Source organism: Leopardus geoffroyi, chromosome B4, assembly GCF_018350155.1.
Source record: "Leopardus geoffroyi isolate Oge1 chromosome B4, O.geoffroyi_Oge1_pat1.0, whole genome shotgun sequence".
In the NCBI taxonomy this organism is placed as follows: Eukaryota; Metazoa; Chordata; class Mammalia; order Carnivora; family Felidae; genus Leopardus; species Leopardus geoffroyi.
In genome coordinates, this window is record NC_059341.1 from 47,197,119 (window position 1) to 47,773,834 (window position 576,716).

The 576,716-nt window shown below is 42.5% G+C and overlaps 1 protein-coding gene, 1 long non-coding RNA gene and 1 pseudogene across 4 annotated transcripts; all 3 read right to left on the reverse strand.

Moving 5' to 3' along the window:
* Positions 1-59,754: 59,754 nt before the first annotated feature.
* GRIN2B (glutamate ionotropic receptor NMDA type subunit 2B) lies at positions 59,755-478,043 on the reverse strand. Of its 2 annotated transcripts, XM_045466383.1 has the most exons (15): positions 477,907-478,043; positions 477,335-477,571; positions 475,888-476,315; positions 354,970-355,398; positions 246,954-247,552; positions 174,990-175,104; positions 117,110-117,312; positions 116,159-116,330; positions 115,787-115,940; positions 112,303-112,428; positions 109,540-109,769; positions 75,111-75,271; positions 73,066-73,253; positions 69,843-70,081; positions 59,755-67,491 (listed from the first exon to the last, which is right to left on the reverse strand). In XM_045466383.1, the coding sequence occupies exons 4-15, from the start codon at positions 355,378-355,380 to the stop codon at positions 65,632-65,634; spliced, it is 4,458 nt and encodes a 1,485-aa protein (XP_045322339.1). In that variant the 5' UTR covers positions 355,381-355,398; positions 475,888-476,315; positions 477,335-477,571; positions 477,907-478,043; the 3' UTR covers positions 59,755-65,631. The 2 variants fall into 2 exon arrangements, with proteins under 2 accessions (XP_045322339.1, XP_045322340.1); XM_045466384.1 differs by lacking the exons at positions 477,335-477,571; positions 477,907-478,043 and adding an exon at positions 476,989-477,089.
* On the reverse strand, positions 398,517-400,177 carry LOC123591727 (annotated as a pseudogene).
* A 50,835-nt stretch (positions 478,044-528,878) lies between the features above and the next one.
* Positions 528,879-535,113, reverse strand: LOC123590224. Of its 2 annotated transcripts, none has more exons than XR_006708678.1 (2): positions 534,890-535,113; positions 528,879-529,199 (listed from the first exon to the last, which is right to left on the reverse strand). It is a non-coding gene; the product is annotated as an uncharacterized LOC123590224 (long non-coding RNA). The 2 variants fall into 2 exon arrangements; XR_006708679.1 differs by lacking the exon at positions 534,890-535,113 and adding an exon at positions 530,052-530,161.
* Positions 535,114-576,716: the final 41,603 nt, after the last annotated feature.

Here is a 576,716-nt window from a genome sequence, read left to right on the forward strand (position 1 = left end):
AATTAAAATTTTGGCTTGGCGATTTTCTAGCTGCATGAACTTACGTAAATTGTTTGACTTCCTTATCCCTCTATTTCCTCGTCTAAAAAGTGGGAAAAGTAGGAGCACCCACCTCAGTGCCACTTAACACTTCGGTGACAAAAAGCCCAGGAATGAGACGAGGGAAGTCGATGCCAAGAAACAAGAACCCCAGAAATATTTCCTTCCACCCAAGGTTATGACACACCACCATGAGTCCCAACAGTATAGTACAAATGGCTCGGTATGCCTGGCATATCCATGAAGCCAACGTTGGGAAAGTCTTTTGATAGTCGTTTGATGGCAGCATATAAAACATTCTAGACAAAGACTTGGAATAACAGAGACTTCAGCCAGATTTACCGTCCTTTGATCATAATTAATTGCAAAGTTATGATGTTTTGCTGAGATATGCTGCAGCCACCCGGGCATGGCATCTCATATGACAAAGTGCCCTATAGGAAACTTGCGGGAAAAATTCCTATAATTCATAGCTGGTGGTAGCATTTTCGGGAAGCAACAGCCACGTCTTCCCAGGAGACCAAACAATACCAGTAGGGGCTATGAAACAAACAAGCAAACAAAATAAGGGGCTTACAATCCAGTATAAATATCAGAACTTAAATGAAACTGAAAAGTAGGCAAAGTCTGTCTCTGATAATTGCCTTATTCTCCCCCCTCCCCTGTTCAGTCCCGGTACCCATGCTGTCTTGTTGCTCTGTAAATATCCTGGAGCCCCAATCTGAGCAACGCTCCCAGGCCGGTCCTACCAGGCAAAACCTGGCGACTCAACAGATAATAGTCTCGTACCTAGTAGGGAACTAATTGCATTAAAGTTATTCAGAAGGAGTTGCAAGTAATTGATAACTTTGAAGTTCAATAATTTTGAATTTTAAAGGGAAGAAGTTTCCCTAAGGGGGTTAAGATGTGAAGGAGATATTTTGAGAAAGGCACCTTCTGGGGACTGCTACAGGCCTCTACAGCTCATACACGTATGACCTCATACATAGAATAGGTTTAGCTTACTCCTCGGCGTTGCCAGACCAATGCCCAAATGATGAGCCAGGGCCACAAGGGAGTCAAAATAATTCAACAGAGATACAGCATCTAAGAGTGATTGTACTTATAGGCAACTAGTGCCACAAAGAGGTGAAATGACTTGCAACCGGCGAATCATGCTGTGTCGTGTTTGGTTCATTTCTTCTGTGTCACCAATCGGTAGGCTGGTAGGTCTGCAGCTAAGACTTCTCCCAGAGTGGTGCAGGACCCTGGATACATCATCCTGCACTTGATCTTAGCCCAAAGGCTGGGAAGCGATGAACACATCATCCTGAAAGCTCATCCCTAAGCCCCAGTATTTCTACATCGGTAACAATTAGGTACCGATGAACATTAAGGACAGGCCGGAAGAGGGCTCTGAAGTGACAAAATGGCAGATGAGAAAGGTAGTGGTTGGGAGCAGGGACAGTTCTGCCTCTTTTGCCTTGGTGATAGCAGTTGCATTTATAAACTGATAACATGCCTTTCTCTTCTTTAATGTGCCCCTGTTCCTTACCTCCTGCTTCCTTGAGTCCCTGCCCACCTTATAGTCTGAGCTGAAGGATCTCTGTGCCCTGATGACAAAGATGGAGGGCACTGTGACATACTTCTATCTCTATCGATGGTCTGGAAAGTTAACCGTGGGTTCCAACTTGCTTAGCATTTTCTCAGCTGTGGCACGATGCATTTGGACTTCATTTGTGATAGGCCCCTCATTGAGCAAGAAAGCTGGTTTCCTTTTTCCTGCCAGAAAATCTGGCTCTCTCATTCGCCATATTTTCTGGGTCTGCTGGATTCAGCTCAAAAACGCCTCAGCAAAGTCTGTCTCTAGGGAAAAAGCAGTCCCCGAGAAAGGACAATTAAAGGTAGGCTTTGTCTTTGATTTTTACTGGCAGTTGTGTGCAGGTGAAGTCCTAGAAAAGGCCACGGCCCACGGCCCACGGCCCACACACAACCCGATTGTGCAACTGAGCAACTTCCCACAAGCGCTTCCAGTTGGAATGGGGGCGTTTAAGGGAGACTCCCTCATGGCATAAGCTGAGGGAGGAAGATATAGGCCATTTACCTACACAATGAGGCAAATGTCCTACTTGCTAAGTCTGGAAAGGTGGGTGGCAAGAGTGGTGGCTCCCATTTTCCTGAGAACACAGTTTGTCTCTTTGGTTCCACTTCCTGGTGTCACCCCTAGACAGGACCAACCTGGAATTAAGGGTCACGACCGAAATCATAGCAGTCAAAGAATGTTCCACAGAAGGCAACTAGTAATATATTCAGTGATGTTTTCTCAGCAAACAGCATCATTGACTTCATTGCTACTGTGTAGCTTAGAAATTCAGATTTGGTTCAGAAATCCCAGAGAAACAAAAGGAAAAGGGTGATTCCCTTGACTACTCACTGAGAGTTAGATAGGGGTTATCGTGGAAAATATTGCCAGGGTGGCTTATTAACAGAAGAGGCTTTGACATCTTTTTATTGTTGTTACCAGACTCTGAGCCAGAAAGCCCTGAGCACCACTCAAATTTCACATTTAATATAGAAAAGGTATTAAAAAAAACCCTCAGCACATCAAAACATATGAGTCATTTATCCCGGGCTGATGCCAAGAATTAGTTGTAAGAATAGCATAATCTCTGACATGAAATGTAAAGCCAAAATAAAGATATCAATGAAATTTTCAGCATTTCTTGAGTTGGCAACGAAATAAATACAGGGAAAAATAAAGGTAAAATAAATAAAGGTGAAGAAAACAGTGACCTTTATTATGGGTGGAAAGCATGGGTGTCCAGTCCCAAAGTATCAGACACGATTTATTACTTCAAATGTACATTCAAGAATATTAAATCCATGTAGTAGCTATCACATCCCTCTATTAAAGACACTCAAGAGCTGGAGATACACGATTATTTCTGGGAAAGGTTTCCTCTTCTCACTTGGTAAACATATTCCTGATTTTGACCTTCAGCCTCCCCAAATCATATTGTTTAGCTTTCCAGTGAAATTGTTGACAGATCCATCGGCTTATGGTGAATACATAAGATAGATACGTTTCCAATGGGGAGGCTTTCTATTTTCTTGGTGCTGTTGAGAAAGACAGGGGATCCTAGGGCAGTTCTCCCACATTCCTGTTCTTTGTTCAGAACTTTGCAGCCAAAGCATTCAAAAAACACCAGCTTTCAGGACTCTTCCTCTTTGGCTATACATATCCAAATCCTGCCTACTGTCTCTGTTGATTCGGAAGGTCTTCCCTTCTTTTTTGTTTCCTCTGCCACCATCCGAGGTCCTCGTCACTTCCATCCTGGACAGCAGTGACAGTCTCCTGACTTATGTCCCCATTCCAAGGGTGGTAGACATTACTACTGTTCACTAGTGTCACACTCCCCTGCACTCAATGTGTCCTTGAAGTAAGGTGTGAACACAGAACTTTCCCTGGCTAATGAAATAGGAACAGAGATAGGAGCAGATGTAAACAGTATCTCCCGCTCTCCCTCCTATTGTGGAGAATTCTATCATTCCAGACAGTGGAGCCTTTTGCCAGTGGGGTCCCTGATGAGGATGTGGTGCAGCAGGGTCCTCGCCAATGTGATGCGGATGTGTCTAGAGATGAGAAAGAAACTACATTGGTTTAAGCCACCGAGATGTGAGTTCTGTGTGTTCGTTTTGTTATTTAGCTTAAGCTGACTAATGCATCCAGTCTCTTCCTCCTCTAATTCTCTTTGTAAACTCTTGGCACGATGATCTGAAATCACAGGCTTGATTATTCCTTCATCAGAAGCGATCAGCACTTTACCATTTTCCACAGGTATAAAACGTAAATTTCTGGCTTTGAAGAAACCATGAGCTTGGTTTTCAGTCTCCTTTCCTAACTTCTCCACCACAGCCATGTCCCAGCCCAATGGGAAGATTCACCGTTGCCTTCAGATTCTCATGTCTTGGCTTGGCATGTTACCTTTCCAGGGTGTTCTGGTTCTGATGGCATTTTCTTGACATGGTATCACTCTTTAAGCACAGGCTCAAATGGTAAGACTTATCTAATTCCCAAAAGTGGGTAAGTACTCTCTCTTCCTCCTGGGATCTCTCAGCAAATTGTATCTAATATATAGTATTTACTCCTTTCTATTGCATAATGCAGTTATTTGTGTATACATCTCACGTCCCCATTAGATGATAAGCCACATTAGGGAAGATAAAAGTATCATTTATTTTTGCAGTTCTCTGCAATACCAAGCTGTGTGGCTGCTGAATAAATAATTCATGAATTAAATATTAATCTTCAGGGGAGGACCATGGAGTTCTGTTTAAATGACCACAGTTCAGAAAGTGACTGGAAAAGCCACCTGTAGAGCAACCGTGCATTTTCCTGGTGAGCCTCCTTCTTTGGTGGGAGATCTTGCAAGACTACCTCTGGGTGAGCCATCAGAGAGAGCCTGGTTCCCAGGGAGGCCTGATTAGGCTTTAGGCCCATGTAGGTTAGGCATCTCGACCTTTCAAAGAAGTTAAAAACTCAAGGAAACCCTAAGGCAATAAAAGAGAAACTTATTTAAAGAACCAAAAAAGGTCTTTGAAAAAAGAATTGGTAATTCCTAGGTTCCGAGGAACCTGCTGTATTGAAGAAAGTTTCTCAAAGGAACACAGCACCGGCCACTGAAGCCTTGTAGTCATGTGTTAGGATTAAGACAAAGGAAAAAGTGGGAAGGAGAGGCTAAGAAGAGGCAAGTCTGGAACAATTGGTGACCCTAAACAAGGGCAGCTTGAATGGTCAGCTGGGGGAATCTTCAGCCTGATGGCACCGGGCCGGGAGATACACATCAGACAGCCATCTGGAGAGCTGCAGATGGGAAAAGGTGGTGCCCATGAGGGAGCATTTGTAACTTTGGTGCCATTGGGATGGAATCTTGGTAGTTACAGCTTGAATTGGGAAGGGCCTTTCCCAACTAGAAGATCAAGCACCAGTTCGAGATCCAGGGGGAGCATGTTCCTGAGATGGGAAGCCCAAGATCAAGGTGCTGACAGATTTGGTGTCTGGGGAGAGCCTGCTTCCTGGTTCACAGACTGCTATTTTGTTGCTGTGTCTTCACATGTGGAAGGGGATGAGGGAGCTCTCTGGGGGCTCTTCTATAAGGTCAGTAAGCCCATTCAGTAGGGTTTTACCCCCTTGGCTAATCACCTCCCAAAGGCCCACGTCCTAATCCATCACATTGAGGGTTAGGATCTCTTGTGAAGTTAAGGGTGTGAGGGGGGGAAGCACAAAAGTTCATTCGGTTCATGACAACATTGTTCAGCATGATTGCTCTCTTTTACGATGCTGGAGCTGTGCAGAGATACAAAATGGTGGATGGCGTGGAGCTAACATCTGTTGACTGGAGTTCCCAAGCTTAAGGGTTGTCCGTGGCTTGAATATCCAGGTCAACTCATTCATTTAAAGGTGCAAAAACTGGGGAAGGAGGGAGTAGAGTGACTTGCTCAAGCAAGTTGCTCAGCTGTTGTTCAAGGCAGACCTAAGACACAGATCTTCCCAAATAGTGCTCTTTCCACCTCATCGTATTGTCGTCTACTGACAGTATTTCTCAGACACCAGAACTGGTTACCAAAAGATGGTAGGAACCAAGAAATTCCACAAGCATTTTTGTGGTTGGTAACAATTCCCATGGATAGCAAGACTTTTTAGAGACTATAGTCTAAAGCAATGCTGCCCAGTGGAAATTTCTGCAATGATAGAATGTTCTATAGCTGTGCTGTCTAATATGCTGGCACCTAGCCTCATGTGGTCACTAACACTTGGGCTAGTGTAGCTGAGAATCTGAACTTTGAGTTGTATTTAATTTTGATTAATTAAAACTTCAAGTTCCTATGTCGCTGTGGCTACCATATTGGACAGTGCAAGTCTTAAGCATTACCTATGCCTTTAATCAGTGTGTCACTGGGCACATGACCGTCTTTTTCTAGTTGCCCATCTTTGTACCCTGCAAGCTCACCCTTTTCAGTCTTTAAGCCCTAACAATATATAAAGAACTCCATCATCACTGGTAGGTCTACTATAATTAGTGTTCTGTCATTAGCCCATTTTACCTACACTGTATTTCTAAAACAATACTTACCACATTCAATAATAATAATAATAATAAAATATTTGTTAGTATATTCTATACATCCTTCACTCACCCTAAGTGCAGTATAGGTATTACATCAATTTATCTCTGCAATAGCCCAGTAAGTATGCTCTATTACTCTTAACAAGTGGCCAGAAGGCAAATCCATCCTCCTTCCAAAATCCATGCTCTTTTCTCTATCCCACACTGTCTCTCTAAGAACGGAGGATTGGTGTGTAATCCCCTGTAGCCTGAGCAGGGGTGACTTTTATTCACTCATTCAAAAATATTTATGGACTGCCTTTTAAGTGCCAGGCACCATGCCAGGTAAAGTACATACTGAGGAATCGAATTATCCCAGCTGACACCAAGTTTGCCTCCCAGTAATAAAATGCTGGTTTTCTGAGAAAGAAATTCGGTAGGTTTTTCTAAGTAGCTAAGAATTCAGTGCTGACGTGCTGTGGACAGCACGGAAACTGGAGGCCATTTCTTTGATGTTTGAAATGTGTGGTAATACTCTCTCGTGGCTATGATTTTTTTCCCCCATTAATATATGATGTTTCAGTCACTCAAGTGTTAAACTCCTAGGATTTCGTTATGACCTCCACATAAAAGCCAGTTTTACAACAGGTCACCATAGAAATCCTCCAAATTCGTGCTGAAGCAGTTGACCACAGTTCTGTGACAGTTTTGCTAAACTCTTTTGTTTGTAAAATTTAAATGCACGAACAAAGTGTGGATATTGTTTAAGAATCTAAAAATGTTATTGAATAATTAATTCAGACAAAATGAGGATGGTGAGAGTCCAAAATATGATATGCCATATTATATCAGATCTAGTGTATCACAAAATTTAAGATATAATGTGATTTTATGTACTAGAAAAAATGCTGACAAATGCATTCGTACTTTTAATTTTTATTTAATACTTTTTAAAAAAAGCTCTTTTAGCCTATTTAAACATAATTAGAAGGTTTTTTTTTACATTACTGATGTGCATTAATACACATTTAAATATATATTTAATATACATCAAAAAGAAAAATGTAAGCCAAATAATTTGGTGAGGGAATTCCTAAACCTGTTACACACTGAGAATTCGATTTTTGTTTTCAACTCAGAGTTATCAACATCTATGTTTTTCCACACAAAGACAGCTGTTGCACCATCAGGATAGTTGGGATGCAGAATTTCTTACAACATTTTCTTCTGGGATTTTCTTCTAAGTTGCTAAAACCCTTCTGCAGATTTTGAAAATGGCACCTCCTGTTTGGTGTATGTTGATCTGGGGGCACACACCAATGAATCAATATAACAGAACTTCGTCTATTACTGGCACCTTCCTTCCTTATGTCTTGTAAAGCACGTGGTGTTGCGTTGCAAGAAAATCAAGAATTGTCATTCTGCCAATATCAAACATTTGCTTTAATGTTATCAAATTTGTGCTCTGTCCTGTCTCTGTACCTTTCTGTGCATACATAAAAATTTTTTTTTCAAAGCCAAATCACAGTGTACTCTGGGTAAACAAAGAGTAACTGTAACCAGTGAAATAGCAGTGATGCAAATAGCCAAGAGGGACTTAGCAAGGGCACAGAGAATGATAATGAGGTCATAGGCACTGCTGGCCCCATATACCAGTGAGTTTGTTGATAAGATGCAACATAGTTTCAGATACTGTAGAGTATGGAGAAACAAACAAACAAACCTGTCTTAGAACCAATTCGCTGTGGATATTCGGATTCCAGTGCTAATGATCAAGCTTGTCTATCTTGTTTAACATAGAAAGAAAACTTCCCAGCTATGAATCCTTGGAAGCAGAGACAGTGCGTCAAATTCCTTGCGTTCTTAGAAGCAGTGGTCTGTGAAACAGAATGACTCTTCACCTTTCAGGGGAAACGTTGAATTTAGTTACTTGCTTTGAGCGCTGGAAAACAAAGTTACAATCTGCTTTTCTGGCTTTTTTTTTTTCTTCTGTATTTAAAGTGCTCTTATCCTTGTCACCAAATACTAGTGAGTTAGTAAAGCAATCAAAGAGCATCCGATACTTAACTATGTTTTGCTGAAAAATGTGATTTCTAGTGTTTTCCAGTTATAGGTATCTTTTATTCATTTATTTAATCATACATTCCGAATGTATTTATTGAGTATCCACTCTGTGCTGGGCACTGGAACAAAATGCACCAAAACCCTGCTTTTTTTTTTTTTTTTTTTTTAAATAATTTATTGTCCAGTTAGCTAACATACGGTGTATACAGTACAGTCTTGGCTTCGGGAGGAGGTAGAGCCCCATGATTCGTCACTGACTTATAATACCCAGTACTCATCCCAACAAGTGCCCTCCTCAATGCTAATCTCCCATTTTTCCCGTCCTCCCCCAATCCCCTATCCCCATCCGTGCTCTGCATACAGTTTGTTCTCTATATTTAAGAGTCTTTTATGGCTTGCCTCCCTCTCTGTATGCAACTTATTTTTCCTTCCCTTCCCCTATTGTCTTCTGTCAAGTTTCTCATACTTTACAAATGAGTGAAAACATATGGTATGTATCTTTTTCTAACTGACCTATTTCACTTAGCGTAATTCCCCTCAATCCCATCCACGTTGTTGCAGATGGCGAGATTTCATTATTTTTCATCGCCGAGTAGTATCTCATTGCATCTATGTGTACCTACCTACATACATATACCACGTCTCTACCCGTTCATCCGTTGATGAACATTTGGGCTCTTTCCACAATTTGGCCACTGTTGATAGTGCTGCTCTAGACACTGGGGCTGCTTTGATGGATTTTCCAGTACGGTGTGTGTGGAGGCAGAATGACGAGGGAGCAAGTCAAATCTATTCTCTGCCATAGATGCAGAGTCCGAGAAAGAAAAGCTGAGAGGGATGTGTGGTGTCTACAAATCCCTTTAAGCCTGTCACACTGGAAGGTGACTCAGCCTGGGTTGTCCCTGGCCAGTCTCGTAGCTCAGTGAGTCTTCCCCATGAGCCCTGACACCTGAAGGGCAAGTGTGGACTCTGCCTCCCTTCCCAGTCCCTGTGCCGTAAAGGTATCGGGTCTCTTGTCAGCCACCACGTGGGCTTGCTAAGCCCTTTTTTGTCTGTCTGTTGGAGCCCACCTGTCCCAGAGCTGTGGTGACCTGCTTGCTGGGGTCTTTCCCGGCTGCCTCACCCTAGCTTCCAAGCACGTCCCGCCTCCAGGGATGAGACCTGCAGCTTGTGCAGTTGCTGACGGAGTCTTTGCAACTTACGGCACGTGCTGAGGATGAACTTCTGCATCTTGGTCCCTCCTGCTGAGCTTTGCTTCCTCCTCTGCCCAACAACCTGGTCTCTACACAATCGTCATTTTTCTTCTTAAATGTTTCTTCTCTCTCTCTCTCTCTCTCTCTCTCTCTCTCTCAAAAACTGAGTAAAATCCTCTCCTTGTGTGGCTACAGAAAAGCCTGACATTTTAGCTTGGACTGACTTCACGGCTGTGAGACTGAGAGCCACGAGCAGGCAGTCCGGGCACACCCCTTACTGCACTGTTCATGCCTCCTGCAAGCTGGCCCCAGCCCTCCAAGCCTGTGTTTCCTGGAGAAACTGCTTCGGTGTGGACCGTGTGCAATGAAGAGTGTAAGCTTCCCAGACCCTCTACTGGACCCAGAACAGAAATTGTCCCTCGTCCTCCGAGAAGATCCAAGTTCTTTAGGTAGATTTTGGGCCCCCTCTAAAATTGGGTCTCAAAGCACTTTTCAATTCATAGACGGGACTTAAAGTTCAGTCTTGCCCTTCCCAGAGCTCCGGTCTCATCAGAGTAAGAGGTGGGGTTCTCCCTGCAGGCTCTGGGCGATGGGCCTGAGGCTTCAGAAGCATGAGAAGGAAAGAGGTACAGGGGTTTGCCTGGTGTACTGTCTTCCCGTCTTAGATTTACCTGGAATTGCCAGAGACCAATAATAGAACTGGGAATCCCGTGGTGCCTGGCCTTCCAAGGGAACGGGCCACACTCCTTGCTTCCCTGAGGCTTCCAGGCTGGAACTGTGTGCTCAGGTTCGGACCTGCTCCTCCGAGAGGGAAGCATGCGGGGGGGATCCTGCAGGCAGAGGAATTCTCAGCTGTGCAGGCTTTGGCCGCCTGCACAAGCCGGGCTGGGCCGCACAGCACCCCCAGCATGCTCTCCGCTCCGGGGCTGGGCCGTGATGAGCCTTCTTCAAGCCCACACAGCCTCAGCAGCCCCCTGCTTAGGCACACCATGCCTTGTGGGGAGGACGGCGGTGAGGTGAGGAACATGACAGGGAACGCTGAGAGAGGCCGAGGGAGCCTGCAGCTCGGTGCCTTTCGGGAAGGAAAGGGGAGGCTGACAAGCCAAGAGTTAGAATAACGGGGAGATAGCTCCTGGCTGCGTGCTCCCTCGACATGGAGGTCATGGCCTTCCCGTGGGGGGGACCCATGCTGGTACTAGAGGCTTTACTGTCACCACATCGATGTCAGGATGATGGGATCACAGTTCTGCCAGGAGCCTTGGGTGTGCTTCCCAGGATCTGGCCAAACAGGAGCGGACACTAGAAACTGAGATAGAGGCATCTGGAAGGTTAAGATACCAAAGTCAATAATACGAATGAATCTGTTGAAGGGAAAGGAGAGGCAAATACTGAATGATACGTTGACAGTTTCTTCAATCATATCTGTGGCATTAGAGCTCAAGGGACCGTGTGTACCCAATATATCGCTTCTTGATAGCGGACATAGATGGCTGTTGCCTGGCCTCTTATAGGTGGGAGAAAAAGATAATCCAAGAAGTTAAAACCACACCATAGCCGCTGAGCCTAGAGCCAGATCCTCATTCTCCCCAGTCCCAGACCAGAGCTTTGTCCGCTGGCCACTCCGCGGCTCTGGCTGGAAGAGAGGGGGCAGAAGGAGTTTGGGAGAGCAGGTAAGCAGAGGTCAGAGAAATGGAAGCTGAGTCTGTGGAGAGGTCAGACAGCACTGCCACACTCACGGGCCAGAGTTACCCAGAATAGATGGCAAGGAGGAGACGTATTTGAGAACTGGATCACACCTGGTGTACTGGGCTGAATAATGTCCCCCCCCCCACCCCCCGCCGCAAAGTCACGTCCGTGTGAAACCTGTGAATGTGATCTTGGGCAATAGGGTCTTTGCAGATATGACTAAGACAAGGTGGGTCCTAAATACTACATGACCGGTGTCCTCGTAAGAACAGGGACACGGGACACAGAGATGCAGACACAGGAGAATGCCACGTGAAAATAGCAGCAGAGATTGGGGTCACGGTCTACGAGGCAAACAACGCCAAAGACAGCTGCTGGTAACTAGCAGAAGCTAGGAGAGAATTCTTCCCTAGAGCCTTTGTGGGGAGCGTGGCCCTGCTGACACCTTGATTTTGGACTTCTGGCCTCCAGAACTGTGAGACAATAAATTTTTTGTTGTTTTAAGCCACCTAGCTTGTGCTACTTTGTTACAGCAGCCCTAGGACACTAATACACCTGAGCTCAGAGCCCTCTGCAAGGTGCAACGGTGCCGGTTCTCACTAAGCTCTTCCTCTGGGGTAAACCAAGGTGTGGGTGATCTTGACACGAGACCCGTTTCTCTGGATGGCCCGGAAACCCTTCAGCTGCTCCGTCATGCACTAGAGTTTCAGTTCTAACTGTGGGACTGTGGAAGGCTGGCAAGTCACTGGCGCCTTCTCCAGATACCGCAGGGAGGCTTCCCTAATCAAAGCCTGGCTTATTCCCATGGGCTGCGGGGCTTCGTGCCCCAACACGGAGCATTTTGCAAAGGGGAGAAACCGGAGAGGCACCTGCAGGGCTCACCACGTGCCTTAGGTTCCTCAGAGAAACCTACACCCCATTCCCACGGGGCACATGTTGCCTCTCGGTTTCGCATCAATGCTGATTTGCATGGAGCACCCCCACCCACCTTCATTCTTGATTGCAGACCCACACAAATAGAAACTTCTGAACAGCAAAGCCGCACTTCTGCAATCAAATACTTATTTCCTCACTCAGATCGTGGAGATCATCTTTCCCTATCCCCCACCCTGGGGTCTGCCCCCTCCTCTCTCTTACCCTAGCCTAATGTAGTCTTCTCCCTCAAGACTCGTGTATTACAGTAGCCCCACCCCCCACCCCCATCCGCTGGGATATGCTCCAAGACCCCTAATGGATGCCTGAACCCACAGGTAGTACTGAATCCTATATATACTATGTTTTTACCTAGACATACACACCTGTGATAGAGTTTCATTTATAAACTAGGCACAGTAAGAGATTAACAACAATAACTAATAAAACAACAATTATCACAATACACTGCAAGACAAGTTTCGGGAATGCAGTCTCTCTCTTGCAGTGTCTCGTCCTGCATTCACCCTTCTCCTGATGATGAGACAGAGTGAGGGGAATGGCATAGGCATCGTGATGTACGTTAGGCTACTGTTGACCTTATGAAGAGACTCGGGATGGTCATTGACTGCTGGTGACTAAAACCAGGATAAGTGAACCGTGGATAAGCCAAGGAGGCTATGGTAGCTACCTACTGCTACATAACAAATTATCCCAGAAGTTAGCAGCTGAAAACAACAAACATTTTCTTTTTAATTTTTTTAAGGTTTATTCATTTTTCAGAGACAGAGACAAAGCGTGAGTGGGGGAAGGGCAGAGAGAGAGAGAGGGAGGGAATCTGAAACAGGCTCCAGGCTTGAGCTGTCAGCACAGAGCCCGATGTGGGGCTCGAACCCACAAACCGCAAGATCACGACCTGAGCTGAAGTCGGACGCTTAACCGAGTGAGCCACCCAGGCGCCCCAGTAAACATTTATTATCTCACAACGTTTCTAACGTTCCGGAGTCTAGGAGCGGATTAGCTGGGCGGTTCTGGCTAATCAAGTTATCAGCCAGGCTGCAATCCTTGCAAGGTTTGACTGGAACTAGAGAGTCTGCTCCAAAGCTCACTACGATGGTAGTTGGTGGGATCTCCGCTCCTTGCTAGCTAGTGACTAGAGATCTGAGTTCCTCACCGCTATGGTGACTCCAGTCTTCCGACTGTCCTCATCACGTGGTAGCCGGCTTCCACCCAGCGCCCACGATCTGAGAGTACATCCAAGAGAGCAACCAGGACGGAAGCCACATTCCTGTATAACCTGTCTTGGAAACGATGTGCTATACTTCTACCGTTTGCCATTGGTCACGCAGACCAACCCTGGGATAAGATGAGAAAGACTCCACAGGAGTGTAGGTACCTGGGGATGAGGATCTCTAGGGGCCATCTTGAAGGCTGGCTACCACACCCACGTAAAAATATTCCCTATGTTTTCCAAGCATGGAGCGGCAGACAGATTATGGCCCCCAGAGTCTGCGAACATTAACAGTTCTGCCGTCTTGTCCCACCTGGAGGATCAAATGTCCCCATTTTCCTGTCAGTCTGAGGAGATCACTACAACAGGGCTAGGAAAAGGTAGCGCTTCGTTCATTTCTCTTTGGTCAGACTGTCGGGATTCAAGTCTGGCCTCCTTCACTTGCTAGCTATGTGATCGTGGGCAAGTTACTCAACGTCTTTGTGCCTCGGTTTTATTATATGAAAACGGGGCTAAAATCCATAAGATTATTGTATGGCTTCAATGGGATAAAACGTATAGAATGAAGAGCAATCCTAAGTGCTCCTTAAATTATAGTTATTGCGATCATTGTTGAGATATATCCTGTGTTAGGAATCAGAAAGGAAGGAGAAGGGATTACGGAGGGGTAGAACAGTAAAATGTCAAAGATACTTCCTTGAATGGTCTATTGTGTTCTATGTAGCCTTTTGTACGACTTTGGGAGGCAGCTGTTACTCCAAGAAAGTGTTCTTATCTTCCTCTGCTCCTTCCTCCCATGAACACAATGACATTGATTCATGTGTTTTTTACTGGCCCAGTTGTAGCCTGTCTATGATTTGGTGAGGGTGATCTATACCAATGCACACAGAAACCTAATGTGAAGCTTTCCGGAACTCAATGGAATTAACTTTAAAAGGAAACAAATTAAAAACCAATGAAGTCAATAAAAAATTTTTTGAATTAAAATAAACCTTCTTTATTAAATTCATTATTTTTTAATATCTCTTTGCTGAGTTTGGGATAGTCACATCTGCCAAATTTCAAGTAGGTCAGCCCAAACGCTTTTTATTTGCAATGTATTCATTAGTAAAAATACCCACACCCTGCTGTTTAGAAACCCTTGCTGAGTGGATTGGGTGCTGCTGGTATAAACTCTTTGACATTCACATCCACAGAAACCCTAGTGATTTGGATCAATGGCTTAAAAGCCAGACAGCACTAAATCCTTGGTTGGACATTTCCTCATTCATATTTGCAAATCTAGATTTAGAAAGGGAGACTATCACAAACAGAAGGAGTTACGGGACTCCAGGCTTGGGTGGGGGAGAGGGGGAAATGGGTGATAGGCAGTGAGGAGGGCACTTGTTGGGATGACCACTGAGTGTTGTGTGTCAGTGAGGAATGATGGGAATCTACCCAAAAAACCAAGAGCACGTTGTATGTTAGCCAATTTGACAATAAATTATATTAAAAAAATAATAATATTAAAAGAAAGAAAGAAAGAAAGAAAATGAAACAAAAGGGGGCGCCTGGGTGGCTCAGTTGGTTGAGCATCCGACTCGGGTCTTGATCTCACGGGTGGTTGCTGGGCTCGAGCCCCACAGTGGGCTCCGTGCTGGCAGCCTGCTTGCGATTCTCTGTCTCCCTCTCTCTCTGCCCCTTCCCCGCTCGTGTGCACGTTGTCTGTCCCAAAATAAATAAAATAAACTTAAAAAAATGTTAATTCTAAAAGGGCCAAAAAACAACGGTCAAGAACCAATCATTCTGCTGGTAAAGTATATTCCCCAGCATGCAATTAACGGTTCTCTCGAGAGTGCTTGAGGAAGGCTATGCCATATGAGTAAAGCGGGCCACTGTGTCACTCCTTGAGTGAGTTTCCGTCAACATTTCAAGGCAACAGCCATAACCACCCCTCAGCAAGTTGTTAGGACAAAGAACCCAGAGCTTCCCTCTGTCTGATGCTTATAGATCAGGGCAGTTGCTGCTGGCAAGAATCTGTGAGTATCTTGGTTAGTCTCCCGACATTCTGACAACCTAGTGCAGAAAACAACGACTGTTTCTCAGAAATGGAAGGTGTGGGACAGGTGGTTCGGACTATTAATGGCCAAAAGTTTCGGCGGTCAGGCCAGAGAAGCTCTGATAATAAACAGGGTTTGTTTCCAACCAGTTGTCTGCATCATTTACCCTTTTCCTTTCAGAGGCTGCTGCTGCCTGACAGAGAAACTCATGATGGTGGAAAATGGCCAAACTCAGCAAATTTCTCTGAGCAAATAATGATTTCAATAAAGCGTGTTCAAGTTTGCAATAATACTAATAATGAAAATAGTAATATTTTGTACACCTAAAGCGTTTCTCATCCCCTTGCCTACTACTTAATATGCGAGGCTTATGCATTTGCATATGCTCATGGGAGCATGTGCCCCGTGTATGCTGGGTACATAAAATGATTCACTGACACATTGTCAGTTGTTTAATTTCCAAAATTTATTCACTTTGCCTATGTTGAAACTTTCATCCCAGATATTAAATTAGCCTCCACTTAATCTCATCAATTTCCCCCGTTTACATTCTTAGCGTCACGGTTGTTACCTATTATTACCAGATAGATGGCTAAGGAGTTGTGGGCATCTTCCCCTGAGTATGTAATGTCTTATCCAGGAGGCTAAAGCAGAAGACAGGAACAAACATTGTCCCTCATCTCTGTTATCTCTACCCACTCTCTCAGAGGTCAGAAGCACTTGTCTGGCTTTATTCAAATTTAAAAATGAAACCCTAGAAATACCGAGTTCTACAGAGCTGAAGATTCCTGCAGCCACGGTGACTCATGAACACAGCAAAAGAAATGTATTTGATTTGAGTTTTGGCCTTTCAACGTGCCACATTAATCCCTTTTTTGGCCTCGCCCCACCTGACAGGGTTCCACCTACGGTATCAGAGCCAGAGCCCTAAAGCTCCGCAAGCTCTTTGAAGAGAAAGGCTGATTCTGTGCAGAGTAGAGCTGTTGTTTTACTAAGGATACATGAGAAAGGAAAACTCGGCTTCACAGGGGGACTGAGAAGGGCCACTGGTGGTGAGTTGAAACTTAGTCATTATTGGCCCTTCTAAGATCTTTGACCTCTTCTGTGCCAGTCAAGGGAAGTAGGGGTAGGAGATTAGGACAGGGCCCGTCAGGAGGAGGAGAGAAAAATCAGAGGGAAGAAATTCAGCTCAGCAGGGGTCCATTGACCTAAGCGCTAGAGACCAAACTCCATAAATTTCCTGCCACAAGAGGACATGCAAATAGAACATTTTAATAAAATGTGCTAAGAAATAGTGTAGAGGGGTGCCTGGGTGGCGCAGTCGGTTAAGCGTCCGACTTCAGCCAGGTCACGATCTCGCGGTCCGTGAGTTCGAGCCCCGCGTCAGGCTCTGGGCTGATGGCTCAGAGCCTGGAGCCTGTTTCCGATTCTGTGTCTCCCTCTCTCTCTGCTCCTCCCCCGTTCATGCTCTGTCTCTCTCTGTCCCAAAAAATAAATAAACGTTGAAAAAAAAAAAAAAAAGAAATAGTGTAGAGATTTGCTAGGGAACCCTGGGAGAGCGGCGTGGGGCCACCGAGGTCATCATGGGGGTTTTATAAAGAAGGTTTCTGGAACAACTGAAGCCAGAGCTGAGACTCAAGATGCATAGATGGGAAGAGTGGTCCCGAGAAAGTGACAGCATCTAAGAGAAACGAAAACCTCAGAGTATGCGCTTGCAATATTCTAACGTTTCGTTACTATCAGCAGTGTTGGCGAATGGAGAGGTAGCCGGGGCCAGCTCACATGCCATGCTGAAGAAGCTAATCACTCTTCTGTTGCTAGTGCGGTGGCCACTGCAGGTTTTAATCAGGGGAGACACGGGTCTGAACTGTGTTTTTGATAGGCCATTTCACTAGCAGTAGGTGCGGAAGAGGTAAGAGTGGAGGTAGAGAGTCCAGCTTGCAGGCGATTGTAATAGTTCAAGGAAGAGTGGCAAAAGCTGGAACTAGAACGGGAGTGGCAGAGGGGGATAAATGAATTTGGAGGCCAAGAGCAATGGGTAATCCATCAACCGGTTATTTGTCAGATGGAAGGGAAGGGGAACGCAGGACAGAGGAAGTTTCTGGAGCAGCGGTTCTCAAAGAGTAATAGCTGGACCAGCAGCATCGGCATCACCTAAGAACTTGTTAGAAGGGCACCTTTTGGGGCCTTCGGCTGCCCCGGGCCTTTTGAGCCAATAATTACATCACAAACACTGAGGCTGGGACCAGGCAACCTATATATTAACAAATCCTGCAAGTGATTCCGGTGGAGCTCAAGTTCAAGAACCAGCCATCCAGAATAACCTCCAGGATTTTGCCTCCGATTCCTGGGTAAATAAAATTGCCATTTGCTGAGATAGGGACTGCTCTAAAAAGAAACAGAGTGTTTTTGCTTTGTTTGGGGGTGAGCAGAGGGCAGGAAGTATGAAAAAAACGGGAAAGAAGTGGTGTGATACACTGTGAGGAAAAACAGAAAGAGAGAGAAAAACAGGAAGAGAGGGAAGGGAAACAGAGGGGAGTTGGGTCCCTGCTTGAGGTTAGCAGTCAGCAGAAGGAAAATTTTAAAACTGATTTGTGGCTCCTGGGAGAGCAGTGGAAGGGAGAATGCGGCCTGCATGGTGAGTTAGCAAGTTTTTCGAATCATTAAAAAAAATCTGTTTTCCCAAACTATTGATTGTAACATATCCTGCTTTCTGTACCAACGCGTAGGAGCCACAGTAGCATGATTCGAGTGAGGCCTTCCCCACCTTATCTGGCTGAAGAGATGGAAAGAATATGCAGAAACACGGTACCCAGGTTCCCAGGTACCTGCGTCTGGGTCTCTCTTGTGCCCTGAGCATGATTAACACCACGTGCAGGCAGCAGAGATGATGGGACCTGTAGACCACGGCAAGACTCGGCCAAGGGATCAGAAAAGCCCCTCTTAAGGGACAAGCTACTGGCCCCTGAATTTGTCTGTCACTGTGCCAGGTCAGAGCTCAAAGTACAGCCTGATGTGCCCCCTCAACGGATGCTGAGGTTGACATGGGGAGGATGGCGGGCATGATGGAGGTTGATGGACAGAGAGAGGAAGGGTGCTTCTCCTGATCTATGGAGTGCCCTGGACCGGGGTCAGAGATGGATAAAGCCACCGAAGAGAGAGAAGAACCAATGCATGGGCGGAGCGGTGAAAGAAGAAAGTTCTGCCTGCCTTCAGCCCTGCATAACGTACAAATGAAATAGCGTTCTTATACCTTGGAAATAGAGTTGCTTGCCCAGGACATTCATGTCTGGAAATAGAAGCTTTAATGCACCAAGGAGGCCACTAACTCAGTAATGACAGATGTATGGAAGCTTTTTCTTAATATGGTATCTGAAGATACAAGCAGCTCAGGGTAGACACATATTTTAAGTGCTGTCCTCCTAATACAAATCCATCATCAGTTAGCTGTGCTCTTTGACCGGCTTTTTAGCAGCGAGAATGGTTTGTGCTGATGAATCCACATGTTCTGTGCCAACATTTCCAAGGCCTTGGCTTTGTAACACCATGTTCCAACCAACTGTTCCTTTCCCCGCTCTAATTTATTCTCCATATCACTGCCAGAGTGATTTTCAAAAGTAGGTCCCATGTTACTCTTCTGCTTAAAAACCTGCGAAGGCCCCTTCTTACCTCCAAAGTGCATACAAACTTTTCAACTCGGCCAAGTTAGCTGAAATTCCCATCATCAATGCCTCCTTTTCCTCCCAAAGCCATTGTCATGAGGGAACCATTCTAACTTCTGGGAAGGAGAGCATATGCGCTCGTTAGACCAAATGATAATTCAGTAGTGGGTGCATTTAACAGGTGAACAGAAAGCAGGCTCCTGGTGGACACAGGAAGAACATTTTCAAATTAAGCTTTCTTCATGCATTGAGGCATTTCTCGGGATAGAAGTTTCCGGTGGTACATATTCATGGACAGGGAAGAAGGGAAAAGGTCTGGTCTAGGGCATGGTGTGCTGTTTAGGGTCAAGGAGCCCTGATGAACAGTATGAACCACCTGCTGCTCTAAAGCATACGTGGACCCTCCACCCAGAATGGGGGTGGATGAAGAAGCAGCAAGAGGGGCCTCCTAAGGGCCCAGGATATTTTCTTTTTCTTAAAAAAAATTTTTTTTAATGCGTATTTATTTTTGAGAGAGAGAGAAACAGAGAGAGAATGAGCAGGGGAGGGGCAGAGAGAGAGGGAGACACAGAATCTGAAGCAGGCTCCAGGCTCTGAGCGGTCAGCAGCGCGGGGCTCAAACTCATGGACTGCGAGATCATGACCTGAGCCGAAGTCGGACACTTAACTGACTGAGCCAGCCGGTCGTCCCAGGGCCCAGGATATTTTCAAGTGAAGTAGATGTATCCTAGCTCCTTATATAGAGAAGATCAAGTTGGGAATTTCCTACTGCAGAAACCCTCTGCGAAGGGACGAGGGGACCCTGCCTCCACCCAATTAGTTGTCTGCAGCGGGCTCCCCATTGCCTTCATGGACAGACTTCTAGGCTAACTTTTAAATAATAAATATGGCACTGCCAAGAAGCTGTCAGGCACTTTCTTGAAAATGGCCAAACCGGGGCGCCTGGGTGGCTCAGTCGGTTAGGCAGACGACTTCGGTTCAGGTCATGATCTCGCGGTCCATGAGTTCGAGCCCCGCATCGGGCTCTGTGCGGACCGCTCAGAGCCTGGAGCCCGTTTCAGATTCTGTGTCTCCCTCTCTCTCTGACCCTCCCCCATCATGCTGTCTCTCCCTGTCTCAAAATAAATAAATAAATAAATAAATAAAACGTTAAAAAAAGAGAAAATGGCCAAACCATGAGTGCACATGCCTTGTCTCCAGGAGGAGGCCAGCAGAAGCATGGTTCTCTGAGAAGACAACAGAGGATGTTCCGATCTCCCGCTCCTGGAGGAGTGCTCTGTGGTCTTGGTGGAGTTACTTACCAGCCTGTGCCTCAGTTGCCTCACCTGTGGACTGGAGATAATGTGATAATAGAGCTCACCGATTGTTGTGGAGATTAAGTGCTATAATATATGTGAAATGCTTAGAACGGTGCCTTGTGCACGATAAAGCCTATGTAAGTAGGCTTGTTGTTGTTGCTGCTGTTGCTATGGGTGGTAGATAAGACTGGGTTCTGGATTCTGGGTTCGGATCCCGTATTTACCTTGCTGATTTGGGGCAATTACTCAATCTTCTGATTCTTCATCTTTAAGATGGGGGTAATAATACTTTTCTCATAAGATTGCAGCAGAGGTAAGTTAGTGCACACTTTGAGCAGAGCTACCTTGAATATATTAACTGTCAAATATTAGCTATTATTCAAATTACCTTAATCCTCAATATGCCTGAGTCCTTTGCCCATTATCTCTCTCTGCCACCCCTTCCCTGCACTCATGTGGTTTTTAAAACTCTGGTACTTGCTGTTTTAGAAAGTTTCAGGACTCCCTGAAGGCTTCCTTCCTACAAGCCCACTCTGTTTCATTTCTTAATCAGTGGGTCATAGATTCAGGATTGTACAACCTTGATGCTTGGTTCTGATTCACTTCAAATGCAGTAGGGCCTGGTCACTTTTTTTTTTTTTTTTTTTTTTTTTTTTTAAGGTCTTATTCTAATATGCAGTTAGGACCCACTGGTCCAGACAGATTTGAATCAAAAGAAAGAGAGGAGGGGAGGTGACATATGAGACCACTCCACAAAGTCACAAAAGCCTTTTTCAGAGGAAGTGATCATAGAACCTTGGAAAATACTCCAGATTGATTTTGGAAGAACTGTGTGTTTGCAGAACTCTTAAATCCTATCAGGGTGCTCTTGGCCTCGGCTCAGGTACCCGGGTAATGCTTGCTGTGGAACTTTGCTCAGGTGTTCTGGCGTGGTGGGCAGCAGATACGATGCTTGGGATATTTGGCATTGAATTTTCAGCAGCACTTTTTAAGGGAGAATAGGGAAGGGAGAATAACTCATCTCAGAAGTATTCCAGCTGCTGGACTAGAGACGCTCAGTATTTCCTTCTCTATCCAGAGACTGCTTTCACAGTCATTGCAAAAGGTTCTTTGGCACAGGCTAAGGATTTTGAACTCTGTTCTGTAAACTTGGAAAACCTACAAGATTTGGGCTAAGAAGACAATAGAAAGAAGCAGAATTTTAAGAGGATGGATGGTGTATGTACAATGGATTGGATCAGGAATGGTGGTATGGAGAATAAATGAAGGCAGGGAATGTCATTAGAAAGCAATCGAAGTTGTCTAGGAAGGAAGACTGGACAATGGGATGCAAGGACTGGGTTCTGTGTGTTTGATCTGTGGGCGATGAGGCTGGAGCTTGAAGGGTGGGAGAATGGTACTCCTTTTAACTGTCTATGGCCCCCTTGGAACCTAAATCACAAAGCTCAAAAGCCATTGCTCATTGCTCACGCAGTAAGAAATTTACTTAAGCCCTAGAATGTGCCCTAGTTGTAGGCACTGGTGGCACAGTGAGCAGTGAATAGACAGACGAGCTTGCACAGAGCTAGCTTCCAAGTGGGGAGGAGAAGTGGGGTAGACAAAACAAAAATACATTGGAGTTAAGTGCCATAGAGAGCATTAAAATAAAGCGGAATGACAGAATAACTCGGTGACCTCAATGGTGGCATTTATGCTGGGACCTGAAGGACAAGAAGGAGCCAGCTCTGTGATAATTGCTGGAAAAGCATTTCAGAGAGAACAGCAAGTACAAAGGTGGCCGTGACCTTGAAAAACCTGAGAAACAAAACAAGCGCTGGCACCAATAGAGTGTAAGAGCTGGGGGACAAGTGCTCTCGGATGAGGTTGGAGGGAGAGGCAGGGGCCGGGTTAGTTAGGGAACTGACAATCAGTCTACTGAGTTAATGTATAGGTTATTCCAAGTGTGGTTATGATGGAGAAAAACTGGAGGAGTTTTTAAAAGAGATGTAACATGACCTGATTTGTGCATTTAAAAATTGTGTTGGCTGCTCTGTGGAGAATACACTGTAGGCAGGGCAAAAATGCCAAGAATGACATTGGCTTATATTAGGGTGGGAAGAGTAGAGATGGAGGGGGTGGGCTGATTTAGAATATCTCCTAATGATAGATATGACAGGACTGGGTGATTTAGATGTAGTGGTGAAGGGTAGAGAGAAATCAAAGATACTTGATAGATGTTTTGTTTTGTTTCGTTTTGGTTTTGGCATGAGCAACCGCGTGCAATTTGTTGAAGTAAATAAGTTTCAAGCAGTATCAGGGGATGGGGTAGGTAATCTGAGGTTCTCTTTCCACCATTTTAGGTTGAAGATAATTATTAAACTTCCAAGCAAAGGAGCCAAATAAATAAATATAAGGATTTCACATAGACATCTAGGTTTGGAAAAAATTCAAGATAGCAAGCAATAAAGCTTACGATAAAGTGGATATGCAGAGTAGGTAATGCCAGGAGACAGGGTGAAGTCACATAGGAAGAGTATGTACATAAAACAGAGAAGGGGGCGTGGGACCAAGAGTCTGGACGTATTAATATTTCGAACTGAACACAGGAAAAAGAGTTGACATAGCTGTCTGTGAGGAAGTGGCCAGTGAAGAAGGAAAGGATACCAAGAGAGGGAGGTGTCACAGAAGCCAAGAAAAGAACGCGTTTTCAAATGGAGAAAATCATCAACTGTGGGGATCGCTGAGGAGAGAAATAACAGACACAGAGGCAACATGGGAGTCATGGCAACTTAGTCAAATGTAATCTCAATGGAGTAGTAGGACTGGAAGTCTGACCGGGGAGGGCTAAAGAAAGAATATGACATCAGGAAGTGGAGAGAGTGGCCTTGAAAACTCTTTTGAGAAGTTTTGCTATAAAGAAGAGCAGTGAGAGTAGTTGATGAGGCTACGGTGCTCGAGAGGGGGTTGTGCTTTATCTCAAAGCTAAGTGCTACTACAGCAGGTCTGTGTACAAACGGTGTGTTTCAGTGGAGAGGGAAGAGTAATGAATGTAGGAGAGAGGGGAAAGAGTTGCAGGGCTGGAGTCCTTGAAGGTGAGAGCAGATGGGTCCAGAGCACAAGAGAAGGGGTGGCTCCGGAGAAGACAGGGAGGGAGGGTGAAGGGCAAGGGTAGTGATGCCAGAAGGGTGGTAGACCTGGGGGAAGGCAGATAGAGTTGCTGTCCCATTGCTTTTGTGTCCAAATTTTGTGTCCAAGTATGAGGGAAGGTCATTAATTAAGGGAACTAACAGGGACAGACCTAAGGGTATAGGGTCTTTAAGAAGAGAGGAGAACCATAATCCTAGCAATCATTTCCATTGAGCTTATATGTGCCAGGTGGTACACAGATGCTTTCCTTCTCACCTCATTTAATTCTCCTTAAAAAGCCTGGATGGTGGCTTCATTGTTAACCTCATTATACAGATGAGGAAACCGAGGCACACTGAGATTAAACTAACACAACTAGCAAGCGAAAGAACAATCATTTGATCTGGCTCCTAAGACCAAGTATGAAATAGTAATTTTGGGGGGGCTGTGTGAGTAGAGATACTTTGGAAGTGATGTAAGTTTGCCCGTTATCAATGTGTAGTGCCGTTTGAGATGTGTGCTCACGAATTTAAGGTGAGATGGTACAATATATCATTGTTTTTATGATCTCACCGGACAGAAAGCAGGCGCAGAGTAGGCAAACGATTTGGTTTAACCAGGCTCAGGCTTTGGCTGGCAAGTTGCCTGCAGAGAGAAGAGGCCAAAGGAGTTACCGGTGTTTGTGAGGGGATGAGGGATGATGCTCAGGCATAGGTTGGATGGAGACGCGTGGGAGTAATGGAGAGCGGGAGAAGGGGCAGTTTCAGCGGGAAGACTCCTCTAGGTCAAAGCCTTGCCTCAATAGCAACAGAAAAGAAGTTCATCAGGAAGCATGGGAGGAGGTGCTCGGATGCTGGAAAACGAAATCCTGAAGAAGATGCACTATTGGTGGCAACAAAGTCTAAGGCAGAAAATCCAGTTGTCCCTATTTCCATTCTTACCTCCTATAATCCTCTTGTTGACTTGAGGCTCTTTCTTTAAATTAGCATTTCAATCTGTCATCTCCATACCTTTGATTGTGTCCTTTCCTGGCCTGGGATACTTTTCCATGAATGGATAAAGAAGATGTGATATATATCCACACACTTGGAGATCAAAAAAGAATGAAATCTTGCCATTTGCAACAACATGGATGGACATAGAAGGTATTATGCTAAGTGAAGTCAGTCAGAGAAAGACAAATATATAACTTCACTCACATGTGGAGTTTAAGATGCAAAACAGATGAAGACAAGGAAAGGGAAGCAAAATAATATGAAAACAGGGAGGGGGACAAAACATAAGAGACTCTTAAGTATAGAGAACAAACTGAGGGTAGCTGGAGGGGCTGTGGGTAGGGGGATGGGCTAAAAGGGCAAGGGGCATAAAGGAGAACACATGTGGGGATGAGCACTGGGTGTTATATGTAGGGGATGAATCACTGGGTTCTACTCCTGAAATCATTATTGCACTATATGCTAACCAACTTGGATGTAAATTTTAAAAATTAAAAAAAAAAAAATAGAAAAAAAAAGATTATCCATAAACAAAATCAATCTAAGAAAATAAAAACAAACACAAACAAACCACAATAGTACTCATTCTTCAAGTCCTTTTTCAAAAGGAATCTTTCTTATTGCTCTCCTCTTCCTACACCCTGATGTCTTCAGCCCGCAGTTACCTTCTTTGTTCTCTGCTGGCGCCATTTAGACCCTCAGTAGGGTATTTATTGTATATCGCCTTCTAGTGAGACATTTGTTCTGGTGTCTTTGCTTCTCGACTAGAGTTTAAGTGCTGAAGGGCAAGGACCAGACCTTCACAACTTGGTATTCTGGTCCAGGCTTGGCTGCGTGCCTCTCTACTGGTAGGAGCAGTACAAATATAGAATCTAATCTCTGAAGTACAGAGACTGTGTAGTAAATGCTCAATAAACGTCTGTTTGATTGAATGAGTGACTCACCACACGAGGAGCATCATTTTCTGCTTCTCACATAGGGTTTGTGCTCATGTGGATCTATGGACCAGCATTCTGCAAATGCATTCTCTCTTCTTTATGAAGTTAACAGTTCACACCTAGTCTAGTTCTTCCTTATAGACCGTAATGATAATATCATTAGAACTCGTACGCTTCTCACTCTGTGACAAGCACTATTCTAAGTACTTGCTTTCCGCGTTTTTAATACGTTGAATTCTCATGATAACGCTAAGAGCTGAGTGCTATTATTCTCTTTTATAGAAGAGAAAACCAAATTTTAGAGAGGTTAAGCAATTGTCCAAAGTCACCCAGGGCGTTGTCAACAAAGCTCATTATCAGTAATATCCAGTAAAGTTCACTCTGTTACTCAGTGTTTTCTGACTTTCTAATGGTGACCCATATTACAATGTGACCTATGACACATGTACACACACTTCCACATGCACATTCATATGCACACACACCTACATACACACATACACACACGTGTGCACACCCACACCCACAACTCACACGCACGCACACACTTACACAAATGTGCACACACACGCACACACAGACATACATGCACACACACACGCACGCACGCACACACTCACATGCATGTGCACACAATGTACCTGAAACGAGTTACACAAACTAATCCTTATCTTTGCTGTGTGGAGTGTTCTTTGGTATTTTCGGTTTGACTTTGTTCTATTTCATCTCATTAAAAAGGCTAGACAGAACTCCCTAAACTTATTTCACAACTTACTACTGGGTTGAGACACACAAGCTAAAAACCAGTGCCCTAACGTGCCCTCACCGATGTGTTTCACTGCATTTCCTCGGCTGGAATACATGAATGAGGCAGTTCCCCAGTTCTCCCCAGCCACTGGCCCAAGTTTCGTTTTTTTAAACATGAAAGTATCATAACTGGCATACACGAGAAATAACATGCACTGAAGCTGCTGTTTAATTACACAGCGTTGAGCATAAGTTAAATGATATATTCCCTTCTGAGTTTCATGAGTAACCCAGCTACAGAATTGCTGGAGGATTAGTTAAGACAATTCTAATTGGAAAAGAAATATAATTAAGTTCAGAGAAGTCAACGGTCTCTGAGCCAAATGGTTCTCCTACCTAAGGATCTTTTCTCATTTGTATCACACTGACTAAGCAACTTCTCGGCAGCTGGAGCCTGAATTCAGTCTTTCTCATTCATTCCTTTGCTTATTTACTGACTCTCCAATTCATTTATTTGCAAAAGATTCACTGAAAGTGAAAGCTAAGTACTATGCTTACTTTTCATGATGGGCCCTATTCATGCAAAGATGTCTGGTCCCTGCCTTTGATTTAAAATTCAGTGTCCTAGTGCTGAAAAGGAAAATGTCCTGGCCACCGTGGGAGGACAAAAGGAGGCAGAAAGGGATCAAGGAAGGCATCAACAGGAGAGACAGTGTTGGGACCTTGGACCTCATTCTTGCCGAGTAATAAGGATATGATAGGAAGGGAGGAGATGAGAAAGATGGGGGGTAGGATGGAGAGAAAGGTGAGAATGTCCCACGTAGAAGGAAACGTGCGAAGGAAAGATCATGGCACCTTTAATAAAACGCAGCTCCACGGAGCGTACGGAGCTTGCTGGAAGTTGACGGGACACCAGGCAGAGAAAGTGGACAGGCCTTGATTGTGAAGAGTCTGTGCTATACAAGGAGTTTAGACTCTATCTTGTAGGTGACAGGGAGCTGAAATTAATGAATGTTTGGCTCTTGAATGACACAGCGCAGTGTTTCAAAGAGATAGCAGAGGGGCTGTGTGGGAATGGTGGGGAAACGGGGTTACTTTGGAAGGCGGGTGAGGATGAGGGGTAGGTTTGAGAGCCATGAGCCAGTCAAGTGGACAGGAGTGGTTGACAGTTCGGTGTGGGCAGTGGCACCTGAATTTGCTTTGGGCGGCCGGCAGATGGTAGTGCCATCTGCTAAGATAGAGGCTGCAGGAGGAAGAGCAGGTACGGAGAACAAACTAGTGAGTTCTATTTTAGAGAGGACACATTTGAGGCCACCAAGAGACCTCCAGGTGTAGCACATAACAGACAGGCAGAAATGTTACCCTGGAGCTCGAACATAGGTTTGCTCACAGGTATAGATTTGGAAACTATAGGTTTGGGTTAGCAATGCAAGCATTAGGTGTAAATGAGTGTGTGTGTGTGTGTGTGTGTGTGTGTGTGCAGTGAACATAAGGGGGCTAATGGCAGAACCTACCAGTATTTAAGAGGTGGGCTGCAGAGAAGAAACATAATTTTAAAAATTCCTGAAAGTAGCCCTAATGGCAGGAAGACAATTTCAAGGGATGGCCATTACTGACCCAACAAAGGAAAGGGACTTTGAACAAGGAACGTTCAATAGTCACATAACATGGAGGAATCCTAGAAGGTGTTCACTGGCTTTCTCAGAGCAAGTTCAGGGATGAGGCCAAGGGTAGGGAGGTGGGGAAGAGGTCAGGTGGCAAGAAAGGGCAGCCCAGCATTGCAGCAGGAGAAAGGCAGCGGGGACAGCATAGCACGGTGATGAAGGGGGTGACTCCAATGACAGATTCACGCACTCAGCTAATGCTGATTGAACAGCCACTCTGTATGGACCATTTGTCTGAGTCCTAGATACATTTACATTCAGTAAATAAGAAAAAGGGGACAATCTCTTTTCATAAAACTTGCATTCTCAGATGACTTGAGTCTGAAGCCTCACTCAGACACTTCTTGCTTGTGTGGTCTTGGTAAGTTATTTAATCTTAGTTTATCGGTCCACAGAATGGGTATGATGATAGGACCTATCTATTGGGTAGTTGTGAGGCAAGGACCATAAACCACCTGGCCCAGTGAATGGTGCCTAGTTATCTCTCAATAAGTGTCAGCTATGGTGAGTGGGGTAATGGCGACTTTTTCCAGAGACTTGTCTATGGTGGGAATTCAGAGAGATTATAGCTAAAAGTGGACCCAGAAATGGGACAAGGCATTTCTCCGCACAGGAGAGGCCTGGCTTGTTTATGTACCTGGGGAAAGAGTAAGTCAAGTTGCAGAAAAACATAATTTGTGGCCTGAGAATCTGGAGGAAACTCCAAGGCCATGTGCTGCCATCCACATCGAATCCAGCACACCACCCCAAGGATCAGTTAAGGGAAACTGAACGACCCGGCCTTTTGAGCGAATGACCTTGATCATGAACTCCTATGGTTCTTTATTTTTCACTCTGTGTCTGGATTCTGAGCCGCTTTGTCCACATCTGGAATGAGCCCCCCGTGGGCCGTTGGCACACACAGCAGGAAGCTGCCCCATTACTAGGGTGACCATTCGCCCAAAGTTCCCACATGCTGTTTTTCATATCAACTTGGAATTTCAGCGATCGGTACATTGTAGGGTTTCTTCCTTCTCCAGATTCAGGAGCAGTGGGGGTTGTAGGAGCACATGAGCTTTGGAATCAGATGGACCTCACAGCTGTCACCAAAGCTGTGGGGAAGAAGAAGGTTCCTTACCATCTCCGAACTTATGTTTCCTCCATGATGAACCCAGGAATAGTAATACCTACCTCACAGTGTGACTGCCTCATTAAACCAGAAAATGGAAAGTACATGACCCACAGCTTGGAACTCAGAAAGTGCCCAAAAAAATATCTGTGTTTCTCATCTCAATTAGCCCTTGAAACATACAGTAATTTAATAATAATAGAAATGATAAACATGAAGACCCGAAGGATATTACGTGGTCATTCACTTAACAATTTCTCATCTGTGGAACAGAAATAACAATAGCTACGCCCTGACCCCAGCACGGTAAGGATTACATGCCACAAGTCTGTGGTGTCACATCTTTGTGCTTAGTTTGACTCTTGCTACTACGAAGGTAAACGTGAAAATGCCCCTGGCTGCTTTCCATCAGCTGAGAAATCTTGATACTAGAGGCTGCAGAGAGGTGGAAGACTGAGATGTGTTCTCTGTTAAAGTCTGGATAAGAATGTTTGAAACGAAGGGACCATGCATACCTTAAATATCAAGCAGGGCTGGTTGCAGACCAGGGAGCATTTCCAGGAGTGCTGATTTGCACACACTAGACCCCAAGACGTGATCCTCAGCTTTGTGCCATTAGAACTTTCTAGGCTGAGATGTATGGTTTTGTAGCCAAACCATCGGCGTGAAAGAAGTTGGGAGTGTAGCCACATCAAGACAAGTCGAAGGTCAAAGAAACATGGGCAGGCCAGGCTACCTGTGAGACCTTCCCTCATATTGTAAAGCGGGAACCCAAGATTTAGCACCTGGCAAATGTCACCATTGAAGTCCAGCAGCATGGATCCCACTGGCCCGGGGTTGCCGGCATGGCCCTCCCTCCTCCTCCGTCACACCTCCTGTTCCACGCTGTCTTGCGTTTACAGGCGTGCTCACGGCCCCTCGCTAGGCCAGGCCGCAGGATTTCCGGCCACTCCCTTCGGTTTCTCTGTTCCTATCTGATTTCCATTCACATCCAGATCCTCTGCACCTGGGAATCAGTCACAGGGCCAGGATGCTGAAATGATGGAACTACAGAAAGCCAGGCGGCCATCCAAATGCTATGTTAGCAATACAATTAACTGGTAAATGAGGATTTTTTTTTTTTTCAGAGAAAATAGGCCTTTTATTATATTACTTAGCCAGAACTCTGGTGTGCCTTCCACGACTGGGACCCAGGGAGGGCGACCCAGGGTTTGATCCCTCTGAGTCCTAGACACTGCTCATGTTGATTCTGTCTGCCATGATGGTGAGCGTGTCTTAGAAGTCAGTGAAGGTCAAAGGGAGAAAGAGAGAATATTGCCTATACTGTTCTTCCTTAATGCCCCCTTCACCCAGTTGTTTCCCCAACACATTGCACATACACCATCCACTGAACCTTTGCTGTGGCCATTCCTTCTGCAGAGAATGCTCTTCCCTGCATTCTTCAGGGCACGACCCTGCCATCTTCAGGGATGCTTTAGGGCTCACTCCCTCTCTGTGTGCCTGGTACCCTCTCAGGGAGGTCTCCCTGATCACTGCCCCCAGACTCTCTCCTTTTCCTCCTTCACTTTTCCTCGGAGCATTAATTCCCATCAGGTGCCCTAACTCTCTCTTACATGTTTAAGGGTCATCTCCCAGATGTGAAGTTCCACTAGCGAAGGGAAATCGGTCAGGTGTCATCACTGCTATCTGGTCAGTAACAAGCATTTACCTGGCCTAGCGCGGATGCTCAAATCCTTGTTGGAAGGGAGAAAAGGAGACGAAGGAAAGGGAAATAAAGATATAAAGAAAGGCAGAGTTGCATTTTCTTGCTCCAATCTCTCCATTTCATGTAGCAAGCATCGTTCCAACTTGTACTCTACGCTGAGCCCCTGCTCACGCCTCTGAGTGCAAAGAAGCATTTAGCAGCGGTCTCTCTCACTGGAACCTGCCAATCTAGCTGTGATCTTGGGACCAGGCAGAAAAAATTGGCATGTGAGAGACGTGGGCATCACGAGAAGAAGGGGTCACATGTGTTGAAGTAACTGGAAAAGACTTTAAGGAAGAGCTCATGTTTGAGGTGGCATTTGATGGGGGTAGATGAAATGGGATGATATTGTGATTTTTAATAAGAAATACATATCTGGTCTTTATCCCCATACCTTCACAGAGCTTCTAAAACTCTTGGAATTTCCTAAGGGATGAGAGAGATAAAGGTATCTTTTGTTATTCATAACAAGCCCCTTTCTACCGCACCTGAACTGATGTAAATGAGGTGCCTTTTGGAAAGACCCCCAATAACCACGGGGTGGGTGGGGGCTGGTTGCCAGGGGAGCCAACCTTGTGACTGGAGGGCTGGATCTTTCAGACCCATCTTCCTCCCACCTCCATCTCTGGGAAGAGGAGAGGGGCCAGAGATGGACTTAATCACCCGTGGCCAATAATGTAATCAGTTACGTCTACATGATGAAGCCTCCCCAAAGCTTGAGACAATGGTGTTTGGAGAGCTTCTGGGTTGGTGAACACCTGGGGGTGCCTGGAGAGGGCAGAGGAGCTCGGCGCCCTTCTGCACAGCTGGCCCCACACATCTCCTCCATCTGACTGTTCCTGACTTACGCGGGGGCAGTCTTGTGGGACTGAGCCCCTAACCTATGGGATCTGATGCTCTCTCCAGATACATTGTATCAGAACGAAACTGAATTGTGGTATTCCACAGCTGGTGTCACCAAATTGCTTGACGAGTGGAGACCCACACCTCTGGTCACAGAAGTGTTTTGTGTTGTAGCAGAGGAGAAACACAGGAGTGTTTTTCCTAAACCGGAGAGGTGGGGGTGGGGTTAAATAGGAATATCTGCCTGAAAGTGGGACCTTATCTGCTGTGACTGGGGAATAGTGGATAAATCAAATAGGCTTCAGCTCAGACTGTGTAAGGGAACACTAGACAAGGAGGCTGGAAAGTAAAGCCAGACCATAATGTCAGGGGAAGTGCTCCCATTTCATGCATAGGCAGTAGGGAGCCATAGCAGGCTTATGGTGGGGAATGGCCAGGGTTGTGTGGCATTGTGGGGTCAGCCTAGCAGGTCGGTCTGAAGGAGGGATTGGAGTGAGGAGCTCTGAGGCGAGAGGATCCTTCAGGACGCCATTGCCAGTGTCCCAAGGAGATCAGAGGGCCTGACCAGACTAAGGGGGAGCAGCGCGGGGTGCATTTAGACAGTGTTCACAAGCAGACTTGCTAGAATTCGGCAACTGATCCGTGTTGGGTAGGGACTCGGGAAGAGGCAAGGATGACCCAGGCTTTGGGGCCAGAGGCTCAGGAGAATAGAAAGGTACTATAAGGAGTGAGAGCTCACAGGGAAGGGGGATGCGTTTTTTTCAAGGAGCCTGTTTGCAAGCTGCAGTCAGCTGCCCTCCTCGTTGTGAGGGACAGCCTCAGGAGGAGGCTGCTAAAGTAAGTAATTTTTCCCGTTTTGCCCATCCCCTCTATGATGTTGCAGACCACCTGGGATACAGAGCTACACAAAATGGGATGCTAGGCAGAACATGGGTCGCCTAGGGCAAGTCCTTGTACCAACGAATGCCTCAGTTTTTCCCCTTTCTGCTGGAATCCGGTGAGGCTGACTTTCACCAGCCCACTCTGCAGCATGCACATCTGAAGACAAAATGCTTGTTATGTGCATTGAACTCCTGGCTTAAAAGGAACTGTGGTGGAAACAGTTGGCCTGTCCACACAAAAGGTTACATTAGATGCATTAGTAAATGTCCTGCTGGGCTATTCATACCGTGAGGAAGTGCAGGGGTGGGGTGGGGATATCTCCGAATAAGGCTGCATTCCAGCCCATGGAATCACGCTCACCCCAGGGATGGTGCTTCTGCTGCCCTTCTGGTCCTTTGTGTGCAGCTGCCCTTTTGCTGTTGGCCCTCAGCGGCTCTGCTCTGTTCCTGTGCAGATGGCTCGGGCCCACCCTCACCCCCCAGGCTCCATCAGGGAAGGGTCACATTCGTGAGAGGACCGGAGGGGCACTCAGTGGGTCTGAGAGATGCAGGCTGGAAAGCGCTGGGACACTGGGGCATTGCGGGGACCTGAGCAAGGCAAAGTTACTATTTTTCCCTTCTTGAACATCCAAACACAAAGCTACCTGTGGCATCTAGATTGCAAAGGCTAACTGGACCTATTGGCTTTGGGTAGCTGGGGACAGAACGGGGATTGTTATGGGTTGAATGCCACCTGTCTGGACCCAGGCCCACGTGAATGCAGTAGCCACTGTGCAATGGAGGCTCATGGGACAGTGCCTATTACTTTCCCACGTGATACAGGAGAGTAGAGATTTTTGCCCTCCACCACGGAGGTGGCAAAAAAAAACTGGAAACATTAACAGTAGCCTGAAAACCAGGGTTCTAATCTCACTGGAAGAGTGGCTGAGGAAGCTCCTGCAGATCGAAGGGATCATGGGTCCAGGCTGCAGGTGCAGAAGCCAGTGTGAGAGGTGATTGTGGTCTTTCCTGAAGCATCCACGTGGTTGACGCGACTCCAGGCTTAGGATACGGCTCTCTGTGTTTATGGGCCAGCAGTCCCAGGGCAAGAAGTTGGCGGGGAGAGCCGGGTTGGCCTCCTGGAAGTCACGCAGGGGTGACAGCCTGCACTAACGTGGAAAACATTCCCTTGAGGTCATGGTGCCTGCCAGTCTGGAGAACTGCCGTCATCTTCTTTCCCAGGGCTCCTCATGGTGAAGCTAAGCCTGGAGCACATCAAAGACGCAAATTAAGGACGGAGAGAAAGGTTTGGATTGAAAATAGAAACTTGACCCATGTCTGACATTCACCTTCATGTGGAAAAGGAGAGGAAGATTTGGCTTTCTGTGTTTCTGTTTTGTTTTGTTTCGTTACTGGGAAGGGCGACTTAATCATAGGGAAGGGTGTGTGTCTGTGTCTATATTTGGTTTCACTCTGCCCTCCCTTCTGCCAATCCTCACAAAATCGTGTAGTGAAGCATTCGATCTTTTTTCCAAGCTCTCTTGAGAAGGTCTCTTCCCCAAGTGAGTTGTTCCCTCTGCCTCTCCCCTCCTCTCAACTATTTTTGCAGTCCGTCCCTTGCAACCTGCTTCTCTGATGTTGACCCTGGCAGGTAAAAGCTCCATGGCTCTGAGCCCACAGAAGACATAGCAGGGTGCGAGAGCGATGGTGGTGGGTGAAGCAGGGACCTTCATCTTCTGAGCATTAGGGGCCGAGGGCTTGGCACCCATGACAGTGCACCGTGGGAGCATCTCCATGGCCAAAGCTGGGTTTGCGGAGGGTGATGTGAATTCCTCCAGTGGCTACGTGGCAGCCAAGAGGTTTCCTCATCCATTTTTCCTTACCACTTAGGTAGTCACAGCAGCGAGTTGTGGTATGATGTGGGAGAGAGAAGATTGCCACCCTATAGACTCTAGAGGATGGTTCAGAACCAGTGTAGAGCCTGAAATACCAGAGATTACAGCAAGGCAGTGCCCCAGCAAGAACCTGGTACGTTTTCCTGCCTGTAAGGGAAACATCTGTACTTGACTTAGCAGGATGGCGAGGGAGCGACACTGCAGTCAGGGGCTCTGGTACAGGCTCAGCTTTGTGGGAAATCAGATCGCAGACCCTCAGAAGTGTGGCTAAAAGGCAGCCTTTGCTTTGGAATTTCCTCAGATGTATCCGTGAACGAGAGAGCAGCACCGTGACACCACGGCGGCATGGATGAAGAGCCAATCGTCAAGTTTTGTGGGTTCATCCAATTCAGTTCTTGGTGGTAAATGTTTAGAAAGGATCTGCCAAGTCGTTTTCTTCACGTGAAGGTTTCGTAAAAGTGAGTAAACCAGACTCATAAGGAAGGCTGTGCATCTGTCTCTATATCTGGTTCCATTTTACCTTCACTTCTGTCACATCAGTCTCGTCACCTTATGTTACATTTTTCTTTCCATAAATGTCTGCAATTATCTGTGCCAATCACCACGAAAGTAGCAGGGTGCAGTGGAGAGAGTGCTGGGCTTGGAAAACCCGGAATCTACTTTTTACTCACTTCATGACCTTGGGAAGGTCACTTTCCCCACAGTGTTCTCATCTGTAACATGATAATAATACTATCTGCCTCCCTACTTGTCAGGGATGGTAGGAGACTCAAAAAGGCAACTACATGGAAGCACTTTCTCTTCCCAAGACACCTACTTGTATCCTCCTCTCTACCCTTATCAACCTCCCAATTCCAGAGTTCTCTACATGATTACATATGAATGCATCTATTTCTCACTTCAAATCAGGTACGGTTTTCACAATCGGTTGTGGAGGCACTCTTCAAAATGAGTCTCTCTGGAAGAGAACCTCTTCTCTGAAATTAATGCATCCATTCCAGACTCAAAGGCTCATCTGTTTGGGGCCAAATGCAGAGGGCACAGGTAGCATCCTGCCTGGAAGTCAATCCCCAGGTTTGCTGGGGCCACATATGACTTTTCAAGACTCCACCCAAGCAAGTAGGAACACAGGAACACAGGAGTTCCTTGAGGGCAGGACCTTCTTTGCTGTTTTGCAAGCTCCTGTATCTTTCACTCCTAGAACATTGTCCAGCACATAGTCGACACTCAGTAAATATTTGGATGAATGAATGAAAATAAGTAGAAGCAGAGGAAGCTCTGCCTTTCCCCTATCATCTTCACATAGGACTTGCCCAGGAATCATCTCCACAGCCCCAAAACCATGTTTGTAATCATTGTTAACTTGGAGCAGACCAGCCTTACCAAAATCTGCCAAGTTTACCCTAATCAAAAGAGACACAGACAAAATAAATACGATTTCCTTATCTCTCTCCCCACCACCACAATCATCAGAATAAATATAACACATAAAGGGGGCGCCTGGGTGGCGCAGTCGGTTAGGCGTCCGACTTCAGCCAGGTCACGATATCGTGGTCCGTGAGTTCGAGCCCCGCGTCGGGCTCTGGGCTGATGGCTCAGAGCCTGGAGCCTGTTTCCGATTCTGTGTCTCCCTCTCTCTCTGCCCCTCCCCCGTTCATGCTCTGTCTCTCTCTGTCCCAAAAAATAAATAAACGTTGAAAAAAAAATTTATAAATATAACACATAAAAACATGTAAGCATCTACTCATATAAATTATATTATTATTGAATAAGTTACATAGAAAATTAATTATAAATTATATATTATGTAACTAATGTTATGTAAATATAATTATATAAAGTTGTCAGGGAGTGTGTCTCCTAATTATACGCAGTTTTCAAATTAATTAACTTGAATTCTCCTACCGTTGTGATACAGCAATGAAAGCAAAACTAAAGTCCAACATTAACTGTGGTAGAACAAATAAGTCTAGCTCAGGAGGTCTTTTCTTAAAGGCATCAATTGAAATGGAGCTCCATATTTGTTCCACACCCATGAGGTCTGTTTCCCGAAACATGACATCTGTTATTTGTATAACACAGACATGCTTATCTCGGCTTCACGGGGGAGCCTGTGCAAAGCTTTTCCTCCATCCCCATGTTGTGATCTGGCAGCTGGGCTAGAAAGAGAGTGCTTGGTGCTGAACACAAGTTTTTCAGGTAACCCAATGTGGTCATCAGGGTTCAGTTAGGAAACAGAAACCACAGCAGTAAACGGAATTGGGAAACTTTCAGTTGAAGAATTGTTTGCAGAGTAATTGTTTACTGGAAAGGTTGAAAGACAGCTCTGCAGAGTTGCACGAGGGAAGAGTGCACAAGGAAATGACTCTGTAGATAGAGGAGAGCCCTGCAAGGCTGAATCAGCCGCTGTCGTGGGAACATGGCTGCTGCAGGAGCACACACTGGCTGCCTGTGAAGGAACTGGCTGGAGGAAGTTCTGGAACCCTGGGAACTGGCCACCAGTGTGGGACACATTTAAGGGCCAGTTGCAGGAAGAGAGGCTGGTCCACCAGCCTCCCAGTGTCCCTCTAGCGCCCTCTATTGGCAGAGCCTAACGTCAAGGAGCTGGCAAAGGAGAAAGGGAGCTTGCAGAGACCAACTCTAGTATCACAAAGCCGGGCAAGAAAGGGTCCATGGGGAACCGGGGCCCAACTTAATAACTGACACCTCCCCAAAGGACATATGGGTCAAAAACTATTTCTGGGTTTTATATATTCTGGCCACTAATCCTTTTTGTATTCACTGCGCCATAGAGGTTTTGTTCCGTTCTCTCCCCCATCTGATGGCTCTGATTTTATATTTTATGGCATTAAATGAAATCATCTTGGTACCTTGGCTCCGTATTAGCATCATCCAATGAGCTTTTACAAAATACTGAGAACTTAGCAACTGTATTTTAAAAATCTTCTCAGGTAACTCTGATTTGCAGCCAGAGTTGAACATCTCTGGACTAGGTGTGGCAAGAAGGCAGGTTGGCACACAGATAATATGACTTTGGGTCAGTGTAGGCCTTCAAAGGCTCTCTAGTGGAAAGGTTCTGGGGTAAGATGGATCTGTTCCACCTGTGCAACTCCAGGCAAATTAAATACCCTCCCTAAACCCCAATTTCCTTCTCTGTAAAATAAGAGATGGGGAGGCAAATGTGATCTGTCTCCGCATTAACATGAAGAGCAAATGAAATAATATATGTGACATATTTAGCACAGGGCTGGTAATTATTAAGTATTCAATAAATGATATTTATAGTGACAGAGATGATGACTGTTTTCACTTGCAAAGATCATTTGTGTATGACTTTCTCTGAATGGCAACCAACTGTGACACTTTGGACAAAGCAGGATGTTACAGTGTCTAAAGGGACAAGTTTTGCGAAGATGGGTGCCTTAGTAAGTATAAGTAGCTAATTGTAGGGTATCAGAAACAGACAAGTGATTACCAAGCTGCTACTAGACATAATAAGATGGTGTTACATTTGTCCAGAGTACTCCACAGTTTCCAGAATCACTTTTGCTTATTTTCATTTCATTTCCAGAATTCACTCCTTTCAGTAGCTTAGTAAAGCTGTTTGACTTCATGGTGAAAGTGGGGTGTCTGGGATGGGTTTTGTTGGTTTTAAACTGATGCTCTTTTACTTAAGAGTGCTGAGAGAAATTTCTAGGCCTAAGAGGGAGTCTCTCCTGCCTGGGATGCCACGAAAGCAAACCAAAACTCAGATAAAACTTTGTGTCCCTGTAAATGCTCTGCTTGACCAGAAACACAGCATATCCAGTCAGCCGACCCCCAAATGCCATGCCAGTTCTGGGCTCTGTACTTACCCCTTTGCTCCTTACTCTTTGTCCTGTGCAAGCTTCCTGTCTTCTGCCCCAGTCTGCGGGCCTCTGGACCCTTGGGAATGGAGACTGCCCACTTCACAAAGTGTTAAGTTTGTATCACCTACATGGTCTTCTTTAATCATTTTAAACAACAACTGTGTGGTTTTGGGCAAGTTGATGGATCTCTCCAAACATCAATAGCAACATTTATGAAATGGAGTTATTAAGAGGATTACATGAGGTCATGAATGAATAGGCCTGGAAGATAATAGATACACATTAAATGATAGTTTATTTCAGGTGTAACTCGAAGGAAAAATACCCTCTCCTTTGGCATCTGAGGGGTTTCTTGGATAGGCTAAAACTTGCGCTGCTGTGTGCTTTGGGATGAAGAAAGGATATACCCAAATATTAAATTTAATATCAAAAAAAAAAAAAAAGCAAAAGGGAGAGAGAGAGAAACTTGACATTGAAAGCTTTTGTGGGTGTGTGTATTTAAATGATGTAGGTGGGACGCCTGGGTGGCTCAGTCGGTTGAGCGTCCGACTTTGGCTCAGGTCATCATCTTGCGGTCCGTGAGTTCGAGCCCCGCGTCAGGCTCTGGGATGATGGCTCGGAGCCTGGAGCCTGCTTCTGATTCTGTGTCTCCCTCTCTCTCTGCCCCTCCCCCGTTCATGCTCTGTCTCTTTCTGTCTCAAAAATAAATAAATGAAAAAAAATAAACGATGTAGGTGGTCTACATGTGTAGAGGGCCGTTCTATTAGTCATTGGTGGGAGAGAGCAGGAGAAAAATCACAACACTGCCACTGCTTTGCTCTGAAACGAGAAATGTTATATCCATGATAGAAACACAACTTCTTTGAGTATGCTGCAGCAGTTAGGAGGAAGGACTAGTATATGCATGCGCATCAAGGGGAGGTGTTAGGGAAGGGGCAGGAGTGTTGCAGAATTAACTAGCTTTTAAGGTGTGACAGGTGATGAGAAATGACGAGGATCATGCTAAACTCAAGAGCTAATACTATCCAGATGCATCCAAGTTTCAATATTCAAAATCTGTGCCAATAAAAAAAAAATCCAGTTTCCTGCTGGAATCAGCCTGCAGGGCTCCTAGTTTTGACCTTTAATTTAGACTCCATTATCTGTGGGATGATAATGGGGGTTCCTACTGGTCAACCTGAAAAACCATCCCCCTATTCTAGTGGGGGAAAGGACGATTGGCTTTGGAGAACTGAGGCCCACCTTCGATCGTCCTGATGAGGTCAGGACCTCCCTGTGAGGTCAGACTGCTTGAATTACTATGATTAGAAGCATGTTCTGGGGGGATTACAATGCCCTAGGGATTGTCCGGCAGATGGGAAGGGGCTAATTCCTAGGTAAAGAACATCGTCAGTTAGGATAAGTTTCCCAAACCGAGGGGATGGAGAATCAGAACTCCAGCTATGAAAGGTTGAAAAAAGAGGTGCATCCTTAGAAGGTCATTGTGGAGTAAACCCAGGAATTAGGATATATCCATAGTCTCTTATTATAGGTTTAGCTTTTTGAGTTTCCTTCTATGATCATGGGAGGAGTCATATTTAATGTCCGTTTCAAATTTAAAAATTTGTGTGTAGAATTTCCTTTAGATAGACTAACTTTTCAGTATAGCTACATGTAGCCATGTATTGTGGCAGGATGTACTGTTACTGGATTGTAACAGTACACTGAACCTTCCCTATATTCATTCTGCAACTCCAAAAGAAGAGGAAAGAGGTCCAGGAGTTCCAGAGAGTGACCATCTGTGGAGTGGTGGTCTAGAGTGAGGTTGAGAATGACCACAGACGATAGCTGCAGCATTGAGTTGAATGAGAATATGAAAACTCCTTTCTTCAAAATACACTGACAGTGGTAGTGGTTCTCATTCTGGCTGCATGTTAAAATCACCGGGGTGGGGGGTGGTTTTATTTATTTATTTTATTTTTTATTTTTTATATTGAATAGAATTTATTGTCAAATTGGTTTCCGTACAACACCCAGTGCTCATCCCAACAGGTGCCCTCCTCCATGCCCATCACCTACATTCCCCTCCCGCCCACCCCCCATCAACCCTCAGTTCTCAATATTTAAGAGTCTCTTATGGTTTGCCTCCTTCCCTCTCTGTAACTTTCCCCCCCCTTCCCCTCCCCCATGGACTGCTGCCAAGTTTCTCAGATCCACATGTGAGTGAAAACATATGATATCTGTCTTTCTCTGCCTGACTTATTTCACTTAGCAGAATACTCTCCAGTTCCATCCACGTTGCTACAAATGGCCGGATTTCATTCTTTCTCATTGCCAAGTCGTGTTCCATTGTATATATATAAACCACATCTTCTTTATCTGGGGGGTGGTTTTAAAATGCTCAATGCCCAAGCTGCATCCTAGGATAACTGAACAGAATCTTCGGAGGATGAGACCCGGGCATCAACATTTCAAAAGCATCCGGATGTCTCCAATATGCAACCAACATTGAGAACTCTAGGTAACCTTTGTCAGGGGACAAGCAGGCAAGTTGACATCAGGGTTTAAAGGTAAGACAACTGAAGTCCGCTGAAGTTGAAAAATCTGTTAAAGACCGCAAATGATAGCTTTGGCATAAGTTTTTTGACAGGCTCCGAGACTCTGTGTCAGAAGTGCCTTTCTGGTGGTCTTTCCCGTTCTCTTGTTTCATTCTAGAATTTCGCAAGAAGTTGCTTCCTGGGAATAATTTATATTTTTGAAAGGATTATTTGGGGTTTGTAAAAGGATGAGAATAGAAACATTTAAGCCAAATGATGAGGGTAAATATTCAAGTGACAAATGCAGAGAAATATCAGTCCTGGAGTAGTCTGGGAAGCTTGTCTTTCAGGGACAGTTAGTTGGCTGAGGAGGACATGACTGGGTGTCCCTTTAGCCTGCTTTTGCTAATAGTTCCTTACAGTGGAACTCACGGTGGCATAGGGATGTGAAGAATACAGGTGCTCTGAGCTATTTTAAGAGTCCCAGGTGGTGGGTGAGGCAGGTAGCATAAAGAACAGACACCTGCCACAGTTTTGAATATTCCTACAGGGTGATCTGATCAGGTGAGCCTATCTGTTTTGTTTTGTGTTGTTTTTTTGAGATGCTCTGGTCATGATCAAAGCTTTAACTATGTCCTTACTGGGGGTTCCTGCCAGGATTCAGATACCTTACTCTTAAGCTTCCCTCATTTAAAACCAGAGTCAAGATTTGAGCGGAAGTCTTGTCTCTCCCAACTTGTTTTAAAAACAAGTCTCAGGGGGCGCCTGGGTGGCGCAGTCGGTTAAGCGTCCGACTTCACCCAGGTCACGATCTCGCGGTCCGTGAGTTCGAGCCCCGCGTCGGGCTCTGGGCTGATGGCTCAGAGCCTGGAGCCTGTTTCCGATTCTGTGTCTCCCTCTCTCTCTGTCCCTCCCCCATTCATGCTCTGTCTCTCTCTGTCCCAAAAATAAACGTTGAAAAAAAAAAATAAAAAAAAAATAAAAAAAAAACCAAGTCTCAGATTTTTAAGTTGAACCTACTGTACAACTTTCATATTCTTGTTAAAGCAATTCTATGGCCCAAGGACAACTTGGGATTTAAAGAAATATCTCTGTAAGTGAAGAGAATTACTATATCTGGGAGGAACTCTGGATTTATGTCAATGTTTGTCTACTTCCAGGTATGTTCAGAAAGAAAGGAAACTTTTGTTGTTGTTGTTTCAGTAGAAAGGAAAATATAGGAGGAGCCCTTACAGAGAATCCCCCTGAGACAATAACTCTGAAAAGACAATACATCATCCTGGAAGATGCCCTGAACCAGGGATCAGAAGTGCTGGAGTCCAGCTGGGACTTGGCCACACATGAGTTCATTGAGGCTCCTTAGCCATAAAATAGGGTTCTCTGCAAAGTCCTTCCAGGTACTAGGGTTATAGGAGGAACACATGACTCTTAACAAAGTGATGTTGGAATGTGCCTTATGATTTCCATTTGCAAAACTAAATATATCTATGCTATTTCTTTTTATTATCAGAAATATCACTTAACTTGAATAATTCAGAAATCAAGAAGAGAAATAATCTGGCACCTAAATATACAGTCAGTAACAGAGTTGGGACTAGAGGAAAAAAGAAGGCTATTCAGGTACATGTAATAGCTCAAAGGACAGGTTAGAAAGCCAGACCAAGTCTTTGTTTCTTGTCTTGGCTGTGGGAAGAGCTGAGTCACCTTGTGACTAGATCCATATTGCTTTGTCCATATGGAAGATGTATGTGACTAGCTAATTCTTTTAAATGTACTGCACATTGGTTACAATGAGGTCCAATTTGCTCTCTTGCTACTTCTAAGCAATTGAAGAAGAATGTATTAAAGAGTAAGACAATTATCAATTTACAGGAAATACATAGGACAGAGGAACATGTTAATCATTACCATGAGGATACCACCAGCAAAAACCAACTGTGGGAACCTCTATGGGATAAAAGACTCCATTTGTTCAACAAGTAAATTTCAAGATAAAAATAGAGAATTGAGGGGTGAACATATAGATTCAAACTAAAGTTGAGAAATAGCAACCAATTGTTTGGACCTTATTTAGCTTATGATGAAATAAAAACAACTATAAAACAGTGTTAAATTTGAGACAATTAGAAATTTGAACAGCAACTAGATATTTGCTATTACAGAATTGTTGCTAAGGTTTGATGTCATACTGGTACTGTGGTTACTCTAGAGTCCTTAATTTTTAGAGATATATAGTGAAATATTTATAGAGTGAATTATACAATTATGGAACTTGCTTCTAAATAATATGGAGGAAAGGGATAGGATATGGTTGAAACAGGACCAGCATAACTTGGTAATTGCTGAAGCTGGGCCATGGACACAGGGAGTTCATTATACCATCTGGTCTACTTTTGAATATGTTTAACATTTTCCATGCTGAAAAGATAAAAAAGGTAGATGACAGTTATTACAGAGGGAAGAGTCTTACAGAAACTAAAAAATGGTGCTACGATTACAGTCATTTAATTTCGCCCAACCCCCTACCAAGAGAGCACAGCATCAGCTAGCAGAAACAGATTCCCAACTCAACCAGAGTCATGAGTCCAGACTACTACTGACAACCAGAAACTGACTAGAAAATAAAATTTTCCCCACCAACATCTTGTTATGATACATTTTTCTAAGCCAAGTAAAGAAAGCACAAAGACTACCGCCGCCCTCCCAAAAAAAACTCTGATTCTGGATTTTTTTTACCCTGATAATTTGTGGTAGGTTTCTTTATTTTTTGAATATAAAGTGACAGAAATAATTTGCCATTAGAAAAGAGAAAGAATCTTTGACTATTTACAGCTTTTATACATCACAAAGTTTTTCTTGTTTTTATGTTGTGTCTTTTTTTTTTTTAAATTCATTTTAATTTTTGTTCCTGCATCATTTGAACAAGCCCAAACTGGAAATCTATACAGCTCACAAAAAAGCCCTCCACCCAAAAGACCCCCCACCCCCACCCAACCCCAATGAGAAACAAGATAAATCAAAAGAATGAAATCAACTTATTTCTTTTTTTTTAAGGTAAGTCATTTGCTTATATATATACTTGTAATTATTTTTTTTCAAGTTCAAACACCAAAACCCAAGAGAGAAAGGAAAAAATAAAAAGACCCAGTCATCCGCCCCCTCCCCCCACTCCAGAATCTCAATTGATCCCTGCACGTCCAAAATAAGAAATATATATTTACAGAAAACAAACAAACAAACAAAAAAAAGAACTTGGAGGTGGATGGGCTGGGGATCTGAGAGTCAAGAGGAAGGAGAGCCGGCCCCAGGGAGGGGGGGCAGATCTGGGCCTCACAGAGTCAAGGCAAGCCTGAATCTTCTGTGTTTTCCCTGGGGAGCCTACTGCACTGGGAAAACTATGAACGTGTCCCCTCTGCTGTGTGACCTCAGGAGGGGGGCGGCTCTGAGTTTGCAACCCAACCCTACAGTGGATTCATATTTTGTGGTTTCCATCATCATCACCCCCTCACAAATACATGTGTACGCACAGACTCACGGGCACACACGCACGCCAGTCATTGTGGCTAATGTAATTATGACATTGATGGAGCACTGAATCCTGTCAAGTGGAAGAAAAGAGATGTGCCCTTAGGGACGAGAGCTCATTGCCCTGTCCCGTCCCTTCTCTGTTCTCCACTGCAATATGCCGCGTAGCTCCCTGAAATGTTTCCACAAGCATCAGGGCTACTCTGAAGTATTAACGCTGGGATGGTCATTGGGTAACAAAGCTCCTATGAAGATTTGCCCCTCACTTCCTGCAAATTTCCTTAACAAACAGGCGCGCACAATTAACCAGGTGCGGCAGGCAACCTGAACTAGGGGAAATCTGAGGCAGATAAATGGAAGCCATGCTGTTTTCCGCTCAACTTTGAAAGGTTGCACTCCCAGAGGCCAGAAAGCAGAGAGAGGGCATGATGAAACCATCCCTGGCTAGCTTCACTTGTTTCCTCCTCCCTCCTAAATGGGTTTCTATAAGTCTTCAGTGCATAAAGACCAGATAATCCCTTGAGTTGGTTGCAATATCTTTTCAACACAAGAGCCAAGCATGGCATTCAACAAGCCAGGATGAACACAATTTAATCTTTGGGGGGAAAATGCCAGGCCGGAACAAGACTAAGCCAAGGGGTCCTTTTCCTGATGACAGAGAAGCTGCACTAGTAGCAGCCATCACTGTGACCAAATTCCTGCCCTGTTCTAGAATCTGTGGAGGCTCGGAGAACTAATGCACTAGAAATGGCTGAACAGCTTCTGTATCTTTTCAAATTATGAGAGGTACCCTGTGCAAAGATCGCGGGAAATGAAATAGAATGAGCACACCATCTGTGTTAGAAGTATGTGGAATGTTCCTGGGGGTAGACTCTAGGTTGCTCTTGCTCAATCTCCAAAAGCCAACACGGTGGATTTTTATTCTTGCCTCCTTTCGTGAAATTTCTGATTTTTTCAGGCCCTTCCTATAAGCCTTCACTCATTCCCTTCACGCAGCCCCACTCAAAGTCCTTTTCCTAACTCTCTCTTGCTCTTTCAAACCTTTCCTTCAGGTCTTTAAAAGACTTTCAGTCATCTTCTATGCTACTGTCCCCCTGGTCCTCTCTAACACAAGAAAATACTAAATAAAAATGATCAGCCAGAGAACACTTTAATTTAGCAAAACTGAACAGAAGGAGATCTGCTTTCCGATCCTTTTACTTTGATCCATTTATCTTTTTTTTTAAAAGATAAATGAGGAGAAAGGTGAACAAAGAATTATGATCCCCTTAGGAAAACTACCTTAGTTGGGAGCCTTGAAAATAGGACAAGATTTACTGTAAAAATATGCTCTTTCCAAGGCAAAGAGTCAAAATGTGGCCTCAACCCACAGTCACATTTGCTTATGTCTAAAAAATATGCTACGGCCTACCAAAGAGGGCAATAGAGCTTTTAGTGTAAGTTAAAAAAAAAAAAAACAAAAAAACAAAAAAAACAAAAAAAACAAAAGCAAAACAAAAACAAAAACAAAAACAAAAACACAACAACCCAGACATCAGGATTGAAGAACAGGAGCCAGAATTCCCTGTGCTGCTGGCAGGACCCTATCCCGATCACTTGGAATCTTACCACTTCAGTCTGACAAAGGGACCATCAAGATTGATCCAAAATACCTGTAAGCCTTGCTTGGGACAGTCACCATGAGAAGCCCAAGTCTCATCACTCAGACATTCATTCCCAGATGACCAGCCATTTCCCATCTGAGCTCATCTCCCATTCTTTACGAGCTCCCTGTATCCTTCCATGAATCAGTGGTTCATCATTGGCCACAACCTTGACAACTGCTTTCAGCTTGCTCTCACAGACACTCGGCTTTTCCTTGAGGGCCTTGTAGCCCTCTCAAGGGGAGACATTTCTTCTCCCACGTTTCCCATGCCACTTAGAACCTTCCTTTCTCCTCATTGCTATGGCTGGACCCCCCCCCCCCACCCTTCTTTAAAAATCAAAAGAAAACAAGACGAAAAACCAGCTTCGAGGCACATTAGACTATACCAACTGCTTTTCCTACCTGAAGCAGTTGTTTAAATACTCTAGGATCACCCTCATTTCAGTCACTGTCTTCAATACCATTCCTGTCATAATTTGTGTTGCCTTCCATAGCCACATAAACCATTGTTGCCACCTCCTGGCCGCTCAGTTCCTTGGCCTCTGCTCCTTCAATAACTTTTCCCTCCACCTAACCTCTGCCCACAGCCCCGCACCAGCCCAGACCATGTCACTACAAATAATTGCAACATCCCTATAGTGGAAGCCTCGAGCATCCACTCTGACTCAGCACCTAATTTCCAGATGAGTCCTTCTGGAACATGATTCAATAATTTGGTGACTCCGGTCTGCTTCTCAGGCTCCTCCCCTGACCACACCTCATTGTTTCTGATTCCCTAAAAATCCTCACCTTTCTCCTCACCCAGCTTGGCCAATCATCATCCCTACTTCACAATTGCCCTTAACCGTGTCTTACTGTCTTCACTGCATTCACCTGGTTAAACCCCAGCCCTGCTTAAATTTAACTCTCTAAGCTGGATGTACCTGAAGAAAATTTCTTAAATTTCTTTTAAACTCACGACTTTAAGAAACTCAAGTCAGTCCTTTGTGTCACCCAGCATGCCTCCTACACTTTCTTTGTTGCTTTACTCTTCTGCTAGATGGCTATATAAAGTAATTCAGATCTTTTTCTCTTCCCAAACCTCTAATAATTACTCCTGATATTCAGTCTTAGCTGATCAACTTCCTTTGTATTTCACTAAAAAGACATCAATCAGAAAAGATGCACTCCCACCATCACATTTACCAACCAATTTAGGCATGTGTCCAAGGTCACTACTCTATTACTCTAACAACCTGGTTAGTCTCCTAAAGTCACTGCCCACTTGTGCCCTGGATCTCACCCGCTCTCATTTCATCAAAGACATCATTCCAGCAAGTGTCCCCTCCCCTGGGTCATTCTGGTCAGCCATACACAGGCTGTTACTTCTCCCATCTTAAAAAAAAAATCCCTTCTTGGACCTCACAGCCTTTACCACCTCCTGCTATTTCTGTGTTCTCTTTACTCCTAAGAGAGTTGGTAGTTCTTTTTGTCTCCATTTCCTCTCCTCCCATTCTTTCATGAACCCACCACTTTCGTGCCTATGTCCCCACCTGTCCACTGATACAGCTTTTTCTCAGCTTATCAGTAAAATGACCTCCATGTTCCCAGATAATCTTATTCTACTCCTCGATTTGCTCCTGGCTGGTCCTCCCAGTACTGCTTCCTCTTCATCTCTGAAGGCTCTGGCCCAGGGACTCTCTTCTGTTTAGTCACTCCCTGGATCCAGTCTCATGGCTTCAAATATCATCCAAATGCCTACGAACTCCAAATTTACATCTTTAGGCTCTACTTCATCCCTAAACTCCAGACTCATATATCCAATAGCCTAATCAGCATTTCTACTTAGGCGTCTGATGGACATTTTAAACCTACTATAAGGCTCTCTTCCCCAATCTGCATTATCTATAGGATTTCCATTGGATTAATGGTGACTCCAAACGTTCCAAACTGGTAGTTGACTCCAAAAATTCTAGGGTCATTTTTTATTTTTTTTTTCTCTCTCTCTTACTTAATGTCTAATACAACAACAAAACCTTCAAAATATTTCCAGAACCCGACCATTTTTTCACCACCTCTGCTAACACTATGGTCCAAGCCACTGTCATCTTTTACCTGGATTAATGCAATAGCTTCTTAACTGGTCTCACTGCTTCTCTTGTTGCCTATGCGCTCATGGTATACTCTCAACACAGCTATCACCGTGCTTCTTTTAAAATGGAAGTCGGGCCCTATCAGTTTCAACTCAGAATCCTCTAGTGACTTCTCAGCTTGCTCTTGGTTAAAGCCCTTAACACTGGCCTACAAGCCCTGTGTGTCAATACCACCCCTCTGACCTCTTCTCTCATATTCTCCTCACTCATTGGCATCCCGGCCCTTCCTCAACGATGCCAAGCATGTGATTTGACCTCATGGTCTCTGCAATTGCTTTCTCTTTGTCTGAAAAACTCTTCATATAGAAAGCCCCACAGTTTACTCCCATTGGGGCCATTGCTCAAATGTTACCTTTTTATAGAAAGTTTTTCTGTCCATCCTACAGAAAGTAGCAACCCATACCCATATCCTACCCCCCTTAATCTGCATTGTTTTTCCTCTGTGGCACTTTGAAGTATCTGACATGAAATTTATGTATTTATTGTCTATGTCCTCTCATAAATACGTAAGCTTCATGAGGGTATGGACTTCATGTTGTTCACTTCTGTATCCCTGGCATGTGCTTTTTATTCAATAAATAGCAGTGCGTGAATAAACCATCTTTGTAAAACATGCTCCTACAGGCCAAATCTCCCAAAAAGAAGACTTTGAGGGAAAAAAAATCTGAATATTTATTTTAAACTTTAACCAGATTCCTAAATGACAAGAGTAGAATTTACATTCTGACTGGAGAACTCTCCTTGGGTTTGCTACTGTTTTTTTTTTTTTTTTTTTAATAACTAAGAAATGAAATGACCTTGAGTCTCACTCAACGGCTCTCTCCCCCTCTCCTTCTGTTTTCTAAGTCCTAAATCCATTGTGGGTACAATAGCATTTATAGAGATTCTAATATTTGGGAAGATTACTTAACATCTTAGCCTTTCTGGTTTGCTTAGACCATATGATCTATTGCCCTTTAATAATATTTTATGGCTTAAAAGATCATGTGTCTGAGTTGGTAAAATCCATGTTAATATGTGTAAGACTCAGGATTAAATCAATCCATAAAATGCCTATTTGTAATCTAATCTACCAATTTCCTTCCTGAGGTAAATAGTAATCAGATTAGAAACCTGGTGTTTTCACTGGGGAAGAGAAGAAATAATTTTATTTAAAAGATTTTCTCTCTCAGAGGTGACCTAACTTTGTGATCCAAAATCATTCCAAAATTGAAAAAAAGGTTCAGCTAACTCTATTCCCCTGATATATTTTGTTCTTCACAGTGCCCTTTGGCTTCCCAATTTAAGTAAATGTAATCATAATGGGTCTAAGGCTCTTCTACTCAAAATATTCTTGACTGGAGAATGAAAATCACTTGAGAGAAGCTGCCCTAAAGGTCTGTAGATGAATTTTTGAAAAGTTAAGGTGCAATGCTTATCAATGTCTTCCTGGAAGGAAGCCTATGCCTCTTTCTAAAGTTATTCTGTTGCCAACGTTTTGCACAATCAATAGCAGCAAAGCTTCTCCTTCTGCCAGAGCTCATAGGGAGCAGCAAACACATCATTTATGGAATAGACCACAGCACCTGGATGTTGGTGTCATCATCTCTTCACCCCCAAACCATTCTACCCTGAGTTCTCCCTTCACTGCGTTTAAAAATGTCTAAGCTCAGTGAGGAGCATTTTTTTCAGAGTAAAGCTCTTTGTCTACTTGTTACTGAATCTGTTTCCTATTTCACTTTCTCTCTCTCGTTCCAAAGGAGACACGATATAAATGCTTAAAAATATAATGTACAACAGCTCATTGGGTGAGAGACTTAGGAACTCTGTGACCTTAGGGTACTGTCATATCACCAGCACGTTCAGACTGACATCTGAACATCCCACATCACACAGGGGTTGTGCTCTGAAACAATAAAAAAGAGAGAGGACAGCAACAACCACAAAATGCCTCCATATACACGACAGGCACCTCAATCAAAGCCCTGGTGCACATTCTCACAGAGATTGCTTAAAATTCCAAAGCACACCCCTCTCCACTGGTAGAACTGCAGGCTATCACTGAGGGCACACCATTTCCCAGCACTTGACCTTGAGTTGAAGCACCTGGTAATATGGCCTTTCTTGTTTGCTTATCATTCTCCTTTTTACCTTCTCTATCTTCCCAAGTTAAAATACTGAGAAAACCGTGAGCAATTACCAAGAGTTGCTTTAACAATCTAATAGTTTAGGTAATACTGCATCTTAAGGAACACATCCCTCCTTCATAGGAAAGGAGGAGAGGAGGGAAACAAAATCATGACAAGGAACCAGGAGAGCTGCCAGGAAGACCGAGAGGCGAGAAGAGTTTCCATGTGAGGAACCTGGAAGGTTCAATGCTAAAACTTACACTGAAATTGCCAGAGACATAGGTATTTTGGCCTATTTCCTGTTACAGCTATTATTCTCTTTGTTCAGTACCAAGCACTAAAACTTGTTTTGGAATCATGGCTGCCAGGAAAGGAAGAAGAGGTGACTCTAGGGGAGAGAACAGAACTCCCAAGTGGCAAGGATTAAATTTCTTTATGAACTTCCATAGCAAACTTTGCCAGTAGGATGTGTGATTGGTGATGGCCAAGTAGATTTCCCCCATGATGTGACAAAGGAAGTGAAAAAGAAACGAAGGTTACCAGAAAACAACAATAACGGCCCCAGAAGATAGTAGCTTTGTTCTTGGTCTCATTTATCTTTCTGTCTACCAGGCCTTACCCAAACAGGGTTATACAGATGATTCTTTCATGTAGGCAACAGAAAGCAAGAGGTCAAGGAGAGGCGTGAGCTGCCCAGGTGCCAATGACCAAATGGACAAGCCTGGCTTGGAGAGAAATCAAAGTCACAGTATGAGAGGAATTACATCTTGCTCCCATCTCAGTGAGAAAGAGTTTCATGCAGAGGCTGCTGCTCAGTAGGAATTCCTGGGGTCTTAAATTGACTTAACTTTTGTCTGCCTCTCCATAAAACACCTAGCACCCAGGACCACTAAAATCTACCACAAATGGGAAAGTACCCTCATTTTCTGTATACCGTCGGCAGCTTCAGTCTTACGCAGATATGGATTTTATCAAGCTATCCTTTCAAGCTGTGCTTCAGGTTATCTTCTTCATTTCTATTATAATCTTGATACTGAGCACGATAGCTCCATTGAATAATTCTGTTATTTTATGCCTTTATGCCCCCATGAATCCTCTTATCTCCCCCCACCCCAAAGACTATCGCTGTAGCATAACAGGGGATGGTCATCTCATGGGACTATGATGCTCTACATGCTCACCAGCGGTTGGCCACGTTACATCATGGATGTTACAAGCACCACGACCCACGTATCTGTAATGGCACTCGTGTGAAGGATGATGTCACTGTGGAGTCAAGATAGAATGACCCTGACCCCTCTCTTAGTTTACTATGATACCATCATGATTTCATGTGGCATATGGAGAATCGAAAAGTAGAGAAAGGATATTTGTAATTGGCTGAATTCCAAACTTTGACCTTAAGGAAGATTCCAGTACCCTCCTCTACATCATCCCTCTACATGAGAATAAAACTTACCTCCTCTCTAAGCCCATATTCTTTCCTGAAACCAGGTTCCTGAAGCAGCCTCTGGGAATGACTACACTGTATAATTGACTATATAGAGGATTCCCCACTCACCCATTTAAGGACCTTTCCATCTTCCTACTTCCTGTCTTGTCTTCCCTCTGGGGACAGGATGGTCTGATGAAGTTAAAAAAAATCCACATCGAGGTAAGAAACTCCGAGCTCTTTTACTGTTCTTGGTATAAGCAGAATGCTCTCCGTACATGAACTAAAACCAGTTCTGTGGCAAGATTAAACTAAAGACACTATCCTCTTTGGAAAGACTAATAATAACTTCCTGAGCTTGGTATCATTCATCAGTGAACAAGTAAACTGCAGGAGAAATGGTTGCAGGGTTCCCTGGGTTCAGGATGCTTAAAGAATTAACTATTATAATCTTGGGGCAAAATCAAGATTTTGTAATGATTCTCAGGAGACCTTTATTGGTCTTTGCAATGCCCACACTTCCCTTCTTCATGCTTTAGGCAAGCAATAATGATTGTGCGTCTAGGGGATATAGGGCCTTCCTTCTGAATTCGTTGTATATGTGAACTTCCATATACTTCTACTTCCGTTTCCTGAACAAATTCATGCCTTAATATTGGAATCGGGCTTGCTGTGTTTGGCTAAATTATAGGGGTACTGAGAAGAAGGCTCTTGGGGGCTCTCCCCTGAGGTTCCCTCCTGTGGGCTGACCAAAACTGCTGATATCTTTAGAGTATTTTGATTTCCTCACACACACATTCCTGAAAACTTTCTTCCCCATGTTAACACTTTGCAAGAAATCCTCTGCCTCAGTTTTCCTTAAGCTTTTTATTTATGTGGGTTACATGCCACATAAAACATGTTTAATAATAATAAAATTATTCACATTGCCTTACTCTACAAAATTCAAAGACGTTTGTCTCGTTTGGCCTTCAACTTTTCCTCGTTACAGAAACTTTTCTACCTCTCTCTCATTTTCAAGGTTCTTGCCCTGTTCTTACCTCTTTGACTTGTCTCTGTAGACTCATGTGGACTCTGGACTCTGTGTGTGTGTACGGGTCTACAAAGAAGATAAATTTCCATGGGAAAGATCTGGATAAATCAGCTGCCTGGCTTTAATGATTTTTCTCCACTGTTAGATGCTTAACAAAGGGTGAGGGACGACAATTCAGGTAGCATTACCCAGTGAGCTAGGATGAGGGTTGGAATTTCAGACAACCTTTGGTTCTGCCAAAGAATTTCCTAAATAACCTTAGTTTTGACTGATCATAAAATGTTGCTGTGCTTCAAACTTTTCATCTGTAAAATTAAAAGGTGATCATATTTTCATGCCAAAGGAGGCTACGTGGAAGAGGGGGTTACGGTAAATTATCCCACATTCACAAACCAAGGAAATTTGATTTACTCAGAATGTACCATAGGCTAAATATGGTGGCCAACTAAGTGGGTTGCTGGTGATCCTAGAAACTCTATCCCCCAAGGAGCGGGTAGCAGGCTAGAAACTGCCATAGCTCAGGTCATTTTTACATAATTCAGAATGATCAAGCAAAGACTCTTCAAATTTCTGCTGCTCCATTTCTTGTTCCTGTTACCAAGAAATAACCAAGGTAATTGCCCTGATCAGTGGAGCAATGTAGTAACAAAGTTGTTCTCGCTTCTGGGATCCAAAGTACCCAGGATGCACAAGCAGACTCTGTCCTCAGTCGTTAAAGGACAGTGAGGCTGACGGAGCTAGGCTTTTTGGACTCTGGCTTGGAAACATTAAACACTATGCACATGTTCAAGCTCTGTGCCCTCTGAGTGTTATGTGTGCATCATTCAGGACATAGAATACTTCCGGGTCTCTAGACTGAGAAAGAACAGTAAGAGAATGTCAGAGACAGTAAGTGGATGAGGGAGACAAAGCTGTATGAGTCCTGGTTGTCTTCCAATGACATTTGCATCAAAGAAAGGGTATTGTCAATATTTCATGTTTCTCTCAGTAAGAATTCTATCTGGATGCTTCTCTAGTCTCCTTTCTTCCGACGGACATGAAGTCTTGATATTTTCCCTGCTACTATCCTGGAAGAAGAAAAATTTGTGAATCTCCCAAGGCACATGTTGCTATTCCTGTCCCCAGTGAGGATAGACCTCTCTACCCTGCTCATAGTGTCGTCAAGAAGAGATGTGGGCACATGTGGGTAAGTATGTATCTAAGTAACAGGACTATTTGTCCTTGGGGAGACTGGCTTCTGCTTCTCCATCTTCCTAGCACCGATCCGTCAATAGGACATCAGAGTTCCACACGAATTCCACAGGGTAAAACAGGGACAGACAACAGGACAACTAGGTTATTCCATCACAAACAGAATGCTCCTTTCACATGAAGTCTGGATATTCTGTCAAACCTTGAGCTGTCAGTGGATCCACAGGCTAGGTAGAACAAGAGAGAAAACACTAGCTTGATAAAGCAGAATATGTCCACCCAGTTCTAAATGAGCGCTTTTTATCTCCCAAGGATGTATCCCTGTTCCTCCGTAAGGCGATTGAAATTGGCAATTTGGAATCTGTTAGAAGTGTGCGCACACAAGCAGTGTGTGTGAACTGGGGAGGTGCACACGCATTGAGGGAGCTCATGGCAAAGAGATCAGATCAGGTCCAGTTGTGCTGTCCAGGTCACCATGTGGAGGCAATGCAGAAGTTACTGAGGGCACAGCCCAGACAGAGGCAGCACTATGGCCCAGACCATGGTTTACACATGGTTCTTGTTGCAGCCAAAGGGAATATTAAAATAGCCCTTGAATTCAAAAGAAAATGATAAATTACAAAGTGACAGTGACATTGGGAGTTAACTACACAGACTATTCTGAATACGACTGAGGTTTCAGGTAGGCATGCCTTATTTATTTTTTTAAACGTCCCCTTTGGAAACAGATAACAACCTTATCTAAGAGAAAAGGCAGCTCAACACATTTCACATTCCTGTGGCCACATTCCCTGAAGCTCAACTCCTGTCAGATCTCAGAGACTGCGAGTCTCTTAATACGAGGACAGACAGAATCACAGCCTGGTGGCTTAGATTCTGTGGGGAAGGGTGGTGTGACGGGGTCGCTTCCTCTCTACTCAGGTGAGGAGCAGGGCCTCTCTGGGTGCTGTAGTCTGAGGGACACGCCCAAGCACTGGCTCAGGCCTGACATGTGGCCTGACTGCCTGTGGACATTCAGGATCTCATGGATGTGGTTGGATCTAGGTTCCGCACTCACCACTGGTGGGCACAGTTACAGCTGAAGGCAGGTATGACGTGGTTCTTGCTTTCCTGGCAGTGCCCTGGGCAGCTGTTACCTTTCCTGGCATTTTTGACATTGGAGCAAACAACTTCCAGTCCACACATGAGCATGAAGGTGGTCCCCAGAAGGGGCTTTTAAAATTTTTCTTAAAAATTTATTTCCTTTTCTGCTGCATCTCGGGTTACAAGTGAAAATGGGGAACGGCAGGTGTAACTCTGTCCTCAGTCCAATACCCTGGAAATAAGCTCCAAGTTTGCGTCAGCTTTCACTCCCGGGGACTAAAGGAACAGACATCTGGAAGGTCATCAGCTTTCGGTCTTGCCCTTTTCTGAAGCTAGCATGAAAACCAGTAATCAAGGGAGACCCAAGAGACTTGGGTGCAGGCTCCTGGCTTTGTGACATGAAGGGAAACTCCACTGTAGACTTCCTATCCTTTTCCTTTCTCCTACCCTCCCTTAATGTCTCAGATATTTACAGGGAAAAAAATTGACACGAATACCTCTTGGGTAAAATTGCCTCCTGGATATATTATGATGTCCTGGATTTGTTTTCATTCCATTGGTCTAACAACAATTTATGAATGTCCATTATCAGACAATTTGTTTCACTGGGGTGTGCGTGTGTGTGTGTGTAAATTTTTTAGATGAGAAATGAAATACACACACACACACACACACACACACACACACACAGGGAGATTTTGCTCTAAAATGTTAACTACCCCATTTCCAGGAGCAGGACTACCTAGACCTAACAGGACTTTCAAGAAGAAAAACTCTCCCTTGAGACTTACATTTTAATTTTCATCAGGGTGCCTCCCAAGTTGCCACACTTTGCCCCATCTTGCCAACCACAATGCCTCTACCTCCCTCCTGTCTCAATGAAGAATGGACTTTGTTCACTTTTTTGAAGAAGAGACTTGTCAGAGCCTGTAACTTATTTGAGTCCAGTTCTCTATAGTATGCTTTAAATTAGCACACAATGGCAGAAGATGCCTCCCAAAGGAGATTAATTCCTGATCAATGACATAATGAGATTTACAGACGAAGCTGGCCAGGGGAAGGAAATATTATAAGTGAAAGAAAGGACAGTACCAGCTCCAAGAGGTTCTTTTGGGGAACAAACACAGGCTCGCACAGACTACAAGGAATAAGACAGACTGCTTAGTGGCATACCACAGAGGCAGGGGGGACGTGAATAGGGCTCTGGGAATAAAGGAACAAGAGAGTCATATGGTTAGAGGTGATGTTGTCTTCCTCTAATGCAATGAATCCCTTCACATTTAGAGAGAAAGGATTGCGTTAGAATTCTAAGTCAGCTCATTCAAATTCTAGCCTGCTTTCACTTGCAGTACACAGATCAGAAACAAAGTGCTCAATTATTTCAACACTCAACTTCCCTTTGAGGGAAGTAGTCCTATAGACAAAGCCTCAGATATGGTAAGAAGACAAAGAGTGCAGGAAAGAGAAATCACCAAGACAGGTCATGAGCAGCACAGTTTCCCTAAGTCCTACTGGACCTACTTAGGGTCCTACTGGACCACTACTTAGGGTCCTACTGGACCACACTTAGGGTCCATAAAACCGTGTGATTACTGAGCCTGAATTGTGACAAGATCCTTCTGGTACGCAAGTTTCAAAAAAAAAAAAAATGGCTACAGATTGCATGAAAACCACATCAAGGCCAGCATAGGTCAGGTTGTTAGAGACTCAGTCCAGGAGTGAAGTATCTGGAGACAAGCCCCACTCAAAGCATCTGAAAGCTCCTGATACCTAACATGTGATCAATATCCTCCATAATCTCTCCCTCTGCCACTTATTTCGTTGGTATACATGTAGTATTCCAAGTACTACTAACCATAAAACAGCCACAGAATAACTTCACAGAGCAAGGCAGAGCCTCAAAAAATCCAAATTCCCATTTGAAATAATAGTTAACATGAACATGTATACATTCAGCATATTGCTGTAATTGTAGGTAGGCGCAGAAATACAGAAATGTGGAGGGACTGATCCTTAGGTTTTACTGCAGATTCAAGTATCCTGTGGGCAAAATAAAGTGACTTCTTTTCAATTATAATTTATAATACCAAATATTTACAAGTACTTTCTATTTGGAAGATACACTGGTAGGTGCTACAGGAGATAAAAAAATGAATAAATGCATGCCCCCTGACCACCACAGGGAGTTTATAATCTAGCAGGAGAGATGAGATGTATAATTAAGTAACCATAAAATAAGATGGACTGCAACAGATATCACTAGAGAGATACAATTAAAGTGCTATGGACATTCACAAAAGGCATATTTGTAAGTTTTTCTGGATGAAGGAAGGTAGACATGTGGTACATTTGTTCTGTTCTTTGAAGATCTGTATATAGAGAGATGGATATTATGCAAGAAAGGAGTGAGATGGGAGAGAGGGAGGAGAGAATTTGGGGCAAAGGAAGCAGTTCAAGAAAAAACACGTGGGGGAAAAAGTCAGTATCGGAAAGGTAAGACAAAAATGTGTGATTCAGCTTATCTGCTGCATAGGCACACACACTGGCAAATTACAAGAAGTTATTCTTCCTGCTGGATCGTGGCAAGTATAGCCCATTGGAATTTTTTTTTCACTTGGAGAATGGCATGATTTAATAGGAAGTGAATACTGAGAAGAGGAGATTCAAATATAAAAACTCAGAAAATGCTAAAAGATATTGAAATCATCCCGACTAGATGGAAGGACCTGAAAGAAATGGGGAGATTGGGAAATCCTTGGGGGCAAGAATTTACAGGCTTTCCAGATGATTAGCTGTGTAAGATGAGGGAAACGGAGGAGGCAAAGTGTCTGGAAAGCTTTAGTTTGGTGACAGAAGGAACAGTGGAACCATTAACCAGAAGGGGGAATCTGGTGATTAAGTTTGTTTGCAGGGATTGCCTTGGATATTTGACTCAACAAGAAACCGTCCAGGAGGTGAACGGAAATATCTGCATTAAGAGGAAATGAAAAGGAAAGTGTAGGTGAGAAGATTTGGAATTCACCCCCGGAGAGTCGTCAAAGTGGTGAAAGAAGGAAACATTGCTACAGAAGCATGGCGATAAAGAGCGCGAGAGGGTCAAGCTCAGAACACCATGGCAAGTCAACGCTGAGGGCATAGGAGGAAGATCAGGAACCAGCAAGAGAACATAGAGAGAGGACCAGAGGGCTAGGATTAAAGCCAGAACATGCTGCTTCCCATTGGTAAATTTAGGTTAGCGGTGGGGGGACAGGGTCATTGGATTCTGTAACAAGAAGTTCACTGGAATGTTGCCAGAGCAGTTTCGGTAGAGTGGCAGAGTGTAGCCCACTTTTAAAGCTTAAGCCATGAGCATTATTAGGTGAGGAAGTGAAGAAAGACAGGCTACACTTTAGGGATGTTTGGAAAGTGAAAAGATAAAACAGAGGACAGGAATCCAAGAGTTTAAATAGATGGAGAGATTTGCTTTTAGAGATGGTGGTAGGACGGGGAGACTGTTAGAGATGGTGGTAGGCACGTGTGGAAGAGATGAAAAGCCCATAAGGGAGGTACTGCTGGCTGGAGTGGACCTCAGGACGGGTCAGAGGGTAGGCATCGGAGCACCAGGGTGAGGAGCACTGGGCTGAGAGGGAGGATGGAAAAGACGAACGAAAGACAGCAGGAATTTAGAAATGGAGAGGACTGGTCATGTGAGGACTCAAGAAATCAGGTGTCTTTTCTCAGCGATGCAGTAGGAAAGACCACGTGTTGGGAAACAGGAGTTAAGGATGAAAGGAAAAATGGAAACCAAGTTTCACAACCACTTGGCAGATGGGACATGGAGTCAACACTGGAGAAATAAAAAAAGATGTCCAAGCGGGGTAGGGTTCAGGGGACACCAAACAGATGGCATCTGTGCCCTTGGCACCGGTGGAAGACCCTCCGTTCTCGCAGGGGGAATGGATGATGGGGGTGGGGGGGATGCAGAGCTGGAAAAGCAACCGGGTGTGACAAGGCGGCAAGAGGCAGAAGCCAGTGCTGCGGAGAGCATGGGGCGATACCAAAGAGGTGAGGAACTTCAGCCAGAGCGGTTGATGGAGCAGAACAGCCCAGGGAGCGTGAAGGGAAGTAGGTAAGATACAGAAACTGCAAGGTTGTGGTCAGAGACAGAATTCAGAGCTTCAGACCAGGAGGTGGAATGATTCAAAAAAAAAAAAGAAAGGAAAAAAAAAAAAAAGATCCAGGCCTGACTGTGAGAGGAAAAACTGAATCTCTGCGGTGTTTTTTTTTTTTTTTTTTAAATCACATAATGGAGAATATCTTTGACTCACACCCTGACACCAGAAAAAATTAAAACTTGCATGTATAAATATACTGATTTATGCATATCTATTTATACAAACATAATACATACATTTAAATATTTGATACTTTTGCATTCATATATTATATGCGAGTATAATATATTCCATTTGGAAATCTTTTATATTCGTCACAGTACCAGCCCAGGGGCATCGTTTGTACTGCTCAATAGATACTGGTTTAATTGAAATTAACATATTTAATTAGAGCTTTTATTTTTGTCTCCTGCATAGTACTGGAATCTGCGTCACCCCCTACATCATAACGCTATTAAAATAATTAAAAATAAAGAGAGTTCAGGTCTGAAGTGTGGAAACCAAACCAAATCTTGAAAATAACCATTTTAAATTGGGCTTCGCGTTGCGCTTTTACCCTTAATCCTTGCGCTGAGTTTCCATTTGTTTCCTTTGCCAGAACATGGATTCTACACACCAGAGTCCCAAAGCTATGGGGGATTCTACTCATCCACTCTGCTTGCCACCTTCAGTTCTCATCAGGAGTCCTCACCCCTGTAATCACACCAGCAATTATGTTTTAAAGCACAGAACAGTGCCAGAAACTCCCTGTGATGAGCTGTGAGATGGATGCAAATGGACATCCTGGCAGAGAAATAGGGATGGTTTCTAACTTTTCCCACTTATTCCCAGTACTGCTGTCCTAACCCATCATTCTTTGGACAAAATTCTTTTTCCTTGCTTCAATATTGCAAATTAGAGTCTTCAGACTTCACTAATGTCTCCAAGGCATGGAAATAGCATTGGCTTCCTTTTTTTTTTTTTTTTTTTTTTTTTTTGCAGGGGATAGTTTTTTGTCATGAGAATAGATAGGTGTAGATACTTTAAGTGATAGAATCCACAGGGCTCTGGTGTGGTTGAGTCAATGCGGTTGGCACGGGATAGAGGTGGGATGCATTCAGATATCCTGTGATGTTACATACTATATTGGAACCCCAAACTAGCATGGAATCCTAGGTCTAGACTGGCATTAGACATGTTCAGACTGATAAATCTACATCTTAGTGATGTCCCAAATATCTGATACGTCTAGGAAGGAACTGCCCACTGGTTAAGGTAGGACTTGGTAGTATGGTGGCTCCTTAACAGTTAGTGTGTGTAGATATCACTGGGCACCCCCTATGGCAGTGAGGACACACAGAACATACAACAAGTGCTACATTGGAAGAGTAATTGAACCGGGACAGAGGACAGATAAGTGCAGCACTTTTGTCATCTTAACACTGATTCGATTTGATCGTTCTAGCTGCCTACTCAGTCACCTATACAGGAGGAGAAGCGCCAGCCTTCCATTTTCTATAGGAAGACTCACAGTTCTTCCTCTGCCCAACAACATAATGAATTTAAGATTCACAAACTACACGCTCATGTGACCACTTATTAAAAATAATTCCTAGCTAGGAGTCCTGTTCTTACAACACATGAGCCTTAAATAAAAGCAGGTGGAAGATGAGATGGTTTAAATGTCTTTACATTCAGGAACCTGTATTTTGACTCCCTTCTCTGTTACTCTCTGTGTTCTTTGCTCTCTCCCCCTTCTCTTGTATCTTACTATCTTCTCCTATATTATCATCCCAGGAAAAGAGATGAGACTCCTAATGTAAACTAGGTGTTTAAATGTATAAATCCCTAATATGGCTTAAAATGTCACCCTTCCTGGGACTGTTTTCATTTAAATGACAGACGAGCAGCTCAGTGCTAGAAGAGTACGTCTGTGTAGGAAGCCAGTAGTTGAAAGTGGGGTGGGCAATGAAAAGGAAAGGTCCTCTCAGGACCTCTGAAGCCACACCATGCATCATATACCATTTGTAAGGCCAGACCCATTCCATTAGAGCTGTCCACTTTTAGCTGTTCATCATCCACAATCAGTTCCTTAGACAGAACGAAGAGTCCCTGACACTCAGGTGAAGAAAGCAAACGCTCTACCGAAGTGTCTGGCGGTCTACTGAGCACACATTTCTTATATGGCTTTGGGCTCAGAAAGCACAGAAGTTATGGCCACAATGGCTGGAAATGCCCAATGCATTCACCAATGATGCAGCTGCATCATGTATGCACACACAGGAATCACTCCTAACACACCACACAGACACACACAGGGCGTCAAGCAACGACAGGGCTTTCTTAAAGAGAAGGGGATTAAAAGAATACAGTGAGTTCTGGAATAGCTTTTTCCAAAGGCCGTTGCCCAAACCATCTGGTTATTCTGTCCCTAAATCTGGAACTAACTAAACACCAAACAAACAAACAAACAAACAAACAAAACAGAAACAAAGAAACCCTAGCTCTTAAGTGAGATGTGCAGGTGACCAGCACGCTGCAGTTTTGGTAATAGTTTCTTCACCTCCCATGCGGAGAATTCCCCCCTTGGGCAACTCCCGATGGCCACGGAAGACTGGGCGGGTGATATTCACCTAATTGTATAGAAGATTCCTATTTTATCACATTACACATGCGTTTGGGCACTACTGACACCACCAACACTTAATGGAATCACTTGGGATTCTTTTTCCCCCAATCACAACATGGCTGTGGCCAGGACGGGGGAACCCACATCAAGGAGGTTTCCCACGTTCTGGCTGAGGATACACAGTGACATACTTTGAAATTACGAGATCCACTGCACATGCATCACTCTGAAGGGTGTGTGCATTCTTGACTCGGGCAAATTAACTGAGCACATTAACTGAGGTTGGTGGCAATGCTAAGATTTAAGCATTGCCACTGAGAGGATACAGGATCAGAGCCACCAACCCACTTTCCGGTGGAAGGGAATGACAGAGGACACCAAAGATAGAAAGCATGGATTCTGAGGAAAATTGGAACAATTGGTGCTCTCGAGGGTGTCTGTGGAATCTCAGTTTTGGGCAGATTGGGTCTTTGTCCAGGCCCAGTGTGGAATGGATGGGGCTTACTGCTGAATTCATCCTCATGCATTTTACTGGCTTGTTATTTTGGAATGAAGTAACATCTAGAACTCGACACTGCTTGGCCTTCCTTTCTTTAAGCTTTCTTGAGCAGGCCACGAATACTTTATTTGGTCCCAATTCAAACATCCAGCTGAAGAGAAGTGACCAAGGGGCCCAACGAAAAGGTTTAGAAAAATGAAACGATCCAGCTGACAGCTTTCAATGATGGGAGGATAGGACCAAATATGATGTAACGTCTTGCGTAAACGGATTTGGACATTTCATCCCGTGGTAGATAGAGAGAGGCTGCCACCCTTCACAAAACAAATAATCCAGTGAAAGAAACTCTGTTTGTCTGGTTAATAACCCAAGGTCAGGTTATGAATCCCTGGCTCAAGGCAAATAGCACCTTCCTGAGGGCAGAAACGAGCACAGGACAAAATAAAGTCACTATCGGCACCGTCCCTCACATACCCACCCTTCTATGTCTAAAACCAACTTCTGCAATCTTTCTATGGGCAGATCTGGTCATCTTTTTTTTTTTTTTTTTTTTTTTTTTGGAGCAGATCTGGTCATCTTTTCTAGAAAAGCATGCATATTTGTAAGACATGTATCCAGTGCTACCTCCCTGTCACCAGATATCACATGCTTCAAAAAGTAGACTTTGTGGGAATTTTCTGGGTGTGCTTGCAGTGCTGATACCTAAGGAGTGAGGGAGGGCGTAGGGAGGTTGCCAGCACTCAGGTACTAGGAAGAAAAGAATTGGCTTTGATATGGTTGTTAAACTTCACAAGGGGGCTTCTGGGAGATTTCTCAGGACTGAGCTTCCTGAAACCTCTCGGCCACATCAGGATTGAGGGTCAATTTGACCTCAATTCTGATTTAAGCCCTTTTTTGGAATCTTTCCTACCCTAGGTGCCGACAGGGCAAATGTGGTGTCACCAGCTTGACTCTGCATGGAATGCTGGTCATCTGCAGTCTACCTAGGAGACAGGAGCAGGACCTGGGTTCTGCTTAGGGCCAAGCCGGACCCAGTGCCAAGCCCAGGCTGATGGGCATGGACACTTCTCACAGACCAAGAAGATTGGTGAGGTGGGGAGGCGTGGGCACAGATTACTTTTCCCTGGCATTTTCACCACAGTGGCCTCCATTCACATACACTTTTCCCCAGACGCCCTGAAGCAAAAGCCATACAAAACAATTCCCCCAATGGAAAATGAAAACCCATAACAAAACACTTTTCCCCTCTTCATTCCCATCCCCACCCCACTCCCTCCAGCCCGACACCCTGAATACTCACAAGAGAACACTTTATCTATACAAAATTAATTAGAAAACAAAATATTTACATATGAAATAAACACCATCTTGATTTCTGTCACCAGTGGAGACCGACAGAGCCCCCTTTGTTCTAGATTGCTGTTCGCTAGGTTAGTTGGTTTGGTTTTTTATTTGAAAGGGGTGAGGTAAGAGGAAGAGTGAGGGGAGGATCCCCTGACCTCAGACAGAGTCAGGGTGAAGCGATGTTTATATGGCCCTTCTCCTTCTTCCTCCTGGAGACGCCTCACGCCCTCTGTCCTCTCTCTCAAAGTCTTTCCTTGAATCTAAGGTAAAGCACTCCGTGCTCCTCTCTCCAAATCTGTGAGAGGTTCAGCCCCTTGCCCCCAGGTTCGTTTTAGAAAGAAAACATAGCTTTACAAGGCCTTCAGTTGGCTTTAAAATGAAAGATACTGAGGTAAAAATCCAGGAGGAGGACAGGGGACAGCAGTCAAGGGCAGGGAAGGAGGAAGGGTGGTGAGTCAGGGCAAAACAGGAAGGCAAAGAGCAGCCCTGGAGGGTGTGACTTGAAGAGGCATGGCAGCTTCCTTCCAGAGGAGGATGAGCACCTTTCTGGTTTATGTGTCCTGTGTGCAACATGGAGATCCTGCAGTCAAGCTTCCAAACAGACCCGGGGCTCTTTGGCTGCCAGCCTGGGTAAGGGGAGGAAGGCAGGACAGTGGAACGGACCCACAGGACACCCCCTCCCTAAGTTTCAGGACCGGCAGTGACGAATATTCATTTCCCTTCTCAAGTTTCCAAGTGAAGGGGGGCATTGCATCTGCCAGTATCCTCATCCCTGGAGTTTTAAATATATATGTGTGTGTGTGTGTATATATATATATATATACACACACACACACACATATATATTTACATATATATTTTTATTCTTGAATGGTACACCTGGGAGGGAAAGAAGGTTCTGTAGGAAGGTGGAAGGGCTTCTACTGAGAGTGTTCACATTGGGCTCAATGCCACATTCTCAGGGAGCCAGACCCAGTGGGGCAGTGGGGGAGTCCCTCCCCTCCTACCCTCTCCACTTCCAAATCTCTTCCCTTCCCTCCACGTTTCCTGAGCTGTACTCACAGAGCAAGCTCATGCCATTTGACTGTCTGTTCCAGATCAGTTGTGATCAGTTCTGGTGGAGCAAGCTCTCCTAGCTCCAGGTGAAGTAAGAAGGGATCAAAGCATTGAAAACATCCCCCTCTCTCACTTACCCGACCATAAACAACTCCCCTATACTTCAAAGCTTTACGTAGCTCCTCCCCAAACCTTGGCCAGCGTCTAAAAAGCTCAAGAAAGCTTTGATAGAATCTTTTGCTCTCGAGTGTGGGCAAAAGAGCCGTGGCTGCTTCCCGTTCCCTTCAGCCTTCCTGGAAAGTTCTCGTTCAAAACTGGTTGAACCGCAGAGGAGTGACTTTTGCACCTTGCTCTCGTAGGATCGTTCGTCACCTTTTTGTCTAGACTGCACCATCGTCCATGTCGAGAACTTCCATTCTCCTCACTCAGGAAGGGTGGAGGGGAGAGACAGCCAACCTTCAGGTAGCATTGGACCATCTCTGTTTGTATATAAGCCAAAAGAGGCACACCGCTTCGAGATGTTGGAAGAAACAGCTTTAGGAGTCCAGGCTGCCCTCTCTGCATTTCTAGGCCCCTGACCACATGCCCGTGTAGACTACATGCATGTACAAGTGTACATGGCCATACATGCACATGTCGTCCATCTTCTCCTGCCTCTAGTGCACCACGGAACATGGCTATGACGTGCTTTCTGTCACCTACCAAAAGACCCTTGGTTCCAGTTCACCACCACGGAGTCTCGTGCAATTGAAACATTCTTTTGGCTTATATATAAACACACATGGCCTCCTGCCCTCTGCTTGGCACGTGATCCCTACACGGATGCCACCTAAGTGACAAGAATTTAGCAAAAGCCTCTTTGCATTCACAGGCAGTATGGCAAATGGTCTCATTTGGGTGCTTTTGCCCTCTCACCTAAACATCTAGATCAGTTTGGGAAGAGCTATCCTGCGCTCACGTGGCCTCCTTGCATCTCTCTCCCTGCTGCACTCCAAGTTGGGTGGCAAACAGTCCTTCCGTGCTCCGAGGAAGCCTGCACGCAGCCACCTCCTTTCTCCACTCTGCCCTCCCATGCTGAGCGAGCCCACCGGATTCCCTCCCGGGAACGGGAACGACTGACAGATGGAGAGGGAGGAGAGCACTGGAAAGGCGGGGGAGGGCTGGGGCTGGTCACCAGGGTTGCCCTCTTAGAAGGAATCAGAACTCCAGGATTCCGTCAATAAATGAAAACAACAAGAAAGGAGCAAATGGGAACCAAGTTCACCCCCGTCACCCTCCGTGACATGCGCACCACACGCCCACGGCCCCACCCTCCCGTACCCACCTTAAAACCTCTCTCTTCCCTCACTCAGACATCAGACTCAATACTAGAAAGTTTCTCATAAACATGCCCATTGCTGGAGCCATTGAAAGCCCTGGGGTTTTTGTTGTTAGGCACACAGGGGTTGGACTGGTTCCCTATACAGATGTCTTTCTGGAAACGGCCTGGCACAGCCCCGTGAAGGGCCGAGACCACCGGCTTGTTGGTGACAAGGGCCCGGAAGTCTGGCCTGGCTTTCGGCGCCCCCGCCACCGTGGGCTGCCTGAAGAAGTAGGATTTGCTGCCATGGAGCAAGCACTGGTCGTCCCCAAAAGTGGGGATGAAAGGGTTTTGCGTGACCCGGTCAGGGTAGAGCGACTTGCTGAGCATGTAGCCGCCGCCGGGGTTGTTGTGGTGGTGGTGTCCAGCAGTGGGCACTGAGGACTTGTTGTTGGCAAAGGTGCTCTCGCCAGCTGGCATCTCAAACATGTGGGCGTAGGGACTCCCGTCCAGGAAGCGGCCCTTGTCTTTCAGGCTCACGCTGCGCGGGGCCAAGGCGGCTTCTTCCTTCTGCAGGTCCACGAAGGTGTCGTAGGAGTGCTGCCGACGCAGCTTGTTCCGGGTCTTCTTCTGGGCCTTGGAGTTGGTCGGGCTCTGGGGGTACTTGGTGGTGGAGGCACTGGACGTCACCGCCACGGGGGCGGCCGGCTGGTCCAGCTCCTGCAGGGAGTTGTCCTCGCTGATGTCATACAGGTTGCCTGCCTTCTTGCAAGCCTCGCAGCGGATGCACGCCTGCCTGCCCGAGTTCTGCCCGGCCACCGACGCGGAGTAGTTGTGCAGCTTCGACGGGCAGCTGCGGCAGAAGTTGCCGCCGCCCGAGCGGTCCTCCCAGTCCACGTTGGCCAGGTTCTTCTCCCAGGGAGCCGGGACCCCGCTGACCACGCCGTGTTTGTCGCCCGCCCCGTGCTTGAGGTGAGACCTGTTGGTACAGGGCCCTCCTCCGCTGACCGAGTCGCGCTTAAAGTCATCGCCCTGCTCCTTGTAGATATCGGTCAGGTCCACGTGCTCCCAGTGCGGGGAGTTCTCCTTGGTGCGGAACTGGTCCAGGTAGAAGTCCCGTAGCCCTTCCTTGTCCCTGAAGTAGCGCTTGTGGTCCGGGGAGCGGGGTGGCCGGCGGCGGTAGGCCAGCTCGATCTCGTCAAATTCCCGGCGGGACTTGGCCGAGGCCGGCCGCTTCTTCAGGCTGTCCTTGTATTGCTGCTTGCGCCGCTTGGCGGCATTGCCCTCGATGTTTCCGTAGGTGACCGTGTGGGTGGAGATGTCAGACACGTCGGAGCGGATCAAGTCATCGTGGCCACTGTAGCGGTCGCTCTTGAAGGAGAATTTGCCGTACAGGTCGCTCAGCTGGCTGTGCTTGGAGGAGGGGAGGCCAATGTCCAGGGGCTTCTTGCTGATGGACCTCGGCTGCGTGGTGAAAGGCGGGTTGTCACAGTCGTAGAGCCCATCGATGGAGCTGGCACTGCCGATGCTGTGGGGGCGGTGGTGGTGGTGATAGTGATCCTGGTACACGTTGCTGTCCTTCAGCTGCAGGTTGCCAAAAGTTCTCTCCACCTCGCTGATGTAGTCGCTGAAGAGGTTCTCCTCGCACGGCGGGTTGTTGTAGGATTTGCAGTCAGAGTGTGTGAAGCTGCGGCGGTGCTCGGAGATGTCGTAGACCGATGACTCACGCCGGATGAAGTCCAGGGCGCTCTGGGGGGAGCCGTTCACACCAGACAAGTTGGCCATGTTCTTGGCCGTGCGGAGCAGGCGCAGGATGTTGGAGTGCGTGTTGTTCATGGTTGCGGTGGGGGAGTTCATCACGGACTGGCGCTCCTCGATAGCCACCCCGTGGATGCAGCTGTAGATACCCTGCAGCAAGGAGAGGATGACACGCGTCAGGCCTCCGGCGAGGCTAGAAATGCCCACGTGGAGGACGCTCTCCCCTCCACCGCTACTAACTGCCTCGCTGGATCGAGAAAAGTCAGGCACGAAACGTGGCACGGTCTTAAAACTCATAGAATGCTGTGGCCAGAAGCTTGCCTGATTTATCACCTTGCATTTGCACAAGATGAGCCAAGCTCAGTGGTCTGGCTCTCTGAGAGGGAACACGGTCACTCCAAGTGACTTGAGTAAATAGATTGGAATCGTAAGGCATGACATTCTATGCCTCGACTCCACCATCGCCTTGCATTGACTTTCCTTCCTGTGCCTACGTTTTCCCATCTTAAAAATGAGGTCATGATATCAGCTGATTGCAAAAATGATTGTCAGCTTCCTGGAAATCGATAGCAATACTCCCCAGGTGCTGGGGCTGTTCTGCCCAGGCTGGCCACCCTTGACTGGTGGTATAGCACAGGGGAGCTCAGAGCTCATAACAGCCACTTTTTTTCCAGTGGCTTTTAGGATTTTGGTCACCAAATAACAGCTGAGCAGTTCTCTTCTTGAGCCAAGCATGAACCAAATTCACAGAGAGAGTTAGGGAGCCCTGGGGTCAAAGAAGAATTTTTCTCCTGCTGTGTCCTACACCGTGGGAGGGCAGAATTGGGACAGACAGCAAGTACTAAGCAGGGACAAATAATTCCCTTGTTGAATCCTCTCACTTATTCTCTCTTTAGCTCCTAGTTTCCTTCTTACACTTTGTCACTCACTTAATCTTATCATACATAATTAATACTGTAACAAATTAGTATTGATTGAGAACTCCCTGTGTACAGCTCCTTGTTCCAGGCCTTGATGAACACCACCCATCCCAGGTAATGGGTTGGGTTCAAGTCCCAAGTCAGGGAAACCTGCTAATGTCTCGCTCCTTGCCTTGGAAGGTGGACACATTTGAAACCTTTTCCCCTGGCAAGGGAAGTATGTGAAGAGGAGGTGGTTTGAACTGGGTCTTGAAAATAAAGGGGATTAATTTGGGAAGGGCAGTTGCCCCAACAGATGGGGATGAGAGCAGAGAAGATTAGAATAGAGAATCACAGCTAAGTGGGGGAGAAGAAGGGGTTAGAGGAAGTGAGCCTCACCATCCCAGAGGGCCATAGCAAGACCTAAGATCTTCGAAGTAAGGTTACTGTCCTTACTTTCCTTCTTTCTAACCCTCCTTGGTGAGGGCCAAGAGAAAGTGCCAAGCAGTTTCTTCTGCGGGGGCCTTGATTATGCTTCCGGGTCGTGAGTGGGATTCCTGTTACAGGCCACCAGCTCCCCCGTTCCTTCTGCCATCACCCTACGTTGGACCTCAGAAAGGGCTGTACGGTGCAATAATGTGATTCAGGGACCACGCATCCCCCCTCTCCTGCGTACAGGTTCCTGAATGGCCTGAATCAGCTCACAGCCAGAGAGGAAATTGTTCTGCAGCACTAAAACACTACAGGAAAATGATGAGAAGATAGGACGACTTAATGAGAAATCCATTTTCTTACATAACTCCATTAGAGCCCAAGTTAGTTATATCTGAAATCCAGCCCTCTATTCTATAAAGGACATCTGAGGTCACTTCTCACAAATGAGTCCCAAAACTTTACTGACAAGAATTAAAAGAAGCCTGCCTTCCCCCCACCCCCCTTCACTGTGATCCTCTGTTCGTATTTAAAACTGAGTTCTGAATCCTCACTTTGGACCAGAAACGGAGAAGAGACCTAAATAAAGAATGACTTAAGAGTTGTACTCTTGTTTCAGTGAAGAAAGTTTCTGGAATGTTCTTATGGGTCAGTACTTATTTCTGAAGGTTCCGTTAAGCTCTTTAACTCTGCATAACTCACACGTGGTTAAAACAGAGAGGAACCATGGAACTACCAATAATTTATCTCTGTATGTCAGAACAACAGAGCCACATTATATTTCACTATTTGAACAGACATGTGATTTTTTTTTTTTAAAGAAAGATTAAATGATTAATACAGCCTACACACAATTAACTAACGGTGACGGAAAGCATTTGGTAGGAGGCCAAAAGTTTCGTTTTGACAGATCTGCCAGTTCTTCGTGAGAACCAAATGCCCAGACCCCACACACGAAGCTGCAGCTTCTTGAAGGAAAACCAGCACCCCCTGTTGTTTAGAGCCACCCGAAATCCCGTCACCCGACCCGCGGGGGAAAGGTGCACGATGCGGTTTCTTGCTGCAGCTGCACGGGGCTGGAATTAGTGCCCGCCTGGGTCTCTGTGCTTTGCACGGCCCTAGACTAAGCTGTCCCCCGCAAACTCCCGACACCTCAATCGAGCCACTCACTCTGCTGATGGAGAAGACCATGCCAGGCTTGCCGGAACAGACGCCCATAAAGCAATGCCGGAACTGCCAATAGAAAAGGTGTTCGCAGATGAAGGTGATGAGGCTGAGAGCCATGGCTGCCCCCAGCATGTAGAAGACTCCCGCCATGTTGTCGATGTCCAGCTGGCTGCTCATGACTTCGTTCTTTTCATTGTGGCAGATGCCAGTGAGCCAGAGAGCCTCCAGCTCCTCCATCTCCCCTGGAGACGGGCCGGCAAGGGGAGCGGGGAACGGGGGGCCGAGAGCAGGCAGAGGGGACAAGAAGGGTATTGGGGAAGAGAGAGAAGGACACGAGAGAGAAAGAGACAAGGAGACGGAAAGAAAGAAAAATCAATAGAGAAAATCACGGTAATTTGATGAATACCGCCGTGTATCAATTCATCAACGTATTCAATAAGTATTCGGCGACAACTTAATGTGCGTACTGCAGTGACACAAAGGTATGGGGCATTGCCTCTGCTCTCCACGATCTGTCAGTCCAAACTGTATACAGATAATCAATATGACCGGCAATGTGCAGGTAACGCGAGAGTTCAAATTCAGGGAAGTAATTTTGTGCATGGCATGACCGGTCAGTTCTCTTGAGGAAGGTAGGACTTGGAGGTGGGCATAGAAAATGGGTGCGTTTTAATTTATATTGCATGAAAAGGCACTCGAGGCAGCAGAAATAGCATGATCAAGGGGAGAGAGGTGGGAGTACACAAGCCCTGTTTGGGAAAGACATGCAGAACAGCTCAAACAGAGAAAAAGGGGACACAGGAAGCTGAACAAAAAAGGTTCATGCAAGGTGCTCAGGGCCTGAGTATCAGACTAGGTGCTTTGTACCTTCATTTGTAGACAGTAAGAATCACATAATCAAATAAGAGATTCAGAAAATTGGCTCTTAAAATATGTGCAAATCAGGGGCACCTGGGTGGCTCAGTCAACTGAGTGTCCGACTTCGGCTCAGGTCATGATCTCAAGATTCCTGAGTTCGAGCTCTGCATCGGGCTCACTGCTGTCAGCGCAGAGCCTGCTTCGGATCCTCAGTCCTCTTTTCTCTCTGCCCCTCCCCCACTCTCAAAAAAAATTTTTTTTTTAAATGTGCAAATCAGATTGGGCTGGGGAAGGAGGGATGGAGAGAGAGAAGCAGAGATTGACTGATCCCCCACTGACCCTCGCACTATCTGATCTCTTGTTGCAGAGGGAAATATTAAGAGTAAAGGGGAGTGAACTTGAATCAAATGAAACCACCAAATTTAGAACTGCCTCCTTGTAACACCGCTTAGAGAAGCTCTGCTTGATTTAATTCATGCCAGAGACAAATAACCTTTATCCACTCCCCTGGATACTAGAAATTCGGAAGGTACAAACCTTAGACAAAAGGAAAATGAAAAAATTCACGTGCCCTTGAATGCATCTAATTCTAGGCAAACAAAATTCTGAAAATCTCATGAAGAAAGCTACCTGTTCTAATAATTTCAGTTTGGTTAAAAATTTGAACTTTGAGTAAACTGACTGGAGCTTTGGTAACTTCTGCAAACAATCTCTACTGCTGCCCTTCCTCATAGACAGAGGCTCTGTTATTGCCTTTAAGTGACAGCTACATGAAAATTATAGAAGCCCTTATACCAACATGGCTTATATGCTTCAGCCATAAGCCTTGAGTCTTTCCAGTGTTAATCAAATCACTTTAAAACATTTTTTGAATGTTTATTTATTTTTGAGAGAGAGAGAGAGACAGAGAGCAAACAGGGGAGGGACAGAGAGAGAGAGAGAAAGACAGAATCAGAAGCAGGCTCTAGGCTCTGAGCTGTCCACACAGAGCCCGATGCGGGGCTCAAACTCACGAACCGTGAGATCATGGCCTAAGCCGAAGTCGGACACTTAAGCGACTGCGCCACCCAGGCGCCCCAAATCAAATCACATTTTATTCATTTCTTTGATCAAACTATGATTTTCCTAACTAGTGGAACAACGGACTTCACCTGGAGTCTGAAAATCCAGCTGTGTTCCTCTGCCTCGAATCTCATCCCTAACAGCAAAGGTTCTGCAGGAATAATTTAGACAACCTCCTGGCTGATGGCCTGTGGGGCCAAGCAGAGTCAGGCTGCCCTCCCATAACTGGATTAGTTTCTGGGAGACTAACAGGAAGAGTAGGTACTTTAAAAAACAAAGTGAAGAGGAATGCCGAAGGCTGGAGTGTAATGAAATTGGAGATCTTCTCAAAGCAAGATCAGTCTCAAAGTCTTCTCAAAGGCTGCCTCAGTCTCCTGCCAGAATGATACTGGGGAGTGCCTTACGAGTTTCTGCCTCAGAAGACCCTGTCCCTGCTTCCTATCTCTTCCAGCTTAAAGAGCAAGATGGGAGAGAGGGAAGAATGAATAGATGGCCACAAGTGTACTGGCCTTTCTCTGGACACACAAAAAGTAGAAGCCTTTCCGAAGCTCTCTCTACTGCTCTGGCCACATGTGAAAAGACTGTCTGGAACATCTAATACTAGCCCCTCTTACTTGATCCCTGAAGGTCTAATCATACCCTGCGATCCTGAAATGTACCTCCTTGATCAACTACATTAATCCTCCCAAATTTCACCCAGTTATGGGTTGAACTGTGCACCCACCCCGTGACCACCGCCAAATTCCTATGTTGATGTCCTAATCCTCAGTACCTTGAAATGTGACTTTATTTGGAAATGAGGTAGTTGCAGATGTAATTAGACAAGAGGATATCATGCTGGAGTAGGGTAGGCCCCTATCCATTACACTTGGCATTTTTAAAAATGGGGGAAAATCAGGCATCTACATAGGGAAAATGGCGTGTGATCATGAGGGCAGAGATGGGGCGATGTGCCTACAAGTGAAGGAACGCTAAAGGCTGCCAGAAAACCACCATGAGCCAGGGGAGGGGCATGGAAGAGATTCTCCCTTGAGGCCTTCCAAAGGAATCAATGCTGACACTTTATCTCGGATTTCTGGCCTCCAGAACTGTGAGACAAATTTCTATTCTTTAAGTCACTCAGCGAGGGTACTTTGTTATGGCAGCTGTAGGAAACTAATACCTACCCCCCCAAAACTTCACAGTATACCGTGAGATAACTGTCTGGAAGTGCAAGGGTTACAGGAATGGAGAAGAAAGAAAGGTTGGTGTTTTGGACTAGCCGTGAGAAGAGCCCAAATAAGCATTTCCCCTTTCTTTGACTCACCATCTCCAAATAGCTGCAGGATAGCAAGGTCCACCTGGCGCTTCCACCCAGAATCTTTTTGGATGGCAATGCCATAACCCGTGGAAGCAAAGACCTTCCCACTGCCAATGGTCACCAGCTTGCAGCCTTCATCTCTGCCTGCCATGTAGTTCAGCACTGCTGCATCATAGATGAAGGCATCCAGTTTCCTGTGCAAAGAAGAAGCAAACAAACAATCCAATGGAGGAATTTTAGCCCAAAAGTACCTATGGGGCCATTAATATGAAGCAATAGGGTTCCAGCCAACTATGGGGAGGACTGGTTCAAAGTAAGGCTCGAGTTGGAACTCAGCCAGAATCTAAAGCCTAAATCGCAGGCTGTTCTTTATGTGATTTCAGGTTGAAAGGAGGAGTTCTTTCCCTCCCACTGGGAATGATGAGAATGTAAGTTGGGCCTGAAGCCAACTCATAAGCTGTGTCTGAAAGGAGAAGGAGTAAAAAGGAATCAATAAAAATAATAACAGAAATAATGAAAAGTAACCATCACAATGATAACAACAAATAGCACGGGTTAGATTTATATAACATTTTTCATTTCTCAGTTCATTACAGTCCAGAGTGGGGATAAGTGTAGGTGTATGTGTTTCGATAGATGTGCAGGGCTATTTTTGTGGTCAGAAAGGTTTCAATATTCTGTTTTGCAGCACAAGGAGAGAAAGGAGTAGTCGGGGTTGTAGCGGCACAGGCTTACGTTAAGAGCGAATGTGCGCAACGACGGGAAAACCCAACGTATAGAAGAATTCAGGTCTCTCAAGTTCCCAACATAGAAGAATCTCATATTATATATTGTGCTTCCCAAGGGAGGAATATGTAGGGAAGGGAGTAAGACCACGGGTAAAGGCAGGAAGGCATGGACCGATATTTCAAACCAATCTTTAGACACATCGAAGGTAGAGAAAGAAATTCAAACACAGCCATATAGGTAGGTACTAGAGAGGTCTGCAAGAAAGAAAAGCATGCGTCATCTCCTTCAATTGTACAAGGTGAGTTAGCTTTATCCCTCCTTAAGAAAAAATAAGCCCTTTCCGGTATGATAAGGTAACAAAAATTTTTAAACGGCCCACGAGGACCCTATAGAAAAGTGACACACCAAAAAACCAAAACTCTGATATGACGGACAGCTGTGGTTGTACCAGGGGCCAGGCTACCTACCGAAGTGGTCCTACACCCAAGCTCAAATCTCATCTCCTGTAATCTGCTGTGATGTCGTGGTGATAAGACAGAGTCTAACAGTATTTAAGGAAACATGCATCTGAGTAGCTCTTCCAAAACTGGAGCCACCGGGAGGTCAGGTGCTGCTAGTTATCATACAACACAGGAAATCAGCTACAAGACCCCTTGACCCCAAAGTCCCAACATCTATAATGCTCAATTGTCTATCTATCTTATCCCACAGCCGTGGCTTTCAGAGGCCAAATGAATAAAGGGACCAATGTGGCTGGGATTATGCAAGCCAAGGTGTTTCCAGTTCATGAGCTCCTCTTAACAAACAAATAACTTTCTAGTGTATAAAGCTGGATCAAAGAACACTAGTAAAAGCGGGAATTGGAGATCAGTTAACACATTCTCACTGTTTGTGGTCTAAAAACCTTCACCCTTTTCTTCCTTTATTCCTCCCTTGTCCAAAAGAACACCAGAATCATCAGGTTCACCTTTTAGTCAACAGGTCTTCATGTCACATGTAATACATGAACCTTAGCCTTGACGCTTCTCTTTTACTTTTACAGCTATTTTATTTATTCCTGGTTCACGGTTACATTAGTGCAAGTAGAACATAATTTGTAAAAAAAAAAAAAAAAAAAGTATACATAGAAGTATGTAATAGCATAGGAGTCTTTGTGCACTGGCCTGAATTATATTGTCAAATTTAACTTGGAAATCCACAGAAAGCAAATGCAGTCTTGTTTGCTTTAAGTTTGGCACCCAAGCATGATATAGCTGATTCAGTGTACATTTAATAAATGTGAGAAACATATCAAAGACTCTGAGCTTGGAAGCAGTTCTTACCCTGTTTTCAGGGAGAGCAATGCATCATCTACACCCCTCTGGTTGAACTTTCCCATGTAGGCATGCATTTCTGCATAGTTATTGCGAATATTCCTCTCTGTGCTGCCGTTGGGCACAGTCCCAAAGCGAAAAGGGGGTGAGAAGTCATTGGGTCTCTGGAACTGGAGAGAGAGAAAGAAAGAGAGAGAAAGAGAGAGAGAGACAGACAGAGAAAGAAAGAAAATGCTTCAGAAAACGTGAAGAGATATTAAGTTAGCATTTAGTGGATTTATAATGGAAGGGACCCAACTACAGTTCACCAAATACAATAGCCCTCACTTAGGAACAGCAGTTGCTAACTGAAAGAGGACTTCAATTCAATGCAATTTAATACATATTGTTGAGAGCTTTCTATTTGCCCCATCCTGAATTTAATCTATAACCTTTGCACGTTCCATTTGTGCATACTGTACAATATCAGTGATGATGGGGATGTGCTGTTAGCTTAACTGCACGGGCTTAGTCACCTTTACACCTGAAAATTATGTAAAATATGGTTACAGGTCTCTTAATTTAGGGGTCTAAATACATTGTCATTGCACCATTTAAGGCTATAGAACTTTAGTGGGATGAACTACATTGTACTCCTGAAAACAATTTGTTGGATATCAAATATATTTTGCTAAGAAATTTTCTTGACCTTCCTTGATGCATTAAAAGCCTATATTTATTCTACATGAGTTGTTGAACAAACTGTAAAATCAAATACAGTTTTCATTATGTTCCTTCCCTTGCTTCAGAACTAAGAGTAGATCTCCAGTGCCTATCATAACAAAGTGAAGTTTCTTAGCTTGGATGTGTGGCATCAGCTTATTTCTGGTATTGCCCTGCAATTAATAAGACTGTATGTTGCTTCCTGAACAAATTATTCATTTGTTTCTTCATGGCCTCATATAGTCTGTCCCCTCAGCATGAACTCACTTTTCTCTTGAGGCCAATTCATGTCCTTCATCTCAAAATGTAACTCAAAGCAATTTCTTCAGGACACCTTCTGTGAATTCTTTCCTCCATCACGTCTACCCCAAAGTATTTGATGTTCTGGGTTTCTATCATGCTACAAATGCAATTACTCTCTGAATGAACTGGTTAAGTTCTGAGAGCTACTCTTTGATATAGTCATTAGAAGTTTAAGGTCTTAATTGAGACAGATACGGATTGAAGATCAGTTCTGCCGCTTACGACTGTGTGATCTTGGGCAAGTGGCATGAACTCCGTGCATCATTTCCTCATTTGTAAGAAGGAGACAATGATGTCTCGTTTTCAAGGCTCTCGTGTGGATTAGATGATATAATGTATAAGACGTGACTGGCACAGCACCCTTGCACTCAGTAAGTGCTCAATAAAGATTATATTATTTTAAACTCATGTCTATATTCTGCATTCCCCAGTAAACTTCGCACTCTCCAACCTCCCCATTCTAATAGTACAGCAGTGATCAGCTAGAACGTGGCCAGAGTAGCTCCCGTAGCTTGGCACAGGAAAGACGATATAGATATTTCAAGTCCTCTTGGTTTCAATACTATGGGGATATATTTACTTCAGAGATATATTTGGAATACTCAGGAGTACTCTGAACCTCTGGACTTGTGTGGGCTTAAAGACATTCTCCTTTCTCTTTCCCTTGACCTGAAAAGCTCAAGAGCTTCTCTGAATATAGGGATTTCATAAACCACAAAATGTCACAGCACCAGGAACCACAAATACCGTCTTCAGTGTGCAGAGTTGGCCATAGTTAAGAGCAGAGTCATGCAGTGGGGTTAGGCAACCTGGGATGCATCAAAAGACCACTTCTTCTTGACTCAAGAGGCTTCCCGTCTGACTTATCACAGTGCTTTTCTCCATTAAGAGTTTTTGTTTCATTGGTTTTGAAAGCGTTGTGATTTTTAAGTGAATAAAAGAGTCCTAGAATTTTAGAGCTGTATAAAGCCACTCCAGGTTAACCAGTCCACACCCTTCATTTCACAGATGAAGACCAAGGCAAAGAGGACAAGTAATCTGCTCACTGACACACAGTGGCAGTGAAGGTCAACACTATCAGGAATCAATTGGCTTAATTAATAGTACTCTTCTTTGTCCCCAGCGGAGAGTAAGTTTAAGGGGACAGAGATATGTTTTTTAAAGTTTATTTTTATTTATTAATTTTTGATAGAGATAGCGAGTGTAAGTGGGGGAGGGGCAGACAGAGAGGGAGACAGAATACCGAGCGGGCTCCGTGCTGTCATCGCAGAGCCTGATGCAGGGCTCAAACTCACGAACTGTGAGATCATGACCTGAGCTGAAATCGGGAGTTGGATACTTAACCGACTGGACCACCCAGATGCCCCAACAGGGATATGTTTTATGGAAGAGACAGAATGCTATGCATATCACAGTCAATGACAATACTTCATTTGTTTGGAAACAGGTAGCCCCCAAATCAAATGCAGAATACATTCTAGAGCAGGCAGCAATGTATAAACAAACTCCTTTTGATCAGCGACTCCCCACTTTGCTAGAACAATGACAACTGAGTCTCACAGTGACCAAGATATCCGAGGGCCCAGCATATTTTCTGAAACATCAGTGAAAGTTGAAATCGTGTCAGGTACAATTCTGGTGTAGGGCATTATATGTGCGGTCTTTTTTTTTTTTTTTTTTTTGAAAATTAGCAATCCATGTAAGGTATACACAATAATTTTGATTCATCAGATAGAATCTGATGTCCAGGGTGCCTCACTTCCTGATGAAGGCAGATTATGGAAAGTTTCTGCACTACTCTTTTGTAACTTTAAATTTTTAAATTATCTTCAGATTTCCAGATGTTGTTTATAACCATGTCCTTGAGCAAAAACTAAAGAAAGGATCAAGGACCTAACATAGCCAAGATGACTACAAAAGAAGAAAAAAAGTTGAAGGACTTATAATACCTGACTTTAAGACTTGTTACAAGGTGATAGAGATTGTGACAGTGTGATAATAACACGGAGAAAATAAGGAGATCATCTGAACAGAATAGAGTGCCCACCAACAGACTAACACATATATGGTCACAAAGGCAATTAAGCAGAGATAGAAGTGTCTTCAACAAATGGTACAGGAACAATTAGATATCCATATGCAAAAAAAAAAAAAAAAAAAAAAAAAAAAAGAACTTCATCCCACACCTCATGAGATATATAGAAATTAACACAAAGTGAATCACATACCTAAATATAAATTATAATATTTCCAGGAGAAAATACAGGACACAGTCTTTGTAACCTTGAGTTAGACAAAGATTGATTTCTAGAGGTACGACACCAAAGCACAATCCACCAATAAAGGGAAAAAAAAATCAGGCTTCATCAAAATTAAGTACTCTTTGAAAGAAAGTTAAGATCATGAAGAGAGAAGCCACCAAGGGAGAGAAAATATTTGAAAATAGAGTCATTAAAAATCTAAAGGAAATAAATGATAACAGAGCCAGATTCTTAAACCCTGAAAGGTGAAAGCATCCTCCGTAAGAAAACAATCAGAGAAACCAGCCAGCACTGAAAGAATGGAGAGGCACAGTCCTTGGAATGCACTGGTCTTAGAGGCAGATAATTTGTATTGGCTTCTAGTTCCTTCTCTGACCAGCTGTGTGAACATGGGCAAGTTATTGAAATTCACAGAGCCCCATTTTTCTGGAAGTATTATTTTTAGTAATAATATATAGGAAACCACTTAACACAGTATCTGGCATGTGGTGGATTCTCAAAATTATTGACTGCTTCTCTGAGGATGAAGTTCTAACATCTAAAATTGGCTTGTGCTAGCCAATGTTCCCTAAGATGGAAAACTCTTGTTCTCTCATTTGTTCCTTAAACTAGGCCAGTTCTGGGGACCGAGAGGGTGAGCGCACTGCCCCAGAATTAGCCAAAGCAGAGGCAGAAGTGAGCTTGCCTTTTCCTTTGAAAATTCTTGTCCCAGCTTGAGAGGTTTAAATAAAACTCGAATTTAAAAAAAAAATATCCATCATTGGACATTGAACTTGGCTAAAATTCATGGCCATAGAGAACTGCATGTTCAGTGAGGCCTGTGGGGAAGAAGGAAAGAATAATCTCCCAAATACTTTGACACTTCCACTAAATGCCCTGTAACAAAATTTACCCCAAGCTGTGAGGCATTATATGGCACTTGTTTAACCGGAATAGCAATCAATGCTCTCTGGGGTTTGGGGAAGGAGTATCATTTTGTACTGCCAGGAACCATAAGTCTTAAAATCCACAGAACAGGGGGGGGGATCCCAAGAAACAATTAAAAAGGATTTAAACCCCCCCCCCCCCCAATACACCAAGGAGATCAACACTGGATTAAAGAGCTCTGTCTGATTTTTAAGTAGGGAATTGTACACAGTATTCCTTATTGGTCACCTTTGGCCATCACAGGGTTTCCTTGAATTTGGAATCTTTTTCCCGAGTTACCCAGATTGGGATTATAGAAACAGATTTCCCCATACCACAAGTGAGGAAACTGAAGGCCTAAAGAGACCAAGTAAGTTGTTCCAGGCCACATGGCGAAGCTGGAGGACAAGCTGAGGCTTGACCTCTGGGAGCTGAGCCTTCCCACTGCCGGCTCGTATGCTGGCTGACTAGTTCCTACTACTGCTTACTGGGAATGAAGCCCCACACGGCAAGTGGGGCCACCTGTGAGGGTGTCCTTCCCTTTCTGGCACATCAAATGCTGACTTGCATTCACCTTCTGGATTCAACACGTGGCTTCCAGCAATTACTGTAAGCACACATTTGCACAAGGGCAAAACAATGCCGAATGTTAAGAGAACTGTAATCTCACTTGATCCTCCTGGACAGCTGTGGGGAATCAGAAATCAACCCTCTTAGCTGTTTAGACCATCATCTCAGCCCCTGTCTTAAGAACCTCAAAGTGAATTAGTCTTGGCAAGCCATGCCAGGGGAGAGGTGCTAGAAGGCTGGAGTAAAGGTCCCTGCCTCACCTGAAGATGATTGGACTGGAGGGTCGTGGGGCTGAATGGAGAGCCTCTCATACAGCCTGTTGCAGAGAAGGGTAAGGGAAGTGTGGATCTGATCCATTTCGTCTTATTTATTAAATAAATATATAAACTTATTTTCCTATGTATAAGGCATTACTAATTCATTCGTAGCAGTTACTCATATCCAACACCTGTGTAATAACTCACATTATCTCCTTTAACTATAATAATTAAAATGCATCAATTCATTTGGTAAATATTTGCCAAGCATCTCTTAGTGTAGAGGGCTGTATTAAGAACTAAGGGTACGAAGAAGAAGAAAAAAATCAGGCTCTGTTTTCAAAAGATTTACATATTAGACAGTCAGAGAGGTAAACATTCATTCGATTTTCTATGCATTTTCTTTTTCATTCATTCCTTTATTCTTTCATTCATACAGCTATTCAGCAAGGATCTATGGGCATCTGCCTTGTGTAGATGTTATTCTCGGTGCTGGGGATACAGTATTACAGAAGAATAAGATCCTGCTTTGAAAGAGTTCACATTATAAAGAAGGGAGGCAAATAATAAGTGACCCCTGCCTGTTAAAGGTGGTGGACTGAGAGCCACCAATTCTCCCACTCCTTCCACCAAGGGGTGAGGTCTATGTTCTCTCCCTTTGATTCTGGCCTGTGCTTGGTGACTTGCTTGGCCAATAAAATGTGCAGAAGTAAGTACACATTTACTTCTGTGCCTTTTTCTTTTTTTAATGTTTATTTAGTTTTGAGAGAGAGAGAGAGAGAGAGAGAGAGAGAGAGAGACAGAACACAAGTGGGGGAGGGCCAGAAAGAGAGGGAGACACAGAATCTGAAGCAGGCTCTGAGCTGTCTGCACAGAGCCCGCTGTGGGGGCTGAGATCCACAAGCTCTGAGATCATGACCTGAACTGAAGTCAGACACTTAACCGACTGGGCCATGTAGGTGCCCCTGCATTCCGGGACTTCTGAGGCTAGGTTATAAGAATCTTTCCAGCTTCTACCTGGACCTCTTGGAACCTCGCTTCAGGGGAAGCAGTCCACTCTGTAAAAAGTCCAACAACCCTGAGGCCACCACGCTGGAGCCATCACAGTCCTGTCTACAGTCCCAGCCTAGCCCAGGCTTCCAATTGTTCCAGTGAGAGTAACCAGGTATTAGAGTAAAGCCATCTTGGACCCTTCAGCTGAGCCCAGCTACCAGAAGACTACCACATGACCTCAGCTGATGCCACATGAAGCAGAAGAATCGCCCAGTGAAGCCCTGAGCAAATATATGACCCCCAAATTAGTCAAATACCCTGAAATGGTTCTTGCTTCAAGCCACTAAGTGTTAGGGTGGTCTACTGTGCAGCAATAGACAGCTGGAACGTGGACGGTTTCAAATAGTGACAATGAAGTGCTACGAAGAAGCTAGAAACAGCTGTTAGACAAGAAAAAGAGTGACTAGTAGAAGAACAAGTTCAGATCAGCTGTCCTGCAAAGGCCTCTCTGAGAAGGTGGCATCTGAATGGAAACCCGTGTGACAAGAAGGATCCAGGCCTGCAAAGACCTGGGGAATGCATACTGGGCCCAGGGAACAGCAGACAAAAAGGCCTGACCAGGGGACAAGCCTGGCGTGGTGAAGGGACATTGAGCAACAAGATGGGTGCTAGGAGTAATGTGCCTATGCAGCGGTGGGAGCACAGAGCACAGGGCATCGTCCTCAACAGCCTTACAGAAGCTGCAGCATGGGGGTCAAGACCGGAAGGAAGCGTTTTCCAGTTGGACAAGAGGAGCAAAGGGGCTTCTAGGTAGTGACAACGGGGGCGGGGGGGGGGCGCAGTGACATCTGATGGGGAGAGAGTTTGGGCATGACTAGAGATCATGAGCTGCTTGTCACTGTCTGAGCCTCGCAGATGTGGCCGTGATAACTGGAGGCTGACACGGCTGAAGACGGAGACAGAGCCGGGATCACAAAGGGACTCGAATGCCGCGCAAGGAAGTTCAGAGTGCATGCTCTAAGGGAGAAGAAACAGCAGAGCCTCTGGAGCCAAACTGTCTGAATTCAAATCCCCCCTCTGCTGCTTGATAGCTGTGTGACCTGGAGCACCTCACTTAACTTCTCTGTGCCCCGGTTTCCACTTCTGTGCAGTGGGGCTAATAACAGTACCTACCTCATAAGGCTTCTTAGTATTCAGCCAATTAATCTCGGCAAAATATTAGCACTGTGCCTGGCACATGATAAATATACCATATTAGCTATTATTGCTGTCATTATTATTACTGTCGGCATCATCATTATCAGAGGCAACTGAGGGTCAAGAGTGGGTTTTTGTGTTAGAAAGAGCCCAGAGGTGTCAGCACAAAGGACAGGTTGGAGGACTAACTAAGATAGAGAGGAGCTGAGCAGGACTTGAGCTCCCATGATGATCTGGAACCAGGCGGTGGGGGTGGGGGGGGTGGTAAAGAGGAACGGAAACATCATCAGCTACCTCCCTCCCTTCTGAGAATATGAAAGATGGCATGTGCACAGCTAGCTAAAATGCAAGACCGCCCAGGCATGTACCAGGCATGTTCTCTTCAAAAGAGAAAGACCGGAATCAGCCTGGAAGGCTTCTTGGAGGAGGCTGGGTGTAAGCTGGCGGGGTGAATGGGCTGGGTTTGGAAGGATAGAGATGGGAAGCTAACGTTACACTGGAGGACCCCCTCTGCTTTAAGAGTCCTCCTCCAACACTGCTTAGTTTCCATGGTGAGTGAGGAAATACGTCTGCAGAGAAGTCTTTGCGGCCATGACGCCAGGAGAAAGAGCAGGTTCTGAAAACAAAAGAAAAACCCTCCTAAATACTGACTGGGTCCAGGCTTCTGTGCTGACTACCAAAGCCCAATGAGGTTAATTAGAGTTAGATCCTGTGAATGAGGGCACACAAATGACAGCAGCTCTACTAACATGAAGAGGGTGGGGAGGAAATGCCTTCCTGGGCACTTGGCTGCCTGAAAATGGCTCTTCTCATTCAGTGGGAGTCTGACCAGCATGTGCAGATTGGGACCGGCCAGCACCACGACCTTGCAGAGACGGATACTGTACGTTCTGCTTGCAGGGTCCATCCACACGGACGCGGAATCTGGGGGCTTTTGTCCTCAGAGTTTAACAATCGTCCACATAAATATTCATCCCATTATGCCTGCCTTTACATTTGAATCACAAAAACAATCAATGCCCAAATGCCACTCAGCCTTCCAAGGCACCCGAGGGAAAAGGTGGGAAGGCTTCAGACACAGGGTGGCTTTTATGAGGATGTGGCAGAGCATCAGAATCCTAAAGGGACCGCTTTTTTTTTTTTTACACCTACCCAGGACCCTCCCGTTATCATTATTATTACCATGCATACCCTGCTTCACCACTAGTTTTGTTATCGACATTTATTTATTTATTTATTTATTTATTTATTTATTTTAATGTTTATTTTTGAGAGACAGAGACAGAGTGCAAGCAGGGGAGGGGCAGAGAGAGAGAAGGAGACAGAATCCGAAGCATGTTCCAGGCTCTGAGCTGTCAGCACAGAGCCTGAGGCAGGGCTCGAACCCATGAACCATGAGATCATGACCTGAGCCAAAGTCGGATGCTCAACCGACTGAGCCTCCCAGGCGCCCCGACTTGTATTATTTTAATGAAATGTGTTATTCTTTCATGCATGCATTTTAAATTGTGGTAAAGTGTAACTGACGTAAAACGTAGCATTAATTATTTTTTTCATTTTAAATATTTTTAGGTGTACCGTACTGTGGCATGAAGTATATTCATACTGTTGTGCAGCCATCCCCACCATCCATCTCCAGGACTTTATCTTCCCCAACTGAAACTACGTACCTGTGAAACACTACATCCCCATTAGTTCTATGCATTTTGACCATACACAGAATCTTGTAACCCCAGGCACGATCAGGACATAGAACAATCCCATCACCTGCTGAAACACCCCCCACCTTTAACCTCTGGCGACCACTGATCTGTTCTCTATCCCCGTTAAGTTTTGTCTTTTCCAGAATGTCATTTAAATGGAATCATACAGCACGTAACCTTCTGAGATGGGTTTTTGCACTTCTAATAATGCCCTTGCGATGCATCCAGGAGGATCTGTAGGTCATTCCTTTTTATTGCTGAGTAGAATTGCATCGTACGGATGTATCGGCTTGTTTATCCATTTATCCATGTAAGGACATTTAGGTTACTTTCGGTTTGGGGTAGTTACAAATAGAGCAGCTGTAACATTCATGTGCAGGTTTCTGCATGAGCATAAATTTTCATTTCTCTAAGGTAAACACCCAGGAGTGGGAGTGCTGGTTCGCATCTCCACCCCCTACCCAAAGGGCAACTCCTTTTGCATCTCATTTTTCCTTTGATCTTCCCAATTTCCCCATGAGCTATAAAGGAAGTACCGCAACTGTTCCTGTCTTCTTGTTGTCTGCTACTGAATTCTCCCCTCATAATATCCTACAGCCTGACCAGAATGAAGCAGGGGTGTGTGTGTGTGTGTGTGTGTGTGTGTGTGTGTGTGTGTGTGGTGTGTGTGTCTGACTTGAGACTCTGAGCAATGTTTGAAGCCAGGAGGAGGTGGTTGGAGAAATCAGCCTCCCCCCCTCCCCCACTATGGTCCCTGTTTGCCCAAAGAGGGAAGACAGGCAGATGGTAATCTATACATTAGGCTTTCTGAAGGCACAGTCTTCCTCACTGTTCCATGGCCCATAAATGCTTAGGACAGACAGGACAAGGAGGCTGTCTCTGCTTACACTGAAGGACAATTTAATGGTAAAACAGTAAGTGGGTTATGGGCTCTAGAGACTGAAGCTCAAATCTGAGCTCCATCATTTATTAACTGAGTGACTTAATACACAAGCCAATTGGCTTTGAAACTGAATGGCAACAATGTTCTAAGAAGAGAAGTAAGGCCTAACATCCCATTACAAATCCTCCCCTTCAAAACCTGGGGCCCAGGATCGCCACTCGGGACCCACCCCCCCCCACCCATGGAACCACCCGGCTGTGGATACAGTGACAGATTAGAGTATAAGATTCTTCATGAATTATAACCTTCATGAAAGCTATAATCTGGGACGGAGGCGGAAGAAATAAATAATTATTCTACATTTCATTATAAATTATTCATTGGAGAGAATATTGTTCAAATTCACTCAACAGAGGAGACTGAACTGCAATAACAATAACATCACAGAATGTACTTAGAAGACACAGGTATATAATAAAAGGGCCGAAATTAATTCAGTTCTCTCCCTGGGCCCCTGGAGAGCCGGATACCATTCTGTTACTGCCAGAACGTGAGTTAGCACATACTAAACACTCAATATCTTAGTCATTTCTATTCTTTTTTCTCTTGTTAATATCAGCGCTGTGGTTGTCCATCGTGGCAAACACACAAAGTCTGCATATGAAGGAATGTGCACTTGGATAGGAGAAGCCTGGCAAGTACGGCTTCACGATTCTGGATGCTATGCTGCTGGAGAAGCAGCCCTTTGCCTCTCTGGGCTCAGCATGGAACTGGGACTCCTCCGACGGACTCTGGAGGGGAGGAGGTGGTGGAGGGAACAGCATGCCCTCTGCTGTCACCACCCTCCTGCTGTGCCCCCAGAAAGAGCGTATAGAAAATACAATGTACCAGTTCTTCAGATTCCTGGAATTCGGTTAATTATGAGTTTTCCTCCTAGCAAAACATTCACCTCTTTTGCAGTTTATAAAATTTAGATATATGAACCTTAATAAATATTTCCTAAAATAGTTCATAAAATCAGGTAATGGCTTTAGAGTTTATGTAAGCTCTCTGAGGTTTGGCCCTGAGCTAGGAGAGCTGAGCAGATGATACAGAAGCTACTACTCCTGTATTAGCTTTGCCAAGTCATACCTGTGCCCCGAAGTCTTACATGTTTGGCCAAGTCTTATGTCTGGCCATAGAGTATCATCATCGGCACACATTCAATGGCTATAATCCATGCATTAAGTCACTAAGCTCTGAAATGAAATAAAGTAACAGATACAGTCCCTCCATGACTGTTCAGCTGGAAATTAAAATGGGAAGCAGCTAACGCTTCCATGTTAACGTACCACACAACTGACATAGAGTAACTCAATCTTTCCATCGACCCTACAAGCTGGAATGGTTATCCCCACTCAGCGGACAAGGAAACTGATGAACAGTATAGTAAGTCATTTGAATAAGGCTACACAGCCAGAAACCAGTGGAACAAGGGTTCAAACCCAGGGTCCTCACATGACCACAAAAGATACCACAGAGTTCTATCCACACCAAACAGATGCTTGGCAAACACGTGTCGGGTAGAAGAATCCAATGACTAGAGGACTGTGCCAAGTTCCAAACGGGACGTAAGGCAGGCGAGGGCTCTGCAAGTTCAGAGGGAGCAGGGATCATCATGAGGGGGTGGGGTGGGGCGCTAACGAGAGGAGGCAGAGACGGAGCTCTTATAGGTTGGCCAACTTACATCGGCGGAGGTGTGGGGAGGGCCCTCGGGGCAAGAGGAGGGACTCAGGTACTGTGACGTCACTGAAGTTGGAAAGAACGTACATGGGAACGTGGAGCAGTGAGTTGGTGCACAGACAGAGGCCGTGCAGCAGCACCCACTGCACGGTCAAGCTGCAGAAGGATGCCACAGCACTTAGGTAGCACTATTCAGCTACAGCAGTGTGGCTAGAAAAGCAGAGAGGCTGGAGCAGAGACATTCACTGCAAAATGACTAAGGGTCTGGACTATTTTCAGGGGGAACATCATGGGAGGAATATATGAGAGAGATCTAGAACATAAGCCCTGACAGGATCCAAGTCAGCCTGGATATTCAGGAGGACAAAGGAAGGGAAAAGCGGTGGAGTCCACATCATCCCACCCCCTCATCTGCCACCACGCTCCTTCGCCCATCCCTCAGCAGCCATACTGGCCTCTGAGCCATTCCTAGAATATACCAGGCATGCCCCAGCACGCTTGTCTCTCTGCTCAGAAAGCCCCGGCTAGTCATCACTCCCTTACTCGGTGGTCTTCTCACCGAGGCCTTCTCTGACCGCAAGACTTAAAATTGCAACTCATCTGCCAACACCATCTCCCTTCTCTGCCTGATGTTAGCAGTTAACGCCTAATATTGTAAATAAGTGCTTTTTCAATTCATTTTCCTTTTCTTCCTTTTAGAATGCAAGTGACATGAGGGAGAAGATTCTGTCTATGCTGATCACTGCTGTATCACTAGTGCCTAGAACAGGACCTGGCATTTAAGAGGCTCTTGGTGCGAATGAATGAATGAATGAATGAGTCAATAGCACACTCCTTACTGGTGAGTGCGTTATCATGCAACACAAAGAACACAGAGTTGCACGGCAGTGTTTCTTAGATCCAGTGCTACTGTGGCACAGCTAGTGAATAAGGAGTTAATTTGTCCTCATGCTAGCTGAGGACATCTTTTCTGGCACCTTCTCCATCTTCCCTTCAAAAAAATATGTCAGATCTGAGATCCCACAAGAGCTTGTCAAATTTAGGACTTGACAATGCATATGAGTATTTCTTTGGCACCAAAAATGTGACAGAATTGGAGATTATTATGGTAACATGCAGATGAAGTGAAACAGAGGTGTAAGGACAATGGCATTTGATTTTTATCCCGAAGTCATCCCGTGTGTGACAGGTGGCCTTGGTCATGCTCCCTCAACCTACCCTTAGGTGAGACTTACAACGAGGTGTTACTGCCACGCACCCCCTTTCTCATACCGACCGGGGAGAGTGCATGGACTGTTGCAGATATATTATAAAAGCTGTGGGTGCTAGCAAAGAGAAGTGGCCTTTAAAGATTGCAAGTAAAGGGTACAGATGGATTCACCATGGAAACTGGGATTCTGGAACTTCAGGAGCAGCCCTAGCAGCTCATACACAGTTTGGGGGAGAAAATCGAAGGTTACTATCGGGACTTTCACATGCCAGATTCCCCAGTGAATTTAGGGGGTGCTCCAGTTGCTAGCATGCTAAGCTGAGGTTCCTAACACGAAGCTGGGGCAGGGGTAGGGCTGCCAATGGACTATGCCAGGCAGGGCCGAGGGCAAGTAAGGATCCAGGGAGAGGCACGTCAGGAGGGACAGACACACCTCTGCTTTCCCGGCAATCAATCAGATCCATCAGTTCCAAACCGAGAAATGGAAATGCCAGCATGTGCACACACGGTCACATTGTGACCCATTTACAGCACAGCAGAACTGACGGCTTTGGTCAATAAAGTCAGCCTTATGCGGGGGGCACTCCAGTTTATAGAATGTCAGTGCTGGGAGGGGGCCTTCGTGAGCCCACAGTGCCTACTGCCTCCCTTTCTGGGGTTCACAGTGGACCCTCTCAGGGGAGGGTTCTGATGCGTCCTTTGGTAAAGAAACTTATTAAACCTGACACAGAACTTTCCCAAACGTATTTTGCCATGGACTTTTTCAAAGAATACCCATTATGTTTCCCAGAACATTAGTGGGCTGTGAAACACAGTTTGAGAAATGCCCACTGAGAGACTTCTTCCCTGTTTGCAGCCAGAAACAGAGGCCTGGACAGTTTATTAACTCCCCAAGACCAAATAGTCATTCCCTGCTCCTGTCCCCTCCTTTCCTTCCTTCCTCCTGTGACCACACACGTACTGAGTGCCCGGTCGGCATCTGCAATGCGGCTAGAGCCACACCATGCTTTGACATGTAATAGTTCAATGTGCCTACAACATCCTTAATGGGCCTCCAATTACAATGGTAACACAATTATTCTAAGGTGATGGCTACCAAAGTAAAAGATCAACAGCCATAGGGCAGAGGAATGGAATTTAATTTTGCCAGCTGACTGAGGGTAAGCCAAAAAAGCCCTTTTACTTTCAACCATTGCGTTGAAAATCATTCTGAACTATGTTAATTCGCGTTCCTTTCTCGGGTTACCCTCCATTCAGACATATTCAGTAAGTATCTGCTTTGTGTCCTGGTACTGGGATGTGGATGCTTATGCAGGGATTTAGACGCAGAAGATCACAGATGGTTTAAGAGGTGACATTTAACATATATTTACTCCAGGAAAATCTCAGAAACTATTTTTACCTTTTTAAAAAAAAATTTAATGTTTCTTTTTGAGACAGAGAGACAGAACGTGTGTGGGGAAGGGGCAGAGAAAGAGGAAGACACAGAATCTGAAGCAGGCTCCAGGCTGCGAGCTGTCAGCACAAAGCCCAACGTGGGGCTCGAACTTGCGAACTGCAAGATCATGACCTGAGTCGAAGTTGGACGCTTAACCAACTGAGCCACCCAGGCGCCCCATCAGAAACTATTTTTACTTTTAATAATTCCTTTATATGAGCCTGTTTGGTTATCATTTCTCTCTTTGCCCCTATGAAAGTGGAAAATGGCATGGCGGCCATATTTCAGGGTTGGCCACTTCTTGTTAAAGAAGTCATGGGGAAGCAGAAATGTCCAGTGGAAAGCTGGATGATTGTGAAGGCAAAGTCTCACCACTGAGACAACCGTGTAGACATGGCACATGGACCCACTGAGGGGCCACTGTACCCCTCTCCCACGGGACATGGAGAGCAATCGGGGCTTCAAAGAAGACAAGTCCTGAAATCACTTTATAATTTAAGAGCTGACAAACCACAATAGCAGTGCGGTTGGAGACCCCCATTTATTCACCATTCTTCTTCAATACTGCCTGCTCAATTTGGACGACTTGGGAGTAGAAACCACAAGATGAGCAAACCCTGTCTGCTACTATAAATGTCAAATATTTCTTATCTACATTACCTACCCCCAATCCATTAGTTTACGAAACTACCTTCCACTGTTTCTCAAATCCAAATGGCTAATAAAGAAAGAAACGCACTGGCTAATCCTGTGAACACTATACGAATTATGTAACTATCTGAGGCATACGTTCATTCATTGACTAAATGATTATTCAATCTGTTCTTCAACAAATATTTGAGCACCTGTATTTGCAAGGCTCTATATAGTTACTGTGGATGTACCAGTGAACAGAGACAAAACATCTTGTCCTCAGAGAGATTATAGTATAGTAGGGAGAGACGAACATTATAAATATGTTAAATACCATTGGTATGTCACATCATGTAACACATAATTTCTATTAAGGAAAAAAAAAAAAAAGATAGAAAACCAGAGAGATAAATAAACTTATTTTAGAGCCTCTTCCAGGTGTCAGATCAGATGCTTCGGTGGCCTGCCTACAGGATATCCTGAGCTCAGACTGCCTTTAAGGGACACAGTGTCACTGTTTCCTGGGAACTTTTGCCTCCAACAATATACAGTTGATAAGTGCCTTCCTCTTTGAATGTAACCCCACCATCTTGGTCTGATGTGAACTTTCAGAGGGACAATTTCAGGTTTTCATCAGATATACTTTTCTACTTAAAATGAAACCCGAGGTGTATTTCATTCCAGGATGGGAGAAGATACTTTTTGTAGAATAAACGAATGGGCTGAAGGGACAGGATTACTGGCAGGACAGCTTGCCTATGAATTGCAACACATTATCTGGGAAAATAATATAAATGAGTCCATTTCACACTTATATTAGTAAAATCCTGTCCGAGTGGATATCATTAGAGGGAATGTGTGCACTCCCGGGGATACTGTCTCACCCACTTGGAAGCTAAAAGTTTCATTACTGAGTTTCACAACGATTCATTTAAGATACCAGGGAACTGGGTTCTTTGAATGGTTCCAAGTACATGTGTCACGTTCCCTTGGTCAATGGTTTACAGAGAAGATAGCCTACTTTAAAATTATTCTATAAATTCCAAGTCAGGAGTCAATTAACAGAATGGGAAAAAATCTTAGCCAATGCCGAAGTAAGCTGTCAAGAAAGTTTTTCTTTATCAAACAAGAGGCCCCTGTGACTGGGCAGGTGGGATTCATGGTAAAAGGGTAGACATGGTCAGCTTGAGTTTAGAGTGGGAGATAACTTACTGTTCACACAGGGGAGGGTCTCATTTTCCTTAAGAAGTTCAATGATGGGATGGAAAACTTGCTCTTTAAATCTGCTATGACACTAAATTGGACTGGATGGCTGGCCATTTGGGACAGAGAATTAAGTAGCAAAACAATAAGTGTGGCATGATGAAAGAGGATATTAAAAGGATGAAGTTCAATTAGGAAGCATACAAAGTAAGTCTCACAGGATGTAAAACCATAGTGCCCTCCAGTGAGAAGGGACAGGAACCCGCTTTGTCAAAAGCATGGTCAAAAAGATTGTGATGCCCTAGCAGACCACAGGCTGCACGGGTTGACAACACAGTGCTGCTATTTAAATTTTTTTTTTTTTTCAACGTTTATTTATTTTTGGGACAGAGAGAGACAGAGCATGAACGGGGGAGGGGCAGAGAGAGAGGGAGACACAGAATCGGAAACAGGCTCCAGGCTCTGAGCCATCAGCCCAGAGCCCGACGCGGGGCTCGAACTCACGGACCACGAGATCGTGACCTGGCTGAAGTCGGACGCTTAACCGACTGCGCCACCCAGGCGCCCCAGTGCTGCTATTTAAATAGGGAGCCTATAAAGGGAAGTATGGTAGGTGGGAAGGAGAATATCAGGACCACGGTGTATCACTAGGAGGGCATTATGGTCCTGGTGTGCTCTTTTCTAGAACTCACAATGGAAATTTGAGGAGGTTCAGAAAGTGATGGAAGGCAATGGGAGCAAGTTTTAAGATAAAAAGTTAGGGGCGCCTGGGTGGCTCAGTCGGTTAAGCGTCCGACTTCGGCTCACGTCGTGATCTCGCAGTTCGTGAGTTCAAGCCCCGTGTCGGGCTCTGTGCTGACAGCTCAGAGCCTGGAGCCTGTTTCAGATTCTGTGTCTCCCTCTCTCGCTCTGACCCTCCCCCGTTGATGCTCTGTCTCTCTCTGTCTCAAAAATAAATAAACGTTAAAAAAATTTTTTAAAAAGATTAAAAGTTAAAAGATTGGGTTTATTTAACCTTGAAATGAGCACCCAAGGACATTGCACTGTACTTACTACCTTCTGTTTTAAGCATTGTTTGAGTGTCTGCCTCCCTCACTGGACTATGAGACCAGGGCTATCTTGGCAGGTCCCTAATACTTCATAGGTAGGGCCTCCATGACATTTGGGCCATACTTCTACTCAAATCACATGTGCCATTTATCAGAAATTCTAATTTAACTGGGTGTCCTGTATTTGTATTTGCTAAATCTGGCAATCCTGCTCCTAGGGTAATTGGTAGCCATCCAATAAATACTTGTTAATTTCTATTAGGTACTAGGTATTATGTGAAGTGCAGAGAATAGAATAACTTAACATTAAGAAAAAACACACAGATGATACAACACAGGACTCAGTCAACCCAAAGAATAGTGGAAAGGGGCGGGATTCTGGTAAGAGGCAGAATCCAGGTTGAACAAGGAGCTGACCAAGGGTAGGAGGGGTTTCTGGAGAGACCCTTTGAGATGAAGAAGCCCAACTTATTGTAGAACAAGCCTCTAGGCTTTAGCCATGAGCAGCATGGCAGCTGCGAGGACTCCTGAGACAGACTGTGTGGTTAGGCCCTGAGCTCAGGGCTTGGGCAAAAAAGGTTAGCAAGAGCATGCCTGCATAGAGCTGTTTGGATCTTTACCCTGTTCCAGTAAGGGGTTTATGGCAGATATATAGGGTCTATCTGTTGAATAAATAATGACTAGATCGTGAGACTGGAAAGTAATGAAACTGATTAGAGCGCACTTACCTTATAGTTGCATTGTACACATATGCAGGATAAGGTGCACTAAGATGGTACGTGTTAAGTGTGAATTGGCTGGCAGGGACCCTCAATAGTTTGGGGGATGGGAAGAGGATGGGAAGAGCTGGGAACTGAGAGGAGGAGCTGTAGGGACTGAAATCGTTGGGTCTCAGGCTCTCCCAAACTCACATCTAACCCGACCTTCTGGGAATTTTCCAAATGGCAAGGGGTCACTGGCGAGCATCAGTATTTCCTTCGTTAGTGGACAAATTATGATAGCATAGCAACTATTTATGACAGTAAGAACATAATTTCCACCACTAAGTTAGTCAAAATGGATAATAATGATAAATTAGGAATATTATAAAATTCCCCGGTTTCATCAATAATTTGCAGTGAAGCTAACCAAGGTTCTTTTCCAAGTCTCCAAGACAGCTGAGCTGGCAACAGGTTTATTTTTTCTGAGCAACTGAAAGGAAAGACAATTCTTTGGCAATACAGACCATGCAAGTAGGGAAGGTTTTGAGAGAAACCCAGTTTTATAATCTGTCCACTCCCATAAGAAATTGTTTGGGGTAGGGCCCAGTAGTCAAATGAAATCGTATTTGTTGTTTTTTTTTTTTAATTTTTTTTAATGTTTATTTATTTTTGAGACAGGGAGAGACAGAGCATGAATGGGGGAGGGTCAGAGAGAGAGGGAGACACAGAATCTGAAACAGGCTCCAGGCTCTGAGCTGTCAGCCCAGAGCCCGACGCGGGGCTCGAACTCATGGACCACGAGATCATGACCTGAGCCGAAGTCGGACGCTTAACCGACTGAGCCACCCAGGCGCCCCAAATGAAATTGTATTTGAAGTAACTGTTTTCTATCACAGCGATAGGTGACAGATGTAGATTTGGAAACAGTCACTGAATTCTTACTCTGCACCTTGGAGTGCGCTAAGTGCTTTCTCTCAAAAGACCCAGAAGGATGGCTGAAAAAAGGACAATTGGGCACCTCTTGCCTATGGCAGATAACCTTCTTCCAGGCAGCCTTGGCTCCAGAGCTATTTTCTGGGACTCTGAGCAGTGAGGAGTGACCCCTCCATTCTCCCTTGCACACCTTTACAGCCCTGACGTATGACTTGCCCCCCATCAACACCCCCACCCTGAATCTCACTGAAATATGCAAGTGCAGGAAGCCGGGAGGCTGGCAACGGGACCACAGAGTGGGTTCTGGAGTGGATTAGCAGCAGTTTGTGTCTTTCAAGGCATATGTTAATCACCTACTGGAAACACCATGGACTTTGTGAGATGGGTTTAGGCACAAAACGGGTCTGCCATAGGAATCGAGCCCTAACCTTAATTGAGGGATTAGTAGACACCATTCTGAGCACTTTAGAGGTATTTTAAGTCTTTGATAGTACAAAAGCTATAACGTAGGCAACACTCTCATCCTCATTTTATGATTAGGAAACTGAGACACTAGAGGGGTTTAGGGGCCCAGCCATATCGCCTACTTTGCAGCGGCTGAGTCTCAGTTTCCTCTTCTGTAAAACAGAGGTAGCATCCGCCTAAAAGGTTTGGCAGGGTAAGCAAATGAGATAGAATGTAAAGCGCCCAGCCCAGCAAATGCTGCCCATGGTCACTTAAGACTGGCCCATCCTCTGAGGCTGTAGCTACAGACGTAGCTTTACGTAGCGATTAATATGGACAAGGGCCACAGTTGCTAACATCGCGAAAGAACACATAATCCAAAGATCAATTTATTTTTGGCTTTGGAAATGCAACTGTTAATAGGTCGGCTCCAACCTATGAACAGGTTGTCCTCAACAGTTCATTTATAAATCAGCCGTTCAGAAACAGAAATACATTTCCCCAGAGAAACAATATTGTAAATGGGTAGCTCATTAAAGGCAATTTAATCCATAAGAGAGTGGAATTTTAGTGTTAATCTTATTAGCTTATGTTCTGGGAACATTCATTCACGTAACACGCTTCCAAGATGCAGCAGGCATTGTCCCGGGAGCTGAACAGTGTGTCTGTTGCCTTAAGGGTGTTACAGGGCAGTGCAGGAAACAGCCATCTGATCACTGATTCCAGGGGAGGGTAACAAGGATGGCTTCCGGCTATTGTAGGAGAAAGGGGTAGGCTATCTGGGGATGTGCAGGGGCAGGAGATGGGTGATGAAGTGTACAGAAAAGGAGAGGAGACTTCCCTCACTTGAATTCAGGGCTCACCCTTGTACTTCACTTTGAATATTCAGATCCTACTTTCTGGGCCCGGTGCTCTCCTAAGCTCTCCTCCAGGGCATCCACACCCGGCAGTCCCTATTTTCCTACATGATCCGTGTCCACAAAATTAAACCTACTGCCTTTTTTTCAGTCCAAATAGACCATGTCTAGCTGCTAAGAGGGAGACAGTCTAAAAAAAGAAAAAAAAAATGATTAAATCATCACTCAACATCCCGAAGATATTTGCATTTTAAGAAGCTGATTGTGTAAAACGTTTTGTTTTCTGTATAAGTGTTTAAACTACAAATATAAGTACATGAAACCATTCCATTAGAAGGTAGTGGTCGCTCAGACCGATTGGCCCAGCTCATGCACTGCCTTAGGAACTACTTTCTTTCAGGGGTTTTTGACAAGTGAACCACACATCCTTAGCTGTTGTGAGGATGTCATGGTTGTTTTCTTTTGTTTTTGAGAGAGAGAGAGTAGAGGATAGGGGCAGGGGTGGGGGGGGGGGAGAGAGAGAGAGAGAGAGAGAGAGAGAGAGAGAGAATCTTAAGCAGGCTCCATGCTCAGTGCTGAGCCTGACCTGACACGGGGCTTGATCCCACAACCCTGGGATCATGACCTGAGCCGAAATCAAGAGTCCGATGCCCCAGCGACCGAGCCACCCAGGCGCCCCCAGACGTCATGTTATTTTCATGTGCACACGGCTGCTCTCATAGAGTCCTGTAGTGCCAAAGAAGGGGGTGGTAGTGACAGAAAGGCTGCGTGTCTGGGTCATCTGTAACCTGGGGGGGATTTGTCCTGGAACATGGGTGTACAGGATGATGTGTGATTTCATGACACCTCAAATCAAAAAACTGAAGTCGCGTTATGAAGACTATTCCAGGGAGCTAGAAAGCCGCCCGGCTTCGCAGCACCAAACTCCTAGCCCCAGCCCAGGTCAGCGAAACCACAGCCGCCGAGCAGAATGCCCCGCTCTGCCGTGCGCTGTGTGTGTCTCTACCATCCCCAGCAGAGGGGACCAGAGTGACGATCACATACTTGTGTTAAAAGCCTCTTTTCCACGACTTGGGGTGGAGAGGAGGGATTGCAATTCCAACTCAAGAGGAGATTCCGAAGTGCGGAATATTAGAGGCAGCTATTAGTGAAGTTCTCACAACGGTCATTAGTGGGGAATAAAGTATCTCTTTCTCTGCATATGGTGGCTCCTGAATGAACGAATGGCTGAACGGCACAGGCCTTTTCCAAATAAATTAATCTCGCAACGTGAGACCTCAGTGTTCACTGACTTCTTCCTCTGGGTGTGTGGATCGTTTTTTTTTTTTGTGTGCTTTGCATGGTGGACTTGCCTCTGACCGCAGGCATTCTGAGTACTGGTACTTTTAGGGCCACACCTGACCCCATGCTTACAGATGCCCACCATGTCCCGTGCCATGTATTTATGGCTGTCAGACCGCAGGGGTATTTAAGGAAATCAGGCTGCTCGGTCTACACTGTTTGGACTCCAAGTCATCCCGAATCTTGTCAGACCTAGTGGTGACCCTCTGCGTGGGGGCCTGAGTTGCACGGGGGTAACAGGTGCTCTGGGAACCGGTGCTGACTTTGACTCTGCCCCATCTCCACGGGAAGCCTTCTCAGCCTTCTCCTGTCAGCAGCAGAGGATTAGAACAGACTCCTCTGGCAGCAGCCTCTTCTCATTAGCAACCTGGAATCACTGCTGTGCTGAAGGCTGCATTGTTCTTCCACGTTTGAATATCAATTTGCATAATGAAGCAGGTGAGAGCGCCTCTTGCCCGTTCAGGCAGCCCTGATTGGCAGAGAGAAAGGGATTTGTACATAATTGGCCGCAATTAATTTGACGCGCTTTTATAAGGAGAAAAGGAAAAAGCAGAAAATTGCTCAGTGCTCCAAGTCAAAGCGGCATCTGCACCCTCTGCGGTGTGTGCGTGTGTCTGCAGCGATGGGTGGGTGTGTCATGTACAGGCATGTGAGTGGGAACCTTGTGCGCTCAGCTGCAATTTTTTTTTTTTTTTCTGGGAGCAAGAAAAGGCTCATTCCCCGGAGGTTCCTGTGCCCGGGAGGTCCACGGCTGTAGTGTCCTTCATAACGCAATGCTGTTAGCCATCTTGTTCAATTTGTGTTTGAGGCCACTAGGAGACATCATTAGACATCCTAGCATTCTTTCTTTAGTACCACAATGACACCCAGCTCAACATCTCTTTTGTACTCAGTCCAAAAAAGGCTGAGTCCCAGCTGTCTCGGGGTCTGTTGGCAATCAGTTCTTGCAAGAAACTGAACTGGCTTGTACTTAACTCAGAACACGCTGTAGTGCTAGTGATAAGCTAGGAGATGTGTAAGCAAGTGTTAGGGAATTAAGCATTTGGCAGTTTTAATATCAAGGTGGTTTGTAGAACTTAAGCTACTCATGGTCTACGTCGAGGCCACAGATGCCTCAGAAACAGTCAATAGTGTTCTTGCCTGACTTCCGTCTGAAGACAGAGGGACGCAGCAGGGCACATTTCCCTCCTTTCCAATTCTTTCCTCTCTGCCTTCCTTTCCGCTGAAGGGAAGGTTCCTGAGAGTGAGATCTTTTCCTTTCTGGCTGGCTTGGTAAGTCCATTGGTTTCTTCCTAAAAGAGAGAAACTCCACATCCAAGAACATTCTATGTCCGTTTGATTCGTTCATCTAGTCAACCTCAATAAGTAAGTGGCTTTTAAATGTGTAAGAAATGAGTTCAGAAACAAAGGCAACAGAGCCTGTGCTGAACAATCTCTTAGATTCGAGTGAACAGAGTCTCTTCTATGTTCCTGTGCACTTACAGCTGGGTCGAGAGTGGTCTAGCCACCCTCTGTGGTCCAATCACCCTCTCGAGAATCCGAGAGGTCAGGGCAGAAAGGGCCCCCGTGACAGGGGGTTTGACGGTCTTCTGCCGCCTCAGGCCAACACCTCTAGAGGCACACACAGGCACACGGGGCTCGGTCAGTGCAGTTAAATGGGACCGCTGCAGGTTTATGGGGTCAGTTCTTCCTAGATCAAATCCCGATGCCCTCACTTCCTAGTTGTAGGATGTCAGTGAATTTGCTTAACTGTTACATGATTCTCCTCATCTGTAAAATAATGTTAATAATATCTAGCTTAAAGGGTGGGTATGATGATTAAAAATATAAACAAATGTGAAGAGTCTCACAACAGACACATTCAATAAATGTTCAATAGGTGTTGAGAAACTCATGCAGATTTGGCTCCAGGAATCTCAATGACTATCAGCTAGCCAAGATAAAGATCAAAGTGAAGCCCACTGCTATAGATTTTGTATTCTAGCTGTTCTAGAAGAAGGGGATAAAGGCAGGGGAGCTAGGAAAGGTCCTGGGAGGCAGGAAAGCATTCACTTGATGGGCACTGTGCTGATCTAGCACTGATGGTCTCTATGCGTGGCCAGAGTTCAAAGCAGACTCTTCTCCTTGTCAGGCAAGTTCATGGGTTCCTCAGAGAGTCTTTCAGAGTGAGAACATTGGTCAGCAACTCCCTGATTGCAGCTGGCTGCTTACATCAGTCCCTCCGGCTTCTCCATCAGATGACACCCCTCCTGTGTATTTCTGTTTCGATTGCCTCATCCTAAGCAGGAAGCCCTTTGAGCAGGGTATCTTTAAAAACACCCCCCTCCGCTCCTGGCCCAGACTGACTCCCTTCTGCCCATGTGGCCTAATCTAGACTTGAGGAACAAAGGCCTACCTCATCACTGGTGGGGATCTGGACCACCCACCAGGCGACTGGCTCAAGCCAAGACCCGTCATCCTCGATCTTCTCAGCTACAGGTCAAATGCCACTCTTTCTCCATTTGAACTGCAGGGGGTGAATGCCAAGCTCTCCAAATGATCCCTTCAAAACCCCTTTAGTGGGTAGGAGGGGAGTGGGAGGATAGGAGGGGATGCCACGGGCCTCTAATAACTTCCCCCAAAGTAATGTGCTCTCATGACCCGTCTTACAGTTGTGGTTTCCTGGCTGCCCGCTGGCAGGTCCTGTCAGGTGGGAGCTTTTGCACCTGTACGTTACTTCTACCTGGATGGACAGGGTCCTATTCATTTGAAAAGGTTCCCCAAGTGACTGATATTCGTGCTCTGCTCCACCCCGCCCCTTCCCAGGCAGCTACTTCTCCTGTGTCCCCACAACAGAAAGAGCTACTCAAACAGACTAGCCATATAATTTTTCAAGTGAGGACCTGAAGCTCTCATCTTCCTCCTCCTGACTGCCTCCTGCGCGCACCGTGACGGAGCTTCTCGCCTGCTTGTTTCCTTCTCTCCGTTCGGGCAGCTCTCAGGATCACACCGGCCTGGAGACAATGCCCCTGATAGTCTGAATCAAAGCCCTCCAGACAGGACTGCATAAAATACCAGAGCAAATACAGAGCATGAGTGGTCTCTTAATGGCTCTGTGTGAGCCATGCTGGAGAAGAAAACCCAATATTGAATTATGAATGAAATGGTTGGGCTTCCCCAGCCTCTGGCGGTCTGAGATCCCTACTGGCCCCAGCACATGCCCAGCTCTGCCGAAAGCTTCCAAAAATATAACAGGTGTTACACAGTCCACTGGGACCCTTGTCTACTCTTGCCATCATGATGGCAAGGAAGGGCACTGGAAGGGCAAAAAAGGCTGAAGCATCCACAGAGCCCAGAGCTCGCCCAGGCTACAATGTTCACTGTGGACACAACTGGAACCTCTCTAAAGCCTAATTCATTTTAGGCCTGATGCCTTTGGCCACATATAAATTGTGATGGCTGCACTAATTTGTCTCAAAGGACTTGCACTTAGTTGCCCAGCAAGAAACACTACTTCTTAATAAATTCTCAACCCACAAGCCGAGATTTAGTGAGCGTATAAAAGTTTAGGCCCCTTATACTAAAACACTTATTTCTACTTTGTGTTTTTGATGAGAGAGAAAAGGATGTTGAGGAACTCTCTTATTTTTCTTTGGAGGAAATAAATTTCAAAATGAAGAAACTGCCTTCAGTAGTCAGCTAACCAGAACAGCTCTTCTCCTAGGACCAGAGACCTGGCTGTAAGTAGATTCCATCACCCCTGGGAGTCCCCAGAGCCACTTGCCCTTCCCAGCCTTGGAGAGATGGCCTGACAGAGAGAGAGACCTGAGATGGAAGTCACACAGACAAATTCAGTGATCTGACCAGTTCGAAGAAGTAATCGGCTTCTCCCACTCTTAGAGCACCCAAAGCTTAGGTACGGCCTGCCATGCTATATGCTTTGATTTTTGTTAACTGAAATCATGTGTTGCTTATTGCACACTGCAAATTTATTTGGGGCCCAGTTCAATTCAACAGAGGTGGGGAAACTGTGAATTCATGCTCGTGTTAGCTTGTATAGTTGCATTTTTAAAAATGTTATGGCTCCAGGAAGGCTCTGTTCCTCTAATATCTTACATAGGGACATATTTCTAAGAAGAGTTATACAGAGTCCAAGATTGGTTCTGATGCTTTTCTTTGCCCTTTCTTCCTTCTTTTCTTTTCCTTCTTTCCTTCTTTCCTTCCTTCCTTCCTTCCTTCCTTCCTTCCTTCCTTCCTTCCTTCCTCCTTTCTTCCTACCTTCCTTTCTTCCTTCTTCCTTCCTTCCTACCTTCCCTCCTTCGTTTCTTTCCTTCCTCCTTCCTTCTTGCCTTCATTTCATTTTGTTTTATTTTTACTCATTTCACAGAAAGATGGTTCCCCTTATCAACAGAATGAGACAAACTTTCTTCTTTTGCCAGGTAAGAAAGACAACCTTTCTCAGATCTACATTGTAAAACTTATGGTCTATGTACATGGGAAGCATATGTTCCTTATGTAGCTTTGTGTTAAGTTCCTAGCTACCCAGTTATCTTGTTATCCATATGTACTCTTTTTTTTAAAAATATAATTTATCATCAAGTTGGCTAACATATAGTGTATACAGTGTGCTCTTGGTTTTGGGGGTAGATTCCCATGATTCATCGCTTACATACAACACCCAGTGCTCATCCCAACAAGTGTCCATATGTACTTTTGGAGGATAGATATACAGTTGACCCTTGAACAACATGGGTTTGAACTGCCCAGGTCCATTTATATGAGGATTTTCTTCTATAAATACAATCTAGTAGTGTAAGTATATTTTCTCTTCCTTATGATTTCCTTAATAGCATTTTCTTTTCTCTACCTTTTAAAAAATATTTATTTATTTTGAGAGACAGAGAGAGAGCAAGCGAGCAGGGGAGAGGCAGAGAAGGCGGGAGAAAGAGAATCCAAGAAGGCACCACACTGTTAGCGGGAAGCCCGATGTGGGGCTCGAACCCATGAACCGTGAGATCATAACCTGAGTTGAAACCAAGAGTCAGATGCTTAACTGACTGAGCCACCCAGGCACCCCTTCTTTCTTCTTACCTTTATTGTAAGAAGGCAGTATGTAATACATATAAACATACAAAATATATGTTAATTGGGTATTTAACATAAGCATAAGGCTTCCAGTCAACATTAGGCCACTAGCAGTTAAGTTTTGGGAGAGTCAAAACTTATACTCAGATTTTTGACTGTGCAAGGGATTGGTGTTCCTACCCCCATGTTGTTCAAGTGTCAACTGTATATATATATATGTGTGTGTGTGTATGTGTGTGTATGTGTGTGTGTATATATGTATACATATGTGTGTATGTGTGTGTGTATATATGTATACACACATGAACACACACACACACACACACACATATATATATATGAGTGTGCATTCCTGTGTAGCGAAGAATCTAACAAGGAAGATCCGCTCATCTACATGAAGAGAGAGGACACCTGTTTACATTTGTGAAGAAAAATGTCACCTGTGCCTTTTGATCAAATCAAGTCCCTTCTAGTTCTGTGATTTGAACAACGAAACACAATCCAGAACATGAGAGGGGTGCATTAATCATATTTTTCCCTAGAAAGGAGTTATGGAAATGATACATCATACAAAAACAGGTTCTCGATCCCCTTTGATAATGTTACTATAAAGAGGTCTAGTAGAAGGTTGTGTGGGAAGTGTGCACACACAAATGACACACACAATATACTGTGAGGAGCTGACCGAAATCAGGCTGAAGGACAGAGCGAACGGGAGCACACAATGACACTTAGGTTTTTTACTGTCTCCCTAAATAAAATCCACCAGCACGGAGAAGACTTCCGTCACGTGTAAAACATGTCTCTGCAAATCTTCAGTGTGATGTTGATCAATTCTTTGAAGCAAAGGAGCTGAACTGGATCCTGCTGTAAGAAATACCCACGTTGGAAGGATGGGGCCGGGTGCTGACCGAGGAGACAGAGACGAGTAAGAGAAACTCCGAAGTTTAACGTCTGCAAGGAGCTCAGAGTGCAGGTGGTAAGAGAGTCACAGAGGCCCTGTAGGAGTTTCCTGTGGCTGCCTTTACAAATTACCATTAAAACAACACACAGTTATTTTCACACAGCTCTGGAGGCCAGAAGTCCAAAGTCAAAGTGCCAGCGCTGTGCTTCCTCCAGAGGCTCTAGGGGAGAATCTATTCCTTGCCTCTTCCAGCTTCCAGGTGGTTCTTGTGGCTGTCACACTCCAGTCTCTGCTTCTGCCTTCTCCTGATATTCTCTTCTGTGTCAAATCTCTACCTTTCTCTCTTGCCCAAGAACACTTGTCATTGGATTTAGCACCAACCTGGATAATCCAGGATGATCTTGTCTTGAGATCCTTAACTTAATTACATCTGCAAAGATGTTTTTTTCCAAATACAGTTATTACTCACAGACTCCAGGGCTTAGGAGGTGGATGTATCTTTTAGGAGGTGGCCCATTCAACCCACTATAAGCCCCAACAGTATAGCAGAGGTCAGAAGTAAGGAATCCTGTGTGGGAAGCCATGGAATGTCAGGAAGCAGGTGGCCAAGGGGACAGGGGGCCAAGGTGAAGCCTGATTCTGTGGAGAGGCACACAGAAAGTAGAGAAAGGAGACTCTGGGCTCCCCTTTGGAGCCCAGCAGTCAACACCAAGTCATGTGCACCCTGGAACTAGGGTGACCACTGCAAAGTCCCACTGGATGCCTTCGTCAAGTCAAAACTGGACTCAGGAATTAGGGTTCGGGTAAAAAATGGACTCAGGAATTAGCAAGAGGCAGAAGCAGTCCCATTCTCAAATAAAATTAGAGAGGTGGTCATAGCTGATGCTGATCAACAGAACTGGGCTGGGCAAGCCCCAAGCTTTGTTCTGGATCTATCTTGACGAAGGCCACCCTGGAAAGAATGAGGGATATTCAGTACTTGGGGTGACAGCCCACGTACAATGTCATATTGGTTCTGGTAATAGAGCGACAAAGGGGCAGGTGCCCCTTCCCCTACGCACGCATGCCATGTGCCCTGTATTCGCCCAGGGTCTGAGGAGTTTTCTTTCCTTACCACATCCTCCAGAATTGCTCTTGACCAGCTGTTACAAGAGGACCAGTTGCTTGACAGCTCCACAGGACTCCCACGCAAGAAATCACACCCTATTTTGCTCAGCTACCTGAAGGTCCGGCACAGGCCCTCGTTTCTAGCTCCCTGGCTAGTTAGTCATGCCTGCCACTTCCCCAAGTAAACTATTTTTGGCTCAGTGTTCCGTGATCTGACCAAGAGGGTCAGGCCCAAGGTGTGACAGATCCAGCTTGAGGTCAGCTGTCTCTCACTGGCTTTCGGCCTAAAATTAATAGGACAAGGAAGATGCCTCTGCACAGTGGACGGCACAGCCCATTTTCCTCATGTGCTCTAATACCATCCAAACATTACACGTCCGTGTATTGTGGTGTAAATATGCTTATCGCTAGGCTGGTTTTCTTCCAGAATGCATATCGAACCTGTGTGCATGTGGATTTAAAAATCCTACACTGTCTGTATTCCAAAAGGATAGGAGATGACTTCAAGATCCTATGAGGCTTCACAGAAACTCAGAATAATCATTATCTAGAAAAGCCATAGGCCCTCCCCCAGTGGTTAGAAGGCTGTCCTGATTATACCTTCCATGTTGCAAGCAAAGGAGGTTGTCCTTGTTAACTAGACAAGCACCTTTTGGACATTTTACAGTTCATAAAAAATTCCTAGGGTTCCTGGAAGAAAAAAAAACGCAAAAAACAATGTGGGTGCACGTCACATTGGTGGTGAGAATGCGTGAAGCAGGACGCAGCCAAACACGCTTGGAAACCCCATGGTCGGATGGCGGTTTCCAGCGAACTTCAGTCTCTGCCTCCTTGCGGGCTTTCTTCACCCCATGACTCCGTAACTGTCCCTTCTCTCTCCTGCTGCCACCCCTCTCCCCTCCTCCAGCAGGGGCTGAAAGTTCAGGGTCACACTGGGCTCAAGCTAAAGTCAATTTGTGGGCCATTAACCTGCACAAGTACTGGAAATCACCATTATTCTCGATGTAAAGTAATGCCTCGGAAAGCCTTCTTAAATAAAGTGCAAATGTTAAGATACTGTCTAATTACTGTGGATCAGTTCATCAGATAGCTGCTTTTTGGTAGAGGAAAAGGATCTAACGTGTTATGCTTTGACAAGGTAGATGGGAGGATAGGAAGGAGGAGGATTAACGGAAACAAAGCACTGGGATCTAACCAGGATGGAACACTGTTTAAGGGCCCTAGGCAGCGAAGAACATCAAAAGGGAAATTACTTAACCTTTCCCACTTCAGTTGCCTCATCCACAAATGAAAACATTAACAGTGTCATTACATAAGATAATCTATGTAACGTAACTGGCATTCTGCCTGGTTTGTGAGAGCTGAAAACAACGTTCGCAGAGATATTATTGTTGAAGTTATATTAATAATAGCGATGACTGTTATTACCATTATCCGTAACAGAAGTAGTAACAGTAGTCCTGGGGGTGGCGGTGTATGGTGACCTGAGGGTTTAGTGGGCCTGATACAGAAAGTCACTAAGTTAGAGAACAGAAAATGAAATGAAAAAGTGGGGGCAGGGTGTCAATACCAATCCTTAGCTACGTCATAACTTGGTCTGGGATGAGCTACGAGGGAGAAATCCTGGCAAAGTGATTTTAGAGCCAAACACCCAGGGACTCAAACCTGGCTCTGTCACTTGCGAATGTGGGACTTTAGGGAAGTCAGTAAACTTCCCAGAGTCTCAGTGTCGTATTTGCAAAGTGAGAATGATCATACCTCCGTGAAGAATACACATATAAGATACAGGTAACGTGCATAATGGGCCCGGTAAATATGTCCCTTCCTTCACCTGGTGGTCAGGCTCTTTCCCCTCCTTTCTGTGGCTGGCGGGCTGCAAAGTGAGAAATCCATCTGGATAGGTGAGAAACAGTAGGGTGGGCTCTTTGTTAAGAGGAGAAAGATGTCACCAGCTTCCTTACATTTTCCTCCCACTGGGGGAGCCGAGGGAATGTACAGTAGGGCGGCTAAATGTTAGAACTTGCACCCATATTTAGTTACAGCATGTAGTGGGATAATTCTGAATTCACTGATGTAATGTGCTAGTGCACAGTGGAAGCCATCCAGTGAAAAGGAGCCCCAAAATAGGTTTTCATGGAAACTTAACTCTGAACACTCTGATTTTGTGCCTTACCATAAATGAGATCTGGGAACGTTTCTCCGCCAAAAAATTGAAGATAATTTCCTAAAGATATATAAATTTAATGGCTATAAATGCCATCTCCTCATCACCGCAAGATATCCACCATTTGATTTGAGTTGTATGGAAGATACGCCATCCGTGACAGCGAAAACAAGTTTAAGAAATCTCTTCCATTTCAAGTGTTACTTTCCTTGATGAAAATTTAACTGCACTGAAAGAAGAATCTTCAAAATCGCCTCATTTCTATTCTCACTGCTGCTGTCTTGACAACTTCATTCTTTACATTCTCTTTTTCTAAATTCACAGAATACACTTGCTGTCATGCAAAGTCAGGCCCAAGACTCTGTTTTCTAAAGGTGTTGGGAAGGAAAACTAATACCAATTTGGGGATTATAAGCGCACTTCCAGAAAACCCTCTTTCTGATTTGTATTAGCATTCCTGACACTGATACGCGTTATATGTCATTAGTTACTTAAATGTTTCCTATAATTATGTAAATTATGTCACAATTTCTGGCAGGATGCTTACACTTTACTATTTTGTCATTTGCAAAGTTCTGAAATGTATCTGATAACCATTTTCACGTATTTTCAAATTACACAGTTGTGAAAGGGTTCTTGCTTTCTTGTTGCCTATAATGCTTAGTCCGGTGTTCTGCGCGAGAGCCTCTTACGTAAATATATCCCATCTCCCCCTCTCCTCACGGACTTTTTATTTTTTTCAACGTTTTTTTATTTATTTTTGGGACAGAGAGAGACAGAGCATGAACGGGGGAGGGGCAGAGAGAGAGGGAGACACAGAATTGGAAACAGGCTCCAGGCTCTGAGCCATCAGCCCAGAGCCTGACGCGGGGCTCGAACTCACAGACCGCGAGATCGTGACCTGGCTGAAGTCGGACGCTTAACCGACTGCGCCACCCAGGCGCCCCTCTCACGGACTTTTTAAAAATAAGGATAACCAAGTTATTGCCGCTGCCCTTATGGGAGTCATGGTCAAATGGGGGAGATACAGTTAGGTAGAGGCCTATAGATTATTACACGATAATGTGGAAGACAGGTGTTATTAATAAAGGTATGGATGACTGCCACGTCAGTGGAGAGTATGACTCACCGGCCAGATGACCCAAGGAAAGCTCTACAAATGAAATGACCTCTAATCTGGGTCTGGAAATTTCAGTAGGAGTTTAGTGAGTGAAGTCAAGAGAAGAACATCCCAGGAAGACGCACACACAGAGGCATGGCTGGCAAAGATAAGAAGTCTAGGAGGCCTAGCGGGTAGGCCGCAAGACGCTAAGCACTGGCTGACGAGACTGAAGAGCTGGAATACACTGGAATCATATGTAAAGGCCCTGAGAATAACAGTCCGTATTCTATAAGCAAGGGAGCCACTGACGTTCTTTAAGCAAAGAACTGATGGGATCCAACTTTTCAGAACATAACCAACGTGGCGTGGAGGACAGACAGGTGCACAACCTCTTTGGTTTAAGCAGCCTAGAACGATATGTTCTTTCAAAACCACCGAAGGGAAAACGGTCTCCTTGCACCTTAATTATGCTTAATTCACATAGAAAATCGTATGGTTGCTGCCAGGTGGCTCGTGAATGTATGGGAAAGATAAAGACAGTGCCCTAAGCAATTCTCAGAGATACTTGAAGAAAACCAAATGATAAATATGGTGGATCCCTCACTTAGTAGCCCAGAGCTCCAAGAGGGACTGTGGTCCACGTACCTCTGCCATACTACTGACCGCATGGCAATATGGTCCCACCATATTCCGTGTGGGGACATGATCGACCAAGCCTCCGCGGAGCCTGATGAGAAGACACGGTCGGCCACACCTCTGGCAAATCCACATGTGAGGACACGGTCCACCATGCTGCTGCCACATCCGTGTTTTAGGACGGGCACAGTCCACCTCATCTATGCTACATTCAAGCGAGGAGCCCTGAGGAACTAGCTGTTCTTAGCCCTACTGCTGCCCCTGTCACAGAAACAGGCACAAAAATTAGTGTAACAGGGGGTGAAGGGAGGTATGTAATTCAACTTTTCTGAGTCAGGATCATAATGATGAAAGATGTGGACGAAGGACCAAAGAGAAATGTTTAAAATGAACTAAGTAATAAATTCATGAATATATGAATACATGAATAATAAATCATGCGTTAGAAGAGCGAAGTAAATAAAAACTTAAAAACAAGGAAGAAGAACTACAAAAGAGGTATTATTTTTTAAAATGAAGAAAATAAAGGGGGTGCCTGGGTGGCTCAGTGGATTAAGCATCCGACTTTGGCTCAGGTCATGATCTCGCGGCTGTTGAGTTCAAGCCCCGTATCGGGCTCTGTGCTGACCAAGCTCAGAGCCCGAGCCTGCTTCAGAATCTGTGACTCCCTCTCTCTTTGCCCCTCCCCTGCTCAGGCTCTGTCTCCTCTGCCTCTCAAAAAATAAATTAATGTTAAATTTTTTTTTTTTAATGAAGAAAACAAAGGAAGACAATTCAGAGAAAGAGCTAATGTGAAAAGGTAAACACAGGGAATGAGCCTCATATGTACATATATATATATATATATATTTTCATTCCCTTTCTCACATGCTTTTGAGTGTTGTTGGTGAGCAGAGGTGAGTAGATGGAGAAATCAGAACCTATGCCCTTCCTTTTAACTCTTCTCAAACCATTTGCCAAGTGTTTAAAATTTTATTTTGGGGAAACCTGCCCTATGTTAGAAATCATTGACTCTCTGACCTATCTGTTCCAAACACAGATCTGTCTATATCTTGTAGTTTCATCCTGGGGAAAGGGGTGGGAAATCACATTCTCTAAATCTTTTTTTTAAAGTTTATTCTATTTATTTTGAGAGAGAAAGGGGGGAGGCACAGAGAGAGGAAGAGAGAGAATCCCAAGCAGCCTCCACAGGGTCAGTGCAGAGCCTGACATGGGGCCCGATCTCACGAACTGTGAGGTCACGACCTGAGCTGAGATCAAGAGTCACACGCTCGACCAACTGAGCCACCTGGGTGCCCTTCACATTTTCTAACTCTTGAGGAAACACAGGGTGGGAAATCTGTTGTGGGTGAGTCTCCGGAATGATGCAGGGGCATCCCCGAGTCTTACTGGCCATTCCGTGGAGGTAGCTCCTATCCCTAGTCTTGGACCCTCCCAGCTATCATGGCCTCAGGGGACAGATGGCCCACAGAAACCGTGAAGCTTCAGGCAGACCTGGAGAGTACCGTGTGTAGGACAGGTTTGGCACATCCTCCTCCAGGAAAGATGCAAACCAGCAGAGACTCTCGTTCCTTTCTTGACTGCACAGCCTGGCAGGGGGCCTGCCATGGGTATGGGGGCCACCTATTCACCAGCACCACACGGGGCAATCGTCGAGTTAAATAGCAGTTCCTCCTCTTCAGGAATAATGCGTACCACCCTCCTGCTTAGCCCTGGGAACACACGGGTGTGCAGATGAACAAACGGAGAGCCCACTGGGCGGAAAATGAAGGCCACAATGGGCCAGCACCCTCAGTGTGGGTGCCGGGGGCGACCCTCTAATAACACACCAAACAGGCAGCCCTGTGCTGACGGGCCACCCAAGCACATCCGGCAGGAGGCACCATATACTCAGAAAGCCACGACCACACCAAGCCGCTTATTTGCAGCCCAGGGTGTGCTTTTGCCAACCTTTCACAAATCAGAAGGCGAATGTGAAGTACTATTATTTCAGTAGGGACCCTGATTTTTGCTCCCATATCCCCACGTAAGGAAACACAAGAAAGAACTGCCCCGATTCCAAAGGTGGAGAAAATTAACAGGTATGTGAGGACTTTCGAGTATGGCTCAGAATAGGACTGAGGGCAAGATGGGCAGTTTCAAAGGGTTCTCTTACCTTTTTGTCACTCAGGCCAGAAACCTGGTCCACATACTCCTCTTGGATCATGAAGGCAGCTAAGTTGGCAGTGTAGCTGGCCAGGAAGATGACGGCAAAGAAGGCCCACACCGACACCATGATCTTGGAGGTGGTCCCCTTTGGGTTCTGCACGGGGACGGAGTTGTTAAACACCAGACCCCAGAGTAACCAAATAGCTTTGCCGATGGTAAAAGATGGGCCGCCTGGCTCTGCCATGACGAAAAGACAAGGGCAGAACGTCAAGACAGAATCACTGATTCTATATACACCTACAAATACACAGAGCTGGTCAGTTGCTGCTCAGAGCAGGAAATCCCCCAACTAAGATACAGACACTTTTAAGTTGACAGCTTGTGCCTCTCTTCTCCCGGGACCCTCAGGAAGGCAGAAGAGGGTTCTTTAGAAGAAAATCCAGGGGTCTGGGGTGTGCGTGAGATCCTCCTCCAACTAATGTTCGTGATTCAGCCCGGGCACCGGCTTCCTGCCCCCGTGTATATGAGACCCTCAAGATCACATCAAAACTGAATAATAACAAAGGCAACTACCCCACTACTGTCACACTTGTGCCCTTATTACCGTTGTTCCTCAAATTAATATTTGTACCAACCAAGAAAGGATTTCCACTTTAGAAAAAAGGTCCACAAGAACTGTGTGGACTCTTCTACCACTGTCATGGACCTTCTAGAATTTTATTCACACTGATGCTAGATGACTTTGAATGTCCTTTATTCTAATTTTTCTTTCGCTTCTAGCACTTCGCAGTAAATGTTTCAAAGATAACCTTGACCCCAGTCCAATGCCAACACATCCCAATTGTTTCCTATCATGGTAGCTTCTGTGTAAAAGAGTATCAGGAAGCCCAGGGAGGAAGTCACAGACACCTGGCTTTTGCCACACTATCTGAGGGCAGAAAAGTAGACTGTCTTTGACCTCTTCCCCCCCAACCTTTACGCACACCGTGCCAGGGCTTCTGCCCATAGATTTACTGTGGCCTCCCTGCTTTCAGGGCTTGGCGATGGCAAAATCTCGCTATGATGTAGCCCCTCCACTGCAGAAATGAACATCTGCCTGCACAGTTTCACAACACATTAGCACACGTCTTATGATGCTATCTGTGATCCTGATAGCATCTGCTCTGACAACTAAATCAGTGACTACACATGTCAAGCCCAGTGTCTAACTGTGCACACACATCTGTGCATGTGGACCTTATTTCATGGAGCAGATGTGTAACTAAAAAGTTGTTCATAAATCAAAGTGTTGTACATTGCAAAATGCCCCAAGGAGACTTGATATTTAAAGTGATCCCGTGTTGAGTTCCTTCGCGAAGACAAGCGTCCTTTGGTAAAATCAGTAATCATAAGCCCTTGCTTTGAATTTTGTGGCTGGATTCTTCACCTCTTTGATTTCTTCAAGGTGAAGGGACAGCATCCACTAACCTCAGTTCTGGGCACTGTCAACATATGTACGTCATTGTGTGTTTCTCAGAGGTTTCACTTGTTACTAATGCCCCTCAGGATGGGGAGTAGGTTCTGGTTCTGGAAGACCCTTGGGAACAGGCACAAAGTCCCCTGACTGGACCCTATTGTGGAGACATTCAGACCTCCACTCCAGAATGCATGAGCCAAATAAGAAGGTAGGTCTGCACCCAGAAATACCTCAGGGCAGGAGTGGTTTACCGCCTGGACTATGAAGTCAACAGACTGCCGCCTAGCACCCCAACCCCAAAGGTTCTTATTAAATTGCTGTGGGGTGGATGGTTATTCTGTTATGCAACCAAGGTAGAAAACCACTATTTTGAAATATAGTAGTGGTCCAAGATCCACACTGGACTTAGGGAATCAGAATATTAGAAAATCAGGTCGAAGCACCTTTGTGTTTTAAGTGCCCCACTGATGATTTTTTTGTGTGGTGCAGGTTAAAAAAAAATCTTTCCTCTTGGAGGCATAATTTCAGAATAAAGCTCACATTCTGGAAGGGAGAAGACTCAGAAAAAAGTGTACTATTTCCTAATTCTGGGGTTTTCAGAAAGTTTTGGAGGATGTATTCACAAGGGTCCCACGGCCCCCTTCAGAAATCTAGTAAATGTTTTGTGAGGTCTCATAAATGCCTCACACACATGGGCAGCCTTCATATCTCTTGACCCACTTAGCCAGAAAATTGGACTGCCCCCGACAATAGCTATGGGTCAGAATTGCTATCCGTTGGCCATTTTATTTCAAACACCCAATGTCTGTACCCCCTGGAAGAGGGATCTGAGTCAGGGTCACATGCTTTGGAGATCTTGTACCTCGGCGGTGGAGAACTCTTTCAGCCACAGCTACCCTGCATGTACCCTGGGGCAGTCTAAAGTTTTTATTCTTAATATACGGGTATATCTGCCTTGTTAGTCCATCTGTTCAGACAGACTGCTCACCGCCTAAGGTTATCAAAATAGTTTCCTCTGACATGTTTATGCTATGCGGATCTCCTGCTAGCTTTCCTCTCGTTTACCCCCGGGGTGGAACTGGGCTTGCTGGGTGAGGCTTCTGCCAGCAAGGGGACATACCGATTCAGACTAACCTCTTAATTGGGGTATTTCTAATGAGTTGCCAAGCTGTTGACATAGAAGGCTGAGGGTTCGTTTTCGGAAATGGATGAGTTAGGGAAGGGGCAGACACCACAGGAGGCATACAGAGGCCCGGAAGTGACAACGAGAAAAAAACAGAACGCAGAAACGCCAACGGCTGCAGCTGGCCTTACCTCTGCCATCAGCGAGGCACCTGTTATAACCCACAGGGCTGAAGTACTCGAAGACAAAGACAGCCACGGCTGAGACGATGAGCAGCATCACGAACATCATAACCCATACGTCAGCACTGAATGGCTCTGGGGAAGGAAAGAAAAAATCAGTGCTCAGAATTAAAACAGAGCAAAAACAGATTCTGACTTATTTGCATACCCATTTGCTCAGGCAACACGTGTTTTCTGAGGGGAGAACAAACCACAGTTGTGTTGTGTCCCTTCAGAGAGCCAGGGCCTGGGCAGGGGAGAGGTGAGAGGCTATGTCTGGGTGTCTCCATTGCCCTGTTTCTTTTCTTCCAGAGAAGGAGAGCTTCTTGCCTCTGAACTTTTTGAGATAGTTTCTGCCATGGCCAGGAAATGCACAATTACAAGAATAACTAGATCTGGAGTAAATGAATCATATGGGTGTGGTTCATGGCGTATGTTCTCACCTATATGGCTGGCCACACCACATGACGGAGACCTGGACAAGCTTTCACCAATGCTTCCCAGGCTTGCGTGCAAATTCATTCTCAACAGGCACGGTCACTACTTCCGGCCTAACTTGGTTCAGTAATAATTACATCCAACGAACAGCTCCTTTGCCCCCTTGCCTCACCTCCTCTAAACTTTCCAGCCTATATTTACTTTTCAACCCTCTTTATTGTGGTGGATTTTATTAAACATCATTAGGGTATGAGAATAGAAGTCAACGTCCCCCCAAAAAAAAAATTGATCCACCTTGACAATCCGTGACTGTCACGGTGGGGATGCAGCAGGTGACAAGGAAACTTGTTTCAGGTGTAATTAACAAAACGACTACAAGCTATTCCCTAACAGTGAGTGAAAGGGGTTGATAGGATAGGACCAGGTAGAACAGCAAGAGAGTGCTTTCTTTAATTTCTTTAATCATTCTTGCTGAATCCCTCCCAGCTGATCCAAACCTCTCTGGCTTAGACGCGTCTAGAAATTGAACACCATATTCCAAGAGCCACCTCACCGAAGGCCTACAAAAAGGGACAATTGCTATTCTTTCCCATGATATGATGTTCCCTCAATTGTGTCTCAAAATAGTTCTGGCCTTTTTAGCTGTCACATCACATTGTAAACTCATAACTAAGTGAATTAACATACTGTTTTTTCCATTTCCCAAATCATTAATAAAGATGAAGTTGAAAAAAGGGGAAAACTGGCTAGAAATTAGAAAATATCTTCTTACTTGAAATCTCGGCTTTACTTTTGGACTTTTGAAGGGAATTATACAAACCCGGTCACTTAACAATTTAAAAAGGACCTCGATAAGGCACACATCCACTGTGAAATGTAAAACCTTTCAGTGGCAGCCAGAGATGTGAGGGTAACAGGTTTAATTCAAAGCTTCGATATGGTGGAGTACGGAAGGCCCCTCCCCTCGGCTCTCATGGACTGCAGTCCTATCCAGATTAAAGGCATCCTCTCTGAGCTTCCTTCTCCCCCACTGAGGCGAGGGCAAGTTTTTGTGTACAAAATACAACAAGCATTTGTATTGGTCTTTACAATTTAGAAGGTACTTTCACCGTATAGTTTATATAATCCTTATAATGGCCCTTTCATTATGGTATCACCATTTCTATTTTACAGAATGGCAGGGCCAGGTTATAACCTGAGGTACTCTGGGGCAAAGCGTATCTCTGCCCACCACACTGGTTCCTGATTTAGGAGTTGCACTCTGAAATGGCTCCACGGCTATTGGAACACAGGCTCTGAAGGCAGCCACCTCTGGGCTTTAATCCTGGATTTGCCAGCTATGAACTGACAGATTGTTGGAAAATTGCTTAACAGATCTAAGATTCAGTTTCCCAAGACATAAAATGTGTATAATAATGGTATCAAGGAGATAATATACCAAAAGGATGTACAGTATTGCTTGGAAAACCACATAATAGGTGTTCAATAAATGTTGGCTTCTTTTACCCTTGTAATTAATTGCTTCTCTTCCGAACACACACACACACACACACCCTGCTTGGCACTACTGTGTCATTTTAGGGCTTTGCTGATATATCACTGGTTCTTCCAGTTCAGAAGCTGAGGTTAATGCTATATTGTGGTTAGAATTAGAATGCACTTTTGTCTGTGTCTCTTAATGTTCCAATTATCCTTGCAAAGTAAAAAAGAAAATAAAATACATAAAGCTGCTATGAGGATTAATGCATATGGTGTGTGCTATCTAATAGTATTTCACATGAAATTGGCAGGTCCAGAATTTGCTCTACTCTAAGAAGCCTAGCTGAGAAACTCGAGTAATTTATGGAAAAATTCTATGGAACCTATAACTCTATTTTATAGTGCATTAATTAAAAACTTCCCCTTTCCCCCACTGCCTGCCAGATAGAGCTTAAAGAAGTATCAGTCAAGGTCTATTCCAATATCCTCATGAAAAAAAAAAAAAGTTGAAGTCCTTCAGAGAGTCTGTGACTCGTCCAAGGGCTTACAGCTTGTTTATGTCCAAGCCAGGCCTCCTGCCTCTTAGCCCAATGTCCTGTTTTCAAGGTGACATTTTATTTTCCAACCCTTTGCTCTCACGGCCTCTGCAAAAAATATGGGGTATGAGCTCACAAAGGACCTCGTCTAATTGAAATCTTGGCCTTATCTCACCAGGGCTTATATCACATCTAAGGCTTTGACACATAAGCGATGCTGGAGAGCAGCGAAGTACAGAACGACATGAGGAAGGGCAGGGTAAAATGGGAGCGAGCATCAGATCAGCTGTATCTCTCAAAGCTCTGAAAAATGTATGTGAAAAAAAAAAAGCCTCTTTTGGTAGCACCGACTTCAATCTTTGAAGATAATTAAAAAGGCATTTCAATGATATCTAGAATTAGAAATTATTTTTTTAGATTTTTTTAATGTTTTACTTAATTTTGAGAGAGAGAAAGACACACAGAGTGTGAGCCAGGGAGGGGCAGAAAGACAGAATCTAAAGCAGGCTTCTGGCTCTGAGCTGTCAGCCCAGAGCCAGATGTGGGGCTCGAACTCACAAACTGTGAGATCATGACCTGAGCCGAAGTTGGACGTCCCTAGAATTAGAAAGTATTAAAGCAGGAAGAAGTACCCTCTGAGATCAGCTAGTTGAAATGCCTTCTTCTACAGACGAGGAAACTGAGTCCCAGGATGGAGCACATTTGCTCAGGGTCAAGTGTGGAGTAAGTTGCAGGAAGGAGACCAGAGTAGGAACCCTGATTACTAGCCTAAAGCTGTTTTCTTCCAGGGTCCTATGCTGTCCTATCAATTGTTTTTGGGTATTCTTCAGTTTTTATATTTGAGAATAATCAATATTTAAGTCCCCCAAATAAAATGGGCTCCTAGCAAACCACCTCCTGACTGAAAGAGCCTGGCCACGTGCTCGCTCCTTCACTTAATCCTCATACCAAGTATCTGTCCTTACGTCCACGTCCTTCACACCAGTGAGCATATCACTTACCTAAGAAGGCAGAAGGTGAGACAGTCCCATTGCTGCGTGACACCATGACACTGATGCCGGTCTCTATGAAGGGCACAGAGAAGTCGACCACCTCGGATCGCTCCTCATTGATGGTGAGTGATCCCACGGCCATATAGGCCCTCTTCATAACCACCTGGGAGAAAGGCACAGTGCTTCAGGTAGGGCACTCAGGAAGGCCAGGGGCCACCGCAAGGAAAATACAGCCAGGCAGTGGTTTCCTTAGTATAGTGGGAACAGGAGAGCCTGTTCACGGTTTTGTACTTTCTAAAATTTACAAATGAGCCTCTTTTTATATTAACATGAAACAAAACCCATGAAAAATGGAAACGGCCCTTACTTTCTGACACTCACCTCTCCAATCATACCATTCCAGGTTCCATTGATTTTCTTCCCATGCTTGCCATTGGTAACCAGGTAAAGATCATAGGTGAACTTCACAGATTTGGAAATTTTCTTAAGGATGTCAATACAGAACCCCTTGCAGCACTTTTTGATGTAACCTGGCTCCTCATCTGTTTTGTTCCTAACCGGTTGAAGAAACAAACGAACAAACAAACAAACAAACAAACAAAACAAGGCTTTATACAAGAGGCAGCTTTTATCCTCTACCATTCAAACTCCAACCCCAAAGCAGGGCCTCCCTTTCACAGCTCAGCACAATGTGTATCAGACCCGAGTGAGGAAATCGATAGACGACAGAACTGCAATTCGTTCATTAGCTCATCATGGTGAACAACGTTTCCTCACAGTTTTTAGTGCTCCTTTGAAGTATAATGTACATTAGGAAAGCGCGCATGTCCTAAGGGTTCAGTTGGAAAAATCTGTATACATTCAACCTGCCCATTTAACCAGCACCAAATCCAGGTACAAAAAGTTACCCTCTTCTTCTCTCTTCCAGGCACTTCCCACTCTCACCAAAGAGAACCATTATCCTGACTTCTAACAGTATAAATTAGTTTTACCCATTTCCAAAAATGTTCCTAAATCTCAAAACTTCGGGGCATGATGGCACGAACACCAATGCAAATTTACATCTCCTAAATTTCAGGTCCTGGTTGTTGAGATCAGGCAAGGCCAAAGATACGTTAGCAGAGTTAGCAGTAGTTCTCCCAGGTCATGATCTGGACAGACCCAGGCATCACACCACAGGTCTGCTAGTAATTCCACGGCTCAGTAGTAACTGACAATTGAACACGGTGCCCAATTCATTCTATGCCTCAAGTCCCAGCCCAGGCAGGTGCTGACAGCTGTATGAAATCGGACTATCCCATGCCACCCGGAGCACTGGGGAAGGGGCCATACTCAGAGACTATGCGTTTTTGGCAGGGGACTGTGTTCCTCATGCAGGTTCCACTCAGAGGGTCCACGCTTTCCACAATGACAAAGGGGGCCTCCTCCAGGGTCACAATGCTCAGATGGTCATCCTCCTGTTCTTCTGTCTCAGGACACATTCGGGGCCACACGTAGTACTTCATCTGCAGCGACTTGTCTTTCCACTTCCCCACCTGCACAGGGGTAAACAAAAGACTCAGAAACCACTGGCAGAGACCTAAGCAACCTCTCCTTAGCATCACCCAGGAGGCTGTTAAACAAATAGAAACAGACACAGGCATTGTATGTAACAGAGAGGAAATTCTTTTTAACCTATATGCCCAAAACGAGACTACCATGTCCATACCTAAGAAAGGTAATATATTCATTTGCTCACTCACTTACCAAACATTAGAAGAGGATCTACTATATGCTGGGCATCCTTCTCAATAAACCCTGTGGCTCAAAGAAGCATGATTCTGCCCTTTGTCAAGCTCACATTGAATGAAGGAGTCAGAAATGTAAACAAATGTTTACAGTGATAGATGGTAAGTGCTCAAACTGAAGCCTGTATCAAGGGCTGGGAAGATGCCAGAGTTTCCTGACTTGTGCGGCTGGCGCTTTTTTCTACTTAACTGTAACAAGGAGCATGATAGTGAGAGCAGCAAATAGCTCCAGAAAGGTCAACAGAATGACTGGAGCAAATGAGCCAGAAGGATGTGTTTTGGCTTGTAACAGAGGTCCAGTGGGAAGCCATGTGGAGAACTGGGCAGATCTGAACTGGAATAAAATGATAAGTCAGGATTAAAGAACACAGCTCCGCTGGGGAAGGAAGTGTGGGTGGGCTGGTGGCGAACGCCATGGGTCAGTGCAGACATGCACCTGCTGGGTTGGGTGGGGGCACCGGGATCAATCATACAGGTCTTCCTGTGTGCACAGGTGGTGTACCCCCACTTCAGGGTGCACCATTCAAACATAACTCCGGCGTGAGAGGTGGGTGCCCCCTGGAATCATTCACAGGGTGGCCCTGCTACCAATCATCAGGAGAAATGTGTGGGTTCCATTATCTTTTAGAAGAGCCATTCATTCCTGTTTTTATAATGGAATCTGCATGACTTTGTTGGTGGGTGCCTGTTCTCACTCTGCCCTTGAGTTTCCTGAGGAGGGAACACCTTTTCATCTTCTACAACCAGACATCCTCAATTACCACAGGAATTATGGACTGTAAGCTCCTGCATTTTCCCAATCTATAATTTCCTCCATGCAGCAATGCAAATTAGTAGCATAAGTGAGGCACCAGGACTACAAAACTACTTAATCATTAACTACATAAATCAACGAGGAGCAACAAATGGGCAGTACTTCATGAATTTTCAAGCAAACGGGCTTAGATTTCCATATTCCTACAAAACCAAAATTCCTTCGTGTCTGCTTTTGTCTGCCTAGGTGTCTACCTAGTACCTCCCTAGGGGTGGTTTATATCTCCCTCCAACCTGTGTAGCAGGGGCTGCTTACTTTCATGCCCGTATTAGGCCTGCACGGCCACTGCCCCGTTTTTACTGCATCGCTACAACAACGGACAGTGGTTTGGTGTCCTGGGCCAACCTGTTGGGCATTAGCCTTGGCGCCAGTTTTCTTCCAAGTGCATAAACCATATTTCGCTTTTGCATTCAGAGTTATGCACTGGACCTAGAGTTGGCTTTCCTTTATGTATGTAGTCTTCTCCGTAGTGAAGGTCCCATTTTGGTGCAAGTCTGTTTTTCTTCATATTGCTAAGAGTACTTATTTCTAAAGCAGAAATATCCAAATAGCTTCTCAGCCACGTGGGGATATGGATGCCTTCAGCTAGTGGTTACAGGGGCGGCGGGACTCGGGGGCAGGGAGAACCCATCGTGGAAGCCCGTGATGTTGGGTCACCTCCAAGTCCAAGTAGCCCTACGTATTGCAGTGGCCAAACTGGGATCATTTTCTGTGTTCAACGATGGGGAAAAGTTGGGAACCTCTAATGTACCTGTTTTTATTTATTTTGTCACTCTTACCATCTTCTCCCAATAGTCCCTGTCGAGTTTTTTCTTTTGAATCCACATTTATTCTCTTCTATCTTTACTACTTATTAGCCTAGTCCCATGGTGCAGCAGCCCATTCTGGGATTACTGCAGGCCACTGCAAACTTCACGCAGGGAACCCCCTAGAGCGCACTGGACACTGCTCCCAGATGATTCTTCCTAAAACATCACTATTCAAGAATTGGAATATCCATCCCTATTCAAGATTTTCAACAGCCTCTCACTGCCCTTGGGATGTGTCCAAACTTCTCACCCAGATGGTCAAGGTGTGTGTGCTGAGCCTAATGTATCTTGACAGAGTTCACTATTTTGAAACATGAATCCTTTGTTCATATTGGAAAAGGAAGTTATTGATATTGACAGCCAAAACAGATTAATCAGGTAGAGGTTTTAACAAGTAAGCTGTGTGTTGTTGACTAAGAGACTTATTCTATTTGTAAAACAAAAATGTTGCAGGCGTAGCATTCTGGCAAAGTTTCAGGACATCCCTGTGGACGGCATGCGATATAATATAGATTATTGTATACTTTGATAGATTTAAAAGGAGTTTAAAATCTATACCCAAAAAGAAAAAGAAAATATTGTTTAATGAATCAAGGTCATCACGGAAAGAGGTCTTTAGTGACACTTCAGGAGATTCTGTACTTGCAAGTGGCCTGAACAGTGTTTCATAAAACCAAACAGAAGTAATGCTTACAAAACTGCAGACAACACAAAGCTAAATGGGATAGAAGATATACCGCATTGCAGAATCAAGGTTGGAAGTGATATGAATTAATTGGAATGGACTAAACCAAATGGGATGAGATTTAATAGTATTTATACATGAAGTCTAGCATTTAGATTTTTTAAAAAGCAACTGCACAGTATTTAAAAGGACATATTTCAATTAACAGCAGTCTATAAAAGCTATTGCACTAACAAATGGGGCATTTACGGCTTTACAGAATCCAGCACACGTGGTGAGGAAAGGGCACAGACAATCCCACTCGGCACTGTGTTCATCATACCACAGCTGGAAAATTAGATTCTGCTTCTATAATTCTACGACCAAATGATCATATTTACTAGATCATTCTCACCTATCCAATAATAACCTGCACATGGAGTCCCCTCTAGCACACCTTTTCCCAACTTCCTGAACAAGCTAGCCGGGTCATTCCTTGCTTCACATTAGTTAAATTCAACCAGAAGCAATTGCATGCCAATTTTGTGCCAGGGACGGGGCTGTGTGTTACAGGTAACAGCACCAGGTGGCGTTTAGCAAGGCCTTAGTATATGGTAGGCACTGAACATTCCAGTAATCTCATTGATCATCACAGCAAGCTTGTGAGAAACTGAGCCGTCTGGCTCCTGAGTTTGGGCTGTTCCCTCTGCACTGCACTGCTTCTCTGTCAACGAAAGGATAAAACATGACTCCTGTCCTCTGAGGACAGTCTAGTGGGGGAAAGACACTCTCTATTGACAATAATATCAAATTTTTTAGGCTTTGGTAATTACCTTAATAAAAGGTATAAATCAAGTACTCTGGGATTCAGAATAGAAGTAATTACTTCTGAAAGGGTTGGGGTGATGGGAAAAAAGCTTGATGAAGACACGTCTCTTTGAGCGGGGCATTGAAATGTGACAGTGCATTTGGTGAAGAGTACTTGATCCACTGAGGCAATAGCAAGAACAAAGGATCAAGTCCTACAGTTGCTCAAAAGAAAGATCAAGGATAGTCCTTCACAGCTGAAAGGGTTGATGGGGCGGTGGGGGGGGGGGGCGGGGAATGGTCTAGCTCAGTTCTCCTCCTTTTAGAGACCTGTTCATTCCAGCCGGACAGTCTCTATTCTGCAGACAGCCAGCTGGATAACACTCGTCTCTCCCTAACTCCTTGTTCAATGGCCTCACACTGGTAGCTTGAAATTGGCTTCAAATGGCATCCACGAAGTTGGCAAACACAGTAATTCAAGGCTTCCTCTGCCCACCCCCACCCCCCGTTGTTAAATATTTACCAGCTCACAAATGGCCAGAGTAACCAAATCATTCATTATGTCATGCTATTTACTGCCTGGGGGGCTAACTTTTCAGGTGTCTTGTCTCCTACACTAAATTCTGAATGTAACCCTAAGTATTTTTGTGACCATGGACAAATGTTTAAAACTCTGAGTCTCAGTTCCCATATTGGCAGAATAAGGGAATGATTTCTAAGGTGCCTTGCACAAAATCTCATGATCCCAGGATCTTTTTAGGATGAAGTTCTCTACCATACTTCCATCTGATCAGAAGCCAGTGAAAAAGTATTCTACATGGTTATTTTCTGAAGCGAGGGAAGGATCTAATTTATTTATACAAAAAGATTAGCTTGTCTTAAAGTCCTGACTCTTTTGTATTGTTTCTTTAAGGATGACTGCAGTGAAGAAGAAAAGTTAACAAATTCCTTGAGGGCTGAAAGAGAAATAATTTTAGGAAAAAAATATCCCTCTGCTATAAATACCAGATTCAAATTCTGTGCAGTGCCCATGTTAAAGAACACGTTTAGTAACCTCGAATTAGCTACCCCTAGGCAAAAGAGAGCAGGGCAGTTAGAAACAAGTGAACTAAAATGAAGTAAAATAGGAATTGTTTGTGTAGAAAAATAAGGTATGTTTCAATAATTGTTTTAAGGGGGAGGAAGTATGCTGGAGATGTAGATAGGAGAGCTTGTCAAGAGTGAGAAAGAATTGGGGTGCCTGGGTGGCTCAGTTGGGGATATGTCTGACTCCGGCTCAGGTCATGATCTCGCAGTTCACAAGTTCAAGCCCTGCCTTGGGCTCTGTGCTGACAGCTCAGAGCCTGGAGCCTGCTTCGAATTCTGTGTGTGTGAATTCTGTGTGTGTGTGTGTGTGTGTGTGTGTGTGTGTGTGTGTCTGCCCCTACCCCACTCGTGCTCTGTCTCTCTCTCTCTCAAAAATAAATAAAAACATTAAAAAATTTTATAAAAAAAAAAAAAGAGTGAGAAAGAGTAGCAGATAGAAGCCTGAGACACCAAAAGGGAAGATTCTGAATGCTTTCCTAGAATATCTGAACTGGCGTGAGTTTGTAATACCGGAAATGCAGAGAGTAGTAGGAAATGAGGTCAACAGGAGGTACTTCAGGGAAGATACAGTGAGAAACACTGAATGAAGAATTTACAGCTGAGATTAAAGCATGATCAGAAAAAGAAAAACGAAAAACCTTGAGGAAATAATGAAGAAAACATCTATAAAGTGCTCCGAATTCCTCAGAGATAAGCACTAAACAAACATCATTACCGTGAGCACGTTTAACAACATCTGTCTATAAAAAATGCCATTCTCCGCCATGCTAACATTTAAAAAGAGCTCTTGAGGACTGAAGTCATCTTTCTCAAGAGAAAAAAAAAAAAGTCTCTGATTAGTTTTCTCAGAAAAAATGGAGTCATTTTTAGGGGTTCTGGTTTGGCACTCTTGGTACAAGCTGAACACCTGTTCAGCTGGGAATCTCTCCTCAAAAGGACGTTTACCTCACAAACCTACAGAATATTATTCCTTAAGCCCTTGCTCATGAAAATTCTAGGGAACCAATCTATGCCAATTTTAGACTTCAAAGTCTTCCTTCTGCTAACAGATTTCCTCCATTACCACTAGTGAAACTGGCACTAATTTGCACCCTGACAAGGCCACGCATGAAAAAAAGACCACGGGGACCATGCTCCCACTGAAGCCCCTGCCTTCATCCCTCTGGTGAATGTGTCATCACGGAGAAGGGAGAGGGGCCTGGGCAGGGCATGGCGGCCGTGAGAGCTGCTGCAGTCCTTGCCCACACGGCAAAGGACATCCGTCTCCCTGGGCTGCCTCTCTCAGCTGCACAGAAAGTCATTTCTTAAGATCCTGGAACAAAAGCACTTATTAGAGCCTCTTTAGGTGTCAAAGGTTACTTTTCGAAAATGGAAGTGTTTTTGTTTCTTGTTGGAGATGGCATCTGGCTCGAACACGAAACGCTGCTTATTTCACGCCTTCCACTGCCTTTAAAAATGCAAAATGTAGGGGTGCCTGGGTGGCGCAGTCGGTTAAGCGTCCGACTTCAGCCAGGTCGCGATCTCGCGGTCCGTGAGTTCGAGCCCCACGTCAGGCTCTGGGCTGATGGCTCAGAGCCTGGAGCCTGTTTCCGATTCTGTGTCTCCCTCTCTCTCTGCCCCTCCCCCGTTCATGTTCTGTCTGTCTCTCTCTGTCCCAAAAATAAATAAACGTTGAAAAAAAAAATTAAAAAAAAAAATGCAAAATGTAAAACTACGTGATCTCCCCGAGCAAGCGAAAGGAACGGGCTCAGCGTCTGCAAGGCAGCCGGAACATGCCTCCTATTCTGTCCCCAAGCGGTGGTCCATCAGGCACTGGCCCCTGGCCGTGTGCTGGTGTTGATGCTGCCCCCCGGGCAGGCCCGAGACTCCTAACAGAGCAAAACTCTGAGGATGGGAAGGCACTCCCAGCTCTCCTCCCCCAAAGCCACCCATCTTGGCTCTGAGGACTTTTAAAGGTTGAGTGTCTGAGAGTACTTCATTTTGTCCAATCTTAATGTTTCTGTACCTGCCCCTCCTACCCTTACCCCCATCATTTGTAACCAAGTGGATATTCTGGTGTATGGCCACTCATTCTCTATATTCATACAAAGTACATATACCGATGTATGAAAAACGGGATAAGCGAGGGTAGACATGTGTGTGTTTGCCAAAATTGTATCATGATATACACAGGTCTCTGCAGTTTGCTTTTCTCACTTAATTATATATACATCGTGGACTGACTTCCAATTCAGTAGATAGTAGATCTAACTCCTTTTGTTTATTTAAAATGTATTAATTTGAAAGAGGGAGAGAGAGAAAGACAGCACCTGTGTGTGCCTGAGTGGGGAAGGGGCAGAGAGAATCCCAAGCATGGTCCTTGCGACCAGCCTAGAGCCCTACATGGGGCCTGATCCTATGAACTGTGAGATCATGACGTGAGCTGAAACCAAGAGTCCGATGCTCAACTGACTGAGCCACCCAGGAACCCCAAATCTAACTCCTTTTAACAGCTGCATAGTAGTCCGTAATAATGGACATGGCTCAGTTTATTTAGTCATACCCCTATCGATACATATTCAGGATATTTCCCCCAAAATTTTAACCAAGACATATGATACAGATCTTGATATTTCCAAAGCATTAATTCCCAGGGATGGAAAAAAAAAACAGAATAAGAGGATATTTATGTTTTTAAGTGTTCTGGATGTTGCCAGAATACTGTACCAAAGGTATGTAGCGACTAAACTTCTTGTCAGCAACACACTCGAGGGCTCCTTGCTCACGTTGTCACCAGCGCTAGGTTTTTATCACTATTAACGTCTGCCACTCTAAGGGGTGAAAAACAGTATCTAATTGCTTGCATTTCCATCTCCCTGGTTCGCAGTGAGCGAGAGCACCGTGGCACATCTGTGAGCATTTAGATTTTCCTCTTTTACCCTCTAGTCTTATCCTTCACCCATTTTCCGTTGAGCTGTTTGTCTCTCTTATCTATTTGTAGGGCGCTCCTGGTGTAGCAGGATAGTAATCCTTTACCTGTCAGATAGGCTTGGAATGTTGTTCTCCCTCTGAGATCTGTCTTCTGTTTTTGCTATATTTTTTTATGCACAGAATTTTACCGTTACCTTTCTTTCTTTTGTAGTATAATGTGTGTGTGTGTGTGTGTGTGTGTGTGTGTGTGTGTGTTTAGAGAGAGAATGTTTGGTTTTACCTAAGGAAAAAAGATCTACCCCACTCTCAAAGTGTTACTTGTTCGTCCTTTTTTTTTTTTTTTGATTAAAAAAAGATGTTTATTTATTTTTGAGAGAGACAGAGAGTGCACATGGGGGAGGGGCAGAGAGAGAGGGACAGGGGATCCAAAGCAGGCGTTGCTCCCATAGCAGAGAGCCTGATGCGGGGCTTGAACTCATGAACCGTGAGATCACGACCTGCGCGGAAGTCAGATGCTTCACCCACTGAGCCACCCAGGCGCCCCACTTGTTCCTCCTTTTGCACGGAGCTTGTCCTATACTGTGTGTGCAGACACAGTCCTCCCTCTGTCGGTCTTTCCATGTCTCTCCAATGCTTTGCATGCTTCCCAGGCCTCATCGTTTCCACAATGCTGTCTCCGGTCACCCTTGCTCAGAGAAAAAGCTCCATTGGACCTTCTGCAATAATTCTGTGGGTCAACCACTCCCTTCTGCTGTTACGTTAGAACGCTAAGCTATAGTCTGACATACAGATCCCTGTCTGTGAATGTGTCTTGAAGCATTCTAGGGCAGAGACTGTATTATTTTACTTCTTTTTGTCCCGTAGACTGGCTTGAACAAGTGTGCTCTTAGTAAATCACTGAGTGATGGCACTAGAGGAAAAAAATACATCGATACCCTCTGAAGGCTCCGCTAGGTAAAATTCCAGTGTTCTTCCACAAAAAGGCCTTAGGAGGTAAAGGCTGCCACACTTACTGCTTCTCTGCAGCCATCCTGATTACAGAGTTGCCCTGGACGGACTCAGTTCCGGGTGGACTGCTGTAAGGGTAATGGCGAAATCTGCTGCACTGAGCATCTAACGAGGCCACTGGCACAGCTTGATACCCCTTCTCCTAATCATTTGCATACTCAGTGATGTCTAGGTTTAGAAACCCAGCATTTGAAACGTGCATTACAAAGTAATTTCCATATCCAAATTGGATCCATGGCTGCCTTGGCCTGTTACTGCTTCGGCACTTAGTAAGCTGGGGACCGGCAGCCCGGGACACACGGGCCAGAGGGAGGGCCGTCCAGCCATTCTTGCCTGGCACCCGTGTGGGTCTCCCAGGGAGACTGAGACATCGGTTGTCATCCCAGCCTCAGCTGCTTTCCCTGTCTGATGCCTGCCTCTCCAAGAGAGCCAGGGGCTCCCTGGGGACTGTGCATACCCACTGCTGCTGCCAGCCATCCCCCCGTGAGTGATCCTGGTTCTCCACAACTCCTGCTCTGCAGAGTGAAGGGATGGGAAAGTGGCGAGCTAGAGCAGGAGCTGGGGCCGGAAATGGAAGCTGCAGATTCAGAGAAACAGTTATGGTCATTTCAGATAACTCCACCAACAGATGTGATGAGAAGACTGGCCTAGCAACAGAGAGAGAGAGAGAGAGAGAATGAAGCCAGTGATAGATACATGAATGAAGCTGGTGATAATATGAGAGTAATTGTAGCTGTTATGGGCTGGACGCATGGAGGCACCGCATCCTTGGTCACTAATTCCCCCAATGGTGGATGTTGTACCTGTAGCGGACAAACAGCAGCCTCACTGAGGGTCAGGGTTTTATCCCCGATCGCTTTGACTCTACAAGTCCATGTTTCTTTCACTCTGCCATGTTGCCAAGAGAATATTCCTGACCTCTTCTTCATTGCTTGCTTTACTGAGATCTGAGAGAGAGGAGTGTGCTTCAGCCCTGCAGCGCCCCCACCCCTCACCTCTGCTTCCCAGCAGTGATGGTTGTATGCAAAGGCTTTGTGGCAAGTGGCAGCTGAGGTCTGTGGTGTGGGCCTGACAGGCAGGACGCTGGCGGGTGCCAGGAGGAGGCGTGGTGCTGACAAGCTGTGTGACCTTTGGTGAGTTATTTCATCTCTCTGTGCCTGGCACATCTTAGCTCTATGCGAGTATCTGCTATTTTCCCTCCTCCTTCTCCTCCCTCCTCATTATGACTATTACTCCTACGAGTGAAACATGGGTACAACTCTTCAATGTGGCTAACTTCCTCCCAGAAACAGGTTTTTTTTTTTTTTTTTTTTTTTTTTTGCTTGCAAGTGGCAAGGGAGAAATACTGAACAAACTCCAACTTCTCAAACTTTAACTCAATTCGATAAAAAAAAGTGTCAGGGTAAACTCCACGCAATTCTTCTGGCTTTCTGCACTACTTTCATGTGAAGAAAAGTAGAAATCACAAGGATAAAAGAGGCTATGATTCTTCCAGATTGACCAAGGGCCTTGAACCCAAAGAGTCCCATTGAGCCAGGTGCTCCCTCTTTATAAATCCTGACCTGGGATGAGGTGAATATTTTAGAAAGGGCATTCATTCTTTCAGGTCAGAACATTTTGTTCATAGTTTGCCACACAGACTCAAACAGACTTAAAGGTTCAGGGTGTTGTCCTGAAGTATCAGAAAGGGTTTGAGATCTCCTAAGCGTTAACTCCCCATCCTTGAACGCCAACCTCAGAGCCCCATTCTGGAACCCAGGAGGGCTCAGTCACCAATAGCTGAGCTCCACCATCTCCTCTGAATTCCCTTTTGCCAAAAAAGGCCCGTCCTCTGGAACACCAACACTGAGCCCCGAACCACCCTCTAGGACATGTGGGAGCCAATGAGGGATATGCATTAAACAGCATCAACACTAGTCCCACCTCCCTGAGTCAACGTCCTCCTACATCACAGGGCTCTCGATGGGTGTGCAACACCCCCAAGGCTTTGGCTTGCTCCAGAACACGGCTCAGCAGGGATGCTGGCTGGTAGATGTGGGTGGACTCCAAGGGTGCTGCTTTAATCTGCTTTCGGGGTCTGGGCCACAGGCTTCAGTCATGAACACTGCTTCTCAGCAGCTTAGCTTCTCATTACTCTCCACCTTTATCCTCCACGGACAAGCTGTGAGGGTAGAGCAGACGTGCATGTCGTCTGACCACACTGGATTTGAGCACTGGCTTCACAAGTATTTGTTTATATATGTGTGGATGCATGGATGCATGAATGTATATATGTATTCATTCATCATTCATTCATTCATTCATTCATTTCACTACTTCGTTTCATTTTACCATATTAGTTAAGCGCATAGGCTTTGAAGTCAGAAAGGCCTAATTTGAGTCCTGGCTTTGCTTGTATGTGACTTGGGACAAGTTGCCTAATCCCCCTTTTTTTAGTATTTATTTTTGACAGAGCGAGAGCGAGAGTGAGAGCGAGAGAGAGAGTGCATGCAAGCAGGGAGGGGCAGAGAGAGAAGGAGACAGGGGATCTGAAGCAGGCTCCATACCGACAGCAGAGAGCCCAATGTGGGTCTCGAACTCACGAACCATGAGGTCGATGAGATCACAACCTGAGCTGAAGCCAGATGCTCAACTGACTGAGCCACCGGGTGCCCAAGTTACTTAACCTTTTAAACTCTGTGCTGTGGATGCCTGCTGTTACGTCTACCAACCTGCCATCTTCCGCCTGACTCTTCTGGCTCACTCTCTCCCCCGACCCCTTTTCTTAGTTCAGTCTCCCCTTCTTTCGTGAAACATTCCTTCCTCAACTCCAACTGCATGGTCCTGTGGAAGCTGCCTTGCTGTTGCACCTCCCAGTCTATCCTCTGACCAGAGAGGCGGGGCAGCTGACTGGCTGGATAAAATCCTTGGGGTTTTTAACCTCCGGACCCAAAAGAGTACCAAGTCAGTCTCATAATCTATAATATATAAAACTCAGAAGAGGTAGGCAGCCATGTTTTATACCTTATGAAGAAAACTGGCCTATGGAGAGAGAAGAATGAAGCCAGTGGCCCAAGAAAAGTAGATACACGTGAGAGAGGGCAAGATACATGACCGCATCAGAGTCCTGGCTTGTAGCTACTCTGGATGCCTAGCCACAGTTCTGGTGAGAAAATCTGGTGTATCCTTTATGATAAATTTGCCTTTTGCTTTTAAGCTAGTTCAAACTGGGTGTCTATCCTTTATAATCAAAGCCAAGTTCTCATCACACACTGTTTATCTCACCTAAGCAAGGCAGCAGATAGTAACTATATCCTTCTGGGGTTTCGGTAAAAATTCAATAAAGTAATGTACATCCCTGCTTTGTGGAATGCCTGGAACATGGAGAGCCCTGAGAAAAGGACAGTAGTGGTGGTATTATTCATCAACTTTTTGCGAACACCTCAAGAGCCAAGTAGTAGGTTGGCTCACCAGTGACAGGTCCCACCACCATCCTTTTATTTTATTTATTTATTTTTTATTGTTCAGTTATTTTTGAGAGACAGAGCATGAGCAGGGAAGGGGCAGAGAGAGAGAGAGAGGGAGACACAGAATCCAAAGCAGGCTCCAGGCTCTGAGCTGTCAGCACAGAGCCTGACGCGGGGCTCGAACCCATGAACCATGAGATCATGACCTGAGCTGAAGTCGGACACTTAACCGACCGAGCCACCCAGGCTCCCCGGGCCCACCACTATTCTTAAGCAAGTGCTTCCCTGCCTGGGGCCAAGGGAGGGAGAAACAGGAGGCCCGCGCTCAAGCTCAGAGTTTTGAATTTAGGTAGGGCCAACCAGCTAGAGTTCCTCGTGTCAAGTCTGACAGTGGCTTATGACCGAATCCCCTCCATGGCCCCCGATCCTCAGGGGGGTTCCTTGGACAGTCACAGGGTCTACAGTTTCAGTCAATCACACTCAACAGGTCATTTGGCGTCTCTTCCCAACTGGCTTACCTGCCAAACCCTGCTGCCAGGTCCAATCATTTTCCAGGCCTCCCATCCCCCTTTTTACTCTCCATGCGCCCCTTCCACAAATCCTTCTCCAGGAGGAACAGCTCGTAAGCACAGGGGTTCCGTAAGATCCCTACAGAGGGCTTCCCCAGGCCAAGCAAGCAGTAAAATGGGATCTCAACCCAGGCAGTCTGACATCCGAACCTTTGCTTTTCACCACTACTCTGTATTGCCTCAAGTATTAGAGAAGATGCATAACAATGATATCAAGCACATAGTCATAACAATGCTCAACAAATGGCCCTCACTGACTCAGGATAGCCCATCAGTCCCGTTCTCCTCAGGCAGCCCCGCATGCCTCTGGCCTGCCATAGCATTAGAGGCTCTCGGAGTCTAGGGCAGCTGGAGGATGAAATGCTCTGAGTGGAAGCAGTGCCACCATCTAGAAGGCACTGAGATCTCACGGGAGACCAGTGGGAGCCAGAGATGATTATAGGCTCTTCAAACACTGCTTACTGGGCTGATCCCAGCGTGTTTTGTCCTTTGCCTCCCAATACGTTTCATCACATCCTCCATCACGATCCTCCTTTGAAATACAAATGTGTTCAAGATGTTCAAAGAAAAGGTTATTTGCAAATACACAGGCATCTACAATAGATCTTAGACACACTGGGCTAGCTCCCCTCTGGAGTGTATATCTCAGGACGCTAAGAAAGGTGAGGAAATTGTTGCGCAAACAAGCCAAATCAGGTTCTCGGGCAAAATTTCAAGAGCTAGAAAAGGTGGCCAGGACTGGAGCAGGACCTCATCAGGTGAGACCGTGGAGAGCTGTTTTTAGTGCTACTGGGTACTCGTGCACAAGGGCCAAAAAGGAAGGAACAGGAGGAATTCTGGAAAAGAAACATATTGCGGAAGTATAATGAGAATGTTTTCCAGACCACGAATCTGAATGTAAACTCCGATAATTATGAATGTGTTTTCAGGGACAATGAAGCAGCACAGTTGAAAATGTGGTCATCCGGGAAATCCAAGGCATAAGGTGGTGAATATATATGAAAAGAAACAAGGCATGAACATTGAAAAGACACATAAAAATCACCGAGGCGATGAGGGAGCACAAATGGAAGAGGTCAAAGTCATAGAAAATACATTACAATTTTAAAAGACTAGACCACAAAGAAGAAAAAAGTCATGAAAGATATGTTTCTAGGAAGGTGCCTTGTCGAATTCTTTGAGCAGTTTACTCGCACCTCACGCTAAGGTCACGGACAAGACTCAATCCTTGGCAATATCACTCATTCTTTGTTCTAAAATTTTTTTAATGTTTATTTATTTTTAAGAGAGAGATAGAGCACAGTGAAGGGGCAGAGAGAGAGGGAGACACAGAATGTGAAGCAGGCTCCAGGCTCTGTGCTGTCAGCACAGAGCCCGACGTGGGGCTTGAACTCACGAGCCACGAGATCATGACCTGAGCCAAAGTTGGGTGCTAACCGGCTGAGCCACCCAGGCATCCCCAGTATCACTCATTCTAAGATGGTCTGGGCCCTACCAGCCCTCGATAGGCAGGATTGTCCAACTTTGAGGACAAACATACCTGCTAAGTATTTAGAAAATAATCTTTCTGAAATATTCTGGACTATGCTATCCAAAGTCATTCCTTTTCTCCCCTGAGATGCCTTCCCCCAGCTTCGGAGGATACAAATGGCAGGAAAAGGGTGCATAGGTGGCTCAGTTGGTTAAGTGTCTGACTCTTGACCTCAGCTCAGGTCACGATCTCATGGTTTATGGGTTCAAGCCCCGCATTGGGCTCTGTGCCTTCAGAGAGACAGAGATTTTCTGTCTCTCCCTCTCTCTCTGCCCCTTCCCTGCTAGTTCTCTCTCTCTCTGTCTCTGTCTCTCTCAAAATAAATAAATAAACTTTAAAAAAATTAGAAGGAAATGGCAGGAAAGGATCTCACACTGGCTTTAATTCTCACTCTGCCTCCTGTCTGGATTCCTAAGTTACTCCTAACTGGTTTCCCCTCCTCCAGTCTTATCTTCTCCAGTTAATCCTCTACCTGCCCCCCAGCATGAGCTAAAATTCAGATGTGACCCCATCCTTACCCTTTCCAAAGACTGTCATTATCTTCTCCTTCACCTACAGAATGACATCCACCCTCCTTGGATGAGTACACAGTTATTCCCCAACCTTTCCCTTTATCTCTCTCCTTACCTCTTTCTCTCCCTCCCTCCCTCTCTCTTCCTCTCTCTCTCTCTTCTTTCTGGCCTTTCTGCTTTCTTTTTGGCTTATCTCTTCAGGGTTCCTAGCCTTTGCTTTCATCTGACAATAACACGCTATGCTGTTTCATATCAGAATGCCTTTGCTCTTATTGGGATTCCCTAATTTTAAATCTCTTCTCTTCTGGATGATATCACTCAACCTTTAGGATTCAGCTCAGGTAGTATTTACTCTAAGGAGCCTTTCCTCACCACACCCCCAGGCAGGGTTGAGGGGTTAGGTATCCTTTTATTTTCCCCAAATACCTTGTGCTTATCTCAATCATTGAACTTGCCATAGTATACATATTTTGTTGCTTAGATGCCTGATCTCCTCTCCTAGACTATAATTTCCTCAAAGGCAGGGAATGAATATTACGTACATATGTATGTATGTATGTATCTGCAATGTCTAGCAGAAGGAATAGCACCACAGTGGGCACTTAGTAAATGTTAGTTGACCAAATGAGTAGGACTTTAAAAGGAGAACTTGCTCTTGGCAGCTAATAGTCAGTGATGGTGATTCTGCTAATAATACTAGCTAATATTTGTCAAGCATTCACTGTGTGTCAGGGACCCTGCTAAGAAAGGCACATGCATTACTGAATTGAATTCTCAGAATAGTCTTATAAGCTAGATATTATCTTTATATCTATTTATGGTAGATCATGATATTAGTGGTGCCCAAGGAATCATGTCCCAATCAATATCTGTACTTGTGTAGTCCCCTCTCTCACTGACTCTAGATTTGGCCTTGTGACTTGCTTTGACCAGCAGGATAGCAAAAAATGTAACACACATAGACACTTGGCGAGTGACAGTGCAATGGGCCTTGCCTTCTTGGAATATTGCTCATGACTCTCAAGAAGCTTGGGCCAGCCTCCTTCAGGATGGGCAGACATGCAGAATGGGGCCCAGCTGACAGCCCATAGCAACAGCTAGATATGCAAGTGAGGCCATTTTGGATTATCCAGATCACCACAACACATGAGTGACCCCATGTTAGACGAACCCAAGAACCACCCAGCTTATCCCCAACTCAAGTTGCTGCCCCCTGAAACGGTGAGTAATATAATGGTACTTGTTTCAAGCCACTAAGTTTTGGGGTGTTGCGACACAGCAGAGGTTAACTGAAACATATCCACCTTGGAAAAGGCTACACATATCAGGCAAACATAAGAAGAACATAGAAACAAGAAGACAGAGATAGAATTAAACGACCAAATAGCACAAAGTTCTTTAGAGCTCTTTAATATAAATAAGTACTGTGCTGCATAAGTCTTTCTTAATTGTAGAACTGTTGGAAGATCATTGAACACAGAGTCGAGTTTCAGGCCCAGCCCTACCACTGACAGGCCTTGTGAATGTGGTAAATCACTGAATCTCTGGGGATCTGAGTTTCTGTACCAGCAGAGTAGGGAGAGATGTATGTATGTATATTCTACTCATTTCACAGGGCCGGTAGAAGAATCAAATGTACATCAAACTGTCCAAATGTGGGTATTAATGTTACTGAAATTAGTTCATAACTTTGGATCACCGTAATTACTAACAACTCATCTGCAAACCAGCAAAAAAAAAAAAAAAAAAAAAAAAAAAAAAAAAAATGCTGGCGGGACAGAGGAGGGCGCTAAGGAACGGGAAATTCAGAAGGTAAAGTGTCAATATCCTTCCACGGACTAAATAATATTTCTCCAGTAGATATTTCAGCACCTTTACTATCAGTGGTTTCTAATCATTTTCTTTACAAGACACTCCTTGAGATACCTTATGTAACTCCTCCCCACCCCCCTCCGCCCCAGTGTTCATAATCTAGTTTCACACAATCTATTAAAGGTCAGGAGAATACCTGATCTCAGAGCAAAAGCATTAGGCCAGGATTGTGGAGATTTATTTGTCAGGCTCTGCCTCCCACCAGCCATGGGAACTTGTCCCTTAACCTCGCTGAGCCTAATTCTCTGTTAAATATGAGGGTAGCAACATTTACCAAAACTCCCCCTAGGGATTCGAGAGCAACACATGTGATGATGCGTGTGGAAGTGTCTTGAAAATGGCCACTCCCTGCACAAAGTCAAGGTGTTAGGAGTGCCCCATTGAGCAGAAAGTACCCGATGCTTAGAAGTGTTTATTTATTTAGAGGTATTTACACCAATGACGTGCCAGAAACTGAGCTAAGCGGTAGGTTTGGTAGGGAAAAAATAGGGCAACTGACATTTGAGGTGAAAGGTAATTTGCCTGTGGTCACATAATTAAGAAATGGCTAAGTTGGACAGAAATCCTTATCTGTTTCCCTCCAAAGCCTGGGCTTCTTGTATAGTGCTGGGCAGACTCCAAACGGAACTTCCTCAGTCTGCAGGAGAGCGGAATTATTGGCCAGGTAGTTTACCATTAAATGGGGTCACCAGCTTGTGGCTAAAGAAACAGATGATGAAAAAAGTGCTGAGGGAGAAAATGCCCATTTACAAACACAGCTTAATTAATTAGTCAACTCAGATGAGGCAGAAGAGGCGGGTTTCCAGATGCCTGACATGGAGAATTAATTAGGAGAAAGGCGCCAGGCTTGGATTCCTGTCCAGAGCACAGAGTAGAATTAAATTACTAAATTGCCTCAGTGTCCCTTACCTTAACTAAATTGCTCCTCAGCTTAACTAAAGCTATCTGACTGGGAAAGAAAACAAAACGCCTCACTCAGAATGACAAGGGAACTGAAAAGGTACCCTCAACTGAAGCTTCAGGTGCCATCCAGAAAAGAAAGTTGTTTCTAGAGTTTCTAGTTTTTCTTTTTAATTTAAGAGAGAGACAGAGATAGAGAGACAGAGACAGAGAATGAATGGCAGAGGAGCAGACAGAGAGGAAGAGAGAGAATCCCAAGCAGGTTCTGAGCTGTCAGCACAGAGCCCAACACAGGGCTTGAACTCCGGAAGTGTGAGATCATGACCTGAGCCGAAATCAAGAGTCCGATGCTTTAACCGACTGAGCCCCTCTAGTGTTTCTAGTTCGAGTCACAGAAGGTCAAAATAAAATTAAAGTGAAGTAAAGTCACACCCCACCAGCACTTGGAAATTCCAAAGCTGTACCTGAATAAAATGGAAAACCGGCAAAACACTCGACCTCCTACCAGGTAAAGCCACCACCTTCATTTCTGCCATCTTCATGGTTGTAGAAGAAGTGAGTCTGGGAAAAGCCAAAGTCCACTGGCCACTGCCTCAATGTTCTGTGCCGTTTTGCTTACAGGATAAAAGATTATTTAGGAAAGAGAAGTCCTGCCACCTGAGTTACTTGTTGTAAATACAAAGTATGTGTCAAGTCTGTACAAATCACAACAAAATGGGGTTGGGCCGGCTCAGGAGAACAAATAATACGGAGCTAAGTGCACTGAACTCTCTGTGACTTTATGAATCAAAGTCACTTTTCAGGAATGGGTCCCTTCCCTTCTCTGCTTCTATAGTTCACATTTCCTGGGGGTTCTAAAAGTGCTCCTAATTTGTTTATATTTTTATCAGTGAATTTCCATGTATTCTGCACTTGTTTGGGACTTGTCCTCTGCTTAATTAAGCAGAGGAAGTTAATGAGGTATGAAGTGACTTTGTGCCACAGAGTAAATAGAATATAATGTGCAGAGAGAGAAGCAAGCAATGGGTCAGGGCAAAGAGTCAAGTGAGGCTGGAGACTTGGGGTCTGGGCAGAGGGGGGAAGGGATGGACAGACATGGTGGGATTCCATGAGAGGGAGGCATAGCTGTCAACTCTTCAATCTGGAATTGATCTAGAGAGAATCAATAGTTTTCAACCAGGCTCTCTAGTAGAATCACCTGTAAAGCTATTAAAATGCTGATTCCTGGGCCCTCTCCCAGACCAATTCTCTTGGAATCTCTAAGCGGGATCAAATCATAAATTTATATAAAGGAGACAACAATATTATTTAAAAACTTCCCAGGTGATTCTAATGCACAGCAGGATTGAGGACCACTCATCCATGGCGACCTCTTCATTTTACTAATAGGGAAATGAGGGAATGAATTTGGAGACGAGAACGAGACAGTGTGGGTCTGTGGTGTTAAGTGACATTTCACTGAGTTGCCCTGAACAACTTCACTTTTCATGCACGGCTTCAATTACAGCTTTAGTCTCACTTTATGGGAAAGGGAGCACTCCTTGCTGGGGATCCTTTCCCTTGTCAGGCTGTCACACTTGGGCACCTGTGTATGAGGTTGAAGGAGGTTGGACTAGCGGTGCTCAGTGTGGTCCGCAGACCAGGAGCATCAGTATTACCTGGGACCTTGTCTGAAATGCAACTTCTCAGGCTTCACTCCAGACCTACTGAATCAGCAGCTGAAGGAATGGAATCCAAAAATCTGGGTTTTAACAAGCCTGATACATGCTGAAGTTTGAGAACCTCTGGTTTAGACTACCATTTTCCTTCCTTCCTTCCTTCCTTCCTTCCTTCCTTCCTTCCTTCCCTCCCTCCCTCCCTCCCTCCCTCCCTCCCTTCTTTCTTTCTTTCTTTCTTTCTTTCTTTCTTTCTTTCTTTCTTTCTTTTTAAAGGCGCATTTAATTCTTTTTCACTGTTTGTTTTTGAGAAAGACAGAGTGCTAGCGGGGGAGGGACAGGGAGAGAGGGAGATACAGATTCCAAAACAGCTCTAGGCTCTGAGCTGTCAGCACAGAGCCCGACGCGGGGCTCAAACCCACAAACTGTGAGATCACAACCTGAGCCGAAGTCGGACGCTCAACTGACTGAGCCACCAGGCGCCCCTAGAAAACCAATTTTTTAATGGATCTTTAGTGGCAGGAAGCAGAGTGGGAGGGAATGGTAGCAGGAGGTTCATGAGGACACTGGCCCCTCCAACTGAGGATAAAGGCTGGCAGAGATTTCTCTGGATTAATCAAGGACTGCAGGGTAAAATTTATCACTGTATACAACAAGGATTTTAATATTTACCATGCGTCACCTGCCTGACTACAGCTAGCTGGTGAAAATAAAATGCCTTTTGTTCCCTCAAAGATATCTGATGCCAAACTGATAAATTCCTGCTTTTGAAAAAGTTCCATTTTTGCCCATGATGGGAGTTTATTCAATACTCTACCCTGGTTTTAACTTAAATATTCCTATTTTCAACTCTTGATTATGTCTCACAATAGAGAATAAGAAAGATGAATATAATAGTAAAAAGATAATCAGCATTTTTTTTTTTGCCTGAAGAATGCATTCACAACTCATAACCCAGTCACTGACACAAACACCCACACCCCCCAAACCTACCCCAACTCGTTTCTCATTCTTTCTTGGCTCAGGGCCCTTCTCAGCGCCTACCACACAGCTGTTGATTTGAGGAATGTGCCGAAATGATAGAAGAGCTAGGTCACAGCAGATAAATCCACTTATGGATAATAAAAAATGTGTGTCACACTTCGCTGACCATGTCAGTTCTGAGCTGCTCAACGTACATAAGAGATCCTTCACACCCAAGATGGATTTCAAAGCAAAATGAAAAACCCAGATGAAGTGGCCATGTTCCGACTCATGTTTTTTACACATAATTTTTTGTTTTGTTTTGTTTTCTTCATGAAGTTCATGCTTTTGTTTTATTTTTATTTTTTAATATAATTTAGTGTCAAATGGGTTTCCACGCAACACCCAGTGCTCATATATAATTTTTTGAAGTGTATTTATTTATTTTGAGCGAAAAAGAGGGAGCATGAGCAAGGGAGGGGTAGAGAGGGAGGGAGAGAGGGAATCACAAGCAGGCTCTGCACTGTGAGTTCGGAGCCTGATGCAGGGCTCCATCCCGCAACAGGAGATCATGGCTTGAGGTGAAATCAGCAGTTGGGATTCTTTTTTTTTTTTTTTTTTTTAACGTTAATTCATTTTTGAGAGACAGAGAGAGACGGAGTATGAGCAGGGAAGGGGCAGAGAGAGAGGGAGACACAGAATCTGAAGCAGGCTCCAGGCCCCGAGCTGTCAGCACAGAGCCCGACGCGGGGCTCGAACTCACAAACCGTGAGATCATGACCTGAGCCGAAGTCGGACGCTCAACCGACTGAGCCACCCAGGCGCCCAGCAGTTGGGATTCTTAACAGACTGAGCCACCCTGGCACCCCATTCCTACTCCTGTTTTAAATCACCCTAGGAAAATAGGTAAAAATAAACTCTCTGACCAATAACTAGTTACTGATCACATGTCCTATGCCAGGCTCCCTGTGAGACCCTCCAGGGGGTACAGAAGGTAATAACACAGATTTTGCTTTCAAGGAGCTTATAATCAAATGGGGAAGAAAGAAATATATGTATTAAAAAACAACTTGTAATATCCAGTATATTAGTTGTGGTAGGCTAACTAGTACACCAAATAACTCATGAAATGTAATCCTAATTAGGGGTGTCTGGGTGGCTCAGTCGGTTGAAGCATCCGACTTCGGGTCAGGTCATGATCTCGGGGTTTGTGGGTTCAAGCCCCGCGTTGGGCTCTGTGCTGACAGCTCAGAGACTGGAGCCTCCTTTGGATTCTGTGTCTCCTCTCTCTGTCCCTCCCCTGCTCACCCTGCATCTTACTCTGTCTCTCAAAAATAAATAAGTGTAAAAAATATTTAAAAAAAAGAAATGTAATCGTAATTATAACACAACTGAATTTCATTTCTAGTTCATGTTAGTGTACTGATCTTGGTAGGGCAGCCTCCTGTATGCAATTATTTGGGAACCTAGGCCAATGGAGACTTTGGCATCTTCAATATGAGGCTTTCAGGCCCCCATGGAGAGGTCTCCATCTCAGCTAGCCAGAGACGAAAGGAGCATAGCTGAGCTTATGTGGGAGGACTTTATGGGCCAGTCCTGGAATGACACCTGTCATTTCTGCTCACATTGCATTGACCAGACATCAGTCACATGGCCACACCTGATCGCAAGAGAAGCTAGGAAATAGAGTCCAGCTGTATACTTTGGATGAAGGACAAACATAATTTGGTAAATGGCTACAGTCTCTGCAGTGCTAGGCATGAGTGGGGAGGATGTGAGAGGCTGGAGGGAGGTTAGTAACAGTTCTCTCTTTTTTTTTTAATTTTTTAATGTTTATTTATTTTTGAGAGAGAGAGAGAGAGAGAGAAAGAGAATCCGAAAGAGGCTCCAGGCTCTGAGCTGTCAGCACAGAGCCCGACATGGGGCTAGAACTCACGAACCACGAGATCACAACCTGAGCCGAAGTCGGACACTTAACTGACTGAGCCACCCAGGCACCCCAGTGTTTTCTTTATATATGTTTGCCTTGTTTCATTGTTTCCCATTATCACGTGTTACTTTTGTAATTTCTGAAGATTCCATACTCATGAGACTCCCTTGATTTTTCCTAGAGTCAGTGGAATCCTATACACTGTAGTCCATTCCAGGAATGAGTGTTACTGGGAAGCTATGGAAGAATTCCATGAAAGAGGGACAGCAAATTTCAAATGATGCTACTTTGACCTCTTTCTGTCCCTCCTTTTAGCCAACAACTCACTGCTCAAATGCCAATGCATGGAATCCATTTTAGTGCTGGCACTTATCAGGAAGTGACATCCTTCAGGTGTCTGGGCCAAGAGAAGACCCAGTAAGGCAGGACACCAACTGTTTTACTCAACATGAACGTTGGTTCTGGGGTCTGAGGAGATGTCACTGTCAAAAGAAGGTCTTAAAATATACAATGCAAAGGAATATGGGGGAAAATCTCTTCACGTTGAGAAGAACCAGATGGTAAAACAGGGCACTAAACCGGGATTGGAAGTGGAGAGAGGGTCATTTGCATTTTTTTTTATGATTTCTATAAAGAAGGGAAATCGATAGAGCTTCCTTAAGAGCTCCTTCTGGGTAAAGAGGATTACCTATCTCATTTCTCCCACTCTCTACCCTGCCAGCACTTTCCCAGACACCTTGAGTTCAGGGTACTGAGAGGTGCAGAGGAGCATGGGTGGAAAAGAAGCACACAACCGGATTTGTACCTCCCCTCCCCCACCCCACTTTTCTGCAGAGATAATTTGCTACATGGAATCTGTTGGCAACAGCAGACCTAAGTAGGAATCAAATGATTGAGGGGGAGCACAGAAGATTTAGCAAATATATGAACGTGGGCCCTATACGTCAGTGCCCTGAATCTAGCCATTTATTTGCTTTAACCAAGGCATTCTGCTTCATTTAGGCAATTAGCAGCAGTGAGGAAATGGGTAAGTGTTTGAGTTCCTGTACATTATGCTGGGAAAGGTATTTTATATCTCTGGCATTAATCATAAGCTTAGGAATAACTTTCCTGTACTGATAAATATAATTAGAAGACAAGTGTTTGTTCATTCATTCATTCATTCATTCAACAAATATTATACATCTATTACGAGACAAGCACTTAGGAATCCTTGCCCTCCAGAAGTTTACATTCTAAGAATGGAGAAAGACAGTAAGTGGATAGATAATAAAATGTCAGCTAGAGAGAACTGCTATTAAGAAAATAAAGCCTAGGAAAGAGGATGGTGTATGATGGGATTTACATAACGTAGTCAGGGAAGTCCTCTCTGAAGAGGTGACGTGTAAGCAGAGACCTGAATGAAGGGAGAGTCACATGACTCTCTGAAGGAGGAAGATTTCAGGCAGAAAACTCTGCGAGGGCAAAGTTCTTGTGATGGGATGTTCCTTGGATTGGGATGTTCCTTGGATGGGATGTTCCGTCTAAGAAACAGCAGGTCAACCACTTTGGCTGGAGCTGGGAATCCAAGGGAAGGGTGGCAGGAAATGAGTCTGGTGGGGTCTGGAGGAGGTAGATCACATACTGAGGTTGTGGATCATCTATGTTTGATGGAAAGCCGTTGCAGGGTTTTGAAGAAACAACTGGCATGAACTGTTATGTTTTGAAAGGACTCCTCTGGCTGTGACATAGAGAACTGTACAAGGGTAGGAAGTAGAAGGTGAGTAGGGAGATGAGGGTGATCTGACCACGGTGGTGACAACAGAGAATTGGTTAGTTTCAGGATATGTTTAGAAGGCAGAGATGACCAGATGGATGATGAATTTTACAGTAGGTGGAGAGAAAGAGGACTCCGAGGTTTGGGGCTTTAGCAACGGGTGATGCCATCTACTGAGACCCTGCACAGAGCAGTGACTAGGCTGATATGGACATGGATGTCACATGGCCTCGGACTGATGCCCGATCTGCCCTATGACCACAGGCAAGTTCGCTCTGTATCTGTCTCTATATCTCAGTTTCACCTTCTGTAAAATGGGGATATTAATAATACCTATCTCATAGGGTTGTTATGAAGATGAAATTAGGGAATGCTTGTAAAGCCCTTAGAACAGGGTCTGGGGTAAAGGAAGCTCTCAATAAATATCAGCTAACATGAGGAATATGGAGAGTGGGAAATAGAAATGCAGAGAAAAAGAAGAGTTTGATCTGGGACAGGGGCAGTCTGAGTCACCCTCCAGATGTCCCAGGAGAAATGTCAGTAGGGTATGCACAAGAGTCTGAGTCCAGGTGAGAGTTCCAGACTGGAGATAAATTTGGGGGACACATACACTCAGAAGAAGACTTTGCACGTGAAAGGATCAGAGAGTATCGTCTTGCTGTTATCAAGCAAACACAGGCAATGGAAAAGAAACAAATATGTCCTGGAAGCTAACACAGAAAAGGCAGGGTGACAGTTATGTACAAGAGGAGGAGCTAACCTAGGCTTGGGGGACAGGCAAGATTTCCAGAGCAAGTGAGGTTTAAGTTGAACCTGGAGGAAGAACTTCCATTCTTAATTATGCTCACTGCTCCTCTCTGTATATTTTTAGTCACAATACTCATGGCCCCTAAAAAATAAAAGTACAGAAAAGGACAATGAGAAAATTAGCTGTGCACCTATGTACATTTCCTTAAGAAAACATCAACTGGTCTTCTTAAAGAGATGTTCTGTCTTCTGTAAAGTTTTGGCATCTACCAGAGAATGGAAATGTCAGAATTTCCATACATTTTGCTTCTGCCGCAAGAAATAGTTCATGGCTTAGTCAGCATTTTCTCAAAATGAGAACAATAATCACGACACAGGGCTCCACCTAAGCTAACAAATCATTATCCTTCCTAACCTATGTGTAAACAGGACCCTGATGAAAAGGTTCACTAGTTCTCTTCCCTGTTCAGGACATTAGACCCTTAATACACACAGAGAAGCTATCTAGATGAAGAAGCCTACTCAGATGGTCCACCAAATATTTCAACACTGTTTTCCTTTTCCCTTCTGCCTGTGTACCAAATAGGTAAAATCCATTCTGCATCAGGAAATTGTTTCACTAAGTCAAACAGAGCTTTGTTAAGAGTCTAGGCCAAAATGATGTCACTGAGCTGTAAATAAGTGTGCAGGTCTGACTGGCAAAGGGGGTTTAAAAGACGTGAGATTAGATTTCCCACTGAAGTGGAAAGAAAGGTTTCTACTCTTCAGAAAGACCTGCTGTCATCTTTCTACTGTCCCAGATGGTGAAAGTTATGCACTCCTTGACCTGAGCCAAAGCCGATGTAAGAGAAAATAGACAAACAGACCTGCTCGAAGATACCGAGTGAGGGCCCATCTGCGATGGCTTTAAGCACACGAGACACAACTTCCCAGACAAGGACACCTTCCCTGACCCTGTTTTCTACACCGTGGTTTACAAGGTAACTAAAAAAAAGTCTCATAAAAGACTAGTCCAAGGTATCCCACAATTCCTGGAGATGACAAGAACAGATTTAAAGGACTTTGAACTCAGGTGTTTTTTTTTTTCCCCCTGCAAGGAGTAAACCAAGGCCAAGGTATGCCCACGCGCATGCATACGTACGTGCTGAACGAACGTGGATGGACGTGCATTCACAGACAGAGGAGGGTACTGGCAGAGGCAGTGAGGCGGCACTGACCGCTCATCATAGAAAACGACTTCTGGGAAAACCATGCCTTCTGAACAGAACCAGAGCTGCGGTTTGTGGTTTTCAACCTGCCCCCCTGACCCCATCAAAACACAGGGAAGCGTCTTCCGAACTTGCAAGTTAAACATCTCGCACTTGAACCCTCATTTCAAAATGGTTCTGTCTCAGAAATGCAAGAATTGGATCACAGATGCCAGCTTTTAACACTGAAGAACCCCTTGGCAAATGGGGGTGGAGGGAGCTTCTAGGAAGTAATGTTACCCAGAGAACATGCACTCATGGTGACCTCAGTACAGCAAGCCCCATCCTGCCCCTATCTATGGAAATGGAATGGATCTGAACTTTCTAGACATAGAACATGACCCCTCTTTTTACCCCAGTTACGCTACTCCTGTCTCTTCTGCACAGGACAGCCCAGGATGGGATGAGGTCTTCTCTTCACCTTTGTTGTACCCCAGGGGGAGGGGGAAGGAAGAGAAAGATATCGTTTATGAAATACCTATCATCACCTAAGCCCCGAGGAAGGTCTCTAAATGCAAGGAGGTCAGTTACATTTGCACCATTTTATTGAGAAGGGAACTGACAGTCAGGAAAATGGAATAACTCACCCAAAGTCATCAAGCCAATAAGCTTCAGTGCCAAGATTCAAACCCAGCTTTCTCCCACAAAGCCTATTCATTCCAGGGAAGGCTATCTGGTTCTGATCATGCCTATCCCACTAAAGGTCCCAGTAAAATTTTAGGAACAGTGCTTCTTGATTCATACACTGTAGTGACCAGTCAGCAGCAGACCTCAGTGCCAGACAGCACTTTGGAAATATCATAAAAATGAAAAGATTCTGCAGCGGTAAAGGCAGTAAAAGCTGTCAGTGTTCACAGACACTCAGGTCTGCTCTAATACCAGATAAATCCTGCCGTTTTCAGCAGTCACAGTGTTAATAGCTTTTTCATACCTGAAGACCGTTAATAGGTCACTTATCAACATTCAATGTCCCATTTCCTTTAAAGTTCCCACATGTATTCCATTCACTGCCCTTTTAATCATTCTCCCATTTTACAATAGACTCCTCAGGTGCTCTTTAACTCCTATAAATTCTGTGGGTCTCAACAGGATCCAATACTCCAGGAAGACTGGAGAAGTACAGTGCATCTTGGAAGAAAGATGTCTCGATCAACACTCGGAATGCTGTTACCGGGATACTGTCCTCCGCTGGGGTTGCACACTTTCCTTCACTTTCCTGCAGACTTTCATTTCCTGTGGTTTACCTATTTCTTCCTATCACCACTCCTTCTTTACTCTCCTCTTCTCCTTTCCCTATTCCTTCTCTCTTCATTTCTCTCGCTCCCTTTCAGTTCTTAAATTTAGCCACGTTCTTTTCCTTTGCATTCTCCACCTCTTCTTCTTCTCTGCCTCTATTTTCAACGTCAGTTTAGTTAAACTGAAAAACAACAACAGGTATTAAAGCCACACAAACCTGATTCAAATGCTACGTCTTCCACTTAGTATGCCCTAGGACGAATAACCATTCTGCCCCCTCCCTCAGCATGTGGATATCAACGGTATGCATGTGTAGGTCTGGATAATAAATGACAGAACTTGTGTAAATTCAGCTCAGGCCTTTGAATGCAAGTCAGACACTAAAAATCATCAGCAAAACAGCTATCTGTGTCCTGTCTGGCTGGTGTTAATCCTACCTTCTCTCCCACAACTCCACCTTCCCTCTGTTCCTTCCCAGAGGCACTGATAGTTAGGGCTCAGCATTCAGCTCGTTTCCCTTCACTTTGCAACAGTTTCTCTTTGGCTGAATTCTCCTCATGGTCTATGTTCCTCTAGGCTGAGTCCACCGTCAGGTGGAAATAATTAGGAGATAATTAGATATTATAGAATGTTGCATGTAGACAAAATGTTCAAGCATCTCATTGGCATGCTTCTTTTAAAAAAAAATTTTTTTTTCAACGTTTATTTATTTTTGGGACAGAGAGAGACAGAGCATGAACGGGGGAGGGGCAGAGAGAGAGGGAGACACAGAATCGGAAACAGGCTCCAGGCTCTGAGCCATCAGCCCAGAGCCCGACGCGGGGCTCGAACTCCCGGACCTCGAGATCGTGACCTGGCTGAAGTCAGACGCTTAACCGACTGCGCCACCCAGGCGCCCCGGCATGCTTCTTTTAAAGAAGGGCAGTAGCAACAATATTAAACATCCCTGGACCATTCTGACCTAACTATTAAGAATAATGAGCTTAGAGCCAAGGAATGGCTCTAAGGAATGAAATGTACCTCCAGGAATGAAATGTATGACTAAGGAGGAGCCTATCCGTGTAGTCAGTAGGTTGAGTAGGTAACGACCATACTCATTTCCTACCCTGAGAGTCAGAAGATAACAAAGTTTTTTTTCTAATCGGAAGTTTTTTTAAGTTTATTTATTTTGAGAGAGAGAGAGAGAATGAGAACGTGTACACACAAAGACACCCACACGAGTGGGGAAGGGGCAGAGAGACAGGGAGGGAGAGAATCCCAAGAAGACTCCATGCTGCCAGAACAGGGCCCAATGTGGGACTCGATGTCACAAACCCTTGAGATCATGACCTGAGCTGAAATCAACAGTCAGACACTTAACTGACTGAGCCACCCAGACACTCCTCTAATTGGAAGTTTAAAAAATTTGTGAGCAATATTAACCACTAGTCCTTATAGCAGGTTACTTCTTGGTGGACATAATCCTATTGCAAGGAGAAGCATTTAGCAGGTAAACCTGCCACAGAAGCTTTAGAATCATAGTTCCTTCCGTAAAATGTAGGACCCTAAACACACCTGACTTGTATCACGGCAAATGGCGGCCCCCTGCTACGTAACCCACATATCTTTTGGTAGCTCTCAGCCTGACCTGCCATTTCCACGTCTCAGACGTTTTTTGTCTTTATTTTCTTTGAGTTCTCGACTCCCTTTTGCCCTTGTCTTTACTGAGCTTCGTCCTGTTAGTTTCTGATTACTTGTCCAATTTGTTGAGGTCATTTCCAATTCTAATCGCATCCCCCAAGGCTTTAGCCTCCACTTTAAATTCAGTCTCATCTGTGAACTTAATGAGTGTGCTACGGCAGCATCCAAGTCACTGATGACAATCTTAACTAGAAGTGGATCCAGGACGGAGCCCTGTGCGACACCACATTTATGTGTTTACCTGTCAAGAGAAATGGATGTGCATGGGCTTTAATAAGTTCAGTTTAGAAAACAGAAGCCTCTCTCTTCAGAATCTGGGATCATTCAGGTAGAATTTGTGACACTTTTGGCAATTCAAGGCTGTAGCTCCATACGAGTGAAATTAAATAACCAAAGTCATTGCTCAAAAGGGAAATTTCTTTTCAAAACGTCTCATTGTTTTGAATATAAAAGTCACTGCTTGTTTTCACCATTCTTCCCCGGAATCACTCAGAGGCACACTCTGGCCTACTGACGGGGCCCTGGGCAGGGAGGGCACGGCCTTGGCTTTTCGCTCCATCTCTGGCATTCAGCATATGACCTTGGGTGAACCACCTAACCTCTCAGCCTAGACCTTATGCTCATTAGTAAATGAGGGGCTCCGATCAGATGACTGCAAACATGCTTTCCAGATCCGAGAGGCTGGGGTTCTCTCTTGATGAGGGACTAATTATTCTCAGTGGCATATTACTATACACATTCTTTGCTATAAGCTTTTCCCATGACATTTCTATATAACATTGTAACTTTGAACACATTTAAGAAGGGTTAGACTAGCTCTGCACATAGTCTAGAATTTGTTTGCCAAAATGCATATTTATTTGCTTATGGGTTCCTTCTACGTGTATTCTCAAATACTTGAATGCTAGCTATGTGTGAGATGGCATTTCCTGGTGATACCCAATATTCTAACAACTAGTATTCTATTTCAGAATTCTTACTTAAAAAATGATAAAATTGAGGCCCAGACTGGTTTCGTGACTGTGCAGAGTCACAGAGCTTGCCTGTGGGGTCACAGAGTTAGGGCTTGAACTTGGTTTCTGGGCACAGAGCTCTGAACTCTTTCTGTAGGCCACCCTCCTCTGGCCACTTAACTTACTGTTCACTCAGTAGAGGTTAAGTTATAAAAGAAAGTACTCTCAATTATATCAGCAATCAACTAAAATGCCTCGCCACACTGTGTAAGAGCATCTGTTTTTCAATGATGAATGACCATCAACTCAGCTCCTGAAGATAAAAGTAAATTTTCTTACACTGTGGATATGTAAATAATTTTCTTTAGGAACAGTGTAAGGCTATTTTCTAAATATATTTGGCTCCAAGTCTGGAAAGCAATCATAATTTTTAAAAAGACTGGAGGAAAGATTCTGCCACCAGTCTTAAAGAAGCAAACAGTTGTGAACTGCCTACCGATGGGGTCACATGGTCAGGAGCTCCATGTGGCCTTTAAAAGCTGAATGTAGCCTCTAGCCAATACTCAGTAAGAACCTCAGTTGAATAGCCACAAGCAAGTGAATTCTGCCAAAAAAAACCAGAATAAGCTTGGAAGTGGCATCGTCCTCACTCGAGCCTCCAGATGAGAACACAGCATGGCCAACCCTTTGACTGCAGGGTTGTAAGACACTGAGTAGAAGACTTAAAGACATGCCTGGCCTCCTGACCCCCAGAAACTGAGATCACAAGTGTGTGTTGTTGATAAGCCACCAGTTTTTGGGAATTTGTTATGCAGCAACAGAAAACCAATACAAGAGTTACCTATAATTCATGGAAAAAGAAAACAAGTTTTGAAGAACTTAGGTGTGTGAGTTTTTGAGAACTTCAGTAACTTTGTTCAAGGTTACATAACCGGCAAGCAATAGAACTCACATTTAAACTTAGGTCTCCTCAAAGCTCAAAGGTCAAATGGTCGATACATCATGTTGCCTTTCCATGCTTTTCTTTCCATTAAGTGGCATTACTATATTAATCTCTATATTAACACATAGAGAGTTGTAATATGACTTCTTGCAGTTAGGGACCAATAATGTATGTGGTCTTGAAGTTACAAACTAAAGAACTCAAACAGGTTTTTTCCTTTCCCCATCTGCCCCTCCCTGGTCATCATGTTGAGGAATGCTGCCCACTCCTCACTCCTGAGAGAGAAAGAGAAAGAGAAAGAGAAAGAGAAAGAGAAAGAGAAAGAGAGAGGGAGAGGGAGAGGGAGAGGGAGAGGGAGAGGGAGAGGGAGAGGGAGAGGGAGAGGGAGAGGGAGAGGGAGGAGACAGAAGAGGTAAAAGTGGGATGGAGGGGGCTGCCTTACTAGCATTGGAGAGAGGTTCTCATCCACTCAGAGGGGGAACCGAAGAAATGTCCTCCAAAAAAGAACTGTTCCAATTAGGAAAAAGCTCTTAGGGTCACAATAATGAGCCTCCCACCAGGAATACTCCAGAGGCAGGAGCCTGCAGCTGATGAATAGGGTCCCATACTTTGGGTTAATACGGTGGTAACAATGAAACCTACAGCTTCGTTTCAATACAATTGGTTTGGGTTGGATGAAAGAAAGCTAGCAGTGGGCTGACTGAGTTTGACAAGTCAAGGAGCATTGGTTCAGATATCTTAGGGGCTGTTTGTTTGATGTAGATTATAAAGGCTGAAATTTCACTGGTTAGGCTTGGCTGGGCCTCTCTACTGTTGGGCAGAGTTGGACTGTACTTTATACGTGCCTCAGTTAAATTGCTGGAACAGTAATAAACTAGGTGTATCAAAATTTTGACGTGCCAAATTACATGGGAGCATATAGGGAGTAGCATAAACCTTAGCCCTCTCTAGTCCATCACAATGTCAATTTCTAAAGCACGGCTTCAGAGAGAGCTCAGCAAACAGTTGAGAACGTATTCCATGCCCGGCCCAGGGCTGAGTGCTATAAGGAAAGCAGGGGTGAGAGAGACATATAATCCTCACTCTCCCAGAGTCTATAATCTAGCAAGACAGAAAAGCATGCACATCAATAACTAAATAACCATCTAGACATTTGGAATTTGCCATCTTTAGAGCAGGCAACAGTGAAAGACACAGCCAGCCCCTGACTGAATGCAGTCAATTAGATGACATTAAGTCATGGAAGACCAGGTGGCAGGTGTGAAAGGCCTAAGGGAACAGACTGCCATTTGCTGTAAGAATTTCTAGAATTTCAAGTTCCCTCCCACTGTCACAAAGAAACGAACTTCTCCTTTGATGAAAGATGTTATTGCAGTTACCTCCTATGACAACAGGTAAGTTCTAGTTGAAAAGGGGGATGACATCAGTGAATACTTCTGGACTTCATCATCTTCACCTTCCAAGTAAAAGGCATGCAGAAAAGATGTGGAATGACGACCAGAGAGTATGCATAACAAATCTCTGCCCTGGAGGATCTTCTGATCTAGTTAAGGAAAACTAAATTACATGCTAAATTAAGTACCTAAGAGGCATAACAGATATAGGAACCTTGAGAGTCCGGTATCTTCTTTAACTTGTTAGGAGGTTGGTTTTGACATTTACGAATTGTGTGGTTAACAGCAGAGTGGAGAGAAAAACAGAGAGTGGGATAAGAAGAAATGACCAGAGAAGAACAACACGATAAGCAAAAACACTAGCTTTAATTAAATGCTAGTTTGACTCTGGGCTCTGCCATTAGTTTAAATTGTATGATGATGAGCATGTTACCCACTATCTTGGAACTTGGTTTCCTCATTTGGAGAGGCTATTACTAACAGACAGAGGGTAATTAGGAACAAGCAAGATAATCTATGCATAGTCTGTAGCACGATGGTTTGCAGATAGTGGACTCTCAGAAGTTATTTTTTGAAGAAAGGAGTGAAGGCATAAAGACAGGCAGAGAAGACAGAAAACAGAAGGAGGAGCACCAGCTTTTCTTTAATTGCCTAATTTCCCTTGATGTTTTTAAGGCTTTCTTCTCAGATTTATCTACCTTCCTCTTTTGCTATAAGAGGCTCTTTTAGTAAGAGGCCAGCTGGTACTGAGGACCGAGTGCTCATGATTACTAGGAGAGTTCCACAGGATTATAGGGACTTAGTAACAAAACAAAAAACGAACTAACAAACAAACAAACAAACAAACAAAAAACCCACAAAAATTCACGGTAAAAGATGTTTGGAGAAATATTACAGCGAAATTAAACAGTTTTCTTCACTATAGGAATTTTAGAGCCTATATTTTTCCCATATGCATTTTAATTTTTTCAAGACTTTGATATATAGTGGACAGCCTCTCCCAAGTTAATTGAAAAGGAACCAATTTTTCACAGTGGATCACGTGAGGCCAGGGTTCCATGGAATATCCATTTGAGGAATACTGATTTAGATCAAGAGAGCATACTGTCTGTATGGAGGAAAGGTAGACCTGTTTGGGGGCGGTGCGGAGAAAGCCCCCAGAAGAGGTGGTTGAAAAAATAATCTTGAAGAATCCCATCTTCCCCATCAACCACGCTGAACTAATCATTCAGACCTCTAGCTTTCTGTTTTTTCATTTGTCAAATGAAGGGCTGGAGATGTATATTTTACATACCCTTCTAGCTCTAACGGTTTACTATTCCCACGTGGATGTGAGCTACATGATTAAGCACTCAAAAATTACACGTGTTACAATGCCCCTTCTTAGACAACAAGCAATCCACTTCAACATAACCTTTGCTGACCACCCACCACATGCCATGCTCTGTGAGAGACGCTCTACATTCTCTGGTTCTATCAACTGAATGTTAACGCAAGGACTCTCCTTACGAACAACATAGAAATGGAAAGAAATCACTTTGGCCTGGCAGTCAAGGCCCTCCAGAGTCTAGCCACTGGTACTCTTCATCTCTCAGTAATTCCAGGCCAACTTCACGCTCTTACTCCTTCCACTGTTTCGTGTGGAAGCTCCCCTCCCAACGCCATCATTCTGCGTGTCCTCTCACTACGCCGTCCCTGTGCTCTTTGCCTTCTTTCACAGTGTTATCTTTCCTGCAATCCCCTAACCCTTCCTCTGCCAACATAAATTCTGTTCCTCCTTTAGGACACCAGTCAGATCACAAGAAGTCTCCCTTGATCCCACAGGAGGGACCCTCTCTCTCACTTAAAATTCAACAGATCTGAACGTGGGCACTCTTACTAAGATGATGGAAAAGTCCCTTTATGTGCATGTCGACTTATCTTTCCAATGAAATCTGAAGGGTTGCAGATTCAGACCTTTCCTCTGGAGTTCTGAACAAGGAAACATATCCCATAACCATCAGCTGGCAAACGGGAAAAAAAGTGCCTCTTCATTCAGTTCAGTACCTCCCAATCTATCCCCTCCATCCCTCACGGAGGCTTCAGTTTCCTTCTCAATGAGGTCCTCTTTGGCTACTTATCTACCTTCTTTACCTCTTTAGCATTTATCACTATTGGTCATTTTGTATAATTTACTTATTTCCAATGTTTTCTGTCTCTCCATAAAAACAGAGGTTGTTGTTGTTGTTTTTTTTTCTTTTTTTTTTTGAGTCTCCGTGCTAGAGTACTAGATAAGTGCCTGGTGCATAGTAGGTGCTCAGGAAATATTTTTTTTTTAGTGAATAAATGCATACAGGAAGTGTCATTTAATGTCATGGGCTTAACACGGCCTCTTACTCTCTGTTTTATCTCCCAGATCTTTCCATTAAGAGCCAAAGCATGTAATGGTCGCTCAATGAATGTGAGCAAACTGGTGGGCCGGTGCTGATTTTATCGGCATTACTAGAAATTCTGGGACCAAACTAGAGGCCAGCATAAAGTCTATCTGTTTCACTGGGCTTCAGGATCTATTAGTGATTTTTCTCACGCAGCCTAACTCTGATACTAGATCATTAGGATGAACTCCTCCCTCCCCCTCTCCTAACCAAGCTAGAAACATTCTGGATTGAAAGTTGTGTCAGAATGCCAGTAGACAGAAATCAGTCCACTGGCCCACGCAGAATATCTGCGAGGTCTGGACAGATTTCCATCTCTCCATGACTTGATATCTGTGTGATCCTGAGAAAGTGACCTGTTTCCCACAGATCTTGGTTTCCTCGTCGATAAGACTGGGACACTATTCAGCAGGTGGGAGGTTGTGAGATTAAAGGAGATAATTTAGGATTTTATTCTTTCCTTTAACATTTATTGAGCTTTTACTATGTTCCAGGCTGCATTATGTACTAAGAATATAGAGATTAAAGGCTCCATTTCTGCTCTTCAGGAACTTAAAGTCTGGAGAGAGGAGATATGTACAAATGAACAAGGAAATACAGTGTGGTAAGTGTACGGGTGAAGGTATACGTCAGTTAGTTCAAGAATGCACATGCACAGTTTTCTAACCAAGCCTGAAGCGACGTCAGGAAAAGCTTGCCAAGGGCGGCAACAATCGAATGGAGGCTTGAAGTGCCATTAAGAGTTAGCCAAGTGGAAAAGGTCTGACGTAGAAGAGGAAAAGTCTACCCTTCCAGATAAAGGGAAAAGCACATGGAAGTGTATGGTAGATTCGAAGAGCCACAACCAGTTTCTTGTGGGTGGCACTTTGGGTTTAAGTTGAGGAATCACAGAAAATGAGAATGAAGAGGCCTGTAGGAGTTTGGAGCCAGACAATAAAAGTTAAACTCCCTAGCGCGGCTTTTGAGTTTTTATCTGGATGCCACTGGAGAGCAATTGCTGAGTTTTAGTCAGGGAACTGACTTGAATAATTTTATGTTCTAGGAGGATCCTTCTGACACTGTGTGAAGGATACATTAGAGTAAGACTAGATCAGAGCCACGGAAAAAGCAACTGCAGTGATTCAATGCAATAAATGACAAAGGCAATTAAGAGAGGGAATAAAGAGTAGCAGATAGATAGGAGGCAGATAGATGAGAAAAGAGGAATCCTCTAGAATGATTCCCAGGGTTCTACCTTGGGTAATTGGGCAGACTGTGGCACCAAAGTTAATACAAGAAGAGAAGCACACTGGAAAGAGAGAAAGAAGATGGGGAATTTAGTTTTGAATCTGGTGGATTTGGAGTCTCTGTGGTTCATAAAAGTAAAGGTTTTAAGAATGTCTCTGAGGGCCCAGGAGAAAAAAATCTGGGTATACAGGTTTGGAAGTCATCACTTTTAGGTATGGATTGTCTGTGAAGTCTATGTAGATAGATCTGTGAGAAAATGAAACAATCAAGAACGGGAGCCCTGGAGCATCCCAATAAATAAGGTCAGGGGGGAGTAAGAGATAGGACAGAAGGGGCAGAAGGAGAGCTGGTAAGGGAAGGAGACAAACAAACCAGAGAGGAAGTCATGAGAAGGAAAGGGGGGAGGTCGCCAGTGTCAACTATCAAAGAGCGGCCAGGAAACTAGTAGGTCGATTTGTTGGGCTGCGTGCTAGGAAGTCCGTGGCATCAGGAAGGAGAATCGTAACAGAGGCACACAGTAACCTCAATAGACAGCTTCGACTCTGTTCATCAAGTATACACAGTGGGAACTCAAGAACACTGTGACTTTACATGAACCATGGGAAGTAGGTTTGTCTCAATTTTTAAAATTTTATTTTTAAGCGTAAAAATACCATTTTATTGTGCTAAGAACACTTACATGAGATCTACCCTTTTAGCAATTTTTTACATGCGCCATAGGTACTGTTGATGACAGGCAGAAGGAGGTTGTACGGGAGATATCTAGGGCTCATTTGTCCTGCATGATGGAAATTTTACGCCCATGGATTAGCACCTCCCATTTCTCCCTACCCCATTCCACTCTCTGATTCTATGAATTTGACTCTTATATACCTTATATATGTGGAATGTTTGTCCTTCTGTGACTGGCCCCTTTCACTTCGCATATATCCTCAAGGTTCATCCACGTTGTCAAATATTGCAGAATTTCCTTCTTTTGTAAGGCTGAATAATATTCCACTGTTTCAAATAAGTACGTCAATGTCCACTTTCAGGAGGCGTGTTTTGTCTATAACCAATTAAATGGTCACATCAGTTGTTCATCTTTGTCTCTTCTGCAGTATAGGCCTTGTGAACTGAGTATATGATTTTCAAAAACCACCCCAAAAAAGAGGGTCGCCCAACTCTGCTACCACCTTCCTGCACTCCCCCTGCCTCTGAAAAAGAAAAGGCTATGCCTGTGCTTCCAGCACTTTCACCCAAAGGCAGAGGAATGCCACACCAGATGTGGGCTGCTGAACAGCCCTCACCGCTAGAGTGGCTCCACAGGAATCCTGGGTTAAAAGGCAGGACAGAAAAGGCAGAGGTTATTTCTGGAATTATCATGATAAGAGACGTAATGAGAAACTCACTGCGGGGCTGGATAGAAAAAAAAAAAAAAAGAGGGAGGAGCTGACAAGGGAGAGAAAAGCTTCCCTGGTTTCCTTGCAAAGAAGCTGGAGGAAAATACCTGAAAATGTGTGAAAGTCGAGAAGCAGGAAAATGAAGAACGAGAGACATCAGCTACGGTTAGCTAATCCCGTTTGCTTGTTTGTACATGAAAGACCAAAGCGAGAATCCTGACATACAGCACATCTCAAGAAATCTGCAGGTGATGCACTGTATCCTGCGGTCTCTGCTTAAACTGTCCGGGAACAGCCTTGTGGGGCGGTGTTGCCACATGTGTGCGCAAGGCGCTCTGGGCACTGGCTCTCCAAACTGCTTGCTACCAATGCAATGAGGCAACCGGCTCTGTGGCTGACAGTCGATTATCATTTTCACCAAGATGCTGTGCACAAGTGCTGACTCTGTTCTCTTTTGTAAGTGGAACGGCTAAAAGCCCTGGAGTCCAGTTCTGGCCGCTCGGCTGGTGTGTGTCTTGCGCTTCTGGGCTGGTATCGTCCAGATAACTAAGGCCCAGGCATCCCCGTCCACCCATTACAATGGCAATTACAATGCAGTAAAGCTAGACTGGCCGTCTGTTTTACAGAGCACGCAGGCTGAGGCTTACAAATAGCTGTTAGGTTGGGGAGGACGCTCTGCCCCAACTTCTGGCTGCCTCCCTGAAGGTCTACAAACAAGAGAAAGAGAAGCTCCCAGCTTCGAGAGAGGGTGGGAACAACAAGAAATAATATTTCAACGGAAGAAATGGAACTGAAAATGCCAGGTGTCTACAGCTTTCGGAGCGAAACAAAACAAAACAATTAGTAATTACCTAAGTGGGCCAGTTGTTTTCCTTGCACAGTTGAAACCTGGAGAGGCTAGACATTAGTGGGGTATTAGCTGCATATCATGTTGAGGGAATCGCCATTCAAACAGGAAAAAGCATCAAGCACAAGACATTCATGGCATCCAAAAGCCACAGAAGTTTCATGTCTCTGGCTACCAGCAAACCTGTGGGCCAAAATGTCATGTCTTTTCTCAGGCTTATTCCCCTAACCTGGCTCTGCCCAGAATAGAACCACGTCGCCCGACCAGTGGTAATTATACTCAAGCCATGCCTGAGGCAAAAGCAAAAATGCTGGATAACTTTGGCAAACACTGAGCATGAGGCTTGGGTTTCAGGGCAGGAAGAACGGACGGGGAAGGGAATCAGGCATCAGAACACTTAGAAGTTCGTGTGCGTTAATCCATACTGCACCCCCAAGAGCGTGAGAGTGGGGCCGTATCTCCCCCTATGCTACATTCAGGGATACGCGGTATTCAGTATAGTCTCTGGGGTCCAACTGCAAGGCCCAAATCCTAGTTCCTCTATCCATTAGCCGTGTAACCTTCAGAAAGCCACTAAACCTCTCTGGGCCTCATGATTTTTTGGTCTGTTTTTTTTTTTTTTTTCACCTTAAATACTGATTCCATAGGGATGTTGTGAGGTTTAGCATGAGTTAATAAGTAATCTGCTTAGAACAGTGTCTGGTCTATAAATGCCAATTTATTATAGAAGTGTTAGCTATTACTAATAGTTTATTGTCTGTCAGCCAGGGTGCCTATCACTTTAGACAATCTTCTTTAGAAGAAGAGTTGGCACACACTGGAATTTTGCCTTGCTAAATCTTCTGATTTCCTTCCCCTCATTTTCCCTGCTTCCTGCCCTGGGTGGAGTCTACACTGTCCTACCTCCTTTTTTAGCTTCTCTTGCAATGTCTTCCCTTTTCCTTACCGTCTCTCTTACTTTCTCCACCTATATGTCGATCTTCTCACCTTCCTCACACTCTTGTCTTCGAGAACAGCGTTCAACACATTGCAGGCAAAGATGAGCACATTGTTGAATAAACAGTAATCCAAAGCATGAACAGGCAGTTTGGCCCCAGAACACAACAATGACTTCAAAATATAAAAAGGAAAAAAAAAAAAAAAGTATGACCAGGCCCTACAAGTTGTTTCTAATTTTAAAGACAGGGATCACAGAGAAAGAGGGAAGCAGTCACTTGCGAAGCAATATCCAGGAATACAGAATAAAAAATAAAAAGAGGAAGAGCCTGCTTCACAGTGGGAAGTGAGGTAGGAAACTCTGGTGGTCTGTGTGTTCAACTGTGACACACGGATGTGCAGGTGGCACTGCCTGACCCTAAGCACCAATGTCTCTTTCGTGAAGGAGACAGAGACGGCCCAACTGCGTAAGGCTAAGACAGTCAAAGGCTGTTCCCTGACTTCTTGGTAGCAAGGTTCCAGAGAAGTCTGCTCTAAATAAACAATTCTTATAGCTAATTAATGAACAAATAGTTGCCCCTGAAAATATGCCATAGTCAGAACACCGTGGCAAATCCAAATATGTGTTTGAAACCACAGATTGTCTGAACTATAAGGGACCTTAGGGACTTAATGTGACCCTCCTGATTCACAGAGGTGGAAAGAGAAGCCAGAGACATTAAGTGACTTGCTCAAGGTCACCCACTCATTGGTGGCAGAGCCAAGACTTGATAAGCCAAAGGGAGTGGATGCACCTGTTTCTGGGATACTAGGACCCAGTCAAGTAGTAGGCATCCTGCTTGAGTCACGGTAGCAGTGGGGAGAGACTGAGCAGAGAAAGAAATTAAGAATGGGGACTGGGAACATCCATGTCAAACAACTGGTTATAAAGATTCAGTGAAAGTTGAGTCCAGGATTGAAAAACTAATTCAAAGAACAAATAGAGCAACAAAACCCACCAGGCAAACCACTTGCTGTCCTGGAGCGAGTGGTTATTAAATGGTGTCCTGGGGAACTGGGGACGTTCCAAGTATCTGCTCTAAAGGGCCAAATAGCTTTTTCATGTTCTAAAAACTGCTTGAGCTCTCCTTTGTGAAGGAAGGCCCAGGTGCTCATCTATTATTGAGCATGTTTAAAAAGGCATTTAGGGAAGAGCACCAAGAGGCAGATTTGCAACTTCAACGTCAGTCCCAGGAGGGCTGTGCTTGCTTAGAGAAGAAGCAGGGTTCACGTTCAGCAATAAGGAAGAAGCCAACACAGCCAGGTGTTCTAGCTTTCTCCAAAACACCTGTTGGTGTTCTCTCCTCCAGCAGTTCACCAGGAAGTGAGTGATGCAGAGGGCAAATGCCAACAAGGAAGGGATCTTGCTACTGTCAACACATGCAGACCAACGAGCTATGGCCAAGATTTTACCCCACGTGTGTGGGGAGGCACATAAGGGTGCAGGAATTTTGTGACATAGATACTTAGGTACAGAGTGCTTAAAGAATGTAATATGTGGAGCTAAAAAATTACATGATATATAGATGAACATAAATAGGTAATAGCTACATGGATACTTAATGATATAGTTGACATCGTATTTTATCTTTTCAATGTTTATTTATTTTGGGGAAAGACAGAGTGTAAGCGGGAGAGGGGCAAAGAGAGAGAGAAACACACACACACACACACACACACACACACACACACACGCACACACACAGAATATGAAGCAGGCACCAGACTCCGAGCTGTCAGCACAGAGCCTGATGCGGGGCTTGAACCCAAGAACCATGAGATCATGACTTGAGCCAAAGTCGGATGCTTAACTGACTGAGCCACCAAGGTGCCCTAGTTTATACCATATTTTAATATATCAATAATATATGTTTGACATACTATCCACAAAGCATCATTAAAAATGTAGATTACAAAACAGGATATATAATACCATCCCAATTTTATAAAAATATGCCCTTATATTTCTAAAGCACATTTATAATATATAAGAACACAGAGGAAAAAAGACTGGAATGACAGAAACAAAATGTAAACAGAAATTATCTCTGGGAGGTAGAATTTGAGGTGCGCTTTATTTTCTTTTCATGCTTTTCTCTATTCTTTTTAGCTTTCCTCTGATAGACCATTACTGTTACTTTTGGAATCAGACACAAATAAATACTGTTGCAGAAAAGAGAGGTTATCACTCAAGATGGGACGGGATTCCTCCAGTTCTGAAAAAGAAATCCTAACTTTGTGTACAATATGTTTATACCCACATTTTAGGGTGTTTTCCTCCTTTAGTCTTTAAGTGGCCAGTGATTCAACTGGAGAATATAAATACGGGTGGGAGTCCTTGGGGGTTACCTTAGTGGTTGCCTACCACAGTCATATTCGTCCCTGTATTTTATCTGTATAACATTCTTAAGAGGGTACATTTCTTGAGAACAGGGCATCTTATTTACCTTTCTTTCCTTTCAGCATCTAGCATAGAATCCTTCATAGAGGAGCCCTTCGGTATGTTTATTGAATGGAACTGAATCGGCCTGGAAAAAGAAGTGATAACTCTAAACACAGGAGGTAAAAGCAACACTTTCTTCCACTGGACTTTGAGATCCTGCTTTCACGTGGAAAACAGCAATGCCAGTGGAGATCAAAGAAGAAAGGTTTATCTGAGCTTTGCAGGGTAGGAGAAAACGCTATACACTCACTGTAGTTCTTTGGATACTAGAAAGCTCCATCTTGAGATAGAATGTTTCTAACTTTTGAGCTGGGGTGGGGGGGATCTAAAGTGCCCTGTAGAGAGACCAAGCCCTCCCCTTACATCCTTATTCAGCACTCAACGCACAGTAAAGATACATGTGCCATTACTTTCATTATTAACGCATTTTTCTTTCTATTCTGCATGCCCAAAATCTCTCAGTGTGGATCTTCTCCTGCCAAGACAATTTCAACCTCTTTTCTTGACTCTGCTTTTTTTCCCCCCTTTCTGTTTCTTGGCTTTAGTTTCATCAGAATAGCATGACAGAAGCCTTCTTGCTTTCTCACTACACTCAGACTCTATCACTCTCTAATTGCTATCGGTTTTCTGTTCCTTCGTTAAGATGTGACATTTGCCCACCCCTCCCCACCCCCCCACCCCGCCACTTCATTTCTAATTTCAGCTTTTCCTATTCCACATTCTTTCATTTGCCCACCCCCTTCCTTCATTCTCCTGGTCTCCAGGCTGAGTTTTTCCTCTGCCTGAAGCCTTCATTTCTCCACTAGGAAATGCCCCTGGATCAATCAAATTCCCCTTGAATTCTCACACCTATGAAGCCTTTCCAGGTTATTCATCCAGTTGGGATTATCTGTTACTTTGCCAAGTAAAAAAGACAAATACACACCCTTTATAAGACTAACACTTTTTAAGGCATCAAAAGTTTGTATTTCTGTATTTCACTGTCTCACAAATAGAAAGCCCGTCAGAATAGGTAATTTCTTTTTCCTTCTACAATTGTAAGGTGGATTTGGAAAATCAGTACAATATAGAACTATAATTGCCCAGGACAGGGAGGCATTTTTAGACTGTACTCGGAATTCTCAGCTGCCCCCTAGAGACTCCAAGGTGAACTGCAGCAAGCAATCAAAAGCGCTCCATAAATCCCCAATTCCTTAAACTTGAATGTACCCATTCTCAAGGTATACATTCTAGATCTTAAGCTGGGACTGAATGTTTTCTGAATTCATTTCTGCTCTGTGAGTTGCAAACGCCCATATCCCAATCAGGTAGGTCATTAATAAAAGCGATGGGACATGGTGGGAGGCTGTATTGAACTGGAGAGCTGGAGAACGTGTATGCCATCCAAAGGAGGCGACACCCCTCAGCTCCAGCAGAATGTGAGCCCGGTGTTGCCACTCTCCTGATTCTTCAGGAAATCCAGAAATCTGGAGATCTAAGGGGAATCTCTAAATTTTTAAGTACCCAAAGCAATTTAACCTTAAATACACCTCTCTTAAGCCACATAGAACATGTCTATGATCCAAAAGCAGTCTCTGGACTGCTAGCTTGTCACCTTTCCTCAAGATCCTCAATAGGTCCTCATATAGTGTCACATCATGACCTCCAGGGTCAAATGGAGAAAACGGAGGAAGCAATTGCCACAACGGGTGCAAAACAGTGGAGCACCTGCACCCCTTGGAGCAGGTGAGGGTAGGCAACTTCCTAAATACAGTTCTTACTGAACAACGAGGCCTAGTAGGTCTTGATTATTTGGAAAAATCGAACATCAATACTGGAATGTTTATAGCCTGATGTGTCAAGTTACAAATTTCACATCCCAATTCTCCGGAACCTAGAAACAAATGGAAGACCAAATACCACCCACATTCCTCTGCGGCTCAGAAGGGGGTCTATAGTCTCGACACAGTATCTACATACAGTTTAAGCGGAGGTCTTATGGGCACAATATGAAATACTTTTATATCAAGTTGCCAGTTAAATTTCTTACAACTGCCATTGGACATATTCCTTAGGAGTTACACTGGCAACTTATTTAAGATAATAAAGCCATTTCCAAAAGCCCCTTTGGGGGATGACATCATGTGGCTGAGAGCCACTGCACCCTATCTCACCACCTTAACAGCACTTGGTATCATCTGAAATGATCCTGTTTATTTGTTGCTGTGTTTGTTGTGTGACCTTCCTTAACAAGACATAAACACCTCCAGGGCAGGGAACTTGTCGGTCTTATTACTGTTTACCCTATGCCCAGAACAGTGCCTGGCACTTGGTAAGGGTTCTGGAGATATTTGCTGAATGGATAAACCCAGACTTCCAGCCTAATATCAGGGAGTTTCTGTAGCGGTGATCAAAGATGACAAGTAATTCAGAATCTCCCAGAGTGAGTGGCACAGGCCTTAACTCTTTCTTGCCATGCTTCTGGATCTGTCCCTCACTTTATGAAGGGATAAAGATTTTTACTTCGCAGTTAATGGCTGGAAAATAAAATGAGAACAGAGGACAGTGACAGAGTGGCAGTCTTAAATACCCATTAAACAAATAACTTCTCTCGTTCTCTTGTCCTTGTGAATAGGAAATGTCGGTGATAAACTATCCCTGCATTTTATAGGTCAAAATTCAGATGGTCGGGCCTCATTTTGGGGGCTTCTGAGGTAGGACCTGATAATCTGCATTTCAAGTAAGTTACTAGGTATGCGGATGCTATTGGTCCAGGGACCGCACTGAGGACCAGCGGCGCAAAGTGTAAAACACTACTCAGGTATCAATACTATCACTCCCTTTATATAGCCAACCCTGACTAGGACTGTCTTCTGTGGACGGAAACCACTTTCCTTTGTGGCAGGAATTCCTTGAAGGGTTGTGGGCCAATTACTCGCCATACGAGGAGGCCATAAAGGAGGGACTGGCAGTTCTTTATCGTCAACCACAAAGTGGTGGCTGATTACAGTGAAAACAAAACCCAAGGAGATCAAATGGCACGAGGACACACTACAAGCTTTCCTAAACTGTCATCACCGTTTAATGCATTTCGGTTGTTATTCAATAGTTACAGACAACCCACAACAGGATAAGTCTAAGCTGAGGAGGTTTTAAACTCACTGATGTCCCGGTGGCAGGCCCAGTGTGGACTTCTGTGCCATGTTGTGGACTGCGCTGTGTTATTGCCGTTATTTTAAGACTCAATTTTTAGAAAATCCTCGTGCAGGGGTGCCTGGGTGGCTCAGTCGGTTGGGCGTCCGACTTCAGCTCGGGTCACGATCTCGTGGTCCGTGGGTTCGAGCCCCGCGTCGGGCTCTGGGCTGATGGCTCAGAGCCTGGAGCCTGTTTCCGATTCTGTGTCTCCCTCTCTCTCTGCCCCTCCCCCGTTCATGCTCTGTCTCTCTCTGTCCCAAAAATAAATAAACGTTGAAAAAAAAAAATTAAAAAAAAAAAAAATTTCCGGGGCGCCTGGGTGGCGCAGTCGGTTAGGCGTCCGACTTCAGCCAGGTCATGATCTCGCGGTCAGTGAGTTCGAGCCCCGCGTCAGGCTCTGTGCTGATGGCTCAGAGCCTGGAGCCTGCTTCCGATTCTGTGTCTCCCTCTCTCTCTGCCCCTCCCCCGTTCATGCTCTGTCTCTCTCTGTCTCAAAAATAAATAAACGTTAGAAAAATTAAAACAAAATTCTTAAAAAAGAAAATCCTTGTGCAAAAAGTTGTTTAACAATAAAGGAAGAAAGCTTGCTCATTACCAATTTATCTTCGAGCAAGTCAAGAATTCTATGTATTTCCTAGCTCCTTCCTTTCAGTGACTAAGGCCAAAATCCAACTGTGTCCTGTGGGTATGTGTTGTCATTTTCCTTCGCGTTCTTGTTTTCTAGAAGCCGGTTTCAACTGTGCTACATGGGTTTTACACTACGTTCAAGTAAAGTAACTGAACATTTGCACAGCATTTGCCCCGTGCCAGATATTGTACTAAGAATTTGACATGAATTAAAACTTATTTGATCCTGATGGCAACAGTTTGAAGCAGGCACTATACTTCCCATTTTATAGATGAGAAAACCGAGGAACAGAAAGGTGGAGCACCATTGTTGATACTTCTGTGGATAAATTACTGTGCAATGCGGAGGTAAGATATGATGCCTCTTGGATTTTAAACTGTGCCTCAAAGGTCAAGCTTAATAATCCAAGGTCAAGGGGAGAGCATAAGCAAAGACATGTGGGCATAAAAGTACAAGAGGTTTTGAAGAAAGGTCAGTGGCAATTATGCTGGCGTGCAGACTAAATGCAGAGGGGTGGAGGGCGGAGAAGATGGGAAAGTTGATTGCTGTGACTTGGGGGCTGGTGCAGGGAGCACATTTTGCCCCGAAGACGCACTTTGCAAATTTCACTCAATCAGGTACCACTGTAGCGATTTTCTCCACATCCGTGTATCACGCCGATGGTACTTTTAATTTAATATATGAAATAACCTTCCTTTTAAAATGTATTTTAAAAGTTCATACTACTGTAAATGTGAGACAACTGTCACTTGCCAAAGACAGACAACTATAAAAATAAACACATGATTAGTTAAATAAAAAAATACTCATCGCTCTTAAATTAACTCATGTATCACAGTGAAACCCACAATCACATTTGGGGCAACATTTAAGTGGCAGAGATGAATCACAGAAGATTGGTGTTCCTGTTCACTGAAGTTTGCTCTTACCTTCTCTTTCACATATATATGGATGATATATATTTCATATAAGATACAATGTAATCTTAATGAACCTTCATCTAGTTTTACATGAGATCCCTAAACTCCACTACTCCTCTCTCTTAGCTAGTCGAGTTCATAAAATATTTGGTTGATTGTGTTTTATGTAAAGCTAAGTTAAAATTTCATGTTACTCTCCTACAAAGGTTTAAGGGCTGTTTTGTAGGTCAGCTATTTTAAATTCCCCTTGGCGTTTCAACATTTCTCTACACCTTCAGCGGATGTCTGATCAATGGGGGCTGCATGGCCACAGTGCCACTGCCATGGTGGCTGCATTTGAGAAGAGCTTTGAATGCAGAAGAGCACGGTTTCCTAGAAAATCCCCTCTACGCGATCAGAATTGGACAGCTGCTTCTGTAGGTAGTTATGCCTTTGTTATTGAAACATGTTCATCGACACAGTTTTGAGGAGACAGGTTCTTGCCGTCGACTGAAAAGAGGATACATGTATGATTGTGTGTGTGTGTGTGTGTATGTGTGTGCGTGTGTGCATGCACATGTATGTGTGTGTAATAACAGTGAGGAGGTAGAGGGAGGTAGAGGAAGGTAGGGATGCAGAAAAGCCTTTTTTGTTACTGTTCTTATCTTTCTTTGCTCTCTCCCTCCCTCCCTCTCTTCTTTTTTCATTTTTGCTCGTCTCAGGAAAATGTTACACTGAAACAGCCAGTCACAGTCTGGGCTAACTACTAACTATTCCCCCCTCTCAAGGGTTTCCACGGTGTGATTTGTCCTCTGGTCTACACAACTGTTTCCAAGGATATTGCTACACTCTGATCCCATTAGTTGTATTGTTATACTCTTCTGTGTGTTAAGGCACAAAGCATGTTGGATTAAAATGGAGCTGGATGTAAATGCCGACACCTAGTTCTGCCACTCATCTGTGTGGCTTTGGGCAAATCATGTCACCTCTCTGAGTCTCAGTTTATTTATCTGTACAACTATTTGCCAAAAGTTTAATAGGAGTCAGAATGAGATCATATGCACTAAAGCTCTTCATAAGCCACATTGTTAATAAAATGCTATATAAGTATCAGATGTGCCTGTGGCCAAACCTTAATTCTAGGCTAGACTGTTCTAGAATTGTACATCTTTCCCAGCTCCTATAGGGAAAATAAAGGTTCTGTTTGTTTCAACGTTTCTATAAAGAGAATGCTGAGGTGGCTTAACTGCCCACCAGAAATTCTACTTGAGAGGTACTATTCTGTTCCTTTGCCAGCAAGCGCCTTTCCCTAGGGGTTGAGTGAAGAAAAAATGGTACATATTACAGGAATAGCCAAAGACACTGATTTTAGAAGATATCCCACACCAAACCCTTGGAATAGACAAATGTGAAGGGATATCTAGAGGGGTTTGGTGTAAACACGGAATGCTGAACCCCTGGAAAATAGAGCCAAGGAGAATGGTTTTCTTCCTCTAAATGTCCATTACTCTCCCCGTGACTCATGTACATGTGTGTTCTTCTCCTAACTTGCCTCTCCAAATCACACTCGTCCTCTCACCTTCCCCCCCGCCCCACACACACGCTTAAGTTTAAACCTTCAGAACATTTAGCTGGCAGAGCTAAGACCTGAAAAACCTGTTGAGTCAGCAGTGGGCAGCCCTTACAGAAAGCAGAGAAGACCCGGATTACGTGCGGTGAGAGCCTCCAAGCCATCTGAAGTCCTCTTCCTCTCCTCCCACCTTTCTGTCTCTATATAGATATGTGATAGATAAATGTATATGTATATATACACAGAGAGAGAGATGCATATGTGCATATACAACTGTTCCACATACCATGAACTAGATATACAAATACACTAATACTAATATACTAACTAACTAGAATTAGAATGTTCACCAAATTCTGAACAGAGATAATTCTAATAGACAAAATAATAAAACCACCCCAAATAATTGGAGTTCCATGGCTACTGTGAGAGATTAGTATCCATATTTCTTTTATTATTAATAGCTTTCATTCTTTTGTAAAAAAAAATTTTAATGTTTGTTTATTATTTTTGAGAGAGAGAGACAGAGCATGAGCAGGGGAGGGCAGAGAGAGAGGGAGAAATGGAATCTGAAGCAGGCTCCAGGCTGCTGGCAGCACAGAGCCTGATGTGGGACTCGAACTCACAAACCGCGAGATCGTGACCTGAGCTGAAGTCGGGTGCCTAACCGACTGAGCCACCCAGGTGCCCCAATAGCTTTCATTCTTAAAGACAATTTATTTTCTCAATGGGCCTACACTTCCTTTCAAATCTTTGTACTGCAGGCTGATTAGCAGTGTTAACATGTCAAGGTCAGAGCTTTTCTCCCCGTGTACATGGATTATGTTTACCCTGCTCCGGGCCAGATCTCATAAATAGGTATTACAGTGAGAGAGGTTGTGTACGGACTAGTACAAATCCATCATCATTGCAGGAAAAACTCAAAGCAGATGATCTTGTCATGCTAGGTCAATAGAGCTTGTTTGTATATGAAGGACATTCAGATATTATAGTTTTGATGTCAAACTTCAGATCTCAGCTAAAGTCAACATGCTGTGAATGCATGCAGAAAGTATTTTCTTTGGTGGAAAATACATAAAAGTATAAAGAGAATAGCACCCTGCCATAGAGGCCTGGGCAGTCTTGAGGCATATCCACCTACAAATAACAAGTGACTTTAGCCAGGGGCTGCCCCTACTGGTGAAAGAAGGGGATTCTCCTCCCTTCCTCCTAGTCACTTGTGCCACAGAGAACAGAAATGGCACTAGAAAGGCTGACATACCTAAGAGTTCCTTGGGAAAAGGGGTGTGAATTTTACAAGATTCCAACTCTCAAGGAAATGATCCCCGTATGATGAAAACTGCAGACAGACACAGACCACATGGCCAGCCCCGTTCTTTGTATGCTGTAACTATCAAAGAAAAATTCTCATCAGCAAAGTTAGAGGGCTACACACTCAATCAGAAGATCAAGAGGAAAAAAAAAAAAAAACCCTCCATGAGTCCTGACCGACCAGGAATCACAAAGTAGAGCCTTCCATTCCAACTGGATATGTGTCCATTGGTTATTAGCGAATTAATATAAATAACCCAAGCAATTCTCAATTTAAGGGCTTTCCTTTTTAATGTTTAGCACATTAGATAACAAAAAAAAAAGTGGTCAAACCTTGTTACCTTGAAAAGCAGTCTTTATGGCATCACAGCTGGATTATCAAAAACTCTGAAATTATTTTCATATGAGCATTGTATGAAATATGATATGAATAGTTTCCTTTCAGTCTCTAATACACGTACGTCTAGTTATGAGTGACCAGTTTAAAGAAGTGGGATACATCCTTACAATGGAATATTAAACAGTCATTAAGTTTCGCGCTTTGGATAATATCAGTAAAACAGAAAAAAACATCTACAATATTATAGTAAGAGACAGTAAGAGAAGAAAGCAGATTGTAAGCTGTTGTAAGTTGTATTAGCAATTCTGCCATATCTCATTGCATTGTGTGATAACATGCACACGTAGAACACGCACGGAGAAGAAGCATCAGCAAGAGACAGAGAAATATAAATGCTAGTTCTTTGAATGTATATTGTATGTATATTGTGTCTTATCTCCCCCACGTCTTTTTAAAAAGAAAAAATTTTTTAATGTTTTTATTTATTTTTGAGACAGAGACAGCAGGGGAGGGGCAGAGAGAGAGGGAGACACAGAATCTGAAGCAGGCTCCAGGCTCTGAGCTGTCAGCACAGCGCCCGACGCGGGGCTCGAACCCACAGACCGCGAGTACATGACCCGAGCCGAAGTCGGACGCTCAACCGACTGAGCCACCCAGGCGCCCCTCCCCCAAATTTCTTTAATAAGCATTAATTACCTTCATAATAAGAAAACCATAAATGTTTTTAACCTACATAACCTAGATAAGCACAAAAGTCTTCTAACCAGTATACCACTATCTCTTCTCCAATATCACTAATGGAAAAAACGCTATAACCTAGAAATCAGACAGACAGTTCAGGGGACTCAGGAGCCAACCATAAGATAATGGTCATGAAATAAAAATAAAACGTAAACAAGATGGACGTAAGCCGTATTTTAGTTTTGGGGACACGTTCCTCACTGCCTTTCGTTAAGCCAGCGCTTCGGTCTCCAAGTTCAATTCTGCTTTTTCTTCCCCATCAGCATGGATAGGTTTCAGAAGTAAAGTCCACCCAGGTTATCTTGTTCTTTTATCCCATTCATTCAGTGGCCGATGACAAACACACAGAGACAACCAGCCTTTATGAAATGACATTTCTGAAGTCTCTTCCCTCACTACATCCTGCTCTTCTCTTCAAGTTATTTTAGAAACGCACACTGGGTTGCAGTTTGGCATTGTGGACTGAGTCTAATAACAAGCGTTGAGACACTGGTGGTTAAGAGTACACTTTCTGCTCCTCGGGGCTGGCCCCCCAGGAGTCTCTTTCTGGAACCCCAGAAAAGGGGTTAATGAATAGGGTGGACCATGACTCTGGGAGATCAGTGGATAAGAAGGGAGCACTTGGATGTGAGAGTCCAAAATAATCACAACTCAGAAAGGCAGCCAAAGACATGTAATCCAGCCACCCTGTTTGTAAGCCATGGTCATAAATATATATCAGCAGAGAGTCTTTACCAACCAAGCAACATGAAAGAAACATCCGCCCCATTATTCGACCATATCAAATAGTAAGATTTTTTTTTTTATTAAAAAAATTTTTTTTCAATGTTTATTTATTTTTGGGACAGAGAGAGACAGAGCATGAATGGGGGAGGGGCAGAGAGAGAGGGAGACACAGAATCGGAAACAGGCTCCAGGCTCTGAGCCATCAGCCCAGAGCCTGACGCGGGGCTCGAACTCACGGACCGTGAGATCGTGACCTGGCTGAAGTCGGACGCTTAACCAACTGCGCCACCCAGGCGCCCTCAAATAGTAAGATTTAAAAACCACCTTAGGTTACAGAATTTTAAGTGTCACAATGAGCAATACCTCCCTCTTTCTCTTTGCAATACCTTTGTGGGTATGTATACCGGTACATTTTACCTTATCCTCCACCCCCACATAAATTTAATAAGCAAAATGTCTTGGGGCGCCTGGGTGGCTCAGTAGGTTAAGCGTCCGACTTCGGCTCAGGTCATGATCTCACGGTTCATGGGTTCGTCAGGCTCTGTGCTGACAGTTCGGAGCCTGGAGCCTGCTTCAGATTCTGTGTCTCCCTCTCTCTCTGGCTCTCCCCTGCTTGTGCGCTCTCTCTCTCTCTCTCAAAACTAAATAAACATGAAAAAAATTTAAAAAATAATCAAAATGTCTTTAGTAAGTATCTCAATAGATTATCTTTATAAGAAAACCATAAATGTTGTTCTCCTTTTTCCCCCAGCCACTAGGAAAACTACAACACTAATTTGGTGGGGTTAATGCTTGGTTCATGGTAGATGCTCAATAATTATGTGTGGGAGAGAAGGGAAGGACAGGGAGGAAAGGGGGTGGGAAGGAGAATGGAAGGAAAACTCACAACCATGTATTTCATGTACTGTTTTTTGGGCTGCACACTGCAGAGTGGTGAGGACATATCCCATTTTTAAGACTTCCAAAGTCATCCCCTGGTGTCATTAACAGTCCTGGTACTCAAAACTTCTATCAAGAAGTTCTCCCTACAGCTAATATAAATCCTCTCTGCTTGATCTTAAGCCCACTTACTCCGGTTCTGTCTCGGAGGAGAAAAACGGAACAGCTGATCTCAACACTTGGTACAATAAGTCTTCATATATTTAAAGAGAGTAAGTCATCACTTCATTGCCTTTTCTTCCTCCCCTTCACAACCCCAATTCCTATAGCCTTTCTCCATGGATCCCGTGTTCTAATCCCTTAATCCAATGATGCATATTAGTACTCAGTTCAAAGTCGGTAAAAATAGCATGTTGTCAAATGGCAGTATCGAGAGGTCCAGAACAAACACCCCCAACGTGAGGAGCTTCTGTTTCACCTCCTCAGACAACCTCTGTAAAGTCTGAAGAGAGCAGGGATACTCCCTGGCCTCTCCTCCAAAGATGGGTGGTAGAACACAGTTTGCACAGTCATGTTCGGGCTGTCACCAGACATTTACTGGCCTGTTCAGGAATGTCTCACGCTGTGCTGGGCACAGGCATACGGTGAATAACCAAACGGACGCGGCTCCTATGTCATGAGCAATCTGCCAGTTTGGATGTGAATGTGCCTATGTGTTTGTATGCACACACGCAAGGGAGGAAGTGGAGTGGCTGTTTATTTTGTCTGTCAACAGCTTTCAAGTGGCACCTGCCACAGCAGCAATCAACCTCTGCTGTATCATCACCAAACTGATCATTCTCGAATATGATCACTGGAGTCGTTAGGTGCCCATAGCACAGGGCATCCACAGCCTGGAGTTGCCGCTGTCTCCTGGATACGAAGCTATCGGAGGCATATAGCATCTCTTCACCTCTTTCATTCATCCCAGGCTTCAGATGCCAGTAGAACATTCTGTCTTATTATGTTGTGGCTGTTGTGGCTCTTGGGGGATCTTCCTTCTACCAGTTTAGTACCCTTCCTCCTCTCCCACTGTTCCATCCATTAATTCATAAATACTATTATCGGCCCAGCAGTGTGGGCTAAGTACTTTCATTCTAGCACTTCGTTCAGTGGTGGATGTGGCTGTAATGTCTCAGTATTGCAAGCCTAAGGTGATAACTGGGATTTGGGGAGCCAAAAAAATGACCCAGACAAATGGAGAATGTTTTAGTCTACATAAGGACTGGAACCATTTTCCAGTAGATGGAGGCAGAGAAGAGGGAATGCGGGCTTATAAAATACACCTGTTGTCCCCGGGGAAATGGTTTGCATCTCTGCCTGCCTTACGTCTCCTCCTGTAATTCGGACCCAGACAGTCCCTTTAAGGTCTGTTTACATCTTACAGCCTGAAAATGCACTATCATCATTTCTTGAAGTCATTACTCAGAACACACCCCCACTGCATTTCATTTTTATTATCCCCATTTTAGGAACGATTAAATGGAAGCAGAGAGCGGTAGCAATGAAGCAAATCATGAGAGGCTCTGATAAAGACAGAAGCTTGAATGCTTGCTGGAACTGCTTCTCTGTGCCAGACTATTTTTAATGCAAGTTTATGCAGCTGTCCCCCACTTAGAGAGAAGACTTACAAATGAACCCATTCTGCACGCATTTTTCCACCATCATCCCCTACCCTTTCCAACCTATCATGCTATCCCCGCGTGCATGCACGTGTGGGAAATGTTCTCCTCCACATTCCCACATACCAAAGACATTACCTGGCTTTCTGTGACTGTAATTCTGATCCAGAGATCTCTGTGCTATTCTAGCTGCCCCCATGCCTCCTTAGTGGCTATTGATACAGGATCCCATTACAAGTTCACAAGAGCAGGTGCTATTTTAAAAAAATAGGAGGTTGAGTAAATATATAGAATTTTTATATGCTTGCAGTATGTTCAGAGAAAATACATAAGACCCTGGAAATAAGGATTTCTCTGGGGAGGGGCCTGGGGGAACTGAAGATCACAGATAAGAGGATGTTCTTTTTACTGGATACCCTTTTGTACCATTTAACTTATTACCATGTGCAAATGTTACCTTAAAAAAAGGGGGGGGGAGGGCACTGACTGACATTTGTTGAATACTGGCTATGTTTCAGTCACTATTAACTGGTATTTTATTATAAAATCTCCTTTAATCTTTATAACAGCCTTATGTAAAACCCTATTTCACAAAAGGGGAACGGACTCAGGTAGTATGGCCACTTGGTTTATGCAGCTGATAGACGGCAACAAGGGGCATTCATCTCCGCTCTTTCTGAGTCCAAAACCATGCTTAGTCCCAGATTGTGCTGCCTTGACTTCAAGTCTTTCAGAAGGAGCCAGATTTATGAGACAGTAGCTTTGAGACTATGTTTTAAAACCTGAGAGGGTATTCACATGGTTCACACCAGCATCTGAATGAGTCTTCGTCAACCTGAGGCTCCTCGTTGAAAAGTGTAAGGCCTGCCTCCTCTGGGAGGTTGGGCCTCACTGAAAATGGCGCCCACACCGCCCGCCAGACCCTTGCTACACTTGGCCTGCTCACACCAGCAGTGGAGAATGTGCCTGCTCTCCCGCTCTCTTCAGTAAACCACTCCGTCCACCTGGAGGCATTTCAGGCAGAAGTGAAATGCCTGGTCAATATACTGACTCTCCTAAGCATATGAATTCTTCATTTATTTAACAGCTATCTTTTGAGCCGTCACTCTAAGCCAGATACTCTTCTAGAGTATTAGGCTTATAGAGGTGAACAATGTCCTTGCTCCCAGGAAGCATCTGTCCTGGTGTGAAGAGACAGGTGATAATCAGGCAAATAGGCAAAACATCAGATAAAAAAGTATCCTGAAGAAAATTAAAATGAACTGTTGTGATAGGGTGGCTCAAGCTCTACGTTAACTTGAGTCACCAAGGAAGGCCTTCTGAGGAGATGATATTTATCTAAATGACAAGAATGACAAATATTCCCTGGAAGCTACTGTCCTTAGAAACAAACTCAGGTTCCTTTTGTATGCTTCAGCTCCCATCCCAGTTCCATTCAAAGTGCTTACTTATTTACAACATGAATTTTGTAATCCAAGAAGCTAGAGCCAGAAAGGGCCCTAGAAGTCGTCTTAATCTCATGCCATGATTTCAGACATGAAGAAAGAAAGATCCAGGAAAGTGAAAAGAGCAGGTCACACAGCTAGTTAAGGGCATGACCAGAAGCTGTGGGTCCTGTCTGTTGCCTCATTTTCCCCACAAATCCAGATTCCTTCCCCATTTATCTTCCCAGCTTCCATCTCCTCCCTGTCAAATATTCACCCTGGTGCCTGCCTCTCCGGAGTCCACAGACACTAAATCTTCCCTGGGCCACAGGGTACCCTCTGGAGTGGTATTAGAAATCCTGAGAATACAGAGGGTCCTGGGGGTCAGGGTAACAGTGGAAAAAAAGGTTTAACTTCCCATGGTACAACTTCAGCACATCCCAGATATGCACTAGAGCTGTGCCTGGCTCCTGCCACCCGTCTCTGCCCACAAGGGAGCCCTAACAAGGGGTTCCACACTGGGGAGCCTCCTGGATCTGTGAATTCAACAAACAGTAAAGACCACTCTTCAGCAATGTTCCCTGATTGAACCAAATCAGTATGAATATGTGATATTCTATGACCTCCTACCCCCTCCCAAAATGCTTTACAAAAAGATTAACCACAGAATTTCTTTAAATAACAAGCTCCCTTGTTTAAAGTACATTTAAAGTATGGTCTATGAAAACTCAATCTACATAACGGTTTTATCTCCCCTCTGCCCCTCAAAAGAGGTATTACATCAAGGGCAATAACGTAAACTTGGATTCTTAATGATGGATTTTCGACTCTTGTATTATGCAATGGTTCTCATTCACCTGACACATACTTACTGAACTGCTCTATGCAACACACTTTTCCAGGTTGCTGGGAGGACAAGACGATATAAAGACACAGCCTCTGCCATCTGGAAGCACGCATCCACACAACTCTAAAACAGGCAGGTGGGACGGTGCTACAACAGAGGTAGGGACAACGGTTACGGGGGACAAGGGAGCATGACAGATTATATTTTGGTCAAAGACGAGAGAAGAAGACAGTAACAGTTTCATTGGGCTTCAAAGGACGGTTATTATTTGTATAACTGGACAACTCATTTCAGAAAAAGGAAACATGATACATGCTGTACAGGAAGCAAGACATACAGGGAAATATCTTAGAACAGAGAGAGGCCAATGTAGCTTGATGGTGAGACGGGAAACAGCAAGGGAGAGAAGACAGGCTTGGAAAGGTAGACAGGAGCCTTGAACACCAGAATAAAGTTTGGACCCAGTGCATAAACCATAGAAGTTTTGAACAAGGTTTGGGCAGAGAAAGAACATGATCAGAGTTGTGCCTTAGGAAACTCATTCTAGCAGCCATGTCCAGGACTGATCTGAATGGATAAAGGTAGGCATCAATTTAAAAAATTATCACATGCTTCCTGGATCTTATAAGGAGGAATAAATTCAAGAGCTACAGTAAAGGTAGAACTGATGAGAAGGGAAGGGATGCAAATCCCAGGGAGGGTGACTAGTTGGGGAAAGGGCAGTAGTGGGAGTGGTCACAGGCCTCAGATTCCAGCCTAGAGAAGTCAGCACGAGTGACGGTAAGATCTCTTTAAGGAAGGAGAGGTGTGAGATGCCCCATCCTTGAGGCAGTAATCGTGAGTCTACTGCATAAAAGCTACCCAACTGGATATCTCTGATCCATGTACGAAGCCTCAGTTATTAATAACTCCTCTTCTGGAGATATACACAGGTGCCTATCATACATGAGTTCCCAGAACACTTCTTAAATTATTATGTCTCTATAGCAGCAGTGAAAAGTAGCTTGATTGGAGTGCAGGGCAAGAGCCCAGGGGAAAACCATTTCTGAACAAATGATAACTCAGTAGAGGGAGAGCAACTTTAATCAAGAACACAAGGAATAATCTAAGTCTTATGGCTGTGCCCTGATATACGGAACTCTATGACAGATTGAAGTCTTTCAAGTTTAAGAATAAGGCCCCAGGTTCCCACTACGTGAGCCACACATGCTGTTTCACAGATGAGCATTCACGTAACTACCTGTCCAGGGCTCACGGACAAGACTGTGAATTTCAAGAAATTTATCTCGGGTCTCTTTTCCTGGCCCTTCTTTCTGGAAATATATAATGTGGGTTTCATTCCAGTCAGAGCCATGCTGACATCTTGAAGCCTGTTCTCAGCCAACTGACTGAGTAGTCTGTAGAAATTGCTTTAAATTGGTGTTTCCCAACATGTTTTACGGACTATGAATTTCATGAACAAAGGGGTCTAATAATAAAATAAATTTTGAAAATATCAGAGTAAGTAAAGTTAAAGATGGCCTTTTGCTATAGACAGTATTCCTCTGAGCTTCCAAATGTTACTATGCTCTGGGAACCTCCCAGAAGGAGAGCCTGGAGGTATGTCTCCCAACCTTATTTATCTACAGAACCATTTTTCAGCAAAGAATCTCGAGGGACAAATGACACCTGAAGAACATACACCAGAGAAACACCAGTGCTGACATTGCTCTGGGGAGCATTTGTATTTAAGTAGGAATTGGGGATAAAATCAAAAGCGAATACCTGTTAAGTTCTTACTGTGTGCCAGGCACCTTTCTAAGTCCTTTGCATATATTAATCTATTTAATCCTCATAACAACCCTGTGATCTTGGTACTTTTATTTTTATTCTCATTTTATAGATGAAGACACTTGAGGCACAGAGTACTTAAGAGATTTGTACAAGGTCCTAAGTAGACAAGTTTGTGAGTAGAAGAGCTAGGAAGTGAACCTACGTAATCTGGCAATCACAGAAATTAATTTCTAATGGCAGAGTTTCAGATACTGTGGTCAGCTGTCAGCGGGAGAGATCCTGAGGAGAGCCTTGCAATGGCAAGGCTCTGATCACAGCAAATTCAAACCTATGTGCTTGTAAATTACGTTTCATCGGCCTCCCCAGTACACTGTGTAGGACACAACTTCTGAATTATACCACTGATTTGATTTCTTCACTGAATTATGTTACATTATACATGTACACTCTTCCATTAGAATAAAGTCATGATTCACTCAGCACCATAACCAATAAAAATGATAATGCATAAAGAACATAATCTCTTGATTAACCAAAGGACAAGAACACGAAGATGCAAGTTGGAGAAACTCTGAGTTTGAGCTTCTCCTGTACTCTCAAAGTATTGCACTCTAACTTCACAGCTCAGAGACCAAAACTAAGGTTTGGTTTAGTTTTCTTTTAATGTGTCGCAAAATTTTATGTCCCTACCCCATCTGCTTTGCTTGAGAATTGACAAAAGATATGTCCTACCCTCTCCCACTTCCTCTCCTTGTTCAGAAGGATTATCACCAGTTTCGGGTGCATCTGGTAACCATCTTCACTGAAGGACAGATTTCTTCCCTCAAAAGTGACATTGATCAGATATCTGTAAAGATAAAAGAAAACAAAGGTTAAAAGTATGAAGAAGGTATGCCAAGAATAAGACAGGAAGACAGAGGGAAAGGTGAATGGAGACAGACACCTAGATAGACATACAAATATCACTGTGAAACTGTTAAGCATAGAGACATTCAAGTTTTCATTTAATAGGGATAATATGGAAAGATAAGAAACCTACTTCATTAGGTTTGTAAGGCTTAAATGAGATAACTTCCCACCGAGGCCTGGGACATAGTAAACCCTCCTTAAGCATTAATGGTTATTATTCACAAAGGGAGGTCAATTAAAGGGTGGAGTTGGTAGAGAGAAGAAAGGGGGAGTGTACCAAGACAGCTTTCTGCTAAGAAAGGTGGCACACTGGAGCACAGGGTCTCTCTGCCTCTCAGAGATATGTACACACTTTTGAACTCTGGCCAAGATCCAGGCCATGCTTCTAAGAGCTGTGAGAGGAGTCCAGCAGTCAGGGGTCTGGTTCCTCAGGATACATCTGGAAACTGGGGCTATTGCATTGTGTATAGTGAACAGAAAACACTGGGGGGTGAGGGGGGTTGGAGGAAGGAGGGAGAGGTATCTCAGAAAGTATTCCAGGCACAGGCACGTAGATTAGCAGTAACTCTGGAAGTAACTGGAGTCAAACCAATGAACTTATCTTCCCCCTCAACACCTGCACCTCCAGCTCACCCTTGTTCCTCTGCTGGCTGCTCCGATCTGATGAAGAGCTCCCTCACTGGGAATTCCCACAGGCGTGCTCATTACAACCACATTAGTGCAACTGTGCTGATGGTAATTAATGTTCCTTTACCATAATGGCCCAAGGAGTCAATAATGATTAGCTCAGTGTTCACATGACATGCTACTCCAGAGCCTTGGGTCTGATGCCGTTGTGAGGTGTCTCTGCTGAGAAGCAAAAAAGGTATCTTGTAATTGCCACCAGGGTTCTAGGGGCTTCGAATTTGTGACCAACAACAGTTTCCTAACACACTGAAGGGAAGAAGAATGTATCAGGAGGCAGCTTAAAGGATCCTGTTTTAAGTCTTCTCATTCAATGAAACTGTGAGGCTCTTTGTTCTTCCAGGTAACATTAGGTTAACTAACAAGGTTGCTAAGATGCAGATCCTTCAGGCACTTATAAAAAGAATACTAGACGTCATGAACCAAACCCGCATGGACCACTTATTATTTCAAGAGCTGCCTGGGCTTTTTCAGCCTGTCATTCTCTGGTCTTATGGTCTTCACAAATGCAATCAAGAACACAGAAGGCCTCAAAAGAATAGAGGCCTCTAGAATCTCAGAATTGAAAGAGACTTTCGTAGTCAACTGGTCCACCACTTCTCACAGTTTATGCTTTCCCTCTACAACAGAAAATTGGCTCTCTCAGCCCTTCTTGTTATCACTGCACCCTCTACCATCAAGAGTGCCATCTCACTGTTGGGCAGGGTGCCTTTTTTTATTTTTTGTTTTGTTTTGTTTTATTTTGTTTTCTACTTAAAGTTGAAATCTGCTCAGGGCACCTTGGTGGCTCAGTGGGTTGAGTGCCTGACTTTGGCTCAGTGAGTTCGTGAGTTCGAGCCCCACATCAGGCTTGCTGCTGTCAGCACAGAGCCCACTTTGGATCCTCTGTCCTCCCCCACCCCCCATCCCTCTCCAGCTGCTCTGTCTCAAAAATAAACAAACATTAAAAAAAAAGCAATTTGCTTTCCTGAAACCCCTGGGTACTGGCTCCTTCTTAGATATTATTCAGTCTTAGTCTACTCCTTCTTACACATGAAAGCTCTTCAACTATTCAAAGACAATTATCATGTCTACCTTGTAAAGTAAATTTTAATCTTTGAAGAAAACTGAAGCTCACTTAGTTCTACAATTTTATTTTATGTTTTTAAACATTAAAACAGATTTTTTATTATTTATTTTTGAGAGACAGAGCGGGAGTGGGGGGAGGGGCAGAGAGAGACAGGGAGACACAGAATCGGAAGCAGCCTCCAGACTCTGAGCTGTCAGCACAGAGCCTGACGCTGGGCTCGATTTCACAAACTGTGAGATCATGACCTGAGCCAAACGAAGTCGGGCGCCCAACCGACTGAGCTACCCAGGCGCCCCTAGTTCTATAATTTTTACCTGATAGGAAACCGAAGCACTGAGAAGTCAAATTATTTGCCCAATGTCCTACAACTAATTTAGAGCAGAAATTACATTTTAAGCCATATTTCTAGTCCCATGATCTCTTTACCACACCAGCCTGACATATGTCACATCAGGTTTAACATCACCAGTTCCTTCACGTAGTTATCATATGCCATGACTTCAAGCCCCCATTCTCCTTATCCCCTGGCTGCTCTTTCTGGACACTTCCAACTGGTAAAAGCGTAGTGCCTCCTAATTCAACTCAACACTCCACACAGCATCTCCTCCATCCCTCGTACTGCCCCTCATCTCTCAGGTCCGTGCTCCTTGCTCAAGCCCATCACTAGTTAGAAAATAATAATCAGGTCTCCCATACTTTACAACTTCAACACTCCAGCCAAAGCCCTATATAATTCATTCCAAGGAACAGAATTACAAAACCACAAAACAGTTCAAACTAACAAACCAGAATTTAAGCACCCAATGTAATTAACTTGGAAAATATATTCTTATTATAATAATACTGCATTGCTTAGAATAATTTCTGGAATTCTTCAGAGAAGGTTAATGAGACATGCAAAAAAATTTAGTTTTCTCTCTCTCTCTCTTTTTTTTTTTTTTTTTTTTTTTTTTTTTAGAGGAAAGGGAGGAGGAGAAAGGGAGAAAGAGGAAGGGAAAGAGAGAGAAATTAGTTACCTAGCTTAAGCACCCTCCGTTTTCACCTGACATGGCTCTGAATAATTCTGACTTTATCTAAAAGACCTTTACAATGTTTTTTAAGAAATGTCCATTTCAGAAAGCAATTATGAGAAAAGTTCCAAAAATAAGTAATAAGAAGCATAAATGCTTCTCAAGATGACTTCTTTGAAGGGGACAGCATTGAATTGGGTGTATAAGTTTTAAAATTCAAACTGTCAGAAAATAAACTACATTCATGGGTAATGTAATTGCTCTGTAGTTAAATTTTTCTAGTTATTCCTGTTGCACATCCTTTTGATTTTTTAAATGAACTCCCTCTGGGACGTTTGCTCTCTTCCAGCTCTATAGGTCCATTTTATTCTACCTAGACACTTCTCATGTATTTTACACTTATCAAAAATATTGATACACTTTATGACAATATGCAAAATAATCTTCTCAAAGTATCCCTTAATTATTCATATCCTTCAGCAGTATGCAGATTAATCATTCACATTGTGTTTTTCTGAGTAATTCCCTCTAACGTGCCAACATTTGGCTATTAGTGAGGAGCTTGCAAATACACACCCACCCTGAACAAGGATGCCCTTTGAATAGCAGAACAAAGCAGTCCATTCACTAGGGACAGCAAGTGTGATAAAATAATCAGGAGTGTGGTCACTTCTAGGCATGGGACTTTGGCATTTCCTCTTCAAAATGGAAACACCATTCTACCTCCTGCTTATCAGAGAAGCCCAATGTGCTAATCAAATGAAATAATGGATTAAAAAAAATCAAATGAAATAATGGATAGGAAAACTATAGAAAACAGGATACAAACATAAGGTTCTTTAATGGGAAGAAATCAGAAAAAGAAATATATTAGTGTCATTTGAATATCTAAAGGCAAGAAACTTGCCTCATTTTGGATCTTGTGAGTTAAAGTGTGATAACTACATTTTAACAAGACCCAATTATCAATGGAATACACATTGGAGGAATGGAGATTGCACTCCACGTAGGGAGGGATAAACTAGGTCAAATGGTCACATTCGTCAATTTAACTTTCCATAAGGCCTGAAAATATCCAACCACCTTTGGATCTGGCTGCACTTTGCCAATTTTGAACATTAATTAAAATCCCAAAGCTTCCATGTGTAAATCCTTGGTAAAGGATTAAATTATAATTAAGATGGGACAGACATTCTGTTTTCCTCTAAACGTGTCATCCTCAAGCAGACAGTCAGAAAGCCTGGCTCAAGTGGCAGTCAGATTCAGAAGCTCTTCCTGGAAGACTCTAGGCCCCTGGAAATCCCAGCAAGGTTTGGTGTATATATATATATATATATATATATATATATATATATATATATACACACACACATATTGAATGGCAAAGCTATAATATATATAGCTTGATTTGTCTCCAGGATGCAGGTGGACCCTAACGAACCTCCTTGTGTCTCATAAAGTTCTAATACTACACAGAACCTCAAACTGTTAGAACCAGAAGAAAATTTAGAAACTACCCATTGAGGGAAGGGGAAAACAGGTCCCAAGATGCTACCCTTATTTTCCAAGGTGACCTGCCCTTTCAGTACTGGAGTTCAAGTCTTCTGGTTTTCAGTTAAGTGTTCTTTTCGTTATAACACCGAGTGAAGGTGAAAGCAGTTTTGTGAGCCCCAGATGTGCATTTTAGCACTCTCATGTCACGTGCCATGCCTTGGACTATGTAGATCCCTAATACAGACTGCATGAAATAAAATGCATCTCATTTCCTGCTTGATTCCTTGTTGAGAAAGAGCCTCAGAACCCCGATGGGCTCAGAGCCAATACATTTGCTTTATATGGCTAAAGTCATACTCCAGTGGGTTTAATGAGGTCAAGCTGAGGTAAAAAAGCCCTTGTGCCTCTTTGACATTGACCATGCCACTCAGAGCTCATCCACTGCACCACAACGATACCTAAAGCAATGATTTAGCAGGATGCCCTGTGTGGGAGGCATCCAGAAGAGCTCTGCTAGAATTTTCCCAGCAAACCAAGAGCCCTGGCACTGTAATTCTCATTCTGCCCTCCATACTTTTACAAGGCACTCGATTTTTAAAATTAATGTCTGTTAATAAGAAATATACGTGGTAATGAGAAAGTTAAGTCTCTCCCTTCATCTAATCCTTTAATTTCTAGATGCAGCAGATGGAAGTCCAGAAGGATTTGTGGCTTTACCAAGATCACATGACGGGGCTGGAAGCAGGATCCAGGTACCCTCACCCAGGGTCCAGCACATCTCAAAAACAGTAGAATTTTTCATAGCTCTCAGTTTCCATTCTCTAGCTATTAAGAGTGAAGCAATAAAGGAACAAAATTCCAGGCACCAAACTTGAATTCTTGATCCCTTGTTTACGATTCCTAACTCCAAAATTCTGTAACTCTATAACTGAATCTCTGGTGTGTTACTTACTTTCTAAGGCCTTCAGCTCCCTCATCTATAAGACTGACTGGTTCACACTATCTTCCCTGCCTGATGAGGGAAGTACCGGGCTGCTCCCCTGACGTGAAATAGATGATCTATTTCATCTGTTACATTACATTATTATACTCTCTATCATCTGAACGGCAAAACCACAAATCTTTCCGTCTTTCTCTTGTCTCTCTTAACCACTTTACTATTTCACTTAGTATTCTTTCATACACACATTTCCTCTTGAAATAGTGGAAACAATTTCTCACAGGATTAGAAATAGCGGACTTTAAAACATTTAAAAGCTACCTGATTAGAGACCGGTATTAGGGGAAGGAGGCAAGGATATTGAAAAGTTGGACAGTCAGTGTTATGGTTTGGTAAACTAAATAGAAAACTTCTGACTTTTCCCCACCTTAGAAATTCACAATTATCAACGTAAATCCAAAATGACCAGTAAAGTGCCGTCTACACGGCAAGCCATGGCCAGGGAAATAATTGTCCACTGGACTCACCAATGGGTTCTTCTGAGATTAAGCCCAGGAGAAATATATTATTAGTAAGATATCCTACATGCAAGCGAAGATTTAGACAATGTCCCAAAATGCTAATGGAAAATAAAGAGAAACAGAAAAGAAACTGAAGAGGAAAGGACTGTAGTGAGCATTCTCCATAACCACCCGTCACCACTACTAGGCAGTGTAGCATGGAGAGTGTTTTAAGAGCAAGGATCATGCAGTCAGACAACCTCTGTTCAAATCCTAGACCCATCAGTTCCTAAATTGTGTGGCCATCTTTTCAAGACGCACGAATTATTTTATTCTTGCCAGTAATGGTTTTCTTTTTAAGGAAAAGGTATTTGAAGAAGTTTTAAAGGTTTCCTCTGACATATAATGTCATATATAGAAATATTACACCACGCTGTTGAACGGAATAATTAGAAATACCAGTTTCCTAAGCTGTCAAATACAGTTCTTTTCTCTTATTTCCGTATAACGACACTTAATAGAGAACCTCAGGAAAAACTAATTTAAAGAGCGCGTTGCCATATTAATTTAATAATTGCTTGAAAAAGATTAAAAAATAGTTTGTCTTCCAGTAAATTAAACATTTTCTCTGAAATGGCGTTTATATCATTAATCTATTTTGCAAACCATTCTTCACAAATCACAAAAGGTTCAAGTTTGGGCTAGTCCATATTTTAGTGATTTAAATTCTAAATTCCCAGTGTTAAATTAATGAGATAGTAAAGTATCTTGAGGACTGACTGATATAAGTTTAATATACTTCCTCTCACCTGCTGGTGGTGAAGATTGTGCTCTGGCCCCTTAGCAGCCTGGGCTGAGCTGAGTTCATTTGAGGAGTAAATGGTGATATATCAATTCACCATCTATTGCAACCAAGAGGCTTCTCAGGCCCCTTGGCCTAATAGAGGGAAAAAGTGCTGCTTCATGAATGAATGCCATGAATTATTTTCATGTGAAATGAAAGTGGAGAGGCATTGCTGGAAGTTGCTCAACAATCCCTGCTTGAATATAAGAAGACAGAGAACATTAACGTTCCTCCAGAAAGATGTTAAAGCAACGAGCATATTCTGAGTGGCTATGCCATGAGCCGCAACGACCTCATGCCTACCCACCAGTAGTACCCTTTCACCAAGTCGGGTCGATGTGGCAGGCCATAGCCAGAAAACAATTCTCCTCTGGACTTCCTAATGGGTCCATCTGGATCAAACCCAGGAACTTGTCCTCATTAATAAAATAGCCTATCCTCAAATGAATGACAAAGCCTGGGCAATGCCTCAAAATGCTTTAGTGGTGAGGAGTAGAAAGAAAACAAAAGGGAGAAACAGAATAGGTTAAGCAAAGAGGAAAGGAATGTGGTATGCATTAAATACACACATACACAACAACAACAACCAACAACAACAGGCCCTGCAGTGGGGTGTGTAAGAGCAAGGACACTGGGGTCAGACGAGCTCTGCCCAAGTCTTTGATCCGCCAGTTCTGAAGCTGTGTGATCTCACAAATTATTTAACTTCTGTCTCCATTTCTTCCTCATTAAGGATGTGAAAAAAAACAGTACCTACCTCATAGGACTGTTGTGAGGATCAAGTAATTCAATACACAGATCGGACTTAGAAATGCACCTGTCCCCCAGTGAACATTATGTGTTAGCTGCATCTCTTACTGTAATTACCTTTGTTTTTTTTTTTTTTTTTTTTTTGGTTGCTTGGTTATCAGAGAATGTAAGTTTGCAGGGACTTTGGGAATCAGTCTAACTTTTCATATTTAGAACCAAACGCACCAAGGCCTGGGGAAATGCTGCTACTCTTTGGCATGTTAAATTCAGAATCTGAGTCTCCTAATTCCTAGGTCTCTGCTTTTTCCCCAATACCACCAGTCCAGAACATTTCCTCTCATTCCGACAATACCCCAAACTCTGAAGGCTCTGGACCATTTGGTTTCTTACTATGATCAGTAACCCTCGTGAGGGTCTGTGTAGTGGGGAATCACTCAAATATACTTCAATATAAAGCTCACTTCCTGAGAAAGGCAAAAGATGAGCTCATATCCCCATAATTTTGGCCTAGAAAAAGTGACTCCTCAAAATGACCCCCATTCTGATCTCCTAGAGCCCTGCGTTGAACACTCTATAATTCTCTTTAAAATTCCTTTGGAGGGGGCACATCCTTGTTTGTGTATTCCTTGGAAACTAGTGAGGCCACCCCCCCCCCTTTTTTTTATTGCTACACCACTTCATTTAATGCTTTCTTAGACACACAGTAGGGAAAACAGGTATACCTAATCACAACAGTGAAGTTTACCCTATTTTTTAAAGTTTTTATTTAAATTCCAGTTAGTTAACATACAGTGTAATATTAGTTTCAGGTGTACAATATAGTTATTCAACCTTCTGATGTCAATTAACAAAGTGTGCTGAACAGCAAAGCTGTTTCCCATTCAGGAAACTGTGCACAGAACTCAGTAATGGAAAAGGAATCCCTCCTTGCTCTCATGCCCATAAACTTTAGTCACGTCCACTATAGCTGAGACCTGCTAAAGTGCTAGGGAAATTCAGAGTTACTAGAGGCAGTCGGAAAGGTGGAACTTCCCAGTGGGAAGGAATCAAGTAACTCTTCTGGATACTGTTATTGCCACCTATCTATTTTTGAGGTCATATTTCCATTATGTACATAAGTTAAATTCATTTTCCTTTTAAAAAGTCCTGAATAAAAGATTTCTTTCCTGTTCCATAGATGAGGTGCTCAATATGTTGGAATATAGACCTATAGGCTATCAAAGCTAAGTGGTTGGACCTTCCCAGAGAAAACACCAAGACAGGTCAAAGGCGAGCTGATCTCTGAGTACACTGATATTTCTTTTTTATGCCCACTAATAATTTTAAGGTGAAGACTTGCCTCTCTGACACCCATTTTAGCCCATCAGCTGGCAATACTGCTCAGGGGCTATGCCAAGACCAGCCAAACAATGACTGGCAAAGATTTCTCCAGGACATTCACCTTTGACCAGAAGCCCTTTCCTTCCTGTGAACTTTCAGACTGAATTATAAGAAACCCTGGGCATATATATACCCAAGAAGCCCTTGGTCAAAAATTGAAAGTGACCTCGTAATGATATCAGGGGAAAAAAATAAGGAGGCACTTCTTTTTGTTTTTGAGCTTTCTCCATTTCCTCAATTTGTTCTTCTCTATTCTGGAGCCCCTCTCTATTCTCTATTATACTTCAGGTGGTCAACAAAATTAACACATCAGCAGTACCTCCATACACAATGGCTCCCACCGCCTCTGTAGCTACCATAAGCTTAATTTCACAACTCCCTCCAATAGTTCTAATAAAGGGTAGCAAAAAGGATGAGAAAATGAATTATTGAGGTGGCTTCAGTTCCAGGGATTAGGAGTGGAGGTTATGAGTTGCTGTCATCCATGGGAAAAGGGGGTTATCATTTAGTCTCCCAGTAATGGTTGTCAGATGTCTTCAAATGGATATTTCTAGAAGCAATTATATTGAATGGCAGGGAAAGAGGGTCAAAAGAGGGAGAATATTCCAGGGTCAGGTGATGGTTTCCAACAGACAGAGGAGTCAAGATGCCTGGGTGAAGATTAAGTCTTAGGGGAGATAGGTGTTCCATAATTACATCATGCTGCACATGCCATACAAAAACAGCAGTATTCAAAAACATTTCTCTGTCTTCAGAAAACCCAGGGAGCCATACCTACCCCATGGAGAAAGCCCTTTCAAATAGAAAATAAAATGATTTTTTGAGTCTAGGGTCCAGGGAAAGACCAGGGGAACAAAAGAGATGCTAAGTTCAATATAAAATGGGAATGGAGAAAGTGAACCATCAGGAAAGTTGGTCAGCAACTTGGTTAATGTGGCTCCCCCAGCACAGTGTGGAGAAATGGCTTTCCGGGACTACAGTTGAGTGGGAGGACCCATCCCCAAAAGTATGATTGGATTTGAAGGTACAGGAAATGCATACCAGGCAACAGTGAAAGGGATCTCACAGAGTTGAAAACAGTGAGATGAAATGTATATCTAATCAACGAGAATACACCAAGATGGAAACCACAATGCCAAGGTGCTGGTCAAAGGTTACTAGCCAAACACACATCCTATGTTTCTAGAGTTTTTGCAAGTGCTGCTCTACATCACAGAACTTTATGGCACTGTTTTCAGATCAGGTTAGGATAGAGAGATCAGGGAAAGATTAAAGTTTTTGTTTATTTAATTTTAGTTAGCTACTTAAGACACCCGTTGATCTTTTCCAATATTCTAAAATAAGCCTGACCCTTGAGTCAGATTTTAAAGCAAGGTGAGGGCAAGCATTTATTTAAAACAAACTCTATTTCCCTCTTTGCTTGTCCTCAAAAGGACAGCACCATGAACCCCAACTGTATCCTTCACAGGGAAGCTAAAAGAAACGTGTAATCATTTCTCCCTGCTGTACTGTGTGGGGGCTAGAACTCTGCTGTTCCTTCTTTGTCAGGGGATCCTAGCTCTTTCTCTTCCTCTGTAGGTTGATGTTTCCATGGAAACATGCTCTTTAATGCTTCTGAAATTACTGTGCATTTATACCATTAACTCTTTGTTGACCAAGGCAGGTCATAAAGTGATTTGTTTTCCGATCTCTGATAAGTAATTCCATTTCCTATCTCATTTTACTTCAAACTGTTTAAAAAAGTTAACTGACACCTGATTGTCCCTTTTCCCCTATCAGACCTCACTCCTTAACCCTTGCAATCTTGGCTTTTGCCTCTATCATTCTACCAGAACTCTTCAATTTACAAGGTTATCAATAATTGAAGGTCAATAAAAATAAAAGCAGTAGGCTTTGCTTCATCATCATTCTCCTAGGCATTATACAGCTTCTAACAGTTGACACTCCCAAATTTTCAGCAGCTATCCTTTCCCTTGTTTATTTGTTGTTTAAAATAGAATAATTTTTTGATTCTCCTCATACTTCTTAAGTTAGTTCTCTTTCCTTTTCTGTCCATTTTCACTTGAAACCCCCTAGCTTGGGGGTACCCCAAGACTGTCACCCCTGCTCTCTATTCTCTCCCCGAGACTCATTCATAGCCATCATGTCAGCAATCACTTCTACACCAAGGCCTCCAAAAGCTCCATCAGAGGTCCCATCTCCTTCCTGACCTTCAGTTTGATATCTCTGATTGGACCACTCTACCTGAGTGTTCTGATATCAGGTCAAACATAACAAAGTCAAGTCCAAGTCAAGTTCCTGCCTTTTGGCAACAAGACCACTATTCATACAGTGTTAAAATTCTGGCACAGCTTTGACTTCTCTCTTTCTGTTATAATTTCATCTTTGCAACATGAATGAAGAGAAAAATAAGCTGACCGCTCTTATTAGCTGCATTCTCAGAAGCAATAAAATCAGTTAAAATGTCATCTGTAGTTTAGCATTATGTATAAAATAAGTTGATTGATATTTTTCCCCTTCTCAGAATTTTGTCTCCCCAAGGTAAATGAATCTCATGGATGTCTAGCCTATGAGTGAAATTGCTTGGAAGTTGTATTTCTGTTCTGGTCATTCAATTAAAAAAAAAAACCCTCTAATAATGCTACTATTTATTGAGTACATGCCAAGCTCTGTTCTGGATGCCTTGCATTATTTTAAATTCTCACAGACATGCTATAAAATAATAGATCACATTATAATGGAGGTCCAAGGTTGGTGGCACTGGCAGTTGATCTCACTTAATTCTGTGCGATTCTAAAACCCATACTCCTTCCACTGCCTCATACTGAGAATAATGTTGTCAAGAGAAGCAACGGGCAGGAGAAAATTTCTAACATGGCAGGACTAAAATCCAAACCCAGATCTGAATGGCTTCACAGCCGGGGCTCTTAATCATTATTTAAACCACCACCAAGCATCAGTTGCCTTTAATTGTCCCTCGTGCCAGCCTCATAAGGGAGGTCGACAGGGAAGAGGGTGAAACTCACTGCCTCTGTACAGCTCTAAGAAAGACTGGAGGCACATTGCTGGCCAGGACACACATACAGAATAACAAGAGAACTCCAGACTCTAGGACTGTCAATCTGTCATATTTTACAAGCACTAAGCTAAGAAAGTGAAGAAATGGAATTAATTTTCCTTATAGGAAAACAGGAAACAAACCACAAAGTAGTAAGCTTGACTAGACGTACAGAGGAATTAATTCTCAGATCACACTCTGGGAAGAAGTAACTTATGAAAGTCTAGGGCTATATTCTTGGTGTTCTTGTTAGAGACACACAACAAGAGCTAGAATATTTATTTACTTGGCGTGGTTAAGAATCAAAAAAGTTTATCTTGCTTTGGCACAGAATATCTAACCTCTTTCTGGACTTAAAGTATAATATTAAAATACTTATTTGGAGCTACAATCAACTCTCAGTTACCTTCAGTAACGGAGGCAGAACCATACCCATGATCTGAATAATCAAATACGTAGCGTATTCTCAGTACTTAGCTTGCTTCTTCCTTCTTTGCCTTCTTTCCTGTGTGCTTTTCTTTATCTTTTCCTTTATTTGAGGTTTTTGGGGGGGGGGGGAATTCAGTAAGGGTCTCCGTTCATTTTAGACATTTTCAGGACACGAATTCTTCCTCTAAGTGCATGAATCCCAGTTCTATCCCTGTGGTCCTGACCTCTTTCTCATCCCCCATTTCTATGTTTTGTTGGCCATTTCTGCCTGATTCCCCATTACAAACTCCAAGTGTAACAGATGGGTTTGTTTTATCTTCCCCCTGAAAATAGCTAACTTCCTAATTCCCCTCTCTCATTAGCATTTACCAAGCACTTGGAATAGTGCATGACACACAGTAGGCACTCAGCAAATATTAGCTATTAATATACAAATATTTGTTTATCTTGAAACCTCCCAGGTGTTTCTGACTGCTTCCTTTTCTTAGTTTTCCATGCCCAGTGAGTACCCTAAAACATTCCTGTTTTTACAAAATAATTATTGCATTTGTCTCTTCCTTCTTATCCCCACAATTTTCATCCTAGACCAGGCCTTTAAATTATCACACCCAGTCCCCTCCTGGGCCCTCTGCACAAATGCCACTTGAACTTAATCTTGCTAGACTTTTTAGTGCTATGTCACTCCTGCTCAAAACTCTCCAATGGCTCCCCATTCCCCAGAGCAAAAAGCTACCCTCAGTCAAGGCTCTCTACCTCCTGGCCCTATCTATCTATTTAGAGTTCTCTCATCCTCTATATGAACTCTTGCTGAAGCTAAGTGGCAGCTTTACTGTCCCCTGAATGTTTTGTCAACTTTCTTACCTCTCTTCTATTTTCACTCAATTGAGTAATCCAACTCTTGCTCATGCTTATGGACTCAGGTCAAGTCTTACCCTCTCTCTACACCTCCCTGACATTCAAGGTCTCTCTCTCTCTCTCTCTCTCTCTCTCTCTCCCTCTCTTCTCTCCTCCTGCCCTTTCTAGCTGCCAGTCTACATTTCAGTACTTCATCATTACCAACATGACCTGTTTTGTTCCTTTTTATTACTTAACTTTTCATGTGTCTGTATCTTGTTTTCCATGATAGACAATACACTATTGGAAGGTAAGAATCAAATCTTGTCCTTTTACTATCCTTTTCAGAATACAAATTAGTGCCTTGCTTGTGTTAAGTATTCGATAAATATTTATTGATTTGTTTTGAACTTCTAGAAGACTGCTCTTGAAAGTCTCCCTTGCTACTTTTCACTTCCCAGCCCCTCAACATGTACCGCTTCTCTCTCTCTCTCTCTCTCTCACACACACACACACACACACACTTAACACTGAGTAAAAATTCATGTGGAAGAAAGTGACTGTCCAATTATCGATTAAAAAAAAAGGTATAACTACAACCAATCTAACTTTTCTGAAAACATGGAGACAAAAAGTGGAGTTGATTTCATTCTTGCATGGGTCTTTTAAAAATTTTCCCCCTTCGGGAACACCTGGGTGGCTCAGTTGGTTAAGCGTCCCACTGGATTTTAGCTAAGGTCATGATCTCATGGTGGGATTGCAGGATCGAGCCCTGTACAGGGCTCTGTGCTGACAGGAGGGGGCCTGCTTAAGATTCTCTCTCTTGGACCCTCCCCCTCCCTCACACTATCTTTCTCTCTCTAAAATAAACTTTAAGGGCACCTGGTGGCCAGTCAGTCAAGCATCCAACTCTTGATCTCGGCTCAGGTTGTGATATCACAGTTAGTGAGTTTGAGTCCCACATGGGGGACTGTGCTACCAGCACAGAGCCTGCTTGGAATTCTCTCTCTCCCTCTCTCTGCCCCTCTCCTGCTCATGCCCTCTCTCTCAAAATAAATAAACTTAAAACATTTTAAAATAAACTTTAAAAGAAATTTTCCCCTTTGAATGTTCTCCCCTTTATACTGTCCATGAAAACATCTGTCTGCCCATGAGAATCACAAATCTTATTTCATAAGAAAGAAAAAGAAATAAAACTTTTAGATATTACTGTGCTGGCAATGATTTTTCTTTTCAGTTTAGAAAAGAAAAACATTGGGGAAACCTGAAACATATGTAAAAAATAATATTTGCATGTTCTTCATCAATGTAAATTCACTTTGTTAGTTTAGGGACAGAGAAAAATAAAACTCATTTTGCTTATAACATTGAGATGAGAAGGTCTTTATGCTAAGTGAAATAAGTCAGGCAGAGAAAGACAGATACCATGTTTTCACTCATATGTGGATCCTGAGAAACTTAACAGAAGACCATGGGGGAGGGGCAGGGGGCAAAAAAGTTACAGAGAGGGAGGGAGGCAAACCATAAGAGACTCTTAAATACTGAGAATAAACTGAGGGTTGATGGGGGTGTGGGGGAGAGGGGAAAGTGTGTGATGGGCATTGAGGAGGGCACCTGTTGGGATGAGCACTGGGTGTCGTATGGAAACCAATTTGACAATAAATTATATTTAATTAAAAAAACAGATAAGAAGATGTGGTGTGTGTGTGTGTGTGTGTGTGTGTGTGTGTGTGTGTGTATAATGGAATATTATTCAACAATCAAAAAGAATGAAATCTTGCCATTTGCAACAATGTGGATAGAACTAGAGTGTATTATGCTAAGCGAAATAAGTTAATCAGAGAAAGACATATGATTTCACTCATATATGGAATTTAAGAAACAACACATGAACACAGGGGAAGGGAAGGAAAACTAAGAAAAAAACAGAGAGGGAGGCAAAACCATATGAAACTCTTATTAAACACAGAGAACAAACTGAGGGTTGCTGGAGGGGGGCTGGGTTGGGGATGGGCTAAATGGGTGATGGGCATTAAGGGGGGCAACTGTTGGGATGAGCACTGGGTGTTATATGTAAGTGATGAATCACTAAGTTCTACTCCTGAAACCAATACTACACTGTATGTTAACTAACTTGAATTGAAATTAAAAAAAACAAAAACAAAAACAAAAACAGAAAAACAAAAGGGGAATTTGTTTTTTGTTTTGTAGTATTTTTCAATTTTTGAGAAAAATTAAATATTCTCACTGGGGAAAGGAGATTAAGTTTTTTTTCAATGTTCACAATAACTACAAAATTCCTCCATTACCTCTCCTCCCTGCCTGCCCTTCCCCAACTAATCCATCCCATAAGATCAGAAGAGAAACTGAGGGTGAATATTCCTAGTAAGATCTTCTCTACATTTGGCTCAACTCTTGATAACCCAGGATATATCTGCAGAGATGCCTATGGGTCAATGCAGAAAATGCACAAAGTGAATATTTCACAGGTGGGAAATTAAGAGCTGAGGATAGTTCAGACTTTCTCTTTTGTAGATAACACCAGGATGCGAAGTAGTAGTCCAGGTGGAAATCAGAAAGTTATTATTAATAAGTCTCTCTGAACCTTAGCAAAGGTTTAATCCCTGTGAAAGCAGAGGGAAGTTAATTTGATTAACACTTGCCTGAATTCCCTCCTATTTGGGCATCCTACCATAACCTAGAGGAATTTAGCATTTGAGTCAATTTCCTTCTCTCTCTTCCACTCACTACCGGGTCGCTTTGATTATATAAAGTTAAAACACATTCGATGTGATTCGGGGAGAGGAGAAAAACAGCCTGAAGAAATGCAGTGTTTGATGTGTTTAATTACAAAGGGGGTTAGGGTGGGTGTCAAGAGAAAGAGAATGTGAGGGCGCAGGCACACACTGGAGAGGAAAGAAGAGATGGAGAGAAGATGAAGCAGCACGCAGCATGCTGGATAACATTTCCATGGCAACCACATCACATGCACAGAGAACTGCCAAAATAAGTCAAGATCCAAGTAAGTAGGTGTTGGTGGCAGAGGAGATTAGAACTCGGCAGTGGACAAAAACCACTAGAGGAGATGAATGATCTTTGTGAGTTCAACTCTCCTTCCCATTTCTTCTTCTAACCATACTCAAAGCTCCAGTTTGAGCGAGAAGGCAAGTGAAGTGTGACTGCTGCCCAATCAAAATTTCATCCAGGAAGGTATCAGGATGATAAGAAAGAAGCTTAAGAGTCCACAGTAAAGCCCAAAGTGAGGTAAATAATTTCCTTATAGCTGTTAGCTTGATTTGACAACTTTTTTTCAGCCATTTGAACAGGAGGAATAAATTTGTTTTCATTTTTCAGGTGGCTTAAGGAAGGGAAACAACATTAATGAAAATATTATTGGGCATGAAAAGATAGGCAAAGTTCCTGCATGAGTGGTCTAGGCTGCCTGCCCATTGGTGAAATCTACCCCGTAATATAGGGAGAAGGCTGTTCAAAAATATAGTCAAGATGACCCTGGAAAAATTAGGTACTTGCAAAGATGTTTTTCCTTTTTCCTGAGACATTTAAAATTACCCAGAAAATAATAGCTTTTCCTTTCTAACTTTAGGGCATCACACAGAAGAACCATCAAGAGTGTTAGAGTTTTTGTGCTTTCCCACAGCATTCATGGATAGCCCAAAGAGAGCATGTTACATGATGCTCCTTCACACAGCGTTATACCAGGAGGCTGAGCTATGTCTCCGATGCTCACCTGGGGAGCCTGTCAAAAATATGGATTCCTGGGCCGACCCCAAAGACAGGGATTCAATACGCCTGGGATAGAGCCTGAAAATATGTATTTCAAAGCTCCCTGATAGTTCTGCTGTATAGACAGGTTTGGAAACCATCCACTGAAGCATACTTCCTTCCTCTCACTTCCCTACTCTCTGCAAAGAGTAAGTAAGCAAGCCTTACCTCACCCCCAGGAGTGGTAGAATCATCAAACCTAGCAGGAGTTGCCCTTCACACACTCACCAGGCCAGAAAAACATCATTCTGCATTAAAAAATTAATCTTAGAATAGCACAGGTCGCCAACTACTCCTGTCTGGGAGAGTCTGCTTTTGGAACCACTCTCCTATAAATGTTGGTGGGTAAGGGGTGAACTAGGGAGAAAAGAGAACAGTTTACACTGAAGAGCTTAGACAGTAAGCAAGAATAATTAGGTCTTAAAGTAAAATAAGTAGCTAAATTTTGAATGAGAAGTGAAAGCACTCTTTATTGTCCTATCAATCCACAGAGGTACTTCCCTGCATCATATAACCTTGCCATAAAAATCACAGGTAATTCAAAGGATCCCTTGATATCACTTATCTCAAAACTCAATTCTTCTACCTTTTAACAACACTATCCTTCTGATTCAGATTTACACAACCCAACATTTGAGGAACCTCTTCCCAAACTAACTAATGTCTACCCAAAGTGATATTTACTAGGTGAGGCATCTGACAAGAGCAATATCAAGTTATTCAACAAAGGATCACTGAGCCCTAACATATGTCAGTCACTGTGAATACAGTGAGGAGTAAAAGATGTTACCTGCATCTCCCAAGCACTTACTCTATTAGGTATTTTGCATATGTTATTGCATGTAATCCCATATCACAGATGAGGAAACTAAGTCTCAGAAAGGTGACTCATTTTTGCCAAAGTCATACACCTAGTAAATTACAGGATGGAATTAAAATTGACATTTGTCTGATCCCCAAATTATACTTTTGTAACCTACCACACTAGCTCTTTCCTACAGTTGGGGATACAAACAAACATATATATAAAAATTAATATTGCTGACCATATGTCCACTCTTCCCCCTCTACTTCAAGCCCCAAACTGGTACCAAGAACACATGGATTTATCAAGGGAAAAAAAAAGAATGCCTTTTTTTGAGAAGAGATGAGAAACTTCTGTTCCTTTGTCCAGGGCTGGGAAAAGTGAAGATAGCCTTTCCATGAGTGGAGTAAATACATATATCTATATATAAATATCTATATCTTTGTCTTTCCTTTCATTTCTGCCCTTTGATAAGGCTTGAGACTTTGCCTTTCTTCTACTTGAGAGGCGACAGACTCTGGCATCCCTAAGGATGCCCCACTCAATTATCCAAAGACAGAAAACACACAAGAAGCAGCATTTATCAAGGAAATAAAAGAATTTTTATTTTGGGGTGTGTCCCAACAGTCATATATATGTGTACGGTAACACCAGGAAGTGAGAGCACAGGGGAGGACACACAGAAGCTGTGTGAGAAGGAGCTTATGGCTTCACAAGGAGAAGCTAGTTTAGCTGGGTCTTAAAGAATGAGTTCACCTGGAAGACAAGAGAGGGATGGAGAGCCTAGAGGATACATCATGTGCAAAGGCAAATGTCTGCAGGAATGGTGATACTGTGATTGCAGGAATAGGATGGAGGAAAGGGAACACCGTCACTATAATCAGGAAAAGCAGTGGCAAGATTTAAGCCTAGAAAGAGAGAGACGGAGGTCATTTATGAAGGTCTTGAACATGATGCTGTATCTGTATAAATAAATATACATGAAAAGTTTCAAACAAGGCAGATAAGTGGATCCAATTAGTTTTTCTAATTAATATTTCTGTTCACAAAAATAATGCTTGGCATGAAGACAAGTTAAGGGGCTTGGAGTCTAGATAAGAGAAACAATGCGATTTTGAAACACAGTAGTGGAAACGGTGATTGAATACTGGAAGACAATCTAAGAGACTATTGTGAACCAAGCACATGGATGTGGAATGTGAAATGTAATGATTTAACTGCATCAATTGTTCCTTCTCATTACAGGGAGAAAAAGCACAGCTCTGAGCTCTGCAGGCCACTCTCAAGGTAAGACACCTTGCATTTATGACCTTTATTATTCAAACTATTACCTTCTTAGGACTTCAAGGTCAGTGAGGAACAGACTGGTTCTTATTCAAATTAAAAGAGGAAGGAGAAGGAAGGCTGGGAGAGTCAAGAAGGAAAGGGAGCTTGGGGTATTTAATAAAGACCTAAGAGAGGGGGCAGCATATGCATTTTCACGTTGGAAGGTCACGCTGGGAGTAGTGTGGAGACTGACCCGAAGGTGCCAGCACTCCCCAAGTATCCTTTGGTAGGTCCAACAAAAGGAGTCCTTCTTTCTTTAGGTTTGAGAATTCTGCTTTCTTGCCCCTTTTTGGAGACCCTTTACCCATGTTCATTATTCTTGCTCAGGCCCTCTCAAAATCACCGGCAACTCTTTTACATGGAGAGAGAAGATTATATGATTAACTCAGTAATTTTTCCAAAGTCCACACCCTCAAATGTTAGCATGCATGCAGAGATACCAGCGCACACAATTTGAAAAAGTTGCCCCAGGTGATTCTAGAATCTGCTTCCACCACATAGTCTCACCCCCACTGGAAACTTCTGCTTTAATATCTGCCTGACCTATGCTGAGTGAGAAGAAAGACTGCACACCAATTTGATACTTCAATGAACTCATATGGACTCAGGCTTCCTCTCATTACAGCATCATATTACAGGACCATGTTTAAGTCATGGCTCACCGCAATTCTGGCTTTATTTTGCAGTCCCCTTCCATTCTATTTTTCTGCAAGTCAACTCTTCATTACCAGCACTAAATGGAGGACAGGGAGAGCATACGTAACCAAAATCAACAGATAACTACAAACCCATATTGAAGGCAAAGGGTTCAAAATTCTCTCCCACTGAGTCTTTTGCAGAGCTCCTATCATGAAGCAAAACTTAATAATGCTTTAGCTGTTCTCTTTGCTTCTCCACACCTGCTAGTGGATGTCCTAACAAGCAGCAAAATGACCAAATCCCAGCAGGAGGGGTAAGGGTGAAAAGCAAAAGACCTAAAAAATTCACAAAGTGGATCATAAGTGCCTGAATGATGGGCTCTTGGAAAATCAGGTCCTGGTTGATGAGGCTTCTTTTTTCCCCTACATGCAATGAAGACAAATCATCAAGCAAGTTTGCTCCAAGATGTAAATTCTGAGTTGCCATGAATTACTCCCACAACTCAGGAGAGAAGCAAAGAATGGGAAAAGCCTCAATTTTCACTTTTTAAATGTGTAACCATAACCTTAAAATTCATCCAATTCAGGAAGCAGCTTGTCTCTGAATGTGATGAAAAAAAAAAGTCTATTGAGTCTATCAGGGCTTCTGACACACTCACAGATGGTGCAATTAACATCTAGCTCTGCCTATATTCCAATCCTACCCTTTTCCCCCTTGTCACTGAGCACCACCTGATTTCATCTTTCCTTTTGTTCTATCCCTTGTTTTCTCTTCTGTGGGTGCTGCCTCATTGGGGGTGGGGGACTTAATTTCTTTTGCCAGTGACATTCCGAGAGCAGGGACCACAGTGGAAAGGCTAGAATGATGGCCCAGCCCCCCATGCTCCTTATCCCTGAAGCTCTTTTCATTCCCCCCAAGATTGTGGGGGGAAGCACAGTCTTTCGAAGAGATCTGAAGCAAATATGGCCCATGGTAACATTAAGTCTGGGTGGTGAATGCATGGTATCTGAGACAGTACTTTCGGCACTTCCCTGTGCATTTAAAGAATTTCGTATTTTAAAAACGTTTCAGGGGCGCCTGGGTGGCGCAGTCGGTTAGGCGTCCGACTTCAGCCAGGTCACGATCTCGCGGTCCGTGAGTTTGAGCCCCGCGTCGGGCTCTGGGCTGATGGCTCAGAGCCTGGAGCCTGTTTCTGATTCTGTGTCTCCCTCTCTCTCTGCCCCTCCCCCGTTCATGCTCTGTCTCTCTCTGTCCCAAAAATGAATAAACGTTGAAAAAAAAAATTAAAAAAAAAAAAAAAAACGTTTCACTGTACGGAACAAAGACAGCAAATCTGTAACAATTCTACTGTTCCACGGTTAATTAAAAGCAGGGACTGTTGATCCTAAGGAAAGTATTTTGCTGTTACGTGGTATTTACTCTTGTTGGAAACTAGGCTTCCATACCCAACTCAACACGCGCCTCTGAAACATGCACCAAAGTAAGAGATAAGGTTCACTTTTCCATCTCACCTATATCGGGTGATAAATCGAGCACTCTCCTCTATTATAGGTCTGCAGCATTCCTAAGTGAGAGGCTGGGACCTTATTCAGATGTAACCATGGTTGCACAGAACAGGATGGTTTCTTCCAGCTTCAACATTTAGCTGGAGGTCACCTCTCCACATCATTATCGGCCTTCTTCCATGGTTTATGAGGCAATGAACGCATAACACACGCTGCTAATGGAGCCACGTGCATGCTGGTCTGTACTGATGCAGCCTGATGTGGGAAGACATAATTTTACATTTAAGAATGTCTCAAGTTCCCAGCAAATTCTTGCCTTGTGAGAACAGTGAAACCCCTCCAAATGGAGAGTCCCTAGGAAAAACAAAGCATTAGGAAAAAAAATTCCTTTTGTGGAGGCATGCAAATATTAACTGAAGTTGCTCTGATAGCATAAATTTTTTTTTTGTATACACCAAATGATATAGGTGTGTCTGTATACACAAAATATGTTTATATCATTTTCTACAGTCTGGAGGAAAATACCCAAAATATAACAGTATTAGCTCTCTGTATGATAAAAATCTTTGTATTCTTCTCATACTTATGTAAATTTTCAAATGTTTATATATATCTCTATATATTATATATACATTCACATTTTATTTTTTTTTAATTTTATTTTTTTTTTAATTTTTTTTTTTAATTTTTTTTTTCAACGTTTATTTATTTTTGGGACAGAGAGAGACAGAGCATGAACGGGGGAGGGGCAGAGAGAGAGGGAGACACAGAATCAGAAACAGGCTCCAGGCTCTGAGCCATCAGCCCAGAGCCCGACGTGGGGCTCGAACTCACGGACCGCGAGATCGTGACCTGGCTGAAGTCGGACGCTTAACCGACTGCGCCACCCAGGCGCCCCTACATTCACATTTTAAAAACCAAAAAGGATTCACTTTGGTCATGTGCCTAGCCTATTACATAGTAACTAAACGCTATTATTGTAATATGTAGAAACTCGGGGGAAGGTCCATCCATCAAAAGATCACCTGAAACACACAGTGAAAACTTGGGTGCATACTGTGGCTTTTTGTACAGAAATAGGTACTCATGAGGTCAAAGGCTATAATAAAAGTACTTGTGTTACAGTGGTGGGAATATTAGTGAGTTTTCTTTTGCTTCCAATTTCCCAATTGCTCCTATCAATCTATCGATCTAGACATCATCTTAAAAATACGCAATCATGAGGCACCTGGGTGGCTCAGTTGGCTAAGTGTCTGACTCTTGATTTTGGCACAGGTCACGATCTCACAGTTCATGGGACCGAACCCTGCACTGGGCTCTGCGCTGACAGTGCGGAGCTTACTTTGGATTCTTTCTCTCTCTCTCTCTCTCTCTCTCTCTCTCTCTCTCTCTTCCCCATCCCTGCTTGCGCTCTGTCTCTCAAAATAAACAAATAAATAAACTTTAGAAAATGGAGTCACTACCACAGCTTGCTATGTCAGTTGATTACAGGTTAGGACCAAGTACCTCAAGAAATGGAGAGAAGCTGGCTCCGAGAGTAAACTGGTAAAGCTCAACCTATCATGGCGGATACAGGCTTGCATACAATATCACAAAGGCTGTGCAGTTAGGGAAACCTGAGCTGATGTCCCATCTGCGGTGGCACTTACTATGCAGACTGTGGGCAAGTTGGCCTCTTGGAGGTCCCCTTTCCCCAAAAACCCATGGTGTGATGATGTTTATGGGGGGCGGGAACACAGAGTAACACATCTACACTGCCTAGTACTAACAGGTAATTAATAACTGGTTGCTACTTGAACCTCCTAAGTCAAATACACTCAGCAGAGCCTGGAACTTTTACCAAACTCATCCTAATGGTATAAAAAAATCCGTAAAAGAATCAAACAAATTAATATATCCAAATGGTTTAATAGGAATTTCTGAAGAAAGACTGAATTGACAAAAGAAGCTTGCCAGTTTGAAACATAAAAGAACCAATGCATGTGAATTTGCCAGTGACTCTTCCAGCGCAGTAGAGAAATGCACCTGGAAAGACACAAAATGTTTTTTTCTTACCCAAATAACATTTGGCAGGTAACACTGGGATTGAGACAGGTACATCCTAACTTTAGTGACACCAGCCCCTCAGACCATGTAATTTGCTTCTTTTCCTATGGTCAACCCCGGGGAAATCTGGTCTACCAGGGAATCTTGTTATAACTCAGTAGTGGTAACTCCAGCATTTCAGTAGAACAGAAGTTCTTTGAAGAGCAGTAACATGCAGTCTGTGTGTGGGGAGATGGGGTGGGAGATGTGAGCACGCTGGACTTTTAAAACATCATCTGCATAATAAACATACAATCTGAGTAAAGCCAGTGTATTTATTTGCCAGAGTTTGGAAAGGGGAATTAATAGGAACTTTAAGGAAGCCAAGTACTATCCCTCTCCCACTGGCCTATGTAATTTAGCTAACTGTAGAACTTTTCTATAAGAAGAGAATACAGTGAGCAATCAACTTCAACAGAAAATCTCTAATGTATTTTTAGTGAATATTGGAAGTTCATTAAAAATGGCTACAGGGCACCTGGTGACTCAGTGGGTTAAGCGACCAACTCTTGATTTCTGCTTAGGTCATAATCTCATGGTTGGGAGATCAAGCCCCATGTCGGGCTCTGTGCTGAGCATCGAGCCTGCTTAAGATTCTCTCTCTCCCTCTCTCTCTGCCCCTCCCCTGTTTGTGCATGTGCACATACTCTCCTCTCTCTCTCTCTCTCTCAAAATAAATAAATAGGGCACCTGGGTGGCTCAGTCAGTTAAGTGCCCAACTTTGGCTCAGGCCATGATCTCGCGGTTCATGAATTCGAGCCCCATGTCGGGCTCTGTGCTGACAACTCAGAGCCTGGAGCCTGCTTTGGATTCTGTGTCTCCCTCTCTCTCTGCCCTTTTCCTGCTCACTCTCAAAAATAAAGAAACATTTAAAAATTTTTTTTCTAATATTAAATAAATAAATAAATAAATAAATAAATACAAATTCTTTGTCACTTGCTCTTTCAAGAGGTAGTCTATTTCTCCCCTCCTCCCCTTTTCTCCAAATTGAGTTAGGCTTGTGCCTGCTTTGACCAAGACAATACAGAAGTAACACTGTGCCAGGTAGAACTAGCCACCATGTCTTGAGGAAGCCCAAGTAGCCAAATGGAGAGGCCCTCATGGAGGAGATTGAGTCCCATCTGACAGCCATCACTGATGGGCTAACTATGAGTATGCCATCTTGAAATTAGATACTCCAGCTCCAGTCATTCTAACTGATGCCACTTGGAACTAAAATCAGCTGTCCCTATTGAGTCCTTCCCAAACTGCAAAACTATCGGCCAAATGACTGTTATTTTAAACTAGTAAGGTGAACTATCTCAGTCTATCATGAGTTTGGTTAGGATGGATTATTGCCCTGATACTGACCAACTCAGAGAATAAAATTGAGATTGGGAGACCAGAAATTCAGTCATATAATCCTATCAAAGTAGAAACTTCTCTTCAGCTTCTGCTCAAGTACTCCACTGGCCTCCCTCTGAAATACTTTGTTATTCATTTATTATTCACTTGCCTAATATTCACCTAACTAATAGCAAACAAATATTATGTGTTAGGCTCTGGGGATCCAGTGGCAAACAATTTAGACCCAGTCCTTGGTTTCACAGTGTTCTTGTTCTCGTAGACCTCAAAGTTCACCTCACCAACTCCAACAGCAGTATCTGCTCTAAGTGAATTTACCACCACTGCATGATCCAGGCCAGATCACAGTGGAGGTTCTGTTCTGGTGGTGAAAGCTGGCCACAGAATGGCACAGCTGAAATATGCATATTGAACTACTGTGACCAGTTCCTGTGGCCTTTCCTCCAGGCTGGTGCTCAAAGATCCAGGTGAGAACTGTACCCATCCTTCCTGAACACCACCTCAGCTCAGAGTTCTTTGGATGAACAACCAACGCAAAGTGAAGCAGAGGTTTAGAGTATGGCGAGAAGAATCCTTGAAGGCCTCTTGAAAAATCCGCATGCAACTCCTCTACCAAAGAAGTGTAGCGTCTTTGCTATACAAATCAATACTAGTCAATTTGAACTCCAAAAAGTTTTTTTTTTTTAATTTGGATAATCTCAGCAATAACAGAACCTTAGCAATTTGTCAACTAATAGTCACTTTAATCAAGATTTGTATAATGAATGTTTTATGATTCATGGATCTCTTCCACATACCCCACAGTTCTTCCAGTATCATTCTCAGGAACTGTTTTCCATGGGGCATTAGATGAGCCATCATTCCCACAGTAACAGAATTGTAATTGTTAAACATGTCTAATACAGGGGCGCCTGAGTGGCTCAGTCAGTTGAGTAACCAACTCTTGATTTCAGCTTAGGTCATGATCTTGGAGTTATGGGATTGAGCTTTGCATCAGGTTCCACACTTCATGGAGTCTGCTTAAGGTTCTCTTAAGACTCTGTCTCTCTCTCCCTCTGCTCCACCATACTCACTCTCCCTCTAAAACAATAAATAAATAAAAAATATTAAAAACAAAGTTTAAAGACCTCTACTATATATATAATTTCTAAAAAAAAAATGTCTAATTTGATTAGTTCAAAAATATGCTTGCCAGGATCTTTCCCTTGAACAGGGAATCCCAAGTATTCACTTTTCAGCTGATAACTTCTTGGATGCACGCTCTATCAATCAAAACCACTTGGATCCAAGGAGCACTTCATCACCTGACAAAATAGCCAGAGCACGCACATGGCATCTGTTTGCTCAGAGATCTACTGGTTTCCTTGTGTGCTCTCAGGCTCCTGACTTTGGTGGATCAGTGATAGACGAAAAAAATTTAGAATGAAAATTGCCCTAAGAGGCTACGAAATAAACCAAGCAGCACAGCTGTTAAATGAGCATTAGGATTTGAAAACAGGGATAGATCCCATTAATCTACCCTCCATAGAGGTCCGCACACCAATAGGACAAGTCTATCCATCCCTGGGAGACGATTTTCATTATAAACCAGGAAGGCAGCTCCTTTCCGAGGCCCCATGAGGAGGGGCTCCATGAGAATGAACAGACTGCTTCCCATGCACCCATGAACACAGGAGCGCACAGACCAAGATTAAGAATCTGAAGTACAGTTTTAGATTCCCATCTCCTTCCTTTCTATTCTCTCAGGCCCTGGCCTCCCAGGTTCCTTTTTTCCCTTAGTTTGATGCCCCATGTTGTTTCAGGCTGTCTAAAGTTTCCAGATTCATAGCTCTCTCAGGTGTCTTTTGCAAGGTGCAAAGTATTCAGTTTGTTCCTCCCTTCCGTTCATACCATGTGCTCATCACATCTCCCTGCTTAGAGACAAGGTCTCAGCCAGACTAGGAGGAAAGCAACCTACACATTACTGATTCACACCATGGTGGGGGAATGTTGCTTACAAGTGTGCAGCAATGTCCCCGTACAAATGCAGGAAGGTCATCAGGACATGAATGTGGCCAATTAGTGCTTTCATTATGACGGTTTACCAGCACCCGGCAGTAAGGGGTTTTGAGGAATGAATACCTTTTTCTAGTTTGCACTAATGTGACCTGTGGGCAAATCGCTGATAAATGCTTGAACTCCCAGGGGTACTGATTTATTCAAATGAATCTCTAATTGGGCAGAACTTTTAGGAGATTTTATGCAGTGGGTGGGCTTTTCTTTAAGGGTTCCACTCATATAATGGGAGCTGGAGGAGGAGGGAAAGACAGGCTGCCGGGCCTCAGTTGGCTGTAACAGTGGACCTCTTCCTGGGTGCCCACTCTTCGTTTTAGTGTTGGTCCAAAAATACTGCTGCCCTCTCACAGCTTTATGTGTGTATTTTATTGTTCATGTATTACATGTTCACTGCAACAAATCAGAAGATGCAGTTAACATATGTGGAAATTAGGAAACAAAACAGATGAACACAGGGGAAGGGAAGCAAAAACAAGATAAACACAGAGAGGGGGGCAAACCAGAAGAGACTTAAATACAGAGAACAAACTGAGGGTTGCTGGAGGGGTGTTGCATGGGAGATGAGCCAGATGGGGGATAGGCATTACAGAGGGCACTTGTGATGAGCACTGGGTGTTATATGGAAGTGATGAATCACCAAATTCTACTCCTGAAACCATTATTACGCTATATGGTAACTAGCTTGGATTTAAAAGAAAAAAAAAAAAAAAAAGAAAATGCAGTTAAGAGAAAAATGTCACCCTCCAGAGGTAACCACATTATTATTTTAGCAATTTACTCATTTTCATTTTTACATATTTTCCCAGAATATGTAAATGCAATAGAAATATATATCACATTACACACAAGTGCTCTAACCTTCTATTTTTTACATTAATGCTCTCATCTCTCTGTCTTTTTTTTTTAATTTTTTTAATGTTTATTTTATTTTTGAGAGAGAGAGAGACAGAGTGTGAGCAGGAGAGGAGCAGAGAGAGAGGGAAACATGGAATCCGAAGCAGGTTCCAGGCTCTGAGCTGTCAGCACAGATCCTGATGCAGGGCTCGAAACCATGAACTGTGAGATCATGACCTGAGCTGAAGTCAGATGCTTAACTGACTGATCCACCCAGATGCCCCTCTCATCTCTCTTTCTAGTCTCTCTCACACACACACACACACACACACACACACACACACACGCACAAATGTGTAATATTTTTAAAAACCCATAATATCTCATTAACTAAAATTTGATCAATCCCTTCATAATGGAAATCTAGCATGTTTTCAATTTGTAACTGCTAGATGATCACCCTCCTCTACATATCTTTGTGCAGTTAACCTTTTCTCTATTTTAAGTAAGGCTGACCACAGCCTCAATCGATTTACTCCCAGCCACCTCTTCCCACCCAGGGAACACATATACATATATACAAAGGGGCACAAACACACCCTTTACTGTGTATACACCTCTATATAGTCACTTTCATTCATAATCATACTCAGATTCAAACTTAAACTTACGAAGAAACCCAGCCAGTATACAGATTCAGGTATTTAGCTTGCCTCTGTGATCCAAAGTGAGGGAGAGGCTGTGGTGGGGGGCAGGGGGTGAGCAAGGATGGAGACAGGGTGGGAGGGGAGTTCTGAAGGTGTGGCATAAACGAAGCCAGGCAGGGATTGTCAGGGACATAAGAACAGTCACGTGAAGAGAAGGTATTGCGGGCCCCAGTTAGGAAAAGGTCTGATGCTGAGAATTGGGAGCCCAATAGTGAGGTCTATGCTTAAAGGGCACAATGGAGTGAGAAAGACCTCACCAGATAGCCAGCCACTCACTCCCTAGCCATGTAGGGCCAAGGCTAGGGCCAGGCGAAAATGGCCTCCGAGAACAGAACCACAGGTGAGAAAAGAGAGAGAATGGAGAAGGGCTGACAAGGAGAGGAAGGATGTCATCCCTGTGAAACACACTGCTCAACTGGCCACTCTCTGCCCATGCAGTCTCCCAGCATCTCTGAATGACTCAAACCGAATCCTGACACAACCTACAGATAACCTCTTATCCTGTATTCATCTACGTTCAGAAATATGCTGAAGTAGTGCTTGTAGCATTACATATGTCCTTCTTGGTCACCACACCATCCCTCGGTGATACTCCAGCCTGAAAGTATCCATATCTGGAGCACTCCCCCTCCCTAATCTGGAGCACTCCCCCTCCCTAAATCCTAATCTGGAGCACTCCCCCTCCCTAAATCCTATTGGAGCACTCCCCCTCCCTAATCTGCAGCACTCCCCCTCCCTAAATCCTGTCGGTACCATCTCTAAGTAAACTCCTTGTCTGATACTCAGACCCCCCTCCCCCACCAACTGCATCTATTCCCGTGCGATTTCTTCTTAGTCATTTCCATATCTGGCTCTGTCAAATGGAGAAAGAACAGCATGTGCCTCATAACACTGCTAGGAGGGCTAAACGCAGTCATATGTGTAGAAAGACCGAGAAATTTGCCTGGGATGTTGGAAAAGCTCAAAAATGTAACTATTGTTACAATTATTTCCTTGTTTATAAATAAAATGCATGTCACTGGTACTCGCCGTTCCTCATCTTTCACCTAGCACCAAATTTCGAGAAGCCAGTTTGTTCTTGTCTGACAAATCAGTGCCAAATGACTAACATCAGCGGAATATTCCCAGAACTGATACTTCCTCAGATCCTCCTTCTTCAATGCCCAGGTGTCATCCATCACACCAACGTATCTCAACTGGACCATCCTATCCATCCTTTTCCCTTTCCTCTGATGGTACTATGCCATCTAGACACATCTCTGAATACCCACAGTACAGTGTTTTACACATAGGAGGTATTTAATGAACGCTGAATTTTATTCCCCTGCTCTCCCACCTTAGATAATCCCCATAACCTACGATCTCCTTAGCCTCTCCATAAACCACAAAGCCATTTCATGAGAAAAATAAATGTCATACCCTCTCTAGTTGTTTGTAATAATCATTATGTCTATTATCTCAAATTTTTTGGACAAGGTACTCTTAAATACATGAGAGAGAACACTTCCAAATTGATCAGACAAAAAGGGAATGAACAATATAGAACATAGTGCCTTATCTTCTCTAAGTTTATAATTCAGAAGTAATTTCATGACAGGAAGGCACATGACCATGTCCGCAAGGATTTCAAAGAAACATAGGTATAGTATATCACAATGAGATTAGGTCTGTCAAAACAATAAAACATTTAAAAAAAAATGCATTGTGCTACCAACATCCCTATCTAAAACCTGGTCCTATAACCAATTTTACTTCCGTTGAAAATGGCCCATGAACTTCTTCACATTGAAAGCCACCTATGAGATCTCCCAAACAGTTATTTTGCACTCAGTCAAAAATTCTGTTTACTATAGTAATTATTTTCAAATAATGTAGAGAAACTCAATAGTTCAGAAAACTTCAATAAAGATAGATAAAGGGGGAGCCTGGGTGGCTCAGCAGGTTAAACGTCCGACTTCTGCTCAGGTCATGATCTCACAGTTTGTGGGTTCGAGTCCCACGTCAGGTTCTGTGCTGACAGCTTGGAGCCTGGAGCCCGCTTCAGATTCTGTTTCTCCCTCTCTCACTCTGGTCCTCCCCCACTCACACTCTGTCTCTCAAAAATAAACAAACATTTAAAAAAATTTTTAGGGGTACCTGGGTTGCTGCGTTCGTTGTGCATCTGACTTTGGCTCAGGTCATGATCTCACAGTCCATGGGTTCAGGCCCTGCATAGGGCTCTGCACTGACAGCTCAGAGCCTGTAGCGTACTTCGGATTCTGTGTCTTCCTCTCTCTCTGTCCCTCCCCCTGCTAGCACTTGGTGTCTCTCTCTCTCTCTCTCAAAAATAAACATTAAAAAATAATAAATAAATAAATAAATAAATAAATAAATAAATAAATATTTCAAAGGGGTGCCTGGGTGGCTCAGTCGGCTAAGCATCCGACTTTGGCTCAGGTCATGGTCTCGCAGTTTGTGAGTTTGAGCCCCGCGTCGGGCTCTGTGCTGACAACTCAGAGCCTGAAGCCTGTTTTTGATTCTGTGTCTCCCTCTCTCTCTGTCCCTGCCCCCACTCACACTCAGTGTCTCTCTCTCTCTCTCTCTCTCTCTCTCAAAAATAAACAATAATTTTTTTTAATTAAAAAAGAGCTAAAGACGTAGAAATAAACCCTTTGATGAACAGTGCAAGAAACTGGAGTTGTATAATGTAGAGAGAAGGGGTAGAAGGTGATGAGATTTTGTCTTCAAGTTCATGAAGTGCTGTTTCTAGTGCTCTAGTAATAATTTTCTATCTATGCCCACAATGGGCAAAACAGGAGAAAATAAATTAACTTGCATCAGGAAAGACTTCAATTAGACATAAGGAAGAACCTTCCAGCTGATTAATTACTAGAATGAACTACCTGGGGGAGGCTGTCAGTCTCCATCTCCAGTGTTCTCCAAAGAGAAAATTTAAAAAACTCCATCTTGGCAGGCTTTGGAAATCATCTACCTATAGGCACAATGACCTCTAGAGGTTCTCTCCAATTATTTGATTTGAGGACTCTCACAGTGTTTACTGATTGTATAAATATAGTGGAACTGGCAAGGGGCTGAGGATCAATAAAGCTGAAGAAAAGTGCGGATTAGTGGTAGAACTAAGTACTGAATAGATATCAGAAGTGCCATCCTCCAATATAATCATATTCTAGGGCTGTCAAGATCAAAAGAAAAATGCATCAACCCATACTTTCCCCGTGGGAGACTAAATGGTTAGAAACAAAATAAAGTTTCCTCCAGTGACCTAAGCAGAACTCAATCAGTAGAGAAAATTAAAAAAAAGCCAAGGTAGACTCGTTACGTACCACATTTTCTAGTACACCAACGTACCTCCGATAGACCTAACACCCCAGCTTTGTGCTGTACCACCTCATGGACAGCAGTATTCGCCAAGAGAGTCTTCCATATTTCCTCCTCTAACTTGAGCTTATAATCCACCTCCCCTTCCTCCAGTCGTGTCTGACCATCAAAGTCTTCACTGCTTTTACAATCTCAGCTCAGATGCCACTTTCTCTATAAAGATATTTCTCAAATCCCCCAAGCTGGAGTCACATCTCCTTCGCCACATCACTGCATTTGTACCTCTGTCACTGCACCCATCAGTGCTCTGTGAACCCTACTTGCTTTGGTTCTCTATAGCTACAGAAACAGATGACTGGCAGTCAAGTACAGGAGAAATGCTGGTCTGCCTCATCCCAGGCCCAGATAGCTCCCATGGCTGTCTTCCCTCCCTTTGCTGCAGGCTCCCTGGACACGGTCTCCTTTCCCCTCCACTTAGGAACTTGTAGCACATTCAGTTATCCCTTGTCAAACCTCTTGTTGAGCCTGGCTACGGAAAGGAAATCAGTCTCTCCAACCCTTCACTTCTTGCTGCCCATAAAGGCAGCATATAAGCCCCTTTTTGTTCAAAAATATTTTCCTTAATCACAATGGGCTTATAAATAAGTGGGAATGAATTTTTTAAAGCATCGATTATAATAAAAATGAAAATGTTCTTATGGTTTTGGTTTGGCTCCTTAGCCGTAATTCCCTCCTGAGATGTAAATGGAAGTCTCATTTGGCTTTCATTCCTAGAGAACCTACCAAATAGCAATCCTGTCACCTCTCAGCCTGTTGATGAAGGCCTTGAGGTCCTTTTCACCCTAAAGAGATTTATTCAAAGGAGAAGAGCAGATCTACCCTAGCATCATGTGGCATCTTGGAAGACCTCTACACTGGACAGCACCCAGTTAAGTAGGTCTCCTTACACTCTGTAAAGAACACGTTTTAAATGATGGTCTATGACTCTGGAGAAGCTTCTGTCCCCCTTTCCATATTCAATCCCTACATCTTCTCCTTGAATTCAACAGCTATGATACCAAAGAGTAATGAGAGCTGACGACACTCAGAGAGGTCCATTTGCTGTGTATTTATACAGTTTCAAAGACATTAACAGCATCTTCCCAAAGTCTTTAGAATGTTGCAGGCATCTAAAGAAAAATTAAATTGTGTTGTATCAATGAACAATTAAATCAAGGCAGTCAAGGCATATTTTTCAACACTTACCAGATCTCTTGCATGAATATGTGGCAGTCCTAAAGTCTGAAATTTTCATCAAGCATCTATTTGGTGCAGGGCATGGGTGAGTTGGAGAATGTGAGAATATATAAAATATAGATGCTTGGTGGGCATTAGGGTGAAAAATCTGACTAGTTCAGTTTTTTGTAAATGTTTTTGGGGATACTTCAATGCCTGAAAAGAAAGAATGAAAAAGGTAAAACTCTTTGGTTGAGAAATGACGCACTGAGAATCAGTAACAAGTGAAATATTAAGCAAGGTTACTGGGTAAGGGGAACAGGCTTCTAGGTCCCCCACAGAGCTCTGGTAGAGGGTTGCTCTGGTGTGGATCCAAGCTGAGTCTGCAAGCAAAGCTGGATGACGGATGAATGTGCTGTTTTGGTCTGCAGGCACCAAGGAAGTCCCAGGCTTTATACAGTAGGAGTAAGTCACAGTAGGCTGAGATTCATCAGGCAGAGAGCTGTGTCAAACTAAGCCTGGCTATACCAGACCAAAAGGTCAATAGCAGCAAAACTAGTAAGGTTGTCAATTTACCACTGCCCATCAGAATTGGTTTTGGAATTGAGCTGGCAATTATAAGATTCTCCTTGACAGGCTGGGGAATGAGAAGAATGTGTCCTCTCATTACCCCCAATCCCCCACGATTTTTATCCTGCCACACTTAAAACAGCTCTGTGGGAGTAGTATTACTCCCACTTTACAGAGAGAACTGGGCTCAACCTGAGGGAGGTTAAGAAGAGTCACCTATGAAGCCCATATAACTTCAAAGTCTGTGATATTATCCGTTTCCATTTGAAGAGCATTTTCGTTAATAGAGAAGATGGAAGGAAAATAGGAATGGAGTAGTTCTGCTTTCACTTGTCAACCATTCACACAAAACCAACAGCCCTGGGACATGATCCCTTCTTTTGGTTATTCTTTTTTCTCCAAATCTTTTTTAAAATTTTTTTTCAATGTTTATTTATTTTTGAGAGACAGAGACAGAGCAGGAGTGGGGGGAGGGGCAGAGAGAGAGGGAGACACAGGATCCGAAGCAGGCTCCAGGCTCTGAGCCGTCGGCACAGAGCCCGACGCGGGGCTCGAACCCACGACCCGTGAGATCATGACCTGAGCTGAAGTCGGACGCTTAACCAACTGAGACACCCAGGCACCCCTCTCCAAATCTTAAGTTGCCTTCATTGTCGCTGCATCTGAAGAGGAGTGGAGAGAAAATATGTTTTTGAGCACCTACAATGTGCTCAACACTTTCTACATTTCCCCCTATTAAATATTTTCCCATTATATAAAAGAAGACCCTGATACAGAGAGGTTAATCAACTTACATAAGGTCACAAGTATTGGTCATTCTAATTATCTTCTTGCAATACTGCTATTAGTCCTTGTTTACTGGCTTATTTTTCATTCATTCTAAAATATTTATTGAATGCTTTTGAAAAGTATTTACTTCCAGACACTGTTCTGAGTACTTGGCATACATGATAATAGAACAAATAATCCTTGCTCTTGTGAAGCTTGAATTCTAACGGTGGTAACCAGACAATAAGTAACAAACCCAGGTACATAAATGAATAAGTGGGTTTTCTTTTATCTTGTGAACGCATGCTTTTGAAATTCAAGTTTAGTGGTTCTGGTTCCAGGTAAAATGGAGCAAACGCCAACTTTTCTCTGCTGTCGAACACAGCTATAAAACCTGGACAGAAGGCATGAAACAGATACTTGAGGTTTCTGAAAATCAAATATCGACAGGCATATTGGGAAGGACACCAAAATTCAAAGTAACACCAAACTTAATGGCTTTAAATGAGGCTCAGAATCTCATAACAACAAAATTCAAAATATTTAAAATGCAATCTAAAGTTACTCATAATACTCAAAACCATGAAGATCTCAACTTGTATGGGGAAAGGTAACCAGCGGGACACCAACAATGTGATGACACAGATGTGGAAAGCTTTTAGAACAGCTGTTCTAAAAGATACTCAAACAAGCAATCATGAACACTCTTGAAACAAAAGTTAAAATAGAAATCAAATGGAAATTTTAGAACTGAAAGATACAATAGCCAAAACAAAAAATGCCCACCAAATGGAAGCAGTGATCCGAATGTCAGTGGCAGAAGAAAGAGTCAGTGACTTAAAGGTAACAAGAATATCTGGGGAATACTTCCTCCTTGGAACTCTAAGTCCCATACCAGAATCATGTGGCACCATGAATATGTCCTTCTCTAAGCTTCTGAATTCTGAAAACCACAACCCTAGCTCCAGGAGTAATAGCTGTTCCTAAAAGTGTCACTTCCCAGTACTCCCTTTTTGTTCCTTCAGCCCTCCAATTTCCTGTATTACATTCTCTCTGTTGACTGCAACACTTGTACATTTATGATGGGAATGTAAAATTATAGAACCATCTTGAAAAATGGCTTGGCCATATCTTACTAAGTTAAACATATACCTATCCTATGACCTAACAATTCTCTCCCTGGGTATTTACTCAAGAGAAATGAAAACACATGTCCACGAAAGGATACGAACAAAAATATTTAGAACATTTTTACTCATGATATCCAAAAATTGGAAACAACTCAGATGTTCATTAACAGAAAACAACATACTCTAATATACTTACACAATGCACAATTCACTTAAAAACAGAACTACTGATAAATGTAATAACATGGCTGAATCTCAAAACATTATGTTGAAAGGAACTCAAGACACAAAACAATACATATCATATGACCGCATTTATATGAAGTTCTGAAACAGGCAAAATTAATTGATAGTGAAAGAAATCAGATAATGGTTGCCTTTGTGTGTTGGGGTGAGGGTAGTAGTGGTAGGTAGGAAATAGACTAGAAAGGGGCATGAGGCAAATCTGGCAATGAAAATACTCTGTATCTTGATAGACATGTGGGTTATACCCATGAAGGCATTTGTCAAAACTCAATACACATCTAAAATACATGTTGAGATACCTAGTTGCTTTGTTTTCATTAGAATCTTATCTTTAGATGGTATTTTCATCTCTGGACATCAAGTCAAGCCAGTGTTTTCTATCATTGTCTGAAATATCTTTCCATAAAGTATAGGGCATATGTTTTCTAACTTCACAATTTTAAACCCTAAGTTAACAGGATCATTATCTCCCAAGATTCTAGCCACCTTCACATCTTCAAACAGCTCTTGGACACAGCTTCTCTTGGTGCTTAATTTATATTCAGGGTATGTTGTACTATAGATATTTCTTCATTTCAATTTACTTCACTTCAGTAAGTATTTATTGGCCATAGTTGTGTGCAAGGCAAGGTGCTAAGCAATGTAAGAAATCCAAAATAGCATACAGTCCTCTCTTCAATATGCTTATCATCTAGAGTAAGGTAGAATGTAGTTTTTAAAAGCATAATGGGGGATCAACAAGATATAAAACTTTCACAATAAATTTGACAAATGTTAGGTACTTCTTTTAACATCCTTGGTTGAAAGGCATTCTACATTAATAACATGATTTTTTCACTCCCACTCTCAGTCCATTTGATGTGCTACTTTTATGCTTGTAGCAAACATAATTAGCAGACATTGATGATTTCATTCCACCAAATCTCCATTCCTATTAGTCCTAATAATTTTAGCAAGTGATCTTCAAAGAACATTGACCTTAATGGCTTAGACCTCACATATTCAGGAGGTCCCCAGCTTACACAAGACAACCAGTATGATCTCCCCGCCCCAAAGGGGCACCAACTTCTTTCCAACAAAATCACAGACTCTAATTATCCTGAGAATTATCTAAGCAGTATTCATAGCTTTCCAATAAAAAGTCGGCCAAGAACTATTTCTTTCCTAGGAATGAGCCATCAGTGGTTGTAACATACTCTTAATAGAACAAGAAGTCACACGCATCAATATTTCATTCCACACGTAAAATGAAAATTCTGTAAGTGAACAACTCAGAATCTGGCTGTATTTTTTTGCTACTTTTTTTTTTTTAAATCAATGTCACCAACGTTTAAGAAAGAAAAGTACGAAGAGGATGGGACAAAAGTTGGTGCTATACAACTTACACATTTGGAAATCTGGGTTTGCAAGATCTTTCCTTTTTCTGAACAAAAGCTTGACATCATTACCAATCACACAGAGCTGTTAGGCTGCCTGGCTGGAGAACAATGCAGTGTTTAAGATGCTCTGTCACTAGAGTCTTGTAAGGATCTTTTCCTTCCTCCAAAGGACTCATTCTTATTGCTCCTTTATGACCTAAAGGGTATGTAATTTTCAGCTTCTGTTTAGAATTGACAAGATGGGTAGTGTTTCTAGCCCTATGTTCCATAAACAAAATCTCCAAAACTCCAACTCAGAAATTAAATAGATTTCTAAAAATGGACCCTCTATCATGCAACCAAAGTCTGTCTCTCAGAAAGTAGGTGGGAGTAAGATTCTCTCCTTCCTGTTGTCCCTCCCCCACCCATCCTTGTTGATGGATAAGAGATGTCAGCTTGTCAAGTCTTATTGGGTGCTACCTGATGTCAGTCCACACTCAGGCAGGAAAAATCTGTTTGCAGTCAGCTCTTTTAATAACTCCCAGCAAATAGGAGGAAAGCAGATCTATTCACAAGATACTTCCTCTGATATGGTGGGGGAAAAATAGTCCATGACAGAGGCTTGATATGGAGAAGATTTTTAAACAAAGAACAATTCTTTCTTTAGAGAAACTGGAGGGAAATAGTTTCCCCAGGGATTTGGGGATTCTAAGAAATATTATGTTTCTATGCTTATGATTTAAGGTCACCTAGACTTGAAGCTCTTCAAAAAGGAGGTCATATCTTCTCCATAAAATATACCCACTCCACAGAGTCCTGCTGAGTTCCAAGCATTCTATGGATTCTGAACTTTGATGAATAGTATTGATGCTGCCCCTTAATCTCAAGCCCAAGGGAAAACTCTGGGAGGGTGCCCAGCGTTCCATCTATCCCAGAATGGATAAGAAAGACTAGAAGATCAAATGTTCTGATGGTATATTTTATGACATAAAGCACCTAATTCTTTAGAGAACCAAATTAAACAGGTTTCTCTGAGAGATTTTAGAATTCTAAGAAATATATTTCTATGCACCGTGACCGTATTATTAAGGTTAAATTAGGTGCCAAGCTCCTGAAGATGGTGGTCCAATCTTTCTGGCAAATATTCTCATGTGTAGTGTCTAGAGCACTGCTGGTGGACCATGGGTCTTACGGTGCTAAATACTGAGTGGTAGCGGTGGGTATGATGATGATAGTAATGAAGACAATCATGTGCACTAAAAAGACTGAGCCAAAATTAAAAAAAAAAAAAAAGACCAGAGTGCACTGAGAATTATACTGAGTACAATTACTATGTATGTATTCATTCATTCACTTTTCCGAAGCCTCTCAGCTATCATCCTCCAGGTAATATTCACTTCTCCTAGAATAATATAGATGTGGCAGAAAGTGAATTCCAAGAGTCTAGTTAACAGCATTCCGGTTAAACAGAGAAATATTTTTCTTTCTGGTTAGAATTAATAAAACAACTACCAAAGTTCTCAGTATCAAGCTATTCAGAAATAGTTTTGCATAGAAGGTTAAAGAACTGCCCTTGTTCCTCATCCTCCAAGGCAAAAAACATGCACTCAACACTTAGTAAATGTTTTGAATGAATGCATGCATGACTGTAAATTGAATTAATACATGAATAAGTGAGAAAATGAATGAATGGCTCCTTGCACTGTATTTCTCTGCCTATTAGAATACTTATGGTGTGGGTAAAGTTGCGTTCTAAGAATCTAGCACTTAGGCTCTAAAAGAATGGTCCCAGGGAAAACTGAATGCTGATCTTTGAAGTGAGCAACACAAGATTATATGAGCTCAAGAAGCATATTGCAGAAATGACCCCTTGGTGACAAAGGAAAACAAATTGATCATAAGGATGTCATAAGAGCAAGTTTTTTTAAGCCAGCATAATTTTTCATGTCTATTTTAGTCAGAAGATTTGTGGAAGCAGAAGGATTTGATCCCTAGACAAAGTGGTGATGGAGGTCTGTTTCTTCCAGTGTTTACTTACTTCCCCTATAGTATCTACTCCCAAATCATTAACCCGTCCATAATGATTTGAGTCCAAACTGAGGTAGCTAACAGCCACAAAATCCTCTCTATAGGGTTAAAAGAACTCTGAAACTGCAACCAAAGTATCAGTGGACAGCTGGTGACCTAAACCACTGCCAGGTTGAAAACCCCCAGGAATAAGAATATCTAATTTACTTCAGCATCTACAGCAACCTGAATATAAAGTTGTGAATGGAACAACCTCCTAATAAACATCCATTGATTAAACGAAGAAATGAGCCTAGGGTGATGCAACAGGCAATAAATACTGTAAGTTTAGAGACAAAAGAGCACAGTGTGGGGAGGTGAAGTCAGAATAGACTTCACAGAGGACATGGGACTTAAATAACATGATTTCATTCATAGGTGGAATTGAAGAAATAAAACGAATGAATGAAGAGGAAAAGGGGAGACAAACCAAAAAGCAGACTCTTAACTACAGAGAACTGATGGTTACCAGAGGGGAGGTGGGGGCCGGGGGGAAGGGTGAAATAGCTGATGGGGATGAAGTGTGTACTCATCTGGAGGCACCTGGGTGGCTCAGTCGGTTAAGCATCCAACTTCGGCTCAGGTCACGATCTCATGGTTCATGGGTTCGAGCCCCATGTCGGGCTCTGTGCTGACAGCTCAGAGCCTGGAGCCTGCTGCGGATTCTGTGTCTCCCTCTTTCTCTCTGGCCCTCCCCCATTCGTGTTCTGTCTGTCTCTGTCTCTTTCTCTCTCTCTCGAAAATAGGTAAATATTATTTTTTAAAAAGTATATACTTTTCTGGATACACATTGAGTAACAGATGGAATTGCTGAATTGCTATATTGTACATCTGAAACTAATATAACACTGTAGGAATTAAATATTACACTGGGGCTAAAAGAAAAAAAATTAAATAGTATATTGAAAGGATGGTCACATTATGAGCCGATCCTGAGCTAAGCGCCCAATACGAAAAAGTCCTAAGCTCCTAGGGTCCCTAGTAATCATAGCAGCACCTGAGCCCAGGTTTTTCTGACATTCAGTATCTTACTCTTTCAGAGGGACCATGGCTGAACAGGCCACACACTTTGTCACAGTGGATGAAGGCAGACGAAATAGCACAGGCTTTGGAAGACAACGCAGTCAGAAGCAACACTGCGTAAGAGCTCAACGCTGAAATTTCAAGGATCAAAGACAAGGGGAGGGAATGAAAGTGAAAAAGAGAGGTAGAGAGAAAGAAGCGGTTTCAATGAAAGAAACCCTCCGTTCTCACAGTTTCAGGTGAAGGATTCGTCTGTCCTGTGGGAATGAACGCCACGGAATAGTCTTCAAGAAAACAGGAAACAGAGGGGGATTTAGAGCGATCCAGTATCCCTATCGTTCTATTCCTGTTCCGTCCACACACGGTGGTGTTGGTTTTTTCATCTTTGGTCTTCAGGACTGAGACAGTCCTTCCTATTCATCACCTCAGAACACTGTGAGTACCCCAGTCGGACTAAACACACAAGGGCTTGGTTCTTTGATCACGAGAATAAGAACTACAGAAAACTATTAAATTTTATGCAACCACAGAAGAGTAAATTCTTATCAGAAGGGGGGATGAGGGAAAGGGGACTGGCATTTCTTATCAAAAAAGTGTATTATACATTCTATTAGGCTATATACATATACACCCATAAATACCTATATCCGTATATATTTGTATATGTGCATAATAACTCAAACACCACAGAAATCCTTAAAAAAGTTAATATCCCTTTTTTTTAAAAAATGGTAAAGCTGAGGTGCAGATAGTTTTATACAAGCTGAACAGACAGTAGGGAGATCTGGGATTCCTAATGAGGTCTGACTGACTCTAAAACATACCGCAGCTCAGAAAATAGGCAGAGAGCATGGCAATTCCTGGTAATAAAACAAAATTCTGATTTAAAATAAACGCAAAGCAGGAAAGATCATTAGAATTATACTCAGAAGGGCTTGCTAGGAATGCTCTTGCCACCGCCAGCCCTTGGACAAGTTTCTCTGAGTTAGCCTCTGTTTTCTCCTCTGTACAATGGTATCACAACAACCGTCCGACAATGCAGCATCACAAACTAGATATGGTCTCTTTCTCAACGTGCCCAACACTGTAGCTACTACAGTAATGCTCCTGGCACATAATCTGAACCTGGTAGGCATTCCGTAAATATGTGCTGGACGATAATGAAGTAGAAGTGAGAAAACCCACAAGAACCACTCCTGTTTTCGAAACTATGACAGATGGTCAACTTATTCTTCAGGATTTCCGATCTCTCAGAAACCACTCGACCTATGCCTTTGCTGTTATAAATCAAAAGTGAAAAATACAAAAGTGAAAATACAAAAGGTGGAGGCGAAAGCATAGCCTGGCAGTGGTTGGGGGTCCAAAGTGGAAAACAAACTCGTCCTTTTTCAACAAATCACAAAGCATCTCTTTGTCCCTGGAGGTAGCTTCCCCTATGACCACAGTTTCCCTTTGAGTGAAAAACAGGCGGATCCCAGAGGGAGCACAGGGGCAGACCCCGAGGCACAGTCCTTAACCAGGAGGGATACTCTCTGGGGCCCTTCCCTCCCATTTTTTTCTTTTTTCCTGTTCCATCTTTCCTCTTCTCTCTCTTCCATGGCCAGCCTTGTTTCTTGAATCTATAATGATGGTTTCCTGCTTCTCCTTATGGAAGGAAAGTCTGGTGGCTCTCATGGGAAATCACCGTCTCTCCTCCCCGCCCCCCTCCCCCACAATACTCCTCTGTCTCCCTCTGGGTGGGGTTTCAGCTGTGGCAGCTCCTGTGGTCTTCTCTGTGGAAAAGTTTGGGGGGGGGACTTCAGTTCCCAGAACAACACCTCTGTCACCTGCAGGCCACATAGACTGTTCTCCCTCCTCGTCGTCACTCTTAAGGAGAGGGGACAAAGCCTCTCAGGCTCATCATTCAAGAAACTCAACCGACAGTATTTGAAGGAGAGAACCACAGCTGTGAAAGCCCATGGAAGCCTTCAAGTGCTAAGCAAGAAGTACCAGGGAAAAAGGGCAGACACCTGGACCAGGGCAATTTCGCAGATGAATGGGTGAGGTGAGGGGGGAGAAGCAGGAGCTGTTGCTGGCTTATACCCAAGTGTAAATTGCTTGTTTTGCCCTACAGCATTTTATGGTGCTGGGAAGCTTCTCTAGGAATCTCCTGTGGGACTAGACATGATAAAAATGTAAATAAGAGAAGCTATAATGCCACCTTGCACTCCAACTTCTGAAGAGGATCCGGAAGCCCCTTTCTTCAACTGCGTGACACCCCTGGGAGTCTAACTCGGTCACATGAGGTTCAGTGTAGTAGAGAGGAGAAAGTTAAGGCAACACAGGGCTATCACTGAAGAGGTGGCTTCGGTGTATTTAATTTTAAAAGGGGGTACACTCACTGGTTCCCTTTGTGCCATAAGTGGAAACAGAGAAGAAAACAGGCTTCAATAAGTACCCACCTCTCTCCAATGCAGCCACATGCATAATGACCAAAGATGCCCTTATCTACCAAGACTCCCGCTCCAGAATACAAAAGAGCAGTGCCCTGCCTACTTGGCTCAGACACATGCTCAGTCGCAACTACTCATGGGGTTAGAGGCCACCATCCACCCATACACCTGCTCTCACATGCACGAATCCTCCCCAACAGTCCCTCGACACACTGAAATCACTTACACAGGCACTTTCTCCCGTCACCACTCACCTTCTTCCCTTTCCAGAACCAAAAGCTGACCTACACCCGCCATTCAACAGAGGAGACTGGCACTCCTGTGCACAACCCGCCCCACCTCTCTCTCTCTTGCGTACTGATCCACTCGCTTCTTCAATCAATCCCCGGCATAAATACATGCACAGTGCATCCTGTCACTCATTCATGTTATTCGTGTTTGCTTTTTCCCATTCGAATGAACACTCAGGTGTAGATCTACTCCTTAGTTCACTCATCCATGCTAATCAGACAAGTCTCAATAAATCACCCCAGTACTCTGCTACAAATTCCAAAGCTTGGGCATAGCTCCTTTTCAGGAAAAAGTGTCTAAATTCCCCAATAAATTTTAACAACTATTTGTTTTCATATGGCACTTCGGCCAAGAGAAACCCTTCTTAACAACGCAATGACAGTAACACTCTGGTTTACCACCATATCACTGTAAGAAGCGGCATAGAATTAGACAAATATCGTATGATCTCACCCATATGTGGAATTTAAGAAACAAAACAAATGAACACAGGGGCAAAAAGAGGCAAACCAAGAGGCAGACTCTTAACTATAGAGAAAAACACTGATGGCAAATCAGGGGGGAAGCTGTTGGGGAGAAACAGGGGACGGGGATGAAAGAGGATACTTATCATGATGAAAAAAAGAAAATTAAAAGACAAAGCTTTTTTTTTATGTTTATTTTTGAGACAGAGAGAGACAGAGCATGAGTGGGGGGAGGGTCAGAGAGAGAAGGAGACACAGAATCAGAAGCAGGCTCCAGGTTCTGAGCCGTCAGCACAGAGCCCGACGCGGGGCTCGAACTCACGGACCGCGAGATCACGACCTGGGCTGCCGTCGGACGCTTAACCGACTGAGCCACCCAGGCGCCCCCAAGACAAAGCTTTTTACAAAAGGTGACACGGTGGCACCTGATCAGGAGACCATCACACCGCAAAGCTGAGGTTTCTAGCAAAGCCACGCCGACATTTCTGTTCATTATCTGCAGGCTACTGATGCGGGTAGGCTAGGAGATTCAGCAGCATAAAAAATGAGGACGTTCCTGGAAAAATAATTGCATTTTCTCAATGAATTAGAAGGCAGATTTTACCAGCAGAGAGTGCTAGTTAGAGGAAAAGAGACTTAGGTTTGAGGTGAGAAAAGAGAGTGTGAAGTTATTTTGGAGTGGGAGAAAGTGAACGTAGTAGGAAATGCAGCAGGAGCTGGGCGGGACCAAGTCACAACTCGAGATCCGGGGCCGTGTCCTCACGGCTCACGCGCCTGCAGCCTGGAGAAGAACCCGGAGTTGCCGGACTGCCTCGAGGAAGGCGGGACGTAGGCGGCTGCTTTCACTAAGGCTGGGCCCGGGCACCGCCGGGGGTCCCCTTCACGTCCCTTCACCTCCCCCCCCCCCCCCCCCCCCACACACACACACTCTGCCAAACGTGGACGAGGCGACCATTTGTGCCCGGGCTTCATCCAGCTTCGGGTGGCGCCTCCTTGCAAGCACATCCTGTCCCTGCTGCGCCGACGCGGTGGTCCACGAGCCAAGAACGACTTGCAACCCGGCAGTGCGGGAGAGTAAATGGGGGCAGGAAAATAAAGGTTCTCCCCTGTTGTCTTTCAGCCCACAGTTCTAAGATACTTTTCAAGGCTCCTTAGAGGATTCTGGCATGATGAAGGATCACTCGCCCTCAGCAGCGCTCAACCCAATAACGTATCCTTGTATCCATTTTCCCTCCCTCCCTGTCCCATTCTCCTGGTCCCCAACTCCTGCTTCCCTTGGAGTCGCTTTCAAAACCGGAAACCAACAACAAACCAACCAACCGACCTCCACAGAAGTCTTTCCCTAAGGCTCTGCCTTCATGAGAGCTTGGCGTAAGACGACTGGTGACAGCAGCGGCTACAGCCGGGATTACGGATTTCAGCAAGGACCCCACTGCTGGGTGTGAGTGGGGTGGTCACACCTCCTGGCGTGTACCGGCACCACAAAGACTAAGACTCTCTCGCCTGTGGTGGACTGGGCTGGGGCGGGGGGGGCGGGCAGGGGTGGAGGCAGCGGGTGAATGTATCAGGTCGAGTGGTGGCTCTGTCAAATATCTGTAAGTCTTGGAAAAAGAAACCGGAAGGGTCAAGTCGGCCAACTATCAACTTGAGATATCCTGTGAAATCCAGAAGGTCTGCTAGGACATGTTTAAGGAGACGTGTGTCTCCTGCAGCCATAGGGCAGACTGCTGGAAACCAGACCCAGGAACTAACTGTAACAGTAGCAATGCTACAGAAGAGACTTAAGGCGCAATGTTGGAATGTCCTCTATGGGAAAACCCTAATAAAAAATAAAAAAAAAAAAAAGAGCGGGGGCGGGGAGGCACCTGGGTGGCTCAGTCGGTTAAGCGTCTGACTTTGGCTTAGGTCAGGATCTCACGGTTTCTGAGTTTGAGCCCCACAGTCAGGTTCTGTGCTGACAGCCCGGAGCCTGGAGCCTGCTTCGGGTTCTGTATCACCTTCTCTCTCTGCCCCTCCCCAACTTGTGCTCTGTCTCTCTATATCTCTCAAAAAGAAGTAAATGGAAAAAAAAAAGCATGGGACCCTGAGACCCACAGGGGAACGTCTGGGTACACAGCAAGGGTAGAGTTTTCCTACGATCTCCAAGGTGGCAAGACAAGCTTCTCTCCCATTGCCAGAGGAAACAAACTTGACCTTAGAGACCTTATCTGAAGCAGGTGCCTTTCAACAGGACTCCTGTCCTCCCAGATATACACCCCTACCTCCCTCCACTCCCTCCAGGCCAATAACAAAAGTCAGGTCATGCACAAGTAGAGCTGGAAAACACAGCTCCTAGCAGGAGGCAAATAGCTAAGAAGAAACAGCTTACATACTGAAGGAAATGCAATGGAAAGACCTGGCCTATATAGATCTTCAGAAAGCAGGGAGCACGTGTGGAAGTGGATTTTGAGGGAGCAAGAGGGGGATACAGAATTTATTGGCTCGGGAGCACTTACTTGTGAATTACAGGTCAAAGGTCTGGCAAAGACTCCTGGAGGCACTCCTGACATGCTCCTGTATGGGTGGCTTAGTGAACGAGGCAGTCGATGATGGGATGACCTTGGCAAAATATTGCAAAAGGGGCCAAAAGATGAGGGAGGTGGGAAAGTTAGGCTGGAAGGATTCTGTGAGACTGAGGATTGGTTACCCGATGTTCTGAGATGCATTTCGTAAGTAAGACTCTCCTAGAAAGGGCCAGTGGGATTAAGCACCAGCCCCCACCCAGGTCTATCAGCTCAATAATGCTCCTTTCATTGGCCTTCCTCTTCCCCTGCCTCAGCCTCCTTGTCCCTAATTTCTGCTCCCAAAGGTTGTTTCCCACAGAAAGTCCTTGTGCAAAAGACTAAGACAAGCTATTTCTGAGGAAACGAAATTATAAGCAAGCTAAAGAATCCTGAGACTGCTCCTGGACCTACCACGGACTCCAAAAATTACTGTCTAAATTAGTGCATTCTAGTAGAGTGTCTAAGTGGGTCCTCCAGAGATAATAAGTTCCTCCTCTCCTCTTCTCCCTTCACCTGAATCTGTAAATTAAGATGGCAGTTAAGGGCAAACGACTCCTTGAGACAGAACAATAACGCAAATATAACCACTACAATCTCTTTGGCTCTGTGCAGACCAGAAGCCCCTGTGAACACGCTTTTCCTTGGGCGTGACTCGGCTTCTCATTTCTCAGTACACTGTTTCCTCCATTGTCACTATCTAGCCTCAGGACAGCAGTGTCCCCTGGAGGGTTCAGATCCCCTTCTGGGGAAATCAAAGAGCTGATCAGGAATTAGTCACCAAACTGTGTCACTTTAGATACAAGGAAGAGAGGAAGAAGGAGGGGAAAGGAGCTGGGAGGGGAGGGGAGAGAGGGGGAGAGAGGGGAGAGGAGGGTGGGCAGGTGACTGGGAAGGGGAGGAGTAAGGCAGGAGGGGGAAGTGCTGTAGTTGCGGGGAGTTCACACTTTTATTTAATTATCACAAGACATGTGCAAGTGTTCTCCTGTCACAGAGATGAGGAAGCCAAGGCTGAGGGTCCCTGTTTTAAATAATGGATTCTTAAACTACACGGACAGCTAGGGGCTGCAGGTTGGGCCCCAGCATAAGCAAGAGACAAGACTTGACAGAGAAGGAGGGAAACCGATCAGATCAGATACACAGACGCCTGCAGGCTTCTGCCTTCTTATAGCTGGGATTTATTTTGATACACCAATTTATGGGGAAAAAAAAAAAGAAAACTTCACAGAACTGGAATGCAGGCAACCAGAATATTTTCATTTTCCCTCTATTTAACAAGCAATGGCTGCCAAGCAAGCTCATGTGAAGCAATTTCCTGGGAGGAGGACCCGAAGGCTTGAGGAGAAGCACCGACCTCACTGGACCCTGAGTTCTGACAGTCCCCAGGATGAGGGAGCCGAGAACCAGAGTGGCCCTCCGGAATGGGAAGAGGCAGATCAGCAAGCCAGCTGCTGTTAACTACAAAATGAACTTAACAATGACACCCCCAGGCAGCTGGACCAGACCTGAGCTTCTTGTAAATCTTCCAATCGCTCTGCTTTGTGTCTGGAAGGTCCAAAGCGTGACAGCACCTCCCTCCGCTTCCCTAAGATCTTTGCCCATGCATAACCACCTATGCCAATGCAATAGCTAATGTTTTATTACACTATATCCCTTTCTTGAGTTTCCTGCTGAAGTCATCATAACGCTGTGCCATTTCAGCGTTCTCCTTTTCAACCAGCCCTTTGTAAATTGTACATTCTTTCTCCATTTCCAGTAATAACTAAGCTTCAAAGGCTTATAATACCACGGAGCTGAAGGGACCTTTTTTTTTTTTTTTTTTTTTTTTTTTAATTCAAGAAACAATTATATAGCATTTACCCTAGGCCACACACTGCTTCTTCACTTAAAATTATTAACTTATTGAATACTCATTAACAATCCTAGAAGTTAGGTACAGTTATCCCCATTTTCTGGGAAGAGACCACTGAGGCTCAAAAAGACTAGATAACTCGATTCGGGTCAACAATTAAGTAGAAAGTGGAAGAGCCAGGATTTGAACCAGGCAACCTGGCTCCAAAGTCTGTGCTCTGAACCTCGGGGATCATTTAACTCATTCCCTTCATTTTATTTTACTCTATTTTCATTCCTTTCATTTCATAGAAGAGGAAAGTAAGACACAAAGCAGCTAAGTGGCTTGTGCAAGGAGAAGGTAGTGTGTGGGATGGCTGCAGGGCTTCTGATGTCCAGTTCGACGTTGCTGGCCGTGGTTCCAGCCGTATTCACCTGTAGGCTGCCTTCCAGTGGTGGTTCCCCATGAGTTCTTCAACTGATCTGTAGATTTACAATATCGCAGTGGAGCTTTATTTTACCAAGACTGCGTAGAAAAACATTTGGAATTGTGAGGATTTGCACCTAGTCTCTAGGGGCTTTAGACTTGGGTAACGCAGGTTCCAGAGCTTCCATAATTAGCCGTGAGACCACAGTATGCTCCTTTCCCTTTCTGTGAGGTCTAGCTGGTATATGGGATGGTGCCCTACAACCTGTCAGAAGCATATAAATCCGGTTCTTGCAATAAGAATGGTGATCAGTCCTGTTAATAGCATAATGTTTTACCTATTACTTCTGCAGTTTGTGAAATGGTGACAAGGATATACACTCGGATGGTCATTGTTTCTCAACGAGGGAGGGTCTGGTGCAGAGATGACTGCTGGGGATGGGGAGGCTGTGGCTCAAAGCTGGGAAAGGCAAACCATGTTCCTGTTAACAGCTCTGAGTAATAGTGTTGTGAGGCAAAACGCAAAGCTGTTCATAAGGGAGAAACTGGGGCTCTATAGAAACATACCTCTGCATGTTCTCCTTCCCCTGGGCATGGGGTAGCATGCCTTCACCTACTCTTCCTATTAGCCCTTACTGTCACTTCACAGAAAAACCTCATGTAAAGCTGATTGCATCTGGTATAATGGCTGTTTCCTCAACCACGTCTGTCACTGGAGATTGTGTGTCCTTCAAGGACAGAAAACCCTGTCTTTTATTTCTATCTACAAAGCTAGTAGCATGGTTGGCACTCAGTAAACGCGAGTTGAATGGTTAATGAGTGAATGATTTTTCAACTTGATTGAAATGCAACCATTTTGCTTTCATTCAGCAGCCCGGGACTCAGGTTGTCTTCTAAGAACAATGCACTAAGTAGCGCGCCCCCCCACCCCCCGACTATGTGTTGGGTAGGAGTAATACTGAAGCATGAGAGTCAATGCACTTTTCCTGAGTGGGAAGACATGTTGAGGTCTGGAACATTTTTAGATCCAGGTTTTGAGAACGGCTGTCCGATACTTTTCCAAGATGTTGTCAACCAATCACCAAAGGGTGCCCATAACTCCCTATGCATCAGAATGTGTCCTATACTCATTACAAAGCAAAACCAAAATCAAGTGTTTAAAAAATCTCAAGCTAGCATTTTGTCTTGTTAACACTTTAATCTCTAAGGAGACACTTAGAGCTGTGTTTTTTGGTTTCAGAGACAATTTTAAGAAAGGAAATGTGGAGAAAAGGCCCAGAGAGGGAGGATGCCAATTCATATATTTTTTGTGTGTGCTTCAATATGGAGAATACTGAGGATTCTTTAATGGCAGAACGCAAGCGTAAACTTGGTAGGTCTCCCACAGCACCTCGCACTGCCTATGCACACAGCCTATGCTCAATTAAAATGGGATGGATGGGTGGATAGATGGACAGAATATAATTTTCTATTGCTACCATTACCAACAATCTCCTGTAAACTAGCATAACTCTGGTCAGTATATCCAAATACCCTACCTCTTTCTTACCCATCATTTCTCTTTCTTGACTTTCTTCGCACATAACTGATATCTGATATTGTCAGTTCTCTATTCAAGCATTCAGGAAAAAACAAAAACAAAAAACCAAAAAACCCTGTCTCCCTCATCAGCCAACAGTAAAACCTCTACATACATAAGGGTCTTCTCACACAAATCAAAGAACAAAACGCAGTGCTATTTTCATTGGGGTGCCGGTCTCCATCTGAGGAAGAGGTGAAGTCAGCGATGTGGTTAAAGTCTAAGACTGATGTTTTGTTTTTCCCGTCATTTATTTGGCACTAGCTATCCTGTGCTTCAAAACAAGAAACCAAAACATGCTAACAATAACCTAACATTCACTCCCTGCATGGCAGTGAGGGCTCATGTAAACCATTCCCAGTGAGTCATGTCATAACTCTTTGTCCCAAATAATTCACTGCCATCCCTGCAGCTGCCTCTGGCTGCTCGGGTCACCTTTACCCATGTCCAAACTCAATCTCCGAGACCTTCTTTCCTTCTGTCCCTCCCATTTTTGGGTGGTTCTCTGTCTGCCCTCAATTATCAATCACGAAGATTTCCAAGGCCAGATTAATTCTTGGGCCGGAACTAGCCAATTCGTGGAGAGACCATCTTGGAGGAAGAGGAGAGGAAGAGCTTTAAGGGGAGACACTCGAGGAGGCCAGGGAAAGAGAACAGTGCCACATGAATTATCAGAGGAAAAAGAAACATGGGAGAAGTACAACAGAACATGTTAGAAGGGACTATTTCCCAGATCTCTTGCTCATTCCAGAACTTTTCAGAAAATAAATAGCTGAAGACAGGGAGAATGTGTTTGGGGAAAGTAATCCTATCTTCTGTGACAGGATTCATTTTGTTACTGAAGGGAAATAACCTATGAGGAGGGAGAGACAGAAAGAAACCAGGAGTAGGGTGGGCGAGACAAAGAGGAAGACATATGGGGAGGGGGGTGGGAGGAGAGAACATGGTATGCAGTGGGAACACTGTTGGAAACATGAGAACCGCCCCCAGAAAGAAAATGCCAGCATCTCTGGGCAAAAATCTAAATTGTCAGCACATGCATCTTTGCTCTCAGAAATATACACTTTTTTTCTCTCTCTCTCTCTCAGGATGACTCCCCATTCCAACATCAGTAGAACAGTTCACATCAAGAGACTAAGATCATTTCATTCCTCTCATCGTATAGCATTTCTAGGCCCATCCCTCAGCTTTCCTCACAAATGTGCAATCGCCATGCTTTAGGCTAACCAATGCTGGGAGCCTGCGGCGAGGAAGATTCGAGACCAAGTAGCTGTCCAGATTTCATCGAGATTTAGGTCTTACAAAACTTTAGTGGAAGACACATGTCCCTCTTGGAAGGAAAATACAATCTTCAACGCATACACCTTATAAATACAGTTTTCCATTTAATTCTCAGTTGTTAATGTCAATATGAGCAGGGAGAGTAAAAAACAAGAACAAAAACAAAAGGTAATAAACAATGAGCACTTTCTTTGTATCCGGCCTCTGCTAAGAACTTTGCATACATTCTCATTTGACCAGCACAAAAATAACACGTAGCCTTTAGTGTTAACTCTGTTTTTACAGCTGAAGATGCTCAGAGGGATTAGGTAACTTGGCCAAAGCCACTAGGCTGACAGGTATAGCGGCCAAGATACCAAGAGACCCCTCTGGCTTCTGATATTGTACAAAGGGCCCTAATTTCATTTTACTGACAGTGAGCATTAATAAGCACCTTCCCCACCATACTTTTCCCATACCTGGTAATAGAGGAGAATGCTTACATCCTTCCCTTCCCTTTAATTCTTTCCCTAGGCTGTTTAAAAAACAATAAAATGATTTAAAAAAAAAAATTAGGCAATGGACCTGAATAGTCCAAAAACAAATCAATCCTCGATTGATAGTAGTTAATGGTATAAAAGAGGAAATAAAAGATATGGATAGTCCACAAATGTCTGCCCTCTCTACCCCATTTGACACTATTGACCCCTTTTCCTTTCTTAAAAGTCATTTCTTTGGACTTCAGTAACCTGCCCCTTACAGAGCTGACCACGATCCTCCCTCCACCTCCACCAGGCCCGTGACCTTTGCTGAATATTCTGCTCCCTCCTCCCTTCCAACTGTTGTGGGTGGCTCAGGAGGAATCTCACTTTGCTTTTCTCTGTATACTCCTCTCCTGAGAGAACTGATCTTTTCTCAGCTGGCCACTGGCAGTCACATCAACACTATGCTGATGAATTTCAAACCCATAGCTTCACATTCCAGACCATACAGCTGTAGGCACTTCGAGATCTCCTCACATGTCCAGCCCTCCGCTCAGAATTTAACACATCTTCTGTGAAAAACGAGTTCCCACTTCAACTTATCAAATTCCATTGATCCATCACCATCCTTTCTATCTCAAAACTGAAAAGCCAGCTTTGACTAGTTTATCTCCTCTATTATCCCTATATAGGATACTACCAGATCCTAAAGAAGCAGACTTCAAAATTCTTTTGCAATCCCTGAGACCACCAACACCCTGGCCCTTGGGCCCCTGTCACCTTGCATTTGGTGACCCACCTTTGGGTAACTCTTCCCATTCCTTCATATAGTGGTACATGATTAATCTTCTTAAAAATAACCATTTCATCAGGTCTTTCCTATGGCTACCTCCCAGGATAAGGTTAAATGACATTAACCTACCTTTCATGGTTTTCCGTGACTTACCAGTTAGTAGTGACACTCATTTAGTCCAAGCCAGGGATTCAAGAACTAAGTATGCTGTTTCATAGAAGAATCTAAAGGGGACAGATATGCCAGTGGTGGCTATTTCAAATCCTTTACAAAAACATAACATAGAATAATAGCTAAAAGCTGATGTAATCCTACCTTTTACTGATGCTTGCTCTTTACCACACTTTTGGGGGAGGGGTGGGGTGAGGATGAGATTTAGAGATTACAAATGACTAGATTAAGGTCACACGATGAGATGCCAACTCCCGATATGGTGCTTTTCCAACTATAGGATGTTGCCTTTCAAAAAATCAACTCTGTCCCACTGTAACCCCCACACTTATTTTTCATTACCTGTCTGTAATTCCATTCAGGTTAAGCTGATCCCCACATAACCCTCATATGATCATTCAGTGTCAAGTGTCAAATCCAAATCTTCGTTCACGCGATCATTCTCACTTAGAAAAATGTCACCTTGCTTGGATCTCTACATTCCACATTCCTCAAAGCCTAGGTCAAGTTCCACTGTCTCCAATTTCTCCACAATGTTTCAGGGCTGCAACTTCAGCCCACATAGACAACATTCCTTGACTATGGCATATGAACTGTACTGTCCATTTGAGGCATTTCGTCATATTCTGTCTTGCACTTTTAGTCAACATTTTTGTGTGTGCAGGCTTTGCTTCAACTAAAATCAAATTCTGAAGAGAATCAGAACATGTCTTTTCTGCTGTGTTGTCCTTCACACTGAGTACAGCTCTGTGCACAGAGTAGGTGCTGCACTATTTGTTGAAAATCTAAGGAATCTAAGAATAGAACCTGAAACAAAGTCTTAAATAGATAATCCAAAGGCCCAGAGGAAATCAAGTCTTATATAATCCAAAGCTTAATTTTACAATTAGCTTAAGTTAATTTACTCATTCAACGAATATGTAATGAGTGCCTGCTCTGAGCCAATTAAAGTGCTAAGCATTAAAATGCAACGGTGTGTGAGACCGATGCATTGCTGCCAACATGGAGCTAATAGTCTAGTCAGAGGAAGACGCAAACATCAAACAAATAATTGTGTGTGCGTGCGTGTATGTGTGTCTGTATAATTTATCTGGAGCACTGAGTAGGGAAAATGGGGGAAACAGAAATATATTTTACTCTAGAATCAGTAAAATCAGAGAATGGATTAGATTCAGGGGTGAGGGAGAGGAAAGAATCAAAGAGTACTTGTTAATTTCTAATACATGTAACTGGAAAGATACACATACCATTCCCCTGAGATGGAGAAAAGTACTGGAGGGCAGGGTTTATGTGGTTATATCACAAAATTCAACTCTGGCATGGGGAACAGTTCCATTAGGAGAACCTGATCAAATAAGAACAGCTGACAAGAAGTAGTCTGAGGCCCATATCCCGACCTTGACCCCACTCATCTTCAGGTGGAGTTCTTAAAAACGTAAACGCTCTACCAAAAATTAGTCCTGAGAAGAGGAAGGCAGATCCCAGAAACTCAACCCAGAATTGGGTAACTAGACTGTGAATACCTGCAGGTTAGTGTTTGCTGAGGCAGGGAGAATAGAAAATAAATCTTTTCAATCAAAGAAAATCAAATCTGGCCCATTTATTTTATCAAGTGAATCAAAAGCTTGGCTGAACGAAAAACTACAAGTGATCTGTAAAAGGACTGCTCCCAGTATTTTGTGTATCCGTGCAAAAGGCAGGCTAACACAGGGGCCCCCAGTCTCCATTCCCTTTCTGGTGCTGTCGGCTGGTGTAGAACAGTGTGCTGGGAAAGACGCCAAAGTTCTGGATTCAAAACCTATTCAAACTACTTCATTGATCAGAGGGTTGGAAGGAAACCTATAAGTTCAATACCTCATAAAATCAAAGAATCAAAGGACTCTGGAATCAGAAGGAACATAGGGCTCATCTCTTCCAAATTCTTTCCAAGCAAGCACCCATCCTAAGACCTTATTTTACAAGTGAGAACACAGAAGTCTGGAAAGGTAAAATGACTTGTTACACAGCTAATGAGTAGCAAAGCTGGGAATAGAGAACCATGTTTTCCTGCCTCCCAGCAGATTACCTCTTCCAGTCTATGGACCACAGTGGCTGGATGGGAAAGAGAAGGGTTTGGTCTAGAAAAGTCATCCCTTTTGGAAAGCAACAGGAGAACAGGTTTGGAGGTCAGGAATTTGATATCTGGGGAGGTGGACTGCCATGCCAAATTTCAATTTGGCTAAAAGAAGTCCCCACAGGACACTAATTACATGAGTAAAATGATCCTAATGAAATCTGAAAATTATAAATGTGATAGGGAGTAAAATACTTTTTGTGACATTAGAGAGACACAGAGCAGCTTGTTCTAGGAATCCGGGCACAAGCTAACGAGGCCAGTGGATATGGAAGCAGAGAGGACAGATGGACGTAACTTAGAGGCCATGCAGGAGTTACCGGGGTTTGACTGATGGTATAAAGAAAAGGAGTAAAGGGCAGTGAGGAATCATCTCCAAGTATGTCACCGATTATAGGGCAAAAGACCATGTGAGTACTCTCTGCACATAAAGCAGATGTTGAAAACTGGTTCAAAGCCTACTTTTTACTGCCAATGACTCAGAAAAATCACCTTCACATGAAGGATAGCATACTTAATTTTTAAAAACGAATATTCACTTTTTCACTCCCTGTGCACAAGCCCCACCTTTCATCTTTATTGATTCATTCACGTTTTCATTCAATAAAACATGTAGAAGGCTTCTGCGCAATGAGTCCTGGGGTAGCTACAAAAGCCATTCCCAACCTTAGACGCTCCCCGATATACTTTTAAAGTTGAGCCGCTTGCACATCTAAGTGTTACAACAGAGGTATGAACACGGGGCTACGGGAGCACAAGAAAAGAATGACTAATTCTGCCTAGAATTGTTAAGAGAAGGCTCCATAGGAGAGAGGACACTTGGGTCTGAACTTTAAGGACACTCATGTATTCACTGAAAGAGAGAGCATTGGTGAGAATAGCCCATGCAGATACATAAAGTAGTAGAAAATGGTCATATTTAGAGAATGGCCAGTTATGTTTTCTGAAACTGTTGCTGGATCACAGCAGAGTATGTTGGGGCACGGTGGAGAGTTGGAAGAGGGACACAGATAAGCCCGATCGTGAAAGCTGGGCCCAGATATTCAAAGGACTTTTATGGCTTGCTAAGGAATACACAGCTCATCCAGTGGATAAAAAGGAGCCGTCGGAGATTTGTGGGAAAATGAGCTTTCTGCTCTAGATATCCAATTCTTCATTCTTCACGGCATACTAAAATCTATTTAATTCAGTAAGTCATGGGCTACAACTCCTTCCTCATTCCCATTTTGATTTGAGAAAGACTGCATTAGCCACTTTCAGGTCTTCAAGGACAACGTCTCCATCCAAAAAAATACAGATGCCCAGGTGATGGGTTTTTCATCATCCAAGGCAACCACCAGACATCCTCTTCCTGGAAGATGCTGGCTGGGGCTGTTGTCATGCTTTAGGAACCGGTGTCTGATCAGGCCCTGGTTCTTTCTCCTTTGTAAAGGAAAGCACAATATGTTTGAGGCATCTTGAGCGCGCACCCCTCCTTCACCCTGAATTAAATTCACAAAAGCAGAGTTCTCATTTTCTTATCAAGGCACGACACTGCTACGTTAGGGCAGATCGTCCTCCTGTTGTAACGCTGTCCTTCCATCCACAGTATCTCTACTCTGTTAGGATGGACCACCTGCATGTTCTGGGGCTCTGACCAGGGGCTCAGCACCTAGGCATTTCAGGATCATGCCCTGCTCTTTATTCATTTCTGCAGGGTCTCCTTCCCCTCAGATAGGCCCCATTCCTTCTTTAGGTCTCCTGTCAATTTCTTTTTTTCATTTTTTTTTTATAGACACATTTCCCTGCTGCTTACTAATAACCAGAGTGACTGATTGGACAGCTGGTACAATCAAGTGTGGAGAAGCAGGATCCTTTCCCAGTGCTCAGAAGGAATGGAAGAGATAGGCATTTTTTTTTTTTTTTTTAGAAAAAAGATATAAGCTCAAAATCTGAAGCACGTGTCACGGCTAGGGCTGACAGACGTAGCGTGTGTGTCCTTTAAACGGGACCCAAAGGATTTCAAAGGCTGAATCAAATCCTGTACTTGCTTTCTTTTCCCACTTTCCAATTTTACCTTTGTGACAGAAAAAGAAATATGCCTCAGTCTTCCTGATGACACTGAGATACATGAACTATCACCTCCCACAGCAAAGGGGGGAAAAAGCCACCAGGTGACCACTCAACTCTCGGATGTACCCTCGGCTCCTCCAGGAAAGCACGTGGATTTTCGGGGTCACCCCTTTGACTTAGCGCAAGAAGCATGGTGGGAAACACAGTGAGATGCTCTGGAGAGATTAACTATTGTGTCCCTTCCCTTCACTGCCGGGTTCTTAACACGACACCAAAACAGCCAGGAGGAAATGAAGTTGACATCACTTGAGGTGAGATGAAAACAATGCCAGGAAGGGAAAGAAAATCCGTGTAAAGAAAAGGGACACTAAGAACGGCCATGCCTCTCAGGCACTAAGATTCACGGGTCCATAATTGTTTGAGGTCTGCAGTATAGTAGTGATGCCTTTCATCCACGCTTCACCTCCAATGCAAGACCGAATATGGCCTTGTGTGCCCCTGATATGAAATCTAGAAAAATCTCTAGATGCTTTGAAACAAACAGCTAAACATGTGATCTGACTTACAGCGCCAGTCATTGGGCATATGCAAAACAGGGATTTGACTGCCTGCATAAGACATTTTCAATTCAACCTTGAGGAGCCAGCTCAATATTAGAACATGCCTTGTTGAGCCCAAAAGAGGAAAATGCATTGTGCAGCAATTAATAAATGTTTCTTAATAGTGATTAGTTCCTCCCTCATGTTATGCTATTGTGAAGAGACGCCAGAAAGCTCCATATAATAGCTCAGATCTGGAATCTGGAGTCTGGGGAAGAACAAATGTTTGGGACTCATTCTCTCCTGGTCACTCAAGGAAGCTCAAGTCTGATGGCCGTAAGGACAGGAGGCAAAAGGCCACCTCTTCAGCCAGGAAGCTTTGTGATAACTGTGGGAGAGATGGCTGGGTAGGTGGAAGACAGGGGTTAAAAACAAAGATAAGAATCACCTAATAATCACCTACTTGGAAAGTGTGTCTGCAGATTCTGCCATGGTTCTTACAAATCACAAAGAGCTTTAATAATGATAACCCGGTACTTCTCTTCTCTCTTATTTCTTTGGACCAACAGGAAGTTTCCTATGCCATGCAAAGTCTTTAATCAGATAGATGGCATTGCTCTCTTATACAAACTTATGCCCTTCCTTAATACAATTCCAAAGCTATGCTTTGGCCTACCCTCTCTTGCTTGTTCACAGCAGCCAGAACCCCAATAATGCGGCACATTATCAAACCACCTGCAACCCCCTGCCAGAACATTATCAAGCCCAATTCAATTGGTTCCCCTGAAGGAGGGCTCTCCCGGACTCCAGGTAACGGTTGTGAGACGGAGGCGGCCCACCGTTTCTTTTCTCACCTTGGCCCTCATCCTGCGTCTTCCTCATTCTAAACTGTTTTCCCTTTTATTTCATTCTGTGGCACTTTAGGGAGCAATTCCATTAACTGTAATAACAGCGTAGTAATACAAAGAACATCATTTTCTAGTGTTAATAACTTTCATTTTCAAACCACTTGTACGCTCCAAAATTTAGCAAAGCATAAATTTCTCAAGGCTAGCAGGCACCAAATTTGGAGCTTTAAAGTTCTGTTTCCTTGGGGTTTGTAATCAATCTATGTACAGGAGAATTGGAATGCCATTTAAAGTCAAATTTGAGGGGCACCTGGGTGGCGCAGTCAGTTAAGTGTCCGACTTCAGCCAGGTCACGATCTCGCGGTCCGGAGTTCGAGCCCCGCGTCAGGCTCTGGGCTGATGGCTCAGAGCCTGGAGCCTGTTTCCGATTCTGTGTCTCCCTCTCTCTCTGCCCCTCCCCCGTTCATGCTCTGTCTGTCTCTCTCTGTCCCAAAAATAAATAAACGTTGAAAAAAAAATTAAAAAAAAAAATAAAGTCAGATTTGATGCTCAAGCTGCTAGCTTTACTAATGGAAACTCATCTCTGTGCATAAAATAGGCACACGGAGCGTTGGCAAAAGGACCAAAAACCATATTAGGAAATCATGACCACCTGGAAGAGGACCACCACTGGTGAGATGTCTATATCCTATCCCTTTCCAGAATTTGAATTTCATAGCACTAACAGGGATCCCAACTTTAGATTGGTCATCAGGAAAGAACCAAAGGAAAGAATTCTTTCATTAGCATCACGTTCAAATTTATGCAGAACTATCACTGCGTTCCATCTTATTCTGGTCACTGGGACCACAAAAGTGACAGCGGGGTCGAGAACGGTGATCTGCAACCCTGGCTACCCCTTTACTATCAACTTGGGAGCTTTTAATAGATGTCACTTCCCAGGCCCCTACCCACCTCCCATCCCACCAAATCAGAATTTTGCAGGGTGGGGCCATGAGATCTGCATAGTTTCTTAAAGTTCCCCAGGAAATTCTAACCACATGGTCAGGACTGAGATGCACTGACACTGGGAACTGAAGACAGCACGGGAGTAGTCAGCACATTCACACTTCCCTGAGGTTGTTGAATCAGTGATACATTTTAGAAGGCTTCTTTATCTGAAAAAGGAAAATGTTAACTTCTGACGATCAGAGCAAACATACTTTGTTTGAATTACCTCATTTGTCATCACTACCTCTCCCACCCAGCTTCCCTGCAGCAGCTAAGTGTTCGTGGGATGCGGATCTTATTTCCCCGGCAAGACCGTGAACTATTAGATGGTTCTCCACAGTCTTGGGCACACAGTAGGTGCCACCTGGTTTGTTACTGGTAGCCAATGAGAAAGATTCTGCAGAAAGCTGGCCATGTGGAGAACGTTTCAGAACACACAAGTGTTCAACTCTTCTAGCAGGGTTAATTTTGGACTTGGGCTGAATGATCGGAGAAGGAAGCACTTCCCTAAGGATTGTGCCGCTAGAGGCCGCTCTGAACCAGATCCTTGCTAAGTGGCTTTCTGAAGTACAAGCACATCCAAGGGAAAGAAGGCTGCCGAGTAGCACAGGGAGTCATGGCAACATCAGGGTTCCTATTTTTAAACTTGTAGGTGAGCAAGCACACAAAGTGCGTGTGTATACCTGTGGGGGAGGGGATTCTGGTATATTTCCAAAGAATATTCTTCGGAGGTTTTGAGTTTGCAGGTGGCTAACAACCTATGACCATCAGATCAAAGAACTAAACTAGAATCTGTTCTATTAAAATGGTTTTTTTCTCTTCCTTAACTCCGTTATCTTGTTCTCCACCAGAAGGGACCGTTTATGGCCTCATGTCCAGAAGTACCAGGGAATTTTTGATACTTTTAACCATCATATTCTGAAATTCTGATCTTTGTTTCTTAGACTTGTTCTGCTAGCCTCTTCGACAACTCATATGGTATTACAAGAAAAAGAGGTCCCAATCAGCAAGTTAAAAGAAGTTTCTCTGGATGTCCACACTCCTCATGAGGCCAAATGGATGATGTATATTGTCTGTATCCCCACCATCTAGCACAGGATCCAGAACATGGAGGCAACATATCTAGTGAACGTGTCACTAATTCAACTACCAGTGGATGGAATATTGTGAGGCACAGAAGAGCAGCCCCCCCCCCCAGTATATTTTTTTCACTCCCACGGGCATCATTTTTACTTTTCTCCAATCACTGGCTACGTTTCAGCCTTACACAAATCCAAACTTCTCCTGCTTGTCAAAAATGAATAGTGGCCCTGGAGGACATTTGTAAACCATGACAGAGGCCAAGGTCTTGTTTTGTTTTATTACATGTCCTTGACAGTATTTTCAATGGGTCTGTAACCTCCAGGCACTTCAGCAGATTTTAGAACAGAAAGTCAGCTCTCCCTTCAGTTCCAAGGGACTTTCAGGTCTACAAAGACTACAAGTTGCTGTTGTTCCAGATGTGGGCTAGAGGACTTCGGAATATACGGGAATAACGAAAAATGAATCATCCTTTCCAATCCGAAAAGGAAGGCAGAAGCAAGATACAGCAAGGCCGGTAAACAGAGATGCGACGCACTTCAGGACAGATGGAGAAATAAGCAGGCTCAGACTGGGACATCCCTACCACGCGTGCACTGGACGCTGTTCCCAGAGTGATTCTGGGTTTATCGTGGCTTCAGGACAGGAATTCAGCAGAGGCCAAGAAGGGAAACTTTATTACAAAACCACCCTGTCCCTCTGGCTAATGGTGTGTTCACATAGGTCCCAGTCCTGCCTAACAGACTCCACCTCCCACCTCTCTCCTTCTGAGAGACGGCTCTCAGAAGGGTGGACAACATGGGGCAAAGTACACCTGGAATCCATAAACACTTGAGTTTGAAACGCAAGGAAAGTGGGCGAGTGACTTAAACTTCCTGGATCTCAGTTTCTTCCTCTGAAAAATGGAAGTAATAATGCCTCTGTACAGTACATTTTAAGATTCAATAAGGCCTTATAAAGCACTTGGCACATAGTAGTCACTCAATAACCTTTTTTAAAGTAAATTTTCTAAATTGCTGAAGCTTAGTATTTTTAAGTACCAAGCTTTTTCTTGATTATAGGAAGCCGTTTAAATGGAAAATTTTAGAAAGGTATTATAGAGTTCTCTGACTTCTTAAACCAAAGATAATCAATATAATTTAAAGCTCTTAATAATGACCTAACAATGACTATGCTATTCTTTATACAGGGCTGCCTTAAAGGGGGTATATGCTTCCTGGGGAGTACACGGCAGTTTGCCCCCAGTGGTCTTAGACAAGTGTTCCTTTCACGGTCTTCTGCTGGGGTTTTCTAGTACTTTATACACTTTATCGTTCTGTTTGTTATTTCTTAACGCTGCCAGCTGGCCTGAATGATTTTCATCATGTTCATCATTTCTAAGCTGTTGTCATCTGGGAGATCAGATAAGCAAATATCTCAGATAGCACTGGTTGCCTACCGAAGTTATATCCTTGACCACCTCTCTGGTTAACAGAACTTTGATTTTTAACTGGGCATCTTACCGCCCAGGTCAAAAACTAAACTTGTCAGCTTCCCTTGCAGCTAGCTGTGGCCATTGACTGATTTCTGACCAGTGGACTATAAGCAAAGTATGGGACTTCTGGGTAACTTCCTTCAAAAGAGCTTAGCCTCCTTCCTAGCTGTAATCTGTTGCTTGAAACTGAAGTTCGGCAGCCATATTGGGCATGGGGGTGAAGGCCACACCCTACAAACAAAAACGTTGAAAGGTAGCAGGGATCCAGGTCCCAGCAATCATGCAGCTACCATACCAGCTCTGGACAGACTGCCTAATTATGTTTAGTAACCTGTTTAAACTTGGGGAGTGACACTGCATGCCATGTCTAATGTAACTGACTCCACAAGCTGCTTCTTAGGAGTACGTACAAAGGTAGAGTAAATGAACTTGAAGCTAACATAAACCACGTTTACTTTAGGACAAGAATTTCGTGCCAGTGATTTTAGTTCAAAGCCCTTTTCTGCTTTCTTCATGGTTCTTGGTTATGCTCTGGATACATAAGGCTGCTGCCTGGGTCACCTCTCCTCTCCCAGGTAGCAGAGGGAAGACTATGCATGGACGCACGTGCAGTGGGTAACAGAACAGTGAGAATAAAGACCCTGGGTAGCCTATGGGGTCACGATTTTACGTCCCAGGCTACAACACACACACACACGTACACAGATACCTGACTTTTTCTCTAGTCAATAACGAGAGCAATTTGACATACTAAAATTTATGTAGTAAACCACATTATCACATTCTATTGTGCTATTTTTTTTTTTTTTTTTGCCTAAACAAAAACCCTTGGTAGAGGTTTGTTCAAGGGGGGGGGGGGGAAGTGGGGGAGAGTGTCTGGAAATACCCCTGGAGAAAATGGAAAGGAAGTTAAGTATCTGAGTCTTCTCTATGCAGTGAATATAAGAAGCCCTCACATGTTTGTAGTGATGATTCAGTGAGATTATATAGACAAAGATTCTCTGTAGGAAAATGGTCACTTTTATGATCCTCCCGATTAGCCAGTGTAATGAACTTGAAGTTTGTGATCATCAGCCCTTAAGTCAAACACGAAGTGTATTTTGACACACATCCTCATCTGGACTCCTTCTGGGAGCTCTTTCAGGGGATTGTGAAAAGAACTGCTTAGCAGGAATATAACATCATCACAGCGCGGCTGCCATGGCTTTTTCCTGTTGCTTCGTCAGGAAGAATCTTTCCTTTAGAAAAAGACGACATTTACGGATTTCTTAAAAGTATGTAGAACCACTTGACGACGGAGCATACCTCCTTTGCCCAAACAATGAACGTGCTGGGATTCTTAGCACCCATCCTTACGCTCATAGGGACTTCAAAAATGGAATTTAGACTGGAAGGAAATACCTTGTTGGTATTCACAGAGCCAACTCCAGGCAAGCCATTCCAAAAGGTTCCTCCCAACTTCTGTCCCATACACAACCCTTCTCAGGTGATCAACTAAACAGTCTTGGTGGTAAGAAGAACTGGGGAATCTGGTACGTAAAAGCATTTTTATCTAGTTCTTCTGATACGCTCCTCCATCCGACAGATGTAAACATACACGCGTGAATAGGTGCTCTGTGGATGGAGAACACACGCACGTGAATGTACATGCATGTGCATGCGAGCACTCCACATATGGTCCTTGGTGAACATTGGCAGTTAAAGGCAGGAAAGGCTTTAAAGCTTTTAAATTTTTTTTTTTCAACGTTTATTTATTTTTTGGGACAGAGAGAGACAGAGCATGAATGGGGGAGGGGCAGAGAGAGAGGGAGACACAGAATCGGAAACAGGCTCCAGGCTCTGAGCCATCAGCCCAGAGCCCGACGCGGGGCTCGAACTCACGGACCGCGAGATCGTGACCTGGCTGAAGTCGGACGCTTAACCGACTGCGCCACCCAGGCGCCCCAAGGCTTTAAAGCTTTTAAAGGAAAGCTGGTGAGAAGAGAGGGACAGCAAAAGATCAATGCACAGAACAACCCCATCGAGAAAGAGATGGGAAAGAAAGAAAGAAGGAAGGAAAGATGGGGGGTGGAGTGAAGAAGCAGTGATGAATGAGGAGAAGAGAAAGCCCGAGCAGCGATGGAGGCAGCAGGCAGCCCCCGGCCGGCTTCTGCTGCTGGAAACCGGACAAGGGGGAACAGATTTCAGCAGCGGGGAGCTCTAATCTGTCAGCAGCGGCTCCTTCATGTGTGACCAGCCAGCCCAGCTCGGGGACTGGTGCCAGTCTGGGCACGCTAACGCTAACCCCACCAGGCCCTCCCGGAAGAGAAGGAGCCACTGGGAAAAACCGTGAAAGTCGAGGGAAGGTTCCTCTGCCTCGGCTGCTGCCGCCACCACCCTCCTGGCTTCTCCACAGGCCCCTGTCTGTGGGGCTGGTTCAGACCCCTCAGCAGCCCCTCGTGAAGGTCAGTCATGCTGAACAGCCCACTCCTTCCAAATCCTCATCAGCCACATCAGGTCCTGAAGAACTCCCTCCCCAGGAGATGACCACCTATGCACGCCCGACAGCTCCACTGGAGAGGAACCAAGGGAGGGGCTCCAACCTGGATCTGTTTGAAATGCGTGAGGTCTTCTATAGAGGCAAAAGCCACAGAACTATCTCTGCTCTCAAGAAGCTCATGTTAGGCTGACCTTGGCCGGCTACGGTCCAGCCTCCACTCAGGCTTCCAGCCCATATCTGTGACCATAAATGACAGCACTCTAGCTTTCTGGCAACTCGCCTCCATCCTTACCTCCACCCAGCCAGCCTTTATTCTCTGGTGGGAAGAGAGAGCAGATGGAGAAACGACTCCCACTCAATTCCTAAATAACGCCAGCTTCAATTCCCATTAACTGTGAATTTGCACCCTTGTCTGGGTGAGAACCAGGGGAGCAGGAATCGTGGGGCTATTGCCAGCCCAGGGCAAAGGCTAACGGGACAAGGCCTGGCTGCCTGCCAGCCCTTCTGAGGACCCAGTCAAACAGGCAGCATGCTCTGTGAAGAGTGTGGCTCCTCCCTTCAGGACACCTGGGTCCTGTCCTCACCCCACCTCCAACAGACAAGCGACCGCCCTAAGCCTCTGATCCCACATTTGTAAAATCATTCATCATTCTACCATCTATTCTGTGAGAATACATGTATTAAGAGGGTTGGATTAGAGGAGCACCGAGGACCTTTCCAATTTTGATTTTTAAGGGAAGCAAAGGGCTCTTTGAGCTTGGTTAATGTGCAGCAGAAGGAGAGGCTGAAGCCCGATCCCTGAGGCAGGGCCAAGCCAGATCCTGACATCACATAGCCTAAGCTGGGGGGGGGGGGGGTCCCTGGGCGTCATGTCTCTTAAGAAAATAAAATGAGGACAGTGCTTCTTATCTTCATTCGTGCTTTTATCTGCCAAATATTTATCAAGCGCCTATAATGTATCAGGCATTGTGCTGGGAACACAGAGGTTAAAAAACAAAATCCTGCTCTCATGAAGACTGAATTCAACTAGGAGGATGAAGACAACAAAAATACTTAAGAATAAAATGTATATGTCAGATAAGGGCTACCAAGAAAAATGAAGCAGGGGACAGTGAGCTCTTGGGAGGGTGGGCATACAGCTGTCCTTTTAACGGAGGGATAAGGAACATCTCCCGGAGACATGTGCATGGGTCAGGATTTTTGCAAGGATCGTATCAGGTAATCGCACAAGGTCTGGTGCGCAGGACGTACTCAGAAAGACACCAATGCCGGACTTACTAACCCCCACAGGCTGGCTGCCGGGGGGCTACTTTTGAGCACAGACTTATAACTCCTTAACCCTTACCATTGCCACCAACCCACGTCCTTTCTGAGGCAGAATCTGCTATTCAGAATGGGGCCCGTTTTCTCCACTGAGAGCCTCTGCCCTCTGCTCTTTCTTCTTTCCTCTCTGAGACCATCCTATTCCTTCCCATAGACCATGTACCGCCCGTGTCTTCTCTCCCAGCACAGACGTGATCTTCTCCCACCTCACACGTGTCCTCCAGAAAATGGGATTCTTCTCCCATTCACCCTCGCTTTACCCCCTGCCCTCTCCTCCTCCAACTGTAAACAGTTTTTTTTTTTTTTTTTTTTTTTTTTTTAAAGGAGGAAGAAGAAGAAGAGCTGGGCGGAAGGGGATGAGGAAGAAAACAGAAGAATGAGGAAAGAAATACCAACTAGGTCACGGGTATGTTTTAAATTTTACAAGCCAGCCTCAGAATTAAACAGTGATTGTGGGAAGAATCACGTAGCGGTCCGCAGGTTAAGTATTTGCGAATGCTCTTCACAGGTCTGAATTTCAGGGAAGGAAGCAAAGATCACTTACTGAACTGACTATACATCTGATAGGAGAATATGGAGGAGGAGAAGAAAACGGAAGAGTCTGAATAATCCTCAATTTAGTCATTCTTCCATGGACAGTTATAGCACCGAATAGATCTTTTGGGCGGGTTATTACATTCCTCAGTTGTTCCTCCTGCCCCCCAATTTCTATCTCCATCTATACCACTGAGCAGATATAATCTCTCTCTTGCTTTGCTACACATTTCATATGAAAATGTAGCTTTCCTTAGATGCCAGTCAATTTCTTTAATCGGGGGAAGGTCCACTATGCCTGACAGCCCACTTCTAACTATGCTTTTGCAGAACCTTTTGACTGTTCACACATAAATTATATTAAATAATTACATTTAATACATATTTGCCTTACCAGAAATCTGCCTACACTTGGCACTCCATGAACATTTACTAACTAAAAGGTGGGTAATAACCAAGCACCTCTTGCCCGTAATTGTCTAAAAACTAACAGACTCAATTTCCTGTTTATTTCTTAACTTCTCAGTGCTTTTCAGGCCAAGAGAGTCAAGTGGGCATCCCAGCTACTACAGTGGGTCCAAGGATAGGGAGTCTGCCCCAAAGTTAGAGGAGGATAGTGTTTACCACGGTTCTTTTAGGAAGAACTTAACAGAGCCCCTTTCTTCATATCAGCTATCCTTGCTTCTCAAAGGCTGGGCCAGGAGGAGGATTCTGGCCTTTTGAGACAGCAACTTTCACGGGGAAAGAGGCTGCAAAAACAGGTGTTGGGTAGGAAAACTGAGGACACCAGGGGGAAATAATTAGGCAAGATTCGTAAGAGGTTTGCTTTGTTGAGATCCAGCCATCTCCAAGAACATCTACTTTTTTCCAAAAGTGGGGAACATGAGTCCTCAGGACAGACAGCAAGCCCGGAGGTCAGCGGCCAGTATGCCATCACCTGAGTGACAGAAACAGACTTAGCAGAGTATTGGAGCGCACATTCCAAAGGAAAATAACCATTAACTGCTCCCCTGGGGAAGTGATAAAAGAAAAATCTAGACATGTGCCTACTAATAGCTAGCAATTCTTCTCTAGCTCAGGGGAATAAAGACAGGTTTAGACAACTAGCCTAATCACTTTCTAAACACTTTCAGATCATCTGGTACCAAAACGTTAAGACTTTTCTCAGGAACTAAGAAAATCTTTCACTTAGACAATACATGACAGAAGAAATTATTCAATTCTTTCAATCAAATAAAGTTCCCAGTTGGAATAAAATTCTCTCTCAGCATGTCTTGGGCAACAGTATGAGGCACTGTACTACATTTACTAATAAGGCATATATGAATGCTACAAAGTCCCAAAAGAAAATTAATTCTTATTAGTGTAAAAGAAAGAAAGAAAGAAAGAAAGAAAGAAAGAAAGAAAGAAAAAAGGAAGAAAGAAAGAAAGAAAGAAAGAAAAAAGGAAGGAAGAAAGAAAGAAAGAAAGAAAAAGAAAGAAAGGAAGAAAGAAAGAAAGAGAAAGAAAGGAAGGAAGAAAGAAAGAAAGAAAGGAAGAAAGAAAGAAAGAAAGAGAAAGAAAGAAAGAAAAATACAGGAGCCCTGTTAAATTTGAATTTCAGATAAACAAGTTATCTTTTAGAATCAGTATGTCCCATGCAATATTTGGCAACAGATTTTTGCTAAGAGAATTAGCTGCTGTTTATCTAAAATTCCAATTTAACTGTGTTTCTGTACTTCTCTCGCAACCTGTTAAAAAGCCTTGTCCAGCAGCCTAGAATCCATCTGGAGATAGTCACCCAAACCATATCTGGCCAAGTTCCAAGGAGCTAAGAAGTTATCAGTAAGGAATTTGGATTGACACCTGATAAATAATGTTCATTTCAAGGATCCTCTCTGAGAATGCTTACAACACTTCCTTCGGTAACTAACAAGTGAATCACTTCCAACGTGTGTCTCTCTTTGGGTTTCGGCACTTAACACAGAACCTCCGCTCCCTGTCCCCTAAATCTAGATTTATCAACCTCCCTCACATGGAAAGAAAGCCAGTTTGGTCAGGTATAAAGGAGAGCTTCACCTCCCCTTGGGAGGACAGGGCCTGTTCATGTTTCTGGGTTTTCAGGAAAGTGACAGGAGAAGCCATTTCCTGACTCTGTATGCCTGGTGTCATCCTGGGGCTGGGTCATTCCCAGATACCTCCTGAGGAGGCTTCTTCCCACTGCTGCTGCTGCAGAGACATGAGCAGCAGGCCAAGGAAAAAGTCATCCTCATAAAACAACCAACCATTTGCAACAATTTTATTTGCAAAGATTTCCTGCTGTGGCTAAATGATGTGGCTGCTTGGTTTGTTATTTAAAAGAGTGACCCTAGTGAGCCCAGAGCTCGGAAAGGGGGAAAGAGGCTGATTTCAGACCAGGATAAGTAAGAGGAGCTGGGACTGAGCGTGCCTAATTGAATTCCACTGATGATTCTGAGCGCTGTGCCACATGATAATAGCTTAGACTTTGAGGACAGCTCCTTATAGTCCCTGTTGGGCAACCCCAATCCTTTCGGGTCCTGATAGAGAAGGTTATTAAAATATTCCCAAGAGAGGTTAGAGATTGGATTCAAGGGCCCTGAGGAGCTGCAGTTGAGAGGATGGAGGGAAAAGATGGGGTGCACAAGGGATGGAGGTATATGGGCAGGGGAGACAGCCAGGAGAAGAGGTCTCGCAGGCAGTAGATACAGAACCCCAGGAAAAAAAAATCCGGGAATTGGGGCAGAAGAGAAAGTCCAGAGAGGAAAGATCTTAGTGGAGAAGCACTCTGATGAGTCCGAAGACACTGTGTACAGTATGGGAAAGTGGGAAATCACGGTGGACTTTTTGCCGGACTCTGGTCCTCAAGGAATTTATGAATAATCTGGACTGTGTCCCCCCTGTTCTTTTTAGGAGGGCTACACTTTCAAAGATGGAGGCGGGTATTCGTGGCCATCTTGACAAGAATATCTGAGGAAGAAGAGAGGACTGAGGAGGGCTCCCTTTCTGAGCGGCCACAAGACACGGTAACAAAAGTTAGAACCAAGCGTGACTCTTAAAGGTGCAGTGGTCAGAGACCAAACTTCAGAGAGACCGCTTGCATTCTAATGTAAAGTAAGCCAAAGGGGAAACGATAATATCCGCAGATGACTGTGTACCCAGAGGAGGAGTTTTAAGATCAAAGCAGGCATTCCTGAACCAAAGTTTATGGACTAACATCCATTTGATTTCCTTGTGTGGTTTGGCAGACATTTTGGCCTAAATATTTTTCATTGTTAGCATTGGTTTTAATGATCAAATATTTGGTGATCTGCATCAGATTTTAACTTAACACTAAAGACAGCGGGAGAAAACATGAATGCAGAGAACTGAATAAATAGTAAGGTTTTTTTTTAATCTTTAGGAATTTATTTATTTATTTAATTTATTGAGAGAGAATGAAAGAGAGAGAGAGAAGAGAGTGAGAGAGAGAGAGCAAGAGAGAGAGCGAGAGACAAAGAGAACACGAACAGAGTAGGGGCAGAAAGAGAAGGGAGGGAGAGAATCCCAAGCAGGCTCCACACGGTCAGCACGAGGCCCGATGCAGGGCTTGAACTCATGAACCATGAGATCATGACCTGAGCGGAGATCAAGAGTCGGACGCTTAACCATCTAAGATACCCAGGTGTCCCATGAATAAACAGTAAGTTTTTAAAGGAAATCTCCATGATCTCACAGAGAGGAGCAGAACAAGAAAGGTCCTGTGGCATAGGTATGCACTAGGCAGCTCAGCATCTTGGAGGAGGTCATTCATGAACTCCAGGTGTCCTTCTTCCCTCTGCCACACAGGACACTAAGAGTGGGGGGACGTGGAACTGAGGACAGAAAGGTCACTGCTTTCACAGAACTTACAGGGACAACGGATAACAAAGCATAGAACTAGAACTGTTGGAAGAAACGGAACTGGCTGTATTGGGGGAAACAAAAGTTGCACTGAAGGCAGGTAACAGGGCCCCATTAGTCCAGGGTCCAGGAAAGCTGCCTCCATGAAAGTGATGTCAGGACCGAAGCCTAGGGAATGAAAATGAGGCAGGTGAAGAAGCTTCTGCATTTATGTTCTGGTGGGAAGGGGCTCCTGGGGGAATATATTCAAGGCAGAGAAGAGAGCTAGAAGCGAGAGAAAGAACACGGCATTTTCAAAGAACTAAAGCAGGTTCAGTATTGCAGGAATGGAGTGTTTGAGGGACAGCATGGCACGAGACAATTTTGGAAAGACAGGCAGGCCTGTGCAGTGGAAGACTTTATAAACCATATCAAGGAGATGGGACTTTATTACAGGAGCAATGAAAAGCCGTTGAAAGGCATTATGCAGGAGACTGATGAAATCACATTTTCATTTTAGATCACTCTGGGTGCGGTGTAGATTGGAAGGAAGCAGTACTGGGAGCCAGAAGATATTTACGAGGCCCTGCAGCAATGCAGGTAAGAAGAGCCGAACTGGGACGTGGCGCAGGGATGCAGACAGCGAGAGCACTCCAGAGGAGATCTGTGGGGAAGGGCATGGTCAGCAAGGAGATGGCGGGAATGTGAAAGCCAGGACACCTTTGGAATTTTTATGTTAGCTAACTGGGTACCAGGACGTACCCTTTGTAGGTGTACCAATTTGTCTGCAAGAGGATGGAAGAGTAACAGGAGAGAAAGCAGTTCAGCTTTGCATATGGTATGTTCTAAGGCTCCGTGGCCTCCAAAGGAACATATCCACTCAGTTGGCAATACAGACTGGGGGCTCAAGGGAGAGGTTTCAGCCAGAGAGGTCATTTGGGAGAACTTACATGAGTTGTATACTTGGCAATGGAGGACAGAAAAGGAGGGTCTAGGACAAACCCTGAGAAGCACCAACATTGAAGACGAGCCTGCCAAGGACCTGGAACGGAAAGACTAGAGAGGTCGGAAGAAAATCAAGACAGTCTACCAAATAAGCAGTGACAACCAGGGATGGCAGAAAGCATAGATGAAGGTGGGATAATATTAGGACTGGATCACAGATTGCATTAAAAGTAGCTTTAGTTTCAACTCTGAGCTAATAGCTTAGCTGAGAGGCTTTAGTCCAGCTCCCTTCCAGAGGTTAAACTAGTAGGTACACCTTCAACCTCCACTAAATGTATTTCAACCTCCCCAGAGTATACGTTGGTATTTTATGTAAGCCCAATGGTATCCGAATAGGTGTTTTCTGCGTACGTTTCTATTTGTTGGGTGGAATTCATAACGAATTTAAAACGGATGCCCAAAACATACTGTTGAGTAAAAGAAAGCCGGGTCATCAAACAGCAGGGGTAGTTATATTTCCATTTATGTAAAATTATAGATTTATATGGATGTAGGCATACACGCACAGGGAAATACCTAGAAAGATGTTCACTAATTATTTCTACAATGATTCTCTCTGGTTGGTTGTAGCGAAGGTCATTTTTTCTTTCTCTTCTGGGCTCTTCTGCATTGTTTGAGTTTTGACAATGTTCTTGTGCAGCAGTTTTATACAAATCACAGAACTACAGAAGCCTAGTATAGAATCTTCTGCCCTTCATGGTCACACAATACCCGCAGGGGGATGTGCTGGAGGTGTGGCTGGATTAGGAGGTGAGGTCAGGGGAGCCGAACTCCACCTAGATCTTCTTCCTACTGAAGAAATCGGACTAAGAGGAACTATGGAAGCTGCCTCTACAGCACTACCTTCATGCTTAAGGGCAGAGAGGAGAAGCGCAGGAGACAAAATCCAAGGAAAGAACCCTCTTCATGTGCCTACAGACCCACGTCACCTGTTCTCCATTCCTTCCCGGTACAGCATCATTTCTAAGGTAAGGGGACTGGTAGGTCCTCATGCCTACGTGCATGGTGTCTTTTATAGTGATCAAGTACGCAGGGCCCACAGAGGCCCGTGTACAGCTCCAAACTGAACCCCTTACTTGCAGAGTGACCATGGACAGTATACTCCTACGAACCTTATTCTCTTGTATCATAAAATGGAAACGGCTCTTAACACCTGCCTAATAGAGTATTGCTTTGAGGTTAAGGAGGTCAAACACCCATAAACACTTAGAGGAACACCTAGCACATGGTAAGTGAACAATAAGTGGGAACCGTTTTGTATTTCTTAGAACAGGAACCCAGCACAGCGAGCTTTGGATCTGAAACACTCCCACCATCACAAGCCATGGCCATCCCAGTGGCCAGCCTTCAACCTCTGACATCTTGAACTGCCCTTCCCATAGTTTCAGAACCTCCTCCAACCCCAGTCCTAAAAGCCCTCCTCGGACCTCTACCATCAGTGTTCCACACTCACCTATTCAGCATGTTGGACTGGTAGATTCTCTTCTCATGGGTGTTGTAACAACTGCTCTTGGGCTCAGGGATGAAGCTGTGCTCAGACAGCATATCGGAAGCAGCGGTGGTGATTATGGCAATTCCATCCCTCACTCTGGCAGGGAGGCCATAGTCCCATTCATCATAGGACACAGAGATGAGCCCAGTGGGGAACTCCGAGGGCACTGTGTCTGTATCCCCTGCCACCAGACTAGGCACAATCCACGTGTAGCCGTAGCCAGTCAGCCCTACTGAGTTAGCTACTTCAAAGATATAAGTGGCTTCTTCCTTCGTACAATAGAGAAGAATGATGGGGCTTTGAAGTTTCTTGAGCTGGTTCTGGATCTTAGAATCTCCATCATCCAGGGACATGTCCAGCAGGAGGACTTCCTCTAACTCCCAGCCCACGAAGCTGTTCTCGATGGTGCTGCGAATCTTGTTTACAAAGTCCTGGTAGCCAGGGAAGTAGGTGGTGACGATAGAAAAGATGTACCAGTCATACTCTTCCATGATGTTGAGCATTACGGAAGCTTGCTGCTCAATTGATGGGCCAAACTGGAAGAACATGGAGGATTCATCCTAGAATAGTAAAATGTAAAAAAAAAGAAAAAACCAACGATGGTAAGGGAGAGTTGGAATCAATTGGGTACAGAGGTTTGTGTTCATTGTTCACTTTTTCACATGATGCCTTTTAAAATGGGATGTTTGCATTGCAAACATTTGTAATACCTCTCTTCCTAAAACTACCTCCCAGATTCTCTGGAAAATCAACATAGGTGTATATATTCTCATTGTCTGAAATCCTTGGAGCATAGGGTAGCTTCCTATCATCAGATACGTTAGTATTTCTATTGCAAAACACATGAAGAGTTGTATTAGATGGGACAGAGACTCTAAATGGCCTCACATCAGCTCAGGTCAGGTGTCACTGTCAAATTGAGTTCTAGGAACACGCACACTTTTCATTTTGTGAGCCTTCTGAACTTATCACAACGGTGGATGTACATCACTCAATCAGAGTGAATAAATGGAAATGCCATCAATCTATCCTTAAACCTATTGGTGGAGGCGGTAGAAACGCACTGGCCTAACAGGTGGGTGGTACTCAGGTATGGATGGCCAGAGAAAAGCACATGGTAGCAGAAGATTTAATCAGTGTATTTTCTAGAAAAATATAATGGATGAATTAATAGCACATTTAGTATTCCATCTTGCACTGTGACCATGAGATCTGCAAGTTAGAGTAAGGCACACGTAGTGTATCTGAGTTACAAGTTAGAAGGAAGGACTTGCACTCAAGCTCATGTATGATTAAGGTTTATTTCAGAGCAGCACACAGAAGACTGTTCTTTCTCTTACTTGTTTAATACCATGGGTCTCGGTCTGACCAGTGCATTATACACATAACCTTCTGTCAATTCTGAGAATCTTCTGTTTTCTCCCTCCTTTTGCGGGAGAAGCCATTTTAAATTTCTCCCATTTTATTTCACCTGCTGCTCTGAGATGTCAAGCCCTGCATTTTATCTCTGCCTTACAGCTAAAAAAAAAAAAACTCTAAGACCACAAAATGAAGACCCTCTCGGCCTTGTCCTTCTCCCTCAATCCACCTTCCCCTGACTTCCTCCTGGGTAATGGCATCTCTTTTCTTGGTCAGTGCCCCCTATCTTTTATCTGATGGTTCATCTCCATTTTAGAACAATCCAGGCTAACAAAATTGTGTCTTTCTAAAAGGGGCAGTTCTTTCTCATCCCCAAACGAGAGCTTCAAAGTACAGTCACAAGAGACCAGGCTTTTAAACAAAATTATATGGTGATTTCTTAGTTCACGAACATAGTTGTGTATAGCTGAGAAATTGCTGCGTATTTTTTGGGTACCCACTATTGAAAAAAAAATACAGGTTGGGAAATATCCAGCTGGTATCCAAAGACCCTGATTCGGCAATGAAAGCTGCCAGCCCCTTGGCTCTGCCAGAGCTATGATTGCTTCATGTGGCTTGAACTTTTCACATTTCCCACAGGCAATCCAGAATGAAACAGTAGAGGCTTTGTCATTGGAGGGCAATTCTTTCTGCTAAGAGTGAAATGGTGCTTATCATAGCTTCCTCCTCTGGCTTAAACACGCAGTCAAAGAGGAGCTTCACAGGACCAGAGAATTCGGGGAAGCAGAGAAGGTAGGGCAACAAGAATGGGCAGGAAGGAGTGGGAATTGATTCAGAACACAGTAAGGGCTTCATGTGTGTTTCCTCCAAACTGTAACTGGCCCCTGCCCGTGGTCTCCTACTACAAAACAAGTACTATTCTTCAGGTAACATTGATTTTGTCCTCAGGTTATAGGATTACAGTGGGAATCCTGGTTAAAAGTTTATTCCAAGATTTGTCAGGGAACCACAACAGGGAAGGAAGGCCAGTGACAGAACCTCCCACCCAGAATGGCTTTAGAGAAATGGCTATTTGTTTTCCTTGTTACTGCCAGATAATGTTTCATTTGAAGATTCCCAATATTCCCCTTTTCACTTGAGTTTTCACAAAGCCTAGTGGATATAACAAAATGACAAAATCTTCCAGATATACCGTAAAATGTATAGACTAAGAAGGCACCTGGGTAGATCAGTCGGTTAAGCATCCGACTGTTGATCTTGGCCCAGGTCATGATCTCACAGTTCATGGGGTCGAGCACCGCAGTGGGCTCTTTGTTGTCAGTGTGGAGCCTGCTTGGGATTCTCTCTCTCCTTCTTTCCATGCCCCTCCCTCCCTCTCTCTCAAAATAAATAAACTTAAAAAATATTAAAATAAAATAAAATGTATAGGCTAAGGATAAAAGGGATCCCAATTGTAAACAAAGTAACTCAACCCGTTCTATGATAAGGGAACCTCTCATCACAAGGGAGTTCTTAACACCCACAACTCTCCACCTATCATGAGACCACTGACTGGCTGGTTCAAATAGACAGAGAGCATGCCCTGAGAGATAACCAATGAGGGTCCATAGTAAATGAGTCCATGCTAATGAAAATAAATTTAAAAAAAATTCTAAAATACCAACTCTACCCTCTCCTCTCTTAGTCTTTTCTCTCCCCCCACCCCTTTTTTAAGCTTATTTATTTTGAGGGAGCGGGGAAGCAGAGGGAGAGAATCCCAAGCAGGCTCCTTGTTGTCATCAGGGTTCGATCTTACAAACCATGAGATCAGATGAAATCAAGAGTTAGATGCTTAACTGACTGAGTCACCCAGGTGCCCCATCTCTTAATCTTCTCTTAAAACTTGCTCACGATTATATATGAGCTCCTAAAGAAACCGTCAGCTACTATGTGAAGAAATCCAAGAATATAAGGTGAAAGTAAGGAGAGAGAAAAACTAATATGGCTCTATCTCACCCCCACCATATCCTCCTCTTACCTAATTCTATCATCCTCCACAATCATCCTTTCTGACTCCTCTCTCCCATCAATGCCCAGTTCAACTGTTTTATCTTGCCAATCCTTCATTAAATAAAGGATGCCTTACATGACCATTTTATTGTGGCACCAAGAAGAGGTTAATGAAGCCAAACAGAAATCAAGAGACAGAGTTATAGCTTGGGCAAATGTTTTCTGGGATAATGAGCGGTCCAGTGTTATTAATTTAGTTGACACAGCAATCTGGTATACAGCAGTTGGGAATGGGACAGCTCTTTTTCAACAAAGCTTTGGGCTAACTATAAGTTGCAAGCAGTGACAGGCTTTGCAAATTATGGCTGAAGCCACAAATCAAAGAGCAATCTTCATGTGTGCATGGAGTGGAAAGGACTGGTGGCCACACATCCATCTTTACAGGCACCCAGCATGCATTGTGATCACCACAAGAAGTATCATCTTCTAGGATGAAGGACAGGGATATAATTCAGTTTGCAGCTCACTATGCTTCCCCACTTACATTTTTATCTCCTAATGAAGATTCCCAGCCACATTTATTGCATGAACGTACTTCTTCACCTTGCCTTTCGAGCAGTTTTGAAGCATTCACATATAAAGGGCCACCATGACTGAGATGATTAACACAGGGAAGGTACAATTGTACATTAGATTCCATCAGTCTAGAACCATTATGTTGAACCTCCATCACTGTGATGTTCATGGTGTTTATTTGCTAATAAAAAACAAAAACAAGTACTTTTTCATTCTATTATTGGTCTCCAAAATAACTGCTGAAACAATTAGCAGTGTGTGAGATTCCTCTTCTGTATCACCCTGATGCCCTACAGGTACACCTCCGAAATAAAAAATCAGGAGTACCTGGGTGGCCCAGTTGGTTGGGCATCCAACTCGTGATTTCGGCTCAGGTCATGATCTCATAGTTCCTGAGTTTGAGGCCCACATCAGGCTCCGTGCTGACAGTGCAGAGCCTGCTTGGGATTCTCTCTTTCTCTGCCTCTTCCCTGCTCGTGTGTGTGTGTGTGTGTGTGTGTGTGTGTGTGTGTGTGCGCGCGCGTGCGCACACACACACATGCGTGCACTCTCTCTCACAATAAATAAATAAACTGGAAAAACATGATGAGAAATAAAGGATTAACTACTGCAGCTGCTGCTGCTAATGCCCCTGCCAATAGGTTTCAGCTATCGGCCCACTTTGGGAATTGCATCAGCTGAAGAGAACCATCTTCCCCAAAGTCATGCCCCTTCCCAGGATAAAATGCCCTGAATGACTGGTCATCCTGGAGTATAATGACCTGCCCCTCTTGCCCTGACTCTAGATAACTCTGAAGGATCAACTGATTTTCAAAACTTCCCAAAGGGTCAGCTGGAGCTTCCTTTCAAAGTGCCTGGGTGACTCAGTTGGTTAAGCGTCAGACTTTGGCGCAGGTAATGATCTCACAGTTCATGGGTTTGAGTCCCGCACTAGGCTCTCTGCTGTCAACACAGAGCCCACTTCGGATCCTCTGTCCCACTTCTCTCTCTGCACCCCCTACTGCACGCATAGGTGCACTCATTCTCTCTTGCTCTCCCTCACTCTCAAAAATAAATATTAAAAAAAAACTGCATCACACCTCGGGGCACATGGGTGGCTCAGTAGGTTGAATGTCCTACTCTTGATTTCAGCTCAGGTCACGATCCCAGGGTCTTGGGATCAAGCCTGTTGTCAGGCTCCAAACTGAGTGTGGAGAGAGATTCTCTTCCCCTACCACCATTGACTCTAAAATAAAATTTTTTTAAAAATGCATCACATCTCTACTTCTCCCTCTGCCCAATCTTCTCTTTTCATGGCAATGATCTCAAGAACACTCTCTGAAGAACCTCCTGTATGTTAACCTTGGTTTCAGTGTCTGCTTCCCAGGGAACCCAACCCGAAACTATTTAGTCCCCTTTTTCAACATGGAAAATAGATGGCCTAAAAGAGAACATAATATCTATTTTCAAATACAGAAATGACCTATATGTGAGAAAGACAAGTCTTTGCCCATTAGCTCCAGAAGAGAAAACTGGGACTAATGAGTAGAAATATTAAACGTCATTATTCAGTTCAATGTAAGAAATAGATGTGCAAAAATTACAACTATTTAGAAGAGAATGAAACTCACAAGGTTTCTTCGAACTCACGTGAGTTCTCTGTTGCTATACGCATTTGAACAGGAGCCGATTTTTATTTTAAGTTTATTTATTTATTTTGAGAACAGAGAGAGAACATGTGAGCAAGGGAGGGCCAGAGAGAGAATCCTAAGCAGGCTCTGCACTATCAGTAAAAACTCACAGACCTGTGAGATCATGACCTGAGTCAAAATCAAGAGTTGGACACTTAACCAACTGAGCCACCCAGGCGCCCCAGAGGCTGATTATTTGATAAAGGGATTCTCCCCAGCACTCGGCCTGGAAAACACATGCTGATCTTTAAGGCCTAGTTCAAGTGTTAGCTTTTCATGCATAACATCTTTCCTAAGTTCCCCAGGTAAGTTAGTTCTCTTTGCCCTCTGCTTTTACAATATTTTGTACGTGCCTCTATCTTAATATTTATCACACAGGAAGAATATATCCCTCTTCCCATAAAAAGCATCTTTCTCAAGAGCAGAAACTGTGCCTTATTCATCTCGGTATATCTAGGTAGCATATGAAAAACATATTTTTGTATGAATAATAAAATGAAGGTTCCTTTATTGGGTATGAGATTAACTGAACTCTGACAGTCTAATTTGGTGCCAAAGTTCTATGTTGATATCACATATCGACCTCATAGTCAGCAGCTATGCTTAAATGGTTATACAAACTGCACTTTTATAAAATGTGATGGGATTCCCTCTTGGAACCAGGCAGAGAGGCAGAAAACACTAGTGGTCACTTCCTTACCCCTCTGCGACAAATTCCTTGAAAACATCATCTATACTCCCTTCCTCTAAATCCTCTTCTCACATTCTCTATCACACTGACTCCAACCAGACTTTTGACTTCATTGAAACTCCTCTTGTGAGGCACAGAGGTGACCCTGATATTGCCAACTCTAACATCCACTCACACTTACCGTTAGAGTCCCTAATGTACCCTCCAGACTGAGAAGACCCTTTGATACCAAAAAACGAAACAAACCACTCTCTACTGTTTACACAGAGCTTTGTTCATAGTAACTCGCTGAGAGGAGTGGACAGTCCACAGCAGTACACAGCTATTCTCCAGCCCTATCCAGACCTTAATCCCTAGCTTTTATGGAGTGAGAAGCATGGTGGTGAGGTCACAGGGTAGTTATCTAAAGTGGCGACGTCTGTGCGCAAGAGGATCTCTACTAGTTATCCAAAACGGTGCCACCTGTGCACCAGAGGGGACCATAAATGTAGGGCCAAAGATGGAGTTGGTGTAGGAGTCAGCATTCCTACAATCCATCCTTACCTATGAGCAGCATTTGACATGGTTGATAATTTGGCTCCTACCTACGCCTTCCTTGGTTTCCAGGGCTTCACATTCTCTTGACCTTCCTTCTACCTTACTGGCTGTTATTCCTCTGTCTCCTTTGCTGGCTCCTCCTCTTCCTTCTGACCTTTTATTTTTTTTTAATTTTTCTTTTAATGTTTATTTATTTTTGAGACAGAGACAGAGCATGAGCAGGGAAGGGGCAGAGAGAGAGGGAGACACAGGATGTGAAGCAGGCTCCAGGCTCCGAGCTGTCAGCACAGAGCCCGACGCGGGGCTTGAACTCACGGACTGTGAGATCATGACCTGAGCCAAAGTCGGATCCTTAACCGACTGAGCCACCCAGGCACCCCCTTCTGACCTTTTAAAGCTTTGTGTCCCAGGGTTAATCTTTGGTCCTCATGCCTCTTCTATCAACATTCACCGCTGCTGAGATCTCACCCAATATCCTGATTTAAATCCTATTTATATGCCAATCACTCTCACACTTCTTTCTCCAACACTTCAAACTTCTGTATCAAACTACCTGTTCTATATGTCCACTTGGATATCTTAGAAACGTGGCCAACAGTTCCAAAACTGAACTCACCCTTTCCCATTTCAGCTAAAGGCAGGTCAGTCCCTCCAGTTCCAACTCCTCTATTTCTCTGGAGCTCTACATCCAATCAATCAACCTTACTGCCAACCTTCATAATGTATCTAGAACACAGCCTATTTTCACCAGCTCTGTTTGAGCCACTATCATCCTTCACCCAGTGACTGCAAGAGCCTGCTAACTGGTCTCCCTGCTCTGCCCCCCCCCCCCAAACCCTCTATAGTCTGAGCTCAACAAAGAAGCAGGATTATCCTTTTAAAACTTAAATCATAAGATGTTATTCTCTGCCCCAAACCCTCAATGGCTTCCCAATCCACTAAAAAGAAAAAGCCAACACCCTTGCTTTGGACCCCAGTTGCCCCATGGACCCCACACCCTCCCACCCTCCCTTTCACTCTATCCATGCACTCTAACCCTTCTTGAGCACACACACTCCTGCTCCAGTTATTGTAGCTATTTTCTCTGCCTGGAACACTCTTCTTCCAGCTATCCACAGGGCTAACACGCACCTATTTCAAGTCTTTGCTAAACCTCAACTTCTCAACAAAGCCCAATCCTGATCCTGTAGTAAAATACTAACACCTGCCCAATCCTCTCATCCTGCTCCATTTTTTTCTTGTTGCCATAGCATTTATCACCATCCAACAGACTTCATGAGTACTTATTTGATATATTTATTATAACTCACTGCCTCTTCCCAATTAGAGTGTAAACACCAGGAGGGCAGGGACCACTGTTCATTGCTGCCTTTTGGTACCTGAAATGGGGTCTCAGTAGATGTTTGTTGAATTTAAAAATGTAGAAACTGATGTTACAACCAGATAATCCTCAAATCCTCAGTTTATCTTTGTTGGCTTTCCAATCGAAATTTTGTTTTCCTAGTATCACAAAGCCTTTCACATTATTCAAATCTGAGCGCTTCATAACATCATAGGGATTATGATCCTGCTAGAACATTAACATAGAATCAGAGTAAATAAATCTGATTTTCCTCCTAGTCCCTCCTCCTATCATAGGAGTAAAGAAAATCTTTCTGTTCTCCTTCTCACTTCAGTTCTTGAGGAGGATCTGTGTCTGATAAAAGGCTAGGACCGCTAGAGTGTCACTGAAAACTCCACTACCATCAGATTTAGAAAACAAGTGTGCAGATGATGGGGTCAGGGTTACCCAGCTGCCTAACAGAAGTGCTGGCCGTTTCCTCTTTACTTCTTCCACAGTAAGCAAAGTAGAAGCAGAACATGAAGGACAAAAATCTCTTTTCTCTCCCAAAATAAGGGAAGGATTTTCTCTCCCCACCTAACTCCGACCCCCACCCCGACCCCACCTTTGAGGGCTAGAAATTCTGATTCCACACTATCAGTTTTTGACTAAGGCTGCTGGTGTTAGCTACTGCGGGTGAATTTCAATAGTGTCAGAGTTTTGTGAGCAATGCCTTGCAAGATAGGGAAAATGCCTGATGTTCTCCAGCCTTGCTATTAGTCAGAAATATCATGACTGAACCACATGCTGGAAGCTCACTAGCGGAGAATCATGATCTCTCCTGCCCATTAAACGCCAGATCCGTTCTTTGTTAAACCTTTGCACACAAAGGAGAACACTCTGGGTTTTCAAAAGCCCATGAACAAAAATCCAAGCAGAAAGGTTAGTGTAAGAGCCATTCCAGATAACTAAACAACTCCCGAAGAAGTCAGCATTCTTTTTCTTATGTGTTCATTTTTTTTTTTTTCAGAAGATAATTTGGCTTTCTCCTTGAATTCTGTCCCATTTTCCTCCCTGACTGAGTCTTCTTGGATGCACTTGAATTACAAAATCTAAGTCACAGCTGAGAAGCAAACGGAAGGTATTCACTTTGAGAATGCCTACAAGGTTCTTTCTAGTCCAGGTCTCAGAGACAACATAACAGCAAGAAGAAAGCTTACGAGATAGAGGGGGCAATAAGAGGGGAAGAATAAAAAGGCAGATTTCCTCTCACTAGAATACTCAAATGAATTACAGAATTAAGGACAGGAGCAGAGGGCTTGGCGAGGACTAAGAGAACTTCTAGAATGTGTCTGTGCTCCCCTGTAAGGTATCAGGGCTGCCAAAACCTTAGCAAGGCTATTTCATTTCATCTTAAATTAAAATTCCTCTCTATGGCCTACTCCATTATGCACATCAAAACAACTCTCAGATGGATGGGCTTGTATTTTTATTAAGATGTTCTTTTCTATAAAAGAGCAAGCTGACAAGTTCAGCAACAGTGAAGTTTGGCGACTGAATAAAAGTACTTTTAAATAAATGCAAGGGAAGAAGGTGGAGGAGAGGAGAAGTTGGAAAAGAAAATGAAATGGATAGAGAAAAAATAGTGTAAATATTAAACCAAGAGTATTAGGCAATAGGATTATCAGTGTCAGACACAATTTATTTAGGTGAATTTATAAAATCAGGTGTGGAGGCAACTGGCTGGCTCAGTTGGTGGGGCATGCAACTCTTGATCTTAGAGTTGTGAGTTGAGACCTCACATTGGGTGGGGAGCCTACTTAAAAAAAAGCATGTGTGGGGCACCTGAGTGGCTCAGTCGGTTAGGCGGCCGACTTCGGCTCAGGTCATGATCTCACAGTCCGTGAGTTCGAGCCCCACGTCGGGCTCTGTGCTGACAGCTCAGAGACTGGAGCCTGCTTCAGATTCTGTGTCTCCCTCTCTCTCTGACCCTCCCTCATTCATGCTCTGTCTCTCTCTGTCTCAAACATAAATAAAAATTAAAAAAAATTTAAAAAAAAAAAGCATGTGTTCAACACTAATATTGATCTGGGAATTTTATAGGATAAAAAGAAAGGCAGCGTAAGACTAAACAATATAACCAAGGGAAAAACAGAAAAGTATTAGGTATGAAATACTACATCCCAAACTGTCTATGCCTCCAAAGTGCTCCCACCTCACTTAAGCCAAGGGGGTAGAGTTTACAGAAGAATTGTGATTAATTTTTTAAATTTGTTTTATTATTATGTTTATTTACTTTGGGGGGGGAGGGGCAGAAAGAGAGGGAGACACAGAATCGGAAGAAGCGGGGCTCAAACCCACAAGCCGTGAGAACATAACCTGAGCCAAAGTTGGATGCTCAACTGACCGAGCCACTCAGGCGCCCCAGAAGAACTGTGGATTATTAATGAAAGGACAGGGTTAAATACAAGTGGGTCATAGTACCTGACATACTAGCAGTTTTCAAAATAAAGATGTTGACATTTGTCTCAAATAAATTAACATTCCCATCTCTTCATACATATTTGATCATAGCATCACATTCACATACCAATGGGAGCAGAGAAGTGGGAAGGTTCTCACAGGAAGAGAAGGATAGAAAAGGCATTTTATATTTGATCAAGCGACGAGTGTTAGCACTTCATTTATTGCTGAAAATAACAAAAGCACCAGTTCTAGATACAGTGGTTATGTCCATACACACGAGTCTTTTCAAGAGATCTCTGGAAAACAGAGTTATTTGTGCTTCTGTCCCTGCTCCATATAGAAAGACAAAGCATCGGTGAATTTAGAATTGGGACCAGTCATTTGGAACAAATTAACAAGCCACTGTCTCCAATGGTGGAAAGAAGTCTTCTGAGAAAGTTTTTCACACCAAACATCCAGTGATCGGTATTCCTAAGTCCCTGGATTGGAAAACTGATCACTGCTTCCTCACATCAGCAAAGTACGGCTGTTCACAATCAACGCGGCTTTGAATTTATTCACATCTCCCAAACCAATTTGGTCCTCCATCTAAAAGAGGCAACGCATCTTGAAGGGCTCCAGAAATGAAAATAAAATTGCATACAGGCATTTTAAATATATATATATATATATATATATATATATATATATATATATATATACATATCCTCAACAGCTTGTCAGCACCTGCCTGTCTCAGGCTCTCTCGATTGTAGGACTTAGAACGTTAGCCACCCAGGCATGCCTTCCAATATTTTGACTGGGACTGGCCAAGGATTATCCTCACCTACAATATCTTCTAGAGCTGACTGGGCTCCTCTAGACCCAGAATTTGGTGAACCTGATGGGAGCCTGGCTGAGTACAGACATATCCACCCAGAAGAAGCCTTCCTTCCTAACAGCCTCACCATGGGTCCAATCCAAAGGACTAAGTGTCTTCCTCATGTCCTGAAATTTATTCCATCTCTTTTGGATGAGGCTCCCTACTCAGAACTTCCAACTGTTCTGCACAATCCCTGACAAACTGCCAACACCCCCAATGTTGGCCCTTGCTCCCTGGTACCTCCAGATGCCAGCTGAGGTCTGATGCCCCTTTCCTGACTTTAACAGAGAGATGATTAGCACATTAGTTGTGCCAAAGGTTGCTACTTTGTCCACCAGTATATCAAATCCCTGCATACCCACACCAGTCTAAATCACACCAAGTGGGTTATTTGGTCTAAAAGAGGTTTCTTGGAGCTTGCTGGCCCCCTATGCTGTGATAGGCAGCCCCCTGAAAAGGATTAGTCCGGTATTCCCAGATCTCTGACCTTCCCTAGACTTACTATTCAGGTTCCAGTATGCATGGCCTCGGTGGAGTGAAATTGATGTCCAGTATGTGAGTGGGTGCATCCAAGTTTACTTGAGATTTTCTTCATTTTATACTGAAAATTGCTTGCCTTTTCCAGAATTATTCAACTCCTACATTTGCTATGCCTCATTTATGCCTGCTGTTTATTAGCACCAAAAATGGAACCTTAAAAGTCTAGAGTTCCTAATTGCTTACTTTTCATTTTCTTTTCCTCATGCTCTGGATGGCATGGGTATATAAAGCCTCACTGAGAGTACAACACAATCTATTAGAATCAAATCCAGCTCCTAAACTGCTACAGGGAGAACCATACTAAAACTATTTTTCTAACCATACAATCTTGTCCATATTCCTTGAAAACAACCTATTCATTTTTTTTATCTATATAAGAAAAGGAATATTTGATTTAGAAGGCACAGAATACTTCAGATCCAGCTTCTAATCCAGTCAAGGGTCACTCTGTCCCAGCCTGTGCCCTCTGACTCAGTGGTACCAACTCAGCCAACCTTTCCAAAAACGATTTTATCACTGCTATAGTCAGCACTGAAGTCCAGTCTGAGGCTTTTTCCTTCTTTGCCGCCTTTTCCCCATAGTCCTAGTTCAACAGATAAAGACCCCATTAGAATGACCTACGTGGCTTACACCCTTAGTCCAATCAGTGTTTCTATTCTCTCTGGAGCCTTGGGGAAGTGAAATGCTGTCAATATCTCGACCCTATTCTGGAAGATTCGCCAAGCAAGGACAAGCAGCAGCCTTACCTCAAAAGAGATATCAAATTGGCAAGATCTTTCCCGCAAACAAGAATTCTGCAAGCAAACAGATGGCCCATTTATGCATTTTTATTTTGAAGTTTGTTGATTTGTTTTTAAACCACGTTTCCTGGTCTCCAACGTTTCTATAGCTCATAGCTTTCCACCTGAATACTTTTCCTGCGATGGGCGCGTGCAAGCAGGAAAAAAAAGAGAACTCTTTAAAAGAAGATGCCAGTTGGCATATCAAACTGCAAGAAGCTCAGAGCTCTCTGGAGAAGAGTCATTGTCACAATCAGATGCAGCATTTATTAATCTCTAATCTGGATCCTTCTCAGAGGGGCCTCTGCCCATGGATGAATCATCCCAGACAAGTATGAGTCTTACATACAGTCTCATTATCTTTAGAACTGGCACTAAAGCAACTCACCTGAAGCTATCAGGTTCACATTAGCTGGCTGTGAATCCTGACCCATGCTAACAAAACAAAATGGGGGCAGCCTTCTGGCTTAGCAATGACATTTTAATGTTAATTCAGCATTGCTAAAAGGTGTCAATATGCTTATCTTTTATAAGTACAGCTTAAACTCTCTGTTAAATAATGCCAGCCCAAGATCTCAAAGAACAGACATCAAGCAGAGTGGCTTGAGAAGACACAGGCCATCTTAGGAAAGAACTTCAATTAAACCAGTTTAGGTGAATGTGAGGCGGAACTAGAGTATTTTCCAAGTCTTCAAAGAAAATTCCACAATTTTCCTCAGTTACATAGGCCAATGGCAATCTTGACTTTCAGAAATTCTTCTGTACGTCTATCTTGATTCCCTCATGCTGCAGATTAAGCCTTTTGGCTCTCATGCTTCCCTTGATGAAAGATAATATGATAGGCCTTCAAAATTTTTATGGAACTAAATCAAACTGATCTCAAGACAGATGATGGTTTGGTTCAAGAAGGATAGGGTTCCTATTACAATATGTGAGTGGCTTATAGTGTTCTAGATGCTATACATGTACTGTATCAATTAATACTCACGTTCTTATGAACTAAGCCCTATTACTCTCCATTTCACCAATAGAGAAAGTGAGCTTTAGAGAAGTGAAGTAACTCACCCAAGGTTACTGTTGGTTTGAGAATCCAGCTAGGTCTGACTTCACAATGCAAACCACAACATGATGCATCTTCAAGCTTCCTTTAGTCATCTCTATGGCTCCATCTGAACCATCTGCATCTCCTATATTAATTGTGAACCACAGAATGATCACAGCTATCTAGTTAAATTCTACCCCTGCCTAGTAGTACGGATTATTCTCATGAGGTCTTTAAGCTTCATTCCTGTGCATCCATTCACTAGCACATGGGTACTGCTAACTAGTGATGGATTTGGTGTATGTTATTACCCTACAGTATTCTTCTACTGGACATCATACAACCTGTTATTTATGATCTTATTGTTTTTTAGTCAATCAAACATTTAGTAATACCTATCAGGTGCTATGGGAGGTAGACATGAAGTGTAAGTCCTTATCCTCATCCTTAGGGTGAGCTAACTAGAAGATACGATGAAAATGCACAAAATAATTGATGATTTTCCTAAGTTAAATGATAACATGAGGTTTAGAATAGGTCATAGGAATGATGAGAACAGAGGGCAGTATGGCTGGATGGCTATATTTTGTAAGCTTCTTTTTACTTATCTCCATCCTTGAAGGTTCTCCCACTATCAGCAAATTAAACACCCATACATTTCAATCCAAATATGACCGTACATAGAAATATAAGTAACACTGGCTTTGAACCTTAGATTTGTCTTCAGGTGGATGATGAACCTCTGATGCCCACCATCTCAGGCAACAATGTAGGGGTTGATGGACATACCATACTGTATCATATCCATAGCACTCTACAGTCTAAACGAATTATATATAAATCTTTCTCCTTGATCTCTCCAGCCTTTCATTTTCATCTCAGAAGATTAGATTAGTATGACAGGACTTGTCCTTTATGAAGCCAGCCTATCCAGTTAAAAAACTTTCTTCTCTCCAAATAATTGCAAATTGATTTTGTTAAGATTTCTTTTCAGTGTTCCTTCAGAAAAGCTAAGGGAATGATAATTCCTAGTCTTTCCTCTCTCTCAATGTATTTGTTTTCTTTACACTGATTTTTTCCCTTTGGCTCTCCAACAGTTTTCAATAATTGTACACATTGGGCAAGAGATCAATCATTTCAGTGCTTCTTACATAGAGATGACCTAGGAATGCAAATTTATATCCAAGCAACTCACCAAAGTAGCCGATACCAAATTTCCCCCAGTTCAGTTTGTTAGTCCCTGTGCCCATTCACTTAAAAATAGATGACCACCAAAAAAAAAAAAAAAAAAAAAAAAAAAAAAAAAAAAAAAACTAAAAAAATAAATTAAAAAAAAAATTAAAAAAAAATAAAAGGGGGCGCCTGGGTGGCGCAGTCGGTTAAGCATCCGACTTCAGCCAGGTCACGATCTCGCCGTCCGTGAGTTCGAGCCCCGCATCAGGCTCTGGGCTGATGGCTCAGAGCCTGGAGCCTGCTTCCGATTCTGTGTCTCCCTCTCTCTCTGCCCCTCCCCCGTTCATGCTCTGTCTCTCTCTGTCCCAAAAATAAATAAACGTTGAAAAAAAAAATTAAAAATAGATGACCACCTAAAGGCTATCAGTTCTCAAAACTGCCCCAAAACTTATTAAGAAAACATGATATTTTTTATTACCTTCTTACTGATAAAGCAAATGTATATTCTAAGATATTTTATTCTTGGCCTCATGAAATTAAATGAATATAAGTAGCAATGACATCCCTGAGAAATGACATAGTGACACAGTTGGCCACCTTTTTTTTTCCAAAAAAAAAAAGACACAATCTGAACCAGAGATTCTTCCAGGTATAAATGAGGTGGCATACAATGTCCTTGGGAGCTCAATAAGGGCTGAAGTTCAGTAAGGGACTTTGATGATAAAGGGTAAATCTCTAGTGATGAAGGATAAATTCATCTCTCCTTAATTCTCTCAACTTCTTAATCTTTTCCTACTGTAAGGTAGAGTAACTTCCAGATTCCCCTCTCATTTCCTTCTCATAAAGGCAGAGATCTGCTTTGGTCACAGTAAAACTTTTCAAATACTTAATTGGCTCTATTCATTAAATATGTTCTAGAAGAGGGTTTTCATGTTGCTCAGTGAGTAACTTCTAGAGGCAGACTCAGTTAGGACTCTTTCTTTGATATGTCAAGTAATATATCAATCATGCCTAATTTTTCTTGTAGATCAACCTCCCTTGCCCACAGGCTCAGTCAGCTTCTTTTTGCACAGCACAAGTACTATTAACCAGAAGTGGGTGCCTGGCCAAAGCAGCCTGTCCTTAAGCAGTCTGGGTCTGATGTTACATGCAGATTATATATATAATGAAAAATAAGCAGCAGAACCACATAACACACAGTGATGAGATCACGACTTCTGTGTACTCCTGCAACATCAGGCCAACTTCTAACAGTTCAGAAATTGAGCTATTTATTTTGCCTGAATTTCTGTTTTGCTTGAATTTTTTTTTTTCAATATAATTTACTGTCAAATTGGCTAACATACAACATGTATAGTGTGCTTTTGGTTTTGGGGGTAGATTCCCATGGTTCATTGCTTACATACAACACCCAGTTCTCATCCCAACAAGCACCCTCCTCAATGCACATCACCCATTTTCCCCCTCCCCACCTCCCCCAACAACCCTCAGTTTGTTCTCTGTATTTAAGAGTCTCTTACGGTTTGCCTCCCTCTCTGTTTGTAACTATTCCCCATCCCTTCCCCTATGGTCTTCTGTTAAGTTTCTCAAGTTCCACACATGAGTCAAAACATATGGTATCCGTCTTTCTCTGACTGACTTATTTCACTTTGCATAATACCTTCCAGTTCCATCCGTGTTGCTGCAGATGGCAAGATTTTATTCTTTCTCATTGTCAAGTAGTATTCCATTGTATATATAAACCACATCTTCTTTATCTATTCATCAGCTGATGGACATTTAGGCTGTTTCCATAATTTGGCTATTGTTGAAAGCGCTGCTATAAACATTGGGGTACATGTGTCCCTATGAATCAGCTATTTTGTTTGAATTTCTGCATATGGCTCCTGGCTTCAAAAATATTAACTACATCTCATCCTCCACAGTTCTAAGAAATGAAACTTCTCCCACCTTGTCCTTCAGTACCATATCGATATACCCTGAACAAAATTAAATTGATCCCCATCTTCAACTTTTTCCTCATTGTACCTACAGCTGTTCTGCACTCTGTTCAAATCAATTCATTTCCCACTTCCTTTGAGATGGTTCGACTAACCATCAAACTTGGAGTCCTGTTTCTTCTGAACTCCTGGGCATTCCATACTGACCTGTGTGTCCATGATCACTTCAAAAGAACTCAATGTTCTTTGACTTTGACCACATTTGGCTCATTGTAAGGGCACCAGAAATAAGGTAAAATATTAAGTTTATCCTCTGTAAAATGGCGGCTGAGTAACTGTCAAAAAGACTAGTTTCTGAAATATTTAATAGATTTCACTGAAATTTCTTGTGTAGGAGGAGGTTATAGTGCTGTTAGCATTGAGACCAAAGGTCAAATAACTGTACCTTAGCCCTTAGGATTACCACTTCAACACAAAGCTGGCAACTGGAGCTTTATGCACAGCTCCCAATTTCTCAGGCGCACCTCTTGACAGCATTCTTCCATCTTTCTTTCATCTATCCAGCCACTGGTGTTTATTCAGCACGTAAGACTTGGCTAACAGAGAAGTGGGCACAGCGAGTAGGTACAATGTAGTTGGACATAAAGCCAAATAATTTACTTGATGGTTTAGAGTCTACTTGGAGATTAAAAACTATTCGCTTTAGCAACCTATGTAATAGATGCTAACAAAACTACACCCCTTTGTTTAGGCATGAACTTACATGGTTTTAAAAGGAAGGTTTACTAAATAGCCAAGGTGAAAAAGCAGCAAGTAAGGGAAGATGCATACTAGGGCTATGGAAAAGAATCGGCTTTGGAAAAACAAAACAAACAAACAAAAAACCTCACAGTCAAATCTTGATACTTCTTAGGTGTGTGATCTTAGATGGTTATTTCACTCATACGACCATTATTTATTTTCCTCTAAAAAATAAAAGTACTAATTCTTAATTTATAGATTTGAAACAAGGATCAAATGAGGCAACACACATGAAGCTGCCTAGCACAGTGCCTGGCACACAGTCAATTTTCAGACACATTAAGTGTGACTGTATTCACAACATGCAATGGCCAAAAACATAAGCAAGGAAAACTTTTGTTTTATACATATTTACAAACTGGTTGACAAATTCATCATTATTTTTATGGTCTTCATTGTCTAAACATCCATTCTATGTGTGATCAAAGATAGCTTTCGAGTTTGACTGGACCTTTAATATAACCCAGAACAACATGGGCTCCTGGTTGTCCCTTTCCAAATATATGAGAACACTCTACACACAGAATACCTCAACTAAGAGTAGAAAAGACATGAAGAAGTAATCAATCAAAATTCTAAATATCCAGATCATTTAAGACAGTACACTTTCATCATAGGTAATGGAGCAGCCTTGTAACAGGTTGTTTTTTTTTTCTTTTACAAATCAACTAACTTCTAAATATCTTCACAGGTCTACAAAAATAATCACATTCTCCAACAGTATTCCTCGTCATCCAAAGCACCCCCAGCTCTCAACCTAATGTATTCTCATTTAGCAACACCCTCAGTGGTAAAATAAATTATCTGAATAATTATCTGAAGTCCATTCCCTGGAAGGGCCCAGTGATGTCACTGATTCTAGTTGTGAGTAAATTTCATACTCAAAGACTAGCACAGTAGGAACTCTTGAACAGCTGGAGTACAGTGGAGGTATTGGGTTGGAACTGGATGGTTAGAACTGCAGAAGTGACCAGTGTTTCCATACATGCATCCTCAGGCACAGACTCACAGGCATAGACTTCATAAATTCCTTCCCATCCAGCCATACTGAAACTGAAAGTCTCTATGAAAGACAGAAAATTTTATCGATTCAGAGGCCTACATTTTCCTTGTTTTTCCCTAATTCAATTTTTACATTGTCTGAAATAGCTAATGCTCTCAGTTGTGAGTTTATACATTCATACACCTGCATAATACTGTGTGTGCATGTGGGAAAAAGGCAGAAGTGAGTCAACACAGAAAGATCTGTATATAAGGAAGACACGTCTGTTAAATACACATGAAGCAGGTCATGGTGAGATAGAACATGACATGGTTTAGTAAAAGCTGTTGGCTGCTTCTTCAGCAAGGTGGACACGGAGAATCACTTTGGGAAAGAAGTCTGCATCTTCCCAAAAGCACCCAAAGACTAACAAACACATCCTTTCCTTGGGAAGGAGTAAAAGACTTTTTTCGAGCATAACAAAAGTATCATTCTTGGTATGGACAACAGTGATCTCTGGAGAAGAGGTGGGTCAAAGATCCTATTGGATCCTATTGGGAGGGGTCAAAGGTCCTATTGGGAGAAAAGAGACTGTTGACACCTTCAAACTTCTTCAAACTTCTTCAAAGTTACTAGAAACTCTTCTCTAGATTAATATAGTTCAGACTGAAACCACTGACAGAAAAGGAAAGTTGTGGAACCTTCTATAAGATAATGGGGCTTCTGCAATATGAACCCAGATCCACATAAAGAATTAGCGGTTCATGGAGGAGGACCAGTTTCAACACAGCCTAAGGCTGATTTTGGAAATCCTTCCAGACATAAACATCCCAGAAGAGTGAACCTATGTTGGAATCAGTGAAGGAGAAAACAATTACACCATGAAATGCTGCAAGCCAAAGACAAACTAGGAGAGAGAAAAAAAAAAAAAAAAAGGTCAGGGTCTACTAGTAGATTATTCAGAATGTCCAGTTCTCTTTCCATCTGAGGTCTAGAATCAGGCTGAACCACGGCCTGAGTAAACTCTCAGGATTCTTGAGAAATCTGGCATGCATATTAGGGAGACCTTCAAAGGTGAAATTGTTTTCCTGTTAACGTAAAAAGGAATTTTAACAATAAATCCAAAAACAAAAGATGTGACCCTTCTTTTTACCCAAGCTGACGACTGATACAAATGACCACAAAACCAGTTACAGATAAAGACAGAACAACTTGGGGTGCAAAATTTAGTTAATTTTGCAGATGAGTTTTTATCAAAAAGTGAAAAACCAGAAGTATAATGAGTTGAAAGGTAAACATCCAGGAGGGTTAACTACAGCTCATTAGCCCACTGTGGTTCCAAGCCAACTTGATCAGAAAACACTCATCCCTTGGGTGGAAACTGGGAGTAATGTGGATGGAAATAATGGAATTGTTGAGTCTAGAACAGGCATTTAGTCTGATCTTTTAGGCCTTAATTGGGGCACAGGGGCACAGCAGAAGGGATTAGCACCCATTTGGCTATGAATCTTACAAGGTCAAGTGTACAAAGTAAGAGTACAGAGAATTTAGAAATTTTAAACTTATACAATGGTGCCAATAATGCAGTGCTTTGCTGAAGTCTTTTTACCAAGAGCTCTAGTTGGGGAATGGGTTTTATGAATTGTCTAACCTTATATATTTACTTCTAAAGACATAACATGCATTTAATTATTCCTGAACATGCACTACTTGGAAGAAACTCTCCTAAGCACTAAGGAGGATACAGATGTACGGGAAACTCTCCCTGATGGAAAGGATTTTGTAGGTCTGACACCTGGAATATGCAAACAACAATAATGCAAAGTGTAACGTCATTATCACAAAGTGAATGAAAACAAATGTCACGGGGCTTAGAAAATGAAAGGATCACACATGATCAAGAACCAGGAACATCTTCCCAGAGGACAGGGAAGATGGTGGTGGTGGTGGTGGTGATTACCAGTTATTAGTAGGGTGAGAGGTCAGGGTGGGAACAGTTTACGTGTAAGTGAGGAGTTAGCTCTGAGGACAATAAAGGTTCTGTTATAGTCTGTTCCTCTAGCAGATATTTATCAAGGACCTCATAAACATGAGACACTAGAATTGAGGCTGGTGACAGAGATAGGAGCTTCTTGTTGAAGCTTTCATGGTCTCACAGAGGAACAAAGAGTAAACAGAAAAATAATGTAATAAGTAAGCACTATCCTGCATTACAGCCTAGCGGTTAAGAGCAGGAACTCTGCGGTAAGACTGCCGAGGTTGGAACAGAACTCTACCACCTTATGCAAATTTGTTACCTATTTGTTATCTTATGCAAATTACTCAGCCTCTCTTGCCATGGCTTCCTTACCTATGAATGGGTCAGCTATGGCACCTGCCTCACAGGGTAAATGAGATGATACCTGTAAAGCACTTAGCGTAGTGGTGGACACAGTAAGTACTTAGTAAACAGTACTGGGAGGTATATACTTGTTTCTGCTTCTCTGCATATCTGATGTTACAATGACAGTCTCTTAGAAGTAGAATTAGGGAAGAAACGGTCAGGGATATTAAGTTTTTAAAAATCATTAACCCATTTTTACACATTGTTTTCCAAAATTGTCCTATTGTTTCACACTCTCGTAAGCACTGTATGAAAGTGCTGATCTCACTATACTCCACAGTTAATACAGTCTTTAAAATTCTTGCCAATTTGGTCGGTGAAAAATGAGATGTCATTGTTGTTTTACTTTCCATATTTTTCATTAGACTGAGGCTAAACATTTTTCATGTTTATTAGCCACATATATTTTTTCTTTACATAAATGGTATTCCCATTTTACAAGTGGGAAAACTGGGAATTCTGACTGCAGAATTTGGACTTAAAGAGGTAGGAAATGAGGAGTCCTTGAAAATTAAACAGGAGAAGGTGCCACATCATTTGGTGCCTTTCCATCACTGGCACCTGGGGAAATTTCTCCTCCAAAGTCTGGTTAGCTTTTCTCCTTTGTTGCCCTTCCTCAAAGAACACGGATATTCAGAATATATGCAACAGATATTTAAGGAGCGAAGTATGCGCTTGTAGCCCACATGTCAGGTGGTGCCTCCTACTCTTGGGCAGTCTTATTGACTTTGGTCCAGATACCAATTCTCGGGCCAGAACAGTCAAAAAATCTTTCCTAACTTCTTACAACTCCTGTGGGCTTACGTTCTCTCAGTCTCCCTTCAAGTTGCTACATCTGCCCTGATTCCAGACATAGAATACCCTTCCATCCAGCCAACTGAAATATGAATTCCAGACTTAACTGATTTCTACATAAAGGGGGAAAAAATCTACCTCTTTCATCCATCATGTGAGCTTAGTGCTTTCATGTAAGGTTTGGGGGAACCTAGGGAAGGGCCACATTAATTGTCAGGGTGGACCTGTATCATCTCCGTGACTGTTCCACACCCTTGCTCTCCCATCTCTTCCTCTCTCACCCTCCTCTTCTTGGAGACTTTGTATATATGTTTTTATTTATACTTTACTCCTGACATTCTTATCAAATCAAGCAGAAGTTTCTTCAATTTTGAAGTCCCCGAAACTCAGCTTCTAGCCCAGGTGGATTTTTCAAGTTGTTTCTTGTGAAGAATAGCATCTATTATTCTCTCTGAAAAATATTCTGGAGGATACATCTTTCTCCGATCATGAGAATACAACTTTCTCTGATACGTGATGGTGCAAACTATATGAAAGTAGAGACGTCACAGGTTATAGTTTCTCTTAAGCATGGATGATGTTCAAAATATGTAACAACCAATCAGCATTAAAGGTGGCCTTAGGGACAGAGTAGGGTCTTGGACCCCTGGTCTGCCAGGCATTAGCCCTTTATGCTGAATGTGGGAAAGCCTGGAGGAAGGACCGGTACACTAGCAGGCTTCAGAGCAGCGATACCACGACCATATATCACCTGTTACCAACTAGAACAGAAGTAGTTCCATAGTTTAATGACTATACAGCCACCCTGGTACTCCCCAGGTGAACCTTGGTCTGGCAGCTCATCAAGAACCATCTACTTGATCCTGATCCCACTTTATTCAACTGAAAATACTGCTCCATCTCTCCTCAGGCCTCCCTGTTGTAAAATCACCCCCAAACCCACTCTTTTGGGCCATCCTGCCCTTAACTTGATTCTTTACTTTGGTCGAATGGATTTTGGTCCAAGACCAGTGCCCTGAGATTTTCTGGTTTCTAGGAAACCAGTTCATTCTTGACCAAATATTTTCTTTTAATTTCAGGGAGAAATAAACCCCTTCACTGTTACCCCAAATTGTCTCTGTGTCCTTTTCAGTTTCCAAGATAATATATCCTCCCTTCTTTACAGGACCCAATACAACTGCTCTGCTCTGCAGCTTTCTTCATTCCTCATTAACTTTGTGGATATTACAAAACTCAAGTTTGTTTATCGGGTTGTTGCTAAACAGCAGTCCTTGAGAGTTAAGTTCCAGCAGGGCACCATCCAACACAAATATAACCTGAGCCACATATATAATTTTAAGCTGTCAAGTAAACACATTGAAAAGTAACAAGAAGCAGGTAAACATGTACATTTTATTTAACTCAATATATCCAAAACAATATTTTAATATAAAATCAGTATAAAAATTATTAATGGGATGGAGTGCCTGGGGGGGGCTCAGTCAGTTAAGCGTCCAATTTCGGCTCAGGTCATGATCTTGCGGTCCATGGGTTCGAGCCCCACTTCAGGCTCTGTGCCGACTGCTCAGAGCCTGGAGCCTGATTCACATTCTGTGTCTCCTTCCCTCTCTGCTCCTCCCCTGCTCTTGCTCTCTCTCTCTCTCTCAAAAATAAATAAACATTAAAAAAATTTAATAAAAAAATTATTAATGGGGTAACTCACATTCTTTTGTTTATATGAAGTCTTCAGTTCCAGAGTACCTTTTGTACTTACAACACATCTCCATTCAGACAAGCCACATTTAAAATGGTCACCTGAGACATGTAGTTAGTGGCTACTGTTTGGGACAGTGAGGTTCTATAGCCAGACTGCCTAATGCAGCTACTTAGAGCCCCACCACGTCTTGGCTGTTTCATCTTGGGTAAAAAAAAAATGTCGCCGTGTCTCAATTTTTCACCTGTCAAGAGGTGATAATAATAGTACACATCTCTTAAGATCGCTATGAGAATTCAGTGGGAAGGCACAACTCCTGAAACATAATAAGACTTCAATAAATGTTAGCTATTGTTACTACCAGCATGCCTTTTGCTATTTCATCTCCCCATACTACCATCCATTTTCCAACTTTGTATTCAATATCCAAGAGAACTGGTGTCACCACATCAAGAAACTTCTCTCTCCCAAAGCATAAGAGACTCTTAAAAACTGAGAACAAACTGAGGGTTGATGGGGGGTGGGAGGGAGGGGAGGGTGGGTGATGGGTATTGAGGAGGGCACCTTTGGGGATGAGCACTGGGTGTTGTATGGAAACCAATTTGACAATAAACTTCATATATTGAAAAAAAATTAAAAAAAAAAAAAAAAGAAACTTCTCTCTCAAAGAACTTGCTGCCCAGCCATCGCCTTTCTCCAGTTGGAGAAATGACTTAGAACCGTCCCGTATCTTTAACTATTTAGATGATGTCTATCCTGGCCTCGACAGACCAAAGGTAACCCAAAAGTGAATTTAGTGCAGTACGGCCCAAACACAGAAACGGCGAGAAGAACAATTTTTATTTATCTGGTGTCTGAATACTTACTCACCATAGAGCTACTTTTTAAACCAGTCTCCTCATTTATGTAAGCAGCTTCTATCTCTATGCCTGAATTCGAGCCAGTATTTCATGACAGTTCATCCAAAGAAAAGCATTTACCATGGTTTACCCTCCCAAATATTACAGAATGTTATTTATGTGGCCTTTAAGCAGGTGCCATATCCATCCTCAGTCATGGCTTCATTTCAACAATAGATGGCAGATGCGCCATGTTTCCCAAAAGTCTTAAAAACAACTCTGTGGATGCCAAGAGATACAGGAATATTAATGACTGGAAAGTTGGGATTTAAGGGATGTATGTAGAATGGAGGGAAGGGAAGCTAAAGGACCCAGTTTTATTAAGAGTGAAACTGTTAACAGAGAGGAAGAGTTCATAAGACTATAGGACAGGAAAATTCATTGAGGGGAAAGTCAAAAACCAAGAGTCAGAAATAATCTAACAGCAAGAATATTTTGTATGATATTATTTGTAGAGAAAAATTGATTGTTTTCAAGGCTCAGAAAAGGTGTTGTAAGAGCAACTTTGCCAAGAAATATGAAAGATGTTTGCATAGGTGAGTGGTACGGTTTATGAAACTTGCAAAAGGAGGAAAAAACATGGAAGCACTTTTGTACACATGGTAAACACCTTATTTTCTTTGTCTCGAAAAGAAATATTTCCTGACCACAGATGTGGCCAAATATTTCAGCAGGACATGCAACAGACACCCTTATGAAATCCCGGTGAAAAGAAGGAGAAATAGCTGAAAGGACTATCTCTGGTGGATATCCAAAGGATCCTTACTGAGTCCTGTTTTAGTTAGCATTTTTGGGGAAGAACACTTCAACAAATTTATAAAATCTGCACATGACAAGAAGACGGAGGTGTCAGAGGCAAGAATCAAACTTCAAAAATACACGGGTAGGCTATAAAGATGAGATCAACTTAAGCAAATGGTACTGAACTGAGTTAAATTTAAAACCAACTGCACAAAGAGAGCACGGGGAAGGCCTGGCTTACTTTGGATCTCAGATAATTGTGAACTTGGGAAGCCAGGCTGTCAAAGCAACAAATGCAGTCTTAAACTGCTTTAATAGAAAAGCAGCATACCAAACAAGGGAGATGATCATTCTATTGTATTCAACATTAAACGGAACACAGTGATAAATGGATCATTGGTACTTTGATCCAATGGCCAGCATGAAACATATGACAATCATCGAATTTGAAGACCAGGTGAAGAAATATATAGGCTTCTTGGTATGAAGGAGAAAAAAAACTCAGGGACTTCCTGCGAGTGATCATAATGTACCCGGAGGCAGCCACATGGACAAAATGGTGAAAAGTAACTCTACAGGGGAGAATAGGACCCTCAAAGTGGCAGTTACAGCACAAGAGATTTTGTCTCAATATAAAGAAAATCTTTCACAATCTGAATGAAATGGATTCTCTCGGTCATCCAGCTAAGTACCCTGCCACCAAAAATGTTCCAGCATTTTCCAAACAAAAACAGCTCAGGGCCACCTGTCAAGGATTCCTGAATTGAGTGAGATGTTGAACTAAATGACCTTTAAGGTTCCTTCAGAGACTCTATTAATATGGTATCTATGTAGTAAAATGTGAAAAAATTGAGTCAGTTCTGTCTGACACTATAACATAAATGTGAGGTAATTACACATGCATACCCCCATCACAGAGTATGTGTTATTACTAGAGTTACACCTTAGCTCTTCAGTGTCTGTGGATCAATTATGTCAACAGAGTTACGTGCTGGACTTTGAGCTAGTGAGGCTGAAGGTAAAGCAGGGTCAGAATTTATTTGAGTTGATGAAACAGGCTTCATTTTTCCATAACTGGAAAGCATAGGCCAGTCAGCAGGTCTGTTGAGGGAAAGAAACGGGCTATAGAGAAAAATGAATAGCTTTTAGTTCTTCTACTTCTGTTGGCAACACAGGGGAAAGGAAGGGAGGGGGTGCTTAAGGTACACACACACACACACACACACACACGCTCACTCTCCTGGTAGTAACCAGGGACTAGGCTCTGGGACTGTCAACATTTCCAGGTAGCTTGCGAGAAAATGTTCCTCTTCTATATTTCATATGATCTTTGCTATTGAGGTTATGAACAGAATTATACTCTTCCTCCTCTCAAGGGATAAATATGTCAGATTGTAAGGTACCATCTTTGTCTTTGAGTTGAGGCTACAATAAAATACAAAAAGAAATCTAGATTATCTCTCAGCTCTTCCAGTTTTAAAACAGATGATTCAGTGTGGCTCCCCTTCTGACAATAATGTAATGAGACTCATTTCTTGCAGATCTGAGAAAAGAACCCGCACTACTTTATAGTTTCACTTTGTACATCATTCTTGAGCTATCTTTCACTTTGGTGCAACCAGCCTCCGAGGCTCTTTTCTCTAGACCTGAGTCACCCTGTATTTTTACTTCCCCATCACACTCCTACCCTCATCCTATCTCTCCACTAAAAGTCAAAGCTGCAGCTCAACAGCAAGCCAGAAACTCTGAAGGTACAGATATGAAAGGTGTCCATCGTCTAGTCTGTGGAGATGGAGAAAATGGATCTGTTCAGTCCTCACAGGAAGGGGTACGTACTGTGTAGGCACTCAAGCTCTCCCACATTTAGAGAGTACCAATGGCTTGACCCAAGGATATGGTGGTTCCCAGAAGAAACCAAACTTTTCCAAAGACCAAGAGGGAAATTTAAAAACTACTATTAATATAAAAAACTATAATTTGTATAATCGGTGTCTCATTTAAATAATATAGAAATGAAACAAGTTTATAACATGCTACCAAAAAAATAAGAAGAGTTTCCCTTTACTCAGTGCCTTTACTGAAAATCCATTCAGATCTCTCCCAGGTCAGAGCATCCTTCTCCCACTCTGGTAATCAAAGGGGCAGGATACCAATAAAAACGGAAGGACTCATGCACCAGGGATACAGAAGAGAATATGGTAGTGGTTCCATGCTCAATACCTACTTTCCGCTGATAGGTAGGCAACAGGACTCCCTATGTAATGAGTTGCAGACATTCTATTGATCTCCAAAATATAGGATAAGAGGAACACCATCATGAATGGATTTTTTGAGGACCGTAAGTAGGCAGTAGGGTGAAACGCAGCTCTTTGTTCCAAGCAACAGGCAGAGTTAAGTAGGCGTTAACAGAGAAATATTTTAAAAGCCAAAACACCACGGTAATAAAGACACGATCTAGGCGCACGAATCTGGGCCACATGGACAAAGGTAGCTGACTGAGGTCTGTAAATACCTGGAGTGACTAATGAAGGCCTTTGGGCCCTTCCAAGAGACAAAGTATGCTGCACTGTAATAAAGCAAATGATCAGAGGGGAAAAAATGAAATAGAATTATTTTAAATGAACAAAGAAGCCCACTCCAAGCAGCAATACTTTAGAACCTGCTGGTTCTACGTAATATAGCTAATGCTCAAAAACTAGGAGAGGCCGAGCCTGAGCCCGAACCCAAGGGTTCAATGTCTTCAGAATTTGCACCTTAGCAGGAAAGGGGAAGGTAGGACTGAATGTAGAACTAACGAGGAACATATCCCTTTGTGTCCTAACTAGGAGCGTATATGTCTGTTTTCCTGATCAATAGGAAGCTTCCTGAAGGCAGGAAAGGCCTGGAGTAGTGACTAGAATATAGTAAGTGCTCAGCAAACATTTGTTATGTGAACACAATAGTGCAGTCTGGGCTGTCCTCACGTGATAGACTGAATGTACTAATGGCTTTGATTGATGGCCTCCCTGGACCCACTTCTTTCCAGAACCTTACAGTTCCTCCCATCAAGAGGTAGAATCTGTTTCCTTACCCCGTGAAATGAACTTGCTTAATGACTCATTTTGGTCAGTATGATGTGGAAGAGTGTCACTGTGCTAGTTCTAAGCTTTGACCTCAAGAGGCTTGACACGTTTTTTGCTTTCTTCCTTGGAAGCCTGCTGTGATTTGAGAATCAGCCTGGGCGAGCCTGATGGAGGATGAGAAACTCCATGGTGAAGAGCCCAGCTGTCCCAGCTGAGGTCACTGTAGACAGCCTCTATCCAGCTGACACTCAGGCATGAGAGAACTCAGCCCAACCCGAAGCCTACATGAGTGAGTGGAGCTGAGACCAGAAGAACTATCCAGTTGACTTGTAGGCTCTTGAGAAATAATAAAGAGGTGCTGTTTTAAACCACTAAGCTTTGGACAGTGCATTACACAACCACAGCAAACTGACACACCTCACTAAATGTTGCTTTTATGTTCCTTATTACCGATGCTGTTTTTAAGTGTTTGTGATCTATTTTAGTTTCTCATAATTGACTTCAAAGGAAAAAGCGAAAAGATTCCTTATCCTTAATTCAATCATAACTTCTGTCTAAATGTGTCCTCTCTCTTTTCCCACTAGTTACCACTACCTTCTTTAAGTCCTCATTTATTTCTCAACTTTTCTATGAAAATCGGTCCCTGGCTGGCCCCCTGGTACCCATCCTTATTCGAACCCCATCTGTATAATATATGTGAGTGTTATCACCATGAAACATATGTGTGATCATGTCACTCCCCTTCTCAAAAAGTTTAAACCTTTCACATCATGCACAGAACAGAATAAAGTGTGAACTATCCAGATGGCCAATCACATCCCTCACATTTTCACCCCAACACCCCTTTCCAGTTTGGTCTCACAACACAACCCCCACATACCTTCTGTCCCAGCCACACCAGTCTGCCTCCACCGCCGTTCACCGACCTGTCTTCTACGTTCCTACTTGCACATTTCTGCCCAACTTGCTTCCCACCAATTTCCCACCAATCAAAACCCCACTCAGAGCCACCCACTCTGAAAAGCAATCCTCATCCTTCACTACATCTTTATGTAATAAAAATGAGATAATAATAGCGACACCACCAATAATAATATAATAATACTTATTAAGTATATAGTTTGAGCTAACACTGTGCATTCTCTTAATCATCACATCAATCCTACGGCACGGCTACTATGACTAATTCACGCGTTCTAGGTGAACAAACTGAGGTTCAAAAGGTTGAGCTAAATCAGTCCAGTGTCAAATATCTACTAAGAGACAGAGCTAAAACGTGAATCTGGGACGCCAGGAGTAGATACGCTATGCCACATCATGTTTTCATTTGAACTTCCCATATTTATTGTAATCGATGAAGCTAAAGTACAAAGTAATTAAATGACTTGCCCGAAGCCACAGAGGCATCAGCAGTACAAGATCATGCATCAGATATTTTGAATCCCCGAATTTTACGCTAATTTTTTGCCACCCAGGAAAATGTAATTGCTTGCCCTCCCCGGCAGAGCTTGAGAATTTGCCTTTGCCCATTTTTTTTTTTTTTTTTTCAGTTCAAGTGCCTGAACCAGACTCAGCAGGTAAATTTCACTTTCTCCTGCTACTGTAATCATCCAGAGCTCTGCAGCCAGGATCCCAAAGCAGAGGAAGAAATTAAGTCTAAAACCAAATTAAAAGAAGTTTTGGCTTACTTTCATTCAAATGTCAGGAAAAGTCCACCCAGGAACCCTGTTAATATACAACTGAACAAAATCTCCCATGTTCCCAACCGTGTGCAATTCTGTCGGGACCAGCACTGACGCCTGGACCATGCTAATCTCCTTCCTTACTACTTTACATACTGTTCTCCCAAAGAGTACCACACGGCTGAACTTACTTGCGTTTCAAAACTGCCACTCCCTTTTAATTACAAAAAATGTCACCCAGGGAACTCCCTAGCCCTGGTGGCCACACTTACACAATTAGGAAAGCAGTCTTGCAACTGGCCTGCGGTTATTAGTCTCCAGAGGCTAGGGGCAAAGAAAGGCTTAGGGAACCAGGAATGGGCCTGGTTTTGCCCAAAAGTACCAGGGCTGAGGGAAAAAGAAAAAAGCCCGGCTGAATACAAATCCAGGTGAACCATGTAAGCTTAGAAATGGTCCTTTTACTAACGCAAAGGGGAAGAAAGGGAAAGTGGTGTGGCTTGTTTTGCCGCTGTGCCTGTGGTCCATTCCCTTTCTTCATCAATGCAGCCGCACAGCAGGTTGGGGCAGCCACAGAGAGCGGCAGGGGCTGCAGAGGGAGCAGAGAAAGGGCCTATTCAAGAGCGCTTAGTCCTCCCAGTTTGAGACTCTCCACAAAAGAGAGGCAACAAATGCAGACTTCAAAGGGAAAAAAAAATGTTACAGTCATCCGCCTTCTCCAAGGACCCTTTGATGGACAGCTCTTCCCTGCTGCTTTTTATGTTCATCTTCTACCTCCCCAAATTCCGATTCATCTAAGAAGTGTGTGTGTGTGTGTGTGTGTGTGTGTGTGTGTGTGTGTGTTTCTTGAGACCTATATAAACAGGCATAGCAAGTGACTGGATGAAGAACATGGTCAGGCCTAACTTAGGCCTGGAAAAGTAGCCACTGATGATTATTTGAAAGACTTTCTTAAGTTTCTGAGAAGCCCCCGCATAAAAGAAGATGAACTTCAGTTGCATTCCTGATCTCTTCAGCCATTCGCTGCTTATCTCACACGTGTCATCAGAAAAGGTGAAGATTTGGGGCGCCTGGGTGGCGCAGTCGGTTAAGCGTCCGACTTCAGCCAGGTCACGATCTCGCGGTCCGTGAGTTCGAGCCCCGCGTCAGGCTCTGGGCTGATGGCTCAGAGCCTGGAGCCTGTTTCCGATTCTGTGTCTCCCTCTCTCTCTGCCCCTCCCCCGTTCATGCTCTGTCTCTCTCTGTTCCAAAAATAAATAAACGTTGAAAAAAAAAATTAAAAAAAAAAAAAAAAAAGAAAAGGTGAAGATTTTATTTTACACAATCTAGGACTCGAGGGAGATAATGGCAGGTAAGATGGGTCTTTGCTTCCAGGAATGCCCTTACATAGAAAAGAAGTCTTCATGTCGAAGTGCCGTGTATCCACCTGTCAGAAACATCTGCTCTATTTCAAACGTTCTTTCCTCAAAGGCCAACTTGACAGAGCCTCCGATTCTCCCCCAGCCCCCTCCCATTGTGCAATGTTACAGCTTATTATAAGCACCTCTGCCCAAGGGCGGCGGTACAAGTGAAATGAAACACAAATAATAGCCAATTCAGCTAGAAAAAGATCTCAGGGGGCATAGAGCAAAAAATACGAGCTTTCATAAGGTTTGCAAATTATCTAAAGATTTCATATATCCTATTATTCTCCTACGGCCTGTAAAGTAAGAATACTAACTCATGTAACAGACTCAACATGTTTGAAGACACAATTCAGGCTGGTGGGAGCAACTTCTGTAAATAAGCAGCCATACTCCTTCCAATCTCTCAATACAGAAGAGAAAGGAGAATGGTAGACAATTGGCATAAACATGGAACCCACATAGCTAAGAATAAAGATCTCACCTTTATCTCCCTCACTAGCTCGATCAGCACCTCGTCTACAAATATATCACATTCCATATTGTGAATACCCATGAAGCCCCCTTGAATCTTAACACCCTTCGGGACCAATATCCTGACATCTAAGAGCTAAGGGAGATGGAAGGAAGGAAAAAATATCAGGTGCCATCCGGGCCATGACTATGGCAGGGTGACAGCTGCAGAGAGGCTCAGGTAAGAGAGGTGGGAAGAGGTAAGACTTCTCCCAAAGTCAGGAGACATCAGAGGGAGGGAGATGGTGTGTGATAAAGTTTTCCACTTTGTTCTTAAGAAAAGATACTCAGTTCAGGGGACAGAACTGGGCTCTTGGAACATTAGAGAGGCCACTACAGCATTCAACAGAATGTTAAGTGAAAATTTACTATTTTCAGCAAATATAACTATTAATACTATTCCTGTTATTTCTACTGATTATAACCATTTTATACTAATTATAGAAAGATACAATATGAAAGTCTTGTAAAGACCTTATCATTACACTCAACTCTTGCCAAGAACTTGCTAGAACCACAGAATTTTGGCACTTAAGGGAAGCTTGGAGGTCATCTATGCCAACACCTTCATTCTAAAAATGAGTTCATCAAGGTATGGAAAAATTGAGTGATTTCTAGAAGATACTCCAGTTACTTAGACACAGAAATTACCTGGTGCTCACTGGGAACACTATTTCCTGTGCCTCTTAGATAAACTTTGGTTCCCCTTCTTTGAGGAGCCTCTAATTTCTCTCTATTGATGCTTCCCATGGGAGTTAAACCCTCTCCCAGCCCAGAAGGCTGTTTATCTGAGGGAAGGTATTAATAGTTGCAGCCCAAACTTCTGCTTTTGAACCTGGAAGGCCCTGCTGGAACTACCTTTGCTGCTAGGAGAAACCATTTCTTTTTTCTCCAAGGGAGGCCATCCTTGGCCCTGACCATCAGCCTTCTGCATAAACTGCCTCTGAGCAATTGGAAGACAAAACTGGTGATAAAGCAATAAACCTCTGCAAATGTTGAGCTCACTTAATTTGCTGACCATCTGATTAATAGCTCGTCTCCACATTTCAAGTCAACCCCAGCTAAACCTCTGGAGCTTCTTGCCAAAGGCTTCTTCAAGAGTCTTGATTTTTTTTTCTCTATGTACACTTAAAAACCTCATTAAACAAGAGAGAATGTTTTTAAAACAGTCAAATAGTGTTTTATCCATAGCCTTGCATGCTGGAGGTTATAAACTCTTATATTCAACAACAGCTTCTATAGGACCCACGCCAGGGTAGGAGAATGATAAACCACTAACAACAGTGCAATAATGATATCCTGTCACCAATTGAGATCTTAAGTGGCAATAACTGCAAAGGGATGTTACTATTAAACTAAATGTGCATGCCTTCTCTACTGCAGCAGAAAGATTTTGCAAGATAGCTTAGGCTTACACTAGTTGAATGGGAATAAAGGGCGCTATAGCTCAGGATGGCCCACTTCTTTGCGTCCCCTGGGCCAGTCCTTCTCACACCTCAAGAGACCCTAAAATGAAGAATATTTTGGTGGTAAATGCCTTCCTGTTACACCTGAGCATCAGCCCAAGATCAGCTTCCTGGTGGCTCCGAATATTCAGAGAAATTTTCTGACCTCAACTGTACATAGGTGCTAATAATGGTGCCTGTGTACAAGGACTGTTGGAAAGATGAAATGACTCCAGGCTAGGCCTTAGAATTTGGCAAGGCAATGAGAACAACAAACAAATGTTCCCTCAGTGTTAGCTATTATTTTATCTAATTAAATAGGATGTCTTTCAGCATTTCCTGTTACCACTGGTACCAGTTGAAACTGACCTGCTATTGCCATCACCCAGGAGAGAAACTGGGGCAAGAGATCATGGTGGAGCTTGGGGAAGCCGGGGGTGCAAGAGGCAACTCTCCCTCTTCCAGCAGGACTCCTTCCCTCTTCAGGCCACAGGCCTTCTGATGCAATCAGTTATGTGCACGACTGGTTTTTACGAAAAGGCAGAAGGGCTCCAGAACATACATGATCATAGAGGTGAAGCAAATCAGAAACAGAGTTTCACGTTAGTTTGCAAAGCCTGGCATGAGTTTAAAGCAGGAACACATCACCAGCACCATCTGCACACAGCACCTGCTATACCTGATACCTGAGGTATTAGCTGGGGATGGCACTTCTTCTGGGATGTCCGCCCGGCATTCAAACTTCTGAACTCCTATGGAACTCGGGGAGAATCTATCCTCAGCTTTCCTGGGCTCTACCTGCCTGTCCATCACAGACACGGTCCCTCTGGGCAAATCTCTCTCACCTTCAGCCTGCAGGACCTTTGGTCCCTCATACAATGTCCCTGCAGGGAGACCTGGCTCCCCATCTTAGCAGCACCCCATCTTTCTGTACCAACCTTTGCCCCTCCTGTGCCCTCCTGCCTCCTCTTGTCCTCTTGCCCCTCAGGCTTCCCTGCCCCACTCATCCTCAAGCCCTTCTGATCTGAATCATCTGAGTTCATTATCTCTGGTTTTCCTTAAATACACAAATTCATTTTTAAAAAGAAAAATACAAGACCCTAATTTTTTTCACTGCTCCCTAATCATAAGGCCCACCTGACCCAGATGAAAATGTTTTTATTCCTCCTTTTGAGAGATCCAAATAGCTAAAGACAGCACCAACAGGCCCACAGAGGCCTCTCATTATGTTTTCCATAACTTGTAGGGTAATTACGTTTTATAGTAGTCATCTCCCATGAACGCTCTGTGGAGAATCATTTCTGTTTTCTGGGGTGCAGGGGGCATTGATGGAGTGGCAGCAGTGAATTGGGCGGCGGGCAGCACCACGGGCAGCGATCTTACAAAATATGTAGTAGGAACCTCAAGCGTAGAGAAGATTCCCACTCCTGTTGCTGAAACTGTTGATGTGAAATTAGGACCATTATCAGGACCCAATCCAGTGCTGGAAGCAGGACCTAAGGTAGGTAGTTTAGTCTGTGCAACACTAGGGCCGAAATAGGAACCCAGAGAGTAGGGCCAACAGTGTAAGGCAGCAGCAAGGCCAGAGGCTGGGATCGGAGCAATAGGGACAAGGCTGGAGCTCTGCCCCAGAAACAAAGCAGGAGGGACAAAGGGACACAGGGGTTAGAGCCCAGGCCCCACATCAGGGAAAGGAGAAGTCTGCACGGGACTTACTTATTTTAGCACAGGTCAGTATGTAATAGCTATAGCAAATGACGACCGTGCAGAGACCACGGAAGGCACTTAAATGGCATCTGTTCATGACAACAGACTTAACGTTCTACCTCTTGTGAAAGATTCACAAAACTTTAAATGACAAAAAGAACCACAAGATTGTACCGTGGACAGTATACTATGCTCCAATTCTTATTAGGGCGCCTATAGTTTGTTTTTTTGTTTTGTTTTGTTTTGTTTTTAATTTTTACAATTTCTGAGTTACCCACAAGAATACCACTCTATTAGATCTGCCATTTTCTCAACAGCCTTGTGAGGTAGGAATTTTGAACTCAAATGTATAGGTGAGGAAACTGAAGCTCAGAGATACTAAGGGACTTTCCCAAGGCTGGAGAGCCGGTAGTTGTCAGAGCTATGATTAGAACACGCATTCTGACTCCTTGCCCAGTGCTCTTCTCAATAAGCCTCAGGTGCTACCACGACAGAAGGGAGGGTCTCTCACCTCCTAAATGGCAGTCGTTGGCCTAGGACCAGTGAAGAGGGTCATGTCCCAGCTGAGCCAGGACTGTCATTTTAAGTGTTTGGGCATGCCTTGGAAACGGGAGGGGGTGGGCTCGGCAGAGGTCTATATTCATGGGAAATGAAGAGGCCGAAGGAAAGAAGGAATCAAATATGTTCACTCTATTAACAAAGCAGTAGTCAGAGGACGGGAAGAGTGGCTTAGAAGCCACCTTGAGAGCTATCACTTGACCCTCTCTCCCACCCTGACCTGTGTGTGTCCTCAGGGGATAAGGAAGGAGGACATGTAAGTAAAGAGTGAAAAACTGTTTTTTGTTAAAGCCTTTGGAAGAAATACATCACGAGCATCCAGCTTTGGTAATAGTATGTAACATAACGGGCAAAAGAATCTTTCTCCCAGATACTTCACCACAGACAGTGTGAAAGCCCTTATGAAAGGCATTATGAAGACCCCAGTGCACATGAGGCAGGAGCTTAGTGGGAAACTGCTATCCGCAGGGAGACTGTCGTCTCAATGGGAGAAGACAGCAGGGTCTGAGAGAGGCTATGGTGCAAGGCTGAGGTTATGGAACTCAACTCAAACATCAGCCAAGCAAATAAAACAAGAGGAAATGGCAATGGTACCAAGACAGAAATGGGAAACCCACAGAAAATGGTAGCCATTGCCAGCAAATAGAGCACCAGAACTGTTTGGGAGCCCTGTCACATACCTTCCTGGGAAGTCGCCAAAGTATGCCTGCAGATGATGGCTTTGTGGGGGACTGTGGTCTCGAATGAGTAGGAAGAAATCAGAACCAATGCAATTTGGACTGTTACTGATATTATGCATGCACAAAAGGGTGAAGCCTGGGGAAATTAGTATTACATGTAATATTCCTAACTGCATTTGTGATGTCTGTAATTCAAACTAACCCCAAAGTAGACCTGAATATTTTGGATAAAGTTATGCAACTCACAAATCTTTGGTCCTCAAGAAAATGTCAGGCCACACTTACCCGCTAGCCAAACATGTGTTCAGGGCCTTCCCTCCTTTCTGAGGGAATGAACTGAGCACTAAGGACCTCATGAAATGTGGTCTTCTGTTTTTCTCCCACCCTTCTTTGGCATACGCATCCTTGTTTGAACCTGCTCCCTGCCAACTCGCAAAGGGCTCCAGGAACAAAGCCTCAGCACTGCTCCTCACTGAAAGACACGGGTTGGAAAAGCCCCCTCTGGCCCACCTTTCTCCTTGGTTTGGCCCCTTATTTGAACGGTATGTCCCAACGGGGCTCTCCGAATCCTGACTCAGCACCTGGGCACAATCAGCAAGTTCCTCTGTTACCATCAGACTTTATAGGAGATAAAAATGGAGGGGGACACGTTTTTAATTCCTTTGAAATCTATGTCTTCAACTCCTTAATGAAAGTGGGGAAAAAAGATAGGGCAAAGAAAAAGGGAGTAGCTTCCATACTTCTGTGTTCCTGAGTAAGGACCCCCCCACCTTGTTTCTATGACAACAGGCCAGTAAATGTTTCTACACAGGCGGGTCCATTTCACTGCATCTGCAAAGACACCTCTCTACTAAATTAAATACCGAACTAGGATGAGTAACCACCAGTACAAACTTTACACTTCAGCTAGTTCCATCATTAAGACATCCCCCCCTCCCAAACCCAAGAGGTCACAAAGATTCAGAGACACCCGAGAAAATAAAATATTTTTGCACCGGTACATCTCCAGCAAGAAATCCCTCTACAATTGTCTGGCAGACATATCACAAAGCTGTTCAAGACAATTCAGTAATCAGAAGAAATGAGGCTAAAAATAAATAATGTTAGCCACAGAGTGGAAAGATAAATCTCCACAAAATATTGGCAAGTGCTTCTCTGCTCGCCAAGGCTCAGAATACACAAATGCCCTTTTTTGTTCAGCCATGACAATCTAATTCAGGTTTTGGCCTCCCAGAAGGTGATCACTGAGTCCAGATGGACACCACACCATCTCGTCTTCCTGGGCACAGAAGCCAGACTGCACTGCAGGTATGTGCTGAAATTCAGTCCCATTTCTCCACTGCCAGCTAGCCTGGCCAAGAGAGGAGCTGCCCCATCCCTGGAGCCAGCTAGCTCCTGGGTTGGCTGCGTAAGGCCACAGAGGGGTAGGATTCCTTGGGCCGCTCTGATGTTTCAGGACTTAAAGGGGCAATCAGGACACTGCTCTGCTCACCCCGCAGAATACCGAATGACTGGAGGACAGAATCGTGACATGAGCAGAACCAAGCAAGTAAAATTAACAGAAACAAGTGCTATTTAATACAAAGAAGCCGAGCCAATCTGTATCGAGCAGAGGAGAAAAGGATCCAGGAATATTTAGCAGACAATAAGCTAACTGAGTTAGTAATGTAACGAGACTAAGAAAAAGTTGTATCAGGATGTCTAAAGTTAAGCGTGCAAAGTAGACATAAGAGGGTGGCTGCCACCATTAAAGTATGACCGCTAAAAGTTCGACCTTTTCTAGACAAAAACATCAGGTTTGTGCAGTGGCCAAAAAAAGGAAAAAAAAAAAAAAAAAGGAAAAAAAAAAGTGGGCCTTACACTGGAAGAACTGGATCTGACCTTGCCATGCACTTCACTATGCTACCTAGCAATAACTCTCTGAGCCTCCGTTTTTTCACCTGTAAAATGGACATAATAACAACGTATAACTCACTATGTTGAACCAATTCAATTAGATAATATATATAAAGTGCTTTATAGTCAAGGAATAAGGGTCCAACAGATGTTAGCTACTAATGGAACATCTATTTCTGATATTGCCAAAAAAAATGAGTGAAACTGTAGAAGGTTCTTGGGGAACGATACATATTTTAAATGTTGTAACATGTGTCCTCACCTGAAAACTTGACCAGCTACAGACCCATAAAACTAAGGACTAGACCCTCAGAGTTCAAGCCTCTAACCCATTCTATAAGGCTGAGCCTGGGGATCAGCCAGACTCCTTGGCTATCGTCTTTCTCTTCAACCTCACTTGATCAGTGTCGGAAAGAGGACTAAAGGGGAGCCTGATTGCGAGGACAAGGCACATGCAGGGACCAACAGCGGCCGGATTTGCAAATGACCAGACAAGCCCTTCCCCAGTTCAGAAAAGCTTTTAGAACCATTTGAAACTGAACTGTCCATTAACCTTGAAAGCAGGCAGTTAGTAATGCAAATAGCAAGTCACCTTATAAAGAAAAAAAAGAAAAAGATCAACTCATCAGGAAAAAAAAAAAAGTTAGAGAGGGAGGGAGGCAAACCATAAGAGACTCTTAAAAACTGAGAATAAACTGAGGGTTGATGGGAGGTGGGAGGGAGGGGAAAGTGGGTGATGGGCATGGAGGAGGGCACCTGTTGGGATGAGCACTGGGTGTCGTATGGAAACCAACTTGACAATAAATTTCATATTTAAGAAATTAAAAAAAAAAAACTTTGTGAGATAAACAGGCTTCCTGCCCCACATCTAGTCTCCTCCACCTGGTCAGGCAAACGTTCTCGTCCATCACTCCACCACTTGCTCTGCCATTTCGTGAAGGCTTGGGAGCGTGAACAGGAAAAGACCTCCAAGTCCACCCAGTTCCGACCTGGCATTTGCACAAAGGAATTGAAACCTGAAGACATTAAGGCAGTTTCCAAGAACACAGATTTAGTGGCAAAACTGGTACAAGACACCGGTTTTCCTAATTATCTGTCATACCTGCCTTGTTCATTCTCACCTCAAAGATTTCATTGTGACAAGAAACACGAGCCCTCCACTTCTCTGTATTTACCTAGCAAGCTCCTTAAAGGAAGATAAAGCACCCAGCTTTGGCATTTCTCACTCACAGCCATAAGCAGATGATTCAAAAGACGTATCAACTGTACCTTTTACTAAAATGACAGTGGAAAATAGAGGAACCGGTTCCCATTTGGGACAGGGATTGGTTCATTCTGCTTGAGTCACTGTAGACACGATTGTGCCATTAATTTTGAAAAATCCCTAATGTGGTTCTCAGAATATGAGTAGGACCCGTCTAGCCATTTTCAAATAAGTCTAGCTTCATTCAAATGGATAGAAACTACGTACTTGGAATAAAGTAACAACCGGTCTCCACTTCCGTAGAGGTTCAAAAGCTATTTAATAAAACTGCAACAGAGTTTCGTGATACATGAGACACAGGTAATGTCCTTATTTCTGGATGTGAAACTAAAAAAAAAAAAATGACTTGGCATTATGTTTATTCTTAGAAATCTTATAAAACAATACTCGTCAACTTGAATGGTTCAGCTGTTCTCCCAAATGAAGACACAAGCTGGAGAGCTACCCTCCTGTGATCCTTTCTGTCATCTCTGCTGTATTATTCCAGTGATATTCTAGGAGTGCTTAATTCCTTATCATCCTTTCATCTCCTACCTCCAATAACTTTCAGACTCCAGTTTGTGAAAAGCCTCCCTCTCTACCCAGTCACATCCAGCCCATCTTTTAAGTCACAGCTGTGATTCAGAAGGTCTGGGGTGAAGCCCAAGACTCCGCATTTCTAACAAGGTCCCTGAAAATATTGATGCTGCTGGTCCTCAGACTGTGTGCGAAATGCCAAACTCTAGAGTGTATCCTGCAATCAACTGCACCCAACCTGGACCTGGTTTAGCTCCCTCTTTCCTCAGGTGTGACTACCCTGACCTGAGTGTTGCCCTAAAACTCCAAGAGTGTCTACCCTGACCAGGGATGTCTCCCTAATTCCCCAGGTGTGACTTCTGTGACCCGTGATTTGCCTCTAAATGACCAAGGTATGTCTACTATGACCTGGGATGTCTCTTAATCGCACGTAAGTATGATCATAACCTACCTGCTATGGCCTGCCTGATAACCCAGGTTATTCCTGACCCATCACCCTTCCTCAGGAACCTCTTTACTAAAATGTCTAAAATGGTTTTTGGGGGCTTACTGTGAAACAAATATATGATCGCAGTGTTAGAGAAAAGAGCAAATGAGGTTGTCATTCATTCACTCAGTTAAAAAAAAAAGTGTCAATGTTGCAATATGGTATGCATCATTCTAGCCCTTATAGGGATAAAAAGATGAATAACATACAATCTAATCTGAAGACAGATGTCTTGGTCCCACAGCATACTAGCTGGTTGACCTTGGAAAAAGTAATGTTTGTATTAGTTTTTTCCTCTGTAAAACGAAGATAACAATGTTCATCTCACAGTATAAAACAGAATTATATACATAAACTCTTAACATTCTTGAAAATATACCATAAAAATGTATGATGGGCTTATTATTATACGTTCAGGCTCCCCTCTTACACTGTCAGCTGCCTTAAGATGAGAAATACCACCTTATCCCTTCCACCAAAACTAAGAGTTTAGCATAGTTCTTTACAGTTTATGGAACACAAACTCTTTTTTCATGAAATTTCTTATCTCTTTTATTCCTATCCTTGGATAAGTAGTACGTCTAGAACATTTCCACATGAAACAACAGAACCGGATGGATTTTAGGACATACCCTTCAGAAAATCTCTGTTCTGCACAGTTTATTATTCCAACATTAAGATCTTCCTTGAATTTAACAAGGTACTTCATTTCCTTGTGGCCCCTTTCTTCCACTGATCTCAGAACATTCCCCATAATCACTGGCACTCAATAAATATTCATTGAATGACTGAATTAATATTAAGGTTTGACATCTGTTAAATCTAAGGATATATTGACAGGTTTGGGAACTGGGGCCCGAATCTGTAGACTTTCTTCCCTTCCTGAACAATTTCATTGCCCTGGGTCAGGGCAGTCTGGAAGCCACCTGAGGCCTTTATACTGTGCTTTGAAAGCACTTATGATTGATAAACCTGTTCCTTAAGAATCCTGGCCACTCATGTAATTGACACTAATCCACCCTTCCCGCTCCGGGCCCCCCCACAGGGCTAAAGGCTAAATAAGACCAAACACATTCTGCCTCTGGGGGTGGTAGAGGGTGAGTGACACTTCAGCAGAGAGGGTGGAGAGGAATTTCAAGTTCTCGCGGTCATTCCAGGTGTCTCCTTTGCATTGTGCCTGCATTTCCAGGGACTGCCAATGAAGCACCATATCCACTCAGGCTGAGGCACAGCCACCACGAGGCTGGGTCCAAATGCTTTCAGATCATAGGACACCTGAGAGATTGCTAAACCATGATCTCAGGGTAGAACCCCAGGGCATCTCTTGCCCATTGCCTTCTTCTCCAGGTGCTGTTCCTGCTGCCGCCACACAGACAAGATTAACAAGAAGGTTATATTTAAACTTCCAAGAGGCGCTGCTGTGCCATTATGGGTCTATTTAAAATCCTCCGGGCAGCTGCAGTACATAATAACAAATCAGCAGGAGGGAGGGAGGAAAGGGAGGAAAAGGGAAGGAGGAGGGGAGGTGGTCAGGAGCATCACAGATTGTTTCTGTGAAAAACTGACTGTCAAGATGGCAGGGGGTGCAGGCAAGTTAAAGATGTCCCCCATGGTGAGAGAGGGAGATAGAATGCATCAGGAGAATGTGCTAAGCAGGGATGGGGGGAGCGGGGACCTAGGATCCTAATATGAAAATCTACCAGACCTGAAAACTTGCCGCCTTCCTGGAAGATGTCAGAGCTCCAGAATACTCTATTTCTCCCAGGGGACCCTACTGAACAACACAAGCCATCCGTTTTGGTGTTGATGAAAGATCAGCCCCAGAATGTAAAGAGCTCTGGTAAGGGGAATACAGAGCTGCTCCCTCAAATCCAACCAAAGCATGCCATTCTGCTCCTTGATTCAGCATCCAATACTTCACCCGGTGGGAGGTCCAGCTCATGTTCCCTTAAAGAACATTTCCTACTGCACCAGCCTTAAAAGCAAATGACTTACCTACAGCTGGGCTCAATTTTGACCTTGAAGTCCCACCCCACTTCTTGCTGTCTTTGCTGGGTGTGGGCATAAGTCTTTTTTAGCCTCTACTTGCCTTCTCCCATCAAAGTCTTGTGGGTACAGTGGAATATTCACAAGGTTTCCTGAACTGTGGAGCAAAATCATATTCACTTTCCTCTCCTGTCCTCCCTTCATCAGTGGTATTTGTCATTCTTAGTTTGACTCACATTATCCAAACTCCTGACCATTTTTATCACTCTTTGCTAAACCTGCTTCAAAGGTACTGATATTTTCTTGGTTTTTATTTCATGTACAAATTTACTAAAGTCTCCACTAGTTGTTTAAACTATCACTCTTTGCCCACCCTTGGGGCTTCCATATGGCATTAACATCTCTGGTTACAAGATGGTTACATCTCTGCTTACAAGAAATTACAAGATGAACCCAACATGCAATCATGGGCAGCATATTCTTAATTTTGTTTTTAAAGTTACTAATTGATTCACTTTACTTCTATGAATGGCCAAATTGGATGTCACGTGTTCAAAAACCATTTACCATGAACTTAAGTTATAAGACTTGGAAATCCACAAGGGTCTAATGAACCAAGTAAATGTCAAAAATTCACTTCCTACTGCATAGACATATTTTAAATGTTATGTAATATTCTGATATAAATATATAAGTAAGCTATGTAAGATCCAAGGCCTATATATGTTAATTATCTCAAAAAGAATATTCTAGTAGATCAACAAATCTCAACAGTTCATACAAATTAAAAATGCATTCCTCAAGGAGCTTTATCTTCTTTTTGTTTTGTTTATGGTGGAATGCCCAATAAGTGGGAGACTTATTAAACAACAGTCCCTACTAAAGTAGTAATTGACAAACAACATGTATTTTATAATTATGCTACCAATCCATAATTTGTTACAAAACAAAATCTGCCATACCAATATATACTTATTGATAGTGGACACAGATTTAGAATTAAGTCTACATAAGTAGTAAATGTTCATTAATATATTCGTAGTGTTCATGAAATATATTGTGCAAATATTACCAACATGCACAGACTGTATAAAAAACACTCTGTACTCTGTCCTGACATGTTTAGATCACAATATGTGACCCATATAGCAAAACTCTATAAGAGTCTACAATGGACTTGTTATCTAGGATCAATGTCTTTCCTTTTTTTTTTTCATTTCTTTTTTCTTTTTAATATTTATTTATTTGGAGGGAAGCGCAAGTGGTGGAGGAGCAGAGAGAGGGGGACAAAGGATCTGAAGCAGGCTCTGCACTGACAGGCTGACAGCAGTGAGCCCGAGATGGGGCTCAAACCCATGAACCACAAGATCATGACCTGAGCCGAAGTCAGACGCTCAACTGACTGAGCCACCCAGGTGCCCTTCCTTTTTTTTTGAATTTCTGTATCTTATCCTATAAATACAGGGAGCTCAAAAGATAAGACTTCCAGAAAGAAAGAGTAAGAAGGCAAGAGAGCACCACCAGGATACGTCACAGCACCAGGTCCAATCTCCAAATGACTGAGGGGACAGAGGACCCGAGACAGCACCCCAGTCAGCCTGTAGAAATGGCTCCCCCGTCCAATATGAAAACAAATGGTCTTGGCTGAGTGAAAATGACCTTCTCAAAAATAAATACAGCAAGAATCCTTTATACTCCAAAGAGTTCCTTCTGGGTGAGATGATCGATGAGGAAATCAGATAGAACAATTCCAAGGTGTCAGACAGGAAAAAAACAAAAAAAAAACAAAAAAAAAAAAAAAAAAAAAAAACTTGAGAAAAGAAAAGAAATGCAGCCCTGTCACAGAGCCATCCCTCGTGTGGCCTCCACCTGAACCTGTGCTCACCACTCAGTATCAGAGCTCCTGGCCTCTTTACTCACTACATTACAGTCCTCCCCCTTTCGCTGAACTAAGCCTTCTTCTGTTCTGGCCCCTGGGAACAGCTCTGAACTTGGTACAGAGGGTGTCTTAGGTGAGACTGGCTATCCACATTGGCCGACTGTGTGGAGTCTGGGTGAGCAGACAGGGGGCGCCACCCCGGCTCAGCTTCCTGCGTTGATACCCATCCTTCTGTTTGCTTGGGGCCCATCCATTCACACACCCACCAGGTGTTTCCTGAGTCCTTACTTGTACTGGGTGCTCAGGACATAAAAAAAAAAAAAAAAAAAGAAGAAGATGATGCTTCCCTGAAGAAGCTGGAAGTCAAGGCAAAGTAACAAACATGTAAAGAAAAATGAACAACTTTTTAAGTAAAATCACGAGGACAGACACAGAGGGAGAAAACAGCTGCCATTTTAAAGGACCTACCAGAATCACAGAAGATTCACAAAAGCAAAATAAAAATCAAGAGCTCAACCAAATCAAATAAAAATAAAATCAAAATAAAAATTAAAAGCTCAACCTCACTAGTTAACTAAATAGAAATTTAAACAATAACATTTTACCTTCTTACATATGCAAAAAACATTTGTTTTCATTATTGCAAAGAAATAGTGCTATTGATAAGCATGCATACTAGTTTAAAATTTCTGGAGATCAATTTGATAATGTATATCAAACTGTCTTTCCTCAGTGTTGATACTATTTGACCAGGCCAATCCAGTTCTGCAAATTTATATTAAAGAGATAATTTAGAATAGAAAAACAGATTTCTCTGCGAGGATGTCCCACGATTGTATGATTTGTAAAACCCCTCAATTTGAAAATCTGGGTAAATTACATAGTTCTACACGGTCATTAAAAATGATGCAGAAGGATGTTTCTGACAGGAAGAATGACCATCGTACACTGATAAATAGAAAAGGCTGGACATGAAACAATATGCATAGTATGACCTCATTTTTATTTTACATAACACACAATGAGAGATGTTTAGAGTACTAACTACTATCTGGTGAGATGGTGTCTGCTTTAATTTCTCCCTTGTCTTCCAATTTTTCCCCAATGCTCATGTATTGCTTTTGCAGTAAGAATAATTAAGTTTGTAGAAGAAAATAAAGCACAGGTCTTGTGTGAGGCACTGGGCTGGGGTGTATATACCATTGCAAATTTTCACAGCTTTGCAGAGGATGACCGATAGTGAGTGACTTGTCTAGTTCAGACAGCTAGTAACTTAGCAGTGGAGATTAGACATCACGTTCCAAAAACCCGTTTCCCTCCCAATTGGCTAATCTGCAATACATACTTGTTCCCTAGAATTAGATTTTTTTCATTGATCTTACTGTGATGTTTTAAAAAGTTTTTCCATAGGGGCGCCTGGGTGGCTTAGGCGGTTAAACGTCTGACTTTGGCTCAGGTCATGATCTCGCGGTTTCTGAGTTTTAGCCCCGCGTCGGGCTCTGGGCTGACAGCTCAGAGCCTGGAGTCTGCTTCAAGTTCTGTTTCTCCCTCTCTCTGCCCCTCCCTCACTCACGCTCTGCCTGTGTCTCTCTCTCAAAAAATAAATAAACATTAAAAAAAAAAAACTAAAAAAAAAAAAATGTCCATATATACTAAACTGAAACTTTTTTTTAAATGCAAAAACAAAAATAAAATGTAGGGGACTGTGAAAAGCACAAAACCACTTTTAGAAGACTTCTTTCACTTTGTATCTGAGCATGCAGCAAAGCACCCTAAAGCCCATGGTGAGAGGGGAAGGGGCAGGGCCAGTGGGGAGCCAGAAAGAAACACACTCATGCAGGAACAGCAATTCACCCACATCCAAGTCTCGACTGATAGAGAATCAACCCAGATGGGCATTTGCCTTTCTGCCTGTGAACCTGCAGTTATGTTTGTTCCAACCAGTCATTTTATGCCCCTCTGGTCTGTGTAAAGTACACTACATGGAATTATATTGTGCTCAATATGAGCTGTCACTTCACTAAGTGCTTTATTCATTGTTTACCCATTTTCATCTTTCTCTGAATCTGCCAAATTCTATCTTCTCCCTGGAATGTGGATTCCTAGGTGGTCCAGTATGAACCTGTCAAACTTTCGCCTCTTCTTTGATATCACCGTGTCTTGTGGCTTCTACAGATTCTTTTTGTTAGGGAGACATTATGTTTAGATAAGAAACCTTTTAAATGCCACTTTAATCCTCCATGGCTTGTTTTGTCCACCCTACCCTGTGCATTACTTAGGTTTTATTAAACTGATTTTCACTCTCTGCTCTTCTCACATCCCAGAAAGATCAGTGCTTTGTTAGTGTTTTAGGTTGCTATTCCTAAAAGAATATCTCTAAACGCCTCTTTCTTAAAAATTCATGCATTTTCATATTCGGCCATGCCGGTCCTAGACTCCACCTAGACTGCCCTCCCTTTGCCCTTGTCCTTACCCGTGGCAATCCATGAAATTCAAATACCACCTCCTTAAGAATGCTTTCTCTGATCACACTAATTAAAACACCCCTCTGCATTCATATATAACACTTAGTTTTACAGCTCCTGCAGTGTTTCTCATAGAGATTTACATTATATACTCTTGGTTATGTTTTATCTCCTCCAATAAATTCTAAACTCCATGAGGTCTGGAAGAGTGTCTTGAAGCAATAATGCCTTGCCCATAATGGGTACTCACTAAATATCTGTTAAATGAATGAACAGGGGCGCCTGGGTGGCTCAGTCAGTTAAGCGTCCGACTTCAGCTCAGGTCATGATCTCACAGTTCGTGAGTTCAAGTCCTGCATCGAGCTCTGTGCTGACAACGTGGAGCCTGCTTGGGATTCTCTCTCTCTCCCCCTTTCCCTTTCTCTGCCCCTCCCCCCCCCCTCTCTCTCTCTCTCTCTCAAAATAAATAAATAAACTTAAGAAATAAATAAATAAATGGGGTGCTTGGGTGGCTCAATTGGTTAAGTGTCTGACTTTGGCTCAGGTCATGATCTCATGGTCTATGGGTTCGAGCCTCGTGTCGGGCTCTGTGCTGACAGCTCAGAGCCTGATGCCTGCTAAGCACTCTGTGTCTCCCTCTCTCTCTGCCCCTCCCATGCTCGCGCTCTGTTTCTGTCTCTCAGTAATGAATAAACATTAAAAAAAATTTTTTTTAAATAAATAAATGAATGAACAGGTGGGGCCAACCATATTTTTCTAAGATCCTGGTCATGAAGGCCAGGGCTAATATGCACAGTGGTGTCCCGTTCCCATGCAGCTCACTGTGCCAACCTAAAGTTCACATGGGTTTCCTGAGCATTACGTTGTCCCCTCTCTTATACCCAACACAATACATGGCCTTGCTGCTTGGGTGTTAATTTCAGTCCGGTTTGGTCTTAATTGAATTTTCCTTATATACATTTTATTTAGGAGTCCATTTATTTCATCTTCTAGTATTTATTTAGTACTTTACATGTGGGAGGAGCTTTGAAATAACTTATCAGTTATCCTTCAGTGAGGTAGGTCAGTATTAGCATCCCTATTTTACAATTAAGAACCTGAAGCCAGAAAGGCTCAATGACTCGCGGAGAATCAAAGATAATGTCAGCGTCATACCCTACAGCTTTTCAGCTTCTTGCCCACAGAATCATACACCTCACCGCATTTCCTACCAGGGCTCACAGATCAGCATAAAATAACCTCATAATCTAAAGAAGGCTGGATCAAGAAAAACCTGAAGCTCAAAATTCCAGATAGTCACGCTAAACTACAAGACCAGTGAGATTTTTTTTTTCCCTTGAAGGTAATACCATTCGATGCTAAGTACAGCACAAGAGGACAGAAGATGCCTGAGTCCCCATTGTGAGGTGTTTGCTTTTCAAACACACAATAAGCATGCACGGCGTTATCATTTATGTTATTAAAGATCTAAAAATATTCAGTTCAAACTCTAATTTGAGCAACTTGGCCCGCCACTTAAATATACTGAAAGTGCCTTGTAAATTATAATACTTTATACAAACATAAGGCCTCTCACCATGTTTGTTTTCCTGCAAATCCCATGAGATTGCTTAAGCTTCTTGACTTTCTGGCCTGAAATTTTGCTTGGTATTAATGAACAGGACACAAGTTCTTTAACATTTCTGGGCTGCTTTATGAAAAGAGGCAGGTGGATTAGAGGACCACTCTGGTAGTCTTCTGCCCAAACCTGCTACAGCTATATGAATCTCTATGACGACTCCTGATGGAAACATTTTAGGCAGGTGAGTGGTTACTGCATCGACAATGGCACTAACTACGTCACACCACTTCTAATAAGAGGCCCTAGAAAATTCCTGTCACTTTTCTGCATTTGTTCACATTTCACTTCATGCGAAGCCCTTCCCCCCCACTCTCCCCTCCCCTCCCCTCATCTTCATTGACCACGTCACCTTGCCCCCCTCCCCTTCTAGTCCCAGTAAGCAAGCTTTACTAGGCCAGGACGGAATCTCGCCACTGCGAAATTTGCTTCCATTTCAATCAGCTACAGAGAGGGGGAAAGTGTCCAAATTAAGCTGCTTGATTACGGAAATTAATCTTGTCATTTAGCGTCCCTGTTCTGCAGAACAGGGCCTTTGATTAGCCTCCTTGTTTCAGAATATTACAAGCAGACGTTTATTAAGCAGAAGGCATTTTTTGCCGTCAGGCAAGTTGGAGGGAAAGTAAAGGTGCCAAGAGGCTTCTAAAAGCCAGGGCACCACATCGAGGACCCTCAACCTGCTTCCGCATCCCTGTTCTCTCAGAGAAGACTATCCCAGAATCAGGGCCTCACCCAGGGCCACCCAGCTGTGGACTACTCCTCTGATGGGATGATGTTTAAGAAGCAGAAAGACAACACGTGATCTTTTATCCTTTAAGAAATGGAATGAGCCTCTTGACCTAGAGAAACAAATGATGACCATGGAAAATGCTATAAAGTTAAACGTGTGGAGAACCTGCTACCTTTATAGGGCCATACACTGTAGCAGCTCTGAATTATGGTAATGTGTAGATTAAGAAAGCCATAAAGATTGTATTATGTAATTTTCCTTTTTTGTGGGGGGGGGGCAGGGAGATGGGGTCATTCTGTCTCTCCCACCAGTGTGTATCAGCATTTTAAACCTTGAAGGGGTGCTATCTGGTAGAGAGCAATTTGTTTACTAGACCATGTTCTAAATCTCAGAGTTTCTGGGGTCACTTTGAGTTTGGTAGTGGGAAGGAGTTAGGGTTGACCTGCTCCCAATTCACACAACTTCCTGGCGGAAGGAGTATTTCCAATGCTGACAGCTTGACCTAAACCACCCCAGAGGGAGCTCAGCATGAAGCAATGGGGAAGTTCAGTTCAGACATCCCAGGAATTCACTAGAATGGCTCAGAATGCCTGAGAGCCTCCTGAGCCCTAAAACCAGAGCCGAGGCTACCATCAAAGATAGATAAAATGGTGCTAGAAGACAACCACTTATTGACAAAAACAGAACAAAACAAAATACTGCTCGGTAACAAGAGTCTTCCTTCTCTAATTAGACCTTAACTTCTCCTTAGAACAAGAGCAAAGAAATACATTCAGGGTGATAACTGATGACATATACTAATTAAAGTCATGAACAGATCAAGAATGCAGAAAAATAACTCTGAAACAGGATTTCTGAACTTTGGCACTATTGACATTTTGGGCAAGATAAATCTCTGAGAGAGGCACCATCTTGAACCCTATAGGATGTTTAGCACTATCCTTGGTTTCTACCCACAAGATGCCAGTAGCACTCTCTACCCCAACTTGTGACAACCAAAAATATCACCAGATACTGCCAAATGTCTCCTGGGGACAAAGTCACCTTCCATTGAGAACCACTGCTCTAGAATACCAATCTCAGAAAAACCAACTTTCTAACTTCTCGAATAAGCTCGCTATGCTCTTCAACTCTGAGCAGAGATGTGTGGTAGAAAAACCATGTGGTTTGGAAGCTAAGAGGCCTACAATCAAGTCTTAGCTACTGCGTATGAGCATGTGGCCATGACTGCATCTCTTTAAGCTTTCAGGTGCCACCTCGTCACAGAAACCTTCCTTACCCATCTTCTCTCTATAAGCTCACTCCCCCTCCTTCATTTTTCCTTTATCCCCTTACCTTGCTTTACTTTCTTCGTACTACTAAATTCTGTCTCAAATTATATTTTTGTGTTCTCTATTCTCTGTCAGTCACCCTCATGAAAATGTGAGTTTTTTATCAAAGCAGGGACTCTCTTGTCCACTCAGTATTCTCAAGGTCTAGACTACAATGGGCACTCAGTACATAGGAGTTGAATAAATGTAGTTGAATAAACACATGATCATTCTGAAAGATTTTATTACCGGTGAGTGAGCCTGTATACTTTGTCAGCAGCCTGCCTCCCATACCATAGGCCCCAGAGAAGGAGAATAATCCCTGATACTACTGAATGAATAGTTTGTATGTCTATATCTCATTCTGGACTATAAAAATCTTAAAGGCAAATTTTGTGTCCTTCCTAATAGTTTTTTTGCATTCCTAATGCTTAGTACAGAGTCTGGAACACGGTAGGTATTCAAAAATGTTGGCTGCTTCTAACCGCCAAAAGAATCAGAAGAAAAAGAAATAATACTCCTTCTCTGCTTCTGTCAATAGATCCAAACCCTGGGCCAGCTGCTCACACTGGATGACCAGAAGATCACAGAAAGCCTGTCTTCTCCTTTCTACTACCTCTAAAATATATCCACAAATAATGGCTTACCATTGTGTAGGAAAGTCTGGCTGTATGAATTGGATTAAGGTACCAGTGGGCAACAAAACATTAGCTACATGTCACATCGAGTAGGAAGAATGTATTGAATCCAGTAGCAAGATTCATCTCTCTAATCATTAACCATTGACACCTATGGTAATTGGCCAAGACCAGGAGCCTAACTTCCGTAAATGGGCACTGGACATGTACAGCTGTGGAAGGAGATAATAAGGGAGATGTCAAAATAAAACACAGCTGTCAGTATAAAAACCAAACTCTCCCTGTTGCCCCATTCCCACTCTCTAAGGTAAAGGCCCTATTTACAGATGATACAGTGTTGTAAAAAAGATGGTCATTATTGTCAGAAAGAGGCATCCTCCCTATGCCTGCACAACGGCATTCAGGGCAATGTGACTTATTTGAGTACATCACAAGGGATTTTCCTTCATTAAATGGAATAATCTGGGCTTAATATATAAAGCTGCAGGACTTGGCCACTAACACAGTACCTGACTGGAGGGCAGAAAGTAGACAATGACATCAGGACTTCTGGTTTGGAATTGGGCACAGGGTCCATCTTTTAATGGAGATAAGGAATGAGGAAGACGTCAAGGGAAATAAATATATGAATATGGAGCAGGGATGCTAAGCCTAGGGTTCATGATCGGCCTCAAGGGATTCACGAATCTCCTGAAACCATATGCAGAACTTGCATGTGGATACTTTTCTGAAACAGGGGTCTCTAGCTTTCTCTACATTCTTAAAAGGCTCCGTGACCCACGGACACTGTTTTATAGAAGTCTCAGAAGAAAAAGAAAAAAAAAAAAAGGAAGTATGCCCCATGCTCTTAAGATACAGTGGTGTCCATAGGCAGGGTTAAATTTTCCAGTTAATCAGTCTATCCAACCATCAAAAAATCCATAATCCGTTCAACAAATATTTGCTAAGCCCCAATCTGTGCTCAAGACACTGTGTACCACCATTTCTAGGGGTATGCCCAACAGAAGAAACTGCAAGAATATGTGAGCATTCTTTTCTTCTACGTGGGAACAAAATTCTCAGCAAAATGTTGACTGAAACGACTTTGGGATCAGGCATTTGAACAGACTTTTATTCCCCTATTATATTTGCATTTCCCCCCTACTCAACTCTCCTCAACCTCTATTTTCATCTACACATACCTTTTTTTTTTCTTTTTCATTTTTCCTCTTCTCATCTGCTACTAAATCTATTTCGACTTTTAACACTGTTAGCAAGATCCTGCTACAGTGTTTGGCATTCGATGAAAGAAGAACAGTAAAAAATCCAACAAATAAAAAACGTGAATACGTAAAGAATTCAGCGCTTTACTCTATTAAATCTGAAGTATCTGCAAAAGATTAAATCACAACGGAAAGAAATGCAAGTGATGAAGAGAAAGTTAATAGTAAGATAGACATGTTGATCAGGGAGTCCATCACAGAGACATGATATTTAAAACCATGAAATCATTTGCAATGGGAATGGAAAGATAACAGACTTGCCCTTAAAGTGACCACAGTACAGAGATCAGTAAAGGCATTTTGTGAAGCATGGTAAACTGAGACCCAGACTACAATGAAGTAAGCCACTGAGAAGTTCAGGGAAATTTTATGTAACACTGTAAATAAACCAAGAAAAGTAAAGACCAAGCAACAAAGCTATTTAATTTTTCTAATGTTTATTTATTTTTGAGAGACAGAGCACAAGTGGGGGAGGGGCAGAGAGAGAAGGAGACACAGAATCTAAAGGAGGCTCCAGGCTCTGAGCCATCAGTGCAGAGCCTGATGCGGAGCTCGAACTCATGAACCGCGAGATCATGACCTGAGCCGAAGTTGGATGATTAACCGTCTGAGTCATCCAGGTGCCCCAATAAAGCTATTTAAAGAGTCACCCTTTTCAACACTGAATATGAGAATTATAATATAAGGAAAGAATGAGAGTGGGCAAAAATGAGAACCAGATGGCCACACAAGCATGTGAGAATACCATAGATTCCAAACATTACTACACTCTGGGACCCTGGGTACCGGGAGTTGGAAACAGGGTGATGATTAAAAATTTTGCTGGCAGCCGTAACAACAACAACAGAAGCAGCAAAATAAGAGTATTCATAATAGCTAAATTATGAGCTAAATAATGCTAAATAATGAGAAGTTCTTAGGCACCCGTGTTTTACACACGTTCTCATTTCATCCCAATGACCACTCTACACTGTTTTGTGGCAAAGGAAGAAACTGAAGGTAAGATTAAAGGCACTTGCAGAGATCATCTATGCAGGGCATAGACGCCAGCCTGCCTAAATGCTAATTTATTCGACAAGGTGTAGAGTAAAAGTCACGACAAATTTAGAATGCATTTTTTTTTTAAGTGAGTATACACAAGTCAGTGAAGTTAGGTCCTATCTAACAACACAGGTAACAAAATTACCCTTCTCAGATGTTTTCAGGTTTCTCTCAACCTTGCTTTAATTAAGCCGTACAGCTTCACCTTTGGGGACATGTGAAAATCACAAGGCTGACAGTGTTTATGTCTCTGTGTACATGTGTTGTCACGTGCCACCAGTTGAGTCTTGGGATCAACGTGGGCAAATGACTCAGAGGCAAAAATGATGAATGCGTCACCACTTCAGGATTCCCCCAAACGGTTCCTTTTGGACGATGACAAGAAAGCTGCCATAGATTTAAAAAAAAAAAAAAAAAAATGTCATCAGGAAGGAGACAGCAGAGGTTTAGAGCTGGGATCAAACATTTCAGTTTCCGGGTAACCTGGAAAGTGTTTGCATTTAGGAACATAATGCCTAAAATACAAAACTCTTTCAAGGGATGTGAAGGCAGGCAAACGGTAGCCTTGCCCTTCTGTGTCTTCCTCCACGTGCACTAAAAAGCTCTGTGCTCAAGGAACCGTAAAGAGAAAGACAGACTTCAAATGTTACATTTAGCCATTAGGGTTGGCTGAGACAGCTAGCAAAGGCGAGAATCACCCCGCGGCAAGTGTTTTCTTAATGTGATGCTTATTTTATGTGTTCTGGGGTTTGTGACCGATTTCACTGGGGCCGCTAACAGGAAACAGCTACAGGGCTTAAGAAGAGAGCTAATGAATTTCAGTGAATAACCAGAACCTCCTCCAAGTCACCAAACCTTTTCTCTACCTTGACAGAAGTTTTGGGAAGTTTCGGTTCTCTTGACGTGTTCTTCAGTGAGCAAGTTCCTCTATGGCAGCAATGTTCAATATAACTTGCTGCAGTGACAGAAAAGTCTGTGTCTGTGCTGTGCAATCCGACAACCACCTGCCACATGTGACTACTGGGCAATGAAATGGGGCTCATACTACTAAGGAAGAGGGTTTTCATTTTACCTAATTTTAACTAATTTAAGTTGAAACTAAAATGGCCACACGTAGCCAGTGCACTGAGAGGGTCTGGATTCTCATTTTCTAGTTCCTCCTGTCTGTCGCTGAACACTTTTTCAACTCCTCCCTGAACTTTCATCTCTTTGGTTAAAAAAAATGTTTTTTAAATATTTATTTATTTTCTGAGAGAGAGAGGGAGAGAGAGTGCGAATGGGGGAGCAGCAGAGAGAGAGACACAGAATCTGAAGCAGGTTCCAGGCTCTGAACTGTCAGCACAGAGCCCGACGCAGGACTCGAACTCATGAACCATGAGATCATGACCTGGGCCGAAGTCAGATGCTTAACCGACTGAGCCACCCGGGCGCCCCTCATCTCTTTGATTTTTTTAAAATCTATCTTTAAATGTCAATCTTGTTTTCCTAGGTCTTTTTATTCTGTATCTTTATCTGGAAGCATATAAAATTACCCCTTAATAGGTGAAAAGCAGTGGAGTATCAGCAACCCATATGATTCAACTTTGTATCTTAGGCTTCTTTGGTGTGACAAATACATGGCATGACACTACGCATATAGGATCCATCTATGGTTGCATGAATGGAAGGGTGGGTGAAGTGACAACCAAATGAATACTGGGTGAATACGTGAATGACAAAGTTAGGCGGGCAGTAGATATATAAGCATCACTTAAGGTACCTTTTCTCAGATCAGTGGGCAAATATACCGGTAATGAGGTGAAACCACAAGGCAAAAACCCCCTCAAATAAAAAACACATGACAGGAATACATTTCAGGACTGAATCTAGTATCAGGCCCCACTGGCAATGGACAAAAATATATATACACAGGAACTTCTGACATCATAAGAACTAAGCAATCACTAAGTATCCAGGGATTCACAAATTCTTTGCGTAGAAAATGATTAGAAACAATTAAGGGTGGGTTGTTTATTGAGGAGGGAAATGGAGTCACTAGAGAAGGGAAATCATGTGCTAGAGACATTTGAAGGGACTGTAGGAAAGATGTATTCACAGTCTAATAATGGCCCTTTGGGAATGTTTCTGTGTAATATGAGAACCAGAGAAGTAAAAAGAGGAGAAAAAGAAAATATCACCAGTTTTTAAAGTCTAACAAAATAAGCTCTCACTGCAAACTGTACTGCCTGGTGGTGTTCATTAAAGCCCACGATGCCTATCTTTGAAGTGGAAAGGTGGGCCAAAATACTCATGTATTTTCTATCTCCCTTCCAAAAATGTGCCTAAAGCCTTCAGCATTTTTTCTTCTGAACTGTATTCATGGGCTTCATTTGACGTCATTCCTGACACCAACAATCTTCCCATTAAAAGAACACAAGTAGGTGATAATTGCAAGTGTAAATCAACACCCTATGTCAGGAGACCCAACACACACACACACACACAAACACACAAATGCAGTTCTCAACGTATGAAATGATGCTGTAAACCCTCTGCCAGCAGTGCATGCACTTGAGAGACATTTGCAAAGCGAAGAATCACTTACGGTCCTTCATCTGGTCCCCATTTATGAAAATCAGCACACATATACAGGTCACATCAAGGATAAGATCACCACATGCGGCTAGATAGGAGATGACAGATCCTTAAAGAGACAGATCCCATACACTTAGCCCAATAAATTTTATATATATTATATTATATTATATTATATATATAATAGGTATATATATATATATATATATATATATATATATATATATAATAGGTATAAGGAGCTGATACCTATAATACTATGGGATTTGACAATATCATAAAATGGAACCCAGAAAAGTGGATGCATATGGAAATGACAACTGATGTACAGTAAAACTCATTTTTTCTCTCCATCATCCTGGAAAATGCCCAGAAGATTTAAGGTTTAGAGTTTCAATCCGTGATTTGGACTAGGTTCCTATTTTTTCCCCATTTTCCCCCATTTAAAGAAGCCAGAACGTAGGTTACAATGAGGTTACGATGATAAAGTCACAGTTGCGATAAGGTGCCAGCAGGGATTTTTTTGGAGCCCATGCTATGTGAAACATGGAAATTCTACTCTGAGAAGGAGTGAGCGGCAGAACCTGGTTTCCATAGCACTGCCATGGAAACAGCTCTCTGTGACTCTGCCTCCAGGCCCTCTGAAACTGAAGCATCTCTCCCTTTTTTGCTCCAACACCCACCCACCTCTGTATCACATGCCCCCAACCCCTCACAAATGATTAAAGGGTATGGTGAGAAAGTGGAGCCCTAACCAGGCTTTTGCCTAGTTATATTAACACATGTTAATGTTCGTGAAAGAAGAGAAAAAAAAATCTGATGATGCGTTCTCTTTTATTGAGTGTGGAAGGGAGGTGACGGGTGAAGAGAGAGAAATAAAAACCTGAAGGCCAAAACCCCAAAACCTAAAGGTCCAAAAATAAAAATCTGGCCAAGAAGTATATTAAAGAGATAGGCCTACTAAACCCACGCACTGGGTTAGTATACTCTCTTCTGTCTGCCTGGGTTGCCAGCATAGAAATATGAAAGATTTACTTAACTATTATAATGTGCTAGAAGCTCTCTCCTAATCTTTATCATTGGTGGTCAACTGGAGGTTTGGTAGGATTTTTTTTCTGTTTCCATCCCTTGGTCATGAAAGTAGAATAAAAGTTTAAAAATGGCCTTCCAGAAGCAGGTAGGAAATCCCAACAGAAGGAAGCATGGATTATTTAGCAAGCTTTGTAACCCTCATGCCTCTTTCTCCAGTCCCTGCGAGGGGGTGACAGCCAGCCAGTGGTGCACTGGTCCAGAATCTGGCTCTGAGACGCATACTCTGGCTGAGCTGGAGCGATGCCCACTGACAGGGAGCGAGGGAAAGGTCAGGAAGCCTGTTAGCCAACAGATGCTCGGAAACCTGACAGGGCATAGCACAAAAGCTCCTGGTCCAGCCAGGAGACTGCAGCTAGGACCCTCGGAATCCCATTCCTGTTTTCAGTTCCTTCTCTACCTGACACAATGGACTTGGGACACTGACCTTACCACAGGTGGAATGCACAAAGGCACAAAAGCATCACGCCTTTGAGAAGAATCTGAAGCTAGAGTTGCTGGTAAAATTGTTGAGAGGGAACATAATAAAACAAAAGGGCCCCAACAAATTGCTGCCTGGAAAAAGGAGGTGATGTTCTAACCTCTTCAGAATAACCCAACTGATGGGTAGGCAGTAGGGAGAGCCCACACATATAAGCCAAGAAGATGAACAGTTGGGCCATGACCTGCCAGCAGCTCAGGAATGGTTCTTCTGGGGCCAACAATTAAAATGCTCTATGTATTTCTAAACCTGAAAAATTCTCCTCCACCTGACTCGCTGAGGACTGTGAAATGGAAAGCAAAGCCGGCATCAGTCAGAGGTAGACAAGGGGGAGTGAAATAAGACAGGAGTTATGAATTATTCATTTTTATTTATGTGTTGTGGTGGCAATTGTTACAGTTTTTTGTTTCTCCTGGATGTTGAAATTGTAAAAAGAGGACTGAATAATTCAGCATGACTCAAGAAAACACAAATGGAGTATGGTCTGGGCAGTGAATGTCTATGAAATGGATTCACTTTGTTTTTACTCTTAACATTTGTATGAGCACTGGCTTATAATTTAATTAACCACCTATGATAGCTCTAATGAATGTGAGAATATTTGTAAAGCACTTCAGCGTTCTAAGTGTGAAAGGGACCAGAGAAGCCTACGCATTTGTACCAAAGGGCAGGAAGGAGCAAGGGACCCAGTGGGAAAGAAAGGGACACTCTGCAGCCGAAGGCCATTCCAGGAAGACCTCAGAGCCCCACATGCCAGAGGCACATTTCTGGTACTAATTCGTGCCCTGGCTGTTGGAGCACTTGTGCTAAGCGCTGCATGCAATTTCATTTCCTACCACTGTAAGCCTGGAGGCAAGGTAGGATTTATTTTTAAAAAGGACTGGGGGCGCCTGGTGGCTCAGTCACTTAAGCATCTGACTCTTGATTTTGGCTCAGGTCATGATCCCCGCGTGGGTTCAAGCCCTTGCATCGGCCTCTGCGCTGACAGCACAGAGCCTGCTTGGGATTATTTCTCTCTCACCCTCTCTCTTTCTCTGCCCCTCCTCTGCTCTCTCTGGCATGCACACTCTCTCTCTCTCTCTCTCAAAAATAAACATTTAAAAAAAGTGGGGGGGGGCTGCTAGTTCAGTCTAAGAATCACAAGTAGAGTTGAAGAAACATAAAAAGCGTAAATTCCTCATCATTCCTAGAGACTGACGGGCCAAACTCCAATCTAAACTTCATGTAGTTAAATCCATTTTTTCTTTCTATCTGCTTCGCAAAGTCCAGCAGTAATGTTTAACGGAACCAACTAAAATGTAAGTAAAGAGGGGACAGCGCAAATTCGTTTTAAGATGAGAATGTTCATTACTTTAAGATTGCCGGGCCTCAACTTTCCATCAAAGACAAAACCATCATGGCAGACTGCAGCCCAGGGATGAACCCACACCTTTCTTTGGGTCCTCCCCGAGTGCGTCACACCAGAAAAGTTGTTGGCCTTTTGGGCAGATGATTTTTCATCATGCAGGGCTCTCTTTTATACCACAGGCAGTTTAGCAGCCCTGGCTGCTCTCCATTAAGTGAGAATAACACTCTACAGTCATTGTAACCTCCAAAAAATATATTCACACATTTTCAAACACCCTGTAGGAGTAGGATAGGCTGAACTGTTGTCCTTATAAAATTCATATGCTGAAGCCCCAGTCCTGGGCACTTCAGAATGAGAGACTGTATTTGGGAAGGGAGTCTTTAAGGAGGTGATAAAGTTAAGGTGAGGCCACGAGAGGGGCGCCTGGGTGGCTCAGTCGGTTGAGAGTCCGACTTTGACTCAGGTCATGATCTCACAGCTCGTGAGTTCGAGCCCGGCGTCAGGCTCTGTGCTGACAGCTCAGAGCCTGGAGCCTGCTTCAGATTCTGTGTCTCCCTCTCTCTCTGCCCCTAACCCACTCGCATTCTGTCTCTGTCTCTCTCAAAAATAAATAAACGTTAAAAATTTTTTTTTTTTTTTTTACAAAGTGAGGCCATGAGAGTGGCCCCTAATCCAATCGGACCACTGTCTGTATAAGAAGAGAAGACTGGATACCCCGAGACATCAGGGACATGCATAAATAGAGGAAAGACCAGGTGAGGACACAGGATGAAGATGGCCATCCGCAAGGCAAGGAGAGAGGCGTTAGAGGAAACCAAACCCACGGACACCTTGATCTCGAGGTTTCCAGCCTCCAGAACTTTGGTAAAATAAATTTCTATTATTTAAACCACACAGTGTGTGGCATTTGTTATAGCCTCCCTATCAAACTAATATAGGAGATAATACTACCTTCAGTTGAGAAGCAAAACAAAGTTTCTACACATCTTCAAAATTCAACTCAGGTGAGGGGATGAAGAAGTACAATTTTCTAGTTATAAAATAAATAGAGACTCGGGAATGTATAGCATAGAAAATATAGTGAATAATCCTGTAACAACTTTATACGGTGACAATGGTATCTGGGCTTATCAGGGTGAGCATTTTGCAATGTACATAAATACCGAATCACTGGGCTGTACATTTGGTACTAACACAACATCGTATGTCAGTTATTCTTTAATTAAAAAAAAAAAAAAAAAACTCAACTCACACTCATCTTGTCCAAAAGCCTTTTCGAATCTCTAAAAGGAAATATAAATCCACAATCTTTAATCTAAAACACTAGAAGCAGAGGGGTACCTGGGCGGCGCAGTGGGTTAAGAGACCCACTGTCGATCTCAGCTCAGGTCACGATCTCACGGTTCGTGAATTCGAGCCCCACATCAGCTCTGTGCTGATGGTGTGGAGTCTGCTTGGGATTCTGTCTCTCCTTCTCTCTGACTCTCTCCTGCTTGTGCGTACTCTCTCTCAAAATAAATAAGCTTTAAAAAGAGTTTAAAACACTAGGAGCAGGATGGAGCTTGATAATTTTTAAATTTTCAGGTTTTCAAAAGTAATACAGTAGCACGGTTACTGAATGTTATCTAACATCACCCTACAGGTATCTAGGGCAAGACCCTACAATTAAACACATAAACGTTTCTTCCATAAAACATAAACACTTTTAAGGTTAAATTAAACTATAAATAGCTTCACATCACTTTAGGTCATATTTTGCTGCCAACTAAGTTCATATTAGGTCAGTTTTTAACAATAAATGAACTACAGAAATGCTTTGTTTTTCAGAATTTGTTGAATTTCTTAGTTGCAATTAAGAGATCAGGGACTTAGTCCCCCTTCCTTAATAAAATGAAATACTGAACTTTCAGAGTTGAGAATTATATGGAGATTCTTCTGGTGAATAGGAGCAACCAACACTCAATATAAACTCCCTGCCCTGGGGCTATCTTCCTCACAGGATTCTCCTACTTTGGCTCCTAGCCCTGGGTGGACACTTGTCTCCTTAAATCTCTGGCCCAAGTTTAGACAGAAGCTCTCCCTTAGTTTCCCTTATCTCTGATGGAATAAGCTAGGACTTTCCAAAAGACTTTACTAAATCCCAAAGGATAACAAAGGGTAGACAAACAGAGCTGTTCTGACCCTACTCTGGCTAGCTAGCTCTCAGAGGCTTACATCTCCCAGTATAATCTACATGAGCCCTACGAGAAAAGAGGAGACAAGGTCTAGAACCAACTAGTGCCATCCTAAGCCCCACCACCCAGGGGCACAATCATAAACACTTTCCATTTTCAAAACCAAGAGAAAGACCTCTTCTCTAGCCTACAATAAAGAGGGGAAGGAGTTGTAATTCTTCCGCCCATATACCTCTTCATCCAAGCTCAAATATTTATTCAATAAATACTTATTAAGCACATAATAGGTCCCCAACTCAAAGGAAGCGCTAGGGGCACTACAGTGAGTAAAACACCGAATTTACCCTCATGACCTTCTTAGAAACCTTTTTTCTCTGTATTCCTACAGCACATACTGTGGTTACCTCTGCTATAGTACTCACTGCATTGCATTTTAATTGTTAAATGTCAACCTTACTTACTGAACTTTGAGCTTGTTAGAGGAAGGAGCCATGTCCTATTTACTTCTCAAGCATTTTGCAGTGTTTCGCCTACATTAGGGGGCCAGATAAATGTTGATTGAATTAATGAATAAATGAACTAGCGTGAGGGAGAACTTGGTCACTAAATGCTATCCATTCTATCTTTTAATTACCTAAAAGGCAATCCTTCTTTCTCTTCTTCCCCACTGCTGTGCCTTTACTATGTCTTGACTGATTACTGCAACAGCCTGATAACTGGTCTCCCTGACTACCAAAACTCACCCTCCACATTGCTGCCAGAACTTTCTAAAACAGAAATTTGATCATTCCCCTTTTTCCATTTTTCTGAACTAGAAATGTAATCATTCCACTCGCCCACAGGTCAGACTCCTTTGAATCACATACATGGTCCTTCACAGTCCAACCCAGCCCAGCCCAGCCCATTTTTTGGTCTTACTTTCTTTGCTTCTCTGTTTTTTCCAATCTCCTTCCACTTCCTACGATGCAACAGTTGCCCCATTTACCCAAGACTACTCCATGTTCCTAAAATATACCTTGCTCTTTCATCTCTGTACCTCTGCCCAGGCAGTTGTTCCACTTTTCTGTAATGTTTTATCACTGCTCCTCTTTCCCACCTCCGTCCCTTACCCCAAATCACCTCCCCACTGGAAGAAACTCACTGTTCATTGTTCAGGGTCCAGCTCAAATATCATTTCTTACATGGAGCTTCTCCAGCTCCTCAGGCAAAGTCATTCTCTTCCTCTGATACCAAGCGATACAGTAAGAAGTGCCCCTGGATGAAGGGCTCTGCTTATCCCTTACACACACCATATACTTGGCATAGGTTATTCCTGACCCCAAACTTAGACTGTGAAATGCATCGCTCTTAACAAGGCTAATCTAATGTTCGGTTTATTGTTATCGGGGATTAGTTAATAGCCAATTGAATAATAGACATGGACTGGTGCTAGGAAAGAAGGCAGAGGAAGATGAAAGAAAGAAAGAAAGAAAGAAAGAAAGAAAGAAAGAAAGAAAGAAAGAGAAAGAAAGTAAGAAGAAAAAGAGAAAGAAAGAAAGAAAGAAAGAAGAAAAAGAGAAAGAAGAAAAATAGAAAGGAAAGGAAAATAAAAAAAACAAAGAAAAGAAAAGATGAGAAATGGAAAAAAGAGAAAAGAAAAGAAGAGGAAAGGAAAGGAAAGGAAAGGAAAGGAAAGGAAAGAAAAGAAAAGAAAAGAAAAGAAAAGAAAAAAGAAAAGAGAAGAGAAGAAAAAAGAAAAAAAAGAAAGGTACTACATAAAAACAAATGGGAAGGACATAAAACCAACTATCCCTATTTTACCATTTGCCTAGGATCAATCCTGGTCCATGTAGTAACCAGAAACCCTTGATCATTTGGTTATTTAGAAAAAAAATTAGTACCAGCCACTGTGAAATGTTCCTTTGGAATCATATATGATTGAGTAACAATCAAGTGAACTGCTGAATTCACAAGAATTGCAAGCCCACTATCTTGTTGGGTCCAGATTTTTTTTTTTTTTTTTTTTACCAACCAAAGTTAAAATGAAGGAAATCTATTCCTTGGAGTTTTTAAGGCTTTTAAACATTACTTCCTTTCTCCATTATAAGAACAAATATGGAAGGTAATGAAGCAATAAGAAACTGCCTATAAATATTCTAAATCCTAGCCATGAAATATGTCCTAACTCTAACATATATAACAAGCCAAGTGAAATCAGGGAATGAGATTCCAAGAAATTTACTGTGCTCTGTCTTTCTATTCTTCTTCCTGTACTGCATTTCCTAAAGCGTTGGGCCTGGGGTCTTATGATTTAGTAACAAAGGAGCTTCAGAAAGGAATCTGGATGTGCAGGGAAGAGTTCTATGAAGAAGTTACAGAACCACACATAAAATATTCAGTTAAAAGTAATGGTACCACCCTTCTAATGATTTGGTCAAAAGGAGCCAACCAATTGAACAGATTCTGCAAGGCATCTTTAGGGCAGTTCCACCCGATCAGTCAGTTAACGTAGTATTCAAGGATCTAAATGTGTCAGGCACTGGAGGATGGTCAGAGGAGCTATCAATAAGTACACAGTTCATGCACTTACAACCTATTGGGTATAACAAAGTGTGCTCATGAGAAAAGTAACTAAAATACAACAGAATCAGATAAAAGTTAATGAGATAAACAGTTAAGAAATGAAAGTATGGGGTAAATTTTAAAACTTTATTTATTGAGAAGATTCTTTGTGCCAAGTACTTTACAACATGCCAATTAAATCTTATGATAACTATAAAAGGTCACTATGGTAGAAGTCCTTTTGTCTGACAAGATCAGGATAGGCAGAAATCTGGTGAGAGCAAGGAGTATTTATTCCTTATACATCTTATTTTAATCTAAAATGATGTCTATCCATTTGCTAATATTTTGATATAGAGAAAGAGCCTTTTCTTTGATTGTTGATTTGATGATTACAGTTCTAATCTTTCTTCCATAAATGACACCCAAAGTACATAATCCATGATTTCAATTTTCAGTTCCTTAAAGATACCTGGAAAGGATAAGGATAATGAATATACAATTTTTTTTCATAAACTCATATGAATATACAATTGGTCCAACCTTTTGTGAAAAGCCTTTTTCTTCACTGAATTTCCCTAGCATCTTTAATGAAAATCAACTTATATGAAGTACTGGGACATTTATAAGCCCCACTCTGTTCCACTGATCTATATATCTATCCTTATGCTAACAGCACACTATCTTTATTACTGTAGTAAGTTTTGAAATCAAGTAGTCTAAGTCCTCCTCCAACTTCATTCTTTTTCTAAATTTTATTGGCTATTCTAGGTCCTTTGTATTTCCATAAACTTATCAATTTCTACAAAATTTTCCCAATCAAATTTTGATTGAGATTGAGATGATTCTAAAGATTATAGTAAAAAGAAATGAATCCTAAAATATTGAATCTTTTGCACCATGGGCACAATATATTCTTCCATTTACTTATGTCTTCAATTGTTGTGAGCAATGCTTCTTAGTTTTCAGTGTAGAGATCTTATACACATTTTGTTACATTTTCTGTAAGTATTTCATGTTTTTAAGGCCATTGTAAATAGCATTTTACTTATGTTTCTTAAATTTCCAATTGTCTTCTGACAGTATATAAAAATACAATTGATTCTCATATATCAATTTTTTTTAACGTTTTATTTATTTTTGAGACAGGGAGAGACAGAGCATGAACAGGGGATGGTCAGAGAGAGGGAGACATAGAATCTGAAACAGGCTCCAGGCTCTGAGCTGTCAGCACAGAGCCTGACGCGGGGCTCGAACTCACGGACCGCGAGATCATGACCTGAGCCGAAGGCGGCCACTTAATCGACTGAGCCACCCAGGCGTCCCTCATATATCAATTTTAAATCCTGTGATCTTGTTAAATTTGTTTGTTCTGGTAATTTTATGTATATTCCCTAGAATTTTCTACAAAAAAGATCATGTCATGTGAAGAATGATACTTTTAATTCTTCCTTTCCTTTTTCATGACTTACTGATTATGTGACAACCCTCAGTATAATGCTAAGTAGAAACAGTAAGAGCAAACATCCTTGCCTTATTTCCACCATTTAACGTGATGTTAACTGTAGGTTTTTCATAGATAAGTGTATCAGGTTTAGGAAGTTTCCTTCTATTCTCAGTTTGTTGGGATGTTTTATCACGAATGAGTATTGAATTTTGTCAAAATGATTTTCTGCATCTATGGAGATGATCATATGGTTTTTTCTTTTCTGTCAATATGGTGAATTACACTGATTAATTTTCAAATGTTGAATCAACATAGCATTCCTGGAACAAACACTTTTTGGACATGATGTATTATCCTTTTTATACCTTGCTAGATTTTCTATTTACTACTATTTTGTTGAAAATGTTTGCTTCTATGTTCATGAAGAATATTAGTTTATGGTATCCTTAAAATATCTTGTCTCCTTTTGGTACTAAGATAATACTGGTTATGAGTTTTAAAAATGTTCCTTCTTCTATTTCCTAAAAGAATGTGTGTAGAATTTATATTATTCTTTCCTTAAATATTTGGTGGAATTCAATAGTGAAGTCACTTGGGGCTAAGGTTATCTTTGTAAGAAAGATTTTACGTTGGTATTCTATTTCTTTAAAGATATAGGTTTATTTGGGTTATCTTTTCTTCTTAAATGAGCTTTGATAGTTTTGTGCCTTTCAAAGAATTTGTCCATTTATCTAGGTTGTCAAATTTATCACCCTATAAAACTTTGTTTAATTCTACTTTTTTATCTTTTAATTTCTGTAGGATCTGTAATGATGGCCCTCTTTCATGCCTGATATTGGCAATTTATGTTTAATCTCTTTAATATGTAGTCAGTCTTGCACAGGTTTATCAACTTTATTGATCTTTTCAAAGATCCAGTTTTGGGTTTCATTGTTTTTTTTTTTTTCTTTCATTTGTCCATTTTCCATTTCTTGATCCCTCTCTTTATAATTTCCTTTCTTCTGTTTATTATAGATTAATATTGCTTTTCTTTTCCTAGATTTTTATTAGATCATTGATTGCAGATCTTCCTTATTTTCTAACATAAGCATTTAATTCTATAAATCTCCCTCTAAGCACTGCATTAGTTATTACTGCATAAATTTTATTATGTTGTTTTTTATTTTAATTCAGTTTAAACTATGCCCTAATTACCTTTGTGATTTCTTTTTTGACTCACGTATTATTTAGAAGTTTACTGTTTAATTTCCAAATTTTAGCATTTTCCAGATACCATTCTGGTAATTCTGATGTGGTCACAGAACACATTTTGTAAGACTTCAATCAGTTTAAGGTTATTGAGACTTGTGCCACAGCCCAGAATATTGCCATATTGGTAAATATTACATATGTACCAGAAAAGAACATACATTCTATTGTTGAATGAAGTATTCTACAAAGTCAACTAAGTCAAGGTAGTGGATAATGTTCTTCACATCATCTATACCCTTACTATGTTTTGGCTTACTTGTTTTGTAAATGACTGCAATAAGTGTTGAAATATCAAACTACAAATGTAGTTTTGTTTCTTTTTTTCTTCCATCAGTGATCCATCACTGTTTGCTCCATGTATTCTGAGTGGGTGGCTGCACATACATTTAGTATTGTTACCTCATCTTGAAAATAATGGGCTCTTTTTCATTATGGAATATTCCTTCTCACACCTGTCAGTATTTCCCATCCAAAAGTCTATTTTTATCTGATATCAATATAGCCTCTGAAGATTTCTTTTGATTAGCACTTGTATAATATCTTGGTTTATCTCTTAACTTTTATCTATGTCTACATTTAATGTCATTTTCTTGGTTTTCATCAAATCTGACAATCTATGCTTTTCATCGGAGTATTTAGGACATTTACATTAGTATAATTATTGATATGCTTGGCTCTAAATCTACCATTTGGTTATTTGTTTTCCATTTTTACATTCATCCTTTGTTTCTTTTCTTCTGTTTTTTGTCTTTTCTTATACCAACTGGTTTTTACAATAGTTTGTTATCTCCACCACTGGATTATTAGCTATATACTTCTTATCATTGTTTTGATAATATCTTTAGGATTTGCAACATACATCTTTAAATTATTACACAGTTTCAGGGCACAAGGGTGGCTCAGTCTGTTAAGCATCTGACTTCTGCTCAGGTCATGATCTCACGGTTTGTGGGTTTGAGCCCAGTGTCAGGTTCCACACTGACAGCATGCAGTCTGCTTGGGATTCTCTCTCTCTCTCCTTCTCTCTCTCTGCCTCTTCTCTACTCACACTTTCTCCCTCTTTCAAAAATAAATAAATAAATCTTTAAAAAAATCAAACAACCATAAAAGGGTGCCTGGGTGGCTCAGTTGGTTAAGCATCTGGCTCTTGGTTTCCACTCAGGTCATGATCTCACGGTTTGTGGGTCTGACACCCGCATCAGGCTCTGCACTGTCAGGGATTCTCTCTCTGTCCCTCTCTCTCTGCCCCTCCCCTGCTCTATCTCTGTCTCTAAAAAAATATATAAATGAAACTTAAAAATAAGTAAATAAAATAAAATAAAAAACAAGAAATAAGTTATTACACTCTTTCTTCAAATAATGCTTTGCCCCTACACAGGTAGTATAAGAAACTTACAACAGCAAATTTTTATCCTTCCCCTTATTATTAGGACTATATTATTATCTTATATTTTACTTTAACATGTATTTTAAAATCCATAATACATTTTTTTTGCTTTAAACAATTATCTTTCAAAGATATTTTAAAATGTTTATAAATTCCCACGTATTTACTATTTAGAATATTCTTCATTCCTTTGTCTAGATCCAAATTTCCATCTGATGCCATTTTTCTTTGGCTGAAAAACTTTCCTTAACATCTCTTAAGTACAAGTGTATCACTGATTGATTCAATTTGTCCCCATGAAAGTCATTATTTTACTTTCATATTTAAAAGATATTTTTGCTGAGTAGAGAATGCTTAAAGGTTTTTCTTTCAGTATTTTAAAGGCATTGGTCTATTTCTCCTGACTTGCATAGTTTCTGATGAGAAGTCTGCTACTATTCTTATCTTTGTTCCTCTAAATGTAATGTGTCTTTTTTCGCTGGCTGTTTTCAAGATTTTTCTCTTCATCAGTAGTCCATCTATTTCATTATCATATGCCTTAATTGTAATTTTCTTCATTTTTTTTGTTTGGCATTTACTGAAATTCTTGAATCTACAGATTTATAATTTCCATAAATTTTATTTATCAAATAATTTCATATAGTTTTCATCAACTGTGAAATTCTATTTTAGGCATTAATTCTTTCAATATGTTTTTCCTTGCCTCTCCCTGTAGGTCTCCAATTATATACAAATTGGACTGAATGATATTATCCTACTAGACACTGCAACTATTCATATTTTACTGTCTTTTTCTCTCTTTGTGCTTCCTTTTGAATAGTTTCTATTGCTATGTCTTCCAGTTCCTTTGTATTTTATTACAATGTCTGTTCTATTAATATCATCTGGTTTACTTTTTAAATTCAAATATTCAGCATTTTATTTCCCCTCTGTTTAAATTAACTTGGGTCTTTTAAAAACATATTCCATTTTTCTTCCTCATCATGTTCATGTTTTTCTTTACATCCTTGAACATATTTATAATAGCTCTTTTAGTGTCTTTCCCTTGTATTTTAACATCTTATTTCTGCATCTGTTTCTACTGTTTTGTTGTTGTTGTTGCTTTCCTGTTTACAGGTCATACTTCCTGCTTTGTATATGTATGTAAGTGTGTTTGTAGTAATTTTGTAAATTACTACTAGTTTTCTGGCAAAGAGTTACTTCCAGGTGAGTTTGTTCCTTTTTATAGCATTCTTGAATAGCCTTTATTTTAGCACTAATTTATCTTCATTTCTAGGACAAGGCCTTTCTGAGATCGCAACCGAATGTCCGTGTACTCAATGAAGTCTTTCTTCTCCAGCTTTAGGGAACTACAACAGTCCCTGGCCCCATGGGAGCTCTTGGAATTGTTCTTCTTGCGGCTCCTTGATAATTATTTCCTCGGAAATTGTCCTTGCCCAATTTGATACAATTTCACCTAAAATATGCACAGATTGATATTTGGACAAAGACTCAAGAGGAATTCTCTGCGTATTTCCAGACCTCTTTCTCATTATGTGTATTCTGTCTCACAAAAATATTGCCCAGCCTCCCAAAAGTCTAATCTCTGTTTCTTTAACTCAGTGAGACTGCTGAACTCTGCTTCGGTTACCACTCCCTGTACCTCGTCCTGGAATTATCGCCAGGTAAACAGCTTCCGATAACCTTATTTCCTTTTTCTCAGGAATATTATTCCTATTGTACTTTTTTCCCCAATGTCAAAAAATAGCTGATTCTTTGTTTTCCCTTCTAATTTTCTAGTTATTTATGGTGGGAAGGTAATACCAGATTGCCTTACTCCCTCATGGCTGGAGGTGAAAGTCTCATACTTTTTTAAAAATATTATCAGATCATATTGTCTGTGCTTATAAACCTCCAAAGGGCTTCATGTTACATGTGGAATTGAGTCCAAATTCTTTATCATGGGGCTATAAGGATATAGATGATCTGGGGCTTATTTTTTTTTTAACTCAACTCCTAACACTCATCCTCTGTTCACTATAGTCCAGCCACATTTGCTTTCTTTCTTCTCCACATTTCCACATCAGAGTCCTTATCCTTGCTGTTAATACTTCCTAGGCCATATCTACCATAGATATTCACATAGGTTCCTCTTATAATATAATCTCAGTTAAAATTTTATCTCCTCAGTAGTATCTTCACTGAATACATAATCTAAACTTGCTACTCCCCTAGCCACCCTGCATTAAGATTTCATTTTATTTTCTTTATAGAACTTAACCACCATCTTGAATTATTGTGTTTATTTACTGACCATCCCTAAGAGCAGGGGATGTAAATTCCATTAGATGGAGACATGTCTATTCATCCCTGAATATCTACCACCTAGAAGAGTACCTGCATATACAGGGTACTCAATTAACTACTTGTTGAATTAAATAAAACTGTTCATTTTTAATAAGATTCTGAAAACATGGAGAAAAAACTGTGGTCTAGAATGATGAGAAAAGACAGTGAAGTAACTAAGCTCAAAAGGATGCTGACACCCTTTCTTTCCAATTGTTCTTTCAACACTCCCACTCCTGATTCATTACTGTAGGCCTGATCTAACAGATAAATTTGAGAACACCTAATGATTATGTGGATGTTACTAAGACCTGGTTGAATATTTGAGATTTACTGTTATTGAAATTAAAATTGGAATCCTTGGTGATCCCAGTCTTCAAGAAGGAGATGTGGGAGGTAAGGAAACACCAGCCCTGGTGGGTCAACCTGTCCAGATTTCAGGAAAGCTCCCTGTTTATTTCTCAGATGAGGTTATCCCTGAATTCAGAGGAACAAATGGGAGGATTCCCTTCACAGAAGCAGCTGTCCCATGCTTGTACTATGGAACCTCTGTGACATAGCTCTCTCTCTCTTTTTTTTTTTTTTTTTAACATTTTTTAATGTTTTATTTATTCTTGAGAGACAGAGAGACAGAGCATGAGTGGGGGAGGAGCAGAGAGAAAGAGAGGGAGACATAGAATCTGAAGCAGGCTCCAGGCTCTGAGCTGTCAGCACGGAGCCCGACATGGGGCTTGAACTCACGAACCACGAGATCATTCCCTGAGTCGAAGTAGGACACTTAACAGACTGAGCCACCCGGGCACCCCGACATAGCTCTCTGTCTTAAAGAAGGAAGCCACCTTGAAGAAAGTGTCCTTTCTATGAGACAAGAATACATGTGGTAGTTTTAATCCACTCTGCAAAGCACCTGAGACCCACTATCTGGCAGTCAGATGGTGAATCTGTCACTGTGTCATCAGAAAATGTTTGAGGTCTATCAACAAGCCAGAGTCCCTTTAAACTCCCACATAAAAGATATTTGACAAAAGCAAGAGATCTTATAGAGGGAAGTATCTAAAGTAAGGGATTACGACTCAGGCAGAGGTCCAAAACCAAAGCAAGACAAAGTCAGTAAACTCATTTTTACAGCTTGTGTTATGACTGAATTGTATTGTTTTTCTGACTTATTAACACACAGACTTATTTAACTAACACATAGACTCTTCCAGATAAGAAAACCATGGGTATTGAAAGAAATGACACAAATAAGGTTAACTTATTCATGCTTCTACCTTAAGGAATACATTTGTTGTTTGTTTTGTTTTGTTGACACCTGACTAGCTTTATGATGCTGTAACAAACATGCAGAGATAACATTTCTTTCATTTCTTAATGAAATGAGAGTTGTAGAGAAACTACAGAGAATATAATTGGAGAAAAAACAAATGTCTTAATCTTCTCTGGAGCCAATACAGGCATTAGCTTATCTTTAGAATACCCTGTAACAGTTGTATAGTGAAAAAGTCAGGTAAGTTGATTTTCTGGTTCCCTATCACACCAGTGCAGGTAAATTCTAAGTTGCCTCAAATGACAATGTCAGTGGTGGGAGAAATCTCTCTGCTCACTAATCCCTGGTGATCCTCTCTTTCAGATGGGGCGCTAACACCCTTTCTGGCTACTGGAAATGCCACCTGAGGCCCTAACAGGCATGAAGGCATAGGACCGGTGAGTAAAGCCAAGGTCATAGAGAGTGAGACTAACATAATGCCTGCCGCTGTACAGCGACACTCCATAAATGTGATGGGTTGAAAGGGATTGAAATTGAGTAGGAGAAAGGCAACAAACTGGGAAGAGACAAGAACAGGAGAAAGGAGAAAAAAGGCTCATGTGGGGGAAACCTGGTGACTGCCCCATAATTTCATCCTCCAGATCCAGTCAGCAAACCAATGGTACAGGCCCCATCTCTAAGCCAGGTCAGGCCAGGCCAAGCTGCCTCATTGGTTAAATATTTTTAGCCTCTTTTCTTCCTCAACCTTTTAAAGACTGTGCTGACTTACCCAGAAACAAAAAGTAATCTGACTGGCTTAAGAGTAACAAGTCGGCAGGCCCAAAATAAATTCAATAAGCAGCACTCTACTTTTCATTAGTTTTCTATAAGGTTTTCAGGGCAATTTGCCTTTGCAAGAGAAGCCCATGCATCTGTTGCAAAATATGTACATGCTTTCCATATGTAGAGGTGGGTTTTTCCCCTGGTGAGGGGACATGTTTTGTTAGTTTCCTTATTGGTACTAGCCAGTGGAAGCAGGGGGACAGACTTGAAGAAAGGCAGTGCTAGCAAATGAAAATGGAATCCATACAAATTTAATAAGTTTCCTAAGACCTCTTTTTATAAATATCTATCCTTATTGTAAGGGTATTCAAATGTCTAGTATTTGTGGAAAATTGGGGAATTACAAAGAACACACAGACCATTTACATCATCCATACTCCAGTCAGAGAGAAGAACTTATTCCTTTGTTGTCTGTAGATCAACCTGTTGTAAATGCCCACATCTTCACAGTATGTGTTGTACATACATATGCATCCCCAGAATGCATCCCCAGAAAAACACACACCACACCTGATAGCGTCTTCCAGAGGACATCAGTGTCTACTTCCAGTGAGTGTACTGGAGAAAATCTTCAGAATGTACACTTCCTCCATCCCACTGGCTACAACCTTCTAGAGTTTAGGGTCTGTCTCATTTACACTCTATCTCCAGTATCTAAAACAGTGTCCCGAACATAGAAGGGACTCAATAAATATTTGTTGACTCTGAAGACTTGAATTTTTCATTTACTTATAGAATATGATGTTCCCCCATTTCCTTGTTCTTTTCTTCTATAAGGCAACTTCTGGTGGCTGTATATCTTTTATACCATGACTTAATTTAAGCAGTCCATCACTGAACCTGTAAAATGGTTCAAATTACTCACAATGATAAATAATGCTAATGACCATATTTCAGATAAATACTTTTACATAGGATTTTTGTCCTAGGATCAGTTTCTAGGAGTCGAACAGCCATAACGGGTATACATATTTTTGAGGCATTTATTGCCAAACTGTCTTCCACAAAGGTCATTTCGATTTATATTTTTACCATGAATGTATGAGAGTGTCTATTTCTTCACACTATCACCAACATGAAGCTTGTTAATTAAAAAAAAAATTTCCCCCTGATGGATAAAATATAGTTTCTCATTATTGTCTGAATTTGAATTTGTCAATGTCAGTGAAATTGAACTTTCTGTACTCTTCTGCAAGGATTCCAAAATGTACTGCTTCCTGAAGAACAGAGTCAGTTCTGGGGCACCTGGTTGGCATCGTAGACCCCACTCCTCCTTCTGCCTCATTTCCCTCCACTCCAACTCCACCCACAGAGAGCCTGCCCATCCTTCAGGGCCCCTCTTCAAAGACAATTCTCACATTCCCCGAAGCGGCATTCACGAAGAGGTTTCTTGCTGTTTCCTATCAGATGCGGTCTCTCCATCACACAACTTTGAAAACAAACTGTCTGTCGTGATGGTCTCCTGTCTTGCGTTTTTCTTACTTGTATCCCTGACTTCTTGGCTCCAGCCACACAAGCCTTGTTCAGATCCTCATATTCGGTCATATTTGCTCTCCTGACATGGCCCCTGCACCTGCTATTTCTCTGCCTGGCATTCTCTTTCCCAGTTGGCACTACTCATCCCAACTGCATTCGGGAACTCTGTGACTAGGTAAAGTCTTCCTCACCCCCTATACTTCACATTCCTAGTACTTATTACAGTTGGAGTTTTAGGTTTACTTGTGATTATTTAATGACCCGCTCAGCGGCAACCTGCATGAAGAATGTGACTTTCTGTGTTCGCCGTAGCCCCAGTGCCTAAAATGTCCGTAACAGGTGTTCGGTAGATAATTACGAAATAAACTAGTGCATGAGTAAATGGTTTGAGGAACAAAATGCGATAATGTGAAAATGACTCTGTATACCATATGGTGTAGCAATGGTCATTGTTAAAGTTGTAGTTATTGCTGTGGTTGTAAAGCTTCTTGAAAACAGTGCCTAGCGCAATTTTTGGCATATGGTACGGTATAAAAAACGACTATCCCTTGAATTGAAAGTAGATAGGGGAGGTGGATCTGTATTGAACCTGGAAGATGGCTGACCAGTAAGACACTGCACAGTTTCAATTAATCCATCCAGAGAGTTGCAATATAAGAACTGCTCAGACGATTATCCAGGCTGGGTCCTCACGAGGGGATAAACACATCAGAACCTGCCTTAGGACAGTCATGATGGGCCTCAGAACCTTCCTCCTCTCTGTCTCCCCAGAACTTTGGCCCTTTTCTTATTCCAGTTTTACTCTATAGCTTTTCCCTGATCGCTAAGTCCAGTTCTTTAAGTAACTAAAAAATGTGTTCTGTTATACATTCAGTTGTTTCCTCGCTGATTTTCTTGAGTGAACCCTGAGATCAAGATACACAAAATGGGGAACTCCTCTCATCTGGCTTATTTGTCATCCTGGTCTAAGAAGCAGCTGTTGGGGCACCTGGGTGTCTCAGTCAGTTGAGCGTCTGTCCGACTCTTGATTTTGGTTCAGGTCATGCTCCCAGGGTCATGGGATCTAGCCTCTTGTCGGGCTCTGCGTGGAGCCTGCTTAGGATTCTCTCTATCCCTCTCCTGCTGCCCATCTCCCCCACTCACTCTTTCTAATAAAATTAAAAAAAAAATAAGATGGGGTGCCACCATGTTGCTACCCAATAGGTAACTTTTAGCAAATGACAGATTCCAACGTGAGACTGAGGGAATAACATCCTTACAACTGAAGAGACCCTAACGGCCCCCCTCACTCTCATCCCACTCCATGTTGCAGATGAGGAAATGAGGTCCCCAGAGGATACGGGACTTCTCCACAGGATCACACCTTGCTACTGACAAAGCGGGTACCAGGCCCTTCCTACAATCCCATGATCCTTCTCTAATGGAAATTATTGAGGAAAAACCAAAACAAAACAAACTGATAGTCATTCTACTGATGTTTCAGGACTATGATCAAAACTCTGTACTTTGAAGCTTCACTACCTTTTGCTATACTTATGCCCACCGCCCGCAGGCAAAGGCAAGAAAAAGGTGAAAACACAGCTTTTCTATTGGATACCATCTAGAACTAGAATACACTCTCCATAGGAAGTTCCCTCAGCAGCTTTCCGTCAAGCTCTAGAAGTAAATCAAAATGCCTAGTCATGTTTTTCTCAAGCTTATCACTAAGGGCATCATCTCTGACCTATTTGTGACCATGACAGCACATTCATTTCCTTCTCCTTGCCCTCACATTAGCAACCCCTGACACCGCCTGGCTTCCCTTCTTGTTACTCCTATCTGCTAGGAAACCTTGGCCCTGTGATAGCTCCCGCCTGTTTACCTAGCTAATTGTGTTGGTGTTCTCCCTGAACCCCTTTAACAGGTCAAAGAATGGTCGTGTTCCATGAGGACCTTCCATTTTCTAAAAGTGATACGTAGGACAGGAGGATGGGGTGGAACTAACTAAACCTGACAATCATGTGCCTCTTCTCCCCAAGGGTTTCAAAGATGGCTACTAGACTGCCAAATGTGTGGAAACCATCATTCCTACCTTCAAAAGACAATCGCCATCTAAGCCAGTAAATCTCAACGTCTATTATACATTAGAATCACCTGGAGAGTTTTTCTTTAAAAATTACATTTGGGTGCATCCCAAAACAATTACATCAGACTCCCTGTAGGAGGGACCCAGACATCTGTATTTTTTTAACCTCCCCAGATGATTCCAACGTGCAGTGACTTTGTGTGCCTCGGCTCTAGGGGTCAAAGAAACCTTTACTAACTGTTATTTATGTGCCAAGGACAGCACCAAGGATGAAAGTGAGAGAAAAGAGAATTAAATCTGTCTCCTTTTTTTTTTACTCATTTTCTTCCCCCATTTTCATCACAGACAGTAATTCCAGTGGCTCAAAGAACCATCTATAATCTATGATGCAGAAATAATCCTAAGGAATGGAACACCTCCATCTATCGCTTCCCCGCTTTTTTAAGCATTGACCAATTTCTGTCCTTACTCTCAGATTATAGAGCATTCTTGACTTGAAGCTCCTATGTTTCCTGGGATCCCAAAACGAGTTACAAGGGAAAAGGCAAGGTGTGTGCACCCTTATTTATCCAGAGCCCCGTTTTCTCATGTGGACATTCCCTAAAATGATCATGTGCCTAGGAAGACATTTCCATGAAATGATATTTAACATTCAAGCTACAGCTGTCTTTTCCTTACCTCTTTCCATTCACAACTGGTTTTTATGTAAAATGGAAATGTATTTGCTATCAGACCAGCCCAGAAGGAACAGGAGTCGGGAGCAAAGCTAGCAGGCAGGACTTCCTGAAGGCCGCTGAAATGGCATGACCGCAAACACAACCCCACATGGAGTGGGACCAGGGAAGGTGGGAGCGACTCAGGGAAGCGCCTCCTTGGGCTGAGGGCCTATCCAGTCCTGGGGACAGGTGCTTAAATTAGCATTCTGGGGGAGAAGGAGAAGGAAGGATTTAATGTAGCAAAGGAGTTGTGTGAGAGAGCAAACATACCACATTAAAAAAAAAAAAAAAAAAAAAAGGCAGCAGGAATATGTCCTAATTTGGAAAAACAGGCCACATTGCCATGGCAACTCTGAATCTCCACAAGGCAGCCAGGCATGCCTTTAAACATCGTGTTAAATAGTTCAACTACGAAGAAGAAGAAAGGGAAGAGTGTAGGGGGCTTGGAAGAGAAAGAAGAGGCCCGAAGCCTGCCGGGGGCCACGGGGGGATGCTGCCCAAAGCACAACCGTTCTTCAAGGGAGATTTTAGACAGTGAAGCTGCACATTCAGAACTGAATCCTTCGTCTCTGATTATCTGGGCAGGCTGGGGACTATATTTGCATTTAGTTAACCTGTATCTTAAGAAAGATTTTCCCAAAGGCATACAGATGCTAACCTAGTACTTTCCAACCTTTTTCCAGAAAACTATTGCCCCAGCATCAAACCTGCAGTGCTCAGGCTGCCTCCCGGGCCCCCCCAAGGGGAGTGTGGTCTTATGCCACAGGAAAGAGGATTCGGCAGCCCCGAGGGGCTGAGCAGAGGAATGATTTGGCCACACCTGTAACCCACTCATGGCACAGTGGTTGTGGCCATGGTGAATTCGGACCAGGGAGAAAAAAAAAAAAAAGGATTTCATTTATTAAAAAAAAATTAAACAGCCTCCTGGAAACCATGCCTAAATGTAGTTATGCCATGTGTGGTACTTTGGGATCAAGCCAGTGATGACGGGAATTCAGGAAACAGTTTACTGAGTGGCTCTGAACCTTTAGAAAATATGAATAAGAATATAAAACTGTTCTCCCATCTGGAACATTAATTACGCAAATTATGCACTTAACGTTCGGCATTTATTTTACCTTGCAAGGAATTCTCAACCACACTGCCTTCCACATTACTTTGTATCCTTTTCTTTTAACTTTTTTTTTTTTAACATTTATTTTTGAGACAGAGAGATAGAGAGCATGAACAGGGGAGGGTCAGAGAAAGAGGGAGACACAGAATCTGAAACAGGCTCCAGGCCCTGAGCTGTCAGCACAGAGCCCGACGTGGGGCTCCAAACCACAGACCGCGAGATCGTGACCTGAGCCGAAGTCGGACGCTTAACCGACTGACCCACCCAGGCGCCTCTGTATCCTTTTCTTTTAAAAAGCCTCTCTGCTGATCCTTTTTGGCCTTCTGGCCTGGCGTGCCTTTCTTGATTCCTCCTCTGCTCGGGCCACAGGCTCCCCCAAGGCAGAGCAGAGTGAGGGGAGCAGCTCCAGCAGGTGAGGGTCAACCCAGAAAACAAAGAAGAAAAGGTCCACACGCCCGCGTCCCACCCAGACGCCCAAGGGTAGAGCGGTGCACCTCACAGGTAACCCGGGGAGGAGGACGCCTTCTCCTCTTAGTCTGACAACAGCAATAATAAAAGCAGATAGATATTGTTGTCGCACGCCTCCTCTCTCCCTTTTTTTGTTCGTCGGCTTATAGCGAATCGTTCTCCGTATAGATTTGTTCTTGGCATCGGAAGCTAAAATTTCAACTTGCTGTGCTCCGCTCTCTCCGGAAGCTTCCTGCTCCATGTAAATTCCAGCCCAGGACAGGCCCTTTTTGTCTGGTAGGGCCGTGACTCACGGCCGGGGCCTCACTAGATCCGGGACTATGGGAAGCCACGCCTCTGCCTCCCAACCCTCTCACCCCACGCCACGAGGAGAAGGCACAGTGCCTGGCCCACAAGCAGGCTCTAAAGTAAAGAAGGCTCCCAGCCCGGCCAAGCTCTATAAGGAAAGCATTTCTTTCTCTGTCAACCCCACAAGTTTGGTATCATTATCCTGATGTAACATGAGGAGCCCAGGGTTCCTGGGTGGCCCAGTGGACTAAAGCATCAGACCTCGGCTCAGGTCATGATCTCACAGTTCATGAGTCTGAGTCCCGTGGGCTCTGCGCTGTCAGTATGGAGCCCACTTCTGATTCTCTATCCCCCCTCTTCTCTGCCCTTTCTCTCTCTCTCTCTCTCTCTCTCTCTCTCAAAAACAAACAAAAAGTTTTAAATGAGGAGCCTAAGGTTCTAAGTGGTTAACTGCCTAAATTCAAACGGCTGGGAGTGGGCAGAACCTGGCCTTGACACTCAAAGTCACGGCTCTTAACCACAGCCCTAACTCTCAGTGGTGGTGCAGGATTTCCACATAGAAGGGCTTGGCCTTGGCAGTCTGATTCAGGAGCTGTGCTGAGGAGGCACTTCGTGGCAACAGAGTCTGCATTCAGTGTGTATGTTTACTTGTGTAGTAACTCCTGTGTTGCGGGAGGGGGATGGTTGAAAATTGGTGAAGGGGCAAAAGACTACCCCCCCCCCAGCCTTCCTTGGTGTTGCCATGAACACACTGCCTTTCTAACAAATGAGAATATTTAAATAGAAAATATACTGTGTATTCCTTTTTAATTTTTCTAATGTGTACTTATTTTCGAGAGAGAGACAGACAGAATGTGAGTGGGGGAGGGGCAGACAGAGAGGGAGACACAGAATCTGAAGCAGGTTCCAGGCTCTGAGCTGTCAGCACAGAGCTCAACATGGAGCTTGAACCCATGAAACGTCAGATCATGACCTGAGCTGAAGTCGGACGCTTAACTGACTGAGTCACCCTGTCTTCCATTTTTTTGAAGTTCATTTTGAAAGAGAGAGCATGCACGTGTGGGAGGTAGGGGCAGAGAGACAGAGAGAGAGAGAGAGAGAGAGAGAACTCCAAGAAGGCTCTGCACTGTCAGCACGGAGCCTGAAGTGGGGCTGGAACTCACGAATAGTGAGAACATGACCTGAGCCGAAACCCAGAGCTGGCTGCTTAACCAACTGAGCCACCCAGGTGCCCATATACTGTGTATTCCTTGATTGCAATTCTGCTTTTCCTCTATCTTGATCTCCATAAATTACCAAAGAACTTAAAAATTTAGGAGGGAGATACAAGAGGAAAAGTGAAACCAATCGTTGACAAACAATAAAGGAGCAAAAGGCTGCATGTGAGAGGGCTGAGAATGGGAAAGAATGAGCTAAATGGCAAAAGGGGGAAAGGACTGGAAGACCAAGTGTTTAACAAACGCACTTCATAAAATCCCTCTTACTGCCAAGCCTGGAACACAGCCAGCCATGGTCCGAAGCACCTGGGTGGTCCATTTTCCACCCGTGAAGCCCTTGAAATTCCCCCAGATGCCTCATTCTTAGGAGGAAAAAACTCCTGCTCTAAATTCATCTGGTCCAGAGAAACTTCCATATCCAGAGCACCCCATCCCCTAGAACTCAGACCTTGGCCCTACTTGTCTTGCCAAACTCTTTTATCTGTCATATCTTACCTTCTTAGTTCTCTCTCCATCCGTCAGTTGAATTAACCTGCATTTTAAAAATGTCTGAATGGTACATGCCTGTTCCATCACATTACTGAAACGGCCTCTTGTGACAGCAGTGCCGACCTCTGGGTTCCCGTCTCCTGCAAGGTCCAGGGCTGTCTCTTCTCCCCCCGCTACCTACTCCCTCACCTGTCACCTTTTCAAGGATTAATAGGGTCAAAACACGCATTCAACCAGCAGTCACATGATGAGGTGACACAGGAAGATTTCTAACATGGCCTCAAAGCTACTTAATAGGCAAGGCATAGCGAGGGAAATGGTTGGAGAAGCCCACAGATGTTTCGCTCAGGAGGCCAGCGTATTGCAGGGGAACCGAACAGAGGGAATTGCCAGCTTATTCCTGGTGTCCTGCTGACGCAAGGTGGCATGGAAGCCATCTCCTTCCCCCACTTTGGTGTTATTCCAGGCACCCCAGCACTCACACACTCACCTTCGCTGACAGCCAGACTCGCTCAGAAATGTTCCTCTGGGAGGTCATGGGATCTGCGTTCATTTAATGGGGCCCCCCAATGCCTGTGCCACTTTTTATCAGCCCTTTCACCCACTCACTCTGCCAACATGTGGCAGAAAAGGTGCCATCAAGGACTCTGCGTATAACATTTACTGTTCACACTCTCAGGCGAGGGACACATGTGCAAAAAGGTGAATGAATCTACAAGAGAAGCAGCAAAGAATCCAGTGGTTTTGACAGCAGCCTGGCAGGCTGATTTTCCATCATTTAAAATTAATTACATGGCATAATGTACACAGACGTCCACAAAACAAAGGAGACAGGTTGGATAAGGGCTAAGAAGTAACTGGATGAGGGCGATGGGGCCCAGGAGCAGCTTTACCATGATTTACTTACACAGCAGGAAGGTTTGGGCCAGAACCTTTCCCAGATGATGGCAACTTGAAAGTGGTTCAACCAGATGAATTGTAACCACATATGCAATCGTCGTGGTGAAAATCCCCGAGCTCTTTTCAATTCTTTCTAACCGGAGGAATAACACCACCTTATGCTTGCATAGTGCTTACAGCTTAACCAAGCACACACACGTATATTACCTCATTGTAATCATTACATCATCCATTACCATCTATGGACAAAGAAACTCTGGCTCAGAGAGGTTCAGTGATCTGCCCAAGGTCATGCAGCCTGCAAGGAGCAAAGCCAAGTGGAAGACCCACGTGTCAGACAAAGGTCTTGTGACCGCACGCCTCAGATTTATGCCACTGCTGTCCACAGTCCTCAGAGAAACAAGGACAGGCACAAGAAAATCCCAGAGCCAAGAATAACGTGCACACTAAAAGCCACCCAACAGCAACAACTGGCTATTGAAAATTCACCTTTAGGGGCGCCTGGGTGGCGCAGTCGGTTAAGCGTCCGACTTCAGCCAGGTCACGATCTCGCGGTCCGGGAGTTCGAGCCCCGCGTCAGGCTCTGGGCTGATGGCTCGGAGCCTGGAGCCTGTTTCCGATTCTGTGTCTCCCTCTCTCTCTGCCCCTCCCCCGTTCATGCTCTGTCTCTCTCTGTCCCAAAAATAAATAAACGTTGAAAAAAAAAAATTTTTAAAGAAAATTCACCTTTAGTGAGTCAAGAACCAGGTCCAAAGCTCTGGCCTGATGGGATGGGCCAACACGGCTCATTCAAAAAACACAAAACATCTCCATAACAGAAAATCTGCATATGTGTGTGTTTATATTACTTGGAGATCATGGAATATTTTTATACTTGAATCCTTCAGAATACAATGTTTCTCCCCACCTAGCCAGGGGATGAAGGAGTATTTCCTGCACCGAAGGACCAAATCACATGTAATTCAAACGGTGAGGCATGTTTTACTTCCTCTCTAAGAGGACGCGATGCACACGACCACAGCACATGAGGCACTGCCCTATTTCATTCTGCGCCTCTCAGTTCTGCCCCACTGCACCCCTCCGTATCACCAGGACCAGCTCTGCTCCCTCTGGAACCTCTTCATTTGGTAAGAATCCCAGAGATTCTAGAAACATACAGCTGGAAAGGAATTCAAGGTCATCTCCTTGGAGAGGAAAAGCAGCAGAATACGACAGGAAAAGAGATTCCAGGGCTGAGAAAAGCACCTCGGACCCTTACTCTGCGTTCAGAAGTGACAATGAATGTGTCAGTGCAGGGGAATCTCATGATTTGGAGCCAATGATGCTTACCTCTTACCGGATGTGCAACCTTGACAACCACTTAGTCTCTTTTGGCCTCAGTTTTCTTCTATATAAAATGGGGGTAATAACATCTACCTCATAGGATTATATAGTAGAAATCAAAATAATGTCATTAAGGTAATATGTTAACGTAATTCAGTTAAATGCTATAAACAGATATAATTAAATAAAACATAAAGCACTCCGTGAAGTACCTATCTGATTCAAGTTATATCACTTTCCACCTTTTGTAGGTCCAAAAATCACTGGGAATTTCTTGGTTGATTTAATTTAAAAATAATACTATAGGGGCGCCTGGGTGGCTCAGTCAGTTAAGTGTCTGACTTTTGATTTAGGCTCAGGTCATGATCTCACGGTTTGTGAGTTCAAGCCCCACATCAGGCTCTGCACTGACAGCACGGAGCCTGCTTGGGATTCTCTCTCTTCCCTCATTCTCTGCCCCTACACTGCCTGCTCTCTCTCTCTCTCTCTCTCTCTCTCTCTCTCTCTCTCAAAAGTAAATAAATAAATTTTAAAAAATTAAAAGAATAATACTACATGGCTGATTTTTACACTTCATATACTCAATCTTCTTTCTCCCTCTCTGAGCCTTGAATTATTTGTCCCATCTTTTTTTTATATCTTTCTAGAAAGTAGATGTAGGAACAGCTCCTTTATCTTGATTCTCCTGGAGGCGGAAGAAGAAGTTCAAGAAAATCAGTCCTTACCATGGGCACGACATGTTGTCCCAGGCATGTATTAAATATTTGTCCATGGTATTGTAGCAGCATGAGATACCCAAACATCAATGAGGTGATATAATGTTAACTCAAAGCAAAGAAACATATAATCCTCCTGGCCTAAGCAGCCTAGTTGTAGGTAAATATGAAGGTACTGGTGGGGTTTTGGAAGACTGAAGATAACTTGGTGAGCCCCAGGGGATACAATTCTCCATTTACAGATGAGGAAACTGAGACCCAGTGAATGAAGCGTATCACACGGCATCACACAACTAGCCGTGAGAGCCCGAACTCTTACCCCGGATAAGCCCTTTCTCCTCTATTACACAATTTTGAAATAACCTTCCAACCAGAAAGCTGCGTCTGTATTTTATTTTCTTGGATTATTGATGAATATGTCATACAGGACAGAAATAAAGGCTCGCTAACGTGAAGACAGAGTACCTCGCTCACTCCCCCTCAAGCCCTGAGCCTCATCAGTCAGCCGCCGAAGATGATGATACACCGGAGAACCTCGGCACTACACTCTGTTGGGAGGCAGTCTCTGTCAGAGAGACAGGATATGAGCAGAGCCCCCAACCTGTCAGACTCCAGACCAACAGTTCAGGGGACGCATCTGGATCCACAGCTCTTAGAAGTAATTTCCTCGCTAATGCTGCCTCTAGCAAGAGTATCTACATCAGTGCTTCCCAAAGACCGGTCCATGGATCAATGACAATTCATGATAAAGTTATCACTGGCCCACGGAGAAATGAGAAAAATAAGAACGATGCAGGGGGTGTTGATACAACTAAATGTATTCAGTTTAAAAGGACTGTCCTTTATACTGAGATTATGTACTTCCTAGTTTCGTTTTGTTTTGAATACCCGCTTAAATGTCCCTGAGTTTAAAAAAAACAAAAACCTTTAATTGGGAAAATAAAGACACCACGCTTTATCACGCCACCCTGGCCATCTTCATTACAAAATAACTAGAATCAAGAAACCAGGACATCTCTCCTGTAAGCAATGGGCAGCAGAGGCTGTGTGCCTGAAGCACTAAGGTCCCCCCTGAGCCTGGAGCACTCCCAGCAGAAGGGGAAGCCTGGGGCAGGGACTTGTCCGGCAATGGTCCAGGGGATGCAGGAGGCTTTGGGAAACCATACTCTAACACGACACTCAACCCCGTTTCTTCAGCCTTCAGTCACATGGGGTTTGCACCGTGTTGTATTTAGGCTTTTGGTTTTAATCTGTTGGCTCTCATTTTCCACATTCAAGTAACACCGAGGAATGCTCTTACCAAGTACCTACTAAGCGCCAATATCTACATCTAGTTTTTACATGCGTTGGTTTTCCAAGCCCTAGAACAAGCCTTTAAAGGATTAAAGGGGACCTCACCTGGGTTTTGGAGTTGAGGGCTGCAAAGTTTTTATGATGGCTTCCTGATCTTTCTTTCTCAAATTTGGTCTTCCTCATCTCGCGTCTGTGCCATTTACCCCTTTACTGAAGCATTCTGCGTGTCACTAGAGATTAAAATCCTACTTATGTCTATTTCTCCAACTTCACTATTTACTCTGATTTGCTCCATGTCAACCCATACTAGATGCTCACTTGCATTTACTGAACGAATAAATTCATCTGAGACCACTTTTCAAGGAGCTAATCATACAATACCTCAATGAAATTATTTAAATGGTGACATTTTTTGGTGTGGAAATGTCCATGTAAGGAAAGCTAACTTCTATAGTTCATTATGGAAATCAAATCAAAGTTAGGTCTCGGGAAGTGATGGTTTCTCATCCTCAAAAATAATTAAAAGAATTATAACGAGATAATATACATAAAGTTCTTACACATAACAAGTATTCCATAAATGCTAACCTTCTTCCCTTCCCAATTCATTTCTGATGAGTTGCTCATTGAAATGCTGCTTCCTTTATCTAAGGAAGTCTGTTTTATTGTGGTCACAACACAGCTTAAAAAAAAATAAAAATAAAAAACTATGGTATCAACACCGGGCCAAGGAAAAACACCTTGGAAATACCATTACACCATCTGTTATGTTCTCCAGAATATACAGACACGTGCACACACATGTACACACACACCCAAAATTTTGGTTGACATCAGGTTGCTGATTACTCTGAGTATAATCTTCCAGCCACCTGTGTCCACATCACATATTTCCAGGAGCCATTCACATTTGATCCAGTTTTTAAATTTTTCCAATTTTTCATGGATGATCAAAATCAAAACCTCCTTCAAAATAAAGATTAAACATACTTTCTTTTCTCTCTTAAAATGTCTGCGCCTTCAGACTTTCACAGTATATTAAATCCGTGTGGCAGGACTTCTAGAAACACCAGAAAAGCTCCTAGAAAGTGAACAGTATCTAATTCTAAAACATCTGGTAATTGATAAATATTAAATAGCCAGACATCGATTAGGGCTAGAACATTTCAACATTTCAAAAGTCACACAAGGGTCTGTTTTTGAAAGAGGCATTTTTAAAAACATAACAGGTACAAGTTGTAAATCTATCAAGATCTCATTTCCTGGGCGCCGGGGTGGTGGCTCAGTCGGTTGGGCGTCCGACTTCGGCTCAGGTCATGATCTCACAGCTCATCCCGTAGGATCAAGTCCCATGTCGGGCTCTGTGCTGATGGCTCAGAGCCTAGAGCCTGCTTCGGATTCTGTCTCCCTCTCTCTGCCCCTCCCCTCCTTAGGCTCTGTCTCTGTCTCTGGCTCTCTCTCAAAAATAAACACTTAAAAAAATTTTTTTTAAATAATAATAATAAAAGATCTTATCATTTGCCACGTCCAACACGACTCAGATTTGTATAAGTTGCTTGCAGCAAATCACCAAATCACTGAAATGTGTCATGTTATGTTGGCATGCATCTCTCTTCCTGTTTGTGTCTATGTGTTCTATTTACACTGCCCAGTGTAAAATGGTGTTTAATATACATCTTAGAGCCAATGTTATCAAAATATATTTCAGCCTACATTCAACAACTCTGGAGTAGGCCAACAACCTAGTACATTTTCTCCTCATTATCACCTCGGTAAGAGTCCCTTGCCAGGATCTGGCTAGGAGGCTTATATCTGACAAAGCTTAATGAAGTGTTAATGAAGGGAAAATGTACCAGCCCATTCTGGGCTTTGTTCAGAACAGGTTTAAGAGTATTCTGGTAAAAAGCTTTAACACTGGATCTTTTCCCCCACCCCAAGAGAGGACAGAGAAAGGTGTATACTTGGGTTCGCCATCTTTTACTTGAATGATGTTGCCTGTTGTTCATGAATGCTGAAGTTTAATCCTTGTCCGCATCTTCAAACTCCTCTGCGTGGGTCTTCACCTGTGAATTCTCCATCCTGGATACCTGCCCGACCTTTCCAATGGTCTGGGTTCTTCAGCATATAGATCTACTATAGCCAGAGCTTCTTTTTCTCCCCTGTAAGTAACCGTGTGATCTCTTCCAGTCCCGTTTGAGCTCTTTATTCAACTTAGATCTCATCAGCCAAAGTCCACAAAGAATTCCCGGCCAAATCCTCTGTATCCCGTTTGACTCCCCTGTCCTGACCAGGCACCACAGGTTGCTCATTGCCACTAAACACACTTCAGCGTGCTTTACATGGTTCTCTTCTCCTACAGGCATTCATTACACTGGGGGCCCAGAGACTTAGATTCTAGTCCCAGATCTGCCACTTATAATTTCTGTCTTTGATATATCAGTTAACTTCTTGGAGTCTTAGTTTTCTTCTCTGGAGAAGGGGGATGATGATAGAAGTCATCTTCACTTCTCAGAGAGACAATCTAAGGCTGTATTTCCATCTTACACAATTATTGTATCAAATTAAGACAAGGTTGGGGCACCTGGGTGGCTCAGTCGGTTAGCGACCGACTTCGGCTCAGGTCTTGATCTCATGGTTTGTGAGTTCAAGCCCCACATCAGGCTCTGTGCTGATGATTCAGAGCCTGGAGCTGCTTCAGATTCTGCGTGTCTCCCTCTCTCTGCCCATCCCCTGCTCGTGCTCTGTCTTTCTCTCTCTCAAAAATAAATAAACATTAAGTTTTTTTACAAAAATAAGACAAAGTACATAAATTCACTTTGAAAAACATTATAAAATATAAGATTTGGGTATATTTAAAAAATCTCCAACCACATATACTGTGGAGGTTGTTTTGTTTTGTTTTGTTTCTGATCTCTCTCTTGTTTTCACTCTTCTTTCCTTCTAGAAGCCTCCTTGCTCTTCCAGTATGACTCTCCAGTTGCACAGAAATTTCCATGCATACTTGAGTCTCTCTTTCCTAAGTATCTTAGTTGGAGGAATACTATACGATGGGAAGTGAAAGGGTGACCTCAGGGCTCCATTGCTGGAAGAAAGGGAAGACCTGTCTACAGCCTGTAGGTAGTTACTTTAATCACAGAAGCGTCTCAACCAGACAGAATTGACTTTATCCAAATTTGCTTTCCATCTGCTTGCTCGTGGTTATCATAAATTCATACAATACCGAACATATAGGTCTTCCATCATATATAGTCCAAAAATTAGTTCAATGATACTCACTTTTATCATTATCTGACAGATTCATTAATATACTTTCAATCAATCGTCTCAGGCCACATTGAGTGCAGATACAAGAGAACCAGGAAAAAAGATGTCATTCTCTCCCTCTCTACCCTAATTTCAGTTTGCTTTTGTCCCTCACCTCCAATCAGGAGCAATTCATTATGTCATATTTTCTGCCATGCTGTGCACTACTATTAGACAGGACTGGTACTTTGCTGAGGTAAAAGTCCTACTAGAGACTGACCTGGTAATCTGGGAAACTAGGCCAACTCCAGGAGAGAACTGAGGTGGGGCCTCAGGCAAGTCACTTAATCTTTCTTGGCCTCAGAGTCCTTTAACATGACCTAAGGGCACCACACTAGACCCTAAAATCCGTTCCAGGCTGAATGGTGCATCACAATGACACATTCATCCAGACTTCTGTGAAGGGATTAGGACCAGGGTGGGGGGAGGATGAGGACACAGCTCTCCTTCTCAGGACACCCCTCTCTCTTCTTCACTGCATATAAGAGCTGTAGCTTTCTCTTGCTGCCCTCCGCATGCCAAACCTTCAGCAACTGTCAGAAAGGACACAGTTTAGAAACTCATAATGTGACAATACAGGTTCATAGTTTGCCATTGTCCCTCATTTCCCTCTACTTTTAATCTACCGATGCCAACTCCTTTTTTAGATGTCCTCCCCCTATTCAATCGCTCCCCTTTGCTTCAATCGATATCTTCTTCTCTTAGACATCATGTCAGAAACTTCTAGAATGGATTTTCTGCCTGGCTTTTCGAGCTGACTACTGCAAACTCCTCATGATGGTCTCCCTGATCTTAGTTTGTAAAAAAAAAAAATCAGTCCTTCTCATCTAGTTTCTGTGCCATTTTCTCCTTGAGTGAAGCATTCTAAGTGTTCTAAATCTCAATCCCTTCACTTTGCAGATGAAAAAAGTAAGACTAACAGAGATTAAGGGACCTGACCGGTCAAACAGCTATTGCTGGTTATGAGCAAGGAAGAGAACCAGGCTTCCTGACTGCAGTTTGGGCTGGGCTCTTTCCACTATAGCCCCAATGCTACTAAATGAATATTCCCATTCAACCCCACAGAGGAGCCAGAAGGAGGATAAGGTTTCCACTACCCCACCCCAGCCCCCCAGAAATAAGCGGTAGTATTCAATCCACTACACTACCTATCTGATCCAAAGTGAACTTTTAAAACAATATCCCCAGGCCCTCTTCCCTTAGTTAAGATACTGGTGACACGTACCTCCCATTTTATATAATCCTTGCTGTGTATAATTGCCAATTGTGGGATTCTTTTTCAGTTCTTTGACATATGAGATTAAATCTTCTATAGACTCTTTATAGCTGCACCCTCCCCCAAACCCACTTAAACCAATGCTTTTCCTCTTATTGAGTGAGTGTGCCTGCTGATATGCTCCAACGCCACCATCACCTAGCCCAGCAGCTGCTATTAGTATCTATGCGAAAAGTAATTAAATCATTTCTGCAATTATTCTCTCGTGCTTATAAATAATTAAGGGTTGCACATTCTCCCGGAAGCCACAAAAGTCCCAGGAACAGTGACTGACGGGAGAGATGGATCGGGAAACGTGTCTTTGAAAGGAAGTGAAATTCAGTGAGGGGTGATGATGGAGGAAGCAAGAAATGGAGAATGAGGAATGGGCTAAGAGTTGGGAAAATGGAAACAGAAGCACAAAACAGGGATAAGAGAAGAATGGAGGAGGGAGTGTTCCAGAGACATTGGTAAAATGAAAGAAAAAGAAAGAAGAAAAATAGTGTACTGGAATAGACTTAGTAACAAAAGAGGCAAAGGAAGATGTGCAGGCAGAGGCAGACTGAAAGAGGCCAGTTCTTTTTTATCACTATTTCACAGCTAAGGAAAGTGAGGCAGAGAAAAGTTAAGTAACCAGGCTACGGTCACAGAATTAATGTGGAAGAGAACCAGAATCTGAGTCCGGGTCTGTCTTGGTCTGAATCCTATAGATAATCTGTGTACAATATCCTTAGGCCTTTAGAAATATTAAGTGTGAATCCATAATGACCTCAAAATAAAAATTTTAATAAAAAAACATGTTATTACTGATGTCTCTTATCAACAGATTAGCATTGGTCCATCCACAGCACCTCAGTCACACACCCTCTGTGACCAAGGGCATGAAAATGAAAGCTAGCGGCTGGAGGGCATCTCTGCCATGAGGTAGAAAGCTAGCAGGGTTCCACAAAGATAGGACACAGATATCCGTGGTTGGCCTCATTAAATGCCAAGTCCTAACCAACTAAACCAACTTGCCACAGACTGTAAAACTAACATTTGTCAGCTCCAAACGTCGAGGACAGACCGCCTGGGAACTCTTAACTATGCCAGGTCCTAAGGTAGGCCATTGAGGGACCTCGACACTGACAGGATGAAGCATGAAGATGGCTGTGTGCACCACATAAAGTCTAAGTCATGTGCAAGAATGGGTCACGGCAGATGGGGACAGGACGAGGGGAGAGAAGGACAGAGAAACATGAACCAGAAATGAGATGATGGGGGAACAGGAAGAAGAGAGAGGAGGGTAAGGAGGGCAGACAGAAGGAGAAATCAAAGGATCTAAGAGAGGGAGAAACAAAGAAGGGCCCAGACACAGACAGGTTAGAAGGGGAGTTTGAGAGGGCAGTAAAAGGCAGCTAAGAAGTCTTCATACAAAGTAAGGTTTGAGCCCTCTCCATATGGTGTGCAAAATTAAAATGGTCTAAAAATCCTCAGAGTTCACTGATTAATCTGGGCTTCCTAATCTACTTGATTCTATTCTCCTTCCCAGAATGACTTAACAGCATAACGCTCTCCAAGGCTCCTGAGCAGGTTCTCTGCTGTCCCCTGCTCAGCCAGGGGTGACCTACACCCTTCTCAAGGGGCTGCCCTTCAGCCTTTCTGTTTGCAGCAAGGTCTCCCAGCAGAGTCTCACCTCAGGATTGATGAGGCTGCCCATGAACAGCACGATTTGCAGGAGTCAGGAAAGTACCTTCTGTTTTAAACATGTATGTCCCTTATGGCTCAACATGACATCTGAAATTCCGCTTGCACACATTTCTTCCTCTGAGTTAAAATATAAATGCCCATGGAGCAGGTCACACATTGGTTGCTCTTATCTATTCAGACTGTGGCAATGACTTAATTATTTAGACTGTCTTCCAGTTTGAAATGGAACAGGGGCCCATCAGGAGGAAATAGTGGGGGGCTACACGGAGGACAGACCCAAGACTGAATGACATAGTGCTCCTTGGGAAAGCTCCACCAGTGGACAATGCAAGGAGCTGGGGGCAAGCAAAAGGGAGTACTCTAAGCAGCCAAGAGGCAGAAAAAGGACACTGGACAACTAAACAAGGTAGCAGTTATCAAGGGGAGAAAGGGGCATGGGGAAGGGGAATTTCAAAATGATTAAAAATACATTCTTTCCCAATTGTGTAACTTTTCACAGGGCTGACCATTAAGATGAGGATGACAAATGTAGCCATGGCTGCCACTTGGAAGTCCCCCAAGCACAGAAATGACCCCTGTTCGAGCTCTGCCACTACCTTCCATCAGACAAGAAACCAGCTCCAGATATGTACAACTCACAGAAGCATCAGAGGCCCCTGCTGTTATGACGGGGGAGCCTCAAGATTGAAGCAAAAGCAGGACAAGGAACACATCAAAAGGAGAGGAAGTACCCTTCTGCCAGAGCATGCAGAGCATTCGACCTCTGTCCAAATCCCTCTTCTCTGGCTAACAGACTAGTTTTCATAATATCAGCGAATTAGTCTCCAAGAAGAACTGAAATGACGCCAGTAACTACTCAAGGTTAGTTCCCTTTCATTAACCAGTGACACCCCCTTGGGCCCAGAAACAGAAGGGCCCAAAGAAAGAACTTCCAGAATCTGACGGCCGTACAACTTTCCTCAGTAAAATTTGCCATCATCAGTCTCAGAGAACAACAGTGATCAGAGAGCAGACCATTCACAACACAAGTGTTCCTGTCTCTTAGCTCTCTCTCGTATAGATGTGCTAGCTATCTGTGGGGGAAATCGTATGGCAGGAGGGCAGGAGGAGAGCTGGGACTCTGGGTGCCATGCTTGCTCTCCACCCTACAGAGCCCCGTCTTGCTCAGTCTGAGAAAAGCTTCCATGGGCAACGTGTGTGTAACCAGAGCTACCGCTGTTGCTGCTGTTGACACGTTCAGCAAAAGGTCCCCACTCCTCTCCTGCCTGCTTCTAGGAATCGGGTACTCACACTTCCTGTCCAAATTCCTCTATCCCTGGGCTCTGACCCTGGGACACAAGCCTTTTTTCCTACTTCCAGTATCAACTTCGGTTTCCAGAACCATCCACCTAGAGTGGGAGACCCTCTCTCTGTGATGTCTATTCAGAGGGGCTGTCGGGGAGGGCTCTGGCAGAGATCCCAGGCAAGCAGCCAGCAGGGGCCAAGGGGAAGAGAATTATTCACAGGATCACAGATGTTAGAGATGAAAAGAACTTGCAAAAACACATCTCACTCATCCATCCCACCTTGCAATGTAGGCCCTTTTCCAAGAGCATATGGCCTGTTCCCATCTGATTTCAAAGGATCTATCATTACCAACAAATACGCACCGAGCACGCTCTGTGTGCTCTGTGTTGTCCCAATCATGAGAGGAGGAGACAAATGGGCTCTCCCCCTCTGGAACGGGCTGCCATACTGACAGATAAATCTGCCTCTCACATGTGTTGCCTCAGCCCACCGCCGTGACACCAGATACCTTTCACACACCTATCATTCTTGCACGTAAACAGGCCTTTGACCGTCATGGAAACTACCAGGGAGAGTACATGCTGATGGCCCAGCAAAAAGAGAGGTCCTTTGGGTACCACCTCTAGGAACTGGATTTCAGTCCAAGGTAACAGTAGTTACAGCTGATACGCTAAGACTATTCAGGAAGTAGAAGGAGATAGTTTGCTCCAAGACGTATAGCCATGTAGGACAGAGAGACAAAGATACTATTACTTCTTTGTCAATTTCTCATCTGCTGAGATGGGAGTCTTAGACCGACGTACATCTGATTTCACTTTCCCCTGACAAACAGCAAGCTAGGAAAAACACCCCCCGCCAATCCCAGAAATATCAGTGAAGAGTTTGATCTGACCTAGAAGTCAAATCCTGGGGCATCCACTTGGCAGTGTCCTGGGCTTCAGGGTCTCAGGCCCACTCTTGAGAGTTCAGAGTTTGGAAAGAACTCAGTCCATCAGACTGGGATTGACCCGGCAGTTTTGCTCACCCCCATGTCCTTCTCTCTTTGAATGTTCTTTCCCCTTCTTCTTGTCTCTCCTCCCATTCTCCCCTCTCTTTAAGAGCCGTGCTCTTGTTCTGAATGTTTGGGTCTTAATCGAGATGGGCTGGGCAAGGGAGGAATCACTTTTGCGTAAGCTCCAGTTGACTACATTCTGGACGGCTGGGATATTCCCCTCCCAGGTTAAGCTAGATGTCCCAAGAAGACCAAGTAAATGAAGTGTTCAAGAGGAAATGTAACACACTGCTGGTGTCCGTGGGCTTTACTGTCAGTCAGGCAAGTGGTTCCATTTCCATTCGGCCATGGCCAGTGTGTCACCATGAGCCAGTTCCCTTCCTTTCCCATCCTCAGTCTCTCCATCTTTAAAAGGAGAATAATCCTACTGCCTAAGCTCTAGGGCTCCTTCAAGGGTTAAACCTGCTAAACGCAAGTAAAGCACTATCTCATATAAACTGCAGCACTAACATGTAGTGGGCATTTGGTTTTTTTAAAGGAGAAAAATAGGAGGAAGCTGGCTTCTTATGAAAGCCCAGATCTAGCCACCACCCAGGTTTCTCACCACCCAGCGAAAATCCAGGATTCCAAACACACCCCAAAGAGCATGTCAACTGAGCCTACACCAAGACACTTAACAGGCTGCATTCTAACTGAAAGTCAGAGACAAGGGAGTAGTTGATTTTCCCCATGCCCAATTCCACGGCCCCTCCTTATCATTTCCACATCGCTCCCTTTCTTCTGTTTCCCTTTGCTCTTCTCCTCTTCTCCATTAGTGTCTTCCCATCTTCTTCCAACTCCCCTTCCTGCGTCTTCACCGTTATTAAGCAGCCACATGAATGCATTGCACTGAGGACCATGAACAATAAAGCTCAACAGGTAGATAGCCGATTATCACAAAACTTTATAATCGAAACAATATGCCGTGTTCTACTGACTGGGGTCCCCAAACCTGGTGGGATTTCAGAATCCCTTAAGAGAAATATGTAAAAACAGCAATTAGTGGGGCTTGACTCCAAAAGGGTATTTGGGTACGGAACCAGAAAATCCATATTTCAACAAAATAATAATAAAATAAACTCCTCTGTTGATTCTCAGGGCCAGTCCCTTTAAGAACTACTACCACACAGGGGCGCTGGGGTGGCTCAGTTGGTTAGGCATCTGACTTTGGTTCAGCTCATGATCTCGTGGCTCGTGGTTTGTGTATTCAAGCCCTGCATCAGGCTCTGTGCTGGTAATGTGGAGAGCCTGCCTGAGATTCTTCCTCTCTCTCTCTGCCCCTTCCCCACTTGCTATTAATAAATAAGTTAATTAATTAATTAATTAAAAGAACTACTACCTCATATTGTACAACTAGACTACAGAAACTCTATCAAGCTCCTCCCTCCCTTTTCTGGATGTTTCTTTTTTTTTTTTAAACTTTTTTTTTTTCAACGTTTATTTTTTTGGGGACAGAGAGAGACAGAGCATGAACGGGGGAGGGGCAGAGAGAGAGGGAGACACAGAATTGGAAACAGGCTCCAGGCTCTGAGCCATCAGCCCAGAGCCTGATGCGGGGCTCGAACTCCCGGACCGCGAGATCGTGACCTGGCTGAAGTCGGACGCTTAACCGACTGCGCCACCCAGGCGCCCCTCTGGATGTTTCTTAACTCCCTCTTTCCAACCATCGCTTTAGCTTCCTAAATCATGCAGCTTTATATTTGAGAATTTACAATCTTTGCTTTCATATAAGCAGTGGGAACGCTGCAGTGGTAAGAGAATGAAGGCCAAGGGGTTGGAGGGGGAGCTGGAAGGGCCGTGCAGACAGTGGATCTGTGAAGGCAGAAGGAGCGAGAGGACAGATGGAAGGCCGTGGAAGTATGGGCAGGCAGAAGAAGGAAGAGGGAGGGGTGGGTGGCAGCAGCAAGCAGGAACTACAGTGGAGCCCAGCTTCCCGTGGAGTCTGTTGTCCTAGCAACACGACGATGCTCAAAGGTTGAAGGCTGCCGCTCCTTACAACTCTGGACAACATGTCGTCAAGGTAACAGAACGCATCCGAGACACATGGTGGCAGGCCAGGAGGACTTGGGCCGGTGCCAGAAGTCCTCAGCTCAAGGCAGGCGGCACTGATTGGCTGTGCCGTTACACTATCTCCCATTCTCAACACCCACACCTCTCACCTCAATATCTCACCCTGGTTGCTCCATCTTCTCAGTGCCTTTACCCCCATTTGGGAAAAGGGACAATTAAATCAAACTGCCACTACATAGACAGTCTAGGAACTGGCCTCAGGACACGGTGCATGGGAACTCCAAGAACTCAAAATGAGAGACAGCTCTTTAGTCAGGGTAGAGCCAATCACGATGCTTCTAACTTCCTACAATACTTTGCTCATTTGTTTACAGGTCTGTAAGCAACTTGTGTGAAAACAATGAAACAGAACAGAAAACTACCTAATCCATAGATCTATCAAAAAAAAAAAAATGATGCCTGATTCAAGAGGAATTTGTATTTCAGTACTACTAGAAAGGGCAATAGCAGCCATTTATTCAAAACCAGGTGTAATGAGTCCTTTATAGGTTATTTTGTCTCCTAGTAACTCTTAGAAGTTGATGAATATTAACTCCTTCATATTGATGAAACAAACAAACAAACACCAGATCACAGTAGTCATACAACGTAGCAAAAGGTCACCCAGCTTCTGAAAGGTGGAGACAAGACTTAAAACGGCTCTAAGGTATATATTCTATCCACTCTACTGTCTCCATCTGAAAAGACGCTAAGTCAACTTCCATCACTCCCTTCTTACACCTTCTAGAATGAATTGCAAAATAGCCAAGTTGACGCCAAGACTCTCAGGCCGTACACGATCTGGCCTCATAGTACCTTTTCAGCCTCAAATTCTACCATTGCCCCCACTGCCCACCACCCTCCAACTCAGACCATATGATACTCATCAAAAAAAGCCAAACAGCAAAAACTTCCCCCCTTTGAGGCCTCCACACCTGCTCTTCTCTCTGCCAAAATGCTGCCCCTGATATCTTCATGCATCTTGATCCTTACCATACATCTCTCAAGTGCTATCTCCCCCTGAGACCTGTCCTGAAGACCCTAAGATAGCCCTACCTGATACCTCTTCCTGCTATTTTCATAAAAATATTTACCACTACCTAAAAGAATATTGTTTAATTTATATCTTTGTTTATTGTCAGTCAGTGCACCATGAGGATATGTCTCTCTTATTGACTCTATCTCCAGGACCTTGTACAGTTTCTGATCTCCAGCAGATACCTAATAAATATTTTTTGAATGAATGAATAAGTAAATGAGAAAGGATGTTGTTTGCTAAAAGAAGTTTCAAAATCTCCTGCTACTACCTCTGGAAACTTAATTGCACGATTAAATTTAGTTGGTGATATTTTGCTGATTAGTATGTCATGTGAATCGCATATGTTTATCTTTTGGAACTTCAAGAAAAAAAAAGCTTCTTTCTTTCTGCTCCCTCCTTTGAAAGAAAGCTAATAAAAGTCAAGATTATCACTGGCGCCCCACTGCTTTGCGTTAAAGGTTTTCTCTGCTGCTTCAGAAGGCACCCCTAACTTGAGGCAGTCCTTTTTCTGTGTCTGGTTGCTAGAAATAAAGTGGACATGAGTGTTAAAACTCTAAGATGTGAGTGCCGAGTTGTTGACGGCTTATCTGGAAGATGTGAGGAAGAGAAGGGTGATGGAAAGAACAGCCTACAGACAGGTAGAAATGTATTTTCCAGCAATCAGAGATTAATTCTCACATCCATTTCCATTTGGATTTAAAATACTTTTCTTTTAATTGCAACTGCCATTTGCTGCAATGAAATAATTAATTCAGTGGTACATTTAACACGTATGTATTAAAGGCTTACTATGAGCCAACCAGTATGTTAGGTTCTGGGGATACAAAAATGAAAGAGACAAAGTTCCTGCCCTTAGGAAGCCTGCAGTCTAGCAGAGCAGGGCAGCTAATAAAAAAAGCTATTATGATGAATTACAGTTGTAATAAGGACTATGAAAATTACACAATGAAAGAGAATATAAAGGAAAGAAGCAAGGGTTTTGATCTACAAGTAGAGAAGAATAAAAATCTGAAAGCACAAGGACTTCAGATTGGGAGACTAGCCCTAGCCTGAGAGGTACCATCCTGGGCACTGAAAAGGCTAAAGAGAATAGCCACTACATCCAAAAGCATACAAATGTGCGCACACACACACACACACACACACGAGCATACACACGCATATGCACACAAAACAGAGAATCAAATACAAAAATAAGGAGAGAGGAGTGTATAAAGGGAGGTCCCAGGGCTCAAAGACAAGCTTCGCTGCCCTGTGGTTCCACCAAAGGCCCCAGCAGGGGGGTAGCTGCCAAGAACACTGACTCTTCACCCTTCCGGCATTGTCCCAGGCCCCGGGGGTCGGCCAGAATGTCAGAGCACCACCACCTTGGGACAGAACTCCCAGAGTGCACACCTAATAACCACACAACTAGGTGAGTTCCCATCACTATGATGGCTCGGGTGCCTATTTACATCCTCCTCCTCACTCCTTCGTTTATTCACCTGGAAAACCTCTCGTAGACACGCGCTGGCTGGCTCCTACTATTTGCCCCGTCTTTTCCAAGCACTTTCACTAACCTTACTTAATAACCTTAAGAAAATAGGAGCTATTTATATCACCATTTTACAAGGAGGACTCGAAGGCTCAGAGAAGTTAAGTACTCTGCCAAAGATCACACAGTCAATGAGTAAGCCGGGAAAGCACCTAGGCAGTGAGATTCCAGAGACCCCCCCCTCTTAACTGTGGTGTGGATATCACTTTCCTAGGGCCGCCATCACATATTACCACACACTCGGTGGCTGAAAACAACAAGATTCATTTTCTCACAGTTCTGAAGCCTGAAATCAAGGGTGTTGTCAGAGTCATGCTCTCTCTGAAGGCCCTAAGGGAAAATCACCCTTTGCTGCTGCCAGCTTCTAGTGGCTTCTCCGGCACGTTGTGGCTGACTCTAGCCTCTTCTCCTCTTTTAAAGCCCTCTCCTTTGTGTCTAGGTCTTCTCCTCTTCCACCTCTTAGAAGGACATTTGTCACTGGACTTAGGGCCACTTGGCTAATCCAAAATGATCTCATCATGAGATCCTTAATGATATCTGCCAAGACCCTTTTTTCCAAATCAGGTCACATTCACAGGTTACAGGAGTTAGGACATGGACATATCTCTTGGTGGGACCGCCTCTCAACCCACTACAGTGTAGAGAGTGCACAGTCTAATAACTGTTCGTTGTTCATTAAAAGTTAGCTATTACTACGCATCAGACATTATGGCATGTGCTAGGAATACAAAAATTAGTAAAGCATAGCCCTGGCCTACAATGAGCTCATTGTACAGCAAGTGGGACAGATAGGTAAATAAGCCAAGTTATAACAAAAGCATAAATAGGACACAGGTGGAGTGCAAAAAAAAAAAAAAAAAGTCAATCCTGTGAAGAAGAGAGTCAGAAAAGGGTACACAGAAGTGCCACAACTTCTCTTAAAAAGTGGGCAGGTGTTTCTGGACGGACAAGGAAGAGGATATTCTAAGGAGAGGAAGTAGCACAAACAAAGGCACAGAGATGCAAAACAGCCAGGACCAGAGAGGGAGCTATAAATAACTTAGTGTGGCTTAATATTACTGTTCAAGGGCAGGGAGGTTAAGAGAAAATCCTGGAGAGGTAGCCTGGGACCAGATCAAAGAGGATGTCTTATTCCAAGCTGTGGGAAGCCAGTGCAGTTTTAAGCAAAAGTGTTGAACAATCAGATTTGAGTTTCTCAAGAATCACACAGGTCAGCCGTGTGTCAGGGCAGACGAGAGAGAAGGAGTGCCAGCACTGAGGTCATCACAGTGTCTGGAGGGACGAAGAGGAAGGTACCAAGGCTTCCTCACTGTTTGCTCGACCATCCTGAGGGGGAAGGGAGTGTCCTGGGTTGATTCCCAGACTGGCTAACTACCCTTCCTAGAACACTCTCTTGGTTTCTATAATGCCTCTCTGTCCTTGTTTTTCTCGTTCTTGTCTCATCTCCGATAATTAAGTACCTTGGCTCCTTTATCACCTCCACCCCCTCTGGCTATTCCTCAAAGGTAGTTCTGTCCTAAGGTAGTTTTGTCCTTGACCCATTCCCCTCCTCTTTCCACTTGTTCATTCTGAGCCATCTCATCTACCCTCCGGATTTCAACTACCCTCGCTTGCTAATGAGGTTCATATCTTTATTTCCAGCCCAAATCACTCCCTTTACCTCCAAGTCCAAAACCAACTGCTTACCAGACACTGCCGCTTTTATGACCTACCCATCCATGTTCTAAACTGTACTCATCCTCCTTCGTACTGTCACCAAATCTATGACAAATCTAATTACTCTTGTCATCATAATTTCTGGCATAGCACTAAAAGGGTCAAGTGTTCAATGCTGCAGAAGGTCAAGAAAAAGAGAAAGTCCATTGGATGTGGCATTTTGTAGAAAGTGAGAGATGAGGAAGTGAAAACAGCAATGTAACTACTCTTTAAGGAGCGGAACTGCCAAAAGAAAGAAGGAGGGAGAACTGGGGTCAAGAAAAGCTTTTGTGCCTCTGTTTATTAATATGAGAGTGATCTGAGAATGTTCAATGAGGGGAGAAATGTATTTTGGATAGAGCTATTTTTGACTGTTAGGTACTATCATACATACGGCAGGACACCAAACGTGCCTAGTTGCCAGGCTATAAATGCCAGAAGCACGCGCGCGCGAGCGCGCACACACACACACACACACACACACACACACACACTTTACAAAAGCAGTCATTACTATATCAAAAACCTCCCCAAAACATGTCCAAACATCTCCCGAGGACCACTAAGCTAGAAAAAAAAATGTCAGTGGAAAAGAATAAATTGATATTTAAGGGGAAAAAGGAAATAACTGATGAGCCAAGGTCCTAGTTCTGGAGGAAATGTGTGGAGATTAGACCAAAGGCACAAAAGCAGGGTTTAGTGGGAACCAAGAGAAATGACACATGAGAGATGTCTGGGCTTTGGAATCACGCAGGCATTGGTTCAATTCCCAGACTGTTACTTACTTCCTTTGAGAGATACAACTGAGGGAACTACTGTCCCCAACCCTTTCCCCTTTGCCACCTCCCCCAGAAAGCCTCAGAGGCCCCCACAGGGTTGACCATGTGACATAGTTTGAGTTCATGACATTAGGGACATGGAGAAGACCCTCCCTGATCTCATACCCACGCATCAGCTTTTTCTATGGGCATGATGCCTAGAACTAGGGCAGCATCCTTATAGCCACGACAAAACTGCCACGGAATCCCAGAGGTCAGCCCTGGTATCACTACATCACTGAGTTGCCGCCACCAGACCCTGTCTCCAGGTGCCTTATTCCGAGACACCAATAAGCACCTATTTGTTTAAGCCACTATGGGCAAGTCACTAAGCTAAAGGTCTTGGGCAAAACAGTTAACCTCTCTGATCTACCATTTCCTTATAAAGGACAAAATACATGCCTCATGAATTCAAGGAAGGAATTCAATAAAACAGCATTTTTAAGGTCATATAAGGTGACTAGCTCAGAGCTTGGCAAAAGTCAATGACCAATCAATGTTAGTTCTTTTCTCATGGCAACCTCCTAACAACCCATGATAATTTGGGTGTTCTCTGTCATAAAATAGAAAGGTAGCAATAATTTTTTTGTCCTTGGAAAAATGGAATCAAACTAGCCTTTAACATTACTCTCCTGCATGCTGGACCCTTAACCACAGAATCAAAATATGATTTTGAATAAAATATAGATCTAATGCCTAAGAATAAGGCAAAGAGAATCACAGTAGTCTCAGAAAGGGGAATAAAAATGTATCCTCTGTGTAAAAATCATAATCCAAGGCGTTTTTCAAGAATATCAGTATAATCTATTTTTTTTTATTTTTCTATATATTTATTTATTTTTGAGAGACACAGCGTGAGGTAGGAGAGGGCAGATAGAGAGTGAGACACAGATTCTGAAGCAGGCTCCAGGCTCTAAGCTGTCAGCACAGAGCCTGATGCGGGGCTTGAACTCATGAACTGTGAGATCATGGCCTGAGCCAAAATCGGATGCTTAACTGACTGAGCCACCCAGGAGCCCCTATCAGTATAATCCATTAAAAGCTGGCTGGTGATAGTAAATTAACTGCCCTCCTGTATATGTATGTGTATACATATATATGTATACATATATGTGTATACATATCACTACTTCCTACCCAGTACCTTTAATATGTCCCTCATCTAACAATTCACTTTTTCTTATATATAAACACTTCCAAATCTATGAGTGACCCTAGATTCAAACACTATTTTATTCTGCTTTCTTTTTTAATGTTCTTGACTTATCTTCATTGCTTATATCCTGTGTGTAACAGTTTGTTGAAATCACTGTATGTTCCTGCTCTGAAAATCTTGATAAGTCCTGATCATGTCACAATCGGTAATTACGTCACCACAGAGGCAGAACCCACTGAGCTGCTGCTTATCCCCAGGCCTAAAATGAAGGGTATTAGCATCCCAAGGTTTTCTCTTTCAGTTAACAGAAAAACATTTAGGATCCCATATTCTTCAAGTGATTAGGTATGGTCTGGTACATGAAAAGACAAGAAACCATAAGGCCTACAATTTATCAAGCATTGTCTACCGTTCTTTATAAAGCTTACAACCCACTAATGAAGGTGTTATTTTGACGCCATTTTGTGAATGGAAGTTTCAAGACTCAGAGAGCTTAAAGAGCACAACTAAGGTCACATGGCTGGCGAATGCACAGAACTCAAGCCGATCTGCTCAAGGCCCGCATTCTCTCTGTGCTGTGCCACAGCCTTCCTGCAGACACACTATCACTTGCCTGGAAGATGTATGAGAAATAGGATGGCTGGTGCATTACTTTCTAGCAACAAGTACTTTCATGGCTATAAATGCCTAAAGCAATTTCTGGGGCCTCAGTTTCTCCAAGCATTAAAAACCGCATCTGTATTGGGGCACCTGGGTGGCTCAGTCGGATAAGCGTCCGACTTTGGCTCACGTCATGATTTCACGGTTCATGGGTTCGAGCCCTGCGTCAGGCTCTGTGCCAACAGCTCAGAGCCTGAAGCCTGCTTCAGATTCTGTGTCTCCCTCTCTCTCTGCCCCTCCTCTGTTCACACTCTGCCTCTGTCTCTCAAAAATAAACATAATTTTTTTTTTTAAAAAACCTGCATCTGGGGGCGCCTGGGTGGCGCAGTCGGTTAAGCGTCCGACTTCAGCCAGGTCACGATCTCGCGGTCTGTGAGTTCGAGCCCCGCGTCAGGCTCTGGGCTGATGGCTCAGAGCCTGGAGCCGGTTTCGATTCTGTGTCTCCCTCTCTCTCTGCCCCTCCCCCGTTCATGCTCTGTCTCTCTCTGTCCCAAAAATAAATAAACGTTGAAAAAAAAAAAATTAAAAAAAAACCTGCATCTGGATTTCAACTGGCCAGTTTCTTGAAAGCAAATCCTAGCTCCATCTTTAAAAGGGAGGGTGTGCTGGCCAACAAGAAACCTATTCCACAGTCACAGGTGGAAAGGCCTGGAATCCACACAGACCTAGGGCTGCACCACTGCAAAGCCTATAGGGTCTTAAGAGAACTGCCCACCCATCTTTCCCCAAAGTATAGTTCAAGGCAGAAGGGAAGATCCCAGCATTCTTCTGACTCCTCGGTGCGTGGAATGGGAGTCTCAAAATCAGCCAAAAAAAAAAAAAAAAGGTTTTAAAGTCAAACATACTTGGATTTGGATCCTGGTCCCACTGTTTTTCTAACTGTGTCACTTCGGCCGTGGTACGTTTACTCCGATGTCGTTTGAACTAAAACAAGTATACCACTTATGTCACGGGGTTGCAGAAGAATTAAAATACTCATTAACATCGTGCCTAGCACCAAGTCGGCATGCTCTATTAGCCTTTCTGCCCTCTTGTCTTCTCCAGGATGTCTTCACTGTACTCATCCACCCTGAAACACCACGGTTTGCTCTTGAAGTGTTCAGTCCCAAGGAAAAGCAGATGACAGACAACTAAAAGCAAGGTAAAAAACTGAAAGACACCCAAATCAAGGAAGACGCACAGAGCGAAATATGAGTAGCAGAGCCATCTTGGTTTCAAGATTGGGCTGAATATGGAAACCGACATGAGCAACTGGAAGGCAATAGTCTATTTACAGAGTCACACATCACTGCTGGCTCACTCTCTGCAAATACATTGCATCAGATGTGTGTTGGGGGAGGCAGAGGCAATAGGGGGGAGAGCAAGAAAAGATAGGGCCAATGAAGAGTAGGGGCCATCTTCTAGCCCCAGGTGGATTCAAACTGTGGCATTCTGCACAGAAAATGAGAGTGCTATTCAAAGCATCAATCCTCAGCCAAACAATTTAGAAAGGAAAGAATCATAGCAACAGGCTCCAGAGTAAGATATTTTCACATGTCCTTTAATTAGGAACAAGTTAGGAATATGGTACAGATTACTGACCCTCTACTCAGCATCCCCTCTTCTCTTCCATTCTTGCAGCATTACAGATTGGATCTTGTGTTCTCTTGTCTGATCCGACTGTAACTTCCACTTTCTGTTCTCCTTCCCACCTCCTGCCTAAACTATTTTCATTGACCCTCATGCTAAGGTCAGTAGGTCTGTCATTCCCTGTCACACGGCTCCTTAATCCCTCACCTGAAGCAACTGTCTCTACAGTAGTTTTCCAGAAATGTCCACATATTTTATTTCAGTTTCGCTTCAAAGTGTTGTAAAGTGGGGAGGGTAGAAGACAAAATTTAAATGTTATAAACTGTAGGCTGAGTGTCATCCAAGTTTATGTGGTTGGTTTGTTCAAATTTCCAAAGCTCATGAGAATGGAGACTAACACTCAAGACTTCTAATTCTTACTTTAGGATTTTGTGAGGCAGAATTGTATCAATAGCAAGTATGAGCTTCAAAATACGTACTGATGGAATGTGAATCCCATTCCCACTGCTCACAAGCTGTGGTATCTTGGATTAGTTATTTAACCTCTCTGAGCTAAAATCTGAAAACCCAAGAAAGATTTCAGCATCTCAGCAGAGAAACCTCCTGAAAAGAAACAGAAGTACATCTAGCTTTAGTTCATTATTTGGACTGGGATGGGCATCCTAAATCCAGGATCTCAGGGAGAATAAAAGCAATTATAACAAGGCAAAATAAAGTAGGCTCTTTATACTCAGGTGGGGAACTGCCAAAAAGCACCTCATCCATTTTTAAATGGTCTCCGTTACTATTCTAAACAGTCTTGTGTTGCAGGCACCTAGCGGTACTTTCCTCGCTAAAGCTCTTCCATAGCTGAACATGCCTTTTTTGGCTGTGGCATGGCTATACCACCGATGAGCTTCGGCTTCCTGGTGGGGAAGGACCAAAGGTCCCACCCCACGTGTCAGAGCTCCTCCCCAGATTTTCACCTGAGCTCTCTTCTTGGACCGTGTCCAGCTCAGCAGTGTCTCTACAATTGGCCATGACTCTATTCCATTCCCCATCCTTTTCCTGTATCCTGAAGCCTCCTTTTCTTCAAATTGCCCCACAGAACCGGCAGCTTGGCCTACAGAACGCTGTGCTGGAAACTTGGTGAAGCTCTTGGTGAAGCTATATATTATCTCACTGAATCGTCGACAACTCTACAATACATTCTGGAGTATTGTCCCCATTACAACAGGCAAGGGAACCAAGGTTTAGAGTAAGTGGTTAGCAAGTGGTCCAGATTCCCACATCTAGAGGTGGTGGTTAAAACCAGCCGTGACTCCCAATTCTGAGCTTCAAACAGCTCTACTCTTCTAGCTCCAATGCTTCTTTCCGCCATGGTATAAGGTTCATTTCCTCCTTAGGAAAGTAGAACCCTCATTCATGTTTCTACTCATTAATTAGCATACGCAAAAAAAAGTGAGTACAAGCTATTGGGCCAGATGCTGAACTTGTGCCTCTCTCTACTTTGGTCAAAAATCTTTGTTAACAGTGTTTTCTTCTGTTACGAACTCCTTCCATCAGGGACTTTATTCCTGTAATAGAATCTTCCACAAGAACACCTAATAAGTGGGCCTTATATGCAGCAAGCTAACAACAACAACAAAACTAAGGTAGAAACTGAGATGGCAACTACCCATCTCCTAGAAGGGGGAAGCAAAATGGAAAGCTTAGTTCTCATCCTTCAGATGGTACCTGTATCTCAGAGACTAGGCCTTAAACGTGGCAAAGCTGTATTTCTTGGTCCCATTTTCAGATGTTTTGTCCTGTGGCCGCACAGTTGATTCATAGTTGTCAAACTCTGTGTCCTCATTCTATGTTTGTAAAATATGGTCATGGTACTTAAAAATAAACTTCTATTTAAAAAAAAAAAAACTGGCCTTAGAATTTGAGATGTTTTATTCTTGAAACTTGCCCCAAAAGCTTGTTTCTCTGAGATCTGGGGGATCTTTCTGTTTGCCTTCATACAAATCCTTTAAGCCAACAAATGGCCCTCTGCACAGCTGCTGGGAATCTTGGCCCCACAGCCCACTCAGCCGTGCTGGTTTCTGCTCTCCCTCCCCTGCAGCTACCAGCCATTTAGGTGCGTGACCCCTTAGGGCTAAGCCTCCAAACCTCCAGCTTCTGTGGCATCAGGACTTCCTTCTTTCTTCCTTTTCCTCTTTCTACTTACCTTTTGGAAATCTTTTCAGGTCAAAAGTCAGTTTGATATTTTTAGGCTATTTTAGGAAATTTCCTAAAAACCACTGCTTCTCCCCTTTATGGGGGGGGGGGGTGGAGAGAGAAAAAAGATAAGATGGAATATTTGTTTGTCGTTCCATGGTACGGAGGTGACGGGGGTGGGGGAGCATCTCATTACAATCACTTGCCTTCAATACTCCCTTTTACCCCCAGGGGTAGTCACCAGTAGGCCCGCTGTGGACTCAGGTTATACCTAAGGCTATACCATCTCATCTCTTCCTTACTGCTCTCCTCTAGTCAGATCCCAGTATCACCATTGTGAATGAAGTGGTGGGTTACTTTTAGTCAGGTAACACCTACCACAGCGCTGTATAATGGAGAAGTAAAGAACGGGAAGGTATGTGAGACCTTGACTAGCCTCTCCATTTTCTTGAAACACAACAGAGCACATGGCCTTTGGAGCCAGCAACCCATGTTAAAGTCCTGGCTGCCACTTACTGGCTACATCATTTCGGCTATGCTTTTTAATCTCTCAGGGCCTCAGTCTCCCCAACTGTCAAATGGAGATAAATAATATGACTTAGCTCACTGAGTCATTAAGAGTATTAAATACGATAATGCCTGCAAAGAGCTGTGTGCTCAAGCAGATGGTAAACACTAAAGCACCTAGAACCAATCAATGGACAAAAGAGCCCAGTCTTTGCATCTTACCTCATATTATTATATCGTTATTATGCATTTGTAAGAGATACAACAGAGAAGCAGCTGAGCAGTGTAGCCAGTAACCTCTTCTAGTGGGGCAGGGGCAGGTTATTATGAAATAACGTAAGTTGCACAATAGCCTGAATAACAACAACAACAAACTATTTTCATTTGTCGTGCTCTCAAGATAAGTATACACTTATTTATGACTCAAAAATTTGGCTCATCCATCTTGGCATTCTTTCAGTGCAATACCATGCCCTCAAAATACCACTCCTAAAATACAATCAGCAGAGGAAAAATGATGTTAAAAACGTCTACCTGAAGCAAAAGCTCAAAGGGTTGGTCACAGTTAGTCTACATTTTCCATTCTGCTTAAGTTTATCCCACTGCCCTTAGCATGGGTTTCTGATGCCAGAATGTGTTTTCTAATATCTCTTCCTGTGCCCATGTGAATGGAACAATACCTTTCTCACATGCAGCGGAGGTCCCTCCACCTAGTACTTCATTCAACTTGACCTTTCCTAGACTGAATGAAGGAAGCTCCAAAACAGAAGTGAGTCATCTCTGCCTGCCGACAGATGGCAGTAATGATCGTGCACGGTTGTTTTAGCCTGCTAAACCTTGCACTGTGGTGGTTCTCGGCATGCTTGTGGTGTCTGTGCTAGCTTTTGGGGTGTTTACAAACATCATTAACCCCACAGCATGTCTTTTAGTACGAAACGAAAGACGGTTTCAAAAGTAATGATAAGAAGTGGAAGATGACAATGCAAAGACAGGGACCCTTTAAAAAACCCAACGTGATGGAAAACAATAAAAATTGCACTTGGGGTGAAATGAATCATTCTAAGATATGAATAACCGCGAAGGGCAATACATATGTGAGAAGGGCTGTCCCTAAGCAATGAGCTGTAATCAATAAAGCAAGGGAACATATCTGAGTAAGTGGAAAATGTCAAAACAAAACATAACCACAAAGAAAACACTTTGTGCAATTAAAGAATAGGCATCAGTGTCCGATGATAATTAACTTGTCATAGAACAATTAATCTAATGTTAATGTACAAGAGTCTACTATTTATTTGAGGCCTTAAAGCTGAGGCGCTCAACCTTAACCACACGCTAGAATCACACCGGAAGCTTTTGAGACTCCGGACGCCCAGGCTGCATCTGGGCAGTTCAGAATCTCTGGGGGAAGGATTCAGGCATCAGTAGTGTTGAGAGCTCCTCAGTTGATTCCAATGTGCGACCCGGGTTAAGAACCATTGCCTTCAAATCTAAGCATGGAGAAAAGGCAGCTACTACTGGCTCCGTGGATTAAAATCCATTCCAATGTGTAGATCCATGTGTGATATGCACGGACACCTTAGCAAGAAGTACCTCCCCGTGACATCTGTATCTTCAAGGGGACAAATAATCCGCCTGAAGGGATTTTTCTTTTTATAGTCTTAAAGCTGGGCAGGGGGAGAATTTGTGTTACCAAAAAAGAATAGAGCACGCCTTATTTTAAAGTTTTGAAGGAGCTATTCATACACATACTTACATATTTGAAGAAAACGTATCACAGAAAGAACTACAAGCTTCAACATCTCTTAGTCATTGCAGTAAATCCATTTGCAAACAAATGGACACACAAACCTGTTCGAAACTACAGGAGCTCTAAATACCAGTATCTTTTCCTCACTTTCATCTCCAAAGGGAGAGACTGATTCCTGATCTATCCACTTACTCCATGCATTCTGGTTGCTTTCTTTCATAATCAAGTTTTGCATTCAAACACACACATCATTTAGTTCTCAATACAACCCCCCAGGTTCTCCTCCCTGGCTCCCTCCTTTACCTTATCCGCCATTATCATAGAGGAGCCTCCGTGGATGCCCAGGATGGGGGTGAGTGTCTGGGCTGAAATGAAGTCAAGGATCTGGGCGATGGCCTCCTGATCTGTGTCATCGGCAAACACCACGCCCTGGATCTTCCGGTCGGACATGAGATCACAGATGCGGGTGATGATGCTCTTTGGGTCAGTCTCATTCATGGCTACCAGCTCCACACGGGGTACCACGGAGAGATGGTGGAAATCATCTTTCTCGTGGGCATCCTTGATGGCCACCTCGTCTGAAGTGCCCACGAGGATGACAGCAATGCCAATGCTGGGGGGGCTCTTCTGAGAGCGAGCTCTGCTGCCTGACACGGCCAGGACAGCCAACACCAACCAGAACTTGGGAGAACAGCACTCGGCTCTGGGCTTCATCTTCAACTCGTCGACTCCCTGAAAACACAAAATGAGAGGGGTTAAATTAACGACCCTCCTATATGACCTCTCTGGGAAGGGGCTGGATACTGCAAGTCAAGGGCCTTATCTCCTTTCACTTATCATCAAACCCAACTCCTATCTTCTAGCCTTGTCCCTGATCTCTCGTGTTTGTTTGCTCAGCAGAATGGAAGGAAAAAAAAAAAAACCTTCAAAAGCATCAGAAATCCTTAAGCAAGACAATAAAAGCTACTGCTATAGCCATCAGCAGCAAACAGAGGCAAAAGAGGATGACAGTGGTCCAGGCAGTCATACCAAGGGCACAAATGCAGGAGTCTCCAAGAGGGGGTCCTGCTGCTGCTGTGTGATCCCTGGTACTTCTGCCACAACCCATCTTTGAATTGCTCTTGGGCCAAGGGGATGGCAGAGACTGGGCAAATGAGCAGCAAAATGGACTCAGCAGAGGCTAGCAACAAAATACGGTCTGGGCAAGCTGGCCATATACAGGGAGCTACAGAAACATAAAGCCCTCTACTTTGTGTTCACCTCAAAGGGAACAAGAGCCCGGAAATTCTTTAGCAACTCTTTTAGTAAATGACTTTTACTACTTAAAAACAACAACAACAGTGGACAGTACTTTTAAAAACATCTTGGGGCACCTGTGTGGCTCAGTCACTTAAACATCTGACTCTTGATTTCAGCTCACGTCATGATCTCACAGTTGGTGAGATCGAGCCCTGCATCAGGCTCAGCACCATCAGTGAAGAGCCTACTTAGGATTCTCTCCCTCTCCCTCTCCCTCTTTCTCTGCCTCTCTCTCTCTCTCTCTCTCTCTCTCTCACACACACACACACACACACACACACACAAAATAAATAAACAAACAAAAAATCTCAATTGATCCTGACACTCTTCCAGAAGGGAAGTAAGAAAGTAAGTAAGAAAAGTAAGAAAGACATTATTTTTCCTATTTTATAGATGTTAAAGGTAAGGCTCAAGCTAAGAAGTCCAAGACTATGCCAATTAAGTGAAACAGACATGAATCCACATCTTCTGGCTTTGAGGCCAATTTGCATTCCATTGCATTATGCCATGCTGTCTCTCACAGTATCAATTACTACAAGGAATAGTTTCATTGTGATTTGTTATACATCAAAGTATGGCGATTTAGACAAATACTATTGGTATCTGTAGTGTTAGAACCACTTGAGAAAAATTTTCCATGGCATCTTACAGCAGTGACTTCCTCGAGACGACTGGCTCATATTTGAGCATAATTCACCACCTTTTACCTACAACCAACTCGTTCTTGTGCTTCCACATATGGCCCTAAATCTTACACCGTGCACCGGACTGAGGACACAGCTCCCTACCGAGCTTGGTCATTTCTCTTTACATTTTGAACCATTCTCCAAGAGGTCTTCTTATTTAAACAGAACGGATCCTGCTTATGTCATTTTGATTTAAGTAACCATTTACTGCACATCTGTTAGACCCTGTGCGCTATGTTAGGCATTTCCTTTTATACAACCTCTTTGGTCCTCATAGAAACTCTATAAACTAGTCATCTTTTATCCCCATTTCTCAAATGGAGAAACTGCAACTCAACACAATTATGTAATTTTCCCAAAGTCAGTGGTATTATAATGCCAGTGTGCTAGTATGTAAACATGGCATTTTTGTTCCTGAGGAAACATTCTACCGACTGCAACCAAAACAAGAACGAGGGATTCTCATTCTCCTACAAAGGTCAAGGATGAAAATGCTGCTTAATATCTTCTTGTTTGAAAGAAAAGGCGAGATACTAGGATCTAAAAAGTCTGAGAGTTCAACCAACAAAAAGAAAATAACGAGGATGTTGAAAAGAAAGATAAGGAAGTATTTGGTCTGAACAGACCAACTCCAAAGGGCATTAATGATTTGGGAGTAAGATGCTGGGGACATTTTGTGGCTGGAGAAGCAGAAAATCCATTCTAGTTCTTGGCAGAAAACATTTTGGAACTCGTAATGTTGTAGTCAGCCCTCCACACTGCCAAGAAGGAGACCTGTATTGATTGTCTTGTCTGTCACTTGTGAATAAGACGAGTAGTTCAGTGGTTCACACCTGAGGGTAGTTCGCTCCTGACGGTTTTCTGACAGTTTTCTCCGTGTCCTTGTGGAAACAGGGGAGTGGCTACATGGGCCCTGGAAACCCATGCTGATGAACTGTGTCCAACTTAGCAAGAGATCCAGGGCCCGCATTCTGTCTCCTAGAGCTTAAAGCAAAGCAGCGCTTGCTATATGGAAGTGAGCAGCACTGATCATCCAGAGGAAGACAGATAGCGTTAGCGCCTCAAAAAGCTGTTGACAAAATAATAATTATAATAATAATCTGTTCAATTTCAAAGACCAGTTCTCAAGGAGAACCAAAAGACTGAGAATTTGGCAAAAACAGCGGCTAACTTCATTCCAGTGAGATTCTAATCCTACAGTTACAAATCCCTAAATCAGATTCCTTCGCATTGAAAAGTGGCCCACTCTGCCATGACAGTTTATTAACTTTAATGCACTCTACACTCTCCTACTTTGATGTTTTATTTGCTCTTTTTTTAAAAAAAAAATATCTCCTGTGTTCCTCCATTTCTTCTCACACAATATATTACACTTTGTTATGCAATGGCTAGTTGTGACACTGAAAGAATAGAATCTGGCTTTGCTGAGCGTCTCTTTTATACTCAGGATAGAGCAGAGCACTTTACAAAGCAATACATTAAGGGAGATACCAGCAACAGACAGACTGGGAGACAAACAAAGAAGCTGCTTTGAATACAAACTCAATTTCACACATTAGAAGGGGGTTAGTTGAAAGCAAGCATGCGGTCCAAGGCAAGCAAATTGCTTTTGCTTTCTTCCACAGACAGACCAGAGTTAGTCTTGATGCGGCAGCTCTATGCGGCTTTGCACCCAACCTCGCCCCGGCCTCCTGCCATTGGACTTCACTCTCCCTCGGTAGAATGGAGCACTGTTTCCTTTGCGCTCTCCTGATAGCCTGCATGTATCTATACTTAAATACCCTTAACAGTGTATTACGATTATACGGTTATGTGACTGCCTATATTAACTAGCTGGTATTCTCCGTGCAGGCGGGGGCCCGTTAGGCTCAGTAAGCATTTATGGAGCACGTACTGCCCAGTAAACATCGTTCTTGGTAGGGGGATGCAACTGACACAGGCTCTCTCCTCCACAGTCTCAGAGAACATGCACACAAAGAAGACCTCTTCTCACTTCTGTTTCCATGCCTGGGGTCGAGCAGGGCCTCATATACAATAGGGAAGGACTCAATACATGGTAGTCACCTAGTTTCTGCCATTATAAAATTGTCAATATTTGGCCATTGCATACCTATTACAGTAACCTATTTTACCTATTATATATTTATAATAACATTTTACCTGTAACTTACCATGTGCCAGACACTTCTATTGCCAGATAATTTTCATGTATTGTGAAATCACATACAAACATTATATCATAATCTTTCCCTATGTTACAAATAAGGAAACTTCTGAAAAGCTAAGTACATGACAAAGGGCCACCTAGCTAATCAGGGGGTGGCATTAAAGTTTGTCTACCCCCAAATCCTTGCTCTTTCCTTTCTGCCTCCTCTTGATATAATAAGAAGATATGAATGAATGAATGAATGAATGAATGAAATCTCCAACCAAAACCAAACTGCATTCTAATACCAGGTCCGCATTAACTAAGCACCCTAGGATGGGCATGTCACCTAATCACCGTCACCATTTCCTCGGCAGTGAAATCAGGATATATGCCTAACCTACATACCTGAAAGAGTTCTTGTGAGGATCAAATGATAGTATGTATATGGAAGTGCTTTGAACACAGTACTCTATAGATGCAAAGGATGTTACCTTTAAGCTTCTACAAAAGTTGTTCAAGGAGACCAGCTATTTGTGAAAGCAAAAAGTCAGCATGTGGGAGGTGGAGTGAGAGAAAGGCAGACCAAGGCTGAGACGAATATTAAGAGGAGTCTCACAGGGGGCAAGAGATATTAGTTCCCTGACCGATATACCTCCCTGAAGAAGATGCCACATAATGGTCTCAGGGTAGCAGCAAGCCCGGCTGCTGGCTTGCCGGCCAAGTGCAGCAGAATTCCAGAGTCACTCAGGCCAGGGTCACTAATGGGAATCAGGGGAGCCTGGCACCCCCAAATCCTGCTAGGAATTCGGGCATCAGGGTGCACAGCAGAACCAACAGCAAAAGGGCAGGATTGGAGACGTGGCTGTCCACCTCCTGGCCCTCTGCCTCCTTGAAGCGCAAGCTGAGTGGTCACCAGACGTCTAGCAAGCAGAGGACCACAGCAGCCTGAGTTACGCCTACAGCTGGTGCAAGGCAACTATAGCAGGAACCGGTCTCCACTTTGCCCACAGTGGCTCCAAGGGAAGACACATTTGAGTGAGGATCTGGGCCAATTCTGTCCTCAGAGAGAACTGAGTCCTTAGGCAACACCAACAGGAAGGATAAAATGTGATTTCATAGATGATTAACTCAACTTTTTCCAAGCACCATCCTACAATGCGGTCAGGACGCTATTTGGAGTGCACCAATTAGGGAGGCTGTGATTACAATATGATCGGCAGTGAGAGAAATGAAGATTAAAAGTGCCAGAACTGTGTATCAGGTCCAGTTTCCCAAGCTAGCAATCAAAACAGAAAGCCAGGATACACAGGCCTTAAAATGCGTAACATCAGAGAGTAGGGAAACGAGGAGTCTCGTACCATGCAAGTCAAATGAAGTATAAATGAGTATAACCTTCTCGGAAGTGGGAATATCTATCGAAATTTTAATATCAAGGTAAAATAAAAGCCAAATGTGAAAATATTAGAAGTAACAATGAGAGATGTCACATACTGGTACCAAGAAGATACAATCAATAATCATCAGCATATGTGAATCTTAACATCTAGGCTTAACATGTATGAAGCAGTCACTAAAACACCTGGTGAAAAACAGGTAAATCCAAGACCCAAAATACAAACAAAGACATAAATGATAAAAAAATAAATAAATAAAGCCTATGTAATAAGCCTGTACTCGTTCTAAGATCCAGACATACGTGCACAACAGAGAATGCATACTCTTTCTAAGTACATGGAAAATATTACATTTACAAAAATGCCTCCATATAGTCCAAAGAATCAATGTGAAACAATTGCCATTTTTCTATAACGCGACTAAATTACAAATAAGTTTTTAAAGGTAGCTAAAAAAAATTACATATCCAAAAACTTTTTAAAAACTTACTATTAAATAACTCTAAATTTAAGGAAGAAATGATAAACTAAAAAATACTTTGAACAGGATAACAATGAAAACACTAAATATCAAAATTTTAGGAGTACAACTAAACACTTTACAGAGAAGCCTATACCCTTAAGCAAATTTATGAGAAAATACAAAATGAAAAATAATTAACTGTAATTAAATTTTCACTTATTGAATTGAACCATTACCTGAGTCAACCCTAGGGAGAAGTTCAATAATATAGAAAAAGGCATAAATGAATGAAACACAAAGTAAAAGGAAAAAACAAAACCAAAAGCCAGCCTTTAAAAAGACTACCATAGACAAAGTTCTGACAGGACCAATCACAGAAAAAATAGAGAAAATGCAAATTAAATTAACAATGAAAAAGGGAAAATAACAACATATACAATGGAAATATTAAAATAATCAAAGTATAGGGGCTCCTAGGTGCCTCAGTCTGTTAAGCATCCGACTCTTGATTTCGGCTCAGGTCATAATCTAACAGTTCATGAGATTGAGCCCTGCATCGGGCTCTGTGCTGAACATAGAGCCTGCTTAAGATTCATTCTCTCTCTCTCTCTCTCTCTCTCTGTCCCTCTCGCCTGCTCATGCTGTCTCTCAAAAATAAAAAAATAATAAATAAAATAATAAAAGTATATTATGAAAACCAATTGCTTTTAAACTTAATATATAAATATCTAATAAAAAAACAAAACAAGGTTCAAGAAAATGTGGAAGTTTTGAATATAATAATAACCATTAAAGAAAATAAAATGGTTATCGAAGTCCTCCAGTTCTGATTCACCAAAACCACCACCACCCTTGCACCCCACCTTTGCCAAAATAAAAGTAAAACAGGCACATGTGGTTTTATAGATGAAGCCTGCCAAACTTTTGAGTAAGAAATGGAGAGCCTTGGGGCGCCTAGGTGGTTCAGTTGGTTAAGCGTCCAACTTCGGCTCAGGTCATGATCTCATGGTTCATGGGTTCAAGTCCCGTGTTGGGCTCTGTGCTGACAGCTCAGGGCCTGGAGCCTACTAAGGATTCTGTCTCCCGCTCTCTGTCCCTCCCCCCGCTCATGCGCACGTGCTCCCTCTCTCTCTCTGTCTCCCAAAAATAAATAAAACTTAAAAAAAATTTTTTTAATTAAGAAAAAAATGGAGAGCCTTGTTCATGCAAGTTGAACAAAATAGAAAAACAAGGGAAGTTTAGTCCTAAATCCAGAAAATCATAGTACAAGAAAAGAATTATCATTGGTCCCTTTTACTTAAACATAAACATAAAAGCAAAAAAAAAAAATCCTAAACAAAATATTAGCTAAACAAAATAAATAATATTATATTTTAAAAATAATAATCATCATTATCAAGTATGGCTTATACCAGCAACATAAGGATGGCTTAACTTTAGAATATAAATCAAAATAATTTATCACTTTAATGGACTAAGGGAGATATTTACATGAATATCTCAAAAAAATGATGGAAACACACTTAAGGCAAACATCTATTTATGACATAACTGTTAGCATATGTTTTAAAAAAATTCTTTCATAATAGGAAATGAAGAAGACCATCAATCTTTACCTGGTATGATTATATACTAAAAACTCTTTTTTTTTTAATTTTTGTAAATGTTTATTTTAGAGAGAGAGAGAGAGTGCAAGCAGAGGAGGGGCAGAGGAGAGAGGAAGACACAGAATCCGAAGCAGGCTCCAGGCTCTGGGCTGTTAACACAGAGCCCGACGTGGGGCTTGAGTTCACAGACCATGAGATCATGACCTGAGCTGAAGTCAGATGCTTAACCAACTGAGCCACCCAGGCGCCCCTATACTAAAGACTCTTAATCGCATTTCTTTTGGCATTGAGAAAAAGGCAAGGTTAGTGCTATTCCTGCTAGTGGATATTCTGGTAATAAAGGAGGTCAGGAAAACAAAAATTTTTAAGAATGGGGATGAAACAGGAAAAAATCCTAGCATTATATGAAGATATTAAGATTATCTACATAGAAAATCCAATGGAATTTTAAAACTCGTAGTATTAATATGGGTAGGGTATGATTGATAGATAAATAATACTCTTAGAAAACATCAATAGCTCTCTTTTAACCAACCAGAAAATATGATAGTCATAACAGCAAAAGCAACTAGAAATTATTTAGGAATTAACTAAGAATACACAAGACCTCTGCAGAGAAAATTTGAAACTCTATTAAAGGGTTATGAAAAAAGGCCTGAACAATGTAATCATATTCCTCATTCATGGATGTGATAACAATATTACAGAGTTCTATTTTCTCCCGAATTAATCTATAACTTCAAGTCAATTCCATCAAAATAACAGTAGGATTTTTTAAGGAATTTTATTCACTTATTCTAAAATGTATATGGAAGATAAAGGTCCAGAAAGAACTAATTAATTAAACAAGACATCCTTATCTGAGCCAATAATAAAAGTATGCCATGAACTGAGAAGTATGATTAACTCAACTCTGCAGAACAGATCCAAAATAAAAATTTTTAATTAACATAAATTAAATTTAAGTTCCAGGTCAATTTTGAATTTTAAGTTATACTTTCTAAATTCAAATTTATAGAGCAGAGAAAATGTTGAACCAGAAAGGTACTTTTGACCCAGAATGCTTAGCTTAGGCAATAAATGTGTTCACCAACCATCTGATGCAGTAAGTGTGAGTATTACAGATATCAAACATGTACTATCTAATGCCATTCTGAAATACAAAACTAATATCTCTTTCTAGCAAATGAATTACAATGTTATCTATATATTCAGGGAATTTGGAAACCCAATTTCAATCCCCAAATGCATTTAGGGTCTGCTAAGTATCATCTAAACATCATCTAAATCTGAAGAAATAACACACAAAAGGCATGACTCTTTTGATTTCAGTTGACTTAGAACCAAAAACTTCTCTCTGCATTGTTATTCTCTCTGCATTGTTGTTCTCCTCCTTCTCACACTATTACCATCATCCATAGCTCTCTTAGAAGCTTCTGAACCCTATTGCCCCTGCTCTTTCTTCAGAGAGAAACATGGTAGGAAATCCCAGTAGTCTAGGGGGTGGGGACAGGTGCTGAGACTGTGCCCATGAAACCAGTGATGAAAGAAAAGTCTACCTGGACAACCTACAAGCACACTGAATCCGTTTTTAATGTAGTGACCATCATGGCAATAAACAGTGTTTCCTGGTCCTGTTAGGGTATTTACTTATCTAAATACACTCCTGTGCGGAACCAACCCCAAATCCATTCCAACATACCATAGCCACAACAAATACAGAAAATCAAAGAAAACAGAACCTTAGTTAAATTGCTTCTGGGAAAGTGTTTGATCAGAGAAGAGCAGGACAGATGGGAGAGGGAAAAGACACAGGTAAACCCTTGACCCAGCAGATGAACCATCAAGTCCTCCTACAATGCAGCCAAGAATGCCCTTCCAAAGACTACCAGTCCCTTTGACCCCTACGAGAAGATACCCTTATCACTGCAAAGGGCAAATGTGGCTTTGAATTCCTCGGCAGCAAAATTTTATTTCCTAGGACGTCTAGTGAATAAAAGCGTTTTTGTTCTTATTTGGTCTAAGCAGACCTACCACCTGAGCTCCCTCCTTGTTCTACAACACTTCCAGTGGCTCCATCTAGGCTTTTCTATCCTCAGCAGATCTTTTCCTGCTTTATGTACAAAGGCAGAAGGATCACTTCTACTGTCACCCAAGTTCTAAACACAAGGGTTGTAGAGATAACTAATAAAGGATTATAAATCACTTTCTATGTGTGCGTTTTAATAGAAATTTGTAATACAAATGTAGATGACTATCTGTACTCTCACCAGCAACAGTCACTCATGGAGTTTTTCCCTTTAATATTCTGCAAGAGCAGACACCAAAATTGTTCAAAGTTTCTCATCTAACATCTGCACATGGTTCTTAATTATAATTAATTTATAGGCCTCTAAGGACAGTGTGGGCAGCCCTGCTGAAATCCAAACCTTTTGAAACCTGATTCTGATTACTACCATTGGGCAGCAGATTAGGGCAATTGCGTGTATTGGTTTAACAGCACAATATCATTTTCAAGTGTTAATAAAAATTATTGGCTTGTCACTGACTATAAAGGGGGGGGGGATGAGCAGTGAAAATGGGTGATGGATGATAAAAAGAGAAGCACAGGAATAAGGCTGCCAGAAGATCTCAATGGGGAAAGGAGGTCAAAGGAAGATGTCGGGAGGACAGCCGTGAGCCAGGGATGGGGCAGGGGCCACGAGACCTGTAGACATTTACCGGGAAAACACTGGTGTTCTCAGATGCAGATAAACAACCTATGCTAAGATCGATCTACCATTTAGGTCTTGAAAAGGCCCTTTCCAAGTCCCCCAAGATAACCTGCTCTGCTGCCTAACGATATTCCAAGCCACCCTCAAAAAAAACCCGTACTGCTTAAACCCCAGTGCCACCAACCACAAGAGTCGTGCTGTGTTGTGCTGGACAGAGGAAAGCTATGGAGTTGAGAACACATGTTTTATATGTACTCTTTTTTTTTTTTTAATTTTTTTTTCAACGTTTTTTATTTATTTTTGGGACAGAGAGAGACAGAGCATGAATGGGGGAGGGGCAGAGAGAGCGGGAGACACAGAATTGGAAACAGCCTCCAGGCTCTGAGCCATCAGCCCAGAGCCCGACGCGGGGCTCGAACTCACGGACCGCGAGATCGTGACCTGGCTGAAGTCGGACGCTTAACCGACTGCGCCACCCAGGCGCCCCAATGTACTCTTAACTTGCTGTGCAGTCCTGGATCAGTTTTCTTTACCTCGCCGGCCCCCATCCCCCTCATCTGTAAAACGTGAGATAGTAACTACTTTCACAGGATTACTGTGGAGACTGACTTATCCGGCAAGTGTTTACTGAATGTTTTCTAGGTGCCAGGTAATGTGCTTGGAGATGAGATCCAACACTGAATGTGATCCAATCTCCAAGGAGCCTACAGTATAGTGGCCAAGACAGACAAAAAGACAGGAGATTACGGCACGATGTGACAGGAGCTATAATAGAGCAGGCCCTGTGCACCACAGAAGCCCCCCTAATTCTGCCTGAGATCAGGAGGAAACGATACACTGAAATTGCAAAATAACAAAATATTAGTTAGAAGGGTGTTAGGGTGCAGTGAAGAAAGCAAGCTAGTGATGCTTGCCACTGAAATTTACATCCACAGAAATGTGTTAACAATCCCATGGAACTTTGCTTTAAGTGACACTATGCGTGGAGAGTTCATTTCTAGTTCTTCACAGAACTGCACTTAATTCTTATTATTCTTCTTGACTTTTTAAGGGCGGTGCTATAAGAATATGTTCTCTCTTACTGTTAAAATCTAATTGCATATGCTTTAGAATTTTCTAAGACTGTCCTTTGGATCCCATAAATATGAATTTTGGTATAATAACAGCTAACGAAATGATACTGAAATAGTGCAGGGAAAAAGATCTAGAAATCAAAAAGATCTAGAATTGAAATCTGGATCTGACATCCTGTGGGGATGGAGGGCAATAACTTAAATTATCCAGACTTCATTTTCTTCATTATAAAATGGGGATGATATTCCTTACCTCACAGAGTTGTTGGGAATATTAAACAATCTACTTAAAAGCATCTAGCAAACAGCGGGTACCTAGTATTTATTCATTGAATGTGAATATACTCTGTTCAGATGGAGACAAGGAATTTCTTTTGCCTCGAATTACTTAGTAAAGAGTCAAAGACTCCTTTTCCACCGCTGTCCTCAGCTTTAGTACAATTTTTACTGACCTTAGAAATGGGTTGTTTTAAAAAGTTAGCTAACCTCTCCACACTTATGAGAATCGCTCTCTCTCTCTCTCATATATATTACATATATATGTATATGTATGTGTGAATCTACACACACACACACACACACACACACACACATATGCACACATCTCATATATCAAGTGCTGGCAAGGATGCATAAATTCTGTGGGAATCTCGTACATTTCTGGTGGTTATGAAAATGGTGTACACATTTCAGAAAACTGTTTCTAGGATTTGCATTATGTTTAACAAGTTTACCATAGACCTAGCACTGGCACTCCAAAGTATTTACCTAACTTGAAAATTCTGCTATATAAAACACTGCACGCAACTGTTTACAGAGCATATTTTCACAATTGCCAAAAGCTAGAAACCATGTACATATGTTTCAATGGATTAATACATCAAACATGAATGATAATAACAGGACTATACCCAATAATAAAGAGGGCTGGTGGTGCACATAACATGGGTGAATCTCAAACGCAAAATGATGAATGAATAGAGTCAGTTTTAAAATCTTGCATATGGCATAATTCCATGTATATAACATACTCAAAAACGTAAAACTACATCAGTGGAGAATGTATCAATGGTTGCCATACGTCACACATATGAGGGTTTGGGGAGGGTGTGGCTACAAAAAGGCAGCAAGAGGGAGTTCTGAGGATGTATCCTAATGGTGCTGGTGAATCCAAACTTAAGCGTTTTAAAAATCACAGGCCTGTATATCCCACCCCCCAACAAAAAAGTGAATTTTACTGTATATTCAATTAGGAAGTCAAATAATATTATTAAAAGTGTTTTTTAAAAAGCTAGTCTATAAAAAAACAACCCAATATCCAATATAAGCAATATTTTAAATGGACTTTAAATTCTAGAGCCAGGTAGCACTACTCCCCCTTCTCATCAGTCACCAAATTTTGTGCAAAGTAATATGACGACTTCAACTACATCAAAATAGCAATTTCTTATCCTTGGAATCCATATTTTCACTCACTAACAGTGATTCTCCCTACATGGAGTATAGGAGAGGCGAACCCAACTCTCCCTACTTTGGCGCTTCAGATACTTTTCTTGCAGACCCTAACTAAGTGAGAGCGAGGATTACATCTACCTTCCTTATCTGTCTCCAGTAATTAGGAGAGTGCCTGGCATATGGCAGGTGCTCACTAAACACTTATTGATGACAATCCATGAATGAACCAATGCATAAGTACCTAAGAATACCAATAATGAGTTGCCCCTCTCCATCAACATTGACACACAAACGAAGGCACCGTTCTAGGTCTTTCACTCCCTAAAGGTTATAACATGAAGGAAAAAACTGTAAACACCAATATCATTTCTAATTTTTTCATATTATATAGGGATCATTCCTAGGTCGATGTTGCTAGCTGATAACTGCTTATGTATCTGAGTGTTTATTTGCATGTTACATACCTATGTGAATCAACGCCTACACGAGTGATTTATATATATGTGTACAAATTGCCCTCTAACCCTTGGTCTCTGAGTTCTAAGACGGTTCTGCCGATGAAGCCTGGCATCCACACATGATTCAGCATTCACTCCGAGCCTAGGTTTAAACCAAGACGCTGAGGCCATAAAAGACTTCAAAGAGAGCACAGCAGCAAGGCCAGAATCAATAGGGAACAACAGCTATGCCATTTGAGCTGGCCAGTTATTAAGCCAACTCTCAACGCAGTCATATATTCCTTAATATAAAATGCCATTTTTTATTATTGCCATCAATACACACATTTGTTAAGCGCACGACCAATCATAACTGAATTCTGACCTCATTTAAATCCCTCTGATGTTACATGTAGAAGGGAGCATCTATTCAGAGAATTAATCGTAAGTGGAAACAGAACTCTAATTTCACTTGCCCTTCCTCCTCTCTCCCCCCTCCTCTCAAATCATGGTGCAAGAATGGTGTAGTAGAGGGACAGGGAACTGAGGATCAGGAAATCTCAGGCCTTAAAAACGATTCTGCCGCCAACAAGCCATGTGACTTAGAATTATTCAACCTCTCTTTCTTTATCAAAGAAAATGGACTGGTTGTTTTCAAAGTCTCTTTTAGCTTTAAAAATCTGAGAATCCCTCCATCTTCCATTTCCTCCTCAAGATCAATGCTCTACTCTTCTCTGCTTTGAGTCCTGGGGGGACAGACCCGTTTGGAGCACATCAATGGGCTTCCTAGTCCTCCGGCTTCCAGTGGGTTTGACCAACAGACAGCACAAGCAGGAGCTCAGGGGAAACAAGAAGACCAATTCTAGGGGTTCCCTCCTGGAGGATCCACTGCGAACTGGCTGTATCACTTGACTAAAGGTCACAGCTTTTCCATCAAATGACCCTCTCCACATGGCTCTCTCCACACAGCACCCCCTCCAGATTCCAGGAACTGTCCCCACTTTCCTTCTTCAGGACTACAGGTATTGCTAACTATACCAAGTTGCTTCTGGCTCCAAGACACTTTACTACTTCTTGTAGTTTCTGGGCACTGCCCACACCTTGGTAAACGGTCCTTCTTCTAAACTCTCTTCAAATTAAACTGATTCAGGCTATCATCTGTTGCCTGCTCTAACCATAAATAATACAGATTCCTCCCGCATTCCACAAAAATGCCTGGGAGCCTCTCTTAGTTTCAAAATGGCAAAAGCAGGACCTGAATCCTACCACCACCCACCACTACATAAAGTACAGCCTCTCCTGGTAAAACTTCCTGCTTATCCTCAGGTCCTGGTTACCAGCTTCATAAGCAGCAACGCTTTCCAAGTGCCTAGCCCTCTGCAAAGAATGCGTAAACATCTGTAGACTGTTTCAAGAGAACGGCCTCCAGAAGCCAACATTTTGAAAATGAGGAATATAAAAAAAACATCGGGAATCAGAAAAACATACCAAGCAATTATCAGAATGACTACAAAGTACAATCCAGAGAAAGGCAGAGCATTTTCATGAAAGAAAATGTGGTCATTAAATGGGACTTCACACGACTGAAGAAACAAACTGGTTAATGAAGCCCTAGCTTCCTTATTTTTTTTTTTTTATTTTCTCTTTGATTCGGCTAGACTCTGCTTCAGGAAAAAAAGTCAGATTTTCGCATCAATTTTCACTGACAAATTACGGGCCAAAGTATAAACAAAGAAATACAGCCACACAAGAAAACACAAAGGTGATATTTCAAGTAAATACATGACAGTTAACTTTGCAACTTTTCCTTAATATGCAGAAATTGAGATAGTGAAAAAGAACAAAAAAACCTATTTGTGAGTCCTCGCTGTAATAATAATATAGTTGCAGTTTGGTCACCCTTCAAATTTTATATTGTTTTTAAAAAGCAAATAGGGGCACCTGGGTGGCTCCGTCAGTTAAGCGTACGACTCTTGATCGTGGCTCAGGTCATGATCTCGAGATTCAAGAGACTGAGCCCCGCGCTGGGCTCTGCGCTGACAGTGTGGAGCCTGCTTGGGATTGTCTCTCCTTCTCTCTCTGCCCCTCCCCCCTCTCCAAATAAATAAACAAACATTAAAAAAAAAAAAAAGCAATTAGCCACTCTCTCTGAATCCAGCATTTTCACACTGTTGGAGCAGCATGTACCTCAGGCCCGAATTACCGTGTCCGCCATCGCCACAGAAACTACAGGGCAGGGACAGCTGGCACAGTCCACACTCCTTCCCCAGCCCAACTGAGGCCAAATGAAGCTCCTCTCTGACTCAACTCGGTTACAAGCTGTGCCAGAATCCACGGGCAGAGATCTGTACATCCAGATACAAGGGATGCACTCAGGGTATCTGTGACTTTCCAATTTTAAACTAGAGTTTGATACATGAGATGATGGATGTTAGGGAAACTTATGTGGTAATCATTTCACAACATATGTAAGTCCGGTCCTTATGCTACATACCTTCGAGTCAATCACGTCTCGATAAAAGTGGAAAAAAATAGAATTTGAAAGCAAAATCTTAACTTACACTTCACACTAGAGCTCCTACCCCTTTCCCCTCAAACATCCAATGAATCGGGGCACCTGGGTGGCTCAGTCAGTTAAGCGTCTGACTTCAGCTCAGGTTATGATCTCACCGCTCCTGAGTTCGGGCCCCACGCTGGGCTCTGTGCTGACAGCTCAGAGCCTGGAGTCTGTTTCCGATTCCGTGTCTCCCTCTCTCTCTGTCTCTCTCCTGCTCACGTTCCGTCTCTTTCTCTCAGAGAAAAATAAACGTTAAAAAAAATTTTTTTTTTTTAAATCCAATGAATCAACAAATCCTTACTGAGGCCCAAGGTGTGAATCACAGTGAAGTGTCCCAGGGAGTCTAGACCTGGCAACTGCCCACAAGGACTATCTGCTCTGGCACAAAGACAAGACACACTCAGCACCCCAACACTGGACCATCACAGGGCTTGGAGGTGAGCAGGGACAGACGGCCTGGGCTTGGGACAAGTTCATCTGGCAGCAGCTCTGAGGGTATGTAAGGTGAGGACGTGGGCTTGAGCGGAGGCACAGGAGTGAGGCGGCACTGAGGCGGGGAAGCAGTGAGGCACAGAGCTTCTGGGGGACGGGAAGCCGTGTGGCCTGGCCAGCAGCTAGCGTTCATGGAAAGGGGAGTCGTGAGCTAAAGCTGAACAGATATGCAGAGGAATGTGGATGCTCAGCTAAGGTGCTTGGACTCACAGCTGGAGAGGCAACCAGAGGAGATAAGAGAACGGGGGGGGGGGGAGGCAGGAACAGACCCCCATCGCTACATCCAGTTCATTCTCAACTTCCAAGGTGAACGAAACCGCAGCTGCCTGCGAGCGCTGCTTGGGAAATCAACGAGGCTGGCTTATTACAACACGGAAATTCCTGGTCTGCCTCCGGATAATAGCTGTCACTGTCAGAAGTTAAGACCCCAATTTTATAATGATTAAGAAACCAAAGTGCTTATGAAACAGCAGTCACTGAAGTGTGTTTGATTGAAAGGGGACTCGCGGAAACGTTCTTCTCAACAGGAACTCTTCCCTTGCGGTACCACGAAGCTAAATACGGCGGCCCTGCATCTGTCCTCGTACCCAGAGACTTCTCTTTCCCCTGTCACCTCCATCCCAAGTCCACTCCCCCAGCTCCTCCGCTCGTTCCTGTCACTTGCGCATTCAGCCTCGGTGAAACTCTCCCTGAAACGCTTCATCCTCGGGCAGCCTGTGCTCGGGTCTCCAATTCTCTCTTGCCTCACGCTGGCAGATGAGTAAGGGCACGCATGCGTTGTGTGTGCGTGCGTGCCCGCGTGTATGCGTGGGAAAGAGCGAAAGGGTATCCCCTCTTCATTCACTCTGTCCTGCCTACTCCATCCTTTTCATTTCATTCCTCGCCTTGCTTCTCAAAGTGTCTTCTCTTGTTCTTACCATTTCCTTCTCTGGAGTTCTTCGTGAGCGTCCTCACACTTTGACCCACCCCGTTTGAGGTGGCTTCACCTCCACCCCGAATTTAACCACGACCACGAAACCACGCTTTGCCTTCCCGCAACCAAGCCCGTGACTCAAATCTTAATCATTCATAAACTATAAAGGCCTACTTTTACATTTATTCCGTCTGTTTAGTTAACTGGCTTCACTTCAAGGTTAACATGTCTGCAACGTTTCCACACTTCCTTGTCCTTTTCTTTTGCCGAATTTATATTCAGGTCTAAGTCAAACCCTCTATTTTAGCACCAAACTCCTTCTTCATCACCTGATGCGATGTCCTAATGTTTTCATGCAACCACCTTTTCCTCTGGCTTATTCTCACATTCCACAACAAAGCGTCCCCATCGGAGTCACTTTCTTCCGCTCGCTAAACGACATTTTTCTCTCTTTAAAGCCTGACATCTTTCTTCCCGTTCTCCTCTTCCCTTCAGAATCTACTTAGGTAGCGGTGTAGTCCGACAGAACATAACTGATCCAGTCTGGGCTCCACAGAGTTTAATGAAAGGAGCTTCTAAGCCTTTACCCCTGCACCTAATTAATCATTCATGCCTTGAAATTCACTCCTTCTTCCACCAGCCGCGTGATTGTTCATTCCCACACCAATTCTCCGAATTTCCATCTGTCTCCTCGTCCAGAGTCAACATGGCTCTTTCTTTCTTTTTTTTTTTTTTTCAACGTTTATTTATTTTTGGGACAGAGAGAGACAGAGCATGAATGGGGGAGGGGCAGAGAGAGAGGGAGACACAGAATCGGAAACAGGCTCCAGGCTCTGAGCCATCAGCCCAGAGCCCGACGCGGGGCTCGAACTCACGGACCGCGAGATCGTGACCTGGCCGAAGTCGGACGCACAACCGACTGCGCCACCCAGGCGCCCCAACATGGCTCTTTCTTACACAAATTTCTCTAGGAGATAGATGAAGAAAGAATGCAGAGATCAACTAGCTACCTACAACGCAAATAGTATCTGTCACATTTGCCAGGAGGAAGGGGACACGGTGGGTGCCACGAGATGGCTCTGCGTTTATCAAGAGCATTTTCTCAGGAGACCTGTATTTCAGAAAAAATGGACAGCTCTGGCAGAGGATATGTGAGGGAGGGGGCTGATCGAAGCATGAGGAGGCTCCTTAGAATTAGTATGAACCAGAGAATAAGTATAAGGCACCAAAGCAGTAATTCCTAGCTAATGCAGAAGAAAGAGCAGCCAAGTAAGCCAGAAAAACATTTTTTTTTTCAAAATTGGCAAATACGATCTATTTTTTTAAAAGTGGCATTGACAAATAGTGGAAAAAGCCCTGGATTTAAAAAAGACTTCCTATGTGACCTTAAGCACATCACTTAGCCTCACTGAACCTCAGAGAAGTACCTCATCTCCCAAATGTGAACAATGCCTATTTCTTGTGGGACTTACAAGAGAAAACAGGTATGACCGTAGCTTACAAATTGAAAGGTACTATGCAAATGTACAGGTTTGTTATTACTAAACGGTACGGAGAAATAAATTATTCATTCATGCGCACACCAGCATGTAAATTGCAACTAAACATAAAACTTTTTTGGTCAATTATACTGAGGTATGAGTTGCACACATTAAAATTTTCCCTTCCACGTGTACAGTTCTTTAAGTTCTGACAATCATATGCAGTATATAACCACCACCATAGTCAAGGTATAGAGTATCACCATCACCCCAAAAGTTCCCTGAACCCCTTGTAATTAATCCCTTCTGCCCTTTCCCATGCCTGGCAACCACTAATCTAATTGCTGTCCCCATAATTTTGTCTTTTCTAGAATATGCTGTACATGGAACCAGACTCTAGGCAGCCTTTTTAATCTGACTGCCTTCACTTGAAATAACGGCTTTTGAGTTTCATCAATACTGTTACATGTATCAGCACTTTGTCCTTTTAATTGGCAAGTGATATTCCTTTGTATGGATGTAGCACAATACATCTATCCATTCACTGTTGATGGACATTGAGGGTGTCTCCACTTTTGATGCTTATGAATAGAGCTGCTATAGCATTCGCATGTAGTTCTTATTGGAAACCTATGTTGTCCTTTTTCTTAAGAGGGTACCTGGGAATGAGACTGCTGGGTTATAAGGTGAAAGTAATTTTAACCTTCAAATTGCCAGACTTTTCCAAAGTGGCTATACCGCCAGCAGTTCCTCCATATTCTTACCAACACTTGGTCTTTACAGCTTTTTTCTTTCCCTTCCTTCCTTTCGTTTTCCTTTTTTCTTCCTTTCTTCTTTCCTTCTTCTTTCCCTATTACTTTTGTTCAAACTTTAGCCATTCTACTAAATGGTTAGTGGTATCTCACAGTGGTTTTCATTTTTTTAAGTTTATTTATTTTGAGAGAGAGAGAGAGAGAGAGAGAGAGAAGCAGAGAGAGAGAGGAAGAGAGAGAAGTCCAAGCAGGTTCTACACTATTAGCACAGAGCCCAGCACAGGGCTTGATCCCATGAACTGTGAGATCATGACCTGAGCTGAGATCAAGAATCCAACACTTAACCAACCATGCCACCCGGGTGCCCCTCTCATTGTGGTTTTGATATGAATCTCCTGTCAGCTGATAACGTTCAGGATCTTTTCAAGTGCTTATTCACCCTCTGCATCTCTATTATGGTAAAGTGTCTTCTGCCCACTTTTTAATTGAGTTGTTTGTCTTACTGTTGGGTTCTAAGGGTTCTTTATATATTTTAGACACAAGAAATTCATGTATGTATTTTGTACATATGTTCTCCCACTCTGTGGCTTATCTTATCATTTCCTTAACAATGCTTTTCAAAGAACTGAAGTTTTTATTATAAATGAAATCCAATTTATCATTTTTTTTTCTTTTATGGTCATGCTGTTTGTATACCTAGGTAATCTTTGCCTAAACCAAAGACACAAAAATTTTTCTCCTGTTTTCTTCTAAAAGTTTTTTAGTTTCATATTTTTACAGTTATAATTCTATGATACATTTTAAGTTAATTTTTAACATAGCATAAGGTCCTCTTTTCTTGGAAAAAATAAATTGACTATACATGTGTGGGTCCACCTTGGAACTCTCTTCAGCCTGACTGATCTTTATGTCTATTCTTATGACATTATCACATCACCTTCATTACTGTTGCTTTACAGTAACTCTCATAATCAGACGATGTATGCTCTCCAACGCTGTTCTTTTACTCAAATGTTTTTGTTTTGTTTTTCAGTATAAATATTAGAGTCAGCTGTCAAGGGGAGCCTGGGTGGCTCAGTCGGTTAATAGTGAGACTCTTGAATTTGGCTCAGGTCATGATCTCGCGGTTCATGAGATCAAGCCCCATGGTGCACTCTGCACTGATAGCTCAGAGCCTGCTTGGGACTCTCTCTCTCTTCCTCTTTCTCCGCCCCTCCTCCACTTGTGCTCTCTTTCTCTCTCAAAATAAATAAATAAACTTAAAAAAACAAACAATTAGAATCAGCTGTCAATTTCTACAAAAAAGCTTGCTGGAGTTTTTATTGAGCTTGCATTGAGTCTATATCAAAATTTGAGAACTGACATCTAAATATTGAGCCAGATATTTTATAAAATTCATCCCTAAAAATCTCTCTCTTTTTTTGGATTGGAAAAGATTTACTATAGGAAGAGTAACCAAAAGATACTGGGTATTTCTTTTCCTTTTTTTTTTTCCAAAGGTATAACTGACATATAACATCATATTAGTTTTAGGTGTAAAACAATGAATGATTCACTATTTGTGTAAGAATATACAAATATATTTATGATATCATAAACTTATTTCCTAAATTTCAATGCCTAATTGTTCTCTGATAGTATATATAAGTATAATTAATTTTTGTTCATTGACCTTGCATCCGTTACCTCGCAAACTTCCTATTCATTTTGGTAGGTTTTGGTATATTCTTCGCTACTTTCTACATAAATGATCACAAATAAAGAGTTGTATTTTTTCCCTTCACTTCTTTTTCTAGTTTTATTACACTGGCTAGGACTTCCAATACAATTTTTCACAGGAATGGCACAGGGAACATCTTGTCCTGCTCCTAATCTTAGAGGTGAAGCATTCAGTCTTCCAGAATTAAGTAAGATACTACTTATAGGGTTTTCATGGATGTCTTTTTTCAGATTAACTAAGTTCCCTTCTATTTCTAGTTTGAGGAAATCTTTTAGTTGTGAATACATACCTATAATTGGTTTTATAGTTTGTTGGTGGTGGTGGTTTCCTTTGCTGAAAATATTTTTTCCACCTTTGACTCAAGATTCCTTCTATGAGCTTGGTTGGTCATAGAGACTTCAGAGAAAAGAGCAGTGCATTTAAATGAGCACCTGTAGCAGGTTACTTTGGTTAGCGTCTATGAGATTGAGGGATAACAAAAAGTAAGCAGCTCCCTATGGAGGTTACAGCTCTTCACTAGGAAATAATCAGGCCATAAAAAAAAATTGCTGGAGAGGAGATAATAGATCTGAAATTGATGGAGAGTAAAACACAGTAAGAGGCAGAGAAAGTGGGAGTCTAGAATTGTATTAAAATTGCCCTCTACACCAACATTTGGGAGGAAGTCAGTGATGGGAGACAATTGTGGAAATAATTTCCAAGTGTCAGCACTACCGAGTTGTAGAAAATCTGGTAGACAATGAAAGATAAATACTAAACCACAGAAAAAGAGTAGTCAGGGCCAAAACCAAAAACCAAAAACCAAAAAACAAACAAACAAAAAAAAACGATTTAAGTACACGAAGTCTCTCGAAATTGAAAATACATACACATGTCCTTAAGAGATCTTTCTGACTACACGAGGGTGTGGTCAGAAACCCCAAAACTAACTTTTTCTCCCCATTAATATGAGAATTTTCACTCTTTCTTCCTTCCTGTCTACTTCACTCTCCACATAAATGCTTCAATGCCTAGGTAAGGGCCCTGTCACCACCCCCAGCCTGTGATTCCCCATATCATTCACACCGGCTATGGGGTCTGGGAAGTGCTAGTAACAAAATCTAAAGGAAAGCTTAACTAGGCTTTTTTATGTTGGCTTAGGGATCTACCAACCTTCCTAAAAGAGATGGGATTCTTCAGTTTGAGCAAGGGTCTCAGAAGCTGATTTTTGAAATACAGTTTGCTCATAAGACAGAGTGTTCATGCACAGAGGGAAGAAAAGTGGGAGCCAAGTATATCATTTATTAGAGAACTCCCACCTAATGCCGTGTTTGTCTACACATGGTCTGCAAGCAACTTGCCTCAGAAGCACTTGAGCACTGGGTGAAATCTGCAGGTAGGCAGGCTGAACCCCAGAAAAGGTGGTGCCGAATCTCTGCAGATAAAATGTGAAGATGTGCGTCTTTCACAAGTGCCCTGAGTGACACTGCTGTGCACCACAGACAGAGACGCCCTGAACGGAGGAGTGCGGAGAAACCAATCGTTCCCCAAGCCAATCCACCGCTACCCGCAAGGCTCGGAGAGCAGTGTTTCTCAAACTCTGGCCGCGATCCACGTGGTTTAGTGGACTGCAACGGACCAGATGAGTTCATCTGAGGCAGAACTCTTACCAAATCAGTTCATCTCATGATGAATTCTGCTTTGAAAAGCCACAGAGAGGTTCAGGTGAGACACTGCCTCGGGAGAAGCACAACGTTATCGTCTGCTCCCACACTTCCACGTCGTCCCGCGGGCCCCAGCTCGCTGAGCTAGGGCCGGGTCCCTGACCAAGGTTTTAGGAAAACTGTAATGTGAACTCAGAAGAGCTGCGTAAGTTAGCTGTGGGCAATGGACTTGTGCTGCTGAACAGACCGCAGGCTGAGGTACCGCTTGGAGTGGCTGAGTCTGAGCTGGAGTGCTGACAAGCATGCAGGAAGGGCCAGGAGGCAAAGAGAAACAGCAGATTGGCACAGAGAAGCAGAGACAAGACATCAACAGTTCTTACAGCCAGCGGCAGGAAAGGAGATAGGCAAGAGTAGCTGCCTGGGTTCCGGCACGGGTCCAATACTCACCCCCAACCCCAGGGTCCACTGGAGGCCGGTTAATCCTTGCCCTGTAATAAACTTCCTCAACCCAAGCCAGTTCCAGAGGCCTCAGTGCTTCTCAACCAAATAATGTAGGGAACGCTGGTACCGTAACAGAGGTGCACAAAAGAAATCCTCACTCCTAAACGCGTACATAGCACTGACTGTGTGATAACCACACTCTCAGCGCTTTATATGTACTAATTCACTTAATCTTCACACAACCCAATGAGGCACACACAACTTTAGCCCCATTTAACAGATGAATAAACTGAGGTATACAAAAGTATAACTTTTAAGTTATACATTTTTGAGTTACACTTTTATTTCATTTATTTAAATGTTTACTCATTTTGAGAGAGAGAATTAGAGCACGAGTGGGGAGAGGGGCAGAGAGACAGGGAGAGAGAGAATCTCAAGCAGGGCCCTTGCTGTCAGTGCAGAAGCCAACACTGGGCTTAATTTCATAAACTGCAAGATCATGACCTTAGCCGAAATCAAGAGTCAGATGCTTAACACACTAAACCACCCAGGCGCCCCTTTTAGTTACACTTTTAGTGATACGGTTTAAAGTTAAGTAACCCCAGGTTACATAGTTATTTCTAGCAGCCCTGCACTTAATCACTACTCTATACAGGCTCTCAAATGCCAGCACAGAAAAACAATTACATTTCAAGCAAGAAAATAATTACAAAAGTAAGCTGAAATGCTTTTGAAGAAACCTTCAGTGATACAGACAAAACAAAAGCATGGATAAAGAAAATAGATTAGAAAAATTTTAATAACAAAAGTGACTTCTTAAAAACTTTATTAACAGGGAACATTTACACAGACAAGAACTTACATTATGAGTGTATATTCAACTCAGTGAATTTTTATAAAGTAAACCATCACTGATGTTTTGAAACGCCTTCATAATTAAGTGAGTATAGAGAAATCCTCGTGGAAAACAAAAAAGCCATGCTTGCTCTGTCCCTGAAATTAAATTAAAAAAAAAAATTAATATAAAACTGATACATAACACTATACATAAGGCGGAGGGATAAGGCACAGAATTCAATAGAACTCTTACAAAAAAGATCAGCAAGAGACAGCATGAATGGAAGTGGAAAAAAATAAAAGGAAAAGAAATCAAAACTCCTAAAAGAATAATTCAATTCTTAGTCAAAGCGACCTGCTTTCAGAATACTTTGGGGATTTGCTGCAGTCTTACTTACACTTACCCACTCATCCAGGACAAGTAATAATTATGCAAAGTGAGTAATGAAGACTGAAGGTTTGTGAATCTCATATATTTTATTTCTTTGGAGCAGTTGTGAAGAGGTAAGTGCCAATAAGTACGTCTCTGGGCCAATAAGCTCCCAGGTATTTCCTTCCGAAGCCTGTTTTGTGGCCAAGGATTGCATTTATACAGCACCCTCCCTCTGAGATGGAAAGGAAACCATGTCACGTCCTCAGGTGTATGGGGACACCGGCTCTGTGTGAGTGGCTGTGGACTTGGTCCCAGGACTAACAAGGACCTTCATCTGCCTACACAAGCCTGCTGGCTCCCTTGTCCTAATTGCAAGTCAGGTGAGCAAACAATGAAATAATTGAACCGGCATCGGAAAGAGAAGGCAAAGAAATGAAAGAGGAAGACAGAATGAGTGGAATGACTACAAAAGGAGACAGTTGCATTTAACCCCCAAACCGATGTACATAACATCTCAGGCAAAGAAAACAAGTTCACCACCTATTAGCTTGGGAGAGGGCATGAAGAAGCTTTTCTATCTGAGTCTGCCGAGGGGATTTTAGGTAAGCGCAATATAATTACCTGACTTGATCACGTCAGAGCTCCATCTTCTAACCACTTTCTAACCTTTACCTAATTAATTTCCACAAAACCTCTGCAAGGTTGCATGTATTAAACACCCAGTTTGTAAATGGCCACATCAAGAGCCAGAGGTTAAGTGACTTCGCTGAAACTGAAGGGAGAGGCTGGCGCGTGAAATCAGAATGTGAACAGCAGTAAGGTATTTCCGCTCCCCAAGACCACGCCAAACCCTTATTTTTCGAAACTGCTTGTGTGCTCAGCCTCGTAGGGCTTATGGAATGGCACCAAGGATGGATGTTTGCACGGGTGAAATGGGCATACACCTGGCTGTCATTCAAGAGCCGAAAGGAAGTGCATTTCCCACTTCCTTTCATGAGCCCAGCAGCTGATATACCCACCAGCCACGGGTACAATGATGTACAATCAGGGGAGCAAAGCTCCCCACCGGTCGGTCATTCTTCAGCCATGCTGATTAGCATACTTTATCTTTTCTAGGCTTCTGAGCAAAGCCTGATCAAGGCAAGAGTCTGACACTCCGGGCAGTGGGGACTGAAATGGTCTACCTTAACTCTGTCCTCACTGTGCCTGAGAGGAATTGAGACCCTGCTGCTGACCAGCAGCCCCTGCCAGGCTGACCCTGACTATACAGCCGGCTTCCCTGATGGCTCTGCAATCCCCTACTACAGCTGGAGCATTGCCTTGAACTCCAGCTCGCCAAGCAGATCCCTGACCTTCTGCTTGACTCTTGTATTTCTTCCTTCTAAGTGAACAAAAGCCCTGCAGATTCCCAGAAAGGCCCTGTGTTCCTTGTGTCTCTTTAGATCCTATCATCTGGTGCATCTTCCACCCATCTTTTTGAAGCTATCTCGACTGCTGAATCAGTCCTGCCTTCCCTGATCTCACCCACTGTCTTCATCCCTCGCCTTCCCCTGTGTCTGCGGTTAAGATCCCAGGACTTCTTACAGTCAAATCTTCATGAACTAAGCACTTTAAACATTAAAGAAAATATTTCAACACTGATGAGGAATGGGTGTTTTCCCAGTCTTTCCTGGATATTCTGCCACTCCTTATTATCTGCGTATCACTACTCCCCTCCCGTAATTTCCTCTTGCCCCATCTGTCTCTTCTCTCAGATCTCTTTGGTTTTAACACCCTGTGAAGTTTGCCCACCTAACTATCACCTCTAGAAAGGAAACTACTTCAGGACCAGCTGTACTCAGAATCTCCTATGGATTACCCTATAGCTTCTGAGAGCCATATTGGGGATTTGTAAATTGCAGAGCCTAAACCGGGTCTTGACGTCTGACCGTCTGCTGCTGACTGGTGGGCTGGTACCACCACCATCCCCTGGGCACAATGGCAGCACTAGGAGGAGAAGCTTATTTAGGAGAAGCTTAGAGGAAGCAACGCAGTTGGAAAAAGAAGCTAGGGGACTATCATAAAGTAGCATTTACACAGCAAACACTATTTTTACTTGGTGTATTTATCTATTAAGAGGAGAGGGTGCTGTAGGAGGGCTTGTCAATATTATGGGATTATGCTTCCCCCACATCACTTTTTATGTCATTGCTGTCTCCTAAACCAGGTTAAGTATAGGTTTCTAACACCAAACTGGAAGAGCCAGTGAAACTGAGGGCACGGTGGCTATCAGATCCGGAGCCCTGCTCACCAATGTCCTGTACCCAGTGTGACTTCTGCCCAGCCCAGGGACAATTTAAAAGAAGACAGTGCCCCTCTGGGCACCATGCAGACTTTCCACTTTGGGAGGAAAGCGGTACCCTGGGCACCATGGTCTCTGAAGCTGCAAACTCCAGAGGGTGCGGGATCCATCCAATCAGGCTTCCTCTGCAGGCGAGGACACCTGAGGGCAGTGACTTCTTCAATCCTGTCCTCTAGCCAAGCCCCAGTGTCTCTGCTCCCTATCGGTACCACTGATGTGCAGCCACCTTTAGTTGATTGCCATCTTTCATCTTCTGGAATGTGATTTTTAAATGTGTTATGTATTTCATTTGTGCAATGCCCAGGATACTGGATTGGAACACAATTGCAGCAGATTACACTATTTATTTTACAGACTTGAAGATACAGCCTCTTGAACTCAATATGCAAATGCAAGTGAAGAATATGCAAATCTATGTTTTCTGCCAAGACTCTGGCATTTTTCTTTTAATGGGACTGTGATTTCTATTCAAGAAAGAAGAGCATCTTCCTCGCATCCCCCTGCATCAATGCTCTCCCCCTCCTCCCTTCAAGGTCCTGACCAGCTTGTAACTTCACTAAGCTTCAAAGCCCAGAGAAAATTACAGGCTCCACTGAATTACATTTAAACCTGTAATGGTCATTCCAAGACATTACTTAGTGCCTTTCAATAGGTGTGCTACAAACGCAATGAGGGTCACACTACTTCACTGCCAAATTGGAATTTTATTCTTAACTTCATGAAATCAGACAGTCTCCTTAGTAATTCTGAATATAAATGTTCTCACCTACTGGAGGGATGCAGCCACACAACCTTTCTTTAAAAAAATGCAGTTTACAAAGCTTTTTAAAGTGAAATTCACGGTGGTGCTGGTAAAAAGTGTCAGACTGGCACCTGCAAACTTGAATCCTCTCTTTAGCCTCAGAATAGTAAATTACGCGTATCTTACACAGGCGGCCAGAACCACCACCACCCTCATCACTATAACCACCACCAGAGCTAGGAGTGAAAGATGTGCTCAAACCCAAGAAAAGGTACTGAAGAAACAAATCAAATCTAACAGTTATTCGCCTACAACCTACAAGGCACTCTCCTAAGTTGTCAAAAATATAAACGTAAAACAAGCCTTGCCCTTTAGAAGTGTACAATCTAATGAAAATTATGACAATCACTAATATTCACTTGTACTTATTTTCACCAGGCACCATGCTCAGCCCTCAACATGGGCACATCATTGGTTCCTCATGACAGCCATATCTGCCCAAGATCTTCAAGTTTATAAATAATAGAGACCAGAGTCCAACCCAAGGAAACGATCCTAGTGATTCACATATAAATAATCATTGAAAGGAACTGAATCGAAATCTCATAGGCTAAACACAACTGTCCCAAGAACCAAAATGAGAGCCTTAAATTAACTCTCAGAAAAGGTTTTCATTCGGGGCTATAATAACATCGCGGAAGAAAGAAATCAGGAGCTCCATCTCCCAATGGCCCAGTTCTAATTTGTATTTTATGCTTATATGTCAAGTTCAATAAAATGTCCTCATGGTTCTCTAGTCCTAGTCCCTTTATAAAGAATATTATTTTTAAAACTATTTCAAATTCTCATAATGAAATGTCACACAGGCTAGATTTGTCCCTCCTATGTTGGAAATGGAATAAATGAGATCCCCTAAGTGATCCAGGGGCCTGTGAAGCCCCAAAATTCCCAGGCACTGTAAGCCAAAAGAGTACAACAGGCCGAAATGAAACTATATTCTCTACTCTACTCCCGTTCTCTCTACTCTTCCACAACTTGCTTACTCCTTTTGGTTCTGTAGGAGTGACAGAGGCAAGGCAAAGACCGTCACCTTGTTTAAAAATAATTCTGTGTGTAAATACAAGACACTCTCAAAAACCTAGTGGAACATGAGAATTTGCAGAGTGTCAGAGCTTCAAACAAGAGTCCCAAGAGCCAACTCTGGCCCATCTGAATCATAGTAGCTCCCCAGGAAGATAAAATGTTACTGAAGGTCTAGAAGTGAATCCTCAAGCTTGCTCCAAACTGATGCGTCTGACATCCTGAAAGGACATTCTCTTTTATGGAATTAGTGTGTTCAAAGCTCAGAGCCACAGTCATCAGGGATAAGAACCTGCAGTCAGAGTTGAGTTGTGGCCTGACCCTATCCCTTAAGCATCCCCTATCCCTTAAGAACCGTTCAAGTGGTTGTGGACTTGTTCAATATTCAAATGACTGGATCAACATTGATCAATGACTAGCACTTGGCACATAGCAAAGTGCTTTTGTACAAATAAATTTGATTAACTTGTTTTGAACAACTTTTGAATTACATCTGAGCAGCCATATTTTAAAATAGCTAATGCACTCTATCTCACCACAGTTATCAATAAAATATTCATGGGCCCTGTACATACATTGATTTCTAATCATATGGCCAACATACTGAAGTGTGTGTCCCTGTTTTTCCTGTACTGGTGAAGAATAATGTGCAAGACAGATGCTGGGAGTGAGGGAAGGGTAGCAGGGACCATCAAAAATTCTATTTCCAAAGGAGTTTTTAGTAACATAGAAAAATCCTCAAGTTGTGATGTCAGATAAAAGGAGCAGCATGAAAAAAAATGTTTATTTTTGATTTTGGTAATCCACAGATATAAAAGAAGAAATACACCAAAATAGTAGATAAAGAACATTCATTAAATTCTTTGTTTAACCCTTATTAAATAATGCCAAATTACATATACTTAAGAAGATTACAGACCACATCAGCTACCTGGAAATCAATGAAAAATTATACAGAAGCGTATGTCACTTTAGTAGATGTGTGCCTGAAAAGCTATACATAAAACTCAGATATCTGAAAGCCATCTACTCAGAACCACATCATGACAGCTTGCTATTTAAAACTACAATTTTGAGAAACAATAGCCAATAGAAAAAAAGATCAACCAAGAACAACAAAAAAAGCAACTTAACACAACATTTTTTTTTTTCAACGTTTATTTATTTTTGGGACAGAGAGAGACAGAACATGAACGGGGGAGGGGCAGAGAGAGAGGGAGACACAGAATCGGAAACAGGCTCCAGGCTCTGAGCCATCAGACCGGAGCCCGACGTGGGGCTCGAACTCACGGACCACGAGATCGTGACCTGGCTGAAGTCGGACGCTTAACCGACTGCGCCACCCAGGCGCCCCTTAACACAACATTTTTAAAGGAAGCGGGAGGTGTGCATTCATCTGATTTATATACTGATGACACAAAATTATGTTCATATATATATATATAAAACAAGGAATTGAAAATATACTGCAGATAGATATAAGCAGAAGATTTGCAAAACAGAAATTACAAATGCTTAACAAACATAGAAAATTGTTCAATATCACTGGTAATTACAGAAATAAAAATTAACTTAGCAATAGCGCATGATTTTTACCTACCAAATCGTAAAGACTATTTATTTAGTTTTTAAAGAGGAGTAGACAAGGATGTGGTAGAAGAAGGCACTCTCACATATTACGACAGGGAGTATAAATTGATAAAAACCATTTTGGAAAAGCCATTTGGCTCCATAGATCAAGAGCCTTAAAAATGTTCCTACCTTTGACCCTGTAAATTCAATTTCTGGGAATCTATCCTAAGGAAATAATGTAAAATACAGACAGAAAAGCTTTATACACCAAAATGTTCACTGCAGTTTCATTTATAATAGTGAAAAATTGGAAGTAATTAAATGGCCGACAGTAAGAAGGTGGTTAAGTAAATTATGCTATAGCTATATGACAGAATGCTAAATAACCGAAAAAATTATGTTTACCAAGAACTTTTAATAACATAGAAACCCCTTATGCTGTGGTGTTAAATTAAAAAGCACCACAGAAAGTGGTATGATGCAATCTATATACAAATGAATAGAAAAATGCTGGTGGTAGAAAATACAACAAAAGTTAACAATAATTATCTTTGTTAGAATTTGAGTGATTGTTTCTTCTTTCTGCCAATTTTCTCATTTTTTCCAAATATTACACAATGAGCATATGTTACTTTCAATCAGAAAAAAAAAGTTGTTAAAGTTATATACTGCATATGTTTCAAATATTTGTACCAATCTGTACTGACTAGGAAAAGATAAAGAAGGGAAGAAGAATAAAACCAAAATAAGGCAGAGAAATTAATGAAGTATCAGCCTCTCCCTGTCCCCTTTTAGGTACTGCCACTAAATTTTTTAAAGCCATGTTGTGATTTAGCAATTACAAGCATATGAAAAATTTACCCTGTTAGCTGAATAAAAATAAGTTAAGTGCATAAATCTGTCTAGGGTCAGATATTTCCCACTTCTGACTTAAAGGAATCGCATAATGAATCACTCTGGAAAGAATCATTTCTATAAAGTGAGAGTCATGATCTAATTCTGAGTTATCAAGTCTGTTTAAAGTGCTGCACACCTCTTTTGTGTGCACATAAAGGCACATGTACACTGTGTAAATATTGTGAATGTGTGTGCACCAGGAAGACACATAATATAGAATATAACAGCAACTAAGGCTTGTACAGTTTGGCTTAGTTCAACCCTCTCTCTTACCAGAGGAAAAAACTGAGGCCCGAATAAATTATGAGGCTAAGAAATTTCTTCAGGGTCTCATGGCCAGCCAGCAGCAAAGCCAGTGTGGGTGGCCTACCAGTTTCTCCAAACTGATTTACATTGCCAAGGTTATATCCCTGTGCTACGACTGTAAGACACTGGAAAGCTGAAATAAAGTGGCAGTAACTCCTGGCTCTTTCCCTACCCGGGAAAGGAACACCTTCACTTGAACCATTTTGTATTAAGGGAAGGACTTCAAAAGCTGTTGAAAGTGGGTGGCTGAGCTCTTTGATCTGTGAATAACTGTCCTGGGTGGTCGCTAATCGCTCAATTAGCAGAATACACTGAAAGTGGAGGCTACAACAGTATTTGTTTTGTTGGTGTGCTAGGATCAAAACAGCTCTTTTCCAAAATTTCAAAGGCCAGGAATTTCAGAAGTTCCTGAGAAATGACAGAAAAGTGAATTAATAATGTAAACTGAACTCTGCAGACTATAAATATTTTACAGCTCTTGTACAACATTAGGCTAGGTATCCCTGCTTTGTGATTCTTGGTGGCTGTGATTAGCATGTGTAAAGTATTTCAAGGTGACTTATTAAGCTTATTATCTGAGGGCTTCAGAAAAAGTTTTTAAATGTAGATCTTCAGATCTTTTTCATGCTATGTCAGTTCCCCTAACTTTGGAATCTAAAGAGGCGTCTTAGCTTAAGATACTTGTGCCTAGTAATTAGGATAATAGTGTATGTAGCAGACGCTGACTAAATCAAGACTTAAATGGCCTGGGCAGAACGCCTTAACTCCCTTCTTTATCCAATGGGATTTTCACCAAATGTATGTGTCTGTGTTATAACATATGTGTTTCATGTTTCATCCATACTATTTAGGCAAATTCCACATGCCAGTATTTTCTATGTAGAGAAATACTTCTATGATAATAAAGTAGAAAATGATGTATGCAAACGGGATCATAGTGTGATTTCAGAGGAGAGATGGAGTGTAACAGAGGGCTCTACCACTGCGGAGGCTCCTTTAACTGGCAGTAAACTCAGAGCTGAGAACAGCAGGGTAGTGCCAAGGGAAATGAGTAATAGTGAGGAAGACCGGGACAGGAGTGCAGGCCTGACGAAGGTAAGGCGCGGGATGAGCTTGGCTCTGACAAGTCCACGGAGGATTGTAATTAAAGATCAAGGCAGGCATTTGGAAAAGAATCAAGAAGTGGATAGGGTGTCCGATGAAAAGAGCGAAGCAATGGCGTCAGTCCTTCGGAAGGCCGGCACCATCGCCACTGGCCGGTAGGGGCATGCAAAGAATCCAATAAAGTTATGAGAATACGAATGACTTAAGAGAACTATCACAAAGGCCACAGTGGTGTCTGTAAAATTCGAAATTCGTCTCCCAAATGGATGGGCACGGTAACTACATGCAATAATTTCCCTAAGTCATATTTTAAAAGTCCACTCCATTTTTTAAATTATACTCACATGGTGATCTCATGGCTCTGTGGTCAAGTGAAGTCCTTGAAAAAGCAAAGTCCAGAATATAAAACGCGTTTGAGGGGGGCCTGCAGGACTCCAGATATGAAGACTATTATCACTTTATGGGCAAGCTAGACTACACACTACAAATTTCACCGTCCAGCAAGGACTGTAGACAGACCGGTCCTGGCTTTGACATACGCTAGCTGAGTGACCCTGACTAAGCTGTTGAAACTTACTGAGCCACGGTTTTCTCATCTGTAAAGTGGAGATAATACCTACCTTGCAGAACTCTTGGGAAAATTAAATGAGATAATGTATGTAAAGTACCCAGAAAAATGCCTGGCACATCTGCCCTCATAACAGATGCTATTTGTGATAATGATTATGATGAGGAGGATGTTGCTTATTTAAAATATTGCCAACATTTAAATTTCTCCATCCCTTGCTCTTTTTGATTGCCCTAAAAAGAAGCATCATGCTGCTGCCTCCCACCTCCCCGCAACTCTCTGAGAAACGGACAAGAACTAGGGAAAAGCCTGATGTATCAGAAAAGTTTCTCGTTGACAGAGCAGATTTCCTCAGAGCTTCTCAGGTTAGTCAGCCTCACTCATGCCTCTTTCATGCAGGAAAACCAGAGCCTCAGACCAGCAAGAGCCCTGTTTCTGTAGAAACTATCCAAATCGCTCCACCAACTTCTGTCAGTGTGCTCTAAATCAAAGATTCGCTATCCACACCCCCTCTGCCCTGGTAAAGCCAAAAGTTACAAACAAGCAGGCACAGAGGGGAGAAACACCACCATGTAATGAAGAGTAGAGAAAATGATCAGCTCAGAGACTCCCAAATCTTTAATATCTGATAAGAAAACAAATGAAAATAGTAACCTCCTTTCTTATCATTTCCCAAGAAAGGTCTCCTGAAGGCTTGTGAGTTCTAAGTCTGTTTTCAGTCTATAGCAAGTGTAGGCTCTCCCACTGAGTGGGAGCCCTTAGACCTTTGGAAGTAAGTGGCTAGGAGATCTCAGGCAAGATAATTATCTCTCTGGGCCTAGATCTCCCTTCTGGAAAATAAGGATGCTGTATTAGGTAATCTTGAAGGTCCATTCCAGAGATAGATAGATAGATAGATAGATAGATAGATAGATAGATAATTAGATAGATGATCAAGAGATGACAGATGTATAATGAGAGCACATATTTATTAGGAAAATAACAATAATTAAATGTGGTTAAATTATTTAGTTCTACTGAAGAATTATGTCCTGGGTCCAGATTATTTTAATAACTTTGTCCTTACTGAAAATAAAAACACAACATGCCAAAACTTATGAGATGTAGTAAAAGCCATGTTAAGAGGGAAATTTATTGTGGTAAACACTTATGTTTAAAAGGAAGAAAGATCTCTAATCAACAATCTCAATTTACACTTCAAGGAACTAGGAAAAAAAGAGCGAACTAAACCCAAAGTTAGCAGATGACAGGATATAATGATGATTAGAGCAGAAATAAAATAGAGAACATAAAAACAGAAAAATCTCAATGAAATGAAGAGTTATTTTTTGAAAAGATCAATGAAATTGAAAATCCTTAGGTAGACTAAGAAAAAAAAAGAAAACGCAAATAACAAATATTAGAAATAAAAGAGAAGATGGGGTGTCTGGGTGGCTCAGTTAGTTAAATGTCTGACTTCAGCTCAGGTCATGATCTCACAGCTCATGGGATCAAGCCCCCATGTCGGGCTCTGTGCTGACAACTCAGAGCCCAGAGCCTGCTTTGGATTCTGTGTCTCCCTCTCTCTCTGCCCCTCCCCTGCTCACACTCTGTCTTTTTCTCTCTCTCAAAAATAAACATTATAAAATTTTTTTTTAAAGAAACAAAAGAGGAGACATTATAATTGATGTCACAGAAATAAAAGTTATCATTAGAGACTACTACGAATAAATATACACTAACCAACTGGAAAATCTAGGAGAAATGGATAAATTCTTAGAAATGTACAGCCTATCAAGACTTAATCATGAAGAAATAAAAAATGTGAACAGACCTATAACCAGTAAGGAGACTAAATCAATCGTCAAAAACTTCTAAACAACAACAACAAAAAAGCCAGATGGCTTCACTGGGGAATTCTAGCACACATTAAAGAAGAATTAACACCAAAAAAACTAAAGAGGAAATACTTCCAAACTCATGTGGCCAGCTTTAACCCTGATACCAAGACCAGACAAACATACTGCGAGAAAAGAAAACTACAGACCAATATTCCTGATGAATGGCGATGCAAAAATGCTTAACAAAATCTAACATATCAAATTAGCACATTAAAAGGATTACATGTCATGACCAAGGGGGATTTATTCTTATAATGTAAAAACAGTTCAACATATGAAAATCAATCTCTATCATAAACCACATTAATAGAATGAAAGACAAAAATCACATGATCATCTCAATAAAAGCAGAAAAGGATTTGACAAAATTCAACACTCTTTCATAATAAAAACACTCACAAAACTAGATAGAAAATAAAAAACCTACCTCAACATAAATACCAAACCCACAGCTAACATCATACTCAATTGTAAAAAAGTGAAAGTTTTTCCTCCATGATCAGGAATGAGGCAATGATGCCCACTCTTGCCACTTCTATTCAATATAGTAGAAATTCTAGCCAGAGTAATTAGACAAGAAAAATAAATAAAAGGCATCCAAATTGGAAAAGAAGTAAAAATATCTGTGTTCACGTTTACAGACATGATCTTACATAAGAAAACCCTAAAGATTCCATAGAGAAACTGTTATAACTAATAAGTGAATTCAGCAAAGTTCCATAATACAAAATGAACACACAAAAATCAGCTGAAAAGGAAATTAAGATAATAGTCCCATTTATAATAGCATCCAAAGTAATAAAATGCTTAGGAATAAACTTAACCAAGGGGGCAAAGACTTGTACACTGAGAACAACAAAATATTCCTGAAAGAAATTAAAGAAAATACAAATAAAGGGAAAGAATGCCACGTTTGTGGTTTAGAAGACTTAATATTGTTAAAATATCCATGGTATACAAAGCAATCTACAAACTCACTGCAATCCCTATCAAAATCCCAACAGCATTTTTCTTTTTTTGCAGAAATAGAAAACCATCCTAAAACTATATGGAATCTCAAAGGATTTGAAAGAGCCAAAAGAATCTTGAGAAAGAAAAGACAAAGCTGGGGGCCCCACACCTCCTGATTTTCAAATACATTACTAATATATTCCAAATGTATTACAAAGCTACAACAACCAAAACAGTATGGTAGTGGCATAAAGGCAGATATATGGAACAGAATGGAAAGCCTAGAAGTAAATTGATACATATAAGGCCAAATGATCTTTGACAGCATTGCCAACGGTGTCAAACGGGGAAAGGATCGTCTCTTCAACAAGTGGTGCTGGAAAAACTGCATATCCATATTCAAAAGAAAAAAGATGGACCCTTACCGTACACCATATACAGAAATTAACTCTAAATGGATTAAAGAACTAAATGTTAGACCTGAAACCACAAAACTCCTAGAAAGAAAAAAAAAAGGGAAACACTTCATTACATTAGACTTAGAAATGAGTTCTTGGATATGACACCAAGAGCACAGGCAACAAAAGCAAAAATAGACAAATGGGACAACATCAAACTGGAAAACTTCTGTGCAGTAAAGGAAACAATCAACAGAGTTAAACGCAACCTATGGAACAGGAGACAATATTTATAGATATATACCTACAATATATAAAGAACCTTTGGAACTCAACAACAACAAAAATAACCCAATTAAAAATGGACAAAAGACTTGAGTACACATTTCTCCAAAGAAGATATACAAATGACCCACAAGGATATGAAAAGACATTCAACATCACTAATCATCCAGTAAATATAAATCAAAACCACAATGAGTTATCACCTCATACCCATTAGGATGGCCATTATAAAATAATTAATAATAATAATAGTAATAACAATCATAAGTAGTAGTATTGGCAAGGAGGTGATGTGGAGAAATTGGGACCCACGTCCACTATTTTACGCTGCTGGTGAGAATGTAAAATGGCGCAGCCCTATGGAAAACAGTACTGTAGGGGCGCCTGGGTGGCGCAGTCGGTTGAGCGTCCGACTTCAGCCAGGTCACGATCTCGCCGTCCGTGAGTTCGAGCCCCGCGTCAGGCTCTGGGCTGATGGCTCAGAGCCTGGAGCCTGTTTCCGATTCTGTGTCTCCCTCTCTCTCTGCCCCTCCCCCGTTCATGCTCTGTCTCTCTCTGTCCCAAAAATAAATAAACGTTAAAAAAATAAAAAAAAATAAAAAAATAAAAAAAAAAACAGTACTGTAGTTCATTAAAAAATTACAGATGGACCTACCAAACTAAAGAAATCCTCTTATGTTCCACAATATGGATGCACTTTGAGGACATGACGCTCAGTGAAATAAAACAGTTTCAAACAGACAGACTGCATGCTTCTGCTTATATGAGGTACTGAAAGTAGTCAGACTCTTAGAATGGTAGCTGCCAGGGGCTGAGGGAAGTGAAGAAAGAGCTGCCCTTCAAGGAGTACGGAGCTTCAGTTTCACGTGACGAAAAACTTCTAGAGACGTGCTGCACATCTACGTGGCTGCCGGTACTACTACTGTGCTGCATACGTCAAAATAATTCACGTGACAAACGCTATGTTGTGTGCTTTTTACCACAATAAAAATCAATAAATAATTTGGTCCTTATTCGTCTTCCTAACTCCCCCCTCCCACTGCCATCCTCTTCATAATAAAGAAAGAGCTATCTTAAACTGCCCTGGCTTTGCCAATGAGGCTTGTTTTTAATGAAGGGAAGAAGAGAGGTGGAAAAGAAATGACAATAAATGCACACAAGAGTTGCCTGTGTTACTGTCTCTCCTTTCTGAGCTAACCAAATCCACAGGCTGCAAATGGGACTCATCAGGGTCACGTACTGAGATAAAGGGATTTTTTTTCAGTTCATTATTTCTAGCACCTTATATTCTTGATTACTAGAACTATACCTAGGGCAGCAACGATAATAGATAATGATTTATTGAATACGTGTCAGCCACGATGCTATGCCATTTATACATACAACTGTATTTGAAATTCAAAGCTTTTGAGAGATAGGTTAGGTTACTAGCCAAAGGACACACAGTGATAAATGGCAGAGTAAGCATTTGAACCCAGGCCTGCCTGATTCCCAGGTTGGTGCTTTTAACCCCAGGGGAGAGAGCCCTTTGTTGCCACTGTATGGCCACTACATGGCTAGATCATCCTGCTTGCTGGATGTGGGGAAGATTCAAGAGGCAGAGCACAAATGTAGTCCTTCCTTATCTGCCCATTGCATTTCCTGGTGTATTCCCTAGCGCAAATAATAAAAAATGACTACTATTACTACTACTCTGTACTGTTACCACTACTTACTGAGAATTAGGCTTTGTTAGATACTGTGCTAGGCTTCTGTTAGAATTATTTTCCTTCATTTTATAGAGGAGGAAAGTTAAAATGCAGAGAATCCAATAATTTGCCTCAGGTCAAATTAGCTTATAAGGTGAAGGCAAATTTAGAGCCCAATATTATCTGACTCAATGCAAAATATGTTATTAAAGATTTGGAGACTGGAATCAAGACCACATTAATTAAATTGACACATGACACTAACTTGTGCACAGCCCCTAACTCTTTCAAAGTAAAGAAGGAAAGAAAGAACGAAAGAAAAGAAAGAAAGAAAGAAAGAAAGAAAGAAAGAAAGAAAGAAAGAAAGAAAGAAAGAAAGAAAAAGAAAGGAACAAAGGAAGGAAGGAAGGAAGGAAGGAAGGAAGGAAGGAAGGAAGGAAGAAAAAGAAAAAAAGGAGAAAAAAAAATTGGATAATGTTAATGTTCAGTAGAAATAAGACAAGACACTATGATATGACCTGGCAAAAGTAAGTGGGTCAGTGCCAACTTCAAGAGTGTTTAGTCTCAGGACAACTGGGGAGGTGGCTTACGTAAGCCAGTGTTCAATCCAAATGAAAATAGGCAGGAACGTCCAGAGGGGTGTCTCCTTTTGCCCCAAGAAGTTCTTCTAGGCAACAAAGCATAGTCGTTAAAAGTGCCAGACATAAATTTAAAAAATCTATAAATATTAGATAATGATTATTTCTACTTCAAAATAGTAAGTTAAGCCAAATGATTCATCTGTAATTAAATAAATCAAATGGGGAAACTGCCAACTATCCACGTCCTGTTAGGTGATATAAACAAAGAATAGCATGTTAAGATGTTGAAATTTTTTCTTATTCTGTCTGATGCTAATGGGGCCACAACTAGGGTTATATTTTCTTTCAAGAAATCCACAGATGTGCTTTGTGGAAGATGATATATCTATGAAGACTTTTTTTTTTCTTTTTTAATTGAAGAATAATTTCAAAACAGTTTCCAGTCTAGGAAAATCTCACATGATATACACCTAACCTGTAACAGGCTTATTTCCCATCAATTTCCCACCTTCCCCTAAAGGATGGTTAGGACTCAAACAGGTATGTCTTCCAAGTTCCATGCTGTTTTCATGATGTTCCAATCTTAGAATGATCTTTCCCCGTCTCTATTTGTTGAGTGTATTCATAAAACTTTTATTAAATATCCCTCTTCTCTACCTCCTTTTCAAATATACTCAGGAAAATATAAGCGGCTCAAGGCTTCCTTTTTTTTATGATTGTGGAATATTCATATAAGAAGCTCATAGAATATTTATGTATTCACTCTTCCAAATACTCATTCTTCCAAATAATTCTAGAGCAAATACCTATTATTACCACCCAGAACAAAAAATAACATAATAGAACTCTTCCCCAAGACCCCTGTGCGCCCTTCTCTTGTTACAACCTTCTCCCTTACCAACAGAAGAAACCACCATCCCTACCGGGTATTATAATAATCATTTTCTTCCTTTGCTTTATAATTTGCACCTAATGACACACCCCTAAGTCGTATGGTTTAGTTATTTGTTTTATAATATTACATAAATAGATTCATACCATATGTATTACTTCACATGGTGCTTCTTTTACTCTATATCACACTTGTGAGATTTAGCCATGGTGTTGGGTACAGCTGTGATTCATTTACCTCAATTGCTATATACGGTTCCATTCCATGATCGTACTTCAATTTATTTATCTACATTGGAATGTAGATCAGACTCGTGGGTCAATTCCAGTTTGGAGCTATTCTGCCATGTCATTTCTTGTTCAAGACCTGGTACAAGCATGCATGATATTCTCTAAGATTTTTAACCTACATGTAGTATGCACAGGGGATATACGCATGTATATATACACATATATTCTTGCCTATGGATTTCAAACTTATCCCCTATATATTTCAAATTTAATAGATAACGCCAAACTACTTTTCCAAATCAGGCCAATTACACTTCCACAAGCAGTGGAGTTCCTCTTAATCTACATTCTTATCAACACCTGGTATTGCTAATTTGTACAATCAGTTGAATATACTGTGGCAATTTGTAATGGCTTTAACTTGTATTCCTCCACTTCCTAATGAGGTTGACATCTTTCCATATGTCTACTGGCCATTTAGATAGCCCCTTCTGGGAAGGGCTTCTATGAAAGCCTTTTTACTCCCCATTTTACTACCAAGTTGTCTACTGTATTCAAATTAATTTATACAAAAATATTCATTTCTTTATAAAATACAAACACTTTATATAGAGAGACACTATACTTTGTATATTCTGAATCTATATTTCTTTTAAAAATCTAAGTCAGTGCTATCCTGTAGCCGGTAGTCACATATGGCTAACGAGAAGTTAAAATGTGGCTAAAGAATTGGTTGGAAATTTTAGTTTAATCTAATTTAATTTAAATGGCCACACACGGCTACTGGCTACCATAATGAACAGTGCAATCAATCATAAATATGAGTCTTTTGTTAACTATATATCTTATAAATATACCTAACCACTCTCTGTCTTTTCAGTATCTTTATGGTATAAGGATTAAAATGCAAATTTAATGTAGTGGAACATATCAAACTTGCTCTTTATTATTATAAATATTTTGCTTTATTAAAAAAAAAGTTTCCCACTCCAAGCTCATGAGATACTCTTCTAACTTCTATGAGGTTTATAGTTCTGCCTTTCACATTTACATCTCAAATCCCCCTGGAATTGACTTTTGAATGTGCTAAGAATTGAGGAACCGATTTCATTTTTTAAAATATATAGATGCCCAATTTCCCTCGTATTAATTATTAAAAAGACTATCTTTTCTCCACCAATTTGCTGAGTTTTGGTACTGAGACTACATGAGCCTCATTTTAAAAACATAAAAACACCACACCAAAACAAAAAAAACTAGGGACTGTCATCTCTTTTTGTATTCTCTGCAACAGTTTATATAAAAGTTTTCTTCCTTTAAAGGTTGACAAAACTTGCCAATGAAATCCTCTGAGCCGGGCATTTTTCTTTTAGGAAGATTTCTTTTACTACCAATTAAATGTTTTACAGATTATCCCAAACTTTAGACTGTCTACTTACTTGTGAATCAGTATTGGTGAGTTCTATTTTCTAATAATTTTTCTATCCAACTAAATTTTCAAATTCATCAGCAGACAGTTTTCATAATAATTTATCTTTTTTATTTTATGTAGCATTTATACTGTTATCCTCTTTTTCATTCCTTAGAGTGACCACATGTGCCTTTTATCATTCTTTCATGATCAGTATTGCTGGACGTTTGTAAGTGTATAAGACTTTTTTTTTTTTTTTTCAAAAAAAACTTTAGACTTTGTGAATATATGTCTACTATCGTTTTCTTTCATTCATGCTGTTATCTTGATTCCTTCTTACTGTCCACAGTGTTCTAGATTATCTTTTTCCCTGTATCTAACTTCATGAAACAAATGTCTACTAGCTTTCAACCTTTTTTGAAAAATACAAGCAAGGAAGACCATAAATTTTTCTCTAAAGACTGTTTTATCTGCACCTACATGTACTGATTTGTTATTGTTCAATTAAAAATAGTTTCTTAACTTCTAGGATGATTTCCCCTTTAACACGTAAGTTATTTACCCCAAATATCTAAGATTTTCTGGTTATCCTTTTGCTACTAATTTCTAGCTTAATTATTACACTGTGATCAGAAAGGATAAGGTCTTCTGAACTTGATTTCAGTCCTTTGAAATGCAAAGAGATGTGATTTAAGTTCTGGTAAATGACCAATTTCTTAAATGTTTCATATACACTTGACAAAGAGTTTGTACTCTGTTCCTTTTTACTGCAGTGTTCTGCATATGTCTGTTATGCCAAGTTTGTGAATCACATTGGTCAAATCTTCTAGGTCGATACTGATAATCGTTGGCTTGTTTTATCTGTGACAAAGAGAAGTATTTTTTTTAATTTCCTATCACAATTATGAATGTTTTTATTTTTCCTTCAGCAACTATTAATTTTTATATCATATATTTTGAGGTCATGTTACTAGGTTTCACGTAATCTTAAAGTTTTATATCTTCTTAGTACACTAAAATTTTAATCATTGAAGTGACCCATTTGTCTATTAATATCTGATAATAATACAGCTATAACAGCATTCTTTTAGTCAATATTGCATGGCATATATTTTCCCAACTTCTTGTATTCAGTTTATCAGTATCCTTATGTTTTAGATATGTTGCTTGCAAAGAACATACCATTAGATTTTTTAAGTCCAATCTGATAATTATTTTTGTAATTAGAGCATTTTTAGTTTCTGTAATTAACAGGATTAAATTATCTTGGGTTTTCTATTTGTCCTCCCTGTCATGAGTTTCTTTTCTTTTTCTCTTTCTTGTCCTTCTTTTGGATGATTGAGCACTTTTGTCACTGGTACTTCCCATGTGCTAACTGTAAGTTATACTCAGTGTCTCCTGTTTTAATGGCCATAAGAGAAATTAAAACATATCTATTTATCAGAGCTTGAAGTTAACATCTTTACTTTCCCTCAGGAAACAGCGGAATCTTAAAAGACAGTTTAGGCTCATCAACCTCCATATTTAATTTATATATTTTTGTTATGCACTTTTCTCATTTTTAATTATATCAGTAGCATTCATTTTTAGTTTTGTTATAAATGGTTAATACTCATTTAGATTCAATACTTGCACTCCAGTGTGCATCTCAGACCTTTTATCTTACGCTCCTGTTCCTTCTGTTTAAAATACAACCTTCAGAATGTCCTTCAGTGCTGGTGACTAAAATTCAAGTGTTTATTTTGCTTGATTTTTTTAAACTTTTACTTCATTCTTGAAAGATGTTTTCACTGTTACGAAATTCTAAGGCACTAGTTTTTTTCTTTAAGCACATACACTTTCTACTATCTTCTGGATTCTATTGTTGCTATTGAGAAGTCAGGAGTTAGTCTGCTGGTCATTTCTTTATACTAACCTATCATTTTTAGGACTTCTTTTAAAATATTCTTTATGTAGTTGATCTTCTGCTGTGATATTATGATACCATTTTAAGGCAGAAGTCATTTGGAAATCTAAAGTAAAAATAAATTCATTAGTGTTCCTTAGTATTCATTATACCTCTTAAATCTGTACATTTGACCTTTCCTTCTTCTAAATCTGATTTATAATGTAAATATAAACAGATAAATATAACTATTTTAAGGTCATGTTTTTAGGTATATACATAATTCAAAACCGTTACGTAACTCTGGTAAACTAAACATTTTATCCTTCTGATGTGATTGATCATGGGATGTATGCATGCAATCTGTGGCATTGTTTTTTAAAATATATTACTTCTATTTATTTTCTCTTACTACTCCTAGAATTCTGATTATATGCAGAGAAGGTCTTTACCTCCTCACTCTACCCTCCATATATTTTAACGTCTCTTCTACATTTTCTTTTATCAAAGGGGACAATGGGGAGGGTCTCTCCCTGCTGCCTTCTGGATACTTCCTCTGATTTATCTTCTAGTACACTAATCCTCTCTTCAGCTGTATATAAATCTGCTGCTAAATCAATCATATGAGGCCTTTCTTCCGGTTATTTTATTTTTTGCTCCCAGAAGTTCTACTTGGTGCTTTTTTCCCAAGTAAAAATGGTCTCTGTTTTTTAAAAGTGAGTAGTTGAGCTCCCAATTCAATCACCCAAGTGCTTTTCTTCAAGACAAACACGATTACTTCAGACAGCTTTATACATACGACCCATTTCATCACAGAAAATATTTTAAAAGCACACATATTCAAGAGGAGAGAGTTAAAATCGATAACATTTTAATACTTCATCAAGGAAAGGGAGTATGACTAGAATAATTTTTATTGTGAGTGCATAGTGGTGACCAGGACAAAAACTACTAGCATAGCTGGTACCACTGTCCTGATTCATACTCAGGCATTAGCACTTTACCCACCATTGCTTTTGCATCCTCATTACAAATATCAACATGGTGAAAAAGGCAAATAGTATCTTTGTATCAGGAGGACAGTCTCCCAGAGAGATTGACAAGAGAGTCTTGGGAAACTGTTGCCCTGGGGCAACGCTTCCATTTTTTTAAAAGCATACGTTTATACGTGACATATATGTATTTATGTTTGCATATACACGTAGACTGTGACTTAGTCTGTACTGAAATCCCAGATCGCCATTTGCCAGCTGTGTGACTTTCAGTAAATTATCGAACCTCTATGAGCCTCCGTTTCCTCAACTATAAAAAAAAGAATAGTAACAGTGCTTATTCATAGGCATTAAATGAGATTAATTTATGTGTCGCGTTTAGCACAAAGCCTTACAAATATTAATAGTTTCAGAAAAATTAACTGTTACCATTAACAATTCCCTTTTAGGTTTTTTAAACCAATTAAACTCTGAAGGTATGTCTTCAGAATAAAATGCTACGATAGCCTCTCCTCTCAACAATTTTTGACATTAAGAACTAAGAACACTTGGCCCAGTTTACAATCTTAAATAGTTTGCCATTATGCAATTTTCATAACCGATTATACTTTCACTCACATTTTAACAGCACCATTTTCAATACCGTAACTAGCTAATTTAAGCCTATTACCTGATTTATGAACAGGTTGGGTAGGTAGTTCCTGGTTGAGCTATTATAAAACGGTGACACTGTCTAATGTCCATTACACTTCCCAACCCAACTATACTGGCTGACTACAATGTCAATCCAGAAATTTTGTTGATACTGACAAATAACATCCAATATATCCCTGAGATGGTTGTGTACTTTCAGAAACACAGGTCTAGACGAAGTCTGAACCATAACAGAGCTATCCAAAGATCTAGATTCAGGATGAAAATTTACGGGTGAGTCAGCCACTGGATTTGATGTTGGGTTCCTGTAGTACTGATTTGTAGACTTGAATGCAGGAGTAATACCTGACTGTGTCATTCTTTATTCCCCTGAAATACAAGCTGAGGTTTACCCTGTTCAAAACATTTGCAATTTCTGATTTTGAACTTGATATCTCTCCAACTCATGGTCATGGTCATCATCTTCAATCTCTTTTAATTTCTTCTGCCATGGTCCAGCTCTTCTTCACATTTCATAAACGGTTCTGCCATTTTTGAGTAACTTTGGCTGAAAAGCGTTGTGGTCCATCAATTTGCAGAGCTGAGTTTCTGTAAACTGTCACCTAACTACTTGTGACTCCAGGCAAGGCATTAAGTTATATCTCAGTTTTCCTTCATTTTCTCCCATTGAGCTGTCTTATTCTGGTTTAATTTGTAGGTACCAGGCACTGAACCAGGAGCAGAGCTGATCCATGAGAAGGCAGAGGAGGAGAAAGACATGCATGAAAACCCACTGAAAACTGGGTGATGACAGGGGCTCCCATCATGGAGCAGGCTGCTAAGCCATGGGTTAGGCAGGACTCCCCTGGAGCCAGCTCTGCCCTCCTGCGGTAGGCTGGGGGGCAGTCTCCATGACTCCCGGCTCCCTTCCTTCCCACTGACAGGAGATGGGCATGGGCGTATGTGCCGTGAGGCAGGTCCTGGAGGGGTGCAGCTGGCCATTAGCCAGCAGCCAAGGCCCTGCCTGGCTGGGGGTGCCCCGCTAGAGGTACCTATCTACTCCCCAGCAGTCCCGGGCAGTAATCTTGAAATCCCTAATGGGTTCTTTCACAAATCTTCTAGAATACATTCTATACTTTTCTAGGTCCTGGAGATATTTTTAGGTTTGCCTTTGACTTCTTTAAACACAATAAGGATAATTATCTATAATAAATATCTGATGACTCCAAAGTCTGGAGCGTTTGCTGGTCTTTCTCTGCACTATGGTGTTTCTTCTGGTTCATGTTGGTTTTGTTGTGTGCTAGTTATCTCTGATGGTACTGCTGACTACCCTTGAAAATGCACCGGGGAAGTGGGTCCCAGTAGTCTAGGATGTAGGTGTCTTCCTTCAAATTAGTTTTGCATTTGTTTTTGCCAGGTGCCTAGGAGTACCAGGAACCCAGAACCACCTCAAACTAAATTCCCTGCCAGAGGGTTCTTGACCATCCATTTATGCAAATACGGGTCCTAAGTACACTGATGGGTTGAGCTGGTTGTGGTTACAACTTCTCAGAGACAGGTTTTCATTCACTGTCCCCACCTCCAGCCCCCTTCTGCTCAGCCTCAAGGCAGCTCTCCTGAGAATGTGATGCAGGTATTGTATTTATACTTCCGAGATTCCAGCATAATAGGGGAGGGTTTCCCTAGGCTCCCCATTTAAACTGCATCCCAAGTTTTGTTTTCTGCCCTCTGCTGCCAGGCCATCAAAACTGCAGCTCAATTTTGAAGATCAGTAAATTCCATTGGGTAAATAGAGTTCCCAATCCTTTTCCCTGTCTTGGATTTCAGCCTCCTGATCCCTTATTTTCTTATAGCAATTCGATGATTTTAAGACATCCTTTTTATCCAGTATTATAATTTTTTTTTTTTAGCCAGAGGGTCAGGCTGATTAGCCAGACTGCCATATTCCTGAAGAAGAAATGGCATTTCTTTATACTTCTGTCATTTAATGCATTCCATCTTGTACATAGCCTCCTAGCTACAAACAAATCCATGGGAATTCCAGACCTTACCTCCTATCCTTCAGTATCGAAATTTAAAGTCCACGGCCCACTAAAGGGCAATGCTTTACCACCCTTCCATCTACTCCCATGTCTTTATTATACAGCTTTGCTACATTCAATCAATTTCAAGAACACTTTGAGTTTCAGGAGCAAGAAGGTTGTGGAGAGACAATTACCCACTTGAGGACACAGAGATGCATGGTTATATTTTAGGATATGCGTGGTCTTTTCACATGGTCTGTTGTAGGTGGTGTATGTGTGCTTTTGAATGTGTGTGTGAGTGTGCATGTGCACGTCTGCACACGAGACAGAGAGACAGAGAGAGAGACAGAAAGAAAGAGAGAAAATGTGTGCACTTAATATTTATTCCAGTAGAAGCTATCCCAGTTTTGTCGTGCATAGGGCTTTATGAGTATGAATGGGCATGGTGACAAAGAGTTCCTCGTCTGGGTAATCATAACAAACTTCTAAAAATGCCATTGTCAAAATGTATATACAACCCGAAAGCCAGTCCCATAGTGAACAGGATTAATTTGTATCATAATAATTTGTAATTTTAAATAATTCACATTTTCTATGCATAATTTAGACACTATGTGCTTGACTCTTACTGAGAATAATGTTTGCAATCGATCTGTCTCTGTGAAGGGACCATGTTACTTGGCCATTAGTTATCTATGCAAATTACTTAATATCTTTGGTTCAGATGCTTCATTTGTAAATCAAAGGACGTGGGCATGAAGTTGTATAAGACTCCTTCCAGCCTCACATTTCTTTCAAAGATTTATTTGTAACATAGAAAGCCATTTAGAAATAAGAAGCTTTTTGCATAAACCAGTTACATGCAAAGATACAAAAGAATTTCACAGATAAGATTTTGAGCAAAAGCCACCAGACACTAGAGTACCTACTGCTGGATTTCCTTCATATCAAGTTCAAGAACAAGCACAACTTATCTAATGTTGACAGAAGCCTGAGTAGACTTAGAAAGGGCGTGAGGTAATTCTCTGGTTTGTTGAAAATGGTTTGTATCTTTATGGGGTGGGTGCACAGATGTATACATATGTAAAAATTCACCCAACTACACACTGGTATGTGTTCACTTTACTGTATGTTATGCCTCAATTTTTTAAGTGCACAAAGAATTCAAGAAGTTAAAAAGGATAGACTTTATTATCTCACTATCTCCCTGTTTCCTAAAATTCAGGATAAAGTAACTCACCTCTTCCTTTACAAAAGTAAATGGCATTTTACTTATTACTGCCCATGAATGCCTTACACAGAATTCTTGGGGCACCTGAGTGGCTCAGTTGGTTAAACGTCTGACTTTGCGCTGTTAGCACAGAGCCCACTTTGGATCCTCTGTCTCTCACGCGCATGCTCTCTCTCTCTCTCTCTCTCTCAAAAATAAACATTAAATTTTTTTTTCTTAAATCTTAATTCAACTTTCGCCAGGCCACAATGGCATCCTTATCTATTCTACCCCACGCTCCAGTTATTCTGAATTCACGACACTGTATATTGTATTTTCCCTAAACTTCACAGGAAATCTATACCATTTAAATTATTCTGGAAGCTAAGTAGTTCTCTATCAATTTCCCTCAGCCAAGAGAAACATAAGAAAACCACACATAAATATTCCAAAAAATTCCAAATTTGAAAAAAAAAAAGCTATGATGCTCAGTGGTAATAGGAAATATTGCCAACAATTGTTAAATCCGTGTACTACCTTGAGACAGTCCAGCCCATTAATAATTGCCACCACTATCAAGCATTCATTGTTCATCATGATAAGAGCATTTAACTGGCACTATGTCATGAGATAACTGTAACAATTCATAAGATAGATACTAGTATTATCCCCATTTTACGGATGAGGAAACTAAAGATTAGAGGGGTTAAAAAAAATTAACCCAATTTTCTATGGCTGGTAACCAGCAATGGTGGATTTAAACTCAAGAAGCTGGATTCCACCACAAAAATCCTTTTTAAAAAAGTTTTTTTTAACGTTTATTTATTTTTGAGAGAAGACACAGAGGGTAAGCAGGGAAGGGACAGAGGGAGAGAGGGAAACACAAAATCTGAAGCAGGCTCCAGGCTCTGAGTTGTCACCACAGAGTCCGATGTGGGGCTCAAACTCAAGAGCCATGTCAGACGCTTAACCCACTGAGCCACCCAAGCCCCCCCAACCCCCAAAATTCTTAACAATCACACTCTAAAGTCCTTCCCTGTGATGAATTGAATGTCTCCCTTCACCTTGCACCTAGTTCCGCTTCTTGGGGACACACAGAACAACTTTAATCCCCTTCCACATGACAACATTTCACACACTTGAATGAAACTCATGCCTCGCCCTATCTCTCCTACGAGTTAAAAAACCACCTCTTACTTCTACAGTTTTTTATATGACTTGTTTCCAGTCATGTCACCTTGCTTAAGACTTCTCACAAAACGTACCCCAGTGTATTCACTGATTGCCTAGAATTGAGGAAAGTACATTCAAAGTGGTCTGATAAAGAGCACAACACAAAGCACACTGCAGGACTGCTCCAAGAGAAGGACCACTTCAATGGAATCTAGAAATGCTTGCTAAGTAGTGGTAAGTGGTCAGGAGAAGGAACCTTGGGATTATGTGTACACACAGCCCATAGCATCATCGGGCACCGGCTCATACTGTAATGAAGGCAGACTCCAGGATATCAGCATAAAGATACGACTTCCATCTTTCCTTCTATCTTCCTTAAGCTAGGGCAAAGCCATTGATCCTAGAGCAGCACAGAGGGCAAATTCTACAGCTCCAGATTCCGTGGTCCAGGCAAGCCATGTTACACAGATCTTCATTAGAGTTGACCTACTATTTTTTATATGTGTAGAAGTCCAGATGAAAACCCAAGACTGGCTGTGAAACAACCCAAGTAGATAAGATGCACACTACCCACTCATGAGAACTCATCTTTGCTAAGGACTACCCGGATTCAACACAGGGAGCCCAAAAGCCTAATGTTCATATTGCAAGGGTACTATTAGTAATAACACTACCCTCAGGTTAGGGCCACTGGATATGTGCTGTGTATCCTCATGACACTAAGCCCAAATGCAGGAGGAGGGCCGGAAATATTGACTCTTGTTCTTAAATCCACTAAAACTATCTGATCAGGCTTATCAGAGCCTCAGAGAAAAGTATGAACTAGATGTATCATAACTGACAGGGGCACAGCATGGTCTGGCCCCCAGCACTGATGTACTGTGAAAATATGCTGTATCCCATGGCCCGAAGGCTGTGGTCTTTCCGGTCATTAAAATGGGGTAGAGACTAGGGAGAGCAGGAAGAAAGAGAAAAAGCAGAGGGTCTTAAGGTACGGAGGAACACCTGGGAGTAATAAAGATAAATGTGACAAGGAAGTAAACACAAGAGAGAAAAGAATGTTGCAAATAAGACACAAACTAACGGTAGCTATTCTGATTTATACAAATATCAGAAAAGAGAACAGGAACCTGAATTAGAAAAAACCAACCATCTTTGTAAAAAGCTCTGGTTTTAAAGACAGGTTGATTGATCGTCAGAGGTTACCGAACCACAAAGAAATGCCACCTCCTATATTTTAGGAAACAATCACCAATTAAGCCAACTAAAATATTTACCGAGGAAAACCAAGAGTAGAAGCCATTCATATTATAATTCAGGAATGGGTTTTAATACGTTCAAAACTTCAAGTTGAGATTTTTCTTACGAAACTTAAACTCAGCCAAACTGCTTCCAAACCTACTTACTCCTTCACTGACAAAAAGAATAATGCTCCTGGGGCTCAGATCTTATTAGTAATAAATACTTATTAAGTATCCCTGGTGTGCTGAATGTAGCACATAATAGATGGATAAATACATTGTGTGCCCTCCCTGGAAGAGCTTAGAAGTCTTAGAAAGCTGATAGGCCACACAAATAAACACCCCCAAATTTCTTCCAGAGAGTATTTTCAAGAGTCAATGCCGTTATCATGCTTTGGTGTGAGGTGCAAAGAAGAAAACGGAGTTGGACTTGATTTGATGAAATGGGAGGAACACATGGATACTATTATTCTAGCAACACACACCCTTCTCCCTCCCTTCTCCCCCACCCCAGGCAAGGTGCAGCCCCCCACTCCCCGTCCGTAGCTAGTCCCTTTACCCAGGTCTCCCTCCATCTCCTCTCCCTGCCACCAGTCTGTCTCAGACCTTCATCGTTTCCAACCAGGACCACCACGAAGGCCTTTCCATGAGCTCTGCCACCAGGTCTCACCACTCTGAGCAAAGCCAGTGCCTCGTGTCCCGAGGAAAAGAATTTTTTTTTAATAAAATGTAAATTTCACAGTGTCGCTCCTCTGTTTAAAGATTCTTCAGTAGACACCCACAGCTCTCAGGATATAGATCAAATTAATCCCTTACCGTGACATAAAATGATCTTCGCGGTTTGCATTTCCATCAATTTTCATTCTCCTCTCATGGCATGACCCCTCAGGAACCCATCTACTCCAGACCCCCTGCTTTTTATTTGAAGATCTCCAACTCTGTCGTGCTTTCTCGAATCTTCCTGCCTTAGCTCCCTCCTGCTGAAGGGGGCCCGGGGCCAGCCTGCCCTCCCCTCCTCCTCTAGCCAGCCCAAGTACCACCTTTGCTTAGAAGGCATTTTCGACCCTTCCTGCATCTCCCTGGGCGGGCCCCTCCCCCTCCAGGCCCCTATCCATCCTCGTATGAGATCCTACAGTGCCTCCAACTGGGACACTGTGCTGAGTCTTGTCTGTCTCTTCAAGCAGACCAGGAGCTCCTCTAGAAAACAACTGTAGCCCGTCCCTTTTTATACCTCTAGCATTTGGTACAGAATTTGTAAGAAAAAAGTGAGAGGTAATGAGTCTAAAACAATAAAATGATGTTTTCAAGTAAAGGAATGAATGAAGGATCACACGGTTGGTTCAGCCTGGAGGGAAAGGACTGGACTCCAAGCCTCAACACCGAAGTCTCGCAGGAGTTGGAGGTGGGAGTGGGGGAGGGGAGAACCCCCAGAAGTGAGCTGAAAGGGGGCCTCGGCCAACCGGAAGAGCAAATTAGTCTCAGCAGCCTGCTGTGCCCTCACAGCCTGGGAACCAGGAACCAACTCACAACCTTTGTACAGTTCGTATCACTATTATTTTTACACAATTCTTCTTGGCTACCTGCTCACCTCAGGCAGTAAATCAAAATCCTATCTTCTGACCTTCTGGAGGGTCCCCTCTCTTCCCTGGCTCGGAGGGAAGATGATCTCTTCTCCCTCTGTCAGGACTCCTAATCTAGGCCCTCCTCCACTCCAGCGCACTCACAGGCACCCCCACAATAACAGGGTGCTGGCAAAGACTTCGCACAGGATGCCAGGGTCATGGGGGGGGAGAGGTCAGTCACGTGGTCTCTCCCTCGCAGGAGGTGGGGGAGCTGTGGACGCACCGAGGAAGGTATTCGAGTACCCATTCACATCGGGCTCTTTCCTTCTCCTCCTCCTCGGTTTTTTTCCACCTCCTCACGGAGAAAGCGTTCAGCTGGAGAAGGGCAGGCTTGACTGCCCATGCCGTCAGGACGGTGAGGCTCGGCCCCACCGTGCGGGGCCGCAGGCAGACATGAGAACGGTGCCCAGTGCCCAACACGCAGGGCCAGGGTGTGCGCGTCCAGGGTGGCAGGAATTAACCAAGCCCCACGTAAGCCGCCGCCCACCCCTCCCTCCAGCGTCTGCACCTGACAGGGGGAGGGTGCTGGCCGTGGTGGCCCCTTGGTGCTCCCCTGCCACGCAGGAAGCATGGGGGGGGGTCATCAACAGCCGAGCCCGTGGCGCTTCCATCCGAGGCTGACATTCACTCTGGATGCAATTTAGCAACCTGCATGCAGTGAATAATAACCCACTGGGGTCTCTTGCCCTCACAGAGAAACGGGAGGAAGAGAAGAGCAAAAGAGAAGGGAGACAATCAGGTTAAAGAAGAAGAAAGGAGGAAATGAGCAATACATAAAGCGAGAAGGGAGAGTGAATTACTTTTCATATGTTTAGTGATTAAAGGAAATGAAGTGTGAACAACACGGTGAGGAATTAATACTCCTATTGAAGCTATGTATTTAATATGATTAGCAGGAAGCCACCTTTAAGGTGTCGGAGAGCATTAACAGGATCGCCTGAGCCTCCTGCTCAGTGCTGTGTGCTTGAGGGCGCAGGGTCAGGACATGAGTGACCCTGGACAGTATATGGCGTCTCTCCAAACCTCAGTTGCTTTAACCATAAAATAGGGATAATAACAGTATCTACCTCATAGGCTAGTTTCACGGATTATATGCGTTCCTCATGCAAAATACTTAGAACGGTATCAGGCACACTGAACAGTAACTGCTACCTAATTATTATTATATTTTCATCTTTGATTCTAGATTCCGAAGATCCTCATCCCATTCATTAAGTTCCCATGGAAGAAAAATCCACCTTAGCATTAACCCTTGACAAAAGACCCTAAGCAGGTGGTTGAGCACTAACCAGGCTCCAAGGGACTGCTGGATGGAGCAAACAGGTGGATTTCTTCAAAATTAATGTCTCCCCTTTTAACTAATGGTCCTTTTGCCCATCTGCTCCCTACACCCTCTCCCCACCCGTACAGACAGAGAAGCACTGAACTTAAGAGTTAGAAGCACTAGGCTCCTACTACCGTGTGGCCTTTTACATGTGACTTAATCCTCTGAGCCTCGGTCTTCTCATCTGTAAAAAGCAGGCAAGTAGCCACTATCTTTGGGGCCGAAGTAAGGTAACAAAGGTGAAAGGGACCAACGATATAAGTCCCACCGTGCGTTAGTCACACAGTAACTTAGATTCCGGTTTGAGTCTCAACCACCCCACCTCCTCACTCTCCACTAGCTGTATTTCAAACCCGGTAGTTGCACCCAAAGGCATCACCCAAGCCCTGGCCACAGGCAAACAAACATTATTCACTGACCTCCTCTCTATTTTAAGCTGCACCTCCCAGGACTGCTCCTGGCCATTCTGGAGAAGTCAAGCATTTTGCAGATGTAACATTACAGGCTTCCAGGTCCTTGGAGCAGCACTGCCCAATAGCACTTTCTGCAGTGATGACAATTTATAACTGCAGTGTCCAACACAGCAGCCACATGTGGCCAGTGAGCACTTGAGATGCAGCTCAGCAACTGAGAAACTGAATTGTTATTTCATTTCATTTTAATTCATTTAAATGTCACTGGCCATGCGTGACCAGTGGCTACTATGTTCTGTACGGGACAACACTCACTCAGCCTTAGAGCCACTGCCACTTATGGCCAAAGTACTAACTCTAGCCACTCGTCCGAGGAGCAAGACATCCGAACCTTCCAACCACCTGGCTTGGTATCTCTATTTGGCCGCTGCTACCTCCACCAAGGGCAGTTCGGCAGAGCAGGAAAATGAGGTCGCTCAAAGGCTATTTCCAATGCCCTTCAATCACAAGACAACTAGAAGACTTGTTTTTAAAATGCAAGTAAAATCAACATTTCCCCTGGTTCATTGTATTTGGGGGAATGTACGTAAATTGCAACTGTCTTTTTAATGGTCCCTAAGGGTTTGCCCTGCAGTGGGATTACCTTGTGAGGTATCTCACCAAAGGGCAGACCTTTTAGACCAGCAACAAAAAGCCTGTGCACTGACTTACAATGAGGGGCAAAACTCTGGGGACCTTTTTGAAAATGAGATCCCTGGCATTTCAATTTCACTGAGTCAAAATTCCACAAGAATTACTTCACAATATTTTTTACATTAATCTTGCCAAGATCAGATTCCAAGAAGCAATAAAGAATATTAAGTTAGCTTTTACTTTAAATCGGAAAGTTTGTTAGGTTTGAAATCATACACAAATTATCATCTTTGCCAAACTGAGATTGGCCTTAAGGGATTGAGAGAGAGAAGACTCATCCTCTTGTGTGGAATGCGTGAGCCTCACGCACTTTCATGACCTTCGTTACAAGGTGCTAAAAGTGTTGTACGGATTGTTCTCAGCCACTTGCCCTAGACAAAAACAAAACAAAACAAAACAAAAAATCCCTGGCCCAAGTAAGAAGTGGGGATGGGAGGGAAAGCCCATCTGCTCACTTCATAAATATGTATCTAGTCTTTACTACGTGCCAGGAAGACACCAATGACCATGGGGCTCCAAGATAAGTTACAACAAATCTATAAACGAGTAATGCTTGGACCAGGTACGCTGTCCACACAAGCTGTTTGGGAACACAGAGAATAGAGCAGCACATGCCATAGGAAGGTCAAGGAAGCCTTTACCAAGAGGTAGCCTTTGAGCTGGGATGGAAGAATGCATAGAAATATGCCAGGGAAGAACGGGCAGCAACATTTCAGGAAGAGGAAGTGGGAGGAGATCAAAAACACAGAGGATGAAATGAACCTTCTAAACTGGGGACAAGCCCCAAAACTGGCCCCATTTCATTTTGGAGCCTGTCAGTCTTCTCAGTCTTTCCTAGCCCCCCTGGCCCTCTTCCAAATTCATGCAGCCAGTCCAAGAACAGTATGTTCCTTAGGGTCACACCTCATTTATAAAAAGCCTCCAAATTGGGTCCTGCACACAAAATCCCATGATCTTACTAATTGTAGGGGCTAAGGGCAGGCCACTCCAAAACGTGCCACTTTGGCATGCAGATTATTTCAAGCTAAAATCAATCAAGGCCCAAAAGACTCGGGAAGAATTCTGCCTAACTGCCTAAAAAGAATTTAGATAAGAGAACCTGCTCCAGGAAGAGAGCTATCATCATAGATAACTACAACATAATATGAACTAGGGGTGATAGGAAGGAATTTGACAAAGTTACCCTGTTAAAATTCCTCTGTATGTCCCATTGTTTTTGAAGCCCAGCAAACATTTATTTACTAGACATTTACCTTTTTTCATCTTCCTGTGAATTGCTCTCCTTCCTTTCAAAGTCCCAGACCCTTACCCCCCTTTCCTTAGTTCAGGATGATGAATATATCCCATTTTTCCTGACTGCCTTTGAAATCTCATGTCTGTGCAGATTCCCTATATGTACGATATTAAATTTGATTTTCTCTTGTTAATCTCATTGTCTCCTGTCAATGTAATTCTTAGACCAGCTAGAAGAATCTTGAAGGTAGAGAGGAATTTCTCCTCCCCGACACAATCAAGGCTGTGGCTGCTTTTTACAAAGCCCCAGCAATCTACCATATATGTGAACGGTGTTTGCTATTTCTCGGAAGAGACGCCCTAAAACAACTGCTGCAGGTAGCCAGCTCACCATAGGATGATGATCCAATGATTTTAGAGAGAGCTGGTGGCCATTAGAGTGAACTGATTACATTGGGAAGTGTTGCAGTACTTTAAAAAGAGAGGAGACGCTACATGACAGTGAATTTAACGAGAGGAATGTCAGGACGCTAAAAGCAGCTGTAAAGTACAGTACGACAGAGTGATGCAGGTGAAGAGGAAGGAGACAGCAATGACCAAGGTAAATGTGGGCTAGCTGGAAATTTTTCTGACATGCCATTAAATTCTTAAAATTGATCTTTCTGTTTTAAGTTCATTTATTTGAGAAAGACGGAGACAGAGAGAGAGAGTGTGTACGCAAGAGGGGGAGGGACAAAAAGAGAGGGAGAGAGAAAAACCCAAGCAGACTCCACGCTGTCAGCGCAAAGCCCGACTTGGGGCTCGATCTCACGAACTGTGAGAACCAACTGAGCCACCTAGGCGCCCCTTAAAGTTGATCTTCTAGGCCGCTTTTAAGAGACCAAGTTTTAAGAAGGTAAATCTGCCCCCATTCAGGAGGAAGCTAGATATTCACTGGAAACTATGTAATATTACAGATGAATATACATTCAAAGCTAGCCTATAATGGTTGGATGAAAAACATATGTTCCATTATGTGAGAATATCTCATTTTAAGGGACGATTGCAGAATATACAAAAATGTTTCTTTCTTCTTTCTTACTATTCTATACGCTAGAAAAAGATCAGATTTTTTTGCAGGGTTTTTTGGATCCTCTTATAAATTAGGTCACCTCACCAGGCTTTTTGGACATGCTGGGTGGATTTTCCCAAATAAAGACATCACAGTGGTCAGCTGGCAATATGAGTGATAGAATTCAGGTCCCCAGAAACTGGAACCAAGTAGGGCAGCACTGTGAAAAAAGCAATGGACTAGCCATCAGACATCCATTAGGCTTAGCTTTGGATACCAGGTCCCCCCGTTGATCCTTGCGTGCATTTAAAAAGACAGGTCTCTTAACTCTCCAGACCTCACTTTTCTAATCCGTAAAAGGGGACCAGTGATTAATTTCATAAGATTACTGGGAAGATTAAATACAATGATACAAGTTAAAGCACTTGAAAAATATAAGTCAGTAAATCTTAGTTTAATTGAGTCTGGTAATGCCATTCATTTACCCATTAATAGGAGAATGAGGGCGTGCAATCTGAACATGTTGAGTAAGATGCCCACATAGCTATTAAAACTCCTGGCTTCTGACCCCCCACCTAATTATCAGTCACAAACAGCACTGACCAACCCAGTTGCCTTTCATTTATTGTTCATTTCACATTCTGCAATGAGACACTGATTATGGGAAAAGAAAGTATATTAAAAGGCATGGTTACTTGCTCTCTCCCCTATAAGCCTATGGATAATTGATTCGTAGACTACCCATTATGAAGTTGGGGTCTCCTTTTTCACACAGGATTTGAAGCTCCAAAATGACGACTTGATCAAAATAAAACTGGAAAAGGATTCCTTAGTCCCTCCCAAGTGTAATGTCTTTTGGAACAACTGACTTGAAAGTCAGCTTTCCTTCTCCAGGATCCTTCTCACTTCTTCTACCCATTCAAACTACTGGCAGCCCAACCAACGTATTTTTATTTTGCTTATTTAATACCTCACTTTTTCTCAAAGAGACTTCTAATTCCAGCTCAGAACAGAAATTCACCTGTTTCCGAATCTCCACTCTGGGGAATTCCTACAATAAGCCAAGCTCATTGTCTATCACATGCAGAACCCAAAAGCTCTACATTTACCTGCTTGGTTTCAATGTTATTTAACATGCATATAGCCAAAACTTCCCCAAATAGGCTGTAGACCTGGCCATCCTTATCTCCAATCTTATGAGTCAGCGTGTCTAAGTTTGGTATTTGATGACCCTCTGAATATAGCTTATAAGTTAGAGTTCTAGGAGTCCAAATATACAAGCCATATGGAAAGCAAACAAAACCAAGTTTAAGATTATAAACTCCTATTCTTCATAGATTTTATTCCAACTATTCCAATGAAACACTTACTCATATATATCAAAGCATTTGTTTCTCTCACAACTTTCTAAAATTCAAACTCCTTCCTAAACTAACATTCCCTAACACACATTTATGGAATGGTCCCAACATTTTGGAAATACTATCCTTGTCTGACGTGAAAGATGCCAAATAGAGGCCATATGGCATTTGTTTTCTTACAGGCTTAACGTCAACTATAAAAATAATAAAAACAACAACAACAAAACGTGATATAGTCTTTTAAGATGGTCTATCACCTTAAAATAATTAATTTGCGTAAAAAAAAAAGGGTGATACTCATTTGCAAAAAGGCAGGGAAGCATCAAAATGAGCCAAAGAAAATTTCTGACCAAGATCTTGCTTGAAAATTGGGAGGTGAAAAAGAAAAAGTCTTCTGAAAAGAAACTGAAAGCCCCTCGCCCCATTCTGAAGGCCAATGGGAGCTCAGGGACTAAGAGAAAATAGACTTTCTTCTTTGGGTTCATATCAGAGGCATCTTGAAAATGAGATCAGTGATGTTGCAGATGAACTGGCCGGAGCATTTAACTCCCTTCACCACAGGAGAAAGATCACATTCCCACAGAGGAATACACTACAAATCCTTTCAATCAATTCAGCTTTTCACCCTGTGTCTCCCCTAAAGAGCTTATCTCTGGAGAGGTCTAGGATGATAAAAAGCCCCCAAAGGAATTGAAACACAATCCTGAGACTAACAGCCCTTCTCCTCCCTTAAAGAAGGGAGTGGGGGAACCAAGACAGTAAAGAGTAGGAAAGTGACAGTAAAAAGGAGGAGAGTCAATAAAACAATTTCCCCAACTCTGTTATGCTTGTCATTCAAATATCATTTCCTTGGTACTTCAGCTTCTCAAGGAAAAGTTTTAAAGGGATAGGGCTGCAGCAGGGAAAACAAGGAAGGAGATGATATTGCCTTATCCTGGGCCAGAATGTCATGTTTTAATTGCACAAGATATTGTTTGTTGGTCTCCAGCACCATTCTAATCTCTAAGCTCTCTCCTGCATGCCAGGTCTCTAAAGCCTAGAAACTACCTTTCCTAAATGCCCTTGCTGCCAGGTTTCTGATTAGATTCCACCAGCAAGGGGCACTAGAGTAAGAGGAGGACAGCAGAATGGAAAGAGAAGCCACTGCACTCCAGGTACAAGTGGAGGCAAGTACCTGGGCATTGGCACATGCCGGTAACATCAGGCATTTCTTGAGAATCACTGCCCGCCCCCACTCCCCCTTGCTCACTGCTGTTCCCACACTTAAATTTTTTTTGAATGGGGTTTCCCTGGCCTCCACTCCCCCAACTTTATGAAGGTTGAAGTTGGGCTGGCCTCACCCTTTGAATTCCCAGCGTTAAACCACTTCCTGTTCAAAATATTCATGGTGGCTTCTGTGGATACTGACTGATAGATACACTGGTCTATCCAATGCTTCACAAACTGGAGTACCTGTACCAACCCCAAGGGCACCAGGGGTGCCCTCAAGCATATGGTACATGCTTGAGAAATAGGGTACATGTGCTTGAGTCTTACTTTCATAGTATCTACTTTTAGGAATTTATTTGTATATTAAAAAGAATCACTGAAATACTATGAAGGAAAGGCATTTTAAAATAAAATTTTAGATATATACAAAGCTTAAGAGAAAAGAACTCTTATAGAAGGGCACTCTGTACTCTCAGAACCTGAAGAACATGTTTCCACCCTTTGCAATGATGAGTACCTTGGTGGAAAACTTAGAAACACAATGCACATCTATCTATCCTACCTGCCTACCTACCCACCTATCTGAGCATCTCCTGTGTTCTATTCGAGAAAAGATTCTAGATGATATAGCAGCATCAGGCAGGTTGAGTCTATACACTTTCCATGAACTGCATAATCAGGACATGCAGTGTTCAATTAATTGAGTTTCTACATAGGTCTTACCTTACCTACTCCAATGCAAGATCCCTCACGGCAGGCAAGGCACCATGTTTTAAGCTATGTGTTCTGCATTACGTGCCTCCAACAGTGCCTGGCCCATAGTCAGCAGTCAACACACATCTCCTTCGCTGCATTGAGGAATCAGTGAATAGACGAGTTGGTGGCTGAATACTTAACCAGCACAAGTGGCAACACACCATAGAGGTTAAAGCACGTAAAATACGCTATGAAACGCGTAGCCCTAAACAAATTATTTTGCCTTTAAGTCTTAGATTAAATGAGGATAAGGATTGCACCTATTTTACAGGGCTGTGAGGGCTGGGGTGAAAGTTCAAGAGAGATGATACGGGCAAGATGTCAGGTGTCTAAGTACCGAGCATGCTCCCCCATAAACATCAGCAATTATCGTTACCTATTTTCCCCGGATTCAAAGAGCCTAAAATCGGCTTAGATTATACAACTATATGGAGTCGGGTTCAACCTTTCCTCAATGGTTCAGAGAGCACCGAAGTGCTTCTGCGGGTCATTTGAAATAGAAATTGTGTCTCCAGTTCATTAGCCGGAATGGCAGGGAGTAGCGTGCCCTGGCTGTCCCCGCTCAGGCCCTCACTCACACGACCAAAGCTGGCTAGGAAAAGCCGATGCTCTGGCCACGCGGCAGCCTTCCACACCAAACTGTTACTTGGGGTAGGATGACAAAGTTAGCAGGGAGGCAAGAGCACAGTCAATGAAATAACACGTTTTGACTCTAAAAACGAAACTGATCCAGTTTACTCCTTACATGAAATTCAAACTGGCAGGAGTGTGAAGCGGATCACAGAGGCTAAAACCTGACTAAAGGCAAATGAACAATTATCAGTGATAATGTACATGGGCAGAGGAATGCCCGGTGGGGAGCCCGTGGAACCCGTGGTAAGTCCGGTTTTATTTAACATCTTAGTTGATGATCTGGAAGAGAGATGAACAGAAGACTAAAGAGAGATGCTGAAGTGGACATCTGCTGGCTTTCCTGCCAGGCACCCGCCCTCCTGCCAGTGGAAACAACACCCAAGTTGTGTTTTGAGAAACCCCCTCCCCCAGTGAGTAAAATCTCCATGGGACTGTCAAACAAGATGGCCCATGCTGGGCCAAAAAGACGCCCCCTCCCTGGACTTTAAATCGTAAGCAGGGTATCACAAAAACTTAGAAACCATAGAACCGCCTAGAACCATACCTCACCTCACCCCTTAAATTAGTCAATATCATTTTCTGTGGACCACAACCAAAAAGCCCAAAAGACTGGAGATGCAGTTTGTACTAAATGCACGTGGAGTCCGCATTTTGTTTATGTGACCCTTCAGCAATTCTCAAGATACTTTGCAGGCATGGGTGTAAGCAATGCCACTGTAGATAAAGCAAGTGATTTAAAAATTATAGTGTTTTGATTCAACTCGAAAAAAATTTTCTGGGAAAAAGAAAGGATTCTGATATTCACATAACAGAACAAATCACCTAACCTTAGAACTAAGGTGAAAGCAGAGAATCAGACAGGAGATTGCAACGAGATGAGGCACTTTCAAATGCCATTAAAGTTCTATATTGCATAAAGTACAAAACATCAGACATTAGCAAAGTACAACCATCGTAAGTGACCTCTATGGTACATTGTCTGAATTATTAGGTACATGCTTTCTTTAAAGAGAGAGAGTAGGGAGAGACTAAACCCAATGGAGTTTAGAGAAATGTAATAAAAAATGAATCAGGCTATCCAGGGTAAAGGGATGAATGCTAACGATATACTAGATTTGTTTTCCAAGAGCCCTGCTCTCCTGGATGGAAAGCATGTAAGGAGGCCACCATCTTTGCTTGAGGCTACGAGATGCTCAACGATTAAGTCCTTCAGCCCACCTGGATGTTCTCTGTCACCCAACTAACCCTATACTGCCTCCATGACAATTCACCTACACTGCCTTTGGGCCAGGGGAACAAGCTTTCCTGTCAACAACTAAAAAGCCCACTCACTTGCAAGGAGAATTTGGAAAGAAAAGAGGAATTCTCTTCTCATTATTAGACAGAATCAAGATCCATTTCCTAGTCTACAAGGAACAGGGATTCCTACCCCTGTTGTTCTTTCCTCTCAGAATCTCTGAGCAATACCTGTGATGGAACTAGCCAGTGCAACATCCTGCCTGGTGATTTAGAAAGACCTAAAGTATACATTGCATACAGCATATAAAAGGGGTACGTGGCCACAGGTATATTAGATAGGTATAAGATAACTAGAATTGCATCAGAAGGGTCCCAAAAGAAACAGATGGCCATCCTAAATGGGGAGACTGAGGCAAATTTAACAGAGACTATTTATAAAGGTGTGGGCAGAGTCCAGGGAAAACAACAAGGTGGTTGGCTAAAACACCTGGCTATGGATGCCTAAAGAGGCAAGGTAAGGGAGCTAGTAATGGAACCCTGCCCTAGGGTGACCGTGAAGGCATTTGTGGCCTTTGGGAGAAAAAGGCAGCCATTAGCAATCCACAGCACGGTAGAGATGAAACTGGAGGGGGAGGGGCCATCCAGCCTCACCCTTCCAATGCTCTCTCTTCCCATGCATCCCATTGGGTAATCCTAATGGGGTCACTGGGGGCCCAGCGATCAGGTAAACCAGGTTCAGCCTCACAGCAGTTAAAGCAGGGGGAAAGGACAGAAAGTGGATCTGGAGCGTGTATCTGTATTGACATCTGTGTCTATATATCTCTCATGTCATAATGATTTGCCCATATTCCTCCCAAGTACTTGATGTCCATATGTTAACTCTTCTCTTTCTGTACAAGATCTTCTTACCCTCTCTAAGTGCTAATCTACATTCCCCTTAATTTCCTTAGTTAAAAATTAGGAGTTAGGGTGCAAAGGTGGCATTTTCTTATTCTCCCCCATACATACCCAGGCACAGACATAGACAAAACCTTCTTTAAGACTAGAATCATAAAGGAAAAATTAAAATGATAAAAATGCTGCTAACTCCCCCTTAAGAGCTCAGAGGAAAAAGGACATCTTTGCTTTAACAACACATAAAGGGCAGAATCCATGTATCCTATATTGTAAGTCTAAAGCAAAACCGCCCTAGACTAAGAGGGACAAGAAGCGGCTGAGACAGCAGCCTTGCCTTTGTCTCCCATCACCTACTTTGTCTGCAGGCTCCCCCTGGAGAACAGCTCGCAGCACCTCCCAGTTCCTGACCGGAGACTAAGTTAAAGGTCTCCTGTGTGACTTGACCTACCCAGGACCCCAGTTTCTGCAAAATCCTCTTACACAGCATGTGACAGAGCAGGAATAACAGGAAGAAATTAAGGGGTGATTCAAGAGTACCGTGTTAGAAAAAGCTCGAACAAAATGAGATCTGTTATGTCATGAAAGGTCTGCAAAAGAAAGTAGGACATCTGTCATTTTTGAGATGTTTGCTGACAGAATCTTCAAAGCACGGCTTCCTTTTCTGATTTCCACCATTTTGAAAAGGAACATGTGCACAGCTCTCAGCAGGTCAGAGCAGTATGTCATCTACTTTTTCTCCGTCCTGACAGTGGCACCAGCAGGCATTTTAGGAGAGAACTCAATTGCCTGGCCTCTGAGACAACCCCACACTGTTGGAAAGGACCCCCCAAAACCCTGAATTTCCCTCGGGACCTTAAAAACCAAAGGAGCCCAATAGTCATTTTGTTCTACCTTTAATTCCTGACTGTTAAAATTCAAGCATTCTGAGCCAGTTTCCAAAGCTAGTAAGGCTATTAATAGTGAGATTTTGATGAGCTAGTTCAAAGTCAGCACTAATGACCTGTTGATGATTTTAATGGTTCTTGCAATAAGTACTGTTGAATGACCTATTGTTAGAATACAGAGCGACTTGCTTTTCCATTAATCCATTAACTCTTCTTGTCTCATAAATCTTTCCTGACTAAAATATCTTCCCCCCTTTTAATCTGAAGCGTTTAAGGATTAAAAAAACAAAACAAAACCCTGAGATATACAAAGAATAAACTTTCGTGACTGAGAATCAGAGGAGGCAAGGAAAAAGAGGCAAGAATTAGCAAGATTCTGAATTCCCATTTGTATGAAGCTGTGCTTTCGAGAGGAAATAAATCTAGCAGAGGCACACTCAGACCAGGGAGAGGGCAGGGGAGGACTACCAGTTCAGAAGGCAGAACCTTTGAAAACGACAGGGACGGAACAATGGGGTCAGGGCACAGGTAGGATCCGGCATTTTTAAGGAACTGCAACCTGCACACGTTCAACTGCAAAAAGCAACATTCAACCCTGGTCTGTATGCGTACCTTCCAGGTTTATCGCTCTTGTTCTGGACCTCGCTTTAACGCCTGGGCTACTGAGCCTTCCCTTTTGACACACTCTCAAGCCACCATCCACACCTAAACAACGTACCCATCCTTTCTTCCCAGGCTGCAGAAACAGCTGCTCTCCTGGTTAGTTTTTTTCTTACTCTAGTTGACAGCATTCACTCAGAGACCACCGCCTACAATGACTCTCTTGCCCTATCTCCTCCCCAGTATCATCCTGCCTGTGGGTAGGGGGAGGCTGAGTGAGAGCAGGGAAGGATGGCCAACAATTGAAGCCTAAGGAGTAGAGCGAGTCTGCAGCAAATGAACAGTCAAGGACTTTTTATCTCTTATCTGGTTCTGCCTGTAATTTAAAAAAGACGAACTTGAATAGAAGGCATCTAAGGAGGCACAGACATGTCTGAAAATTCACAAACCAGGATATATTATGGTTGAGAGTATTTGGATGAAAGATAAAACAAGACAGAAAATAATAACACAGTTAAGAGTAGACCACCAAGCATCTTAGCCTGACAGAGGATATTGAAAATATTTCCTGAAAGAGATCACAAAACTGGCAGAAAGGCAAGATAATGTTAGCGATATGAGATTTCAATTGTTTAGACACGCTAGAAGCTTAATTCTTTTAAAACAGGGCATCTGATTTTTCCTTCCGACGGCAGTGTTTCTCAGAGGGGGAAGAAATCTCTTGAGGACAGCTGCTACAGGAGGGTTAATCTTCCTCCTCAAGGAAGCTCTAGTAAGGATCCAACAATTTTTTTTTTCCTGCAAAGTGTCAGAGAGTAAATATTTTACACTTTGTGGGCCACGTGGTCTCTGTCTTCGTCACAGCTATTCAGTTTTGCCCTTGTAGTGCAAAAGTAGCCATAGACAATGTGTAGACAAATGGATATGGCTGTGTTCCAATAAAACTTTATTTGTAAAAAACAACAGACCATTATATGGCCTGCAGGCAGTAGTTTGTCAATCCTTGTCCTAGATGGTTATGTAGAACTAATGATATTCTTGGGAGGGAATGACCACATTCTACCGGAATTTGTGCTAGCTAAGAAAGGGATGATGTGGAAAGTAGGATGTGTAATCTGGTAAGATGATTTCTGATGGAAAATTCAAACTTGGAAATAATGAATTTGAGCCTACGGACATTTCTAAGAAGGAAACGTGATTCAAAGGAGATGCAATGTCAGGGCGCCTGGGTGGCTCTGTCGGTTAAGCGTACGACTTCAGCTCAGATCATGATCTCACGGTTCGCGGGTTCAAGCCCCACATTGGGCTCTGTGCTGACAACACAGAACCTGGAGCCTGCTTTGGATTCTGTGTGTGTGTCTCTCTCTGCCCCTCCCCTGCTTACACTCTGTCTCTCTCTCTCAAAAATAAATAAACATTATAAAAAATTTTTTTAAAAAGAAGAGATGCAATACTTTAAATGATTTTATTCTGGCTGTATAACAGCTAATAATCCTAATGCAGAAGATACTTAAGAAAGACAATACGGATACCCAGAAAGTTCTCATAAATCAGATTATATAACAAAATGTATGAAAGGATATATTCATAATATATAAAAACATGACAGTTATAAAACACAGAAGGCTAAACCTGCAAGGAAAGTGGCTAAAGCCTAGGGGGCAAAATAGCAAACAACAACAACAACAACAAAACACTAGTTAAAGCTGTGTTCAAAGAAAAATGATCAGGAAGTGGTAGAAACACCTTCGTATGATGATGGCAAGTTAAAAGATGACAGAGAGAAGGCAGAGGTACTCAACTTTTATCTTGCGTTTCATCTCTTCCACCAAGGAGGACGATCTTCAAACTGAGAAGGGAAAGGCAAATATGGCTAAGAAGGCTTATATGAGAAAAAGAAACTGTGAAGAAGCAGTCAGTCATTAACATACATCAGGTACTGAGCCAGAACAATGGCAAGTCACCAACAGCTAGTATTTATTGACTTCTTAGGAGGCAGCAGACTGTGTGCTAAATACTTCAATGCATTAACTAATTCAGTCCCCGTGACAATATTATACAGAGTATGCACTATCGTTTTTTCCCAGTTTATAAATGAATAAACAAGAGGTTAGTAAATGTATCCAAGTTTCCAGTTACTAAGTATAGAGGCAGGTGTTAAACTCAGTCTAGTTCAATTGAACTAGGTCTGACTAGTACAAAAGTTCTGTTTTTAAGGACATTTACATAACCTGAAGATTTATTCAGGAATCATTACCACTAATCCTTCAGAGGATTGGACCTCTAAACTAGACAGTGGCATATGACCAGCTCTAACTTGCACAGATTCATAGAAAAACTCTGTTAAAAGAAAACCACATGCCCAAAATGGAGTCACTTATGCTAAGCCAAGTGAGCAAAAGCAGGGCTTAATATCTAACCTAACTGCAGTTTAAACTTCCTCTAAAATTATCTTCTTAACCAGTCAGTAATTTTCTGGTGAGCACCAATAAGGTATCAGTCACACGGGTCCTCTCCATCCCCCAAAGGAAGATGAAGCGTTCTACCTAATAAGACCTTGTTCCGTACTCCCTAAGAGAAGGTGACCTTGCCTGAAACAATCCTGTCTTTTCTCTTGCCAATTACCTCCTTGTACCACCTCCTTACCATGAAAACCTTCCATATTGTACAACTCCTTGGAGCTCTCTACTTGCTAGATGGGATGCTGCCGGATTCATAAATTACTTAGCAAAGTCAATTATTAAATTTTTTTTAATATTTATTTTTGAGAGAGAGACAAAGCATGAGCGAGGAAGGCGCAGAAAGAGAGGGAGATATAGAATGGGAAGCAGGCTCCAGGCTCTGAGCTGTCAGCACAGAGCCCAACACGGGGCTCGAACCCGCAAACCGCGAGATCATAACCTGAACCGAAGTCGGATGCTTAACCAACTGAACCACCCCTTAACCAGCTGACCAAGCGCCCCTTAGAAAAGCCAATCAGATCTTCAAATTTACTCAGTTGAATTTTCTTTTTTAACAGCTCTCAGGGGCGCCTGGGTGGCTCAGTCGGTTAAGCGTCCGACTTCGGCTCAGGTCACCATCTCACGGTCCGTGAGTTCGAGCCCCGCGTCGGGCTCTGGGCTGATGGCTCAGAGCCTGGAGCCTGCTTCCGATTCTTTGTCTCCCTCTCTCTCTGCCCCTCCCCCGTTCATGCTCTGTCTCTCTCTGTCTCAAAAATAAATAAAACGTTAAAAAAAAATTTTTTTTAAATAACAGCTCTCGAACAGTCTCTGCCCAGCCCCCACTGGGAGTCTGGAAAAGCCAGGCCCCACGATATGCTAAAGGAGAGCGTCCCCACTAGCGATGGCTATCTGAAAACAGGCCTCTGTCATACACCTGGGCAAAGCTCTGAGTGTCCACAGGAGCATCAAGCTTCAGCTTTCCTCTATTTCCTATCTCACGGAAACACCAGACTGCCTCAGCGATCAGCCCAGGCTTCCATTTCCAGGCTCCTATGTCAGTGGTTTGGATCTTGGTTCTGCCACTTATAAGCACTCATGAAACCTATGGTCAGCTACCTAACTTCTTTGATGATCAGTTCCTTCACCTGCAAAACAGCACATCCTAGGTAACATAGGTTATTGTGATGGCTCAGTGAGAAAACATACATCAAAGCACTCTGAACACCACAATACAGTAAACAAATATTAATTGTGACAAGTTATTATTAACCTGATTTTTTAAATAACAAATTTATTTTGTTGATTAGACTACCAGACCGGTGATGCAGAGAAATGAAATATAAAGAATATAAATGAAATATAAGGAATCTTAATTTCAGTGGGGCATCTGGCCAAGTCTCCCATGAGATCTTTGAGGCCATGACAGAGGATGGTGGGCAGAATAACGGTGCAGTCCTCAAGGTTCACAACTGGATGAGATGAATGGACCGACCCAGCCTGGAAAGAGCTTTGGCGAACTGGTTCAGATACACCCAGGTATTAAGAGCATCCGCCTGGCTCTGATCTGAAGCAAGTAAGAACCAGACCCTCTAACTTTGTGTGGCCTCCCTCACGGCAAATTGTGTTCTTTAAAAAGCCTTTGGCCTGTCTACATTTATATTTATGTATCAGAAAATTATAATTTATACCCACCAACTTCCACAAAATATGTGAAAGCAAGTATCATGCTTATTAATGACTTGAAGGCATAGGAGCCTTCTTATAAAAAGATGAGATCAATCCTCGAGTGACAGAATATGGACCCAAATTAGACCCTGGCAAGCCAAATCAATAAGGTGAAGTACAATAGTGACAACCATCAGGTACAGCACTTGGATCCAAAAGAAAAAAAAACAAAACTGTAATAGGAAGAAGTAGCTATGAAAGTACATGTGTGCTAAAGATTTAGAGCTCTTAGGTAAGTTATCAATCAAAAGTTCAATGAGGCTGTCAAAAGAAAGAAAGAAATGCAATCTATCTTAGGCTGCGATAACAGATGTAGAATACCTAGAATGAAGGGAATCACTTTCCTGACGTATTCTACGTGGGACAGATCACACATGAAGTTCTGGACTAGACGTAACTAAGAAACACTTGAGCTCATTTAGAAGGGATGTGACCGGGAAAGATTGAAAAAAAAAAAAAAATCTAGAAATCCAAAAAGTATATCATGTTAGGAATAGTTGAAAAAAAAAAAAAAAACAGTATGTATAATGCATACAAAAGACGACCAAGACTGTGGTATTCATCTCCTAATACTTGCGGAACACTATGCACTCACATTCTATTCTCCTTTTAACCCTCTGCTGAGGCTGCTTGTATAAAGGTCACCCATGACCCCCATGCCACCAAACCCAATGGCCAATTTACAGTCTCACCTTCCTCTCACATCTACCTTCAACAATGTCGACTATGCCCTTATTTGTGAAACACTTTCATTGCTGGCGTCAATAATACTGCAGTATCCTGGTTTCCTCCTACTTTGGTGGTCAGTCTTTGCTATCTCCTTCCCGCCTCTCCTCCCTTTCATAATTCCTGAAAGTACAATGCCATAGGCCTCACTCTCTGCCATTTCTCCCCCAGCTACCTAGGCTCACTCCCTAAGTGATCACATCCAAATTCATGGCTTTTAATCTCATCTCTCTACTGGGGGCTCCCAAATGTATATCTCCAGTCTCGAACTCCTCCAACCCGAAGGCTCAAATAGACGTCTAAATCAGAAATACTTCACAGTAATTCAGACCAAAAAAGTACTGCATTTTTTTTCTGCGCCAAATTTTCTGCCCCTTCAAGTCTTCCCTATTTCAGTTAATAGCAACACCATTTACCCAACTGCATAGCCACCCATGATTCCTCTTTCCTTCAACCCTTTCTTTTTGCAATCCATCCGCAAGTTAAGCCAGCACTGTAATAAACATACGCCTACAATCCAATACTGCCCACCACCTCCACAGCCTTAATCTCCATCATTTACCACCTGGACTATGAAACAGCCACCTGAACGTGTCTTGCCCCTTACGTACTATTCACACTGTAGCTAGATTACAATGTAAATCAAAGCATGTCTTCCAATAACTTTCTTTCACACAAAATAAAAACTGAAGCCTCTTACCATAGCCTAAAGGCTCCACATGATTTGATCTACCCCTACAATCTCATCTTTTAATATTCTTATGTTCATTACACTCCCATCACATTGACCTTCTTGCTACTACCCAGACACGCCAAACTTGCTCCTGTCTTTGGGCATTTGCCCTTGCTATTGGTTTCCTCATGGACCACTCCCTTTGATTTAGCAGGTATCTATACCACTGCCACTCCCTCCAAAGTATTCCATGACTACATCATCCAAAAGAGCCTTAAACCCCCTTTATTTAACCTATCTAAAATTATATAATTCTTTTACATGATTAATATCTGTGCCCTCCACTAGCAAATCAGTTGTACTTTTTTTTTTTTTTTTAATCACTGTATCCCAGGACCTAGAACAATACCTACCACTTAGCAGGCAATAATAAATGTTTAATGAATGATTGCCCTATAAAAGGGAAATCAGACAAGCTCATAAACTCAAGAGCCAAATTCATTCATCTGCTAACTTTTTAGCATCATACCCAAACTCTGAATCAATGGCTTCCTTATTTGTCTTATTTTTGGGAAATTTTCAAAAGTCCTTTTTGGAATCTTACTGTTCATGCTTATCTAGTACATTGTAAAAACGGGCACTCAATTAATGTTTGTTGAAGTGAACTGAACTGAATGAATAACTTATTCTATAGAGAGAGGGGGAATAATGAAAATTAAGGATTAGAAAAGCTGGAAAGAGGTGTGTTTGTGCTGCATATAAGGAAGAATGGTCAAACAGTTACTATTACCTCATCAAGCACCCATCACCCCGGGAAGACTGAACGTAGGATGAATGGCCATCTATGAGAGGTATATACAAAGGGCTCCTGCATCAGGCCAAAGAGGAAGATAGATGATATCTAACATCCAAGTAGACCACTGCTTAATTCCGTGTAGGATGGAGTGGAAAGAGAATAAGCACTGCTCAGGCACCGATAAGATCTAGAGAAGAGGACAACAATGACAGAGTTCTGTTTCAATAAATTGATAGCAACAGTAGCTGGGTTGTAAGTGATTAACAGGTGAGTGGATACTGAGGAAATAATTCCAGCCAAACTGTGTTTGTCCATGTAAGGGAGACAATGAGAGCTCAAAAGGCAAGGTCAGGTTTCAGGGAGGTTTTCAGAAGGAGACTGGAGCATGTTCAGAAGCAGCAGGATGGAAGAAGCTGGTGAAAAGAGCCTGAAAGTGTCAAGGATGGAGCACGGGCTCCGGACTCTGGGCGTCAGGATTAGCCCAGAGGAGCCTGGGCTCTGAAGCCAGGATTTCCAGAGAAGGGGTGTGTTGAACTGAGAAGGAAACAGAAAGCCCCAGTCATGAATCTCTGCGATGGTTTTGTTTATATTTCGTTCATTCATTCATTCACTTAAGTTTATCTGTTTTCATGAAAGTCTCTATTTTAGAAGTATCATGCATTCAAAAACTGGATGGTATCATGGAAGAGAAGTCCTGAGGTAGGGGAGGCAGAAAAGCCTTTCTGGCATGCCTATCCTAAGCTTCCACCAAAAAGACTTAAGACTAGTTTTGGGTGATTTCCAGAACTGGGAAAGATCCAGAGAAATGCTGAAGTTAAGAACAAAAGGGTCAGGAGAACCTCGGTTTTAGAGTTAGAGGTAAAACTCAGGATGAAATAGAAAGCAGTCTGCCCTTAGACTGTGAAAGCCTAATTTCTATGCTATCCTGATAAAGTGAGTAAAAGACTGCATTTAAAACTATTGACATGTGTTTGTTGGTACTCCAAGGTGATAGTAAGTGGTGTTTGAACTCAAAGGGTATGTGGGGTGGGGCGGGGGAGGGCTACAGTACCTGCTGGGCAGCCCTTCTCCCATAGTTACACTTCTCACCAGTTTCCCCCTCCTTCTTCCTTTAGCCAGGGGTGATAATGGCTTCCAGCTGTTACTAGTCCCTGGACCTGACTCATTGGTTCGACTGAGTCCCTTACTTCTTCCCATACCACTGCACATAGTCGCTTTATCAAACTCTTTTCAATTAAACCTTCTGAGTATGCCAGTGTCTTCCTGCCAAGAGCCTAACTGAAACACTAAGGCCTCAAAGATGGCTCCCTTCCCTGGGGCAGCTCCTTCTATCCAATCAATTTAACGTGACAGCCATTTATCTCCTTTATTGGTCACTACTTACACTCCGAGTCCAACCACAATCTGTTTTTGTTTTGCTAATTACCCATTGAATCACGATTTCCCCAGGCATCTACGTGATGCGGCCCCATCCAAATATCCTCACATTTATAAGTCTATCCTAATTTCACTTTCTACCTACCCTGGCTTCCCAAAGGTGTCTATATCCTTTCCCCAGCATAGCTCAGGTATTGCTGGTAACTCTGCAGAGAGGGTATCACCCTACCCACAAAGCTAAGGCTCAGATACGGGCTCCTGGCCCTGTAGAGGAATTGTAACATAAATCAAGAAAGCACAGTAGAAGCCTCATGGTGGAACCGGACAGTAAGTGCTAAAGGAAACGCGGCAGGTATGTGGCCCAAGTCTACTCAGTTTGCCAGACCCCAAGCCTGGATCAACCTAATTTGTGACAGATCCGATCAGCTGGAGGGTTTAGAAGTACCTGCCTTGGAAAAGCCCAACTTGGGAGAGGAGCTGATATAAGCTGACAGAATGAGGTTCACCCTGCCTGAAGATGAACAGAACTGGTGAAAGTTACAGCGGATATGTGCCTCCTCCTCGAAACTTCCCCTTACCCCTAAGTGTCTCCTAGTCAACAACCTACTCAAATTGCTGACTTTTCTGAAATGTGTTACCGTCATTCCATCTTATCTTTTGAAGAGACTCCATGCCTAGAGAGGGTGTGAACTCTGCCTCCTATTTCTGCTATGTTTTCGACAGCATCTGGCTCAAGGCTGAGCACCAGAACTTTAGAAAATGTCTATTAACTCACTGCCTCATCTCAGCAGCCCATTTCAGTTGTTCTCACAGATTCAAACCCTAATACTCCTTGACAACCCATATCTGCCTATGCTCCGCCTCTGTGAATGTCCAAATCTCCCAGGCAAATGGTTCCATTTATATTTTTTTCCAAAAATCAGGATGCGCACAGTAACTAAATTGCCAGAAGCTGCATGCCATTGACTCTCTTACACTCAGAAAACTATTTAGACGCTAGGTTAGATAATACAGTTTTTATACACGTTGTTTCATTCTCTCACAAAAATCCTTAAGGTTGGATACAACAGATATTGTGATAGCCACTTTAGAATTAATGAAACCAAGGCTTAGGACATTTAAGTAATTCACCCAAGATTACAATACTTGCAAGTGATTTTAAAATCAGAGTAGAATCCAGGGCTTTATCTGCTACCTTACACTGCTACTCTGTTAGCCTATCTCTTCCCCTAGGTTAATCCCCTGTTCTACAGGGCTCTTAAAGATTGTAACATCATGGGGAGACATAATCGGGCATCTGGCCAAAATTCACAGCTACATCACTGGTGAGGAGCCAAGACCCCAATACGTACACATAGCTGAGTCCTAAACCTTGGTTTCCCCTTGCTTCTTCACACACTTGAGAGTAATGCTTAGCAGCACTTTATATGGAAAGCATGGCTCTCAGGTCTGATGTAACCAAAGCCCTATGTACTCACACATTCCTATCGCCTGGTCGTCTGTCAAGGCAGCTGTGAACAACAGGCAGGAAATAGAGTCTGCTTTGGTACTCCCCTAGTCTCCAGCTAAGCACCCCAACCAAAAGGCAATAGTTTGATGTCTTATTTCTTGTGTTCTTGCCTCACCTCAATAGGTGAGATGCTTGTTCCCATTCGCCCTCTAAAAAAAAACCCCAAGGTATCTAAGAATGGACAGCCAGGAACTCCTGGAACTTTAAGACAAAGGTGATAGAAGGAACAGGTAATCCAAAAATGAGAAAAGCATATGAAAACACAAGATAATGATTGGGGTTTTCGAGAGCCATGGCTGAGTGAGTTTGGCTCTGCCTCAGCTATTCAAAAGACTAGTTATATGTGACCTGTAAGAAATTATAAGCCCTCTGTATCATACGAACCTTAAATATAAGCAATAGTTAGCAACTGTTATACTAACAGGACTTAACAAAACTACTGGACTGCACGCCACCTTCAGACCATAACATGGCCACAACTTCTCTTGAGGGTTCCCATTTGAATATGCATCCTTGCATTCATGAAGTACTTCATCTCATCTTTAGAGGAGGGAAAATACATCCCGTGTGATAACAACAGACACGGAGTGATATTCCCAGAGCACTGGCTACTGTCCAGTCAGGGAGTCTGTTGTCTAAAAGCATGAACTCTTAAGTCAGATTGCCCCATGTGAATCCAGACTCTTGGGCACTTGCTAGATGGATTTCTTGCCACATGTTTCTTGACCTCTGCACATTGTGATAACAACAGTACCAACTTCATGGCACTACAGTGAGAATTAAAAGAGATAACACACACAAAATAAATAGAAGAGTACCCTGCACAAGTTACATGAGTACTAACCATTATTAAAGATAAAAGTAAGTAAGGGGCTTATGCCGTTTGCAATGATGGAGTACTTGGTATCAGACCAGCCCTCCTACTGGAAACGAGTATAAAACTGGGCAAAATATATGAGGCAACTGTTTCCAGGCAATGGACAGAAAGCAGCATAGGATTTCAATTCCTGCAAAGGGGGAAACGCATGAGATCAGCCTGTGATCACCCTGGCTCCTTGCCTAGAAACAATTGCCTGACCGGAGTACAGGGAGCTGAACTCCCAGCACAGCAGAGTGGTCACACATGCTGGGGAGGCAAAGGTCAGAGTTGCTGGCAGCTAAATAGGATGGATTCTGCAGGGTGGAGTATCAGAGAGAAAAGTACAGGAAGGGACCCCATAAGTTCAACATGAGATCCACTATGAGTCCATGGCTGAGGGCTGAGTACATATCTTGGGTCAACACACCCGAGATTTTCTAGACTGCAACTACAGGGTTGAAAGGAAAACCCAGATACTAGAGGTTGAGCACTAGTCAAAAAGGGAAGTGCTGGAGATTGTTGGAGTCCTAGCCCTGCCAGAGTAGAGATTCCAGAAATGCCACTCCTTAGGAATAAGGACCACACCATAAAATAAGACTTACCCTAGTCTCACCCTGGTAAAGACTAAATCCAAACCCTAAAGAGATTCAGAAAAAGACAGAATTTGGACTGATTTCCACCAAGTTAGAGGGACTTGGGAAATGCCATAGGCTTTCCACAGGTATGCAATAATGAAGCATAAAACCAAACTTGCACATATTCAAGGTGATGAGCCGTTGTAGTATTCAAACTGCAAGATAAAACAAGAATTAACACTCTTACAAGGAAAATAACAGAATCTAGAGTCTCTGTTAACAAATTACCCAGTGTCCAGCATTTATTAATAAAATCACTTACACAAAGAAAATAGAAAAATGTGATCCATATTATGGACCTAGCAAACAAAAATCTTAAAGCAGCTATTATTAGTTATTATAAATGCGTTAAAAGAAGTAAAGAGAAAATGTGGTCAAATAATTAAAGGAAAATATGGTCTTAACAAGGGAACGAATAGAAAATCTCTCAGCAGAAAAACAGAAATTACAAAAGATGCAAATGAAAGTTCTAGAATTAAAAGGTACAATAACCAAAGTAAGAACAAAAATCAGGGGTACCTGGGTGGCTCAGTCAGTTAAGCATCCAACTTCAGCTCAGGTCATGATCTCACGGTTTGTGGGTTCAAACACTACCTCAGGCTCTATGCTGACAGCTCAGAGCCTGGAACTTGCTTGCTTTGGATTCTATGTCTCCCTCTCTCTCTGCCCCTCCCCCATTTGTGCTTTGTCTCTGTCTCTGTCTCTCTCAAAAATAAATAAACATTAAAAGCAATTTTAAAAAAAGAACAAAAATAAATGTATGGGCTTAACAGAAGATTGGAGGTGGCAGAGAGTTGGTGAACTTGAAGACAGATTAATAATATCTTTGATTTACTCTTTCCTTTTTTTCATTCTGGCTCACTGCCTAAACACAATTTCCTGACTGCAGTAAGGAGAGCTAGTGTCCAAGCCCAGCACAAAAATTTAAAAAGGGGTGAGGGGAATTGAATAAAAATGAAAAAGCTACATATTGATATTTGGCACAATATCAAATGATCTAGCATACATAGAATTGGCATCTCAAAAGATAAAAAGCATGAGATTGATGCAGGAAAAAAAAAAAAAAAACTAAAGAAGTAACAATCAAAAACTTCCCAAATGCAATGAGAAACACTGACTTCTTGTTCCAAGAAGCTCAGCAAATCCCAAACAGGATTAATATAAGCCCAAAGCAGACTCATGTGTTGGTACACCATAATCAAACTTCTGAAGCTAAAGAAAATGACTGTTAACCAGAGACAATGGAACAATATTTCTAAAGTGATAAAAGGAAGAGGGAACAACTATTAACTTAGAATTCTATCACTAGATGGGGCACCTGGGTGGCTCAGTCAGCTAAGCGTCCGACTTCAGCTCAGGTCACGATCTCGCGGTTCGTGGGTTCGAGCCCCGCGTCGGGCTCTGTGCTGACAGCTTAGAGCCTGGAGCCTGTTTCGGATTCTGTGTCTCCCTCTCTCTCTGACCCTCCCCCGTTCATGCTCTATCTCTCTCTGTCTCAAAAATAAATAAACGTTAAAAAAAATTAAAAAAAAAAAAAAAAGAATTCTATCACTAGAAAAAATACCGTTCAAGAATAAGGGTAAAATAGGGGCACCTGGGTGGCTCAGTAAGTTAAGCATCCAACTCTTGATTTCAGCTCATGTCATGGTCTCACAGGTGTGAGATGGAGCCCTGCATTGGGCTCCATGGTGGGTGTGGAGCCTGCTTAAGATTCTCTCTCTCTCTCTCTCTCTCTCTCTCTCTGTCTCTCTCTCTCTCTCTCCCCCCCCCCATCTCTCCCTCTGCCCCTGTCCCCTGCTCACGCTCTCTCTCTAAATAGAAAAGACAAAGGGGTGGGGTGGGGGCACCCGGGTGGCTTAGTTGGTTAAGTGTCAGACTTCAGCTCAAGTCATAATCTCACACTTCATGAGGTTGAGCCCTACATCAGGCTCCAAGCTTATGGTGCAGAGCCTGCCTGGATTTTCGCTCTCTCTCTCCCTCTCTCTCTGCCCCTTCCATGCTCTTTCTTTCTCTCTCTCAAAATAAATAAATAAGCTTAAAAAAAGGAATAAGGGTAAAATAAAGACATTTTCAGACAAACATGTGAAAGGAAAGCTAAGTGAAAGGACAGAAGAGAAATAATACCAGATAAAAAAACTTAGATCTATAGGAAGAAATGAAGAGCACTTGGAGTGGAAAAGAAATGAGTAAATATAAGATGGCTATATTGTCATTCTTTTCATAATTTATATAGCATTCTTTATTAAAGCAAAAATGATTATAGTGTAAGGCAAGGTTCGCAACATATGTAGAAGTAAAAAACAGGACAACAGTCTTACAATGAACAAAGTGGATAGTTAGAGGAAATTTTGCTGCTGTGAGGTTATTACATTTGTGAAGTGGGAAGTATAAATCAGAAAACAGAAAGTGGGAATTGGGAAGTCACTGGTGTGAGGTAGGGAGTGAAAGAGGGAAAGAGGAAGTATGCCATGTCATAATGTGAAGTATGGAGAGATACAATATTGATTCTAAATAAATTACCATAATCAAGAATGCATATTGTTAGTCTTAGAGCAACTACTAAAGGAGGAAATAAAATGGAAAACACTAAAGAATACTTTATTAACCTTAAAGAAGGCAGGAAAGAAGCAACAGAGAAAGAAAAGCAGATGAGACAAATGAAATCCAAATTGTATGACAAGAGACAACCACATCAATAATTACATTAACTATAAATATATTAACCTTCCAATTAAAGGGCAGAGACTGTCATGCTAGATAAAAAAAGGAAGACTCAACTATATGCTGTTTATAAGGAATACACCTTGAACATAAAGGCATAGTCAGGTTGAAAGTAAAAGAACAACAACAAAAAAAACCTATACCATGCAACAATATGATCCAGCATTTCTATTCTTAGACATATGTCCATAAAAAGACTTGGACATGAGTGTTCTTTGCAGATTTATTCATGATCACCCAAACTGAAAACAACCCGTATGCCCAGAAACAGGTGAATAAACAAATTATGGTATATTCATAAATAAAATAATATTTAATAAAAAGGAACTATTCATATGTATAAAAATAATATAGACAAATATCACAGACATTTGCATAATGTCTAATTCCATTTATATGACATTCTAGAACACAAACAACTAATCTGCAGAGATTACAAATTAGACTGATGGTTGCCTCGGGTAGGGAGTTGTGGAGTAAAGTGGACCACAAAGGGGTACAAGGGAACTTTCTGAGAAGACTGAAATGTTCTTTGATGATAAGAGTGGTGGTTAGATGGTTGTATATATTTGTCAAATGCCACTGACCTGTATACTCAAAACTTGTTAATTTTATGTAAATTTTAATTAAATAAGGTTGATTTAAATTTTCTTAAATAAAGGTAATTGAATGTTTCTCTCCTTTTTTTTTTGGCCATCAACATCAAACTTGACCAACTAACATCTACTCATGAAAGAGGGAAGAAATTTTGAAGTAGAGGATTAGAGTAAAATAAAAACCCACCTCAAAACAATTGTACTGCTCCTCGCCTCCTGTCTATTCTGCATGTAGTCTTTGTTGTTGTTGTTTTAAGTTCATTTAAGTAATCTCTACACCCAACCTGGGGCTCGGACTCACAACCTCAAGATCAAGAGTCCCAAGCTTTTTGGACTGAGCCAGCCAGGCCCCCCGATTCTGCATGGAGACTTTGAATTGCCACCTATTATTATGATTGTTACTGACTGACTTTATTAATCTGTAGTAGTTGCCTAAAATCTAGTTCCTAAGATTTTCTGGTGGATCCAGGGCAGTTCAAAAACACAAAATGTGTTCTTAATCCAAGAAATATCTCCACTGTACATGGGGTGCATTGAATATAAAATGAGAAGGGCTTGGGGAGCTTTTGTGTTAGCTCCAGCCTTGAGGTAGCAATTCAAGGTAGCTGGGAAGAAACTAACACCACCTGAGGACCCAGGAACGCAGGCTGGTGACCCAGCAGAATGTTCGCTGCAAGTTTATGAACCTGTGGAGAACAGAGTTTAAAATCCACAGATTATATTACTAAATTTCACCAGTCCCCCGAGATACTTAGTTTCACGGTCATAAATGACACCAAGATTTAAATCATTTGCAACAGGGCCTGCCTTTCAGAGCTGTGCCATTCCATTCACCTCTCATCGCTCCATGCTACTCACACACACTGCATCTGCTGGGAGAGTGATCCAGCCACTCAGGCCCATTGTGATGAGGTTTGCCTCAGAATGCTTTATGATTTACGGAAGAGCAGAATAAGGAAACTTCCTTACCTTTAAAGAACTCCACACAGCACTGCCAGAAGGCATTTTTCCCCAAAGTTGTTGTTTTTTTCCTCACCTTCTCATTGGCCCTCCAATCCACCTCTCCCCCATCTCACACACACACACACACACACACACACGCACACACACACACACACAAAGAAACAGGTCAGGCTCCAAATTACCAAAATGATGAAGTGGCAAAAGAGATTGATTTATGAGTATGGTACAAGGGGTACAACTAGGAGATAATGGGGTGAAATTGAGCAAAGGGAAGTATAGACTGAGTATCAAGAAACATTTGAAACTCAACAGAGTGTGAAGTAAGCTCCCAGGAGAAGCCAGAGAAGCCCTATGGCTGGAAATCATTAAACACTCAGCAATGGGAAATAATGGGTGTGGCCTGGCCAGGTGGACAGAGGGAGCAGAAGTGAAATTCGCATTTCACTAATATACTAGAACCCTTCTGCTAAATAAGTAATTCTTATTTACTTATTAATAAGTGATGAGTGACTATTCCATTTCTATATTCATATTTTCTCTGTCTCTGTTTTTCTCTGTCTCTCTCTCTCTCTCTCTCTCACACACACACACACACACACATCTCACAAACATCCAGACTCTCCACACACCTTCCAACATGGTGCCTGGAAATAGGTGACTCACTATGTACTTTGCACAGCCTGCAAGGTTCAAGTTCATACTGATTCTTCCCTTCTTCACCTCCCATCACTTATCCTGTTCACCCTCTCTTCTCACAGATTCCCTTCACTCCTCACAGGTTTTTTTTTCATAAACCACTATATACATGCTGATGTCCCCTATGGGAACCACTGGCCCGGAGAAGGTAGCCATGCCCATGAGAAGGTGGGTGAGAGAGAGTTGAGTTAGGGGGAGATTCACACTCTTCTGTGGCTTTCAGATAAACCTAAGCCAACTGCCAAGAATGATCAGAACAATATTGCTAGCTATTGAGGATTTTATATTCCAATGCCTCCTCCTGTTTTTACATTATGCTCCTCTATTGAGCCTAATCAAAGGCAAAAACTGTCCACAACTAGCCCGCAACTTCCCCACAGACCTTGGGGTGAAAAAGTTCTCCAAGAGAAGAGCCAATAATCTTAGCCATATGAATGATAAGGCTGGAGCGTGCCACCAAAGCTTCCTGCTGTGAAGATGGGCAAAGAAAGAAAAAAATGATAATGCTTCTCTCATTTCAAACCCTGTATAAGGCACGGGATAGGGTGTGACCTTTTGTTTCTAAGGTATAGGGCTCTATAGTAGGACGAAGGATGCGAACTCTGGGCAGCATGATTTGCTAAATCTAGAAAAGTCAGGGATAGGATAGCTACCTCAATGGCTGAGAGAGAGCAACATAATCTGCCCTTAAACTTGATCCACTAGGAAGTAGTAATAACCAAGGCCTGCAGCATTCACAGCATTAAACATAAGAAAGCATCACTGCAGATTTCCAGTCTGTTAGTATCCTAAGAATGGGTGAAAAATGTCACTTCCAGATCTGTATGTGCACAGACCACGGGAGACAAAGGTTGAAACAACTAAATGTAAAATTGAATGTTGATGAGGTGAGAATGAAAATGAGGCTCAACTGTGACTAATTCTGTACAGGCTCTCACAGTGTCTATTAAGGACAACTGGAAAAGCTTCAATGTTAGCATGTTACTGCCCTCTCCTGGGCAAAAGGTCAAAGACGGTGCACATGTGTGAGTCACAACTGGTTCAAGTTTGTCTTTAAACCACTGGTCTATAAACCTGTGAAATGGGACTGCCTTTGACCATCTTCCACGTGCAAATCCAAATCTGTCTCCCCTAACCACAACCATTTTAGCTTTCCCACTGGAACCAAAGGATTCTGAGACCCCAGACTTTGTTGGGGGGTTATCGGTGGCTGTGGGCAGAGGACTGGACTAGTGATGTGACTGGGAGCAGGGAGGACAGCCCCAAATGTCTTAGTGATCCACTTTTTAAGCAACAACCCCCATCACTGTTTATTTTCCTGGAATTGTTCCCCAGGGCCTGAGAAAAATTCTTCTTCCAATCCTCACCTCCCTCCCCCGCATACCCTGTCGACTCTTCAGCCATATGCCTGAGCATTTACTGTTTTGAACCTAAACTTGTCCAACTGAATAATGTTAATTAAATCTAATTCGTTTGCAATTTTTAAGGGCTAGACTATCTTATCAAAATTAATGAAAACTGAAATCTCTTGGAAATAATTATTTTATGACTTTTAATGGCTGTACAAATAATATTTTAAATGAGGATACATGTGAATAATAACTAAAATAAAATGAGGCAAATTAATTAACAATGTCCTGATAGGCCTAAATTAGGTAATCATCTATTTTTTACAAAGTCTCAAGGTAAGTCATTTAGTTCCCAACTCTGCATTTCATACAAAGTACAAAGATCAGACCCGAATTCACAGAACGTAAAGGAACCTAAATTAATGGGAATTTACAATACAGTATCTTTCAACAGAGACAATAATCACTTTAAAGGATTCTCATCTCCAACAAATATTTATCCAGGGCCTGCTGGGCACACAGCGCTATACTTGGGGGTAGAGCACGGTCTCATTATCACGTCTCCCTGTGAGGATAAATCACAGAGGATCCTGAGCCCTGCTGTCATAGTCACCTTGCTTGGCTTGCACTTTGATCATGTCCCTGACCCCTCGGGTCCCTGCAGAGGCGCTCCCCATCTCCATTCATGGGCAAAGCACCTCCTCAGTGGTAGGCAGTGCCCGGTGGGGGTGGAAGAAGGAACACCCCAGGGGCTGAGGGGGCCTGACTAATTCCTCTCTGATAAGAAGGGCAATGGCCGGGCAACTGCGCACTGAGCGCTACTCCATGGCTGCGCCTGGCCGTGGGCCGTCACTTCGGGGATATTATTTCATTTAACCCTCAAAACAGCCCTGCAGGTAGATCTTACTATTATTGCACCATTTTAAGGATGAGAAAAGAGAGATGTACTAAATTTAAGCATTCTGCCCAAAGTCATAAAAGCCTTAAGTAACAGAGTCACGATTCAAATGTGATTCTGGGGGCGCCTGGGTGGCGCAGTCGGTTAAGCGTCCGACTTCAGCCAGGTCACGATCTCGCGGTCCGTGAGTTCGAGCCCCGCGTAGGCTCTGGGTTGATGGCTCAGAGCCTGGAGCCTGTTTCCGATTCTGTGTCTCCCTCTCTCTCTGCCCCTCCCCCGTTCATACTCTGTCTCTCTCTGTCCCAAAAATAAATAAACGTTGAAAAAAAAAAAAATTTAAAAAAAAAAAAAAAAATGTGATTCTGTCCGAGCCCCAAGTCCAAGCCAGTAACTGCTGGACTATACCACTTCCTTTATATCTGAAATGGAATTAACCCATCAGGCTTGCTGTGCAAATCAAATGACAATTTATAAGACGGGCTCCTAGATGATAATTTGCTTACATAAAGGATCATTAAGTCAGATCATGTTACATCCCTATTCAGAAATTCTCAACTGGTTCTCCACTGAACTGAGAATAAAATCCCAAGTTCTTGCCCCGGCCCGCAAAGCCCCACGTGAACTGGCCTTGACTGCCTCCCCTATTTCCACCCCATTTGCTATTCTCTCCGTGCAGCCTCCTTGCTTTCTCTTAAACAGAAACTTATATTCCTGCCTCAGGGTCTTTGCATTTGTGCGCTCTCTGCTTGAGACGCTCTCAGCCCAGATAGCTACATGACCCACCTTCTCATTTGGTTCATGTCTCTGCTCAGTGTCACCTTACCCAAAAGGTCTGTCCTGCCCGATCTATCCAAAATAGAAACTTGTCTCCTCATCTGTCTTCAGTTTTGTTGACAGCACTCATCACTCTGTGATATCGTTATACCCGCATCTGCTTATTGTCTCTCTCATTCCAGCACATTCTCACGAGGGCAGGGCCCTGGCCCCGCCTGCTCACTGCAGTGTTGCTGGCACTTTAACGGTTCACAGTACATGGCAGACACTCAGTAAATATCTATCAAATTAATGAATCCATGAATGAACCATAAATTCCTTTATCAATACGTGCAGATTTGCCTACTTGAATTTTCACTTGTAAAACCAACCTAGAAAGGACAACCTCAATTTGATGTCGATGTGCCTGTTCATCACCCACCTTTATTTTATTTTCTCTACTCCCTCTCTTGTATCTTTCCTCAAATATAAAAGGTCCTTCAAACTGCCACACAGCACCCCCTTCCCATCAATGCCTTTAGTCATCTCCTAAAACCCTTCTCTAACCACATACTGCCGAGGAGAGGTGACCGTGGCAAGGCCACTCTCTCATTCACACAACTCACCATATCACAGGCGGAATGCTCGCCCCTGTCCCAACACAGCTTCCCAACAGCAGAAGGGCCACACAAGTCAGCTGCCACTTCTTACAGCTGGGTGGTCTACTGTGGGCCAGGTTCTAGCACGGTCCCATGTGCAGGGGGTACCAAGATGCCTCCCAGGAAATGCTAACAGCTGCTCAGCCCCTACTTTGCATTTTATACTCACTTTCTCTAGTCCTCTCAACTGCAAAGGCAGACCCTGGGTTCTTCATTTCACAAATGGCAAAAGTGAGCATCAGGAAAGTAAAATCACTTGCCAAGGTCACAAAGTTAGGGCCAGTGATATAAACCCACGACTCAAGATCTGACTTGACTTCAAGAAAGAAACATTTCTTTTGGTTTTAAGAAATGAATATTAAGGCTTTTACCTGATTATCCAAGTAGTTTCCACGTGGCTACTAGGTGCCCCAGATGGTGATAGGTAGTCTAGAATACAAAAGTAACATATAGGTTCTAAACTAAGAGAGACCGTTGTGGGCCAGCACACGGGATTGAACATCACTTCAGTTACCTGTTTTCTTGTAAGCTCAGAGCTTTAATTTTTCCATGATCTGGACTACTGGGTAGGTTAGTTTGTATGGCTCCTCTAAAACATGAGTTATTTCCTATATACCACTCCACTTCTCAGATGGCTATGGCTAGAAAAAATGAACTGCTTTTCTAGCATTACGTACTTTTCAAGAATACAGTAATTATTATCACTAATAATAAGTAGACCTTAGAGGTCTAAGGTCTGCAACAAATTGGGGCAGGGCAGAAAAAAAAAACAAAAAACCTACAAGCTCACCAAACAAAATGCAACTAAGTACCTGGTCCTCTTCTTGTTCCAGCTGCTTAATCCATTGAATGCATCACTATTATGACATTAGAAAGCGTGAGAAGTGGCAAGGTAGGCATTTTTATGAAGTGTTACAATTCTGTAACTAACCTACACTTCCTTTCTGAGGGCTGTGTTTTCTGTAACACTGGATTCTTGTTGTCTTCCTGGGTGTTACTGGTTGAGTCTGGCTCTGCCTGTGTTATCCTGAAGAAAGCTCCTTTAGGAACTAACCACAGTTGCTAACACCAGAACCTCTGTCTTACCCGTAAGAACAGGGCTAAGTTCCCGTGGACACAATGACAGCAGATTTTCTGTGCCCCACCTCCACTCTTCTCTCTCCAGAGCTAGCCTTTCCACAGAGCGAGGGAGACAGCACCAGTGCCCACGGGTACTACCAGCACCCAGAGAGACGGGTTCTATGACAGCCAGTGAGGGTGAGGGCTCAGACTCCCAGGAGTGCCCCCTAGCCTATTTTGCCAAAGGAACAGAATCAATGGTGTAAGGGCAGTGGAAAAACAGGTTAGTCCACCCCCAACTGAAGTCTATGAGATCAGGTGACACAAGCAACTGGTTCTTCACCTGACTTTGATTTCAGAAGCACAGTATGAAGCATTTGTACTTGGAAATAAACCTTCTATCTCAGACTTAATTCCCAGGAATGACTATGCAGACAGATAGATGCCCAACAGGGTAGACCAGGATGCCCAAGTACTGCCCATATTGTAATAATGCAGGACCGCAAGGAGGTGGAGGAAAAAGCCTAATTTAGGAATGGAAATGCTGCTCTGTGGACATTCCAGAGTATGATGCGGACCACCCCGGGGAGATACTGAGTAAAAATATTGGGGGGGGGGAGGGGTCAAAGCAGGAAACAAGGAGAGTCAGTGTTGAAGTTAGTATAAAATACATACAAACTCAAGATGGAGGAACACGAATAGTACCTAGAAACTTTGTTGCTCAGTTACCCCGTAAGAGGACTCTTAAACCTATGTACCCTGTATGTAAACATATGTAAATTGACATTTACATTTTTTTCCATGGTAATTGAAATGGCTGCCAAGGATATAATTGCTGGCATACAGTAAATACTAACATTTTGAAATAAACTGTTATGTCACTGTTTGAAATGTATTTAATGGAATACAAATGCCATAGTAACTTGATATCAACCACCATCCACTTTTGAAATCGAAGATTCAGCTCTTCTTTATATGTTGTAAACTGCTATCATTCCTTTTTTTCCCTCATATTGTATTTCTCTCTCATTTCCCCCACAAGATTTTGTGGTAATGTGATATATATATATATATATATATATATATATATATATATACACACACACACACACACACACACGTGATATATATATATATATCACATGTATATATACATGTATATATACATGTGATATATATATATCACATATGTATATATATATATACATATATATGTATATGTGTATATATATGTATGTATACATATACGTAAAATGCGTGCAGGTACTGTAATGATCACTCTCTATCATACCACTTTGCACCACAGTACATGTATAAATTGAAGTTTATGCTTGTTTTGTATTACCTGTAATCATAGGCTCTATGTGTTTACCTGTTCTTTTCTGGATTGAGATATGACTACAAGTATGAATTGTAAACACTTGGTGAAAAGAACATACATACTTTATAAATTTGGACAGATGAGCATTAAATAGTAAAACCTTAGATTTCATTTTATGTATATTTTACCACAATTTTAAAAATAAATGTAAAGGATCTTATTAGAAATAGATCCCTCAAAAGGGCACCTGTTGGGATGAGCACTGGGTGTTGTATGGAAACCAATTTCACAATAAATTATATATATATAAAAGAAAGAAATATACTCCTCAACAATCTGGTTACAAGAGTAGTTTATGGGGTCTTGCATAAAAGAAGTTCACCCTAACACGAATATTTCGAATTGTGCCTTTTACGTAGCCCCACTAGAAGTTCTTTCACCTTAGGGCAACGTATACAGTAAAATTCTGAGTAAATGAGAGACATGCTTTCCTTTTGTAAAGTAAGAAAAGAATTACCATGAAGGGGGGGAGGGATGATGACACTTTCTCAAGCAGATTGATTTCATGAAGGAATACTAGAAAACTGAAGATCTGGAAATGAAGTCCCTTAAAATTATCCATGCCTTCATATTCCTTTAAAGTCTTTACATATTCAGGAAAATAGCTGTTCTCCAGTTTGCAGGATGCTATGTTTGAGAACTTCTGGAACACTGCAGTCCTGTCACTTTTCCCACTGACTATGGTCTGGTCAGCGTAGCTAATAAATCATCAAGTTGTAGCCACATATCCCCTCACTCTATATATATCCCCATGAAGTAGGGAAAGGCTGAGGCTCAGTATGTGAGCTGTCCTAGGATTACACTGATCTAGGCTGCATACTGCTTTCTTCTCTTCATTATCTCCCAAGAGGGAAGAGTCAACAGCTTGGTCCAACAAGCAGCTAAGCTCTGGAACCAGCTTCTGCCAGGGCAGTGGTAACACAGGTCAAAGATCAAGATTTCCCACACTGAAGGGCTGTGGTCAGTGACGGGAGCAAAGACAGCCACAACCCCACACGTGTTTTCCCCGCACACTCAATAGCAATCCTACCCCACTTCCTGAAACATAATATCTCCACAGGTATTCTCCATCCTGTATCTTAGATTTTCAATAATCCATTTATCCTCTCCTTTTCAACTTGAAACCCTAACATAAAAAGTGATCCTACAGGACTCCACCTGTGGCTGTGGCTCATCTCCCAGATGCAGCCCAAAGCCTCTGCTGATGACACCAAAAACATCACCATGGCAACCATCACTGACATACAACGCAAAGCTGAGGATGAGGCATGAATTCTTCTCTGAATCACTTCCACAATGTTAAACTCATGTCATCTATCACCCTGTAGGCTTGCTGGCCTGTCCCAGAACCAAGGAAGCGGCAGATTTTTTTTTTTTTTTTTTTTTTACTCAGCGATGCTTCTTTTTTTTTTTTTTTTTTTTTTAATTTTTTTTTTCAACGTTTATTTATTTTTGGGACAGAGAGAGACAGAGCATGTACGGGGGAGGGGCAGAGAGAGAGGGAGACACAGAATCGGAAACAGGCTCCAGGCTCTGAGCCATCAGTCCAGAGCCTGACGCGGGGCTCGAACTCACGGACCGCGAGATCGTGACCTGGCTGAAGTCGGACGCTTAACCGACTGCGCCACCCAGGCGCCCCTCAGCGATGCTTCTTAATAACAGCTATTTTCATTATAAAGTCAAATTAAACACATTTTAAGCCTTTAAGAAAGAGGAAAGAAAAAGGTTACCTACAATCCCACCACACTGGACTATTTGCTCTTAGCAACGTGGTCTTTGAAGCATCGCATTTTAACCTGAAATTGGCTTTCCCTCTCCTTTAAGACACCTCTATGCGAAAACTGTGATGAAAGTTACCATCATACCACCTGGACCCTGAAAGTATGGCATCTATTCCCTCAAAAGCCAACTATCCTTCAGTTAAATGTAGACAAAGCGCTGGAAGGAAGGAGACAATACCCAAAACTAGCACATGGGCAAATGCGATACAAAATGCTGAAAGTGTTGTTGAATGGAGACAAAAAAGAAGGCTCTGGGACAAATATAGACACATTGCCTCATAGCAAAATCCTAAAGAAAGTTCCTGCCAGAGGGGGATCCTTCGGGTAAATGCTTTCTTTTCATAAGGATCAATCCAACCCTGCCTCATATGTTTCAACGCTAAATTCAAAACCGCACTGCAATCAAAGAACAACAAACCTTTGTCAGCCCTCTGGAGGCACTAAAGATGCTGAAATGTGTGCCTTGCTGAGACAGCACTGTAAATAGCAAAGAAGTCCTATTTTCCTTTGTTCGCAGACAAAGCACAGCCCTACCGATTTGGGTCTCAGATTATATATATATATCTATGGTCTCAAGTTCATGTTTGCCACAGTCATCCGGTTCCGTTCTGAGGCCAAAGACTGGAACACGGTTGGTGGTGGCACAGCCAGCAGTGGGGACTTAACAAAGGCTATTCATTCAAAAGCCATGTTTCTGAAGCAAAGAAGACCTCAGACTTAAGAGACCTGGATTCTGCAAGAAGCAACTGTACATCTAGTTATAAAATGTGAAATTCCGCTGAATGTAGGTTACATCAATCCCATCAGCATACCAGAGACAGTGCTTCTTGATTCACAGCACAGATCAGGACTTGTGGTCCTCAGAAGAGCACACTGAATGTAGGACGGCAATCAGTGGGTAATGGGAATTCTGTGGACACATCAACCATCTGGAGTCACTGGTACTTTGGTTCCTCTGAACTGACCGGCAGCTACTCAGGAAACCCAGAGACCACAAACGTGCCATAATCCCACAGACTGCTTTTTCTTGGAAAGAACTAAGTGTTTGGAAAAGACAGTTTGGGTAGGTCAGCCTTTAAGGGTTGCTCCCAGAGGTCCTACTGATTTCCCCATATCTCAGGTCCCTAGAAGGGCAGGTCAGTAGTCTTGCAGCAGGTGATGGCAGAACTATGTGTGGTTGCTGGACATTGGGGGATCCCTTGCTTCAACCCCAAGAGCACTTGGGGATACAGACTGAGGTTGAGTCTGCTGGTGAAAGATAAAAGATGTCTCTGATAACTCTTTCACCTAGCTGAGGTTTGCATGCTATCCAGGCTGAAATGCAGATCAGCATCTACCTTCTCCCCTGATTTGTCTCCAAGAGTTTTGAACTCTTTAACCAGTGGACTCAACCCCGATCTGTATCCCCAAGTGCTCTGGGGGGCTGAAGCAAGGATCCCCCAATGTCCAGCTACCACACATCTCCAAAGCTCCTGGATGCTACAGAGAAATCTCAAAAAGAGAGCTCCCAAAAGCTCCAAAGCTCTCCCACATCCTACAGGACACTGCAGATCAATGGCAGTAATTTTCCTTACCCTTTTCCTGACTTTCTTTTTTGCCGGGGCTGCCCCAGGTTTTCAAGACCCTCAAGATGAACACTCAATCAGAGGGACAACAGGGCCTCCTGAAGTCTTCTAAGGACTGGAAGCATGCAAGCTGCAGAGGCGTTCTGCGGTCAGTTCAAAGCCACTGACGTGGGGGCCCTTCAGCTGTGAGGAGCTCTACGGTCTCATGATCACACTACATGTGACGTCTACGCTGCCAGTGGCCTCTACACCAGGGTGTCAGACATTCCCTAGAGGGCCCAGGATTACTAACAAACCCTTTTATTTGTGTACATGTTCAGGAATTGTTGAATATGATCACAGACCACCGTATCAAGAAGCACGCAGTACACACTGGTGAGCAATGAAACAAACAAGAGCTGGGTATGACTCAAAGGAAATCAGCAAAACACTATACACCTTTGGATAGGTACCAGGCTATGCTGTAGATGCAGGAGAGAAGACTGCGAGATCCAAGCCCATCAAATACATGCTTACTAGGCATTTCCTACATGTAACTGAGAAGGAATTTGAAAGAGAGCAGCAAAGAGTACGAAACATTAGGAAACAGGCGCTCGAATTATCTTTGATCGTGATGTTGATTACAGAACCGAAAAGCCTGAGAGATGACTGGAGGAAAAAAAAAAAAAGTTATCACTTTATGTAAAAGATACTGATCATTTTGCTACTTCCACTGAAGCTAAGGAATGGTTTTTTACTGTGAAGGAAAAACATCATACTAATACATAGAAGAGTAGTCTGTCAAAATGGGGCATCACACAGTACAAGAAGCTATTGAAGAGGTTGTATCAATCCCTCCTTGTTAGAAATCATTAAAACAGAATAGACAGATCAACCCGCAAGCATTTACTATCCCCAGGTCTATCCCCACGCAGTGGAGCATTATAGTTGAAAGTGGGAGTTCAGGGCACTGGGGTGGCTCAGCCAATTGAACATCTGACTTTGGCTCAGGTCATGATCTCCCAGTTTGTAAGTTGGAGCCCCACATCGGGCTCACTGCTGTCAGCACAGAGCCCACTTCAGATCCTCTGTCCTCCTCCCTTTCTGCACCTTCCCCGCTTTTGTGCTCTCAAAAATAAGCAAACATTTCAAATACATACATATATATATATATATATATATATATATATATATATATATATATATATATTAAAGGGGTGCCTGGGTGGCTCAGTTGGTTAAGCGTCCAACTTCAGCTAAGGTCATGATCTCACGGTTCATGGGTTTGAGCCCTGTATCAGGCTCCATGCTGACAGCTCAGAGCCTAGAGCGTGCTTCAGATTCTGTGTCCCCCTCTCTCTCTGCCCCTCTCCCATTCATTCTCTCTCTCAAATAAATAAATATCTAAAAAAAAATTTAATATATACATTAAAGAAAAAAGAAAAGAAGTCGGAGCTCTATCAAACTAACTGGAGTTCAAATCCCAGCCTGGCCACTTACTGACTGTGTGACCTTGGGCAAGTTATTTAACCACGGAAGCCTGGTTCCTCACTTGGAAGATGAGGGTGATAAGAGTACTTAGGTCATTAAACTGTTGTGCAGATTAAATGTGAACATGCATGGAAAGCATTCAGCACGGTATCAGGCATGAACAGCGTGCTTGTAAATTACTGCTATTGCCTTTAGTTGACTCCTGGCCTAGCTAGAAGTTACTTGCCCAGAGTTTCAGTTTACCAGATCATGGTCAAAAATGAAGAAATAAATAAAAAGGATTTCTGATCTGTCAGATTCAATGTCTCAGACACCTGCAGTGAATGATGCCCTTTGCTCCTGGAGCCTACACTCCTACCTCAGACTCTTGCTTTGGGACCATTCCTTATAAAGAGTGTCCACTCTAAGTTTATGGAGCAAAGTAAGTTTTAGGTACGATATCACTTTGTAGAAGCAGTTCAACCAAACGCCAGATTTTTAATAGCACCAGAGTCCATATCAGAAGTAAAGCTTGGCACACTTGCTCTAATTGACAGGCCTAGCCACACACAACATAGAAAAAAAGCTAAGCTTGATAAGCAAATAGGAAAATGAAGGACAAAATCTCCACCCCAGAAGTGGTGCTTCTAGAGATAAAAGTTGCAAACACTTCCCACTGCCTTGTGAACATTCCAAGAGGAGTGAAGCCAGAGAGGGTAGTGATATGACTTTCCAGATAATATACGGGACATCCAGTTAAATTTGAACTTCAATGATTAAAAAAAAATACTTTTGGTATAAGTACACAAATATTGTAATACTTGCAACATACTTTACTAAAAAATCGTTGCTCATCTGAAATCCAAATTTAATGGAGTGCCCTGTGTTTTAATTTGCTAAATCTGGCAACTCCAGACATGGTAAAAAGAACCTCCTATATACGGAGTGGCCAAGGCCAGAAATGAAGTTGAAATACTGAAAAACCAGAGTGATCCCCAAACAGTCTCTCTATTTGATAGACAGGCTAGAGAAAATTTATTCCAGAGGTGGATAGGAACCAATGCGAAAAGCATTCAGCCTAAATGTAAAGGGTGAAGAGGTCCCCTTAGGCAAATTAGCTTGTCTCCTTAACAGGATATTCAAGTCAAATAATCCAGTCTGTTTGTAGAAAGCACACTGATTCCAGAAGCCAAGTACATGCAATTCATGGTTGGTAGAGCTGTACAACTGCCCCACTTACCAAAACTCCAGGAAGACCTCACGGAAACTAGGTGTCCATCCCTCGTGTGCCCATGCACGCATTACCCGCTTCCTTCACAGCACTCACCACACAGAACATAATTATCCATTCATCTGTCTGTCTCTCCCTCTAGACTATGAGCTCCTCCAGGGCAGGAGCAGAGTCTAATTTCTGTAAACCACAACCCTAACATTGGCTGGCCACCACACAATGCAGCTGGTTGACTTCACGGTTCCAGTAAGAGAATTCAGAGTAAGACAGGACTAAACAGATTTTATTGGGAGTAAGTCAGAAAAAGAGAGAAAAAGAAAGAAATCCATTTGTATTAATTCTCCTCCACACTCTTAGATTAGATATGTTATTTGTACAGGTTTTACACATAAACACAGTTTATGTTAACCGCAGTCTGTTTATACACAGCAATAAGAAAGAAAAACACCAAAGATACTTGTTGAGTGTTGTTGGTTTTTTTTTGCGGGGGGGGGGGGGGCGGTAAGAGCAGTGAATAAAGAGGTCTACATGTATGTAATGATATAAAAATTAAAATATACATAAAGTCCTTAAGTATGTGTCTGTATGTGCATACTGGGTGCACATACAAAATATACCAGAGGTTCCAGGGAATAAGACTGGACCCAATCTCTTCCTAAAACTATTAAGAACTCAGAGGCACTCAACTCTAGAGTCAGCTCTCCATAACAGTTCCCGTTGTGTTCATGAAACTGTAACACTACATCCCTATCCACTAACCACTATATAGCATCGGCAGGAATCCACATTGGGATATGATGCGGTCTTCATTCATGTCGTCACAGAAATGAAACTACACTTTCTCAAAGACTAATACTGCTTCAGAACAAATCTCCACCCTGCCTAAGAGCCCTGTTTTCCATCTCACAGAATCTCTCCATCACCTGTTTACTTGTGTCCCTCCTTACTGCATACCTTCATTGAACACCTCCCCAACATGGCCTTCCCCTATCTATCACTTGCCCCACCAATCTCTCTTCCTCACAGATTGGTGAGGTGCTCACTGGCATCTAGAGGACAAGAAATATCATATATTTCTGCCCATGTATACAATGTATACAACTATGTGTGGTCTCCAACAGCCCAACAACTGGGCAAGACCATTCAATAGGTGCGGGAAGAAAAGGTAAGAACTTGTATTTACATTTAACTTTATCTCACCCATATTTCATTTCTGGTTTTGTGTGTGCTTCATAGTGGGTACAACATATTAGTATACACATAACTATGTACTAAATAAACATCCTGATCATTTGTGTTCCAGTTATATATGGGTGCATAACAAACTGCTCCAAAACCTAGTGGTATTACAAAAAATGAAACAAAACAAACAAACAAAAAACCAACCATCTTATTATATGCTCACAAATTTTGACAGTTAGGAGTTTGGAAGTTGAGAAGACTCAAACAGCCGGGAGGTGATTCCAAGGGCTGAGTGCTGGAATGATCTGGAATTTCTTAATTTACATGGCTGCCACTGGGCTCAGCTGGGATTGTCAACGTGAGCACCTGCATATGGCCTCTGCATGTGGCCTCTCACAGCGTGGCAGCTGGGAGATCTAGAGCATAAGAGAATGAAGGGGAAGCTGCATGGCCTTTTCTGACGAGCCTCAGAAGTCACCTAGTGTCGCTTTCTGCATACTCGATTGGCAGAAGCCATCACAAAGCTGCCCAGATACAAGGAGGGGGGACGAGGCTCCATCCCGTGAAGGAGAGTGGCCAGCTCACACTGCAGAAGAGCATGTGGGATGGGAGATGTTGCAGCCACCTCGGGAAAATAATCTGCCTCAATTTTCCTCTTGTGAGCTGCTCCCCACCTACACCGCCCTCCCCGCCCCCCCCAAACTGCTCTCTAGCATGGGAGCAATCCCCTGTAGGCCACGTTCCCCAGGTTCTGTTGCCAAAAGACTCTTGGTTGGGTTTTATTTTAACAAGTCTAGTTAGGTTTAAACAACAAAGGCTCTACCAAGAGACTGAGGGGCTACCAAAGGGAGGATATTTTGCTTTCATCAGCATCTGCCCAGTGATCATTTCTCCTCCAGGGTTTCCATTCCCTGCTAAGCAGCCGTGATTTGCTCTATCTCCCGATGGACAACTTCCATCTTGTGACCCAAAGGTAGACACTAACTTCCTGCTTTGCTGACCTGAGACCGCGGCCCAGGTTGGTTCCACCCTGTTTAGCTTTTCAACTCTTCCAACCCCTTTGTAACTGATTTCCAACATGAAGTTCTCCCCTTCAAACCACCTGATGTGGACCCGGTCTTCCCAACTTCACATACTGGGGATAAATATTCCAAAATGTTTTACTCGTCAAGATGTGGGATCAAAAAACCATGCAGATCCTTGATGGAGTTTTAAAAGCCTTCAGAGGGACAGAGGGTCAGAGCTGACAGAGGGACAAATGCAGGTGGCCCGAGTTCCAGCCCGGGATGAGGCACTAGCTAAAGACTTTGGCATTTGCTTAGTGCCCGGGCCCTAGGGTCCTCAACCACACAAAGTGTTGTCCCTTTCAGCACTCACATTCTGTGATTCTGTCTCTCAGATATAATTTGCCCACTAGGTCCAGGCCTAACCCCCACTGACTTTGATTCCAAAAGTGTCACCTCAGCACAAACAAACAAACAAACACAACTGTGTTTCACAATTCAACAAAGGGAACCAGCCAAGCTAGACAGTAGGGGAGCCACGACCAGCCCCCGAGGTGGCGTTGAGACTATTTCCACTTTAGAGAAATGCCTTCATGATAGAGCTGACAGAGGGACAAATTCAGGTGGGTGTTCTTTTTTCTCTCAGGACGCATAGAAATGATTCTTCTTCCCAGTGCCCATCCCCCTGTCTTTTTTCCATCCCAGGGGAAGAGGACTTAACAAAATTGATTGTAGATTTAACAAAACATCTCAGAGATATTTGAAGGAAATGAAATACTGCAATAAACTACGGATAATTTGACCCTAAATTTTAAATCCAAAAATTCCATTCCATTCAATGTTGTGCGAAACGAAGGGGTCGCGTGTTTTAAACCTGGCATTCTTTCGTGCAGAGGGATTATTATTTTCAAACTACTTCTTGTAACAGGATTTGACCTGTAAATAAATGTAAATGCCAGTTAAGAACATGGTTCGGGAAAACTCACATTCAAAATACCCTGACATAACAAAGACACGGGAAGGCTAGCAACAGGGCCTGAAGTCTCCCCACACGTCCGTAGCCAGCTTAGCATCAGGCCTAAATTGCTACCCTGTTCGTCCACCAGAGCAGAACCCTGTGAGGCATTCAAATCCGCAACTTTACTTTGATGATTTGAAAAGGGTGAGAAACAAGCCGAACCAGTTCTAACGGAAGCAAACGGTATTTATTCTACTTCGATAAAATCTGTTCTGCATCCAAGTGATTTTGAGATGAACTGAGGAGAATCCATTGTGTACCCAAGGGCAAGTGTCTTCCTTCCGTCCATTTCACATGTGGGGCCATACATAGGACACAGTACTTAGAGATGATGAGCCTGGTATGAAAAGCAAACGGAGAGAGAAATCTCAGCAGCTGGCAGCTTCGGTTAAGAAACCAAGAGCAATTCCATTGAACGTGCCCACTTTTCTAGACTCCACGCAGAACATAAAGATGAACAAGACGCAGCCTAGCCCTCCAGGGGCCTACCGTCAAGTGGCAACATCAGACACATACATTGATAACTGAAATAAGACTTGGTGGTGACAAGCACCATTGGGAACACAGAGTGAGATATAAAAATGTGGGAGGGAGAAATGTCCGCCTGTTGGAAGGGTACGGGAAGGCTTCTTGGAGGAAGTGGGATTCCAGTGGGACCTTGAGGGACAGCTAGAATTGTGACAAGGCCAGGGTGGAAGTGGGGGGGGGGGGGGGCAGTGCTGTACCTGAAGGGACAAGGGAATGGCTTGAGCAAAAAAGCCAAGGAAGTCGGTCAAGGGCACGTGCTGCAAACACAGATGACGAGAGCAGAAGAGAGAGGAGACAGTCATGCAGTAGACAGGAGGCCACACGGGCCCATGAGAGCCAAACCTCATGCGTCTGTGCACACCAGTGGGGGACAGCAAGGACTTCATTCTACACGCAATGATGAGCCATTAAAGATTTCAGAGAAGGCAGATGAGATCAGATCTCTGATTTAAAAGGCAACTCACGGCAATTTGAGTTACGTTCTTAAAATCCATATTCCTCAGAGAAAATTTTGCAAAACTCTTATCAGGGCAATGACTCTTTCCGTCACAACTGCCCTGAATGCTCAGACCCTCTCGCTCTGTCTGAAAAGCCTCAGTCTGAAAACAAGAGCTTGTTCTCCAAGTCAGTGCCTCCAAATGTTCATTCCGTATGGACTCTGGATGCCCTGTGTGGTATCACATCTGTCTGCCCAGCAACGAGCTGTGACATCATGGGTGAAGCCTGGAGTGTCCCCTGAGGGTTCACCAGTAAGCCCATGAGCTGTGGCAGAATCAACTTCTACTTTCCTATAAACATCCATGGCAATGAAGAGCAAAGGATAAAGTTTTCCATGGATAAGTAGCATCCATGCCCCTTGAACAGTTAATTTCAAGGTTATCTTATTCCATAATTTCCCTGGACTCGGAGAATCAGAGCTCAGAACCCTCCCTCTAGTACTATAACTAAAGGCTGAATTTCTAAGGAAAGTTCTTTCTTCCTCTACCCTTCATTTCCATGTGTTAACAGACCCAATTTACCTAGGGTGAGAGCTCCAATGCCTTAAGTCCCATAGGTTAAAAAGAGTTCAGTAATGGGGCGCCTGGGTGGCTCAGTCGGTTGAGCGTCCGACTTCAGCTCACATCACGATCTCACAGTTTGTGAGTTCGAGCCCTGCGTAGGGCTCTCTGCTGACAGCTCAGAGCCTGGAGCCTGCTTCAGATTCTGTGTCTCCCTCTCTCTCTGCCCCTTCCCTGCTCATACTCTGTCTCTCTCTGTCTCTCAAAAATGAATAAAAACGTTAAAAAAAATTTTTTTTAATAAAAAAAAGAGTTCAGTAGTTATTTTTCCTTGTACGCATAGATGATGAATTAGATTAAGATCTAAGCTGAGCAGAACAGGTGAACAAGAATGGGGGATGAAGCAGGCAAAGAGGTCAGACCCTACTGTGCCATACTATTAGCCCATTGCTTCCATTAACTACTCTCTATGGGGGTTCCCATCTCCGGGTGCTTCCACTGGATTCGGCAGTAAAAAGTGTGCACATGGAGACTCTTCTGGGGGTCCAGCCTCAGGAAATACAGTAACTAGTATCTGTGAAGCAAAGGAAGTTGTGGGAAGAAAGATATGCGTATACACACACACACACGCACACACACACACACACACACGAGAGAGAGAGAGAGAGAGAGAGAGAGAGAGAGAGAGAGACGGAGAGGGAGAGCTGCGAAGAGAGGTTTCAACCTCTAGATACTTCTGCGGTGTTTCTCAGTGGAAATTAAAGACAGAAGCACCAAATGAACTCATTTACATCTCCTTAACAACCTTCCACTGGACCACACAGACAAGACTGACTGGCTGCCACAGTACCACGTCAGAACCCCCTCCACACCAACTTCTGAAAAACACCTCAGCTCCCTTCCTCAGTCTGTCTCCCCCAAGAGGCCAGAAGCTCAACAGGTTTGAGTCCAGAGCTCACAGGCAGGGGGAGGGGGGGCACTGGGAGGGAAGAGACCTCGGACCTGGTGGGATCTCTTCCCCAAACACTTCCCACCAAAGACAGCAGTCAGTCTTTTCAGACAAGAAACTGTCTTCTCTCTCTTGCAGATCACCCAGGCTCCCACATTCTGGCTCCTCACGGTTTACTGTGACCCCACCAAGAGGTGAAAGGGAAAGGGAGATCAGGGGAAACCCAGATTAGGTAAACTGTCAATTCTGACAAATATAATAAACTAAAGAGGGGTGCCTGGGTGGCTCAGTTGGTTAAGCGTCCTACTCTTCATTTCGCCTCAGGTCATGATCTCACACTTCGTAGGATCGAGCCCCGCCCTGGGCTCTGTGCTGACAGTGAGGAACCTACTGGGGATTGTCTGTCTCCCTCTCTCTCTGTCCCTCCCAGCTTGCTCATGCACATGCTCTCCCTCTCTCTCTCAAAATAAATAAACATTATAAAGAGAAAGAAAATAATGAGTCTAGAGCTGTGGTGTCCAAGGTGGAAACTAACAGCCTGCTGTGACTACACAAATTTCAATTTTCCAGGTTCACTGGCCACACACGGCCAGAGGCTATCACATGGGAATGCACAGATTCGAAACACTCGCATCATGGCAGAAAGTTCTGTTGGACAATGCTGATCTCCAGGCTATCATGAAGGCATCTATCCATACCTTGGATTAAGAATAAAACGTGTTGGCAATAATGTGAAAAGAGCACTAATCAGAGGAGTTAATCAGAGGCCCAGCTTTTACTTATCAAGAGTTTTGATGCCATCCGAGAATCACTTAGCAGCCCAATCTGTAATATCAGAATACTGAACCGGACAGGTGACCCCTAAAGCCTTACCGACAGATGAGGTGGTATAGACGCAACGAGAAGAACCCTGAATTCACAATAGTCGTGAGTCCCAGTGGCCGGTCACCTAATCTCTCCCGGCCTTGGCTTCCTCAGCTGCCAAATGGAGTATCAATCATCTACCTCATACATCAAACAAGAGAATATATTTAAGACTGTCCCATTTGCTGCCGAAATTCCAAGCAGCTAGGTGTTACCTCACAAATTACAACATCCAGAGTGCCCAGTGTTTGAAGATTCCTATTTCTCTCCTTTATCCCTAGGAAGGATCTCCTTTAGCAAGTGCCCAGGCTGCGGCCCTCATGTGCGTTTCCCACACCACATCCTTGCTCCCACCCGCAGCCCCTTTAGCAGAGCCACCAACACAACCACAAAGGGAAGAGCCAGTTATTTTAAAGACACTCATAAAATGTGCCCATTGAAAAAAAAAAAATGACAGTTACAGAGACATCATTTATTGAAGCCCTGCTATATCCAGTATACTTCATTTGCGCTGTGGGAATTAGCTTAAAAAAAAAAAAAAAAAAAAAAAAGATGCAGGAATGAAACACACACATTTGGAAAAGCTTTAAAAATACTTAGGGATCCTTTATACACATCAGCAGGGGTAAATTAACGTAGGTTGAGTTTAATAAGTACTTAAGGCCAAAATGAGATATTGAGTAATAGGACAAGGAGAATCTGGTGGGTTCTTCAGCAAGGTTCCCTTAGGGAGTTCAAAACTGAGCCAGCTTTTGAAAGAGGTGACAGACACGGTTTGGCAAAGAGGAGAGAAGAAGGCATTCCAGGGAGGGAAATTGTAACACACCAAGATGTACGGGCAAGGACAAGAGGAGCTCAGACAGGTGAGTGCCCGGCCACTTGGAGGGACTTTCACAAAGGCCGTAGGCTGCCAGGGTGGGGGCCCAAGGCGACAGGGAGGTCAGGCCATAAAGGGCTTCATGGGGGAATTTCCTTTTGCTAATAAGTGGTAATGGAGAGCCACTGTGGATTCTTGAGCAGAGGAAAACAGTGTTTAATGAAGACCATTCCAGCAGCTGTGTGGAGGATGGCAGGGAGGAGGGGAGGCAGGGAAGCCAGCCAGAGTCCTGTACTGAGCAGGAGCCGCGGAAATGGAAATGAGGGTCGGAGGAAACAATGCAGAGAAAGAACTGGCAGAAATTGGTGTAGACGAACGGTGGGGGCTTTGGGAGAGACAGCCAGTGGGAACCAATGCCAGGACTGTGTACCACTGGCAACAGTAGAAATGCTGGGAAAGGATGGCCATTTGAATGGAGAAGGGAGAGGAACACAAGGTCTTTTTCTCCACCGTTAACATTTTCCAATATGGAGAAAATACGATCGGGAAGCGTGTTCTGAAACACCACTGGAGACACAATCGGAATGCGGGAAATGTAGATTCCAGAACCCCTGAAATCACTTGGTGAGTGGAACCACGTGATAAAGTGAGCCTTCCAAAGGGTTGAGGACTGAGAAGAAGAACAGAAATGGACACTAGATTACACCTTGAGAAAACGGTGGCCGTTGCTGGGGCCAAGATGTAGAATACTACTTCTCGGCCTTCACACTACTGAGGTTTGGGCTGGATGACCATCACCAGGGGCTGCCCTGGGCACCGGAGGACAATGGAGCAGCATCACTGGCCTTTACCCACTAAATGACAGTGGCCTCCATTTCCCCTAGTCATGACTCAAAAATGTGTCCAGACACTGCCAAATGCTGCCTGAGAAGCAAAATGATCCCCAACTGAGAACCAGTGATGTAGAGATAATAATAATATCTAACATGTATTTGCTGAGCACTCACAATGTATCAGGCACTGTTCTAAGTACTTTGCAGCTATTAATTTATTCAAACCTCAAAACAGCATTCTGAAATAGCTACATTATCTCCATTTATACAAATAAGGAAACCAGGACTCAGGTATGTGGTTTTTCAAAGGTCTCACCACTAGGAACTGACCTCAGGCACTCTGGCTCCAAGGTCTATGATTTTTACCACAAGGCTCTACTGCCTTTCTGTGGAAAGGACGAATCATATGCAAAGCGCTCTGTAGACAGATTCCATAGGATCCATCAGGGATTGGGGAAAGGAGGTTACGGAGATGTACAAGGTCCCTTCAGGGCCAGGCCTGAGACACTGAGAAAATGCTAGCACTAGGCAAGAAACAGGGACCTCAGAAAGATGGGTTCGGTTGAGGAAAAAAAAATGGAATTCTGTTTTGAATAAATAAAGGTTTTAAGGCAACCACTGAAAGCAGCAGTGAAGGATCAGTAGTAAGACAGATTTTCATGATGTCAGGAAAGGTGGGGGCCTTGAGTGTAACAACAAAACTCCAGATAGAAGGATGGACTGGGTCAGAGAACAAGGCTGTCCAAGTTGTGAAAAGATGCAAAGGCCCCTCTGAAGTTTCCAGCAAACAGTAGATAAGCATGAATGTTTATGCCAAAAAGAGAATGATTATGGACACTTACACCAGAGTGTTGGGGAGCCTGGGTGGCTCAGTTGGCTAAGCATCCGACTTCAGCTCAGGTCATGATCTCACAGTTCATGGGTTCAAGCCCCATGCTGGGCTCTGTGCTGACAGCTCAGAGCCTGGAGCCTGCTTCAGATTCTGTTTCTCCCTATATCTCTCCTGCTTGTGCTTGGTCTCTCTCTCTCTCTCTCTCTCTCTCTCTCTCTCTCAAAAGTAAAATAAAACATTAAAAAAAAATACCAGATAGTGTTGATTTTCTCAGCCAAGTGCGATGAGCCCATCTACTGTAGGCAGGAGTATAGAGGAGAGAATGCTCAGGGAGGTGATGTTTTAAGAACTAGATAAGCATGTGATTCTGGGGCTCATGAGAAAAGGCTAGGCACCCCATCTTTCAGTGATGATGGAGTCCTGTAAGAAGGACTCTGAAGCAGGCCAGGTGGACTCACTCTGGGACTTCCTTCAACTGCCCTCAATAGCATGAGTGACAGGACAGCAAAAGCAAATATGACTACAAGTCGATGGCTCAGTAACAGAGAAATCAGAGTGTGACAAAACATGAAGTGGAAGAACAGGCAAGGAAGGAAGCAACAAGGGATTCCACACGGACAAGTCAAGGGTCCGTGATCCAAGTGAAGTAGAGGAAGCAGAGCCTGAAGGTCATGAGAAGGGTGAACACCCAGGTCTTTGGGGGACAGGCTAAGAAAGACACTGTGAGTTAGGGAAGGAGCGTTGCTAGAGATCTGAACAGAGGTAAAGTGGATGATCCACCTTAGCCAAGAAGTGGTTGATGTGCAATGGTAATGGGCAAGAATCCATGAATCCAACATACACAGTCTTTAGTGTAAATTTTGAAATAGCAGAAAATGGAATAAAGAGTGAAACTGTTGACTATGTTAACTGAGCAGCTAAATAAACACTTGCTTTATTAAAATTAGAGAAAGTTCTTTCCCTCTGGGCAATCTCAACAATCCACTTACAATGAAAAATCTGAGAATGGTTATTTCCACAGCACGAGGAGCTGTGTGCATAAAATTACAAGGTTAAGAACACTTATTTAATCAATCTACCATGCCTTCTAAAACATGGGTCCATTGGACTGGTAGACAAGAATAGGAAATCGGGACTGTCTTCCTCCCTTAGAGTGGATGTGGCAAGCAGAACAGGGAGGTGAAGCGTAACGATGCACATACGAGACAAAGGAGCAGGTGTGGGAGAAGTGGGGCAGAAGGTCTGGAATAGCAATTCTCAAGCCTGGCTGTACATTAGAACCACCTGGGCATCATTTCAAACATACTGGTGCCCGAGTAGGAAATCAGGATCGGTGCCCTTGTGAACATTCTCTAATGTTTCTTGTATCCCGAGATGGAATAATGTCTCATTCATGCTCTCATGTTCTCTTTCTCTGTCTGTCTGTCTCTCTCTCTTACACACACACACACACACACACACACGCACGCACGCACACGTGCACTAAGCTGGCTCTTCCACAGCAAAGCAGCGGGGAGCACGGCTTTACTTGGCAGCAGCCTCGCCCGCCAGCTGCATCTGGGCTGGAGCCCAACTGCACCGAGGAACCAGGCAGGAGCAAAGGGAGGCTCTTCTTGCCTCCACACCCGCCTCATTCCCACCCAGTTCCGACACCAGAGGGAGACGGGGACCCACCGCTTTGAATATATACCATCCCTTCTCTAATGGAAACAAAAGGGTTTCACAGACGCCGATATCCCGCCAGCCTGCAGTTATTAAACTCAGATCTCAACAAACCGCATTCATTATGTGTGAAAGTAACCCTGAACTGCCTATGCTACTGGTCGGCACCATGGTACAAATAACCTAAAACCAAGAAAAATTCAAAATTGATTTCTCTTTGCCATTTGAATGCTTGACATTCTGTAAACTCAGAGGGCTCAATTCCTTCCCAAAATGTCTGTTTGCTACCATTTAGAGGAGGGAGTAAGACAAAGAAACGTACACAGAGCAAGTTACAGACAGCGCATATCTGCGCAGCAGCGTCCTGGACGATCATAGTGACTGTGACACCCAAGTAAGCCCGGGGAGGGGCTGGCAGGCAGGCGGGCTGGCTGACCTCCATAAAGAGGTCGCAAACACTCCCCGGAGTCCAGACAGAACTTCCCAGGGTGGCAGAACAGCTGTCGCTTTCTGACTCTCCTCCGGAAGTGTGCCAAAGCTGCTGCTGACTCCGTCCTCCTCGTGGGCCAGCCTGGGAGGGTGGCTCGGGCTGGGGGGGCAGTGGGGACCGCCTCTCTCTCTCGGGACTACAGTCAGAGAGGCACTCTGCACTAGACCCGTCCCCACTGACCAAGAGGTGGAAACCACCTTACGGCCCACTCCCCCTCTACCCCTTCCTTTCTTCGACCCCTTCCTCTTCCACTTGGCTCCCTCCCTGTCTTCTTTCTCCTCAACACCCAAGGTAGAGAAAAAGCCAAAGAACTTGGCTGAAGTCGATGTTCTGGTTATGGCGCTTTCCTCTCTTTCCTTTCATCTATCTTTTTTCTCTCTCTCCTTCTTTCCTTGTTACTGCCATTGTCTCCAATAACTCAAGGATCTCAGCCCCCAGCCCTCCCCAAATTGCCCCCCTAGACATACCCAATTTAAAGACTTATTTCAAAATATTCCCCATTCCCTGGGGCACTAGATTTCATAGTCTTCACTCCGTCTCCCTCACAAGCAGAAACAAACAGATCGGGCTTCTATATTTCTTCTCTTTGCACTACAGCCAAAGAGAAGGGCTGTTGAGAAATTGGGGTAGACACCTGGGTGGGAAAAATAGAAAATGGAAAGGCGAGCAGGGATCATCCCTCTTTCTCCTGCCCTACTGAGAACTTACCAGCATGGCTCATGGGATATGGATGGGAGAGGTACAGTGCTAAGTTCTGGGCACTTTATAAACCTTATCTCAACTAACCTTCACATAACCTGCGCTTTACAGAAGAGGGAGGCTGACGGCGGCAAGCAGCAAATTGGGATTCTGAACCCAAGTCCCTTGGACATCAAAGACCTGGCTCTGGAGTCCCAGGGGCTGCTTCTCTGAGCAGTGCTCATGGGATTTCGGCCCAACTCCGGATCTACACTATTCACAATCTAGGTTTGCCTTGGTTTAAAAGCCACAGCAGCACCAACCCAGAAATGCTGAGGATACTGGTAACGAGGCATCCTGGAAAGGGACCACCTAACATTCGGGAAAAAAACAGAAACAAAGCTCCAATTGTAAGAACGGTAAGAAGGGAACCTAAAAAGGTTATCTCCACTGAATGTCAACCATGTTGAGAGGTGAGGGGGATACCATCAGAAATCAAGAAATCAGCACTCTGGAGTCCCAAAGGAGAATTCATCTTTGGCTAGAACTTGTTCTCAGGGCCTTAGACCAGCGTCAAGGAGGCAGCTGGGGTAGATCAGGAGAGGGCTATCACAGTGGGACAATAATGAAGCTGGTGTTCCTTTATGCCAGTTTCATCTGAATTACATTCATGCCTTCCAAAGCACTTCAACCCAATTCCCAAGCGGCTGCGCTGGCTCGCTCATATCTAAGCCAGACAGCCTGCGTTCGTACATCACTCGGTTTAGACCACTTCAAGGATACTTCAGTTCTGCCTCCTTCTCCAGCCATATTTGCCCAAGTCTCAGTTCCTGGTATGTCAGCTTGTAGAGGACAGACATTATGCCTGACTCCACAGAAAAAAAAAAAAAAAAAAAAAAAAGAGCCCAGTGCCCTGCACGCGCCTCCAAAAACATCCTGCAAATAAACCCATGAGGCTGGTTAATCCGGGAAGAACAAAGGAGCTGGGGTCTCGGAGAAAATTCTCCCCCATGGTCCCCACCTCCCAGAGACAAATAATTGGAGGAAAATCTGCCAGGGCGGGGCCCTGGACACATGATCTAGAGCAAGGGTTCTTAACCTGGCATCCATGGATGCGCCTCAGGGATCCCAAACCCCCTAATACTTTGCGGGGAACCGTGGGACCATTTACAAAAGGTGGGTTTTTCTGGGAAGAGGGTCCAGAGCACGCATTTTAGGAATCGCTGATCCCGCGCAATGTGTGGACTGGCAGGGGAAGGCGAGGCAAAGCCACAGCAGAGAACTGGCTGGCATCGTGGCCCGCAGAGCCCAGCCTCAAAGTCAATCCTGACACAACACCTCCTCACTGCTCAGCCAGGATCACATTGCTTCGTCCTTTCGGACACGAAAGGCAGGCATAGCACCTCACTGTCCCCACCTGAACCCCAGTGCCCCCCAGCTGGGAACAACCCACACTTCGACGGCACGACCTCTGCTGCCAGCCGCTGCCCAGGAGGCTCCACTGTAAGCACCGCCTACTTAGCCCACCCCAGTTTCCGGGTTTAAAAACTAGACTCTCAGGGGAAGTGAGATCTAAAACTTTCATTACTTTTTCTTAATTACACATAGCAGTTTCCTACAGCCTCCCAAGCCTGTCCTTCTCATAAAACCACAGATCTGATAGGGTTTGTTCCCTAAAAAGCCATCTTGGTGGTTACTGTGCCCTTGTCTTTTCAAGGTTTGGGTTACTGACTTTTCGGTTCAGTGTTTTTTTCCAATTTAACAATTATGCTTCTCCATTTATAAATTTCCAGCCATCATATCTTTCTTTAAAAGGTTTTAAGCTGGCCCTCAGGTATCTTTCCAATCCTCTATGATTTTCTCAAATGGCGGCCTTTGGCCCTGCAGTGACCATTTGTTAAAGGCATTTCAGACTCTGTCATTAAGGCTCAAGGCTATTTATCACACTCTTAATGGATGTTTTAAAATCCTCTCCAACTTCAACTGGGTTTTGTGTTCCCTAACCTATGCGAAAACCCAGATCATATACACATGTACCCACACATACCCACAAACACACGGGTGTGTGTGACTGTATTAGTAACCAGTTCCCTATTGTATCTCTAAGAAAGTAAGACTACACCTCCTGTCCTTATGCAGACGACTTCTACCCCCTTCCATTTATCTAATTCCTGATAGAAGTAAAGCTCTTGCTTTTGTTTCCCACCTCATCTTTTCCGAACATGAACACAATGTGCTGTATCGCAGAAATTCTGGAAAGTGCAGAGAAATATAAAGAGGTGAAATAATAATTTTCATGCCCCAAACCCTTCTATTTTTGCACCAGAGGTGACCTTACCTTTTCAGGGAACATCTTCCCCTGCCCATCAAAGTCATCGTTTTCTTTTTAGAATAAATTCTTTGTTTAACCAATTAAACTTCCTTCAAGATTTCTCAAGGTAACATGCTGCCCTCGAGGGCTCTCTCCAGGCAGAGGCAAGAGAAGGAAGAGCCCTGGATTTGGAATTTAGAAAAGCTGAGACCAAGTTCCAGCTCGTCTTCTTCACTGACTGTACCATTTTGGACAATGACTAGAGCACTTCATACCTCAATTTCTTCATCTGTAAAATGGAGAGAATAGTTCCTGCCCAGAATTCCTCCTAGTGGGTTCTTGGGAAGATCAAAAAATGTGTTGGGAAGAAAACCTCTGAGAAAGCCCTTAGTAAACTCTAAAGTACTCCAGAAATGCAAATGATTGTCATTATTGTGGCCAAGGTGGTTTATGTCTGCCTGGGTTACCTTCTTTCTTTGAAAGAATTCCTGTCTTTCTTAAGATTTACATTTGGCTGTTTGCCTGCTTCCTTACAGCTTTGCATTTTATCCTAGGTTTGATCAGTTCATGGCCACTTTGCCCAAGGCTCACTTCAATCCTTAAATCCTGGATTAACTGGTGCCTGTTGGTGAGTCTCTTCTGCACTTTTTGCACTACGGATTCATGTTCTCTTGACATTCTAGGAACGTGACAGCTCACGGCCATACCTTCTTCTCTTGCCAGTTTTGATTTGATGAAATACTCAAAGAAGGCAACGCCAGCGTTGCTCTGGAAACCTTAATTCAGACACAACTGCCTCATGCATGACACCCTGCTACCCAAACTGGTTCTAACTTGGTTGGGGCCAGGAGCCATCAAAGCAGTTACTGCTTACTGCATGCTTACACTGGGACAAGTACTGTTCACAACGAAATAAAATAACGAACTTCATCCTCACGGTAACTGAAAGGCCAGGATCATTAACACCTCGTCTTAGAGACAAAGAATCTGGGAGTAGAGAGAACTGAAGACATTTGCCCACTAAACTAATGGGGCAGAACAGAAACCCTGACTGTCTGACTCCTGAGTTCTTGGTCTCTCTCAGTGTTTTCAACACGTGCCACCATAGTAGAGTGCAGCAAGAATGCATACAAGTGCATGCCACGCACACCAGGAGCACCACCCCCAGCACCTCCAAACGTGCCACTGGAGGAGCTCGTAGCCAAGAAAACATAAGAAACCAAAAGGAAACAGCCAGCAGTCGAGAAGCACAAGTTCTGGAAATAACAACCCACTTCATGCAAAACTCCACAGTAATTACACGGATCCCATGCCCCTGCATTTCTGGAAGTCCTGGGTGTGTCCCATATTTAATTAGCACATCAGAAGAATGAAGTCCACAAATATTCATACAGCTCCAAGTCCTAACAACTCTTCAAATTCCGCTGTACACTCTCTTCTCTTCCTTCCACCGTCCTCATTACGTAAAACCAGACACACACTATGTTTCTTCTAAGTCCCTGATCGTTCAAACCAACCATAAAAATTTACTACAAAGTTGCAGGGCATAAAGCTTCAGAATGTGAGCTTAAGCCAGACAGCTGGGTTCAAATCCCGGCTCGGCCACTTGAGCTAAGCACGTTTCAGCTTCTCCATGCCTTAGAATCCTCCTGCATAAAATGTAGGTAATAATTTTGCCTACTTTCTAGGGTAGCTGGAAGGGCTGAATTCATAAATGTGTGTAAAGCCCGGAGCACGGGGCCTGTAGGCCCTCACACCATGTCAGCAGCTGTTTATTACGTGGCCACCGTGGGCCAGCATTCTGCTGGGCATGCAGAGGGCCCAGAGTAGAGGCTGGTTCCACCCTGGAGAAATTCACATCAAAGGTGGGTGGGATAGAGACACAGCAGGGGTCCTCTCAAACTGGGGAACCATGGGGGGGGCATGAAGAGAGCAGGGCCTCCAGCCTGAGGAGACCAGAGCAGAGGATCCCTGAGCTGACTCGTGAAGGCGGAACGGGACTGAGAGGCAGGTGAGGTGAGGTGGGGAGGGCACTGCAGAGAGAGAGGCAGGAGCAGAGGCCTGAGCGTAAAACGGCCTTTCACATGTCATTGGCTTGGTCACCATCTCCATCCCTACTCTTCTTGGATCACGTGAAGATAAAAGATAAGCCTGGAAAAAAACAGTTCTATACGCAGAGCTAGAAAGATTAGTCTCGTTCTCCGTTCTGACAAGTTTTTATCTCGTTTCCTAGGTAAACACTGTGACAGAGACCGGAGGAGATACAGACCAAAGATTACAAACCACAGGTCACAACGCCTTGGTGCCGCTCCGCATTCAGAACACGGGTGACTTTGCCACCGTGTGCCTGTCTTCTCCAACAAATATTTTCTATTCCCTTGCCTATGGGGAGGGGATTACCGCACTAAAGGCCACAGGAAAGCTGTTATCCTGAGCAGGATGGAGTTAATAATATTGTATGGGCGTATGTGTGTATATTAAATTTATGGTTTAAGGGGATTCTTTACGCTTCCTCATGTGATCCACAATACAACAACTGTCTCCCCTAAAAACTTCATTTTGCAGATGAGGAAGGAAGCTCAGCGAGGTTATGTAACCTGCCTGAATCACACAGAGCTGAGGTGAGGTCGGGAAGAGGCCTGGATTCCTGGCCCGTTGGCCACTGTTCCTCTTTTAATGCCGCTGTACTTGAAGTCACTGAAAAGTAGTTTAAAAATATGCACGTGGCAGAGCGAAGGTACCAGAACTCTTTGTGGCACCAAGAGATGGTGTCTTTCCTTAGATGGAAAAATAGAGACAGGGAATTTAACCTTTACAGTATATGTTGACACATAAACCGCTCTCTGTGTCAAAGGTTAATGCAGGTAGTTGAAACAACACTAGGTTCCTCAGACTCTTTGTGGAATAAGATAAGTCTACCTCATAAAACAATAACCATGATTCCATTAATAATCAAAACCCAATGACAAAGCAGTATTCTTTTTTTTAAAAGATTAAAAAAAATTTTTTTAATGTTTATTTGTGTTTAGAGAGAGAGAGAGAGAGAGAGACATGGGGTAGGGGAAGAGAGAGGGAGACACAGAATCCGAAGCAGGCTCCAGGCTCTGAGTTGTCAGCACAGAGCCCAACGCGAAGCTCGAACTCATGAACCACGAGATCATGACCTGAGCCGAAGTCGGAAGCTTAACCAACTGAGCCACCCAGGTGCCCCCAAAGCATTCTTGACTGCCATTCTCTTACTCTAACCATCTGTATCCACTCAAAGTAGTAGTTGAAAAGAAACAGGTACAAGAAAATGAACAATTTTCAAAATGTCCACAATCAAATGAGTAGGAAAGGATCGTTTCCTCTTAACGGGAGAAGAGTTCAAGTTTGGAGGTGAAGTGTATCTAAAGAATGGCAGGCCCAAGCTAAGAACATGGTGCCCAAGCTTCAATCAACATGTGAAATGAAAGAGATGCTGATTTCCAGTGCCATGGATTTCTCCCCTTTGTCTTCACCGAATTACATTAAGGTCTAGAAATTGGCCATAGGGATCCATTTTTTCATTTGACGACAACTTTGCTGTTTGCCAAAAGCAAAACGCAAAGAGAAGTGGTCTAAAAGAAGTCACTTCAGCTGAAGTTTCAAAGTACATGCTACTTTACAGGTTCCTCTACATACAACATGAAGCCTCATGTTCTTTTACAGGGAGGCAGCTCTTTACAATTTAAAGAGAGAAGGCTTAGAAACAAGGATGTAGCTGGAAGCCTGGCTTGCTGCTCACAGCTGTGTGACCTTGAATTCTTTAATCCTCACTCTGTTCACCTGAGAAAACGATGTCAGCCTTATGGTAAGGATTAAATGTGATAACATATGTTAACATAATCCTGGATATCATGGGCACATTACAAACATCTATTGCCCTAATTCAAGGCCCAATTTCAACAGAAGATTGTCTTGAGCAAAGGCAAGACAATTCCTTTTGGGTAACTATTATATTTGGACTGACAGGAGTAATTCTCAGTAGGTTCATCCCACCGTTATCTCTAAAATGATCTAAAAAAAACTCTGGCTAATTCCAGGACCTTATTGCACCTCTCCCCAACCTCTGTCTCAGTTGCACAAATGCAGATTTATCAACAAACTAGATTCTCCACCATGGTGACTGAAAGATTGTTCATACATTTCAGAGTTAACCTTGAATTTTATGTTGAAATCAAAGCATCTTTGTAAATAGTGCAGAAGAGAAAGGAGAGATTGAGAAGGTGAATAACCATGGTCCTATTCATTCCACAAAGCCCAGTGCAGTGAAGGTGACTGGGGGATAGAGATGAAAAAGCCCCCAAGGGATTTGTCCCAAAAGCCAGCGTAAGAAAAATGCTACAAACAAAGGGAGAATAAAAATAGTATGTGAACCAACAACTTGGGAGAGCTTATTTCTAGCTGGGAAGATCAAGCAAGACATCATGGGTGAACCAGCCATTGAGATGGACTTGAGAAATGGACAGTATTGACATGGAATTTGGAGGAAAGGAAAAAAGCATAATCAGTGATGAGTAAGAGCTTTTTGAAAAAATACCCCTTATTGAACACAATGTAAAATAAAGATCAAAGAGGTGAGACACTAAGAAATGGGCGTATTTTCATTCTATCGGCCTAGAGTTAGCATGAAAAGATACTCTCAACCATTCAACTCAGGTAGAATTCACCCAAAGCATCAAGACATGCTTGGATGGCAAAGAAATGGAAACATTAAAGGCATAAATATGTCAACTTTATCCTCAATACACATTCATTTTCATCATCATCTTTATCGACAACCAGCATTTTTTTGAGCACTGCCCAAGTGCAGAAAGCATTCTGCTAAGCACTGAGGACATAAAGTGACATAAGGCATGAATCTTGTTCTCATAGAAAACTGACAAATTAATCAACAAACGAAAGTGATTTCTCTTCCATATGCAGGCTCCAAGAAAATCCATTCAGTGTTTTTTCTCCAAAAATCCAAGGGATCAACATTATCCTACCCAAGAAAGACCTTCTACATCTGAGCACCCATACGTAGCACCCAGGGGAGGATTTCTTCTGTAGTCCTTCTTCCTATGTGAGCTGAAGGAAAAACCAGGACACAGACATAAAGAGAACCAGGTAAGGACTGAAATTGTTCCCTTTCCCCCTTCAAGCCCGGAAACGGTCCCGGAATTTCTAACAAGGTGATAGAAAGGAGAGCCATAAACCCTGAAGGTACCAATTCTGGCTCCTGATGAAGCTGACCAGCAAAACAAATATAAGGGAAAAGGCTACAGAGTCTTAATGATTTGGATGCTTTGCTTACACACAGCCAACAAAGGTTGATCTAAAAATTCAGATCGGTGTGCACACTTCTTGGGTCTCTCCTAAACACTTGTGCCTCACTCCTCAGCACATCCCACCAAACTCCAGTGACAGTCCAAGCCACACTCATGACCTTTCTCTCCAATCTCCCATCACTATTAGCTGATGTTCAAAAAAAAAAAAAAAAGAAGCAGGGTTTTTACTCCCTTATGGTTTGTCTTTTTTTTTATTTTTTTTTTAACATTTATTTTTTTTTTTTAATTTTTTTTTTTCAACGTTTATTTATTTTTGGGACAGAGAGAGACAGAGCATGAACAGGGGAGGGGCAGAGAGAGAGGGAGACACAGAATCGGAAACAGGCTCCAGGCTCTGAGCCATCAGCCCAGAGCCCGATGCGGGGCTCGAACTCACGGACCGCGAGATCGTGACCTGGCTGAAGTCGGACGCTTAACCGACTGCGCCACCCAGGCGCCCCTAACATTTATTCATTTTTGAGAGACAGAGAGAGAGTGTGAGCGGGGGAGGGGCAGAGAGAGAGGGAGACACAGAATCCAAAGCGGGCTCCAGGCTCCGAGCCATCAGCACAGAGCCCAACGCGGGGCTTGAACTCACAAACCATGAGATCATGACCTGAGCCGAAGTCGGAGGCTTAACCGACTGAGCCACCCAGGCACCCCGTTATGGTTTGCCTTTTTAAAGGAACACAGATCCATAAATCTGCTCTTTTCTTACCTCTACATTTAGGTTCACATTTATTTTTAAATGGGCAGGGAGGGAGCCAAAAAGGAAGGATGTGAGAAAACTATTAACTCAGCTAGCCTAATAATCAGTGATTAAAGTTACAGTCAGAGAAGAACGGAGCACAATACCTCCTACCCTCTTCCTCCTCTTCATGCCCTTAATATTCTACTTCAGGCACTGAGAGGGAGGGTAACGTGGCTAGTGAATTCCAACCAGCACTAAGATAATTGTACCATTCACACCCCTCACCAGTCAATCAGGGTCTGCTCATCCAGCCTCATTTATTAATAGTTTCCCTACACTTACACTGTTATAAAGGAATGCAATGAGGCTTTCTCTCTGAAACAAGAAATGGGGCACCGTCAATAAAGACTAAGTGGAAGGAAGGATGTTTGCAGAACCAGGGGCCGCGCACCTTATTTCACAGCCACCCCTGTTTCAAGGGTGTCGAGGAAAGCAGCTCCTTGACTTCTCTAACTTTCCACGCCAGGCCTACGTCAACGTTGAGAGCGCTCGGGAATAAGCACAGCCCTGCTCCTAATTCAACATCAGTTCCACCCCTTGTATGCACTCTGCGCACTAAGTCCCCTCGTATTCCAACCACTTCCTGGGCCTCTGGCTCAGGGACCCTCTGCCTGACACGTAACTGTTTAACAGCGATAGGGTCTCACTCTACCTGTTAAAACGCTAGGACCGCAGGACACTTAGAGAGACCAGGTGCCTTGTCAATCACCTTGCCCCCTGGTTCACAAGCTCGGCCTCACATTAGAATCCCCCCTGGGGCGTATTTTTAAATGACCTCTGCTTGAATCCCTTGTGGAGAGATTTAATTTAACTGTTTGGAGTGCGGCCTGGGCACGGACATCACTGTTGTTTTGCTGTTGTTGGGCTTTTTATATTTCTCTTTGTTGAAGCTCTCCAGGTGACTTTATTATTGAGCTGGGATTAAGGAGCGCTGCATAGCCTGTCTCACAGATTCAGAAATGGGAAAATCAAGGCCCAGAGGCAATGGCTCGCACACAGTCACCGAGTGCAACAACACGCACAGAAAGAGAAAGAAGCTTCTGACTCTCAAGACCACCACTGCCTCCACCGCCATGTAGACAGCGACTGGATACCCTGCAAAAACTTAACATTTCTAACGACACATCAAGCAGCACCGTGAAGGGCTCTGAAGATGTGTGGATGAGCAAATGCCCAGCACTGGCTGACTTAAGAGACATGCATTCCAGAGGGGCCAGTGGGGCAGGGCAGTGAACGGGAAAGCAGTGAGAAGAGAGTCAGTGGACGTGGCCCTCCCCCACGGCTGTGTCTTTAAACTTCGGAGCTATTTGCACAGCTTTAAAATGGTGGTTGTAGAGGTCAGACCATCTTCAAGGTATTAATATTAGTATTAGAATTAAGTCTTGTTAGTATTAACATTCTTCTCCCATGTCTCTCTCTCTCTCTCTCTCTCTCTCTCACACATACACACATACACATTACTGTACCTAAACTGCACTGATACATTTAATGCATTTAAGATTATTTTTTACTATTGTATTTGGTAGGTAAGTCACTATACACGTATGCCCACACACACACAAGTCAGGCGTGTACGGGTGCATGTGGTGTGCACATATTGGGATGCACACGGAACACAATGATTTCTAACCCAAAGACACCAGCAACCGTGGAAGCTGAGTGACCAGACTGCTTCAGAACACGCACGCATTTTTCACAGAGGACAATTAGCTTTTGAGAAAAGGATAAAAGACATCACCTCAGCTTTGGGTTTCTTCTGAGCCTCTCTTCTCCCCTCCCTTAACAACGTAGTGCTCTTATCCCACCGTCGGTTTTAAGTCCCACTTCTCAGAAAGAAACAAGATCTCTGATTTCCTAAGAAAGTCTAACCAGCGGAAGCCCTGGCAGGGTCCATATAAAGATTAAACTGGACATTTCTTTCTACAGAAGGAAATGCACGGTCTTGGTGAGGCGGTGAACAAAAAGACATGGAGCGTGGCGTGTGTAGAGCATTGTCTGGTTTTCAGGAGTCAAGTGAGTTAATTAGTCAAAGCCTTAAATTATCCTAATCTAGGAAGCTCTCTTCTTCGGACGTCCCCCTCCCTGTAGGGCTGGACTCCAGGCAGGGTCGAAACCTGTCCTTCCGTTGCCTTCCACGTCTGCCACTCCCGCAGGCCCAGCCTGGCTTGCTCCCCTCTCCCCTCTCCTGTCCCTCTGGTCACACAGCCTCCGCTGCCCAGCCCCTCAAGTTGCCCTGGAACATTAGGCCCTCAAGTCAGCCAGTGGTGCCATTTGTTCATCCACACACCTTGAGACTCACACTGCTCTCTTTATACGGAGTGGATCTTAGGGTTACTGGAGGGGTGGTGGGAGGGGGGATGGGCTAAATGGGTAAGGGGCACTAAGGAATCTACTCCTGAAATCTTTGTTGCACTATAGGCTAATTTGGATGTAAATTTAAAAAAAATAAAAAATAAAACAAGTTAATAAAAAAAAAAGGCTTCAAGCTGAGCTTTGGCTTCTTTTGCTAATGAAATGAGTATGAACCACAAGACACAGAAAACTGGTGGAAGTGGGGGTGGGGCAAAGGGCAGAAGGACAGGCAGCAGAAAAAGATGCAAATAAAATTCAGGGTAACGTGCATCTCAAATCCATCCTCCCCTCTTAAGCACCCCTGCTACAGGTCCCTCAAGTGGTGGCTGAAAGTGCCTTTGCGTCACTTCCACGCCTGGGCATCTCCATGAAGAATGCTTCTAAAACACCAGGCCACCTAAAAAGGCTACCAAAAAGCATGCGGTAAATTCCCTGGGAATAACTGAGCCCCTCGTCCATCACTCCCCTTTGCCATTAAAGAAAGCAGCTAGCGTCTGAGTGGCGTGGCAACTCTCTACCTCTCTACTTTAGAAACACATGGGGCTAGGCTGGTCCTTCATTTCGAGTAGCTTGGCCTGGGCTAGGATCCAGCTCTCTCCTTGGCTACAAACCAACTAACAGCTGTCCCTTTCTTTATAATGGCCATCAACAAAGTTAGTTGCAATCCAGTGGCCTAACATGAAAATGGTATCATTTGCTCCAAAGGCAAGCCTAATAAACAGGGCTAGGATTCATTAACTGTAGAATCACTAAAGCAGAAATTAGAGCCTCTGGCCTTTCCTTTTAAGAAGTCCCTGACTTTATTCTCTGGCCTCATCATTTGGAGTCTGAAATTCCTAATCAATGAACCAGCACATTCCTGTGTTGCTCTTCTCCCCAAGTTCAGGGACGCAAGGAGGAGCAGAAGGCTTAGGGCTTTTATACCAATTTACCTCTCCATCTGCTCTCCATCCTCCTACAATGGCCATTCTCTCCTTCTCTTACATTTTATTTTTAAAAATAAAAACACAGTTTCAATGTCAACACCTCATTTTCCCAGGCTTCCTTCCTTCTAGATCTTACCTAAGTATATGATGATCTCTTTACACATATCTCCCCCATTCAACCATAAACTACTGAAAGGTACAAACCAGAGCTAATTCTTTCTTATAACACAGTTTTTGACAAATACTGGTTCTTAACAAATGTTTGTTGGATAACTGAGTAGAGCAAATGACATAAAAATAGATGCAGTTAAAAGAAGAGTGTGTGAAAGAAAAGAGACGAGGAGACATTAATAAGTAGATAAACGCTATCTAGAGGAGAAGAACATAAAAAGAAAGAGAAGAATCAATTATAAGAAGGGCCAGAATAAGAATACACAGAGAATGAAAGGGGAAGAAGCAAAAAGACGCACAAAAAAGACGGTGAAGAGTGACCGAAGAGGGGAGATGGGTGAACTTGGATACACGGATTGCTCCTGGATCTTTTCTTCTTTAAGAACAAAGCAGAAATTCTAAAAGTTCCAAGAAGAGAATATGTATGTGGAGCCGCCAGTGTTAACCGTGATGTAGAATTAGGTTCAGGAATGAGACAGACCCCGGATGCATGGCCCGGGCAACTGTGGCATCACTGGAGAGTGTGAGGAGTGTGAAATCTCAGGCCCCACCCCAGACCTAGTGAATCAGAACGTATGCTTTAACAAGATCCCCAGGTGATTCCTATAAACAAAAAAGTTTGAGACGCGCTGATGTAGACATCTGACATCCACAGGTAACCCCAATGGTGTGGTGCACAAAGCATTGCCAGTAAGCAGCTACACAACCTTGAGCAAATCACTTCATGTCCCTGGATTTCCGTTTCTTCACCTGTGAAATGAGAAGGTCAGAGCAAATGCATTCTGAACAGTCGCAGAGCTCTGACCTTCTTGATCTCATCCAATAGCATAACTTCAAATCGTTCCTATACCCACCAGAACAAACAAACAGCATTATTTACTAATTAATATTTCACTTCCTCTCTCCACGCCTTCACTTGGTATTTTTTCAAGTATCTGTTATGTGCCAGGCACTGTGTTAAGAACAAATGTGTTAAGAACAAACATCCCTCCCTGTCCTCAAGGAGCTCCCAAACTTGTCAGGGAAACAAAGCATCGAAACAAAATTGGGATAAAGCGTGCTGATCATCATGAACGAGCACTGGCGATGCACAGAAGGCAGGGCAAACATTCTGCTTGGGGCAGTCACGGAGGATTTCAACAAAGGGCCAACATATGCACCACGTCCCTTCCCTGCCAGCCTCAGCTGCAAGCACTAAAAAGTGAAGAGACAAAAATAAGGTGGTTGGAGAGCGTCAAGGAACCGACCAAAGGCTCCTGAACACTCCTCTCTGGGTTCACAAAATGCCAAGACCACCGCACAAGAGATTTTGTGTAGTGGCCGCAGATAATGCCATCCATAGCCACAGGTGCCCCCTAGAAACCCACCTCCTCTGACTTACGCCTTTTCCCTCGTTCCGACTACATTTGGTTCTTCTAGCATCTGCGTCCCTCTGAAAGGCAGTATCAATTCAACCACTAATGTACTCTCCCTAGAGACTTCTTCTGTGGTTTCAAAGAGGGGATGCACTTTAATAAATGTGAACAATTCATTAGACCAGCAACTCCTTTGATCTCTATGTATTTATAGAGACGACACTGGTATCCGACTGCATGCACAGTAGCAGAGACTGAAAATGTAATTTACTGAAAGGAGGAAATTTCTAGAATTCCTAAGGAGGCTGGAGAATGGCAGTGGTGAAAAGGAACCTCACTTGCCAGCTTATCTGCTCCTGACCCCCAACAAGTTACATGAGATGAGTGGCTTTGCCAGTCCCAGCCTTCCTGATTAAGGAGAGAAGGCTGTCACTCAGAACAACAGTTTGCCAACCTTTAGAACGGTGAGTTCCACCCTGGCTTCCTTGCTGGTCCCGACTTCTACAGGCTGATTTGTTGCTACGGTTTCTTCCCACACAACCTGCCCTCTCCCCTGCCTCCTGGATTTCCTACTCCATAAATATTCATTACATTTGCTTTCACTTGTTAGCAGTGGTGGACACATCACCTTCATCTTCATCTTGCTGACCGAAAAAATAGGGGGGAAACCCCTGCATCCTGGGTTCATCGCCTTCATGGAGGAGAAGGGAGAATGTTTTACAAGGCAATGATGACGTGGCCAAGGGCTGGATCAGCCCAGTCCGTTTTTTCTCCCTGTCCAGCACCACTCATCACCCCCCCCCACAACCAATTTCAGTCCATGTGTCCACCTCCCAGGCACCCATGCCCCTCCCCACACAAGGCTGGTGCATATACATGAAGGTCACACAAGATGGTGGAGGTTCTGAAGCCATCTTTCTGGAGGTGAAGCAGGAATACAAAATCAAGGTACCTGCTGTTCACTCCTTCACCAGAGGAAGTCGCTCTTCTCGCTCAGCCTTAAAAAGAAAGGCACTTGATGTGCAAAGTAGTGACTAGAGAAATTTTTTTCTCCCTCCTCCTTTCCCTACATTTTACCCCCTTACTTAGTCTCTGCCTCTCTCTGCACCTACCCCTGCCATAAATTACACATATACGGTGGCAAAGAAAGACTCTTCAGACAGACAGGCTTCCTAGGAATGGAACAGAGAGTGGAAATTACACAATCCAGGGGCACACCCTGCTCCTCTCTTTGCATGTTAACAGGTATCTCTAGGCGGCCATATCGCTCTGTGTTCACAGGTCCGTCATGCTTTGCTACACCTGAAACATAGAGATAGAAGGCAACCATGTTGTTCTGCTGCCCTTCAAATCACCAATCTAAACTCCTTAACCTTGCTTCCTTGAGAAGTCTTTATTTCCCATCAGGTTTTTTTTTCCCCCCTTAATTGCACATCACAGAGGCTCCTCAACTGAAATTAAATTGGCTCTTCCTCCCACCAGCAGCCACATTTCCTCCCCATGGAACCCACACTGTAAGGGGGGTGGCAGAAGGAGAGATGACAAAATAGAACCTAGTCAGCTCTTTGTGCCATGAAGGAAAAAAAAAAAAAAAAAAAAAAAAAGAGGACGGTGGCCTGGAGCAGCCCAGAGCCCCACAGAGTCACGGCCTCACCAAGACTGCTCATGAGGACGGGAAAAGCCTGCCTCATCAGGGTTCCAAATGGCTTTGGACATGGGGGAGGTACAGACCACCTGTGGTGATTCCACCTGGAATCCTCCGTAAGCCACTACCAGTTGGAATGTCTCCCCTTCTCTTTGTATCTTTCCTACCCTGGAGTCCTCCTCTTCCTCAGCACCCTCCCCTTTTAATCTCTTGTCCTTCGCCTAGTTTTAGGGCCAACCCATGATGGCCTAGAACCTGGCTTACTCCCATTAGCATTCTGGGAGAATGTGGCTGAGACTCTGTCAAAAGCTCTGCTGTCAACCTGGTCACCAACCAACATGACGAAGGACCTAGTCACTGTAGAGCCCTGTCGCAGGCACCGGGCACGCAAAAGGGGCACATGCCCCACGGACACCCACCTCGCCTTGTTCATCTGCACGTAGGAAATCATTGCACATGGAGCTGCTTTTCCCACCCATACCTCTGTTCTATTTCAAAGTAAAATTAAGAATACATCCTCCCACTCGAAGGAGTAGAAGCAGATGGAGAACTAGCCCGGGTGTCTATAAGGTGAGCACACACCCGATAACCTCAGCTGTTTGTAGATATGGTGAGAACGGGGCTCAAAGTGGGATCCCACTCTCTCATTCTGATGACACCATGGTTACAGATCGCCGCTTAACGGATAAAAGCTCAAAAGAATGAAACCTGGAGGAGAGGAGTAGCGAATGTGGATTATGTCCATCCTTTCTGGACAATGAAGAAATATCTTCTGGTGTGATGTCGAGTGACAAGGATCTTCTGCTACTTCCCCCACATCCCTTTGGTATTCTGGACCGTTTCAAAGTACAGTTATTAAAAATGCCAGAATAAAAAAAAAAAAAGATTTGGGGGTAAAATGCTTTCAAGAAGACCAGTGATGTAATGATTCTGCTACATTATTTTGAAGATCTTTATCTCAACCTGATTTCTGCATCTGGGCACTTTCCGAGTTTGGGGGTGAACCGTCAGTGGACCAACGAGGAGAGCACCAGTCACCAGCTCACCATCATGGCCCTCCAGCCTGTGGACGATCTGCTTTCCTCAGGAGTTGTCTTGGATTGCATGAGCGACTAGCTGAAGAGTCATTAGCTAAGTCTTTTCTGTTTCTCCTGCTATTTCTCCCTTCAAGCCCCTAAAAATACTGCCTCGCCACCTTCCATATGCCGTAAAAATTGATCAGAGGGGGGGAGAAATAAAGTATTAATTCTCTTTTGAAGGTACAAGACTAACACATGCAAACGGCACATCTCTTTGTTTAACACAAAGACTCACGTGTCGAATTCTGCACCCCTTCCACATGCACAGCATTTCAGAAGTCTGCAAGATAGCCATTTTGCAAGAGTGTGGAAGTAACAGTTTGCTTGGAGGATGTGTGGGTATAAATAGATGTGTAGACAGAAGGAGAATTTTACAGCTCAAAAATAATAGCACATGAAAAGATATAAATTAAAAGGAGACTATTGACAGAATTCCTTCTTTCCAAGCTTAAGATTTCAGTCCTTTTAACCTGCAGCATCCTTCAATTCCAGGTGTTCTTAGACCAGCCAGATTCCCCACCTAGACCTGTCCCTCTGCAGTAGGCCTCCCGGGATCTCTGGGCCCGGTGTCCATGCTTTAGACAGCAAGTGGACTTCAGGGCAACAGCCACAGTAATCTCAATCATCATTTTCATTTTTTAAAGGGCATTAAAAAAAAAAAAAAAAAACAACCCTAGGAAGGTAGGGACAGGAGACAGAGAGGCATGGAAGTGTCAAGGGGGAAAAGCTAGCCTGAAAAAAAAATTTTTTTTTCTAGATTCCCATAAAAATCAGAGCTTTAGCCCTGGGTGAATAAAATGCTATTTAACTCAAAAATCACACAGGTCTCCCATGCATGTCTACATACATCAACCTTTATGCCATCCAACATCTTCCGTCCTTACATACATCTACCCCCAATGCCTCCTAAAAATCCAAAACCTGTTTGATGAGGAAGGAAAAGGAATAACATGGGAGATTTCCCCCTTTGTAATAAGCCCTTTTTTCCCCCAAACCAGCATTATTTTATTATCTTGTCACCGTTTCTTCCAAAAATTCCACTTGAGGGATTTGAAGAGAGAGATAAACAAGGAATCCCTACCCCAGGTGAGACGAAAATAAAATAGAATTTGCCCTACCTTGGTTTGTAGAAGACAAACCTCTAGACGGACAGATTAAGGGAGTGAGCATGTTGGGAATGTCCAGTCTCCTCTTCTCGCTGGCATATCCATATAAGAAAGACGAAGGATAAATGAAAGGAAGATAATTTAAAATCCAATTTTGCGTGAATTTTGTTTTAATCTTGTGTCTTGAAGAGATGCAAATTCAAAGAAAAAAGACTGAATTCAGAGGTAATTCAGGATATGGAGAGCAGCTCACAATGCAGAATCCAGAGTAATTATTCCATTTGCATGTGAGGTTAGTGGCTGGGCTATTTTTTTAATGCTTCTTCTGGCAATTATGGTTTTTGATTTTTGGAGCTTTAGTGGAGGAGGCTCTGTGTAGAGAAGCTGGGGGCCGGCTCTGTCCCTCCGTGGAGCATGGTCATTCCCAAAGCGTCCCCTTCCTAAGGGGGAAAAAGAGGCGGTCAGGGTTTGATTCGAGTGTCCCCGGAGGGTGAGAAAAATGCATCCCGAAAAAGATATCAATTCGTTTGAAGGAAAAGGGGGAGGAAACCCCGCATTTCCCACAGAGTGCACACGAGAGGAATTGAAAACAGCTGGCACCGGTCTATAAATAATTCAGAAAAGGTCTGGCTATACCATTCCTGGGACAGGCATGGATGAGAGGTGGGAAAGCCAACCTGAATGGAAGAGGAGAGAGGGAGGGAGGGAGCAAAGGAGGGAAGTGGTAAGGAAGGAGGAAGGGAGGGAGAAGCGGCACCACAGAGCAACACACACTCACACTCACACGCAGAAACACAATCCCCACTTAACTCGCCAGCAAGTGCGGCCCCCAGCCCCATCTGCAGTGCTGCTGACATGTCTGTCTCGCTCTCCCCATCGCCTCCAGCAGCAGCGCCTCCTCCCACCCCGGGATTGTGCTGAATGGGTTCTGATTGTGCACTGGGTGCACACTGGGCATTTCTTGGAAGGGGCACACTGACACGCGCGAACACACACACACGCCCCCGACGCGCACGCGCCCCCGCGCGCGCACTCACACTCACCCCCGCGCACACTCACCCCCGCGCACACTCACGCCGCCGCCGCGCTGATGTGCAGCGCACGGGGCTTCACCTGCAACGTGTCGATTGGACGGATGGTCGCGGCGCGTGGCTCCGGCCCGGGGCACCGATGCCCAACCTCTCTGCTCGGTAAGGGGATTAACCCTCCCCAAAACCAGAGAGAGCCCTACCCCTTCACCCTAAAAAAAAAAAAAAAAAAAAAAAAAAAAAAAAATCTTTTTTTTTTTTTTTTTTTTTTTAAAACCACGTCCAAATTAGCAAGTGCCGGGTTCTGCTGGATTTAAGAGCTTCACCTAACACCAGGTTAGTTAACGGTTCACCGCTTCGACCCTTTATCTTCCTGACACCCCCAAACCCCAACACTGAGACATGAGACTCCAAAGCGAATATTTACGTACCGACTCGGAGCGCCTCAGCGATTGCAGAATCTCCGGAGAGGGGTGGCCGGGGGCAGGGGATTGAGGGTTTTCCTTCCCTGCAAAGCAGGATTGATAATCCGTGTCGGGGGTTTTGAAGTTCACGACTCTTCTTGGCCAAGCAAAAGAAAATGCATTCGGACGCCAGCACTTCTGGATCGTGGTCATCAAAAATCACCCTGACGAACACTTTCGATAGGAGCAAAGCCCCGAGATTTCCTAGAGGTGAAGAAGCCGAAGGAAGTGGTTTTTGAAAAGGGGTGGGGGGACCTTCCTTTCTCAAAAAAAAAAAAGGGGGGGTGGAGAGGCAGGAGCCCAGATTCCAGTTGGTGATGATCGGAGCCGGGGGAGGGGAAGCGGGCGGGGGCAGGCTGTGCAAGTCAACCGCGCGGCAGCGGGAGAGGAAGGGGAGGAGGGGGAGGAGGGGGAGAGTAAGAAAAATGGGTATTAATCACCGGGGACGGGGGCTGGGCGGGAGAGCACAGGTTGCCTGGTCTGGATTTGGGTCTCACACCCAAAAACGTGCCCCCCCCCCCCCCGCTATACACACCTACCTCACACACACTGGCTCTGGTGGGGGGAGAAACCCACGAAGCCAGGGAAGATGTTTCTGCTCCCAGGCTGTGTGTGTGTGTGCGCCCGCGTGTCCTCTTTCTCCACGCCCCCCACCCCACCCCACCCCCAAACCCCTGCACCCCCTCACTCCTATTGCTAAGACTCCGGCGGAGGCAGCCTTCCACGTCACGTGCTGGGGGAAGTGGGGTAGGTAGGGGGAAAAGGCTTAACCCGAGTCCGTGGCGCCTCCTGCCGGCCGCAGTGGGGCACAGCAATGAGAAAGGGCTGCTAAGGGGTGTGGGGAGGGAGACAGTGCCCCCGGTGGGCGGCCGCACTCGGCTGCAAAAAGCGTCTCAAAGGCGGAGCTGCAGTTTGAAATTTAAGACCCTTGCTCTCTTTTCCACAAATCAGCCTTGGCTTCCTACGGGCAGGCCATGTGCAGGACGCAGTTTAAAGCCGGGTTCTTGCCTTCAAGGAGCTTAAGATCTATTTTGAGCACAGGAGGCTGACGGGAAAACAATGGGAAACAAAGAAAGGCAAATGTAATAAATTAAGGACTAAATTGTGTAGTACAGACTGTATGTGTGCTTTGCTGACGACTAGCAAAGGTTCAAGGTGTTTGGCTTTGTTTTTTTTTTTTTTAATTAAAGTAGACCCTGCCATTTAAAGACATTGAGATGATGATGGGATAGGGGAATGATCCTTAAATTAAACTAGATAGCATGGCATTTACAAACCCACCCTCTTGTAAAAGGTAAACATCCATTCGTTTCTCTCCCTCTTAAACTGCTTTCTGTTTTAATAGCATTCCTCACTACCTGTAGTATTGTTTATTTTTAATGTTAATATCATCGTGTATGCATCATTTTTATCCTGATCCGTTGTCTCTTCAGAGATCCAGAATATTATAGTGATGGAACGTTTTCATACTGGTTATATCATGAGCTTCTCACCAACGTTCCTGAGAAGCAGCCATATAAAACACACAGGCAATAATCCTGTGTAAAGTGGCGACACCTGGTAATTTGGAGCTTTGATCTGTGAGGAATCCATCAGATCTGTCCTGCGGCCCTATAGACCAGAAGGTAGTCATAATATATCTGAACTGATTCATGGTTGCCAGTTTCTGTTAGGCTTCCTTGTTGCATCTGAGATTTGTTAAGGCACTCACAAACACATAAGCATTATATGAAAACACAAATACTGAAATTATTCTCTCTCAGTAATGGTATTGCTGCTCTTCTAAGACAGGGTAGGGTTGATCTTGCAACTCTTTGGAGAACTACAGAACCACTCCAGAGGTGCTGTGCCCCTTGAGACACAACAGCCACCCCAAGCCCCTCTACGTGCAGGTGTCTAGGTGTTAGAACATAGAGTCCAGGGCCCCATAGATTCCAGAGAGCAAGGGCCCCATGGGAGTCTCCTGAAACCCTTCTTGAGTCTCCCAGGAATGCCAGTACCTTCAGAATAATATCCAAACTCATTCAAGGGTTGACCTTTAACCTACTTAAAAAAAAAAAAATCTCAGAGCCCACCTTCCCCTTCCTACCCCAAACCCCTTTCACCAAAACTGGGTCATTCTTTTCTATTTTCTTTTCTTCCCTTTCTGGACCCAGTAATTCCATTCCAGTCTGTTCACTTTTGCAAGTACAGAGGGAAGGATGAACTCTCCGAGCCCCCTCTCCCTAATTAAGTCCACCCTCTCCTTTAGTTTCTAGCTCAAGTCCCACCTCATCTGAGGATATTTTCAGTCAACCAAGCATTCCTAAATTGATTTCTGTAACAACTGCAGGACTTTTAAAATGAAGTATGACACCTCACCCCCCTTCCCCTGCCTCCCACCCCCTGCATTGGGAAATGTGTAGAGGAATTTGTATGGTACTGGCGCGTATGATGCACCCACTGGAGATACTACACACACCAAAAGGGTCGTCTGGTCCTGCGTCCTGAAGAACTGGCCCAAAAGGAAAATAATACTTCCACAAGCTATTTATGTTGAACCATATGAAACTGCTGGTAATCAGTCATACGAAACTGCCAGCCATATGAAATAACCATTATTGACCTCTAATAAAAAGGCCATTTCACAAAGCTAAACTTAAAATTGTATACTTATGTAAATCTCCTGCCCCTTCCAATTACTTAACTACTTAAGGAGATAGACTGGCATAAATGTTACCCATGTGTTTCCAGCACCTGACTGTTGGTTAGCAACCTCAGGAGTTCACCTGGTGAAATTCTAAATTGGTTCCTGGACACAGAGAGCAAGGAAAGACTGAAGAAAGAGACAGCCTACTCTAGATAGGTAGGTGGCAGTTTTAATAAGCAAGACAACTTACCTACCTCGTCTTGGGCAGCCACAAGATGAGTGGATCTCAACACCTTGCCCACCAGAATGTTAAGAGTCTATATAGAGGCCATAATGGGGTTCAGTCATGTACGCAGTTCAGCTGGTCTCAACCCATTACCCTCTAAGCTGTATCCTTGAAGTGGCTCCTAGCACGAGAACCAGTGGGTAGAATGTACATTCCAAGGACAGGGAAGGGGGGTGAGGAGTTTCCAATTGCTCAGTCCAGCTTGTGGGTCAACTGGCAGTCACATCCTCTCAATGACCTCCTCTAACAGTGGCAAAATCCCAGACATGAGGCCTCAGTAATTTTTTTTTTTTTTAATGACTATTAAAAACCACTTTCCCGGGGCGCCTGGGTGGCTCGGTCTGTTAAGCGTCCGACTTCGGCTCAGGTCACGATCTCGCGGTCCGTGAGTTCGAGCCCCGCGTCAGGCTCTGGGCTGATGGCTCGGAGCCTGGAGCCTGCTTCCGATTCTGTGTCTCCCTCTCTCTGCCCCTCCCCCGTTCATGCTCTGTCTCTGTCTCAAAAATAAATAAACGTTAAAAAAATTAAAAAAAAAAACAAAAAACACTTTCCCAAGTAGTTTTGCTAACTCTGGAAGAGCTAATTCTAGGAACCATGCAGCTTTTGAGTGGAAGGCGGCATCTCTTCACCATGGTGTTCTTTGCCTATTGTCCATTCAATGGAAGACCTCTCTCCTTATTTCCTAGACTCCCTGTCACTTCCCTGCACTTCTCATGAACAACCTTCGCCTCCAAGGACCACAAGCCTTGCAATAAAACTGTTTTCAAGAATCACCCAGATTCATAAATTTGGAACACCTTTTCTCAACATTGCAAATATGTATTTCCTAACTCCTAGTCAGGAAGCACAAAAAGCAATATTCTAAAAAGACAGGATGTTGAATTATATTTCACAGCATAGTTTAGTGAAGTAAAAGCTCTTGCCTGAGGCCGCTCATGACACTGATGCAGGTATTCTGCCAGCTCTCTTAACCAGAGAGGATCCTAGGGCGCCTGGGTGGCTCAGTTGGTTAAGCGTCTGACTCTGGATTTTGGCTCAGGTCATGATCTCACGGTTCATGAGTTCGAGCCCCACATTGAGCTGCGCTGACAACAAGGATCCTGCTTGGGATTCTCTCTCTCCCAATCTCTCTCTGCTCCTACCCCACTCATGCACTCGTGCTCGCTCTCTCTCTCTCTCTCTCTCTCAAAATAAATAAACAATAGAGAGGACCCCAAGAGATGCAAACACTCTTGTCCATGGCCTCATCAGCAGATGCAAAACCCATGCCTTGCTCAGCCAAAAACAAAAAAACAAAACAACAAGTGGGTGGAGTATATTAATCTCACAAAATCTGTCATATCAAGCCCTGGTACCACAGGGTAGGGCCTGAAGTTTACAATTTGGGGTTCCTCTTTAAGGAAAAGAGTAGAAATTTTGAAAGTGAATATTTACTTAAAGTGAGAAAATAAATCACAAATAAAAAATTATTTGATACTTATTAATGCTGCAAAATATTTTTAATTAAATAGTAATTGTAGGGGCACCACCCACTGACTGGGTGGCTCAATCAGTTGAGCTTCCAACTCTTGATTACAGCTTAGGTCATAATCTCAGCGTTCGTGGGATCAAGTCCCACGTTAGGCTCAGCACTAACAGCATGGAGGCTGGTTGGGATTCTCACTCTCTCCCTCTCTCTCTGCCCCTCCTTCACTCATTCTCTCTCAAAATAAATAAATAAACACTTTAAAATAAATAAATAATGGTATTAGTTATTGCCTGCCTATTCTATAATACCTATTTTTCTATGTTTTTTGACTTCATACTCTTCATATTATGATTTATAATATCATTTCTATGGAAATAACAGACAGAATCCAGTCTATCCTGTACCGTGGTTGCTCAAAAATTGTTCTTCATTACTAATCACTTAGACAAATTTCTTATTGGTTGTAGTGCAATGTATGTTTTTAGAATTGCTGTCAAATTAGGGAAAACCTTCATCAAATTTCTTTATTTCTTTTATGTATAAGTTGTAAGGTTTCAAGAATTTCAAGTTTTCTTGAACAGTGATTAATACTAAATATTCCTTGAGTTGATGACACTCATTAACCAGTTTGCAATATATTAAAAGTTTTGCATTATCTTCATCAATGTTAGTATTTTGTCTCAAACCTGCTAGGCATTTAAATCTTTTTCCAGTGTATTCATTTGGTTCACTCCTCTTCTATAACTGGATTATCAAACAATTCAGTTTGATAACAATTGATAACAATTAATAACAATTCAGTTATTATTCAAAATTTCTCTTTTCTTCTTAAAGAATTACAGTTTTGGTATGACTTGAAAAAAATGTTGCAATTTGCTTCTTAATGTCATGTTGATTTCTCTTGATGTCAATGCTAATTGTCTTTTTTATTTTACATGCATTAATTGTTATGTGACTTTTCTCAGTTTTCCAATAAATAAATGTATATAATAAAAGAAAGAACTCCTCAAATATGTTCCAAACAGCAGTCTATAATTTCTCACTCGTTTTATTAAAATGTCCCCAAATGTCTTTCCAAACTGCAGATAAAGTGGCATCATCAAGCTTTATCAACTCTTTGAAGAAGTGTTTTAAATGTTTGAAGAAACATCTTTAAGTCTATGTTCAGGTTTCCCTTCCCAGCCTAGAAAAAATTTTAGAAGCTTAATGTTGATGTCCTCATGGTACAAAGCTTGAACAGCTTTCTAATGGGAAGCATTACACTTGGATTCTTTAAAGAAAATTCTAAGTTGTCAAATATTCTATTTGTGAGACAAATCTGAAAGGGAAAAAAATCGCTACAAAATACAAAAGTGGGCTACAATTTCAGGGAGGGTGGAGGCAGCTTTTTCTCCAACGAGAATAAGGGGATGAACCACTGAGCACACGACCTGTGAGACCTTCCATGTCACAGTGCTGGGGGAGGGGGCACAAGGAATCTTCCTGGAAGCTATTCCTTCATTGAGAAAGCTGGCAGTAAGTTACCTCTATAGGGAACTGATTGCAAGCCGCATAAATATATCTCACGAAACCCAAGTTACATCATTCCCAACACCAACCTTCCCCTCTCTTCGTCTCAAAAATGCTCGCCACCACTCCAACGACACCCAGTGCGAGGGGAAATCAGACAGAGAAAGTTGGAGTGGAAAGAGACAGCAGTCTTAAATGACTGCAATTAAAATATGCTACTTTTGCAGATTTTACTAAAACATTTGGACACATTATTAGGGCCTCTCCCACAGCCTTAGAAGGAAGGGCCCCAAGTGAGGGGCTGGGAATCTGAAGCTGCATTAGCTTCAAAGTCAGTCTGCCTCTGCTCGTTACCTAATGTAAAACAGGATTCCTGGTTTCTAGAGAAATATTCGAATTTTATCTTTGAAAAAATAATTTGTTAAAGGCTCAGTTGACAACATGCATATTAATGCCTTCCGCTGAATCCAATCCATCTTCTTTTGCTTGCGATTCCTGGAGTGTACAGGAAACACAGAGCATTCAATTTTAATAACTCTTACAAGCATACTAAGATCCTGATTCTACCATCATTACTCTTGTAAAAGAATCTCTATTTTGTTCTTATCATAATGATATTAATTATTCAACCCGGGCACTCTGCTTTCGAAGGGATAGTTAAACAACCTTCATCCCCTCCCCCTTGTCTGAAGTCCTGCCTGGCCTCCAACAATTGAAAAAGTCTTCAACATCCACTGCGTTTTCACTGAGCCTGTTGTGTTCCTCGTAACAGTACACTTCTACACATTCACATCAGATACTCAGGGCAACGTTTCTTTAATACTTCCCTAAATGGTCCCTTTTCTTTTCTAAAATACACAATGGGGGCAGAAGGAAGGAGAGAAAGAGGAGAGGAATAAATAAGACTTTCAGGGAGAAGAATCATGGAATCCAGAAAGTAGATATAAGTTGTGATATGACAGTAAGTTCTCTGTTAAAAGAGAGAGAGAGAGAGAGAGAGAGAGAGATGATGGGTTTTTTTTAAAAGAAATCCTTTAGAATCTTGATTTTTTTAAGTTTGTTTATTTATTTTAAGAGAGAGAGAGCAGGGGAGGGACAGAGAGAGAGAGAGAGATTGGGAATCCCAAGCAGGCCCTGCACTGAGCATGATGCCAGGCTCGATCCCACAAACTGTGAGATCATGACCTGCGCTGAAAATCAGGAGTCGGACACTTAACCGACTGAGCCACCCAGGCACCCCTGGAATCTTGATTTTATCTACCTGAATCGGTTTTGTTTTACTTTTCTTTTTTTCCACCTAAATATTTGGGGGAGGGGGAATGGTCTCTATTTTCACCGTTATGATGTAGAGAAGATGCTCCCTTGGTGTTTCGCCCTCAGATTGATCAAGCTTCTTGAGAAATGTGCCCTAGTTTCTTTTACGACAGACAATATGGATGAGAGATTCTGTCTCTATCTGAAGGCATTCTGAACCATCTTAGCAGAGGCAGTCAGATAATAATGCAAATGGTAAAACAAAATGGAGATAAATTTTGTAGCCCTCCTCTCACAAGGTCCCTCCTTTCTCATCACATCATGCCTTTTCTCCAAAGGTTTGTAAGGTGTTTTCTTTGTGAGCCACGTATCCATTCCCCCAATGTCGTTTTTCCATTTTAGAATCTGCCTCCTTTTGTGGGCCCTTTATATCTGGAGTCATCACCCTCCAGGCACACACTACCCCTTCCTCATGCCCCCTTCACAGTCCTTTTATCCTCCAGAGTAGCTTTTATTGATAGTGACTTCTGCCCACTTCGCACTGTCCCTCTGCCCCCATCCCATGTCACCCTTCGCATTGGCAGCCAAGAGACCTTATGCAGAGACCAGTGAAAGGAAATAAGGACAAAGCATAGGGATCTCCTGCCTTAAATAAGGGAAAGAAGACCCAGTAAGAGACCTGGGCAGGCTGTTGACGATCACATGCAGAGACACTGGTCCCACAAAATAAATGTGAAATTGTGTGAATTAAGCTGGATCTCATTAAGCTGGATCTCCCTGGAGAGCATGCAAGTGTGCACACACATGCACACACACACACGCGCGCGCGCGCACACACACACACCCTAGCATGTTGACGGAATTCTGAGGTGCCAATATGAGGCAAGGAGTGGTTATTCCTCACTTGTTCCAAATCCACACAATCACCCTGAGAAGCGCGTAACATAAGCTCCACCAGGGCAGGGGGCTGGTCCATTTGTTCACTGCAGCACTCCCAATACCCAGCGTGGTGCCTGAATGAATAAATGTATGAATAACTTCTAAGAGGACCCTAAGAATGAGGTCAGTAAGTATTCAAAGAAGGACTTTCTCTACCTCTGTCAGAGCTGCATTACAGTGACCCTGCTTGAATGCTCCCCACGCTCCCCACCGCTGGGGTTTAGTTCAAACTCCCCTTTGACACTCTGGTTCCTTCACAGTCCAATCCCAAACTCCCTTTCCTCTGCATCTCCTCATAACATGCACTCATTTCTTATTTTTTATTTTTTGTTTCTCCATTTATAGGGGCGGGGGGCAGAGAGAGAGGGAGGGAGAGAATCCCAAATGGGCTCTGTGCTGGTAGCGGGGCTCGATCCCCTGCACTATGTGATCATGAACTAAGCCGAAATCAAGGGTCAGATGCTCAACCGACTGAGCCACCCAGGAGCCCCTTCATGTTGTCTGCAAACTGAGATGTATTTTCTGTTTAAATTTAGATTTGAGTTTTATCAAAGTGATGTAAAGCAAAGTTTAAAATAATCGGGTTGTCCAACAGCAGTCCTCAGACCTCCCACCGCCACCTCCCTAAGGCCACCACTTTCAGCTTTGTTTGTTCCAATTTCTGGCACTCACCCTCAGTTAAGATACTCTTAACTGTCTGTTGACATCCTACTATGGAAGGTAGAGTGTGTGTCTCTTTCACAAATAAAAACAAAAACTAAGGTACCACATAGTACACACCACATAATGTACTTCATCGGTGCACATTGCCTACTCTCATATCCTCTAATCGGTATATATCATAATTATACTTAAATCAATATTCAGAGTTTACAGTTGTCCCATAAATGTCCCTTATTAGGTTTAGTTATCCTTTCTCTTAGGTCTCCTTTAGTGTAGAACGGTTTCTCCATCTTATTTTGTCTTTCATGACACTGACATTTTTGGAGAAATGGGGCCAGTTATCTTATAGAATAGTTCATAATCTGGAATTGTCTGATTCTATTCCTCATGAATAGATTAAGGATAAACATTTCTGACAAGGTGCTTTTGCACTAAATTATCAGGAGGTCCATAATGCCAGTGTGTCCCATTATTGACTAGGGCAGATGTGATCATTGATTTGGGGGTATCTCAATTGTAAAGGTGTATTTTCTTCTTTGTAATTACTAACTTGAGACTGCAAGGACTAAAAGGACCTAAAAGCTATGACTTCCCAGGAACTATGAGCACACCAGGCACCCAAATCCAGGTTTCTAAATACCATTCTCCAGTAAAAGAAACCAAGAAATACAAGGTGGTCCCAGAACATTTTGTTTGGCCTGAAAACAGGGAAGTGGTTCTAAAACTAATGGGAACATGTCAAAAGGACCTAAGATCCAGATGAAAGGATTTCTCGCTGGCAGAATTCGGGACTATTTTAGCTCGAAAACGAGTAACGACCATACTGATTATGAGACCTTGAATAAAAAAGACTCCATTAGTCCATAGGGACACTCAAAGGAAATGGTGGTGGGCACAGGGAATAAAAGCTCTTCTTTACAAATATCCTAGCTAATAAACGCTGAAGGAGTAACAGAATTAGAGGCTCACCATTTTACAACCTCCAGTGTAACAACCAATCATCAGTGAGAACTGATAAATGCTTTTTTGATGATGATTTTTGGCAAGCCACAATTATACAATGTGCTTATTCTTAACCTATAAAGATTCTTATGCCCTTTTTTAAAACTTCAAAATGTATACTCTCACATCTTCCAAATACCTCTTCCTCTTCATCCATGTTTACTCATACATTTCATAAACCCTTCCAAATTTCCTTCTCTGCAAAATTTTTTCTTTTATCCATTGGTGGATTGCTGTGAGCACTGGTTCATATATAATTTAGTGACTCCGTAGAGAAAAATCGTTTAGCCTCTATTCAGGAGCAATATCTGAATTTCTTCTTTTTTGAATAAAAACACTTCACAAATCTCTTTTTACAAAACGGTAAAGCGTATCTCAAAGCTAGTTAGGTAGTGTACTCCAAATTTTAAAATACTGATTCAAAAAAACATTAACCAAACACTGTCTGTGTGTAAAGCAGAGTGCTAAGTCCTGTTGGAAAAACAGAATAAGTAAAACACATCTCTGCCTTCTAGAAGTTTAGTCTAAAGAAAGGAAAAGAGTATTTATGTAATGAAACAATAAATGCAGAACTATTTAACTCCAATAATAGAGATAGAAGTAAGATGCTGAGACCCCAGAAGTAAGATCCATTCTTTCCAATAGAATGTGGAAGATTGCTTTAGTGGCCCCAATTCTTCATCTCTTCCTATAACCACACCTTTGCCATGTAACTCTGCAGTCCCCTCCCACAATGAGAGGGCCATCCTTGCCTACACCTTGACTTTGAGTTTGGCAGTGTGACTTTCTTTAGCCAACAGAATGAGGCAAAATTGATGGTGTGTCAGTTCCATGAGTAGGTCTCAAGAAGCCTGCGTATTTCTGCTTGAGTTCTCAAACCTCTGCTGTTGCCATGAGAAGAGCATGTCTAAGCTAACATGTCTGTCCCAGTAGGAAAGAAGAGACAGGCAGAACAAAATTAGACACCCTAACTGAGCCCAGCCTACTTCAAACAATCTTCAGCCAACCCCTAGGCCTGTGAGAACAAGTGCTTAACGTTTTAAGCCACTGAGTTTTAATGTGGTATACGGTGCAGCAATTTTATGGCAATAACTAACCGATACGCAGAGGGATGGAGGAAATCTTGCACCCCAGAGGATGTGGTATTAGTTCTGAACTTAGAAGGAGCAGACCTGTTTGTTCAGCTGTAACTGACACATAATATTACATTATTTTCAAGTGTATAGCATGATTTGATATTTGTGTACCTTGCAAAATGGTCACCACAATAAGTCTAGCTGACATCCAACACCACATATAGTTACGATCTTTCTCTTGTGATGAGAGCTTTTAAGATCTCTCTTAGCAACTTTCAGGGATACAAAACAGTATTATGAACTATAATCACCAAGGAATTAGACCATTCTAAGTTGAAGGGAAAGCATAGGCAGAATCTCAGAGGTATATTCAAGTAACAGCAAGTGATGGAATACAAAGCCAAAGAGAAATGTAGTAAAAGGATGAAGGCAGCTTCTGGAGCCTATTGAATTCCATATGAAGGAATCTGCATTTTATTTTGCCCTCCATGGTTCCGAGGAAGAGAATAATTTCATGGGGCCTAGACTTTTGGAAAATAATGTTAGCAACAATTTGGGCTAAATGCAATGGAGAAAAAGGAATCGAATTACAAATGATTGATTCCCTAGGATGTACTGAGTGCTTTACCTTAATTATCTCATATAATCTCTCAATAATCCTATGAAGTAATTATTGGTGTCCTCTCATACAGATGAAGAAAAAGACATAATGAGATTAAGTAACTTTCCCCAAATCCCTCAGCTGGCAAGAGATAGAGTTGGGGTTCAAGGTCAGGTTGCATGACAAGAAGATCATATTATCCTCTTTCTACTATGATCATTCTGCCTCCCAAATACTGGATACAGGCAGCAAATCAGGAAGCTATTGCAGTGGTTATGAATTATGACAGTGGCAATGAGAAAAGAGAAGAAGGGATAGATTTTAGATTATACAGTTGCATTTATTTATTTGTTTGTTTGTTTATTTATTTATATTGCCAAAATAAAACTGTCAGGATATAGCAATTGGCTGAATGTGTCTGGTGACAGGGCACGATAAGAAGATCCCACATTTTTGAGCATGACTAACTGAAGTGTTGTGATGCCATAAGATAGGAGACAGAGGAAAAGCAGATTTGATGGTAAGAAACCAGACATTAGAGTTTAATTGTCATCTTAGGAAGCTTTCTGATCGATGATAATATTAATAATAACGCTCATTGAGCACTGTTCTTAGTGCTTTGCATTCAGTAATTCACTGATCCACACAACAGCCCTATGAAGTAGGTGTTATAATCCCATGTTATTGATAGGAAATCTGAGGAATTGAGAAGTTAAAGGACTAGCAACGATGCTTGTATATAAACCAGACAATCTGGCTCTCGTGCCGCATTCTTAACAACTGCACTCTTGAATCAGTCCGTGATGGTTCTTCCAACATGCCAGACCCCAGTCCTAAAAACTGTGTTAGTCAGGATAGTCAAGGTCATGCTGCCGTGAAGAGCCCCCAAACAACAGACGCTTAACACAACAAAAGATTACTTCTTGCACTTTCAAAATCCTGCAGATTCCAGCCAGCCTTCAAGACCTAGTTCTCTGTGTGTAAGGAAAACACTCTCCGTTGCCTCAGTCTTAGGTCACTTGCATGGCAAAATGTACTACCAAGATATCAGCCATAAAGAAAGAGAGGAATTACGTTTCTTGAACTGGCAGTTAAATGTCTTGTCCTAAAAAAAAAGAGATCCACCTCACGCCTGCCTACGTCCCACCAGTCAGAACTAGTCCCATGGCTAAGCCCAATTTCATCGGGGCAGGGACAATTTTATCTAGAGCAATTCTATCTAGAGTGAGCAGAGCCATAAATATTGTTGCACAGCATTGATATCTACTTCCTCAACTACACAGCTTCTTGTAGCATGGCAGTAATTAGACATTTGGGTCTTAAAATTCAAATTCAAGGTGAAAGCACTATTTTGAAACATACTTGGACAAGCATATAATATACCTATAGATCCTAATCTGTAACCCCCTTCTCAGAATCCAGGATGTTCATGGTCTGTTCCTTGTTACCACTCCCACTCCTGTCCAAAGAGATGGAAAAGATCAAATGACATAATCCATATGCTTTGCACACTTTAAAGTACAACGCTAATTGTATCATTCTATCTGATGTTAGGCTCTTTATTTACCCTCAGTTATCTATTAGCCAGTCATTCAATAGTCATGGAGCTTCTAGACTGAAGGCATTCTACAAGGCACTGTGGAAGATACAAAATGACTTAACTGCCTATCCCTGCCCTCAAGCAATTACAGTTGAATGAAGAATCCTGGCTGTGTCCATGAAATGTTAATAGATATAAGCAAAGCAGCAGAAAAACGTGGCAGTGAGCACTTCTGATGGGAAATACTTGTTCTAGAGATCATTGAAGAAAGAAATGTGGAATGTTTTGAAATGGTTTTTTTTAATGTTTATTTATTTATTTTGAGAGAAAGAGAGAGAGAGAGACAGAGAGAGAACAGGGGTGGGACAGAGAGAGAGGGAGACAGAATCACAAGCAGGCTTCATGCTGTCAGGGCAGAGCCTGACAAAGGGCTTGATCTCACAAACCGTGAGATCATGACCTGAGCCCAAATCAAGAGCCACACACTCAACCAATGGAGCCACTCAGGTGCCCCTGAAATGGTTTTCAGAAACTATCTTTTCTCTTCTTTTTTTGTCCCCCTAAATGTTTGCGTATTCATTTTTGAGAGAGAAAGAGAGCATGAGCATGAGCGGGAAAGAGGGACAGATGGAGAGAAAGAGAAAATCCCAAGCAGGCTCCACACTCAGCACAGAGCCCTACATGGTGAGGTTCAATCCCATGCCCCTGGGATCATGACCTACACCGAAATCAAGATGCTCAACCAACTGAGCCACCCAGTTGCCCCATTTCTGAGAGCATCTTAACAGTTAAAGTGGTGATTCAAATGCACAAAGTAGCCAGGGGTAAGGATGGTGGGAGCTATGGTGAATTGAAAGGTATATGTTCTATCAAAAGGCTTTCAAATTCTGGGAGGAAACACAAATACTGGTAGGGATCAAACAAAATACAACTTCTTGGCATTATCTAGACTATGACCTCTGGTTTAAAGAGCTTCTTCCCCCAGGGATATTTTTGTGTTGGCCGATAGCAAATCCTTACCTTTTTTATGGGTAAATTTCAGACAGGACAGTTCATGTGGATAGACAAGAGACAAGGAAGATTGGAGAAGAGTGGTTTTCAGAACCACTCTGTTGTCCCTCAGAAATCTTGCCACAGGAGAGTTTGCCTGAGCTAGTAAAACTAGTCAGTATGATGTTAATGCATGAAGAGCTAAAACACATCTTGCCTAAGTTATCACAAGTTTCAACTTAGTAAGGTCAAAATTAATAAGGTTTTTCCGTACTTTGAAATCACATTTGATGGCATGATAAATGTTAGAACTAAAAGCCTAACAACTATCGAATAATGTCAACATCTAAAGGAAGAACAGGGGAGAACAATTAAGTACCATGATTGCATAAGGAACAATAGGTTGGCTTAATTAAGGCCTTCCAAAGATGCATGCTATCATAGTATAGATTTTCTGAGTTTTTTTAAGAATGTACATTTACCCTTGACACTAAGACTCTCAGAATTTAGTTAGGCAGAACATCCATTTTTATGTCTTATCTTGCCCGCTGGCCCCTAAAAATGATTGACGATCCCATTTAATTTGAAAGGAACTTAAATTTAAAACAACTAATAAAGATTCAAAACTATTTTCTTCTGCATTAGTATCCTTACTTAATTTTTTATTTAAAGAACTCTTTAACCTATACCTTAATTCAAAAACTCTAGCTACTTATGTCATTTTTTTCAAACTTTTATAGGTGTATATGTCTGCATTTAAATTTTATGTAATTGTAAATATGTGATGTTACTTTTGTAGTCTATTTATTTAAATCTACTTTTTATGTAATTTCCTAGGTATCTACAAAGGTCACTCATTTATCAGGCTAAGGGTTATAATTTGCTAATCCATCTCTTAAATTGTGTGTCCAATTTTTTCAATATGATGAGTAATTTGCTATAAACATCTGGGTAAAAAAAAAATACCTTTTTTTCTCTTAGAAATATTTACTGGGGCTGCATCCCCAAAAGTGAGATTATTGATCATTGAGTATTATCATATTTATTGCTTTCATTTCCAATTTTTTCTAGGAATATTTTATGAGTTTGCAAAATCTTACTTGTACTTCTTCCTCTACTGCCCTGAAAACTTGGTATATATTATTTTATTTATATTTGTTTATATAACATATAAGAAGGATCATCTCCAGGGTGCCTGGGTGGCTCAGTCAGTTAAGTATATGACTGTTGGTTTCAGCTCAGGTCATGATCTCCCGGTTCATGAGTTGGAGCCCGGCATCGGGCTCTGCACTGGCCTGCTTGGGGTTCTCTCTCCTTCTCTCTTTCTGCCCCTCCCCTGCTTATACAGTCTCTTTCTCTCTCTCTCAAAATAAATAAATAAACATTTGAAAAATTAAAAATAAAAAAAGAAGGATCATATCCTATCGTCTTTAATGTATTTATCTATAGCTATGATCAAGCTTATTGGTTTATTGGTCATTCTTTCTTGTGTGTAAATGGTTTGCTCCTCTTTGGCCAGTCTTTCTGTGGAGAAGAAATATTAGCTTTCTGTATCTATAATTATTCTCTTTACATTTGTATATTCAGATTATATCCATCACACTTATTTTATACATTTCCCCTAGCATAAAATCTTAATTTTGAAGATTTTTCTTTTAAAACTATTAAAAAAATTTCTATCACAGAAACACAGAAATTCCTAACTGCCATACTCTAAACTCCCAAGAAACTGATTCACATTGGCCTACGTTAGTCTTGACCCAGTGGCAAAATTTTGACCAATTCCAACTTTCCTTCCAGTGTGTCTTTATTTTCCTTTTATGTCCTTCCAATGGGGCTTAATTTTGACTTCATGAATTACCCAGGCAGACCAGTATTATAGATATTGAGTAAGGTTGGACCTGATACACAGCTAGGGTTTATGCTTTTATGAAGTTGACAAATGTAATGTAGGAAAGGCCTGTCTACAGTAGCTGTTCACAAAGCAGATCATATGTTTACAGTACCACATAGCAGCCTAAATCCACACTATTATTCCAATAATACATGAGTGGGCCATACTTTCAGAAGCCATTCCAGAGCATGTAGGCCAGGATCTCAGCAGAAACAGAGATAAATTAACATTCATAATAACTGAGCACTGTTGAGGAAAGGGCCACCTGTTCCTTTTTTGCAACAATATTAACTATCTTGCTTTTTTCTGACATTAGTTATCCACCACTCTCAAGTTGAAGAAACAAAAGCTTCATCTTGAGAAATCCTCTGGGCTTTCTGAAGCTTCATTTTTATTATGGAAAAAACACTGCATTAGGAAGTTCACTGAAGTGATACTATCACCTTTGCAAGAATTTATTTCCTACTGAGCTTCTCTACAGCCATGATTTCAAACACCAACTGTACGATTTCCAAATCTATATGCTAGACCAAACCTTTCTTCTGGACTTGAGATCCACATTTTTGAATGTTCTGGGGACTGCTACTAGATTGTTTTCATTCAGGCACTGAACACTCAACATGTCCCACACTTATCCAGAGTCTTTCTTCCCTCGCCAAACCTGCTTCTCCACTATATTCCCTATACTGTGGGTAATATCAACATTCCCCCAGTTGGCCAAGCCAAAACTTTGAGAATGAATCTGACTTGTCCCTCTCACACCTCTCGGACTAATTCAGTCTTCCTTGTAATTGCCTCTTGAATGCTCTTGAAGCATCCTTTGCTTCCTTGTCCTCATTATTTCATTCCAAGCTTTCCAATTGCTTGCAATGGACTCTTGAGTGTTCTTCCAGCTTCCAGACTCAACTCCCTCTCATTCATCTAGCACACCATCCCAGAGGGATCTTTTAGGAACATACATTGATCAAGGCACCTCCCACTTTAAAATTCTTTAACTCATCCTCTACAGGACAAAGCCTAAACCACTTAGCGTGGCACCAGCTTTTGTAGGATGTGTGTTACTTGCAAAATCCTACCAGAGGGCAGATAAAGACTTGGACTGTTGATTCTACAATCATGATGAATTATACTATATCACTTACACCCTTACATGTTCTCAGCCCTATAGTTGATAACACAGATCTTATATGACTAAATGGAAACAGGAATGCAGTTGATGATTGCATCCCAAGTTTTTCTGTGCTCTCATTTTAGGAATAGAGGTATAGTCTCTAATCCAACCCCTATATGTTTTGGAGTGGAAGCTTATGAAATGTTACATAAATTATAATGATCTTTACTAACTCAATAGTGGATATGTTTATGAACACATTGAGCTTTAATGTTGTGGTCATTTAATATGTTATAGATACTGAAAATGCATTGACTATATCATGGTGATATATATGTCCAAATCACACAACACAAAAATTCTACTAATTGCAAAGAAAAATCAATGGGTCTTTAGATCACAGTTTAAGCCTGCAAGGACTAAAGAATAAAAATAAAAGTAAAATAAAAATAAAATCTTTAAAAATTGGTTGAGTGTTTTGTCAACTTTTTTTTTTTTTTTGGAGACAGAAAGAGGGAGAAAGAACATGTGAGAGAGCACACACAAGTGGGGTCGAGGGAGGGAGAGAATCTTAAGCAGGTTCCACACTTAACACAGGTCCCACCACGGGGCTCCATCCCACAACCCTGGGATCATGACCTGAGCCAAAATAAAGAGTCAAAGCCTCAACTAACTGAGCCACCCAGGTGCCCCTTGTCAACTTCTTTGTACTTACGTGATCAGGCCTCCAAAATGTATTGCTAGTTACACACATAAAATTTTTCTTTTAAGATATCGTTAATTTCTGCAAAGCAAAACTGCCTTTACCCTCCTCAAATTTTATTCTAAGAACACTTCTAAGGTTTCACTTCTGCCTTCTCCACTTAGTTTTCCATCTTCCTATTTATTTTCTTAAATAAAACATATGCAAAGGACTATCTCATTCAAGGACCAGAATATGATAAAATTTTTCTTGTGCTTAAAATAAACATTCATATTTTGCATATTCAGAGGCACCTTTCAGATCATTTGTCTCTGAACACACCACAGAACGACACATAATAGAAGCTTAGTCTATATTTTCTAGGGTTTTCTTTATTCTTGCCATTTTGCCTTTTTTTTTCTTGTGCTCGTTTTAACAAGGCAGGTGGTACATAGGATCTGAGAGAGAAAAAATTTCAGGAAAAGCTGGCTGACCCTGACAGTGATGTTCTCCCTGCTCACTCCCCCTCTGGATTCTCCTGTCCCTATTGTATTTTTTAATATGAAATTTATTGTCAAATTGGTTTCCATACAACACCCTGTGCTCATCCCAACAGGTACCCTCCTCAATGCCCATCACCCACTTTCCCCTTCCCCCACCCCCCATCAACCCTCAGTTTATTCTCAGTTTTTAAGAGTCTTTTATGGTTTGCCTCCCTCCCTCCCTAACTTTTTTCCCACTTGTCCCTATTGTATTTGAGGATGGTTTCCCTGTTTATGTTGAAGAAGGAACGCCACAGAGGGTTACTCTCCTCCTTCGTGGAGTTATGTGTCCTGAGTATTCTAAGAATTTGCAGCAAAATCTTTCTATAATATTTTCTCTAAACTTCAACTCCCATTTTACTCTTCGATTGGTGACTTGAGGCTCAATTTTTTTATAAAGATGTAATTTAAAATTGTATCCAGAGCTGCAGCTATCTTTGAGGCTGAAGGTCATATTTTCATTAAAAAGGATGTAAATGTGCCCTAAGAGTGTTAGAACTATCCTTTGTTCCTGAACATTACTCTCTGTCACTTTTAAAAATTATTGTCTCAGGACTGAGGATAGTATCTTCCCAGCAATTCCTACTCACTACATACATACGGTGTGAAGGATAACTAATAAAGAATGTTACAAAGTCTTCTATAAGCATTGCACATTCTACATATGCTTAATAATTTTAGCATTAATAATTCCTAAATGGAAGGTTATAGCAAGAAATGGAACCCACAAACTTTAGCGCCATCCCAAGTTCTGAAAGCCAATTGTAACTTAAGTATAACCAAGCCCAATAGAAATACTAATTCAGATCATAAATTTTATAAATCTATTCATCATAACATTTCCTTTTTAATTCCTACATTTAATAAGTAAATGTTGATCTGATATTAATTTTAAGAAGAAAGAATGAAAAACATAAGCGACAAAAATAACACAGTTGGCAAAAAGGACAGCTTTGGGCTCGTAAACTAAATTACAAGGTTTCAACAGGGCCACAATTTAGGAGTGTTACTTGTGTTCAATTATTAAGGCCATGTTTGAAAATTTTTTTTTTTTTTTTTTTACGTAGGCTTGACACCCAGCACAGAGTGCAACATGGGTCTTGAACTCACAACCCTGAGATCAAGATGTGAGCTGAGATCAATCAAGAGTGCGATGCTTAACCAACTGAGCCACTCAGGCGCCCCCCAGAATCATTTTTTTTTAATGTTTATTTATTTTTGAGACAGAGAGAGACAGAGCATGAACGGGGGAGGGTCAGAGAGAGGGAGACACAGAATCTGAAACAGGTTCCAGGCTCTGAGCTGTCAGCACAGAGCCTGACGTGGGGTTCGAACTCACCGACCGCGAGATCATGACCTGAGCCGAAGTCGGCCGCTTAACCGACTGAGCCACCCAGGCGCCCCACCAAAATCATTTTTAATCATGGGACCATGTATGCAGTTTTTCTGAAACAGGTGATGGAAAATCTGGTTCTGGCACTGTTTTAGTTAATGGTTTGGGAAAAGCCATTTGACCTACTTTTGCTTTTATAATGTTTTCAAAAGAAGAATTAGAGCCACTGGATCTTTTTCCTTCTAGAAAAGTGAGGTGCCGGCAAAAATTCTTTTTTTCACTCTCTTGTGCTATCTGCTGAGCCCCAAAGTTATTCAGACTCCAGAGAAGGAAAAGAAGACAAAGAGAAAGAAAACTTTTTTCACATTAGCTTAAAGGTCTTCCTACCTTCGTGAACTATAAGTCCTCTCATATACTTTCCTTTTTTTCCTTCCACCTTCAAAAAAGTTCCAGATGTAAGAATACCATACAATGACCAAGAGAGATACCTGTAAGAAAGGAGCCAACAAACCCATGTTCATTGCTTTATCTAGCTCACTAGAAACAATAGGTACTTGCTGTGTTCCTTGCTCTGTTGAGAGAAGTATAAAACAATTACCAGGTTTATCAGTTCCAACTTGGAGTTGGGAGTTTCAAATATCCTCCCAATGGTTGGATGTGCCTCACTAGCCCATTATCTCTGTTGGCATTCCTAACTGGAGACCTAACTACATTAAACCGTCAAAAATGGCTTCCCGATTCTTGTGCTTCAGGCTAACACTGCCAGGCATACATCCTACCTAGAAAACATGTCTCTGGATTACTTCCTCCCTATTCTTTAGAGAAGGGGAATTAATAACAATTTTTAGAACTCTCAGGTTAAAAACACATAAAACTCACTATTATCTTGTCTAAAATAGTCTTTCCTAATATCTTATGTCTCCCTGTAGCCGAAGAAATAAAGATTTTTATTATATTTAATCCAGAAAGCTGTAAAGTAGGCTAGATTTTTTTCTCTCGAATTTATTTCTCTATGTCCTGCTTATATCAGGTTACCGTGGGTTTGGGGAAGGCAAAGAAAACATACACTAGGGTAAGTCAGGAATTTCAAATTCCTTGAAATAACTGATTGTTCTAAATATTATGTCTATCCCCCCAAAAAAACCCCACTTATTCATTATGATTGAATATAAATAAATTTCTGATCTATAAATAAACATTTCCCAAAAATATTCATTGGATCTTTTTCTTTTAACTGAAGAAGCACCACACTTGCTCGGTAGCATGGATTTTAAAATGTTATGATTTAGGAAATTGGGGGATTCAATGGGTTGTTATCACGCCCCAGAATGTGTAAGTTACTCCTGAGCCATTAAATAGATGCTCACGGAGAGGAAACACATCAGCAATGGCAACAATCACACCAAGCTGCTAGTTAAGAGTGGGCGGTACAAAAGTGGAGGCAGCAGAGAGGTCATTTTCATTTTAATATCATTTTATAAGAGTAAAAGGGAAGCTTCGCTAGCTTTATGATACCAAATATGTTTTAGTGATCTTTTCGAACCAAGATAAAGCTTGAAGAATATTCAAATGAGATGGGAAGGTTAAGACCACTTTAATCACAAGGAGTTTGAGAATAAGATATTTGGTTTGAGGAGGGCACTTGTTGGGATGAGCACTGAGTATTGTATGGAAATCAATTGGACAATAAATTATATTTTTAAAAAAAGAGAGAATAAGGTATTTGGTGGTCGTGGGAAGTAGATTTGAGGATGGAACTCTCCTTACCCAATGTATATATCAATTTCTTCTCACCCTCTTTTGAGGGAAGTAAGTGAACGCACTGGTGTTCTTACAACTGTTTGTGAAGCACGTGTCCTTACATCACCTCTTAGATATTCATCCCTTGTTTTTAGCAAAGTCTCCGTACAGGAGCTATGAGGACAACTTATTGTGGTCGGCAGAAATCTGGGTCGATCCAGAAGCATGAAAACCCGTAATTGTTGCTTCCTCTCTTGACCCTCCTCTATTCCGCAGTCCTGCAGAGACATCCCAGCCTTCTGGTAGGCATGAGTCGAAGAAGGGCAATGCCTTCCCCTCCTTCCCAACTGGGACCTGGGATCCAGGATATGTGGCCAATGTGAAATTAGAAGGTACTTCTCTTTCAGGCCATTTTGCCCTTATTACATATGCACAGAGAAAAATTCATATGTATAAATCATAGCCTAATTCTTGGCAATTCCCCCAGTAGAGCTGATCCTTCTTTCCACTTTCCAGTATGTGGTACTTGTGCAGAACCGAAGTTGCAGCCTGTCCATTTTAACACAGATTTGAGGGGACCTTATCATTTGGCATATACCCCCATTTTTTAGTCAATACTACTATAAGTAAAATCTTTCTGGAGAATTAAGTACTCTTAATATTAAAACTACCCAAAGATATAAAATCACAGAAGGACATTTGTGTAATGAAAAATGTACTTAAGCAGTAACTGGAATGTAATCTTACAGAATAATAGTTGCTTCACTCTGGCTCACTTATCAGTGAATGCCACATCCTGTACACTGTTGAAGCCAGGGGCCATGTTCCACTTCAGAAAAAAGGCCGAGATTTTAAGAACTTTCAGGTTTGCAGTTTTCTGACATGCAAAGCAACCAGATCTCATTGTTCTGTTAAAAAAAAAAAATGTTAAGTGTTTTTAAATTCTTTGAATGACACCAGCACACGAAATGGTGTTATTACTGCTACAATCCTTTTAATGTTTGGCTAAATAGAAGTGCCTCCTAGAAAACTCGGGGGAAGAATAATCCTCCTACCCTATTGAAACTTTCGGTGCTACTTCTTGAAATAGGGAACCCCATTTTGTACCCCTAAAGCCTGCCATGAATTTTGTACTTCTACACGGAATTATTTCACATTTGAGAAACAGGGTGAAGACAAGTGAAAAGAACTACACAATTCTGAACAGTGAATAGGCTAAGAGATGGCTTAGTAACAGTATTCAACTGTATAAATGTTTAAACTAAGAAAGATGATGTCGAGCCTCACTTCAATGCACTCAGGACAGGGTGAAAGAAAATGGACCTAGAACTTCACCAGAAAAATGTGTTGTGTATGCATAAATACTCACATGGACACACAAATACTGGACATGCACATATACACACATAAATACAAGCAGAGTCTTCATAAAACCCTGTGTATTCTATTTCTTTTCCTTGTGCATCTGAAAGTTTAATAACTTAGTCTGGGGTTATGCTATAAATAACCTATTCAGAAGTTCAGAAGTGAATTTATAAAACTGTAGGACAATCATATTATGCAGTTATTAAAGTATCTATTCATTGCAGATCCTGTGACACACTACACAAATGACTGCCATAAACAAGAAGATAATGGATAACCTTGGCTGTAGAATTAAAATCCATATCACTTTTTAGAGGATAATCTCTTTTGACTTTATGTGATACACATACATTGCTTCTATCTTACCTACTACCCAAGTTGTTAAACTTCAAAAAGCTGTACGAAGTCATTACAAAGTACCTTTGTATATAAAAAAAAGTCCCATATAAAGGTTGAGTCTAAAAACAAGTAAAAGAATGTCAATTTCTTAGAGCCCCAAGTAAATTTTTTAAAATATTTTTAATGTTTACTTATTTTTGAGAGAGAGACAGAGTGTCAGCGGAGGAGGGGCAGAGAGAGAGGAAGACACAGGATCCGAAGCAGGCTCCAGGCTCTGAGCTGTCGGCACAGAGCCCAATGCGGGGCTCGAACCCACGAACCATGAGATCATGACCTGAGTCTAAGTCAGACACTTAACTGACCGAACCACTCAGGTGCCCCCCAAGTACATATTTTGATGTTCTGTGATCTCAATATTTTTTGAGTAACCATGTTATGTCCTAAAACTATTCATGACACAATACGTTTTCTTGTATCTTCTCATGTATAATTCTTCCTCAACCTTCTTGGAAGACTCTTCCTTCCCACCATGTCCGTTAGATATTGAGTCTTAAAAGATAAGTAGGTGTCCTCCTGGATGTGTGAAGATGGAGAAGCACAGTGGGGAGAAAAGAGCGTTCGAAAGAGATGGAAGAGCTCGATCCAAAGTCCAGGGATATGGATGAGGACACGTTTAAGAATATGCCAGTACTTGGGCGTGGCCAGAGTTCCCATGTTTGTTTAGTGGGGAGCAGGTAGTAAAAGTGAGGACGTGATACTGAATAACAAATAAGGCCACAGGCACACAGACTAAAGAGGCCTTATTTACCACACTCGGAAGTTTAGAGATTTTTCGTCTCAGTTAATGATGGGTTTTAAGCAGAGCATTTGGGTCATCAGATTTAGGTTTTAGAGAAATCATTCTTGCAATGGTGTGGAGAATTCACTGAAGGGTAAACAAGACCATAGGCAGAAAGGACCGTTTGGAGACTGACCTACAGAAGTAATGGAGGGAATGGAAAAGGAGGTCGTTGGGAAGAAATTGAGAGGAAAGAATTTATAGGATTTACTATTAATTGAATGAGAAGTTAAGTGTGAGAGCGGAAACTAGGATGCCTCTAAGGGTTCTCAGTTAAGAGATCATGTATTTGAGGATACCACACATTGAGACAGGGACTAGAACAGAAGCAAAAATAGAGGAGGTAAAGCATGGGAGGGAGAAATTAGTTCTGTTTTGATCTCTTAGATCTGAGGTGTTTGTGGGATGCTCATCAAGTTGAATCTCAAGGAAAAGACAGATTCTAGGAAACCACCTAGAAAATCTGATGTCAGTGAAACAAATGCACTGATGCCACACTTCAGAGCTGAGGTCCTTGACAATACTCTTGTGAAATGAGAAAGGGAGTGCTTCCTGTTTTTAACCCTCTTAGGGCTCCACACCAAAAGGCTCTAAGGCACGATAGATTTTACCATTATACCTCCTTTATATCATACACATAGCCATTTGCTCTCAAGAGTACACCCACCTTTTAAAGAACCTGTATATCACACTTAATGTGTCAATTTGGCTAGGCTATAGGACCCAGTCATTCAATTAAATACTAATCTAGGTATGTTATACATATCAAGTTATGTTATACATGTAGTTAACATCTACAATTAACTGACTTTAAGTAGAGAAGATTATCCTTAGTAATCTGGTGGGGGAGGGGGAGGATGACAGTGGTCATTCAATCAGTTGAAAGACCTTGAGAGCAAGGCTAAACCTACAACTAACACCATACTTAATGGTGAAAGAAAAGATGCTTCCCCCTAATATCAATTATGAGACAGGATGTCTGTTCTCCTTTGCTTCTATTCCATGGATTACTTCACATTATAGCTATAGAAATTAGGTAAGAAAAATAAATAAATGGTATCCAGATTGGAAAAGAAGAAAAAAACTATCTGCAGGTGACATGATCTTATATGTGGAAAAATCCTAAAAAATCCACTAAAAAACTACTAAAACTAATAAGTAAGTTTAGGAAAATTGTAGGATTCAAGGTCAATGTACAAAAATAGATTTTATTTCCATACATTTGCAATGAGCCATCCAACATAAAATTAAAATAATTCCATGCATAATAATATCAAAAAAGAATAAAATATTAGAAATAAACTTAACAAAATAATTGCAAAATATCTGAAAACTACAACACATTGTAAAGAGAAATTAAAGATCCAAATAAATTGAAAAACATCTCATATTCATGGATTAGAAGATTTAATATTGTTAAGATGGCAGTACTGCCCAAAATGAACTACAGATTCAATGTAATCTTTATCAAAATCCCAGCTGTCTTGGTTCAAATTGACAAGCAGATTCTAAAATTGATATATAATCACAAGGGATTCACATTAGAAAAAACAATCTTGAAACAGAATAAAGGACTCACACATCCCAATTTCAAAATGTATATACAAAGCAATGGTATAAACAATAGTATAGACAAAAATAAACATATAGATAAATGGAAGAGAAATGGAATAGAAACAAGAGCTCAACAACAAACTCATATACCTATGATCAACCGATTTTTGACAAGGGTGCCAAAACCATTCAATAGGAAAGAATAGTTTTCTCAACAAATGGTGCTGGGTCAACTAGATAGTCACATGCAAAAGAATTAAGTTCATGACTCATCTCACACAATATACAAAAATTAACTCAAAATGAATCAAAGACCTAAATGTATGGGCAAAACATTTTCTTAGAAGAAATACAGGGAAAAATTTTCATGACCTTGCATTTGTCAAAAATTCTTAGATATGACACCCAAAGCACAGGCAACAAAAGATAAAATAAATTAGACTTCATTGAAATTAAAAACTTTTGTGCTTCAAAGAACACTATCAAGAAAGTGAAAAGACAACCTACCTAATGGGAGAAATATTTGCAAGTTATATATCGAATAAGAAAGAAAAGATGCTTATAATATTTATATAATATATAAAGAGCTCTTACAACTCAATAATAAGACAAATAGCCCAATAAAAAATGAGCAAAGTATCCACATAGTCATTTCTTCAAAGAAGATATAATTTTAGCCCCATTAAGTACATGGAAAAATATGCAACATCATTAGTAAATTCAAATCATAATGAGATACCATTTCACACCCACTAAGATGGCTAGGAAAAAAAGTAAGATAACAAATGAATGGTGAGAATGTGGAGAAACTGGAACCCTCAACAATACCAGCCATTTTGGAATACAGTCTGGCAGTTCTTCAAATGATTAAACACAAGTTTTTATATAATCCAGCAATTCTGTTCCTAGGTATACACCCAAGAGAAAAGAAAACATATATCCACACATGAAATTGTACACAAATGTTTATAGTGACATGATTCATAATAGCCAAAAGTTGGAAACAACCCAAATATCCATCAATGGATAAATGGAGGATAATTCATCTTAGAATCCATTGGAGTGAAGTATTTATACATGCTACAACAAAGATGAACCTTAAAAATATTACGCTAAGTGAAGGAACCCAGCCACAAGATCACATATTATATGATTCCAATTATATAAAAGTCCAAAACAGATAAATTTATAGGGATGGAAAAAGTAGATTAGTGGTTCTGTAAGGCTGTGGAGTTGGGGGGAATAGATGTAGGGACGGAGGGACAGGAAAGAATGTGGAGTTTCTTTTTGAGATGATAAAAATAGTCTAAAATTGACTGTGGTAATAATTGCACATATCTGAGAATATACTAAAAATCATTGAATTGTACACTTTAAGTGGGTGAATTATATCTCAATAAAGGTGTTTTTTAAAAAGGAGCAAAACTGGTATTTCCCTGAGGAAGAAGAAAATCTGCCTGCGGATAGTAGCTTTAGCTCCTGTCAGAGTTTCCAGCCTACGAAAATGGCCTACAGATTTTGGACTAGCCAACCAGCACAATCAAATAAACCAATTTGGGGGAGGGGGGCATGAGGAGAGAATGAGATTTCTGTACTTCCCACTGTTTCTGTTTTTCAAGTAGAACACTGGTTAATACAGATTTTGACATTCAGAAGTGGGGTGCTGCTGTAACAAATACCTAAAAATGTGGCAGTGGCTTTGGAATTGGGTTATAGGTAGAGGCTGAAATAATTTCAAGGTGCTTGACAGAAAAATCCTAGATTGTTTTGCAGAGACGACTGGTAGAAATATGGACGTTAAAGGTACTTCTGGTGAGATCTCAGTAGGAAACAGGGAACGTGTTATTAGAAACTGGAGGAAAGGCAAACCTTGTCAAAAAGCAACAGAACTTGGCTGAACTGTGTTCTACTTTGGAAAAGCAGAACTCGTAAGAGATGAACTTGAATATTTAGCTGAGGACATTTCCAAAGTGTTAAAGGTGCTCCCTGATTTTTCCTTGCTGCTTAAAGTAAAATGCAAAAGGAAGGAGATAAATTAAGGGAGTACTGTTAAGCAAAAAGGAACCAGCACTTCATGATTTGAGAGGTTCTCAGTCTATCCATATTGCAAAGGATGCTAAAATTAGGAAATTCACTGTTGAGAAAACCTGCTCTGTAGAGAAAGCCAAGAGTGTAGCTGGACAGTCTTTTGCTGAAGAGATTAGGTGTGTGACTCATTTTCCAATCAACCATCTCAACAGAAGCCAAGAATAGAGATGAGGTCATCCAGGAAGAATCTGTGGAGAACCCTCTTGTCTGATGATGTGGATCCCCTTGGGATACACAGGAGGCCCATAGATTTTGATGGTATTATACCAGCACAAACGTTGCCAGTTGGACTGATAGGGACAGAGACTGGACCACATGGAAAAAAGGTTGTCTACTCCTAGCGTTCTGCAGGCAGGAAATGGGTTTATAGAGCTACCCAGCTGCAAACATGTGTTACCCTTCAAGAAAAAGTTAGAATGACTCAAGGCGAAATTGCCATGGGCCCAGAGGCCAAGGACAATGGAGTTGCCAGTAAGGATGCAGAGGATTATGGAGCCATAGGCACAGAGGAAGGAGCCTCAAGCCACGGAGGATTATTCTTAAGTCTCGAAATCTAATGAAATCTGCCCTGCCAGATTTCAAACTTGCTTGTTACTGGTGACCCCTTCATTTCTTTTAATGTCCTGCTTTTGTAATGTGGATGTCTATACTCTACCTGTCCCACCATTGTACTTTGGAAGCAAATAACTTGAGTTCTATGTTCACAGGTTCACAGATGGAGAGGAATTCTTTCCCAAGACAGAGTCTCACCCATACCTGATTTAGATGATCAGATTTGGGTGCCTTTGAGTTCACAATATTTACTTAAGATTTTAGACCAAGAGTTGATGCTGTAATGAGTTGAGACTTTGGGCAATATTGGGTGGGGTGAATGTATTTTGCACATGGAATGGACATAAATTTTGGGGAGTCAGAGGGTGGACTCCAGTGGGTTGAATGGTGATCTCCCAAGATATATGACCATCCAGAGTCTATATATATATATATAACCTTATTTGGAAAAAGGGTCTTGGAAGATGTACTTACTTAAGTAAAGACCTTGAGGCAATCATCCTGGAGTAGAGTGGGCCTTAAATCCAATGACTAGTTCTCACAAAAAAGAAAGGGACACAGAGAGGTGAAAACACAGGCAGAGACTGACATTGTACTGCCACGGGCTATAGAATTCCAGGAGCCCCCAGAAGCCAGGGGAGGCAAGAGAGGATTCTTCCCTAGAGCATTCAGACAGAGAATGGCCCTGCCAACACTGTGTTCAGAATCTTGGCCTCCAAAACTGTACGAGAATAAATTTCTGTTGCTTTAAGCCATCAAGTTTGTGGTAATTTGCTACAGCAGTCCAAGGATATGACTCCACTGGGCATGGGTGAATTCTGTTGCCAGTCCATGCTCCCAGAACCATCACTCCCTTCTGATAACTTACATCTAGTGAATGAGCCAAATTCTCTGTCACAGACTTACCTTTACACTGTGGAAACTGTATTCTCACATATCCCATTGTCCTTTCCTGCAACCAGCTTCAGCTAAAGCCACCTCCATACAACAGGTGGATTTTATATCATGGAGCCTCAGTTGGAAGATGGAGTGGCCAGGGTACGAGCTGAATGTCTCCTAAGAGAATTCTCCACTCCATAAATTTGTGGATACCCCTGTTGGGTAGAAGGTACCACTTTCAGATGCCAGAGTACCCAAATCCAAATAAATGGATGGACTACTCAAACCATTACAATATCTGAATCCCAAATTGTTCCGTGAAATTATTTTGAGGGATTTTCATTTTAATTATGTTTTATCTTTGACATATCATGATTATGGTCTACGGCCATACCACCCTGAACGTGCCTGATCTCATCTGATCTCGGAAGCTAAGCAGGGTCGGGCCTGGTTAGTACTTGGATGGGAGACATATCATGATTATGAATACATATTGTCATCATCATAATTTTTAAATAAATAAATAGACTAAAATATACTAAGCACAGTGGTAGGCACAAAAATATTATTTGAATTAGGTCTGAGGATCTAATGTATAACATGGTAACCAAACCTAAAAAGGTATAATTAAAATTTGCTGAGACAGTAGAATTTAAAGGTTCTCACTAAAAAAAAAAAAAAAAAAAAATGTGAGATGATGAATGCGTTAACTCAACGGGAGGAGTCTTTTCACAATGGATACACATATCAAATCATCACGTTGTACACTTTAAGTATCTTACAATTTTGTCAATTATACCTCAATAAAGTGGAGAAAAATTTTAATTAAGATATATAGAATGGAATAGATGGAGGTTTTAGTAGTTTAAAAGATATCTTCTAGGGGCGCCTGGGTGGCTCAGTCAGTTAAGCATCTGACTCTTGACATCGTCTCAGGCCATAATCTCAGGGTTTGTGAGGTCGAGCCCCTCGTCAGACTCTGCACTGACAGTATGGGGCCTGCCTGGGATTTTCTCGCTCCCTCTCTCTCTCTCTCTGCCCCTCCTCCACTCATGCTTTTTCTCTCTCTCAAAATAATTAAATAAACCTTGAAAAAAAACCGGAAGAAACAGACAATTATTCTAAACAATATAGAACTAAATTGTTTCTCCCTGAAATCTCAAAGAAGGTATATGTAGACAGACCAGAGCCACCAAGGTGAATTTTCAAAGCCTTTAGAGGCCCAGGCTGACTGTATCTTTCATCTCAACCCTCCTATCGCATAGCTTCCATTCTTAAGGTTTATTCACAGTTTCGGTATGGCTGATTAATTTCAACTATCAAATCACCATGAAGAAGGAAGAGAAGAAAGAATGCTCTTCCCTTCACTTCTAAGGAGCCTTCCTAAAAGTCTCCCTCCACTTATACCTCATTGGGCAGGTCAATGTGCAAGGGAGACTGGAAAATAAAGTTTTCAGCTGGACTCATTGCAAGGATTTGGTTACCAAGGAATAAGAGGATGATCCACTTGCAGAAGCATTTACTAGCCTGTGATATAACAGAGTTTCAACATATGCCATAGGTCAATTTCTGAATGTCAGACTTAAGAATTACAATGATTGTGCAAAATACACCTCTCATGGTAACACTTACTTCTCATCTTGCTTGAGCTGCCATACTTCAGAAAAAGGGAAGAAACTCTTCCACTATCAAAATTGTAAACAATACATTACGAATTAATTTTATATTTTAAGCTTCTGGTATTTAAATGAAGATACTTTTAACAAGGTAAAAAGAAATGGTAGGTCTAAGAGTTAAAGTTAAAAAAAAGTCCATTGTCCAAAATGATGTACTGGGGTCTTCTTAATAATGATGGTGAGGTTCCAAATGTAGTAAATAAAGAGCACTACTGAACCATCACCCATTACTATGTTCAGGCATATCTGAATGTGATTATCAACTTGAGGGAGTGGCCTGAGAAAAGTTTATTTTCAGGGGGTCTTAAAGAACTCAGTGGCAGAGAAGAATACAAGCATGGCAAGAATGACCTCTCAAGTCAGAGGAGAATAGGGATTCTGAAAACAGCATGGCTGAGACTATGCAAATCTGCTCCCAACACTGCTCCCCTGGTACAGGTCTGAATCCTCAGGAGAAAGGAGGCTATGAGTAAAACTAAAAATCTCTCTAACACTCAAGCATCACTCCTTAAGGCACATCTAACACAATGTAACCCTAAAGGGAGGAAGGCATGTTCTCCAGTTCTGCAGTAGGGCACCCCAAAGCTTTGCCATGCTGGGAGCTTTGTGCAGCCACCAGGATAGCACTGATAATGGCCAACACCCAGTGGTAGAGAAGCACAGACTAACAAGGTCCCTCCTTGCCGCCTCTCTGCCTGGCCCAGTTGTTTGATGACACAGATCTGTGGCGCTCACTCAAAGTATTGCAGAGGGCCAGCTAAGAAGCGCCATCTCCCATACCTGCAAGAGTGAGAACAGCCACTAGCAAGGAAATCACTCTTTCCAGAAGAGCAGTGAGAATGTCAGGGGGACAAATTGTGTTCAAGCACATGTGAAATATCCCCTGGGCTGCTGAGACTCGATAGAGACTGCAGGACTTCATAAAGGTCTACATAGTTGCACGGTTAGTGGTCCATAACTAGGATAATTTGAGTTACATATGTATTTTTCCTGGCAAGAATACTCAGACATCAAACTGCAACAAAAATTTTAAGAGAATGCTCTAAAATTACAATGCAATTTTAGATATTACTGAAGCATGGAGACTAGTTTTTGCTGCATAGTAGATACCAAAAATTATAGAGTTTCAAGACATCCTTACTTCATGTCATTCAAAAATGTTTATAAAGCACCTACCATATATGCCCTATGCTAATTGCTAGGGATGTACAGCTGAACCACAAATATGTGGATGATAGAGTCTAGTCAAAGTCAATGTTAGGTATGGGCTGTAGAAGCTAGCAATTCACGTTTGCCCCAGAAAATTCACCAACATATTTTATTTATTTGAAAAAAGTATATTTGGTTACTGTGACAGGTTGAATTATTGTTCCATTCTTTTTCACTTTCTTCTTCTTGTATAATTATACATTATATACTTTTTGCCATGTGACTGTTTATCAGATTTATTGCAGTGTAATTTATATGCCATAACTTTCACCCATTGTAAGCACACAGTGCAATATTTGGTAAATTTATAAAGCAATGGAGCCATCATCACAGTTCAGTTTTAGGACACTTGTCCTACCTCAAGAAGTTTCCTCATGCTACATGCAATCTATCCCGTCTCCTATCCCCAGATCCAGGCTATCATCCCTCTATATCGTTTTCCCTTTTTAGAAATGGGATCACTTAATATATAGTCTTTTGTATCTGGTTTCTTTCACTCAATATAATGGCTTTCAGATTCATTTATATTATTGCCTGTATCAAACTTCATTCCTTTTTATTGCTAACTAGTATTCCATTGTATGGTTATATGGATATACCACATGTGCTTACCCATTTCCCAGTTGATTAACATCTGGATTCTTTACAAATTTGGGCTCTTAAAAATAATGCTGCTATGAGTGTTCACGTGCAAGTATTTGTGTGGCTTCATTTCTCTTGAGTAATTACAGAACAGTGGAAATGCTGGACAGTATTGTAAGTATATGTGTAATTTGTCAAGAAATTGTTAAACTTTTCCAAAGTAGATGTAACATTTTACATTCTCATGAGCACTGAATAAGTAATTCAGTTTGTCTACATCCTTGCCAACACTCACTATTGTCAGGCTTTTTGATAATAGGTCTATAGGTCTGTAGTGATATTTCATTTTAGTTTTAATTAATCTTTCCCAAGTGTTTTTATCTTTTCATGTGCTTATTAGCCATTTGCATGTGATTAGTGAAATGCCTATTCAAATCTTCTATCCATTTTTAAATTGGGTTGTCTTTTTTATTATTGAGTTGTAAGAGCTATGCATTCTGAATATGTCTTTTATCAGATATCTGATCTACAAATATTTTCTCCTAGTCTGTGGTTTGTCTTTTCATTTTCATGATGGTCTTTTAAAGAGTAAAATATCTTAACTTTGATAAAGTCCTTTTTATTTATTTTTTCATTTACAGATTGTTTTCATGTCAGATGTAAAAAAGTGTTGCCTAACCTAAGGTCACAAAAATTTTTCTCTTATTTCTTTTTTTTCTCTTATTGTCTTCTAGGAATACTATAGTTCTCACTCTTACATTTAGGCCTTTGATCTATTGTGAATTAATTTTTTCCTGTGCAATGTAAAGTAAGTTCATTTAAAAATTTTTGCATATGTATATCTAATTGTCTCAGTACAACGTGTTAAAAAGAGTATTGTTTCCTGATTGAAGTATGTTTGCATCTTTTTTTAAAGTAAATTTACCATAAATCTTAGAAGTTATTTATAAACTCTATTTTGTTCCACTGACCGATACGTTTATTCTTATACGATACAGTCTGATGACTGTAGCCTTATATTAAATTTGAAATCAGACAATGTAAATCCTCCAACTTTTTTTTCTCCGAAATTGTTTTGCTAATCAAGTTCCTTGCATTCCCATATAAACTTTAGGACCAATTTGTCAAATTTTACAAGAAAAAAGCCTGCTGGAATTTTGACAGAGATTATATTAAATCTATAGATAATTTGGGGAAAAACTGTCAACTAAAAAAGTCTTTTTTTTTAATGTTTATTTATCTATTTTGAGAGACAGAGAGAGCACAAGTGGGGAAGGTGCAGAGAGAGCCCAAGTAGGCTCCATGCTCTCAGTGCAGAGCCCGACATGGGGCTCAATCCCACAAACTGTGAGATCATGACCTGAGCCAAAATCAAGAGTTGTATGTTTAACCAACTGAGCCACCCAGGTGCCCCCATCTTAAGAAGTCTTATAATCCATGAACATGGTTTATCTCTCCATGAATTCAGATCTTCTGTAATTTCTCCCAGCAATGTTTTATACTGTTTTAGCATTTAGCTCCTGCATTTTTATTATGTATGTTCCTAAGCATTTTTTCTTTTTGCTATTTTTATGAATGAATTCCTTTCTTAAATTTATTTTCAGATTGTTCATTGCTAATATAAGAACTAACATTGATTTTTATATATTCATTTTGTATCCTGCAGCCTTGTTAAGCTTGCTTATTGGTTCTAACATACACATACATACATCAGTATAATTTTAGGGCTTTGTACATATAAAAGCATAAGGTCGTTATTTTCCTTGCTTTATCACACTGGCTAAAACTTTGAAAACTTTGAAAAGAAGTTGTGAATGGGGACACCTGGGTGGCTCAGGATGTTAAGTGTCCGACTCTTGATTTCAGCTCAGTTCATGATCTCATGGTTATGGGATCAAGCCCCAAATCTGGCTACGTGCTGAGCATGGAGACTGCTTTAGATTCCCTCTCTCCCTGTCTCCTTCCCCCGCTCACTTGTGTACTCTCTCTCCCTCAAAAAGTAAAAATAAAAATAAATAAGTCACAAAAATGGATATTCCTGCCTTATTCCCAATCTCAATGGGAAAGATTTGTTATTCACAATGAAGTATAATGTTAGCTATAGATTTTACACACATGCCCTTTATCAGGTAGGGGAAGTTCCTTCCTATTCATAATTTGTGGAGAATTTTTATCATCAATTGATATTACATTTTATCAAAGCCTTTATCTGTGGCTCTTTAAAAAAATTATGTCACTTTTGTCCTTCATTCTATTAATACAGTATATTCATTGATTTTCAGATATAAAATCATTCTTGCACTCCAGGGACAAATCTTATTTGATCATTGTATATAATCTTTACATATGTTGCTGATATTTTGCTAATATTTGTTAATATTTGCTAATATTTTGTTAAGGATTTCTGCATTTATGTTCATTAGAAATAACTGCTTTATAGTTTTCTTTTCCTGTGATAACTTTGTCTGGCTTTGGTTTTACACTAAAACTGGCCTTATAGGACAAGCTGGGAAGTGTTCCCTCTTCCTTATCTTCCTTTTTTTTTTTTTTTTTTTAATTTTTTTTTTCAACGTTTATTTATTTTTGGGACAGAGAGAGACAGAGCACGAACGGGGGAGGGGCAGAGAGAGAGGGAGACACAGAATCGGAAACAGGCTCCAGGCTCTGAGCCATCAGCCCAGAGCCTGACGCGGGGCTCGAACTCACGGACCGTGAGATCGTGACCTGGCTGAAGTCGGACGCTTAACCGACTGCGCCACCCAGGCGCCCCTCTTCCTTTTCTTCCTAAAAGCATTTGTATAGAATTGGTATTGCATCTTCCCTAAATATTTAATAAAATTTAGTAGTGATGTCACCTGGGCCTTGGTTTTTCTTTGAAGGAACATTCGTAGTAATTACAATGTCTTTAGGCATTTCAGGTCTATTCAAATTTCATTTTTTCCTGAGATGGTTTTGGTAATTTGTATCTTTCCAAGATATTAACCATCTTACTTTAAGTTCTCTAATTTGGTGGCATAAAGTAGTTCATAATAGTCTCTTCTTATATTTTTAATTTCTGTAAGGTTTTTGGTGATGTTCTCACTTTCATTCCTGATTTCATTAATTTGTCTTTTCTCGTTTTCTCTCTCTCCTTTTTTAAATGTTTACTTATTTATTTGAAAGAGCAGAGTAAGAGCACGAGCGGGGGAAGAACAGACAGACAGAGGGAGAGAAAGAATTCCAAAAAGGCTCTGTGCTGTCAGAGCGGAGCCCAACATGGGGCTCGATCCCACAAACTATGAGATCATGGCCTGAGCCAACATCAAGAGTGGGAGGCTTAACCCACTGAGCCACCCAAGTGCCCCTCTTTGTTATTCTAGCCAAATTTCTATCAATTTCGTTGATTATGTTAATGAAACAACTTTTGTTTTCATGGCTCTTTCTCTATTGTTTTTCTGAATTTTACTTCACTTGTTTCTTCTCTGGTCTTTATTATTTCTTTCCTTCCTTTTACGAGAGGTTTAATATATTTATCTTTAGCTTCTTGAAGTGGAGGCTTAGACTGATATGAGATCACTTTACTTTCTAATATAATAAAGTTTTAAGTATCCCTCTCAGCACTCCTTCAGCTACATCTGATAAATTTTGGTAATGTTATGTTTACATTTTCATCCAATTCAGCATATTTGCTAATTTAGCTTGTGATTTCACCTTTGACTCATTGTTTTTCTGAAAGCATATTGAGAAATTCAAAATACTTGGAAAATCCAAAATTGCTTCCTGTTTTTCATTTCTTATTTAATTTTGTGATATTCAGAAAACATATTTTAAGTGTCATTTTATATCCTATAATATGGTTTACTATGAGAGTTCTATGTGTGCTTGAAAAGAATGCGTATTATGTTATTGCTAGGTGCGGTCTGCTATGTCATTTATGTCAAGTTGGTTGCTAATGTTGTTCAAGTCCTGAATATCCTTACTGATGTTGTCTAGTTCTTCTGTCAATTACTAAGAGAGTCATATTGAAATCTTCAAGCACTACAATATTGAATTGACTACTTCCTTTAATTCTGCCAGTCTTTGCTACATGTATTTTAGGGCTATGGCTCTGGTGTTAGCATTTATAATTGCTATTTCCTCCTGATGTATTGAAATTTTTACCATGATTAAATGTTTTCTTTTATCTTTAGTAATATTTCCCGTCTTAAAGTCTATTTTTATATATTAGTAAAGCCACTCTAGGGATAGCTGTAAATCAACTTAAAAAAAAAAAAAAACTTAAAAAAAGCCATTCCAGTTCTTCAATGGTCACTCTTTGCTTTTCCAGCCTTTTACTTTGAAACTACTTGTATCTTGGAATACAAAGTATGCCTTGTATAGACAGCATAGAGTTGGATCTTGCTCTTTCCTCCCTCACAGGTTGGTTGTATTTTAAAGTTTATTTTCTTAATAGTGCATCTAAGGATTACAGTACACATTTGCAATTTATTACATTCTGCTTCAGGATTATCATCATCATCATCATCATCATCGCCGTCGTCATCATAAACAGCAGCTTTGCCCTGGCATATTTCCTCTCATTTTTAGTGCTAGTCTTGTCATACATATTACATCTATACATGTAAACCCCCAATATAACATTATGATTGTTGCTTCAAATGGTCCTTGCTTTTAAAGAAGAGGGGAAAAGATAAAACAATAAAGAGCGTGTTATATTTATTCACATATTTAACATTTTCAGTGTTCCTCATTCTTTCCTCTGGAGTTGAGTCACCATCTGCTACCATGTCTTTTCAGCCTGAAAGACAGTCATTAGAAGTTCTTACAGGACAGGTCCTTTTTTGTTTATCTGGGAAGGTCTTTCTTCTGCCTTCATTTTTGAAAAATGGTTTTGTTAGAAAGCTCTTGGTCAACGACTTTTTTTTTTCTATTAACACTTTGGATATGTTCTTCCCCTACTTTCTAGATGCCCTATTTTTATGAGAAATCAGCCATCAGTTGTATTGTTGTTCTCCAGACATGATGAGTCATTTTTCTCTTGCTGCTTCAAGGCTTTGTGTTTGCCTCGTTTTTTTGTAGTTTCTCTTATCATGGGTCTAGGTGTGGATCTCTTCGTGTCTATTCTACTTGGTGGTCACAGAGCTTCTTGGACTATAAATTAAGTTTTTCATCAAATTTAGCAGCTTATGGCTGTTATTAAAAAACAAAACAAAACACAGTTTCCCTTTCTCTCTCCCCACTCTCCCTGGACTATCATTGTAAGTATGCTGATAGGTTGACATTGTTCTATGGGTCTTTGAGTCTCTGTTCATTTTTCTTCAGTCTTATTTTCTTTTTGTTCTTTAGATGGGATAATTTCTATTTATCTATCCTCAATACACTAATTATTTCTCGTCTTCTCAAATATTCTCTAGACCCATCTAATAAACTTTCCATTTCAGTTATTGTATTTTTCAAATCTAGAATTTGTTTTTACAGATTATATCTCTATTTAGATTTCCTATTTTTGAGTCATTTCCACCATATTTTCCTTTACTTCTTTGTACCTGGTTTCTTTTCATTCTTCGAACATACTTATAATAGCTGTTTTGATATCTTTGTCTGTTAAATTCAAAACTTTGGCCCACTCTGATTGTTTCTATTGAATACTTATTGTCCTGAGTATGAATTTCACTTTCCTGTTTCCTTGCATTTCTCATATTTTTGGTTGAAAACTAGACATTTTAGATAACAATGTAACAATTCTGAAGTTTTATCTATTGAGTGATTTGTCTGAAGGATATTTTTAAGTAACTTGAATGAATTTAAACTGCAAAATCTGTCTCCCACAATATGTATAGCTCCTCATGTTTCTACGTAAGTTCTGAAATTGTGTTTCTAAAATTATTTTTCAGCTTGCCTTATTAGGACTCACCCCTGTGTTACTAATAGCTTAGTGGTCAGCTAATGATTTATGCTGAAGTGTGCTGAGACACCTCAAGTCCAAAAGCACTTCCAACCTCTGCCAATCAATCTTTGTGTAGATTGGGGAACACATTCAGAGCTCAGATAGTTCTCAAGTATGTCTGGGCTTGTACTTTTCACTTTTTGGTGTCCTCTGGCCATGTGCATAGTTCACAATCCCGGTCGGCCAGAAATGTGTGGAATGTTTATTAAGGCCTTTCATGGCTCTCTCTCACTTCCAGAAGCTCCCCACTAAATTGCTAGCTGGTCTGCCACTTGCCCCAAATAGGATCAGAGCCTCAGGCCAACAAAGCTGTAGGCCTTCCCATTTGTTTCCTACTGGGCTTGCCACTTTGCAATGACAAAGCCATGGGTTTTTGTCTCCAGCCCCAAGTTGAGTCTACCCACTCAGGAAGCAAAACTGCTGGCATTCATGGCCAGCACTCCCCTCATAAAACTATAGCTTTCACCAACCAGCCTGGGTTAGGGGAGGTATGGAAGCAGCTCCAACCAGTAAATAAGTAAATAAATAAATAAATAAACAAATAAACAAACGAATGAATGAATGAATGAAATAAATTTTTTTTTAAATGGCTGCCAATGGCTGCATATTCCCACAGTCTTACTCAAAATTCTTCCTTTTTTTTTCAGTCAGTACTTCTCCACTATTATCTGCCTTTGTTCAATTTCCATAACTCCGAAATGAATGTTATTGAAAATTTTATACAGTTTTATATCTGATTTTGTTTGGCAGAGAGGTTTCACTGACCTCTTCACAGCTGGGGATACATGTACTGTGTGGCTTTGTAGTACCTCTCCCTAGTGGCAAAAGTATATTTCTTTGCCCTATCAGTGTTGGGCTTGGCCATGTGACTGACTTTATCCAGTGGCACATTAGCAGGGGCTTTGAATGTACTCTCATGATGTGCTTGGTTCCTGCATTCCTGGTATGCGTCACCAGTAGAGCATACGTCGGATAGTTACTGGTCCTAAAATAAAGTGGGAAGTAGATTTATAGCCAATCTTGAGCCTTAAGCCAAGCCCAGCTGAGCTTGGCCAAGTTCAGCCAAACCCCAGCTTAAACCCTAGTGACCTACAAATGCATTAATAAGAAAATAAATATTTATGATTATAGGCAACTGAGATTTTTGGCATTGCTTGTTATGCAGCAATGTTGACTTATGCAGTCACCTAAGAATAGATAGTACCCTATCTAACCTGTTCCACATGAACAATAAAAGAAAGTAGCCCCATGCCCTGCTTTGTACATCCTTTTAAATGGATCCAGGCTTAAGGGTAATGTCTAGGTTACAAGCATCATCAAATGCCATGGAGAGATAATGAAACGAGTGGCATGGATTTATCATAAAATTCTTTAGAGTCAAGGGAGAGCAACGTGCCAGGTGTAAGCCTAAAAGAGCCATTTACTTCTGAGAGTTATTGACAAACAAGTAGAGAAGTACATGAAAAATGTCATTGTGCCTTTTATCAGCCTGCCAGACCAAGTTTAGTGCTAACTCAGCATTACTCTCTTACTCTGCATTACAAGTTAGAGGATCCCTAAGCAAGGATGCATTCTAAATTTCTATTTTGCTGAAAGCTCTGTATTTTTTGCACACAGCAAACAAAGCTTCTTGAGCAGATTCATCAGTTCAGTTTAATTCAACAATATCTGCAACAGAATACCTCCACCATTACAGGGCCAGCACAAGGCGCCCTACTATCCCTCACTTGAATGGTAGAACTCACCAATAAATGCATGTTATAATGTAATGTGAGATGGGTCATAACAGGCATCTATGTGACAATAGCACTTCCCAGATCTAAGAATGTTAACTTAAAAGTCAAATCTCTCACCAGCACCATAAAGAATATTGTCAGTCTTAGCACTGAAATAGTCCTCATATCGATGTACCCCTGGAATGTGTGTATGCAGAGAATGGAAGACAGCAGGACACTCAAAAAGCTATTGTATGAGAGAGCCGATGTCAGAAAAATCACAAGCAAGGAGAGCAGGATAAATGCTATAAGAACATATCAAAGCACAGCATCAAGCAATGCAACAGAGCTTGGACTGCTGGGAAATAGCAGCAGTACACAAAACAGCCCTGGCTGCAACTGTAAGGAATGTGAAAAGCCTTCAGGTGAACAGCTAAACAACAATAGGCTACAACTACTCACCCGGGTACAGATTTCACACGTGCATAGCTCATTCTACATTAGCCTGTTCAGCCACACCTCTACACAGCAATTGTGGCTTGGACCCCCAGCCCTCTCTTAAAAAACAGAAGTCATCAGAATAATTCTAGATATTCCTTATCAACCCCTTGTATAATTTTATGTGGTTTTCCCCCTCAAAAGTTGTATACGTCAACTCTAATGTCATTTGAAAACGCCACACTGTAGGTAATAGATTAATAGGAGGACTTCTGGCAGCCACAAATATCTCATTCGTAACCACTGGCCCAGAAGCAAAAAAGATCTTTGCCTTGCAAGAAAACCAGCTATAATAAAACCTACAAACTTTATCTACAGAAGAAGCAGAGCCGACCATGGGCCCTTACGCTTGCAATTCTGTAAAAGCTACAGACCTTATAAACTACTTGTCTACTTTCTCTGGAAAACTGTTAGGTTTTCTTAAATGATCAGGGACCTACAGGTTGCACTGGAAAGAGCAAAACGGTATGCTCAAGAAGCAATTACAAGCATTGGGAAAAATACAGTCAAATTCCTAACTGTAGTCACACATCAACCAGTGGCCATTTTATATGACAGCAATAGCCCTGTAAGTTTCACTTCCTAAATAACCCATGAGGGCATCAATAACACACAATATTAAAAAATGTTGAGCTTCATGTGATGACACGGACTTATCAAGAAAATGCTATATTAAGTTGCTTTCTCTGATTAAGAAGATGCAGGGGCGCCTGGGTGACTCAGTCAGTTGGGCGTCCGACTGCGGCTCAGGTCACGATCTTGCGGTTTGTGAGTTCGAGCCCTCCGTTGGGCTCTGTGCTGACAGCTCAAAGCCTGGAGCCTGCTTTGGATTCTGTGTCTCCCTCTCTCTCTGCCCCTCCCCTGTTCACACTCTGTCTCTTAATAATAAGTAAACGTTAAAAAAAAATTAGAAAAAAAAAGAAGATGCAAAAATATAGTATATTTAAGAAGACTTTCACAAAAATTATTGATACAGTGAACATTTTAATGTTTAAATATATCTGGAAAATACACACATGCAAAATATTTTATTGCACAATGGCTCTATATCACCACTGTTCTGTCGAAATATAAATGTGAGCCACAAATGGAAGCCACATATGTAATTTTAAGTTTTCTAGCAGACGCCTTTTAAAAGTTTTTAAAAGAGTAAAATTAATTCCAATAATAAATGTAACTTAGCCAAATATGGTCAAAATATTATCATTTTAATATGTAACCAACATAAATGAAATGTTTGCAGATTTTATTTGTACTAATTCTATGAAATCTGTTATGTGTTTACACTATGGCATATCTCAGTTCATACTAGCCACATTTCAATTGCTTAGTAAACACATTTGGCTGATGACTACCATATTGGATAGCACAGATGTCAGTAAATGAAGCTTTACTGAAGAACTGAAATTAAGGCAAATGTAACCTTGGTATTCCAATCCAATATTCAGAAATACTAGAAGAAATGCAGATATCAAATCACATGTATTTCCCGAGTTTCCCCAAAAGCTCTATAAACAAGGACGAGAGAATTTATCACATGTATCTGATAACCATAACCAAAGCAAAAGAAGATTAATACTAATTCCTTGTAAGGGGAGGGGCAGAGTTATAGACTCTTAGAAATTAGAATGAGGAAGAAACTTTCTCTGTAAAACTTTCTTGAGCACTCAGAAATTAACTATAGCCTTATGGTAAGCATAGCATAATATAGAGTTGTTGAATCACTATGTTGTACACCCCAAACTAATGTAACATTGTGTATCAACTGTATTCAATTAAAAAAATGAAATAAAATAATTTTTAAAAATAAAATGAAGTGTAGCTTTCGATGCCATCGTCCTTTTCTCATTTGCAGAGGAGGAGAATTGTAAGCACTTAAAACCATTTATACAGTCATTTCTGAGATAAATAAGAGAAGTCCAATTTTCAAAGCTGTACCTCTAAAATAGCTAAATTTTCAAAGATTAAATTTCAATCTATGTCTAAATCGCAGTAAAAAACAATCTACTAAATAAATCTAATAAAAGATATTTGAAAGTAGAGCATGTTTTGCACCAGATGTGTATTGATTTAGAATCATTTGACTGTACGATTTTAAAATTTTGTGAAAACTTGATATTAATATTTAATAATTACATTCTAATTTGGGACTATTAAAACAACATGCAGATTTCTTTGTGTTTAATCGCACTCTTTCTAAGATAAAAAGAAATGAAAAAATCTTATTAATGCAGCATTAAAATTAAACTTATTTTATGCACAAAAGACAAGAAATGTTAAGAAAATGTTTCTGAGAAAGTATGCTTTCTCACTCACGTAATTCAGGTCTTGTATCATTCTATTTCTTTCCTACAGATCCTGGTCTCACCAAGGACTGTGCCCTATGGAATCCTCTGCTCAACTTCCTCTTATATCTCCTCTTTCTCACTGGATGCGAGCAAGGACAAAACTTAGCAGAGACTTAGACAAAGAGGAGCTATAAAGCGTAGGCCAGGACCGACTGGTAGGAAGGGAAATTCTTAAATGTTAGGTCCTGAGAAGCAGATGAAGGTTGAATCTGTGATCTTACCCCATGCAGTGGTAATTAAGAGCCATTAGAAGCTGGAGAAGTTTGGGGAGGCAGATTCTGGAGGCACAGTAGTATGGAGAAGGAACATCTCTGTTTGAGTAAACTGAGGACTCAACGGAGGAATGATTGCAAGAATGAAGCTTTCAAGGCTATCACAGGGTTTTATTTACCATGAACTTAATTCATCTAAGTACCTTAGTTTTTAATGAATTATGGATATTATTTATTTTTATGATAATAATTATAATATTTTCTAGCAAGGCTAAATGATCTTAGATCATTTCATCTTCCTCTGTGACTCTTGTAGTCTAATACTTGATTTCTCTTATCTGAACTTTCTTGAGGCTTTCTTTCTTTTCTAAGTTGTTGAGGCTTTTAGTACAAATCACAATGTCTACTAGAGTCTAGCTACAGCTGAGTGCATTACCAGAAAAACCCAATGGTCCCAACATTAACTTGCTCTTATAAAACATCTTTGTGTTACAGGTTGATTTTTAAAATGAAACTACCTGCTATTTTTTTTTTATCTGTTTTGGGCCCTCCCTAACCCCCTATTCTCTCTAAGCTTTGGAGGACCCTTTTGTGACCACTAGTATGACTCCACTCTACAGTAACCATATAGATTAATGCTATTATCCTATTAGTTAATAGGGGGTAAAAAACTAAACTGCCTGAGGACAGAAACATGTGGTCATCTTAGGCCTTCATTTTGACATCTGGCTTCAGGATCTACTCCTCCCCCCACAAAGCGGTCCAGACAATTTCCAGGGTGCCAGGCCACCAGGACAAGAATTTGTGGAGTGCAGAACTCATCATTATTTTCCACCTTTCACTTGAGCAGTAAAGTTCTGGCCACCCTTCCTTTTGTAGCTATTGCTGGGTAGACAGGTACTTCAAAGTAAATGGAAGTTTGGATGTAAAAGCTAGTGACTCACACTAACTAAAATGCACATGAGACAAAAGTAAACATCACGTGCTGGTGTGTTGATTTATGGTGAGTAAGACAACATGACACGCACAATACATTTCGTGTTGGCCTGATCAAAACATTTTTTTTTTCTAGTGGTCCAGCCACACAGAAATCAAAAGGTGGTTTTGTGAGCATGGAGTCAAAACAACAGGAAGTGGATAAATCAAATCTTTAGTGCATCTTTTCCGAAAATGTGTTATGTGCTGTGAGACATTTTAAATAGATCTTTCCACAACAAAAGGTTCAGTAATCAAGTGATGTTGAGAAACGCTAGATTAAACCAAGGAAAGCAGCTTTCATAACTATTTTCCCTTGGTCTGCAAATGTGAATTCTGAATCTGCAAGGGTTCCTATGGCACCCTTTTTCTAGAATAAATTAGGCTCTCCTCTTAATAGAATAATTAACAATATTTCATGAAACAATATTATCCTATACATACAGTTTAGGATTCACTGACCAAATTCCTTAGCCTGATATAAACCTTACCACAGGGATGGACCTGCCAATGGGCCTAGCGTACTTGAAATACAAAAACTAAAGCCCTGCACCATTCTCCCTTCAGGGACATTCTTATCATAGAACTGAAACAACCCAAGTCCAGTATCCGAGTCATTCTTTTTCCTTTTATTTGTTTAGTTAGGGCTGCCAATATGTACCTAAGTTATTTTCCTATTTCTTTAATTTGATTTCATTCTGCATTTAATTCTCACATTAAAGAGGTTACAGTGAAGGCTTTGCTTGCCTACACGTCACCCCACCTTTTTCAGATGATTTTCCATACCTTGACTGTAAGTTATGTATTGACTTTAAATGTCACTCTAAATGACTCTATTTTCTTTATTTTCAAGCTTTAGAGTCCAGCTACACTAAATGCTTATTAAAAATATGTAACCAGAAAATGATATAACTCGTAGACAGAATAATGCCCCCACCCAAAAGTCTACATTCTAATCTCGAGAACCTGCTAACATATTACCTCATATGATGAAAGGGCCCTTGCAAATTCGACTAAGTTAAGGATCCTGAGATGAAGAGATTATTCTGGAAAGATGAATGTAATCACCAAGGTCCCGACAGGTGAAAGAGGGAGGCAGGAGAGTCAGAATCAGAGTAGGAGATGTGACAATGGAAGCATAGGTCTTAGTGACGCAATTGCCAGCCAGAAGGAGGCCATGAGCCAAGGAATTCTCCCCTAGCACCTCTAGAAGAAATGAAGCCCTGCTGACACCTTGATTTTAGACCCATGAGACCCATTTCAGACTTCAGACCTTCAAGACTATAAAGATAATAAATTTGTGTTGCTCTAAGCCACTAACTCTGTGGTCATTTGTTAAAACAGTAATAAGAAAGGAATCCAATAACCAAAATTTTGGAGACATCAATCCCCTGTCTACTTGGTCTTTTGACACCCATTTCCAACATACAACTCTCTGGGTTCAAACTTGAGTAATACTCTGAGCCACCATATCTGTCTATCCTTTAAAATCTATTTGGGGATTCATGTGAATCTCACTTTACAATGCTATGTAGGACAACTTACATCTAAGAATCTCAAGTTTCAATAAGCATTAAATAGTTAAAGGTTTCAAAAAGAGATTAATTTAGTTAGAGAGCAAAAAGATGAAAGCTATTAACTGGAGATGACAACTACCAGAGAAATGTGCTTTTAGGGCCCCTAAAGTAGAATGAACTCAGGAGAACTGACCCACGCTAAGTAAACTCACAAGAGACTTGACATAAACTGTATTAATCAGAGTTCACCAGAGAAACAGAACCAAGTGGATGTGTACATAAATAGAGAGAGATTTACTTTAAAGGATTGGCTTTTGGGGCACCTGCATGGTTCAGTCAGTTAAGTGTCTGACTCTTGCTAGGCTCAGGTCATGATCTCACAGTTTGTGACTTCAAGCCCCATGTTGGACTCTGTGCTCATGGCACAGAGCCAGCTTGGAATTCTGTGTCTCCTTCTCTCTTGCCCCTCACCTCCATTCTCACACACTCTCTCTCCGTCTCTGTCAAAAATAAACTCTCTCTCCGTCTCTCTCAAAAATAAATAAATACACTTTATTTTTAAAAAAGGAATTGGCTTATGTGATTATAAAGGCAATCTGTGGAGTGGGTTGTCAGTCTGGAGACCCAGGGAAGAGCCAATGTTGCAGTTCAAGTCCAAAGGCTGTGCGCTTGTAAAACTTGCTTGACGAAAGGTCAGTCTTTTGTTCTAGTCAGGACTTCATCTGATTAGATGAGGTCTACCCACATTATAAGGGCAATACGTTTCACTCAAAGTCCACCATTTTAAATTTAAATCTCATCCAAAACACCTTTGCAGAAACATACAGAACAACGTTGGGCCAAATATCTGGGGACCAAAGCCCAGTCAAGTTGACGCATAAAATTAACCATCACAGGGGCGCCTGGGTGGCGCAGTCGGTTAAGCGGCCGACTTCAGCCAGGTCACGATCTCACGGTCCGTGAGTTCGAGCCCCGCGTCAGGCTCTGGGCTGATGGCTCAGAGCCTGGAGCCTGTTTCCGATTCTGTGTCTCCCTCTCTCTCTGCCCCTCCCCCGTTCATGCTCTGTCTCTCTCTGTCCCAAAAATAAATAAACGTTGAAAAAAAAATTTTTTTTTAAATTAAAAAAAAAAATTAACCATCACATAAACCAAAGGCCAATTCATTAATTTAAATTTAGGACACTTCTTTCCAGAATTTAAAATATGTATGTTCTTGCCAGGAAACCTTACTATTAGAACATCTAGTAGATGAAATTAATAAACCTTAAGCTGCTTGATGAATGCGAATCGGAACAAAGGTAGTAGGACAGTTGTGTGGAATAATTCACTGTACTGATCAGACTCTACGAGGTGCCTGACAGTTTCACTATCCTTCAAAAAAGCCTCTGAGGTCCTGCCTTTTGAAATTGTCCCTATCAATAGATTTCTAGTCTTTGTTCCACTTGAGCCTACAAAGATGAGCCATCATCTAGAAGTCTAGGAGGTGGCCCTGTATTAGATGGCAACTAAGAGCATTTTTCTTTCAGATTTTGAACATAAAACATGGGAGAGAGAGAAAGTAAGGAAAAGTTTTAGGACATGAGAAACAATGTTTTACTAAAAGCAGTGATTTAGAAGAAAAATTGGAGATTTTGTTAGTTTTCAAGTATGTAATAAGTACAGGTAGAAAAAGAAACAAAGTTGGTAATACCAAATCATTGCACCTGGAAAACTCGTTGAGTGAGAGGCCTCCAGCCAGTGAGAGTTATTTTGGAGTCCCGAGCCTAAACCACCTACCAGTTCTCTCACTATCTTACAACAAATCCCACTGGTTGAGGTAAACTGTGACTGTCTCCTCTCTACTTGTAGTCAAAAAGTCAAACACATTACCAGGCTCTAAGGAAAGCCAGACAGACCTTTACTACCCAACCAGAAAGTCCACCTCTCCCAATGACTAAAGTTTTTCTATGCCCTGGAAGCAATGTCTAGATTCTAGATTTCTTTAGACAGTGTCACAGACCTAAAATCCCTCTGTAGGTTTTTGTCCCCCTCCCAACATCATATAATTATAACATGCAAAATACATATACCCAAACAGGGTGGCTGACAATTAGTCAGTCTAGTGCTCTGACCTTGTTTTTACTGTAGAATATGATTCAGTTGTTCATCTGATTCCTGGAATAATCTGGGCTGCACTTTTGAAAACTGTGGTACCACCAAGACTGAATCAGGAAGAAATCAAAAAATCTAAATAAACCAATTATTAGTAAGGAGACTGAATCAGTAATAATAATAATAAAAAAATCTCCCAACAAATAATGGCCCAAGACCAGATGACTTCACTGGTAAATTTTACCAAATATTTAAAAAATAATTAACACTAATCCTTCACAACCTCTTCCAAAAAATTGAACAGAAGAAAACACTCCCAAATTTATTTTATGAAGCCAGTATTATCCTGATACCAAAACCAGAAAAGAATGCTACTAGAAAAGAAACCTACAGGCAAATATCCTTAATGAATATAGATGAAAAATTCTCAATCAACTACTAGAAAACTGGGGCACCTGGATGGCTCAATGAGTGGAGTGTTTGACTCTTGATTTTGGCTTGGGTCATGATCCCAGAGTCATGGGATCAAGCCCCACATTGGGCTTTGCACTGAGCATGGAGTCTGCTTAAGAGTCTCTCTCAGGGCACCTGGGTGGTTCAATCCATTAAGCGTCCAACTCTTGGTTTCAGCTCAGGTCATGATCTCACTGTTCCTGGGATGGAGCCCTGCAATCGGTCTCTCAGCTGAACAGCACAGGGCTTGCTTGGGATTCTCTCGCTCCCTCTCCCTCTCTTTCTGACCCTCCCCTGCTCACGAGTATGTTCTCTCTCTCTCAGAATAAATAAATAAACATTAAAAAAGATTCTCTCTCTCCCTCTGACCCCCTACCCTGCTTTTGCTCTCTCTTTCTCTCTAAAATTAAAAAAAAAAAAAAAATACTAGGGTTGGGATGAGCACTGGGTGTTGTACAATAAATTTCATATTATAAATAAATAAATAAATAAATAAATAAATAAATAAATAAAGACAAAAAATATCAGAATAATGAATTTGGCAGCAAATTAAAAGGATCATTCATCATGATCAAGTGGGATTTATCCCTGAAATGCAAGATGGTTCAGCATACACAAATCAATCAATGTGATACATCACATTAATAGAATGAAAAAAAGAACCATATGATCATCTCAATAGATGCAGAAAAAGCATCTGAAAAAAATTCAACATCCATTCATGATAAAAACTCTTAGCATATCAGGTATCAGAGGAATATATCTCAGCACAATAAAGGTCATATATGAGAAGTCCACAGCTAACATTATACTCAGTGATGAAAGATTGAAAGCTTTTCCTCTAAGATCAGGAACAAGACAATGGTGCCCACTCTCACCACTCTTATCCAACATAGTACTAGCAGTCCTGGCTAGAGCAATTGGGCAAGAAAAATAAATAAAAGGTTTCAAAAATTGGAAAGGAAGAAGTAAAATTGTCTCTATTTGCATATGACATGATTTTATATATAGAAAACCTAAAGACTCAACCAAAAAAAGAAAAAAACCTGTTAGATCTAATCAGTGAATGTGTAAAGTTGTAAAACACAAAATTAACATACAAAAATCAGTAATACTCCTATACATTAACAACAAATTTTCTGAAAAAGAAGTTCAAACATCTATTTCATTCACAATAGCATCAAAAAAATGAAATACTTAGGAATAAATTTACCTAAAAAGGTGAAAGATCTCTACTCTGAAAATGGCAAAATGTTGTTAAAAAAAATCAAAGACATAAACACATGGAAAGATATCCTGTATTCATGGACTGGAAGAACAAATATTGTTAAAATGTTATTAATACCAAGAGCCATTTATAGATTTAAATGAAATCTCTATCAAGATTCCAATGGCATTTTTCTAAATGGCATTTTTCTAAAATTTACGGAGAGCCACCAAAGATCCTAAATATCCAAAGAAATTCTGAAAAAGAACAGAGCAGGAGGCATCACATTTCCTGATTTCAAGCTCTACTAGACGCCTGTAGTCATCAAAACAGTACAGTACTGGCAAATAAAAGCAGACAAATAGGCCAATGGAACAGAATCAAGAACTCAGATATAAACCCAAACATATGCAGTCAACTAATATTTGACAAGACAGCCAGGAATACTCGATGAAGAAAAGACAGTCTTTTCAACAAGTAGTGCTGGGATGTTTGGGTTTTCACGTATAAAAGAATGCAACAGGATCTGTATCTTATACAACTCACAAAAATTAACTCAAAATGCATTAAAGACAAATGTAAGACCTGAAACCATAAAACTCCTAGAAGAAAACATAGGAACAAAAAACTCTTTGACATGGGCCTTGGTAATGATTTTTTGGATATGACACCTAAAGCACAAGCCACAAAAGAAAAGAAAAGAAAAAAAAAAAAACAATGGCACTGCACCAAACTAAAAAGTTTCTGCACAGGAAAAGAAACCATCAACAAAGTAAAAAGACAACCTACAGAATGGGGAAAAAAAAAATTGCAAATCCTGTATCTGATAAGGGGGTAATATCCAAAATACATAAGGAACTCAGTGAACTCAAGAGCAAAAAAAGCAACCCAGTTAAAAAATGGGCAAAGGACTTCGATAGACATTTCTCCAAAGAAGACATACAAAAAGGCCACGGTACATGAAAAGATGCTCAACATCACTTGTCATCAGGGAGATGCAAATGAAAACCACTATAACTTATCACCTCACACCTGTTAGGACGGCCACCTTCAAAAAGATAACAGCAAATGCTGGCATGGATGTGAAGAGAAAGAAACCCTTGTGCACTGTTGGTGAGAATGTAAGTTGATACAGGCACTATGGAAACAGCAGGGAGGAGCCTCAAAAAATTAAAACTAGACACAGCAATCCCACTTCTGGGAATATATGCAAAGGAAATGAAAACACTAACTTGAAAAGCTACCTGAATCTACCATATTTACAATAGCATTATTTACAATAGCCAAGACATGGAACCAATCTGAGTGTCCACTGATGGATAAAAGAATAAAGAATATACAATGGAATATTATTCAGCCATAAAGGGACAAAAAAAAACACAAAAAACAAAAACAAGAAAATCCTACCATTTGTGACAACATAGATGGACCTTGAGCACATTATACTAAGTGAAATAAGTCAGACAGAGAAAGACAAATACTGCATAATCTCACTTATATGTGGAATTTAAAAAAAGAAAGAAAGAAAGAAAGAAAGGAAAACATAGAAATATTGGTCAGACTTGTGGTTACCAGAGGCAGGGGATGGATGCGGAATTGGAGGAAGGTGGTCAAAAGGTACAAATGTCCAGTTATAAAATAAAGAAAATACTGGAAATGTCATTACAGCATGATGACTGTAGTTAACACTGCTGCGTGGTACATAGAAAAGTTGTTAAAAGAGTAAATCCTAAGAGTTCTCATCACAAGAATTTTTATCCTGTTTTCTTTTTTTTTCTTTTTTGTTTAGCTGAACCATATTCTGGTAATCATTTCCCAATATATGCTTATCAAACATCATGCTATATGCCTTAAAGTTACACAGTATGATACCTTAGTTATTTCTCAGTAAAACTGGAAAAAAGGTTGTGGTACCGTTTCATCTTGCTGAAACCTTATTGTAGTTATCTTGTTCTTTATACGACAGTGTTACCCCACTGGTATTGCCCTCTAGGCACCAATTTCTGGATTCTTCCTCAAGGTGTATAGATTTTAAAAATGACTGATCTCATTCACTATGTTGGATTTTTTTTTTTTTTTTTTTTAGTTTTCCTGTCACAAGTTAACCTTATTTTCTAGTTCCCACATGACACACCTCATTTTCCCTTTTTGTACTGACAACAGCAGCATGCTTATTCAAATCTATCAATGAAAAATTAAGAGCTTTCAGATTAATTACAGCATAAACGTTAGGCAGGGACAGAATTATAATGTAAAAATCCAGGCTTATGCAATCAATTTTAGCATATTCACATCCAAGAGAGGAGCAAGGAATCCAAAAGGTGCCGTCAGGGAATTCTCTGACCTTCTTGAAAGTTCCTCGCTTTGCAGATAGGCGAGCAACAACGGAATCCAGCAGACAAGATGGGGCCCAGATTGGTGGTGTCTGAGTCGAAGCAATCTGGCAGCTGCTTCGGACTCAGGCCAACAAGCCCTTAGGACCATGTGTCAAGTCAGAGAGGGAGGATTTCGCAGATGCTGTGGGCTCGGGCAGTGAAGAGGGCTCCTGCCTGAGAAGAGAATGAGAGCAAAGTGGCAGAAGAAGACAATAGGGCAGCTTTGTCAAAAAACGACAGGCCCTCCAGTCCCCACACAGCGTCCCTTGGTCCCCCCTCCTACCTGAGGGCTGGCTCCGTAGGATGTAGGGGACTCTGAAGTTCTAGGGCGTGTTTGTAAGTAGAAAGAAAGTGTTGGTTGGTCTACAGATGAATCCGGTTCCTGGATGATGCCTGGGCAGAGAGTTCAGCTTGCCCCACTTTCTTGTCACAGGAAGCAAGCTGCCACAAAAATCCTTTAGAACAGTGATTCTTTTTCTAACCGTTAGCAAAAGAACCTTTTTTTCAAGTGAATTTTTTTTTCTGGAATGTCAAATATATAAAAATAGTTGAAAGCATATCAGTCCTGAACAGCCCAGAGCCCAAACCCAAGGCCTCCCCACTGAGCCCCACCCCCATAGCAGCCTCTGCAGCCCCTCCGTGAAATATTGGAATTGGTGGGAGACAGTGTAAAAGCCACTGCTTCAGAATGCCAGGCAGCCTGTCTATGAAAGCCTGAAAGCACGAATTCAGGCAAATGTGAACAATAAAAACCAAGCATCATGCCAACAACCTAAAAATCCTATCAAAGTTGAATCAACTGGTCCCTGGGAAACCCTAAGTGTCAAAGACGTCCTTGAATCCTACCACATCAGCAGTCTACTGTTGGAAATACTCTTATTAAAAAGGCACTAAGAGGCCAGACAATGGCATGGAACATGCCTAAGCCCCAAATTTGAGTCACAATTCTGCTACTTGCTAGCTGGGTGATCCTGAGCCCCAACTTTTTCTCATCAGCAAAAGAACGATAACATGTTTCTTTCTCACTTTAAATGGATAGAAGGACCAGGAGGATGCCTGGGTGGCTCAGTTGGTTAAGCAGCCGACTTCGGCTCAGGTCACAATCTCGCAGTTCGTGGGTTTGAGCCCCATGTCAGGCTCTGTGCTGCAGAGCCTGGAGCCTGCTTTGGATTCTGTGTCTCCCTCTCTCTCTTCCCCTCCCCCATTCATGCTCTGTCTCTCTCTCTCTCTCTCTCTCTCTCAAAAATAAAATTAAAAAAAAAACATTAAAAAAATTTTAATGGATATAAGGGCTAAATGAAGGAAGGCATTACAGAGGTACGTAAACTCTATGCATGAGAGTTGCTGAAATGATTACAATCTGCTGTCTGTCATGTCATTCATTCACTCTGCAAGTTTTTTATTGAACAGTACTCCAAACGCTATAGAACCAATAAAGTGAGCTAATGTGGATGTGACTTCTCTGTAACCCACTGTACAAGGCAACAGTGAGCAGTGATGGGATCCACACTGCCTGTGCTATCTCCTCCCCACTTCCTGCCTGAGCTCCCTGACATGCCGCTACAGCTTTCCCAAGGGAGAATCTGTTCCTTCCAGTCACTGCTACACTCACTCATTTCCCCCAGAGCGGGGGCCCTGAGGTTCCCTGATCCCCGCCTCTATGCAGAAAATTCAGAGCAACCTGACTTAGTCATTCCATGGGTGATAGACCACCAAAGTTAGATAGACTAACTTTCACACTGTCAAGACTTTGGCAGCACTGACCAACAGAACTTTCTAGACTGATGGAAATGTTCTATATGTGCGGTGTAGTAGCTAGCTACAAGCTACATATGGCTACTGACCTCTTGAAATGTGACTAGTATACCAGAGAAATTGATTTAATTAATTTAATTTAAATAGCCACATGTGGCTAGTGGACAGTGTAGCTGTAGAGGAATGGAATGGATGTCAAGCCCGCCCGACCTCTCCAACGAAATCTGGGAAAATATATAGTAATTGTACCCACATCATTTTCAAATATAGCAACCCATATCATATTTTGAATACTTATTGTTAAATAAACAATGGTTTTACCGTAGCCACATGATCTGTCCTAATTCAGTCTCCAATAAGTGCTTCTCCTAATTATTGGAAGTTGTGAACAAAAGCCAATGTCATCTAAGAAGACTGAGCATGCATGTGAGGGATTTAGCACTGTGATCAAATAAAACTTAAAATCTATCTGACACCTATTAATGATGTGTATAATAGTTATAGTACATGCAGTAATTAGTTATAAAGGGTAAGTCATTCTCATAAATCACTAAAATTAGCATAATTTTCACACTGTTTGTTCTACGGTATTCACAAATTACGCCAATATTCTTGGCGTTCTTGAATTCTTTGTAAATGTCCATCCCCAGCATCATTAAAAGATCAGAATCCTGGGGCGCCTGGGTGGTGCAGTCGGTTGAGCGGCCGACTTCAGCCAGGTCACGATCTCGCGGTCCGTGAGTTTGAGCCCCGCGTCAGGCTCTGGGCTGATGGCTCAGAGCCTGGAGCCTGTTTCCGATTCTGTGTCTCTCTCTCTCTCTGCCCCTCCCCCGTTCATGCTCTGTCTCTCTCTGTCCCCAAAATAAATAAACGTTGAAAAAAAAAATTTTTTTTTTAAATAAAAAAAGGATCAGAATCCTGGCTCCAAAACTATTGCCACATGTTGTTCTGTCTCAGTGTTCTTTCCCTACCTAATACAATCCACAGTTGAGGTCTTTGGCGCCCCTGGTCATACTGTCAAGTTCTACTACTCTCTGTCCCACCCTTGAGATGCTGCTGATCAGGGCAACTATACTGCTCCCCTCATGAGGCGAACTGTGGATAGACAGCTCTCCCTGATCACCATGCATCAAAGAAGAGGGAAGAGAGAAGACAGGAGAAAGTAAGAAGGACAGGAAGGAAGTTGGATGCTAGGCCAAGGCAGCCAAAGGGATTGCTCAATATGGACTCAGGATGGCAGTCTGGAGGCAGAGGGGAACAGCATGGAGTAAAAAGACAGGGCCGCAGTTAGACAAGAAGGCCTGTACTCTTGCAGAATGGGATCCTCATCCTGAAGCCACACCCGGCAGAAGCCTCAGGGCACCTATATTAAGGTAGCCTCCGGGTGCATATATTGTGCTGAGTCGTCCTTGATAAATATTCTTCTAGTGGCTCTAGATCTGACACAGCTTTCACAGTGAAGAACAAAAATAACTAAAATTGCTACAGTCTTGATCTACTGGGAGACCAGAGGAAGCAAAGGAGGCAATAACCACCTGAAGTAAGCAGAGAGGATAAGGGGAGGGGAAGGTTTGGAAAGCCCAGGAAGAAAGTTCATGGTTCCTCTTGGCTGGGAAAACTGCAGAAATCCGGCAACGTTTGCAGGAGATATTAATTTCCATGGCAAGTGTTGAGATATAAATACCTCCAGTCAAACCTCAGTGGGCCCTACAGGCAGATTACATGCTTTCCAGGTTAAGAAGGTCAGGGCTCAGAGGATAACTAAAGAAGCAGCATCCTTACAAATTTTTCTATGCAGAGGTCCAGACACCACCCTGCTCAAGCTAAGCTTTTCCTAAGGTGGAAGCCGTCAAGTTATGATTTATTTCCAAGGTCCAAAAAATAAAGGAAGAGGAAGAGTTTGGCAACACTTGTACTAACCACAATCCTTTTCCCTTCAAGGGCCCTGTCTATCTTCACAGTTTTCAGTGCGACTCAGAAATAAAATACCAGTAACAATAACAACAAACTACATTCACTGAGGGATTTGTATAAGCTGCACTAAATGTTCCCACCTCTCTTCAGTCTCTCCCTCCCTCCCTCTCTCTCTCTCTCTCTCTCTCTCTCTCTTTCTGTCTCTCTCTCTCTCCCAACCTCCTGCATGGCTACTGTACAACTCTTGACTTGACATCCCCTCAATTCACAGAGCCAGCTCAGCGAGAAACCAGCATTTCTTGGACTCAAATTCACTGGGAGGGAGAATTACCTAGCTCAGCTAGAGTCTGAAATCTACCTTGATTGAATCAGCACATGCCAGAAGCTCAGGCACTTACAGAACACAGGTGAGTAGGGGGCCCCAACTGAGGGTGATAGTCCTCAGAGAAGAGATATATGAGCTAAACAAACACTTAGAAACATGTTTCCTGCAGTGCAGTACCTTAGTGGTGTCCATAGAGTCCTTCTTTGACCTTGGGGAAGAGCAGTCATCACTGGAGGTAGGGAAAATGCTAAAATAGGAGTTAGGGTAACTTCTAGCTTCTGCATGCTTTTACCTAAGACCGTCTCGGTTACCTCCATCTAGCTAACAAATAAAAGCTGCGTACAAAGGAATTTGGCTCTGTCTAATCCCAGGTACACAGGGTAGAATCACAATCTCTTTTTGATAAGATGTTACTTTTGATTCCTTTGAAGCCAAGAGATTTCTTGGAAGGGAAATGCTACTGATATTAAAGTCGTTGGACGAAGAGATTATTTATTGTACTGCCTTCTTTTCAGAGAATCTGAGAAAACCTGGTGGGAGAAAGTGGCTCAGAAGGCAGTATGTGGGACAACTGTTTCAGAAGTTATATGGGGGGGAGGGGATGAGCTTATGATCTACCAGGGGATTTAGTGTTAAAGGTTCCTGTCCTGGTGATTAAATCAATAAGGGTCCATTGTAATTAGTATTATTAGTTGCCTTTATTAGTCTCCTGTAGAGAAAGTAAGGACCAAGAACGTTAAGCTCACCTTTGGCAGCTGCTGATTGAAAGCAATTCTGAGATGCATCTCTGATGGTGAGCTCCTATGACTAAGGAGAAGACACCAGTACAGAAATCGTTCTGTAGAAAAACTTCAAATAAAGAAAAGCCTATCTCCTAGGAAACCAATCCACTCCTCCTCATTCTCTGTTCAGAAAGATGGCCAGCTTTCCCTTTTCCCATCCCCAACCCCATAATCATTTCCTTCTTCAAAAGCTCACAGTCTAACAAAGCAAGAAGGCATTCTAGATGAGTATGTGTATTTTTTAAGCTGAATTGTATCCAACCAAGGTCCAACACCATTTCCAAGTTCAGAATCCATTTGAAAAGATATTTGGGATGTAGAAATGCAGGCAGCTGCCAAATAATCACTTAGATATGACAAGGAATACAGGCTGTGAATTGGAACACAGCTGCAATCTACCTACATAACCATTTTCCATAGGGTAGAATTTAGCAAGTGGTATCTCTATTACAAGGGGTCTGGTTCCTCATATCTCTTGTAGGCAATTTCGCTAATGCTATGACCTTAAGGCACAGTGCCTTAGAGAAGCTTTTACCTACTCAGTTGTTCCATGTGAATTGAGCACCTATTATAAGCCAAACACCAGGCAGGCACTGGGGGATAAAGAGAAAAAAGAAACAATTAAGGAGTTCAAAGTGTAGCAGGGGAGGCAGAGACACAAATCCATATTGTAGCCACAAAATAAAGAAGTGAGTTCAAAGCACCGTGCTGGTACAAGACAGGGTCAGCCCTACTGAGGGCTTCACAGAAGTGTTCAAAAACACTTCACAGAAGGGGAAATCTTTGCATTGGGGTCTTAGGAGTGAATAGAAGTTTGTCAAGAAGGCCACTGTGGGGGGGGGGGGTGGGCGTAGGAAGACTTCCAGACCTGGGAAACAGCATATGCAAACGTATTAAGGCATGAAACTGTAAAGTTCAGTCATGGAACTGCAAGTTAGTAACTGAATAACAGCGGCACTGAGGAAGAAATGAGAGTGGAGAGAGACAAGTAGAGAAGTAGGAAGACACTGGTTCATGAAGGATGTGGTTTGTCACGGTTGAGCAGTTAAGATTTTAGCCTACCAGTGATGGAAAGTATACTGGATTACCTGTGGTCCTCAAAGCTATTCCAACTTCTATGCTCTCTCCTGTACCATAGGAGTTGGAAATCTGGGGAAACATTTCCCAGATCTCTTGTCAGCAGTATTCCAGTTTAAAGTCCACCAGTTCAGCACCCTGATAGGCTTTCAGAAGGTAGAAGGAAATCAAAGGCCACCATTACTCCTCCAATAGTGGTAGGCAAATGTTTGAGCTTCCACAAACATTACGTTGTTATTAGCGTCCTGCTGTATGTGAAGTACCCACTGTGGTGTTATAGACAGTTATGAACGTTACCATTCTGAACGGTATTCTGAAGTTCTTAACCAGGGCAACAATAGCTGCTTCCTCTTCCCTGAGAAAGTTCACTACCACATTGTAGGCCTACTGGCTTCAGAGCCATCAACAACCTTCTCTGACCTACAGTCCTACAATGTTCCCAATATTTTATAAGCATGATTTGGCAGCATTAAATCTATCCCTGCTCAAAATGCTTCATGCAGTTTCAGTTTCCCTGATCCGAACCCTGACTGGGGCATTTTAGAAGATGACCCTGGTGGCTTTATGAAGAAACAATTGAATGGGGAGAGACTGAGGGCAGGGATATCAAGAGATGGATTATTTCAATAATACAAAGGAAAGACGATGCTCAAAACCAGGACAATATCAACAGAAACAGAGGAGGAGAATAACTTTAAAAATATTTAGGACATATGACCATTTGGATGGAGAAGAGAAATAAAAGGAGTTTAGGCAGGCTCCAGATTTCTGGTCTAGGTGATCGTACCAATGGTGGAAAAGACAGAATGCAGGACAGGGGAGATCAGAAGAAGACTTGGTGGGCATTACAGATGAGGGTTCAATTTAGAATGTATTAAACTTGGTCTAGATATTAAGTAGGCAGTTGGGTAAATAAATCTGGAAGGGGAGAGGATTCAGCCTGAAGGTATTTATTTTGTAGACCAGGGGCACAGAAATGGTCATTAAACCACGGAAGTGGGTGAAATTGATTAAGGAAAGTGTGTAGCATGAAAAAAAAAAATGAAACTCATAAAGTTGAGAAAGGATCCCCGAAAAATACCAACAGCTAAGAGCAATTACTAGAAGAGAATCCAAAGAAAGAGATCAAGAGCAGTAATCAGAGAGGTAGGAAAAGTCCACACAGTATGGTATTAAGTAGGAGGAGGTCATCTGGAATCATGGGTAAAGATATAAAGATGACATAAATGGTAACTAATGGAAGACATCAATTTTAAAATACAGAAAGGATTCAACTGATTATTTATGTTCACTCAAATGTTATTATTTGTTGCTTTTACACATGGATGCAGTTTTATGCAATGAAAATGAAGGGATGATTTGTAGCTCTAGGCAGTTTCACACTCCACTGGGTTTTATCTCTTCCTTGGTCTTCCTCCTTCACTTAAAGGCAATTTTCCCTTTCCTTCATCCTCTCACATATCTCCCCTTGTTCTTCTTAGGATGGAGGCAAAGAATTTCTGCCCTTATTAAGAGTTCCTGCTCATATCTCCCAGATACCCAATCTGCATTTCTTTAGCCAGGCAATCTGAATCGAAGCCTTGTGGACCCTAAGTGTGTGCAAGTTAGGCCTGTGACCACTCGCTGACCTATTCTGGTTAAAAAACTGGTAAATGGACCACTAGGGCTGTGTTGAAATCAATTTAATATTCATGACCAGAATATTTTTTCCATGAAATATAAGAGAGTAAAATGGAATAGAAAATACAAGTGTATATTAGTGACAGGAAAGATAAATATTATTTAATAAATCATTTGTTTTGGAGATAGGTTATACGTGTGTGTTTTGGTTGTATGCATGTTATGTGTGATGTGTCACAAAGTAAAATATTAGGGCAGTCTTCTAACTAAAACATGAAAAATAATTACCAAGGAGGATTGAATTCTGTCTTAGTTTATATTTACAAAAGGAGGAGTTCTCTGGTGCAAACAGTTTACTCAGAAAGTGATCCCGGAAAACAAAAGTGAAGGAGTAGGGGGAAAGAGAGCTAAGAAAGGGCAAAAAGCCAATAAAGTGTGCATTTGTGCTGGTTACTGCTATGGGTGACTGGGTCTCCATCTTGTTGGGGACACTCTGAGGAAACATGGAGAATGTGCCTCAGCATTGTCCCACTGGAGCAGAGGTCAGCTAATATGGTTTGTAAAGGGTCAGATGTTACATATTTTTCTCTTTGTAGGCCATGCAGTCCCTGTCATAACTACTCAACTCTGCCACTGCAGCATAAAAGCAGCCATAGACAATACATAAATTAACGGGCACGGCTGTGCTCTAATAAATCTTTATTTATAAACACAGACGGGAAGGATTTGGCCAAAGTTTGTCAAGCCCTGCACTAGAACACAGGGAGGCTGAGGCATTCCTTTTTCCACCAATTCCTATTGCCCAGTAATTAAAGATGGCCCTAGAGAGTGATAACCTTCCCCACATTTCTGGGCATGCATAGACACTGAGAACACAGCACGAACAGATGTCACGTGTGCTTGAGGCAGAATACTGGCTGCCAGGGATGCATGGAAGCGTGCTGGAGTCAGGAGGAAAAACATGGTGTGGCGAAGAGCATCACACATAGAGTAAGGGACAAATGGAGGTTATGAAACTCTGGAGAATGTATTCACATTCTCCCATATTTGCTGAGGGGACCTCACAAGCCTCTTCCAAGCCCTCACTGATCCTGCCCGTATCACCTTTTTCTCTAGAAACACTAAAGCCTGGTGTTTTTATATTCATCACGACCCATTCCCCAAGGAAATTAGTTGTTGCTTTGTAGAGAAGTTTTTTTCTTTTACTTCTTCAAAGTTAACTGTGTGTTCAACTCTCATACCTAGCTTGGCACACAGGCTACCATTTCAAATCATTTTCTCTTAAAACTGTCCACACAGAGGAATCTCATCTAATTATTCTTACACAGTCTAAAAGACACAGTCTCTCGTATGCTTTTAAGCTCATTTTCTTTACCACACAATTTCCTTTTTTCCCCAAATGGATACATCCAATTATTCTCTTCTTGGGTGTTTTAATTTCACACATTTTTGTGCACTTAGAAAGACCATAGATTGCACTACATTCACTGGCAAATCATCAAAAAGCATTTAAATGAAAGAAAATTTTTGTAAAAACAGATTTTTTGTAGCAACATAAGCCTGAGATCACTCCTTGTTTTAAACCACGTAACCAGAGGAGAGGAGAAAGACAAGATTTCATGATTTGATTTCTTTTTAATGACTTTTCATTTATATCGCATTTTTAAGGCTCACAGAGCTCTTTCTCATGAACAGTGTGTGGTTTGTAGGTTTCCTTATTTGATCCATAGGGAAACTGAGGCTCGAGTGTTAGGTGTTTTGAACAATTAACAGAGAAAGCTGGTAACAAGACTTGATCTGTAATCCAACCCCCCTTTCATTCAATCCTATATTCTTTTGGCTATGCATTATTCATAACTATCCTGTGAATTACAGAAATGTTAAGGGTTGTTTTTTTGACTACTAATTTCTCACAGGACTTTATAATACCATGTCATTCAACTTTTTCCATGGCTGGAAATTGGTTACAAATGCTTGGATATTTTTTGATTTTTTTTTTTTTAAGGGAATGTATTTAACGTTTATTTATTTTTGGGACAGAGAGAGACAGAGCATGAACGGGGGAGGGGCAGAGAGAGAGGGAGACACAGAATCGGAAACAGGCTCCCGGCTCTGAGCCATCAGCCCAGAGCCCGACGCGGGGCTCGAACTCACGGACCGCGAGATCGTGACCTGGCTGAAGTCGGACGCTTAACCGACTGCGCCACCCAGGCGCCCCTGATTTGTTTGTTTTGATGAAGCTAGGTTCCAAGCATGGTAGATTATTTGCAAATATGGCTACAATAACCTTATTTCTGTGTGCTCATGACTTTGACATTCTTCCTATAGAAATAAATACAGTCTATTCGCCTTGCCCTTGAGTCTTGGCTGACCTGTGACTTGCTTTAAGTAGTAGAATGCGGTGATGTGACACAGTGAAACTTTCAAGTCCAGGCCTCGAGATGCTTCTTGGAACACGGTGATGCCATATGAGGAAGCCTGGCTCTCCTGCTTAAAGGGCCATGGAGAAAGAGGCCCAATGGCAGGTAAGTGAGGTAAGTGAGTGAAGCCACCTTGGACTATCCAGCCCCATTCAAGCCTCCAGATAAGCAAGCCTCGTGAGTGACTCTAGATGATACCAGTAAAACTGCCCAGCTAGGCTCATCCCAAATTACTGCCCCACAAAATGATGAGCAAATAAAGACAGCTGTTGTTTTAAGCCACGAAGTTTTGGCATGATTTGTTATACAGCAATACATAACTGATACACTGGTAGTGAGGGATTTGATGACCCATTATTTCATGGAAATAGTGGAGATTCCCCAAAGATCTGCAGCCAAATTTAATGCCTCAGAGATGATGAGTTTTCTTCCATTTTTAAGGAAGGCCATCTTGATTCCCCAGGTTTGTTACAGAGTAATAGGATGTCAATACCTAAATAGCCTAAACTTAGTATATTAACTTCTCACAGAACTGCTTGAGCACTCCATTGGAGTGATTTCTGGCAGCCATTTTTGTTGCTTGACTCTGCCCCAGTGGCCACAATTAGTCAAGAATAGATACCTAATACAGGCTGGGCCAGTAGAGTCTCTCAGTGGTGAATATAAAATATGGAATAAAGACCCAGAGACTGGAAATCTTTAAGAACTGAGTCTGTTTAACAGTAGGTCTCTGGAAGAAAGGTAATCACTACTCTGAGATCCCCAGTGAGATCCCACACTGGTCCCCACCCTTCCGGAAAAACAGTTGTTCAATTCTTCATTAGATTCGGTGACATATTCAAATATTCATCCGATAAGTCCTCTTTCCCACATAAACTACTATGAGTTGGTTTTTGTTCCTGGCTGCTAAAGATATCTAAATTAATGGAGATCCCATTCCCACCTGTGGCTGGGTAGAAGCCGAAGGTTGGCTCCTAAGGGTTCCTCGGGAGACACTGGCCCCTCTCTGCTCTCTTATAGTTTGGGCACCAGAAGGAAGCTGCTGCCCAAGAAGATAGTCTCATTGTACAGGGAGATGAGAAAAGCTGGTACCTTAAATTTCTTCACAGTTCCACCTACTGCCCAGATCAGTGCTAACATCAGATATAAGCAACTCTCTGTCAATAATTCCTCTGATGAAAGCTCTCCCTGTTCCTATTGCCCCGTGCTCTTATCATGTGGATATCAACTCCCTACCGTCAGGATCAGCCTTGGTGGTGATGGGAGGAGGAAGAAAGTGATGATACCTACAGTTGACTTCTCAGGAAACTGGGTATTTGGTGGTCCGTGGCCAAGTACAAGGTCTTATCCCCACTGCCCACCAGGATATCGTTGGCCTTATATAACCTTGCTCCCTGTGACATCAAAAATCTATACTCCTCTACAGCTTACTGTAATATCCTAATTTTAAGCTAAAGTTAGTTAAAGAAGCTGGAACCTTACATAATTACCACAATTCAGGACCCCAAAAAAAGACTGCAGGTAACAAAGTCATTTTCTATTATATTTGTACAGGGAAAGGTGCATGTTACTGAACAGCTCCTAAGGGCATCCTGTTTTCAGGAAGAGCTCACACAGTCACATGGCTAAATTCCACCTATTTCATTCAGGACAAGTCCGGGAATTGATTTGGTCTTGTTGCTGAAAAGGGAAAATGATCTTAGTAAATGTCCAGCAAATGCCGGTTTCAGAACTTGGGTTTCAGAACTCTACAATGCCATGAAAATTTTTGCAAAGGATGAATCAAAGATAAAAGTAAGTGTCCCACTGCCAGATGTCATTGTGCCTGGGTCGCTTTTTGGTTCTCTAGAAAATATGAACAAGGCCTGTGAGTTTAAAACTAAGGAAGTTGATGACTTTTAGTAAACAGTTTCAAGGTTGTGGCCCACAGATTGGTAGTGAAAATTCACCTCTGGATAAGAGCAAAATCCCTGGTTCTGCTTATATTAGAATTTCTTTCTCCATTTTCAGAAACCAAAGAGTTGAGTTTTTCACAAAGCTATTGGTCTAAGGAAACAAATCTATTTATTCCAATTTCTTGTGAAACAGAAAAAAAAAAAAGAGAAAAGGGGTAGAATTATGCAAATGTAAAAAATGGAGATGATCTCTTAATCTCACCCCATAAATCCTAAAGTTTACAAGATGTTTCTCGAACCTGAGTAAAAAACTTGCATAGGTTTTAGTTTTAGTAATCCCAAAGAGAACACACTGGAGAGGTAAAATCGCTATTCAAGTTAAAAAGCAAAATCGAACTAAAATCTCTAAAACTCTCCCTTTAGACACATTCATTAAAATTAGAACTATTGGGGCGCCTGGGTGGCGCAGTCGGTTAAGCGTCCGACTTCAGCCAGGTCACGATCTCGCGGTCCGTGAGTTCGAGCCCCGCGTCGGGCTCTGGGCTGATGGCTCAGAGCCTGGAGCCTGTTTCCGATTCTGTGTCTCCCTCTCTCTCTTACCCTCCCCCGTTCATGCTCTGTCTCTCTCTGTCCCAAAAATAAATAAAAAAATGTTGAAAATTAGAACTATTTCCTTAAAAGGAAGCAAATAAATACTGATATCAGACCTTTATGTAGATAGTTTGTAGATTCTGATGTTTAAGTATCATGGGCAAAGCAGACACCAAAAATATTCCAAGAAAGGAGTGAATTTGGTCACTAGTAACTGTCATTCTTTAAACAACTTACACTCATGACTTGGAAGTCTTTTTTTCATCCATTCATTCACTCCTTTGCACTCACACCTCTAAGCACTCATGCATTCAAAAACATTTACTAAAGGCTACAGTATGCCATGCAATGTAGTAAGCACTGGGGATGAAGAGAATTAGAATACAGCTCCTGTCCTCAAGAAGCCGACACTCTGATCTCGGAAACTTTCCAGTCTTTGATCTCCTATATCCAGTCATGAAAACTGATATTAATGTTTTCTCTTTCCATTTCTTTCTTGCCTCTACCACAATTAAGGTCATTACTTGGTGGCTGAATGATTAAAATTTTTTTCTAGGGGTGCCTGGGTGGCTCAATTGGTTAAGCATCTAACTCTTGAATTTTGGCTCAGGTCATGATCTCATACTTCATGAGATCAAGCCCCGTGTCAGGGTCCCCACTTTGGGATTCTCTCTCTCTCCCTCTCTCTCTGCCCCTCCACTGCTCATTCTCTTTCTCTCTCTTTCAAAAATAAAAATAAATAAACTTAAAAAAAAGTTTTCTACTTGGAATCCCTACCTTTAGTCTCTTCTTTCGCCACAAACGTTTTACCACTTATCTCATTCACCTTCCAAAAAGATGGCTTTGATTGTGTCATACTCCTGTACAAAATACTTTGAGTAGCTTCCCATTTTCCCCAGGGGGGAAAGAAGATAAATTCCATAACTCAACTGATATTATTGGGATTCCTAATAATTGCCACCATTTATTGAGGGCCTACTGTGTGCCAGCCACTGTGCAAAGGACTTTACATGCATTATCTCATTTATTCCTCATGCCAACTCTTCAAGACAAGAACTAGTATTTTCGTTTTACGAAAGAGAACAATGATGCTAAGAGGTGATCACTAACTTTCCCAAGGTCACATAGACAGTAAGTAGCAGAATGACTTCAGAGCCCATGCTCTTAACCACTGTACTGAGCTGCCATTCTGCTCTTGAGTGAGTCTCAACCCTGTGCCAGCCTGCCTCAGTACCTTTGCTCCTGCTGGGTCTGCCATGTGATACGTCCTTCACTCTCTCCACGCCTTCCAAGTTTAAGCCAAATGTAAGTCCTCCCTCCCCTGTGGACTCTTCCTAGACCATGCTAGTAGACATGGACCTTCTCATCCTCTGAGCTCCCATGAAGCATATTGTTTCTACCACTCATTTGGCACTGAGAGATGTCCTGTACCATATTTCTATAGAAATATCTCATGTCTCAGGCACTGTAGTGAAAGTCACTTGAGAGCATAGAGTCCTCAAGAAACTTAATAAATATTGTAGGTTTTGTGGGATTTAATTAGACACTCAATAAATTAATGTTGTGTGAGTAATGAAAAGCGCAGACATTAAAACAACGAGGGAAGTCTGTCACCAGCGTTTGAATGATTACGATGCACAAACCATCCTCTCACCATGTGTGGTGAAAAGGATCATGTGGAAAGAGCTATAATCCCCTGTCCAGCATGCCAGAAAGAACAGAAACCCCCATGGAGTTCCAGGGGTTCCATAAATATTCCTAAGTAATCAGACTAAGGAACATTATGAAAATCTCTGCTCTGATCCTCAGTTTGAATAAGATCTATGTGAAACTTTAGCTCCAGAGCCTTATCAAGCTCCAAGGTAAAAATGGTGGCGTTCGCAAACATATGGTAGCAACACAGTCCGGCTAAAACGGGGTGACGTGGATGCTGAGAATCCCCACTGTCTCCTCAGACTGCAAGAGATGGTTTCAGTTACAGCTCCAGCCTAAACCACTTGGAGGCCTCTAGGGACCACAGAGCTCACAGCACGCTAGCCATGTTCCTTCGACCACTGACCCCCAGCCCATGGCAGGGCTTCGACCCCCTGACCCAACACATGGCAGGACGCGATGACCACCTTACATGTCACACCTGGAGGCTGGCCAGAGAGAGACTGCCAACTGGACAGTAATCTCCAGTGGAAAAGCCTGGCTGAAGGCAAGAGATGACCAGCTGCCCTCTACAGTTTTTATGTTTGCAAATCAGTGACACAGCGGTGCATGCCTTCCCTTCTTTGCTAAGAAAAGAGTGACAATGAAAGATCCTGAGCGCAGCCTCGGATGCCTTAAAGGGAGCATTATGTTTTCTGAGGAATGAAAGAAACAGAGAAGCTTGAGGCATGTTGGGCACACACCGTGAAGAAGAACACATAATGTGTTACATGGGCTACTAGCCTTTTCCCTTTTTAAAGTGGTTTTTATGAATTTTCATGTAACTTCAGCCTCTCATCAACCCTAGCTGATGGCTTGGGCAGCCGTAAGCATCTTCCATTTTATACGCGTGGTAACAGCTCAAAGCCTTGCGAGAGATCCCACAGCTAGCGATTGCCAGCACCAGGGCCAGAACCTCTCTGCCTCTCACGTTTCCTCTACAAGCAAGGCCCCTTTGGGCACACGGTTCTTTCCCAAGACTGAAGGAACTGGAAGAAAAAAAATGGCATGCTTTGATTTGGTTGGCTTTTTTGTTTGCTTGCTTGCTTCTATTACTGTTCTGAATTCGTTCACTTTCCATCCCTTCCTTCCCACCTTCCTAGATCCCCCTCCCCCCATTCCACTCGCTCTGAGCTTCTTTCAGATGCTGCCTCACTGGCTGCTTCACGGCCAATATTTGGAGCTCACAGATTACACAGCTGTGTCCTCAGACTGCCTGTTGCTTCATCTCAGGGTTGGATGAAGAATAATAATAATAATTATTATTTTCATTATTATTCAGTGGGGGAGGGGTGTTAGAGAGGGAGAGGGAAAGAACTAAACCATTACAGAATTAACAGCCACTGGTGCTCACCTAATGACCCCATTAAGACCCCGAATAATCTCAGTCTAACTCAGGGGTAAATACCCCAGGGTGAAATGCTCCCCATGTTCCAGTATTTTCATTTACCTGACTGCATCCTGACGCGCAGTGATCAAAAAGATCATCAACAGAGTTCTCAAGTTGCTCCCCTCACTTACTGCCAAGTTGTGAGTGAGGGAGGGACCTCAGAGAGGGGCCGTGTGTGCCCGGAGCTGCCGGCCTGGCCTCTCCGCCTGGTGCCAAGTTCACACTTGCACAACCGGGCACAGGAGAGCACCGAGAGGGAACAAGGGGAACTCTGAAGGCCAAACTGTCATTCCGCTCAGAGGAAAAAGAACTCAGAAACTGTCAAAGCGAAGGCCCTACTCTGGTCCTCTCTCTCTCTCTCTCTCTCTTTTTTTTTTCTTTCTTTTCCACAGCAAAATCGCTGGGGCAACTCTCACCGTGACGAACACTGGCACTGAGCTTCTCAAGGGGAAACAGCGACGCTGGTCTTGTGTGCTGCCCCAGTAATAAAGATTTTACCAGCTGCACTGAGCGTTGCTGTGGAATGCAACCATTGCTGTCAGGCTAATAAGAAAAAAGATTCACTGTTGTGAACCAAGTAAATAAACATGCCTGGGAAACACTATGGCAGCAGATAACACCGAGAGAAAAAAATGAGAATTGGTACTATTTTTAGTGCTAGCTCTCTGATTATAATTGTACTTGAAGAGCAACTAGCATGAACAATATAAAGGCAAAGTTAATTTCAGATCCTGAGTTGCTGCACAGTGCTTAGATTATTCAAAACGCAATGTGATCTACAGTCATTTTTCAACTGCGTGACAGGGAAACTTGGAGATATCCAAGTAGCTGATGGGAGGCTCGTGGGCAAATGGAGGTTAAGGGATGTTGGTTGTGGAAAGAGTCTTTATTTTTAAAAAATCGTGTATAGTGTACCCCATTCTCCCTCTCAAGCTGGCATTTACTGAAGAGTTACAACATGCCAGGTACTGAATTAATTATCTCATTTAATGACCACATCAACCTGTGAGGTAGGTACTATTATGGTTTTCATCTTATGGAAGCCATATAGCTTGTAAAGAATTTGAACCCAGTCTCTGACTCTAGAGCCAAATTACTGTGCTGTTGTCGATGACGACAGGACATAACCCACGCTTCCGTCTTGTGTACTTTGATGAAAAAAGGCATCATGCCCCACTATCTGCACTGACTATGCGTCCATCACCAAGAACGGGGCCCCAGGGTTACTGATGGGAGCAGAGATGCCCTAATGAGGCAGACAACAAAACAAAACAAAAACAGAGGCTACGGCCTTCCAAACACACCTTGTTTACCTTTCCCTGTGGCACTGTGCAGCTCAGAACCCTCTCCCATAGTGAACCTAGGCCTAGAAGCTCTCTGCTGAGCCTCACATCTTATCCCTCTCCCCAGATCAGAATATTGCGAAGCAGACATTCAGGTCCAACTTTTAACCACTACTCTTACCATTGTCCAAGGAGGCATACTGGCTCCGAGGGCCACTGTCGTGGCTCTACTGTCCTTCCTTTTCCTCCTCTTGAGCTACGAAGTGGCCAGGTTCAGACTCACTAAATGTGTATATGAAAACAACTTTCATTCATATGAACTATGAATAAAAGGCTGAGCATACAGGATCAATGAGATCAGGAACCAATGCGCTCTCCATTAGGTAATGCTCTGAGTGCTAATGTACAAGGTATATGTGTGCATGGCAGTACCTATGAATGGAGCTCCATTATCAGTCATTATAAGTCTTGAAACTAACGAAAGATGAGAAATCAAACCACAAGCATAGAACTAAGGGGAGAACACAACATGCTTGCTGACTGACGATAAGATCCTGGAATATGATGTTGCGGATCTCATTTCCAACAGTCTGTGGAAATACTTTCCTTAAGAGGGAACTTTATAACTTGGTAATGGAAGTTAGTGGGATTATAGTTTTGCCTTTAAGGAAAAGTCTTATACAGATACCTAGACCAGAATACATTGTATCAGTTTAAGAGCTTTTCGCTTCCAAGTGATTAAAGATCTAACTCAAACTAGCTTGAGTAAAAAGGGAACTTGTTAGCATATGTAACAGGCACGGAGCTGGCTTCTGGCACAGACTAATCCAAGGGCTAAAACTCTGTCACAAGCCTGTTCTCTTTCCACACGTGGGTTCTGCTCTCCTTCATGTTGCTTTCATTGTCAGTGTCTACTTGGTGGCAGAAATGATTGTCAGCAACTCCTGTCCTTGTCCAAGGGCAGTGTGAAGAGTAAGTGTTCTGGGCCCTCCTCTGATTGGCTTACTTTGTTTCAGGAGCTCATCCCGGATCACATCCCTGTGGCCAAGGGGATTGAGTGTACCCTTTGGCAAAGCTAAATCACATGTCCACCTTCCACAAAGGCTGAGAGGAAGGTGAAGTCCTCAATGAAAATTCAAGGAATGATTTACAAAAGAAGGAGGAACGGAGGCCTAAAATCAACAGATGTCCTCCAATGCCTCTCTTCATAAAACAGAAGTACTTGCATTCACTTACGAAAATTATTTAGTACCAAGACATAAAACATCTAATTATGAATACATATGAGCTTTCTCCCGAGGTGTAGCATTCTTAGACGAACCTAAAATACTGCCACATACTTTAAAGGTTTGGGTACTCACTGGGATGAATACACTTGCAAAAATTACAGAGATCTAAAAAAAATTTTTTTTAATTACACAGATCTAAAGTTAAAAATCAAGATTGATGACCAAGACCAAAGAATCTTATATTTCTACCTCAGATTGGCTCTTCACTCATAAAATGTTACCTTGATAAACGTATGCAAACTTTCTATACTCATTTTCTGTCTTTCCAGTTTGCTTTCCTTTCACAGAGTTATGTCGTAACTTTCCGTGTGCCCCTCCACACCCTCCCTCCTCCCTTCTCCAACGTCATCTCTGCCCTGAGAGACTAACTTGTGTGGACTGCATTAACAGGCTCCTTTATTCTCCAGATTCTGGTTGGGTTCAACCAATAGGGAGACCTGGTAGGAGATCAGGAGAGAAAAGGAGAGTGGGAAGACATCTCTGTCTCTCAACCACAGGTCACAATGCCTATCAAAGATATCCTCTCTTCATGATTCTCCTTCTGAAATTTCCAGTAATTGCTTCTTCCTCTTGCTCCCATAGGCCTAGGGCTGGTAAGGGAGCCCACGGCTACTGCACATCCATGATTCCCCTATTCCTTCCCACACCTTTGTAAATAGTCCTTTTACTAAACTCCCCTCCAGTATCCCAAATTTGAAGGTGTCCTCTATTTGCTACTGGGACCCTAATTAATACAGTCTATAAAATTTTGATGGAGGGGGCACCTGGGTGGCTCGGTCGGTTGGGCGTCCAACTTCAGCTCAGGTCATGATCTCGCGGTTCGTGAGTTCGAGCCCCGCGTCGGGCTCTGTGCTGACAGCTCAGAGCCTGGAGCTTGCTTCAGATTCTGTGTCTCCCTCTCTCTCTGCCCCTTGCCTGCTCACGCCCTGTCTCTGTCTCTGTCTCTCAAAAATAAATGAACATTAAAAAAATTAAAAACAAAATTTGATGGAGAAGGGAGCAAAGAGGAATAGAAAGGGTGACCAGGGACTACAGATCAAGAAATAGCCCTACTTATCTGATAAACAACAAAATACGACAAATGGCTCCAACTAATTTGATGTTTGGGTTAATTTACTTTTTCATTTCATTCAAAGTTTTCCACTTCAGAGGGAGTTTGAGCACATACCTTAGCTAAGTTTTTGGTGAGCTAGAGAGACGAAAAGGAATGAGAGCAGTCCAGGAAAATCAGAAGAGTTTCCTTTTGAACTCTTCTCTTCTATGTGCTTCTTTCATAACAAGCACCATTTACAACCCCCTGCATTCATTCCCAGCTCAGAGGAGCCAGCTATTTCTTTCAGGATCATTGCTATTTTTCAGAGCACGTATTCCCTTTGCCAAAGTTTAGATGACTGTGATTGCAAGAAGAAGAGCAGTAAGGGAAAGAGAAAGTTCTAGAGGGACGGAAGAAGGGTAAACTGAAGTGAGACAATGAGAAGATGGGGAGTGAGCCCATGCATCAGAGGTGAGCACTGAGAGAACCTGATGGCAAAGGACAGTGAGGTATTAAGAAAATGGAGTAAACCAGAGAGAGGAGCAGAGGGACCATGTGGTTGTTATCTCTATTATGCAAGAGGATTAATTTTGGGGGCAGGGGACTGGCGAAGACTTCATGGCTGCTCAGTAACGACAGAACAATAATGTGGTAGTATTTAGCATACATTCTACTGGAAACGAGGGCCACTGTCCTCTATGGTTCTGCAAACACGCTAAAAACGGCTGACTTACCCTTACTTGCCTGTTCTTTGCCAGATCAAAAGACATTTTCCATTTATAAACAGAGGGAGTTGGGCTGTCACCTGAGATGATCTAGTGAACAACAAAAATGGGGTGAGGAGAAAAAAATCCAAGATCGGTATTAAAACCCCCATGCCCTTAATTTGCACCAATTTTCCTATCAGTAGCTCACTCTCCCTTTGCTCAGTAAAGGAGAAACTGCTTCAAAAGTGAAACAGGTTATGTTCTCGGTGGTCTGTAAAGCCCTGATGTTTCTGCTGTTTGTTTGTCTGTTTCCTTTTAATTACTTTTTAAAGACAGTGGCAAGAGAATCAAGCAGTAAGAACATACTCGCTACTCCCTCCCTAGCTGTGGCCTTTCTTAAGTCCAGGATTTTTTTTTTTTTTTTTTTTTTGGTCTGCCCCCCATCCATGGCAGCTGCTTTCAGTTGCCCAATTGATTCTGCATTTTAATGAAAAGTGTTATCCTCTTCCTATTCAGTTTAAGATAATTGTTGCCCAGGCAAATCATTATAATTAAATTCAATTTAAAAGGGAGAACCCACCTGCAACCATATGTTAAACCTGCCTTTGGATAAGAAGTTGGTATTTTCACTTTGTATTAAAGTAGAAGTGTGTAATGGTAAGAGATTTTCCATGGAGATGGTTAAAGAGATTTGCTTCTTTTTTTAAATGATTAATTACGATTCACCTGTCTCTGAAAGGAAATTACTTGACTCTTAGAAAAACATTTTCATTAAACAGAACTACCATTGAGTAAGCTTCTATCAAGCAAGTCTGGTACTGATGCAGAGAAATAAAGTCATTGAGACAAGAAAAAAATAAGGTGCTTTCAGTAGATATATGAAATGGAACTGAACCATACATAGGAAGTTCCTATAGAAGATACTTAGCATTGTTTGGCTCTTCAGCATCTTTCCACTTCCTAAAAGTGTTCTGAATTTTCTCCAAGAAAGTACATTTCTCATTCTCATCTAGAGTTTGGAAAAATTAGACCCTATCCAACTAAGGGCTGATGTGACTAAAAGTCATCAGACTTAAGCCAATCAGCATGTCCCATGGCCTGGCAATAGTGATCCGATTAGGAACCAGAGCCAATAAAATGTTGCTGGAACTTCTGGGATGAAGAAAAGTCCTCTCTCTTCTTCAAGAGCTACTTAAAGAGACTTTTTCTTCCCCCAGAATGTATAGTTGGAAGATGAAAGGTCTAAAACTGTGACAGCCATTTTGCAATCCAGAAGGACAAATGGCAAGGGGACCCCAAGGCGTGAATCTTTTATCTAGGAAGGCAGAATAATGTGGTCACCTTGGTGACATCATTTGAGCCATCAGATCAAGCTAGTGCTACCTCCGGATTTTGCAGCTATGTGTAGCTACTTCCACAGCTTAAGGTAATTTGAGTTTTCTGTTACTTGCAACCACAAGAATCCTGGAGGAGTGAATTCTGTACCTGGATTGAAGCAACATCAGATGATCTCCCGGTCTGTGGTAAAAAATGAGGTAAAACAAAAACAAAAAGAAAACAAAACAAACAAACAAAAACAATGCCTACCTTATTGGGACAGGGTATTAGACTGGAGTTTTTGGACCAATCATGTAAGTCACCAGGAATTCGGCAAAAATACATGTAAAAACTGGAAGATTAATAATTTTAGGAAGTTACTTTTAAAAAAATAGGTGAATCGGGAAATAGAAGCAAGACAAACATAATTAATGAGCTACATCTAAAAGAAGAGGGAGGGGCCCCTGGGTGGCTCAGTCGGTTAAGCGACCGACTTTGGCTCAGGTCATGATCTCGAGGTCCGTGAGTTCGAGCCCTGCATCGGGCTCTGTGCTGACAGCTCAGAGCCTGGAGCCTGTTTCAGATTCTGTGTCTCCCTCTCTCTGACCCTCCCCAGTTCATGCTCTGTCTCTCCCTGTCTCAAAAATAAATAAACGTTAAAAAAAATTTTTTTTTTAATTTTTTTATTTTTTTTTTTAATTTTTTTTTTCCAACGTTTATTTATTTTTGGGACAGAGAGAGACAGAGCATGAACAGGGGAGGGGCAGAGAGAGAGGGAGACACAGAATTGGAAACAGGCTCCAGGCTCTGAGCCATCAGCCCAGAGCCTGACGCGGGGCTCGAACTCACGGACCACGAGATCGTGACCTGGCTGAAGTCGGACACTTAACCGACTGCGCCACCCAGGCGCCCCCAAAAAAAATTTTTTTTAATAAAATAAAATAAAAAAATAAAAGAAGAGGGAAAGAATGCTAGAAGACAGGCAAATTTCATTTTCTTATCCAAGTATTATTTATTTAGAGTCATAAGAACAAATAACTGTGATGGAGATTGATAGAGGTGATTACAAACCTGGATAAGACAAAAATCTATCCACTTAAGGAAATTTTTTTAATCAGATAGGGAAGCTAAACATGTATGCTTATAGTCAGTTGCAACTCAGTACAAGGCAAGTGCCGAGAAATTATTTCCACAGTCTTTAACAGCTTACTAAGTATATTCACATTCATTAGATCATTTGTTTCATGCCACAGCCCTTTGAGATAGGCAGTTGCACTTCCCTCTTTGGCATAAAGAAACTGAGACTCAAAGGGTGGAAAAATAAATATCAATGAATGTCGCTGTGGCATTATTTAAAAGAAAACTAGAAACTGCCTAAATATCCATCAATAGTGGAGTAGCTAAATATATTATGTTCCGCCATACAAGGGAATGGTAGGCTGCTATTAAAAAATAAGGAGGTAGGGATGCCTGGGTGGCTCAGTACGTTAAGCGTCCGACTTCGGCTCAGGTCATGATCTCACGATTCGTGAATTCGAGCCCTGAGTCAGGCTCTGTGCTGACAGCTCAGAGTCTGGGGCCTGCTTCGGATTCTGTGTCTCCCTCTCTCTCTCTGCCCCTCCCCTGCTCACACTCAATCTCTCTCTCAAAAATAAATAAACATTTTAAAAACATAAGGAGGTAAAGTCCTTTCTGGGTAGAATGAAGTAGGCAAACTCCACCCTGCATCCCACTGAATAAGGATTGCCAGATTTAACAAATGAAAATATAGAATATTCATTTACATTTGATTTTCAGGGGAACAATAAATTTTTTAGTGTAATATTTGATCAACATATACTAACAATTATACAGGGTGTCTTGTATTTTATCTGGCAAGCCTACACTGAATGCAAAAATCTAGATAAATTACAAAGAAGTTATCTGAAGACTCTGAAAAGTGAATGGTAGCAGAATGACTGAGGAACAAGAACTTAAATTATGAACAATCTGGTGGTGAACTTCCTGAGTTTGTTTTGTTTTCTTCCTCATCTGCCAGCCTGGACTGAAAAGCAACCCAAATCACAGAGCTGTGGATCCAGCACAGAGAGCAAAAGCCCCAAGAGAAGATCTCTCTTTCTGGTCTGAGAGTGAGAAGTACGGCCCTCTATAACCTGGAGAGAATGGGGAATATCCTCTAGTTTTCTTCCTCCCTGCCTTTCCCTCCCTCCCTCCCTTTCTTTCCTTCCTTCCTCTTTCCTTCCTTCCTTCCTTCCTTCCTTCCTTCCTCCCTCCCCCTCTCCCTGCCTTCCTCCCTCCCCCTCTCCCTGCCTTCCTCCCTCCCTTTCCTTCCTTCCTTCTTTCCTTCCTTCCTATCGAAGATCTCAAGAAATCCACAGTCCCAAACCTGCTGGGTGGTGGCTGGACAGTGACAGCCTCAGTGCCCAGGCTGTATTCTCCTCAGGTGGCTGCAACAATATTTACCATTCCATATGCTCCCTTGCAATTTGATTTTTGACCTTTCTCTCATTGAAAACATAGTAGGGTCTCTGGTCCTTCTCCCTTTGGTTATGGGTGAGATTTGTGACTGTTTCAACAAATACAGTGTAACATATATAAATACTAGGATAGAGGTTAAAATAAAAGGAAATATAACTTTCATCTTGCTCACTGGAACACTCACACTCAAAGTTTCAAATCGCCTCTGTTCAAAAAGTCTGACAATTTGGGGGCACCTGGGTGGCTCAGTCTGTTAAGCACCCAACTCTTGATCCTGGCTCAGGTCATGACTCCTCGTTCTTGAGTTCAAGCCCTGCATGGGGCTCTGCACTGACAGCATGGAGCCTGCTTCAGATTCTCTTTCTCTCCCTCTCTCTCTGACCCTCCCCTGCTCACATTCTCTCTCTCTCTCTCTCTCTCTCTCTCTTCCAAAATAAATTAAAGCAAACAAAAAAAGTCTGACAATTTTGAGTCCACCATGCTATGAGAAAACCAAGCCAAATGGAGAAGCCACATGTAAGTGTACCAGTTGGTAAATGAACTAAGCAATGTGCAAGTAATTGTCATGCCAGATCCAAATGATATCTTTTGGCTTTTGCCAAATACAGTTGGCAGTATTTGTGTTTGATCCTTCCGCCCATACATCAAACACGTAAGTAAGTGGGTCTTCCAAAGGTCCCAACCTCCATCCTCCCAGTCTTCTCAGATAAGACTCCCAGATATCATGGAACGGTGATAAATAGCCTTGATTATGCCCTTATTAAATTCCTTACTCACAGATAATAAGATTGCTCTTTTTCTACAAACTTTGTGGTGCTTATGACACAGTAACTGGAACAGATGACCTCTATCGGAAAACCACTGGTTTATGTTTAATGGACTATGATGCAAGTTGAGGGAAGTGATAGTGAAAGATGAATCCTGACCTCAAGACGTTTATCATAAGGAGGCAAAATAAGATACATATATAACCACCCAACCACATTTAACCATATATAACCACCCAGCAAGGTAGATAGTAGTGCTGCTAGTGACAATTTTTTTCAAATGGTTTGCTGCTGAGAGCAAGAAAGGTCAGGGAGGGGCTAAAGTTTTGAGGAGTTTAAGTGCTTGGAATAAACTACTACTGAATGTTCTAGGAAAGCAACAAGACGTGACTAAAAAGATCGTTCAGTAGCAATGAGGACCCAGCTGGATTTAATATCATGAATTAGAAAGGATCATATTAGCCCAATTGGATCATGTCTTCTAGCTATATTTAACACTTTGGAGGAAACAGTTGAAAATTCAACAGTGGGGAAGATCTGGTTTTGATCTGGCATGACAACTGAACATTCCTTAATTCATTTACCAAACATTTACTGAACACCTGCCATACTCCAGATGCTATGTACAATAGAATAAAAAGTGTGAATGGAATACTAGTCAGTGATCAAAAGGAGTAAAACCTTGCCATTGCAACAGCATGAAGGGAACTGGAATGTATTATGCTAAGCAAAATAAGTCAGACAGAGAAAGACAAAAATATCATATGATTTCACTCGTATGTGGAATTTAATAAACAAAACAGATGACCATAGGGAAGGAAAAATAAGATAAAAACAGAGAGGGAGGCAAACTATAAGAGACTCTTAAATACAGAGAACAAACTGAGGGTTGCTGGAGGGGAGGGGGGGATGGGCTGAATGGGTGATGGGCATTTAGGAGGGTACTTGTTGGGATGAACACTGGGTGTTACATGTACATGATGAATCACTGAGTTCTGCTCCTGAAACCAATACTTTGCTGTATGTTAACTAACTTGAATCTAAACAAATAATTTTTTTTATTTTTTTGTTACATTTATTTATTTTTGAGAAACAGAGATGAAGTGTGAGTGGGGGAGGGGCAGAGAGAGAAGGAGGCACAGAACCCGAAGCAGGCTCCAGGCTCTGAGCAAGCGGTCGGCACAGAGCCTGATGCGGGGCTCGAACCCACGAGCTGTGAGATCATGACCTGAGCCGAAGTCGGATGCTCAACCAACTGAGCCACCAGGTGCCCCTAAACAAATAATTTTTTTAAAACGTGTGTGTGTGAGGGGTTATAACTGAGTACAGAGGTATACTAAAATATGGAGGCTTTGAGGGAAGTTGAGAATTTTTTTCCAGTGGAAATGAAATAGACCTGCTTTTTAGTATTTGTATTAAAATGAGCACAAATATCACAATTAAAAGAAAGTAAGTCTGAGGGGCACCTGGGTGGCTCAGTCAGTTAAGCGTCCGACTTCAGTTCGGGTCATGATTTTCCGGCTCGTGAGTTCAAGCCCCACGTCGGGCTCGATGCTGACAGCTCAGAGCCTGGAGCCTGCTTCCTGCTCATGTTCTCTCTCTCTCTCTCTCTCTGTCTCAAAAATAAACATGGAAGGAAGGAAGGAAGGAAGGAAGGAAGGAAGGAAGGAAGGAAGGAAGGAAGGAAGGAAGGAAGACTCAGATAAATTAAGGTCCCTGGCACTCTTAAGATTGTATAATTAAGTAAGGCCTGAAATGAGATCTGAGGGATGGTAAAGGTTGCAAGGAGGTCATAACTAAATAATACCTGAAGTTTGTTCAATTAAATTTTAACTACTCTTGGTCTGACTTAATCTCTTCTGAGCCATTTAATATCTAGTTTGAGAAAGGACAATGGCCAGCTGTGATTTTAAGAATAGGTAACTATTTCTCCAAAAATGTACTTCAAAGTTTAGCTGGGTTTATTTGCAGGGAAGCTTATGTTTAGCCCAATGAAAGACCAATGTCTCACATGTTTAGGGTTTCAAAGAATCTTTGGTGCTCTGAAAACTGAGAAGTGTCCTGACATCCTTCTCAACAGTTATTGAACATAATCTCAGCTGTTCTGGGATGCTTATTTTCAGAGTTTCATAATGCATAATAGTAACCTTTGGCTTACATTTTTTAATATATTAACAAAGATAAATGGCGTTCTGTAACCATGGGTCTATGAGTTGTTTGGGGACAGGATACACCAGCTTACCTGCATTGTTTACTAATTAAAATTGGATTTATTATTCGTACTTGGTTTTAGTGGAGCCAAGGAGATTTGACAGTTAAATTGAACACATAAATGTAATGTTCCTATATGATCAGCTCACTAGAAGGGACCTGGATCAAGAGCGGCTGTTGGGCTCTCTGGTAATAACGCGCTTTGCGCACACCATTGTGGGGGTTTGAGACAAAGCATGCTTTATTCCACCCAGCAATGGGTAAACAAAGAAACCTGGACATGAAATCTCCAGACTTTTAATATATATCCTTTTTCTGATACTGTTGTACTGGATCCTTTGCCTGTAATAAAACTGTTCCTTGAATATAAATGATTTGAGTCCTGTGAGCCTTTTCAGCAATCAGTACTGAAGCTCATAGAGTGATTAATGAACAGACCAAGGGGGTTAAGAAGTCATGAAGAAGATCTTGAAGGGGAAAACTCATTTATTTATTCAGCCTTTATTGAATGTTTATGGTTCCAAAAATCTCACCTGGAAAATGGCAGACAAAAATGACTCACGCATGACCTTTGATCATAAGACATTCACATTGTGAAGAAAAATGTAGACATTCAAGCAAAATATCACAACCAATTGTAATAACTGCTGAAATAGAGGTGTACAAAAGCAACAAGGGAAAGAGTAAATCTTTTTGAGAGAGTTTGTTAGGACTTTGTATTTAAGCATAATTATAAAGAATGGTCACAAGTTACCAAAAAATAAAAAAAGAAAGAAAAAAGAGAAAGGCAAAGGAGAAATACATTCAAAGAAGTAGAGGATATTGTTTATAAATTTTCACCAGTAGAGACCTATTTAAATAAACTGTGGTAACGTTTATGCAAGTGAATACTGTATAGTCATTAAAAATAATAAGAAAATTCTCTACATACTAATAAAGAAATATATCCACAACAAATAGGATGCATCTCTATACTTCTAATCCTAGAAGAAGACTGTCCAAGACACAAGTCTTGGTTTTTATAATCAAAACAATGAGGAAGAGAAATATTTGAAGAAATATTAGTGATAATTTTCCAAAACAGATTAAAGACATTAAGCCACAAATTAAGAAGTCTTATGAATACCAAGCAGAATAAATACAAAGAAAACCACACTCGGAAACATAACAATAGGGGCGCCCGGGTGGCTCAGTGAGTTGAGCGTCCGACTTTGGCTCAGGTCATGATCTCGCTGTCCCTGAGTTTGAGCCCCGCGTCAGGCTCTGTGTTGACAGCTCAGAGCCTAGAGCCTGCTTCAGATTCCGTGTTTCCCCCTCTCTCTGCGCCTCCCCTGTTCACGTTCTGTTTCTTGCTCTCTCTCAAAAATAAATAAAGATTTGGGGGCGCCTGGGTGGCGCAGTCGGTTAAGCGTCCGACTTCAGCCAGGTCACGATCTCGCGGTCCGTGAGTTCGAGCTCCGCGTCGGGCTCTGGGCTGATGGCTCAGAGCCTGGAGCCTGTTTCCGATTCTGTGTCTCCCTCTCTCTCTGCCCCTCCCCCGTTCATGCTCTGTCTCTCTCTGTCCCAAAAATAAAATAAACGTTGGAAAAAAAAATAATAAATAAATAAATAAATAAATAAATAAATAAAGATTTAAAAAAAGTTTTTAAAGAAACATAACAATAAAGTTGATGAAAACAAAAACAAAATCAAAAGAAGTAAAGAAAAATCTTTGAAGCAGCCAACAAAATAAGACTATCTTCAAAGGAGTAACAGTTTGACTTTTGCATAATAACCCAACAGAGATACTAAGAACCAGAAGAAAATGGAGCTACATCTTCAAAGTGTTGAAAGAAAGAAATAACATCCAAAAATTATCAAAAATTTAGATGCAATAAACTCATTAATAATGATTCAGAAATAGTAAAGTGTAACCAACCTAATAGAGGGAAAAAGGTAGAATAATAAAAAGTATTCAATACAAAAGAAGTCAAGAAAGGAAAGAAAAAGGAATATAGAATAGGTGAAATTAATAGAAAAGAAGTAGTAAGATGGAATAATAAGACATAATATATACCCATAATTAAATTAAATGTAAATGGCTTAAAAGTTTTAATTTTTCTAAAATACATTTTTTAGGATGGGTTTAAAAATAGCAATTCTATACTACTTATAATCATACTACTTATAACTATATACTACTTATAATGAAAAATATAAGGTCATGTGTTAGCTAGCCACAAAAAATGTCCCCACCCCAACAATTCCCAACTCCCACATTCATGCCCTTTTGTAGTCTCCTCCCCTCAGATCTAGGGTAGATTTGTGGCTTGCTTTGGACCAAGAAAATGTAACATAAATGATGCTTTGTGACTTTCAAGGGTAGATCAAAAGAAGCCTGTATCATGCACCTTAATTTCTTGGAAAATGGGCTCTGAGAAAAAGTAGTCACCATGTAAGAAGTACAAATACTCTAAAATTGCCATGTTTTTCATAAAGAAAAAAGAAAAAGAGAAAAGAGAGACAAAACCAAGAAACAGACTGTTTAAATGTAGAGAACAAACTGATGGTTACCAAAGGGGATGTGGGGGGGATGGATTAAACAAGCAAAGGAGATTGAGAGTACACATATCATAGGGGCACCTGGGGTGACTTAGTCGATTACGCATCCAACTTTGGCTCAGGTCATGATCTCATGGCTCGTGAGTCCGAGCCCCGCGTCAGGCTCTGTGCTGACAGCTCAGAGACTGGAGCCTGCTTCGGATTCTGTGTCTCCCTCTCTCTGCCTCTCCCCCGCTCATCCTCCCTCTCTTTCTCTCTCTCTCTCTCTCTCAAATAAACATTACAAAAAAATTTTTAAAGAGTACAGTTATCAGTATGAGCACTGAATAATATATGGAATTGTTGAATCACTATATTGTACATCTGAAATTAATGTAACACTGTATGTGAACTATACTGGGATTAAAATTTTAAAACTTAATTAAAAAATCATCATGCTTTCAGAAATACAGATTTAAAGGAACTGTACCCAAGTAATGTACCCAACAAGTCTAATCTGTATCTGGACATAATATAAATGAAGAGATCCTGGACTTTAATATGGAGCCTAATGTCACAGAGGAATGAAACTTTGGGGGACCGGGGGAAGAGTACACATGGGAAAGACAGGAACTACTGCAAGCCAGGGAACAAACTGTGGTAACTAGGTCTTCAAAAATAGCCTTCTAGTGAATCATACCTCTCAGTATTTACACTCCTGTGTAGCCCCTTCCTCCTTGAATCTGAGCCAACCTTCTATATTCACTTTGGACTAATAGAATATGGCAAAGTGGTGTTATGTGACCTCCACAGCCACATCACAAAAAGCCTGTGGCTTTTGCCTTAGTCTCTTGAAAGATGCACCCTGGGGGAACCCCGTCCCATCCAACCAAATCAAGCCCTTGCAAGATTCCAGCTAAGACTGCAACTGTATGATGGAACCCCTTCCCAAATGAGAGCTGCTGAGCTATGCCAAATCAACCCACAAACCATGAGAAATAATAACACATCGCTTCTTTAAGCCACTACATTTTGAATGTTTTGTTATGTATCAATAGATAACTGAAACAGGATTAAAAGGTTTAAAATAGAGGGATGAAGGGGTGCCTGGTCACTTGAGCGTGCGACTTCGGCTCAGATCATGATCTCACTGCTCGTGGGTTCCAGTCCCGTGTCAGGCTCTGTGCTGACAGCTCAGAGTCTGGAGTCTGCTTCGGATTCTGTGTCTCCCTCTCTCTCTCTGCCCCTCCCCGACTCATGCTCTGTCTCTCTCTCTCAAAAATAAATAAACTTTAAAAAAAATAATAAAAATAAATACATAAAATAAAGGGATGAAAAATAAATATACTATACAAACACTCTTAAAAGAAATTTGTTGTAACCATATTAACAGACAAAGTAGACAAAATATAAAAGGCATTATTATAGATTAAGGCAACTTTCACAATGATAAAAGATTTAATTCACTAGGAAGATAAAAATTTTAAAGTGTATACACCTGATAACAAATCTTTGAAATATATAAAAGTAAAAGTGATAAAACTCTAAGGAGAAATAGACAAATACACAATCACACTGGATGATTTTAATAATTTTCATTTACTGGTAGATTAAGCAGAGGGAAAAAATCATTAAGGATAGAAGATTTGAACAATAAAACTAATAAATATGAATTCTACACATATATAGTACACTGCATTCAACAACTATAGAAAACATGTACCTTTTTTTAATGTTTCTTTATTTTTGAGAGAGAAAGGGGAGGAGGGGCAGAGACAGGGGGACAGAGGATCCAAAGTAGGCTCTGCACTGACAACAGTGAGCCCCACGTGGGGCTTGAACTCATGAATCATGAGATTAGGACCTGAGCTGAAGTCGGATGCTCAACTGACTGAGTCACCCAGGTGCCCCTGAATACATATACCTTTTAACTGTGCATAAAACAGTTGTGAAAATACAGGTTATAAACTGGGCCAGAAAAAAAATATCAACACATTTCCAAAGAATGATATGATGTAAAATATGTCCAGCACCACAGTGGCAATTAAGCTAATAATTAACAAGAGAACGATAACTAAAGGTCGTATCTTTGGAATACCATGATAGAAAATATTTTTACCGAATAACAATTAAAATATTTCACTTTGAAACTCGTAAGATTCAGTTCAACCATATTTGAAGAGATAGGCATAGCTTTAAACATTTATAAGAAAGGAAAAATACTGAAAATCAATAAGCGTTTCACGAATTAGCATTTCTGAGGTTAACATCACCAAAACGGACCCTAACGTCCATGTCCCAACAAAGATCAGCAATTGGGCAGCTATCCGTGAGCAAAAACAGCTTTAGAAGAGCTGTGGAGTCCATTTAAGAAATTTTAACAACACAATGGAATTTTAAAAATCTGTGACTGCAAACAAAGAGAAGGAACACAGCTTCATTTTGTCTGAACCATCCCATTCGCCCAAGGAGGCATCGCTCAGTGCCAAGAGGGAACTTCCCAGCTACAAAGAATTCCCTTTGCCAGGAAAGAGAGAGTAAGTGACCCGCCTCTCCAGTCTTTTGGGGCACCACACAAAGGCCCCATTTTTTTTTTACCCCACCCAGAGAGCAAAGTGGAGACGTTGAGGGACAATTAGAAACAAAGAAGAAAAGCAGGGACTGTCAATGGCAACCACGCAGTGGGAGCCATGGGTGTTCATTGTTCTGAGGCACCAACAGCCAGCATAGCTGCCATCCACCCACCTTCCCACGGTAGATCTCACCAGCTGAAGCCAACCACCTGAGTCCCTTCCCACTCCTTATACCCCCGTCCCCACTGGAGCTCGAGAACCACACTGGCAACCAGCTCAGGCCTCTCTGGTTGCATGAGGCCATGGTGCCAGCCTCCAGGCCTGTGGCTGACCCCCACCACCATGCATGCCCTCGGGGCTAGGCCCTCCAGCCATGCAATCGCACGCTACCAGCCCACCATTGGTTACCAGCCTCCTCTGCAGCGTGCCTGCCTAGTGGGAGATCGGGCAGCCGCAGGAAAGAAAGCATGCCAACAGCTTCATCTACTTGGGGGCCTGAAACGGGCCTCGTCCTCTTTGTCACTTGCCTGCACCATCCTGCTCACCTGTACAGGCCCCTCCGGTGGTGCATCAGCATGCTGCTGGCCTGACTCCAGCTACCAGCCCCCACTGCCATGTACACAAATGGGAAGGGAGAGAGCACACCAACAGCCAGGGCCCCTGCTGAAACCGGAGCCAGTGGTTGCCCCTGGCCCCCACCATTATGCGTGTGTCTGCCTCTACTCAGGCACCTGCAGCTGGCCCCTACAGTGGCATGGGTGCACACCACCAGCTCCAGTCACCACCACTGCCTGCACTGGTCCCTAGTTACCTGGAGGCATCAATGAGGACCCCAACAGCCCCTACGGCCACTGAAGACCTCTCACAGTGCTTGCCAAGGACTACACGTGATATTGTGGACCCCAGCAGGCTGAGCTCTGAGCTGAAGAGACATCTTGCCCCCCACCCCTGACAGTGCTACCAAATGCCCCACACTTGTAGCCCTACACAACTACACAAGGCTACGCACCTACACAAGGCTACAAAAATGACAAGGAAGCAGGGGAACATGACTGCACCATAGGGAGGTAGTAAAACTCCAGTAACTAGCCCCAAAGAAATGGGGTTCCAGAAATTTCCCAGCAAATAATTAAAAGTACTTATTCTGTACAAGATAACACAGATAAACAATTCAACGAAATCAGGAAAGTGATAAAAGAACAAAGTGAGAAATTCAACAAGAGGCAGAAAACATAAAAAAGAACCAAATAGAAATTTTGGAGCTGAAGTACACAAATGAAGAATTTAATAACCAACGATTTTACCAAGCAGAAGAAAGAATCGGTGAGCTAGAAGACAGATCAATTGAAATTATCTAATAAGAGTAGGGGGGAAATAAGAGGGGGAGGATGAAGAAAGCCTCCAAAATTTATGGGATGGCATCAATAAAAATAATGTATGTATCATTGGATTCCCAGAAGGAAAAGAGAGGGATAAAGGGACAGAAAACTTATTAAAGAAATAATGACTGGGGCACCTAGGTGGCCCAGTCAGTTAAGCATCTGACTCTTGATTTTGGCTCAGGTCATGATCTCACAGTTCTTGAGATCGAGCCTGGTGTCGGGGTCTGTGCTGACGGTGTGGAGCCTGCTTGGGATTCTCTGTCTCCCTCTCCCTCTCTTCCCCTCCTTCTCTAAATCAATCAATCAATAAACAAACATTTAAAAAAATAAAATAAAGAAATACTGACTGAGAACTTCCCAATTCAAGGGAGAGATCTGGATATTCAACTTCATGAAGCTAATAAATAACCCCCAAATTTCAATCCATGAAGATATTCTCCAAGACAAATTATAATTAAATAGGTCTAAAATAAATTAAAACAGAACAAACAAATAGAGAACTTTTTTAAACAGCAAGAGAAAATAGATTGCTCACATACAAGAGAAACCTCTGATAAATTTCTTTCTTTCAGCACTTACGAAACTACAAACTAAGAATGCTTTACCCAACAAAGCTGTACCTCGGGAATAAAGGCAAGATAAAGACTTTCTTAATAAACAAATATGAGGAAATTCATCACCAATAAACCTGCCTTACAAGAAATGCTGAAAAGAGTTCCTCAAGCTGGAACAATGAAACAAAAGGATGCTAAATAGTTAAAGAGAGAGAGAATCAAATAATTAAAACCCAAAGTGAATGAGGAGACAATACATCTGATAACACAGTAATACCAAGGATTATGAAAGATTACTATGAATAATTATATGCCAACATATAGAAGAAAATCAAAAAATTTCTAGAAACATGCAACCTACCAAGACTGAATCATGAAGAAATAGAAAATCTGAACTGACCAATACTGAGTAAGGAGATTTAAGTTAGTAATCAAAAACCTCCCAACACAAAAAAAGCCAATACCAAATGGTTTCCCTGATGAATTCCACCAAACATTTAAAGAATAATTAATGCCAATCCTCAGACTCTTCCAAATAATTCAAGAGGAGGGAACACTCCAAAACTCATTTTATAAGGCTAGAATTACCCTGATATGAAAGCCAGATAATCACACTATGAGAAAAGTACAGACCAACATCCCTGATGAATATAGATGCAAAAATTCTCAACAAAATATTAGCAAACCAAATTAACAACACATTAATAGAATCATACAGCGTGATCAAGTGGAATTTATCCCTGGGATGCAAGGATGGTTGGACATATGGAAATCAATTAATCGGATACACCACAGTAATAGAATAAAAGATAATCATATGGGCATCTTAAATACATAAAAAGCCTTTGACAAAAAAAGAATCTTTCGTGATAAAAATGCCCAACAAATTGGGGACAGAAGGAACCAATCTCAACACAATAAAGGTCATACAGGACAAGCCCAAAGCTAACAGCATACAGAATAATGAAAGAAAGTTGAAAACTTTTCCTCTAAGATCAGGAACAAGACAAGGGTGCCCACTTGCACTACTCCTATTCAGCAGAGTACTAGAAGTCCTAGCCAGAGCAATGGGCAAGAAAAAGAAATAAAACATGTCCCAAATTAGAAAGGAAGAAGTAAAATTGCCTTTGTTTCCAGATGATATTACCTTACATATAAAAAATCCTGAAGACTTGGGGTGCCTGGGTGGCTCAGTCAGTTAAACGTCCGACTCTGGCTCACATCATGATCTTAAGGTTTGTGAGTTCAAGCCCCACATCAGGCTCTGTGCTGACAGCTCAGAGCCTGGAGCCTGCATCGGATTCTGTGTCTCCCTCCCTCTCTGCCCCTCCCCTGCTCATGCTCTGTCTCTCTCTCTCTCTCTCTCTCAAAAATAAATAAACATTAAAAAAAATCCTAACAACTCAACCAAAAACTTGTTAGAATAAAATAATCCAGTAAGGTTGCAGGATACAAAATGAAAATACAGAAATCAGTTGTGTTTCTATAAACTAGCAACATCTAAAAAAGAAATAAACCCCATTCACAATAGTGTCAAAACAATAAAATACTTGGGGATAAATTTGACCAAGGAGGTGAAAGATCTATACACTGAAAAATATAAGACTTGAATGAAAGAAATTGAGTAAGACACAAATTGAGTAAGAAATTGAGTAAGAAAGATATCCAATGTTCATGTGTCAAAAGAATTAATATTGTCAAAATATATATTCTACCCAAAGCCATCTATAGATTCAATGCACCGCCTATCAAAATTCCAATGTCATTTTTCACAGAAATAGAAAATAACCCTAAAATTTGCATGGAATTATCAAAGACTCTGAATGGCCAAAACAATGCTAAGAAAGAATAGAGCTGGAGGCATCACACTTCCTGGTTTCAAACTATATTACAAAGCTATAATAATGAAAACAGTGTGGTAGTGGTATAAAGGTAATTCAAAATGGATTAAAGACTTAAACATAAGAATGAAATCAAAAAACTCCTAGAAGAAAACATAGGAGAAAAGCTCCTTGGCACTGGTCTTGGCAACGACTTTCTGGATATGACACCAAAAGCAGAAGCAACAAAGGCAAAAATAAATAAGTGAAAACTACATCAAACTGAAAAACTTCTGTACAGCAAAATAAACAATTAATAAAGTGAAAAGGGAACCTCTCAAATGACAGAAAATATGCAAATCATATATCTGATAAGGACTAAGTATCCAAAATACATAAGAACTCACAGAACTCAAGAGCAAAAAAACCCCAAAAAACCAATTTAAAAATGGGAAGAGGAACTGAACAGACATTTTTCCAGAGAAGACATACAAATGGACAGCAGCTATATGAAAAAGTACTCAACATCACTAATCATCAGGGAAATGTAAATGAAAGCCACAACAAAATATCATCTCACACCTGTTAGAATGGCTATCATCAAAAAGACAAGAATAGCAAATATTGGCAAGGATGTGGAGAAAAGGGAACCTCTGCACACTGCTGATGGGAATGTAAATTGGTATAGCCACTGGAAAACAGTATGGAGGTTCCTCAAAAAATTAAGAATAGAGCTACCATATGATGTAGCAATCCCACTTACGGGTATGTATATCCAAAGGAACTTAAAATAAGTTCTCAAAGAGGCAACAGTATTACCATGTTCATTGCTGCTTGGCTATACAATAGCCAATATATGGAAACAATGTAAATTTCCTCATCAGATGAATGGATAAAAAAGATGGAGTGCATATATATACACACAATGGAATAATATTCAGCAATAAGAAAGAAGGAAATCCTGCCATTTGCAACAATATAGATAGACCCTGAGGGCATTGTCCTAATGAATGACAGACAAAGGTAATACCATCTCATATCACTTGTATGTGGAATCTAAAAAAGTCAAACTCATAAGAAATAGAGTGGTGCCTGCCAAGGGCTGTAGGTGGAGGAAATAAGAAGACAATGGTCAATGGGTACAAACTTCTAGTTATAAGATGAATATGTTTTGAGAATATAATGTACAGCATGGTGATTATAGTTAATAATACAGTTGATGCTTGAACAACACGGGTTTGAACTGCATGGGTCCACTTCTATGTGGATTTTTTTTATAAATACAGTACAGTACTGTAAATGTATTTTCCTTATAATTTTCTTAATAACAGTTTCTTTTCTCTAGCTTACTTTATTGTGAGAATACAGTATATAATACATTTAGCATGCAAAAATGTGTTAGCTTACTTTATTGTGAGAATACAGAACATAATACATTTAGCATACAAAAATGTGTTAATCGACTGTTTATGTAACCGGTAAGGCTTCTGGTCAACAATAGGCTATTAGTAGTTAAATATGGGGGAGTGAAAAGTTTTATGTGGATTTTCTATTGCACAGGGGTCAGCACCCTAACCCCCCATCATCCAAGGGTCAACTGCACTGTATTACAGACTAGCAATTTCTGATGAAAATAGATCTTAAATGTTCTCACCACAAAAAGAATGATAATTATGTGACATTACAGAGGTTTAGCTAATGCTACCCTGGTAATCATTTTGCAACATGTATGTGTATCAAATCAACATATTGTACACCTTAAATTTACACAATGTTATGTGTCAGTTATATATCAATAAAACTGGAAAAAATAAATTAATGCTAAAGCATTTCTAAAAGATATTTTAAAAGGGTCTAAATAAATGGAACAATATATCATATTCCTAGACTTGAAGATACAAAATTATAAAGATATCAACTCTTCCCAAACAGATTTACAGATTCAAAACCCTAACTGGTATTGTGTGTGTGTGTGTGTGTGTGTGTGTGTGTGTGTGTGTGTGTTAGTGCAGGAAGGGGAGTTGACAAGCCAATTTTAAGACTTATATGGAAATATAAATTGCTGAGAATAGTCAACATGCTCCTCAAGAAATGGCACTTGGGTGGCTGTCAGTTGAGCATCCAACTTCAGCTCAGGTCATGATCTCACAGTTTGTGAGTTTGAGCACCACATTGGGCTGGTTGTTGTCAGTCTGTCAGCACAGAGCCCACTTTGGATCTTCTGCTCCCCTCCCTCTGCCCCTCCCCCGCTTCTGCTCTCTGAAAACTAAATGAATATTTTTGAAGAAAGATGCTCTTCAAGGAGATGAGGTTGTAGAACTTGCTCTGCTAGATATCAAGACTTTACAAATCTGCTATTAATTAGCAGTGTAGGTATTAGGGCAGGGATAGAAAAAACAGACCAATAGAAAACAATATGCAGAAAACTGAAAGAAGCCCATACCTATACGGATACTTGTTTTAAGACAAAGGTAGTACTGATGAACAATGAGGACAAGAGAGTTTCCCCAAAACTGCAGGAGAATAACTGATATCTGTATGGAAAATAATTAAATCTGATCTTGACCGCAGACCACATAAAAATCAATTACAGGTGAATTACAGACCTAAATGTAAAAGGCAAAACAAATACAAGCTTCTAAAAGATATGGGAAGATATCTTTGCATCTTTGCAGTAGGCAAAGCCATTTTAACACTACTATTAATAAAGGAGAAATGTATTAGATTGGATTATACTAAAATGAAGGACTCTTGTTTACCAAACAAGCCATTAAGAGAGTGAAAAAGAAAGCCACAGAATGGAAGTATTTCATCAGATATAAGTGACAAAGGACTTGTTTCCAAAATGTATAAGGAGCTCCTTCAAACTCAACAACAATTAAAACAACAACAACAACAACTTGATAGAAAAGAAACTTGAAGAGATACTTCATAGAAGATAACCAAATGTGTGAAAATGTGCTCAGACTCATCAGTCATCAGGAAAATGTAAATTAAATGTACAAGGAAATGCTCCTACACCTCCACCACAGTGGCTAAAATTAAAAAGCTTGTTCATATCAAAGTGTTGACACGGGTATGGAGCAACTGAAACTCACATATACTTCTCAGGGATTGTGAATTGATACAACGACTTTAGAAAAGAGTTTGGCCTTATCTACAAAATTTAGTGTAAACATGCTCATTGACCCAGAAATTCCATTCTTGCTCATATAGCTAAGCAGAATGCATACATACATGCACCAAAACACATGTGTGGGAATGTAGCAGCATTATTCAAAATAGCCAGATTAGCCAACAGTAAATTCATAAAATTCCGTGAAAGAACTGGCATTTTAAGTACCCCAACTTCAGAAAATTTGAGAAAAAGTTGCGAAGCTGTTCCAGATCAAAGAACACTAATGAAACATGACAACTACATTTCCAAGCGTGACTGTGGATCACATGAATGCCCTTAATATGGTACAATGATCTCCCCTCCCTTAACTTTTCCATTGCCACTGTTTTAGTTCAGACCATCAAGATATTTCACTTGGACTAATAGAAAAACCTTCTCACTCTTTCCTCACTTCACCTTCATACTTTACTCAGAGCGAACTTTTTTTTTAATTTTTTTTAATGTTTATTTATTTTTGAGAGAGACAGAGCAGAGGCAGGAGAGGGGCAGAGAGGGAGACACAGAATCCGAAGCAGGCTCCATGCTCTGAGCCATCAGCACAGAGCCCAACGTGGGGCTTGAACTCACAAACTGTGAGATCGTGACCTGAGCTGAAGTCGGAGGCTTAACCAACAGAGCAACCCAGGCACCCTCAGAGCAAACTTTATAAATGCACATCTAATGAAAATGTCATTATTCTTCCCCCACCCAAAACTTACCTGCATCGCATCACCTCTAAAATTTTTTTTTTAACGTTTTTATTTATTTTTGAGACAGAGAGAGACAGAGCATGAACGGGGGAGGGGCAGAGAGAGAGGGAGACACAGAATCGGAAGCAGGCTCCAGGCTCTGAGCCATCAGCCCAGAGCCCGACGCGGGGCTCGAACTCACGGACCGCGAGATCGTGACCTGAGCTGAAGTCGGACGCTTAACCGACTGCGCCACCCAGGCGCCCCATCACCTCTAAACTCAAGTCTGATTCTTCACTCGTTTCCCCTAATCCCAACCCCACTAATCAAGATCAGAAGGTAAACTGAGCCTACACAATTCACAGCTAACCACACACAAATTGCAGGGGGGAGGGGCTGAGACCAGAATAGCCACCCAGCTGAGCACAACCCATACTGCTGGCCCACAGAATTGTGAGCTAAATGAATGGGGGTGTCCTTAGATAGTAAGTTTTGGAGTGTTTTGTAATGCAACCATAGCTAACTGCTACAATTCCCTTTCTCAGCATACCTCCTAAAGCTCAGGTCTCTCTGAAAAGCGATATCGGTAGTGGGTACAAACTTCAACATCCTATTGTTCTGACTTGTAAAACTTCCTAGGGCCAGACTAGGGGGAGATAAGTGAGGCATCTGCCAGGGGTGCAAAACTTAAGGGGATGTCTAAAGTTCAGTTATCAGGATAAGTCATATTTTCAGGTATCTTCTTTTAAAAACTCAAAATGAAAAGAATCCATAAAAAAATATATATAAATTTAAAACAAGGATCATTATGCTAAGTGAAATAAGTCAGTCAGAGAAAGACAAATATCATATTATTTCACTCATATGTGGAATATAAGAAACAAAATGGATGAACATACGGGAAGGGAAGGAAAAATAAGATTAAAAACAGGGAGGGAGGGGCGCCTGGGTGGCGCAGTCGGTTAAGCGTCCGACTTCAGCCAGGTCACGATCTCGCGGTCCGTGAGTTCGAGCCCCGCGTCGGGCTCTGGGCTGATGGCTCGGAGCCTGGAGCCTGTTTCTGATTCTGTGTCTCCCTCTCTCTCTGCCCCTCCCCCGTTCATGCTCTGTCTCTCTCTGTCCCAAAAATAAAATAAACGTTGGAAAAAAAAAATTTTAAAAAAATAAAAAAAAAAAAAAAAAAAAACAGGGAGGGAGGCAAACCATAAGAGACTCTTAAATAATACAGAGAACAAAGTGAGGGTTGCTGGAGGGGAGGAGGGTGGGGGGATGGGCTAAATGAGTGATGGGCACTGAGGAGGGCACTTGTTGGGATGAGCACTGGGTATTGTATGTAAGTCATGAATCACTGGGTTCAAACCCTGAAACCAATACTACACTGTATGTTAACTAACTTGAATTTAAATTAAAAAATTTTTTAAATATATTAAATAAAGATCAAACAATACCACAACTGCAATCTCTATTTAACATCTGAGAGAAATGTAGGAGTAAGGGGGATGGGGTTCAAGAAACTTTTAAGTGGGATTACAAGGACAGTGGAAAGACCTGATCCTTTATTTCTTAGACTATGTAACATGAAACGCTTGACTATGAACTGACTTGCTCTATAACACTAAACATGTTTCACTTAGAAATACAATGAACAGTCATCATACATAACCCTCTTTACCATCTGATCGATGGTCCATAAAAGTAAATCAGTAAAGGAACAGAAAAGCCATCTGTTGAGACTTGTCACAGATGTAGTTTGCAATACTAGTAAAAACCACACTTAAATTTAGACAGTGCTTTCAGCACTATCAAAATTACCCAGGTACGGTTAATTTAAAGAAACTGTTACAAGAGTCTGATAAAATAGGTCTGTGGTTAAGCTCTCTAATCAAATATTTTTAATGGTCTCACTATACTTTTACTAAAATCAAAATAGAATCTCAAAAACCCATCCCTGATTGTTTTCCCCAAATGTATTTCAAGCCAACTATTAGGGAAAATGTATTTACCTAGTATATGACACATTTGTTCTTAATGTAGCTTCTTACACATTTGGGCAATTAATGGAGTTTAAACTTCTCCAATTATTAATTTTGGGCCCTGCCAATAACCATGAAATAAAAAGATTTTGACATCTGTGTCTTTAATAGGTACCTTAAATAATGAATAAGAATCTCCACACTTCAACTCAGCAGGAGTGAACTATACCAAGATAGTACAAATAAAGAAAGAAATTTTAAATATATTACATTGGAAACAAACCTTAATTCATAAACACAATTTTTTGGAGACAGCAGAAATAACTGTAATAATATTAGGTAATCTCTGATACGAACCTATTACTGTTCCTGAGTGATCCTTTGCCCATGCTGTAAATATGGTATATGGCCGCAATATTACAGATGACTGTGCCATCCATTTTCTTAAAATGAGGATTATTTTCCTCTTACTAGTGAAATGCAAAGCAAAAGAGAAGTTCTACCACCTGCATATGTGAGCGAAGCACCAATCTTTGGCATAAGAAAAACACTTTATTGAGCTGACATTACTCCAAGCACTACACGTAATCTACTCATCAAATTGTATCTTCACAATGCTGAAGGACAGGTAATATTAACCCCCTTTTATAGATGGAGTTTATGGAGGTGAAGCAAATTGACCCAAATCACAAGAACATAAGAGAGTCTGGATTCCAATGCAATGTCCGGGGGTCAATTCCATGATCTTCCCACCACACTGCACAGGATCTCTGGGAGGACCAAGGAGAAAGATTCCCATTCTTCTACAGTAGAATCCAGCCAAGGTTCTGATCCTCTTTTTTTATACAGTGTGGGCAGTGTGATAGACACTGAGAGGGGTTCAGTAGATTCATTGCATCAATGGTCCCAACTCTTTACCTACCCTATATTATGCCACTTTGCTGAGTGACTGCATACCTCAAGGTTTAGCCATGTGCCTTGATTAGGCTAATGGGATGTTAGATGTGATATACGCAGAGCCGAGAAAAAGTGCTTCTGCTGTTGCCACAAGAACATGCCATGGCTAGCCTGCTGGAGCGCTGGATCATGACAGTCTAGTGGCCCAAATGCTTCAGCAGTCACCAGTCAGCTGATTACTCAGCAGGTAAGGGAACCGGCTGAAATCAGAACTCCCAAGACACGTAGTCTCTGACCTGTAGACTCATGAGTTAAATGAATGATTGTTTTCTATTTTAAGCCATTGAGTTTGGGGGTAGTTTGTATTGGGGCAACAGTTAACTGACGCGGAAAGACTCTCACAGTGGGAAGCAATGAACACTTAACTCTGGGGGAAGGATCCAGTTAGTCAGTATAGAAAGAACTTCAACATGAATCTCCACAACCACATTTAGAAACGATCAGAAAATGCCAACCTCTAAACTTAAAGGAAAATAGAGCAGTAAGAAATAACATGAAAAATACCTGTAAATTATACCACTTCCCCACTCCCTAACACTTTCTTGAGTAACAAGGATGGTATATAAGGACCAGTCTCCATTCTTGTCACCAAAACTGTGCCCCTTGATTTAGACTCCACTCCATCTTAAAATATTGAAATTACCCCTTGCACAAAATTTTATGTAATTGTTTACCATAGTTATACATGGAATTATCAGTAGCTTCTCAAAGAAAAGATGTGGGAGCATTATCTATTTTAGTGACAACTGCTACTTTTGATAACAGCCAGCATGCACACAGAACATACTTTTCTTCTTTCACAGTAATAAGAATCACAGTGTTCAAAAGGTGTCTTGAGGAAAAGAAAACATAGTCTGCTTGTTTTAATTAATGGTGAGTGAAAGTCTGCCACGGGTCAAGTATGAAGAATACAGTACGTGGAATGGAGGGGCGTAATGATTAGTGAGTTCTTATTCTAAAGCACAGGAATGTACAGCATATGGGAAAAGACAGGCATGTTAAGCACCAACTGTAGTACAAGATCAAATATTTTATCAGCTTTCAAGCTGTAGCAGATACAGAACATCTAAGCAAATTTATACAGATATTAGCAGAAGAAAAGGAGAGAATTATTTTAAGTAAAAAAGTCTAATTTTTATTAAATGACACCCTGATTCTTAACTGCATTGTGTACATCTTGATTTCTATAAAATTAAGACATAAAACATTAGGTATAAGTCTAACTTATTATAATTTTCATGTCCAAATCTCTCCACAATGGAATCACATAAAGGTGTGGGTGAGAAGAAATTTCTATTTCATTTTTCAGGAAGAAGATAACCAATCTAAGCCCTTCTCTCCCCCAGACCTAGATCATTTACTCCTTAAAGGAGGAAAATGTGCCTTTTATTCTGTATTTCCCATCTACTAACAATGTCTAGCAGTGAACAATTCTCGAGTTCCTAATGAGAGATTAAAAAGATATAAAAAGGTCCTAACTTATAAATTAGCTCTTTTAAAGGTCCTGTTTAGAGTCTGTGCTTGTAAACTCAGAATGCACTTTCTCACAGAAGCACAACTATAATTAATAATAAGGTTCCCAGGTTAGAGTCCACCAACCCCACAAAAAACCCATTAGTGGAGCTGCAGCATAGCCTTGTACTGGACAAATGGAACCATGAAAAGTACCCACTTGAGTACCACCATCTCTCCCTGCCAGCATTTGGACCAGATGCCTCCCTAGTCACTTACCCATCACCAGTTTCACTTACTGAGTGGTACAAATGCAAGACTCTGCTAACTCCAAGCTGCTCTTAACAGGTCAGGGGTATAGGACAAGGAGATGACATGAGAACTAGGCTTCATGTATTTGTTCATGTATTCATTGAACACACGTTCTTGAGCCCATTATATCTGTGATTCAACCTCATGGCTTGGAGTAAAATAGTTAATAGTTAAAATAGACAAAATAGCGGGGGCGCCTGGGTGGCGCAGTCGGTTAAGCGTCCGACTTCAGCCAGGTCACGATCTCGCGGTCCGTGAGTTCGAGCCCCGCGTCGGGCTCTGGGCTGATGGCTCAGAGCCTGGAGCCTGTTTCCGATTCTGTGTCTCCCTCTCTCTCTGCCCCTCCCCCGTTCATGCTCTGTCTCTCTCTGTCTCAAAAATAAATAAACGTTAGGGGCGCCTGGGTGGCGCAGTCGGTTAAGCGTCCGACTTCAGCCAGGTCACGATCTCGTGGTCTGTGAGTTCGAGCCCCGCGTCGGGCTCTGGGCTGATGGCTCAGAGCCTGGAGCCTGTTTCGGATTCTGTGTCTCCCTCTCTCTCTGCCCCTGCCCCATTCATGTTCTGTCTCTCTCTGTCTCAAAAATAAATAAACGTTGAAAAAAAAATTTAAAAAAAAATAGACAAAATAGCGAATTCTATTGACATGGTTACTGCCTCACAGAGCTTTCATTCTAGCAGCATTTTTTTAAGTAAATAAAAAATTACAAGTTGTGGTAAGAGTTATAAAGGACGCTAGTAAAGGGCTAGGTCTGAGGCTAAGAGTGGGGACTTGCTTGAGCCCCAGGACCCAGGAAAGACCCCTGTGAGGAGATGATGTTTAAGGTGAGTCTTACAAAATTATCTCTCACATGAGTGACACCTGTATGGTGAACATATGCAATTAAAGGGTGCACTATAAAATATGTCCCCACTCTGCCCAAATTAGGAGACCTTATTTCTTCCTGGGGGAAGTCTACCACATACCCCCATTACTTTTTCAAACTCTCCCAAATAATTAAAACTTCTTCAGTCTCTTAAATCACTTCGAATGATACTATACATCCATCTCAGTAATTAAAATTATTATTGCTACCATTTATTGCATACTTATTTAGTACCAAGCCCTGGGGAAGGTTACTAGAAGTACTAACATGAATAAGGAATGATCCTTTCAGCCAAAAGGTTCCTATTCTGATCAACAAACGACTAACAGGCCATTGCAATTAATGAGATATTTATAGATCTACATTCTTGGGTAAGTTATTTCATCTTTCTGCACTTCATTGTCCTCATCTGTAAAATGGGGACACTAACAGTGCCTACACTTCACAAGCTTGTGAAGATTTAAAAGAATATATATATGTAAAATCCCTGTAACATAGAAAATGCTCAGTAAATAATTTAAAAAACACTAGTCTTGCGTGATTGCCAAAATTCTATTTCAAGCGTAAATATAAGTAGAAAGAATAACATAATGACCACTTTACATTCATCACCTAGATTTTAAAGAACTTAAAAACCAATATGGCTGCACTTGTGCATTTAGGCGGCATAACTGGTTCTACATCCAGAATGAAGGGTGAGAGTGGGAGGAAAGGGGGAGGAGGACAGTGGGGCAGAGGTCGTGCTCATCAAGCATTCCATCTGCTTCCTTCCTTCATTTCCAGCCTCCCTTACAGGTACACTGGAGTCACGTGACTTATTCTGGCCAGTGAACTGTCAATGGAAGTGACATCATTTCTGGAAGGCAGTTAAGAGACCACGTGACTCTTCCATCCCTGTGTTCCCGGCTACGGGATGAAGGAGGGCACCTGCATACACTTGGCGTAAATACAAATACGCCATTACTATGTTAAGCTACTGAGGTTTAGGGATAAATCTGTTGCCAGCACTAGCCTAGCTAGCTGCACCACAGACTGGGAAGGTCCGATTTGACTCGCAGTGCTGTCAGCCATTTTTGATGCTCTCTGAGACTGGCAGGGGTTTCAGATACTACTTCTCATGGCATTTTCATGAGCATTCAGAGGTTCTGCCACACACCACGGGAAATGGCTTATCTGCAATTCCCTTAAAACAAGAAATCCATCTTTGGGGGTAAGTCACCAATGTTTCCTCCTTCAGCACTTGGACACCCGATATTACACTTTCTGCTGTGGCTTCCTGACCCTTCTAGGTAGCTTTCTTAGTTGGTAGAAAAGAAATACCTCAGCCAGGGGCACCTGGGTGGCTCAGTTGGTTAAGCATCCAACGTCAGCTCAGGTCATGATCTCACGGTTTGTGGGTTCGAGCCCCGCGTCAGGCTCTGTGCTGACAGCTCAGGACCTGGAGCCTGCTTCAGATTCTGTGTGTCCCTCTCTCTCTACCCCTCCCCTGCCTGTTCTCTGTCTCTCTTCTCTCAAAAATAAACATTAAAAAAAAAGTTAAAAAAAAATATCTCAGCCAGCTTTCTCTCCCAACAAGTCTCATATCTGGTACACATATGATCCATAAAACAGACTCTCTCATCCTTTTACTCTGACAAACTCTGCTTCCTCCTTCCACCAGCCAGCCCCTCAGGAGCCACCTCTCCATGTTCTGCTGGTCCGGCAAGCAGCTCCAGCCACAACACTTGCCTTTATGTTTCCCAGACAGGAGGCAGTCAGTGTCCATCATGTTTCCACTGAGCTTCCCTAAGGAGGCTTGAGTGAAGAGGGAGCACCCTCGCTCCTCCCCACTGGCCAGGGGGGTGGTCTGCTAACTTCCTAAACCCCTAAACATCCGTGCACAAATGTGCCATCTGTACATGTGGAGATTCTTCAGGCCCATTATCAGTCTACGTTTTCAGGCCTCAGGTAAAATGGACATTAAAAGAGTCCCACTTTTACATCCTGTTAAATTAGGATACACAAGAATACACCTCTGTGGGCTGGTGCTGGGTTCAGGTAGGAAAAGAGACCAGACATTGTAGGAAAGAAGGCAAAGTAGCATTGGTCTGTTCTCAAACAGTATAAACCCAAAGAAATACACACCAAGATATATCACAGCCAAACTTGTGAAAACTACAGGAAAAAAAAAAATCAATCTTGAAGGTAGCTAAAGAAAAATAACACCTTGGGGCGCCTGGGTGGCGCAGTCGGTTGGGCGTCCAACTTCAGCCAGGTCACGATCTCGCGGTCCGGGAGTTCGAGCCCCGCGTCAGGCTCTGGGCTGATGGCTCAGAGCCTGGAGCCTGTTTCCGGTTCTGTGTCTCCCTCTCTCTCTGCCCCTCCCCCGTTCATGCTCTGTCTCTCTCTGTCCCAAAAATAAATAAACGTTGAAAAAAAAAAAAATTTAAAAAAAAAAAAAAAAAAAAGAAAAATAACACCTTAACTATAGGGGGAAAGCAATTTGAAAAACACTGGATTTCTCATTAAAACCACAGAGTCCAGAAGAAAATGGCACAACATTTCTCAAGTGCTGAAAGAAAAATTTGTAAATCTAGAATTATCCAGCAAAAATGTCCTCCAAGAATAAGGTGAGGGGCACCTCGGTGGCTCAGTCGGTAAAGCACCTGACTCTTGATTTCAGCTTGGGTTGTGATCTCAACAGTTCATGGGTTCAGGCCCCGTGTTGGGCTCTGCATTGACAGTGCGGAGCCTGCTTAGGATTCTCCCTCTCTCTTAGTCTCTCTCTGCTCCTCCCTTGCTCTCCCTCCCTCTCTCTCTCTCTCTCTCTCTCTCTCTCTCTCTCAAAATAAATAAATAAACTTTAAAAAAATTAAAAAGAATAAGGTGAAATGAAGACATCCTCAGATGACAG

Coding starts and splice junctions, on each gene's coding strand:
- GRIN2B (XM_045466383.1), bottom strand. CDS start 355,380: ATGAAGCCCAGAGCCGAGTGCTGTTCTCCCAAGTTCTGGTTGGTGTTG. Junction 117,313..174,989: donor AGGAGAGGAAGTGGGAGAGG/GTAGGACATATC, acceptor ACCCCTGTGCAG/GTGGGGAAGTGGAAAGACAA. Junction 67,492..69,842: donor TGGTCTTCTCCATCAGCAGA/GTGAGTGGCTCG, acceptor TCCTTGCTGCAG/GGTATCTACAGCTGCATCCA.